The sequence below is a fragment of the Acanthaster planci genome, linkage group LG03 (assembly GCF_054643075.1).
Source record: "Acanthaster planci isolate LZ-2023a linkage group LG03, COTS_SCS, whole genome shotgun sequence".
In the NCBI taxonomy this organism is placed as follows: Eukaryota; Metazoa; Echinodermata; class Asteroidea; order Valvatida; family Acanthasteridae; genus Acanthaster; species Acanthaster planci.
The window spans coordinates 16018018-16460742 of NC_141779.1; the positions used below are offsets into that span (position 1 = coordinate 16018018).

At 41.1% G+C, this 442725-nt stretch overlaps 18 protein-coding genes, 1 long non-coding RNA gene and 1 pseudogene across 80 annotated transcripts; 12 read left to right on the forward strand and 8 right to left on the reverse strand.

Moving 5' to 3' along the window:
• Nucleotides 1-3376: 3376 nt before the first annotated feature.
• LOC110991245 (synaptotagmin-6-like) lies at nt 3377-43580 on the forward strand. Of its 6 annotated transcripts, none has more exons than XM_022256547.2 (8): nt 3377-3934; nt 31521-31710; nt 34579-34948; nt 35513-35616; nt 37540-37746; nt 38082-38202; nt 39188-39336; nt 39681-43580. In XM_022256547.2, the coding sequence occupies exons 2-8, from the start codon at nt 31546-31548 to the stop codon at nt 39834-39836; spliced, it is 1272 nt and encodes a 423-aa protein (XP_022112239.1). In that variant the 5' UTR covers nt 3377-3934; nt 31521-31545; the 3' UTR covers nt 39837-43580. The 6 variants fall into 6 exon arrangements, with proteins under 6 accessions (XP_022112239.1, XP_086990855.1, XP_086990857.1 ...); XM_087134729.1 differs by lacking the exon at nt 3377-3934 and adding an exon at nt 19357-19493; XM_087134731.1 differs by lacking the exon at nt 3377-3934 and adding an exon at nt 23775-23875.
• A 2622-nt stretch (nt 43581-46202) lies between these two features.
• LOC110991172 (uncharacterized) lies at nt 46203-54668 on the forward strand. The gene is made up of 13 exons (XM_022256390.2): nt 46203-46282; nt 46471-46551; nt 46748-46978; nt 47945-48141; nt 48870-49039; nt 49647-49816; nt 50696-50797; nt 51453-51545; nt 51732-51947; nt 52757-52879; nt 53277-53369; nt 53808-54029; nt 54155-54668. The coding sequence occupies exons 2-13, from the start codon at nt 46506-46508 to the stop codon at nt 54208-54210; spliced, it is 1719 nt and encodes a 572-aa protein (XP_022112082.2). The 5' UTR covers nt 46203-46282; nt 46471-46505; the 3' UTR covers nt 54211-54668.
• LOC147799693 (galanin receptor 2a-like) lies at nt 54536-57086 on the forward strand (annotated as a pseudogene).
• A 632-nt stretch (nt 57087-57718) lies between these two features.
• LOC110973090 (large ribosomal subunit protein eL42-like) lies at nt 57719-63959 on the forward strand. Of its 2 annotated transcripts, none has more exons than XM_022223573.2 (5): nt 57719-57819; nt 60868-60973; nt 61512-61579; nt 62322-62438; nt 63713-63959. In XM_022223573.2, the coding sequence occupies exons 1-5, from the start codon at nt 57757-57759 to the stop codon at nt 63731-63733; spliced, it is 375 nt and encodes a 124-aa protein (XP_022079265.1). In that variant the 5' UTR covers nt 57719-57756; the 3' UTR covers nt 63734-63959. The 2 variants fall into 2 exon arrangements, with proteins under 2 accessions (XP_022079265.1, XP_022079266.1); XM_022223574.2 differs by lacking the exon at nt 57719-57819 and adding an exon at nt 57877-57903.
• A 2953-nt stretch (nt 63960-66912) lies between these two features.
• Nucleotides 66913-163442, forward strand: LOC110973023 (CUGBP Elav-like family member 2). 25 transcript variants are annotated; one of them, XM_087135079.1, is made up of 21 exons: nt 66913-67062; nt 71573-71671; nt 95954-96186; nt 107536-107618; nt 115455-115503; nt 115900-116028; nt 117632-117714; nt 120026-120154; nt 133344-133419; nt 134992-135096; nt 136678-136761; nt 139581-139805; nt 142695-142760; nt 143308-143370; nt 146214-146279; nt 148135-148206; nt 149295-149444; nt 151123-151188; nt 151679-151825; nt 152583-152744; nt 160189-163442. In XM_087135079.1, the coding sequence occupies exons 3-20, from the start codon at nt 95991-95993 to the stop codon at nt 152702-152704; spliced, it is 1911 nt and encodes a 636-aa protein (XP_086991205.1). In that variant the 5' UTR covers nt 66913-67062; nt 71573-71671; nt 95954-95990; the 3' UTR covers nt 152705-152744; nt 160189-163442. The 25 variants fall into 25 exon arrangements, with proteins under 25 accessions (XP_086991205.1, XP_086991203.1, XP_086991208.1 ...); XM_087135077.1 differs by lacking the exon at nt 160189-163442 and adding an exon at nt 153577-159506; XM_087135082.1 differs by lacking the exon at nt 160189-163442 and adding an exon at nt 153577-159506 and having other exon boundaries at nt 151682-151825.
• Nucleotides 163443-183831: 20389 nt separating this feature from the next.
• Nucleotides 183832-209206, forward strand: stk33 (serine/threonine kinase 33). 4 transcript variants are annotated; one of them, XM_022256402.2, is made up of 12 exons: nt 183843-184104; nt 195988-196059; nt 196363-196631; nt 199109-199213; nt 201071-201209; nt 202519-202601; nt 203122-203209; nt 204038-204113; nt 204646-204758; nt 205401-205660; nt 206049-206159; nt 206976-209206. In XM_022256402.2, exons 3-12 carry the CDS (start codon nt 196443-196445, stop codon nt 207210-207212), a joined length of 1401 nt encoding a protein of 466 aa, XP_022112094.2. In that variant the 5' UTR covers nt 183843-184104; nt 195988-196059; nt 196363-196442; the 3' UTR covers nt 207213-209206. The 4 variants fall into 4 exon arrangements, with proteins under 4 accessions (XP_022112099.2, XP_022112097.2, XP_022112094.2 ...); XM_022256407.2 differs by lacking the exon at nt 195988-196059 and having other exon boundaries at nt 183832-183977; XM_022256405.2 differs by lacking the exon at nt 195988-196059 and having other exon boundaries at nt 183842-184104; nt 196425-196631.
• Nucleotides 209207-210846: 1640 nt separating this feature from the next.
• LOC110973097 (anoctamin-4-like) lies at nt 210847-275415 on the forward strand. Of its 15 annotated transcripts, none has more exons than XM_022223596.2 (28): nt 210847-211382; nt 222332-222403; nt 237335-237441; nt 239489-239677; nt 243565-243582; nt 246751-246849; nt 247090-247226; nt 247812-247866; nt 248375-248429; nt 248654-248766; nt 249534-249598; nt 250649-250783; nt 251442-251608; nt 252495-252577; nt 253122-253184; nt 256809-256883; nt 258518-258682; nt 259136-259172; nt 260173-260284; nt 260765-260819; nt 261530-261627; nt 261905-262044; nt 262520-262672; nt 263568-263620; nt 264018-264208; nt 264564-264663; nt 265454-265638; nt 266718-275415. In XM_022223596.2, the coding sequence occupies exons 1-28, from the start codon at nt 211298-211300 to the stop codon at nt 266728-266730; spliced, it is 2820 nt and encodes a 939-aa protein (XP_022079288.1). In that variant the 5' UTR covers nt 210847-211297; the 3' UTR covers nt 266731-275415. The 15 variants fall into 15 exon arrangements, with proteins under 15 accessions (XP_022079288.1, XP_086990511.1, XP_022079284.1 ...); XM_087134385.1 differs by lacking the exon at nt 210847-211382 and adding an exon at nt 211732-211768; XM_022223592.2 differs by lacking the exons at nt 210847-211382; nt 256809-256883 and adding exons at nt 217500-217789; nt 254631-254705.
• A 938-nt stretch (nt 275416-276353) lies between these two features.
• LOC110991201 (protein kinase C-binding protein NELL2-like) lies at nt 276354-303049 on the reverse strand. 2 transcript variants are annotated; one of them, XM_022256461.2, is made up of 18 exons: nt 302644-303049; nt 293845-293976; nt 292821-292971; nt 292247-292297; nt 290855-291128; nt 288760-288915; nt 288340-288468; nt 287919-288012; nt 286906-287006; nt 286498-286612; nt 284438-284698; nt 283646-283768; nt 283207-283302; nt 282456-282581; nt 281590-281774; nt 280870-281049; nt 280012-280245; nt 276354-279395 (listed from the first exon to the last, which is right to left on the reverse strand). In XM_022256461.2, the coding sequence occupies exons 1-18, from the start codon at nt 302711-302713 to the stop codon at nt 279351-279353; spliced, it is 2523 nt and encodes an 840-aa protein (XP_022112153.2). In that variant the 5' UTR covers nt 302714-303049; the 3' UTR covers nt 276354-279350. The 2 variants fall into 2 exon arrangements, with proteins under 2 accessions (XP_022112153.2, XP_022112154.2); XM_022256462.2 differs by lacking the exon at nt 292247-292297.
• A 608-nt stretch (nt 303050-303657) lies between these two features.
• On the forward strand, nt 303658-317642 carry sycp1 (synaptonemal complex protein 1). The gene is made up of 24 exons (XM_022256477.2): nt 303658-303801; nt 304462-304622; nt 305284-305607; nt 305781-305848; nt 306042-306174; nt 307182-307251; nt 307547-307620; nt 307952-308060; nt 308461-308585; nt 308865-309023; nt 309410-309513; nt 309708-309825; nt 309939-310091; nt 310469-310657; nt 310813-310875; nt 311099-311161; nt 311460-311633; nt 312110-312202; nt 312671-312817; nt 313557-313722; nt 314243-314412; nt 314880-315086; nt 315320-315427; nt 316347-317642. The coding sequence occupies exons 2-24, from the start codon at nt 304482-304484 to the stop codon at nt 316521-316523; spliced, it is 3135 nt and encodes a 1044-aa protein (XP_022112169.2). The 5' UTR covers nt 303658-303801; nt 304462-304481; the 3' UTR covers nt 316524-317642.
• Nucleotides 317643-317861: 219 nt separating this feature from the next.
• Nucleotides 317862-324403, reverse strand: LOC110991211 (ciliary microtubule associated protein 1A-like). Its single transcript, XM_022256478.2, has 5 exons — nt 324256-324403; nt 320783-321214; nt 320080-320342; nt 319527-319642; nt 317862-319078 (listed from the first exon to the last, which is right to left on the reverse strand). Exons 2-4 carry the CDS (start codon nt 321183-321185, stop codon nt 319550-319552), a joined length of 759 nt encoding a protein of 252 aa, XP_022112170.1. The 5' UTR covers nt 321186-321214; nt 324256-324403; the 3' UTR covers nt 317862-319078; nt 319527-319549.
• Nucleotides 324404-325567: 1164 nt separating this feature from the next.
• Nucleotides 325568-334798, reverse strand: LOC110973115 (wee1-like protein kinase 1-A). The gene is made up of 10 exons (XM_022223652.2): nt 333866-334798; nt 332895-332973; nt 332070-332239; nt 331294-331415; nt 330659-330805; nt 329973-330110; nt 329616-329701; nt 328928-329095; nt 328281-328420; nt 325568-327850 (listed from the first exon to the last, which is right to left on the reverse strand). Exons 1-10 carry the CDS (start codon nt 334579-334581, stop codon nt 327733-327735), a joined length of 1884 nt encoding a protein of 627 aa, XP_022079344.2. The 5' UTR covers nt 334582-334798; the 3' UTR covers nt 325568-327732.
• Nucleotides 334799-335693: 895 nt separating this feature from the next.
• LOC110991196 (T-complex protein 11-like protein 1) lies at nt 335694-345455 on the reverse strand. 4 transcript variants are annotated; one of them, XM_022256453.2, is made up of 10 exons: nt 345327-345455; nt 343326-343561; nt 342369-342501; nt 342130-342250; nt 341575-341795; nt 340847-340983; nt 340141-340319; nt 339221-339396; nt 338509-338675; nt 335694-338050 (listed from the first exon to the last, which is right to left on the reverse strand). In XM_022256453.2, the coding sequence occupies exons 2-10, from the start codon at nt 343498-343500 to the stop codon at nt 337845-337847; spliced, it is 1515 nt and encodes a 504-aa protein (XP_022112145.2). In that variant the 5' UTR covers nt 343501-343561; nt 345327-345455; the 3' UTR covers nt 335694-337844. The 4 variants fall into 4 exon arrangements, with proteins under 4 accessions (XP_022112145.2, XP_022112147.2, XP_022112146.2 ...); XM_022256455.2 differs by having other exon boundaries at nt 343326-343558; nt 345327-345453; XM_022256454.2 differs by having other exon boundaries at nt 343326-343519; nt 345327-345442.
• A 15-nt stretch (nt 345456-345470) lies between these two features.
• Nucleotides 345471-353065, forward strand: LOC110991198 (uncharacterized). 2 transcript variants are annotated; one of them, XM_022256456.2, is made up of 8 exons: nt 345471-345628; nt 347256-347382; nt 347578-347743; nt 348365-348585; nt 349490-349600; nt 349796-349925; nt 350279-350387; nt 351300-353065. In XM_022256456.2, the coding sequence occupies exons 2-8, from the start codon at nt 347267-347269 to the stop codon at nt 351437-351439; spliced, it is 993 nt and encodes a 330-aa protein (XP_022112148.1). In that variant the 5' UTR covers nt 345471-345628; nt 347256-347266; the 3' UTR covers nt 351440-353065. The 2 variants fall into 2 exon arrangements, with proteins under 2 accessions (XP_022112148.1, XP_086990691.1); XM_087134565.1 differs by lacking the exon at nt 345471-345628 and adding an exon at nt 345996-346184.
• LOC110973073 (periodic tryptophan protein 1 homolog) lies at nt 353066-360990 on the reverse strand. Its single transcript, XM_022223542.2, has 13 exons — nt 360843-360990; nt 360277-360358; nt 359694-359889; nt 359037-359113; nt 358478-358577; nt 357866-357973; nt 356944-357059; nt 356401-356565; nt 356028-356089; nt 355757-355868; nt 355103-355273; nt 354365-354512; nt 353066-354016 (listed from the first exon to the last, which is right to left on the reverse strand). Exons 2-13 carry the CDS (start codon nt 360343-360345, stop codon nt 353811-353813), a joined length of 1530 nt encoding a protein of 509 aa, XP_022079234.2. The 5' UTR covers nt 360346-360358; nt 360843-360990; the 3' UTR covers nt 353066-353810.
• A 9338-nt stretch (nt 360991-370328) lies between these two features.
• On the forward strand, nt 370329-373626 carry LOC110991205 (uncharacterized). Of its 4 annotated transcripts, none has more exons than XR_015424760.1 (4): nt 370329-370429; nt 370799-370881; nt 371310-371463; nt 371619-373625. It is a non-coding gene; the product is annotated as an uncharacterized LOC110991205 (long non-coding RNA). The 4 variants fall into 4 exon arrangements; XR_015424761.1 differs by having other exon boundaries at nt 370329-370405; XR_015424758.1 differs by lacking the exon at nt 370799-370881 and having other exon boundaries at nt 371619-373626.
• LOC110990310 (uncharacterized) lies at nt 373626-380313 on the reverse strand. Of its 2 annotated transcripts, none has more exons than XM_022255234.2 (4): nt 379528-380313; nt 376209-376308; nt 375531-375796; nt 373626-374459 (listed from the first exon to the last, which is right to left on the reverse strand). In XM_022255234.2, exons 1-4 carry the CDS (start codon nt 379853-379855, stop codon nt 374305-374307), a joined length of 849 nt encoding a protein of 282 aa, XP_022110926.2. In that variant the 5' UTR covers nt 379856-380313; the 3' UTR covers nt 373626-374304. The 2 variants fall into 2 exon arrangements, with proteins under 2 accessions (XP_022110926.2, XP_022110935.2); XM_022255243.2 differs by having other exon boundaries at nt 376209-376305; nt 379528-380310.
• Nucleotides 380314-380587: 274 nt separating this feature from the next.
• On the forward strand, nt 380588-392752 carry LOC110990300 (cytosolic 5'-nucleotidase 3-like). 2 transcript variants are annotated; one of them, XM_022255213.2, is made up of 7 exons: nt 380588-380907; nt 382256-382427; nt 383860-383992; nt 384851-384940; nt 386134-386299; nt 387596-387796; nt 388555-392752. In XM_022255213.2, the coding sequence occupies exons 1-7, from the start codon at nt 380788-380790 to the stop codon at nt 388654-388656; spliced, it is 984 nt and encodes a 327-aa protein (XP_022110905.2). In that variant the 5' UTR covers nt 380588-380787; the 3' UTR covers nt 388657-392752. The 2 variants fall into 2 exon arrangements, with proteins under 2 accessions (XP_022110905.2, XP_022110913.2); XM_022255221.2 differs by lacking the exon at nt 380588-380907 and adding an exon at nt 381877-381981.
• A 2359-nt stretch (nt 392753-395111) lies between these two features.
• On the reverse strand, nt 395112-400594 carry c7orf57 (chromosome 7 open reading frame 57). Its single transcript, XM_022255199.2, has 6 exons — nt 400391-400594; nt 399836-400030; nt 399093-399198; nt 398525-398803; nt 397561-397878; nt 395112-396746 (listed from the first exon to the last, which is right to left on the reverse strand). Exons 1-6 carry the CDS (start codon nt 400413-400415, stop codon nt 396632-396634), a joined length of 1038 nt encoding a protein of 345 aa, XP_022110891.1. The 5' UTR covers nt 400416-400594; the 3' UTR covers nt 395112-396631.
• A 1746-nt stretch (nt 400595-402340) lies between these two features.
• Nucleotides 402341-421086, forward strand: yeats2 (YEATS domain containing 2). 3 transcript variants are annotated; one of them, XM_022256139.2, is made up of 16 exons: nt 402341-402446; nt 405339-405460; nt 406015-406112; nt 406790-406891; nt 407120-407428; nt 408079-408197; nt 408391-408552; nt 408957-409068; nt 409544-409588; nt 409727-412652; nt 412788-413006; nt 413484-413603; nt 415903-416141; nt 417250-417324; nt 417555-417628; nt 418285-421086. In XM_022256139.2, the coding sequence occupies exons 2-16, from the start codon at nt 405355-405357 to the stop codon at nt 418415-418417; spliced, it is 4839 nt and encodes a 1612-aa protein (XP_022111831.2). In that variant the 5' UTR covers nt 402341-402446; nt 405339-405354; the 3' UTR covers nt 418418-421086. The 3 variants fall into 3 exon arrangements, with proteins under 3 accessions (XP_022111831.2, XP_086990651.1, XP_086990652.1); XM_087134525.1 differs by lacking the exon at nt 402341-402446 and adding an exon at nt 403734-403824; XM_087134526.1 differs by lacking the exon at nt 402341-402446 and having other exon boundaries at nt 405357-405460; nt 406019-406112.
• On the reverse strand, nt 420963-432461 carry LOC110991044 (uncharacterized). Of its 3 annotated transcripts, XM_022256142.2 has the most exons (5): nt 429155-429309; nt 427020-427059; nt 425019-425576; nt 424091-424271; nt 420963-422262 (listed from the first exon to the last, which is right to left on the reverse strand). In XM_022256142.2, exons 3-5 carry the CDS (start codon nt 425538-425540, stop codon nt 421961-421963), a joined length of 1005 nt encoding a protein of 334 aa, XP_022111834.2. In that variant the 5' UTR covers nt 425541-425576; nt 427020-427059; nt 429155-429309; the 3' UTR covers nt 420963-421960. The 3 variants fall into 3 exon arrangements, with proteins under 3 accessions (XP_022111834.2, XP_022111833.2, XP_022111832.2); XM_022256141.2 differs by lacking the exons at nt 427020-427059; nt 429155-429309 and adding an exon at nt 432012-432461; XM_022256140.2 differs by lacking the exon at nt 427020-427059 and having other exon boundaries at nt 429155-429312.
• Nucleotides 432462-442725: the final 10264 nt, after the last annotated feature.

A 442725-nucleotide genomic window follows, 5' to 3' on the forward strand; every position in this document is an offset into this window, starting at 1 on the left:
AGCCAATGTCGATCAGTGGATCATATTCGGCCTTAGGCTGTCTGAAACAGACGTTTTCAAGTTTGTCTACGGCAATTTACCGTAAAATACCAACTTCAAAGCCATGGCCGCAAAACAGCCGATCCGGCGTTCCTCTACCCCTAGTATGGGTCCCTGCCCAAAGATTTCTTGACGACTCTTGATGGAAAATCTTAGGGCAGGCATCGCCCAGGGATATAAATAGATATGACGCACGGGTCGGGGTCACAAGTTGCGAGCCCAGTTGTTTTCGGTTTCACTAAAGTGGTGCACCCTGTATGCGTGGGCATTTACAAGTTGTCGTCAGGTACTGATTTCAGCCAAGGCAACCTTCGACTTCAGTGTAGAGTCAAACACATGTGTTGTAGGATCAACAGCTGCCATTAGGATGCGGGAATCATATTGGCTATTTCCGGAAATGGAGGAATTCCTCCAGTCTTTTTCACACGGACGTATAGGTGATACCAGCCCCTTGATTCGTAGAGTTGTCAGCATCATCAGGTCTGGTATCCAAATTAGATGATTATTTCAATGGGTCCCGAGTTGGGCCAAAAGAGGGCGCAATTACCGTAGCAATGGAGGCCCCTTCGCTGGTTCACGCCGAACGACAGTGAAATTGAAGTGTTGCAGTGGCGTTAGTAAGAGGGGTTTGCGATAACACCATGCAAGGTTATCTCCTTTGAGTATGTGTGGTTCTGAAAAGAACCGGAGGGTATTCATCTCAACGATGCAGTCGCATCGCTACAACAAAATGAACGCTTCCCACTAGCATGCTCTTTTCAACCGATGAGGGGGTGCTTCAAATCGAGGCAGATAACTTAACCTCGCGCGTATTGAGCTTGGTCATGCGCTGGAGGAAAGATATATTGTTTTTCATGTCGCTGTATAAACGTTAAATCACCAACCCTATCCGGTCCAAAGACATGCAAAATTATATGCCTGGTCCTCCCTGAGTTGAAGTGCACCGTCACGCGACAAAAGAGAGACATACGGTGTACTATCGACCCGACGGCACGACAACTCCCTTGGATCGTGCCGTCCCGCCGTTCCATCGCTGCGTTGTCATCACACACACACACTTCGAGTCGTGTTGTCTTTTTTAGTGTTATTTCCATCTTGCATATTTTCTGCCTAAAACAACGCTCCTTCCGTTGCCCGTCTTTCCGCAAAGGATCATTGTTTCATCGTAGACACGCACTTTCCTGTTCGCTCGGGTGAGACAGCCTTACCATTATAACTATCAGCCGGGAGAGAGACTTTTATCAGAGCTGTTTATAGACAGAATTGCGACATGAGTGTCTCAGTTGTTGCAACCAAATGCGTCAGTGCACATGGACAATAGCACACATTATTAGCTAAAAGCTGTTCTGCACATAATAAACAGCCATTGTTTCTTCAGTTCAAAGTTGGCAATAATCCCTCTACAATAACGCCATAGCGCCCTCTGTAGATGGACATACTTCTTCATAGCTTGATTCTACATCACAGAAGCAATTTGAGTGGGGTACTTTTGTGTTTGTCCCCATCGGCAAATTCCTTACCATGCTGGATCTTTGGAACCCTTCAGCGCCTGACGACAGCCAGCATACTGCCAGAAACGTTGAGCTCTCTGATGTTTTTGGCCTTTTGAAACCGTTGCTGTGATGGAGACCCCTTAAGACCATCACAAAAACCCACAAAACCCCTACAAGACCTCCATTCTGAGTTTAAATCACAAACTATTCATCAGATGAACTGCAATCAAACATTCGTTTGTCAAGTTTCATCGTTTTATTGTTTTTACACCTTGTGACTTGCATCTGGTCTAGCATCTGATCTTGTGTCTGGTCTCATGATGGTCTCGCCTATAACACTGCGCAGAACTGGCTCTTTCAGAGCCTTATTTGCTCACAAAAGAAATTTTCCTCAGGGTGTTACCGCAAAATTAATTATTGTGTGGTTTTCAAACTGGGAAGTCGTCTATTCTGATTGAGGCATTCAAACGCTGAAAGCTGCTTCATATGCAAGTGGAGGACGCAAAATTCCAGTGCCACAAAACCTCTACAGCGAGTTTTCTTTTTACGAGGAAAATATTTATTTTACACTTTTCTTTGGGTGTTTTCGAAACGCGTGGATTCGACTGAGACTTCGATTTCGCTGGTTCCAGCCATTTTGAAGCAACGTTGTTGGAAACCCGATTTTCACGCTCTGACTGGAACCAGCGAAACTGAAGTCTAAGCCAAAAACCAAAACAGTTTTTCAAAGATACATTCGACTTTAGTATAAACTCCACTCTGAGCATACATTTTTCGGTGTGCTAATTGATGGGCTAGACAGTTCTTTAGGTTGTCATAAAATCACAGATTTCTCAAAAGCCTGTATGACTACTAAAAGCAAGCGATGGTCCTGACGAATTTATCTTTTAACATTCTATTAAGTTTTGTCCTGTTTTGCTGGAAGAGTTTTCTTGTGCATTTTCCTATTGCATGGCGCTCCCTAAATAAGATTGTAATACATACAATTATGTTGAAATCGTCTATGCTTCCCTCTTCCAGAATCCACAATTAGCCTGTTCGGTATTCCAACAACGCAGGCCCCAAATAAAGTCCGTCTGGGGTCATTTGGAAACAGCTGGATGCGTGCGCGAGGTCTGGCCTTAAGCGCAGCCCCGCGCGAAAACTTGCACATTAATATTGGCTCAAACCAAAATTTGTTACATAACCTTAAAGATCTTGTTGTGTATAACAATCCACGTAGAAAACGAAGCGGGCGTCTGATTTCAATATTTGCTCCTCGCCCAACTTGCTTGCCATAAGTCGGCAGTGTGGTTTGTTTAGTTCACTTCTGAGCGAATTTGATTGTGATGCCACTTGTTCAGTTCTCTTCATTTGCATGTTCACTTTGATTTTCAAGAGTTCACAATGTTTGTGAACTTATTCGAACGGCGGTGTTCAAATAAAACGCATCCATTCGTCATTCAGTTTGGTACATTTTCGATTGCATTAATCTTGCCGAAAAGGTGGCTTTAGAGCTGTATTTGTTTACTTCGTATTTTGAGTTCTGCCTTTTTATGTGTCTAGGTCCATATTTACGAACGTAATTGCGTCCGCAGTTCCCCTACCGTCGTATTTCTGTGGGATAGTTCATCTGTAGTAAATATCAACTGTACTGAAAGCATTATTCTGTGTCATTTGCATATATGAAGTATTTAATTCACAGCTTGACTTAAACAGGCCCAGTCATCTTTGCCGTGACGTGCATCAAAAGCCAGGAATTTAGCTGGCTGTTATATAGGCTGGCTCACGCTCCTCCAATACTCCGACCTCCGTTGATGTGTGAATGCAATATAAAAATCGAGAAAAGGAGAGAGACAGCGGCCAGACGTTTCCGTACGTAACTATGACTAAAACACCACGGACCTTGGTCGATCTGAACGAAAGGAAAATATGCATATACATGCACAGGTTGATGCTACACTGGTGATGCGGGTATCTATCCGGGCGATTACACACGAGCGATAGTGCGGGCGGTACGACGCAATGATCTATAGTGACATCGAAAATGAGATGATTTTTGTGTAGGGTTAGGGCCGGTGTAATATTTAACATCGTGGTTCTGTTTATTGCTTCTCTGACCCACATTGAGTACCCCAGCATACGCCGTCTGGCTACGGTAGGCAGCACATGAGTCAGAATTTTTGTCTGCGCTTCCATTTGACGATAGCAGTGATACAAAGTCGAGTTTGCCCCGGCTGGCATAGCCGGGACCAGGTGTCGTATCCGAGGACAGCGAATTACTTGGACCATGTAACGAACGTGTGAAATTACACAGAGAGACAAGTATCAAGTGGGGTCCACAACCAACGCCGCGTGGTGGTTGGCACTTGTCCTGCCTAGGAGCTGCGTCAAAGAGAGAGGGATCGATTTGGCAGTTGAAGGTAAGGGAAGTATTTACGAATATTACTTTGTGGGGAAGAAAGTGACATTTTGAAAGAGACACCGAACAGTTTGTCGACTTCTTTTGATTGTAGTCAAACTATAAGGCGCTGTTACGTGCTTCGCGAGCCCGACATGCCTGGGGGGGGGGAGGTTTCTCCCCCTGTAAGTTTCTACGAGTCCAGTCTTTCAATATCGTGAACATCAACCAAAGTTCGATTTTCCCCCGTAGATTGCTGCAGATTAATCCCAGGCCATAACAACACCTTCTTTCACGAAATGACATTATATAAGGTCGTGATATTGAAGGATTCCCCTATTCTGGAAAACTCTGGCAACTATAGCCTGTAGGGAATGTAAGCAGCTGTACATTAAGCTTGCATATCAGTGCCCAAGGGAATTCGCTATACAGTCCTGAAAGCTTGTAGTGTCGACTACATGAATCACACAAACTTACGATAGCATGCCAGACGGCTCCAAATGGATATTTTTTGGTGATACGATTGTCCGGTTTTTATTTCATCCGTGTTACAATCCCCAAGGGATTTGCGAGTACCGTTTCTTAAATGCTGGCGCTTTCAATTCCCAAAAGCGCCACTTGTACCGGGGGGGGGTTCTCCCCCTGCCTCGCTGAATCCTCCCCAGCCTGCAATCCAATGCCTGCGCCTGCCCTCTGATTCTACATCTTTCCATTCGTCTGTCTGGAATTGGGAGTAATTTCGAGAAGAAAAAAAAAAAAACAGTAGTTGGACCCGCTCCGGTCACAGGTTATAAAAGAACACAGGTGCCAGGCAAGCTTCGCGCCAGCACTTTTCCGTTCATCTGTTTTCAACATGTACCTGCATTTATACGGGTTTTTAAAATGGAAAAGGATCACCGAGTCGGCGCATTTTCTGCTGGTTTGTTTTTAAAGGGACTGATGGGTGTATGATGTGGCTTTTTCTCGCCAAAATCATTTTATCTTTAAGCGGACCGGATGTTAGGTAAATAATCATGAAAACAGTTCATATGTAGCGCATAATACAATGAAGTCTCCACACGCTAGAGAAGAGTGACCAGACTGGGACAATTGTCGAGGCATTGTGGAAGATTGTACAGTAGTTCAGGTGCAGGGAATTGGACGGCACGTTATAACCTCGTGATTTGGCCAGAAGTAGAAATGAAGTGGAAGTATCTTTGTTGCTGGAGCGAAGACTCCTTGATGGATGATCTTGGCTCATTAATTCTTAGAGATAATCTGGGACTGTTTCATGCGTGCGTTGAATTACCCGAGGTTTTAACTGGTAACCAATGTAGCTCATGTAATGTTGAGGCAGTGGGTTTATATAAGTGATCTGGTAATTATCCTATAGCCGCGGATTTTGTGTTCGTCAAGTTTATTGAGTTGTGAGTCTGGTAATCCGTTGAGAAAGGATGTCGTACGTGTAAGTTCAAACTATAAGACGATATTTTCGTTTCACTGGATGTTGGGACTCTTTTCCAGTAGCGTAGCTAGGGGATGCAGAGTGACAGGGTTCAGCGGAATATAGAAATTAAATGCAAAATCAGAGCATTAATGAAAGCAAAATACTGACTAGATGAAACGGAACGGCAAAATGAAATCATGAAAACGAATGGGAATGGGAAGAAAGGATGATAAAAGGTTCACTAAATGCCGTGTATGAAAATAATATTCATACAAATCAGTTCTTATTTTAGCCTGTAACGTAACCTAAATGGGACAGTTAAGATATTTCGCAACAAAACCCTGGCTACGTGCTTGTTCTTCCACCTTTTCTATCAATTAAAACCATTGTATTTACCCAGTTGCAATCAGAAATGAAACTTTGGAAACGAGCGTTTGTTTGCTGTAGGTGTTGTGGGTTACACAAACAAGAGAAGAGTTGACCACTACCACATTTATGTATAGGCTCGTCTAGTCTTGCTGCACCCCTATTTAAAAACGAATGCCGTGCCCTTGTGAGATGTATATTGTTTCATTATTGAACCCATTTTCTATATGGGCCTATATCTGAACTGAAATGAAATAAAGTGTCAGTTGTACAGATCTTCATCCTCAGAGTACGAAAAATGATAACAAAAATACACTTACGAAATGGATACCAGACAGATATTATTAAAATCTGTGGATAGCATAACTACACCTACATGGAAGATATTGGGCAAAAAGTTACACATGATTCGAAAATCGTATATAGGAGTTTTAACGCCCGCCTCGCTACGTTGCTGGTCTGATCAATATTGGAGCAGAATCATCATAAATGTAGTCATGCATAAACGATGAGTCTATTGCAAACGTGTACAGTGTGTCGGTTAGTGGAGTTTCTCCTCATAACGAAAACAATTTATTATGAAGAGAATAATTGATGATGTACATGTAATCGCGAAATTTGATCAGTTACCGCGACAGCATCAAGCCATTAGCGGATTATGTCAGTCTGGTCATGAATCCTCGGAGACAAATACATTGTCAGTAAGTACCATGATCGCGTACACTGCCTGGTGCCAAGAAACCGTTATGTATTGCGTTTTGTTTGAAATCGCACCCAGACGATATAATCAATATCTAGCTTCTTCGATCAGTTGATTGATGGACGTGGTCATTCTTTAGGCCTATTATTTAGAAGTTCGGTCGTGACTTCAAATGAAGAAGTTCAGCCTCAGTGTGTCATTATTTTGAGAGAATATTCTGCTAGATCTGTGGTCAAATTTACCCATTATAATAATAATACCAATTCAACATGGAGGTCTTTGCTGTGTATCGCGTTTTAATTATCTTCCATTTACTTAGTGCATTTGTTCTACACAGTTTTCGTGACTGAACCTGGATACGTAAACAGAAACATATGCTGTTTATCGGAGGTGAACAATATGGCTGCACCGTGCAACCTGAAGTCGCCTCAATGGGAGCGTGCAGCTCATGTTTCATTTTGGCGTTGTTTTGTTTTGTTTTTTATTAAGTTTTAATAATGTCCTTTCGGAATAGAAATTCAAGGCACCAATGCAGCTTCATCGATCGAAAATCACGAGCTCATGTGAATGATTGACCAGTGGTTCTGTGTAAATTCTCGATCGTATAGATTCTCCGTAGATTGCCATTGAGTCATTTGTAAAAGGCTTCAAAGAGAGGTTAACACTTTGTTTTATCCACTGACAATAATGGTAAAAGAAGGAAACGGACGGGCGGAAGCCATGTCAGTGACAAAAATGGTTGTAGCGAGAGTGTGATCTTTTTCCTTGCAAGTACTAAATCGTCAAAAGTCGTCGGGTGAGGACCAGTGACCGGTTGATGATACACGTCATTCACTATCCTTGTCATTTCTGATCTTGGGTAGTTATAAGATCATTGGGGCTTTGCATTGAAACCGGATCTCCTACCCGAACGATGTTAGGACATGGTTCCAAACTATTGGACGGGGCAACCATCAGACCATTTGCAGTTTATTTAGTAATATTAAAACAAAGGAAATAGGAATGATTTCCCGGATTCAAATTAAACATATAAACCAAACAAGGCCACGGGCTTACAAAATTTTCCCCTTGGAAGCATGTCCAAGAATTAATAGTGGTAAGTATTTGGGGACAGACGAAATTGGAATTTGAAGTGTTTTGCGCGTTTGCGTTTCTTTTTTGTCTTTTGAAATTTGGGATTAAGTTTCTTTTGCAGATACCAGGATATCGGTATTTTACTTCAGTAGGGTCCAGTATACTACCCGCATATGAGGCATGCGTTCTTCTGAATAGGCGTTTGAAACAAAGTTTCTTATTTTTGATTGCTTGTCTGTTTTCCAGGGCGCGTTAATACATTTTATTTTATGGCGGGAATCTATTTAATTTCCGGATAATCCATTTTTGTGGGCCGGACATTCATGTATACTCATGAGGCATGTTATCATATTGATCAGCGTTCACATAAAAAAAATTATAATTCATAGTTGCTTTGGTAACAATACACATGAGTGCGCCCGGCGTGGATATCTCCTATTTGATGTACGTGGGCTCTGCATTTGTTCAACTTTATTTCAATATTGGTTAACCATGTCAGTCAATTTTTTTCATTAAAACAAACAAAATTTAGCACATGTGGAAAGTTCTATGGATTTTCTTCAGTTCATTTTTAATTTCTGTTATCTTTCCATTTAATTTGTATCCGCCGTACAGTGTAACAGAATGTCATTGGTCACCGCGCCTAACATACATTTTTTCCAAATTTTCAAATCCATCCGGCAACAGAGTGAAAAAAAGGAGTTATCTCAAGTTAGAAAGTGTTGAAAGCCAGACAAATGGCCTGGTGTGTGAAATGGAATTTGTGACCCATAAAAGTGAAATTGCAAATAATTGGGCACAGCAGTATAATAAGTCAATTTGGGAATCTTTTTCTATTTCTCCAATTTTGAATTTACATGTACAATATATTTTAACCGTCCTGATTTTTTCATTTATTATCTGGAAGCCCCAGAGTGTATGCAAAATAATATTAAAGCGCCACCTAGTCTGACTTCACAGTGCTCTCGATAAACGAGGCTTCATAGCAAAATATTATTTGCGAAGCGTGCCAGTAACACATTCTAAATAGAATTACGTAAAAGCGTCAGCATCATTATGGTACAAAAGAAGGAAAAAGGGAAGACCAGTTGCGCTGGCTTCATTGCAGTGGATAAGGGAAAAGTTATGTATTGACTATTGACGAGGTTTGTAATTCGAATACTACATGATACATTTTGTGGATTTTCTTCTGGTCCGTTTCCTGTGCAAAAAGATCAGTTTTGGAAAGGATGTTTACTGCCCAAATTTGCAGCCTCGAATTTTGTTTTCTTCGAGGGAAAAATGCTCCTATCAGCGCGTTATCGACTAGAGCCTCATTTATTAATTTGACCCTCGCATCACATTATACGATATTATATCACCGGCACACTTAGAAAATGGCATTTTGCTTTAAAAGCCTCTGATTATTAACATTAATGGATAGTTGGATCGGATATTAATTAGGAACTTTATGGGTTTATTTCTGCAAAGAACTCTCATCTACAACGGGTAGTTGTAGTAGGCCTACATAATTATACAGTGTGCCGAGAACGTCAAAAGGGTAACATTCCCCTTTTCCATGCTTTTCATACCCCACATTTAAATGTTCCGATATGCGTTGTGTGCGGCATAATTTAATTTCCGCATCATTCTGGCCTTAAAGGTAATGGACTATACCATTCTGTCAAATAGTTGCAATTACACGCTGTTTATTGCTTTGATTGTTCCGTCCGCAGGCCTGACATTTTGGGCGAAAGGGGAGGCAAACGTGCCTACCATTCAAAGTATGTTGTAGCATTCTATTTTGTCGACGAGCACTGGTCATAGTGAAAGAGGTGTGTCGTGCCGGAATCTCAGCACGGCTGCTCATTAACAAGTGGTCTACCGCGATTTCTAATCACAGTTTGGTCCGTCTCTTTGGAGAAACAGATAAAATCGCACGTCGCTTTGAACTCTTAATACCCAGAAGATACTGGAAAGCCCAAAACGTCTAAATCCGCATGTGGGAATAGTAATCTCTAAAAACGTCGCTCAAGTCATCACACACGAGGAAGAAAAAGCAATGCAGGCCTTCAACATTAAGAAGCAGATCTTTTTTCCACAATCAGCGTGGTGGTAAACTCAAAGAGCTTGCGAAAAATGTTGTCACAAAAACTTGTGGCGTGAATCTAGGCAGTTGCAAGGGAATTATGTCAGGCCGACGATTCACCTCTTTTTTTTTTCAAAAGATTTACAAATTTGGAAATAGGCTTCCCTTTGATTTAAGTAAAATGAGTCCCCCCCCTTGGTAACCTTTCATGCTCTGATGGAAGCTCCAGGTGCGACAGAGTCAATAACAAAGGCCGGCTTCAGGAAAAAAAATTAAATTGAACGTATAGTTCCAATTCAATAATGCATGAGCCTCCACCGCTTAGGGCGCTGTGGCAATATGGGCTCTGGCACTCGGAAAAGTCGAATTTCTTTCGCCTCTCGCGATCTGGTTTAGATGCAAGCAGGTCACTTTGACAAACGTACGTGTTTTTATTAAAGAATGACTTCGCGCCACATTTTATTTAGTTATTTTAAATCTGAACTGCCAAATTGATGGTGAAAAACGGCAATGATGCGACCGACCAGAAAATTAAAGTTCATCCAGCCGTCTCCTTTGCTCAGTTCCTTCACCCCATAAATGCCCAAGCCAAGGTCACTGGGTCATACCTACAAATACTAGATAGTATGAAGAGAAGGCCTAAGTAAGTTTTCCGTAATTTATATGCGGATAATTTTTTTCCCCTTTGGGAAAGATTTTGCTAGTGTGGAAATACCGGACCCTTTTTATAGTTATGGTTATTGTAGTGTTTTGTATTTCATTTTTCTGAAATAATCAGATTTATATCCAAACTTGTTCACAACTCCGATCCCATATATATCCTTACTTATCGGTACTCCCAAAAACTTGCGGTGTAACATTAATAGACCCGTGGTATATCGCTCGTGGTAATATTGCATTTACAGCTAAACACTTTTTGCTGTGTGTGTAAATCCAAATTAGTTGCGTCTAAGTTGGTATTAAGTGACTGGATAGCCAATTTAAAAAAATAAATGAACAGATAAACACACGAACACACAAACCAAACCGACCAAAGACAAACAAGCATGCATATAAAAATGTGGTCCATTTCGTGTGTCGAATTCAGGGACTGATTTTATAAGTCATTTTTTATTTAGGGCTGCATAGTGCTGTTGTTTTCTGGCTGTCCCCGCGAGCTGTCATCTTTTGCGAGTGAATAGCGTCTTTTGATCCTTTGCCGCGCGGTGTAATAAAACGGCCCACGGCGCCTGGACGATCTCTTCACCGAGAGATTCGATGATGCAGGCCTCTGTTGTTGTTCATACATGTTGGGTATGCTTATATCAGTGAAATAGGATAAGGTTCCTTTACCTGATATGTCTGAAATGTGACTTTCATTACAGATTGCAACATGCTGGAACAAATCAAAATAAGCTTGACATGGGCCTGCTCTGGACTTTCGTGCGTTATGGTGCTCCTCTATAGTAACTGTTATTTTTATCGCGGCTGTTGGCACCCCCGCCTCTGCCCATGAACAGGCATACTCAAGCAGTGATGTTTTTATTTATTTATTTGTTTGTTTGTTTATGTAGTTATTTATTCCATTTCTTTACCCAGGGTATGCCCAAACAATTACAAACTGGTTTCCATTGGGGCCCTGCGATCAAAATAGTTAGAAACTCACAACGAAAAGTAAAATAGACAAATCCGACAAACATTAATATTTACAAATACAGACCACTAAAATATCATACACATGTGAACATTTAAATAGTCAAGGTATTAATTAAATACTGATCACGGGATGGGCGAAAACCTTACAATAACCCTATGGGAAAAAAGAACACGGGGAAATTCTCGATCGGGCTCCAATGAACATTGGCAACCAAGTTAACAACTCCATAGATCAGTGCTTTGGACTACACGGCACTCCGTTTGCTTTCTGTTTTGACAGAGATCAAATTGTTCATTTAATTATTATTCATAATACACGGATTTCCAGTCAATCGACCAATCAAGTACTCATCAATCAATCTGTCATAAAATCGAGCTTTCCGGAAGCAACCGACTCAACAAAACGTTTAAAGTTGCCATTTGGCACCAGCAATTGGCTTTTTTTTGGCGGGAAATCTTTCCTTCTTTGCAGGTCACAAAGGTCACAATGTAAAAACATTCAACTCTTAAGGCAAAATCAAAATTAGGCAACGTGTGCCACGGATTTACACTGACAGACGAGTTCCTTTAATAACATTTTAAATTGCACATCTAGTCGCAAGTGTGAATGTCCTTTTTTGAAAGAACAGATTTCAGAGGGCCTTGCCAAACAATTTGTACACGGGTGACGGTCGACGCGGTGCTCGCCTTCCATGACTCAAAGCAATTCCACTGTGTATTTCATCTGGTGTCTTCTCTCATGCATCACGCATCCTTATCGTTATTACTACGTTGATTAATAGAGTTCGTTCAAACAGGCGCACGGAAATCATTCCGAGTTAGGCACCATTGCAGGGGAAAGTGACAGAATGTTGCAGCCATTGTTCCGTTCGTTATGCGAAGCGTGTGTAGCCGGGAGGGAATGGTGAACCGGTCTGACGTGGAAGTGTATATCAAGCCGTACAGCGCTGAATATTGAATTTAGGAAGAACTTCCCCACCAGGCCCATATATACCCCCACTCACCACCATAGGCACAATCTATGTTTATGAGGAAAAATAGACCGCCTTCGTCGTTCGTTCGCCAGAATTGCAAGTGAACTGGCCTTGTTCACTTCAAGTGCAGTGACAGACGACAGCGCGTCTCCGTCACCGAACCATCTTGATATGATTTTTCTCGCTCGGATATCGCTGGTGCGCGGCTAGCCGGAGCAGTCTGTCGGCAGTCATAATCTTTTAACGGTTGGTTACCTCCCCCGCGCAGTCGTCCGTATACTCTACCCATCAACTCACTGTTCCATTTCTTACTTATGATTTGAATAAGCGCCGCTGGTTGAAATCTTTCAAATTGGGCCACCCGGGACGGTTATTATGTTCCAGGGGTGGAGGCTATTGCAACGGAGTAGGATGATGTGTACGTTTTTACCAAGGAGCACTGAAGCGTCAGACTGTAATGTTTAGCCTACACACGGTATTGCCTTGATGTTTTTTCTCAAGCCGTTCTTCTTTTGCTTGTCAAGCTGGACAGTTTGGATGTCAACAGATCAAAGCAGTATTGTATGGTATTGTCTTTTGTGTGAGATGCGTACAGTGCATAATGGCGGTAGTTTTTACCACTAGAGTCCAAACTTCGCCAAGTAGTCGTGGTCGCGAGAACGAGGCCAGTTTTTGTGTATTAAGCAACCAGGAACTATCAGATACATCGTTTTGCTTTAAACTTTAAACAGTGGACCGTAAAAATACGGTACGTTTCACGAAGGGTTACCTCCATTTATTGTGCCGTCTACATCAAAATAGTTAAACTAGAACAAACCTCTTCTAAAGAACGACCACAATATCAAAGGGCCCTCTTGACGTGACGTTAGCAGAGCTGATCGTGTTTTGGACCGTCTGCGGGAATTGTCCACCTAAATCCCCTCGCTCGTCAAACGCGAAGTTTACACATTCATCTTGAAAATGAAGAGCAGAGAAAGAAGAAGCAGTCAGGGAAACGAAAGTATATGGGTTGTGCGCTGGTCAACTAGACATACCTTATGCAGACTGATCACGTGGAAACTATGAACTTAATCACTGGAGTACCGTATCAAACACCGCTCCGACGTGGTCCAGTTCTTTTCACCACACGTGACTGGTCACAAGGTGGAAAAGCGCCTGTAATATGGAATGGTGGTGGCATTGCATAAAGAGCACAAAACCGGGTGTGGACCTTCCTTTTGTTCAAACATTTACCGCCGGTTTACAGAGGGGGGGAAGATTCACTCTTTATTGGGCTGCAGGGAATTTTGCCAGGAAACTGTGCATTGTAATGCTAGAAAGGAAGGTATTTTCATCAGCATATTCAAACAAAACGTAAAGGCTCCAACGAAACAGCGTCGATTGTAAGACATGAGGGTAGTGCTGAGGAGGTATACCCGAGGGCTGGCTTTGTGGGTGCGGTGAACGAGACATTCGTGCGAAACTGTATGAATCCAATGGCCAGCATCGGTTTTACAGCGCCTGTGGCACATCTTTTGCCGAGTTTCACCAAGATAAATGCCGGTTCGTAACCCCTGCTTTGTAACCTTCTATCGGTATTTAGAAATGCCTATCGAAATCTTCCTCCATAATTGAACGTCCGGCGCAGGTGCGTATTACTGCTTACCGTGCGAATCTGTCGACTGACCTTTAACATATACTTGAGAAACAAAAAAAGCGAGCGAAAGACATAGACAACTAACATCCCACTTTGTCGAACATTCTGTCCAATTGTTCTTCCGGCCCGTTGACCCAATTAGCTTGGTAGACGCTGGAGCGCAGCCTGAGTAAAGACATGATCAGAATTTAAGTCTTGTTTTTTTCTCTCTTTTGAGAGGTTTTTAGCCGGGAAACCCCTTGCCTCTTTCACTTGACTGAGGGTTTTCCGGAGTTTCTTCATTGCAAGATAGGAATTCTTGTCACATTTGATTCAGGGAGGGCATACTTAACCTGGTTCGGAGGAAGTGAAATCGCCCGTCAGGCGGGCAACAGGTCGCCTTGTTTCTCTTGGCCCAAACAGCCAAAGGTGACGCCCAACTCACACTTTGAGAAAATGCTTTGTCGGAATGGACGGGCGGTTCGTGGTGAAGCAATTGGAGAATTTTCTGCTTAAATGTCTATCAGGAGGAACTGTTTCAGGGATACAGTTCCTCCAAGAGGGTATTGTGGCAATTATTTCTTGATGGAGTTCCTTCGGACAAGCAACAAAACGGTGACTCTGGAAAGGATCCATTTGGGGACCTAATTGAGGGATTCACAAGTTCGCTAGAACGGATCTGCAAAGCAGCCATCTAGGTTTCGCCTTATTTTGTAAAGCTAAAGGATCTGCTAACAGTATTGACTTTCAGTCGAATTGGTTCATTTTATATCTCTTTCCCCTTTGAAGTAATTTCCATAGGCCTACATTAAATATAAATCTTCCGGTATAATTAAAATGATAATTGAAAAATTCATATTGAAAATGAAATTTTAGGTAGATGTTATGAAATTTAATACATTTACTAAAAATTATTATAAAATCAATATTAAAATGTCAATATTCCAAATGCAGTATTAAAAAAAACACTTCAATTTTGTATAAATTTTTGGTGAGCATGGAAAAGCTGATTTTTATTTTGAGTATAGACCAACTTTTTTGACTCGTTTTTATTATATTGTCTTCTTGTGACTTCCTGTTATATCTCTTTTCAGGATATGTAGCTTTAGAAGAGATCACACGTGTCGCTGTATTTATTCAAAACTGTACCACCAGACATCGGTACAAACTGGCGACTAATAGTGGATTGCCTGTCAGACATTGAGGTCAACATAAAATCATGTCTGATACTACTGAAGGGTTGCTCCGCAATGCAGTGCATTCAATCCAATTGATGCTTCTCGCTTGAAGCGTTCCGGAAGTGTGACAGTAAACTGTCCCGCCAAGTTGCTGACCGTATAGCTCGACGACCACATCATTTCCTGATCCTATAGTCTTTGCTTGTTTTTCCCTCACTGTTTCCCTCGTTGTCAAAGCTGCCACTCTTCCGATTCGGGTTGTTCTTTAACCATCTTCTCGCACTTGACAACTTGATGTATGCGATACAGTAGGGGGAGATTTAACGCTCGCGTCCGGCTTGGCTGTAAAAAGAGATGTAACCAGGGGCAAAAGTGGGTCTCACGTGTCGCCATCTTAGGGTGACAAAAAGTGCGGATTATCTCTCAGAAGAGATGTTGGCGTCTAAAAAACCTCCTCACTGACTCACAGACCGCATCATCTTTAGCAAATTATTTTGCATGTGGGCTTGGAACCACCTATTCTGTGCATGAATCGCTATTGCAACGGTTTCTCCATTGACTAAATTGCCCGATGGCCCATGCTTGTTTTTCCTCTCTCTCAACGCACGAGTGGACGTGTTTACTCTAAAGTGTTGCTGGCACATGGACTTGTCATGTACAGTTATCTTGCCCTATCTGCAATGTTTATCTTATCTCACCAGCAACGTGAACTTCAATATGTCGAGACACATTAATAATGCACAATTAATTATGGTTCGGAACAGCTGTTGCGGGATTACACATTGTGGCTTTTTAATTTTTCAACAATAGCTACTAGTCATTTCGTGTTAATATTTGCAGATTTTGGAGGGCAGTCTGCTGTAAGTTATACCTTATACAGTTTTCACTTTCGTTTTTCCATTCCGAAGTCTGACTTCTGAAGATAAATTTTGATCCACTTGTCAGCGGGAAATCTAAATTTAATGCGATAATGTAAGGCAGCCGTGTTCTTCGGTAATTTGTTTTGTTTGGGGTTCTTTGTGTAAAAGTAAGAGAAAAGAAATTATAATTTCGTGTGTTGTGTGTTTTTTAAGCGTGTTGTCCGGACGAGTATGTCACGCGTAATTCTTCGATGTTAAAATGCTGCATGGACAAGATTCGTGTTTACATGCCAAAAGATGCACAAACAACTCTAATTGTAACGAATTCTATTAAAGTTATGACGACATAATCTTCACAGGTCAAAGGGCTCATATTGTTACAACTGATTTATTACCACTGATGAGCTTTTCAAGATACATAAACATCTGCTCGCGAAAACTACTGTCAAGTCGTTTTTCTGTTGGCTAGTTCATAAATTGCTCGATTGTGATTTTATTAACGGTTGCCGGTGCTGCTTTGACGGTATTTGCATCCTTCGGAATGGGTCCATGCATGAACCGCAGAGGACGCTCTATTACTATGCGATGGCTTCCCTTTGGGCTGCCACAGTTGGTCGACATCTCGCAGTTGACGAACGGCTCCACTGTTATCTGGATTATTATGCAGAAAGGAGAAAGGCAGTCAACCTGGCCTATTTTTGTTCACTGGTAAGGAAGGCGAGGCCATAGGATATTTGGCGAGGCATCATCACGAGTTGAATGTGATGCATTCATATGTTTCTTATGGCAGAACAGTGCATACCTCACATAAATACAAGACGGCGGTTGACCTCGACTACGGATACATAAGGGTTATTGCCCTTCGGGGCGATTGGTGGCAGCAGACATACTTATCTCAACGTGTCGCCCTTATCTGTTAATTATGTAATCGCAGCTGAACAACCGGTGGAATTTTCTATTGTAGACAATAGACATCGAGAGGAACCAGCCACTTAAATAACTGCGAGAGCCTGAGAGAGTTATATGTTTCCCCGGTAAGTGAACAAAGACATGAAATAGCCGCGCAGTATATGTTTTGTAAAAGAAGGGATTTTTTGTCATACCATTGTGTTGAATGTTGTTGTTTTTTGTTTTGTTTTGTTTTGTTTTGTTGTTTTTTGGGGTTTTTTTCTTTTTTTCTTTGGCCCAGAATGATTACGTGATAAGCGATAAAACGCAAGTCACACCATTACAGACATTACTTCAGCCGGCCTGTCACGCACGCATGCGCGCCCCTGTAGTTTATAATAGATTGTGCACGGATTATGCTGTATTCAAATGACTGTTCAAAGATTCCTTTGTTTTGTCCTAAAGTTTCCTTAGAAAAACAAGTGAAAAACACATAGTCAAGGCAGAGATAAGCTGTGGCTGCTGTGGTGGCATGGGATATGACGTTTAATCATACCGAGCGATGCAAAGTGCCCGAGGTGATGTCCTTGGAAATCCATTCTCAAACTCGTCGCCTGCCCCTTTAACATGTGATTAGCATGAGATTTGGCGAGGGAGAGTTCTTATGACAGGAAAACCGAGGCGATGTCCTTGGAAATCCATTCTCAAACCAGTCGCCTGCCCCTTTAACGTGTGATTAGCATGAGATTTGGCGAGGGAGAGTTCTTATGACAGGCCGCTCGTTAAACACGGCCCCTTCCAAGACCATTCATCAATATGTAGGTCAGTGCAAACCCTGTCAAATTACACCTCGATCTGGAAAAGGAGTTGAGGAGTCTGGGGCTACGCATCTGTAACGGGCTGTTATTGGTTGTATTTCTCGCGCACAAACACTGACCAGTAGCGGCAAGCAATTCAGCGTTAAACCATGGGGGAATACTTTTATTTTCCATTGTTAGCCCCATCCTTTGATCGAAGCTGTTATCACCTAGTATTGTCTGCTGCAGATGTTTCTAACTGTAAATTAAACAAACTGAGTCTAAAACTCAGACGAAATTTCGTACTATTCATTATTTGAAGCCTTCAAGGCAACTAGAATCCTCGTGGCAAACACGGGCTAAAGAATTTCGCAAGACGTGTTATCTCATGATGTTATTTTTTTTCATCGCTCGGGTGTATCTGCCTTAATTTTCTCTGGAACTGATGCCCACCTTAATTTCGACCCAGCTGTGTTAATGGGTCTTAGCTCTGTGAGTGCGTTATGGAATATTATGATTGGATTGAGTGTGCATCAGCAGCCGTGGTATTTCGAGGGCCATTGCATATCTCTCGTCCTATCCTGCACATCATTCTCCTCAACTTCATTCACCGTAAGTTGTCAAGAATTCGCTGGAGATGGTGAAGACATTCGCTACCCATGGTTACAGGTTACCCTGTGTATGTTTTGCCTCATTATGCTTTTATTCTGCAGGTCACGTGCAGCAGCTGGTGTATTGATTCAGGTGCTGTGATATTGTACGCGGCCCGATTTACCGAGACAAAATAATACATTAATGGACGTGTTTGATATCCGTAGAGACCCATTGCGGAAAGACTTGGATTCTAACAATGTCATTCTTTCACGCTACAGCGCTTTTATTTTAGGCCGAATTCTTGTAGAAGAGCCTTGTACTACCTAGTGGGTTGTACAGCACGCTGTACAGTAAGATATGTTATCCGTGCCTTTGTTCAAGTTGGAGTTGGTTATTGAGTAGATCGGCCAAGCCAAATCAGATGGAGACTAGATGAACACCTCTTTACAGATTAGCGCGCATATTAATTTGAAATATTTATGCGCATGCAGGTGGTTCATTGATCAGACTGAAAGTCGATTTCATAATATTGTTCAACTTCCGTTGTGAAGTCACTCTCCCCCATTTCTCGTCGATCTTTGAGAGAAAAGCTGATACGTCTTATGCAGCGCTGGAGTGACCTTTTGGACCTCAGCAATAGGCCCGGGGAAGATAGATTTTTATCAACTCAGATGTCAGTGGTTGAAGTTGGAGAAAGTCGTTTTAAAGCACTGGCTTATATGAAAGATGTCTCAGTGAAGAAAACAGACTCCAGACGTGGTTATATTTAGGCAGTTCAAGTTTTAACTTAATATTTGACCTTTACAATTTAACAGGCACACCCGAATATCGCTAATTCAACTCAAAAGTGATTGTCTACGTTCGTGCCAAGTTCTGAGATAAAATTATCGATGAATTTTTGGATGCAGTGCTTGAGCATAATTTCAAAGCTTTGATTTTGATGAAAAAAATACATTCTTTTCGTTTCAATTAGTCTGTTGTTACCAACGCTTATAGTCGTCCATAAGGTAGTTGTGATAGATGTTCCACAAATTGGAAGAATAAGTGTTTATTTTTCTGCAACGCATTGTTTTATTACAATGTCGCACACATTGCCAGGCTACTATATTGCTTATTTGCTTGGGAGCGCTGGAGGATCTCTCAACGGAACTTGAGTTGAACCGTTGCTTCATTCTGCGCCATAGCAACAATGAGATAGACAGTTCGGACCGTCGTACCTCAGTCATCAAAATCCCAGCATTTATTGTCCTTGCTGCTTGGCTGAGTAATTTTCTCTGGGGATTCGGGAGATACGCACGCGAGCGTTGACAGCTTCCGTTGATGTTTTTCCCCTCTCTCCGTCAGAACCGTCAGCACACAGTAAAACAGGCCAACTCGCGTCGACAGGGGAATGGACGCAGTTGAAGGTAGGTAGACTGCATTAGCCACGTTGTCGCTCCATCCAGAGCTGATAGTACTCGTCCACTGACGTTGCTATCGTTTCGCCCAGATTTCTTTGGTGATAAAGCTATTCCTACGAAGCTGACGTAGGGCTGGCTGGAATTATGCTTTGTGTTGCAGCGATGATATTGCTGTTTCCCGATTCATGTATGGAATTTTTACATGTAAATAGTCACTCGCTGATAAACCACTGAAAAGGCTTGATGAAATTTCACTGAGGTCTTTTTCTTTTTACTGAAAAGAATCAATGATATTGACAATGTTATTGATACAATAGCCGATGAAACATAGTATATCGTTTTGCCATAACAGATTGGACTTATTTTTTTTTCTGATGCAAGATGTACCAGTCACTGCGATCACGAAACTTGGGTTGGCACCATGGATTTGTGATTGGATTAGTGAAATTAACAAGACAAATTATTTGTCAGCGGGTTGAAAGTATAACATGAACTTTTCGATGTTTTATTTTTCTAACACAAATATACAACAGTTAATTTGGTGGTAAATTACTTTGTATTTTGTTAGCACGTGCATTTCTCTGTCACTAATTGTTACAGACAAAATCACAACCCGAGTTGAAAATCTTATTTTAGCGCATTTTTACTTTAAACCGATTGCTTATTTCTGTGACTTTCATGTTTGGCCTTTAAAGTGAAACATGATGTGACTGATATTGATAATTGCCTTGACAGTTTTGAAACTTGCCAGTTTTGTTTTGCAAAAGAATTTGCTACAACAATGTGCAAGTTCATTTAGGATGAAGCTATGCGACACTGAGCAAGGGGGTTCCAACGACTTAATTGGACTGTCGGGATACGATCATGCAGCCTTTCCTACTTAATTTTCGAGCACACTTTGTAAAGGTCAGAGTTTGTCTAAACTTATTTCTTGTAAATAACTTTGGCTGCCACACACACCAAATTTCATGCAGCGCACAGTGAACCTTCACGTGCCCATTGGGCAAATGCTGTCTACCAGAAGTCGATATGCAAATCACAAACAACAGCTGCAGTTTAATTGACAATGGATGCCAAGAAAATCATCACAAACGTGTGGTGCCGGCATGAGAAGTAATGAATGAACAGAGCAGCCGCTTCATCAGCATAGTAATTTAGTATCCATGTAACGTGACAGGTTCATTTCGAGGTTACCATTACACTGACGTGAACTACTTTGATATGGAGAGTAGCATCTAAGCTTGCTGTATTAAAATGGTAAAGCCTTCTGTGAGGAATCCGCATTCTGGATTTTGTCTGGATTTTTTAAATTCGTCCCTACACTTCGAAATGCTACCCCATTTAAGATTTATCAGTGCCTTCATATCGATGGAAGTCAGTCTGTTGAGGACGATCGTATACTTTTGTTCTTGCGTACTACAGTTTCTGGTGGTTTTGAACTCACTGCACAATAACGCACAATAAGTCAGGCCTTACCACAACAACCTGCCACAGACAACCATTACATGAATCTGTCCTGTGGATGAAGGTATTTATGTCTGGAACTTTCAAATGCATTCCCTTTGAGAGTGATAGAAATTAGGTGACAACTTTCAGGTATATTGATATCTGTTTGAATCAGGGGCTTTTCTCAGGGGGTGTCGGTGTGTGTTCCAACTTGAAATATTACACCAAGTCATGTCCCAGTGGATTCTTCCCACTCTGCCTTCGAAATAACACCAATAATCTTAAGCAAGCAGAGAGGCCTCAGAAATGTCAATTCGCAAAACGTGACTGAAGCGGTCTGTGGGTCCTCTGCCTGTCCGATCTTCGGGGACCTCGCTCCTGTCTCTTGAAGAAAAAAAGCAGGGAGGAGGAATCGATTTTCTCCGTCTTCGATAGACGTCCCCGAAATGACAACATGACCTTTCACATTTATCAAAATAATCAAAAAAGTCGAATGACCATCGGTTTTCCCGGGGATAGAAAGTGACATTACTTTGCAACAGCATGTCCACTAGCGTCCATCCTATCCGAAACAAAATTTCAAATCTGTGATGAGTTCCAGTGGCATTGTTTACATGTGGGAGGTCGTGCGCTGATAGCTGAAATTGTTTCATTACTCACTGTTATTTTCCGATCACCGAACGCTCATCATAAAACTGGGCATGTAAACTTTTAAGTGGATTTAGTCCTGAATAATCAGGCGAATAGATCTATATCAAGGAGGGTGGTTCATCGGTATAAATGACATTGATATGTGATGAAATTTTATTTATTGCTTTCTTTTGTCAGCCCCCCCAAAAAACATTAACCTCGCTTTCAATTCAGAATGCCGACTATGGAAGGTGGGTTACTTGCCCTCCTAATCGATGCATGTACATTCAGTGCACAAGGATCATGCGCACGCAGAAATTAAAAGACGTATAGCCTTATTGTTAAAATGGGTTCTATCCAATGAGTGCTCAACAAAACAAACAATAGCCCATCCCAGTGAACTGCATGTAAGGACGACGGGTTGGGTTGCGAGCAAGGCTCGTCTAGTCAGTCATGTGGTTCTTCTAGACGCTTGGTGGCAGCAAACACTGACGCGCATGCGCACAGCGTTGTGTTGCCTGTGACGCGTAGTAAAAAAGTTGGTCGCGTCCGCTTCTGAGGAACATCTGATTGATGCTACGAAGAGGTTCGCTGTCTTAATTAAAAGAAGAGAAAAGAAGTAAATACCCGTCCGTTGCGGGGGGTATACCGGTGAAGAATTAAAACCAGGAAGACGGTCACAGCTTTAATATCCGAGATTGGTGTTTACCAAGCCAGCAATCGATGGCACTCGTGTTTTGATAGGGGGAGTTTTCCAGTGGCATTTCCCATAAGGCCCGTTCACAGAGGGGGAATTGTATTGACCCATTACGTCCATCCAGTAAGGCATTGTGCGCCACGTTTTATGAATTCACTGAAAGCCCCACGATGGGCTGGGGCCGCTGTTCTCAATCTCCCCGTACTTTCTCACCCAGGAAAGTCTTTTACCCTGTGGCCAAATCCCGATCGGTCAGAACTGTTTAGATTATTGGATTAAGGGCCGACGGCCTGGTTGTAATCGCGAGATCTAGGATCCCGAGGCAATAAAAACATATGTAGTATTAAAGTGCAGTGGTACAGGTTCCGTGTACATACCCCCCCCCCCCATTCCTTGCACAGTCTGTAATCCTTGTACCGCTGAGTCCATTCGAATAATTGCATACTCGAATGTTCGACTTTCCAGTCATGGAATAGTTGAATCTTCGGTCAGGCCTATATAAAATTCCAGCGAAAGCAGAAGTAAAATATGCACGTTTGTGTGATGATCTACCTCATAGATTTTCAGTAGGAAGGGAGTCCTACTGATGTACTGCCTATGATATCCGCATATGTTAACGATGTGTAAAACAAAGAATGTGCTTTTTATTTCTGTGTTTATCCTGTAGTTTTCTTTGTGGTAATAATTACTTGATAACACCTTGCACATTCTTAATATTTTGCGTTATGCCACTCAAGGTAATAGTGTTGACATTCCGACTTGTACATTCCAAGAATCAACTCATGCAAACTGTTAGTAACCTGCACTAAAATCAATCGCCATTCACAATGTTTTCCCAGCTATGGTTGTTCTTGTTTTACACTTTCAATAAGCGGTCAGCAATACTATTTAAATTGTGTATCTTTCAAATCGATTTGCTCAAATAAACGTCCGGTTTGGGTTGGACAGTCATTTCAGATGTTCGACAGCACTTGAGTTCATGGGCTTATTTCCATGAAGCATCCATAGAACTCAACAAAAGACGCTGTATTATTCGAACGCACAGTGGGAAACACTACCGAGCGTAATTATTCCAAGCGGTTGACTGCCCGATGGACTGTGGGGAGGTTTTCTTCGGATTGAAAAGACCCTCAAGGCTCTTGCCATGGGATCCGTCCTTCATCCCCTGTATCTTTTACCCGCTTTCCTGCCAGATCGAAGTAAATCTAATGAAAATCATCCCCATGCGTACGGATCCGCGCGGCGAGAATCTGACATGCTTTGTTTGGGACCAGTTTTGCTCTATAGCCAGATCATGTTACACGAACTCTACTTGAGTGGTGCACGTCACTGAGGGTTGCGGGGTCAACCCAATGACGTCAGCGCACTCCAGCCAATTACGGGCGATGTTACGTATCCCGGGTTGCCGAGCATCTCACCCGGGAGCCTCTGCGGCACCAACTCAGAGTGTTAGATTAACAGCTCATTTGGCCAGAAAATTAGCGCGTCACTTTTTGAAACATCCAAGTCAAATCGAAACGCGAAAACAGCCACCGGTGTATGCATTATGCAGGAGTGATCTGGTCAACTCGACAGCAGGCATGAGCTTTTCAGTATCAGCTATAACACAGAAAAGGTGTGTTTATGTCGATACTTACTTGAACGATAAAGATTAATGGGGTTTATTTTACCCAGGTGTTACAGCGAGAACAGTTCAAATGATCCCATCATCAGAACGCCATCAATTATTGAAGTGTGTTTGCTCATTACGCGTGGAAAGAGTACAGAAGACCTTTGTCAACAAGTTCACTTGTAATGAGATTGCACTACGCTGTTTAATTGCTTTCTTTATTTGCTCGGATAAACTGAAAATTGTTCCTTCAGTTTCAGCCCGAAATTATGGTCTGTGATCCTAATAAATTCATCCTAACGTCTGGATTAATGACTTCAGAATATGCATTTTATTCTAACTAGTTGGATATCACTGTAAAATTCACGTGAAATGGGGAGGGGGAGGGAATAACGATCCAGTCCATTTAAAATTCAGCCGCCAAAACACTCATGGGTTCAACTGTACATTGTGTCCGAAGAGCGCACTCCAGGGCACTTTTATTGAGTCCTTGGAGGAATCCGCCGCCGGTTTGAGCTGCCGGGCTGAACTCCATTAGTGACCCGGTCATGCCAGCTTTGCGACGGATGGTCCTCTCCGGAGCTGGCAATCGCATCATCATCACTGCCGAAGTCAGACATGCCTCCTCCATTACTTCACGGGATGCCGTTTCCAGGAAAGGTTTGGCTCATAGTCTCCTGTCTAGGAAGTGTCGTAAACGCAGTTTGATGTATTGGTCGCATTAAAAGCCCGTCATATTATATTTGGCATTGGGGTTAGGTTGGGGGTTTCTTGCGAGAGGACCCTTCACTACGCTCTCGCATCACCTATCGTCGACCTCTCAAGGCAGAAGCAGCAGCCAGATGAATGCCGTCCAGTCATCTCACCCAGAGAGGTTCGGTTTCCCTTGTCTTGTCAAATAAATGTATCGCACCATAGATTATCATTCGTGTAGGTTATATATCATGGTATTATTGTGGATTAAAAAAAAACCACTCTATAAAACAGCTGCAATATATGTACATAAGACTCTGAGTTAACGCAGAGAAAAGCAATGGACTGCCGTCTAGAAACGACTGGTTGAGTAAGGGACAACACTTTCACTGACATACGGTGGAAGCGGACTCCTCCTCGCTGCACGAGCAAAAGTAGAGTACCGACTGCCATTTAACAGATTAAGTGAGATCACCTCAATAGTTGCTTGATTAAATCTTCAAGCAAGGCTTGAAGGAAATTATGCCAAGGCAGTTGGTATTTGGACCACCGTATAATGTAAACTTGCCTATTCTTTTTGAGTGTCTTTGTGTGGCAATTTATGAGGATAAAGTGCAGAAAGCGACTGTAGTTCTTGTCCAACCCGTCAGAAAGATTTTTGTGACAGAAATGAAACCCTCGATCAATACTGTTCAAAGAGTTTGAGCGGTTTCATTGCATGTACAAATGTGTGCTGCGTTCTTTGTCGCTCCGTATGTCGTTGTCTTGGTATTGGTATTAGGATAAGCGAGTACACCACCGACTGCATGGTGAGCCTGTGCTAATAGACACTGCGTGAACAGGTCGTGCCCAACCGGGTGCAGACCAGCGGAAACTGCAGGTAGAAAAATCGATAGATCGGGTCCTGCCATCGTCGTGAACGTGTTTGCTTGAGCTAATATTCGGGGCTTGCCGAAAAGGGCAGACAACCAAGAAACTTAAACAGGCTTGTTAGTTTTATTACCTTAAACGAATTACTCCATTCAGAAGTGGTGTGGATATAACATTCGTGCAATGCCATGGACTGTGTGTTTTGTGCATTTGGTGGCCTTATTGTGTTTCACTGATGCACGTCTAACCAACACAAACTAATTCATTATTATTTGACACCGACCTCGATCCTTTTTATAATAAGTCTTTTGCGAATTAAATTTGAATAAAATGTGGTACGCTGAGTTCTTTAAATTCACGTGAACATAACAATTGGAATTTTCTATACTAAAGCCACTGTTGCTATACCTCGTGATTCGGGTATAATTGGGTATTTTTTACATTGCTACACAATTTCATGATGGTGGACCAGTGACACATTGCACACTGAATTTGAAATATAGCGAAAAAGATGTCATATACAAATGGATTTTTTAAATCCATTCTGTGTTATTGCTGCGTTCCACACAGCCAGTTACCATGCCAACCACTGGGTTGGGGCTGGCCTGGGGTATCTAGCAATAAGGAGGGTATTTCAACAGGGCACTGAACAATCATTACGTCACTTTCACCCTCATACAGGTACAGGATAATTTTTGTAAACCGCCAGATTCTTAAAATCTGCTTTTGTTGTGCAAAAATTGGGAAGCTTTCTCTACTTTTTAAATAAAGGAAACGTGCAGTTAAAATTCACCTCAAGTTGTTTCATACACATTAGGCCTACCATTTATTTCAACAGAACAAGATGCAAATACTTCTTTTCTTTGGAAGAGACAAGAAGGTGGTAGTTTTCCCATTCTAAGAAAATTCTTTCGTCAATACCCTTTAGAGGGCGTTATTTTGCTTTCGTAACACAAGGCACTCGTTGTCAACAGAGTAAAAGAAAAAAAAATTCTAAAAGAGTCCTTAGAACTACATGCCAGCGAAGTTTTGAAGCAAAATTGGATATTTCTATTGTCCGAGCAAGCTGCTTAACGTAATGAATAAGCAGAACAGCAGAACTTACTGCCGGAAAATGTAGAAAAGTGTGTTACACACAAAGCTGTAGAGACACTTCCGATCTGCCTTGAATGACATCGCGCTTTGGCCCGTGAGTATGGAAATTTCCATTAGCACAAAAGCCAAGATGCTGAGGCTGAGTTTCTCCCCTGGTACTGCTTATGAGGAGGTGGCAATTCATGTTAACTTTGCAAGAAAGATTACCGACATGTATTCAAGTCACAAAATCCTATTTCATGCCTCCTTTCAGTCGCCTAGGGATGGAGTTCGAGCGTTTTTCAAACCCCTTTGAATACATGACCACGGCGGCCTACAATCGCCATTTTTAGTCTTTGCAGATTTACTATTGCCCTCTTTCACTATGTACAAAAAATTAAATTAAACTCTGCGTTTTGCGGATGTATTTTGAATTTATAGGCCATTCCTAATTTGCCTGTCATCACTTCATGTTGGGGATTGAGACCTCGCTGGGCTTGTGTGTCGTGATTTCTCTATCCACGACATCTCTTGTTGAAGATGTTCCCCGTGGGTACACCCATCTCTGGGGTCCAATAATTCGGCAGGTAGCAATTTGCGCACACGGCGCGGGGATTTAATGGAATTATTGGCGCCTTGTGCGGCCCATTCCCGCTAGTTAAAAGGCTCACGAATGGCTAATCGCGGGTCGGAGATTTGCATACTACGTTTTACTTGCGGTTCTCGGGCAGCGAGCAGCGCCCGTAAAACGTCTGTGGGTCACTTTTGGCATTTTAAGCAATCTTCGGCCAGCGTCACAGTGGCTCGACAAGGGTCACCAGCTGAAGATTGATCCCATATCGTGTCAAGTTTCAAGTGTTTACCCCAGCTGTCGATTGGAATATGAGCAATTCAAATAAGTAAGAAGTCAGAATCGTCTACATTAGATGTTCACGACAAAAACCAGTGCGATGTGATCTTTGTATCCATTCCCAGACTCTCTTCAATGTCAGCCCCAGTCAGTGGCGAATCCATCGGGGGGCGGTGTTTTTTTTGGGGGGGTTGTTGGGGTGTTTGTTTGTTTGTTTGTTTGTTGGGGGGGTTGTTTGTTTGTTTGTTTGTTTGTTTGTTTGTTTGTTTGTTTGTTTGTTTGTTTGTTTGTTTGTTTGTTTGTTTGTTTGTTGGGGTGTTTGTTTGTTTGTTTGTTTGTTTGTTTGTTTGTTTTTTGGGGTTTTTTTATGCAAAAAAATACTTAGGAGAGTAAGAAAGAATGTAATCTAACGATTACATTCTATTTATCTATAGACAAATACTAACATCAAAAACCCTAAGAAAACAACGCCAGCAAACAAAAGTAAGGATGTCGGGACCATGAGCAAGGTTTTTGAGTATTTGGTCTCCTCCAGCATCATGTTGAATGAGCTCGAAGCCGCGTTCGCTTTTCAATTCCCCCGACACCAAAAGCTGAATACGCCACTGGCCTCTGTACATTAAATTTACATCGCAAAAAAACGTCATCCATCGTCACACTTTGACTCTGATATTTCCAAAATGGGATTTGAAATGCCTCAACTTTTTTTTAGTTGAATTTACATTTTAAATGAGGTTTTGCAAGCCACCAGCTGTTGTATGCCATTATTTTGACTCTGTTTCTGATTATATTAAAGTGACATGATCGGAGAAAAATTCTTCCCTCTCCTGTACAGATTGCTTCTTTGCATGAATCAAGTGTTATAATGAATACTTTAAGCCTTCGTCAAAAAGGCTCAAATCCTGAGACTAAGTAGTGATTTTTGTCATCAGTTACAGCAAACTGTACATGTGATTTAAAGAGCACCACTACTGTCGTTACCCTCGAAACTAAAAGCTAGTTTGGCGATTACCGTTTCAGGATAAACAGTTTGTCGTGTATGTGCAACATTATAGCAAGCAGTAACGAAATAAAAGACCTCTTTCTTTGAAGTAAATATAAGATTTCAACACCTTTAGGCAGCTCCATGATTTACGGTATTTTGTTTTCTTCAACGTTTACGCTTGCAGACGTTTTTAATGGAAGGAAAACAGCAGCCGTGAAGATTCGATTTTTAAGTCTCCCACGAACTTATGCACATTTACTGCAACGTCGTAAAATCGATACAATGCATAATTTTGTGCTGTTGGAATACCAAACTGGCGTATTAAAGTGGACGAGTCACCAAACCTGGCTATCTGCATGGCATAATCTAACACCTGCACTTTTAGAGTAGAAATGTTCACGCTTTTTACCGCTGTTCAAAAACTACCTTCTGGCACAGCCCCAAATAGTAAGATTAACAGCTGTCCAAAACTCGGCGATATTAATGGTTGAGGTCGGTCTTTCATGAGAACACAGCAGTTGATGTACCGAGAGGGTGCATTATGTAGAGTTGAACGTATATGTAGATGAGACCTCTTCCCCTGAATTATGAATTTATTTCTAAATTTTTCTTTTCATTTAGTGTTCGACACAGAGTGATTCTACGGTCTCGAAATGTGATGCAACTCCAATACGCGGGAAATGTTGGAACGCAGTCTCCCCGACTTGCACATCAATTGTCATGGTGTACAATACGATACTTGATTTGATAGCATGGACGTACAGCATAGGCCTAGGCCTAAATGTCATGTGCGTATACAACAAGCACCGAAGGTGAAACGTGTAGAGTATCGATAAGCGAAGCAACGTGTACTTCCGAGATACTGATCGTGCACACCATATCTATTAATTAGCTGTGCGTACAACGTTGTGACGATATATGATACATATCAGTCATGTTGTATCTCCCGATCTACACGGGACGTTGTAAGCAAAGATCGTATAGCGCCGCCGTTAACGATCTTTGGTTGTAAGTTATAGTGCATGACCCTCATCCAGTTGGTTGTCTACTGGAGAGAAGTTACCTCAGCATCCACTTAACCGATATTGTGGTGTATAACTGTCAGTGAAAGAGCGTGGAGCAGCCATTTGGGAGACAATCCTAAATGGAACTCCACATTCATTTTATGGCACGACTTATTCAAATGGCAGTGTTATGGTACTGTTGTTATTCGCGCCCATGAAAAGGTACTGGTACAAGGGGAGATGTTGTTTTTCTGTGGTGTTTGTACACCCACATAGTTATCATCATGCATGTTTATGACGTGGCTCGTCACACGTTCCTGTTGGAACTACCGAACGATCACAGATTCACACCGAGTGTGATGCATGTTGGTGATCAAAAACTAACGGGCAGGCTTTCACTCGCGAGGTTTCCTTCTTATATTCAAATGGTTGCACTATACTGCCGACACGAATGACTGCGAAAGGCTGTACCGAGGAAAAGAATTCATGAAACTGAAGATGCTCGTGAGTTGCGCAAAACCACGGTTTGGGCTTTAATATTATCTGGCTTCTACTCAAAGCCTCAATAGTCAATACCACGGTGCGTGCAACATTATATGCTGGTTTTAACCTCCTTCTAATTCTTAGCAAAAGTAGGTTTCCCATCCTTGGATATCAGTTCAAATTGAAGCCATTGGCATCAATCATTCACTGCAGAACATAAAGGCAACTATATGAATCTCGTTCATAGAAATTACAATGTAGATCGTAACAGAAACGGCCCAGATAGTGACTCAAAATGCGAAACCGAAGACCACCCATTAACTTTTGTGACATCGTAAGTCGATATCAGAGATTATAATTCGGCGCATCAAGATAATAACGTAGCCCTTTTTTCATATTCTAGGGATCAGAAACGGAACAGCAACGACCGTATCAAATTACACTGTGAGCCATTTGTTACAGTAATTATCGTTGGTGGCCATCATTCCAAAAGAAAATCTTGTTTGACGTCCACAGAGACAGAGAGGACTTTTTTCCATTCTCAGTTTGACAGTTTTTAACCTGTAACTATTAGATAAAATTCGTATTTCACATGTCTTAGAGGTCATGATGTGAGGCTTGTAAAAATGGTTTGCACCATGACGTTTGAGCTTCTTTCTTTTTCTTCTTTTTGGTTTCATGCTTTTCATGTCGCATTCGATTGCTGGTTTCAATAAGGTATTCATCGTTTATGCCGGAACTGGTTAAAATAACATTATTTTCAAATCGGCGAGGCTTCTTCGGCTGCTTCTTTGCAATCGTTCGCCCATCTCTTTCCTGCTGCACGTCAGTGCCAGCAACGTACCGCTCTCGCCCATGCTTGCTATCAAAACAGTCTCACCCCGAGCTTTATTTGTTGGAGAAACCGAGACGTTTATCCTTAGGTTCAGATCATATCCTCCGACTTGGTTGGTTTGTTTTCTCCCTTCGGGCAAAAAATATAAAGCCGTCTGTAAAGACAAGGGGAAAGGAAAGAAGAGAAAGAGGAGAAAATGGAAATTATTTGGCGAGTGAGAATACTGTTGGCCCGTCTCGTATGAACGTTTGCAGCGTCATCGTCGACCAATTAACGACTGTTTCCTGTGAGGACTGCTTCAAGAATTGCAAACGTGTGTTTTTCATAGCCTACGTGGCCCTATCGTGGTTTGGCGGCTCCCGTTGAAGTCAACAGCCGTCTGCAGTTTCTTCTCTAGTCAGGCTGAAATAATAGTCAGCTTTTTTCTTGCATATCTGAATGTCACTGCAATAGACTTATATTGATATTCTTTTTTACTGAAATTTTTCTGCGGGTCAGGATCCTAAGCAGATTCGTTTATATTGTTTGTACACATCATAAAAAATACTCGTCATAATTTTTACGTATATCATGTCTTTCTGCTGCAGCTGCTGTAGTTATATTTCTGCTGAGTGTGTTTGTGTGTGCATCTCCAAAATGAATACCCGGCAGAACAAGTTAATTCAGCTGACGTTGTTCTTTGATCTCTTCTCTCACGGTTCATCAGCTGCCGTTCGTACATTTTTTTTCTTTTTGTTATTGACGACGCAACGTGTCGCACAGCAAGGATGCGAACAACTCGTCAAGCAGGATTTCGTATCTCTCTCTAAGATCCACTGACGACATTTTATTCTCCCCAATCTCTTTGTCCGTTGCAGCTGAGACAGGCCTTACAGAGTGACCATGGTAGCGGCCGTTGTGATTGGTGTGGTGTGTGGAGCTGGGGTAGCGCTCATGGTCGTGGTGCCTATGATTCTGTACAAGTACACCAATTGCTGTGCCAGCTGCAAGAAGAAGCATAAAGATCATGAGGCCCAGAAGAAGGTAGCCATGGCAAAACCAACTCAGGTATGGTATATGATCTTTAAAATTAAGCAAAAAATAAAAAATAAGAGAGAGAGAGAGAGAGAGAATTAACACACAAAGGGGTTATTACATGTCTATGCATTGCTGGTGCGTTGGAGGATGTTTATGATTTTAATTTAGTGGCAAAGACCGTACAGAAGGTTTACTTGAGCCTATCCTGGTGATACAAAGTCCTTGTCCTCTAATTCCGCCGTATGCATAATAACCTTTATTAAGATGTCTGCTATGCGTACGTTATCCACGATAGGTTATAGTTTATGACTTTGTGAAGACTAATGCGAGGAGACATCATGTGGCCCTGTACTCATTCGCGCTTGCTTACACCGAAAGTGCAATGGGCTGAGTCACAGCAGACCATAGTTCCTTGAGTAGAAGCACCCCCTCATCGGTTGAAAAGAACCACGTTGGTGGGTTTGCTCGTCGCTGGGAAGGGCTGATGGCTTTGCACTGTGATTGGCTACATTGTGCACGACCTCTGACCGCGAGGTTATCACTTCCTCTCAGCGAAGCGTTATTTAAATGTTTTCGTTTGCCAATGGCAACGCCTTGGTACGATCACGGTGTGGTAATTTATCTTCTCACTAAGTTCGAGTTCGGGCGGCCTGTTCTTAACATGGGTTTCTTGTTCTCGCCCTCGAACGGCGGGAACACCCCAAGAAAGCTGTTCCCGGAACAGGATCACACAGCACCTCCTCGTTAGGGTTTTACAGAAACACACGGAAAAACTCGCGAGATTTTTATTTTTGAACAGTCGCAAAAGATACCGAGATGGCTCACAAAGCCGGAGACAATGGGAAGTTTTACAAAATTAGCAATAATCATTTTCCATAGCAAAAAAATGAATGTTCCTTTTTAAACAGAAAAGAATTCAGCCCAGCTTTCCAAGTTTACTGTGAAAGAACGTACATGGATGCATGGATGCCGCCATGTTCCATGCAACAACCGGTTGTACGTACTAATACATATATAAATCTTTCACAGTTTATCTTAGCTGGATAGTAGGTTTCCACTTGGAGTGACGCCTTAAGTTACATCAATAAAATCATCACAACGAATTTCAAAATCTTGGAGAGAGCAAAAGCTCCATTCTAGGAAATCCTGGGAGAGAATTCCAAAGCAATTCAAATCGTTTCGAATTCTATACCTCCCCCGGGGATTTTCCATCGAGGAGCAGTTATGTTTGTTTTTACACTTGCACTTCCCTGTCTCGTCTGTTCGGGTTTTACGTTGCCACGTCCCTGTACCGTCTTCGTAAATCTTCAATTAATTTGGCGCCAAGCGAAACGCGCAGCGCACCATCCGGTAGGAATTATGTGGCAATGATATGGAGAAATGTAGAGGTTTAATTGAAACACGCTCCGAGGTAAATCTTCCTCTCCCTCATACAGGAAGATGATCATATGTCCTCCAGCGACATTTTATTTTTCTTTAAAGAGGCCTTGATTTATCAGTAGTATAAATCTTTAAACCTTTCGCTTCTTCCCTGCTACATTTTTTTAATTCCTGTTGATTATTGAGGTGAAGAATTTTTATTGCTCTTACTAGTGATTTATTTGATATTCTTTTTATTTTACTTACAAAAAAACGGCCTTATTACTCAAGAAAGGGAAACTCGGCTCAGGTTTGCTTTGCAGCAAAATGTTTAAGTTTCACTGAAATGGTTTCTTGTTTCATTGCCGCCTCTCTTTGTAACCAATCAATGCTTTTACTGCAAATCACGATGCTTTACGCATACAGCGGCAAACAATTGGTATGGGTAACGTGGAAAATCAAATCATTGGACTAAATCGATGTAGCTTCGATCTTTTTTTTTATTTATACATATATTTTTTTGAGGGGGTATTTGTCGTCGAAAATTAAATTAAATTTTCTGTCCACACTGTGAGGGAGACGCATTTCATTCGCTTTCTTCGAAGTACTTGTTTAAAAGTATATTTTATATATAATGTTTGGGGAAATTAGGCACACAGCACAGCCAGCTTTTTGAAATTTTCTTCTTCTCTCTCTCTCTCTCTCTCTTTCTCTCTCTCTCTCTCCTCTCCCTCTCTCTCCTCTCTCTCTCTCCTCTCTCTCCTCTCTCTCTCTCTCTCCTCTCTCTCTCTCTCTCTCTCTCTCTCTCTCTCTCTCTCTCTCTCTCATCTCTTTCTCTCTCTCTCTCTCTCCTCCTTTTCTTCTTTCATTATAATACTGGGGCGCTCTTGCATCGTTCTACTGAGCTGTTTATAGAGAGAGTTGCGACAAGAGTGTCTCACTCGCTGGAACCAAAATGGTGGATTATACGCCAGTGCACATGGACAGTTAGCACCCAATAGTCGGAGGCTGTACTGCACACATTAACAACAGCCAAAGTCTCTCTGGATGCAGCTGTGGTTCTACCCAGAGCTGTGTATAGAGAGTAGCGCAAACTTCAGACTCCAGAAACGACGTCTCACTTAAGATGCATTTTTCCGAAGTGTAGGCTGCTTTGCGTGGGAATGCACCAGTCGATCGAAAAACAGCAAAAGGGCAATCAAAGATAACTGAATACGGGCGATTCACAATAGTGCGCCTCCAAGAGTTTGCAACACGTTGGCCAATCACAACGCGCGAACTCTGTCAACCCTTTCCAAACGCACCTTGGGTCGACAAAATTCGCGCATCGTGATTGGCCTAGGCGTTGCAAACTATTGGGGGCGCACTATTACGACTCGCTCGTATTGTTGCCCGCGCAAATATGCATCTAATTTCCCTAATGGGCGCCTTTGGGGAGAACTTTGGAACTTAAATGGCGTTCTCAAGAGGTCACTACTTTATAAAGGGCCTTGATTCTACCAAGCCTTGCTTAATTTCGTGTGCTTATCAAACCTACAGGAGTTTTACATCCCATCGGAGAGAGTGCCCGTCCAGCCGGGCGTGGTCGCCATGCAGACTCAGACCCCCCTGGGGTCCTCGCGGCCCGACCTCCGCCAGCTCTCGCACTCCCGGCACTCGCTGGGACCGCCCAGCGAGGCGGACCGGCGCAGCCTGACGAGCGAATCCAGCATCGGCGGGTCGTTCGAGTCGGACATCGGCGCAGTCCAGCCGGAGCTCTACGCGCGGACCAACGAGGTGGTGGTGCTGAAGGGCGCTGAGGCCGAGGGTGGCGCCGACACGGCCAAGAAGAAATGCAACCGCGGACGCTTGCACGTCAAGCTCAAGTACGACTTCAACACGTCGGATTTTGTGGTGCGACTCATCGAAGGTACGTAGGCCTATGGTAGTGATCCAGTCAACACCAAGTCGCTTCTCAAATAACGGGCCGAAGAGAACTGAGGATTAAAACTTTGCCTTCTTTAATTTTGAACAACCTGTGGCACGATTTGAGACTACATAACGTATGTTGAATGTGATCACAATCTGATAAACGTTGTCTGGATGCCTTTAATAGCAACTTATTACCGGGTTCCCTTATTGTTAAGGGCGGATCCGGAATCATCTTTTCTGAAATTTTTTTACAGCCAGCGCAGGGTGTTAGCATAAAGTATGCACTCTAAAAACTCCAGGTCAGATTGACCCAGAATTGGATACCATTGGGTGTGACCCTTTTGTGGGTAAAAATATGACCCCCTTTCGGGTCATATTTGACCCTTTCTGGGTCAAACTTTGACCTGGAAAAGGGTCATGCCGAATGGGACCCAATCCTGGGTCAATCTGACCCAGGAATTTTTAGAGTGTGGAATTAAAATTGCTGTTATTTCTACGCCACCTAAAAAGATAAACGTTTGATATGTTTATACGTGTGACGTGTTTTGCTGCTTTGGTACAGCTGAGGATCTTCCTGCAATGGATTTCGGCGGGACAAGCGATCCGTATGTCAAACTGTCCTTAGAACCAGACCGTGACAAGAGGATTAAACAGTCAAACGTTCAGGTACGTGCAGCATCTGCCCTACGACACGCCCCTAAGTTGCCTTTCTGTAAAGCTTTCTAGGGCTAGGGCTAGGCTGTGTATCGGCATAGATTGCCCAGAGTATGTGTGCGTTTGTGTCAGGAACCGGTGCCAAATTAGCTTTGCTTGAACATCAGACGAAGAAAAAGAGGTTTTGAAGGCTTTTGTTGCGAAATCTTTTAAAGACGACCGTGAATATCGACAAATGTCAGGTCCATATCCACAGGTTATTGATGAGCCTTTTTTTTGGGGGGGGGGTTGGACACAACCGGCAATTTGAGTGAAATTATCATGTATGCTTTCCCCCTTTTCTTTAAAGTTGGGAATTGAAGTCGAGAGTTTTTTTAAAGGATTCCCGTATATTATTTCGTTGGGATACAACACTTCTGTGTCCAAGTCACATGCCGCTTATTTTGTCCTGTTCAAGCATGAACCGAGATAAAGGGATTGCCTCCAGGCCTGGTGTCTTCCCTAACTGTCGCCGTATGTTTCTTCTGTAAGGTATTGGAAAATTTGAGAAGAAAAAAAATTTAAAATTGCTGAAAGCCCTGTATTGCTCAAAAGAGTATGGATTCTAAATTTTGGGCCCTGAGATTTGCCGGGTGTCCCTATTTAAGCGATCTCCGGACCTCACTCTGTTAAAGCTTCATGTTGCTCACCTCGTTCTTGCCAGTTGGTGTACGCTCGTATTGTTTGCGTCCGATCGAGCTACTCGTGTTACTCCTGGGCACTCGAACGGCTGGAGTACGACCCGCGGGTCAGCGAGAGTATGCTCTCGCTAGAGGTGGAGTATACTCCTGCACCCGAGTGTAATGCACACGCATCCTACTCATGTTGACAGGAGTAACCGCGCGAACGCACCCATTATGTCTGTCACAGAGGTCGTGAATATGAAACTCTCCGGTAGACTCTATTTATGAGTCGGCCATCTTGAAAGTGAGGTTAACTTTTCACTATGGGAACCTGAGAGTAAAAATAAAAGCAATTAAACATTTAAGCCTGAGACGGAGCCCAAGTCGAGTATTGGGAAACGGCCCTTGAACCCAAAATAGTCTGGTACCACCCCCAGTTAACAGATTATATTGAATGTGAAAGATTCGGGGAACAGGATCGAAAATGGCTTTGCCACGAATAAGGTCTGTTGCCCATTTCTTAATCTTTATCCATTGTTAATCTTCATTCAAAGTTCGGTTTCTGTCTAATGCATGCATCTTAAGTCAACGAACTCATAAATAATGAGTTATATATAACTCCATATAGGCGGAGAGTTGCAAAATCATGCTGAGAGTGAATGAAATTTCCATACAAGTAAATATACAACGTCGTCCTCCATAAAAGATTCATGAGCCGACCTGTTAGATGCATTTCGCACAAGGGCTGACCAAATTTATCTCCGGAGATGAGTTCTTTGGCTGATGCTGCCGGTTATGCACAACCGAAGGGGCGTGATTTCACATGAGTTTCCCAGATTTGAGACTCTTAAACCCAACATATCTGGATTTCTGGAGGCTCCATAATTGAGGTTTGGAAAATCGTGTGCATGGAACGTTCACATCGAAATGTCCGTTTTGGAGAGACTTCATGCCACTCAAGGCGTGTTAGTTATTAAAAGCCCTAAAAAGGCCAAATTGTTGTCACTGTAGCAACCTTTTTGCTATTTTTTTCACGGATTTCTTTTGATCCACTAATCTCGATCCTGAATACCAACAGGAAAAATCTTCAAAGTGTAGGCATATGCCATTTCCTCTGGCAAAGAACTGAGTTTCGAACGTTTCTAACAATCCAAGGTGTCAATTCCATTTCCTGCCTTGACAGCCTGTAGAACATCCCCGGGTCAGGGAAATCGCTCATAACTCTGCGTTAGCAGCTCAGTGTCAATTTACTTGTCCGTCTTGTTTTCCTCAGAGGAAAACTCTGAATCCCACATTCAACGAGAGGTTTAAGTTCCCCATGACATTTGAAGAGACCCAGGCCAAGACGTTGCGGATGAACGTCTACGACTTTGACAAGTTCTCCAGACACGATGCCATCGGGGAAGTGTCCATTACCCTGGCCGACTTGGACGTGTCTCGGGAAGTCGATGTCTGGAGCGACCTAGAGGATCCCCAGGCGGTGAGTATATTTGCCTTGTGTCTCTGCATGCATGAATATAGTCATAAAGTCATTTCGTGGTGCACGATTTGAATACACAGACCTGCTCAAACTGACCGAGACGAAAATACATCACAGGCGTGAACCCTTGCCCTAAATTTACATACATATGTAGATCCACGAAAGGATGTTATTTATAACTTGGACGTCCTAAATTATTCACCGTTCCCTGCAAGTGATCAAGCGTATTTAGATTGCCATATGTGCATGGGTGCACAATTATACCCGTACACTTCTCGGTACATGTAGCAACAGACGCTTTATCAATTCATAAGGATGTATTCCTTCCTTTCCAGAGGCACGGCAGTTTAGGTGATCTGCTGTTCTCTCTCAGTTATCTTCCGACGGCAGAGCGCCTGACGATTGTCATCATGAAGGCGCGGAATTTGAAAACCATGGACATCAGTGGTAGCGCTGGTAAATAGAAAATACATATTATACTTCCTATATCCTGCTGACCATGAACGAAACTGGCCCTTACTCACCGGCCATGTGTGGTTCTGGGATAGGCATAGGCTAATTCTTAAGGTGCATGACGTAGGCCTAATTTTCTCAAACTGTCATTGGGTAGAATTTGTTTGAACAGTGGTCGACTTTTGCATGTGTGCATGCCACGAACGCCTTGAGTGTAGGTGTTTAAGGAAGCAAGCCACATATTCCTCAACATAATTTTGCGAAAGAGGCGGGCTGAGGGTGCGAGATTCTTTTGACTAAACATGCTGGGGGAACCCAACGGTTAAGTACATAGTGTACCCCCAGACACTTGGGTAATTAAAAAGAAAACACGAAACCGGGGACGAGCGAACGTCATCACATTGCCCGTCCATTCCCACTGCCATTGAGGGCGCTCACTAATGCCCTTCACAAAATTCTCTGAAGGAAGTAGTTACAGTCGCGCACAGCTAGCGTTAACCGTGGGTTAACTGCATCCTATCAATGCATTTCATCCAGTGTCATGCCCACGTGAAAGTGTCGGTGGGTGCTGGACAAAATGACGGCATGCTTCCTAAAACAGCTGTCCTTTCCAGCGCTCTGTAAGAGCAGTCGGAGCAAGTGCTATGTCTTCGCTGTCAGTTGCTGCTGTAGATCAGGCTTTTGAGGGCGCTGTTAGCAGCAAATATTTGTTCCTTCACGAACATGCGTTCGCTGGTATGCACAGCCGTTAAGCACAAGAAGGCTTCAAAGCGCCCTCCTGGGATAAATACCGATGAACAAGTGTTGTTTCCAGTCGTGGTCAAATCATTCGCTTCCTGATATGATCACCATTTTGGATCTTGCTTTCACCGAACGAAATAGCTTTCTTGCGGCAGCAATGTCTCTATTTATAAAAAGGCATCATTGAGCCGTTAAAATTGCACCAAAGGATGAACTCGTGTGATTTGTTATTGTCATTGGCGTTCAGATCCATTCGTCAAGGTAACTCTCATACAAGGAGGCAAAAGATTCAAGAAGAAGAAGACGACAGTTAAAAAGAACTCGTGCGATCCGGTGTGGAACGAAGCCATCATCTTCAACGTGCCGGCGTCTGCTCTTAAAACCTGTTGCTTGGAGGTAATTTAACAAATTCTGTTATTTACAGCCTTGAAGAAGACACGATACCTTGGATAGTTGAATTGCATTCTCGTTACCATCCTTCATATTGGTTCTCCTTGACCTATTTTGTATTTCTCGCTGTAATGTGCTGACATAAAACGAGGATGAAATTGGTAGCTATGGTTGAATGGATTTTAAGGCCAGCAAAAGTTACTGGAATAGTTGAAGAACTAAGGTTTCTCCGAATACTGTCATTCAGGTCTGGTAGTTTAAGAAGGTAATTGTGTACCTCGGAGTCGAATAAGCGCAGACAGTAGGAGTTGATTTTTCGTGTGAATGGTTCACAATCGTTTCCCCCACAGATAATGGTGGTGGACTATGATCTTCTTGGCCAGAGCGGCAAGATGGGCATGGTCTTGGTGGGCGAGGAGTGCTCGGGACTCGGCAAGACACACTGGAACGACATGACCCAGTCCCCTAGGAAACCGGTGGCCATGTGGCACACGCTGCAGGATTGACGCAGGTGACCTGCCTGGGGTAATTAGGAACTCTGCAAAACGAGACATCCATTGGATAGCGTTCCAGTTACAGGCTAGATATCACCACCAACCCATTCGTGTCAATGCAGACGAGAGAAACAAGAACGGTCTGTTCAGAAAGAGTGAGCAGTTTCAAGGCCGGATTAAGTGTTCCACATAGACCTTATAGGCATCAGTATTTCATAGAGCAGGAGCCCCGTTTTCCATGTGGATGCTATATAAGCAGTACCAAGCTAAGGTACGTAGTAGAGAGTCCCAAAGCGAGTGACGCTCGTTTTCTCTCAGGCTTCCGACTTTTTGTAGGTCCAAGGCTTTCAGGACCTGCTGTGCCTATTGGATAATCCATCCCTGGGCAGTTCCATTTTTCCAAGTATATAAAGGCCATCCATTGTAACCCATTTAATATCTTCTAAGGTTTCCTGTGGTATAAGAAAAGCACGGGAAATCAACAAATACTTGCCAGTGTCCCATAATTCTTTTCGGTCGGCCATCCTCGATGCCAATCTGTGTCTCGAACAGGTAGTTTGTGGCCGTGGGGTGGTCGAAATCTCGGTTTCGTGCCCGTGTCTCGGGCTTTGTCTCTGTCAACAAAGCCGTTTCTACGCCTGTATACTATTGTGAATTGATGAAAATTCATTCAGGCGTTTAAAATCGGACCATGCCGGAAACGGAAAGGAAGTTGAGTAAATGGACTGGAAATCCTCACGGCCTCGAACGTTGTTCATCTGTATGCCACAAATAAAATCGTCCACTCCACGTGAACACTGATATAAATAGATACCATATCCCAAGCATTATATCCCAATAGACGATCCTGACTGAAGATTGATAACAAAACCCCTTGCTGATTATGAAAAGCCGCGTCTTATAAACTAATCTACCGACTGTGACCTGTGACCACGCCTAGCCTGTGTACAGTGGCTGCAGATGCCGCAGCCGTTTCACGTCTCCCAGAATGAATTATTCGATTATCCACTAAATGTGTGTTTGTTAAAAAGTGGCAGGGGTCTATACATTTCGGCAGAAACAATGAGCCAGGTCGGTATTTCAAAAGGCCAGGGTCTTTCGGGAACACAGCGCACGCGAGTCAGCGTATGGCTGCGCTGATAGGACAGACTATCGCGCGCGTAGCTGTTACCGAATACCCGTGATGGGTATGCGCTGTTAGAATACCGAACTGGGTCATTGTAATACACCAGAAAAGAACAATTGTTAAAACTCTTTGTGGAAGACGTTTTCCCAGAAGAGGGCGCTGCAGATGATATCTATTAACAATCAGAAAGCTAAAAGACCGTATCCGAAACCGGCTTCCAGAGCTACGGCTACGTCTGTTGTCAGCGTGTCCCTGCTTATCTACGACTGAACGCGCTAAGACCTAGACCAAGCTCTAGACAACAGACTCGGCGGTTGCAGGCTAAGGCTCCGACCGATGAGAACAAAATGCTGCCATTCCCTCTTCCGAATTTTTCCCTTGCGGTGCCCACGTGAAACTCCATTTTTGCAACAGTGTTTACATTTGTGCCTCTTCCGGCACATGGAAGGTTGAAAAATCGTTCAATTTTCGAGAATTGGTCCTGGAATTTTTATAATCAAGAAATATAATCAAATCATCTTTTATCGATGCTGTTTCCTTTTGAAAAAATCTCACAGATTTGTGGTGCGTATTGTACAGGAAAAACATCAAAAAGTTTCAGCTTAGTTCAATTTGTATTTTAAGTAGGTCTAATGTGACAGTTTACGAAATTTTACATTTGAAGATAGTGCAGTCTCGTCAAGAAACGTGTCCAGTGGGCTCGAGTGTTTTTTCCCTTTACAGCTTCGGCAAAAACAGAAATAATCACCCTTTTCTAACTTGTGATTTGAAATAATATTATTTCAGCAACAATTAAGAAGTTGCTCCTGAAAGCCTTTCGTGCAGGTTTAGGTTTGTTTACAAGGAATCCATTCGGAAAACAGCTAGACCTTTGAGTCTGTTGGCTTCGATTAATCTCACAGAAAACTCGTTTGGATTTTCATCTTTGCTGGAAAATTTCTTCTTGCAATTTCGCTTTTAAGGTTTATTGTCCAAGTAAGATTTGCAGTCGCTGTGCATGAACAAGAAAAAAAATAAGTGTCATGCTCGCTTAAATGTAATTTTTCAAAGAGAATATTTTTGTAACAAACTTCGTATGTGACAATGGTTCCCTTGGTAAGGCATGACAGAATAAAAGGGGGTCCGTTTGGAATGCAATAATTGTTATTTTCAAAGTCTATTTGTGGAAAATTCCACAGAAAAAAATTAGCAAGGTGGCAGACTTAACGAAGCCCGTTTTTGTCATCTCGTTTGTGTGAACACATTTGTGAGGAATTTTATCTCAGTCTCCCATTTTTGAAGCCGATGGGCAATACTGCGCAAATGGGATTGTTGAAGGCAGGTTCATACTTCAGGCGAATGTGAAAGCGCAGCCAATTTGACGTCACGAACGATTTGCGGCAAAATTTCGCTCTCGTTGACAGGTATTTTAACTGCATGAGTGATAATTCTAAAGCGTAATGTATAACTGTTTGCTAAATTTGGTTATATCTTTACAGAAAATGTTTTTGTTTTATCGAATTCCATTCACTCTTTATTAAAGTAACAATTTTCGGTTAATGCAGTTGAAATTGTTTGGTTCTAATGGGGTTCGGTAGACCCTTTCTTTGCCCGTTGGACTATATTTCGCATACTGTCATCTCCTTGTCCATCTAAAATTTATTCCTTTTTGTCTCATTTCAATCTCGCTTTCTCCAGCTTTGAAAACAATGTAAACAAATCACTTCGTCAGTAAAGAAACTACTGGTAAAGAAAACAAGGGGATGAAGGTTTTTCTAAATATAAAGAGATATCCGTTTAGAAAATTATTTGGTCTCGCATCCTAGTCCATTGTTTCTCTTGTAATTTTGCCATTTGCTTTCTGTAGTCTTCTAACACTCCCGATACGGTTCAGCAGGATGTTTTACAGTAGGTTTTGGAAGTGCATTGAATGGTTTTGGCTGGTAGATATCAGACTACACACCTGCTGTGCAGTGTTCAGACATTTGACATAATGTCAAACATTGATGGAAGTTGAATCTCTCGTCAGCAATGAATAATGTAAGATGGACTGGACTGCGTGCGTTTGATGTTTAAATTTGCCAGGGGACCATATACGACAACAATCTTGCCTTTGCCAAGCAAAATGGGAAGGGTTATCAACAGACAGAAAATTGGCGGGTAGAACCTATAAAGTTCTAAAAAAATGTGTGAGTAATTTCTACGAAAATGTTATTTGTTGTTTGCATGCATGGCATTAAGCTATCAGAGCTCTGCTTTCCTATTGAAGTTGATGATAATTAAATTTGATAGTAGTTTTGATGTATGGTATGGCTATGCTACACTGAAAATATATAATGTACTGCACCTTGTGATGTTAAAATTCAGCATAAATTTAAATGATAATTAACTTCTGTAACAATAATTTCTGTAAATTTTCAGAGCTCTATTTAATTATGAGATATATAACAGGATTGTAAATATTGAACAGTTCTAACTTTGGACAGAGTATTTGATTCACTTTTGGATATATTTACTGATCAAACGTAATAAACTACCAAATGTAATTACACTGTAAACTATTCGCGTTCTGAAACGGTGTGTTACCGTCGGTTGTGTATTGAATACATGGTGCGAGCGTAATAACACGGTTATTTAAACTTCCTAGCTCATAGGTTGACTCCAGTCCTTCTGTTACGTCTTGGTACGAGCTGCGCAAGCATGTGGTCCCAAGACAACCGCACGAAGTTTCTGCTGCCCTGCATGCCTGGCCCCATTCCCAAATGATTTCTTTTTCGGTAGTAAAATAATGATCATGAGTGCATTGGTCAGAATAATTTCATGAGAAGACACACACTGAATGCACTGTGCCACGAGGGGTGGTACAGTGGCGTAAATTGGTGTCGGAGATCGGACCGGGGAATGGATGAATATAAATTTAAAAAAAGCCCCGGCTATGGAAATTCAAAAAGCGGAGAGGGAGGGCGACTCCATATAACACTAGGTGGCGCTGTTTATGATTCAGACCTTTATGCTTAAAAGCCCGAATCTTACCTAAGAATAGCGCAATTTTCGTTTTCCTCCCAATTCAGTGTAAATGAATACATTTTGGTCGTTGAGAAGTTTGAAAAATTCCTCAAAATTCGCCTTTTCTTTTCTTATACCCCGAAAATGGGGGATGAGTCCATAGCCCACTGCCCTCCCCCCATCAGAGTGTTGGAGGATACATATCTCCACCAGTGGGATTTACGCCCCTGATGTTGTATAAAACAAAATGCCGCATGTCTTTGTGTAATGGCTCAGCGAAATCCACATAAGAATTAGGGCTCAAAATTGCAATGTGCACGAAAACTTACTTATCAAGGATATGGTCACGAAAAATGGCTGTTTATCAAATACTTTGGAGTTTGCATAAACCTTCATTTTTCTACCAGAAATAACCTCTATAAATCAACCAAGCAATTTAAGCACTAGTTGAGTTGAAGGTTTGCTTCGGCCTCGTGGATCTAACCTTTAAAACTGACTCAATAAAAATTTCACGGCCTATCTAATGCTACAAAGGCCAACTAACGACTTTCCTCACAAGGCTTCCTCGCTCTACATAGTCGATGAATGGTAGACCGATACTCTCTATTTCTTGAGGAGTTACATCGTCGTCTGCGACAATGATCTTCCTGGATCCAAACTCAGGTTATGCCTCATGGAATATGGACGAGCAAAACGTTAGGCCCAAGTAAAATGACCCTTTTCATTGCCCCCAGCGTCATTGTTCGTCTATATCAGGCCAATTTAATCACAAATACGAGACTATATTGTCGTGACCAAAGATTGTATTGCTGATTTATTCTATTCTATTTGACAAGATATTACCCCTGGGGACGTTTTTATTTCCAGGGACCCTTTTGTAAATATCCTACAGGTCCCCTGTTTCATTGTATTGTCTATCTCTTGAACAGCTCAGCGAGGATTTTCATGCAGGAAAATTTGGAAATTCGGCAAAGACTGCATGCTTGGCAGAAATCTGTCAGCTCTTAAAATGTAGTTGTGTCCAGCGTTTTTCCCTCTATTTTACCCTCATCTGTTCAAACGCCTTTTAGTTTTTGTCACAAACAGTACCTCGAGATTTCTTTGGAAGAGCAATGTTGCCACCCCCCTTCCCCCAAAAAGTGACGTACTTTTACTCGTAAAGAGAGAAGGACGACTTTGGGAGTATTTCATCTCTCTTCCTCCCCGTCCAAATTAGAGCATGCCTAAGTCCCCATAATTTAGCTTCACGCTTCAGATAAGCCATAAAGGTTATACGAAAAGTGAAATTTTTTCCGAAAATGTACACTTAGATCCGCCCTCGTAGGCCTAATGCCTAACAAAACAAAATTGGAAAATCATTAAGACAACACCTAATATTTAAAATTTTTCAGCGCCGTGCCCCACGGATTATCAAACTTATTTAAAATGGCATTGTATTACAACCGTACGATGCAGATACGTCTGAATTTATCGGCGTTGAGCAGAAGCACCCCCTCATCGGTTGAAAAGAGCCATGTTGGTCGGGAGTGTTCATTGTTTGGGTAGCTAGCTATGCGACCGTAAGGCTTGCTTTTTCCAGTCGTTTCTGAACGAACAAAGTTCAGTTTTGACCAAAGGAGGGTCTCGTTGCTTAGAAAATTTTTTCCTTTTCTGGTCCAGCTCGGGGCTCATTGGAATAATGATTAACCTTATTTACCTTTTCAATGCAGTTATACTGAATTACACTTTATTTTATTGTACAGTGTGTTAAAGCTTAAAATAAATTGTTAAATGAATTTTAAATTCCAGCACCAATTTTTACTTGAAATGTCTATTATTTTGAAAACAGAAACGCTTCACTTTGACATAACGGACGTTGGATTCTCATACAATTTGCTGCAGGTAGGCGACTCAAACGAGTTTCGCCATAAGCTGAGTTCTTTGTTGAATCACATTTTTAAATTGTGTCTAACTAGTATTGAAATCTTACATTCTTTCTCACTGATAAAAGATGCCATTAACAAAAACTGGTTGAATTCGTTGCCATGCCGAGTGAGCCCAAGGCTTAACCCTCTTAAATGCATCACCTTCGAAGCAACAATTAGCAGAGAAGAAATCAATTCTCCGCTGGGCTCGAGGTTTCATTCTAAGGCTGGAACTGATTTGCTCTTGCCTAAAGACCCCCAAGGATGAAACAAAAAGTTATCGATTCCTCACATTGTACTGCCGTACAAAGGTCGTGGTAATGGTAGAATGTTAGTGGCACAATTTCAAGGCCTGCTTTACACAAAATAAGGTATACCAAGACAGTGGAAGTCAACACACATGAGACGAGCTCCAACACTGACACATTTTGTATAGCAGGCAGGTGAGTTGAAGCAATTTACTGAATGCTTTGCGATCGTGATAAGAGTTTCTTTCAAGATTACTGGCTTTATGTAAAGTGTCTCTTTTAGTTTTTGCTACAGAAAGTGCAAAGTGGAGCAGACGCTGTTTACTGAAAGCTCTTGTAACTAATCCATTAATCTCTTCTCCAATGTTTGTTTTTATATTTAGATTTCTTGGAAGGGAAATCCAGTCCACTGCATACAATGTATGATGTAATGGCGTTAACGTCGATAGCGTGCGGCCTGGTAGGTGAGTTTTCCAACTAGGTCTGTGCTTGCGTGGACACGATATTTATTGACTTGATTTGTATCTTTACCTGGCTTCAGAAAGTTGTCCTATTTGTTGGTCCTTTGCAGCTGCAAATGCTGGTAAATTACACGTTTTGTGCATACTTGCTATCAAATTTGACTGTTATTTTCATTTGTCATTTTGTTCTCTCCGACAGTTGCGGCATTCATTATTGAGGCCCGAGTCTGTAGCCTTGGTAACGAGCCTGACACAAATATGCGTACGCGCTGGATCACAGTTCGAGTAAAGGACCCCTGTGAGTGTACCGTCACTCTGCCGGGTGGGTTAAACGCAGCACCGGTGCTGCATCGCACCCAGCCCGTCATGCAAACACAATACCCTATTGTCTCTGATGACCCGGAAGAGATCAGGAGCCATTTTAAATGTGGTTTGTACAAGTCAATTTTTTCTTCGTCAGCTTTTTGCTTGAGTTGTCAATGAATTGCATGGACTGAGCGAAACCAATGATTGTCTGAAAACGTTTACATTGACGAGGTTCGGTAATATCATCCGCCCATGAAGATTCAAATTAGTCGTAATTATAAGTTAAAAACCAGACATGACATTCTCCTACCTCGGCGTATTCCATCTGTTCTCTTCTTGAACCTTTGTGTCTGCCACTCTACGTTCTCTTTGTGATAGTTCTCATGGCAGCCTTTGAGAATTATTTCGCATAGACCAAAACATGGGGCCCTTGCAGATATCGGACCTTTACAAAGTTCTACTTTTTATTTCGTCGGCACTCTTTTTCAGTCCCGAGAAAAATGTGCTCCGCGTCAGGAGCAACCCGTATGTTCCGACGACAACTCGACAACTCAGAACTCAGTTATAACTCTGTACACGCTACTTCATAGAATTCCAATGCATTAAAGTTGTCATGCGTCAGTCATTTGCGCATTCACACATACCAAATTTGCCGGTGACTGTCTTCCAGACACAACTCTGGTGTGAGTAGCATTACGGGGACTGCAACTTGACTTTCACATCGTTGATGGCTTTGCGATCTCTATCATATCAAACTGTCAGACAAAATAGTGTCACATAAATAGTATTTCCTATCTAATCTAATTTCACATCCAGCAGATTTTCTTTTGCAAATGCATATTTTTATTCAGAAGTGAGTCTTTAAATAAAATCAAGAATGATACGATTTTTTGTGGATCATTTTCAGCCGACCCCCCCTCCTTCAGCCTGATATTTCAGTTTACAAAAAAAATAGAACAAATTCTTCGATTGCGTGAAAACCAATTTGACTCTGTTTTGCTTGGTGTTTGGTATAAGTGTTCAGGATTCGGGAGGTACTTAGAATAAGTTTTGCGAAATTCTGGTTTTTAAATGAATATCTCTCCTGCAGTCAACCCAAGGGAACTTGTTCTAGGAACAACTCGCCCAGATCCCACACTCCACAGGGTGCCGGGCACCTCCTCTGCGTCGCCGACGTCGCCTGGCAGTACTTGGATTCAGCTGCTCCACTACGACCGCAGCAAACCAAACACCATTGAGAGAGACCGTGACGTGTTGGGTCAGTGGATATCCTCCAACATAACAGAGGTAAGGTTTCGATTATATGATTTTCAACCATGTCAGAGATTAGATACACGCGTGATCACTATTCGTAGGATTGCTAGGGTGAAATTTCTTTTTTCCTAAGGGCAGTTACACCACTGCTGTCAAAAGCCCGCAAATGGAGCCTCACCCTGCAGAAAGGCGGTAACATTATGCAATAATTTCCAAATTTTTGGCCCTCCCCCAAAAAACTACCCTCTTCCCCCCAAAATCGGCTCTGGATCCGCCCTTGCGATTGCCAAGTGAAGTATCGTAAGATGAGCAGGCAATCAATTTTGTGTTAATCAACAAGACAGTCCTCAAAGAGTGTCACATTAAGTCCGAAGGCCATTTTCAAAGGTTTGCCCCCGAGACAAGAGGTATCATGAAAGGCTACCGCACACGTCTTTTAACACTTACCGCAAATATTCGCCTAATATGGTGCAATACTAGCATTGCCTGTAAACATGCACGAAATTTATTAATACAACGACGTTACTGAAAATCATTGGTACGTATTAAAGATAAGTCAGTTAAGTTGTTTTCATTTTGTATGACAAATACATATCTACGAACTCGCGAAAACATCATGAGCCTTTGTAAAAAAATTAGTTGCTTCATTAATGCATTGGAACATTCTGTATTGTACATCATATCTTACTAAAAGGATTGGATCATGATATCATACAAACTGGGTCTGTGGCAACTTTTTAAAGCAAGTACTTGAATTCCAGGTTAGAATCTCGTTGGGAAGCAACTCCAGTAAAGGGCAACATCTTAGTTTGCTCTTTGACGCGAGGGACTGTAATTCGACCTCCTGGTTCACACCCGCACGACTGCTGAGCTCCCCTTGGACAGACATGCATGACGACGCTATCTTCAGCTTGAACTGGCTGGCAAACGGGTCGGTCCTTTTTCATACAGTTATCCATGAACTAAGATATTAAAGATGAGGCAATGGGTGTGGTCACTGCGGCCTTAAAATGATATTCCTTCAATTAATAGACGGGTCAATCGCAAGAAGGATTAGGGACGTAATTTGCTTCTCAAGGGTATAGCGTTAGTTCAATCCTGAAGACAGGATCCACGATACATAGGTTCCTGTAATACCAGCATGTAATCACGTGGCTTTATAGAGCGGTTCTTATTTCCGACCCTGTGTGAGTGCAGTATGACTGACTCATTGTAAGGACTCGGTTGTGAGCTACCTCGTCTTGACTCTCAACTCCGGGTGATTCACAACGATGACCCGAGCCCCCGCGCTTTTCCCAAGTCTGAAGGGCGAACTGATTTCACATTTTAAATTCTGTGACTTCATAATCAGGCCAGTGGTCGATATACGCTCGATAACCCAATTGTTTTTCACTGAGACAAACAAACAAGTCTTCGGCAAAACCCAGACGCAATGTAGTATTCCCCCTGGCATCCTTAATGGATGTGATATAAAAACGAAATCCAGATTCTGAAATCCGTTCTTCTTTTTTTTCTTTTTCTTGTGACTTCTTTTGAAGGGGCGAGATACTTGGTATCCAGGCCGAGTTTCGAGGAATGCATCCCTTCGAGGGTTGGCTGAGATGGGCCCTCCCTGGTGACGGCTCGGAGGAGTCAGAAACGTCGCTGACAGGAAACCTCCCGGTGATAGCATTTGGGAGAAAAGGGAAAGTGCACTGGACGGACAGGGGTGAGTTAATCCAGATGAAGAATCACATCTTGGAAAAGCCTTACATGTGAACTCGTTACAATTTCATTTTTTTGAGGTGTGTCAAATCAGAAATGGAGAGCTTCTCCAATGGTAGGCCTACGGGATGTCTGAGATAGGAGGTACACATAAGCATATTGATAACTCTTTTGATAAGAGATGATTTCGGCATGTATGGCAAAATCTTATAGTGGTGCATTCCACCAAATCGTTGTATTTCTGCGCGCGAGCTCATTACTATTTTCTGATCACACGGGATTTTTACAATAAGACAGACCATAGAAATATTTCTATAAATTACGAATTTGGGACTGATATAGTTTGCAGTTCGGGGTATTTCTTTCACAAAAAGCCCCAAATTAATTGCAGGCCTATTTTGGATAGAGGCGGGCGGCTACATTCAGAAATGAGCGCTTAGTTTAACTGCTATTTTGTTGGTATCTTCCTTGAAAGGCGAATAAAATTTTTTTTCGTGGCTAACCCCCATGAAATTGAAACGAAAGTGATCTTCTGGCCATAATCTTGAATTTTAATTGAAAAAACGGAGGCCAACCTCTTTACGAGAGTCAACAGTCGGCACTATTTCGGTCCGATTTTGCACTGTTCTCTATGGGCGCCTATTTGGTGTAGTGCAACCATAGCCTAGTCCGATTAGACGCCATAACTGCGGTGGCACCACACTAACGCACATTTTTCAGCTTGACTCGCGCTTGCATTTGGGAAATCGCGACACCCTATTGGTCGATGAGGCATGTAACGCGCGCATACCACATGTCCACGAACGTTGTGCCACCACAGTAATGGCTTCTAATTTCTTGTTGTCGAATTACACTATAAACAGGTTTACTCGTGTATTAATAGGTCTTTTGTCCCGCGATCGACCGGTCAGTCAGAGCTCAACCGCAGGCCCTGCCCTTGGCGAGTATGGTGTGGATTTAGACTCCTCGTCGAGAACGAGCACAGGTACTATTCATTCGTGTGTTGGCCTTCTTCACCAGTCGGCCATCTTGATTCGAAATCCAAGCCATTCCTATGACAGTTTTTCAACTTAATACCTTTGGGAACGAGGATGATGTAATACTCCACTAGGAACAAATTGTATCTATAGTTTACCATGTCCTTCTGCTCTAACAAGTCATTCATGAACAAAAAAAGTTATGCATCCTTTTAAGCTTCTAAAATTTACAGGCTACGGCTGTAATTACAGCAAAATGGTCAGGCTCCTTCCAATTTGGACAGGGTGTCCTACGAAAAATATCTAGGGCGGAAACGATCCAAAATGGCATATATCGTCGATAAAGTCCATGGGTGAGCGTCCTGATAGATACCGAAGAACACTGATTCGAAGACATACAATGTCGACCTTCACTCCAAATCACCAAAACAGGCTTACAGATTATCAGCAGTCAAATTTCAATCAAGCTTCCACGCCGGGATCTGACAGCTTTGGGAAATGTTTCAAATGCGCAAGTAAGCTAGCAGGAACGTTCGTGAACGCGAGCGGGAAATTGACTGAAATGTAAGCAAATGTGATATGGAAATCATGTGATCACAGAATACACAATACTGTTTCCTGTGGTAATCGTTTTCGTCCCTTGTATCATTCCCAACTATATAGGTTATGAATTTGAACCGTGGTGGATGGTTGATTTAGGAGAAGAGTTTTCCATCGAGGAGATTACCATCATGGGTTGCGCACCAGGAAAAGGAAGTAAGTATTCGTCAACCGGGGTAACTTTGGCAGATTAAAACCCTCATCGTTTCTGCTTTTCCAAAAACAGACAAATTTGTCATTGATGATTGGATATTTTTGTTATAAGCCTGAAGTCTAATCTAGTAGTACCAAACATCCATCCACTTTTTAAACGGCTAATTAATGTTTATATCACCGGTGCAGAGACCGAGCTATTTGGTGCACAATTTCGTGTTAGTGTCACTCAATCAATTGATGAAGGAACACCGTGTGGGTTACCAGTGCAAAACCCACCTGAGGAGGGTACCAGTCTCACCCTCTTCTGCGCCAATTTGCCATCAGCCCAGTACCTGAGCATGCGCATAGACGGAGCGTACGGTACCCTAGGATTCTGTGGCATTAATGCTGTTGCAGACGGAGGTAGGTCAGGTTTCGTTGAAACTGAGGCTGCATCCGAATCTGTTGTCTAGAGCTAGAACTAGGTCTTCACTCCATTGGAGATGCGTGGAGAAGCGTAGACAACAGACCTAGCCGTAGCCCTGGAAGCCCATTTCGGACACGGCCTAAGTCATTAACTGATTATCGGTATAGAGTCTTAAGGTTCACCCCTGGTGGCACGCTTCGGGAACCCTTGGAGATGAAAAATAATGTGCAGAAATGTTAGAATTTGCAACATTTTTCCGTTCAGTCTCTTTAAAATATCCACCTCGGAAACAGGCCTTTGGAAAACAATTTTTTGCTAGCATATCAATTTATTTATCCTGCCAAAATTGACTAGTCACTTCCGAAAATCTAAAGTACATGAAAAAAATGTAATTCGACGGTCTCATACGCAGATGAATATTTATGGGATGAAACTTTATCGTGTAGTCTGTCAGTGAAAGCCAAAATAAAAAACAACTCCAAATATTTTTGTTAATTTATAACGACAGAAACTTAAAGCCCTAATCTACTTTTACGAAAGATGCTAATATTTTATCTAACCTTTGCTGACAAGATTTTTTTAGAAGCCATAAATATTCCTCGGTTCTAATGTAAGATTCTGCTTGAATGTAATCACAGATGTACATCTGTATCATAAACATCACCCCTACATATAATGTCATATGGTGTCACCCCCTCGTTTATTATTTCCATAGCCGGGTATGTCATCCCCTACAAATTCCCATCCTCCATCCGCCCAAATTCCAGCACAAATTTACGCCACTGCACCGATAATTTCCATATAGGGAGAAATCCAACGCTCAGGGGACAGCCTACCTGGCAAAGCAGTGTGTTGACCCGAAACGCCTCGCATTGCGTGGACGGTCAAATAGGCGTTCATAGGGCGGATCTTACGTGCTGCCAAACTGGTAAAGTACTTACTTGGCCCCTAATATTCTCTTGTGCTTAGCACCTGGAGAGAGATTAGAATTTGGATAAAGAAGTGCTGACTAACTGAGTAAATTTCAAATTCAAAACATAGCATTCGTAGAGCAAATCATGAAAATTAAGCCTATAACTTTCAAAAACGTGACTCTTTCTTTTTTTTATGAAAGAGTCACCTTTTCGATTACACAACCTGCTCCTAAATACATATTCACATTCAAAACTCTTGTAAACTCTTTTCATTTTTCCAATCCCCAAAACGAGGCTAGGAAAATTATAGTTAAAACTAAAAGAAAAATCCAATATTGTGATAGCGTTCCTTTACAGGAGGAGTAGCTTGCGAGTGTAATCTAACAAGTGGACATATCTTCCGTGTCTTAGGCGATGACAGCTATTCTTGGTGGGGAGTAGATCTGGGAGACCTTCACACTGTGACTATGGTAATCATCAGCCCATTCCCAGACCCTCAGCAGTGTGAGTTTTTAGAGTTCTTTGTTTAATTCACGCACGCCTTCTTACATGCTCGTCATTGCCTTTTTGATTACTTTTATTTATTTAATCAATGGTAAAACTGCATTGTTAGTTGTATGTTTCTACGGGGCAGGTGAAGGTTTTAAGAGTCAACTTATTTTAAAATATAGGGCCATATGGGATTATTTGTACTTCCTCTTTCCTTTCTTTTTAAATCCGAATCTAGAATCAAGAATTTGCATGTTAGAAGCAAACTACTGTTTGTAACTGCTTGAGAGTGTGGCCACGGCCAAAGATTTCTTTCCTTTTTACATATCACACGCTTCATCAATGACCGCCTTGAGTCAGTTAGTTGTCCAAAATGTGTTATTACTTTCGTCAGTCGTGGGTGTGGATGTTATCAGCTTAGCATTAACGTTATGAAGACATTACTTTATGCAGGGACTGATATGACTGGGGCAACTGTTGTCGTCAGTGATGTAGACAACGCTTTCTTGCTTTCGGCTGAGCCATGTGGCGGCGCCCTCGCGCTTGGGGATCTGCTGGAACATCGCCCTCTATTGGTTGACTGCGTGCCTGACGTGACTGGTCGCTACGTATTCATTAGGAGCAGCAGCATGCCACTGAGCATGTGTGAAGTCGAGGTCTTCGGCAAGGAACTAGGTAACAAACGACTGTATGTGCCTCAGTCAAACTCTCTTGCTAATTCTAATTCTGGTATATTTTCACATCTTCCAAATCAATTTCTCTCGAGGAATGCGCTTTTACTTTGATTCTTTTGTGCATAGGTGATGTTCTACTTGCTGACACCCTGAACATACAAGCTTTGGTGGCAGGAAATTGAGGTTGTTTGTTTGTCTAGCTAAAACACAAAAGTCACCGGGAGCCATTTCACTCTATCTCCGTGTGGTTGATGTGTGCAACTTGGACAATCGTCATCCCAGTTCGATTTCGAGGCGAAACAGCTTTGTATTTTGTTTTGTTTCTCTGTTAATTTTCCTATTTGATTGCCTTTGGCTAGTTTTTTCCTATGGTTCCTTCGAATACAAAATTCTTTTCTTCTTCGCTTGTGGTTTTTTCAATTAAGGAAACGCTCTAGGCAAGTGTCTTGCAACTCCCGTAGCAAAGTTCTTTATAGAAATTCACAGTGGTTGTGTTGATTGGAAAGCATGAATCCCAGGTCAAGTCTGTCGTAGAAAACAGACGCATCATGGCTTTTTCAAAGACAGCCTCCGTTATTCAATTAATTAACCTTTAAAAAGGAACGGAGAGGGAAAATATTTTGATAGTCAAAAGTCCTAACATTCTGTTTCATGGAGCAATTGAAAACACACCTAGAGGCAAATAAAAGTCTGGTTCTCTTCCGGCCCAAGTTAACCACCGTTTCCTCTTGCTTTCGTTGTTTCCTGTCCCTTTAGATGTCATTATGTAATCAGTAAATGGAGATGACTATACTCTTCATACCCTTAAGGATCAATTCTCAATCTTCTGATGTTAAAAAAAAATTAAGATGTTCTTGACTTATTTTTTCGATGTACGTGTATTGAGTTGGAAAACGATGAGTATTCGCTCTCACAAACGCCATATCGAGTTTCTGAATCATTTGTAATGAGCGATTGTGACATGGTGAAAGAAGGTGTATAAACTATGCTGTCATGGACAATCATCGGGCCTTCTGTTTGATAGTTTAAGACATCTCTGCATTGTTCTCCATTTTAGTTGTTCAAAATTCATTTCGGTTTATACTTCGGCGGGCATTCCTTTCAACACTACTTGGCGCAATTCGATTGCAGGAGTTTAACAGACTTAAAAGTTTCACAATATTTCGTGCACGGGAAAAATCGTTTCATTACTGATCCATTAAGCCCCGCCCTGTTTTGTTCTGACCAATCACAGCCGTGATTTTTACATATACCGTGCGCGCGCGTATGATGCCTACATGTCACATGAAACTCGTAGAGGTGTAGCATGCCCACAGTTCACTAATAAATTTTAATTTTCTAATCTTAAGTTAACCACAATTTTTTATGTTACGATAATATTAAATTACCAAACACTGAAAGAAAATGAAAGATGAGATGACTAGATTTTTCCTGCTTTTTTAAAGTGGGGGTACTTGTTATTGTCTGAGGTAGCTTGGTTACAGGTCCCGTCTGGACTGGCCAGCGAGCTGTACTGCCGGGTCTGGTACTCCAAGTTCTTCATCTGGGCGTTCTTCGCTGCTTCTACCTACAGCCTTGTCGCTCTGACGTTGGAGCGATATGTAGCCATAGTGTTCCCCTTTAGACACCATGCCCTGTTTACCAGGCAGAAGGCGGTGCTAATCATCGTGCTTGTCTGGATGTTAGGCCTGGTCGACTCCATTTACAACTTGGTATATTTACGATCCGACGGCATGGGTTCGTGTGTTTCCCTCATAGTTGCTGGGTCACAAATCGTTGGCTTGTTACTCTTTCTGTCCGAGTACGCAGTGCCAGTTGCTGTGATGCTGTATGCTTACATTCACATCACGCTGGTACTGAAGCGAAGCATTAATCAGGTCGGGCCATCAGCTGAACTGGCTGGCAATCTAGGCTTACACAAGCACGGCCGGGCCGGGTCACTCGTGCGCGCCCGCAAGAACGTCTTCAAGGCGCTCCTCATCGTTTTCTGCTCCTTCGTGGTGTGCTGGACGCCCAACAAGATCATCTTCTTCATGTTTAACTTTGGTGGTCACTGGACTTCAACGGGTCCCTGTACGTTTTCTCCGTGGCACTGGTGGCAGCCAACGTGTTCATCAACCCGGTGATCTACGCACTGAAATACCGACAGTTCCGACGCGGGATCTTGGTTCTGCTTGGCCGTGCTGAATCCACCAAGGTTTTTAGCACCTCTGTAGAAACAAGGATCCGTCCATGACAATCCTCAACATAACAGTATTCACGTTCACTTTATTGCACCCTCCTGAAAGAGCGCTACCTGAACCTTACGGAAGCCCTGTAAACATTTAGTCGTTCGTGTCGAACTGCACACCATTCGAAAACCTGTCACGTGCCACGGCAGTTTAAGAACCCCGCACAAAGTACAGTGGGCTCGTGACGCACATTGAGGACTTGTCACCGTACCGTAAACTTCCCATTCAAACCTGAACGTGTCTAAGCTGCAAGAAAGTAATACTGGAGAGAAGGGAACGCTGCAAAAGTCCGATATTATCAAGGGACTATTCCAACACTTTCCACCGGTGTTAAATTTTGGGTATTATTTCAAAACTGTTGGTGTTACTATTAGCATCATCCAGTGCATTCTAACAATTGTAAGTGTATAAAGTTACACCAGTGGTGTTAAAATAACACATTTGGGTGTCACTGTCATCTGATAACACCAAAAGTTGTTGTTTTTATTAACAGCAGAGGTTACGAAGTGAAGCATTTTGAAGGATTCGATATCATTACAAGTGGCCTATAATGAGCCCACGTGCAGCATATCAGTTCCTTCGGAGGTATTCATCTTATACTCATCCCCTTACAGGATTCAGGCCTCCTTTTTAATACCATGATCACCCCTTTACGACAGTCTGAACTTTCTGTGCAAATACCCGGTAGTCAGAAAAGGCGCCTGTATGTCTGACACTGTAGGTAAGGGCATGCTTTTATTATTCTACGGTTCTCGTATCTTTTTTCAACTGAGGGAGGGTCGGTCGGTCGAAAAATAATTAAAATTCCTAAACGACAAAACCCATGATGTTGCCATATAGATGAATGAATAAACCAGGCAAAGTGCATTATGCATACTTCTCACTTGTTTTTAAATTGAGTATCCTATAAGTGTCTTTGTTTCTGGCTGAGTGCAAAAAACATTGAGCAATGATAATTTTTTAAGAAGTAGAGGGCGCTTAGTTGTTTCACTGAGGAAAGTTCTCAGCCCAAACAGTGCATCGTTCTAATGATAGCGAGTGATGTCCTCAACATTTTATTTACCTTTCTTTGGTGGATTTCTTTAACAAAAAGGTTTATCTACTTGGTAATTTACTACATATTTCAGAAGACAAAACGGCTTATCCAGGCGTGGATGCAGGGGTCCGGGGATCCACCCCCCCTCCCCGCTCTCAAACCAAAGAAGGGGGAAAAAAGCTAAACTAAAAATCTAAACGAAAAAATAACCAAACTAAGTGAACCGATACCGTTGTATTTACTTAAACATGCAACGGGAAAAGGTGCCACGTTGCGATACATCCTGTCGATAGATCAAATAATTTCACCATGAGAGATGAAATTACGAGTCTGGTAGCTACACCTTTTTTCCAGGGGGGGGGCACACAGCTAAGTGCACAGTGCAGGTACTGTACACCAACACGCGAGGTTTACCTTTTGGTTGAGTGTTTCAATCGGTAGCAGTAGAGGGCGCACAATCAATGTTTTGTGATCTCAAGAGGGCGCCTTCATACGTCCTTTTCCCATCTAAACCCGTCAAAATGGTGAGAGTGGAAGAAATTACTCGAAAATAATCACTACCATCTGGACGAATACAAAATAGCTGTCGGTTTAATATGCACCCTATTGTAATGAATACATATTTAAGTATTTAAAAAATGTGCTATTTTCCTTGATTTTAATCAAATTGATGGCTAGTTAGCTTCCAAAAATTGATACCTTTATGTACATGTACGGGTGATACGTAGCCCTAACACTTCTCCCAAGCCTCCGATTTGATTTTACATACATCCTAGGGATTAGAGTTAATGTTTTCTCCAAAGTGTAAATGTTCGGAAAGAATTCCATATTGTACCATCAGTCATAGTTTCGAGTGTCTCGAACGCCACTGAGTTTGCTGTACTTTTCAAACCTGTCTTTCCAGCTATTTAAACCGTCTTTCAACCTAGCCCCACTACTACTACTAGTTTAGCACGGACTCTCACTCCCGCTCCATCCTTAGCCACACATCCGTATACGCAATTTCGTGTCAGCGTACTGAACATTTTTGGCGCACCCACTTATCATAGTAGGCACAATTTCTTTTGACACGGAACAGCCGTCGAAACAATGAGGGGTCAAGTGATGTAATGTTCAATGACCTTATTTTAAAGATGATGAGCGGAGAGGCTAAGGATCATTTCTGTGTGCAAAAGAAATTGCGCCCACAATGATAAGTGGGTGCACCGAAATTTTTCACTACGCCGACACGCAAATAGCGGGTACGGATGTGTGGCTAAGGATAGAGCAGTAGCGAGAGTCCGTGCCACACTAGTGGGGCTACAATACCCCTGTTGACGCTTTTAACCCAAACCACCAAGCATATTTGGCTTACAGTACTCAGTACTACAAAATACTAAGTAATAGTCTGAGCCTGAAGGACCTAGCGCTACAGATTACTACTTCTGGTTAGGTTACTTCCATTGTTACTCGTACAGAGAACAATAAAGCCATGCATTCATAGTGCCACAGCACAGTATGGTACATTGTCTTATCGTATTTTATGGCTTCAGAGAACAATAAGGTCATGTCCTCTTACAAGCGACAGTGCTGATTACTACATTTTACTACAGGTAGTAATTTGTAGTATTATGTAGGGTTAAAGTTGTTTTCCCGGGTTCATCACCATTAGCACCCTGTTCCTATAATAAGGAAACAAAGTCCACTTTCTCAAACTAACTAACATTTTGACCTTAATGAATTATTACTCAATCCTGACAGGCCTAGTTTAGGGCCTAAGCAAAAAACTTCAAATTTCTTACCTGAGTTTTGTAAAAGACAACCACTCAGTCGAATCACGCCATTTTGTGCTTCGTCTGGTTACCCGACTCGGGCATTTTGGATTCATCAAAACAAATTCCATCCAGGTCAAGGAACCAAACTACGTTCGCTAATTTGTCATTCACAGCTCTTCAGGGTGGTCATGTACACTGCCGTTTTACCCCAAAATTTCCCTCAAAACCAAAAGCCCTGTTCTCTGTTCTTTCTGATATGAAAGAGGACATCACCAACAACTTGTTTAGATAAGTTGTTTCGAAAAAGTAGAATTTGTTCCCTTATAATAGGAACAGGGTGCTAACGATAATGTGCCCCGTTTTCCCTCACAAAATGAAGTTCCCCAATTTCCTAAACACTTATAGTAATACTAGCATTAGAAGTACTGAATTTTAAAACAATTTAAAGGCTTTGTTGGTCAGTTGGTCTTTGTGATGAATAACCTTGTGCCAAAAAATAGGGAATTCTTCCTTAACCCTCCTTTGGTTTTACAGCACAAATATGCCCGAGTGTCCGCAGTCACTCACTTGCATGTGTTTTCTTTATGGAACACAAACATGCACAGGTTCAGTGTGTACATAGTTGGTCGCCAGCACAAAATGACCCAGGGTCTTTTGTGCAGTCCTCTTCACTGCATTTGGTTTACTGCAGAATTATGCACATGAAACAGTGAAGCACAGTTGTTGGGCAGCACAAAAGTGCAATCTGATATTCCTGTGAGGGACAGTTGGTGCAGTGCACAACACAACACAGCTGTGCTTCCTTGAGGTGTTTACCAAGTGACCCCAAGAGCGACTTCAGCATAGGATGGTTAATGTTCTTTTGAATCCAGGAAGATTATTCTTTGAACCCCCCCAAGATATCTTAATCCAAACCCATCCTGATCATGCTGACAGACTTACACCTGTTTCAGACAGGCATTTCAGAGTCACACAGAACCAAATTAAAAGCAAATTTTGAATTGAGAGCTGCAAATGTTCGAAGTCTGAAATAATCAGGAGTGACCAGGCCTGCATTCTGTCAAAAGATCAACACTTGAAGGCACTCGGAACGACACCAGAGCCACCGGGTTTCAGACGTCGCTCTTTTCAGGCGCCGAACCGAATGCAAATGTATGAATTAAGTTTGTCTGTCTGAAACCAAAATTTAATTGTGTCAACCTTAGTCGCTCTTAATTGTATCTGGTTTGGCACAACCCTAAAACGGCAGTCTGTAAGTTAAACTGTCACATGTTGAAAAACTAAACAAACATTGGAAAATGTGTTTCTTTTCACTTAACAGTTTGATACGAAACGTTTATCTGAGTCAATTTGAAAAGTTGCTGCCATTTTGGCACCAGTCTGTGCCCTGAACCTGTCAGCACTGCCCCAGGCCTTATGTCAGGGTTTCACATGCGCATTTCAAGTCCCAGGGTCGGGGGTTTACACTAAAATATAGTTTTTGGCACAGTTGCAGAGCGTACCCCCACTGCTTACGTTTCCTAGCTTGTAGATGGCCATGGAGTCATGCTTGCTCGATAGCCCACCAAAAACAGTTAACATGCCGTCCGACGTTCACAGGAGTTTGACATACGTGCACATGCAGACTCGTATGACATCCACATCTTGGACTTTCCAGTTGGTATTATCAAGAAAGGTGTGATCGGTCCACATGTATAGTGGATGAGGCTTACCTGAACGGTCTGCTCTGAAAATTCACTCTCACATAAGGTGCTGACATTTGATCCCAAATAAAGTGTTAATTGTCCTGAGAATGCTGTCTGGCTCTTTGTTCCTCAGGTTAACGTTCCCAAGGCAAGGCGTACCTACTGCAAGAAGTGTAAACATCACAAGATGCATAAGGTGACGCAGTACAAGGCCGGCAAAGCCTCTGTGCACGTCCAAGGTAAACAGTCTCTTTCCCACTGTGATGTCTGTGTCTCTAGTCTGAATTCCACTTGGTGGACATTTAACTCCAAGTATTGGCACGTTGACTGCCAGTTATGAATAGAGTCGTAGTCACAGGTGCACCGGATTCTGCCACTACAAGTATACTCCTAGGAAATGAAAAGCGATTGTAATATAACTCGAATACATTGCCATCACCAAAAAAGACCACAAATATGCTGTTTCAGTGTGGAAGGTGGACATCCGTAAAATGCTCAAGTTCCAACAGACACCTGAAAGGTACCTATAAAATATGTGCGCATGCGTACAGTGTTTGGCAAATGGGAATGCCCCTTTGAAATTATGCATCGCAGTCAACGTGTTAAGAACGTATAAGCATGTTTGGTGGGGGGGTCATTAAGTTTGTGGAGGGGTTGGAATTATAATTCTTACATCTTGTTGACAAGACAAAGATCTATGAACATGACAGGGAACTGGCCGTGCTGACTTGGTATGAAGGCTGTCCCCTTATTGCCATGTCTGTTTTATTTTTAAAGGAAAAAGACGTTACGATCGTAAGCAGACAGGCTACGGAGGACAGACCAAACCTGTCTTTCACAAAAAGGTAAACAGTGTTGTATCTTTTTACCTGTTTTGTATGAATAAGTGATGTCGATTGTCTAACCCTTGCTTTCTCATGAGACTATGGACTAACGTACAAGTGTTGAAGTGCTCTTTCGAGTGCAGCGGAGCAAGGGTTCAGGGAGTTTTTCGTTTACAGTCTTCAATTTTATTCCAAAATTCAAACAGCTTTAGAGTTATTTTGAAAAAAAAAAGTGATCACAAAAAAAGGTATCAAAATGTGTTGAAGCTTTCGGGTAGTACCTGTTTTCCTATTTATTAAGCTGTCAAAAGTGAACTGCCGGCAGCACACCGTAAAAGTAAAAAATGCCCTTCATTTCTCAGGACTGTCCATAATTTTTCTCTTTTAACAAATCAATGTAGGAGATAAAAAGGTAATTATTTTTAAAGGGAAAATCGTGTTTAAGACACAATCGTGGCCTTTGCTGTCTGAATAGATGCAAGCTTTAATAGCGGCCAGGGTTGTCGTCAATGACATCTGAAGATGTAAGAATGAATAGCCAGTGGTTTAGAGTATAATGGCGCGCTGGTCTTCATGTTGATCTTGATAAACGGTTCTTGTTGACCACTCAGTCCGTCTGTATATGGGTTTTTTTACGCCATATCATGCCAAATACAGCAAGATTCTGTGTAATTTGTCTGGCACAGCGAGGGTCAGGGTTTTACGAGGTCATGAAGGGGATGAGTATTAACTGTCGCCCTGGGTATGCATTCATTGCGTTTAGGCCAAGACCACAAAGAAGATCGTCCTAAGGATGGAGTGCACCGAGTGCAAGTTCCGCAAACAGCTCCCCATCAAGAGATGCAAGCACTTTGAGCTGGGAGGAGACAAGAAGAGAAAGGTGAGCTGTGGCTGTCGGGCATCTCAGGAGCAGCCTCAGAATCCTGGGATATTCAGAGACATTGGGTTAAACCAGTGACCTTGTTGAACAAGTCAGTCGTCATAGGCCATACCTGTAGAAATTGTCGAAATGCTTGAGGTGGTGGGGCTTGAAAGCCGAGGGGCAATGTAATGATTGTCAGCTTTGTGTGCCAATGGGTCAGTCCAAATTATGGATATGGGGACATGTCATCTTTGTTTGCCAAAATGAAAAAAAAGTTTTAAAAAATAACAAGATGGTAAGGCACCTCATTCCAGATCATTCAGTGATAGGAATAGATTCCAGGAGGACAATCTAAATGGCCACTTCGTAAATGAGCAAAGGTCACACTCCAGACGCATTCAGAGATGCAAGCCTTTCCAAAATACTCCAAAAGTCCCAGTAGCAGAGGAAACTTGCTCAGTATTTCGCCCCAAAAGGGCTGACTGGGGGAAATGAAAGAAGTGGGCTGCACTGGCCTCTAAATGTAGGGATCCTCAAGAAAGACTCGTGGAGTTTGAAAGGTGGAGAAGAGTTAATCCCTAACAGCTAGCCACATTTAGCCTTGCTGAGGAGATGTCCACATGTCGATTCCTCTTGATTGGGAGAGCCTTCATCCGTGGCAACAATTTCCAGTGACAAATTCCTTTCCATCCCAATGTGAATTGACACATTCTTTAAATACACCCCAGCTCTCCCTATGGTTGGCACTCACTTATGTCCGGTTTCCTTGGCATGAACAATAATCTGACTGTAAATCTCACTGTAATCAGAATGAAAGCAACATTATTTTTTTGATAACATTTTTTTGACAAGTATGCTGCTCATTGGAACTTGTAGGTTTACGTGGCACATTTTGAGCTCCAGTATTTGACATTGGAGCATCTGTCATAACTCTCTGTCAGCACAAGAAGGAGACTACTGTTTCCATGACTCCAACGTTAAAACACAAATACGAAAAAAAATGACAGAATCAGATTAACCAATTTTTTTTTGCGAGTAAATGGCAGTAGTACCTTGCCAGAAATATCTCTCTGAGTTTGTGAGATTCTGAAAAAAAAAGACTGGTGGGGTAAACATGTCATCTTGTTAGTCTCTTGAGTGGGTTGGGTCCCCTGTTCTTTTCTCAACCTCATCTACTCGCATGGAGATATCTCCCTACATGGTGTTACAAACCTGGTACTCCATAATGTTTCCTCCTTGCAAATTTTCAAATCTCAACCAATTTTCTTCGCTCTCTTTTCTTTGAACCGCAGGGCCAGATGATCCAGTTTTAGACCTGCTGAAGATCTTGGCACATCTAGGAACATGTCTCTCTCTTGGGTGCACCAAATATTGCAGAATCCAGAGCTTTTTTTGTCTCGATGCATGAAGGCAGTGTGTATGAATTCCCTGACACTGGGGCCTACAGTGGGCAGGGCTAGATCCCAGCAACGTGATTAGATTACACAATGTGGTAAAAACTGTGTTAATATTAAACCAGCCATCAGAAACGTAAACTCATTTTTGAGTTGTGTGTGATTTCTTGTGTAAAGTGTATTACTCCAAACAAATTAAACCTATCTGGCTCATGTGGTTTTTCAAGTGTCATATTCATGCTTCAAGCTAGGTTATGGTGGTTTTCAAATTTTTTGCATTGCCACACCTAAAAAAGTGCCAGTTAGTGTTAGTATGAGAAAATGCCTACATTTTGGGTTGATTTGAAGTGCATTAATTTAAGCTGCGGTTGGTTTGGGGTAGAGAATGGGGAAAATTCTTTGGGATGCCAGAATGTTCCTTGAATTGTGATGATGAAGAGGTGACATTACAAAAATGGTTTAACAAGACTCACAGACGAAAAGGGGTGCTTGGGGAAAAATTGTGGGCCATGCAAGGAATGAGAATTGAAATGCTATTTACCTGGCTACGAAGACATGTTGGACACTAGAGTTGTGCAGTCGTGTATTCGTAGAATTCTATGGAGGTAGGGTGTAATGGTTGTGACTGTTAATGGGGCAATCAATCTTGGTCGTACAAATTCCCAGGTCACTACCAAGCCAACCTCGGGCATTGTCACAGTGTCGGGGGGGGGGGACAAGCCGTGTTGATAACGGCAACATTTCAGCGTACAGGTGTTTGCTGTGGCACACCATTACGATGGGCAAAAAGCACAACTTTATGTACATGTGTAGACGAACTGCCAGTTGGCTTCGGCAGGAATAGCACAAGCATGTATGAAAAGTGCTATCCAGAGGCGGCAGCCATTTCACATACATGTATTGCCAGGCGTAGCCAATTAATTCGGACACGGCTTTGGGTGCACTGAAAATTCTCCGCTAGGCTGAGGCGCTTAAAAGTAACCCTACATATTCTTTTGAAACGAGTCTGTGTTGACCAAGAAATTGTGGGATTGTGCAAGTATGGCCCAGGAGTATCTCTATGGATTCAGGGGCATCTATCCGGGGGCAAAGCAGACAGAAATGTTATTGAAATATTGCCAGAAGAACCTGAGAAGGTGGACGGATGTCATTTGAAAAATGGCTGCTGAGAGGACTTGGGAATGTTCACTTTTGGGGGCAAGTTTGTTTTTGGTGGATAATTAAAACATTATTCTGTTAACCTACTAAAAATCGAATGAAATCTGAAGGACCAAACAACACCTTTTTTGTTCGAGAGGCCTCAGGGATTTCGGTTGCCCGCAACGGGGCTCCGAACTTAGTTGATTTTACACTGTTCAACAGAGTTTGAATTAGTTCAGTGCACCCTTTATTTTACTCTTTGCAGCGCCCTCCTTTGCCCGGCCCATGAACCTACCGTTGACTCCATCATATCCACGTAACACACTGTTCATCTTCAACAGCGCCCTCTATTCAGTTGAAGTTGGAGACTGAGCAGGCATACCGCGCCACCGGGTGGTATAGCATTTTTTGCCGTTGTGTGTCTCCTGAGGGTGCACCCTAACAAAAATTAATTCCCATGGACACCAATGATAAATCCTTACATTTCAAAATAAATTTTAAAATACAAATTCCACAGGTGTCCAGGCTGGAAAGAAAAATGATATTCGACATATCCTCTTCCATTTCATTGTCAATTTTTAGTTTGTTTGACAGATGGATTTTTGAGAAATTGTCACCCAAAGCAGACTACCACTACAATGAAGGAATTTCACTGCCCGGAAAATTAGCCGTTTTGAACATGCATCCCTCTGCAAAATGGCTAAATAGTGACACGTGTGGACCCGATTGCATCAAAATTGCTCAGAATTGGAAGTCCAGGCTACAGTTTCGGAGCCATATTTCTTCAATTCCTCAATTCCATGGCACCCTGGACTCTCTCATATAGAATATTTTGAGGGTATAACTTTTATTCATGAGGTCGGCGGACATATTCATGGACTACTTGCGGGGGTGCGCCCCTTACTGTTTCTAAATTGCAATAAAAATAATAACAACTATTGTACATGTACTTTGTATAACAACTGTAAGCTGTGGTATATGGATATGAAAACAGTCGCCGGATCAGCATTGCTGATTGTGTAATGGGCTTCACCTGGTATACATATTTCATAGGGAGCTTCTGTAATAACCATGACAACACAGGGAGTGGAAAAAATCTTATACTTCAAGACTTTGCAAGTTTGGCTTGGTTAAAGTTTCCCTTTAATACAGATCACAAGCATGCGGATTCAAGTCAACCCCCCCCCAAAAAAAATTGAAAATAAAACTACAACTAAAAAGAAAACCTACAGAAGATCGTTTTATATTCCACTGATCTAGCAGCGGTATCTTTCTGTCTTTTTTCAAGTTTATCTTATTGTCATTATTTTATTTACGTCTTAAAATCTTGGATTGTCAAATTCGGTGACAAACAACCCTTTTGTGGACACCGGCGCGATGCGCGCTCAGTACGTACGTGATACAGTACGTACCGTACAGTTAGGGGTGCAGTGTCCCAATTCAAGGAAAATTCTCCGCCAGGCCGAGGCGATTGTTTCGAAAAGAGGGGTCTGTCTGGGCCAAGAAATGGTGGAATTGTGTCAGTATGGCCCAGGATCATCTCTGTAGATTCAGGGGCACCCATCTGGGGGCAAAGCAGACAAAAATGGGATTGAAAATTAGTCAGAAGAGCCCCAGGAAGGTGAGGGATGTCATTTGAAAAATGGCCGCTGGGAGGGCTTGGCAACATTCACTTTTTGGGGGGTGAGTTTGTTTTGGGCGGATAATTAAAAAATTCATTGGTTAACCTACTAAAAATTGAAAATCAAATGAAATCTGAAGGACCAAACAACACATTGATTTTTGTTTGAGAGGCCTCAGGGACTTCAGTTGCCTGCCATGGGGCTTCAAACTTGGTTGATTTTACACTATTTTCAATGAGGCTTGAATTAGTTCAGTGCACCCTTAGTTTACATTGGACAGCGGGTACCCGGCAACATCTTGTTTGGGGTAAGCAGTTTGTGCTGGTAACCATAGTGCATGTATAAATCACTACCTTTTTGCACGTGGGGCCAATGGCGACAACGTAATAACAATCTTGAGGACGAAAGGCTGCCATCTTGTTTCGTGCGTCGGATTTTGACAGGACGTTGATTGGAATTTTTCCTTTGCATCTCTGCATTTGGAAGGTAAACTGGGTTTCAGATGTTGAAGTTTAGCATAAATTCACAGCAGGTACTACCAGTTCGAAATAAACCGTGTACTATGTAGGCCTAGGCCCTATACATAGCCTAAAAAGTAGAGGGCTCAGCCTGTCACGTTAGTGTCACAGACATTGTCAGCCATGTCAGCGCTCAGCATAGCAGTCAGTCTGAAAATTGCGTCGGTCATCATCTGATCCTGTCATTGTCAACATTATCAGTCATGTCACGTCAGCATGGTCAGTAGGTCATGTTGGTGTTGTTTTAACCCTACCTCCATGACCCCTTCATGTACATGCTGACCATAGAAATAATGTCTGTGACCATAATCGTTACCCCCAGAAGTGTGGAGTCTGACGTCTGCTCTGCGCACTCCCACGATATCTGGGGGTTCGTAGTCGCAAGGTCTCAAGATAGTGTAGACTAACTTAGTCATGTTGTAAGTAGCGAAATAAGGGACCTGGCGACTAGACTAACGTTATATACACCATTTGACATGTCTGGTCATGGTCGGTAGTAAATTTGTATGGAGCTTGTAGGTGTTGTAATTAATGTTAGGGCTATGGCTTTGACATGTCCGTAGCTCTGTATTCCTAGCTTGAGCATGTTGATAGGGCCTAACTCTTGTTCATGCTGTTGCATAAATAGCTATTTCAAAATTGCAGTGGGAAGTTCAGATTATGGTTAATACATAGTTAAGAATAGGAGCTGAATAGGCCTAGGCCACTATCATTTTACGTGCTCATGAGTGGTCAAGGTGCTCTTTACTCAAACGTCTCTGGCCCTAAGTTCCAAGTGTTACTGAGGGGTTCCACTAAATTACAAAAGCACAGGGCATGCAGGGTTAGGTGATGTTATCACCCTGTATGTACAACAATTTATTGGAGTGACAATACAACAATAAGGGTGTAAAAATGTTTTCTTTTAAAAAACAGTCAAAGGGGATGCTGATTTTCTTGACTAAACATCTGAAAGATACAGAAACTAAATAACCAAAGAATTCATTGGTTAATTTAGGACAGTAATTTCCTTAAATTATAAATCCAGGATGGTTCTAAAAAATGTACATCAGAATGAGGGTTCAAGACTTTACCATTGCTAAATAATTATTGGCAATGGCAACATGCGAAGAAGAGAATGTTCTTTTTGATTTGTTCCAGATATACCAGTTAATTACCTTCAAAATGAAATTTTACATTGCAGTTTACAAAATAATACAATTTGGATATTCACCATGTTCTAGAACAAAATGCCTAGGTGTTTTCATGAAGAAAAACCATTTATATTTGAGGATCATCCGAAGTCTTTCTATGCTGATTCTAGCAAAGTGAAAATTTGATTCACTTAATGTTTCGCAAGAATGAAAATGACAGCAAAATTATTTTCTAGGATTTTCCGTATAATGGATGCATATGAATGTTTTAGAGGGAAATGTCTTTCATCACCCAGTTAAATAAAACTATACAACATACATTTACTTCAGTAATTTCCAATTGCCACTAAATAATTTAAGCAAAGAAATCAAATCGATAATTCACACAGTTGAATGGTTAACACGACGATCAGACTTGCTTTATAATTTCGTGAAATACTGACATTGTGAATGCAATTATGAATTAAATGGCCTTAAATTGGATGTATTTTTATTTAAGGGTCACACGCACGACTTGGACTGCCTGTTCATGCCTCTCCCTTTCTGGAAGACAAGATGTAATTGTCAAAAAGCTACAGACAAAATGCAATGGCAAAGACGCCTGTATTTTAATATAGGAGTGGAGGAGTGTAGTGGCAGCTAAGCCTCTTTGATATTCATTGCTTTTCATATCTCGATATCATGAAAAAATATCGCGATATCCGATATCAGTGTGATGTCATTTTCCATCCATAAAATAAACTCGACCAAAATCACCACGTCTCGAGAGCGTCGTTAAGAAGAAGAAGAAAAAAAAACGATGTGCAGGCCTTTGTATTATCTGTACATTTAGAACTCTTATATGCTGGGGGAAAGCAAATTTCAACATGGAAATTGTGGACATTAAACTATCATATATCATATCATGGCACTGTACGGAAAAATCCATTTCCCCGCACACATTGGCGGTAAAGTTCGCTCAATAAGGCAACCCCCAAAATGGACAGAGCACACGCGTGTTACTAGAGGGGCTACTGGTAATTGACACCCTCACCTCATTTCTAAGTCGTCATTTATTTCTCATAAGTCAGCATGTTTCGCTCGGTCCCTTTTCTACAAGACCAGAAAAAATCTTTCGTGTAAGTCGGCAATAAAAATATCATGCTTCGGTATCGGTTTCCTTTGCCGTGGTTGCCTAAAAGCGTCAAGTGACTGCACACTGCCCCGACTGATGCATGCACGTGGTTGAGTACATCAATACCAGGGACCCCTCTCGGGCTACACACATGCACTCTGACCATTTTGGGGGTCACCTTATTGAACTCCGGTCAAGTCGGCATCGTGTAACTCTTAAGTCGGCTGTTGATAAAAGTACCAATCGTGTGTTGATGCATGTCGGCATGTTCTCTCGGTTCCTTTTCCAAAAAACATAAAAAAAATTATCGGTAATGGGGCTGTAACATACTATAGATTTCTGGAGCTTCGTTGCCGATGTGTGCATAAACACACACGAAAATAGGTCAAATATTTGTTAAAGAATTTCTCAGTTCTTTTATCAGTGATACTGCTCTACTTTTACCCTGGTCATTTTCAACCAGAGTGTCCCAAATGATATGATGTGAGCATTAAAACAAATATCCTTAGACTGTTTTTTGTAAGCAAAATACTGAAAAACAAATATCCCAAAAAAATGTACCATAACTAAACTACTAAAACAACACGTACCACATACAAGATGGAATGAAAGCACTTTCACAGGTGCACACAATTCATGGCATGCGCACACACACAGACTGGTTCCTGTCCCGGCCCTACGTTCAGCAGGAGACTACGTAGGGAACAGGAACCGCAACTCACAATCTCATATCCATGGTGTCAAGCAGCATGGCTACTCTGGATTGGGAATAAAGTAAGAACTTGGGACAAGGTTGCATCATGCTGCATTGACTAGTCTTCATTCCAGCATCGATTTTATTGTTCATTGCAAAAAATCTTAACATTACTGTGTTGTATTTATATCAGTGGTTCAAGATTTGACTCGAGCGGAGGTAATTTTGCCTTTTGCAACCACATGCATGCGTGGTAGCTAGATGCGCATTTTGTTATGGTCTCGATTGGTCTCGAGGGAGAGACCCGAGACTACTGCATCCGAGACCAAGACCGAGACCAGCGCTTTTGAGACCGAAACTGGCCATCCCAACACCGAGACCGCAAAAAAATGTCTCAAGACCGAGACCTACAGCACTGGTTTGATTCCTGCCAATTGCAGCCTCATTTTTTCCCAACCGAAACATGTCCCTGAAACAGCTCAATTTGTCTCGTTAAAACTTGTGGGTGTTTATAAAAGGCAAGAGTTGTGGTTGCCAAAATCTGATCTACGTGTATTTCCTTTGTAATAGTGAATGACAATGTTAAGATGACAATCTAGAGACCCAAAGTTCATCGACCCTCCTATGCAAAGATGCTTTTCTCAACAGAGTTGTCCTGTCAGTTGAAGTCAGTCAAGTGACATATGATATATCTTTATACTGCACAGGGGAGGTGGAAGGAATTCTTGACTGTTTTTGATGGTTACAGCAAATGGAGGGTTAAATTAAAAGGAAAGACGGGGACTGCCTCATTGGCGAACAATGACGCACTGGTACATGTACATACATGTTCAAACAATTTGCCTTTAACCCTGACAGTCCTCCAACAGGTGAAGGTTTGAGGACTGTTAGAGATAAGGCCAATGAAAATTTCTGCTCCCTCTTATCTGAACACAGGGTTTGGTAAGATCTTCCCCCCCCCACTTTTTTCTGATTCAGAGTGCAGCTGAGTGTTAAGAGAAATTGAAAGTTGCAAAAAAGGACCATCTGACAAAAAGTTATTATCTCTAACAGTCCTGAATCCTCCAATTTCAATATAATTTTGCACATACCCTAAGGAGTAAGGGTTAAAATGGACCCTTTATTAGTGGATATTCCATAGGGTTCCTGTAGGATTTGGGAAGATTTGGAAAGGTACATGTATCTGTAAAATTACAAGGGAGCTAAGACAAAGTGAAGGATCCTTATCCCTGTTCAAAATTATGCAGCATAGCTGCATATGCCTTCAAGCAACGTCAAATTTTGAGACGTCTGTGATTTTTAATCTCTGTCCTATGCAATCTGACACTTAATTTCAACTGTGCTTGAAAAGCCTATTATGCCGTGCATGTAGTTTCAAGTACATTGTATTTGGAAGTAATGATAGTTACGTGAATTACAAGATCTTACTAATTTTTCTTGGAGTGGAATATACAGGTATTTATAAATTACAAAGGTTTTAAGTGATTTATGTTTTAGATTCAAAAACAATTTGTGTTTTATTCTTTTTCAAACTCAGGCCAGAAAGCAACTACTTTGACTGAGGTCCATCCTGCGTGTTCTTTGTCTGAAGTGGTTGGATTATCTGAGAAGACACTGCACTTTTTTATTTAAGAACGTAAGTATTGATTAGGGCCGTGCAGAGTACCTGGGTACCTGCAACCCGACCTCTGATTACTGGTACCTGGTTTCATTTTGTCAATTTTATTACCTGAAAGTGCCGTGTAACTCTAACCGCCAACACATTTGCTTTCTTGCCGATAAATTGTGAGAAAAAATCTGAGTAAACTATGTTTTGAGTCCATTCGCTGACAATTTCGCGATGTCTAGATCACAGACGAATCGACATAAAGAACCAGTCACAACATGCTGTACTTGCAACTTACCGTAGGCTGGCTGGCTGGCTTGCTGGCCGGCTTGCTGGCTGGCCAGCTTGCTGGCTGGCAGGCTTGCTGGCTGGCTGGCTTGCTGGCCAGCTTGCTGGCTGGCAGACTTGCTGGCTGGCGGGCTGGCTGGCAGGCTTGCTTGCTGGCTGGCTGGCTTGCTGGTTGGCTTGCTGGCCGGCTGGCTGGCTGGCTTGCTGACCGGCTTGCTGGCTGGCAGACTTACTGGCTGGCTGACTGACTTGCTGGCTGGCTGGCTGTGCCCAGTGCATTTTGGTCTTTACACACAGGGACCACCTGTATGCGCTCACACTGCATAAACCAAACCAATCTGCTACAAATACTGGCTTTCAAGCTAGCCTGATTGCCACTATAGACCCAATTGCAGCCCATGCATAGGCAATCCAATTGCAGACTCTGTGGCGGCCATGTGACTGCAAAAAGGGAAGTGAAAGCAAGCCCCAGCTATGCGCTGCTTGTCACACCATAAACACGATAGACCGAACGGCAAAAAGGTTTTGCCACATGAAGGTACGTTTAGAATCATTGCTGGGAAAAACTACACGGCAAATTTCCCATCATACATACATGTACACATGTGGTAGTTTTTGCAAGTTTCAAGAACATTTGTGTACTGATTCAGCTGCTGTAGCTTTGCACATCTGTCTTCTAGACTTTGCATCTCGGATTTCATGACAGTCCTGGGTGTCTTCTGGACGTTAATCGGACTCGCGAGCAGACAAATAATTTTCACTGCCTTATTGCCAGTGCTCGGTGTGGCTCGTTTTAACATGCTCCACATAGGATAGGCGTCCAGTTTATAAACAGAAGATACATGTATTAAGCTCGATCACTGGAAATAGTATGAAGGAAGTGCTTTTTCTCTTTCTCTTTCTCATGGCTGTAAACAGATTTTTTTTAAAGGAAAGGAAGGTCCAGGTTGTTTTGGGCATTGGTGAGGATATTCTTTATGGGAAAGTCAGGCCCAAACTTCATAGATCTGGTTCCTGCCCCTGGAATTTTAAAGTACTTAATCCGTGAGTGGAATTAGCCAGATGGCACCAAGACTGTCACTAACAGGGAGTATATTTTTGTGAACCGCCATTTTAATCGCCAGCAACGTGTCCGTGCATAATGGACTTCAGTGCACGGTACCCTCTCGAAAACCACACACTTTACATTTACACAACTGATCCCGGTGATAATCACAAGGATTTTGCATCCAGGCAAAATTTTGGAGGAGGTGTGAATCCTTGCAATGATCACACAGAGACCCCTGTGATTTGGTGACAGGGATACCCTTTTACACAACACAGTATCTGTGCGATTGTGGCATCAGTGCTATTATGTACATCAAAAGGGATCCATTTCCAGCGCTCATGTCACAGGGCCTTTGGCAGTTGAGTGGGTAGGAGACAAGGTGGAAAATATGTGTGCTTGTGTTATAATTGTAATAATGTTCATGGGTTCCCAGGTACCTGGTACGGGGTACCCGCCCGTTACAGGAATCATGTACCCAGTTTGAATACCAGATGCACCATAAATGTATGTGTACACTACCATCGTCTTTGCATCAACTTCAGACTCAGTGTAACATTGGCTTTAAGTTAAAGTATAAACAAGTGTTACATTTGAAGGTTAGCATTACAAACCTTTTGCCAAAATTTCAGTTACTTTCATATCTGCGCGTTATGTTGGAAGATACTGAATATCTCCCAACAAAAAATACAGATTGAGAGTCATGAAAATCATAAGAATAACTATGCTCGCTTTACCAGGCTTTAAAAAAAGTTGATATGACGATCGGGATTGATTTATGATCAATTGTGTTGTTTGCCTCACTGTGTTACAACTAATTCACGTGCGTAATCCAGAACATAATGAGAGAGGTACATGTACATTTGGAAGCTGTGGAAGCACATTATTAGAGGCACTTCCACGTGTAATCTGAGTGGTCAAGAAATCAATGTGAGCCATCTCCAATAAGTTGTCACAGCGCTCACGGGGATGACGCTCATATTTCTCTTTGGCCCAAGGCTTGTAAATTATGTTTCTGCTCCAGTGGATGTGACACGGGTTCCTGCTGTGGCATTTGTGCCCCAGTGACAGTTAAGCTGTTTTCACTGGACTTGTTTTCGAGGCGATGTCAAAAATGGTGAAATGTGACCACTGTCCGCAGTTAGGCTTTGGACACGGGGGAAAATTTTACTGAGACCACATGAGAAGTAAATCGAGCTGGATATGCAAAGACATACATGTTTGAGGGTGCTTTGTGTGACCTTTCTGCATTTGTTCTCATCCAGACACAACATTACTGTTCTCATCATCTGGAAACACCAGTTTAAATCATCATCCATCAGTGTCGGTAATCATTTCTGCCATGATTGCAATCAAAAGAGGAAAACTTTACTAGAAATATTCGCCACATGCCACACCGCAGCGAAACGTGCAGTGCGCATATGTACATGAGGTTTCCCTGTTTGAAGCATGCCGTTGTGTTTGGGCTGGATGTACTCTCCACTGGCCCCAACCTTCTCATGCTCTTATCGACTCTCGCTGTGCGCATTGAAAACTTCCTGAAATGTCTGCAGTGGACGTAAAAAATGGGTAAAGTAACCGTCGTCTTGGTAAGTTTGACCAAAATAGTCCAGTGCGAACACGGCTTATGACCAGTTCAGTTCTGGTGTTTTTCTCCACTGATTAAGCAAAATGACAGTTTTAAAATTGAAGCCTGTTGGAGACATATTCCATGTCAGCTACATTGTAGTGTGCCAATGTTACTGCACCTTTTGTGCTTCAGGATGCTATGCAAATTAGCATGTAAGCATTACAGTGTATTTCTCGGGATGGATTACAGTATACAGTACACGTTTGGTTTGGTTGTCCTAGTTTTTAAAACAGTTTGTTTTTAAACTCCAGTTCAAGACACCTTCTTCCTGAGCACGTATTTTCAGTTTGAGTGAAGAGACACATTACAGTGGGATTAGCAATTAAATGGGTCAACTTTAGAAATACAGTGTAGTCCCTGCTGCTAGTTAGAAAAGAGAAAAATTGAACAATTCTTTTTTTCCATACACCCTGGTGCGTTATACATGTATATGAGCAGAGATAAACCCAAGAGGTTTAAAAGATAAAGCAATTGGCACTTGATAGGTACATGTTGTAACATATGTACATGTTATGGTCGGTCACAAGGTCACATACATGTACATGTACAGTACATTGTATATGTGCAGTACAGCTCTGCAACCCACGCTGTTTCCATGTACGGTACAATTGGGGCCGGGGGGCACCCACATTACTTTGCGCAGGATTGGTAACATTAATGATTCCGAAGTTACATGTACGTCTAATGTGTAGTTGTAATGTGCAGACAGATTTTATGTCTGGGTTTTGCTCTTTTTTCTGTCCATGTGGTGATTCTCCCCTACCCTTCCCCAAAATACATGTAAGTCTACCAGGACAGGTGTGAAGTATGCCATTAAAATTCAATTTCCTAGTCGTGCACAATGCAGCAAGAGTTTAGCGAATGTTGATGAATGCAGCAAGTAGACCACTTCATTCACGACATTTGGAATGATGCCTCAACATTTTTATTGAAGGTGTAAATGATTTACAGCATCGGCAAGAATGACATTCAAAGTAATTGTGTACATGTACTGCGAGCATGCACCAGTATGGCGAGTCATCAATCTTCTGCCGTGCATGAATTTACTGGAACCGGTACCTCAGTGGGAAGTTTTTCAAGGGTTCCCCTGTCTGAAATTTGTCGCGAAGAAAGCGCCTGCCAGAAAAGGGGTCAGCTGATCGGTTTTCATGCTGGTAGTTGTATCTGTCTGATTCTCTTCTGCAAAAAGTATTTCTGTGGCACAGTCGCATGATTCGATAAACACTGGCAGTTGCTCGTCCTGGTCTGTATCGGGCTGGTGAATTTGAGGGCCCCCCCTTCCCTCATCACCGTCTTTCCAGTGAAAGTGGAGACACTTCCTAAGGCCTCACTGCGACGTGATCAATGTTGCCCGGATATACAGTATGGAAATGCAGTTATGCTGGTGTCATGTTCGAGAGGTTTCTCTGACACGTATGAATATTTTTCGTGAATTAAGAGACTGCTTCAGTTCACCAGCGACGCTGTCGTGGAGGTTTCAAGTGAACGGTTATGAAAGGTCTTCAACGTTATGGTCTCTTGACCGGTGAGAAAGTTTTGGTTCCCAGCAGCTGTGCAAACGAGAGAAACCCAGGGAAAGAGAGCGCACGAAGTGTGGGCGAGTCTTCAGAGACCAACTCCCCACCCCATGTGTACCAATGTGCAGATATAAAATGCAAAGTTTTCTGCTTAATGGGGCAATTTACATGTAATGTGTGGACAAGACGGCGCCGAATATGTAATAGATTGCCCGTTGCTATTCACAAGATGAATTTTTCAAAAAAACATTGCATGGCCCACTGCAGATTGTAAGAGGTTCTGTCTGGCTTCAGCCTGAATTGGAAAGTAAGGGACATCTACAAATTCTAAGTTTACAATCAAAAGCTAAGGTTCATGTGGGTATGCTACAAATGAAGTTTACCGTAACCTTCATGGAAAATTCAAAGTTTGTGTGGAAGTTAAGGAGGATTTCACAGGACTGAGGGAGGCATCCTGTTTCCTTCACTCTTTTGGGGGGTTTGCTGGCCTTTGAAAGGTCTAGGTACATGTACACGTCCCACACGAAAATGTCGCATCAGTTTTTTTAACAGTGGAGGATTTTAAATTACCGGTATCTGAAACGGTTTATCAAAGATACGTGTAAGTTGTACACGTCCATGCATGAAGCTAAAGCAATATGTATCTGTCTAGTACTTTGACACCTACAATCACAAAGCTTTCAAAAGCCTTTGTTAACACGTACATGTACTGTTACCACACCTTTAATACAGGGTGGTGTTCAGTGATGCACATGATATTGTAGGTGTGCAGTTTTTAATAGTATGGGTTGACAATGGATACCACTCTGGAAAGTGCTGTGCTACAGTCCCAGACTTCACAAGGCCAAGGACATCAAATGAGCGCTTCAGAGTACGCCCAGGCGGCATGGTCTGGTCTGTCATGCAAGTGAGGATTCATCATTCAGAGACCTGTATCAAGCCTGTGCATGTATTGCACACACCTGTCCATCAATTACACCCTTGCTCTGTACAGGTCCATGAACTTCCACAAAGGATCAGTCGGATGTTCCACACTTCCATTAAGATGTTAGCCCTGAACAAAACCCAATTGAGGAAGACGTGATTCCGTCAATTTCACAACTGCAGGTAGAAATGGCATTGTTCTTAAGATAGGTGTTGGAATTTCAACAGATTCAAGAAGGTTTCTGTGATAAAATAAATAGAGCTTACATCTACCTGTACAAGGCAAGGATTTAGGGTTCATTGTCATGTAGGAAGAACACTTGTTTGTGTAGAGTGCATCCAAATTGACAAATGGTACTGTTTGGACCTGTCATGAATGCACACTGTGTTAATATGAATTGTGACAGACTTTTGTGCTCTGCAACAAAGTGGATTTTTGCGTGATCAAATTGTTACCTAAAAAGTGAAGAAAAAGTCTAGGTCCCAGAATTTAACGAACAGCCTTATTTCCGATTGCACGTTCTGGTAATACAAACAATGTGCAGCGGTCGTATTGTAAGCCTAGACGGTGTTATGGAAGGTGAAAGAATTTGACATTCCGCACAGCTAATATGACTGGTCGCACAGATGACTGGGATGCACTACGGTAGATTAAAAGTTCATCTAATACTGAAATAGTCAGTGGCAAATTGTTCTTGAAAAGTGAATTGATTTATTTTTTAATCCCATGCATTCTTCAAATTCAAATCAAGAAAGAAAAAAAAAGTCGTTGAAATGACCAAAAAAATTAAATCACGGAAAAAAAATCGAAGAGAGAAGCTTGGCATTCCTACGCTCTATCGATTGTGCACTCCGCGTCCGTCAGCGGATGTGAAGGAGTAACTTTGCCTGCGCTGAGGGCCCCCGCGCGCAGTGGGGCCCTATTAGGTTTCAGCGGGGATAAGTCTCGACGGAGGATTTATGTCTTCTTATTTGATGGACAATCTGACATTTGAGTTAGGAAAAACAATCCTGCCGAGGGGCTCATCTTGACCCGTCTATTTAGTGGCCGAGTGTTTCCCCCACAGTGAGCTGGCGAGATTACGCATATTGATCATGAGTGGGGGGGGGTTTCCTCATATTTTCATTGTAAATCGAGGGATTGAAAGCCTAAACGTGTTAACCATTTAAAATGTGTGCTACCTGTTATTATTGTACATGTATGCTTGATACTAGACCATTTTCTGAGGTCCCATACATACCAGGACATGTACTGTACATTTTCAGTCCTAGGTACGCAGTTTTGTTGATGACAATCAATGTGCAATTTTGTATTGAAGTTATACAATGATAGAAGTGATAGCTTGTACATGTGCATTTTATTTTCTACATTTTGTGTTTGGTCCTACTAAAATGATTTAAGTTAATATAATTTAGGTTGAAGTCTATTTTTGTTATTTTCAACTTGTTTTGACACATCTGTTTCGTATCAGTGTGTATATGCAATATCATTTTGAGAGTATTCCATGTGAGTATCCAAATTTTACGGTAGTTTACCGGTGAAAAAAAGTAACCATTGGTTAAATTCTTTATAATTGCATGAACAGATGGTTTAGTCTTACTGTTTTTTTTGGGGGGGACTGTACCCTCATAACGTTTTGAATTGTCCCTTTACATTTAACCTGTCACATTTTTTGCTATTCATGCTTAAGGTTATACAGTTCAGTTGACCAGCACTTATGATACATTAGCATATCATTACATCATATTTCCTTGTTGGAATATGATTAGCGCTAAAGGGTAGGGCTGATCGGCAGTTAATTAAATAGCCATGCACTGTGTTGTGACTGTGGTATGAGATCCATGCTTGGTTCTGTGGTATTGAAAAATCAACCCATTAAAAGCTGTTAGTAAAATGGAATCAGATTAAAAAAAAAAACCTGCTGTGTGCTTATCCTTGAATGTCAGACAAATTAAAGGCCTGGTCAAACAAATCTTCCGACAGGTAGAAGTACATGTACTAATATCATGTACAAGTACATTGAGTTTACACTGCACTGGTGGGGTACCATGTGGAGTATGCTGAATTATGTTGAACACTGGAGATTTTGTGGGTTGGATTCACAAAGGAGGTGGGTTGCTTTTGCAAGATAGAGTTTGGAGTAAAGTGCAGTCTGTCTTGTCCATGACAGTAGCAGAGTGTATCTACTCTCCATCCAATGGGCCTACCTTCTCCTGTTAAGGGACAGTTCTTCAGTCATGAAAGTTGAAATCCAGTTGTAGAAACAAAAACCTCTCCCGATGTTTTTGGTCCCAATAACGTCTAAATTTCAACACACCTACCGGTACATTGTCCTCACACATGTGATACATGTACATACTTGGAGGTAGGAAAAGATGTGTGCCCCGTCACATGTAGATTTGAATTTTTCAACACTTACTACATGTACGTATTGGTGTACATGTTTTACATGTACATATATTTCCAACAAATGATGAATCTCGTTGATTTGTAATACCTAAAAATGAGGTGATTCCCCGCACACTGCATGCATGAGCATGTTCTTGTATCAGTACCTGGATACTTGCTGCACCAAATCTGGCCATGGAGGAATTTTGTATTCCTACAGTACACGTATGTGGTCCGTCTCAGCACAGTTTGCATTAGGGTTTCTCTGTGAATGAAATTCCCCTACGGGAGGAATTCATGATACTCTTGGTCCATTTTTGGTGACTCAAACTGGCCGATGGACCCCGGCAAGCTTGGTGTTGGAATGGCGAGATGCCTCCGCTCTACATGTAATGAGCAGGAAGTCATGGAGTCCCACCCGAGCAAGCTTGATATGTGTTTTCGTAGCGTCCCTTAGATGACACTGAGCATGCTGTACCAGTGTCTGCAAATAGACATTAGTGAATGGCAAAGCACCCCATGTAAAAAATAACATGTCCCTAATGCGGAATTGCATGTTATAACATGTTTAGTGAAACTGTTACAATGTGAAATGTACGTGCACATGCATGCATGTATCCGAGAGTTCTTCATGTGCTTTACTGCACGATATAAAACTATTTACTCTGTGAAAAACTGACAGATCAGTCTGCAAACCCCTCACCACAGGACGCCAAATGTATCCCAGTCAGTCTGCAAATAGCCCCTTAGAATTTAATTTGCTGAAGACGCTTGTGCCACAGCATGGCAGGTAACAGACAATAATGCCATGGATTATTGAGGAGGGATTACAAGGGTGATCAGGCCGGTGAATCAATAACGCCATATGACTTTTTCCCAGACTTGTGTTGTAATGAGGGTTTGGGTGGGCTGAGCGTTTAAGTTCCCACTTTTATTTGGCCCCTCCTCATGAAACACGCTCTAGATGACCTCGCTCTCCAGCCTCCCACCGGGACACAGCGATCATAGTCTACAACAAATCTCCTGATGCAGAAGGATAAAGGAACCGTTTTGTTTTTTGACGCATTTACTTGTAACATGGGTGCACATGGTTGGATCTTATTGGGACAATTGAAGGATTAGGCTGTGGGGTCAGATAGGTTGAGACTACTGGAGGGGTTGTTGCAGAGTAGGCAGGTATATACGTATTCATTCAAAAAAATGTTTATGCCTATGACACCAGTTAATTTACAGCACCTAATCTTTAGCTAAAATTTGAAGTCGTTATTACCAAGGAAGATCATTTTATAAGTAGTGCGGTTTGGTTGCACTGCTGCAGTGTTCCGATGAAATGCTCTTGCACTCTGTCATTGGAACCTCCATGTAAAACCTTCACTGGAAAGTTAATAGAAACAGTTTTCCTAATAAGGAATCGTGTTCAATCTCACTGCAGAAGCAGTTGTAGCAGTGTGGCCTGGGGTGCATTGAACTGGACATGCATGGGAAACTAGTGCCCTGACTCCCATAGTATCTTTGTTGAAATAACCTGACCTTTCATTTGCCTAGAATTATCTGTAACTTGCAAGCCAGTTTATAATCTACACAACCTTTCTGGGGAAAAAAAATCTCACACTCCAGCATTTTGCAGATAGAGCCGAAACCCAAACATCGCAGCCATTATTAATTTAGGGTAGGGTAAGGAGACCACAATATCACAGACATCCAGTAGCGACCATACTGTCCTGGGGTGATCGCAGTAACACCTTGGCAGCTTTGTGCTTGGTGCACCCCTACTGGAGAGAATGGAACCTACCACATAGCTGAACAGTTAAGCTGGGGCTCTTGTCCAGCGCAGCACACCATACATGTACATGAAACGCTCGCCGGCAGTTCCCCATTATTGACAGTGACAGCGTGCTGGCTGGATACACACTGGCCTGAGCTCCAGAGCACATGCACAAAGAGCGTGTATACCTTCAACACCAGCTCATGTGTGTACATACACTTTGTTTAGGCTCAAAGTGTTCCCGTCCTTTGTGGGATTATTTAACAGAACTGGGATTTAGTTTGACCCAAAAATACTGTCCAATATCGTTGTATGCTGTACCTTGCTTGTATCAAGTCGGTATGTATTGTTTTGCATTTCTTCGTGTTTTTTCTAATTTGCTGTGCTAATGAAAGTTGGTGACATGTAGAATAGATGAGCTGTACCAGTGTGCTCAGTGTTTGCTGATGAATGTGTCCGAAATACGGGTGTTTGTTTTGTTTTTTTTTCCTTTTTTGTTTATGCATGTTTGTAGGCGTGCTTAATAGGAAACACCTATGGGGTACCACATTGCATTCATTGTCCACAAAATTCTCAAGTCGTTTTAAACAGTCTGGTGCCTTGCATCAAAGTCTGATGGGTGTCTGTTGTATGTTGTGAGCCACTTGGAGTCCGTACGCTTCCTTGATATTTTGATTACTGAGACTTTGAGAATTGGCCTGAGTTGGATAATCTGTCTGACTTTGAGTGACACTGAGTCAACTGACCAGCTATCCGGTATCTCTGCCAGAAGCAGAAAAAGAATTCCACCACCATCGGTACAGTCTTTCAAGTGCCTTGACTCATGAAATACAGGCCTGGGCAAATCCCTACCCTAGTGCTGCATTATTTTTTTTTCAGTTTGCCCAGGTAAGGTCACTTGGATTTAATTTCCTGTCCGGCACACTTGGGCAGCATTTGGCCGCTCTGTCTTCTAATTGTAGCTACTTTGAGCGCTGTACTGTACAGTACATGTATGTCACATGGCCTAGACCTTGTCAATGCTGGGCCAGCCTGTACATTGTACATGTACTTACCTGTACACGTATATGTACATTGTGTGCACGTAGAGTGCATGTTCAGAAAGTTCATTGCTTCAGACACTAATTATAATAACGGTGATAAGCAGATAAGGTCATTTTTCTTTCACTGCATTTTGTAGTTTGCATTTGCGGGTTTTATGGATAGGAGAAGAATGTGCGTCAGCAGCCCTGTCCAAATGTGAAGCTGGCTTTGTACTGTGACCTTTTAATTCTAACAAGCTTCATTACTCAACTCATAACCCATTGTACTGTTATTTGTACTTTACCGTTTGTCATGCATGTACCAACGGTACATGTATGTACAGTTAAAAGCCTACAGCTTTCCTCGATATCAACTCATACAATCAGTGAAGCTTGATCAGTAGAAACCAGGTCTTATCTCAAATCTAGTTCATGATGTCCCCAGTACACGATGTCCTTAGTACACGATGTCCTTAGTACACTTTGAAGTTTTGAAAGCTGTATGTTATTTCTAGTATAAGTTTACTAATTTTTACTGATCAGTAGAAAGAGACACAATATATGTAGGAATGCTTTTGTGTGTATGCATTGAACGTGCATGGATGTAAGAGAAACTGGATTCAAGTTTCAATTCCATCAGAAAGTATTTTTAACGGGGAGGACTTCAACAGTGATAAGTTTAAATGTTTACCAAAGGCTGGTTTCACTGAACTGAATGGCAAAGAGTAAAGGGGAAATATGCCTAAATTTCCATTTTCCTTCCAGTACATGTACAGAAAATTCTCCCTCTATCTTCTGTTAACATCTGTCGGCAACAAGTAACGCTTAATGTGACTAATTTGTGCAGATTTGCTTCGGACATTTTGAATGGTAGTGAACTGTCTGATGGATGATTATTTTACAAGAAATGATATGAAAAATGATACAATTTTTCAAACTGGCTAAGAATTTGATTTTGTTGAGCTAGGCTTGGACAGTATTTTGGTATTACCGAATAGTGACAGTATTTTTTCTCAATACCGGAAAATACAGACTGGTGATCCGTAAATACCGGCAAATACCGTGCGGGAAATTTTTATACCATGGTATTCTTTCTGTTATGCTTTGAAAATAAAGGAAAATCACCATATTGTTGTATTTCACGCCATCTTTTGTGGTACAAGTCATCCAGTGTCATGTCTGCGTTGTCACTTGGACTGGGTAACGTGAAACTTAAACAACTGTCAACCCACCAGCCAAAAGCCTTTGAAGTTTTATTGCCCCCCCCCTTTGTGTTTGTGGTTTGGGTGCAGTTTCTAGAGTCCGACTGGAAGTCAGAGGCAGTTGTTGGCATTCCTTATGAAAGTCCCCGCTTATTGCCGTTGCCTTTTGATGACGCACACTTAACACCCCACTTCAAAGAATATCACGATATTAGTGAATATCGCAATATTTTTATCATGAATATTGCGGTATTAAAAAATGTGATATGTATCGGTAGTATTGCAGACAGCAGACAGTCCTTACTTGTACATGATCCCGTGGGCACTCTTAAAATTTTTTTAAAAGGTTATTTTCAATGAGCTGGTTGGAAACTGAGTGTGCCCGTTACTTGGAGTTTGATTGAATGACGTTTTATTCAGATTCAACACTTGACATAATGAATTGTGTGTGTGGTTCCAGGTACATGCACTTGAAACCTGACCAACTGCCCAGGTCAGACCACTTTCCACTTCTCAAGGGCCCTGTGGGGAGTTAAGACAAGTTCCGAGCTGAGCTGAATACAAGACACGCTTGGGCCTTCCAGATTCTATTGTGACCGGTCCTGAGCTGATCCATTGAAAGCCGTATGCTTTTGGCTCAGTGTTTGTACATTTTTCCCTCTCTGTCTCTCTTACTAGTTTGTTCACGGTGCTCTTTCCTTGTGTTTGGGGCTCTACAGAGGCCGAGAAACCTTCAAGGTGACTTTTTTTTTCCTCCCAGCCGAGATATTTGCAGCTGTTAAAGTAGTGACAAAATGCAAACTCCCTGCTGAAAAAAAATAGCAGGATGTTTTGCCTCTCACAAGACATTGCCGCTTGTTCGTGTACAATCGGGCAGCTGTCCGCTGGCAGAAGTTACTGTAAAAGTAAATTGCCTGGGGTGATGTTCCTCAAAGTAATACATGAGAGGGAATGCGGTTTTTCTCTTAACGTGGCTGTTGCGTGGACTCTCATCAGCAGACTGTTTACTGTTTCTTCTGTGGCATAGAAAAATGTTTTGCTAAAGTTTCCTGTGAGTTGTCTGATTGAGTTTAAGATCTTTTGGGTCTTCTGGTTCCAGCTTCTCTTGAGTGTGATTTTCTGGGGGTTTGAGTTTGATCAGAGAAAATTTTGTTATCAGGTTTAGATTTTTATGTCTGTAATTTTGAAGGTTCCCTTAGGAGGAAATGAGATTGCATATAAAAAGATTACTCCTCTGGGCTTTGATTTTATTTCTCTCAGCTTGCTTGTTGCCATGGAGTCGTGTTCAGATCCTCAAAGCATAAATTCCGCTCATAAAATGCATGCAGACCGCGGTGTTGTCAAACTGTGTGTATACACGTACCCACATGTACATGTACCGGGTACAGTGCAGGGCTGCGCTTGCTGTTAGTGTAGGATTCATGTATTAGTTCTTTCTGTGTTAGTTCTTTCCTGTTTACATTAATGAGACAAGCATTGGTAGACAAGTAATGTGGTGTAGATTGGGAATATTTGAGTGAACACTCAAACCTCATAGTGTGCCATGTACTGGTAGATAGTGGATGATATTTTGGTGAAGTTAAACTGGAGATGTTGAGAGGAACTTATCATACATGTAACTGGTGTTGAAATTTCCAATTTCCTTGAACGAGAAATCAAACATTGAGCATTTTTATTTGTAGGTACCCGTAAGATGACGCTTCTATTTTTCAAATTGGGTTCCTGTAGTCATAGGTCAGTGCAACCAAATCATGTCCTTGGCCAAAGTCCTGAGAAAGGTTTGGAAATTCAACAAAGGAAAAAAAAACCTGGCGGCACTTTGCCACAGCACCGTCAAGCACTTAACGCCGCTTCCCTTCGCAAATTAAATAACACTGTATCAGAGTCAGTGATTGCCTTAAGGTAAAGCAGCTTTTCCAACCCGGTGGCCGCGCTGTCTCCGTACCGACTTGCCAGTGCTGAGTGACGCAGAGAGCAAGATGTCCCCGCTTTTTTTAAACCAAAAAAAAGAAATGACGATGATCAAAAGATGCTCACATCGATTGGCTGTTTATTGATAAGACATACATGTACATGTAAGTGACACATGTGACTGGTACATTTACCCAGAGATATCTGTCTTTTTCAATAGGCTCAGAAATACATGTATGCTCCTAATAGAAGAACTTCTGTTCTGTTCCAATACGGAACCTACAGTGAAATACTGTACATGTAGGCCTAACTCAGTGAGCTCATGTCGTGTGTTTTTGTCCAAATGACACAAATTTGAAAAAGGAGAAAGGTTGCCCCTCAAAATAGACGCTGCTTTCAAATTTTATGTACATGTTCCTGTCTCTGTTGATACATGTATTTCTTATTCTTCTTTTCAATTAGATAAGCCTACCGAGTTTTTCTCTCCAACTTACCTGTACAGTTCCTAATAACATTTTAAGTGAGCTTGGGTACAGTGTTATCAATCTGTTCCATGCTTTTGGTCACAGCGCACAGCCATGCAGGGCACCAGTGTGTCGCTCGTGTGCCATATTCATGAAGACTAGTCGTGTATTACCTGGGGCCAATTAAGGCATTAATAAAAAGCCTGAGTCTGGCTATTCAGGGCATTGAAATTAAAATCACAATATTAAGCAAACACAGCTGAAAGTGCAACATTGCGGAAAATCCAGCTTGACTCAGCTCTGTAAAAGGATTTTGGGCATGCAGAGGAGATTTTTTTTCCCCAGTCGTTGATCATCTTCTGTTTCTTTGTGTAGAGTCCCTGTGTGCTTGAAATTGATAGTGGTGTCCACTTAAAGTGATCAAAACTTGCAGCTTGCATTACCGAATGATGGTTTTCTTACTAGGAACTTAATTGCACCTGTGGATACTTTCTGCATGTAGATTTGCTTTTGGGCTGGGGGGAGGCTCTGTCTTTTTTAGTAATTGTGGCTGTTTTACTACAAATGCCGACCTGAATGCAGACCATTTACTACAGGTACCGGTGCAGTAAATTTGAGTCCATTTGGTGTTGATATTCAGCACTGACCGTCTTGGCTCGTGTAGTGCCAAGGTTTGTACAGCTTTGAGGAAGAGAATACACTAATCTTTCACCGCAGCGTGTCTGTGTCAAGTCGGAAATAAAATTTGTTTTCAAATCACATCGGTCAAGCGGTGTCCCTTGAATTTTAAAAAGTGTGATGTTCACCGGGCGAACAGTTGAGGGGGCAAACCTAATAAGTCCTGAGTCTAGTGGGCTGATAACCATGTCAGCATTGTTCCAGCAACACACGTAACCAAGAAACGTGGCCAGACGGAAGTTAACCGTAATCAAGTTAATGTGACGGTGCTGAACAGTTACGGTAGATTGGTCGATGAGATCTGAGATGGTTGAAAGGTTTCTCTCCCCTAGTGAAGCAATTGTATGAAACCACTCAAGCTTTTAGAGGTTACGGTCGGCTTGATATGTGTCTACAGGCAAAAGGCGTGCTGGTTATTTGTTTCCAATGGAAACCTGTGCTTGCTGTGCTTCATATCCAAAATATCAACCTTAGTTTCAAACTTGCTTTGATACAGCACAACTTCATAGTTTTAATGCTGTATGCATTGTACTGGTGAATTGATGCAGATTAAAGTTCATGTATATAAAAGTATGTACATGCCCATTTATTTTTTTTATGTACAACTGTATGTCTCTATCATGCACAGCCGAAAAACCCTGCATCGTTTCTGGTTATTAAGGCAAGGCCTCTTGCATCAGTAGCTTTTGCATACATTTATATTTGCAGTCCATCCATTGTACATCTTACAGGCGCTAGACTGAATCTGTTTTCTTCTTCCCCAAAAGAATCATCTTTCCAACGAGAAACATGGCTAACCTGGGGCACCTATCAAATCACCGTGCGCATCGAGAGAGTCAAATCAGATTGGCTGCTGGTTTTATAGCTCCTTTCCCCCCCCCCTTAGATTTGCGATTCATCATTTTTGCTGTCAGCTATTCCTGTATCATAGACATCGCTCTTTTTTTTAAAATTTATTATGTTGTTTTGATTCTCAGTCTCGTTGTCTTTTTTTATTTTCCAATTCAGTTCACAGTGTACCATGGGCTATCTTGACTTAATTTTGTTGCCAGCTCTTGCCGAGCGGTTTCATGTGTTACGGCACGGAGATGGCTGCGATAACGATCGGACGGGTTGGTGATAAGGCGCCGTTGAGAGTGGAAAGAGCAGGCAGCGAATTGCGCGAGCGCATGCAAACAGCGGAACTGGGACCTGGTTGACCGAGAGTGCATCAGTTGCAGTGGACATAATCTTTCCTCATGGAGCCCCCCCTCCCCACCTGTCATCTTTATTGGGTTTGCTTCCCAACAGGGCAATACCGACGGAACAATACCTGCTCTAGAGCTGTGCAAACCGGAATTGGGCCCCAAGGATATTATTTTGGGAGATTTCTCCCCCCCCCTCCCTCATTCTGTAAAAGGGGACTTTGGGAAATCATACCAGTGGGTTGTCGTTACCTGGGCACACTCTTCCTCAGTGATGCGTCACTGTAAAAAGTGCAGGATTGACCTGCCTATAGCAATAACCGTTTCACATTTTTGAAGAAATTTGCTGTTCCTGATTTTTGTGGGTATTACATATGTGTGCAAATTTCCATGGGAAAAATCCTCTTGACTGGGATAGAAAATGGACAGATATAAAATTCAAGTAGGAATCAATTTATAAACAGCACACATGTGTTTGTAGAACCTTGGCCAAGTTGTAATATTTATAAAATGGGCAATATGTGTTGCAGTGATAGCCTTACATGTATGATTGTTAGCCTTGAGATACAATCTACAGGCTTATTGGGTTTTTACGTGTTCATGTACCTACACGTATACGCAAATGGTACATGCTGCATATGTACCGGGGAAAGTGTATACTACATGTACATATTCTGTACATTGTTGCAGACTGCCAACCAATTTTGTCCTTGTCCCGTGTCAACAGTTTCATTCACAGTAGCACTGTCATTATTTATTCATGCTCCGACATGTATTTGCAGACTGTGCTCCTCTCAAACCGGCCCTGTTTGAATCAATTAATCAATAAAGCTGCCTTGTTACAGGTATTGCACTGACCACCGGCCGGCCTCCCTCAGCGCTGGACATTATTCAAGCAATCAGCCTGGGTTCTCTGGTTGGACCACGGGCCAACTGCCCCCCCCCCCAGTTTGGGCCACAGTCATGACCTGATCTTTTTCAGTGCGGCTTGTGTTATCGGTTTACTGGTTCTGGTACGTGTACATGTATGGGGTACCTGCCCAGTACATGTACATATTTCGTAACAGTAGCAGTGTCTGGAGCTGTTGGTACATGTAGAGAGGGTTTCGACATGAGTGTCTCAATTGTTGGAACCAAAATGGCAGATTGTGCTGTACTGCACACATCTTTAATGGCCATTTTGGTTCCTAAGTCTGAAGTTGCATTTCTCTCTCTCTATGTACAGCCCTGGAAGTGTTTGTATTAAACAGTCATGAGCTTGCCTACGGTACATGTACATATCTTTGTAGATAGACTGCATAGTTATGCATATAGATAGACTGCAAGCTCAAGACTTGAGCTTGCTTGCATATATACATGTACATGTATGCATTTTTCATGTTAACCTCTGTGTACATATTGAGCCAATGTATTTGTCCTATGGGCCCTTCAGACATTTTCCCTCCAAGTCCTGTTTATTCTGACATTGGCTCCGACATATATCCATGCAGTGGCTCATTGAATGGGTTCAATACCCTTAAAGATCGTGTACACCATTGGTAAAATCCCCAAATCAGACTACCGTTTAATCCTGGAATATCTTACTTGAAAGAAAGTAAAGCCTCAATCAGTCTGTAAACCATTTCTGCCCAGAGTGCTGTACCGGTAGTTTTCGAGAACTGCTTCCCACCCAGACCCCGCGGATGTTGTTTGCTTACTTTGCTTACTATGAACGTCCTGTAATTCATACATTTTATGCAAGATGAATTGCAAGATCTGTTTTTCTTGATTTTTCACAAAGTGGTTCACTCAAACATGAGCAAGTCAGTGGTATGTAAGTTATGCTGAATATTATACACCGTAATCAGCCAATCTTGTGCAACTACATGTACAACAAAAAACCAATGGTGTACCCTGCCTTCAAAAATCTAAACAACTTTTGTGTGGTCATGACCAGTGAAGAAATGGAATTTTTTTTCAGGAACAAGAGAGAAAGCTCCTAGATGAATATTCTCAGGAAACCCACAGAGTTGGACGGGAACAGAAAGACTGGTCGTCGTGTCAGGCTGGGTGGGATTCAAACCCGAGGCCCTTTGTAGGAAGGCCAGGAAAGGGCACCCTCCCCCCTTCATGCACTCCACTGATAATCCACATTCTGTGCATCTCCTCTTCATCATATCCACTTCCTGACAGTTTCATCGCATACATGTCTAGCACTGTGCTGTACTTATGGCTGATCAGTAATTTATTCATACCCGAACAATCCAATTTGTCTGGTTTTTTTTTACGGGGGAAATAAAAAGCCGTGGAAGGTTGACCGCACTTTTGTGACGAAGAACCTCTCAAATGTGATATTTCTCTCCCCATCCTACCTACCTAGAGAATACCTCAGGTCGTCAAAATATCTCAGGGATTTTCAAACAAATCTTGGCAAGACAGTTTCATGCTGGTAATCAGAAAAGCAGCCTTAAATCAGCAATCACTACAATCGTCGGCAAGGTGCATATATTTACTTATTCATGAATTTTTCATGAGACAGTTTCCTTTTCAATGACGAAACCTACTCGGCTGTTGTTGGATTGATTGTGCAAAATCAGTTATTTATTTTCAGACGTTGATTTCGCATCTGCAATGAACCTTCTTTTGTTGCAATTCAATTAATTTCCGCTGATGGTGGGAGGATACACATGTATTATTTGATCACTTCAATAATTCTCTTGTAGTATTGGTCATTTATTATGCAGATGTTTGCAGCTTCTGTTGCCTGTTGGGATAGACTCTGCTCTGTCAAACAAAAAAATGAACTTCCCAAACGTTACAATAAATTGAAACTGTTGACATGGTATTTTTTGCATTCCTAAAGTATACTCAAGGGCAGCAAATTTCCAAAAGACGGCAAATTCGTCATAAGTCCGCCCACAGGTTTGTTAGGGAGTTTCCAGCTGCCTTGCCGCGCACAATGGCCAAGCCCACTTATTTACCAGTCTGGGAGCAGCCTAGCGGAGATCCTTTGCCCAGACGGCGGGGAGCCAATGAATAGGTAAAAACCCACCAGGTGGAAAGGTGTCCGGGTGTGGAGCAGGTGGCGATAAGTTGGGGGCCCTATGGTGCTCTGGTTACTGCTACATAAAGCCAGAGCTCAGAAAGGAAAATCCAACAAGGATTGTTTTGTCGTCTGCACTCATTGAGATAAACAGTGCTGTACACTGTACTGTGCAAATTATGCAGTGTGAAAACTACAGAAGTGCTGAAACCAAATTCAAAAGATTTTTTTTTGTCAATGTGCACCTGTTTGCTGGTATCCCTGAGCAGGTACATGTACATGTGTGCACATGTACATGCTGATGTTAAAAAATGCATGCTTGTACATGTTCGTGTAGATGTTCATGTGCAGTGGTACATGTGCATTTTATCCATGCCCCCGCTTAGATTGATCCTTAAATTTCACGTTTAACATGAGATAGAAAGGTCAGAAAGGCAAGTCTTGAGGAATTTACTGATCAGGAAGATTTGCCATCAGGACTCTGGCAGGATTTCCAGATAAATTCTTCAGCGAATGGCCTACATGTACATTTATGTTTCTTGGGATGACTTGTTGGTTCATATGAAGATATTGTCAGTTTTGTTTGTGTCGTGCTTGCAGCACGTTCCACTTGAAAGAATCAAGCAGTGTCCTGCACATGTGCTGGTATGGTGGTAGGTGTCCGTCCAATCTCATACAATTGGTAAACAATTCAGCCATCAAAACAAGCTCAGCAGGCAGCGTGGGTGTATCCAAAATTAAATTCGGTCCTGTGCCAAGTTGCATGGCCTTTTTTTTTTCTTTTCTTTTTTGCCAAAACAAGTCACAAAATGCCCTTTTTGATCCGTGACAGACAGTGGTTCTGTGCTAATGGGTAATTCTCTTGATGCAAATTGAGGTAGAGAATTTTCCAACACGTAAGCCTGTTAATAACTCCTGAAAGATACATGTACGTATAACAAGTCAGACACTGGTAGTCTGGTGTACATGTTTGTGTATTGTACAGATGCAGCAGAAGTGAGCTGTGAATAATACGCTCAGCCAAATTGTCCTTCCAATATGGTCAAGGATAAGTGCTCATAATCCTATCCAATAGAAGCCAATCATTTGGGGGTTTTTTTCTTAATTGAGCAATATCATCAGGTTTCTCTTTTCCTTCTGTCGGCCTATTTTTTTCATTCTGGTGTTTTTTGCAGTTTTCTCAAAACTGCAGCCAGCCTCCATACTCTAAGAAAATTCCCATCGGTTGTCCTTACATGTAGTGTTAATATCTATTATCTGAAAGTACATGTACATGTAATCTTAAGGGAGGCTTCTTGTTGTGTGTACTTATTCATACAAAATATTCAACATTGCAATGGTTTAGTCGTTTCCCGTACAGCCATTTCTTGAAAATACAACTATCCTTCATATTTGCCCCTGTACTTCTGGTGTTTACAGCAAGTTTGTATTGAAGGAGGTATCCACAAAACTCCATTTGTATACAGTGTGTAACTTTATGCTGACCCCAACCACTACCATATTGATTCAGCATTGATATCAGTGTACATATGTAGGCTGGCCTGTGTCCATCTGGTAATAAAATAAGGAGAACTTAATTTGGTCACTGGAAATGTAAATATTGTGCCAAGTCAAATAGATGCGAGTGTATAGGGTACACCCAATCTCATTTGCACTCCCATCAGTTTGGTCTCCATGTATGCATGGCAAACAAGGCCATCCAGCCATTTAATTGGTTCGTCCATTGTCCCAGCTGAGTACAATCCAATATTATCGTTCCATCACGGGCAATATCAGTAACAGCCTTTGTTTTTACTCCAATTTTTTTTTTTTTTTTTTTTTAAATGAATGCTTAGCACACATACATGTACAGGTACATGTAGTACCGCACTGTTAGATAAAACCGTGCCACTCAATATCGCATGGAATTGGAAAGAAATATCCAAGGAAGAATGGTTTTCATAAGGTGGAGGGGGGGGGAATCATCTTGCGATGGACTTCAAGTTCTGATTTGCTGTTGTTTTGGTGATCCGTCTCCAAAACGTACATTGTACAAGCGTTCCTCACTGGAGAATGGTCCATTTACGGTGTCCTCCAGTGATCCGTGTTAAACTCTTTCTGTTTCTTGCAAAGTGTTGTGCAGGGTGCTTTCATACATCGCCACTACTGTAAGTCAACACCCAGAAAAGACTGGCCAGTCTAGGTGTATTTTGGAGTTCAAATTCCAGCTGTCGGTACTGTCAGACTTGAGTATTTGTTAGCTGTGGTGACTGATAAATTTGTCTTCATGTTTGTCGCAGTGGTTAAGTTACAAAAGCTGTTATTTACAATATCTTGAGAAATGGGACGGTTTAATATGGCCCATACTAGTGGGGAGCACATTAAACAGCGTGTAATCTACGTCCATGTATTTACATACCGGTATGTACCGGTTCATACGTGTACATGTATGTGCGTACAACACATTTTCATGAGACACTACATGTATATTAAACCGCAAATTAAACATTTTGTTATCTTTGCAAATTGTACAGTGTGTAAATAATGTGCACTGTATGTTGATGTAGTACCAACAGAATGAAACATTGAACCAGATGAACACCTATTGCACCAGGGCCGCTTGCCTCCACATCTCCTCTAATGAATACAGCAAGAGAGTCTCCCCCCTGCGCGACAACACACACGCGCTGCATTTTGGGAGAGATGAAAATAAAAGATGCGGTGTTTGCCGTTGCTAGGCGACGGTTGCGTGAGTCCCATTGTCGTTAGCAGCGCGGCTCTATCCTGGCCGTCATCAATCAGGATGATAATTGCCGTTATCCAGCCCGGGGATTGCCACCATCTGCCCCTGCTCACAGGAACGATCATTTCATTGGGGCCAAAATTCAGCAGATGGATTTTAAAGAAGAAAGGAAAAAAAAAAAAACCACATGCAGCAGAGGAGGCCCTCGAGTGTTGGGAAATAATAGATTGACACTCGGTGGTGGGGGACGCGGGGCAACTTAATTTCTCCCCTTGCACCGTGATTCTTCAGCTGTGCATATGCGCCACAGCTCTGCTGTTTTTTTTGGGGGGGGGCCTAGAACCAACTTGCGCTCTCTGTACAGGTTTATTGTTATCTTAAATTCAAACTGGATTGTACACTGGAAAAGAAAAGAGGATGTCTTCGTAAACAGAAATTATTCTGGTATGAACCAATTAGGAGATCAGTGAAGTGTGTGAAGCAAGTCAGGGCAGACAAGTGCCCTCTAAATATTAAACGTTCTCGTGACACGCACAAGTGCGTGTGATCGGGCCGCGTCTGCAAGTGGGGAAATTCTTGCTGCATACATGTATGGGCGCATATATTTCTGAGAGTGCCTGTAATTTCCTGCAAGAGAAAGGTCTTGGAACTTCCTCTTGAAGCTTAATTTCTCTGTGGGGAGAGACAACTGCTGTTTTCATCGTTGCCTTGGAAGTCAGCCGTCTTTTTTTTGGGGGGGGCGCTTGTTTTTTTTACACCGTGTGCCGCCTGTAATCCCACCTGTTCGGAAGGAAAAGCTGGCATTGTGCCATTGTGGGGAATGGATAAAGGGATGCAGCTGATCGGCGAGGTGTGATTGAGAGCAAAGAGCTGTCAAGGTCATATATTTCATGTTGGCAAGGCAACTAGATGTTGCCGTGGTGACACATTGTCTTCAAGATGAAGATACCTGGAGAATGCCATGCATTGCACACTTCAGTGCACATGTGCATCTTTTGAATCAACATCTACTTAACATCTTTATGATTAAGTATTGATCACATTTAAGTTAAGCGAGTTTGCTCAGCATTTTGGAAATGACCAGGACCCAAGCCATTAAAATCACGTTTTCACCTCTCAATCTCGAACTTTCAGAAATGAATTTATTTCGCAGATTTTGTTAAAAAAGAACCATTTGTATTTAATGTGAAGTGAGAATTTGATATTCATGTGCTGGCAAATACACACGTTGTACATGTACGCACATCAATATGCAGGTACCTGTTTGCATACCTGTACATGTACATGTACCTACATGTGCACGTGCATTAAGTTTAGTTGTATACTAAATGGTATACTAGTCGTAGATCTGGTTTTTTTTTTATTTATCGATGTGGCTTTATTTTGTTAGAGCATCATATTATTAAATGTCAAGTGACTAGAAATATTCGGTTTAAAGTGCATACCAGTGGAACTTTTGAAATAATGTACTGGTACTGTACTAAGGAAATGCAGCTACTAGTGCATTGTACATGTTTATTAATATGTACACCAGTTATATTACATTGAAGTGGTAGTATTTAATGTACTGGCACTATTTCTTAAAAATTTAAAAAAATGTGGGAACAGAATAGCAAGAATAATTACTTGAACATGTAATATTTTTAAAAACAAGCCTTAAATTATTTCCAAGGGATGTACCTGAACACGTGTGATACAAATGCAGTGGCAAGCCCTGTTGAAAGAAGAATCCCTGGAAATGGACACATGTTTATCTCTAAGAATCATTTTCTGGGAAAAACTACTGCAGCAAAGAAGTGCTCTTAACTACCAGGCTCTTTCACCAATGCAATTTATCTCGTCCGGGTATCACTTGATGACTGATCGGATGTTTTCCTCGGGGAATGCGCTGCCTTGATGTCACTGTGTGTTTTTGCTTTATGAACAGCGTGTCAGAACTGTACATGTAAATAGATCACTCATCTCATCCACAGGACATTTTCAGCAGAATGTGCACAAATGTGTGAGTGTACCGTAGCATGAGGTGTGGGCTTTAAATGGAAGAGACACTATTTGGCTTTTAATCAGCAAAGGCAAGTGCACAATGGATCTAAGCACAAACGTACAGTACATGTAGATGTACATGTAGCTACAAACGTACATCTGTGCTTGGTTGTTGACGTCAGCAATGCTATATGCATTGTGCTGGCCTAACATATCAGAGCAGTAGACGCTGCGAGGTGTTCTCTTGTGTGTCCAGTAAACTCGTGAAGTGCCGTACATGAGCTCGTTACGTTTTGTTGTTTACTCCAAACAGGAATATCCTTTGTAAGTGCCAGTAAGTCAATGAAAGGATGATGCTCCACATCCTTTGTAGAAAAATTTCACATTCTAGTGTAAAAACTGCTTTTGTCAGACTTGAATCCAATTCTGTCTTCATAATACTCGTCAATTGGTTGTGCAGACCTAATTTTCTACTTCCGAGCCTCAAGAATTTTCAGCGTCAAAAACCATTCCTATTTTGAAATGCTCAACTCATGTTGTGCTCCGTCTTTTTGTCCTCCCTGCAGAACTTGTCAACGAATTCTTGGTTGAGCCCACCACGCCATGATGGAGACACAGGTACCGCATGTACCTCTTGCACCCCACAGAGACACACCCGATCCGGACGCCATCAAAATGTTCGTTGGCCAGATCCCGCGAACGATGAAGGAGGAGGAGCTCAAGGAATTCTTTGAGAAGTTTGGCGAGGTCTACGAACTGAACGTCTTACGAGACAGGAACAAAGAGAACGAAAGCAAAGGTAGGCTCCTATTTTTTTGTATTTTGTTGCTGGTATTCTTGTTTTGATAGCAAAGTTGGACTGTAGTGTTTGCTGTAGACATGTGCTTGCAAGAGGCGAACGTGTTATTTAAAGGTCTTGAAGTTTTTGGTCGAGTCAGTCACAATCTAACATAAGTCACAATGGCGACGATAGCCTTGAATGGTTTATTTGAATAAAGAGGGTGACTTGTCATTGACTTGTGATGGACATACATTAGAGCTGTATATGTGCAGTGTACATGCACACATGTACATGTATGGAACTATTCAACGTGGCCATCGGGAAGGATGCTACATTTCCACGTGAGAATTTGGGTTTTCTCTGGCTAAAATCTTGCACGGTACAACTTCAGAAAGTCTTTTGTACCAGCCTTGTCTCTACTCCCGTGAAAATATATTGAGTGTAAACATCCTCATTGATCCCTAGTATCTGAGTCATTTTCTTAGATATTACTCTTTCCCTACTTTGTAATTGTCAGACGTGCAAGTTCTTATTTGCAAATTAAAATACAAAATTGCAAGAAATATGTGAGCCAGCAATTCCCTCTCCCCCCAGCATTGCCAGTAGTCAGGTGCCTCAGAGAGATGCTGCAGTCTGCCAGTCGTAGACACATGTACGTACACAACCTCTGGACAGGGTGGAGGGGTTGGTTTGCCTGAGCCAACATTGCACAATGAAGTATCAATTTGTGCCCCACGATTTGAAGGCGAGAGGGCAAAATAAAGTGTCCATTCCAGCGAGGCGCAATGCAGTTAGATCAATTTGCCGCAGGGAGCTAACTGCCCTAATGCCCCCACGTCACGACTGGCACGACAATGCCGCTGGATCGAGGCAAGTCAGAGGGGCTGTCCAGCCGGGTAACTGGAGATTGCCGTGATCTGCTTGTTATGCAGCGTCATCCAGCAAAGAATAAAAGGGGGAGGGGGGGAATTTGGGGCAGTTGATCCTTGTCTTGATGTAATAGGTACAGTGTATAGATCCAATTAAAACCTGATTGCCGGGCTGATGTACAAGGTCGTGCACTTTTCATGGTACTCTGCATATTCTGAATGCTTGCTGTTTAGTGGAGAATTTGCTTCAAAGTACACACGGAGAGTCCTGCTGCTTTCTGTTTCGATGCCAAACTCGGGTGGAATTAATTTGGGGGCAGACGCCTTATATGGATTTGGTGAATTTTTTGCTGTGATGAAATCGCAGTAAAATTTTCAACTCGCAGTTTGATGTTCCTGCTGAGAGAAGCCAGGTGTGCCACAGAATGAAATGTGAAATATTGCTTGGGGGTTTCTGAAAAAAGGAAACAAACATTTCTTAGCTTTGAAGGATGAATAGGATTCCTGCCATTTCTGTTTTAAGGACTGAGTGTATGCAATGGAGTGTTCATAATATTCATATGTGTATAGAATGATAAAAACTTACATGTACCGGGTACATGTACATGTACCCGGATGGTCATTTACACATCCATGTACATGTACATGTACCCGGATGGTCATTTACACATCCATGTACATGTACATGTACCCGGATGGTCATTTACACATCCATGTACATGTACCCGGATGGTCATTTAATGTACCCGGATGGTCATTTACACATCCATGTACATGTACCCGGATGGTCATTTAATGTACCCGGATGGTCATTTACACATCCATGTACATGTACCCGGATGGTCATTTACACATCCATGTACATCGCAGTTTGATTGTACTTGTCCATGTACATCATCAATTTGGGTGTTGGTACACTGTTGAAAATGTCTGTTACGCATTCACATTCATGCAGATCAGACCTCCTGTGAGCCTCCATTGAAATTCTAATTTATTGCCCTGCCTTAATTGCATTACATGTATGTGTGTGTTGTCAATTTTGGAGAAGCCACCAACAACAGCTGCATCACTAGCTTGGGGACAGAAAGGTGTAAGTAAGGCACCGGAGCAAGCCGCTGTGTTTTTTTTCTGGATCTTCAAACGACACTGACGTGAAACACAAAACAAATGACCTACATGTACATTATTTGGGAGTTGAACCAATATCAATGAACCGAGTGGAATGAGGAGATCATCTGCGATGAGATCAGGCAGAATGATGTTAAACCAACTGTGACAGAATTTCAGGGTTTGTGAGACATTTTGAAAGAACACACTTCTGCTTCATTACTGTGAAAACAAGAAGTACATGCGCGAGAGTCCAAATGCAGAAACATGTCAGGATTTTCTTTGTGAGATGTACATGTATGCTGTCTTTTCAAAGTAAAAATTCCCCAGAAGTGACTTTGCTGATCTCGTTACACTTTTCAGATTTATCAACCGGACCATAACGGTACATGTACCGGTAATTTGGAGTTATAAAAGAGGAAGATTGTTAAAGTTTTCTTCAAGATGAATATTGGCAGGGCTTAAGCACCAGTACATAGAAATGTACTTGAACTATATGGTATAGCTCATACATATTTACATGTACATTGCACTGGTATATGTTCATTGAGATAGAACCTTTCAAAGATGACTGAATACCCAAACAGAATCCCCATCAACCTGACCCCAATTTGACCCTAATCCCTCAGTGCAAGGAGGCTCTTCCCTCTTGCATAACCCATAGATCTCCCCCTGACCCACAGCTGTGCCCGGTGAAAAGTGCAGCTGTACTGAAGCCGGCCCTCATTAACTGCTGTCCATATTTGGCCTGGGTTAGGTGTGGGAACGGCCTGGCATTTTGACTGGTTGTCTGGATACATGTATGCACATGCATGGGAGGGGGGGAGGATGTGTTAGACGTATTTCACTGCTGCCCCTGTAGTGTGCGGTATGCAGGCTATCTGGCTCAGTACCAGCGCCAGGCCAGGGAGCCACAGCTGGTGACCAGGAGTTGGCTTTTTTCCCCCACTGGTTTTACTTAAAACACGCGCCGCTAGTCACATGTGTCGTTGAAGTTAAGATACCAACTAATATGGCAGCAATACCCAGACATTGTAAATCGGCAGATGCACACTTATTGGTGTTTTCGTGTACCTATCGCACAGCACACTGTACAGCGTATGGACATGTACATGAAAACATGTACATGTACATTGTACCCTATGCAAAAGTCTTCCACATATTGTGGAATATTGTGTGAAACTTTTCTTCACAGCTTGAAGAGGAAATTTAAATTTGGTTGATCACTGCATTACATGTACATATACCGATTCTTGTATTTGTCCATTTCAAGTAAGAAAGGCCCTGTCCCTCTGAGAAATTCAGCCTTTTAAGGGGTTCGAAAATAAAACATCCATCTCAGTTGTCAGAGCTGTGAACCTTTCATTACTTGGACACACTGTTTGGGCATGCCAATACCACACCGGTGCCCACTCCCGAGATAGTATCTCACACCATGAGTTTTTCCCATACAGCCAGCGGGGCACCGGGTGGCGATGCACATCTTTTGATTAGAAATGCTTTCAACGCATCTGCGCCTCCGAGTCCCTTACACCTTCACTTGACTTAATACACAGCAAGTTAAAGGGATGAAAGCGCTTGATTGCTGGAACTTTTAAGAAAAATCACTCACCAAGTTCAATTGTGCCTTGAAGGAAAGTGTTGTGCATCTTCCCTCACAGGTCTTCAAGCGAAGCGCATTTACGACATGTACATCAGTTTATTATTTTTATGCAGAATATTTTGGGTAGAAAAATTGAATGATGGTATATTGAGTTACAGCCTACAATGTGGAATGGCGACATCCTATACTTAACAAGTCACCCATATACACTCCAGAACTTCCACATTTATGAGTTGCAATCAGAAAGTAGTTTACTGTGCTCACTCCTGGTGTCTGGAGAGGCTTTGCTGCTTACCATTTGAAATTAATTTCTGGAACAAGCTCGTGCCATGTGCAAAACGTCTCGTCTCTGAAAACCCCCGGCTTGTGTTGGATGAAATTTAGTGGATGTCTTGGGACTCTTACATGTAAACGAGGAAGCAAATTGTGCGGAATCAGTCTCGTCTGTCCTGGTCAATTCATTTTAATTTGTCTGTCTTTAATGAGTGTGATGTGTGTTTGTCGCTGCCTCAAAGACAATTGCCTTCAGCCAGCTGGTTGTTTAATTAAAAACGTGGACACCATTATCCCGTTCCGCCATCGTTTCTGCCGAGTGCCAATCCATATTAATGACAGCCTCTGTGTTTTGGTTTAATGAACAAGCGTGACTGCATATAGTGTGTACATGTACATGAACCACTTGACAATTGACATGCCCTCCGTGAACCTTGCTCATACATGTAATAATGACGTTCTGTAACTTTTATTTTTTTGGCACGGCCTAATGTACTGTATCAGCACCTTTGCATTACAGATACTGTGAGATATGGTCAGTCTTGTAATTGATATTATTTTTGTTATATTTTTCTCTTTTGATTTATATGTACCAGTGTGTATTTAAGACGGGGAAGCTGGTTTAACTTTTAACGTATAATAGAAGAAAGCAAAATTGGCCTGTTTTGCGACAGCCTAGGCTCATTTGACGAGAGATTCTTGTCACTTGAAGAACTCACATTGCTATCAAACAGTCATCTGTGGAGCAGCGCGTCATAACAAATGACTTGCCATTACCTGTCATTCCCCATCATCTTCTCTCTTTGTCTTATCTTCATCAGATCAGCTGGAAAAGGCCATCTTGTTTTTGAAACTCTGTGGCATCCGTTTCACTCGCAACTGTTTGGATAAAAGCTTCAGTACAAAGTAACTTGCAGTGGTTGTTTTCAGAGACACTCATATTTTGGGCTTGATTCCCCCCCCCCCCATCTATCCTGTCTCTATCAGTGCCTGAGTTGATTGATGGCGCTAAGTGCCCAGAGCTGAGAGAAGAGAGATTGTTATTGGATTTATTGGGGAGAATTTTTTTGAATCACACCGGGTGTTTTAATGATTAAGCAGTGCGTCCATCATACCGTGCTGTCCGTTCAAAGCACAGAAAAACAAGCATTGGATTTAGATGCACCAGCATGTAGTATTAAGTGAGAAAATTGAGCACATTGGCAAAGGATGTATATGTAATGTTTTGCAAGCACTCAATCAGCATTTATATGATTGTCAGATTGATGAGTATAATGAACAGCAGGAATTGAAGCACTCACAGTGAGGGATAAAAGTAATAATTCAGGATTTCATTCTCAGTGGTTAATATTTTGTAGTCCTGTAAATGTATACATGCACCTTACCAGATGCAGCTTGGCTGCCAGTACTGACCCATTTGTCTACCAGGGTAGTTGGTTTTAAAAAGTTTCTAACAGTTGGCTAATACGTCTGTACTCTTGCACCCGCTTTTCCTGATAGAGACACAACCAAGCTTTGTGCTAGGAGACAGCAGCATGCCAAGTCCTCAGGGAGACACAAGCAATCTCCACTGTCTTGTCCCGTCCTTTTGCAGTCCTCTGCCTCCTAACCCCACCCGTCCCCTCTCCATCTCATCTCAATTGGATACCTTCCTTACAGTCCAGGAGATAGAGACTTCCTCCCCGTCGAAGGGGCTCGTCTGTGTGTGTGTGTATGTGTTTGCTCCAGAGGATATCATTGTGCGTGCAGAGGGTTTGATTGGCATGGACATCACCCTGGTTAATTTACTCGCTGTATCCAGCGGGGACGTGGAATTTCACTTTAGAGGTGAATGCTTGGCAAGCTCAGCAATTTTGTTGGTCTCATCTGTAATTGCCTATCAGGGAAATCGCTAGGCCTGGGTTCCTTAAAATGAAACATCTACATGTTGTAGCAAATGTGCATGTACTGTACAGATAACATGCTCGCTTTAATACATGTAGGTACAGTGTATTCCGTGTAAGATATTTTTTAACTGAGGGCTTTCTGTCTTTAAATACCTGTTTTTTCATTGACATACAAAAAAAAGGTTCATTGGTCTAGAACTTTCACGAGGTACGTATCTGAAGCAGCATAGAACATTGGGGACATTAATTTAAGCCATTAACATTCATTCAGGTTTGGACGGAATTTAATAATGTTATCTTACATTTCCCTGTCCATTTCTTTTCCAAAGATTTGCCTGCCCTTGATTTTATGAAACGTTTTTCATGTTTATTGATTTTCTCTATTTCTCTCCCTCCCTTCCCCCTCCCACCGGAAAACAAGGGGAAAAACATGGAAAAGGCAATTTATATACATTCAAGCTGTTACCTCTGAAAACATGTCTTAATATGATCCCAGTTCTCCTGCCCACACAACGGTGCATTTCGACTCCCAAACTGTTATGAGATAGTTTTCCATGGGGCCAGTTTCTTCTTGTTCTTTGAATGAACAGCGAGACAGCTCTGGCTTGGAGAAGAGGTCGCTACGAAGGATTTTGCTCAAGGAAAATGTGTACATTGTCTCTTCTCTCTCGTTCTCTCTCCGTCTGCTCGGAACTGTCTAAATGTGAGAGGGTTCAGATTACTGGCACTCCTGTGCCCAGCGAGCGGAGTGGGAGGGTCAGAGATGGAATGGGGGGGGTCAGGGCTGGTCGTGTTTCGTGAGAGTGCATCTCTGTGTCGACGGCGTCAAGCCCCAAAAGGTGCTTGATCATGACGGTCATTGCACCCAGCTGCACAGACCCCCCCCTTCACCTCCCTCTTGCGACCTCCACAGGACTGTGCATGTTGACATGAAGGCACCCAGCGAGATGACTCAGATCAGCAAGATGATGCTCAGATTCCTGCTGAAATGACTTACCTACATCAGGCATGCAACTTTTCCTCGGATCGGCTGATTTCCATTCCAAACATTGAACAAAGTCTGGTGAAGATTGGGATTTTCTCTTTTTTTTCCCGAAGTCCAAGGTGCATGCCTACTACACGTACATGCACATGTATTCATGAGGGGTCACAGTAGGAGGAGTGTCTCCACACTCCTCTCCCCTCCCTACAAAAAATTCAAAATCGAAAGGGTTTAAAAGAGAATGAAAAATAAACCAAAACAGAAAGGGGATGACAATCACCAGTGGCTTAAAGAGCACCTCTAAGGAAAACATGTTTTCTCTGATTTTATCTGTTCAAATAAAAATGGAAGCACCCAAATCGAATTGTCTTCAGAGCTCAACTATAACAGACTAAAAAGGGCTTTTTTTCCTATTTGTGCCAAGATGCGAATTCTGAATGTAGATCGTGTCGTTCAGAGAAAACACAGAAAACAAGAGGAACCCTCACGTGAGCTCACCTTGTGATCGTAGTGGATAAACTCTTGTGCATGCCAAACAATGCATGTAGCCCTTGTTGATGGTTGAGCTCTGAAGACAAATGACACTGCGTTCAATTAGGATGCTTCCATGTTTTTTTGAACAGATAAATCAGAGAAAACATGTTTTCCTTTGAGGTGCTCTTTAAAAAGACCTCAGAAAAGACCTCTTTCCACTGCTGATGGTTTGTCAGTTTGCTGCTGATGAGTTTCAACTCTCCCCAACCCCAGCAATACCTGTGACTGGTACATGTACATTTGTGGTACACGTCCATATTGACTGTCAATGGTTTTTGGCAAGTGCCACCGCTTTCTCTTCATCACATGTACATGTACACAGCCATGTTGCCTTGTACATGTACACAGCTATATTGCCATGCACATGTACTGTACATGTACACAGCCATGTTGCCTTGTACATGTACCCTTACGCACCATATACATGTATGTTCACAGATGGACATGTACTGACACGTAAGTATATTAAGTGTTGCTTACTTGTATCATAGCTCAAGTGAGAAAAATAAATACTCCTGCTTATCTAATCTACGGTGCCCATGTGTGATTTTTTATCTACGGTGTATATGGCAGTGATTTCATTATTGGAGATTGATTTTTTTTCCCCTCCAACTGGTAATTCTGTATGACATGTACCTGTACATCTGAGAATGTTAGGGATAACTGTGGTCACTGAGAAGCTTTGACATGACAAGAATAAATAACAGGAAATGTGCATAAACCGAGGTTTTTAACACCAGAAGCAGGAATTGTTTTCATAATGGGCAAGCTATACAAGTGCTTTGCATGTAACTGGCCAAAGGACTTGTGGGCAGAGTGGCTTTTATGACATGGTTGTTGCCGCGGCCCGGATGCGGATGTCAACATTCGACCGTGTCAATCCGGCGCGATAAGTTCCATTATTAACACTGATTGATTTGTTGTGCACCTAGCTCATGTTAATTCAGACTTGCTGGGCAAAGCACTGGGTTAGAGTCGGTGTACTCTCGCTGGCAGCCATTTACTATACACAGGACTCTTGCGCAGGGACGTCTAAACTGTCTGTTCCACGCTTTATAATTGTGTAGTCTGGCTTTAAAGCAGTTGCAGCCATCTTTGATTCATGCAGTTGGATATTCGTATCCAGCCATTAACATTCCATTAGTAGGGGTGAACGTATTTTAATACACAAGGACTGCAAACCTCTTCCTTTGTCTATCGGCCATAAAGTACCGTTACATGTACATGTACATGTTAGGAGAGTTTCAATTTCATTAGTAATGTCACCAGACCACCAGTCCTGTGGATCATAAAATTTACTGGACTGAACCAGTTTTACGAGACCACTACAGAGCTGTTAGGTCAGGTGGATTTTTTGCTGGTTGGGGATGGCTTGAGAGCCTTGGCAGTTACATGACCACAATACTTGACAGGGCTTGATGCCCTGGCAAGTCAGGCAGCTTCCATACTGTGTCTGCATGTGCATGTCGTGTCTACGGCTGGGTCCCAAGTCTTTGTCATTTACAGATGGGGTCTGCTCCTTTGATGTGACAGTCGTGTGTTTCCCACAAGTGGCTGCTAAAACTGTGGTTGGCCATTGGTACAAAAGTAACAGAGTAATTCACAAATGATATATGTACCACGAAATACTAAATGAAAATACAACCCTATCTAAAATCAATGAGACAAATGTCCATTGTGAACAAATTGGTCGTAAAACCGAAAACCAACCACAAGGTGATATTTCTGCCAATTTCGTCCACCCCTACAAGTTGTAGGCACAATGAGAGTGGTCTATATGGGGGACGTCATAGCCGTAATTCTGGAAACCCAGCCCGTGCCAGGCCTTCGAGAACAGTGAACATGCGGTTGGTATCCAGCACAGCCGAGAGGGCACTGGAGGCTGCAGGGAGAGACCAGCTAGCCTCAGCATGTGGGGAGTTAGGATCCGAGACAGCAATTTGAATGAAATTCCTGGCTCTGCATTGACCAAAGTATCATGAGTAACAATTACCGATATCTTCAAACAGATGTACATGCATTTCTTTCCTGGAGTGATCGTCAGTGTGAATTAATGGGTGGTTTTTCCTCCTAGCCTGATGGACTTACAGGATAGACAGATTCTCCATTTTCCTTTTGGTTTTCATCAGAGTACTACAGACATTGCTTATTACTGGGCTGTACAAATAAACAACCTCTTTATTTCCCCTGTGGTTTTGTGTAATTACCCCCCGGGGTACCGGTACCTGTCTTAGAGCCAAAGAAATGCCCTCTGTAACAGGATGTTGCTTTTCTTTTTCTGTGGCCACATTCCATTCAAATGAGTGGATGCAAGGTTTTCCATGCATTTTCAGACTGGAAGTCACTACCAAACCAACCCACACGACTAATTTCAGTGACCACATTGGCCTGTTTTAGTCAATGTTGCCACTTTCACTGAAAACAAAACGGAAAAAGCAAAGAAAACTGAAAGCTGAGCATTAATAGCCAAATGCAAAAATAGCCAGACTTTCTGATGACCAGAGGCAGCCACACATGTACAGTACGTTTAACCTGAGGAAAACTTGCAAGTTCCGTACGTACTGTGAATGGTATTTTTGGCTTGGTCGGCATGACCAAAAATATTTTGTGTGCACTTGACACACCCAGATTTTTTTTTTTTTTGTGGGGGGTGTTTTAGCCACTCATCCTCATAAAAAAATTTAGGGAGAAGCCCTCTGTACCTACCAGTAGTACACAAGTTTAACTCTGTACATGTCTGGGGTACTCTTCATGCACAGAACAATACATGTACATGTATGTATGGGGGGTACCTTTACAATGTCGGACGCCGGCGACATCTGCATGCAATTCCATGCTCTTCTCCCCCCCCCCGTCCCATTTTCCCGACCTGCCACCCCACGTGAAGTGTCTCGAGTAGCACCGGTACCTTGCGCGTGCGCTTGTTGACTGCTAAGCCGGCTCCCCGACCGACTCAATTAGCCGAAGTGGCCGGCCATTATCTTGCAGCACACCGTGGCCAGCTCCTTCAGATGAAGTGTTTCATCTTTCTCTGTGTTGATAGCTCTGGAGTGTCAGCGTAAATGGGAGATAATGCCTTCCTCGGAAATTAACCCTGGTCTGTTTTTTCCCTTTTTTTCAGTTTTTTTTTTTCTTTTTTTCTTTTTTTTTCTTCTTAAGATGCATGTCATCTCCCTCTGTAAACACCATCACGGACTGTTTAAAATTAAGAGGGTCAGTGTTACATGTACGTGTAGTACTTTGACTCTTTTTTTTAAAGGTCAGTTTCTCCAGAGGCCGTAAGGACTGTTTACAAAGTGTGTCTTTTATGTTTTCATTAGTTGGATGGTGCCCTGACTCTTGATGTGTAGTTCTGACCCATTTTTTTTTTTCCTGATGGAAATCATCCTGAATCCTCACAGATCTCCCATTGTGCAGTGAACTTGTGGTCATATTCTTCTGCTTCAGTAAAACTGTGAGAGATCATGTGGACAGCACAGCCCCATATCCATCAACATACTGCCAAACCCAGGTGTTGGATTTTCAGGGGATTTAGAGCAGCAGGGTTGTCCGTGCGTGCGCGCACTCTGTGCCTTAAAAGTGAATTGCCATCACACTGTTTCCAGTAAGATGCCCAGGTTTGGAGTCCAGGGAAGCAACATATCGGCTTGTCCTGAAATTATTGCCCAGTTTTTTTCATCCTTGAAAGAATCATTCCCCTTCCCCTCGGAAGGTATTTTCATCATTCCATGCTTGCTAATGGTTTCATTTAATGTCACGAATCTCATCAATTCCCAATGCCAATTACATCTATGAAAATCAGCGGTGCAGACACTAACCTTATACCTGTAATCCCAACTGAGGATATACTTATATACCTAAGCCCATAAGTACATGAATACATGTGTACGTGGCAATCAATTGTTATACGTACATGCAGGTAAGATAAATTGGTACCTTGCAGGGCTGCTTTTTTTCTCAGTCTGCAATGTGCAAATGGGGCTGTCTGGTTACCATCTTGAAATGTCATTGTCTTCACGGGTGTCACTCTGTTGATGTGCGCATGTTGACCTGTTTATTGCCGTGTCATTAAATATCCTTTTTTTTCCGTTGTCGTTTCTGTCTATGTTTCAGGCTGTTGTTTTGTGACTTACTACACACGTCAGGCGGCCATAGAAGCTCAGAAAAAGCTCCATAATACCCACAGGATGCCCCTTGTAAGTAACTCTGACTCCACAAATCAGGCCAAGTAAAACAAGAATTGGTTTTTCACCAAACTTTTTTTTTTCTGATTTGTCGGCAAAGAATGTACTTTTACTTCTTTTTATGTGTTTCTTAATAAAATTTGCAGCTGTTACGGATGGTCAAAATTTGTTAGATACGTGTCCATGTACTGGCAGGATGATAGTTCCCAGAGACACAAAAAAATCAGCAAAGCGGTTCTTAGAAAAACTCTTGGAAAACAACCCTTCCTCTCTCTCTTCATAAAACCCAGACAGTACACTTTTTTTTAGCTTGGCATCGCAGTGATAAATGAGATGAGCAACAGGAAAAGACAAAAAATATGACCCTGTTATTAACAGACATAGAGCGATGACTGGCAGTGACACAGTGTGTTTGCATTGCAGTAGTGTGTCACAGTACAGTGTGTGTGTGTGAGTTTGTTTCTGCATTCAACTGGGGACCCTTAACAATAGAGGACAATAAGGTCCTCGCTTGACAGAAGGTCCTCGCTTGACAGAGGGTCCCCGATTGACAACTGTGTACAAAACATATGGGTGGTCTTCTAAAAAAGTTGAACAATAGGGGGCCCCCAGTTGCAGGCAAATACACACTTGTGTGTGTGTGTACCCGATCGTTGGACTGGGACCTTTCATTGCCGAGGATACTCAGATTGGTCGGCTGCAATGGACGAAGCAAAATCCATTGCTTTTTTGGTACTGCCCCCTCCCTTCCTTGCCCTACCTACCGCCAAGTTGTCATTCAGTCCTCCCACACTATTTCATGGCAGCGCTGACTTTTTCAGTTTGTCTTATCTCACTGGACTGGTTGTGCGAAATTTCTGTGAACAAGTTTGTGAGTGTTGGGTTTCTTTATCTGTGTGGCATATTCGTTTATACATGTACGTACGCGTACTATCTTTACATGTACAACTGTACATTACTGTCATGTTCATGGTGCCAAACCTTTTTTTGTGATGTTTTAAAACAGCATATTCATGTAATTCCTTGTATTCATCCTGTGTGTTTATACCATGCTCAGAGTGGTACTTCATTTATGTTACCCTTGAAAATGTTCATGATACCCTCCTTCAAATGTGAAGGACAGCAAATTTTAGGATATCAGTATTTTGTTTCTGAAGGTTTATACAGGAACATGATATGCTCACCAACGACATGTACATGTACGTACAGATGTTGGCAGTATCGTGCATACGTTTATATGCACGTATTCCATTCCACCTGACTTGCCTGCATGGGGGTAACAGTTTAAAGTATTGGTACTATGGTAGCTCCAACATGAATATATACGGACACAATCAACTGTACCTCTCCAACTATTTGTAAGCTTGCACTGTTTCGCCGTGTAGTTTTAAAAAAGTGCTGTCGCTAACAGTCTGTGAAGTGCCATTATGAAATTAAGGTACAGTCGATTCCTAATTGACATTTTCACTGGCATAATTAACCAGCAGATGACACTCTCGAGTTCCCGAGGTGGCATTTCTTTAGTACTTGCCTCGGAAATAATGTTTTATTCATTACCCTGGAGGCGGTCCCTTCTGGCATTGCGTGATTCTGTGTGTGTGTGTGTCTCTTGTCCTCCCCTCCCCCCGCGACGAGAACATCTTCAAATTCCATTAAGACTGTGATGTGTTTATCTTAGACAAATCAAACTCTGTTCCTTGGGGTCTCCTGAAATATCTGCCTACTGAATTCACAGAGATGGTAATGCCATTTGGAGTGTTCTTCATCATTACAGGTACATTTTCCACATTTTGCCGAGGTGGTGCGGTATTTTTCTTCGGGGAGTGGAGGGAAGCAATAAATGTGTCCATGCAGAATGAAAATTCTTTAATTTGATTGGCATGCAGGGCAGGCAGAATAATGAATATTTGATTGGGGGCCTTGCACTTTGCAGAGAAGGTACATGGAACACCCCTGGCCCGTTCACACCAATTTCCCCCGCCGATTTCTCAAACGATCACCCACGCAGAAGCAGAGTAATCCTGTTTTTGAACGCTTACCTTGGGCATGCCTGTGCAAGTGAATTCGAAGACCCTGCGTTTGATGAGTTAATGCACAAACCTGTTAAGGTGTACCTGCTGGTATTGTAGCTTCTATAAATAGTTGCAAGGGTGCTGCCGAAGGGTCTCAGGTGTATTGGTGTGGCGGAGACACCCCTAAGCAGTATGCTAGGAAGTCGGACAACAGTCTTAAACATCTAGGAAGAAAAGGTTTTAAGTCCTCAAACTGCTGCAAAATGCACAGTATGCAGATTACTTGTAAAACAATTGTTGGTTGGTTACTTGTAAAGTGCATCTGTGCCATTCAAACAAACATGTAGGAACATAATTTCATACCCCAGGGGCATCTTGCCTAGCCTACCAAAATATTCAGGAATTCACCTACGTGTACAGACACAAGGACATTCAGTAATACGTGAAATTATTGTTACTCTGTCACATTTTGTTGTGACAAGTGTTTAATTGGAAAATTGAATATAATAAAGTTAATTAAATTTAGCAAACTGTAGTGTGTACACTTTACGGTGCCATTGAAACTTGAATCTACATTACGTGTTCTGTTTATGTACAAGTGCTATACGTTGGACATTGTTGCTGGTATAGTGCCAATCCCACGCTTTCATCCTAGTTGGGAGGCACAGTATGCATCACAGATAGAGTTGACCATGTGCCAGGTGTTTGCAAAACCGCGTGCTTTGATTGCGTGGCACCAATTTCTAAGTGCAAAACAACCCACATTTGTAAGTTTGGGATTAATTTGTTGGTCCTAGTGTGGCAGACCGGTTCAGTCCGGCTATTTTGCCCGTTGAGATGCATGATACACAAATTGCTGGGCAGAACATGAATCACAGGGAACATTGTCTACAGATGGTGAGCCAGTTCCGTTGTCACACAGCCCACAGCCAAAATGCCTTGCATCCGAGGTCAGTCAGGAACAGTAATACGTGCGCGTGATGTCTGCCCATTCCGTGCGGCCATGCGCTGACTTGCACGTGCACCGTTACTTTGTTCTTGGAATGACCTTGTCTTTGAAATATCGAAGTGGCTCGCTGCTAGCCCATTTTACAGTTTTTCAAAATGTAACCAGTTGCTCTTTCTACAGTTACCTGAGCTTCCATTTGTGCCCTAAATTCCAGCTATTGTACACATGTCTACTGCACAAAGTCTATTTACCTGTGTTCGTGACATGGATGATTGCATTTTCAAAAGCATTTTGTAAATTGCAACCTTGAAAATCTAAGGCTCGATGCTGAAGAGTAAAGCCATGATCATAACCAAATCCTCCCGTATGTGTGGCAAGTACACATGCCGACAAATTTTCGCAACACACACACAATGCACAGTTTATGGGTCGGAACTTGTGATACAGTGGGTTGAATTTTGAATGCCCAAGGGAGAAAATTGGCACACAAGTTGTTGGAAACTGAATCACTATGCCCATCTGGTTATACAGTCTCAATCAATCACAGACTTGAACTTTAACGACTGATGTACATGTGTGTGTATGTACCACACTCGCGCACAGTTTACATGTACGTCATGTTTAATTTACACTTGTACCAAATTATGAGTCGGCGAATTACAGTGTTAATTCATGTTCCAAGAGCTGCAAGTAGGTTATGAATTTCCAGTACGTTGTCTGTGGAAAGGCTGTTAAATTCATAATTGTCAATTCATTTTGGACGTGTTTTGAAACGGCATGCCCCAGGGTAAGAAATATTCGGCCATGATGCCAGCGGTTCGTGTACATGTACGCCTCATTTTCTACCCATGCTGAGAGGAGTGGAGATGGAAACCTTGGGCAATTCCATGCAGCAATCGATTTTAAATTTGGCATTTGAATCACGATTCCTTTTGCCAGAGATTCAGTTCTGGAAAGGGTCCGACAGATACCGAAGAGGCTGCGTCTGATTCCTCTGACTCAGTTGGCACCGATAAAGCTGTAAAATGTCAAACCAATTTTAAGGCAGATCCTCAATCATAATCATAGATTACGTCTTGATGAATTTTGGCGAGGTAGTTAACCAGTCTTGAATGCAGCCTCCCTATCAATGACATTTTCTTTGTGTTTTTGCTGGTGCAAATGGAGTTCGTCACAGTGTACCAGTACTTGCACATTGGTATGCCTTTGTCGCATTAACCCTAGCCATGCTAAACCCAACAAGGTTATGCAGGATTTCAAATTAAGGAGACAACTTCTATTGGGTCTATTTTTCAACCCGTGTCTCCCCTCAATCTGGTTGTTTTTACATGTACAGTACCCTACGGGGACATCATCTTATGTACACTGTACATGTGTTACTGTTACACATTGTATCGTACATTGTACTGCTATGTGTAATGTACTGTACGTATGTGTACCATGCACGTACCGGTACACCCATACCTGTTTTACATACAAAGTGTGGACATTCCTTTGTTCTCACTGTGGTTAAGGAAAATGCTCCTCTTTCTCCAACTAGGATAACTCCTTCGAGCTGGATTTTTGATGATGATTTCTTGGACATGCTTGACTGAACAGTCATTGACTGAACTCTTTATTTTGCCACGGATAACCTTGACCCCAAAATGCCTCTGAAACTGTTTTTCAGAGAGGGGAAAACATTGTGTGGACGTGTGCAAGTGGACACAATGCCATCGCACCCTTCATTTTGTGGACTTCTTTCTGCAGAGGTCCACACTACGTACGAGTGGCGGTAGATGTGAAGAACAAACTGGTGTATTTCACAAACCTCAATGAAGATGGACGGCTGACAGCTTTATTTGAGCAGGTTCATCAACTTTCGATAGACACACTGTCCTCGTTCATTTACATTTGCCTGCATCAAATGTTTGCATCAAATGAACCGGTACAGACATCTCTACATGTACTGTACTTAACTTGGTAGGTGAGCATGTACATACATGTGACTTCTCATACATGTACATGTACAATCATGTATACGTCTAATCATTATCGACATGTGTAACATGTTTCAAATGTATAAATTGGCAGGATGCCAGGATACAGGTGCATGAAGATTGTTCCCAAATTCATTCACCTAGTCAATTTCCATTATGTTTGTGCACACTATGATACATGCACAGTGTTTGCACTTGTACATGTATGTTTTCACTCCCTTCCTCCCGATACTTCAAACCCACAGGAAACTCATAACTGTCCAACCTCGGTCGTCACATATGAATTGAACTTGCTGGTCAATGCAAATCTTCTGATTTGAACAAATACACAGTTCAGCGATTGTGGAAGTCCAAACGTGGCCGGTTTCCTGTGCAGTTTGTTTTTTTCCTTCCATTGCCTGAGGTCGTTTTGGCCTTCCCCCCCTTCTATGGAGGGTATTTTTCCTGCTGGTTATTTACTCTTCGTTGTCAGATTGTTGACAAGGCGCAATCATTGCCTGGTTTATCGTCAATAAGTCGGTGTCTCATTTCATTCCCGAGGTGTCCCCTGGGCAGCCGTGAAAGAGTCGTCTTTTTTTTTTTTTTTTTCTAGAGACCACGACAGCGAAAAGAACAGTGGGCGGGGGGAAGCATCTGTTTAGTTGGACTGTCCGTCCGTCTTTCTCATCCAACTGCATGCATGTACACATGTACATACAGTGTATGTTTATGCATTTGTGTCAGTCTGATCTGCGTCGTCTTCCTCATTCATTTATACACAGAGCCCAAGTCCACATTATCCATGACCCAAGATTCCTTACATCCTGTTTTTTAAAAAAAAAACTTCTATGTGTTTTCCTTCTCTCTTTCCTACTTTTTGGCCATCATTTCTGAAGTTACACTGCGCTTCATATGTACACACGATCTCACAGAATAAACACCATAAATCCTCCAGTATCTGGACTGGCCTTTATGCACAGGAAATGTGGCTTGTGCCTTCGTTCAGGGAAGACTGTAAGCAAAGCCCCTGTCAATAATTGGACCCGACAAAGGCGCGCACCTCGTTACTTTGAAATAGTATTTGCAGCTGAGGAATGCTCAAGAGCTGACCTGGATCACTGGCCTTGTGCAGTTATGAACATGGAGAAGGAATCGCCACAATATGATACAACACTTGTATTGGTCCCCCCCCATCTGTAACCAGTTAGATTTAAATCACGATTTCATCCTGATTTTCGGTCATATTTTTTCTCTTTTTTTTTCTCACTTTCACAAACATGTACCAAAACACCCTCTTTTCCTCTAATTCTATTCTCCCCTCCCCCCCCCCCCGAAGGAGGGGAGAGGGAGAGAAGAGAATGGCAAAGGCCAATTTTCATTTTTCAAGGGCTGGGTCAAATTGAATAATTCACTATAGGAGTATTTGACCTTCAATTCAATTGAATATTCAAATATTCGGTCGTACCAACCAGCAGATTGTTGATGAACAAACCATATACAAAATCAACTGCAATAATGCACGCACTTGTGCACTGTAATTAATATTATAGCCTCTCACATCTAGGAGTACATGTATCTCTAGCCACAATTTTATAGCATTATTTAAGAGATGAACAATACTTCTTGCCCTGTTGAAAATTTGTATTCCTTTTAAATTGTTAAATGAATAATTTACTTTTTGAATCATTGTTAATATGTAAGATGCCTGTCGTTTTTCATTTGAATCTGCTTGAAACAAGCCTCCATAGTGCAGTTTTCCTCATTTAAGACAAGAAAATTTTCAAAATATTCAAATTTGGAAAATAATATTCAAATATTCGATAAGCGATGGAATATTAGGTTATTTGGATATTCGGCACAGCCCTACATTTTTCACTGTTTCTGTAGAGCTCACATATCTGGGCTGTTAATTCATGTTAAATGATTGAGGGAAAAAAATGGCCGGACCCCACACTACCAGGTATACAGGTAACCCATGTTGGACTAACACATACATGTTGGATGGTTTGGCCACACCCAAGACACAGCCAACCACGTCTGTGCCTAACTTATCTTCCATTTAATGGAACTTTACAAATGCAGTCACACATGCACTTTGAAGATTCAAGTAGGATGGATCATCCCAGTCCTGATGTGGGAAATGTCATACCTACCGGTACAAGTATATTGTACATGTGTCAGAAATGTTACTGCTTCATCTTTAACGGAGGATCTTCAACACAAGGCATTTGAATTAAAATCCATCCGATTTGAATTACACCAAGCTGTTTCAATATTCCTCTATATTTTGCGGAGGACATCGAGCCGCGGCAACAAATTTTTTCCAAATGATGTGCTCTTGACCAAGAGGGAAATCGCCCCTTAACCCTCCAACACCTGCTGAGAGCCAAGCTGCAGGTTTTGCTGTTCTTTAAGCAAACTTGTAAACTAAATTAGTTACAGCAGCCCAAAGACTGGAGTGCGTGGTGCATGTGCCTCCGAACACATTTATACACCCGCAGTCAGACATTTGTGTAAATTTCAACACACGTGCATGACTCAGTCTTTGGCTCAAGTCACGGGAGACAATTTTCGTGGGCAAATATGTGAATTGGAGCTGAAAAAAATCCCTGGAAAGCTCAAGGCCTGCTTTTACACATGGAGATTCTGCATAAAATTAGATGCAGTTAAAGTTCCCCAGTGTGCGTCTTCCTGGAGTCTATCGTGCATTGGCTTATGTTGTTATTGCCCGAAGAAAACAATAAATTGCCAGACTTTGTAGGGGTGTAAAGTTAAAACAAGATTGAAAATAAACCGAAGGCACTGCTGAGTGGTCCCTCTTTGAACCATACCGTAATTATGTAATGTTCCGAATGCGGTGAGGAAACTTCCAGAAAATGTACGACGGTTTAACAGCTACTTTTGGTCATGTTCTCCTGTATATTTCCAGATGAAGAATCCTATTCAGATGAGGCCAGCTGATAGTGAATCTCGAAATGGTAAGCCTTTGCCTGAGCTGGTTTTGTAGTTTGTTTTGTCTTGTTAACCCCCCGTATCCCTCCCCCCGTATCCCTTCTTATTCCATATCTGCATAATTTTCTCTCAGGTGGGTTCTCGGTCTTGCTGATTGTGAATTCCTCTCTGTCCACCCGGTAATCTTTCAATCCTCACATCTGAAAGTCAAAGATGGATCTTTGTTTCAGATGTTGCCAACGAATAGACTACAGTACATTAAGAAGAAAGTGCCGTCATGAAAGACGCTTCCCACTGACAGATGAATTTTCCATCATCGACATTAGACTTCATCTCAATGAAGAATTTCTTTTGCCTCGTATCCTCGTCTAATCATTGCCAAAAAATATAAGCCAAAAAATCACCTTTTCTCTGGCCCACAGTTGAAGACAGAAAGCTGTTTGTCGGCATGGTATCCAAGAACGCCACAGAGAATGACATCCGGGTGATGTTTTCGCCGTATGGCACAATCGAGGAATGCCACATATTACGGGAGAGCGAAAAGAGCAAAGGTGAGCGTTGGGAGTCGAGTGTCTGGTCGCTCGTACACTTGAACCCGTATATACAACACAAGGGGAAGTCTTGGTGATTGCCAAGTACAGATCTGTGGTATCTCTCATCAAACTGGCAGATCCTCACAGCTCAGGGAAAAAGCTAGTGAAGCTGTAGAAATTTGTTCTCTACTTCAAGGCCTCAAAAGAAGTCATTTGGTAAAAATGTCACAAGCCACGGATGATACAGGGAATGTTTACGAGAACCAATCTATTTTAAATTTGAAATGTTGTTTACTCAAGCTTAAACAGAAAAAAATCTGTTCTCCCCCCACAACATACAACAATCTCTGCTGATACTAGCATACAAGTTTTTTGCTGAGTTTTTGTTTGGTTGGTGTTGAAAAAGACATGAAAAGATCAGCTGTTCATATACCAGTAAAATTTGTCGAAGTGGTTTTTCAAGACAGCTTTCTCTCTTTTCTTCTTTTCATAAAAAAAAATTGTATCTTCACAAAATATATGCTCACTGTTCAGGGCAGTGTCGTTAAGACCAACATATTTGGTCACGGAAATTTACATTTGGTAATATGGGCGATTCACAATAGTGCCCCTCCAAGAGTTTGCAATGCATTGACCAATCACCGCGCGCGATATCTGTCGACCCTTTCCAAACGTGCATTGGGTCAACAGATTTCGTGCACTGTGATTGTACAACATGTTACAAACTCATGGAGGCAAACTATTGTGAAAAACCTGTATTGATAGCAAAAACCAGTGATTTTGAAAGTATTTGCCACCAAAGATTTGCTTTAATCATGTTGACATGCAGACCTGGTGGTATTTCCAGGGGATGAAATGTAGCCCTCTGGGGCTGTTTTCCTCATGTTCCATGCCATACTGGCTCAGGTCCTCTTCAATTTTAAGTCGCTGGCAGGTGAAATTTTTCCCCAAGTTGCCAGTGGCAGTTCAACCAGCAAAACATCTCAACCAGCCAGGGTGTCAGAAAATGCAGATGTTGACACATACATGAACATGTATGTTGAGATTAATATTGCAAGACATTTATTACAATATATTGACCCTGACCTGACCTGACCTAAGCTACAAAATACTACATGTAGCACATGTACATGTAAATGGTAATATGTAATTCCTAAACCTGTTTTCAGTGATTGTGGCCCTATTTTACTTACTTCAGCCCCAAATATACCCCAAATGCTTCAATAAAAATGTTGACATCGAAGTCAAAGAGGTTCAGTGCACTAGATTACTAAATACTGTGGTATTTTGTCGCAAGTGATTCTTCACTATGAATTTCTTCAGTAACAGTAATGTTTAAGGAAAAGATTGTTGCCAAGTTTTTAGGATTATCAAGTTACGACATGAAAAGTTTCAGAGTGTTTCCTCAAAGGGGAAGGCATGTTGCCTTTGAGGAAAATTTGGCTACGATCCAAGCTTTAGGCCCTCTGACTGCTTTGATATACATGTATTTTGGGTTGCTGTAGTCATTAAATAGTTCATGACATCTTCTGTAGTTAGAAAGTGCAAGTGTGTAGTTAGTATTGTAGTGGACAGTACAGTTTTTGATGATGAAGCCGTATTGATATTTGGTATCCAACAGCAAGCTGTGCCTTTGTAACATTTTCAACAAGACAGAGCGCCCTCAACGCCATCGCCGCACTACACCAGTCCACAACAATGGAGGTAGGTAACAAAGCATATATTTGTATTTTGTGTGTCTTTTTTTTTTTTTATTCACTGATACTCGGGAATTATTTGCTGGTTTGTTGATTTTGTGTTTATTTTTCCCTTGGGGAAAAGAACTTTGTGGATTAGGGTGGGAAAATGAGACAATCCCCTGAATAACGCAATCAGGCATTGGAGATGCTTGCCAAAACCGTCTACACTTTAAGACCTCTCTCATTGATGCCTGCCACAGATTTTTGTGCCGAGGGTCAGAGATTGCAGAAGTATAGTATCACCTTCAGTTGGTATCAAGTGTTGAGTCAAAATGACCATTTGTGTCATTCCTTTTAAAGAGGCCTTTCTTTTGGTTAGTGTGTAATAGTGGTATTTTTTTACATCGGGATATCTGCATGCAGTTGTTTAACTCTTTATAATTTTTTTTTTTGCTCTTGGGCCATTCATGTACATGTAGTTAATCAGCTGCTGGTCGGGACAAATTACAACTTTGGCCAAGTGAGAGAGAGGTCTGTTCATTTTCTAGAGGTCAAGAAGCTGACCTGAAAAAGCACAGTGCCTATGTTTATGTCCAACCGGACACTGTCCATGTAAATAGACTTTCTTGGTACTTTGTGTTAAATGTTTTTATTGATGTGAGCAGCGATTGTGCTCATCTTGTACAACAAAAAGGAATAAGAATTTTCAGATTATGGGGCGCCTATAGTTTTTGAAGGGCAAATTTCTTTTAAGGAAGTTTTTTTGTAGAAAAGTGCATTTAAGCATGTAGACCAGGATGGTTTGGCGACACTAAATTATTTGACTAGACTGAAATACGCTCCAGCGGCAGTACTTGTTGATCTGCCTTGGAGAGAAGATGGTATGCATTTCTTTGAAGGTGCGTTATGTCAGCGCAGTCCCATGACACTTCGGCCGCATTTTTTAAATAAAAATGCAAGGACAATCATGGCTGGCCCGATGGCATGCAATCTTGGGGCGGGCAATCCTCATGTCTGGAATTTTTTGTACTCGGAAAGGCAGCACCCGCAGAGTAGCCATCTCTGTTGGGATGGCCTGAAGTCTGCCGAGCAGTGGTTCACTGATTGGATTAAATGGGAGGTTTGAGAGTCCACTGAATGGTCAGGGTACCAGTCCATCGCCCAATACGAGTAGCATACTGGTGAATATATGTACACGTACGCCAGACTCTGTATAAAATCATTCATCTGGTGTGCAGGACATTGGCCAGAAGAATTTGTAAGCGTATGCTGTTGATATCATATGTCAGCGCAATCAAATAAGCTTTTTGAAACCACAGCCAGCCAATTGGGATTGCCGCTTTTAAGAGAAATGTACTGAGACTTAAATCCAGCCGAGTAATGGAATGGACGAATTAGATACAAGGTTCCTGAGTTCATTGCGGAGCACATGTAGTAACCCTCCCCCCTCTATAAAATGCCAATTTAGAAGAGCCCGTGTTTAGCACTTTAAAAAAAAAAAAGCTGAAATGAATCGTGCCAATCAGGTAAGGGCCATAGAAAATCTGAGTGATTCCAGATAGTTGTGCCTCAGCAGATCAGTGTCAATCTGGTGGGGTGTCATTTCATGCTGGTCTCCTGGGGGGGTACGCTTCAAGAAGCGGAGTTGGTGTCCGATGTTTAACTTCCACACTCTTTTATGCCCTGGATAAGAACTGGTCATTATCAGCCAACACTGTCATGGTATAGGCTGTATTCATGTTGGCTTGTGTCGGGATGTGTGCTTTTTGAGTGATTTAGTTTTTTTTTTTTTTTTTAAGGAGTGTGTCGGGATTTGTATCGACGTACATAGATTATCCGAATACCTAATTACATTTGCAGTTACATGTATCCTTGTGTGTAGCATGTTTAGTGGCTTTGTATCTAGCTGCATGACCAGATGCTTGCCTACATGCAGAGTCATGTAAAAGACTGCACAAGGCGTTTTCTGCTGCAGACTTTAGGATAACAAGTGCATGTACATGTATGCCTGCTGGTAATGTCATGCGATACTAACTGGGATGAATTCTTGGATGAGAAATGGGGAAATGACAGGGCATAAAAGATGGCACCTTTGCCCAAAGCACAAAAGATACCATTATCTTAGTAGGTCATATCCTTTGGATGGGCCAGTACAGCATGGGCCACCAGTTGTATGCATTTTTAAGGACCTACGTGAACATGTGGAAAACGTGTTGTGGACGAACGAGGGCTTTTCTTTGAAACGAATGTACCTGAACGTACAATGTACCCGCACAGACTTGCCACATTTGGAGTGGATATTTACACGGTGCCTATGTTTCTGTTGTTACTGTCAGGGTTGCTCCTCGAAGCTCGTGGTCAAGTTCGCTGACACAATAAGAGAGAAGGAGCAGAAGAGGATTCAGGCCATGAACCAGGCACTCACAAGCGGGCTCGCCAACAACTTCAGCAACCAGTACTTTGCGGTAAGACGAAGCCCCCTTGTTATGTCTTTCCATCTGTCCTCTCTTCACAGGCGCATCCTCTCACGTCTCTGACGCCCATTGCCAGATCTCCATCCATCCCAGCCCTCCTCCAACCTGCCTTTCCTGAAGCAGCTTCGGGGGAATAAATTCCAAGCGCCTGCCTGTCTTAACTTGGTACTCTGATTTCGCCACTCGCCGCATCAACTCAGAATTTTATCTCTTTTACCTCCGTTTAAGCCTCTAGCTAATCTCAACATGGGTACCGTCACTCCTCCATTGCCTTTTCATCCAATTTCTGATCGAGCTTAAAATCAAATGAGTTTGCATCTTCATGTCATATTATGATTTAATGACTTATACTCTGCTCTCAATCTTCTGTATCCGTGTGTGGATCATTCAGGACCTAACCTGCCCAGCCTTCGCTCCTCAAGTAGTACACTTTAAAGCCTACCGAATGAACGCTGATAATACTAGACAGGTTCATAATGAGTCGAGTTCATTCACAAAACAGTAACCCACTGAGGGGAAAGACACCACCGAGAGACCACTTCTAATGCGCATCATTGAAAAATGGACAACATCTGCACATTTAACCACTTGACGCCGGATGACGTGTAAAAGCACATACTGTAGCTGTCCTTATTTGTTCCATGGAGGACGTGTACACTCATTTGAGAATTCTTTTTTCATTTCCGCTGTTAATGTATGAACGGGTCGTGCTTGGTTGGGTCAAAGCACAATTGCAAGGTTGAAGAATTTGCTGGTACCCCCTCCTCCCCGCAGCCTTTTCTGGCACTGGGCAAATGTTTCAGGGCTGAGATTGGTCTGGGTTTTTCCTGATTTCAAGATTATTTTCATCAGGATTTTCCTGATTTGGGATTTTTCAGACAGTCTCTCTTGCAATCTGAAAAAAAACCTGAGTTTACCACCATAATGCTTTTGTGTATAATGGTTGATGAAGAAGGGAAGAAATAAGTATCTTAAGGTGTACCTTGAGGCAAACACAAATGTATACAGCATAGACCATGCGCTGCTGGGGCCCTCAAAACCTCTGATGAATAGTTTGCGGATTTTTCAATTACCCGCGATCTCACCCCTGATGTTTACTACGGGATCTGGGCGCGCAAAGCCCAACATTAAATTTGTGCGTGTGTGTGTGATAATGAGGGCATTTACAAGGCTCTCAAATGCCTCTTTTTTTGTTGAGTGATATTACTTGAACAATGAAGAATGATGATTAACTGTAGAGTTTGTTTATTCAAGATGTCAGCCGTGAAGTTAAAAAGTTTGGCCCGTTCAGGTCAAATCGCGGAAAGCTGAATATAGTGCGAATCGCTGCAGTTGGTTATCATGGCCATTTGCTGGAGTTTCCCTCAAAACACGCACAGATCTTTACGCATTCCAAGTGTACACATGGTAGTGAGTTCTTTCCTAGCAACCAGCAAATGTCTGTTTCAGAGATTGCACCTTCTGTACCTGTGATTCTTCAACGCTTGTCGGCTGTGCCGAATGCCAAAACTGAAGTCCCCGTGGTAATGATGCGTAATCAAGTGATTCTCCAGGCATTTTACCACGGTCATTAAATTCCAGTGCCTGCTGTTTGCAACCCTTTTTTTGTACTCTTCCCCTCTTTCCCCCAATCTCTCCCCCCCCCACCATAATTTAGAATCAGTAGTTAGTCAGTGAGTAGCACAGAGCATCTAGGGTTAATCAATGCTTCAGCAGGATTGTGGTCCAGGACTGAGGGGAAGGGGGAAAAAAAGCCATCATCCATCCTCATGCAAAACCCTAGGGTGTTTGGAATGTAGGCTCTCTCAGCGAATTTAACAGCTGTCTGCCGCTTGGTTCCCGGGGGGCCAGCGGGGATTAAACGCTTGTTCCCCCTCCGCTCTGTCGGGCCGCTTTCTGATGAGATGTCTTGGATTCGTTCAGTGAAATTAAAAGACAATTTGAGAGGAGAACTGGAGCAAAGGGTTTTTTTTTTTGAGAAGCGAGTTGCCAGTTTGTGCTCGCAGTGCGTGCGCCTGTCTGCGTGGAGAGTTGGTCTAGTTCTTTGAGGCCCAAAGCGTACGAAGACTACTTTGAATATCTGTGCCCAGAAATGCGGCTTTGACTGGTGCGGTGGTTATGTTGAAAATCAGGTTATTGCGTGCTACAGATTCGGTGGTTTGCTTTGGGGAGGCATCCTCACACCCAGGGCAACTTTGCAAGAAGGTCCCCTGTCCTGGTCCGATCATTTCAATGAATTCCTTAAATATTCATAGTGAAAGACTCTTCCTCTGCGCTCAACTACGTGTGTTTAATGTTGAGTGTTGAAAGTTTTATTCTGAAAGTAGCAGTTTTCAATTTACTAGCAGTCAGTATTGGAGTACCGTTACTTAGTAACCACTTCGTGCTGAGGTTCCCTGTACCGGAGACCTCCAGTTTATACTCAAAGCCAGGGTACCCGAAATCGGACAAAGGAGCTGGGCTTTGTAACAAAAGACCGTACTTGGAACAAAAAACCAAGCTGCTGGGAATTGCCAACATTTTTTCCATTGTCAATAGCGAAGGTAAACTGTCATTGTTTTGAAACTGTATTCCCCTTTTTGTGGCATTCAGTGTGAGCGGATTATGGCCAGGGACAAAAGCGCTCCGGCGCCTGAGCAATACAGTACCGCTGCACGCTAATCTGGCCGCATTTGAAAAGACCCCAGCAGTGCATTGGGCCAGTTTCAGGAACAAGGGAAAATTACGTAACACTGCACAATCTAGGCTCTCTTTACAAGGTGGCAGGCCTGACTAAAATACTCGGGTGTTTATAAATGTTGCCTGTCAGATTAGAGTAGCCACCAGGCAGTCATTTGTGTGGGTGTAAATGTCCAGTATTACTGGTTATGAATTTTTGAAGGATTTTTGAAAATGGAAAATCTTGAAAATCCCCGGAGAGCTCATCATTCAACTTCAATTTAGACCCGGCAGCATACGGTTAACCAGCATTTGAATTCAAGTCTTATCAGATTTACTCATATTTTATTCCTCTGCATTGTTAAAGCAAACGCACTGATACATGTTCTTGTTATTAAAACCAAGAAAAGTCATCTTGCACAAAACAACAAAATCATTCGAATATCGTCCGGGTTTATTCATCCAAGAGGAAGATGACAGCCAATGGAGGAAAACATCCTAAGTACATCAGCTTCTGCTTGGGCATTCAGAAAGTTCATTCACATTGCGCAAAGGCTTCCTAACAGCATTAGAATCATCGATAACTTCTTTCTTTCCCAGAGGCGTACTGGCAGATGCCGGAACGAGAGTGCATCGCAGTGGAAGTTCTCTGGTCTTCGCCGTGTGCTTTATAGATCAGAGTGGAAATTTTTTCCCCCCTCCAAACTGTCTCAGCATTATGAAAAAAGTGTGAAACACCAGTGTGAAAAAAAGTGCAGGAAGACAGTGACTCTGAGTGTCATTGACTGCCAGTTCTTTGATTCCTTCTGCATGCTTACAGAAATGCTGAAGTTCAAGACGTGGCTGAGAAAAGCAAAAAGAGATTTGCAGCCAAAAAGTTGATCATGAAAATGCAACAGGTGCGGTAAAGCTGCATGGAAATACAATTCTTGTTATCCAACATGCTAATAGTCTACCTGACTATTATGAGTGCACCTGTATAGAGGTTTTGCACGGCAGCCATCTTTCTGGTCAGTGTTTTGATCCATAGGGATACACATGAGTAGTGAGTGCATATCCCCCCAAACAATGCTCTGACTGGGAAGACAGCTGCCGTACATTTATGTAACCTCTATACATGTGCATAATCTGTGACCTCTCTTTTGTGGAATTATGAAACAAATTAATCACGAGTGAAGACAACTTGTCAACTTGGATCTCTAGTTTGCTGCACGTTGAGCCAATACGAATTAATGTATTTATCTTCACTAAATGCATATTGGTGATAAACATGCTAATTGGTATCCTTAAGGCATGCCATACATGTTACAACCGTCATTAAATTTCATTTAGGATTTTTTGCCCTGTCTGACATTTATTGTATCACTGTATACTCAGTGTTTCCCCCGAAAGCTTGCGAAAAGAAACCACAAGCGTACTCGGGTGGGATTCGAGCCCACGACTTCCTGCTTACTATGGTAGTACAGACGTCTTGACCACTCGACCACTGAGCTTGCCGGTGTGGGCTAGCTGGTTCGTGTCAGATGTAGCAGCGGGTACCGCAAACAGTTATTCGAAGGATGGACGGCATTAAATTTCTTTTGAATCAGTTTCGTTCCCGACTTGTTTCCCCTAAGTCTTGGCGTACATGTACCAGGACTTTAGAATATCATATTTATATGCATGCCTCAAAAGCGGAGTTTGAAGCGGGCAGTTTTAGAGCAGTTTAAAAATAACTCATTCTGTGGAAGACTTGAAAGGATTTGCTAACCCTTGCAACCTTGAAGCAGTTGGAATGAGTGTAAAGACTGGGATCTTTGTTCAGAGTCAACGGAGGGCTTTCAGACAATGTTGAGAAAGTGACGTCTGGGCACAGCATGCTGTGTAAAGGAGCAAAAAGGTTTGCAGTTTTGGGATTTCAGTCTGTGTTTTCTGGAGTTCGCAGAGCAAGCTGCCGGATGAAGGCATTGTGCTGTGCTTTAAAATGCCAAGATGAAACAAGTGCTGCTATAAAGCCATTCAGGTCCTGACTCGCGTACAGTGTGTGTAATTCTTAGAGAATGACATTTTCAGTGCATTGTGAGTGACGTTAGTCTGTTTTCAGAAATAAATCAGCCAACAGTGCCATGGTTTTGACCCTGTTGAGCTGACAAAAGATCTTCAGAAAGAAAGCCGTAAGTGGGAATTCCGTTTTTCTTGTGTCGTTCTTTGCGGTTGATGCTCCAAGCAGGATCCCTTCAATCTCCCCTTAAAATCACCAGTACAACCTCGGGCGTGGGCACCATGTAGTATATGGACACTCTGACCCCGGTTGATTAGTATCCCACTGCTAACATGGTAGAAATTCAGGCCCCCTTTGCGACCTGCCTGCCTGCGGGGAACCAGATGAGAAAACCCAGGGGCAATGGGGACCTTCATTCTGTGAAGGTCCTTCACACCACAGCAGCTCAGCATGCACTTTGTTTATACGGCCATTCAGGTCATCGCACACACCATCATTGTGTGTACATGTACAGTGTACATACATGAACATGTATATGTACATATTTATACACCACTACATGGAAGACAGGAAGGGGAGATTTCAGAGGAGATTTTCTTTTTTAATATTGGATGAATGAATCATCTTTGAAAAGGACAGGGTGCAAGGTACATATCTGGGAAAGATTTGTCGAAAAAGGTTTGCAGCAAAAAACCTTGTGAATGTGGACGTTCATGCATATCGGCGCTCTTAAGCAGTCAGTCAAAGTGCATTAAGTGCTCACTTAGTACAAGTACTGTACAGTTCATAATTAATAAGCCCTTCCATCTGTGTGTTTTGTGGATGGCTTTTGTTGCATGTACCATGCCCAATTTTTCCTGTGAACAAAATCTTGATTGTACTTAAAAAGAAGGGATGGTACATGTACATCTATCATGCGTGATTATTGTTTGTCTCCACTCAGAAACAAACAAGCATTTATCGATTCCATCTTGTTCAATAACCAATCCCCCAGACAGCTTTGCACCACAACCCCCGGGGGCCCACCGCCACTCTAGTAAAATCCATTTACTTCGAAATATGGCTGCATGTCGCTCTGTGTAAAAGAAGCGAAGGAAAGCAACGGGCCCTGGGGTTAGGCAAAGGCAAGCAGGGGGACACGGCAGCGAAGAAGACCCGAACATACGTTTTAATCTCCTGTATTGAATCAGCGGCCCTGATTACGTCATTATCAAGTCTTAGCAAGGGTGCTACTCGGTTTGGAGCACTGCGGCCGACAGACGGTCTGTCGTTTGCACTGCTGGAGGGCAGCTCAATTTCTTATTTGGTCTCACCTGGCGCGGGTTTGTCAAGAAAGTAAGCCGGCTTACCCACTGTCTGATCCGGTGGCCTTTAAGAAGTTGGAACTGAGTCTGGGAAAGCCAAGAACAGATTGGAAAATGCACATCACAGCTTTCTGATAAAGACTGACATTCAAAGCCTCTGTCACCTGTATTTTGCAGTCTGAGCAATCCACCCATAGCTGTCAACATCTGCAAAGAATCTGGTGCTGCATGCATGTATGCACACGTTGGGTTACGTATGCACCATGACACGTGTACCTGCACAGTTACCATTGGAATTTGACTGGAAACACAGTCTCCCTGTATGTATAGCTTTTCACTTGTGTTTGTGTACCTGCAGTACATCATGCCTCCTAAGATGCTGAGCACGGGTACAGTGTCCCTATTGACTGTCATAAAATCCAGGAGAAATCCACTAGATCATCATGTTGCACAAGGACATAGTGTCAGTGCCGATGCACATCGGACTGGCTCGAATCAGTCAATACTGCAACCTTGAGTTGGAGACAATGCTGTCGAGTTTTGCCTTCCGCACACGCGCTCACGTCCAGTATCATTTCTGTCAGCCACATCATTTTGTTAAGAGGTCTTTCCTCGAATGTCAACAGCATAGCAGGCGATACATTATACCTTCCCAGGTAGTGTACATGTACCGGTACACGCACGGCATGAGTACCGGTACTCATTTTTATGGTGTTTGAATGTATCTCACTATCAGGAACCAACCTGTCTGGCTTACCTTCAGATTTTCACATGTTTATAAATGCATCCTTGTCTTAACCTCATCACAGCAATTAACGATCATGCAAAACATCAACGTGGAAGATATTTGAGTGAAAGTCACAGGTGACTCGGTGTGATGTTAAGGGGGGATGCACTGTCACATCCAAACGTAGTGAGGAATGCTTTGGCATGGGAGGTAGTGTCTGAAATAAAAAAAATGATTACCCACCGGAATCTCGTTCAATTTATACAGTGCTTTCAAATTCTGTGCTGCAGTGCACGCTTTATAGTAAGTGCCTCAAGTGCTTCTGGTCAGGTTGATATTTGTTTACTTGCTGGCCAGATTGTGCATGCACCAGTCGTTGGCTCTCATATAATGATTTTAGTCTACTCTGAGTAAGTATCAAAACATTGAACATTCTGAAGAATAGTAAACCAACAAAAGTTCTACAGACTCCAGTTGGGGGTGGGTCACTGTCCTGTTGTTTCCTTTCACCCTAATGCCCTTTGTGTCTCATGTTGTAAAAGGGAACTTTTTTTTTGTATTTGAGGGTTTTTTGTACGTGTACATGTAGGTATCATGCAGATGACAGAATTTTTTGAAAGGATTTCAGGCCCTACTCATGCTGCATAAGTCTCCAGCCCAAGAAACAGCACTGATTTTTCCTCCCGTTTCCCTCCCCGTCCTGAGGATTTGAAATTCTCTTAAAAAGATTACGGCCTGGGCGAGCGCACGGGGAAGCCAGATCCCTCATCCCCAGGGCTCACTAAATGCACTCGCCGTTAACACCGGGTGTGTTTAGCTTCGGAAATGGGCCATGGAGGCTGACCCAATTTGGGGAGGGGGATTTTTTCTTTCTCTCTTCCCTCCCTTCCATATCCTCTCGGAGGGAATTTTCTAATCTGCAGATGTTGTCCAGGAAGGGTCTTCTTTTTCTAAACCTCTGTATCGCCAAGAGGATACAAGAGCAAGGCTTTTTTTTTTTCCTCGCTACAGACTTTTCTTTAAAAACAGAAACTGTGTCTTGAGTAATAGCGCTCCATCGATACGTTGGGTTTTTTTTTCACCTTGTCCATCCTGAGGTAGTTGGGTGCTTTGATTAGCCCAAGATTTTAGTACCTAAACGGATGCGCGCAGGAAATCCTAGCCGCTCTGTGTAGACAGATTGAAAGCATGCCAGGCAAGAACATTATACCAGTGCTTGTTTGAAGTCTTTGAGGTATCAGGATTACACGGGAGAGGGAGATGAGATTGCCTTTATCCTGTGCCTCCTGTAGTTGATGTCAGTGTCAACTACTTGTAATAAAAGAATGAACTTAGCTTAATGCTTTTTCCCCAGAATAGAGCCAAGTCATTGAATAGAGGCAGTTGTGTTTGGTAATGCTCACCTTTGTAAAGAAACCTTGATCACAAAATCAAGGGTATGCTTCCAAAGTTGAATCCGATTTGATGGAGCAAATCAAGGTGCTGCACTACCAGATATTGACTTGGCATTCTATTTTGGGACAGAATGTTGCACTCTGATGTTACTGTGTTGTCTAAGGAATCTACTGAGAGCTGTTAAAAATGTTCTACTTGAATATGCGATGCGAATTTTGTTTTCTCAGTCCAAAGGTTTACTTAATACATTCATTGTGACTGACGATGATTGGGGATGAATTTGTCCATACATGCATCACTTGCACGCTTAATTGGACTGTACAGTTATTTTACTACAGCCCTTGAAACTGCACATTTGTGTTTCAATTATTCCTGTTTTCAATTTTTGTTTTGCTGTTTTTATCAGTATTTTTGAGCCTTTGTAGTTTTCATGCCAATGGAAATTTGCATACCAAAATACAATTTCAGCCAAGGTTTTGAACCAAAATGATATATCGATGTGCAAAACCCTGGAATGTGTACATTTTGATGTAGTAAATTTCCATTTCTTTGGCAATTTGTAAGTATATATGGCATGAAGCCAGCATGCAACCTTTCCTTCCTTAGAAATGTTTTCATAGAGCAAATTTGGGATTCCAAATTTGAACGGGAAATCATATCAACTGAGCAGTGTCTTCCCTGATTTAAATCTCTTCAACATCATCCTCATTTGTCCGGAAAAGTTTGACAATTTTTGGTGTTTTAAAAAAAAAAATGCACTTTTCAGTACGCTTACATGTAACACCGCAAGAATGTTAAAAACATTGTCATACTTTGAAGGAGAGTATAAAGACGCACAAAAACACACCCCACTGCACTTACATGATCACTGTACCTACATGTACATGTATCCCCTAGAGTGGACATTCCTTTGTTTCTATGCATTCAAACTCAGCAAACTTGGTGAAAATGCTCCTTTTTCTTGCACTGGAAACACTATTGTGTACTGGATTTTTGTTTTCCAGAAAGGGAGTTACCTTGTGTGGACCTGGTTTTTGCCATTCAAGGTTCACACAACCTGCCTTTATGAGGACCTCGTTGCTAATGGGTCCACACTACATGTACGTTGTACGTTTGCATTACATGTGGTACTAGTGGGTTTGTCAGGTTGGCACACACACATGCCAGTACGGCCACTGTGCAATCAGTTACATCTTGGTTACACAGAGTTCATGCATCCGGAGGGCATTTCATATTTGGCTGCCTCTTCTGAGTGAGTGTCAGCCACTCCTGTTGCCTTGACCTTGCCCCCGTCACCATCAGGGAGTGCTAATTATTCCTCAGTTGGGATTTAGAGGCATAATTGGTGGCATGTTGGTAGCAACTTGCCCTGGTACGGGGTATATGGTGCACAATGGAGGAACGGAAGGCAACACTGAAGGATGCATGTGCTCTCAGCACATGTGACCTTGACCAGGGCTTTTTATGGTATCTGAGCACTAATAAGTATGGTGCCCTATATCCTCTTGAACCTTTTAGCCAACACATCGGTCATTTTGTGCAATTATGCCTCCAAAAGGCTTCCATGTGTATTAGTCAATTGTCCTCATGAAATTTAAAAAATGGCGAAGTAATTTAAAATTCAAACCTGTCTGGGTCACAGGTACACCTGTAATTCTAACAGTTTTTCGTTCATTTTTTGAAATTGCTTTCCGTTAATTTTGTTACACTTCTCCAATTTCGACTTAATTTCTTTGATTATTGTTGTGACCGAGCTGAATTTAAATTTGTGTTGATCCCTTGTGTATCGTGTGTTGAAATTGTGGCAGTTTTCACAGAGAATTTGTCGGTCTCCAGAAGATGTGTGCTTGCCCGCTGAATGGAATAAGTACCAGTGAGCTCGAATGTGTATCCCTGTGAGACACGCTACATTGTCTGCCCAGAAATGCCCTGCAGAAATCATTAGACATTCACCCGCACTCTAGGTGCAAGTGAAGTGTGCATTGTGAGTCAATATCGCGGTCAGGGATCTTACTTCATGGATCATAGACTCAACATCAATGTTGACAGGACTCATGCCTGGGCCGTCTCCCCGTGAAACAGTACCCACCTGCCGTCTGCTGCGGTTCCCCTTTTGATTTGTTTGCTTGTGATCCTTGCCTCTACTCTTTTGCCCTCCCCCGCCCCCAAGTTTCCTCGTGATTTCACTTTTGCCTGTTTTGCTTTCTGCACTCAGCCATGCCTGCCTGTGTGTTCTCTATCTTTTGCCCTTTCCTTGAGTTGCCAAGATTAGACATAGCCTCTTTCCTGTATGTTGTCCCGAATGTTAGAGCAGATATCCTGGTTTCATCAACAGTCCTCTGAATGTCCTTTTCAACTCCTCATAAAGTTGGCACATCTAACAGTACTTCCTACACATCCCTTCTGCTGTCTCCCACGTCCTCATCAGTTCCCCCTCCGGTACTCCTTGTTGGCCCATCATCATCCCCGCTTCCCTCTCACTAAAGACAAGCAACTCTCTCCTGTCATCATCTCAACCGGAGTGATCAGAATGCAAATGAACGATCATCTTCCTCCGCCATTTCTGTCTCCTCAAGGCTACTGTTGTGATAGCTGAAATCCATATTTCTGTCGGTAATGGTATTGACTGAAACGTCCACCGCGCCAATTCACCGTGGGAACGTTGCGGCAGTCGGGCCCCAGTAGGCTGGCCCCCCTCCTTCCCCGGCACATGCGCGCACCACACCTCGGATACTGCCGAGGGAATGGCGTGCGCTGACGGGCAGGGCGTGCAGCAAGACTTGCGGAATAATTAATTGCCATCTTCCCCCCTGCCAAAGTGAATAACGATGTGATGCGTGCAGAAGCGTGTGTGTTTGAAGAGAGCTTAATTGAGTGTGTCGGCATGAGATCATTGTAAATAAAGTGCATATGATGCGATATGCATGGACATCTCTATCATGCAATCCATCACTGCATGTAATTTACATTATTTTGTACATGTACGTACATGCACAGGGTAACTATGTCCTACAGAATTGGATACAAATGTGGCAGACATATTTGTAATACATATGTTGACGGATGTGCATTCTTGAAGTCACAAGCCAATGGTGTATGAATTATTCGGTAGATTCAGTCCAAAAGTGTGACATATTTGTATTCCTGTTGCACTCGCCGTGTGTAATTGGAGATGGGAATATCGTTAAAATTGACTTCAAACCAGTTTTATTTGTTAAGCAAGTAATTTACATAAATACTTAATCACTCTTGGAAATTAAAGAATGTGCTGTACACTTATGAAATCATCGATGTGATGACATGGGGACACAAAGAAAAATGGAACCTATATTTTTAATGAATAATACATACGCACATGGAAAAATAGTCCTTGTGCTTGTTTATTAATGAGTTACTGTTGCTGGGTGTGAATATATGACTCTTTGTGTTCCCAGCCTGCTTCTCCAAACACACAAGCACATATTTATGGCCTGTAGCCTCTGAATGGAGTTGGAACCGACCTGGTGAAAGCCAAAGACCAAGATGAAAGCTGAGGAGCTCATCTTGGTTTACTCAGGAAATGTCTTTGGGGGGAGGGGGATTCGTGACTAGTCACTCCTCCCCCCCCCACCAACTTTCTCCTCTCCATTCCATTTCGTAAAATAGCTGTCATTGAATTCGTGCCCGAACCATGGAGGTAGGAGAAGAGTTGAAAGAGTCAAGAACTGCTGTCATTTTATTGAAGCCTACACACATAAAAGCAGAGGTAGTTTCCTCCACTCGGCAGGTTGAAGAGGGGACAGGGTATTGAGTTGCTCAGCTCATGTTCAGCCACTGAACCCAATGAACCATGGTCTCCCTCCCCTCCTTCCCAAGGTCAACAGTGCTTAAATAGGCAACACTTGACACCAACAGAAGTGGTAACTCCAGCCCATATTTCCCCTTTGGGCCGCTGCTGGTCATCATACCTTAGGACTTATTCTCTCTTGCCCCTTCTTCCGCTCTCTCCAGAGAGCAGGGTCTGGCGCTGGTCATATTAATTTGCCCGTGGTCAATATGGTGGGATAGAGTAACCTATCACACCAGGGGGTCGTTAGCTGGACTGTTACCCTCGTGAATATTAAAGAGACTTCAGGCCAGTGGGGGGATGCTGGACGATTCTATTTCATACATGTGTAAAAAGGGGTAGAATTGATTTATGAACAGAGAATTGTTGCAGGCATAAATTTGTTTTTAAAAAAATTGCCGGGGTAGTTCATATTTAATGAGGAATGAATGAGCATAGGAAAAAGTGCTGTGACATCAGCTTTTGTTATATGTCGCATCAAGGTAACATAAGTTGCCATATATGTTCAAGCTGTACATCATGTGCACAGCAATTGACTGGATATATTTTGCACAGACAGAGAGAATACTGTATACAATATAAATTTTACCCTCCGGGTACGGTAGTTGTGTGGATTACCAGTACCTCCGTTGGAAAAAAAAATCGAGCTTTCTTACGACATGTATCTATGTACATGTGCATGTAATGCGGAGTTTCTGGTTTATGAGCTGTAATAAATTTTGTAGTGATTTTGTGGCTGTGAATGATGTGACATTACCACTGACGTTCCTGGAATGACACCATGTCCCTTCATGAGTTTCATCTACTGTGCACAGGGATTCATAATTGTAGAGTAACACCTCTTCTACGTAAGTGTGTGTGTACATAAATTTTCCTGTTCATGTGACATGAGATTCAAGCAAAACTCTCAGCGTCTAATACAAAACAAATATCAGCTGTACAGAGGATTTGATATTATTTTACACAAACACTTTATTCTTACTCCGAAAAGATGATATACTCATCACAGGGAATGACTCGCATCTTTACTTCACAGGGCTGTGTTGGGTGTGTGACTACAAGCCTCCGAAAAGATGATATACTCATCGCAGCGAGTAACTTGCATCTTAACTTCACAGGGCTGTGTTTGGTGTGTGACTGCAAGCCTTTTGAGAAATTTCTGAGTTTCTTTAAAAGGATTATCAGTGGCAGTTTGAGTTGTACATCAGCTCTGCTCTCAAAATGAATCGGCTCTCTCTCTCTTTTTTTTAATGGCTGTTTTCTTTCTGATAATTTCTTCACTCGTGCAGATGTTGGTGAACCTTATGCAACACGCATCTCAAACTGGTAACTTCGGAGCACTTAGCGGTATGCAGCAGTTAGCAAGTGAGTTAAAAAAACATACCAATTGGAGTATTTATATGCTGAAGTCGCTGTGTGTTTTCAGTGGTCTGCTAGGGAAAAAAATACACATGTACAACACCTGACAAGCTGAATCATAATGTGGAAATTCACACAAGACATTTATTTGGCAAAGTGAGGGTTCATTCCATTGGAGTTTTGTCCCTTGTGGGAAACCATTGACCAGTCTCAGATGAACAGAGCATTGCCTCATTTGGTTTTAAAGTGCTTTTTTTTTCATTTTGGAAATTTAATGGAACTTGCATGAAGTGTTTTTGACTGATATCTGCAATTTGCAAGATGAGAGTACTGAGTGAAGGGTGTATTGACACAAAGTATTACTTCATTCAGTTATATTGCAGTACACTAAGGCCAAAAAAAAACTCCGTCTCTGGTCAGACCAAAGTTCCAGAATTGATGCGGCGATGTGTTTTTTTTGGGGGGGGTGGCTGTTTAAGACTGGCAATGGACACAAATAATCATATTTGATCAAAGAGCAAAGGCTAGTCATGCCCTCATGCCGCCATTGTTGCTGATCAGCTGGCTGCAACTTTGTACCCTGCCCAAGATCTACTGTTTGTGTTCGACATCAACATTACGCAGTTGTAACGGATCTATCACCAGCTTCGAGCTACCCACGAATTATTCTGGTTCCTTGAACAAATTGCCCTTTGGACTTGTGGCCAAGAATCAGTCTACTCATGAACATTCAGGCGGTGCGGAAATAGAGGGCACTGTTTTGAAAATTTTGACCCAAAAAAATGGAAAAAAAAATTTGACACGTTCAAAATGGACACACGCTCTAACCAGAGACCAACTTTTTCGGGGGGGGGCCTAATCAAAACTAACGTGTTCCTTGTGTAAGTGTACATGTATAGAGGGATATTTCACATTAGCGCCGTCTGCGCATATCCGCATCGAAACCGAGGCTCTCTGTGTTGAACTTCGTCACGCGCGCCTGCGGAGGCGACACAGTATATGTAGTACCCACTTCGTAAGTGTGACACCACTTCAGTTTAAACCACGCCCTCTGCACATGCAGATACACGACCATGGCAGGCATGTTAGTTCGCGGTAAACTGCCATTACTTTTTCTTTTGATTTTACGTGTCGACTCTTCCACAAAAATTTGCGGCCTGAAAAGTCTGAATTTAACACACCTTTATGTATTTTGTGTCTTGACTCCTTACTTTCAATCATCTGATCGTATTAAGAATTGGAGCTGACACATACAGCCTCGTTTTCAAACGCGGCAGTGCGCAGATCGATGCTAAAAGCGTCGTATTGGGACCCCTCTAGTGGCAATTCACAAGATCAGTGAACTGAATGAAGGTAATACTTGTATATTGAGACAATTTGCGCATGTACACGTACTTATTCATTGCAGTAGATATTGCAGCACACTGCTAGACGCTGCGAGGTATTTAAATACTGGTTCATTTTTCTGAGTTTCATTGGCAGGAGATACGATGACAGTTTCAAAGTGAACCCGGAAAAGAATGGAAGATTTCATCATTGGTCTGTTTTGGTTTTTTTTTTTTCCCCCCCTCGCTGCAGCACTGGCCAGCCAGAACACAGCTGGAGCAAATGTCGCTGCAGCGGCGGCAGCGGCCGCTGCGGCCGCCGCTGCCAACCAGTCATTACAGGGAATGGGTAACACAGGTGAGTAGGAGGGGAAAAATATTGCCCCACACTCTACCAGATGCCGCCCACGAGAGCAACATGTTGAGGCATGATGTGACGAAGTACTATCAAACTTGATCCCGAGGGGAAATTTAGAGTGAAAGCAGTATTGAAAGAGGAAGTTTGAAAGGTCATGGATTCTGTCTCCGTCTCTCTCTGTTGGAATATTACATTATGTCCTTTCCCTAGCACAAAAGACCCCCCCCCAGTTTTTGGATGCATTTTATTGGACATCTTTCCACATCAGCAGAAAACAGAACGGAACATTCAGTTCCGCAAAACTGTGAAGAGTGGAGCAATTTTTGGACAGGCCTCACCAGCTTCTTTTTTCTTCCATGAAAGTTTTTTGACAACCTCTCAGAGATCATCTTTAAACAGTGACGTGAGATCTTAGATCAAACTATTTCCGACCTTGGCATTTACAAAAAGCAATTTAAACCGCAGACGTGGACGTCATCACAGTTGACCCAAGGGTGGTTTGTCTATACATTGGAAGTGTTTCTGTTCCTGTCAACAAGCTTGCTTCATGAGATGTAGCTCTTTTTATTGGGTTCATTTTTAGTTTTTTCTAAGTACTTGATAGACTCTTCAGAAGTGAATAGTACTAAATTCTCTCAAGCTTTTGGCTTTTAGGGGTAGAATGGTTGGTCTGAAATGTTTTTGTTGTCGTTCTTACATGTTTACTGGTCTGCAAAAGTGTGACTTTTTGTGTAATTTTTTTTGTTTGTGTCGTGTTGTTTTTTGTGAATGCACGATTACAAACAAATGTAACATATTTTCTCTCCACCCTTGCTTGTGCTTTGACAAAATTTATGTTGAAAAGTTTTCCCTTCTTTCCCGAGGCACGAATGGGATTGCATTGTAACTGTCGGTAATCTTGTCAAGTCTGTTCTTTTTCGTTGTCTTTTTTTTCTCTTCTCTAAACCTATTCAGAAGGTTCCCAGTAAAGATGTGCGACTCAACTTGAAGCGTTTTCTGAACGCAGGCAAACCTCTGATTGTTTGTCCGAATGGTTTTTAGTCCTGCAGACTAGTCTTCTCTGTGTTGTTGACTTTCCATGTTGATTGCTGTTGGAAAGAGAAAGGGGAAAAGGCTGTTTGTTGTCTTGTGAAGTTGTGATATTAGTTTTGTTGTTTTGACGTATGTTTGTTGACCAATTCGAAAACCTCTGAAAAGTATGCAAGCCATAAGAATAAGAACCCATTTCTTTTTCTCTGTCAGATTTACTGATCCAACTGATACGTTTAATTTTTTTTTTCAAACAACTGTCAAGGTTCATTAAGAGCTACTTCCAATAAGCTTTGGAAAATGTTTCACAAGAAGTGAGTTATTCTGTAAGAATTTATACATTAACTAGAAATGTATCACTTTTTAGAAGATTGAAGGTAACATTCTGGTAGTATGGAAAATCCTGCAGAAAGAAACTTGTGAAGGTTTCACGCAACATTGCCACATTGTATTATGCAGAAGGGACCCCAGCCATTAACTGTACAGACGGAGTGTGTTTTTTACTTGTCTCCTTTTATGCATTGCCTCATTTGAATGATTTGTATTCTCCAGTCAATCAGGCCCTTTTGGAAGAACCATTGTATTCATTCAAGGACCAATCAGAGCATTCTTTGGCAGGCGGTACCCTGTACAAGAGTGAGTTTTTTTTGTTTTTTTTTACAGTTGCTTCGGTGACTTCTCTTGTTACCACCTGTTTTAACCTCCCAATGAGTATTAATATTTCTGTACACAGTGGTGGAGTGTGGGTTACTTGGAAGGGCAAGGTTTACACGCCTATATTGGGATCATCATTGCAGTGGTTTTTTTTGTGTCTCATTAACTGTTTTCCATTTTGTGTTCCAGCCTTTTCCCCTCTCTCACTTTCTCAGTTTCCCAGGGGCATTTCCCACCATTTTGTGTGCACTCTCCTGGTCGTCTTTCATTTAAATGAACACAGTAAAGCCCTGTATGTGCAGTTTTTTGTTTAAGTTTGTACCTGTCTGCTAAAAAAAAATGGGATGACTGTTTTATTCGTTATTCGGATTATGTGTTTACATGTTCTTTGTTTCCTTGTGTTCGTGTATGAGTTTATCATAAAACAAGTCATGGTTTACATCATTACAGAAACAAATTTCAGAAATGAAATTCATGTCCACTTTTGGGTTTAAGAGTTTACATAGCCAGCATGCAATGTAAAGCTTATCGGAAAAATACCTAATACATTAACATTAACGTGATTTGTAAATTAATGCAAACAATCATTTCTGATACTTGCAGATCACTATCAGCCCATTAAGAAAAATACCATTAGTTTCAATGAAAGTTGTCACTTAAAAGCTTCCAATCTAAATTACAAAGCTTGAACCAAAAAAAACCCTGCTGCGTGAGAAATTTATTATGGATGTATTTGCCCGGTCCGGCTCTTCCGGACATGAAATGTAACACATGCACACAAGAGGGGGGACATTGACAAGCCAAATGTCGTCATTTGGCAAGTTCCAGCACTGACTATAGTCAGCTATGGTTTGACTAACATTGCCCGAATGATGGATCGTTTGGCGCATCTAGCCGACCATTTGGAATTGAGCCCGAGAGCATGGTCCCTGCCGCTAGTTGTCGGTAGACAATACAGTTCGACAGTATGGAGGGAACCATTTCACATGAAAATAACTTCAGGAGGTGTCATTTGACCACGTACACCACAAGATTTGTAGCCTGTTCCAAAATGTGACGATTAGATTTTTAAAATAGTTCAATAGAGCCTTTTGAATGAGGCTGAATGGGACTTCCGCAAGGTTAAAAAGCAGTTGACCAGTGGTCAACCTATACATGCAATTTACTCCTCTCAAACTTGCCCTATTGGTGTTTCAAGTGTCAACACACCACCACAGATGCACCTGCAGATGCGTGCTTAAATCTCAAGAAATGCAGTGCAGCTGCAGATCTGAGAATCATTAGAAGGCAGTCTGGGCAACCTTCACCAGGCACTGCCCACTGGGTGTGTCTGCGTATTTGCTCAAAATTCTTGCATTTCTCTCTTTCTTTGCCTGTGATAAGTCGCACAGTGCTTCTGTCAGGTCAGGTCAGTCAAACAAATCGTACACAACATGCAGAGTGTGTGCAGGCGTGGCACACATTGTGCGGACCTCTGCACAAGAGAAGTCCGCATGCGATGGCGTTGTGTGGACTCGCACACGTCCACACAACGTTTTGCCCTCTCTGAAAAACAGTTTCAGAGGCATTTTGGGGTCAGTGTTATCTGTGGCAAAATGAAGAGGAACAGTCCAGGAAATCGTCATCCAGCTCAAAAATCCAGCTCGAAGGAGTTATCCTAATTGGAGAAAACGGAGCATTTTCCTCAAGTTTCCTTAACCACGGGAAAACAAAGGAATGTCCACACTTTGTATGTAAAAACAGATAGTACTGGGTGGGCGGGTGTGTGTTATCTTGTTTTCGTGATGCATCAGTGGATAACAAAAGTTGTCTGTAACAAATTAGCATTTTGTGTTTGCATATACGAGTACACCCAAACAAGTCACAGATGCACACACATGCACGTGCATCTGAAGCACGAATCCACAACTCCGGTCACCTATTTTGCATTTGGACATGCACTGCAACAGGCACGGAACTTAACATTGCATATAATTATGTAACTGTCAGGAATCAGTTGACGTACAATGTGCAGTTTGTGTTGATGTGGTCATGTGTCATCTCGTTCGGTCTTATTGTCTGGTGCCTTTGTTATTCTAAAAGGGGTCTTGAGATTTTTCTGGGTTTTGAGGTTAACACGATTCATGTACATGTCGGTAAACATTGTGTGGTGCTGAAAGCCTCTTCATTGCAAGATGTGGGTGCTCTATTTCTGAAAACATTCCACGGTGGGCTTTTTAGTATGTTTCAATGTACCTGTGTGGATAGCAAAGCCATACAGTGTCACAATTTTTTATACTTGTATGTAGTTTGTTGTCGGTTGTTTTGAATGTATAGGGCAGGCTTCATGACTGAAACTAATGTTCTTGTTTGCAGATGAATAAAAAGCAGCGGTCGACAGGGGGGGACATGTTATTTATTATGAAATTCTACATGAGCAAAAATGTCCTGACATTTTTTCCATGCCGTCACACACTAGCCAAAGCATAGCGGCAAATGTTTGCAGCCGTTTTTTAATCAACCGCCGCCAAAGTGGCGTGCACTGTCATTGAACCCCAGTTCTTTTGTATTCGCAGCAGCTTGCCCCTTTGAGGCGGCATTTGCTATAATTGCAGGCCCATTGATCAAAGCTGCCTAAGGTGATTAGAATCCAGGGGACCTTCAATTCCGTCATTCCCTCTATGTTTTTTCTTTTTCATTTTTAAGCGGACTTGAAGAAAGAAAATTGTGATTTGATCAGGGACGTCGACCGCTGCTTTTTTGCCCCCTCTTCTTTGTGTTTGTTGTGCATGTCTCTCTGTTTTTGTTTTTGTTTGTTTCAGGTGCTGGTACCTCTGGCGCCAGCCGCTCAGGTAACAGTTCCTTTGGCAACCAAGGAGGAGCTGGTTCCTATGGCAACCAGAGCGGTAATGGTTCCTTTGGCAACCAGGGAGGCAATGATTCCTATGGCAACAACCAGCCCAGTGATAATGGCACCTTTAGCAACCAAGGGGCCAGCAGCAGTGGCCCCAGCTTTATGGGTGGTGGGCTGCAATCCGGAGCTCAAGGTTAACATCTTAAAGAACAAAACGAGAAAATCCATGAATTATGCATATACAGTGTCTCGTTTAAGTGCATCCAAAGACAACTGGTACCCTAATGTGTTTGCACTGATACCCAACTGGCTGCATCAATCAAACGTGCATTTTATTTACTTGATACAAACTGCGTGAGCTATGCTTCAGTGACATTTTTCTTTTGGTGATGGTAAATGAAGTGAAAGACAGGGAAAGAAAGCAAACATTGGACTACAGGAAACTGATAGTGCATGCTGCACATGCTCCCACTAAATATGGTTTTAAGTGGCAGTCGTTCATTAATAAGCAGAAGTTCTGTTGCAGCAAAAGGGATAGATGCCGTGGGCTGACATGTTAGGAAATTATCACAGTCTTTGGTCTTAACGCTCAACCGTTCCTGACATTCTCCCAAATGGAGCATCCTGTAAAATGGTGGCAGTGCTGAGAAGCAGTGAGTGTGGGTGATTTCATGGCTTCATATCCCATATCCCTACACTTCAACAGAGTGTGCTAGTTGACCCTAAAAAGCAAGAATTTTAAGAACAGAAGGAGGTGATAATGATGTCAGGGATTTGACCTTTAAAGCAGTCGTGCCCTTATAGATGTTATAGTGGCTAGAGGATCGGCACTTGTTACACAGACTTCCACTTGAAATTTGTTGATGAAGTCTTGAGACCAGCACGCTGTAGTATACGTGTAAATTTGAAGTGCCAAAATCATTTCTGGACTTGAGCCACGGCTTTTGCTTTTCATGAGTGTACGGAAAGTGAGATTTCCGTCCTTAAGCTGCCCCCACACGGATGCTCTTTTGGGAATTAAAAAAAATCAGTGTCGTGGTACCGGCCCCTGTGCAGTTGTCCTTGTGATGGTCTCATTTTCGCTCAACATGGGTCTTGTAGGTTTGTTCGATTTTCTGTCTTTCTGTCTGGACCCTTTGTCAGTCTGACTGTGTCTATTTGGGTGTCTCACTTGTGCCACAAGCATTAATAACAAGTGGTGTCCGCTATCATTCAAGGGTCAGAAAATCGAAAAGTTTCCTGACTCCTTTCTGCAGAAAAGGAGCGATTGTTATTACAGGGCTTTGTTCGATGTGAAGAGAACACTTCAAGAGACCTTGCACAATTTCTGAAAAATCTGATTGACATGCACTTACTGTCATGTTAAGACATCAGTTAAAAACTGATGCGTCAAATCTGCAAATCTTCCAAACAGTAGTTCTCCCGCCGACATCTCATTTTTGCATCTGTAGCACTGTTGTGATAGATTGATGCAAGTCAGGGTTAAAATTAACTTGTCACTGTCCAGTCCAGTGGTATTGTCCTCCAATTGTTTTTGGTACTGTGTTAAAACTTCGTCCAGTTCCTGTTTGCTCGTCTGTTCAATGCGTTTACTGGTTTGCCTTTTGGTCATACGTGTTAAAGTTCTGACCAGTAAATGTGGCCGAGTTTTACATTACTCTTCCGCTGAGCAATGCTTTAATGCCGTTCTGTGGTGTTCAGATCTGCGCTGGGTCATACATGCACTTCGTACTGTGAAGCTGCCCTTTTTTTTGTGTCTGTCCTGTCTGCCCGTGTCTCTTCCCCCGTCTGTGTACATGCATGTTGGTAGATGTGCAGTCCACTTTGCCATCATGTTGTCCCGTCTGTCTGTCTGCCCCCCTTTACCCCCGCTATCTTTGTTTTCAAGCTCTGTTCATCTCATTGGATTTTTTGGGGGGTGATGTCTGGCCTGACTCTCTCTTCAGCCTAGATATCCCTCTCTCGGGTTTTTCTTTTTTTGCCTGTCCATTAGTTATAGTCTGTTTGTATGTTACATCGTGTATTTTTTTTAGTGATAAAGTTCACCAGTGGCGGTCTTTTTCTTAATGTCATCTGCCCAAACCAGGAAAATTAATTTGTAACTGTCCTGTCCCTTGTCCAGTGAATGTGTCATTTTCTATTAATGGGTCAGACTACATGTACTGGCAAACCCCCCATCTTACTTTTCATGTTGGTGTTACTTCTCTTTGTCCCTCCAACCTGTAATCTGTGCGATACATCGTCTTTAGTCCTTGTCCTAGCAAAAACTTCCCGAGCCAGAAAAGAGGCAACCCCCTGCCAGCTCTTGGTTCCTCAGATCTTAAGTGTCACATGGGAGGGGCTAGGGGCAAAATCACTGCCCTTTTTTGGGGGGCATCACCTGTACTTAATTGAAACCACACCTATTAATTTTGTCATACAGCAGATAACTTGATTAGTACGCCACTGTTTGGAGACTGCCTTTTTCCTTACACTTTTCTTCATAATACCATCTCCTTTCTCTCCATTAGTTTACTCGTACTCTACCGTTCATTTTGTTTCTCTAATCTTGCATTGCATTCTAAACCTCACTTTGACTCGTTCTTGTACTTATCCATATTATTGATTTTTATTTCTGGCTGTCCTAAATTGTAAAAAGTGCTGTTTGTGCATAATAAAGAAGCAGCAGATTTTTTGAGAGCGAATTTTGGTGAGATGAATCAAGTTGCACATTTTTTTTATTTTTGGTACTAAATTATGTTAGAGATTTTGTTGGTGTTTGCTTTCAGACACGAATTGTCCAATCTTGCGTTGTTTTGTCATGGCAGTAGAATTTCATGAGATATCATTTCCAGTGCAAATTAATTGCACCATATCCGAACAAATTTTTAAATTTCCATCTGGTGCCCAGTCATACAAATCTCCATACTAAGAAATGGGTTCAAAAAAGTGTCTTACACTCAGCTGGCATCCTTGGGAAAAAAGTGCCTTTGTTCCATCACAGTAATGTATAATTTTCTCTAAAATATCCAAATGAAACTCCAAAGAAATTCCACCCATGCCGATAAAAGATTTCTTTCCACACCCAATCCCATTTTTACAGGCACTGGATCGAGCACGGCAAACTCTAGCAATCTGTCAGGACTTTTGGGCCTCCAAGCATTAAAAGGTTGCCATCCTAATCATGTCATTTGTTGTTGCTGTCGTGTTTCTTAATGCCTGAACTTGTGAATGATTTGCATGCATAATGGGTGTTTGTGTGATGAGTGGTGCTCGTAATGTTCCAGTTTGCCCTTTTTGGGTTCACATCCACTTCCAAGTGATTGTGTTGGCTTTTCACTCATAAATTTGTCATTTTATTCATTCATTTTTTTTTATTACAATTCAGTGGGTATATTTCTAAATGGCTTTTTTAAGAACCAAAGTTCTGTAAACACAAGCATATATACATGTACATGTATAGCAGTCTAATTTTTAATCACATTTTTAAGTACATGTATGCTTCTTGATCATTCATTACTGTTCATACTATTTTTTGTGATGAAGAATATTAGACTTGACAGCATTTGATTTTTAACGTTGACTTTTTGCCTTCGACTTTATGCTTCATTTTGCACTGGTACCCATACCAAACCCAGTTGCATGTCATTTGCACTCAATTGCATGTCATTTGCATTCATTTGCATGTCATTTGCATTCATTTGCATCTCTTTTAGGGGTGTACCCCTCCCCTACCGCTGTCACTGCTCGTACCGCTCTTCTCCACGATCCTCAGAAACGTAGGTTTGGTCGTGACCTTTTTTTTTCTCCGTCATTGCTGTGTGGCCATGTCTCATTGTCCATCTGTCAGCTTCCATATCATTTTAACATTTTGCCATTGTCATGTGTCCTGTGGAAAAAAAAAAAAAGGAACCTTGGTTGCTGTGATCTATCATCGGCAGAACATGGGTATCGACGTGTACCAGTTGTGAGACTGGTAAACGTCACTCTCACGCATTGCTTTCATCTGTGCCAAGTTGTGAGTGAGTTCGCCAGTTGTGTGATGTGGCTGCAGTGCCTGTATATTAATCCCAAGCATGGTATGGCCTGACTTTGCAAAGGTGATTAAGTGCACTCTGCGATAGTGGTTTGTCAGCTGTTCTTGATTTGTTTCATTTGATCGCAGGGTGGGAAAGTCGGCAAGTTATTGTTGCATATCACAATAAAATAACAGCAATATGTGTCAGCTAATCAAGAAATGGATTTTAAAACTTTTGGGAATTTAAGAACGTGTTCTTCATCAAATGGTAGGGCTTCAACATCTGGGTTTTTTCCATGATAAATATATCGTGTGTTTGTTGTTAATGAAGACTTTCCAGTAAAGTGGGTTTTTCCAGGGGGGGGACACTACGAAATTGAACGTAAATTTCATCCATGTCTTCAAACATTAGGCTTGCCACTGCTGTGTAGTGTCTTGTGCCTTTGTGACTTGTATGCATCTGTGGCTTTTCATGAGTTTGCTGAGGGGTTTTTGAAAGATCCTCCATGCAGAAGCTTCAGCTATAAAATTGAGAAAAAGGGGGGGCTGGGTCCTGCTTCAGCTAGGATAATGGCAGACACTGGACACGTGGGGGGGGGCTCTCAGCCCATCTTCGCTGAAACCTAGTCATTGAAATGTGACCGGCTCTAGAAAAATGGGTACTAAGTTGCCAGATGCAGGTTTTTGAGTTTTTGATATGGCTGGATTCTGTACATTCATCAAAAGCTACAAAAAGCTCTGCGTTCCAGAGATATGTAGACATATGTATATCCACATTTTTGGATACAATAAAAGCACTTTTTGAGAAAAAGCTCAGAAAGTGTAGCACTCGGAAGCACAATGCTATACAGGATGTCTTACTGAATGATCAATTTTTCATCGTATGCATCAGTATCCATGTTTGTAGTTACAAATCTAAAAATTTAAATATTATAGAAGCTATTAAAGGAAAAAAACCAAAAAATGACATTTTTGAAGAAATTTTGCCCTCTCCAAATGAAAGAGGCCATTACACGTGTTTTGGAATTGCGCGACTTAATACCCTTTTTTACAGAGCGGGTCACAAATGCAAGTCTCACTGCAGGCTTGGTATTAAAACCTTTACCCAGCCTTTCAGGTAGACTTTGCCAAGAACCATGAATCAAAAAGTGCAGTCCATTGACTTATTTCATTTGGGCTTATTAGTCGTAATGGATGGGCTGTTACAGAGGTCAGCCATTGCTTTGATTGCTGAAAGAAATGCGCCACAGTGTTATAGTGAATGCCAAATTACGGATGCAGTTTCACCTGTATTGCGCTTGCTGAGATTTGTGCTGGCAAATATAAACGGATTCTTTTCCTTGATTTCCTCATCAGCTATTCAGTTGGCACGTTGTGCAAAGTCTGTTGATCATGTGCAAGTCGCGTTGTTGATTGTGTTCGGTCATTGTGTGCATTGTGTTCCTGTGAATATCGTTGTGACACCAGGCCAACCAAATTCTTTTACCCCTGATTATGTATTTTTCCTGAAGAAACAGTGTCAAGTCATTTATTTGATTTATATCAGTATCTGTACATCCTTATAAAGTACTCTGTCCGGGAAGCATACAAATGATGTTCAACGTTAACGTGAACACAGAATACATAAGAGCAATTCCTCCTGGTGATTTTCATTGTAAAATAACTAGCTTTGGAAAGGGAAGGAAGGACGTGTAGTTTGGCAGAGTGTGTGTTTTCACACCAGTTTCTCAGTTGGAATCTACCTCAGCCCCTCACGTTATTCCTGTGATTGATAAGATTGTGCATTCCTCCACTGCCTCGTTAAATTTATCCTTGAATTTTTGGCACCTTCCACAGCGAGATACCGGTATGTGGCTTTGATCAGCGCCATATGTTCGCCGCTGTGAATATCCCTATCCTTTAATTGCATCGTCTCTTCAAAGTGTGGTAACTGTGGATGGTCTGGAGTTGTCCTGTACTAGAGGCAGTAGGAAACATGCACCGGACTTTGGCGCACACCTAAACCCCATCGCAGAACTGAAAATTCAATCTTTTTTTGGTTAGCCTTGACTTCCAAGCCTGACGTTTTGAACGTTGTGATATTGTTTTTAATTTTGAAGCAAATGCAAATGACTACATTGTCTCTACACTTACAGGACAACACTGTTTGCTTACTGTGCCCCTTTGCTGGGCAGTTGGTGAAATAACTGTACATGGAACTTTGGCAATTTCTGGCACAAAGTGACAGGAAGAATTCCTACCACTTTCATATGGCACAGTGGTCTCCTTCTTTCCCTCAGCAGTTTGTCGTGAACGAGAGTGCAGTGTAACCTGCTGAATTTACCAGATTCGTTATTTCAAGAGGCAACTTTGCAATTACCCAGGGTGTGAGTTTGCGCACCAGACATTCGAAATCAAGCCTGACCAGCATAAGTTTGACACCCAGCAAAACTAACCCGTCCCTAACTCGTGCGGAAGACTCGGCGGTCATTGAAAGGAGAAATGTAACACTCTGCATCCGCAGAGGTGGCATAAAAATCTCATTTTGTGTACTTGCAAAGTTGCTTGCGCACCGCTGTTTCTAATGAGACTTGTAGGACTCACACTCGGTCACTCTCCTCACAGGAGCTATGATGGGGAACACAGGGTCCTGTCTATCTGGGTCTGGCTTTGGACTCAGCGGAATGCCAGGTATATATGTGAATTGACTGTGGCCCTGCCACATGAGAGCAATACACAGGCAACTGGGCTTGAGCATCCATGTAACCTCCAGTGTTGTAGTCGAGTCCTTTTCCATGTCCCACAAAAATAACAAAATACAAGATGAAACAGGAGTCAAGTTTAAAAAACTGTGCAATATGTTTGCAGTAGTAACACTTTTGGTTGTGAAATTCAGTTCAAGAGTAAGAACTCGGACTAGATCTTAATATGTCCTTGCGTACATGTGCTTTTGTCATTTGTGAGTCCAAATACTTCTGTTCCTTCATATTAAACTAACTCGGCCAACAATGCATTGTTGCATTATACTTTGACCTGGATTTCAACTATGTCTCATTTATGTTTTCAGTTTACATCCAGAGATTCAGACTTGGAAAAGGACCAGACTGCGGCATTTAATTTAGTTTAGATATCGGAGGGGTTGGCACAAAATGTTAGAAAAAAAAATACCTTGCACTGCAGAAGTGTTCCTAGTATTTGCAGTCCCCTCCAGTTGCCGCCAAGTTGCCTGTGAAAATTGCCTCAAGTGACTTGGCCCAGTATGTGTGGGTGTAAATTGTGTCTTCTGCTCTGCATACGTGTACGTGAGCTGTGAGGAAACTGGAATTGTCTTGTCACATGTCGTTTCTGGCCCAACCTGGGAAGAATCAGGAACAGTCAGTCAGATTAAGCAGTTATTTCACTGCTATTGGCTGCAACAGTTTTTTTTTTGTTGTCTGAATGTGGCTTGAAAAGCTAGATGTCAAATTTGTAGTGACGGGTAGCAGTCACTGTAGCAAAAAAACAAGGCAATGGTTTTCTTTCCAAAGTCAAAAAGTTATTCCTTCAACCTGTTGCATCCCTGCTTTCATGATTTCCTCACTTTTCCTGCCTTGGGCCCTGTTTGTCACTTCAACCGTCTGCTTGCATCTTTATCATTCTTGGTGGTTTGAGGGTTTCGATTTTCGAATATTTACATGTACCTTCAAGCAAACTTGAATCCTTGATGCTGATTGGTCGAGTCTACATGTATATGGGACTCTCAATGTTCCACTAGTCCGGTGGGTAAGCATGTTGCATCTCTTGCTTGAAACGATGCAGAGGTCAACGGTCCACTGTGCCTTTAAGTGGCTTTTGTGTGTCAAGTTTGCTTGAAGATTGGCTTTCTCACTTGCATGCCGTGGAACAGGGAATAGTGTAGCACATCTGCAGCCCACGTTGCTCTGGAATGCAGGGAATGTGAAATGGAGATGGGTGTCACTATTCCGTTTCCTCTCGCTCTCTCAATAATATCATATTCACCACGTTAAACTGCATGTAGTCTGGTCTGTTTCATCAGCGCCTGCTGGCATTTTTGGTATAATAAAGATGAGGGCCTACACCAGCTAGTGTCTCTATGTAGATGAGTTTGTTTCTGCAATTCAATTGGGGACCCTGAACAATAGAGGACAATAAGGTCCCCGATTGACAGAGGGTCCCTGATTGACAGAGGGTCCCCGATTGACAACTGTGTACGAAACATATGGGTGGTCTTCTAAAAAAGTTGAAGTACAAACAAAAGAGGAACACTAGGGGGTCCCCAGTTGCAGGCAAATACACACTTGTATGAGTGGCCCCCCTCTGTCATGCACTCTATTTCCTATGCTTCTCTGTCATTCTGTCTGTTCAGTTGCTGTGAAGCATGCCATAAAAACGCATTTTTTTCGTTGGTGATGTCAGTGACAGCTTTGTCGTGAATACTTTTTTTCTGTGTTCGTTATTTAAAACCACCATTGGGAAACCAGTTTTTAAGTTTTTAAAGAAAAAAAAAAAGCAATTGTCCCTTAAATTTGATATCCAAAACGAACAGGCAGTAAGCCGCTACGGGCATATCCTGGCCAGGCTGCAGAACGTAACGTGCATGGCACGTGGGACACACAGGGTAGGTGGGATTGAAGTGGTGTTTGAAATGGTTTGCTGTTTCCTTGGTCCAAAACAAAACAATCCTGTGTGCCGAGTTCCACAGGGAGAGAGGCCCGTCACGTAAAATTGTCCCATTTTTGAGTAGTGCCACATGCCGAGTGAATGCGTGTTTCAAAGTCTTCCAGACAGCTAGCTGGCGTTTGACTCATCCTTTGGGTTACTTCGGAAAGGGAACAAATTTTCTGTGAGAGTCAACAGCCAACTGAGAGCTGTTCCGTTGTTTCCTCGTGCTTTTGCCTGAATGTGAAATGGGGCATGAGGCCAACAGCACAAGGAGACCATGCGGTGTATTTGCATCTGTACACCCTGCTGTGCCATGTGATTTGTGCGACCTGCATTGTGTGCCTGTGTCATTTTGTGTGTGTCGGCCCATTCTGGTGTGTGTCTGTATATTTACTAAAACCATGCTCTGTAGAAGGCTGCTTCATTTCACCTGTTTTCCTGCACATCATAGCAAGGCTGTCACCAGAAATTCAGCATGCCATGCCTCTACCACTTTTTGTGGCAGAAACACTGTGCTCACCTACACGGACAAATTCGAGAATTGGGGGGAAAAGTTGTCAAACCCGGTCCAGACATTTTTCCTGTGACGTATTTTCTATTAGGAGGCTCATTCGTTTAACAATTTCACTCATGAGAGCTAGCCAAAATGGACGTGGAAAGGACCATTTTTTTTTTGTTGAGTACTACCCCTGAGTCAGCTCAAAGGATGCCATCTGACGTGTTGATATTTCTTCCTTTGACAGGGAACATTCAAGTTTAACATGTAGATTTCCAGCATTCCATTATTTCATTGTCAACTTCCTTTTTGTCCATGTTTCCCTTTTTCTATACTCCTAGTGTTCCCTGGCATTTCAGTAGCAGCGCACAGTGCAGGGGGGGGGCCGAGGAACAATTTTTGTTACAGCAGTGCTAAATAATGTAACAGGTTCCAGTGAAGGGAAATTGATCCGGATGCTACTGTTATCGGCCTATTCCCCAAAAGTCGCAAAGAATCGGATCCATTGCGGCATAATTGCATCAGTACTTTACGCTTTGACCCTGAAGGTTCGGGCATGGGCAGTGGAATGAGTGGGATGAACGGGCTTGGCTCTGGGTCTGGTTTCGGAGGTGGCCTCGGAGCTGGCAATTCTAGCACAACTGGACTGGACTTAAATGCCCTGACACAGGCCTACTCAGGAATCCAGCAGTATGCAGGTAAAGGCCTATGACCAAGTACTGGACTCACTTTAAAAAAAAAAAATGTGGAAACCATGGCCCAAAATGTGAATGTGTCAAAATCAAATATTTGGTGACAGTGGTGGGATTCAGTGGGAGAAATGGGATACCCCAAGTGATGCCACTTATGGAGCTGAAACCATCCCCTCCCATTAAGGACAAGCTTAGCACATTGCTGTTTGGTGCTCATCTTAACAGTTTTGAGGCTGTCTTACGCAAGCCTTGCTACCTCAGCTATTTTGTGACCCATTTTGGAGAACAGCCTGCTCTGTCCTTGTCTTTTAGAATCAACCCAACAGTGTGGCACTCGCCCCATATTTTGTCATTTTTCTCACCTCCACTACCTTTTTGTCCACTTACCACTACTCAATGCCGTGTCTTTGCAGTGTTTGTAAAAGTCACACCCTTCTGCTATTTGGTGAGGTTGTGTGAGAATTTCTTCACCACTGAAGTGCAGTCGTTTGTTTATTTCTTACCCCACTGGAAATCGAACATGAAATGTAATTTGTCAACCTTGCATGCTATTTTATTAACCACTTGCTGCCGGGTGGAATTTGAAGTTGCATGACACAAGACGGGAGATATTCAAGATTTTCCATTTTCAAAATTCTTCAAAAAATCATAGCTTCATTTACTGGATGGTTACACCCACATGGATAACTGTCTTGTGACCACTCTAATCTGACGGACAAAATCTATTGACGCCTGAGTATTTCAGCCAGGCTTGCCGCCAGATAAAAAGAGCTCTGATTGTGCAGCGTTACATATGTTTCTTTTGTTCCCGAAACTGGCACAGTGCACGGCTGGCGTCTTTCAAAATGGGCCAGATTAGCATGCAGCGGTGTTGTATCGCTCATCACTGGAGCGCTTTTGTCCTCGGTGGAAATCTGCTCACGCTGAATGCCACAAACAGTGGTATAATCTTTAATCTTTCAAAACAATGACGGATTTCCTTCTCTATTGACAACCAAAAAAATGGTAGCAATTCCCAGCAGCTCTGTCTTTTGTTCAGAGTACGGTCTTTTGTTATAAGGCCCAGCTCTTTTGTCCGGTTTCGGGGTCCCCGGTTTCGTGTATAAAGCCTACATGTATGCGCCCGAAACCGGGCTCCCTAGCAGCATATGGTTAAAGCTGGTTTGGTGCTTGTCATTAACTTTCCAGAGCATTCCCATTTGAAGCATCTATGCAGGCACACAATGAAGTAACTGTCACTTGGAAATTAGTATCATCATCTCTTGCTGCTCCGTGCTGCAATACATTTATCGGATCGTTTCAACAGCAAAGTAGTGCCCAAAGTTTGTCGAGTTTTGTTTGTACTAATCCCCATGAGAATATCAAATCCAATTCTGCAAAAAACTTGTTGGGCATTTGCAAAATAGAATTGTGAAATCAGTCACTTGATTGGAAAAGTGTTGAAAAGAAAATGAGACTGGGTCAAGCTTAACAGATCACATCACAAGTGGTTCATGTAGGGAATTGATTTTCCTGAACACCGTTTACAACCTTTGGTTAATAGTCATAGCAGATTCGGCTTCAAGAATCAAGGATATTTTGAGTTCAGTTTCAGGTGGTTAGGATGGGGTGAACATTTCATAATCAGTTGTTCATTTGTCATGGTATGTCACCTAATTTTGTCCATATTTCCTTCTCTCTCCAGCACAATTTTCAAATGGACTGGGAGCCAATTACCAACAGCAGACACTTAATACAAAGCAAAAAGAAGGTAATGACAAAAATGAAGTTATTAATATCTGGCATGTGCCTCCATCTGCGATACTTTTGTTTCTATCGGAGGATTCAATTTATTCCTCATACATGCCCACCGCAAAACTACTTACTTGCCCCCATTACCTACTGTGGTTCTCACTTGTTGTAGAAGTGGAAGTTCAAAACAGTTGCCCTTTGAGAGTAGCCATCATTAAATTTGACAACTAAAAGGTTTCAGCACACATTTCAAAGCAAACAGTGGGCTGAAATCAGTTGCCCACAGATAATCCTGTTGAGGCTTTACGGGGTTGCCATCTTGGAGGGCAGTTCTCATTTTTCAAATGGGACCCTCTTTGTGCATACCTTGTGGAAGAAAAGCACTGGCCTGCTAGATGGCAGCCAGGCAAACCCCCACTATCAGATGTGGTGTGTTCAGTTTTTTACACAGTAGATGTAGTGCAGCTCAATTGAGACTTTCTGTTCATTTGCCTGCTACGCTTGGCAAGTAGGTCCAGAAGGCGCGAACCTGTTCATCTACCACCTCCCGCAAGACTTCACAGACGCCAACCTGCTGCAGATGTTTTTACCCTACGGCAACGTGATCAGTGCCAAGGTGTTCATCGACAAGAACACCAACCTCAGCAAGTGTTTTGGTGAGTACATAATCCTTTCCAGAGCTGTTTATAGAGGAAGTTGGGACATTAGTGTCTCAATTGTTGGAATCAAAATGGTGGATTATTTGCCAGTGCACATTGAATTGCCATTTTGGTGCCAAAATGGCGTGACTCTTTCTATACACAGCTCTGGTCCTTTCAGTTCTGTGACTGAAGCAGTTCTGCATGGCCGGGGTCTCCGAACTCGGACAAAGGAAACAGGGCCCTGTAACAAAAGACCGTAATCCGAACAAAAGACCAGGCTGCTGGGCATTACCGACATTTTTCACTCTCAAAAGTGGTGATAATCCAGTCTTGTTTTGAAACCGTATACCAGGGTTTGGGCATTGAGAGCGAGGGGATTACCACCGGGGACAAAAGCGGTCCACCACCGCAGCGATGAGCCACACAGCACCACTGCACGCTAATCTGGCCCCTATTGAAAAGAGGTCAGTGGTGCACTGAGCCAGGTTCGTGAACAAAAGACAGTTATACAACACCGCATAATCTGGGCTCTGTTTACAAGGCTGCAGGCCTGGCTGAAATACTCGGGCGTCAATGAAGGTCACCTGTCAACTTACAGTAGTGCCTAAAGATTACTTGTGCGGCTATAAACGACCGTTAAATGAAATGATGAATTTTTGAATGAGATTTTGAAAACGGAAAAAATGATAGTCATGCCGGCCCATCATCATCTTTTACAAATGCTTTTCTAGTTACGGTTTTGGGGCCTCCTTTTTTGTTTTTTAAATCCCAGGCTTTGTAAGCTACGACAACCCTGTCTCGGCGCAGGCCTCTATCCAAGCCATGAACGGCTTCCAAGTTGGGGCCAAACGCCTGAAAGTCCAGCTTAAACGGCCCAAGGACAAACCCTACTAAATTAGCAAACCAGGCTGCCACTCGTATTGCAATATAATAGGTAAGTGGGCAAGACTTACTGTAGTAGACATGATTTAGGGGTGGGACCACAGCCGGCCGATTTGCTCCAAAAGTGTGAGCCTGAAACATGGTTTGGAGGATCTTTTTTGGGGTCAGCAAGCCTGATATAATGAAGCAAACTGGAGCATAATCAGTTTCGGGTTCGTGTAAATTGAGATGTGGCCTTTTCAAGATGCTTCCCATCAACTGAGATGGTTCCCCCCAAATCCTTTGAGCAAAGGCGTTGGTTTTGAGGTAAGTGGAGGTGAGTATTACGCATTGGCACAAATAACTTCACGGCTCTGAAAAGACTGTTGCAGATGATTCAGAGAGCTGTAGAAACAGTTAGCTCCTTTAGTATGTAACCTGTCTGATGACACGGCATTGGAATTTAGGTCATGTGCAGATTTTTTTTGGGGGGGGCTAATCAGTTTCCAAACTTTGGGCGGGGGGATCCTGAAAGGCCACTCTGCAGTTGACCAATCCAATAGGTAACTAACAACATACCACAGACTCCATCAGTCACCAACAAAAATGACTTGGGCGAGTGAGAGAACACTTTGCATCAGTTAACGGTCACCCTTTGTCATTCAGTCAGATTGAGTTTCATTTCTACTGAAATTGCAACGTTGTAGATTAGGTTTTTCAGTGTATTTAGCCAGATGAATGAACATTGGGATAAAAATTAGCGCTCACCGTATTCATCTGCCTCTCATATTTGTTGTGTGTTTGCATTGTGTTAATATTTATTTACACGTTCATGTGTTTGTTTTTTTCCCCCCTCTAAATACCCTCTCTTCCTTGTTCTTACTCTCTTTCCCCCACCCAATCAGATCACTTCTTCTGATTCTGTCCGTTGCTGTCCCAACTGTGACCGTGTTCACGTCTTGACCGTGTCATGCTCGTAGCCCCGGATGTACCGTACCATCTGCGTGTTGTGTGGCGTCACGTACCGTGTAAAAAAAAAAAAAAACCTTCCGCATTGCGTCCAAATCACACACAGCTTTGATTTCAATGTTGTCAACGTTATGTCCTGCTATCAGTGTGTATAACAGTATAAAGAAGTGTATGAAACCCGGTCAAGCTTTTTGGGTTTTTTTCGACAGTTTCGAAGAGTGGCCATTTTGGTCAGATGTGTTTCAGACTTGAGAGCCAAGACAAAAGCACCCGTCTGCCCTGGGCAAGAGTGCTACTTCTGTCTCGTCCGAATTTGACGTCTGCAGTTTGATTCATGTCTTTCGTTTGCAGTTAGTAAGCATACATTGCAATAGGCGTGTCTGTGGCTACGGAGACCCATTCAGACACCAAAATGGCCTCTCTGTAAGATGTACGAAACAGGACTGGGCTTCACATCTACCACTGTAGGATGTAGACAGATTTTAGAAAAGACAAAACCAGATTTTTGTGGTCTTGATCAGTTGACATTTAAATACCGCTGCAAACGGCTTGTCACCGCCATTTCTTACAAATAGTTGATGTCCTTATCACCACATGAAGGTGGAAGTCGCCATTAGTGACAGTAAACTTTGAACATTGTAATGCGTAGTCAAAATTATCCTGTACTTTCAGCATCCAAAGGGAGGAACAGTGTGTTTTTCCACTTCGTTTCCTTCAGACTGGGCCCAAAATTTAGGCCTTTCCCAAAGTTTTCTCCCCGTGTGTTAACATTTTGTACGGAATTACAGTCATTCTGCATTTAAAAAGAAAACTGTATTTCCTCACGCTCTGTAGCAAAAGCAAGCTTTTCTCTTCCTCCAGTAGAATTCCTCCGGTTACCCTGGGAATATTGTAGATGGTGAGGAATGTCAAGTGGACAAGTCATGTCATTGTGCGATAATGTCTCATCAGCTGGAACAAAGATCTTTTAATATTTTCAAGCAAATACATGTAATAAGACTCGAGCGTTGGACTTGCAAATGATTGTTTGTATATATATATTCATAGTTACATTCATGGTTGAACAAAAAAGTGACAAATACACAAATACTTAAACAGTTTCTCAGTAACATTGTTTTCAAAACTTAAGAGTCAACTGGCTTGACAGACGCTCACTTCAAGTTTCTTTAGCAACATGTAGGTACTACTTGTAAACTGTAGTTTCTAAATCTGTTGCTTCACAACATATCTATGATTTAAAACTTCACGCTTGTCATTCTGTTTTTGATCAGAAAGTTGTATATAAATGAAGTGATCACCAGTTGTAAAAAAGGTAGACTAAGGCATTGACTGCTCATGTGTGTTGGCGTGGTAACGTTGTACATAGCCCCGTAGATTGATCATTGTGTTGCTGAGATTATATTGCTGCTTAGTGGTAACTTTGCAAAGAAAACAAGGACGAGAGTAGCTTCAAATTAAGTTTGGAAAACAAACTTGAAAATACTGCACATGAGCAAGCAGAATTATAAACTATGGTCATGGTTTGTCCTTTTTCAATGCAACAGTTTCCTGTGTGGAACTCCCAGGCCTCTAACTGCTGAGTTTGCCTGCAACTGTTGTCAAAGCCCACTTTTAGTTTATATTTCAGTATTTTTGCAGGACAGTCTCTGAGCTAAGGAGAAATGAAATTCATGAGCTTGCAGAACTACCTTACTGGGATTTATTTTGGGGGGGGGCTGTTGAAACAGGCAATTTTTTCACAAATTGTACTGGACAGAAGTTCGAAATAATGCTTCTTGGGAGAGCTGTTGAAAACCACACCAGCCATAATGGATTTATCAGAAAAAAAGTGGAAAACGTATTCTTTGTGGCCAATAGCTGTCAACTAATTAACAAATTATGCGAAGTATATTATGAATATTTTCAGGGATAAGCTTTTGAAATTTTTCAGGGACTGGAGATTAAGAATCGATGAGATTGTTGACAGTGATGATTTTCTGTTACGTTTACGAGAATTCAGAAAAAATTGTTCAAGACTTGTGTCTTTTTTGTTATGTTGTGTTGTGTTTTTTGATTGGATGGTTGTTACAATTGTTATACTGTTTCTTTGTTTGTGATGCACAGTTATGTAAAAAATCAATCTTAGCACTGTCCAGTGCAGTGAAGGTACACGAGAATCAAGTGCTCCTTTGAGATGCATCCTTGTCTTTTAACCTGCCCGTGTTCTTTTTTGGCCTTTCCAGGGGTAGTTTTAACAACACGTGGCACTCTTACTGGGGGTAGGCACCAGTTTGGCTGAAATTGAAACCATGTATACACTCTCCGTCGCAATTAATTTCATATCACTTCTTGTCATCAGGAATGTTCCTGAATTGTTTTTGTGTGGTGATTTACTTAAAAGCAGTTGTAAAGCAATATCATGTATGGCATATGAGCCTTTTACCAAGGTATATGTCTAACTGCCATGTGCTCCTTGTTGATCAAGACTTTGCAAAAGTCTCACAAGCATACTGCTTTAATTGGTAGATGGGCTAACTGTCTCCCAGGTTTAATTTGAATCGTACTTCTTGCATCTTAGGTATTTGACAGGTGGACAGCTGGCAAACTAAAAAGAGCCAGGCTGCCTACAAGTCTACAAACCCTGAGGATTAGGGGTCAGGCTGTGTATGGTTGTGCTTGCAGCATGTCTTTTGGAGGTCATTCAAAAGCAGACTTTGGTCCATTTTAAGTGTAAGGGGGAAAAAAGTACAAAGGGGCTGAGCAAGGAGTGAAGTAGTCCCAGTGTTGGAGTATGTTATCAACATCACCCAAAAGTGTGTACATAAAATCAGAATGGTGCACCCTTGAAACTGTTATTTCAATAAGGATTGTAAAACAGCTGCGTCAAAAGCATCTTTTCTTGCGACCTTTGTCTCGTGAGGTCAAAAAATGCAGAATTGAGCAGATTGTAATAGTAGTCTGTGACAGTGATGTCTAATTTCATGGCATGTTTTTTGCACGGTAGCCACATTCTCCAAAAGCCCTCATCCCGTGTTTGCAGCCCTGTCGGATCTTTGCTGGCGATATTTCTCAGTGAAGTTATCCCGTGTGATCAATGGTATGAAAGATAACGATACGTTTTGAGAGAGTTCAATTGTGTAATGAATAATCCTGTGTACATTGATCTCCATGTATTCATTGATGGTTGTCATTCAGCCGTAGAAGCATGTTAATTATTTCAGCTGTTTTATAAACGATCAAAGGTGGTGTTCCTTTTTCTCTCTCAACTCTCTCGCATATTTAGTGTTAGTTTTTTTGTCGAAAGTTAGTCTTGTTTACCAAAATACATATGTGTATTAATTGCTAACTTAAAAGTTCCGAGTTGTTACGTTTGGTGTTAAGGTACGTGTTCATGTAGTTGTGTGTATGTAGAACTCACATTAAATAGCTTGTTGCTCACTAGATGTGATGCTGGTTTTTCATGTCTGTTTAAAGATATACCAGCAGTCACCTTTAATCTTCGAGATTTAATAAGTTGCTCGCTCGTAACTGCCAAGGTTAACTATTGTAGTTGTTTCATGTAGAGGAGTTGTCACTTATCGTTGTGTACATCTTTATATGTTCAATTCGTTAGCTAAGTTATTAATTTTTTAAAATAAAGAAAAAGATCACTTAATTTGTATTATTATCGAGTAAGCTTAAGCATGTGTTGTGGCAAAGAAAGTGCGCCACTGTTTCTTCCCCCAGAGAAAAAATATGGTCATTTTAAGATATTTACTGAAATGATTATGTGAAAAGGTTAGGTCATACAGGGTTTTTAATGAACTTTTTTTTTTCTTTTTCTCTTTTTTTTTTTCGTGTGACAGGGAGTTATTGAAGATGGAGAATATTGGCATTTTAAGTTCTGTAATTCAGACTTACAAGAATTTGTGATGGTTTATTTTAAAAGACACTTGGTTTTTAGTTTTAGTCGTGCGTCAGTGGGCCACATTCTAATTGCACTTGAAAAGCTACCGGAAAGTACCGTCGATGTAGTATATCAGCATTGCTTTATATTGTCAGTTTGAAAATGTCACTTTAGACTTAATATTACCAAATTGATTCAAGTAATCTTTTATTTCATTGCAAAGCTAATGCTAGGTAATACATCAACTGCAGAAAATTTCTTTTTCGTTAAAGAAAAAGAGAAATGGAAAAAGTAGCGGTCGTTTGCTGACCGACTAGAATCCCTTGTCCTTTGTAGAAGTACTCCAGTGTTCTGAAGGAAAGACCTCACCTCACCCATGGCTTTTACCATCAGCATTCGTGTACTGTTCATTGTTTGATAACGTTTTACAACAAACCGTGCAATCACAAGGTGCACTAAAGATGTATATAAACCGAGGGGAAACCAAGAAAAGCTGTATTCCTGTGCGTGTTTCACTTTGGTAGAATGCGTTCTTTTACATTCATGTGTGTGGATACCACTTCTTGTCAGTCTATTAGTCCGTTTGAGAAGCATTTCGTGTTTGTGGTTTGGTTTTGTTTTTTTTCCCCCACTTTCTTCCAAAACAGGCCTTGCAGAATCGATCTGTATTTCATTTATTTTGGTTACGGTAGGAACAGTATGTGTACTTTGCCCTTGAAGATGTGGCACAAAAATGGGATTGGAGAACTCGAGCTGAGAAGTTGGAATTTTAGTCTTTAACAACACAAATTGTGATTAAATTCCATCGTTAAAAACAGAGTATTTGTACACTAACCAAAAAATGGCAAGAATGTAGCTTATTGTGGTTTTTTTTTCCCACTGTTTCTTTGAATTTCCATTTTTTGTTCTGTGGTTTTCCTTTTTTTTTTTTACTGTATTGGTTGGAAATGAGATGAGCCTGTGAATTACGGGGGCCAATCCAGTGTATTTGGAAAGTGTCACTTTGTCATGTTTCAATCATTGTCAATCAAGTTGTATTTGTTAATGTTGATGTTTCATGGGTAGTTTCTCTGTGAATGTTTTTGTGTACTCTAATGCTTACTTGTTGCTATGTCAGTGTAGTCTGTAATGTTAACGACGTAGTTGTACTTGTAACAATGTAACCTGGAGTGTCTGTCTAGAAGTACTGGGCATTCATGCACCCTCAACCCACATGATTTGTGTTACCTGTAGTAGAATACAACCGGAATCACTCTGTCAAACAAGCAGACACAGAGGCCAAATACGGCCACCAGTTCGAGCATTGTTGTCCACATATTATCATGGCCATCATAAGTATGGCTGCAGGTCCCTTTTTTTAAAAAAGATTTTGGGGGCCATCTGTCTCAGTAGCTACCAGTTCATTGTGGTGGCCCGTCTTTGGTAGCCACCAGCCAACGTTGGTGGCCAACAGTTCTGTGTGGCTGGCAGTCTGTGGTGGCCAGCTGTTGTTGGAGGCCAACCAGTTAAATGTGGCTGCCTGTCCATGGTAGCACATGCCCACTTGTCATACTGGTTGCTTCTGCATTGTGGCCAGTGGCCACAGTGGCCACCTGCAAATGTTAATTAAGAGGTCTTTTGTATTATACTGAGTAGCTGAGCATTTGCCCACCTACCTAATTTCCCCCCCCCCAGCAGCCAAATGAAAATTACACAACTTGAATGGGTAAGTGCATTGAACTCGTTTTGGTGAAGCTCGCCCAGCCAATGGGTATGCCCGACTCTCTCTAACCCCGTAAGAAATTCTTCCGAAAAGATCTGCAGTGTTGATGCCTGTAGCTGTTAACACTGCCACTTCATGTATGAGTCTGACACTAGACCAAAAACGGATCCTGCAAGATGAGTGTCACCCAGGTCTTTTAGACAGCACACCTGTATGTTGCTGTTTTTTTCTCCTTGTCTTTATTTTGTATGTATCCATTCTCATGGCAATTCATTAAACTTAGTTTAGCCATTAGTCCATATTGTTGTCTCTGATATCAGTCCTATTGTTCTGAGTGTCTGTTTTGTATTCCTTTTTCTGTTTTTACTGTAGTCAAGATTAATTGAAAGACCAGTACAGTAAGTTTGTTTTCAATTAGGGATTTGCTTTCCTTTTTTTGTGAAACGGAGAGTTTGTTGATTTTTGGTTCATAGGTAAGTCAAGTCTTGTATTCTCATTACTAGTTATTGGTGCACACAATGACTTGCTTCTGTTACACTTCTAGATTTTTCATGGAAATACAGGATGATAGTTTTGTGAAAGTTCACTGAAGGTTTTTGTTCTCTGTTTGGTTGGCACCATTTCTTCTTTTCTTTGAGCAAGAAAGACTGCATGAAGGAATCAGCATTTTGTATTGAGATTTCTGTGTAATCCTAGTCCCTTTTTTATATGATAGCATTTTGCTTGTTGTTCAACCCAAACTGTAAATTTCACTTGTTGCGTTTTTATCCAACAACCAGTCATAGATCTTAATTTATTCCATGTTTGGTTATTATTGTTTCCTACCGATGACATACCCCAAGCAAAGCATTTATGTTCATGTGTATTTCATAGAAAACTGTGTTATTGGTCTCAACAAAAAGTTCCAGTCATTATAATCCGGAGATGTATGATTTTTTATCTTTATTCTCGTCTCTGTTCCCATCTTCTCTCACCCGTTAGATTTCTACTATGCAAGAATGGTGTTCATTGTCTTAGTGATGACAACACAATGCAGCTGCCGTTTACGAGGGGTCAAAAGGACAAGCATGGGGAGGAACATAGTGAGCTACATTCGAGAAACACAGTCGCATCAATAGTCCAAGACTTTACTGTGTGTGATTGGGAAGCAAAAGATAGGAGATTTCCAGCATGGTATAGCATTTCTTTTAAACCAAAAATAGTTGGTTCCCACTTTCCCTCAGCGCCTTCTGTCTTGCATCAGTTGTTTGATTTGACTGGTACCCTGTAAGTCTCATCTTATTTGTATGGGAAATCGTGGGCTAGATTCTTGAAAAGAAAACCACCCTTCAGTTTTTAAGCCTTGCGGCCTCTCACTTAGTTCTACCACTCCATCCCATTGCTTGATAAATATCGTCCTCGGATATATAGCCGTCGTCAACTTTGTAGGTTTTTGTCACTTTTTCCCTGCTCCCAGTGACGGACCTTTTTTTTTCTGGTTTTTTCCACCCAAGACAAAGTCTTTGCCAAGTGTTCAGTGTGTGTGTGGAGACACTAGGGACAAGTCGGGTGTATATCTTTGTGACAGGGTCGTGTATATAGCAATGATGCAGGGAAAAGACAGTGCAATAGGAAATGATCCGGTGTTTAAAATTTATAAAAAAGAAACAATTTAGAAAAGTTGTTTTTCTATTGGAGATAAAGGTATTTTATAACCTTATTGCAACCCTATACAGCCAATGGATTCTGGAGTCGGGCAATCTAGAGCAGGTGTTATTGGGTATTATTTACAGAGCTTCAGGGAATCAGACTTGAAATGGCCGTCGCTGGACAATGGTCCCACACATTTTATAAGCTAGAAATCAGGCTGTTTGTGACTGCAATATTGTCATGGCAACTGACTGGGAAGTTGACATGCTCCTAGCGGTACTGCTGTGCGGCAAGGCAAGGGGGAAAATACAGAAATGGATGCGTTCACTGTGACTCGGAGTTCCATCGTCATTCTTGCTGGGATAAAAAAAATGAAATGAATCATTTCTAGTGAAAAAATCCATTACAAATTCATAAAAATGATGGTTTGCATTGTGGCTGGATTGTGTCGTCAGGTTTCAGAAGCAGTGTAACGTGTGTTATAAAGATGTGCATTTTGTCTTTTTTCTTTGGGAAAGAAGGTTGTAAAAAAGTGTACAGTATCGTTTAAAATGTACCGTGTAAATTCTGTCTATGTACACAGCTTGTATTTGTCTAATTCTCAACTTTAAACAATGCAGATATTTGACTTGTAAAAGTGGGTGGGTTTTTTCTTTTCCTTAGAAAAAAAAAGATTTATTGAAGAAAAAGATAAATTATGTTGTGTAAATAGTTACTTGGCATTCCATTTACAAATATTTCAACAGTCCCCAAACACGTTGGACAAATATCTGTCTTAAACATTGGGTATTGAGGACTTCAGTCTCCAATTATAGTCCAGATGGGTAAAAGTCACTCAGAAAACCGTATTTGAATTCTTCAAATGGTTTACTGTTTGCCTTCTTGCCTCATGGGGCAAATACCAAAACCCACTCCCAATTCTACTTCGTGTAACACAGAGTGAATTTGAAACCCCCCCCTCACCTAATGCACTTAAACATGGCTTGCGCGGCGAAGTCGTCCGGGAATCTCCCCATGCGACATCTTGATGTTGTTAAAATGAACCCACGTTCCTAATGAGCAATTTAATCAAAAGTTTTGTGACGTACGTGGGTGAACATGGAAGTTGATCAGATTACTATGTGAACCTTAATTAGCACCGTTGTTTTATTTATCTTCTCAATGTGGAAATGAGCTTTGTTGTGAAGGTCATCATTTGCTGTATTTTTGTGTTTGTGTAATTATCCGTAGTGAAGGAATACATTGTTTGAAGTGGCAATTATTTAACTGTTTCCTCGTAATTCAGCCTACATTGTGAAAGTTGAAGCATGCAAGCATTATTGTAAGTTTTTTACCGCGTTTCTGTTCTGTAGTAATAGATTTTGGTCGGCTGTTATACGAAAACCGCGTATTAAGACTTGGACCAAACTACAGCGCCAGTATTTGCCTTCGAAAGCAGCATTTAGTGGTCAAGTTGTGTCAAGTCATCGCAAGGATCATTCACAACTCCCAACGTGTGGCATTGATGTTGCGCGGAGAACACCGCCAGTCAACATTGCAAGACTGGTCGGCGCTGGATTCTCTCGCAATAATGGCGGGCTGTACTGTGCCTAAATTTCGTGAACATGCTTGTTGCAGATGAAGCCTGACTCCACTGTTTACTCCTGCCCCACTTCCTTCCCCTTTCGGAAACGTCTTGAGTGTATCAACGGTATCGAAACTCCTCCGTGCATTTTGCGTTTCCCTTCCCCTTTGCCCGATTACCCCCATCCCTCCTTGGCAAGCTTTATCGACAATTTTTAACTTGTTACTTTTGGCCGGTCAGTAATCGGCTCAGAGGGGTCGTTAAGTTTCTATGAGCATCACAAAGCACGAGACAGTCGGTAGTATAATTTGCCACTACTAGTCAATACTTGTGTACACGTGTGTTGTGTTTTCTCCGTGACAACCGTTATCCTTGCCTTTTAATTAATACATGAATTTTCCTGACTAGTCACATTTCTATGTAGAATTTGGGTCTGTTCTAGTTTTGAATTGAGCTTAACTGCCAAAAACGTGTGTTAATTGTAAAGATTGTTTGGTTATGAGAAATACAGTTACTGTTATACATTGATTGTTATTCAGTAGTATTCGATACTTTGACTCTGCCGTGTTGTTTTACCCATTTTATCCACAGTGGCGTGTGTAGTGTGTTCAAAGTGTGTTCCTACTAGACTGTTACTTACACGCTTGGTGTGTTATTACAGTTGTGCACGGAAACTACGTGCATGTTTTTTTTATATATCAGAAGCGTGTTGACATTTTCCGGGGTGTGTATTGTATGTTTTTGCCAACAATGTGCACAAAGTTTTCATCAAATGAAATACTGAATTTGTACGTATTCTGTATTATTGATCAGTACAACATCAATTCAGACGGACAATCAGAACTTTTGGAATCCCCGTTGCCCTTTCCAAACCCATCAATTATTATTTATTGTAACATAAATAAATTCAGAGTAATATATCAGATGCATTTTCAGTTTTGGATACCCTTCAAAAAGGACGAGTACCGGTGCGGTTACAGTACTGAAAACATTTTTAAAGATTATGATGAAATAAAAATGAGCAATACATAATCCCAAAATACGAAGGCGTCAGTGTTTCTTTTACTTTTATCATGTGACATTTGACCCAGGACCCATCTGGAACATGCAGAACAACAAGCCTTCAAATGAGAAACGGCAAAACTAGGAAATGTTGCCGCTATCGTAACCTTGCATTTCCCAGCGGAAACCATTACCGTATGACAGAATGGGAAATATACCCGTTAATCTCCCCTAACCCCCCTAAGGTGCATTTTGTTGAAATCGGAGTATTTGGGACTCGACTGTGAGGGTTGAATACATGTATAACGAACACGCCACGGAAATTCAGGAGCGTTTTAGACTTGAATCAGGTCGAGCTTGCCTTGCTCTTCCCCATCCCTGTCAACCATCCCCTACGCGCCGTTCGCGGATTTTGTTTTTCCTAGGAAGGTTAGAGGTAATTATCATATACGGGCGTAGTTAACTGTAAGCTCAATCAGTTTAGTGGACACTTAGAAACTCAAGTGCTAAGGTAAATGTCGGGCTTTACTTCCCTATTATAAAACATCCTCCAACCAACTAATTCCCCACCAAGAAGAGGCTACTACTTGTAGACTTGAACCCTAGGCTTGGTGGTTCTAAGAATAACGCTCCCCTACCAGAGCTACTATGCATGTCAGTCAGGAACGCAGTTTTTTGTCTCTTACACTTAAAAGTTCGTGAACCCATTTGTGATAAGTTTCCCCAACCTTCCTAGATGAAAACGCATGCGCAACGGTTAAGATACGCCCATTTTATGATAATTCCCCTTAACCTTCCTAGGAAAACCTAACTTCTTATAGGGCGCCCTGATTTGATAGCTTTTCCGTGATATCCGGCGTTATAGTCAAAGAAACGTGTGTCCCTGGTCAGTAAGTCTGACTTGACGGATAAGCCAATCAGCCCCCCATTGGTGATACGTAGTTATTCATAGTTGCATGTGAAATGACATTTCTACCAATCAAATTAGTCAGACTTGTAGACTCGTCGTGACGTCACTGTGAACCAGAAAGTGCAGTAGTAGGGGATGGACAGTTCTGGACCACACCCCCTTTTTCACCTTTTTCACCAAAACCCCTGGGTAGTACATCGACAAAAAAAAATCGGGGAATCCCCTAAAAATCTTGAATTCCAGATTCCCTCCGGTACCTACCCGACCAAAAAAAAAATCTCCAAAAAACAACGTGTAAATACGTACATCCCAATTTCGCGATTCTTATAAGTTTCTACATTCGTAAAAAAGAGGGATAAATCTTACTCGTGACTGGCAATCACTCACAAACAAAAAAGGGACTTTCCGTCGATACAAGTCGAGACTTGCCCGTCATAAAATGATAAAAAATAAACAAACAATAATAAAAATACATAAAAATAAATGGTAGATAAAACTACAAACGTGAATTGTTATTTTTGCAAAGACACGAGAAATTCGATCAACTTGATAGATTCGTACGATTGCTTTCGTTGTTTAAATTTCAAAATTTTACGCAAATGCATCGATTGTAAAGAATGCCACAATTGTCACGAATGCCAAGACTGCGTCAGATGCAAAGGATGCTCCACCAGCGACGATTGTGGTAGATGTATAAATTGCGCGGCTTGTTTTAATTCATACGACTGCAGAAATTCAAATGCCTTGGACAGTTGCGAGGACTGTTACGAGTGTGTCCATTGCATCGAATGTTTTGGTTGTACATACTGCACCTGCTGCGTAAATTGTGTCGAGTTGGAAGGAATGGATCACGTGGTGCTCGTAGACGGCAAGCATAAAAAGCTGAGGCACGCGCGAGAGAACGAGCCACTGCCCGGTTCATCGTCTAAACTCGACGCGGATTAAAAAAAATTGGATTAATTATTAAATACGACGCTGACGTCGAACATTTAATTAAAGTAGAAATCCCGCCTGAATAAAAAATGAAAAAATTTTAAAAACCTATATATAAATAGAACCATGCCAACTCAAATATTTATCGTCTCAAATGACCACGAACGTCTAAATGCCGGCAACAAAAACCCAAAAATTACCTATGGCCCTTTTAATCCTAAATATTTAGTCATTTTAAGACCAACAAAGTGTTTTTCTAAGATCGCTTATCACCACAAGGGCCAAAACAAACAACTGTTGATTAGACTCGAAGACCCTTGTTACGGAGTCAACCCAGTTTACAAATATGGTACTAAGGAACCTACTGGTCAAGATCAAATTTGTTATCAGATATCTCCCGAGACTGAATCGTTGCTATTACGTGTAAATGACGAAGTTTATAAATATTTTGAAAACTTACCAGATAAGATGCTAGAAGATCTCCCCGCGAGTTCGCGTAACTCTTTTAAAGTGTCTCAAAAACTAGGCGACCTACCCGATAGGATCGATTGCTTAGTTAAACCGGCTTTTACCGATAAAAGTAGGATGTATGTTAAGATCGACTATGATGCCTCTTTGGTGGACAAGTCATTTAAAGAAATCGATCGCGCTCTTTTTGTAAATAAAAAATGTCACGCGGTCTCTTTGATCTCTCTTAGAGACATTTATCTTGGTGCCCACGGTTCACTTTCTTGCGGAGCGAGCGTTAGGTATCGAGTTACGACGGCTATGCTCACGGTTAAAGAAAAACCATGCTTTTGGGAAGCGTTAGGGGAAATGAAAGAAAGTGAGTGATTCTGATTAAAGAAAAGAAACAAGTATTACTAAAATTTAACCTCGGTTATATCAACCGGGGTTAAATTTTTTTTATTTCAAAAAATTTAACCCTTTTATAAAGATGCCTGACGCGGAACTTTGTCACTTGCTGAATCTAAAGGAAGTACACATAGCGGGATCACAAAAACAAAGTCAACCGATACCCGCTTGTAATCACCAAATACTCGAAATAGATGAAAGAAACGTTTGTAAACATTGTGGCCAAATTTTTGGGTTTGCTTCGCTCACTTCTTACATCCCCGCCGACATGGGAGATCGATACTTCAAGCATCACGTTTGGAGAAAACCGCCACCACCAAAATCGAAAAAAACGTTGCAGAAGTATAACATTTGTTTTAAAAACGGCGAAGCAGGTGAAATAGAATACAAGTTAAACCAAGTTCTAAACGGTAAGACCTCCAGAGGTAAACCGTTGAAGGCTTTAATCGCGGTATGTTATCAAGACGTCACTGGGGAAACCGAATCTAAAGTGAAAGACCTTTTTCAAGTCTCAGATAAGCACTGGAAAAACGCCCTCGAAAAGTTTTTAAAAGCGGGTATATAAAAAATGGAGACTCACACGTTTTACTTATGCCAAAATCCTCAAACGTTTAAATTGAAAAACACCATCAATAATTTAAATGGTGATAAGGTAATCTTAGTAAAAAACATTTTATTTGAAAGTGGTCATACATTGGAATAGAATCAACTCGCGTTTATTTATTGTCCTCAATTGGACGCTGACTATAATTTTTACAACGGGCAATCGTTTGACTTGCTACAAGTTATTTCAACATATCAATATTTTCGTAGCGATTTTGATATGCCCAAGAAATTGCAACGGAGAAATATAGACGAGTTAACTTTTTACATCAAATTGGAAAGTGGGGAATTGGTACAAAACGAAAACAGTGGAGTAATTATCGAATTAAATATAATATAAAACGCGTAATTATAAAAGTAATAAGATGACGACTAACAAACAACGATCAATTTACCCGGATTTGACTTTAAACTCGGCTGAAACGAGCGGAGCGAGTGAAACCAAAATTTACAGACTCAGAAAGATTGAAGAAATTAAATCTCAAATCCAAAGAGAACGCGACGCGAGGGAAGCTTGCTACAAAAAGATCAAACGACTTTTAACCGCGCTCGGATACGTGGAGTACGGCGTAGAAGCAATTGGAGCCACATCGGCAGCCGTCGGCATTCCCGCCATTTTGGGCGTCGTTACCGGGCCCGTCGGACTTGTGATGGAAGGCATCGCTATCGGTGCGTTTGGTGCTTACGCGGTTCTAAAGTACGCCTCCCGTAGACTCACCCACAAAACTAAAAAAAACACGACCAAATTCGAATTTTGGCAGACGCTAAATTAAACACTATCGAGGAATACGTATCTCACGCGATTGAAGACGGTGACATATCCCAGGAGGAATTTGTCCTTATTTTATCCGAGCTGAAAAAGTTTAACGAGATGAAAGAAAAGATCAGATCGCGGACGTCTACAAAATTGGAAGAAACTAAAGAAACGTCTAAAGAAGAATTCGAACGTCAAGTCAACGAAAGAGCAGAAGCGCTAGCCAACGAACGGGCGGCGTCTTTAAAAAAAGATCTTATGAAAAAACTTGGCGAATAAGCCTTACAAAGTCGGTTAAATATCATGAATTTCCACCCGCTTAAAATAAATGGGAGGCAATTTTAGTAGTCTAAACATTGTAGTCAACGAAGACAATTCCTTTACAGCCGAGTTTCCAAATTTAACGCACGCGTATAAATTACCGAAAGTAACCACGGGCGAAGCGGTAAATAGGTGGTCTACCGAGTCGATATCGTTTTACCAAAATCAATTTAATTTTGCGGTCTATTGCGCGACGACGGCCTGCGGTGTGGGTTTTGATCTGCTGTCTGACCCCAATCCGTACGTCTCGGCTTTATTTAACTTTCACGTGTATTACACCGTACGAAAAATATTTTACGACTGCGTGATGCCCATTCCGAGCGACGACGTATTTGACGCGTTACACAATAATTACGACCATCGGAAGTTTACCGACACGTGCCTTTTATACGGAGTAGACTCGAATAAATCGTATAAACAAACAAGAGGCACTTTGTCGAACGGATTAGGCACCGCTTATTATTACGACAATGGATATATACCTGTTCCGGGTAAAAACTACGACGCGCACGACTTACACGTGACCAACGGTAAATACGCGGGATCTACTTACATGGGATTTGGATGGGAAAGCTCCGGTCACGCGAGTACCTACACGGTCACCTGGATTTCACAGTCGGACGCGGTTACTTTGGCCTGGTGGGATTTTGTTCCTAAAAAGTCTCGGTTGACGGACGTGGGAATCACCAAGGTAAACGAATCAATTCGAGCTTACGTCTACGCATTACTCGGGGCACAGGCACAGACCAAGACCAGCGTTTTGGCCACCGGCACCGGATTAGACGCGCGACGACAATTTATTACGATCGTGGAATCTTTAATTAATTCGGACCCCGATCTCGAACAGTCGATCGACCAATTTCAAGATTCGCTACAATACGCAAAAACGCCTTTAAACTTCGTAGTCGCCCCGGGTTTGTACCTGGTGCCCTCGGACATGGACTTACGCATCGGTACGTTTGAGGGTTACAACAATAATTTACAAATCGCGACTGAGGATATGAAGACTGGATACGTACCGAGTTTGAATGAAGAACCAGAACTGTTACCAGAGAGCAAACCAAGTCAACCAACAATTTTACTAAAGCCAATTGTAAAGCCAGTTTTAAGCAAACCCTTAGACGCGCACGACGAAGAGAAACTGTCCTTAACCATCGGAGCCGTTGCCGTGGGTGTCATCGGTTTTATGTTATACAAGGTTTTCACATAAACGGTTTGATTTAGGGCAAAAAAAATTAAACACCTGTTTTTCCATGCAGAAAACAGGTGTTTATTTTTTTTGCCTATTTAAAATCCCTTTTTACCCATTCTTTTGCACGTACGTTAAAAGCAAAACACCCAAGCCTACAAACAAGGTCCACACGTGCTCCGCCACCCATCCGACCGCTTTACTCGCCACGTTAAAAATCCAACTCAAAATGCTACCTATGACCCCGGGCAAAGCGCCTAAAGCTTTCAACCCGAGTTTCTTCAACACGTTTGCCAGGTTCCACAGTTGACGTTTGATCCAATTGGTAATTCCACTTTTGGAAGGAGGAGCCAGCGTTGGTGTCGGTTCAGGCGTTACACTAGGAGTTCCAACAGCTCTAACGCTAGCTACGATACTACTAACGATGCTTACGATCGTGACGCCTTGCTCTCTAAATATCGTTCGAATCTTCTCGCGTAGTGTCAAATCTGAATTCATGATCTTTTCGATCGTTTCCTTGATGCGATTAATTTGGCTCCTCAATTGATCGGTGTTTCTATTGATGACTTCTAATCTACCCCGTCTTTCGACTCGTAAGTCGTCCACTTGCCGTTGAAGTTCTGTACGTTCTACTTCAGATGCCGCTTCTTCCAACTCGGCTTCAAACTGTTGAATTTTTGCGTCTAAATCATCTAATTTACCTTGATTTAAAATTAATTCTCCTTTTACCGTTTGTAACGATTTATCTAAAGCGACGAGTTCTCTGTAATTTAACCCTTCGGTTTGAACGTCTACGTCACGAGTGAGGTCTTCCACGATGTCGCTCGCTAGATCTGCTTCTTGGGGTTGTTCTACCAATTCTATGCTCTCGGGATGAAGTTCCGCGAGTTTACGATGCACCTGAGCAGCTTCTTCTTTTGTTTTGCCGGAAACGTAATGACGCAAGCCTAAAACGCGTCTTATAAAATCTGTGTTTGTTCTTTGTCTGATAGTACTTAGGCTAAGAAATTTACTATTATCGTTTTCTTGAGTTAAAAGAACTTTTTTGCCTTCAAACTTTACGTACAGGCGATCTTTACTATCTAAATTAAAAATATTTGGGTCTTTTATTTTTGTTTCGTATCCGGTTTCTTTTTTGATAGCTGAGTAAAAATCGTTCACTTTAGATTCGCTAACAATTGCGTAAGATCCATTAAGTTGACTTGTCTTGTTAGTTCTGTTTCGTGTAAAGGATCGACGTCTTTAATTAACTCGTTGTATCGCTTTTCGATCTCTAAGCCGCCGTATATTTCATCTTATTCGTCTGGCCCAACGTCAATAGGATGTGTAAAATTAGTGTCTTCTAACGACGTTTCTGTTTGCGTTGGATTAAGTATTAAGTCCTCCCACTCCAATTGCAAGTCTTGATCGGTCTCCTCTTTGTTTTCTAGTGGTATTTCTTCAAAATCAACTCCTCCTTCAGCCATTTCACTTTAACTTTAAAATAAAGAAACTTAAGCGGTGGGCAGGCTTGCGGGCAGGATACCCTGTGCTACCAACCAACCCTGGGTAGCCAATGCACCGCTAGACAACGCGGTCAATTTCAACGCGTCTTCGGCGGATAATTTATTTAGATCTGGCGGTTTGACCTTGATCAGCTTGCTCAACAGCATGGCATATCCAATAGAAATTCCCGAGACGACGGCACCGTGGTAAACCGTATTTGCGATTCCGTTTACGTCGATTAATTTAGCGTTACTCATATTTAATAATAAAGAACTTTTAAATTCATTCCATATCCAAAATTGGTTCTTCAATTTTATTTTCTTGGCTCGAGTTTGCTTTGTTTCGCTCGTTTTTTGGTTGAACTAATCGGTTCTTGTTCGTTTCGGCTTTCAACTTGTTTTTCCAAATTAAATAGAGAAGAACCCCAGAGATAGCCAATCCACCAAATATCAAGTTTCTGTTCTCTGTAACCGTTTGATAAATTTTATTTTGGTTCATCTCTTCGCTGCTCTCTTCGCTAGCTAATTTCATCTTGGCGAGCTGCTGCTTCATCTTTTTGTTATGCTCGGCCAATTTTTTACCTTGTTCTACACGCTTTGGATTTTTAGCTTTAGTAACCGTCTGAATTTGGTTGTTCGCTGGTGTTGGGTTCGCTTCGTTGTTGCTCGTTTCCGTTGACATCTTTTATAATAAGAGAACTTTTGTTGAACTCCAGGTGTTTAGTGGTAATCAACGCTGCTGTAAGTGGGGACAGGTAAACCCCGTACTTGTAACAAACTTCAGTGAGTAGGTGCCCCATGGTCTGACTGATAATCGGGTCGTTGTTTAAATCCTTAGTCAGCGCTTCTTTGGACGTTTAGGTTCACCTTGAATCCGAGTAGATCGATCGGGGTAGCTATTCCTAGCAAGCGAGAATAAAGGCTCAAAATAGCAGGGCCGAGAGTTTTTACGATCTCTTTGCCAAACTTAACTTCGTACAAATTGAATAATTTTTCTTGATCTTTGGATGACATGGTTTCAATCTCCTTGATCGAGTATTCTTTGCCGAGATATTTCTTACTCTCGCCTGACGCGGCTATCGCGCAAAGTCTGTCTTTGACGTTTGGTTGTTGCTCGGTTGATTTGCTTTTTGATTCGGCCAGTATAGATTTAATATCGTCCATTTAATTATATGATTTTTAAATTTCTTGTAGGCGTGCTTTAGGCGTAGGTACTCGACTGTGTAGTAAGTTAAGTTAGCTGCGATAACTAGTTGAGTAAGTAGTTGAACTAGCTCAAACATTGTTGCTTATTTATTATAACTAAAAATAAAATTAGTTATAACCAGGCTGAGTTAGCCCGATTATAACAAAAGGGAATTAATTTAAAGCAAATAAAATTAGCTCATAGCGAGTTAACATTAGTTTAATGAACTAAATAATTCACCGGCGGTTCTGTATTTAATACCAGCTTACTAAATCTCACGTCGCGTAGGTATCTTTTAATTTCCTCTCGTTTTTCGTCCGGTACTACATCGTTCTCATCCAAACATTGGTCAAACGAATTACGATCTTTACAGTGGAATATCGCGGTCCAGGCAGTATTCTCTCGGAAATCTTTTAAAACCGAGTTGTACTTTTGGGTAAGTAGCCAACAGCTGTGAAGGTAATGTCGACCGCTAAAAGCCATTTTACTAAGGGCGCAAGCAGAACCACTTTTAGACTTCTTTCGATATTTAATAAACTGATCTGCAGCACAATCGTCGATGATAAACAAAGTGTAAACCCCGTCAAAAATTTTTTGATAAAGTTCAATCGCCTCATTTAACTCTAGTCTTTCCCGATCTAAATCACAAAGATAAACGTTTTCGTCGGTGTATATCCACAGTCGGTCCAAGTACGTTTTGTTTTTAAAAAGCGTCGGGCAGATAATGACGATGGCTTCAAACGTAAACCTATACTCAGTTTCCAATAAATTTTAAATCCACTGAGTTTTACCCGACCCAGTTTTGCCCACGATCAAAGCGTAGTGAGGATTTTTAAAATTTCCGTTCATTTAATTTTAATAAACCAAACTCTTGAAGTTTCCTTCTTCCACCGTCAGTTGCGCGTCCATCACCAAAAACACGTACATCGTCAGCGGCCCTGCGGTTTCGGCTTCAAGTTCCATTTGAATTGCGATATCTCCACCACCGCCTAGGGGTCTACCCGATCCGTGGGCCGAATTGTCGTCGGAACTTCTGAAATCGAGCCAGAGACCGTACTTGTCTTTTAGATAGCCGGCTAGGTCTACTCCTGTTAAGTTTAAATCTTTGACGGTCCCTCTAGCCAATTCTTTATCCGAGTCTCCGAAATACTTAGTTACTTCATTCCAATGTTGATATTCAAACAGACCCTGCGAGTACAGTTGATTCGGTTTCCCTTCGACCGTAACAATCGTTTTTGTGATGTGCGGATTATAAAATTTTTGCGGGTTCTTGATCGTCGGGTCTCTAAACAAAATTAACACCCCTTTCAAGCTTTTAATACTCTGGTCGATGCTGATGTTCCATAGCGTGTCACTCTTGTTTACGGCCTGTTTTTTCCTTGAGTGAATCCGGTCAAATAGGTAATACATCGTTTTTTTATTCTTTAGTGTTTGCGCCAGATCTCGATTGGTAACTACCTCGTATTCCAAGGTCAGGTCTGAAATGGAGTATTCTGCGGCGGTATCTGACGAGTTGACCACTTTGTCGTGCCCGTTAAAAGTTAGTTGATACGTCAGAGGCTCTTTAAACCACGAAGGATAAAACGGAGAATGATCCGTCAACATAGGCGTGTCTAGTGGAATCGCGTATCTGTTTTTAAAAGCGTCGGCAATCGCTTTATCCTTACCGTCGTTCGCAGCGGCATTAGCATCGCCAGCCCCTAGACGTATCTTGGCGACGTTTTCCCTTTCCAAACCAAAGTATGCCATGTTTTTAGTCTGCGACAGGGGTAGCCAGTTGTCCTTAAAATTGTGAAAGACGTCGGCGTCGTGGTAACTTACGATGTCCGTGCCTTGAAGACGCACTTTAATTTCTGAAATCAAGTTTCGAGCCACGTTGTTATACACGGTCCGGTTGCTGTCCGATGCTCCGTCTAGATCGAGTTTAAAAGCGAGTTTGGCGGTGCCGGGTACCATGACGTCGTCCGTGCCTAGAGCTGGAAGTTTTACGTTTAACGTGTGACCCGCGGCTATGGTGCTCGGGTTGTGCGTAATGGTGACTTCGCGCCTTTCGCCTTTGATCGCGCGAGGAACTTTAAGCCTGCGACTCGGGTTTAGCTTTTTGGTGTACATTACTTTTATATAATACGATTCTTATTTTATCATTTTAAAAAGAAAAGAAAACGCAATTAACGTTAAACCCGCTACAAAAAACAGGTCTTCGTATTTTTCACTTTGAGACTCTGAAACCATATCACCGATGTGATCTATATCGGTGCGCATGTCGCCAAGCATCTGCTCGATGTTGCTTAGGTCTGCTTGAATCTCCGACAATTGATCTTTATTTTCGGTAACACTCGCTTCGCTCGTTGCTCGCTTCGCTCGTTCATTTAATCTAATTTAACTTTTAAAAATGGCTAGTGCTTTAATGATGGTTGGAGGAGCGATAGTAAACGCCTTGGCATTCACGGGATCAAATTTTTTATTCAGCAGTTTAGCTAAAAGTAAAGTCGACGAAGAACGAAAGCGTCACGACCTCGCGTTGGAGCAATTGGCGCGAGCGAAAGAAGAATGGGAACAAAACCGCGTACACATGCTAGACTTTTTAAACGAACGAATGCGACGAGAACGCGCGAGTCAAAAGGTGTTTACAGACGTAGACGAGGCCCTACGGGCGTATTTGAGAGTAACTGGTAAAAACATTACCCCATTACCGCCAGAGCCTAAGTTGTCCGATTTTTACGAGCCTTCCGAAGACCAAAAGATTCGCGAGTTTGTTTGGATTATATCCGGGACAGCCTTGGTGGGGTTGTTAGCTTATCGATTTGCGTAACTTATTTTAAAATGGAGAAAACTTTTAAAAAACTATTTTACAGCCCGCAGGGTTACTGGCGAGGAGAAAGCGCGGTCGATCATCTACACAAAAAGACCGGTGCTGACAAATCAGTTATCAGGAACTGGTTAAAAAGCAGGCCGTTTGGCAAATATATTTACCCGCACCACATTACGTACCCAGACCTACAATGTTCCAATCAGAATCGGTCGAACCTAATTACGCGCATCAAATGGACGTTTTGTATTTACCCTGGGACCGCGTTAAAAGAAAAACGGTTTAGTACGCTTTGACCGTGGTAGACGTGGGTTCCCGGTATAAAGAAGCCGAGCCGTTGACCAGTAAAACCGCCGAGCAAGTGAGTGAAGCGAGCAAGAAAATTTTCGAGCGATCACCTCTGACCTGGCCCAAATTCGTAATGGTAGACTCGGGATCTGAATTTAAAGGCGAGTTTAAAAAGTTAATGGCAAAACAAGGGGTAGAAATTTAAGTGGGTGAACCTGGGGTACACAGATCTCAAGGAATCGTGGAAAGGTTTAACCGTACTTTAGCCGAAAGGTTATTCGGCCACCAATACGCTCAAGAAATGATAAACGTAGGTGAGAGAAACGTGGAATAGGTGGAGCGTTTACCTCAAGTTATAAAATCGTTAAAGGAGGAAAAAACGCGGTTAATCGATGCCGTGCCTGCAGAAGCCGTCAAATCAGACCGAGTGAAACAAGAACCGAGTGCACCTGTAAGAACTACCCAAAGAGAACTTCCTCCAGACGCGGTCGTTAGGTATTTATATTACCCGGGCGAGCAAGAGGGCGGCACCGTCAGAAGGTCGACAGATCCGATCTGGTCCGTGGACGTCTATCAAATTGAAAAGCGCACCAGTCAATTTAAACGAGTGAAAGGCAAGAGGGTAAAAACGGGTCCCACTTTGTACTATTTGTTAAACGGACCAAATAGGAGTTTTGTCAAAGAGGAACTTCAGGTAGTACCCGAGGACACCGAATTACCAGAGTAGGTAATGTCCTTATGCCCGTAAGCCAACGTATCGATTCCGTTCGGTAATATGTAGCGCTTTGTGTCCAACGGTGACAGACTAAGTTTATTTTGTGAAATGGTGAACATCCGATGTTTATCCGATCTAAATAATTGTTGTTTATTGAAATAATGCGTTTGGTCAAATAGACAGCTTTTATACATCTCGTGGGTTAACCGTTTCTCGGTTACTACTTTTGAAACCCCTTTCGCCTTCTTTAAATTGTGATCGGTAGTTAAGATCGAATACATTTTTGGCCTGATGCACACGGCTTCTAAAATTGTTTTGCCACCAAATTCGTCTTTCATTTACCGATGACTTTTTTTATTTTTGACGCTGTAAAGCGGATGACCGGTTGGGTAATTACTAAAGTCAAATAAATTGCGCTTTTCGTTTAGGTAGCCAGTTAAATCGTCAGAGCTTTGCTCGATCTGAACTAATAGAGAATCAGTGTCCGTGTAAAGTAAATTTACTTTTTCACCAAAAGTTGATTTTAGTTCGTTGTAGTAGAAATCGTATATCAACGTTTTTGAGATATCAAGAATACTTACACCGCAATAGTTTGCCTTATTTAATTTTGTTTTGGGTCGACTTGTAATTCGGTTTATAAGTTAATTTTTTGTATTCGTCAGAATCTTGGACATCCCTCAATAAATGGCCGTCAATTCGATATCTAACATTTTCCATCGTCTTGCCAAAGACCGAGTTGTTCATCAATTTGAAAAAGTCTTTCTCAAAATCAGACTTGGCCAATTTGCACAATTTTGTGTTTTTGACGATGTAGCTTTTCATCCACGGCTTTTGACGAAATTTTAATACTCGGTGAACTTCTTTGATCCACAACCCGAGTTTGAGATATTTTTGCAATGTACGATAGTGAACCACGTATTTTTCTTTGGTGTTGAGAGTAGAAACGAGTTTGTCTACCGAGGTCGGTAATGCTCGCTCCGCTCGTTGCTCGCTTTCGCTCGCTGCACTTAGTTCACCTTGGCTAATTAAATCCTGTTGGTAACTCGAAAACCATTCGTTTGGTACCGAGATATTTTCGGGTGCAAGTGGAAAGTCATTATGTTTGTCGTGGTGACGTTCCGGGTAATCCATAGTGATCTCAAACATGTAACCGTAGTCGTCAGTTAGTCGCAACTCTTGGATGTAATAGTACATAAATTTTTCCAAGTCTGTTTCCCAGGTAAATTCACCTACGGGTAAATATTTGCTCATCGCCCAGCCGTATAAATTATTTGCGTCTAAGTACAAAATGTGCGACCCTGGCTTATTCGGGTCGTAGTCGGGTAGTTTTGGATTATTGGCCTTTGCATATCGTTTGGCTCCCACAGAAGAAATCCCGCCTCTTTTGGCCCTTTCAAAAAATATGTGTTGATCGATGTCTGTCAGTAGTTCCAATTGGACCCCCGAATGTTTTAACAATGCATCCCACGACAGACCCGGTGACGTGTAATAGTTGGCTGGGTCAAGACCGTAGTGTTGTTTACAGACTTTACGGAAGTTCTCAAAAACAGCCGCTAGCAATAACACGTCCGTTTCCACGTATAGGTCGTGATAATCTCCCAAGTTTTTACAACCAAAGGCTTCCCATACTGTCTCTGCACGAGCGTATTCTTGCTCGGTAACGGCAGTTTGCTTCAGAGAGCTATAAAAAGCGTCTATTGGCGGGAGGGTTGTTTCTTGAAATCGATCAAAAGAATCGATATACTCATAGGGGTAAATTCCCTTTTCTAAGAGTAAATGACTATTATTTGTAAACCTTTTACAAAGTAAGTGAAAATCACCGGGTGAACAGTTTTTAACCAACCGATCTAGCGAAGCCGCCATGAAATGAAAAGAGTCTAAGAACCTGAGTTGGCCAAAAGAAAACGAAATGTAATTTTCGGTATTTTTAGCGATCAAGTTAATTTACTTCCCGTAAAATTCGTGAGCACCCTGCATAATCAAGTGCGCATCGTATTTCTCGAGGTTATGTAAGATCGTCGGAATGGGTGTTTGATAAGGAATAATCTTGGGTTGAAAATTACAACTAGCGTGCGCCGGGCCTCGGTACTTACCCGTCACGTGACAGTGATCTCTGACCTTTCTAAATTTGTTGATCGGCTTTTTGCAGGTCATACATTTAGAGCTTTTGAATGTAACAGCTTTTTTCTTTTTTGTTTTTGGAAATTCACACTGGCAATGGGTACTTGGGGTTTTTTCAATAAGCTTTTCGCAGATCCAACAGCGATTACAATTTTCGTATATTTTTTGTAACTCGGGCGACCAAATCAACGGCTCTTTGTTTTCAAACGTTTCGTTTATTTTTTCTGCTTCCCGAGAAAGTGACTCTACAAAATTAACAGCCGCGTCTTGACCTCTGAATGTTTTTCGGCTAGTGCAAACTCCGTCGCATCTGACGACTGCGTACGAGTATCCGCAAGGTATATGTTTTTGAGTTTTCACCGTGTTTGTATCGGTTGGGGGTAACCTTTCCAAAACCGACTCAAAATCGGCATAAATAACAAAAGGAGCATCTTGTTTGTTTTTATAATTTTTAAACTTGAGTATATTTTCACCTTCGGCCGGCAACTCGACTTTGGATGTGGGAACTTTCAATCCTTGGCAATCTTCTTTGTGTCTGGTTAACTTTTCTTCCGTTTGGAAATGCGACATACATTTAAAGCACCAGAGTTTATCTGACCATCGTGATGATCGATACCACCCGTCAACCTAGAAAAGTTTTTAATCCAACAGTAGTGGCTCTTTTCACCTTTGTTAAAGTAAAGTAAATTGATCGGTTCGTCTAGTCGCTTGCTTTTGTAAAGAATGTAAAGACCGTCTTTTTTTGTATAACCAAATACGTTAATTGCCAAATTATTTTGCGATTCGATTCGTGGGATTTGTGAAATTGGTGTTGGAAAGCTTACGTTTGTAAAATTTAAACCATCTGATTCTGACCGGTAAGTCGAAGGCCGCTCGTCATGTATTTTATATTTTGGATTTGTTTCCAACTGTCTTTTGACGTCGTCTGAATATAACTTTAAAGCTGCCCGCAACGCCCATCGGATACATTCTTGATCTTTATTTTGAACGTTTATGATTGCTTTTTTGTCTGACAGTTCCTTAGGCAACGAAATGTAAGAAGAACCCACTGGATTATATTTAACCACGTTGATGTAAAAAGCGACGACCTTGTCAAAGATCCAACCCGAGCCTTTATGTGTATGAGCCTCCACCTCTTTTATTTGTTTTTCCCTCTGTTCAGTGAGTGCGTTTTTAACGTCGGCTTTATTTGCGACGGCATCGTTGTCGCTCGGAAAGGGAAATACGCCAAATTCAGTTTTCCCAGGTTTTTCCAATCTAAGCTGAACTTTTAGAGCCGTTTGCAATTTGTGCAAACCAATTTCTTTTAGTTCTTCCAAAGCTTTTTTCTCGATGAAAGTTTTGTAAAAATCAAAAAAGTGGATGAGGTCGTATTCAAAGAAACGGGGTATCAACTCCCAATTGCGAAAGTTACCTTGGAAACGATTGATGCTTCTGATATCTACTTCTGCTAGTTCCTCGGGATGAATGTAAGCTTTAATCGCATCGATAAAGTCCTGTTTGACGTATTTGTCTTTGTTTGCAAAAGGAATGTTGTATTTTTTCACCGTTTCCGAGAGCCGCTGATATGACTGACGCGAGAGATATCTAAATTGTTTTTGATCCTCTTTGATAGCGTTTATTAGTTCAAATCGTGTATGTTGTTTATTTTTAGGCGCCGGTAGCAGAACGTTATACCGCTTGACAAAATCTTCTAAAAACGCCTTCTTAAATCGAACAAAATATTTTAGTATTGGTCTGTGTAGAAGGTTGCTCATGGTTCTATTTATATATAGGTTTTTAAAATTTTTTCATTTTTTATTCGGGCGGGATTTCTACTTTAATTAAATGTTCGACGTCAGCGTCGTATTTAATAATTAATCCAATTTTGTATAAGTCCGCGTCGAGTTTAGACGATGAACCGGGCAGTGGCTCGTTCTCTCGCGCGTGCCTCAGCTTTTTATGCTTGCCGTCTACGAGCACCACGTGATCCATTCCTTCCAACTCGACACAATTTACGCAGCAGGTGCAGTATGTACAACCAAAACATTCGATGCAATGGACACACTCGTAACAGTCCTCGCAACTGTCCAAGGCATTTGAATTTCTGCAGTCGTATGAATTGAAACAAGCCGCGCAATTTATACATCTACCACAATCGTCGCTGGTGGAGCATCCTTTGCATCTGACGCAGTCTTGGCATTCGTGACAATTGTGGCATTCTTTACAATCGATGCATTTGCGTAAACTTTTGGAATTTAAACAACGAAAGCAATCGTACGAATCTATCAAGTTGATCGAATTTCTCGTGTCTTTGCAAAAATAACAATTCACGTTTGTAGTTTTATCTACCATTTATTTTTATGTATTTTTATTATTGTTTGTTTATTTTTTATCATTTTATGACGGGCAAGTCTCGACTTGTATCGACGGAAAGTCCCTTTTTTGTTTGTGAGTGATTGCCAGTCACGAGTAAGATTTATCCCTCTTTTTTACGAATGTAGAAACTTATAAGAATTGCGAAATTGGGATGTACGTATTTACACGTTGTTTTTTGGAGATTTTTTTTGGTCGGGTAGGTACCGGAGGGAATCTGGAATTCAAGATTTTTAGGGGATTCCCCGATTTTTTTTTGTCGATGTACTACCCAGGGGTTTTGGTGAAAAAGGTGAAAAGGGGGGTGTGGTCCAGAACTGTCCATCCCCTACTACTAGTGCAGTGCCCACGAAAGAAGTACGCGCGCGTGTTGGTTCACGCCCTGGATCTCTCGCTAATGCCTTTTACACACGTAACTGGGCGTATGACGTATTCACTTCTGTAGGCCTACTCTACAATCCGAATATCGACAAGAATATAATATCAAATCAGTGCTCAGAAATATGTGATTGCTGATCCTTCTGTAACTGAGTACCTATCACTATTTTGATGAGGGACCTTAATTCTGTGTTCTACAGAAATCCAAGTTTCATACTGTACCTTGAGCTAATACAGCGGCCATTTTGGGGCGTGAAAACAAATCTCATCACTTATTACTCATCGATTCATTTAAAACAGTACATCGTTTTGCAACAACAGTAATCATTACAAATTCCTGAGGGGGCTTGGGGCTTTTACCCCCCCAGTCTAGCCCCCCCCCAGCAAAAAATGCAAAAGCAGTAGCGACACTTAAAAGGTGCCGTCACGTACGAAGGGTCTATAGTCTCCCCCGAAATCAAAATGGCTCTAGACCCGCCCCTGATGAGAGAAGTCATAAAATGGTGATTCAGTACAGCCTTTGGTCTATGCCGTAAAAGTAAAAAAAAAATAAAATAGCACGTCTACTCACAATTCTGGATGAGATTTTGATAGGAAAGCGACATAATCTGCTAATCAACGTGTCAAGCCCATTGCTTGTGGAGAAGCTGCAATCAACCTTTTTTTAATTAACTTTTTTCAATACTTCAAAGGGTATTTTCTACTTTTGGGGTTTTAGGCTAATGATATTTCCATAATTATTCATGACCAAATCTGGGATGTCATCCCAGGGAGAAAACCTAAATGTACTTTGGTTTGTACACAAAATGTCCCGCATTTTTGTAGATGTTGGAGGACTAAATTTTCTCTTCTTTGCAGATTCATTGTAGTTTATGAAGAACATTATCCAGTAAATAAATTTGGGGTTCACAATTCAACAGAAAACCCTGTGCACTGAAGTATGTGTTCCCTAATGTGTCTACGAAAAAGTCACTACGGCTACACGTTAGAACTCAACATGCGGCTAGATAAAGCACTTTTCTAGCCTTTTTCCTTACTTCAACGTACACAAGACGTGTTTTGCTGTAGGTCCGCCACCTTTCAGTTCGCTATGGAATTCCATATCTGCCGTCGCCCGTCGTCCGTCGCATTTTGCTTTTTGTTGTGTCCCAATTCTGCCATTTACCAGTTCCAAACATACCATTTTCCGTCGTGCGTCGCGCGTCGTGCGTCGCCCGTCGTGCGTCGTCCGTCGCCCGTCTTGCGTCGTGCGTCGCCCATCAAATGGGTTGCATAGGACCTGCAAAAGCCGGGGTTTAACAAATGACAATGTGATGATTCCATTCACTTCTAAAGATCTTTTCCGAATAAGGCAAGTACAAATCCCACCTGCAAAGCATATACTAGTCACATAATTAATTCCAATAATGCTAGACTACCCCTGCCCCTTGACAAGAAAATATCGCCTCTCTGAGAATTCAACCAAGTGTTTTGGGGGGAAAGACATTTTTAGCAAAAATTATCCACAGTGTTATTCTAATTTGCAAACTGTAAAAATGTGCCGACTTGTTTTCATCAAATTCCAGGAAGAAATCTGCCAACCGATACAAATATTCCATCTTGTTCTCTCAATTTCACCTTGAAATCCAGAAATACTAGACGTGCTGTGGATAACAAACTGTTTATTAAATGTATTGTTAGGGGGAAATTACCACTTGGTTTAAGTTTCAGAAAATATGACGTGTTGGTTTTTATGAGTGTGTATGCCATGGTGGATAGACCAATGAGAACAGGTTGTCCAGCACATCAGCATTATTTATGGGGCTAACAAGTAACGTTACTGTTTAAAAGACTTCTGTGAGCCAACCTGCAACTAAAGTTATGTCTAATTTTGAGTATACAGCAGATTTCATCATAGGTATACCCGCCCTCAAAATAATGTTGAATCAGTTCGTCTCTTATGAAAACTATTGGGAATCAAACATTGTAAATAATCTATTATTTACATTCCGTTCTGTGGGATATCGTGCAGGGACAGACAGAAATATTACGTAGGCTATAGACCTAAAGTCTGGCTGTTAACGAGTAAAGTTACGTCTAGAGTAACTAAGTAAGTAACTAATGTTGAATCAGTTCGTCTCTTATGAAAACTATTGGGAATCAAACATTGTAAATAATCTATTATTTACATTCCATTCTGTGGGATATCGTGCAGGGACAGACAGAAATATTACGTAGGCTATAGACCTAAAGTCTGGCTGTTAACGAGTAAAGTTACGTCTAGAGTAACTAAGTTATCGAGAAAAACAATCTACCCTAACAAAAGTCTATTTTGTTAATTTATGTAACCAAAATGGTATTATTTCATATACACGTTACTTAGCCGATGTCAGGATATTATTTCTTCTTTCAATTGGAGTTTGGCGCAACTGCAAAAACGAATACATGTACATCTTCTAGTTCTATTGCTAAAATGAGAGTCAGGCGTGGTGGATCGATCGAACAAGGACATGTACATGTGACACGATCAAGGGTCAAAGTTAAAAATACCGCTGCGCAATCGTGACCAAAAAAAACACGGGCGACGCGCGACGGGTGACGCACGACGGGCGACGCACGACGAGCGACGCACGACGGCAGATATGGAATTCCATAGTTCGCACTAGAGTGCCAGGGGGGACATACACAAATAACGCCCCCAAAATTGCCTCAAGAAACACAAAACATGCACGACTCATTGCTCATCATTTACGCCTATTTGAACTGGAAACTGAAATTGAAAAGACAATTCTCATGGCAGTCATAATCTTGAATTTTTCAGTGAAACAGGTAAGGTCTATCTGTTCCCGAGCGTCACCTGGCGATGCGTTTGTCTCTCTGCTGAGTTTGCTCATTATAACCAGTCCGTGATTTTCACATTTCGTGGTTCAGGGTGCATTCCACCAAATCGTTGGATTTCTGCGCACGAGCTCACTAATATTTTGTGATCCCTAGGGATTTTTCCAATAAGACAGGCCATAATCAGGAGGCATCATAGAAATATTTTTATAACTCCCGAATATGGAGTATTTCTTTCACAAAAAGCCCCAAATCACGGGCCTATTTTGGAAAGAGGCGGGCGGCTACATTCAGAAATGAGCTTTTAGTGTTACTGCTATATTGGGGGTATATTCGTCGAAAGGCTAATAAAAACTTTTTTCGTGGCTAACCCCCATGAAATTGAAACGAAAAGTGATTTTCTGGCCATAATCTTGAATTTCTAGTGAAAAACGGAGGCCAAACTCTTCACGAGAGTCAACAGGCGGCGCTATTTCGGTCCGATTTTGCACTGTTTTCTATGGGCGCGTACTGATCAGTGAGTGCATGCAACCACAGAGTGCAACCTTCATAGGTTTGGTTGAGCGCCCTCAAGGATTGCAACATTATGACGTCAGTGTTACTTTTCTGGTTCCGACTACTTGTTAACATTGGATGGACTTCTGCTTCAACGAGTCTGGAACGAGACTTTAGTCAGATTATTTTAACTCTGCTATTCAGAAAACACTAAAATTGTTTCCAAGACGTCTGGGTGCGCTCAGGTTGCTACAAACGATGGTTAAAACTGAAGAGCTTGGTGCTAGCGCTAGTGCTGGCTGGCTGGTTAGCTACAGTTTGTAAGTGAACAGAATTCACTGACTGATGGAGACCGATTGATGGTAAATTATCAAATTTCTTGTAACAATGGAAGTAGTTTTAACTTGTTCAATGACGTCTACTCCATTCGACTCATTTGCTGCCACAGTGACAGTGGATTCACAGTGAACGCAATCTTTCATTTGTCAGGTGAGCTAGATTTTCTCCTACTTTTACGGAAATCTTGAGAGCGTGTCGAGGGGCAGCCGGCAGTCCGTTTTCGCCGAGCTAAGCCTACTGTAGGCCTACTAGATTTTCTGTCTCCTAACTCAGTATCAGGGGTGTAAGAATTCAGCTTTTTAGCTGATTTCAGCTTTTTGTTGAGATGTTGACCCTGGGGAGACAGGTCTGTGACCACAGTGATTCCGTATTACTTTTGTCTCCCCTATGCCCATCTTGCTTGTGATGTATATTGAATTTTTGGCATGAATAAATAATAATAATAATAATAATAATAATTTCAGCTTTTTTTGTACATTGGTCTGTACAAAAGTATGGGAACTTTTTACATTTTAGCATTTTGTTGGCACTCGGTTTTCGGCTGTGACTTTGAGTTTACTGGCCACTCACCCCTGCTCAGTGCTCCAGTCCATGCCAGTGGGGCCTACTGGGGATTGTGAATGTGGGGACCTCTGAGGCTTGTGTCATTTTAATCTGTGCAAAACTGGTTATACCCCTCACCCCCCCCAAAAAAAAAAACAAAGGCAATGCTGTCTGAACTGACCTGACCCTGTCTGTTGGAAATTTCAAATTGTAAATTGTGAGAAAATATGACTTTCCTACTGTACTGATCAACCACCCGTGCAAATTTGACTCTGCCATGGTCCATGTGTCCTAAGTTAAAACGCCAATGTTTTCCCCTCATCATTTGCCTCAAAACCCTGCCCTGTTCTCACAACATCAGTTATCTACCTAGGGGAATCCTAGCCCAGGTTGGACGACGTCTACATTACATTGCAACTAACGTCCAGGGTATGAAAGTCCTCCTACTATGCAGAATTGTTGTCAACATTTTTTTCTCACATTTTTACCTCACGAAGACAGCTCAAAATGTCGTTCACAAGTGCCTTGTATCCTGAATTCCATGCTGTGTTGAAATTACTAAATACGCCCGCGAACAACGTATTTTGAGCAACGTAGTATCCATTTGCGCCTCCAAGCTCGGCCCACATTCTGTCAGTTATGCATGTTGTCTAGAGCTAGGTCCAGGTCTTCGCTCCATTACAAAATACATGTAATATGTGGAGATGCGCAGACAATAGACCTAGCTGTATCTTTGGAAGCCTGTTCGGACACGGCCTTATCTGCAACTTCATCACGCCCACGGCTCTTCCGCACATGCATAAGGGGCACTCGGTTACTATGCACTTCGCGCACGTGCGATATGCGTGCTAGACGAACGTGTATGTAGATCGTTAACCAATCGCGACGAAAAGTGTGAAGTTTCGCAGAATTTCCTGCAAAATATGTTGTTCGCAGGCGTATTTAGTAATTTCAACATAGCATTTATAGAATTCAGGATACAAGGCACTTGTGAACGACATTTTGAGCTTTCTTCATCAGGTAAGAATGTGGAAAAAAAAAACTGTTGGAAAAAAAAATTTCACGTAGTAGGAGGACATTCATACCCTGGACTTTGGTCGCAAAGTAATGTAGATGTCGTCCAACCTGGGCTAGGGGAATCCAAAATTTAATTTTACATGTAGGTCTCCCTTCTGTTAAAGGAACACGGTCCCTAAATTCACAGTCCCTGGCCTACCAGTACTCTGTGTGACCTGGAGCCCTACGGCTTTTTATGGCTTTGTAACGCAATAGGTTTTTGAATGCAGCCCAGTCAGCTAATTATGTCAAATCGAGGTAGGGCCTACATTTAGGTTTTAAAAAAATTCCTCTTTCTCAATCAAATCTTTCAATGCTTCACCCAGAAAGCCATTGAAAATTATATGATGCATAGAGTTGAACAACTCGACTGTTTGCCTACTCAACTCCCGGCAACTCGACCGTAGAGACAACTCGACCATTGAGACAACTTGACCGTATGCTAAGTTGTCCGTTAGGACAACTCGACTTAGACAGAGAGACAGCTCGACCAGTGAGATGTCTAACGTGCATGACAGTCACCAGGTCCCCTATTTCGCCACTTACTGTGAAAACCAATGAGACTTGACAGTAGGTGGCAAAATTAGGTTCAGTTTTCAGCCATTTTTTAAAAACCAGAAACTTTGCAAGTCATTTTAATCAAACAGGCATTGAATACAACATTTTTTTAATTGTTGACTATGAAAAAGTACATGTACATGTATTTGGGATCACATGTAGGTACATGTAGTGACATATCACCTTTAAATCTTTATGATCTTCTGACCTAGCCTACCGTACCATGGCTATGGCGACTATTTCTGGAAAAGAAATTGGAACTTGAAGTTTTTCTCACCACCCTCTCCTTGTCCTGACAAAAATGACCCAAACACGTCGCACAGAAACCATTTAAAATTTTTCAGACCAGTCTGAGGTCAATGAGTGTCAACAAAGCGTCAAGTCATGCAAAGATTCATTCTTGACACAGTTGTCAGATCAGTCAAAATCAGTCAAATTTCCCATATGTGTCTGTGAACTGAGGCAAATCAAGTGGAAGGAATTTTGACTGTTTTTGATGGTTACAGCAGAAGGAGGTTTAAAGCAATGCAAAATTTTATATTTACAGTATTAATTAGGCTCTTACATATCATGTTCAATGTATCACATTTGTCTGAGATGATGTTTGAGTATGGAAATCTGAGTGAAAAAGTTGGGCCTTCTCGAGCAGCCCGACCAACTGCCATCTTGTTTCTCATGGACAGCAGAGAAAAGAAAGGTAGTGGCCCCCATTATTGGGCCCCATACATCACGAAAAATTTCTGTTTTCCTGTTTGAAGCAAATTGCCAGTTTCTCTTCCACAGTGGCAGGTGTTAGAGTTTCTAACATACCCGGTATAAAACCACTTTTTAATCTTTAAAGGGTATTTCCAAGTTGTTGATGCTTTGTTGACGCTGCTTGTGTGTGTTGATGTTTGTTGACCTAAATAGTGTGACCAGTCTCATCAGCTCATAGGGTTGGTGCACAGTGTGGCATTGTCAGGCCACATCCGTAATAGTCCTAGGCTATGGCATTCTTTCCCCTAGAGCCTTGAAATGTATAGAAAGAATTCCATATAGATGCCACTTGCCACTTTGCACACAAACCCAATGAGACCGGTCCCAAAAATTCTAAGCAGTTTCTTAGTGAATACCATATCTTCACGACTAAATTTGACTTTTTAGGTCATTTTATTGCTTTTGAATGGCTAATAAGCCTCATCGCTAATACAACATGGGTTATTTTACACAAAGATAGAAAGGCATTGTGGGAAGGAAAAATGAGAAAACCTTGCATACAGGCCTGGTCTACATACCGGTATGACATATGGAGAATCGAGCTTTCACATGGTTGGTAACCGCCCAGAAAGAGTTTCTCACAAATAACAATTCTGAATTCACCAAAAAACAGGCTGAGCCTACACGTAATAAAGTGAACATCATCTTTGGTTGAACTCATTTGGGGACTGACCTGTTTTATAAGAATAATAGAAATGGAGGGGTCTTGACGTACACAATCCCAATGCAAGTAAACATTAGTCACGTCCATAGGCCTGCCAGACTCACATGTACTTGCAGAACTCCAAGTCACTACTCTGCGTGACTTCGAGCCTAGGACTTTTTATTGTTTCTGGGTTTGTAATGCTATGGTTTTTGAATGCAGCCCAGTTAAGCCTATAAAAATTGGGGTACAGTTACGCCTGAAAAAAGGAAGTCAAAGGTAATAAAAGTTAAATTGAAGGTCTCATAGTTCACAAGACAAACATATCACAGACATTGAACACTTATGAAATAAATAATATTACTTTCAAGAAGAAAAAAACAAAGAATTAAATTAAACAACAAAACACATTTCAAGAAAGAAAAATTATAAAGCTGTGAAAAAAAAATTAGACACACTGTAATATTAATCTAAGAATGATTTAAATTTGACAAACAATGGACTTCCCTACTGATGCTTATTGAATGTGTTTTGCCCAAGGGCCCCTGCGTAGTGGAAGATATGTTTCCATGGTTACTCACTGGGAACTTAGAGATACAGAGTTTACAATTGGCCCGGGTCATGATAGAATCGCAAGGCATTGTAACGCCATGACAAAGATAATGCAGAGCTATATTGTTGAAGCATTTGTAAACTTCACGTCCTTTGATCATGCTATCGTGTTTGAAGATCTTTCCATGAAAGAGCCTGATGCAAATCTTCAGTGTGTTTCCAGGGTGAACGTTCAACATTATTCATGCAAGATGGCTATGCATTTGTTTCATAAGCCTGTCTTGTAAAACACAAGAAAAGTTGGACCAAGCAACATTACGGTAGGCAAACAATGGCATTCCCATAACGTTAGACTTTAACCATAACTTTAATAGTTTCTCTCGGTGAAGCAGGTATTGCAGATCTTTTGAGAAAACCTACTATCGGACTGTTTTGGACACTTTCTGTCTTTATTTGTCGCTGACTAGTGCACAGCAGCAATGGGAATACGCTGCGCCATGTGAAAAGTACAGGGTTAATGGGAGATATCACCCGGTACATCAGCCGTGAATTTTCTCAAGTTGTTCCAAGTCCGTCTTTGTTTTGTTTCCTCCAAGGATAATGTGCACAAGTAACACTCATTGCTGAGCATGAAAGCATTAGATATAGACTTTTTTCTTTACTTTTTTAGGTTTACAGACAATGACTGCCATTGTTTAAAGGCAGACAAAATTTGCCAAAACATCACCCTTAGTTAGTGGATGATTTTGAGTCCTGTTGCTCATTTGCTTTGAGAGGATTCAAGGAGGAGGTGTATTCACTGAGAGATACATTGTACAGTAGTCTCCAGCACCAGCATTTGTCAAGTGCCACATGCGCATGACAAATTTTGAACATTGTGTGAATACATAGTTGTTCAGTGTTTTGTATATATGGCCAGCCAACAATTGCCAAGCACTGTTAAGCAAAAACTGCAACTGTGGCAGGTACATCTACAGGTGGAGAAAGCAAGGTCAGACAAGACTGTAATTGTGGACATTTTGTGATCTTTAGAAAGTTCTGTGCCTAACCACGGAAGAAGGAGTCTATTCCTTCCTCCATGGCCTAATAGGTGGGATAGTGCCATAGAAACATTCCTCAAGGGAAGGGAAATCAAATTAATTGACAGGGGTGCTGTATTGGTCATAGCAATTAAGCAATGAGTTTGTTGGCAGATTCGCCTGCCTTCCCTAAGTAGTGTCAACAGTTCTGTGCCCATGCTAGCGGGGGTAAAAGCGATATTAATTTTGGAATGATTGATGTTAATGGATAGGCCAGGAAGTTGCTGGAAAATTTTTACTAAATGGTAGGTAGATGCAAGGGTGTACATGTACATGTGCAGTGTAATTGAAAAAGTTGCACTGAAAATTCCCAGAAAAACCAGTAAATATTTTTTAAAATCCTGTCTTGGTCATCCATCAAAATGCAGCACATTGTCATTCACATGCAGCAGAAAGATAATATACCGGTATTGGCTCACTACTGCAAGATCCCAGGGATTTTGAATTCTCTCACATACATGTACTTTTCCCCGGTTTCAGGCACTCCCTCATTGCATTTCACACATGGGACTGCAGTGGGCAAACACTCGAAAGCTGAGCCCAGGCTTTCTCATAGCCTGGTTCATCGCCATGGCAACAGGTGTCACGCTAGTTGGCTCTTATGGGACTTTTCAGTTCTGGCCTTGCACACCACATACTCCCAGTTTTTCCACCAGGCTAATTGTAGTTTAACACCCACCGTAAATTTTGTGGCCTTTGTTGTCATTTTGTGTACAATCCATGGTGTGCATAGTTTTCCTTGCTCTTTGTTACGGTCATGTCCAGTGACTGTCTTCATGCACGTTACACCTGCCACAGCGATTGAAAGGGACTGAAACCAACCACACATGTACCTTGCCATGCATTGTCAGGAAACAAAGTTGCATTTATGTACCGGCACATGTACATGTACACAGTACATGTAGTCTCAACATAATCGTATTTCAATATGCCGGTTTTAATTTGGTACATAGACAGATTTAGTTTTGCCGCCTCCTGCAAGGAATAGAATCAGGTACCGGGTAGGTGCTGCGGCTTCTACCTTTCCTTACCTTCCACCCCTGTGACTCTGGTTCCAATCCCACCTGTGGCAGGTCAGCATGTGGATTGGGTTTTCCATCCTTTCCTGATTCCTCAGCTTTTCCCCTAGTATACATGTAATTATCCAAGGTTTTCTTCCTACTTACCGGTACATGTATAAACTGAATGTCTCTTCATTGTCATCTTAATTGTTACTTCATCTTGTAATTAGCGCTAAATACACTAAATAAACAAGCAAAAACATACTTTTGAAACCCAAACATGTGCTTAGTACTTGGGCGTACCCATTCACCTTTAGTGCCTGTTCATTTGTCAGGATTTAAGGACAACATGGATTTTGAACAATACAACAGGATAACGGTAGAGATTCTAGTAAAATGAAATTCATGAGTATTGATAAACAGAGAGTCACTAATGACATTGCGTATTCTTTTGGAAATTAGATATCAGTTAGTTTACAGATAAGGCCTGATTTCACACAGATTTAGGATCTTGATCACCAGTTCCGATACTGGTTTGCTCCATCCATCAGGCGGGTTCTGTTGTCAGTGAACCAATAGTGGATTACTTATTGAGATTCGGATTCATGCGATACAAACAGGCCCGCAGAATCATGCTACACCTGTAATACTAGCATCATACGTGGTGGGGCATACATGTACATGTACATTGAACTACATGTATGGTATTTCCTTGGGCTGTTTTTGCCAATTTCGCCCTCAGGTAAAAACGTAGCAATGGGGGATTTCCATTCTCTGGGGCTTTTACCATAGTAAGATCAACAGGTATTTGTAGGATGTGACTGAGCAAAGATTGTGACTTCCCCAACAATCTTACAGAAGGGAGAAGAATGACAGGGATAAGTGAGCCTCCTGCTGTATCACACCGGTACGTATTCTGAATATTTTATCGTTGAAGTGGAATTGCGGCATTTAGATGACTGACAACAATTTGCGAGAACTGAAAAATAAATAAATAAAACTAAAAATGAATAAAATACATAAACTGATTTAAATTTAAAGACAATAAACAGGCCGCAAAATGGATGATAGATTTTGTTTGATTGTGAGGTATCGTATGTACATGTACATACCACCGTATTACAGTGTACATGTACATGTATTACAACTGTACATGTACACGTATGTTGCCAGTGAGCATGTGTGTGTACTTACTTTCTCTTATTCACACAGTCTTCATTTGTTAAGCAGCCCATGTTCCACACAGCACAATGGTTAAGCACGTGGTTCATGATCCCCAGTTGTGTAGTTCACATCCGGGTTCAAACTCCCAGGCCAGCAAGAAGTCAATAGCCGTTACCGTGACAACCAGACAACAATCCGAATGTGCAAACATGTGGCTTGTTTTCTGACTCAGGCACCTCCCCCAAGATAGGACAGCTTTGCAGGCAGTCAGACCTCTACAGGAGACACTGATTTTGAAATGTTCCATACAGCTGCCACTTTTGTTCTGCCATTGTCAAAATAATTATGTCAGATTATTGGAAAATTGGGTTTATACCGGAACAATCCCTTGAACCATGGGAAAGGGAAAGACCTTTTTTTTTAATCAAGGCGGAGTTGTCGCATACTTTCTTTCATAAAATCAGTCAAATTTTTTAACCCCTTTTCCTCAGACCCTTAAGAGGGAATGTAGGTCACTCACTCGAGTACATCTCCTATGTCGACCAAATCCACAAAGTACAAGTACTAACATACTTCTTTCTAAAATCCCTTCCGTTGGAGAAAATAATGTCATGGGCTCCTGCATAAGCTTTTCCTTTGCAAAATTAAATATTAGAATATGACATGAGAATGAGAATATGAGATACAAGTGGATGGAGTGTAAAAGAGTACAGGCCACACTCCCTTGGATCCGTCTCGTTGGTGTGTCGTGCCAGTCAGCGTGGCGACATGCCTGAGAAGATGCTTCTGATGAGCCTGCCAGCCCTACTCCAGATAAATGCCAACTATCCAAAGGCCATTTCTGTCTATGCTGAAGCCAGTCCTACTTAAAACGTGGACTTGGGTTGGCTCAAGCATCAAGTGATCCCACAGTCTGACAGTCATGCTTGATAAATTCGCATGACACGGTATTTTCAACCAGTAAATGTACATGTAGAACCAATTTTCAGGCTGTTTCAAGATTTCTCACCCCTGGTCCTGGATATGTTTTGCTTTACCTGGATGGCCAGTGTCACGTCTCTGGCAAGTAAAGAAACTTGCCAAGTACAGGAAATTCTTTATTCAGAAAAGGCAGGTTACCAGCCAACTGCCATACCATTTATGCACACATGTCTATACAGGTAAAGGAGATCATCTCTCTTTTGTTTTCTTTCCATTTTCACAGTGGTACCAAATGTAATCTTCCCTGATCCTCTTCCTCTCCAGAAAGCATACACGTATGCAAACAACGTCAATAAGCCAGTTGTCATTTGTAACAATTTACGAAAAGTGTACACATGCTGTAAAACCCCATCCTTTCCTAGCAAATGTTTTGTACGGTCTTGAAAATGACGGGAAAAAAATGGATGAAGCCTGAAAGGTTCAAACCCAATCCTGTTCCAGTCTGTTAGCCCTGTTTGAACAAAATTTGAGTTGTTTAAAGGTTTCATTTTGCGTACTGGTAGTTTCCTTATTAGGGTACAACCACCATCTGTTAAAGGTGGCGCATGTAATTTTGTAGACCTTGTCATTGCGGTGACAACTTTGCAGAGTCACAGGATGGTGTTAAATATATCTGTCACAGGTCACAGTTGAGCAAATGTTTGGCATCCCCAGAATGGATGCACATGTATGCGTACATGTACACGTCATCGTACAAACATTGTACATGATTAATGCTACACAAGCATACTTCAGCACGCATGCCAACTTTTCATTGTGTAACTTCTAAGCTCTTGCAAACAGCACAAGCAAGGACGGTCATACTCGCAGCGAGCGCCGCTCGCCCTAAAGATAGAGAAGGGACAAAAAAGCAGAGAATATTCACACCACTTAGAGGGGGATGAATGTATCAATTGATGAATCCGCCAGCCTCCCCGGGCATCCGTTTTTGTTTGATATTGATCTGTATAAACCTTGCTCTCTGTGCCTCAAAAAGCCAAGTATTGATTTGCGTTTCATACTATGACGCTTACCTGTGTACGTTCTCTTTGAGTTGGATTCTGGTGCAGTAGGTCTTGGTTTTGTGGGCAAACACCTCTTAAAATGTTTAAAAGACTCGGAGGTATAATAAGAAGTTTAAGCTACTGAGGTTTCAAGTTTCATCTGGTTTGACAATCATCTCAGTAAACTATTGACTTCAATTGCGACAATATTGTAACTTTCACAAGAAGGACTAGTGAACGGTTACAGTAAGGTAACACATCTGAAAATGAGACATGCACGTTACGTTGCCCCCATCCTTATTTGAGCAGCATCTAACTGTAGTTATCACATTTGAAATGATTCAAATTAGTTAAAACTACATGTAGTCTAATTCAATTCAAACAGGTGAATAGTTTTGAATAGTTATAAGCAAGTACATGTACATGTACTTTCTTGAGAAAAAATGCTAGTAAAGTGGGGCTTTTTTACCCAGTGCAAAACGAAAATTGGCCTTGGTTCACTTGTGTGCAAATTGGTCATTTTTTGTACCAATACTAAGAACAAAATTGCACAAATACAGTGTTCATGTACACGTAGACTGTTGGGAAATTCCACACACGTAATTCCATAGAGTGAAGAGTATACCTTTATAATTCAGATGGAAATTCACTCTGGTGTGTTGACCTATTCTTGCTGGAGTTAATTTACTCATTCAAGGCATTCAGACCTGACAGAAACTTTTAAAAGAATAGGCGTCCTAAACTTTAAAAGGTTTAGCCTTGAACCATCAAATGCACTTTCACAAGTACAGGTACTAGTGGGGGGAATAGTATGGTACTTCAGATACTGAATGTATCCTAACACTGTACATGCATAGTCTGTTGCGTTGGATTATTTTTGTTAGGTATGTATGTATAGTTTCCCCGATCTAAATATGTTTACCAGGGTATACTGCCTTACATGTAAGGCAGTGGAGCGCAAATGAGAGACCTAGTCTCCTGTGTTTCACTGTCTGTCTCGGACGTCCCCATGGCACCAGCTCAAATCAAACCCATTATTGTATTCCATGCAAGTCTAAGGGTGCAAACTTGTTTTGTCTACTAGGTGAGGGCTGTTACTCATGTACCTGTGTTTATTGCCATAAATTTCTTTTACGCCTTTAAAAATGTCTTTTTAGTGCTTATATATTTATGCATGAAGAGTATACATGTACATCTGATTTACTTTTACGATACCAGGAATGTTTTCTATGACCTTATGAGAACTATTCCGGATGTCAGAAAATCATGCCACTAAGTCATAAAAGTGATAAAAAAACCTTATACTTGTTCCCAAAGTAATTTGCTGAAAAAGTTCACAATATAAGATAGTCAGAGACGTTGTGGTGAGAAAAATCATGTTTGCGTTCCCCTCAGAGATGCATTTAAAGTGGTAAAAACCATTAATCCACTTTTACTCCTCTACTTGAAAGTTATAAAAGGGGATCAAATCTTGTTTGGCAGTTTCACTGTAGTGTTTGCATGCTGTCTGTCATCAAAGAACAGGTTGCAGGAAGATGCAACTTCTTGAAGGTGTTGTTGAATTGCAAACCATGTCAGGTTGAACCAAGAGCATAACATACAATGTACTCTTGAGTGGGAATTCTTCCTTTATTTCCAAGAAAACCATCTCTACAGCCACTGACCTGTTTTAATGGCTTATGAAATGGTATTTTTTTTAATACCATGTGTTGGGAAGGGGGAGGTTTCACGATCTCCCTGGATGTACATGTAACATCGTGGTGTTTACAGGTTGCCACACACAGGTGTATCAGGTATTTTACCTGCCCCTGGGGTTGAAAATCCACTTACATGTACATGTATACATGCACCTGTGTATCTCTAGAGACTGTTTGCTTAGCAAGTGGGTATTTGACTCATTTTCAGCTAATAATTCTGAAGATTATGCATACATAATCAGACACATCTGGGGATGGGCTGCGCATGGACTTGAGTGTTCATGCAGCAAGGAATGGAGTATATTATGACACATCGTCAGAGTGATAAGGTGTGATTCTTTGTTTTGTTGTAAATGTCCTTGGGAAAAAATCATTCAGAAGCTTTGCAAGTTTCATGGAAAAACAGTCCCTTTCCTCCGTCTCAATTCATTTAAGCACTTCGAAATTCTTTTTTTCTTTTAATACGAACGCTGGACATACTTTGACCTAAAAATGTAAACACCTCATAACGGTAGCCTGCTGGCATGACAACCTTATTGCAGGCTGTCTGTCTGCCCTCAATTCCCCTCCTTTCTGGATGTCAAAACACTTGAACCATCCTGGACACTTTTGTTCTGACCAACCTTGTAGCCTTCGTTTGCACTTTCCATCAAACATAATAGCGAAGACACACATGCACACACCACAGGCTGAAGCTGAGCCATCCACTCCATTTGACCTGAATTGCATTGGCATCAAGTAGCCATTGATGCGGTGCCGGCAACGGACCACTTGATCCACTTTTTAATTCCTCGTAAGAAGCTTGAGAGCCTCTAAAGTAGGGCAGCGTTAAATACAGTGAAGGCCTATAGGATTTGCACATTTTTTTAAGCCGGGGCAAATTGTAAAGGCCATGAATCAAATGGAGAAAAAAAAAATCGGCATAGCTTTACTGGGTACCGCCTCACTGTCTGCTAGTGGAGAAATTTCACCCATTTGTAAGGTATTTACTCGTTACTTTAAGCATCCTGTTCCCATTAGGTAGCAGCTTTGGTGTCATGACCCAAGAAATTGACGAAACGGATATGCCGTGAGATGTTTGTGTAATGTCAGGTATGCTGCAGTAAAGGGCTTTTGTTCCCAAACAACATTGCTTTGTACATGTACATGTAACTAGAGCTTGGACAATGTGAACTTGTACATGTAGGTGCATGCTACATCATGTACATGTAGGTTATCACTAGCAATAAGCCTTTTGCGAGTTAAATTTGAATAAAATCTGCACTGAGTTCTTTAAATTCACGTGAACATAACAATTGGCATTCTCCATACTAAAGTCACTTTTGCTATACCTGTGTTACCTAACGGCCTGTGTTGCACTGGAAGGTCCATGGCTTTTGTATTCAAACTTTGCAGCTTCCCAAGATTTGGGATGGTCGGAGGGACATACTGAGAGTCACTGCTGACTACTCACGCAGGTAACAGTCACTGTCGTCATGTCACGCAACAGCCAGGAGAAGCCGTCCCGTACTGTGCGACACACCCGCATCGATGATGAGTCCGTCATCGAGAAGGTCTACACGTTTGGCGAGAAACTTGGGGCCGGGAGCTTTGGGGTGGTGCTGGAAGCCACGCACAATGAGTCCAAGGAGAGATGGGCCATCAAAATTGTCAACAAGGAGAAGGTACCGGTATTTCTGAAACTCCATGTTGCATTGGTTTTTGTAATGTCACTGAACCCTGATTTGCTAAATTTATCCCAATCTGAACCTTCTTGTACATGTACATGTATGCTGACAGTATGTCCGAGTCTAGAAAAGTAGCAGATGACGAACGTGTTTCTGAAATCATTTTAAGGCGGACCAAATACATGTAAATATTACGTGTAGATGAATTTTATGTTTACGTGGGAGGCATGCTGGCAAAATGAGACAGAGCTGGACATACGAGCCGAAGAAGAGAGACAGGATCAAAAGAAATGGAGGTGATTTTTTTTCTGATTTTCAGATTTATTGATGTTTGTTTTCCCTTGATATTCCACTGACTGTGTTTTAAAGAAATAGTTGGAATTTGTTATTTTTTGTTTACAGTCAGACAAATCGAATCGGCATCTTTCACAGTCACAAACACAAGACTTGAAGCATGCAACTGATTTTTCTCAGTATTTTTTACTTGTCACGTGCAAAATTTAAAAGTCGTAGGGCCCCACAGGTAACTTGTCAATGAAATGCCCACCTGAAGTGCCACAGATGGTTTTGCAACCAGGAATTTTCCCTAACGGTCCCAAATCCTCCAATGTCAATAGGATTTTACATGCACCCTCGGGGGTTGGGGTTAATGCAGCAAACCCTCAGTGCGACCTCTGCTTAGTTCTGTCTCATTTTACCTCACATAAACGTATTTCAACCACTTCATGTGATGAAAAAGGAATAAATAAGAAATAAATAACCTGGCCTCTTATTGGTGATCAATTGAGCATTAAGTACAGTACTCAATCATCAAGAGAGGGCTATTTTCTTGTGGCATGAATTAAAGCCATCAACATTTGTTTTATGACACTTCACCTACAGGTCCTGCATTTATGAAAGAACCTTTTAGGTTTTTGCATGCAAATGCACCTCTTTTCAGTTCATAATTTCTTGAAAAGTCACGGGTATATTTTCAAACTTTCGCTGATGAAAAGAACGTTTCCAACCAACTCATTTGTGCATCAGAAAAATGCATGCAAGGCACAATTGGGCATGTGCAGTATCTACATGGGCACAGGACTCTGGTTGCTAGTGGTCCAGTGTGGTTTGGTTGCTATGCACACATGCATTTACAGTTGTACAATGTGTACATGTTAGTCCTTTTAGGCTTCATATTGGGTCTGCCCTTTCTATGTCACAGTCGTATTTTTGAACACAAGTGGCCAATAAAACTGGCTGCATCAGCAATACAGAAACAAGAACACATGTAAACCACTGAGTGTTAATACATGTTTATCTCACTCAAGTATCAAAACGGTTAGAAATACTATGTAAAACACAGCCTGCTTTAAAAGTTATGGGGCAATTGTCCATTTGGAGGTTATATCTGACACCAAGGTACTGGTAGATGATACATGTAAGGGGACATATCTGTGCAAACTTTGGCTGCTCGTAACAATAGCCAATGAGAGACTGATTTGTACATGTAGGGGCCCAGTGTTTCTTGGAGTTCACAAATTACATATATGGGCGTACATGTACATGTAAGTATCCCACAAGGCATCCCACCAAGAAACTCTTTGGATAAAATGTTACAGTTTAAAGGCGTGTTTCTGTTGGTTTTTTTTCTTCCGCGGGTACACAGAAAGTTACCGCAACATTCCTTCGTGTCAATCTACCATGCATTCCCTCGTGGACCTTTTTTTTTTCCCTAACAGAATGTTTATTCGCTGTGTGAGGCCTAATAAGACCAGCTGATTACATTGCCTGCACTGTACAAATCATGACGAAATTGGCAAAATCGGACAAAAACAAAGACAAAATCAGACGAATTCGGCCAAATCTGCCACAGATAAGATGAACCCGTACAGGAAAAGCCCTGTATGCAATGTATACATGTGTATAGCTTTATCTGGGCACGCTTCACTGTGTGTGAGCGTGATATGCTGCTTTACAGTACGCACGGAGCTGGAGACTGGGAACGATACAACCATTTTTGCGTGTCCGCTCTGGATCTCTGTGTAGCAGTAGTCTGGTTCGTAGGTTTAGTGTGGTCGTGGTCAATCTGCATTGTACAGGAACTGTTCCCATTGGACTTTTTTTGCACCCCTGCTAACTTTTCGGCCTGTTAGTTTTACATTGCGATTGCGGTAAGTTGACAGGGATGTTAGTTTACCGTGTGTTCCCCTTGGATTTAATCTTGTCATTCTACAGTAAAGTTGTGGAATTAAAAAAGTCCAATGGAAACACGGCTTTAGTCATAGTCTAATGAGTGAATGGACATGGTGCCCCAGTATTGAGCTATCTGTTACAGTCTGTTTGTCCCTTCAAACTGGATGGCATTGCAATTCATCTTTTGACTGCCTAATGACTGTTTTTTCCTTTCCAATAAATCTGTTGGTGGCCTAATGGCTATCATTTCCTCGGGATACATCACTGGGCGGCTGTAACAGCTGTTCTTTTCCCTGGTTTAGGCGGGCAGTTCAGCTGTCAAGCTCTTGGAAAGGGAAGTGGCCATTCTGAAGAAAGTCCGGCACAAACACATTATTCACCTAGAAGCGGTCTACGAAACCTCACAGGTTAGTGTAGGACAGAAAATCTCGTAAAATTCAAGAACATTGGAGCAAATCTTGTCATTCATGTGAAAATGCAAGATAATGGCATCAGATGACTAAAGTACCGGCAGGTTTCATTAATTTTGTGACTGATAACATACACATAGCTTCTCAACCTGGGTTTCAAATGTAGCTATGCAATGTTTGGAAGTGTGTAGTCTGGAAAGTTGTGCCTCAGGGTTTGTAAAATGAGAAAATTTGGGGAAGGGGGCAAGAGAATACAATTTGGTTAAAAAGTCATTATTGGAAAATGATTCTAATGTTAACAGAACAGTGGCATTAGGAAATATTTACCTTATTGTGAAAAAGGAAAAGAGCTAAAATAAAACTGGCAAATTTGAGGATTTGAAGGGAGTTCTCAACATGTGTTGAAAGGCACAGAAAAATATGTTGGCCAATTGGACCGGAAGGCTTGTTCTGGCAATTATGTCCATTTTTATACATGTAAGAGGGCAATCGAACGAATCCATCGAACACAAGTGGACCATTTTGCTGTTTACCTGCGACAAGATACCGGTAGTAAAGTGCATTCAGAGAATTGTGTCAACTGAACAAAGTGCACCTGTTTGCTCAGTACCGAAAGGTCAGCTCTCGAGTGCTTTGTAGTCTACCCAAGATAGGAAATACAGCCTATTAGCCCTAAAAATGCTTTAGAAAATTATGATAAATCATGCAGGGGAAAAAAAACCTGAAAAGGCACAGATTTTAGTGAGGGGACCCATGACCTGCCTGTTAAACATCAGTTCCATTATGGTCATTTTAAATGGAATGGCACCTTCTCATTCACATGAAGGTTATCGCACACACTTCACCCAAATCAAAAGAGCCCTCCTACCGTGGTTTTTATCTCGCAAAAAGGCTAAGGAAAATGCCATTGTAACATCTATGTACATGTATTACATGTATTTCAGGTTGTACAAGTTGCAGCAATTGGCTTTTTATACTCTTGCCAACCTCTTTATGCTTTCAGCTACTCCCTTCTTGTCTTGGTCACGAGCAATCTTCCAGCTATTCCCTCAAGGGACATATATGATGAAAGCAAACTCGTAACACAAATCATTGAGCGCCTCATTTCATGCACTTGAGATCATCTCATTCTCACAAACTCATTTTGTGAACTTTAAATAATTTATTTCAGGCACTCAAAGTTATTTCCAGTACTGGAAATGTAATATTTTATGCACTTGAAATCATTTCATGCACTCGAAATAAATCATGTCATGGGTGCAAAATCATTTTGTGCGCTAGAATTAATATTATAATAATCACCCATTTGCAGCAAGTTAGAAGTGGGTATTGTTAATTGATAAAGGACGCATGTGCAAGGTAAGCCCAACTGCAGAGGAAAAAGGAAAAACAAGAATCTTACCTTTGCACAAGATATCATTTCTTTTGAGCGCACAGAATGATTTATTTTGAGAGCACAAAATGATTTATTTCAAGTGCACTTAATGGTTTATTTTGCATGGGACGATTTCAAGCACACAAAGTGACATATATCAAGTGCTCAAAATAATTTTGCACACATAAAATACCTTACCAAAAGGCATGAATTGACTTTGAGTGTACAAAATATTATATTTCGAGTGCATGAAATGATTTCTAACACATCAAACGAAGAACAGATTCTTTCTGCGGTATATGTTTTCTGTGTTCGTCACTTCAGGTGCTCCGTACAATCCAGTATGAGTCATATCCATAAAAGTTTTCTGCACTTGGTCAAGAAGGAAACAATCTGAAACACTATGATTAAAAAGGACACCTGCTTCTCATGACCCCCATGACAGGTTTGGTTGTTTTCTGTTATGTTTTCCCCCTCAGAAAATGTACCTTGTACTAGAGCTGTGCAACGGGGGAGAGCTGAGCGATTTATTTAAGGAGAAAGGAGCATTCACAGAGGAAGACACAAGGACAGCTATTCACAGATTGACCAGTACTGTCTCATATTTACACAAAAATGGTGAGAAGGGGTCGGACATACGTGCGTAATGTCATCTGTACTTTAATCCAAGATATCAAGAGTAGGCCCATGTAGTACTGCATGGAGCAAGGATGGCTACCGTAGACCTCTATCGTGGGGCAGCCATCTTGCTTTTCTGCCATTTGAAGCAATGTACTAACCAAACTGAGGCTGGAAGGAGAAATAATTTGTTCCCTTTTATCAACACGCAAAGTTTTATTACTATTGCCAGTGGGTCTACAGGGAACAAGACAAACATGGTAACATCTTGAAAAAGTGCTATAACATGCTCTATGCAACACGACATGGTGGGGCCAACACCGCACTCTTTTGGCCACTGTTACAGTTTGTTGGCCTTGAGTTACATTCACTGTTTCTTGCTCTGTGTGTCGCCAAACTTCTGTTTTCTTGGTCTGGTTCAGCTGGACTCTGCCTTGTTAGATTATGGCGGACCGTCCACTGCACATGGGTGGTAATTATTTTCAATGCTGTGATGTACATGTTTGTAATACTTGCCTTGACACATATCTAGCATTAGACTCCCCAAAGCACTGTTTTAAAATTGTCAAACTGACAACAGTGGGTTCATCTTCACTAAATATGATGCCCTATATATGACCTAAATCATCCAATGGGATATATTGTTTTATGGTGTTCTTCTGTAAAAGGAGGTACAGGCAAGATATAAGACATGGTGGATGGTGGCCCCTAAGACCCACTAATGCCTCCACCAGAAATGGCATCATTAGTCCTCGGACATGTCAGATCTTTTTTATTCATAAGACCGCCTTGGATCCTCCCACCTGGCTTGTTATCATATCATTAAAAATTTTTCCTCTTCACTTTTTTCCACACCCTATATAAAATGTAGGGGGGAAATAGGCCGACATTTGATCCATATTGTAGATTGAAAAAAATCTGACCAGTATTTGGATATCTTGCAACAAAACTGTTTGAAAATTAAAGTGGTCAGAAATTGCCTCAGATTGTACCACAAAACATCTAGAATGAAACGTGTCCCGGGGCATTGGGGCTCGCCTTCAAGGTGATGCCCCTTCCCTGCCTCCCCCCACACTTTTGGAAAGCGATCAGTGCCCATGTCTGACTGTGTAAGGCAAAGAATGGATGTCTGTTGACAGTGAAGGTGTGATTTCAAGAATTGAAATCGGACATTGTGCAAAAATACACAGAGCTGTGAGCGCCGGAGCGTTCTCTACTATTTGATGTATGCAAGAATCTTGCCAAATTTGATAGCATCTCACTTTGTACAAGCTGGTCACATACAGCCCTCTTCTCCCTTTCTGCCCAGATATTGTACACCGAGATATAAAACTTGATAATATTTTACTAAGCCAAGACCCTGAGCATCCAGAAGACCACCTGAATATCAAGGTAGGCAGTGCATTTGCTTCGTTCTTTGTGGCCCTGGGAAAATCTCAGGGCAAATGGAAGGGTTGAAATCTGGGAGGATGAAGCAGGGATGAAATCATGGGGCATTTCACACTGAAAGCCCCACCTGAAGAAATCCATGCATCACCTACAAGTTAGGAAACGTACAAGTTAGGAAATGCCCCATGAAATCATGGGGCATTTCACACTAAAAGCCCCACCTGAAGAAATCCATGCATCACCTACAAGTTAGGAAACTACCACCAACGGAACTTGAAATCTGAGGCAGAATGAATCCATTGTTCTTGCAGGGTGGCCGTGCCATGTGATGGGATGAATAATTCAGTGACGTGATCAGCAATCCACCAACCAAATAGCAGGGATTTATTCACTCACTGTTTTGAGATGCAGGGGCTTACCCTTGGAATCTATGGGTGCCTTTGTGTTTTTAAGTATCAAAAGTGATTTGAAAAGAGCAACTTGTTCATAAATTCCTACCTGTATCTTTTGTTGTTGCTTGCAGCTGTCAGATTTTGGCTTGTCAATACTCAAAGGAAGGGCCGGCAGTGATTCCATGATGCAGACCATGTGTGGCACACCAATGTACATGGGTAAGATGGAGGATCTGGAGTCACATTCTGAATTTCCATTGTAACGCTGTCTCGTCTACTCCCTCCATTACATGCTAATTGGTACCGTAGTTGTGTGGACTAGCACGTATTGAAGGATAATTATTGACAGGGACAGTTTCGTTTTGGCTGTACCTAATTTTGATAGGGACACATATAACCCTAGGTTTTCTGTCTGCCACAGCTGCACTCGAAATATACCTCTCAGCCCAGCCAGTTAAGACACTCAAAAGGGAAAAAAATAGTCATGCCGTACCCACCAATGAAATTTGAGCAACTGTGAGGCCTTTGCCAGCCCTCACTGAGGGCCTCTTTGTCACACACGGATCAGAATCTCTCGATCGGTAATCCTGCGTTGGTTCACTGACAATAGAACCAGCCTAAAGGATGTAGCGAACCAGCGTTGGGATCACTGATTGAGATCCAGATTCTTGTGAAACAAACTGGCCCTCGATCAGGTCATTAAGTCTGTACCCCAGGTATAAATATCTCATAGTGGTCAGAAATTCAATCATGCTTTACTTTCAGCAATTGATTTTTTGTGGGCTGTGTTGTCTGGTAAACCTTTGCTAAAGATTGCAGCCTGAAGGTGTAAAATGTGGTCTTTATTCTTGTTTCCTGTGTCCATGCTGTGGGTGAGCTTCGTGACACCTCACATGTTCTGGTGGGCTCATGTCAAATTGCAGTAGTGGGAAGTACCTTCATTAATATTCTCTTTCAAAAACTGTATATTTGTCACAAGGACAAGGAATCTCCTTCTGACTGATAACATGAATTTACCCAAAATCTGGTTCTCTTTTCCGTGTACAGCTCCAGAAGTTATAGACAATCAAGGGTACAGCCAACAGTGTGATGTGTGGAGTATAGGTGTCATTGCTTATATGCTGTAAGTACAGGCCCTCGCAATCAAGTACTGTTCTCGCCATCATCCTCTTGGTTACTTCACTGTTAGCGTTAATAATCCTACAATAGGGTTGCTGATTTGTACTTTCTTAGAACGATATCATGAGTCATAGTTTGATACAAAGCTTTTTTACTAGCCTGCCAGGCAATGCAAGAACTGGATGGATTGCACCCAATCTTACATCACTACCATAGGAATGCGCACATGTAAACAAAGCCAGATGTCACTATATTATAGGTCTATTCAATAACATTCACTACGTGATCTTGTTTCCTTTGTGCATTGACAAAGTGGTACTCATTACACAGTTAAAAAACTAGTCATTTAGCTTATCGACCTTCCCCTGTGGTCGTATTGTGTGCGGCAACTTTGCTACAAAACCATCTTCATCGGCTGTAGAATGTGTTCCCAATTTTGTATGTGCTGTCTGTCCCTACATTGCATTGTAACAAATTTACAGATAACAAAGTCTTGGCATTCATGGTATTCTTACTTTGTTTTGTAACTCCTGCAGATTATCTGGGTACCCGCCTTTCACTGGGCGAGATGAAGACGGCTTATACGAGGAGATCAGAAGAGGGGAACTAGACTTCTCAGGTGCTGTCTGGAGAAAAGTCAGCGATGAAGGTTAGTTTTGTTCAAAGCAGTGGTGTCACCATATTGGAGAAAGACATGAGATCACATGCAGTATGGAGATCCTTTCTACAAAACGTAACTGATCAGTACACTGGTTGTCATCTTTCGATTCCTCTGGACTTGTATTTCTCACTCACTTGATTCCCTTTGGCTTCCTGATTCCATGGTAAAGAATGAGTCTCAACCTTACCTGTTCTCCATTCTTGTTCATCCGTCCTAAATGTTCAATGCTCAGCACAGTTCCTGAAAACTTCCTTGTTTGTTAAGTAACTGTTGACCACACATTGAAAGTAATGGTTCTTTCAACCCATGCTTCCCAGCTTTCCAAGAGATCCATAGGTACTGGGTAGACATGAGCAGTTGCAAAGACAGGGGTAGCTCTTTGTCTTGTGTGGGCTTTGTGCGTTTCAAGTCCTTCAAAAGTCATTTTGTTTGAGCCAAGTTTCAAGCTATTCAGATGAAATGCACTACAAAAGCACCGCGACTGTTACTTGTGACCGGACTTGGGATTTGACTGAAGATGGGCTACACTACAATTCCATACCCGCTGTTGTTAACTTTGAGCATTGTACAAGCCTTCCATTCACCATTCAAGCCTCATCTAAACTGTGCTCGCTTGGTGATCGCCCACAGCCAAGAACGCCATCCAGGGCTTGCTGACGGTTGACCCCGCCCACCGGCTAACTGCCAGCGAGCTGCTCCACCATCCCTGGATCACCGGGGAGAAGGGCTCGGACAACGACGGCCCCAAGAACGTGCTGGAGATGATGAAGCAGTGGAAGGACGAGCTGATGCTGGAGGAGAATGGCCAGGTGGACTCCAATGCCAACCTCACGGGGGAGGGGGAGACGGAGGAGGGCAGAATGGGAGGAGAAGCACACCCCAAAGAGGAGGTGGGTCGATCTGACATACCTAGTGCCGACTTCGAAACCAAAGGAGCGTAGAAATTGCAAGTGGATTTAATACAGTGTGTGTTTGCCACATGCACAGAATGTATTTCCACTTTCCGAAAAGTGGCTTCTAAGGAATTTTGGAGTAGGGTTATCAGTGTTTGAATGAAGAGGAACATTCAAGGGAGTCACGGTCAGAAATCTAACTTGAAAGAGTGTTCACAGTTCAAGAATGATGCCTCTTGCCTTTACCTCTCGAAAACAGTAGAATCATAAGAAAGGCTGTCCAACTTCAAATGCAGTTTTACTGCTTGAAGCTGTTTTATCGTTTTAAATCAAGAGCTGTGTTTTATAGCATTACAGAGATAGATTCACGTTGTCATTTGTACAGAGTGAAAAGCCATCGGACGACACTTCATGTTCAAAGTCAGCCGGTGATAAAAGCACCCTGTCTTCAAGGAAAGCACCGACTGCGTCCAAGTCAAACACTTCAAGAAACTCTGTGAGTAAAGTCGATGCTCCATATTGCTTGGAAGTGCATAGAATTTTTGAGTGGTTTAATTATACCTTTAAAATTAGCCCTTGTAAATTGAAACACGGAGGGAAACAAAACTTACTTGGATTAAAAATAGTACTTGTATGAAACTCCACTTGAAATGGGCGTCTTTCATTGCTTAAGGAACTTGAAGAGTTCCTCTATTTCAGGAGATCTTGGGGAAGTAGCTTATTGTCTCCTGTCATTTTAGGGCACACATAAAGCCTTATTTTTATACCAGTCGTGAGCATGTTGTCGCTTATCAGGGACAGCTTTTTAATTTTCTTTTGAGAATCCCCTTGTTAATATTTTATCATGTCATTTATTTTGATACTTGACGTTAGACTTTGAATGCCGGTGTAATTGGAAGTAGGATTGAAATATTGTGAAATACAGCAGGACCTGAAGGAAAGTTGTCCATGTAATTTGAAAGTTTGAATGTTGGACATAGCAATATGTGACGAAGTTCGCAGTAGCACCATGTGAAGTCTCTTACTGGAGTGAGTGTGATTGGTTGAGTACCCTTTTTTTTTGGGGGGGGGCAGTTTTTTCCTTTAGAGCCCCACTCATGTCTAAAAAAGATTTCACATGGTTCTATTGCAGACTTCATCACACTGTATCAAAAGGGCTGTGGGGTGACAATTTTACCCAGACTTCGAAGGGCATTATTGTTTAAGATTTTCAGTAGGGGGAAAAACTCAGGAGTTTCTTCTGATTTGTGCAGTGGACTGGGTATTTTTTGAAATGTCATTTTCATCAATTGAATTTCGCCTTCCCCTTCAGTCGAACAACGGGGCCCACAGGACCAGAGGCACCGCCTCCACCACGCCTTCAGGCCCAGCCTCCAAAGCCACACCCCCGCGGTCTCGAACGGCCGGACAGCCCCCATCTCAGTCCAGAGCATCTCCGCACAGACCCAGTGAGGTCACCGCCAACCGAGCGGCCGCTGCAAAGCCCCGATCGCCAAAAGCAGCCGCCATCACAGCAAAATCGAAGCGTAAGCCTCCTGTGGGCAGCTGAGATAATCTTGGAAAAAAAAAAATCATCAAACTGAAGTCGGTCCCTTTCAGTTCAGGGATCAGTGTTCTTTTATATTTAAGACAAACCACCCCAAATCAAGCTTGTGGATTGTAAGGCATTGTGGGACTTATTTATACTGTAATCAACGTTTGCTTGTAAGTGTCATAGCAAAACAAAAACTTATACTGCGTATTTATATCTCAAGGTCTGTACTGATCAGCGCTTGGATTTCATGGTAGAAGTATTTTATGCCAGCTCATTTACTGCATGTGTGAAGGCTTTATAATTCAGTCCACATCCCTCTTAAATCATTTCCCTTACATTACTGCTATGGTCTTGAATCCAGTGCCGACAGAGCCAAGATTTACACATGTGGTGCTTCCTGTGTCCCTTGACAGCATATCAAGCCAAGTCTTCAAATCAGCATCAAAAATTAATACACACACTTGTTTAAACTGTAGAAGGTGCCATCCGCTCAAGTAACCATTCATTTATGACAAAATGTTCCTGAGTCAGTGTTGTACTGCAAGCAGTAGTGTCATATGATCTGTAGAAATTGATGGAAACTTTTAGAAGTTACTAAAAAAGGATTCTTCAGAGGGTGATTAGTACAGTTTACCAGAAAAATTGGTAAGAAAACATAGGCAAGGTGTGATTTGACAGATTTAACCTTTGGGTCTCTTGCCCATGTAGTAGATGGGATTTGGTGTGGCACCCATGGCATAATTTCCAAACCGACATTGATTACTGTTTACGCAGTCTTGGTGTGTGACAAAGATGGCCGAACAGGGAGGGCTGTGAGTACACATCAAAAGTCATTTGCATGAACATTCCCATTTCTAATCTTTCCTTATCAATGAAACCAAACAAAACAAAAAATAAAGCCTGTATATATTCATTCAGATTGAAGAAAATCTATGATATATTATTCTGGAAATCCGTCCTGAATGTTCTAGGTTATTAATGGAGTGTGTCTTAATTAATAGCAGTGTATCTATTTTTGTAATTATTATGCAAAACGGCTTTACAAGTATTAACATTTCTCTATTGTTTTCTCTGTGGGGGAAATGGTGAATCGCCGGATGCCATAAATCAAATGTGAAATCAAATGCCAGTCAGAAGTATTTGTCAAGGTAATTTTTTGTTGGCTGTCGGGGCGGTAGCTTTTTTAAACCAACAGTTTGTTAGGCAGATGAGCCATCGGTGATGTAACCATCAGAATTGCGAACATCCTGAAATGTTCTACATGAGTTTGCAGTCACATGAGTGTGAGTAGTCAGGGTCAAGCTGGCACAAAAGGACGGCAGTACCTTTAAAAAAATCTTGTTGCATTTGCATGAAAAGCACGAGGTCGGTTGCAAAGGCAGTAACCAGCGATTGTGTAAACTGTGATAAACTGCCCAATGTCAGGAAACTTTTAATCTCTGTGTAGAACAGGTTGAGGGTGTGTTTAAACATAAAGATATGTCAAACACTGGTTGACTAATACATTGTAATTATTTGTGGAATTTGTTCAAGAATTTGATTTAGAAGACAGACTGTAATGAAACTGGGAAACACATGCCTCTTTTAAGTTAATGTAAATTGTTTTGAAGTGCAACTATCTTGGAGCATTACCATTTTAAGGGAGAGCTATTTTTTTTCCTTTATTCCCTCAAAGATCTCCTGGTTTTTTGTTTTTTTTTGTTTTTTTTTTAGAATAATGGAAAATTATGTATTTTTAAAATTGCCTCGCTTTCAAGTACTTTGAATTCAGTTGAGAATAGATGGAAATTGAGCATGCATTATGCCAATGCGGCACATGATAGGTTTGACTTTGGTTCGAGCATGACTGAGTAGAATTGGAATATGCACGGTGTATAGAGAGATCAGATACCAAGCTTGTCTATTTAACTTGAGAAAAGTGTCTTCAATATTTATATTTCCAAGCGCCATTTGTGCCTTGTGTGTGTTAAATGCTAGGATGTATTATAGAATACAAATATGAATCAAAACTCATCGTCATTGTAGTTTCATAATTTTGCTTTTGTTTTGTTTTTGTTTTTGGCATTTGTTTTGGTTTTTGTCTTCCTATACAGTCATTGGTGTGCAACAAAAACAGCAGGCAAATCAATCTGCAAAGGATTACATAGCCTTGCATTTCTTTTAGGATCCAATTTCGTTTTCTTCAGTATCTCAGTTTACCCAACGTTTCGAGTGCTGGAACCTCAACCGGGTGTCCGCCCTAAGTTGAAGTGCACCCTCATCGGCGAAAGAACGACAGTGGTATGAAGTTTTTCCAACTGGGTTCTTGCACTCTTTCGGAGTGCACAGGGAGACCATACATTTCAGAATAAATTCGTTGCTCCAACAGATATCGTTCTTCTGATATGCACCAGCGCACCCGGCGTCAAACGTACACGAACTTGCGCGCAATGTAGTGAATGCGCACCAGAGTATGGTCAATTTGATTCCCAAACACGCCCTCTTTTGGTTTTGCTTGGGTAGGATAAGACTCCCGCCCACCTTTTACTTATCAAGTTGCTATGAAATCGGCGCCACCTATCTTAACTGCTGAATACTGTGAAATTAATTTGTGGTCAACTGAATTGAAGAATTACAGTTCTTTACCAAAAACGTCGCTGAAATTTTGTGGGGGAAATACTTTTTCAGACCTGTGAGGAAATCCTGTTAAATATCCCTCTTTAGGTTAAGGTGGAGAAAACGGACTCGAGATTCTGGATGTGTAGTAACAATAGAATTCTTCGTTCTGTTTAGCTTAAATCTCAGAATTGGGCTATGAAGACAATAGTAATATAGTTGTTAGGGGAACATTTTGTGAATTTTTTGTTGTAACGCAGCAGGCAATGCGTTTAACATGTTTTCAATATCATATTGCATTATAATCTATTTGTTTTTCACCCTTCGATTTTGTGTTTGTATTCCAACTGCCATCCCAGTTTTGCTTAGTTTCATCATCGTCTCTAGCCTGTTGCATTTGACCACTCCCCTACCCGTATGCCATATGTCAAAATAGTCCATCTGACCACGTGCTCAATATTCTAGCCCCTCCCCTGAAGCGTCACCACAGTGACATATTTATAATTCCCTGGCCTATCAGGTCCAACTTCAGTATTATGCAAATGATCGCTTCAAGTGGCGTTTATAAAACTAGCCTCATCGCGAGGTGATCCATAGAGCATTCTATTTTCCCGAAGCGAGGCTGAGGGGAAATAGAATGCTCCATGGAATTACCGACATGGATGCATTTTGAAAGATAGCTAACTCGACAATTCATCTTTAAGGAAAGTGAAACCGTTCTGTCTAATGAGATGATCACTCCCGCGTTTCTTTTACCCTTTTGTCGATACTATAATGCACACTGCAATCTTTCATTCCAGACCGACTGATTTTTTTTCTCGGGTCACACCCTATACGTACGAATCACGCCAAGATATGCCAATTGGCATGTGCGTTACCAGTGTAGTCTTGTACCACGTGTTATGCCTAATATGCTTCAGCTTAATTCAGTTGCAGGCCACGCCCATGGATGATTTTAGGTGAATGAACCAATCATTAATTGTTGAACATTGGTAGCCGGTAGGCCTGCGCCATAACAGTACCATGTATTCAAGTGGCGGGTATTCTGCTATAATTGCAGTTTGATGTACCATGTACATTCTTGTAAGCTACGTGCGTTCCCGCCTCCATGCAAAAAAAAAGCTGATGGTGTTTGACAAGTTAAATGAAGTCACTTGGTTCATTCATTTTATAGGCTTGTCCAACTCGTTGAGACAGTTACAACCCCAGTGTTACACTCCAGTGCACACATCCGACTAGCAACCACATGAATGCGATTCGCAAGCAGGACACTGGACCTGTTTCAAGGGCTTTCTGATTATTATCGGATTATTATTGTGTGCGAGAATTGAAGGCTATTTCTACAGCTACAGCCTCCACTCTGCACTGACTGCGAGAGGCTAAAGTTAAAAAGCTTGTTTACTGAGTACACGGTGTCTGCACATCAACACATCAACACACCGTATACAAACAGGGCTCAACTCGGAGCTTTTGTCGCTGGCAGATGAGTGTTGTGAACGGGCGACATGCCTAAACCGGACCGGCAGAATTACAGGAAAGTTGAGGGTGGTGGAGACGGGGATTCAGCAGCGGGAGACAGGCCTAACCCAGGTAAGAGGATCAAGATTAAACACCCACACAAAATAACACCACTCTGCCATGCATACTTACATGTACATTCATGAAGCTCTATGTTATATTTCATATCTGGTTTATCTATCCCGTGTAGATGCCATATTCGAATCACGATCACGCAGGGTCAGATTATTAGATAAAACTCAGACGGGTAGGCCTATGCACATGGCATAATCAAAACCATGCCCGTCCGTTATTGTCAGTGTATCAGAAAGCAAATATTTGCTAATCCTAGACAAGTGTCATAAGATTTCCTTGGAAGTCGGCTGCAGAAGAGTTTAGTTCCAACATGGCTGTCAACATATAGCCATGCCATCAAATGCATGACCGATGTATCTTGATGTACTCCAGTTCTTCTTGTAGTAAGGACATTGTTATTGATTTTTTTTTCAGTTATTGCTTTTTTACATGCACATGTCTATACGTCAAGGGTCAAACTACTGTTTCTTCAGTTTGCGTTGTTCATCTGAAACAGTAGGCTCGGATTATCATTGTAGACGAAGTGATTGTCCATGATACAATTATTATTTTCCTTGCTCTGTCAATGATCGTGTACGTATCTGTGCAGAGAACAGCCATTCTGTGTGGTAATAATTAATACGGTAACTTAATTCCGCACTTCATGGTCACGGTATGCACATGCGCTGTGAGCACAACTGTTCTGTTTCTGACTTGACCCCCCAGTTTGTGGAATACGTTGAGCCCACTGGCATAGTTTAATAATTTCAGACCAAAATAACGTATCAATGCCCAGCCTTCTCTTGCCATGGCAATTTTGGAATATTTCTTTGATTTGGGGCTTATAAGTATACCTTCTTTCGTTGCGAACCCCGTTTAAGCTCGCCAACACCCACATGACCCATAACCCCGCGTGAATGAAACCAACTCCATGTTGAAACAAATACCAAGTTAGCACGCATTGCATGCTTCAACTACCGAATAAAATTGTTGGTAAAGACTGAACTGTGTAACAATTTAAGACAATTTCAATGCCAGACGGAGGTCTACTCCCGTTTCGCATCCCGATATGGACGGTTGATGACCTTATGCTAATACTGTAACACTGTTGCAGTACTGGTAGTATCGTTCTTCCGACGGCCACGGTTTTAGCCATTAAAAATTGAAAGAATTTATCGGCAGTTACAATGGAGACGCATTCGGGTACAATACCGGTTCTGACCCGGCTTTAGATCGTACATGTATTGTCAGAAAACGACCTTGTGAAGTTACAGGGCAGACCGTACAGAACTGATGACTATATCAGGAGTGGATCCAAGACTGGGGAGTCACGACTACATTGCTTCTCATGTCCCCATGCATGGAAATACATTGGATTAGATGCTTCCACATGTTTTTTTTTTACCACAAGAGGGCTCTGTCTTGATTACCCTTTATGGGTCCAGTCCACTAATTCAAGCCCCATTGAAAACAGTGTAAAATCAGCACCGTTCAGGGCCCAATAGCATGCACGCCAACATCCCTGAGATTTCTGAAACACAAATGAAATTCTTGTCTGGTCACTTATCTTTCAATTTCTTTTCAATTTTTTGTGGGTTAACCAATTACATTTTTAATTATTCCCACAAAACAAAATCACCCCCCAAAAAGTGATTTTTCCGAAGTCTGATTGCAGCCATTTTTCAAGTGGCAACCCTCAACTTTCTCGGGCACTTAGGACCATTTTTCAACCGTAGTTTTCAGCCCTTCTGCCCTCATATGAAAGCTCAAAGACCCAGGGAGTTGATCCTGGCGACGATTTACACAATCTCACCATTTTGGGGGCCAAACAATCTCCTTTTTCAAAAGATACTGTGGGTGGGGGCACTTTTAATGCTAATGAGCTGGTCAGAAATTCTCACTTGAATTAGTGGTCTGCACCCTTATATTGAGGTGTATATACGGGAAGCTGCCATTTGTTTCAAGTCGCTGCTTTAAAAAGATGGTGGATGAGGACGCTCACTTCCCCCCTCAACCCCCCCCTATTTTGGTAAGATGCGTCATATCAGTACATGCTTCACGGGAGAACCTTCAACTGCCCCCTCTTAAGCACACTAAGGGGGGTATGGGAAGCTATCCGTTGAAACAAATTGAAACTGTAAACAAAATCGCATGAAGAAAATCCAGTAATCAAATATGAGAGATAATATCGGGACCAAGCCATAGTTGGGGTTTGAGATAATCGTCCTGTCCCTATAATGGGCTTTGCAGTGGACACCTATGCTATACACTTGTAACGCAGAGTGTGCGTGTAATGGCAATATCGTGCATGTAATGGCACAGGATTTCGAAATTTAATTGACGATTCCGGGGAGTAAGTTGATGTCCTACTTCTTTTGATCACGAAAACAGTCAAGCGCCAGTTATTCTGCACAATGGCTGTCGTATAGTAATAGTTTTCATGTATAAACTTGCTTGCTTATGTTGTGTTCCGTGTGGCAGGAATCGCCCACTTGAAGAAAAACGATTTCCGCTCCACATGTATTCTTTCCTTTCTTCATTTTTGTACCAGTATACAGAAATAGACGTTCTGCAACAGTATATGACCCACTTTAAATGCCATTGCGTAGTTTTACGCTTCAGCTCAGACGTCGAGAGAGATATTATTTCTAAGGCACTGACTGTGTGAAAAGAATAAGTCTAAAATAAAGCAGTTGTTTGGCCCATTGAAAAAAAATACACCACCCTATTGTCTGGAGAAGGTTTGAATTTGTATTTTCTATATTTATTTCAACGGCGATAACTTTTCGATTCAGGATGACTGAAAACGTTTAACTCTTCGAATAATCCACAAAAATGTTGTGTTTTAATCTAATATGCATACTATTTTATAATTGGCATTTTCACTCTGACAAAACAAAGATTTTTTTAAAGAAAATTTTATGGATCTTTTGGGGGACTTAAAAAAAAATGAACGATGCGGCTTTAACAAGGATGGCGGCGGTGCAATCAACTGGTACTCTCTTTATTTTGCCGTTATGTACTCACGAGTGTGTTAGCTTGCAACATACTAGTGCGGGATTTCACATGCTGTGGAGTCCTGCGGTGCGGGAACCAAACTGAAGTGGATACCAACCATTACCAAGTGTCATGTGAGCAATAAACTCGTGGGAACTCTCGTCACCCTTGGAGTTATCGCTTTCCCTCGTTCCGGAGCACGTCAGCGGCACGTCAACGAACTTATTTTCACAGCAGTTGAATTTCATACAACAGTTCAGTGAATGTGTTTTTTGACGGATGTGAAAGTATTCATCGTTCGAAAGACTTTAAGAAAAGGTGGTGCTAGCTTATATGTTCTTCTCGAGTCACGGCGACGGTGGTTCTCGAACATCGAACTCATTTTTTGCTGATCCTAGGGTTCGCAGGCTGGTTGTACCGGCCACATGTGATGGTCAAAGTAGTTTAGACCCTAAGTTTAAATACCTACACTCATGTAAACGCTATGAAATTGACATGCCCTACCTTACTGCTAATAAATCAAAGTTTGGACCTTGAATGTTACTCGACAGCACAGCTAGGATTCGGTCGCTGTTCGTTATGTGCTGATACTCTTGATGCCTACTGTGGACTAAGTTATACATTTTGAAGGCTTTTTAAAAGCATGTATATATCAGGCAAACAAAAAATCTCTGAACCTCCGAGAACAGTCGAGCAACTATACGTCCTGTGCATTGCAAGAGAATTAGAACCATACGTGACCTTATTACCGTGAAATTTTTATTTGCTTTTTTTCATTGTTTCATGCATCCTTTTTGTTTGTTAGAAATCGCCAAAGGGTTACAAAAAGCACCATTTTTTTGAAAATTAGCTCTATGTAGACACTAGATTCGGATGCAGCCTTACTTATTTGTGAGATGTCTTATGTTAATTTTTGACCACCCGGAAAGAAAGTAACCCAAATCAAGTGCCTTTATATCGGTCTGTCAACCGAGTACCCGTGTAATCATGTAGCTACCCGAAGCCTATGTGCATGACATGTACATGTACAGTATATGACAATGTCCGGCCGTGTGCAGCAGGGATGGACCTGTTGTATATACATGTACAGTACCAGCACTTTGCATTTTACAAATACACAGTGTTGTATGTAAACGACATGTTGATTTTTCAGGGATCATTGTGCTTCAAAGGATAGAATAATAAAATACACCGATGGTGTTCTTGAAGAATATTCGAATTTAATCGATGCCGTATTTTCTCTTTGTGTATTTTTAAGCATCCGTTCCTGCAAAACCCCTCATTGTTACGAACGGTACTGTAGCAAACTGCAAATGGTTTCAAGACGGCTTAAAAAAATGCAACTGGTACTGCGTACTGCCAATTAAGAAAAAGATTTCTTGCAGGAATTGTGTTGTTGCTGTTAACTATGACCAATCACAAGAGCTGCAGTACGTGTGGCAAATCGCACACACAGTGTGGTTAGCAAGCCTATGGTGCAGAGTACGCATTGCGCAAATTTCATCTGAATGTGTACAAGCCGGAAGCGGCTTTGCGTGGTGGGTGACTTTCTGTCATCCCGCTGTCAATGTTGAGGCGATACTTATATACGAACGTAGTCGTCCTGCTAGAGTCGGTGGTGCTACTCCCTAGGACAGCCCTGAATTATGCACACGTACTAAAACTTAACATGTATTGCCAGTCGATTCTATTCGTATGTCCCTGCAGAATCCATCATTGTTGTCTGGAACGAGCGAAGTATCATTAAAATTGACAATTGTAGGGGGGGCGTTGGTACATCTCAGTGATTGACATCCAGTTCCTGTCGCGTTTTTGTTTGCCTTGCGTTTGCAAGAGCGCCCTCTTGTGACGGTGGCCTGTGCCTCAAAAAAAAATAATAATAATAATAAATAACTTCTTCAACCAAGGCTAGATTTTTGACGACGTGCAACGAACACCCCGCGTCCGTTCCCGCTCCCCTGTCTTCAATCGCACCCATTATTATTATCTCGATAACTGAGTCAGAAACGATGTGCCTAGCGGCTTGGAGGACCAGTTGAGTTGCAATAAAACTGGTATCGCTAGACTTGTTTGAAACTGTTTCTTCGAAGAGTTTGTGTTATGGTCTAACTAATCACACGTCAATAAAGTGTACTTCCAACCCATCCATTGTAATGGAGTGAATCCTTGTTTTCACAAAGTGGTCGAATATTTATTTTTTGAAAGTACCCATACCCCTTCAAATAAACGCAGCTGCAGCCCCATGGTCCATTTCAATCGTCTGTCACCCGCTTTGTTCCCTGTATCACTTGGCACCACTGCCTCGCAGTAAGCTCTTTCATCTTGGAAAGGGTAACTGCATTACGTTTGATGAATTTCTAAACCACGAAAGGGTCATTTTAAATTAATTTAAGGTAAAGCAGTGTGTCGTCCCAAATTTGAAAGATCGACATTAAACACTCTATATAGAGTTTGTCTGACAAATTTTAAAATTCTTATTGTGGAAATGTGAACAATGTAATTGGCCTGTGGAGTATTTCATCTTTCTCCCCTTCAGTAAAATATTTTGACCAACTTAAGTGCTGGAGAGCCCCCTCCCCTGAAAAGGAAAATTGCCAAGAGAAATACCTTGATATTTTCAAGTGGTCTTCTGTAATAAAATCAAAATTCTGGAAGAAGTCAAATTATTGTCTTAAATCCAATTTTAAGTAAGAGATATATGCGAAATTTTCTTTTCAGCAAAAACCTGTGTCCACAAGTCTCATGAACATTTTTGCGCATTCTCGGGAAACATCTGGTCTGCATCTCTAGTTGCCGTTCCATGTTATTGCACCATTCTAATTTCCTGAAAGGTTATCACTGGTAATGATAAATGCTACTATTTTGGATCCTATGGCATGTGGTTAATGAATAACAATCGCAACCGCCGTCAATGGAAACTAAGGATACATTTTCCCTCTGTAACAAATATATAAATGTCATTAGGCCTTATGTGTCATTTCAAACAATAGCACTGGGCACAGACATTATTCGATTGTTTACACTTCATTAAGAACTGAAAAATTAACGAAACGTATGGAACAAAGGTGATCGATTTTAATTTATGCCACGCAGTACGCTTTAATCGAGACTCGGGTCAAAGTCTATACCCAAGCACGCCCTGTCGTTATGACAGTTGATGGCGTACAGCATCGATAAAAAAACAACAAATTTACGAACTATAAAGTTTCATCCAGAGGAACATTTGTTTATTACTATGTTGGGCGGTTGGCCAAAAAGTGTCTAATTTCGCCGAGCCCACCGGATTTGTTCTATGGAACACACTTCAAAGCGCCGTCCTCAGTCGGTAGACTCGCACAAGTCGTTGAAGTCCATCAGAACGGGGAAGGTCGGGCCAGAACCGACAGACATCGATACTGGTATCACCGGAACATACAATAAAACCAACGGTAGGTGCCGTCTTCTTTATGAGAAGGTGAAGGACACTGAATCATCAATATTGGCACCAATTACAAGTGCCCTTTGGAGTTTTTGTTACAGAGGATTGGTTCGTTAGTAATAATTTATTATTCATGTTTCTGTTCACATATCAACCGCTTTACCACTGAATGCGTTCAGCGCCATTTCTGATATTAGCCATAAGTGAATTAGCGCCATGTTTTCATAATGTGTGCCCTCCCACGGTTAAGTGAAGTCCGTCAACTAACGTGAAGAAACGCGATAAAATAGGTATGAATTAGTTTCTGCTTTGACTTCACGGAAACGGAGTCCTAGACAACCACAGAATAGACTAAAATGCCAACATCCAAAGCTTTATTACCAAAATCAACCACGAATTATTGCAACAGGCTAGATTAAATGATTATGAGTGTGCGTTTGATGGTTTAAATTTTTGCAGGACCTTTACCAAAGGCCGTTTTTTTTCAAAAATGAATTCAATTATGACCATTATTAATGCTGCTACGAATAAAATTCAGGCTATTAAAGATCGACGCACAGTTGATAAAGCCAAATGTAACGCGTCCCCTAACGTGGTGCTTTTTAAGTTTTTGCCTCTAGTACCAAGGTACTAGAACACTGTTATATTTCGTGATAATCGAAATTTCATCAGGCTTTTGATATTCTGGTTCAAAAATCTTGAGTTGATGTACCCGCAAAAGAAAGTCCCAGTAAACTCTATTTTGGCCTGATTTACTGATATTTTTTTCAAAGTGCATGATGAAGTCTTTTGCAATACGCCTTTTCTTTAATTCAAACGTTGTCGTTGGATATGCGAGTGGAGGTAATCATGACTTTCAAAAGAACCTATCAACTCTAAAGGAATTCTTAGATGTCGATGTGGGATTTTCTGAGATTTGTTCAAGTGCACAAGGTGAAGGAACGCTCAGCTAAATTTGTGCCCAGTTTCCGGATGCCACCATTTTCTAATTTCGGACCGTTCACAATGACCCTGAAGTTGTTCACATTGGTTCAACAGCAAGAATTAAGAAGCTTTTTAGTTCTAGTATTTTACCTAATTGATTTGAAGTTTTGCAGCAAAGAGGTTTGGCAACACTGCGCGAGGAAAGTCAAAACTGCATTGGGAAACGTCGAAGTGCGCTCTCAGGGAGATACAAGTAACTACTTATATAACTGAACCTATTGGCCCCGCCACTTTGTATTAAACTGAGCTTCTGATTCTCATAGTTTTTCAGTAGGCCTAGTCTGCCCAAAAAAGTTCAATTTGTTAATAGAGGTATTTGCAAGTATCCTTCAACATGGACGAAAAAATGTTGGAGGTGGAATGAATAAGATTTTATATTGCCATGGTAACGAGTGGAAAGCAGGTCTTCACATTTAACCTTAATCCTGCTATAAACTGACTTTGGTAGAGCTTTCAATTAAGAATGTTTATATTCATAATCATAATCATCATATCCAATCATTCTGATTGGAATTTTAAAAATGCATAGGCCTATAGCATTGTCATAGAAACCAAATCCCCATAATTGGGCGCGGCCGCTGACGCAGGACGATTTACCATTGTCTGTTCAAGCCTCCATTTCACGTTTTCAGTACCACGGAACGTAGCCTAAGTCGAAGATGTCGTGACGGCGTTGAGCACCAGTGCGCGCACGTTAAGGAAAGCAGATTCAGAGCTAGCTCCCCACGGTTATGACGGCCGCTCATTTTCATCCTGGGACCCGCGTCCGCTGAATAATGAGCGGGATACGAGAAATCGCGTCCAACACTAATCGCGTAGAGCCATTTCCCGCGGTACAGACTGTGATTAGACAACACGGTGATTTGACAATCACAGGTACGCATACAGGATTTTTCTGATGGATTTTGAATTTGTGACTTAAAACCGTAGCGTGTGGGCCCCTCGATCTTTTTTAGATGTTGAAATGCAGAAATCAGTTCAGAGTGTGTGATCAGTCGTCAATAATGAACTTATGATTTTACCGGCGCTGGAGGTTTGTTCAGGTAAGGGATGTCGTTGAAATACATGCAGCAGTTTGCGATCTCTTCACTTACATGGCTCTTTTATCCAAAAATATGTCACCATCCATGTCCAAATCTATCTATTCTGGAAAAAAATCAAAACGTGGTTTGGCATATTTAGGGTTTAAGCTCAGGCAAGTATATTATTTTTAAAGAAATCCTGACATATTCATCATCTTAAAAACCGGGGATGAGGCAGGACCATTTTTAAAATGGTACCGCTCTTTAGGCCTACATGTTGTTTGAAAGTAGGAGCTTGGATGACAACTCCAACCCTAGGAATAAAAAGTAACATCTGCTTGCTGGAAAAAGAAAAATGTAACAGCTTATTAATAGTGCGAACCGTAAAGATGACATAAAATATCGCGAAAGGTAGGCATTCTTTATTTTACAAAGGCATTAAATTTATTCGATGGTATCTGAAATGTTCTATTTTTCGGAGTCCATACTGTTTATTTTTACCCAGATAGATTTTAATATTACGATCGCAAGAGCAAAAGTCAACATACAACATAGTCTCTGTCACGAGCCGTAATGAACCATGCGATCTCACTCAGGTCGCAGTTCGCGGCAATGCGATGCACTAGACGGCTGCTAAGGAGACTAGCACTGTGAAATATCGATCCCAAAAGTTCATGCTCACTTGCACGTATCCCTAGCGATGCATAGAAAATACTGGGGTAGAGGTTATGTGCTGCAATGTGTATTTTTTTTAGGCGTGTCTAGTCTAAGACTTCGATTGTATCGCGATGTTGACCTAACTAAGTACGCGTGTGCGTGCACATGGCGGATGTTCACGTTCAAAGGCCGTAGTTCACGCGTAATACTCTGTTAATGTTTCAAAATAGTTTGCTCTTTGAGAGATAGCGTGCCTGAATTGATCGGGGTACACTGTGGCTGGTACTTGTCTACAGAAATATTCCGCGGAGGGTTATCGAGCAGGACAGCACACTGCTGGGAATTACGGCGTGGGTACCTGGGTACGTGTACGTAACTGGGTAGGTACGCTAAATCGTCACCCGTCATGCCTGTAATGTGCAGACACAGTAGGGCCTAATGCAGATGGCTTTTGACTCTCGTCTTTTTTTTTAATTAGGTCGGGGTTAGAGTCTCTCTTTGCTGATACTCAAATACATGTAGTTTGACTAAAATTCTACAAGGACTAATATATAGCCTATAGTCGTTGTAGTAATTATTATGAAGAACATCAGATGTTGCCGAAGCAGCAGGAACGTCATCTGCAAATGAGTCAGATTGACTGTAGTAAAACATATGTCACCCAAAATTTGCACACGTATGTTTACAAATGTCTACTTCTGAAAAATCTGCCAGTTAATGTCTTGAAATTAATGAGGAATCATTTTTTGCATTAATTGCTTTGGTGTAGAAATGCAGTCTGAGTAAAAAAACACTTTTATTCGACATTTTCCACCATTTTCGATTTCCTATCACTGTCTCTTTTTTGTTCACTTTGTTTTTAATATTTGTCAGTTTCATTTCAAATTACAGTTAGGCATGAGTTTTGATTCTTTCATATCAGTCATATTAGTATTGATATATGAGTTATTCAGGATATTATGACAAAACTTCTCTTTCTATGTGTGTTTCTGAAAAAAGTCACAAAATACAGTGCTCCTGAATCCGCGCCGTCGTCTGCAACGGAAATCTTAAAATATAAGGTGCGCAGTACTTTTTCAGGCTCCATATTTTTGATGACGCCCTCAGTAGTTGGTGAAAGTTGACCGAAGTTGGCAGAGTGCCTGTCGCATACATGTACCCGTGTCAACACCAATCGTGAGCGAACAGCGATCATTTGTTTATTTTCTAGACAATTTCTACCAGTTATATTAGTTTTTTTATTCAGTCTGTAAAGTAAAATGCTGTGCTCGGCAGACATTTTTCCTGATTTCTCACTGGAAAAGCTTTTAACTCGCTCATAGCTGCAGAAAGAAAAACGAAGTGACGATCGATCATTGGTGCATAATTTAATTCAACAGTTTCACGACGAGAAAGTTGGTTGCACGAATGTAGGGTACTCCACAATAAACTTCTTTCTGGTTTTGTACCCGACACCGGTAGCTCACATGTCAAAATGTAGTTGGTGTATTCCATTACCTGTAGCATAATGAATGAACATCATTTAAAAATGTCCTGTTAAAACAGGCCAGATTTTTGGGGAGTCTTCAGAAATATTTCCAATTCCATTTTGTGAAGTACTGTTTAGGTTTGTTTACTGCTAGATTTCTCCTCTTTGTGTAGTTTCTCCAATAAGGCTGACCTATTTGTGTCATGCTTCAGTGATTCCTGATACAAAGACAGTGAGACTGTTCACCTTTGGCTTGACTGACTCTGAACTTAAAAAAAAATCCCAAAGAAATCGGTGATGTGTGGTAGAGTTGTGTGGGTTTATTGTGGTTTGCCTTTCCAATGCACTGGGTGGATGTATTTTGGTCTGTGCCTCATCTCATGCTACATGTAGTGATTATTGTTCTTGGCTCTCCTTGTAGACATGGCAGCACCGCCCGCCATTGGCTTTGAGGGCCTACAGGAAGATTTGCCTCCAAAGGGTGAACATATCGGTAAGTACACAAAGACCATCGCAGCAAGATAACAGAGGAGTTAGTTAATTCCATTCATGCAGTTGATGCCAAGTTTCACTGTACATTTCTGCGTGTCCAGTGAGAGATCATTGGCAAGTGTTTGCCGCATTTGCATGAATGAAAAAAAAAATCAAGACCTTGGTCCTTTCTAGTTACAATGTAGCTGTCAACGGCTAAAACATGATGACGGCGTACAATGCAGATGACCGGTTTCTCTGATCAACTAAGCTTTGTTCCCGTGCAGTGAATGGAACATTATGTTTGAACATGTTGTTGGCAGTTACCACTAAAACATGCACTCACTGCAGCAGAATGTATCCATGCATTACACTGTACATGTCCTTGTACTTGTACACCAGCTTACTACATGTACAGTGTAATTACCTTTTCAGCTGTGAGGTAAAGACCGCAGTTGTTCTGCAATCTCTTTATGGCCATCACCTGTGTGACCTTGAGGAGAAGTGCACTCTATACCTAACTGACAAACTTGAAACTTACTGGAAGAGTTTCACTTGACTGTGGAATGATCCAGACCTCGGTTTCGAGGCCTGTTTTTCGGCATTGATTGTGGACAAACGTGAGGATGCAGTCGACTCGCGGTAATACGAGCTCGGGTAAGAGGAGACTTTGGTTTAGACGAGCATATTTGTGCACATTCCTATGAGGGAAAAAAATGTAATACGAGCTCAGATGTTACGAGATTTCGGTTAAGACAAGCATTTTTTTTTTGCACTGGCCGAGTGCAAATCTATTGTTATCTGTCTATTCAGCACAAGCTTTTTTTAAGGCAACTTGTCAGTCAGCTAGTCCATTCAATTTTGAAAGGTGCTTCCGTAATTTATGCGTGTATAGTAGAACAGCGCTGTGGTTTTCCCTTACCGAATCGAGCCGTTTGTGTCTGGTGCTGCAAGAGAGACGAACAATGTGCGTTTGCGGTCCCCGTACCCAACACAGAAATTCTGTGTGGTGGCTCTCGTACCACCTGAACACAAGCGAGTGCCGCCAAAAGTGCTACGGTATTTAAGACAGTGGTGAACAAAAGAAATCTTTTGTTTGATTTCCGTGCCCCCCAAAATTCCCCAAAACCGAAGTCCACCCAGGAAACTAATAAAAATTGTGTTCCGTAACCAAACACCCAGCCCCTAGAACTGTCCCCCCTCTGTCTACAAATCATTACCCGCTCCCACTGTAACATGAAAATGTCACCCCGTCTGATTTTGACATTTCTATAAATTCCCAATTTAAGAAAATCATGACTAAACCGTGGTTTTCTGTCCAAAAATGTTTAAGAAAATTGCAACCACAAGTTTGGAAGAAAAAGTGTATCCCTCGCTAATAATTTTGCACCAAACCCACACAACCCACACCTTTCCCAAGTAAAATCCGATATTCGCCCGCTGCTGTCCACACCACCAATAGCTGGTTTCCTCCTATTTTTATGTGCAACAATCGCACGGTCGATTGGTGATACATGTACATACGTCGAGCAGGACGGCAGCTTTCGCATAAGACAAGTTCCGGATAAGTCCCAAGGCCCTCGTATTAACGAGAGTCGACTGTACATGTAATTCTCACATCAAACAAATTAAAGGATCATATACATGTACAGTATTTTGACATGTAATATAATCTGTCTCAAATGAAAAAATGTTTTTTCTTTTAACATAGTACTCATTTAGAATATTAATGAACCGTTGCTGGATGGACCCACCTCTTTTAAATTAAAAGGGAAAAAATTCAAAATTGCTGCCTGTATTTGTAAGTAAAGGTTGTAGCTGTTAAAGCCGCCATATGGCATTTACGCACACTATGCATATAGTGTACACGTACATGTATGTACACCCACCCTTACATTTGTATACTTGTGGGGTATTTCCTTTGTTCTCGTGTACAAAACTCCCACACAACACGGAAAAAAATTCAAATCACTGCCATTTCAACCAAAAACAGTTTCCTGGGTTGAAATTTCAACCGTATGTCCCTTATATAAAATGTTTCAATTCGCGACAGATGAATGGCACTTGAAAATTCCTCCTTTTTGAGTAAATTTGAAATATCTGTTTCGTGAAATTCTTGTGGGGTACCATTTTAGTATCCCACAAGGATCAAAACTGGCCTTGTTGGGGTACCTTCCATTGTTCTGGTACCCCACAAGGCACCATGTACAAGCGTACAGTGACTAGTAGCAGATTTCAGTGTTACACTCCCTGGCTGAAATGCTTTCTGATATAGACAAAGACTAATGACCCTTCTGTCTGCACTATGGTGTCAGTGTAGGCGTTCAGGTACAGCGCATGTCCATGTGCGTCCTGAAGCAACTGCTTCTATAAACAGAAAAACATTAGGAAGGATTGATGAGATACCAGTAATGACAAAATGTAGTGTTCGGCACAACTAGGGTTTATACATGTACATGTAAAGCCTTCCACACATCAAGTCCTTACATGTGCATATAGGTCTGATATTCATAATGGTATACCCTGTTATGAGATTCATGATACCAGTTATAAGAATAGCATTACATACAATGTATTTCATTTGTTAACTGTTTGGCAGCAAGTGTCAAATGATTTTTTTCCCCTGAAATCAGACGAGAGTAAGTTTGGAACTTATTAAATTCTTGGATGCAGCAAGCTAAAGCATGCTTTGCTTTTAACCCTAACCCTACCCCCCCAAGGGTTGCTGGCCCTAACCTTCCCCATTCACACAAAGTTAAACACCCACATGGGACTTTGTGCACAGAGGCTGTTGGACTTTTTGCTTTTCTGAGGTTTGCCAAACCAAATGCAAAAGCCAGCTAGTTGGGCCAACTTGACCTATCCCCACAGAATTAAACACTCTACTCCTGTTTAATTCTGTGTGGTTGGGGAAGGTTAGGGTTACCAGACTTGGTTTCCCTTATTCCCATTGCCATGGGGAGAGAGAAGGTGTACAGGCACCGGTAATGGAGAGTTCCACCAAACTTTCCACTTGCTCTGCCTGTGTTTAGAACATTAAAACCACAGAGCTACTGGTATACATGTATGTAAAAACTAGAGTGCTAACTTCTCATTCTCCATGCGGAGAAAATCTGGTGCTGTCCTGGGCGCCGACATTTTGAATCCATACGTGTATGCTTGTAAAACATTCAAAATCAGATAGAATGGATACCGAATTAATTAACTATTAATTAATAGATGATTATTTACAAAACAAATGTTTCTGTTACATTTGAGCAATGCATGTCTTTATGTCTTTCTGATTAAGTTATGCTAAATTGAAAAGTCACTTCTTTAATTCAGTCAGTGTTAAGTGAGTTGCCTGCATCGGGTACTGATAAAATCCAATTAAAAATGTCACGGCAAAATTCATTAGTGCATACGTGCACACGTTTGTGTTTTTGGCACAGAACAAAATGAAATGCTCATATACTGATTGTGCGTTCAGGTTTCTTGCGTATTGGCTTTGTTGATGTATTGTTTTAGAATACAGATGCAGATATGCAAATGGTCGTGCAAAAGCCGTACAAAATTTCGAATTTTTCATAGGTTTGTGCACAAACAGCAGGTATCACTTTGTATCAATACGTGAGTCAGCGCTCTAGTTTTTGTACACGCTCTATGACAAACACACTTTATTTAGAACGCTGAATTCCATTTGTGATGCCACCATTTTTTTGTCCTTTCAAGTTGAATCAGTTAAGGTTAATCATTACTAATTGACTGATTATTCTGAACCAGACCTTTGGAATCGGAGCAGTTTGATAAGAGAATGCTTGCATAGGGTGGGCCCTTTGTGAAGCACTTGTTTTACATGTAAAGTTGACCAGCTGAAACATTAAGTTTGTTTCCCCACCTGATGATGCCGGATACATGATCAGGTAGCCACCTATATGTACTAGTATATGTACCGGTACACACCACAACCCAAATAGGAAGAATTCTTCCCATTTCAGGAAATGTACAAGTACATGTATGTTTTTAATTTTCGTTTTAATAAATCTATAGCAAGTTTTCTCAGTGGTTGGATCGTGGCATGCATCTTGTTTTAAACTGATTGTGTTGAAAGTAAACAGAATTCTTTCACAGGAACTAACAATATGTGAAATGGGGCCCAAAAAAGTCTCCAGTTTCTGGTCAGGGGCTGGCTGCACAAGTGGTGTGACAACACTTCTTTTTTGACCCTCACTTTTTTTGTCTTCGAAATGATGCACTTGTACATGCACATGTGCTTTAGAACATGGCCTTGCTATTATAAGAAATGTGTGAGTAGACAACTTTGCATTAATAAAAAGACCACAAGATATGGCTTGGTCAAAGACATTTCCAGAGTTTTAAAACAGTCAAACACATTTTGTAACAAAGATGTGATGTGACAGCACCTCAACAAGGCCACACAGGCGGTACATGTACATGTACATTGCCTCCAAACTTCAGTCACTGTGGATTTCTATGGATATGGACATTTTGTTGACGATGTCACCCACATGATACTGTACTTTACAGGAACCATCCTTGCATGATGTGAGTTGTCATACTCATACATGTATGTTATGTACGTATAATGAGCGATGTCCATTGTGACTGCATACATGTATGTACCGCCGCTACCAACCACTTTTTTATTTTCCCGGCGCACAGGTCTACAGCAACACGTTCGCTAACCAGAAACGGGAGACTGTTTTTTTGTTTTGGTTTGAACCAGTTGACCCATCTTGCACTTTTTTCCAGAAGTCTCTCAACGTGATTCCATAGTGGTACTGTACCACATGGTGTACACACTCAGACTGTCATTGAATCAATTATTCAAGTACTTCAGTCATTGTCAGGTGATTGTTGGGTGATATAGGACAGAGACATGTCTCTCAACCCCCCTCCCACTTCTGCAGCCACCTCAGTTTTTTCCACAGTGCACATGTCATAAAAACCTTTTACAAACCTTGAATCCAAAGGGTTGCTTCCATCCAGATGTCCATTTTCAGAGTAAGCACCACCGTCGATATACAGTATCGATATATCGATATGGGTTTGATATCAATATCATCAATGTTAGTTGTTTGATAATATTGATTAAAAAAAAAAAGATATATTGGTATCGGCCAAAATACGATATCGACGGTGCCTATTTCAGAGGCAAAATGGCCTGGGAACAGTAACATTTCTGGGCATCAGCATTCAATTCCCCCCCCCCACAAATTACATTTACATCCAGGGGGTGTTGTGAAGAAGAGGTCAGTTGAGGTTAATAATAATAGCCAGGTAGGAAGGGGTCTTGAATTTATACCTCTCAATTCAAACATTTACCAAAAACATTACAACAACTAAAACCAAGTTTCCGAATGCACGTAACAATCCCTGAAAGTATCTTTATGGCATACACGTAGGAATAGCTGAAGACAAAATGGTATTCAAAACTTTTGGGATATAATGCCACTTGTTTAAGCCAAACTGGTTCTCCAATTTGATACATGCGTACATGTACATGTATGTCATTTATGGCAAGCTGTTTGGTTGGTGGTTGGGGTTCTTAGTCATCTGAGGAATATGGGCCAAAAGTGTGGTGCTCAATAGAGGGGGACATCATTCACCCGTCATTTCAGCGTGAGTGGTTTGCATTGGCCTATTCTGACAATTTGACGCAGACAGTCACCCAACTTTGCCGCTTTTCGGTGTCCTTGTTGGCATCATTGCAATGAAACATTTCCCTAGGAATGTGCATCATCAGGGACAGTTTGATGATGCCATCCTGTGTCTCTTTATGTCGACTTGGAAACCACATAGGCTTTTGTGCATGCAGCCCTATAGGGTATGAATTTTAAATACAGTTCATGTGAGGACATATCCATGATGAGGACGTATTGGTACCGTACATACATGTACATGTATGTTGCGCAACAGTGTATGGACTGACTGATGACTTCCTTCATGGCATCCTGTGCTTGTGCAGTATGGGACATGATCAGTGATGCATCCTCTGGTTATTAAAGGTGGATGCCCTCATGCCAATGTAAAATATCGTGGGCATGGAGTTTGAAATGAAGAGAATGAACCGCACAGTATAACTGTTTAATGTTTGTAAAAAATGTGCATTTTACATGTATGTGCATGATTGAGTGCGCACAGTGCACCCTCTCTTTAAAGCAGATGTTTTCACCTGTTTTTTTTTTTTTTACACATGTATGTTCAGTAGCTTGTTGGAGCAATTATAATGGCCAGTGCTTCTTCAAAACTTTGTTTAGGAGGTACATGTAATTTTGAAGGACAAATGTTTGTGCTTTTTCTTACACTTTTGCATTTTTGTAGTCCTTTGTGTGGGAATGTGTGACAAAAGAAAAATACCAGTAGCACCCTCAAAAGTCTACTGATAAAGGCTTTTCCAAGAATGGAAAGATACCAACTTGACGTTGCTTTCAGTTAAAAGAAGTATTTAAATTGTGTTTGTATTGTTGTTAGCACACAGCAATGCTTATGGAAGCAATGTTGAATGTTTACTGCACATGATCATATCTTCCTATGAAACTAATGCATCCTAAGGCATAGTACCGGTACTTACACTTGAAGGTCTGCAGTTTGCAGAGAACTTTCCCAAGGGACTTGTCCAGGCAGAGGCTGGCCTATGTACTATGTACATGTGTTCACAAGAATTTCCAATCAATTTGGGCGAAGAAACCAGCAAGTATTACAGTGAAATTTTGCAGGAAAAAAGTTATTAAAGTCACATTGCTTCAGCCCAACTTTAACAGAGCTATCAATCATCTTGTCATAAGAGGCTGGAAAAAAGGGAAGTTAAAACACATCACAAATGCCAGTTACCAGCCTAGTTGATATTGGGACACATACCCTTGCATAGTACATGGAGCTTGAAAGCAGAAATTCTAAATGGTACTCAAAACCTTGACCAGAGAGGAAAGAAACATTCCCCCGAATATCCACTGGTCCATTTTGAATTTAAAAGCAAAACTTGAAACCTGAACGTATGAAACTAAAAAAGATACCCTTGAAGCCTGCAAGGAGGTGTACAGTACCTACGGGTACTGGTGGTACATGTACATGTGGAGTGGTAAGCCTCCCACGGTTGATTCATGATACAGTTTCCCGGAAAGGCATTTCTTACTTTAGTTCGTCTTCATCTTAATCCCGCTAATGGGAGCTTTTGTTTTCTCCTGCAAATTGCAATCTACATGTACTTGTACATGTTGTACATGTATCCACCTGAATTAATTTACCTCCCTAATCCAAGAGACATTTCTCATCCTTTCTGGACACTTTCTCAACGTATAGTAGTGCTGCATGTTCGCAAGACTGATTCCTTTTAATTGAAAATGCTGGAAAATCGTGTGTTGTACCGTACCGGTACATGTATTTTGACGGGCAGTCACACCCAAGCCGCAGAATGGCAGCATGCATGTATGCATCAAGTAGATCTGCATACAGGGATCTGGATGCATATTTTTTCCCTCTTCACCAATTTGACCTGCTGGGTTGTCAGGTGTCTCGTCCTGTCCGGCTGGCAGTTTACCCCTGCATGTTGGGCTCTGAGGTCAATTTTACACTCATTGGCCAGTCTGTCATCTCTCTGCAGAGTGCTTCCTATTCCTTGGCCTGGGGAGGTCATGGGCTGGCTAGCTCAGTTGACCTCATGGGGCCGGGCCAGTGCCACATCCAAAAATCCTTTGTTCAGAGTTCTCCAGGTTGTAAACTTAAAAATTGGGTGGGGACTGATTTCATTATGATTTCAGCAAACATCCCTGGCTTTTATTGAGATATTGTCCACGCAGTACGGGAACTTCCTTCATTTCCTCAGTTACCAAATCAAACGCTAGTTGGTTCACCTCAAAAGGACAGTATCATGGGAGCAAACCATCAAGGCCCTCGGCTTGTCGCTCTGCACATGACAGTCTGCTGGTGAACTTTGGAAATAAAAAGCACAGGAAACATGTACACAAGGGTCTTACCCACGTTAAGGGGACTCAGTAATAAGTATGTGTGCATGTGTGTTGCATGAACATGTACATGTAGGCCTACATGTTCAATCACAACTGAACTTTTCTTGTCTGTGTGTGGCATTGCATTTTGGCATTGCATGTTGAACCCTGCAAAGTGCTGATTTTGTACACCTGTAATATCAATCAATTACAGCAATCTTTTGTTTTACTCATCATATACAGTATCCACATGTAACTGCCAATGTAATTAGTGTTCATGTACGGTAGGTACATGTACCTGTACACTACGGTATGTGCAATTGTTCATATACCACTGTATTTCAGCAAGGGACGCCATTGGTACAAATTGCCTGCTGACTGCATGGCTTCAGTTATCATCCTGAGTCATTTACATGTAGGTGGAGTGGCATGCAAGATTGTGAAAGACTCCTTGTGTCAGTTGATGACTTCCCCCAAAGTACACATGGTATGGTGTAATGTATGTGCAGCGTGCATGTTTATTGAGTGACTCAATTTAAAGGTCAGTCCAGCATTTGTGATTTCTGCATTATATTCCTTTAATTAAGGCAACAAAATTGCTCAAACTCTATAGAAGGGTGCCTTAGAACAAACCTGACAAAGTTTTTGCTCGGTTAATACTGTACATGTACATTTCAAGAAAAACAGTTTTTCCAGGATTTTGATGAATTTGGATCATCAAATAGGCCTATGGCTGAGTCATGTTTTTAACACCTGAATTTTTTTTAAAACCTGAATTTAGCATCTGGGACATGTTTACATGAGTCAAATGCAGCTACATGAACGTGATGTCATGCACTGAACTGATGAATCATAGTAAGTGTACGTGCGCCTGTGTGGCTTGTCGATGCTGGGGCACCTCTAATGCCAAATTTACCAAAGCTGCGTCTTTAGACGCAGTGTTGGAACCAGCCTTTCTTCAAGATGTATTTTTGCGTTGGGGAGATGTTAATTTATATAACGGGTTTTCCCCTTACCCAACGTATATATTAATAAACACTGTATGTTCAGTGCTTGTCCGAGAGCTTGCGAAAAAAGTCACAAGCTTACTCAGGTTGGACTCAACTATTTTCAAGATGTATAAAACCCATTTTATAAATCAACATCTCCCAACGCAAAAAATACATCTTGAAAATAGTTCGCGGTACCCGCTGCTTTACCTGACTCGGACCAGCAAGCTGACCCCGGCAAGCTCGGTGGTCGAGTGGTTAAGACGTCTGCACTAGTAAGCAGGAGGTCATGGGTTCGAGTCCCACCAGAGTAAGCTTGTGACTTTTTTCACAAGCTCTCGAACAAGCACTGAGCATACAGTGTTTATTAATATATATGTTGGGTAAGGGCAAAACCCGTTATATAAATCAGCCTTCTGTCATTGTTTTCTTCGAAATAAGAGCTTTCCAGGAAGACTTATTTCACAGGGAGCTCAGTCCCCCAATCGACACCTATGTGCAACTGCATAACTTGGGTATTTTCAGAATGTTCCCAGTTCCATTGCAGAATTTGATCTAAATGAAATCAGACATTTTACAACATGGCTACTTTCTGCTGGTTTTCCCAACTCTAAACCAAGTATGCTTTTTAGCAATGATTTTGTCAGTTTCTTGTTTATTTTACCTTTTGTTTTTGTGCTCTTGTTATTGTTGTAGTTTCTGTGTTTTTAGCTGCAGTCAAGTAAATACTACATACCGGTATAATAATAGTAATTGCAAATGATTGGCTGAAATGTAGCGCATAGTTAAACAATACAGAGGTAGACTTTCTTTATGGTTTTGATAAATAAAGCCTTGCCAGGCTGCTTATTTTACGTGTACATGCAACGGCCCTAGACTTAGAACAGATGTTTTGGGGAATTCCAGAAGAGTGTATGGAATTCAAAATTGATGAAATTTACCTTGATAATGAAATGCTTTACTTTTTTAGGCCAACATTGTGAGCAAATACATGTACAACATCTGGGATTGTTTTTTTTTCTCCTTCAGACACACGTATCAGGTACATATTTACATATGCCTGTTTACACAGAAGGGATGTACCACAGCAAAGTTCATAGAATTATGGCTATAGTCTACATTCAAATACATGTCAGAAGATGTACATGTACCAGTACATGTACTAAGGTTTACATGTATACGTGTACATTTGTACATGTACTTCAAATTTGAGCAGTTTGAGGGCAAAACTACATACATCATGTGCACATTTGTTCATATAGGTGGTCTTACATCAGGTTTTCCAGAAATCGTCAGTATGGTGTAGTTTGCCTGTGCTTATCACTTTAAGTTGTCAGATGCTGCATACTGAAAATGATAAGAGGTTACTCTGCAATAGCTTACTCATTAATCCTGCCAGCTAGCCCAGTTGGGCTCTATCCTGAAGAGATCTCTGGATAACAAGTCAAGCATGGCTGGGTGCTTTTGTTGGCTGTGATCACTAAGGCAGACACAATGTAAGATAAAGGTGGGGCTCAATCAGAGCAAACAAGAAGCCAAGATAAATGGAAGCCAAGGTACCAGCACATGTACATGGACATTGTGGTGTTAGCACAGTGCTCAAGTCATGCAGTCAGTCTAAAAAATAAAAATTAAAGACCCTGCAGTGAAGTGACTGCATGCCAAGCGAGAACCTTTGTTCATTACAGTCAAAAGTCCAGGATTTCCCCCTGGAAACACGTTGTGGAGTATGACATGACGTACGTGTATCTGACGGGGCTGCGGCAGGAGTTGACAGACCACGTGGTGGGGAACTTCTTGCGAATGACGTCACTGAGAAAAAAAGTGCCTGAACCGGGTGACAGTGACAAAGAGTGCATTCTCATGAGTTATTCCATGGCACCCATTGGTAAGTTCATCGAGGATACCATGCAGATGCACATCCGACGTCCACTCGAAATATGTCCAGGTCTTTATTCCTCTGTACAAGTCTGGCAACATTGTATGCACGTCCAACACTTTGAAAAACACATTAACTTAGATTAGAACTATCGTGCTGAACTTCCTTTAAAAAGCAAAAGAACTGAGACTAATTATATAAGTAGAGAGATCTCTGTTCAGACCATTTTTTTTTTATCACAACATTTTGACACCTTACATGTATCATCAATCTTTTGATATTCCTCTTCTGTTGCGTAAAGTTTTCAGACATTGCAAATACTGCAAACGACAGCCTAAAATAAAGGTGGGGTCTTTGAGGAAATGGTACTAGACTGCTTTTGCAACATGCAGGGCTTAACTGTGCCTTTATGTACATGTACAGTACGGTGTGCATGTACATGTACTTGTACATAACTTGGTGTAGTACCTACATGTAATTTATATAATGGGTTTTGCCCTTACCCAAGGTATATATTCATAATCACTGTATGCTCAGTGCTTGTCCGAGAGCTTGCGAAAAAATTCACAAGCTTACTCGGGTGGGACTCGAACTCACAACCGCCTGCTTACTAGTGCAGACATCTTAACCACTCGGCCACCAAGCTTACCGTTATATAAATCTCCCCAATGCAAACATCTTGAAAATTGCACAGTACCTTCTGAAAAGTAGTACATGTACATACCCTGGGTACTACCGGTACCTTTCCCCTTGCACGATTACATCACAACACACAACGCTGTCAAAATTCCCTGTGCCTCACAAACAAGTTTTTATCACCTTGTGGATTTACACACTGCCAAAAGTTTGTGACCTCAAGGATGACATGCATGGACAGTCCCAGGCTAGCACAGGAACTTGCTTCCCAAAGGGAAATAAAGAACACGACTCCATGTACATGTAGTTGAGTTCCTGTGTGGGGGTGTGACAATATCTGTGCAGTTGCTGTACGGTAGTGTTGTCAACTGGCATGTCAATATGGGCAGTGTCCGTGTACATGTACATGTACTTTCTACCATTGGCTTCAGCTGTTGTGTGTTGTTCTGCTTAAGTTGAATACTTTGGATGATGTGTTAATTACATGTTCAACATATATAATGTATCATCTGCATTTCTGTGCATTTCTACCGGTACTTGCAGTTTGAATGTACATGTATATACCGTGTGGTACAGACAGCAGGTCCACGTCTTGTCTACAAGTACACTGTACATGTATGTGACCTTGGAACTGCACAGTGCTATACTGTGTACATTACTGAGTGTTTAGTTGTAAAGCACCACATGTTCATGCTGAGTTGTAACTCCTAAAGAAAACATGTTAAAGGGCAAGAACACTGAGGAGGATAAGAAACCATTAGCAGATGAAGCGCTTGGTAAGTATACTCGGTTCCTACATGTACATGTATCATCGTGGTATCTCTATTATCGCGGTATCAGAAATTTGAATATTAAGTTACTAATAAGCTCACAATCAGCAATATTCACCCAGGTACATGCAATTATGTAACCTAGGGCCTGAAGATTAGTTTTATAAACAACAAAAGCAAAAATGTTGTAACTTTACTTATGTTTGGATAATTTTTAAAAACGGTACATAGTAAATTTTTCTCCACCATCTCTGTCATTACCTACTGTTTGTCAAGACTTTTAAGTTATTTCTAACACCGCCCTGCCCATGGGTATCCATTGCTGGGTTGCCATATGTCACTGCTGCAATGGCCAAAGGTGTCTAAAGACACTTTTTAACTGCGAAAGTGCCCAGTGTTTTTGGAGTCAAAATGAGGACTTCTACCGGTACCCTGAAAACTGCTTGCTCGCATAAAGTGCGCCCTCAGTCTCCATTATGATAGATTTGTACCAATCATACTTTTACCCTTCGGGGCAGTTAGATGTTAATAGATATGTTGGCATTATTGTCTCAAGTTTGTCGTATTTCTGATGCAACTTTAAAAGACTTTCAAGTGATATTTAGAATTTCTAAGATGAAACATAAATAAAATAGTTCAGGCCCAATGAGATGGTCATAACACTTGTGGAATTTGAGCTCAGAAAGTAGACATTTAAGGATTGTTTCAGACATTGATAAAAGAATGGGGCCCCAAGAGATAAAAACCTGCGATACACACATATTATTCCATCTGCAAACACCAAGTTAAGTAATAAAATGAATGTCAAAGTTGTTGCTGCATTTAGGATTGAGGTACTAGGTAAAAAAAATTCAGGAAGTTAGTCTTTGTCTGATTATTTAGTGTAAGGTGACACAGTGGAATTACATGTATCCGCACTGTCGCTCTCTCGGCGAAGGACATACAAGCATTCAAGCAAAAGACTGAAAAATGAAATCAACTACAAATAAAATGGAACATTTATCACCAAGTGAGGCTACCTTATTTCCTTTGAAAACAATCCATTCTTTTCTCTTTATTCATTAGCAAAGTGCTTTAAAGGCCTTGTCAGATTAATAAGTGTAAGATGACACAGTGCAATGATTTCTACTCTCGGCAAAGGACATCTTTTAAGCAGAATACCGGAAAATGGAGTCAGTTACATGGAAAGTGGAACATTTATCACAAGGGGAGGCTGTTTCATTTGTTTCTGTCTATACACCTGTAGATCTTTATTTTTTCATTGAAATTAAGCAAAGTGCATGAGAGGCCTTCTTAGCAACCGTTTCTCGATATCCTGATAATAGAGACTCGACCTTCATTTGCATACGTTGTGCCTAGAAAGGTGCTGAGCCATTGTAGAGGAAAACAAATTCAACCACAAACAAAATCTTCAAAATGAAGGTGAAAAGTACCTTTAAGAATTAAACGACAGCAAGGACAGGATAATTCATAAAGGTGAACAAGCAATATTTATTTGGATCAGGAAATGCATACAATCCTACGGTATATAAACAGGTCAGCAGTTGAGCAATGGAAGTTACATGTACATGTCATTATCCTATACACGCACATGTACAATGTATGTCTATACGATGAAGGAAGTAAGTGGAAGGTTTTCATGCGTGTAACTGACTGTTGGTTTTGTTCTTCTCATAGTCTGAGCAATAAGCCTTTTGTGAGTTAAATTTGAATAAAATCTGGCACACTGTGTAATCTTTTTGCACATTAATATATGCAGTACATGTACATGTAACAATTTGAATTCCTCAGACTAAAGACACTGTCGTACCTCGTGATTCGGGGCAGGCCTTTGCATAGCAACCACCATCTCTGGAATGGACTGGTTCCTTTGTGCCCTTTTTATCCATGGAAAACAGTGTATTGTTGCAAGGGGTGTGTCTTGTGTACCGTAACTGTGCAAAAGCTTGTCATGAGGTATAGCAACAGTGTCTTTAGTATGGAGAATTCAAATTATGTTATTTAAAGAACTCAGTGGACCAGATTCTACTCAAATGTAACTCTCAAAAGGCTTATTGTGTCCTTGTACCCGGTAGATACAATATGTGTTTTTTATATACACATTATATCAGGTTGTTATTATTAAAGGGTTGCATAGGGGGTGTGGCTGCACATCATTGAGCACAATAATAAATTACAGCACGTGACCTATGGTGTAACAAACTCTGAAGGGTTAGGCTCTACTGATCAGTGACAAACAGTCAAATTTGCTGACCAGTCAGCCGGGGCGAGAGGCCAGCCAGCATTCTCTGTCTTCACGTTTATATTGTACACCAACACGATGTATGCTGCTCCCAGTCCTCTACATCAAAGCATGCACTGAGTACCGGTACATGCACCTGTCATCTGCCCTTGTACAATTAGCTTTTGCATCGAGAGGACACATTTCAATAATTACAATGTCATCTTCTAAATACCTGGACATGTACCAGGGTCGAACAATACATGAAAGTTGTTAATCTCATTATGTCTTCATAAAAATTAAGTTCCATCAATGTACAGTCGTCAGTTTGTCTGATACATATTTACAGTGTACCCACACATGTATTGCTGACTGATTGCTTGAGGGGTGCCTAGTCTCCTCCCTCCCCCCTAGAAGATGGGTACCCCGTCCTGTCCAGATGCAGAATACACATGCTGTATACAGGTATCTAAATCCACAATGGTCAATATCTGGTCTGTCCTATTTTGCAGGGCTGGAGGCCTATGGTGATGGTCGATCCCCAACTAATGGCACAGCACCAGAGAACATAGAACTATCTGAGAGCAATAAAGAGGACGAGCCGCTCACTGACGAAAGAGTAAGTTGCAGTAATATAGGCTACCATTTACATGGACCCTGAGAACGACGTTGTCAATAGCGGCAAAGTGCCCTTGAACTTGTACATTGTAAGCTCACTGTGAGGAAAGGATGTGAATGGTATGTACAGTATACATTTGATTGAAAAAAGTAGAGCATTGTATTCTTCATGTGTCCGTGTCTTTGTGTTTCTTTGTGTCAAGTTGCTAGTTTACAGACAATTGTAAATTTCAGAGACTGATAGTTCACTTGAGAGGGAAAAACTTTATTGCTGGACAAACATATTAAGACCTCTTTGATCATGTAATCTGAATCAAATGACAAAACAAACAGCCCTGCCAACATTTTGTTGAATTGCTTAGCTGAGTTTTTTTTTCTTGGGTGCAGAAAAGATACATGTACATATGGCATGTTCTTCATAAAATGGACCAAAATGCAACTCCAGATGTAATTTTTCAAACCTTCTGAAAGAGAGACTTTGATCACGTAAAAAACAAATTAGCACCTTCAGATTTATAAAAATGATTATTTTTTTATAATTAGGCATGATGTATACATTTGGTGGACATCACCGGGTAGGTTGGCTACCAGTGCAAATCAAATGGAGTTGAATTTGTTTGAATTTTTATATCAAAGTGTTTACTCCAGAGGATTTCAAAACTTCTTTCAATAACAAGGAGAATTCAGTATATTTTTCAACTGATGTATTTTAAAGCACCTAAGAAATACATGTAACTTTAATTAAGAAAATATAAGCCATGAAAAAATCACAAAATTGACGGAAAATGATGAGAAAAGTTTGGTTCTCTTCATTCTCTTACCGTTTATAATCACTCTCACTATACCAGCATATCTGCCAGGTCTTATACCTTTCAACCACCGAAAATAATCTTTAAGTTTGGCTGCATCAAAAATTTATAATGAGTACAATATGTTCATTGTGAGCGTCATATTTGACAGAATTTTGATGATGTTCAAGAATTTTGGCAAAAAATGCAAGACATTCGAGAATGCCGAAAAGTGCTTGAAAATTCCATTCGTGGTGTTCATTTTGTTGTTTATTTTGGAGATATACCCGCTGAAAATTAAATTAAAATTGTTAACTCAGCACTTTAGATTTTCATCATGAATCGTATTTTGTGTCTCGGGCGTCATTTTTTTCGAACGTCATGTAGTGCGACCGATTTTCTTTCAAGAAATCCTGGTCCGAAGAGAAAAAACCCGCAGCATCGCCATTCCGTGGAGGGGCTCATGAATATCAAATGAAAAAGAGGGCGCACTATCTGGGTTGATGTGAAAGGTCAAACAGTCCAAAATGCAGCGAAATGTTTCTCTAACAGCACCGCGAGATAATGACAGAAGCTGCAAAATCGCCAAGATCAGTATTTTGGACTGTGGTTTTTGAAGAAAATGTGATCGGTCCAGTCGTAAAAGGATGATGGTTTGGGGGTGCTTTTTTGCACTTTTTTTAAAGCTTGTGTTGTACGTCGATTTTGATTTTATTCACTGTTTTTGCAGTTGATTTTTTGGACACTAATGACAGAATCGAATAACGTTTGCGACTGCCAACTTTGGGACCCGATTAATTGTGATAGGTATTTTTTAAATTCATGAGTATGGCTTCAATATGTGTAAATATTATCACCTTTCATCACATATACATGTAAATCTGTGTAAAATAACCACGGGGATTATCACTCCTCGGTAAATTTTATTGGCTAGGATTTCAACAGGTTGTTCACATCCGTCACAAATGCTGACGTTTGAGACTTTGATTAATTAACTCCAATTAAGTTGAAAGATGGACACAGTCATCATTGTTCCACATATCAGCCATGACTTCCCTTATTACATCAGACATTGGGAATTAATTCACTGCCGTTCTCTTCAGGAAAAATGAACCCCCAAAGTTGAACATTATCTAATAGTCCATATTTTGAGGAACCTGCCCTATAGTTCTTGCTTTTTTCTGGTAAATCTGGCTCATCTTCTGTTTTGGTCGTACCTCTCAAAACTAATGTTCTCATTCTCCCCAAACCCTTCTAAAGCAACCTAAGAAGGAAGAGAAGAAAGATGGGGCGGACCTGTACTTCCATGATGGCCACCGTCGCATCGACTACATCCTGGCCTACAGGAGGGGCGACTCGGACAAGGATGCCAGGAGGGCAAACAAGCGCAAGGAGTTTGAGAAGAACCTTCTGGAAGAGGGCCTCCAGATTGAAATCGAGGAACCTCAGGTAACAAAAGAAAAAAAGTAATAAACCCAGAGACAAAAAGAGTTGACCGTGAATAGTTAGAGCAATAGAGATGTCCCATGTAAAGTTGGGGTTGGAATTCTGGGCAAATTGGAAATGCCTCTCTGTGATTTCTTTTGCATACCAACATCGGAGCTGAGTTTCCATCCTTAGGTGTGCAGTCTAGTACCCACAGGACTGAGATGTACTAATTCTGTGGGAAAAAACATAAACACTCTGGGGGGAAAAAAATCGAAAAACTCTGAGGGAAAAAAAGACTAAACCCCAGAGGCAAATATAAAACATTTGTTGTGGTGCGATTCCTCTGCAAACTGCCCAAAGGTCTGTTGAATGAAAACCAACTTGTTAAGTTATTCTGGAAACTCTTTTAATGTCATGCATGTATATATGAAAGAAAGATCCCAATCACTTTCGGCTCTTGAATCTTGTTATAGATCAAATTTCTTCTGTTTCGCCTTCCGAGACTAAATCACAGGTTGGAGATGAAAATTGTCATCACCACAGTCGAAAAGAGAGGAAAAAAAGCAAAGATAGTGAATGGAAATAACGCATGTAAATTCACTGTTGGTACATTTGAACCTCCGTGAAATAACACTGCATGGTCATGCAACACTGAAGCTGTTGAAAATATTCTTGGTTTGCTGTGTTGCTACTTTTGTGGATGACCCAGGCAAGTCCCAGTCTGACCGTAGTTTCCTGTCTGGCCTTTTTAATCTGTTTTGAGCATTGTTCTACCCTATAACCACAAATATTTCAATTTGTTATTAGTACATAACAGTAGATGGAATACAGTAAACTTGATTACTATACCCCATAAATATTCATGAGCAAATGGAAGTGGGTCAGTGGCCAATTTCGCCACTCAGGTGACATCGTCCCAGTGATTGCCCATCTTGCTGCCGTGCCGTGGTTTGTTTTTTTCTGGTAGCACCAAATATTCCCTCTGGAACCGGTCTCCTAGAAATGTACTCTGTGACATGCAATCTTTAACGAAACCCATCTGTTGCGGAGCTTGGCAGTCATGTGGAACTCTTGGCTCAGAGAGAACTTGCATGTTTTTTCTTGAATTTGGTTTTTGTCAGTTTGCTCATAAATAATTTTGTGAGGTGTAGTAAAAGAAATATAGCCTGGTTTATTTGTGGATCGTAGTGGGAATTAGTGATCCCTTGGTGGACATGTAAGTCAGCTAGACTACGTCCCTTCGCTTTGCTTTGGGAGGTATTCAAGCTGTCCTTCACTTTGGGACCAGTAATTCCCACTACATGCACATTGTACACTTCCCCTCAAACCATGCTGTGTTTGTATAATACATGTACGTGTTTATGGAAGTACTTCAAAATTCACTTCATTTAGGTTTCAAAATTTCACAAAAGAACTACATGTAATGGATCTTTATGAAAGCATTTCATAAAATTGCTTGGTCACTGAATGAAAAAAGACCACGATGCATTGTAGTTACCGGTGGTGAACACTATGGATTCAGAAAGTGTTCACTGTGTCTTACCTACAGGGTTTCTATGTACAGTTTTGCTCGTAAAACTCCCGTCTGATAAGACACTATTACTGTGTCAGCACCAAAGATCGTATAGCGCCAAAGGCGCAAGATGGATAACTCTGTCCAAAAGATGTAATTACCATGGGCGCGATTTGAGCAAGCGATACGCCTGCGCAGTTTACTTGCTTTGGCGCAGGCTCACCAGGTGCACTTGGCTGCCGCGTTGCCTGCACCTGTGCATTAATGTGCATTGCGCAGGCGTATCGCTTGCTCAAATGGCGCCCACGCGATCAGAACGTTTTACGTGTATTCACGGTGAAGTTCGCCATCTTGCGCCGTTTTGCGGTGCTATACGATCTTTGGTCAGCACCACATTTGTTCACATATATTCAAACCTACATGTATGCGCATGCCGTGTAGTAAGTTACCGGTACATCACCAAATTGGTTGAATTTATCATGTAATTTAAGCGCGCACACATGACCACTTTTCTACAAGCATAGTGCCATCACTGTAATTGCTTTTACCAGTGATGCTGGTAGCTGAATGAGTCTACCAGTATAAATGTAATTCTCTGAACAAGTCCGAATGTAATCGTGCATATTTATCCCCAACACGTACATGTAGTTAAAACCCTAACCCCCTAGGGACCATTGAAATCCTGCATAACCTTGTTGGGTTCAGCATGGTTAGAGTCACGCCTTGAAATTAAATCCACGCACATATTGCGCACAGCACTCCAGCACTGGGTCATGATTTACCTGTACATGTTACACAATGGAAAGTTCGGCTTACCGGTATTTTCAACTTGTGTTGTCATATTTGTGCTGGTAATATTTGTGGTGAGATTTCAAGGCCACTGGTACAGTAATTAAAATCAGAGTAGGGATAATTGCAATGTACTGTATGTCAACCTAAAAACATAATTAAAACCTTAGAATTTACATGTTAGATATAAATGTGCCATTGAAACTTACCAGTGGAGGATCCTACATGTTCAGTGTGTACATTCATTCCTGTTATCTGGTGCACTCGCATCATAATTTTTTTCTCAAGGGCAGTGTTGTCTTGCGTGAATGTATACACATGGGCTTGTCGCATAAGAGGATATTCCTTTTTGTTTTCATTGTCGTTGAGGGAAGCTCAAAATAAATCAGAATTTTTGTTGTTAATTCACCGCTGTTAATTAATTTTTCATTATATGGTTAGGGGAATATACATTTACAGGTTAAAGGAAAACAAGGCCACTGATTTCAAAACAAAGAAGTGACATATTCGGAAAACAAATTTTGCCCCTGGAGCGTGACCATTGCACAGTGTGGGCATTAGTACTTGCACTTGTTTGTGCTATGCACATACATGTATGTACAGTAGCCATACAACATGTACATGTACATGTCTGTGCACAGTTTACAGTTTATGTGCACACATGATGTTGTCCAACAACCCTCCCTTTTAGCATACAAGTAATTTGCAGTTATGTAATAACACGCAAGTGGTAGGGTTTTTACAGTTGTTGAGGACACTACATGTACAGTGTACCTGTATATAACATAATGCTTTCCCTTGTACACGTATATTTCATCCATTCCATGGCATCTTCATTGTGTAATCCCATTGTTTACAAAATGTACAGAATGTATGTAGCCTGTAAACATCAGGGTGATTTTATTTGCAAGTCATTAATTGTGCATGGCCTGTGCATGAAATAACCATGCTTAACAAACACTGAAGCTAAGCACATATGCCCCCTGACCGGGAATTTTAATTTGAGACTGGCTGGGTGGTGGGTTGTACCCGCCTAATTTTTTTGTGCCAAGCACGGCTTGTTCACTGGGCCTCTCATGTCTTTTAGTCTAACTGTGAAATTTTTGTATGAAAGTTGGAAGTGCCTGGTGATACAGTAGTGACCGGTCACTGAGAAAGATTGTCAGAAATCACAGTTCAGAGTTGCTCCCTGTGTTCAACATTTATGAATATTAGTTTTTCCAAGACGGTATGCCTTTTTTTTTTCCTTTTTCCTTCCGAGCTGGCTGTATTCATCTCAGTAGTGAACTTCACTCTCTCCAACTGATGCATTTTTTCTTACACAAGTCTGTCTTTTTGCCCATAAAGTTTTGATTCTACTTTTGAGTGTTTTGCCATTCATTTTGCATTCTTTTCCCACCCCCTGCTCAAGAGTTTGCATGCTGCTTTTTCATGTCTTGAGTTTTCTTCATTTTCAGCCGGTTTTCCCCACCTTTGCATTAATCCTTCCTCCTTGCATGCTATCTGTTGTTGGCTTCCTCCTCCTTCTCTCTCTCTCTTGCTCTCTTCTCTTCTCAACAACTGATCATCTCTCTGCTTCGCCCACTTCCATCCCATGAACCATCAGCCCCGTCATGATCTGGACGTAAGTATTTCGGAGGTAATGGGAGAGTGTCCAGTTCTGAACTGTTTGCAAGCAATTTCTCAAGACGAGTGATTCCTGAGTTGTTTAAAGTAAGCTTAAAAAAATCAGTGGCCGTGAAACTTGTGGGCAAACTTATTACAATAAAACCTCAAACTGTTGGAAATTTGCTCCTAAAAGTGAAACTTGGCACTTTTTCTTTGAAAGTAAATTATTCTTTTTGAAATTGGTACTTGTACCGTTTGTCACAGATGTACATGTACCAGACCGGTACACATTGTAATACAACCTCTCTGAAATTTGATTTAATCAAAGAAACTTTAATAAACATTCAAGAGGCTGAGGATGGTTCAGAATTGGATGCTGTCGCATTGATGTACCAATAAATGTTCGTTGTGTAATGTACCAGTTTTTGTTACATACTCTTTACATAACCTTTGTGGTTTTTACTGTGAATCGTTACCAAATCATTAATTTGTTACTAATTCTAAAACACGTTTACTTGGCTGCTCAGCTAAGATAAACATTTGTGTACAGTGTATTGCTCTTGATTTGATTCAAACAAGTACAGTGTAGTATTCATGAAAAGAAGGAACTGGTATTTAGATGTTCTTGTGTTTACTGCTTGCAACCGTCTTACTTGTCTGAGTCATGAGATATTCAGTTGTACTTTCTTTTTGGGATAATTCGTACTGTCAGTCGTGAGTGACATTAATGCACAGTCATTACCCACTGCACATTGTCATATTCATGTGTGTGTGTCCTCCTGGCAGTGAGGCAAATAATGGAAAAAAGGGATGTTGTTGTGGGTTTGAAGCAGGGACTGGTGTCTTATATTTCAGACAGCCAGGCACCTACCGGATCCTAGTTCGGGGGGAGGGGGGATGTTTACCGGTAACTGCATGGATCTTCTTTTGAAATTCAGACTTTTTGAGGGATCTTGCGTGAATCAATAAATCCATGACTGAGACTGCATAGGTACTTTTGGGACATCTAGATCTCACTTCAACTTCAATTTGTCAGAAAAGTGTCCTCTATGTTGGTCCGAAATCGGGAACTTTGAAAGTAGCAGATACAAGCGGCGGAAGCTTCAATCATGCATTGGCTATGGCATACACCTGGTAAAAGATCCCAGCCTGGACAGTGCTCATGTTTGGGGACTTCAGTCCTCTAAACGGTGACCCATAGGTATGGGATCAGCCCATGGTTGACAGATCTTCTTTGGCAGGTTTTTGCTGAGTTATATACATGTCCTTGACAGGTTGCCAAGTTGGCTTACTGGCATAGGAGAGTGCTATAGTGATCACAGTTAGATGGTCTAAACTTTACCCTGTGACCTATTCTGAAATGTACATCTACCAATATTTAGTTTCAGCTTGGTGACGATGCACATCCATTTCCTGTACTGTACTTACTCCTGCATACAGGAGTTGTAACAAAATGAAAACAAACTCTGTTTCAATGTTTACTTGTGCATGTACATACATGTACATGCACAAGTACCCATTGCACTTTAGTTTTAAGTGCAGCACTGGTGCCGTCATGTTTTAGCTTTCTTTTCTTTTTTTTTCTGTTGGTATCTTGCATGTACAGAACTCACGGAGTTCTACTTTGTACCAACCGTTACAAATGCAGTCATGCATAGTACCACAAAGGCATTTTTTCCTTGATTCTGTAGATATGGATTGAAAGGTGATATGCCTATGGTGATATGCATACATGTACTAGTACATGAATTGAGCAATACTTTCCTATTGATGAAGCACGCAGGAGAACGTGGGCGTTGTGAAACTTCAGCCCGTAAAAACGCCCACTCCCAAGCAAAGAGATGAGCATCGAAATTGCTGTACGTGTGAATATGCCAAATGCAGTGATGTAAGCAGAATCGTTTAGGCGCAAGGCACATGATCGCACAAGTACTCCCACACCCAGTGCCCGACATCGAGAGCTGTCAGTGGGTGTTTGGGGACAGGAAGCTTTGAGTCATTCACTGATTCAGAATTGCTGACCTTGTCCAAGTCCAACAATGGTTTACGTGTACTTGTGGGTGTCCTCAGTTTGTCAGTGGCTGTTTGTGCCAGCCATGTCTTCCCCTGCACCTGTTAACACAATAAACTGGGCTTTCCTGTTCACTGGGCACCAGGCATTTTAACCCCGACTGTTAACCTTTTTTTTAAAGCCGAAGCACGTGTACAGTATACTGCATCCATCTTATAGAAACACGTGTCCACTGAGCTAGCCAGTAGCCTATGCTGAACCAGAGGAAATAAAAATAAAGAATATGTCTGATACTGTCCCGGTACCTAAAAGTTTATTATTTATTTAAAGTACGCACATGTAGCTTTAATGGAGAGGATAAAGATTAAAGCTGCACAAAGGGGATACTAAATGTACCAGTACAAAGCTCCTTTATGTGTTACATGTACAGTACATGTTTAGTGAGTTAGTGTGTTGTATAAACCTAACTGGTGCAGGTTGAACTTGACTTTCTTGTGGTCCGTGAATTTATTTTCACTAGCCTCTGACATGTACATGTATTCTTTTCTTTATTTTCAAGCTTTTTCAGGATGTCTTGATCTGAGTGATCTTACGTGTATATTTCCTGCTTTTACAATGTTCGGGTAACTTTGAAAAAACACACACCCTTGACGATTTGAATGAATCCACAGTTGTAATACATGTCCATTGTATTTACACTATTTCAGTGGAGTTTTCACAATATAGAGGCTCTTTGAGATCGCTTTTAAAAGGGTAAAAGTATTTTATGTGCAAGAAGTTGATCGACAAATTTATGAAAGTAACACACTTGTATGAGTTGCCCAGACTTCATCCATGAGGCGTGAATGTTGTCTTTTTGCACACGATTCATGTATGTGGAAATGACACCATTATGTCAGGAATCTTCCACATACACTGTAACTGAGAAACTAACTTTTACTAACTATACTTGAAACGGAACTAAAACCCAATACTCGTACTTTACGGTATGTGTGGCTATTGTAAGTTGGAAGTTGGTGTTTTGCTCTTTTCAGGGGGAGAAGGGGATGCTCTGGAGAGTGTTGTTTGTCTAGTTTAACCATTTCTTTTAACTGTTTGCATCCATTGAATCGTCTTACTAAAGAAGATCTTACTAAGGTCTGACTTTACTGTGGACATTTGTTTGACTGGCAGGCATCCTCCGATGGCAACACCGTCTTTGTCAAGATCCATGCTCCATGGAAATTCCTCTCTCGACAGGCAGAAATGCTCAAAGTCAAGATGCCTATCAAGGTAAGATAATGTGTTCGTAAAACCAATTCAATTTTTTTTTCTGACAGTATTTTGAGTAAACTAAGATTTCAAAATAAAGAATGTTGCAAAAGTTCACAAACACACTAGTTGCAGCTGGTAGTCACTGGTCTTGTGTTAAAAGTATGCCGTTTTTTCATCCTTTGAACCTGGACAGTTTAGATGTATGTCAGAAAGGAACCACATAGTTTTTTTAACCAGGTTTTGCTTGTTTTACCATAGATCAATGACATGGAGGAGCCCCTGTCTATTATGAGCTGTCTGAAGAAGATCCCTACACCCTTTGACCTTTCAGAGGAGTTCATCAAACCGGAGCCCAATTACTTCACGGCCCCCTTTGTGCGGGACCGTGTGGAAGAGTGAGTAGCTTCATATTGTCATCCTCAATGTGGGTTTTTCCCAGACATCAGTCATTTGCACCTTCTGAAATGGGAGTACACCGTCCTGTGCTTACCCGTATGTTAGTGAATATTTCCATGCAGGGACGTTTTTATGCCAATATTGCAGATTCGCTTTGCATATATGTCGTTCCAGAAATCAGTACGCACACATGAGGTCTGCCCTATCTAGGCAGCCGTTTACCAACTTACATGCACAGAACATGTTTTAATTGGTGCAATATCACAATCACATGCTTTGTTTTAGAATAACTTTGCTTTTTCTTACAACTGAAGTGACTCATTGCAGAGTTAACAGCATTTCTGTTCAGAATCTTCCTGAATCTGCTCAATCCAATCCTCTGCAGTATTAACAACAGAAATCCTCTTTAACAAATTTGACATTCAAGCCCCATATAAAGTATTCAGTTCTTTCTATCGAATTTTTCTTAAGGATAGTGAGCTAAGTTTAGGAGTTTGGGTTTTGTCCTGTTTAACAGTTTCAAAAATGCCTGAATGAACAATTTACTCGGGTTATTTTTGTGTTCTTTTTACATTCATGTGTAGTTTCATCATTGAAGACAAAGACACATTCTTCAGCATGTCACAGAGAAACAGGATGGTGAGTCTCTGCCCCGATAAATTATATCTCAGACAATTTGCAGCATGGCACTTGCCCCCCACAGAGTCAAGAAGCAGTAAATTATCAATCCAACTTGATCTGGGTCAACCACTCAATGCTGAAAACTGTCTGACCACAGACACATTGTCTTTTCAAGAGATTCTGGGGCGTCAACTTGTTTTTTTGGCTAATACATGTCTGACTTTTCATGTGTTGCACTTGCATTCATTTACAAAACTTATCAGTGATTTTTTTTTTTGCGGAAACCAATACCATTCTTTTGATATGAAATATTTGTGTGGAAAAAGGTGCAGTGAATGGTGTAAAAGACGATAGTGTAATTTGAACCATGTTAGGGGCGAAAGGAAAGGGCCTGTTAAAAATGTTGGGGATTGAGGACATTTATTTCGTTGTTGCACTTTGTGTGGAATCGACAAATGTTTGCTGATATAATTAATTCATAGACAACAAAATAGATTGGTGACCCTCCGTTTGTTTCTGTTGATAGGTTTTTGAAGTCCTAGAAAAATGCCGGTATGACCCAGACAACAAGACAAAGTTTGGTGAGTCCTGGATTTCATAAGGAGAAATTGACCCCATACAGAATAGGTGCCCCCCCCCAAAAAAAATGGAATTCCAACTACAACAAGAACAACTTGGTCATTAAAATCTGTTTACTCACATCTTTCACCATAAAAATGTAAGTCCTGGTAGTTCCTGGTTGTGTTTTGTAGTCGGCAGGGCTGTAAATACATGCAGTTCTTGTGTGTCTGGTATCAATCAACAGGCATTGAACACATGATCGCCAATGGCTCTTACCTGGCTGCATACCCACTGCATGAAGGACACTACAAGAGCAACCACTCGATGTTGACGCATGGCCCCTCGAACGACCGCCATGTAAGGCATCCTATAAGACGCTCAAATTTGTTAAACACATGTAGGGGCCATGGTGTGTGACTGGCACCTGCATGTAGGTGCAGTGCAACTGGCACCTGCATGCTGATGCAGTGTGACTGGCACCTGCATGTAGGGGCAGTGTGACTGGCACCTGCATGTAGGGACAGTGACTGGCACCTACATGTAGGGGCAGTGTGACTGGCACCTGCATGTAGATACAGTGTGATTGGCGCCTGCATGTAGGGGCAGTGTGACTGGCACCACCATGTAGGGGCAGTGTGACAGGCACCTGCATGTAGGGCAATGTGACTGGCACTTGCATGTAGATGCAATGTGACTGGCACCTGCATGTAGGTGCAGTGTGACTGGCACCTACATGTAGGTGCAGTGTGACTGGCACCACCATATACATGTAGGTGATATGCTCCTGGCACCTATGTGTTGATTTTATGTGACTGACACTTGTGTATATGCAGTGTGACAGGCACCTGCATTGGTACCTGTGTGTCAATGTTTTGAGTTTGTGCACATTCGGATGAAAAATAGTCACATAAATCATCATTCATGAATACTACTTAAGTGGTAACTTGGGCACAATCTACCACTCTTGCTTGAAATCCACAAGCATAGTTGTTGAAAAATTTATAATTTTTGAAGCCTTGAAGAACATCATTTAGACGACACGGGTGTGCATTGTCCTTTTCGATAAACATTCTTCGTCCCCCGAGTCATTGATCAAAGTGTTATTTTTTTACTACAAATTTCAGTTGTTGTATGAGGAGTGGGCTCGCCCAGGCCGTTGGTACAAGAAACAGCCGCTCAATCTCATCAGGTATCGTTACGTTCACCTGCTCTTATTAAACGTGTTGTTAGAGAACTTAACAAACTGTCACAGAGCATCACAGTATGATGAGGTAGACTGCATCCGCATTGATTCTCCCATGGTTGGCAATCGTAATCACAGTATTGGAGCCGCCATCTTAGAGGCTATTTCCCAACAACATGTATTTATTCAAGTTGTTGTTACCATTTGGATTCATGCCATCTGCCTTTGCCAGTTTTTTGTGTTTTTTTTTAGCTATTCCTTCCCTCGTAATGTCACACTTGTTGTTTGTCTTGTTTCTCATCAAGCCCAGATCTTCTCAGTAATTCCCTCACCTTCCCCCCAGCTCAAACCCTCATCCTATCCCCTCACCCCAACCAGCCTCCAAACCCAACCCAACTTCCTACCCCCATACCACATAATTCTCATTTAGTATATAATAGTTTGTTTTAAAAAGGTATATTTATACCGTGTTTTATTCCAATTATAGTGTGTTATGTTTTTGTTAGTGCCTGTTTGATCTGGTATTTTATGTGTCTTTTTTAAAATTCCAATACCTGTCGTTGGCAGTTCTTCCATCGTTGAAAGTGGTTAAAAAATTAATAAATCAACACATTTCTGACCCTAGCCTTATTCTTTGGGCACAGTGTGGGTTAAGTTTGACGAGGGTGTACAAAACGCACATCCATCGATGTTCTGAGAGTCATGTAAGCCACCTAGGATCATTTGCACTGAACTAAACAGAAGCAAGAACCTACCAAAATGTTCAAGAAATGAGTTGGCTGCAATCTAAGTGAAGACTCCAGTCACCGTGTGCAGCAATCCGCACAAATGAATGGGATTTTGTAATTGGATGTGACGGTTGATTTGGCCGAGACTTGCAGTGCTGTACAAATGATTACCTTGCCTCTAAAAGGGAGCTTGAAAGTGACCGAATGTACCAGTATGTAATTGTTCAATGGACATTCTTCTTATTAACGGTTGAATGAATGACCACATCAGCTCAAAAGAAACAAATCAGGGAACATCATTCATGGGTTTTGTGCTTTGGCTTTGCAGCGACTACTTTGGAGAGAAGATTGGTTTGTACTTTGCCTGGTTGGGCTTCTACACTGAGATGCTGACATACGCAGCCATTGTGGGCCTGATTGTATTCATATACGGCTGCATCTCCCTCCCTTCCGACACAGTGGTGTAAGTGTTAGCCAATCCCAGTAGGATACCTTCAGTGTGAGAGCGTTCCACTCAAGCGCATTCCTGGCATTTTGGCAAATCACAGTATCTTATTGGTCAAAGAGGCATTTTAACAAGTGCGTTCCACCTGTATCCAGTTACACTGTATGTTGCCACTCCAGTCATGGCGTCTAATGCTGGTTGCTGAGTGAGTCAATACAAAGAGGTAACTCCCTGTTACAGGACCAGAGGGACCACTGTGCCTTGCCACTGTATCACTTAATGACCAATATCTGTAGGTAAATTTGCATTGTGGGCCATACCTGTGTTTTTGTCCCTTTGAAATATTTTATTTCTATTCGCCGTACATGTAGACCCTGTTTGACCTAGTGCATAGCACTGTTGCGTTGGTCTGAATTCATACAGGTCAGAACACTACAGTATGGCATGTGGCCCATTTTCATTCTAAAATGTGGTCCCGTTTTGATACCAAATTTCCCACTTCAGAGGATGAACCCCACCTGGTGTACATTACCCACGCATTTTAAACACTCCATGTACACCCCAAAGATTTCAAGCTAAAAGAACGCCAAAGTCACTGCATGTATATGTCTTACGGTTCTGGCAAAGACTCGTGAAAACTTGTTAACGAGGGCATCTTGACTGTTGACCGGGGCAGGAATGAGATCTGCGCAGCCAGCGACTGGAGTGTTTACCTCATGTGTCCCCAGTGCAACAGGCGGTGCACCTACTGGCTCCTGGACTCCAGCTGTTTCTACTCCCAGCTTACGTATCTCTTCGACAACGCCTCCACCATCTTCTTTGCGGCGTTCATGTCACTGTGGGGTCAGTATAGCAAGCAGTTGTTTTCCCTTGTACACGTGCAGTCGCACTTAACTCGACTCATGAAGTGGCCCTTTGTCCTGCAAAGTGGATTTGCCAGTTACACTAACTCATGCCAGGCAAACTGAAATGACTCTGTTTAAAACTATGTGCATGTCACTTGAAATGTAATTGTTATCTTTATCACAAGGCTAATGAACATGTCAGCGGTTTGTACATGTAGCTGAGATATGTGTGTGTATTGCTTGAGGTTTAAAAACAGAGCAGTTTTTATAATTGTTCCTTTTAATTTTTATTGTTTAATTTTTATAGTTGCCTCCTTGAGCATATTGTCTGTGCTGTTTATTTCCCGTTCTTCATTGAATTTTGTGCCTGCAGTACCGTGCACACAATGCGGTCGATTCACAGTAGCGCGCTTCCAAGAGTTTGCAAGGCGATTGATCAGTCACAGTGCGTGAAATCGGTCCACCATATCCAAACGCGCATTGGGTCGACTGATTGTGTGCCCTGTGATGGGTCAACGCATCGCAAACTCTTGGAGGTGCACTTTTGTGAATGGCCCGAATTGCATTTACAAGCCCCGTGAATGAATGTCCCTAATTATTCACGTACAAGAATTCAAGAAGGCACTAAAAAAAACCTGTAAAATGTGCAACGTTGTTTCTGCCTCCGTAAATGAATTCTGTTCAAAAGTGTCTTTACAAATAATCGCCAATTTTTTTTTCTTGTCAAAGTGCACTTTGAAAAGATTACCTTTCGTGGCGGCACTTCTGGTACTGCTCTCCTTCATGAATTTTTCTGGTTTTATATCTGTTTCTCCGTAAATTTCATTGTTTCAAGTCTTGAAGGGTGTGTGCTGATAAGTTCTTGTGTTTCTGTTTGTTTGCAGCCACTATGTTCTGTGAGTTCTGGAAGCGTCGTCAAAATGAGCTGGACTACGACTGGGACCTCTTCGGTTTTGAAGAGCATGAGGTGACCAACTCTTGATACACTCACACTCCCTTGTATATGCCATTGAGCATATATAATTGAGCATTTTATGGGTGTGGATGCAGTGTTCACCACTGACATAATATGGTGGTTTGTGGCAGTATTCCAAGCCAGTGTTCATTTCAGACTTGGCTGAAATGAAGCCATGTGGTACAGATACCTTCCTTTATGAGTGGCATCCTAACTGGAGGCCTGTCTCGCACGGTGATCTTGCAAGCCTCTAAGCTTCTGAGATTTCACTGGCTGCATTTTGCCGTGGAGCTGGTCTTGTCAACTAACAAAACCCTTAAAATTAAGAGTAATAGTTGAACCCCGTTAAATTACGAAGTCTGGCAGGTTTGTCTCAAACCTGAGAAACTAGAAAGTGCAGGCTGATTTCCTATTCTTGTTAGGAGGGGGTTGTTCTTCATTTACATCTCTGTGTGTAATTTTCCCCAAACGACCCAATGAAGTGTGTCTTTTTATTTTTTAATTTTTTTCTCTTTATGATACGTCCGACTTACTTTTTCTTTTCTTTTTTTTTTAGGAAAACTGTCGTCCTGAGTTTGAAGCTCTTGCCCCAGATAAGAGAGTCAATCCAATCACCAAGGTATGTTGAATGTTGCGATTTGCCCAAAACAAGCATCTGTTCATTTTGACAAGAAAATAGAGGGAGTGTGGCTCAGTAGCTACTGAAAACCTCCACAAGGAGAAAAAATGTTCACATTTTTGGAAAGGGATGTGCAGTCCTGCTCCCTAAACCTTCAAGTTGGTACCCTCCCAAAGAAAGAAGCATTTCAAGGAGATATCATATTACCCTCACTGTTTTAGCAAACCTGGCCGAAAATTGGCCCGCCCTTGAGTCTGTCTTGCTTCTCACGGAGCACAATCCTGCCACACTGGTACATCCCTAGGTAGCTTGCCAGTGAAATGTCTTGAGTACAAAGAGGGAGGGCAGAGAAGCTGAAAACTGGTCGTAGTGATTGTCAAAGTGTCGTAGATTGATCTCATTGCGGGCACATGAAGCAAAATAATGACTGAAGAAATTCTGAAAATTGTTCAGTGCTGAATTGCTGAAAGAAGATGCTTGGTAGCTTCTTTGCCATTCTTCACGATGTGAAAGTTCAGTGGCAAAATGTCATAATAATTTGGGTTCTATTTGAAAATCAATTCGTTGAGGAGGATGCTTGGATTAGTTGTAGAAGTACAGTCAAACTGAGATGAGAAAAGTACATTTTATTGAGAATTGATATGCAAGAAGTGTTGACAAAAGTGAAGTGTATTTTGATTTGTAAACAGTGCGAAAATAAACTGTTTTGAATTGAAAACCTCTCTACAGATGGGTATTGCTGGACAACTTCGAAATATTACCAAGATATCTACAGTGCCATTTTGACATGTAAAGAAGTTACCTGACTCAGTGATGCAAAATGAATTTGTTTGTTCTTGGTTTGTCATTTCACATGACTGAATTGTATGTGTTTTAGGAGGTCAACAAGAGTACATGTACATCCATATCAGTGGAGGTCCGTGGCTGAGCTGCTCTGTGTTATGATTTATCAAGTCATTTCTCCGGTTTTCCCTTGCATTCTTTAGACCCATTTTTTTTAAAACATTGATCTGATTGTCAAATTGCGTGATGCCACATTCTAGAGTTACAGTGCGAGATGGAAGGCTTCCTGGTGTCATCCTACCTTTGCAGTGACGGCCAGATGGCAATAGGTTATTGTCGGCATTCAACTCGTGCAGTGCATGTCCAGAGTTGCACTCTGAATTTTAATGCAGGGGTTGTCTAAAATCGTATTGGACCAGGTTGCAGAAGTGCACCCCCAGGAGTGCAGAAGCAAGACATTGGGCCAACTATTGCATGCCATTGATGGTAATTGCCTGGTCCGGTGATTCTGGTGATGACACTGAGAGATAGGCAACTTTGCCTGTTTGTTACATTCAGTCTATGTCAACTGGTTCATGAACAGATTTTCTGGCATTTAATGGTTTTATTTATTGCTTTTCTGTTTTTTCCTGTTGTGGGATGATTTTTCTCTCTTTTTTCTAGCTCACTGAACCTTATGCAAAGTTTTACCGCCGATTTCCAAGATTCACAATGTCTGCCCTTTCGATAGCCTTCATGGTGAGACAAACCAACCCAATCTGGATGGATACGTAGGCGTTTGTGTGTTAACACTTCACTAACCACTCCTCCCTCCCTTTATTACTAAGTAGGAAACAAACTGTGTTTCTTGACTTTTTAACCTCTCGTCCAAGCCCACTTGAAAATGTAACCTCTTCGATTTCAGTTGCCCGAGCCGTATGTGAATTTGGTCCACCGTTTCCCACGTTTCATGACCTCGGTCTGGACAATCGCGTTCATGGTGAGACACGCCGAACGAGAAGTATAGGTGGTGAAATTAACTAACAGCGTATCTTTTTTCTGTACACCGCAAATCATTTTTCGACCTCATGTTGTTAAATCCACCTGCTGGGCGCCAGACTTCGGAGCCTTACGTCAAGCTACGCCGTCGCTTTCCACGTATCTCTGCATCTATACTGTCTATAGTGTTCATGGTGAGAGTAGCTTCGTGCATTAACTGAAAAACAAAATGAGCAGAGGCCGGATGGTAGATTGCGGATAGTGGCAGGAAAGGATTTCTCTGGCAGACAGTAGTAGAGGGAGAAATGGGCAGAAAGTTATACTGTAAGATTTGATGCACCGGGCAATTGGGTTCAGATATCACCAGCTTCAAAAGAGATAGATTCAATCAAGCAGTGGCCATGATGAACGAGTAAATCATCTGCTTGATTTGGCACACCCAATCAAATTAACTTTTGAAGTTGAAAAATAGCTATATGCTAATCGAAAGAAAAATTATCACTTTCAGTGGTTGGCATTTAACCAGCCTCCATATAATATGAAACACAGTTGAACCAAACTACTTGAACATTAAAAACTGGATCTAAAACTTCCATTTTTTTGTTCAAGTAGTTTTGCTCACTGACTGAATGTTTTGAGGAAGTCTTGATGTAAAAGACGCATTTACAATTCCTTGCTCTGTGCTTTTTGCAAATGCACACTCGAAACATTTCTTGATCATGCGCTCGTAATGCCAGACAGTTTATGCTGTTTCAGAGATCTCCTTTTTCATGTCACAATACCCTGCCTTTTTGTTTTGGTTTTAAATTCCTGAATGACACTACTCCCAGAATGCTTGCATAATCGTTTGAGATTTTCTTCCGCCTCACATGGCTGATACTTTGCGATGCTGCTGGCTTTGCTTCTTAAAGTACAAGTTTCTTTTGTGATTACCGATAATTTTGCTGATCGCAAGGGCCCTTCGCTTGCTCTCTCTTGAAGCAGTGTTAACCTTTAACCTTTTACTTAGGATTCTGGCACTCTGCCCCTATGCCTGGGCACATGTTGGGTGTATTGTAAAATGTTTGATTGCACATTTTGTGGTTGTCATGTAGGCTGAGAAGCATTTTGAGAAATGTGTTTTTCTTGCTAGATTTATTACACTGTAAAAACCACAACAAGGGAGGCAGGAATTGTTTTAAAAAAAGTTAATTAATGCATCAGTGTCTGTGTTGCATTATCTTCCTTATGGTCAAATTCCTCCTGCTAAAATGCTCTGTCTCTCCGAGATACTTTCAATATTGATAGGTGGCTCCAAAACCAAGGAGGCTTCCTTGCCAAACGATCCAGCGGCTTTTACATGACAATCACAGATACAGCATGTTTGTTGCTCAACAGCCCTACTAACACGATTAACCCGTGGAACCGTCTTGCACTTGTCTCTCTTTCAGTGTTGCCTGTGACAACTCCTGGATGCCGGTTTTATGTTTGGTTTTATTTTTACTGTCAAACCTGTGCATTGTGGCCTCTTCGACCATCGACGGACATTCCCATTAATTGGCACATGTATTCCTTAGGAGATGCAAAAGAAACACATTGTGGTGGAGAAACTGGATGGTTATTGTCACTGTTCTTCAGTACGTTTGGTATCGTCACATTTTTATAATGTTTTGCCACAACCGTCACAGTCTACAACGATAAAGACAGGAGGCCGAGGTTTGACAGTGACTGTTTTTTATTTGTTTCCTGCTTTAGAATGTGACTTCTATCCTTCTAACCTTTTCTTATTTAACCCTGGCACCTCCCCCCACTTCCTCTACCTGCAACTCCTCCCCCTACTCCTCTGCATGCTCCGTGAACTGTGTTAACTGTGGACTTTGTTAGGAGGAAGAACCTTATGTCACATTCAAAACTCGCTTCCCAAGATTCATGGCTGGTGCTGGTTTTGTTCTCTTCTTTGTAAGTTGGAATTTTCTTTTGACCTCTTGGCCTCTTTGTAACTCTGTGATTATTTTTTGGGAAGAGGACTGAAAAATATCTTTGAAAATTTAATTAAGGTCGCAGAGCAGGGAAAGCACATTTCAGAGGGCCTTACATGTTACGTGTGCTTTTCATCAAACTTCAAAAAAAAACTCAGAAAGCTCAGACAGTTCAAAGGTGTAAGGAAAAAAAAGGAAATTTGGGGTTTTTGACAAAGAAAAATGAAATTCAATCGATAATTTTTTGTGTGTCTCCATATTTGTGTAAAGAAATTTGTATGTGCACATTACACTTGATTACGGCGCATGATGTCAGGTGCACTTGTAAATGTTTATGTTGAAATGAAATTTGATCAATTTTCCAGAATCACATTGGCTATAATCAAAAGGGCTCTTGTGAAAATCAGAGAAAAAGATTGTTATGAGCCTGTGTCTGCCTTTATCACAGCCTATGCCATGAATAAGTTCTAAAAGCAAGATTTCTGACCTGTGCTGACAAAAAGAGCTGAAAGTTGGAATTTTCAAAACCTGAAATACTGGTATTTTTTTATTCAGAAAGAGAGCTTTCCAATGTTATGTACATACATGGGACACGAAGGATAAAAGTATAAGGTGACATTGTGACATTATTCTGCCTACTTTGCGTCTTTGTTCCCGACATTGTTTCAACAATTCAGACCAGGCATGAATACTATACTATTGTTGTCTTTGCTGAGAAAATGTCACTTTTAAATATGTGATTCTGTGATATATTTGGAATTAAATAGGAGATGGGTCACTCTTTCCAAATATGAAAAAAGCCAAAAATTGACCTCCACTTCAATGTGACTTTGAGCCCTCAAAATAGGAAAAAGTGGGATGCAACCTTACTCTCATTTTGTCGTGACAGGTCACATTTGTTTATAGATTTGATGGAAAACTGTCAATTATCACTGAACAATCATCTCAGAGTTTAATTTTCCTATTTGTGTGCTTTGCTTTCTGGACCCTCATTGATACTAACTGCAAGCTGACTGCTCATTACTGGAAGACTAACTCTCTAATGTTATGGCCAAGCGTGGCCATTTAATAAAAGATTCCTGTTTTTAATCTCTGTAAATTTGGGAGAAGCCATTGATGTTAAACTCATTTTTTTTAAATGGTCAGCTATGGATGAAATAAATCTAAATCAAGGAAAAAGTGAGAAAAACCATGTAAAAGATATTCTTAAGTTTGAGGAAGCTGTATGAAAGTGCCTGAAAACGGGGACTTTTCAGTGAAGCATATGAACCCTATTGAAAGAAATGTGGCTGTTTGTAATGAGTTGGTTATACTTTATTGAATAGTATTTATAAAATTATCAGATTTTCAAATTATTTTTGAGGTTTTTTTTCAATGAATTAACCTGCATGTTAGCCCCATCTTTTTTAGGGGGGGGGTCTTCCAAGGAACACCTATTCCGACAGAAAGGCACAGTTTAAAGCCAGTTTTTTCATCGGGGGGATATGAAAGTAAAGCAGATTTGACATGAAATGTTTCCAGTGAAATTCACTTTACCATGCTGCAGCAAGGCTCTTCATTCTCCCGATGCCAATGGGTTATACCTGCTTTCTTTCCCCCTGGGGGTAACCTCAGATATTCCTGGTACTGGCTGCAGTGGTGGGCATCATTGTCTACCGTATCGCAATCAAGGCGGCCGTGGCAGCATCTGGTGCCGCCTTCATCAGCTCCCAGGCATCCCTCATCACCTCCATCACCGCCTCCTGTATCAGCTTGTTAGTCATCATGGTCCTGCAGAATGTAAGGAACACTGACAAACACACCCAAAAAAAACCAAAAAACCCACAGCAAAGGGGGCTTGTCGTGTCAGCATTGTTTTCCCAGTGATTACAAGTTCACTTTTAACGTTAACACCAAAAAACGTTTCTTTACACACTTGAATCAGAATGCAAGCTGTAGTTTTCATGAAACAATCAAGCACTCCGCACTCTTACGAAGTTGGCATTCTTTTGTGCAGACAAAAATTGATGGAACAAAGTTAACTTGTCAGTTTTGACATAAAATACACATTGTTTGTTGCTTGCTAAAATCCTCCTAAATTTGTCAATGGCTTTTGTAGGATTGGAAGAGGTTGGGGCCTTGGCTGCATGAGTTCATCCAGGGAATATTTTAAGGCGTATGCTTTGTGTGTCTTCTAGAAATGAAAGCTGCGTCATGAATTAAGTTGTGTCTTTTGTTTTTGGTTTCATCCAGCTCTATGACAAGATCGCAACTTGGCTGACTGATCTGGGTAATTATCGTTAGACATGCACGTTGTGCTAGGGCTGCTGCAGTTTGTCTTAGATACCGTTGCAAGTACCTTGGCCTAGTTTGGTTGGAGCCTGTGTCCATGTGTTTTTTTTCTTTTCAAACCGCATGTTGAACATAGTCTTCTTTAAGACCCATTACACATAAGGCATTCCATCTTCATATAGACCCTGGTATCTTTTATGTATACCTGTATAGAGCCCAGTATCTGTTGCGAAGAACCTGTGTAGAGCCCGGTATATTTTGTATAGAACCTGTATAGAGCCTGGTATATTTTGTATAGAACCTGTATAGAGCCCGGTATATTTTGTATTGAACCTGTATAGCTTGGTATCTTTTATTCAGAACCTATATAGAGCCTGGCATCTTTCATATTGAACATTTAATGAGCCAGGCATTTCTGGCCTGCTTGGTTCATATTACAAGGTTATCTGTTCCGTAGTATAAAAATGTTGGCAAATGTTAACAGCAGGAAGCCTCCTCACTGTCTGTTCAAAGTACCTACACAGTGTTACCAAAGTAGATTCGCGGCTACAGCCCTCTCAGGCAAGTTTACAGCTCTACTCAGTGCGAAAGAAAATGTCTGCGCTTACAGCAGCAGAAAATTGTGCACTGATATTGCACTTCACAGGTTAGCGAGGTACTTGTACTTTGTGTATTAATTGCAAACCCCACAACTTTTATTTGGTGTGTGCATGGTTAGGGCAGAATTTTTGTGTTATTGCTGTAAGCACGGAATGTTGAGGGTAAGGATGGAATTCCCACAGTTGACTGTCATGATGTTTGGCCCTGCTTACCAGAGTAGAGCCAGACCTTGCCAGATTGAACAGTCCACATGGAAAGTACTCCAGCAAGGAGTTTTGTAGCCAGTTACGACATTTTTACCGAGTTTTTGGTATTTATATTAAATAAGTGCGTGGCAAAGTGTCAGACTTGTTAATAATTTCAAGACGGGCTTTTCGGGGTCTGTATGTATATTTCAGAGCTGCACCGCACCGAGACGGAATATGAGGACAGCTACACCTTCAAAATGTACTTCTTTGCCTTTGTCAACTACTACTCATCCTCGTTCTATGTGGCCTTCTTCAAGGGAAGGTAAGCGGAGGCTCGGCACTGTAAAAGGAAGGGTTTTAGTGGATGCAAGAATTATCCAGGAGGGTGTAAAAAAAATTCCTCCTCCCCCCAAAAAAAGTGTCCCAAAATAGGGAAATCGGTGCCGTGTTAGAGTCCATCACAAGTCCCTGCAAGTCCTTCTCAAGTCATTCAGTCTTGAGCCAATTCTCAAGCTACTCAAATGAGTTGTGACAAAAGCATGCTTTCGTCGTTCACCCAGTTACTTACGACTGGCCCTGTGAAGGGCCTTGTGAAAGGACTTGTGATGGAGTCACACTACGGAGGGGAATATTAGAAACATAAATAGATATGTACACCTGTTGTACTACTTGCGCAAATGTATCTAGATTTCTCTAGCCAAATAATTCTCTTTGATGCATATTCAGTTTTTTGTCCCTGCATTCTTCTTTTGTTGTTACATGCGTTGTAAATCGATGCACATTGTGTATCTGCACTTCTCAGCTTTCCAGGCAATCCCAGTGATTATGGCAAGATCTTTGGCATGCGTCAAGAGGAGGTGAGCACTTCGAGGGCTCTTTATGAATGACTAAATGAGAAGGTAGAGACCATCTCAAGACCAGATGTAAGACCAGTCACAAGAGCAGTCACCGGGTGAACAGTGACAAAGGAAGGTTTTGGTGTACTTTATTTGAAAAGCTTGCAACTTGAATTCCGACTGGAGGCCTTAAGGTGGACTTGTGACGATCTTAAGGGGTCTTGTGGTGGTCCTAAGGGGTTTGATTACGACAGTGTGCGTGAGGGTGCTACACATGGAAACTTGGGCAGGTTTCAGACTTGTTTGAATTGTGTGGAGTTTTTGTTGTGTAGTAATTTTACAGTAACCCCGATACATCAGCATTCTGTGGCTTTTTAACGCAAGGTCCGGTTTGATTGATATTGCCTTCAACGCATCCACTTTTATTTCGTTTCATTAATTTCTGCAGGTAAGAGTTACAAACATGCATGTACAGAAATTGACAAGAAAAACAATTAAGCAACACTGCTGTAGAATTGCAAAAAAAGCCAACTAACTTACTGTCAAGTTGCTCTCCTTGGTGCCACTTAAACCACTCAGAAACAAGTACATCAGGAATGGGAGCAAATAGATGAAATGATAAAAGGAATGGTAAACAAAATGGTTACTTAAATCAGTTAAGAATTGCAGTGTCTGAATACTGAACTGATTGAATTGATTTGATTGATAATTGAATTGATTTCAATCAATAGTGTGACCCAGCCGGTTGTCTCCAGGAACTGTTTGTCAACTTGGCCATTGTCATGTGCGGCAAACAGTTTTTCAACAACTTCATGGAAATTGTCCTCCCGTAAGTAACATCCCCCCACTCCAAAAAAATTTTCCATTTGAGAATTCAGAACACCTTGAAGTTTTCATGCTTGCGTGCATCTTTGGACAGTGGGTGTAACTGGCAGTTCATATCGAAAATCCAGACTTGAGATTCTTGAGAGTGCAATGAATGGCAAATCCACGAAAAGTCAGATGATTTCTCCGTAGTGAATATTATTTCTGTCCCAAGGGGTCATCATAACAGAGTAATGTAAATCAGATAACTTATGCTTGCGCTCAACATTTCTCTCTTGTAGTCTGCTCAAGAATTTCTGGCGTTCCCGCTCCGGCCGCAAGGAGCAGAAAGAAGGCAAGGGTTCTTATGACCAGTGGGAGAAGGACTTTGACCTGACGGAGCTGGGGCCTCGCGGCTTGTTCAAGGAGTACCTGGAGATGGGTGAGTACCGGGTAGCCCGATGGACCTTGGAGAGGTTGCCAGTTGCTATAATCTGTTTGTTTATTCTACTGTGCAGGAGTGCAGTGGAACATTTTCGTACCTAAACTTTAATGAGGCTGCCAGGTGCATTGAACCTAACAAATGTGCTTGTCTTTCCTCTGTCCTGCCAAATCATTCAAACCTGTGGCTAGATTATGAATAATTTTGTAGGGTTAGGGTTGGAGACAAATAAGGAAATTTTCCAGTCGTTTCGTTTTCATTCCAGTGACTCCAAAAAGCTCCAAAGACACAAACTACACATTGTTAGAGTCCTTATGTTATCAGAAAGGTGCAGTAAATATGTTTGCATTTTGATCTTGCACCTCTCTCTTGAAGCACCTTTAAAAAACCTCCGTGTACAAGATTTTGACGTGAAATTAGCAGTCTTGATGAGGATTTATTCAGTGTTTGTTGTCTCACATCTCCCCTTCCCCAGCTGTCCAATTTGGTTTCGTCACCATCTTTGTCGCTGCATTCCCGCTGGCTCCGTTCTTTGCCCTGATCAACAACCTCATGGAGATCCGCCTGGACGCCTACAAGTTTGTCACTCAGCTGCGCCGCCCCTACGCCGCCCGGGCTCAGGACATCGGTGAGTCATTCCTATCCCATACCCAGGGAGGCCCCACTCCCTCACTATGAGTCAAGGGCATGCCGGTGCCATCTCTGGCAAGCCAACATCAGTGCTGTGTCGGGCTCGGTTATGCAGTGGATGCCATCTAGGTTGAAGAGTGACTTTAGGGATGCTTTTTTGTACCTGTCCATATGAACCTGTGGTGGCTTGACCTGCAACTGGATGGTTTGGGACGGATGTGATCACCTTGCAGTGACTTGTACATGTGTAATTGACGCGACTACAGCACTGTTTGAATTAATTGCACACCACCCAAGCTGGCAATTTCCTGTACCCTCTGTGCACACTGTGGCACATTTCGTCATAAAAGCATGTGTACCAGTTACGGTGAGCAATCCACACGTTGGTGTCTCACGAGCACTTGCCTGAAGTCCCTGCTATATCCCCCCCTTTGTTCAGATCAGGAACCAATCAAGGACAGATGCACAGGGAAGTTTGATGATCTTCATCTCTATCAAAACACAAAATAAAGACAAACCTTGGCAAAAGAGGGCTGTGTGTTTTTAACCTTCTATAACGTGCCGCAAATTACGGCCCATTGAGTAGTCTTGGGAGCGAACATTCATAGCTCCTAAGTGAAATGCATGGACATCAGAAATACTTAGGTAAAGCTGCCAAATCATGGTCATAATGTTTCACTTTCAAGGTATTTTTACGAAAGTACCAAAAGTGCATGGCTTTCAGCTTAAATCAGTTTCTACACGTCTCCCCTTTACCCGATAAAACAATGTGTAGAAAAAGTGTCATTTTTTGTCTTGGTTGTTCTTTGCACGTTCACGCATGTTAAAAAAAACAGCACTATCAGGAACTCTACGAATGATTTCATTTGATCCAAATTGGTCTCATTTTTCAGGTGCGTGGTACGCTATTCTTCTTGCTGTCGGCAACTTTGCTGTCCTGACCAACGTGAGTGACTAGTTTCTGTATTATGCTGTGAAAGAAGGAAAAAAAACAGAGAAAAATTTGGTATGAGATTGGCCAATCACCGGTCTCCATGGCTCGTGCTCAAATTTTGCCACCATTAGTGTTACAGATACTGTGCACCTGTAGGTCTCAGTGGGTACGTCATGTCACCCATTGTCTCGATACCGTCCACATTCAAAGAAATCCCAACACTCCATCCAATGACCTCCATTTGATCCTTGGGGGTTGGACCCGTTCTTCCCAAAATAATTTCCCCGTTTACCTTTACAGCAACCCTTGAGTTGCAGAATGAAAATCTGCCGGGAGTTCCATGTGCAGATTTGTGTCGGGCCGCTCGCACGTCTAACTAAATCCACGCTACCCATCTCTGTTTCCACAGGCCTGCATCGTAGCGTTCACCTCGTCGTTCATCCCCCGTGAGGTCTATAAGTACGAGTATGGCACCCTGGTGGGCTACGTAAACTGGACACTCTCCAACTTCAACACTAGCCACTTCGAAATTGAAGCTCATCCCCGCAATAATTCTTACCCTGAAGGCTCGGGTCTCACTGGTAACGTCACATTTTGCAAGTGCGTATAAAGCACTTTTTTTTTTCTTTATCTTTCAGGCCTGATTCAGTGCAGTCTGATTCCAAGTCTCCGGCCATATTCATAGAGGCCTTCTGAAAGCAGAAATGATTGATTGGCACATTTGTGTGCTGAGCTGAGAAGAAACAAGCACATTTTGTACAAAGCTTCTTCGGCTAGGGGTGTGGGCAGGGTTTCTTGTCATTTTTGAAGGTGGAACCAGGACTCTCTGCGCATTGTGCTGTGTTCATAACTGTGCATCTTGCCATTCATCTGAGTGCAGGTACCAGACCCCCCCTTCAGAAATTCTACGATATATATGTGCATTTATTGTGTGTTTTGCGGCAATCGTTGGCAGGTATCGTGGCTTTGTGGAAGGGCCTAACCCTCCTTTCGACCTGAAACTGGAGTACTGGAAGGTCTTTGCCATGCGGCTGGTCCTTGTCCTGATCTATGAGGTAACAAATCATTTGGAAACAGTTTCCTGTGCACTTCATCTTCTTCACTCATGAGAACCTCCTCAAATATGATAATTAGAGAGCTTGGAAGAGGGGACACGCTCAGCGCATGTTCCCCCACCAGGGGCCATGCAAAGACATCAAGTTGCACAAATACCGTGCGCCTCAGTAGACGTCTGCAAACAAGCCTACAGTCCAGTTTTACTATGCTACTAAGGATAGGGCAGTGAGATTGTTTGCACCTTCGTTTGCTTTTTTCAATTTTGTTGTTGCATAGTATTTTCATGATTTTAATAGTGAATTGACTTTTAAAGTGCTTTTGAGTATTGCCGTAGAACTGGCACCTTAGAAATAAAATGGATGTTAAATGCTAATTTGTACCTGACAAATGATTGAGAAGAAGAACCGGCATCTTTCATTCGTCAGCTGTTGGACTGATGGCTTTCATCGTGCATGACCTCATGATAATGTGCATTTGGTCAGGACCCTAGGAATGACTAGGATTGATCCTGGAGTGTAGTCTAATTTCATTTGGCTGGTACTAAATGGTGCAGACAGTCCCCTTTTTGATGGCAAACTGTTCTTTGTCACTGACGTTTTTCAGATCAGTTTTTTGAAAGACTGGAACATGTAAACTTGTTTTGCTTTTCTCTTATAACTTCTACAGGTCTTACTATAAGTGAGGAAAATACGAGCAAATGTGACATATCCACAAAGTTTTGTTTCCGTGGTTTGTACACAGTTCAAGAAATACTTCTTTTCTTTGTCCCTTTCTCCTTCTGACTTCCAGCACGTCATCTTCGTCATCAAGTTTGCGTTGGCCTACATAGTGCCGGACATGCCTTCCTTCATCAAGAACCAGATCAAGCGGGAGAACTACCTGGCCCAGCAGGCCCTGGAGGAGGCCACCCGAAAGGAGATCGTGGAGAAGCGACAGAGCCGGATGCCGGACAGCGAGAAGGGTGCCGCGGCAAGGTAAGCCAGCCCTATGGGCTTCATTCACCAGACGGCCATTGTGGACCTGTCTCCCTGAATCCGCTTCACTTAATGAACTCTCTGAAATGGGTAGGATACCGACCATGTTGTTTTAACCACAGGAATATCATTTGAACAGTAAAATGTAATACCGGGTATAACTTTTTATTCGTAATTTGGGTCTACCCTTTAGAGCACAAGGTTGATACTCTATATATTGCCTGTATTGCATCATCCTTGTTCCCACAAATTGTAAGTTTGTAGACAATTTCTACAGTGATTGCCAAATTACGGATTCATGATGGCCAACTCGGTATCAGTACTGTCCAATGAATAGGAGTACCGGTAGTTCTCATTTTCAATATAGTTCGCCCTCGCCCCACTTTCAGCATAGTTTGGGCTCATTGGTCAACATCGCTGTCCACTCAATGAACAGTTGCGTCACTTTGCAGTTGGCTAGTATCGAGTAAGAGTGAGATCAGTGAGAGTCAGTGAATAAGGAGAAATTTTGGACTGGTTGTTGCATCCCATGGGTTGTGATGAGAAACGGGGGAAGGATACAAGATTTGCTTTTTGCAAGTGTGTCCAGTGTAAGATAAATCAGTACTGTGCATCATTGCTGTACACCTGTTGCCGTGAAGAATTTAGTGCGGATGAAGAAAGTGGTGTTTTTTTAAGTGACACATTCATAAAAACTCCCTCTCTGTCTGACATTCTAGGATACACAGTTCCAAGCAAAGCCTGTACAGCCATTTACATGTGGCATTTAAAGTAAAGCGCAGTTACATTCAAGTCTCGGCAAACATACACTGCTACCCTTGCAAATACACTGACTCCCTTCCCTCCAGCAAATGAAAATGTGCCAAATGTCACCAGATCCCAAGTGAATTTAGAATTGGGAACTCAATTTCTACCTTCAACTTTGAAGTAAGGATGGTACTCTTCGAGGACTAAATTTTCTCCAATTTCTTTTCTTTTCTTTTCTTTTTGTTTTATTTTAGAAAGTTGTAATCTTTTGAAATGTTTATGCTCCCTTCACTTACATTTACCACCCTTTTTTTATTTTTCCTTCTTCCCAGTGGTTACCAGTAAAGTTCGAAAATCTACCCTGCTTGCACCAAGACCAATCTTTGTTAATCATCCACATTTTGTAGCTACACGTAGCTTGATTAGAATGCTCTTCATTTGAGACCAGCTTATTCCAGAGTTGTATCTACATGTAATCCTAGAGTTATCCTAGTCTTAAGGCAACAGATTCTTGTAGGATATTTTTGATATATGCGGTAATATTTATATTGCATGACTTGGTTTATATTCTGATTGTAGGAGAATATCAAAAGGTAAACATTCTCTTTTAATACTTGAAGTTGAGATTACAGGATTGGTTTAAAAAATGTTCATTCCGTAATCCAAAACAAATACATTGCATGAGTAGTGTACGTGTATGAAGTTGGTTTTGTTCTTACTGCACTACATTGAGATGGGGACTTCAAAAACTGGTCACTGGTGCCCTGCACTTGTTGGTAAACATCCATTTTTTGGAGGTATTTCACTACAGGAATGTCCTCCATGAATTATGGTAGAAATTGTGCCAAGCCTAGGATTTCCTCTTCAGATATTCACTTGTTGAATCAAGTTTCCATGCAGATTTGTCAATTAAAAATTAACCTTAACTATGAAGCATAAATCAGTCTTGATTTGATATTTTAGAAAATGGGTCTTGCTTCCTCAGTTTTCAAAGAAATAAAATACCATTGCATGTGCACTTTGGCATTACAGTTTGTGATTACTCAACAAATCTGATTGGCCTTCACATGTCATATTACTTGGATGAATGTTTGTGAGATACGCCGTCATGAGTAAATTGATCAGTGGTTTCAAAATGAATTTTTAAAGATTTTCTTAATTTTTTTTTTGAAGATCAAAATAAAGTCCTCTTGTGCAGTAGGAAAAAAATCTGCTCTGTAAGGAAGGGAATGGTGTACGTTTTAAAAAGAAAATGGATTATGAAAACATTTACTTCAGGTGCCTCGTTACGTACATGTAGTTGGGATGTAGCATATATTCTAAGGTTTTAATAAATATTGCAGTTTGCATGATTTCGGGCAAACTTTAAAGCAAACAATGCAAATAAAAGGGTGAATAATGTTGGGGTTGTACAGATCATTTGCCTGTTAAATGTTAATGGAATGAATTCCTATCAAAATGAACAAATTTCCATTCAGGTAAATGCGAGAAAAAATGATTGATCTCTAACCTTCCATAATTCTAATGCTTTTTTTGTTTATGGTTTTGCTATCTAATTACATTAAATTATACGTGCAGTAATACCGTTTATTTTTAAATACGTAGATATCATGAAACATAATCTAGGGGTATGGTGTTAAATGTACATTGGTATAAATAGTGGATAGCTGAAGTGGGTACGTGTTCAGCAAGGACACCAGACAAGTCCAGTTTGCCATCTGGAGGAAAGGGAATCATGTTTTTTTTCATTTGTAGAGATAACTGTAGATCGCCAGGATCTTACTTGGAAAAGGCTATACCTAGCAACTTGATGAAGAATGGAGAGAGAGGGTGTTTTTGACTGGCGTTTTGGAAAGAACATGAAAACGAAAACAATGCTGTAGTTAATGCATGCTTGTGCCCATAGAGACAGATCAAAGGATGTCAGAGTACCACATGACCACATGTTTTCCTGAGATCAGCCATCATTGCAATAGATAAGCATTTGCCTTGTACCGAAAGTTGTAAACAACACAATAGAGCTTATATTCATGCAAAATAAAATGGGAATTCTTTATCAATTTGTCGTTGTCATGCCGATCCTGCATTCTGCATGTTTCTTTGTCCTTTGTAAATCTTTGAAGACTTGCTTAGTACCCAAACACCTTGTGTGGTGCGGGGTGCCGTAGTTTTAAACTGCAATCATGGTTGCTAAACATTTGGTCATGTGGGTCAGTGGGAATGCCCCATTGGCTCTGAAATTCACTGATAATGTGAGAAGTGCATGTTCTCTCTCTTTCCATTCGACATAAAGGAGCAGGCAACACTAAATTCAATTCTTGATCAGTGTAGGTGGCAGTGCAGTCTGGTAGCCTTGCTGTCTGCAAAGGTTTCATCAGAAACTTCAAAGTCACTGTTGCTAAGATTTGAGCACCAATTTCTTGATTCTTACACAAACTGATTTGTTTCTGCACAGGCATATACGCCGTAGGAAAACTTTAGGAAGTACATTATGGTTGTTATCTTTCACATGAAGAGAGCGCAGAATGATGTTAGTATTACTTAATGAACTTCAGAGGGACTAAAAGCTCTTACTTTATAATATGGCTTAACTTGGTCTGGTTCCACATATTCTCAGTTGAGATTTCAACGGGGCTATGTCAGAGGTGGTAATTTTTGGCACCACACCGAGGCGTGTGGTTGTCAAATTACAAATCTTTTGCTTTTTATTTTAACTTTCATATCGTGGGCTTTCGGTCACAAAGGCTATATTTACCAAAAAGGACTTGCCTTTCTCTCTTACACGGACTTTGGATACGAAGTGCCTGCTAATTTACCAAAATTATAACATTTTGTTGATTTTCAATTTCGCGCTCCATCTCAAAATTTCCTTTGAATCTGAAGTTTATTTAATGCTGACAAATGAATTTTACTTCTTTGTGTGTAATAACTTTAATTTCCAACCCGTTTTCCAACACGTCTAGCCACATGTCCTCAAAATATGGACTTCTCAGATTTTATCATCATGTGAAGCACTGTTTATATTTGAATGATTGTATTGAAGATACATGGACTCTTCCACTTTCTCCCCCTTTTGCTATTTTGTATTCACAGCTCATGGGTGCATTGGTAGGTCCTTATTAATTTGAGATGTGTTGTCCTAGTCAGTGAATCTGTGGGATCTCAAGAGGAGATTTCTGTTTTTTTGTTTTTTTTGAACACAGATTCGTTTTGTGTTGTGTGCTTGTGGGCTACGTGCATCTCTTCTAAAAAAATCTTCAGGGATTTCTGTTCTTTTGGAAAAAATATATCATTTCCCACGATATTTTGTAGCATAGTAGAATTTGGTCGAGACTCTATTTTATGATAATTATAAAATATTAATAAATGAATAACAAGTATGTCTCCATTTTTAATCTGTATAGTTTAAATTGTGCTTTTGTTTCTATGAGATCTCTTCATCTTGTTAGTAATGGTGATTATTGTGAGCTGTAAAGTCCATGTAGTAGCTGTAATAGTGGAATTGTATGCATTTTTTTCACTTGTATCCTGTATTTGTATTTAGTTTCTTTTTGAATAATATGAGCGGATGAAATGGAAAAAATGAAAAAAAAACATGTTCTTGTGTTATTGTAGTTTGTACTATGGATCCATATTGTGTGGTTTTTTGGGGGGGTGGTAGGTATGTTTTGCCCTTTCAGCATGAAAAGAACTTTTATTCATTCATACCTCTTGTTAAAAACAAATTTGTTCGCTCTTGTGTTTGTGTTTTTTGCTTTTGAGATTTCTCCATGAAGAATAGGAATGTTTTAGTGTTCATCGTGTTTAGCTGTTCTGTATTTGCTAAGCATAAGCAAGGCTGCACACCTGTTACAGTGGGATTGCAGAGTTGTCAGAAAAGAGCCACAGTGCACTTTCAGCATATGGGTGATTGGCAGGCTTTACTTTGAGGCAACTTTAATCTTTCAAAATTAACTTGAAATATTTTATGTGATTCACAGGGATGGCACAGCATCAGACAAGCTATCTACAACAGTGGAGCGGCCAGCAGACTCCATGTAGACTATACCTCTCGTCACAATGCTCAGAAATGTGATCAAATTATTGATAATGGTCACACCAGAGCTGTACAGAGTTGGGACATGAGTGTCACCATAGTTGAAAACAAAGTGGCAGGTGTTTGTGCCAATGCACACGGAGAGTTGGTATACAGTAGTCACACGCTCTACTGTAAACAGCCATTTTGTTTCCAAAATCCGAATCTGGTGCTACTCTTTGGCCGTGTTTGCTTTACATGGATCTGGATCACAATCAGTGATCAGTCATTGGTATACAGACACCAAAACTCACCTTATGGATAATGTGAACCAGTACACGGATCACTGATCGTGATCCAGATCCGTGTGAAACAAACAGGCCCTTTCGGTATACAGTTTTGGGTCAGACTAGTCTGGAATCTGACAATGCTCAAAACCCCTCCCCAATAAAACATCAGAAATTACCAAAACTGTGATTTTAACCCGACAGCATTACATCAAGGCACCAATGAAAATCTTCTTCCTCCCTACCATTTGAAAAGTGATAAATATACTTCAAAGTCTCTCATTATTGCCCGCCTCAAACCTATTCTGGAGACACCCCACCCTGAAAATCCCAACGTTTTTGACAATACATTGGCCAACCACACTGATTTTTAGCTACAGGTTACCAATATCAGAGGGTCATGTACCTCTTCACTCATCCTTGCCAGAGTGGCCTTGATCACAGATGTTGTCTCGAGACATTTCATGTGTGTACATTTGTGAAACCCTTTCCGATCTGATGCAGTGTTGAGACAAATATACCACATGCATGTACTGATCTTTGACGCATTACAGCTTTGCCTGTATCTTAACTAGCTCTAAGTAGAATTTCCCTTTATATAAAAGTATGTTGATTACAGTGGCAACATTCAAGAATTGACTAGCTGAGTGATGTCAGGGAATCGTCAGGAAATCACTTGAGCCAGAACTTGGGCTCCTGAGCTGTTAATTGTACACAGCATGTGCTGTTCATGTGAAAGATTTCCCCCAAAACAAAGCCATAAATACCTGAAATTCGCCTCACATCCCTAACCTCATGCAACTCTATGTTTCTGTGTGAACAATCTGTCACCCCAAACCTAACTCTTTCAAATGTTGGCACGCAATTTTGCAATCATTTTATTGGAGACCCACCGCTTAGGAAATCCCCGTTGTCCCAGACCCATTATGACAATTTAAGTTGGCCTGAATACAGGTGAATAGGCAGTGAACAGCTACGCCTGTAGTCAGTGTGTCAAACAATTGCCTTTCCCCCGCCCAGCTGTTGTATCTTTGCATATCGAATAAACTAATCCTACCTCAGATCAAGCCTCTTTAAAAAAAGGTGTGTGGATTTTTATCTTTGGCCAACTACCAGTATACGTGTCAGGGAACTCCACTCATTTTGACGATCGATAACTTTATATGCTTGGAAATAGTACATATTTGTTCAAAAATTACAGGTTGAAAATTTCATGACATATTCAGACTGTTCAACAGATGTACACAATTGTTACAAAGTAATTGTAGTGTACGAACCTTGCTCGCATTTTGAGAAAACCTCAATAATGGCAGAATTTATTAGCAGCAGGAAACCACTGAACTTTGTCGGCTCATCACAGACCCATGAATTTTTGTTGTGAGGGTTCAGATGGTGAAGATTCATTTTATTTCAGTATGGATGTTGGAATGTTAGGATTTTTGGCTTTGTTGAAGTTAAAAATGCAGTAGGTAGTGTGCACATACAGTACCTGTTAAAGACCAATTACATCCATCCTTATTTTCACATGCCAGTGATCCAATGTGCTCTGTGTGTTTTGTCTCGTAGAAGTTATTATAGTTTTTACTTCGTGCCAGCAAGTACAAGTAGTCTAAAAAGAGTGCACTTTATACAATAGGTTTGAAACTGATTTTCCAGTTATATCATTTCAGACTTATGTTCACAGTAGTTTGAGGAATTAAAATATAACTTAATTCTGAACAAAATTGTTCAAGTTGTGACTCAGCTGAGATTTTAACTGTAAGTAGATCTAAATGTTGCCAACCAATAGTTAAGTATGTCTAACATCTGCATGAGATATGCAGAATAGTACGGTAGTCTTATCTCCAAGCACATAGTGTGGTAAGCTTGGTTAATTTTTTTAATTGTATGTAAAAACTTCTGCACTTTTTACACTTAATTTTTTTGTTTTTTTACTAATAGTGTATATTGGGTGTCCTTCTCTTATTGGTCCACATCATGACATTGTGTTAATATCTGTCACTGAAGGAAAGAATAAATACCAAAGACATTTCACTAAAACTGGGAAATCCAGTCGGTAAAGGTGCTAGATATATTTGGCCCTATTTAATCTTTATTCCAATTTCTGTTGAATCTTGATATTATTGTATATATATATTGTTCATTATATCTTTCATACAGAAATGCTTTGGAGGTAACTGCTTTATTCAACCTGAACAGTAGTCAGTCAGTGACATCTTGAATGTTCCAAGCTCTTTCCCGCAAAAGAATATAATTTTGAAAATGTTTTCAAATCCTATCTTGAATATATCAGAATCAAGATTGTTCAATTCCTTCTTGTCAACTTCTTAATAATTCACTGCACTATTTTTACAGTGGCTGCTATCCATTTTATTAGCTGTTTCGGGTACCGGCCGAAACAGATATTGTTTTTGTTAATTAGTTTTTTTTTCTTTTTTTCTCCTCCACATCAAATCCCATTCCATAACATGGGTTTTCGTTCTGAGCAGGACTTCTACCCTTTTGCAATGTTCGATTTACTTTAAACTTGGCAGGTCTTTGGACAATTATCCAAGGATGGTCCTGGAAGAAATTTGTGATGATGACATCATCATGCGATTTCTTTTTGAATTTTGAATATTTAACTTTTCCCATTGACTTTGTACACATTTTCAAGCCATTATTTTCAAACCTTCGCAATGTGTGATCGCTTTCAAAGTTATAGCCAACAAAGACCCTCATGCAAGAATGATTCTAAAGAAATGACGTCATGATGACGTCTTCATGTGATTTAGTGTCGAATTTTCAATATTTATTTCAGTTCATTGACTTTGTACACGTTTTCAAGGCACAATTTTGAAAGCTTTGCGATATTTGATCGTTATAAAAGTGACAGCCAACAAAGACCCTGATACAAGAATTATTGTAAGTAAATGACGTCATGATGACATCATCATGTGATTTGGTATTGATTTTTCAATATTTAATTTAGCCCATTGACTTTGTACACGTTTTTTAGAATTTTCCTAAAGTTATGACGTCATGATGACATCATCACCTAACAGAAAATTCCAAAACAGCTCAGTGGTTGTTCACAACCACGTTCATCTCGTTTTATTTACTTTCCCCACCACGTTTTCTCGTTTAGATTTCTATGACTTTAACCACATTCATTGCTTTAATTGCATATGCTTGTGTTCTTGATCCTGTTGCCAGAAAAATTGAAGCAACATTGTTCACTATCATTCCAACTGCCATTAGGCCTTATATCTTCATGTTATTTTATGTTAGTGCATATCGCATTTGCTATAAACAGTTTCTCCCAAGGGGACAAAATTCCACATGAACATGTCTGTGTCCTTGTGATAAGTACACAGTTTATTCGACGTAGAGAGTAGCATTTTACTAGATGCTTAGAATCCATTTCCTCATGTTTTTTTATGCTTTTGTACAATGTGTAGGTCTGCAATAGATTGGATGTATTGTAGTTGAGAATGGTATGCGTCAATAACCTAAGAGAGTTTTCGATTCACACAAAGCTGAGAAATGCCAATCTTTTCTGGCTTCAAGGTGGTGCACAAAGTTAAAAATCAGGAAATAGTGCCGTGTGTAACCATGAAGTAAATGGTGAGAAAAGTAGAACATTTGCAGGACGAAGCCATTATAACACTAAAATTGGCAATATTACATTATTTGACTGTGATTTAGAACTTCCAAGCAAATGTGTATTTCTGATTTTCTCTGCTTTTATTAAAAAAATGTGCAAGGGTTTAACCTTGCTAATGCTCTCCCAGAATGCCAAGCCTATCCAATTTAAGGGAAAATCTGGCATGTCACTAAACAAAATCACTAAACCAGGTAGTTGATGCTCATAAGTTGGAATGTTGTACACAACTTTTAAGCAAATGATTTTGTGTTTCAGACATTCTCATCCAGTATTCAACACTGGCAAGGGGTTAACCTTGCATTGGAACTGAGGATTTAGAGATTCAAAAGTAATGCATTAAAATTTGTAACAGTTGTTTAGGAGGCAATATTGAATATGGCGAAGGGTTTGACTTTACATTTAGCAAATTTGTCTCTTTTTCAGACATTTTTCAACATTTGCAAGATGTTAACCTTACACTGTGACTCAAATTTAGTTGTTGTGATCAACTGTCCAGCAAATGTGGATTTTAGAATTTTTAAGCCAGTATTCAAACATGCAAAGGGTTAACCTTACATTTGAGTTGAAACTTTAGGACATCAAAAATATTGAAACATTTTGTCAATTGTTAAGGCCAAAGATGACGAGGATAGCTGTTAATTAACAATGCATTGCGACTCATACTTGGCATTCTATGGCCAATATTTGGTGTTCCAAGTGAGGATTTAGGAAGTCAAAACTTATGTATTAAAATTGTTACCAAGTTTTTAGGAAAAATTTTACAAACAGCAGATTTGGAATTTGTGTCGCTTCTCCAAGCAAATTTGTCCAATGGAAATTCGTATTTGGTATTTGCAAGGGGTTGACCTTGCATTCTTAGAATTAGAATTAAGGGATCAAATATAACGTATTAAAAACATACCATTTTTGGACGTTTAAAACATGGCAAGGGATTAGCCTTATTGGTGAATCACAGGTGGAAATTTGTTCACAACATTAAGACAAAAGGTTTATTTCAGAATTTTGCAGACACTATTCAATTGTGCAAAGGGTTAGACTTGCTTTTGATTTGGAAGATAAAACTTATGTATGAAACTCTGTAACAGGTTTGTCAGACCAGTTTTTATAAAAAAAGGTTGTTAACTTTACTCTGACTTGCATTTCAAATTTTGTACGTTTCAAGCCAGTACTAGAACATTTGCAAGAGGCTAACCTTGCATTTTGATCAAAATTTAGAACTGTCTGTTACCGGTTTGGAACATGCGTTTAGGACTAAATCAATATTTCTCTGCCAACCAGTCCTGGAAGTTCTCAGTAAACTTGGCAAAGGGAAATTGGCTAACCATGTATTTAAAAGGACCATGAAATAGAAATATTTTATTAAAGCCCTTAAAACTGCACCTGTGGGTTTCAATTAACCTAATTTTTAATTCTGGTTATGCAATTTTAACCCATATTTTGGAGCTTTTTGGGTTTTATGCAAATTATGCACATTTAAATATTCATGAGAAAATCTATGATGTCATCTAAGGCACTAAATCTCAATGCTCACTTGCCCATAAGGGCTTGATTAATTTTGAATGCTAAGAAAGAGCACTTATCAGTTCATGTAAATCAAATAGGATGTCGAACAGTCTGTATACATTGAAGCAGAGTACAAGATACACAAATACTGCTAAGAAAAATTCGTTGCATGGATCCTTTAACTTTGAAGTTGGCCCTAACTTGACATTTCTGCAGAATAGCAATGTGTTCCACACTGCACAGAAATATATAACATCTTTCGGTCAATATGCATTGTACATGTATGGTGCAATACATGTAGTTTTAGGGAAAGAGTGATTGAGACAAGTCGTGAAAACTGGGCAGATGGAAAATGGCACTGCAAATGAATGAAAGAAAATGAAGGGATTACTGTTGAGCAGTTCCAATGAAATTGATTTGACTACAGATTATTTCATAAGCATCTCCTGGAAGATTTTTGATGCAATAAAACAAAAAGGTATAGTGGAGAGAAAAGAAGCAGATTGGCAAACAAGACTTGCTGTGGTTTGGGTATCATTTATCCAGTAGCCCAAAATATGCACCACAAGTGTTCCAATATATTTATTTCATGGTCGCTTCGGGTGCAACTGTCAAAGTCAAACATATCTAATAAATAGTTCTACTCGATTTATTACTGTTTTTAGCCTTTACGCACTGATCGTGTAAACATGCATAAATGTTTATCATACAACGAATACAGGGTATAAATATTGAGCTAAAAAAATGTACAAACCGTTAATTCTGAAACTTTACCGATACTTCTGTGCATGCTTAAAACTTAAATACATGTAATAAAGGCGTAAAAATATATCAAAATGCGTACAAAACCCAAGAAATTACGTTAGTGGGACGTCTTGGCATTTCTTGTAACTCAAAGTTGTGGCAGCAATGGACTATCTAGTGCGATCTGCTTAGACAGTTGGGAACACTTCAGGAAAACTAATCACACATTCTACTTAACTTTCAAGGGAGGGGGGAAATCTCCCTAAACCACCACAGTGGCGGGGGCAGACCTGCCTGGAGTTTCCTTCCTGCCATTTTTGTTTTTTATTTAAACTGCTGCATGAAGATTTGAGGGTTAAAAACATTATACCTGTGTGCGCTGGCCAGTATTGTTAACTGTTCAATAAAGCATGTTTAAAGGGTAACAGAAATTGAAAATATTTAATTCATGTGAAGTGTTTCAAAATAACAATAAATAAGTAACCATTTCAAAAATTTTTATGTTTGCCCCATTAATTGTGACCTCAAAATGAACAAAATCCCCTCTTGGCTGTCCACACTGACCTGGCTGATTGGATGATGTCATTGCCAGAATGATACACGTACAATGTATATAGCGCACAGTACATGCAGTATCTCATGCAACAGACACGTTGTGCTTGATGTAGCTTGGCCCACAAGCAAACACTGTCTCAGTTCAAGAAATACATGGTAGGACTGTCTCTTTTAATTTTTTTCCTTGAACTGAGGCAGTCTGGGGCCAAGCTACATCAAACACAACATGGTCTTTTGATACTGCATGTACTGTGCGCAATGTACACTGTACATGTCAGTGTTCTGGCGATGACGTCATCCAATCAGCCTGGGAGCGCGAATGGCCAAAAGGTGATTTTTTTGTGGGTAGGGAAAAGCAGGATTTTTCATTCATTTTGGGGTCACAAGTAATGATATAAACATTAAATTTACAATGTTTTTTAAATGGTTACGTATCTATTGCCATTTTGAAATACTTCACGTGAAGTAAATGTTTTCAATTTCTGTTGCCCTTTAAAACCTAACAATTCAAACTGGAATAGCCCATACCCCTTAAAACTTGTTTGAGTAGCTATCTTTTTATATACAATGTACACAGGTTTAAGTACGTCATAAATACACCATTAAATACTCTTTAAAATAGATGTTCTTGATACTTCATGCAGGTAAGTTCATTCAGAGAATGTTTCTAATGTAAATGTTACATGTCCTGAAATGTTACCATTACCAGTGATCATACTAACGCAGCATTTTACACATCATGACACAACTTAAAATGAATCGTGAGTCGCAAGTTGCTCGAGCCACTTGAATGACAGGCCTGTTAAAGACTCTTGTACCCAGTAAAGCAATAGGTACCCTCAACCTTTTTACCAGCATAATGTACATCTTCCTCAGGATGCCAAACTTGAGGGATACACCAAACAAAGAATTCTGTTTCCTTTTTTTACAACCTCAAGGGATTTGGTCGCATGATAAATCTCATTACTTCATCCCATCAGCCAGTGCTGGTGACCAGTATCTTTGTCACATGATTGTTTTCACAGGTGAACCAATGAACAGAAAGCGCGTGATCACTTTAAAGTTGGACAGGATGTGCACAATCAAATTCAGTGTAGGTTCTTGACAGAGATGGCACTCAAGTGTGTGTCAGTAGGAAATAAACACTACCGCCAGCTGGAGTGACGTATAATATACAAATCATGAAAAGTGAGAGGGCCTCACAGAGAGGCATGATTTGTGCGAGTGTGAACCATAACTGAATGTAGCTGAACATTTGCCAATGCGACGTTTACAATTATGCAAAGAATACTGGCTGAACGGTAATTGGTCAAGTTCTCAGTGCTTTGGACCAATCACGATGTAGAAAATACAAGAGTTCAGAGTAAAACCACAAGCTGGAGTGATCTTAAATATGCAAATCATAAAAGTGAGAGGGTCTCACGGAGAGACTGAGATTTACTTGGAGGTGGAACTGTATATGACTGAGTATTTCAGTCTAGTAATTACAAATAGAAAGAGAATACTGGGCCAAGCTCTCAATGCCTTGGACCAATCGCAGGGAGTAAAACATTGACAAGAGTTTATAGTGAGACCATAACGAGGGCACTGCCTGTACTCTACCCATCACTTTGGGCTATAAACTACAGATGTTAAAAGAACACCGAGACGGAGAAAGTCTACAGAATGATGTTGAGAAATCTAATGCACCAATCTGTGCCGCAAATCAACACCAGAGTTCAAGCTCACATCTAATCACTGTTTGGGGTAACTACATCAGTATGCAAAGTTGCAAACAACACATAATCCATAAACTAGCTGCAGTTTGCTAAGTGTGTCTCTCAATGTTAGCCCTCTATCTCCTCCAAGGTTATTTGTGGTTGGATACACATACATACATGTACAGAATAAAACAACTGTAAACCTCTGAATGCTCACGAACATTTATACCACAATTATTTACAAACCACCTGCCTGATCTCACCAATCAAGACTACGTTCTCGGATCTCTCTCCCTAGCAAGAGTGAGGGGCAGTGATCACTCAAACATTGTATCAGATAAATATTTTTGTTTCGGGAAACTTTCTACACATTACTGGTCCCCGCAAAGAAGACACTGTGCTTGTTACCAGGACCCTGACTGTTCATTACATGTCAATGGCCCCAAGTCTTAGCTTGGCCCCAAGCCCAAATACCTGTGCTTCATCTGGTGTGATTCCAGATTGAGGACAGCAGCCTAGCGAGAGCAAGCAATGTTGTACCAGCAGCATATGTTGCCATTCTGCAGAAAATTCCAAAAAATTATGTTGTTTAATGCGTCAGAGAAGAAATTTTTCTGAACATGCCGATTTCATAGGATCAACAACATAAGTCATAAAAAATTAAATTCATCACAATAATTATTCATCTATAAAGTACAAATTCTGTTTGAAAATTTCAAATATGCTGTATAGAGTATAAGTTAAATTTAAAATATTACAGAATGAAAAAAGTAAAAAGTTGCTGTAAAATGTTTAACACCGTACTAATACATGACATCACAGAGGTAGAAACTGGCTCAAAGCCAATCACCGAGTCCAAAGCAAAAGCAAGATTCCTGATTAGGGGGATAGGCGCACATAATGTTGACTTGAACTTGTACAATGTGGGACCCTCCCACCATCAAACAAAGCTGTTATATGTAATTTGGTTAAACTAATCTAGGGTAAAAGATTGCACACATGTTTAAATTTCACTGCTAACAGGTCAAAGCAGACCTTTTCTGATGACTTCAACCCGGTCTTGGGAAGGTAACTGACATAATTTGTCTCGCAAATAATCTGATCCTTTTGACTATTAAACTTGTGCAACAAGAGTTCTGTCAATGACCAGTCCAATCAAAACAAGTAAAAACTCACCCTGCAGATGCACTCGGTGCACTGGTCGTCCTCCAGGAACCACCACTGGTTGTGAGAGTAGGACGCCCCCTGGTGTTCACAGTCAGCCATGTCCGACGACCCCTGCACAGCTATGCTGACAGCGTCGCATGCATCGTGGACCTGACAACGAGGGCAGCATTCGCCAACTGGTGTGTATGTCTGTAGGCAGTTGGGGGCTGGGCAGTTTGGTGCCTCGCAAAGTATAGTACCAGCCTACATGGAAAGGATGGTATGGTATGTAAAACCTGCATGTACTACTGTAGCATGGACTTTCACTGCCATCACCTGACAACTTCCTGTGAAACATACCGTCTTTGAAAATAATACTGACAAATGCAACCCTACAAATACAAATGAATTTACTACGTAAGCATTTATTTTCCCTGATTTCAACAAATTCAAAGATGTAAATATGCATGATGAGTAGTGCATGTTTGATTCAAACATACCCCGTCCCACAGTTAAAAAAAAAGCAGTCTGCCATTTTTGATGACGGCATATAATTCTGCGTTGTATTCTCTCCATGAAAAAGTTGTCATTTCTTGACAATTACAGAGGAGGAAGCATTACATGCTGCAAACTCACAAAAACTGAGGACATTTCCCAATGCAAATGATTCTGTACAGTGCTTTATAATTTGTAATGCCATCCATGAGAAGTAAAAAACGGGGGATATCAGCTGATCCAAAATGAAAAGATGAATGCCTACTGGCTAATCGCATCAGGCTCCTCCCCTGAATAGGCCGCTACCCTGAACAGCGATGACCTACACAAGCACAATCTCACTCAAGTATGGTTGCTAGACCACAGCGGCAACAATCAACAACATCCACCTACCTCACACCTGCACTTCTGGCATCCGTAGTTCCACCTGTCACCGTCGTTGTAAACCACGGTGGCCGACTCTTGGTGCAGACACTGGGTTGAGACCCGACACTCGGGGCAACAGTAGTCTTCAGCGTCCGACATCTTCCTGCTACAATCGCATTCCTTAGGCCTGCACGTGACCACTCCGTGCTTTAAGACCCAAACAAGTAAGAGTGAAAATGCTTAAGTCAAACAAGTCCGATTTTTTTTTCATGAGGGAGAGGAGAGGAAGACAATCTAAAGGACGCTAAGATCACTTTCAGGCTGATGAAAGCACAGCCCAATACTCCACTAATACAACTTTTTAAAAAAGTTGGAACATTTCTGTTCCCACTGGAATGCTCCTTTAACCCTAACCCCCTAGGGTGTATGTAAAATCATATTGAAATCGGAGGATTTGGGACTGTTCGGGTTAAAGAATGTTGTGTGTTCTAAGTGGGAATTTGCCACATTCTCACATCAGATTACATATGAGAAGACCAGTATTCCTACTCTGGAAAATGCCTCATTCTAAGAAGCAATGTGCTTGTGGAACTCTTTAGTGTTCAGACTTTTTAGATGCTCCCTAAAACTTCTTTAAAATATGACCAAAAATAACTATTGTCGTGCAAAACAGATTCCCAAAAAACCAATAAATTACACTACTAAATTAAATCACAATAAGCGAAATTCCAATTCCCATCTTTTTACCGAGCACGTGCACGTCTGGCACTGGTCGTTATCCCAGGATTGATCATGGCTGTACCGTTTCTTCTTAACGACACACTCTGACAAGCACTGGCCCGAGGGCGAGCACAGACACTCGTAGGAGCCCGGCAGGTTGTTGCAGAGCCGTGAGGAGTCACAGGTGTTGGCATCCTTGCATTCGTTGATGTCTGGGGAAGAGTCAGGATATCATAATAAATAAATAAATAATAAACTCTCTTGTGATGGCACCATCAATGTGACAGAGGAAATCTTAAGTTTGTTGATTTTGACAACTAAGGTCTACGGGGAAGGCAAGTAAACCAAAAGTTACCATTTTGTTCTGCAGCATTTAAGTCAATATTTGATTCAACACCCAGTTCATGAAAGACAGATGGACAGGTTTTAATCAAGTTAGAAAGGTTAAACACACCCAATATAATTTGTGATAATGCCAAGAGAAATCAAAGTCCCTAGAATTGTTTTGATGACTAGAGACGAAGTCACACTTTGGATGCCTTATTACCCTACCAGTCCTCAATTCTCCAAATTCAAGATAATTTTGCATACACGCCAGGACGTTAGGGTTAAACCAATAAAACCAATACACTTCTTAAGACTTGAAGTTAACGTGAGCTCTGAAGATAACAGATCTGAATCCGAACACTTGCAAATCTATTTGAATGGTAATAAATGCAGCACAGGCACACAAGTGGACAGCAAAATTGAAAGTGCCTCCTATTTAAGGTCAGGCAGTCCAGTTTTACACCCAATGGGTACAATTACTATCTAGGTACCGGGAATCAGTAACAGGAAGCAGCCCTAAAGACAAACAATGACCCCCCCACAGAGTGACCATCAGACACACCCACCTGTGCAGCCAGCTGCTTCCTCGTACTGATAGCCTACATCACACTGGCAGTGATAGCTCCCTGGCAGGTTAATGCAGACCGAATTGGCCTGGCAATTGTGACTTCCGACTTCACACTCGTTGATGTCTGCGCAAGAAAAAAAAAGAGATAAAGAGGCTTGAAAAATTATTCGTAAGTTCAATGGCCTCTCCAGATCTTGTAAGAGATGAAAAGGTCGCCTGGGAGGATAAAATATTTGGCAATATCCACAAAGACAAAATACAGGAAATAACAAGGGTGTTATGACTACTAACTTTCTGTTATCAGTAACTTATTACATTTGTGGTCTTTACTGATAACCCGGTACAGTTCAAAGCATGTGGGAAGTAGAAAAATATACAAGAAATCAGTAAGTTCCACAAGGCAATTTTGTACGTCAGATTCTTCTATAAATGCATTCAACGAGCAGAATTCTTACTCATGTTCATAATATAACAAATATCGAATGCTGTATCAAACTATGCACAACAGGAGAATTTGTGAAAGAGCACAAACGTACTTGTTCCACTGCTTTGGGGACAACACGCGTGTTGAGATACAGACATTGTGGGGACCAAATACACAAACTTGGACTCCAACAACTCAGTCTCGCCTTTCTCTACAAAAGAAATTGTCCCCTCAACGTGGTAAAGGTCTAGGCAATGGCAACAACCCACTCAGTGTGCACATTATCTCCATCAAAAATCACGCACTAAATTCCAAGCATAAGTACCTGTTTCACACTGTTCCCCTGTGAAGCCAGGTGGGCATTCACACTGTCCAGGCTGGTTACAAATCCCACCGTTCAGGCATTGTTTACGGCACACAGCTACAAAAAGGAAAATCAAAACAACAAAAGCACTGTGTTATTTCCCACCAAATCTGACATATAAAAACACTCATTATTTCTAAAGTGAATTGAATAATACCAACCAACCAAAACCACAAATTAAAAAGAAAGCATTTAGTCTGAACAGTCTTCAGGAAATGGTTTTCGCTTGTTATATTACACAAATGTACAAAATAGTTTTTTCTTTACTTGCCGCAGAAATAAATCTTTTTTTACAAATTATTTCACAAGTTTATTTCCCAGATAGGGTACAGTTTTATATGGCACCCCTTCACCTCACAACTTGGGCATCTTGAGGGCTCAACCGTAATAAATCTCTTACCTGAGCAGGACTTGCCATCACCTGCGTGATTTGCCCTGCACACACACTGATAGCTGCCGTCGGTGTCTATGCATGTCGCCCTCTTGTGGCAAGTATGCTGACCTGTTTCGCATTCGTTAATTTCTGCAAACACAGGCGAAAAGGAGGAAGCAGCATAAGTTATGCTTTGCTTATAGAGCAAAATATGCAAATATACCACCAATCAATTTGTTCTTTGATAACAGTCCTAACAAATTCCAGCACTGACTTTTAAACTGCTAAGCAAAACAAAAGTGACATCATACACAGTTAAAATGCTCTCCATTTTGACTTGTGTCCATATTCTTTAACCCTCCTATGGTTTAACAGCACAGATGTGCATGAATGCCAACAGTCACTCTTATGCATGTGTTTTCTACATGGAACGCAAATATGCACGGGTTCAATGTGCATACGGTTGGTTGACGGCACAAAAAGACACAGGGTCTTTTGTGCAGTCCTCTTCGCTGCATTTGATTTACCGCACAATTATGCAAATGAAACAGTGAGGCACAGTTGTTGTGCAGCGCAAAAGTGCCATCTGATATTCCTGTGAGGGCCAGTTGGTGCAGTGCACAATAATTATGACACAGCTGTGCTTCTTTGTGTAGCTGACTAATCGACCCAAAGAGTGACTTTAGCATAGGAGGGTTAATTCAGGAAAATATTCAACTGGATTGTACATTTGTCATCACATTCTGATATCAATTGCTGACACACATTATCATTTGACTGAAACTTTTCTGATGACTAACATGAAAGGAATTTACTTACGTTGACATGTGGTGTCTGTCAGCCGGGAGTAGCCTGGTAGGCAGTCACATCGGTAACCACCCGGCGTGTTCATGCATACAGTCCCCTCGTGGCAGTGGTGGTTGAGCCCACCGTCTGCTTCGCCAGCACACTCATCGATGTCTGTGCAGTTGCCGTTCACCTCGGTGTATCCCGGGGGACAATGGCAGGCGTACTTGGTCTGGAGGTTGGTGCAGACTTTGGGCGGCTGGCAGGTGTGGCCCAGGCTGCAGTGGTCCATACCTGAAATGGTCACCGGAAGAGCTTGATCAGTTTCCACCAAGTCCACTGAAAGTTGCTGAAAGGACTCGGTTTCATTCAAACTACAATTTTATTACAACAAAAACGGCTAGTTTTAGCCTCCTCACTTCAAAAGGTAATAAGATTTGTGTGTCAAGTAGCAAATAATGTATGTCAGTCATTTCTGACTTTGCTCACAAAGGTTTACTGGATGGGGATGTCAAGTGATCAAAAAAACTTTGATGCACAAAAAATGATGCATTGAAGAACTCTCCCTGCCACGTCATACTTAAGATGTTGGCTCATCTCAAAAACGCCTGAGCTTGCAACAGTTGCATGTCGCTACACATTACACACATACAAAAAAATTTGAACAACCAATAAGCCCAGTCTGGCATACCTCGATAAGTAAACAACTGGCTAATAAAATTGAAAATGTACAAAAACGTGCATGTCGTATTACATTACGCCCTCGTCAGTATCACAGCTACTCCATTGCCCTGAATGTGTTAGGCATTTCTACCCTTGAAACTAGAAGGGATACCTTACTGCATAACTTTGGTACGAAACTTTTGGAATCCCCCAGATTTAGAAATATGCTTCCACCCCTTAAATTGAACAACGCAACTGCCAGAATACTCAGAGACAGTTCCACGACCACACTAGTTGTACCAAAGTGTAAAGCGGAGAGATACATGAAATCTACAATTCCAGTTTTAGCTAAACTTTTGTAATTCGTTCTATTTTTACTCGTATGTGGGAGTGAGAATTTGTCATTTCACCAGCTGTCCTGAATGAACTGTCTTCAATGTTTTTTTATTTTTTTATTCCCGTTTGGTGAACAGAGATTTATAACTTACTTTTTCACAATTTGTATTTTTCCTTTTTTTAATTATGAATCATTTTCCATACTCTGATGATTTTCCATTCCCTTCTACTGATGTGTGATGCCTTTAGATTATTGTAAATGGGGTTTCATCAGCGACCCTGATGTGGCTGCCTACCCTGTATATCTTAATTGAATAAACCAGAATAAATAAATTCTCCAAGCAATTCTCCAATGGAAAAGAGAAGTAAAAACATCATTCAACATCCATGCAAATACTGAACACTCTACAACAGGGTTATCCTTAACCACTTCATGCCGGGGCATTTTTCAATGTTGATGATGCTGGGCCGGCATGACTATCATTTTTTCGTTTTCAAAATCCTTCAAAAATTCATCATTTCATTTAACGGCCGTTTATAGCCGCACGAAGTAATCTTTAGGCACTACTCTAAGTTGAAAGGTGACCTTTATTGACGCCCGAGTATTTCAGCCAGGCCTGCAGCCTTGTAAACAGAGCCCAGATTGTGCGGTGTTGTATAACTGTCCTTTGTTCACGAACCTGGCTCAGTGCACTGCTGGCCTCTTTTCAATAGGGGCCAGATTAGCATGCAGAGGTGCTGTGTGGCTCATCGCTGCAGTGGTGGAGCACTTTTGTCCCCGGTGGTAATCCGCTCGCTCTCAATGCCCCAAACCCTGGTATACGGTTTCAAAACAAGGCTGGATTATCACCACTTTTGAAAATGAAAAATGTCGGTAATGCCCAGCAGCCTGGTCCTTTGTTCAGAGTACGGTCTTTTGTTACAGGGCCCTGTTTCCTTTGTCCGAGTTCAGAGACCCCGGCCACACATATAAACCATACGTCTCCGATTCCGGAGTCCCTGCCAGGAAGTGGTTAAGGTTTGTCGAGTGTTAGGAGCTGATGAATTTAACTGAAGGTGATCCGTCAAGTCCAACAATCCAATAAGATGATTACCTTCACAGAACTGACAGCAGTGACCTGGCACGCTGACCCTTTCAGATGCTGGGCAGTTTGGAGTGGCACAAACCTGGTGGATTAACTTGCTGCTTCTGGTTGTGGCCACACCATCCTAATGCGAGGGAAACAGAAATGCAAATCAGCATCTTCATGTAAGACAGTAATCCATCTCTCAATGATTTACATTGTTGAAATTAAGAACGTTTACCTACAAACTTTCAGACAGTGTACCAATACTGAAAAAATGCATGTGTGGATGTTTGAAAGATTTTAACCCTTAACTTCCTAAAAAAAAAACACAGCAGTTTGGGGTTTCTCTGACTGGTCTTCAGACATGCTTTGTCAACGAGATAAATTTTCTGGTTATCTAACTAGATCAAATCCAAAAAGGTTTATTTAACTCACCATGCATTTGTATGTGGTGCATATTTGAGTAGGTCCCCTGCTACGTAATTCCTGGTATTCTTCCATGTGACCGTACATCAGACCCGATGACGTGCAGTTTCCTTGGAGAAATGCAAACACAGAAACTCGACGATGATGGACAGTTGAAAATTTGACAGATGGTTAACTGAGTTTCTTCAACACAGAAGTCAAGTCCTGCAAGTGTAGAGCTCATAATGACCATCTTCAATTGATAGGCCCCCAAAATGACAGTCAGTTTTTCAGCACTATTGGCATGAGAGGAATTTACCCCATGACAGATTAAGACACCCAAGAACCCAAACCACAATGGCTATTACTGATGCTCAGCTAAATTGTTCTTGGAAATATTATCTCTTCAGCAGCTTTGTGGTGTAATAAGTAAGAGCTCTAAATTGACTTACAATGTTCTCACAATACAACTACACTTAGTTTGTCCCTTCACGCCTGTTATTAATATTTTGTATTTATTATGGTTTATTAAATTTGAATGGCGGTGGCCAAAGGCCAAAAACAATTCAAATTTACATTACGATTAATTATATCAATTAAACTTTATATTACAACATTACTAAAAAAATTAAAAAAAATAATAATCCAGATACAAAAATAAGAATATAAAAGCAAGAGGAAGAGAAAGAGATCCATACGGGGAGATCACCCTACACGCCAAACTCCAATAAAGGAGGTGATTCGAAATAGCACCACCAAAACAACATTATAAACTCCATGAGCCAACAGGGAACCAAGTGAGATTCAGAGCGGTCCTCATGGAAATCTTTCCTGATAAACTATTAGCCATAAAAACTACTGCATTACATTAAAATTCTGGCCAATGTAGGGATAGTAGATTTTTTATAGCGATTTGGGAATCTGAAGAGCTGAGATGGAACTAGATCTAAGAGACGTCATCAAGATGAGTTTGTAATTTAGGATATGAGATCAACAGCCTTAAAAACTCAGTCTACAGGAAAAATTGTGGAAAGCAAACTTACTCTTGCAAGAGGCACAGCACTGGCCATCTTCATGGACTGGATTCTTGCAGTACAGCTTGGGGCATTTGATGGGCAAACATTTGACCTTTCCACTCTGCAATGAAAACAAGGAACGCAACACCACAATCATTAATAAGGGGATGGCAGCTCTGTCAAACTGTTTCAGAAACCAGTGTCTATTCAATACCGTTGACAACTAGTGGCTTTCCCTTCTAATCCTTGGGGAAATAATGGCCACTTGTCACTTTCCAACATAAAAAAACACCGACTATTTTATCATGTTGACGGCAACTGACAAGTGTTCGGTAGGTTCTGGGCACAAATTATTGGGAGTCAAGCACGATATTCGGTATAGCGGCAGTCCACTGTACTTCATAACACATTATGCCCAAAATCTGTTTTTCTTCTATTTAACACTTACGCTGCATGTGCACTGTGTGCAACCATCTTGCCAGGTCTCACCATCTTCACGCACAGCTCCACTGACCTCGCATGACCTAGCACACGGACACTGCTGGAGCTCTTCAATACGGGTCTCTGCAGTAAAAAGCTGTCAGAAGTTGGATGAAATAAGTCCATAAATCACTGATATGCTTAAAACTTTGAACAGTTTATAAATCTAAAACAAGTCGGCAAACTTATTTTGAACAAAATTTCAAGTCAAACAGCAGAAGTCTAGTTTGGCCATCAACTTTAACACTGCCAGAAACTATAAAACAGCTGACAACTTGAATGCTTTAGAAGAAAGGCAAACTGCTCATTCACAAAGTAAATTCGTGGCTGGCATGATTCTTCCTGGTGCTTGAACAAGAAAATGTCAGCTGTCTTCCGTCTAACACACCTTGTGTTCCAGAGTCCTGATGCGGGCCTCAAGTTCTTGAATTCCATCAGCCATTGCCTGGAACTGGCCGCAGGTTGGACAGTCACGGCTTAAGCTGGGGCACTGTGCTAGGAAGCCCTGGGGCATGGCTACTATCCTGACGTCTTGCAATGAGCCCTGTCCCCCCAAGAAAAGACAAAGTATGGTGATACACCCACAAAATTCAATGTATGTATATGCATTATAAACACTAATTCGGCAACTTGTACAGTTTTGGAAGCTTACTTTGGTACATGTCTTCGGTCGTACCACGATCAGACCTATCTCAGTTTTTTACATTTCGAGAAAAACGCCTTTGGAGTTGGGTCCGTTTTGGATCTTTCATTTTCCCCACTATACCAACTTTTATTGACACAGATTTCGTATTTTAATAAAGTTAGATAGTTAAATTAATATATGAGATATTTTGTTGGGCAAAAATTTTAAGTACTTGATCGAAATGAGGCACCAAAACCATATATGTCACTTTGTCAAAATTTTATTGTCATATTTCATGAGCGCAAACCGTGACCTATCCAGATGGGTCACTTCATGGAACGAAACATTGTTATTTCTCTGTGAATGACAGTGACTTATGTCGTTTGCGCATGCGCACGAGAATTTTTCACGTTGATCTATATGAAGGTTCGTTTAAAATTCCCTCACTGTGTTTTGTTTATATTTTTCGATTAAAAAGCTTCTAAACAGTAAAACTTTGCAAAATCTAAAGGAAAGTAGAAGGGACTTGTGCAAAATCTAACAGTGTCAAAGCTGTCTCTAAAGGACATCAATGACTTTCAAATGACATTAGACAAGGATATAGACCAAATATTATGAATACAGCAACAGCTGGTGAACATTCTATGATATGGAGTGCCAGCACTGCTATATATCAAATATCTGAGGGAAAGTGCACACAAACGAACAGTGGTACTTGGGGGGGAGGGTGAATGGAAAGAAAAATGAAATAAATAGGATCTTAGCTCACGTAAAGAGAGTTCTACAATTACACTGACGACAGAGATTCGATCCGAGTTTCTTCACGTCGTGTGTACTTATTTGTGTAGTATGTAGCAAACAATGCTTTAAGTTTTCGCATGCTTTGCAATATTAACCAGAAACATGGCAACTGAATATATCTTGTTACAGTTCATTGTGTTTAGGTTCTTTTTAACTGTGTAGACAGCTCCAAAAGACGAGACGCCACAGTATTGTTGCAGTGACTGAATACACAAGTACGCCTCGCTCAGGATTTCGTGTCATCGTACGAATGTCCATCACGATTTTATTCGAATATTACCCCCCCCAAAAAAAGAATACACTTGTGCTCGGCCGTTTACAGAAACAGAAACTGGGTTGAGATTAAGGTTCAACGTTCAGCCACCGAATGACACCAAACAGTGCTAAAGACTGGTTCTGAATCACTGAACTTCAAATGACAACGACAGGTATTGCTTACGGTCCAGATACCAGACTGTATAGGTCACTTTGTGGAAATAAAATGGAATTGTCTACACGTTTCACGCAGTGACCTATCTCAATGCGTCAGTCCGTGAAATAATAATTTAAAAATTTGGAGAGGTAGGTCAACATTTTTAATTACCCAAATGAAATTACTTAGCTTTTTAAAGCACCTACAAGTTTGAAAGTTTAAGAAAATAGAGATTCAGTCATGCAGAACAAGAATATGCTAAAAACCGAAATTCGTCAAAAATTGAGATAGGTCAGATCGTGGTGTGATCGACGATGTATCTGAGAAATAACTTCGGCATAAAGTCTAATCAGGGATTGCTTGTTACTTGACAATCTAAAATCTGTGTTTTAAAATCAAATTACTTTCAATGAATAAATTGAATAAAAAAAATTACACAACTTTGTTGGATGTACTATTTATTTGGCACGTAACTTGCATTGATTCATCACTCTTGGAAATTAGAAAATGCGCTCTGAACTTACAAAATCATATGTCACATGTGACAGGGACACGAAAAACAAGAGACCCCTACATGTAATTTCTGGAATTACCCTTATACTGCTATGATTACCAACTCCTAAGCTGCTAATTTTTTCTCCTTACCCTGAAGTAAGTCTTGTCTGGTCCCCTCTGCCCGATCCACATAGCTAGCTCTGCATCTGCCATCCGCAGGTCAGGCTGGGGGATGTAACGCGAGTCCACCTCCTTGCAGTCGTAGAATAGCCGGACGTGCGTCCCGCTGACGCTGAGTGCGATGCGGGCCCAGCGGTCAGACATAGTCTCCTCAATGTCAAAGGACTCCTGCATGACCTTGCCGTCGTGCTGGTAGTAGAAACGGATCTCGTTGTTCCTCGTGCTCATGAAGAGCTCCATGAATCTGTAAACGGCACAGCCGCAGGGTAAGATGAAATTACATGATTAATACAGATATTAAAGGTAGTAACCCACAATGTCTGTCAATGCTGTCAATTTTAAAGAGGCTGACTCTGTGTCTGAGTAGTAATATGACAATACAACTTCAGAAATGCAACTTTAAGTTTATTGGGTGCTTCATGGGACTTTGCAAACTCGGAACTAACCACATGTACATATACTATACACATACAGCTTGGTTTAAAGTAATTAACCTGACACTTTTACACAACTCTTAAATCTCCATTCAATGCAACTTTTCCTTATTTACATGTCTGGTGTATTGCCTTGAAATTTGAATAGTTACTTTTATACGTGATTTGAGTAGATTTTTACATTTACTTAGATGGAGAGTGCAATTTTTAAATCAGCATCCAAAGTAATGAAGGGAATGACAAAGATGATCCAGTGCAGCATCATGCGTGAAAAGCAACTCTTAGACAAAACTGCAACAGAGAGAGTTCCCAGTGTTGACAAATATATCACAGCCTATCAAACCCAATAAACAAGCAGTATATACATGTAAGTGCAGTAGATGGAAATGTATGTATCAAAGCTGGCTTTGCCTTTCAATGAAAGAAAAGTTCAGCTTGAAAGGAAGAATCCAAGGTTGACACCGATTGACTTGATTTTCTAGCCGGAAACATCAGCGAGCAGCTGGTCAACTTAAGAGGAATGCACTTATCAGAACCTTGAAACTTTATCAGCCCACAAAATGGTAACTCTTGCACGCAGGAGAATTGTGAATTGGTGGAATGAGGATATAACAGCAGAAGGTTACAGACAATAGGCCAAGTGTTTCCAACAAGTCGAACAGTTGGACAGCTCTGGCAGAATGATTTTCTGGCACCACAACCTGGTATTATTGGTGAATCTTGGATACACAAGGAACATGCATCTTAATAGAAAAAACATGTGACAAATTGATTATTTTTGCAGGTTGACTGAATCAGCAATAGAATGCAAACTGAAGGCGTAAATGTGAAACATGATTTTTGACGGGAGAGGAGGAAAAGTGTATAAAATGATGTCTGTAAGTTTTTCCACAGAAAGTTCTTCTGTCTTAGCACACTTTTTTATTACCTGGAATCATTGCGGAAGGATGTCGTGTCGAACACAGTGTTCGCCAAGGTACTAATGTTACAAAAAACAGAAACAGTCATGACTCATATCCAGTGACTGCATCATTTGGTATTCATGTTTCAGAATGCATCACTACACAAAGAATGTTATTGATGTTGGATCTACAGTCAAACTGATTTATGTCAGCACAATAAGGAAAGAACTAGTTTCTAAAACCACACATTACACATACACAACTGCATGTTTTCAGTATATGCCAACTAGCAGATACTATCAAGGGGATCCATTGCTACCCCAGAGCAAGCTCCTGGCTATGTCACTACACAGTGGCACCTCAATATGATTAAGAATCCTCAGTAGTGGCTTCCACTTAATGAACTGGATGAAAATACATAGATCACGCATGCACCGATCACAGTTCAGCTGCACTTTCAGTAATTCAGGGCAATCAAAAAGTACACAACACGCACATGACATGAAAACCAAAGTAGAGAAAGTACATATGCACCAGCGGTGGCTGATCATCTGTCCGTGCAAGGACAGACTCTTTCTTCAAGAGATAGGAAGTATTCACCTTGCCCTGCCAGCTGTTATCGATACCAGGCTGGCCGTGTTTCTCTTCAGCTGCTTCACTGTTGCTAAAATGGTGAAGTCCGTAGTGGCAGCCAGGAGTTTTTTGGTTTTGTCAAAGAATTCTTCTGGAACTTGTAGAGTTCTGTCCCCTCCTTGAACAAAAATGAATAAAATATACCAAGCAAGTAATTAAACCGAGTTGACAAAATTTAAAGTTAACTCCAAACAGAGTCTTTAAGGGTTATTTTTATTTGAGGAAATTGCCCATACATGTATCTGACACTTTGGATAAACATGTACACGTTCATATACTATAAGGTTATATCACAGTTTAAAGGTAAAGAAAATTTTTTAAATATAAATAACGAGAATGCAAGGTAATGGGACTAGAAAGGGGAATCAGACAGCTTTTCTGAGAAAAGATAAATTAGCAGTATGACTCATCTTATCAAAGCAAGTACACATGTTACAAGACTGCAGAAACAGAAGGTCTACATGAATCTTAGTCCGGTTGTGATGATGAAGAACTGGTAAACATTAATAAGCATCGACCTGAATCAATCAATCATTTAAGAGCCTTGCACTGATATCAATTTTTGACAGCCTTGTCTACTTGGGATACCTTTCTGCCTGACAACCCTGTGGGATCCCCTACAAGTTACCATCATCCCCATGAAATTTTTTAACGGTCCTCATGGGGCGGTGCCATTGTAAAGTTCCTATTAATTTGAGATGCACCTGTCAGCACCCATCCAAATGTGAAACTGGCTGTCCATCAATTATTCAGGAATGTTGCGCCGTGACTGCCACACTCTCTACTCTAGTCAATGGCCAGCGCTGAGATAAAGATTGCCATTCATTTGCCAATGTTTCAGTCATGGTTTTGACTTTCCGGGTTTTCCCTATCAAATTTCAAGAGGCCATTAAATAAAAACATTTTATGGGGCTCTCAAGAAGGGTGGGTGAGTCAGCATGACAAAGGGGTTTCAGAATACCAGGCTCTCCCTGCATGTTGGCACTTGTACCTTCAAAACTGTAGGCTGGGCCTTCGTTGTGATAGCCTGGCACTTGCCTAATACCCGTAGCTGCGCTTGACGTCATTGCAATTGCCTCGAGTAGATTCACCTCCAAGGCTGGGTCCACTCCATAGCTAAGAACTGAGAATGGTGAGAAGAGAGGACAAAAAATGTTAAGTGGGTATCTTCATGGGGCTTGACTCAGAGCACAAGGTCCTTCTCCAGGGTCAGATTTGGCCTGATGTGGTTGACATAGAGCATGCTTTGTTTAACAGCCGGCATGTCAAGAGGAATGACAGTTCCAAAATATATTTTAAATGAATGTATAAACTGAAATGAGGACTGACAGTAGGAATAACCCATCAACCATGCCAAGAAACAATTATGGTATGCCCCATTACCTGTAGGTCTTAAAACACAAGCACAATAAATGCCACTGCAAAGTGGCCAATGGATTTTATCATTTTTATTCAAGTGCAAAGTTTTAAGGGCCAACATAACTAACAAAAGCCTAGCTCATTTGTCTGGTTTTCATTCAAAAAATTCTAATTGTAGATCTCAAGGGTCATCACTTTCTCTGGAAAAAGCCAGCTCTAGCTCCAAAGCTCAACTCTGTCTAGATTACCATGCAGTCACCACTACTCTACAGTGAAAAGCACAAACTCAGGCTGAATCTGATCCTACACTGACACACCCTGACATCCAGACTGATTCAAAGCTGTTGCCTAGTTGGAATATATGTTAGACAGTTAAATCCCAGATTTGCTTTGTGTATACTGCTTTGGAAGTTAGAGTGCTCTTGTTCCTGGAAAACAACACTGAAGTGAAATGAAACTGATCCTATGGGCCTTTATCCGAATAACCTGGGCATTCTTGGCAGAGAAATACAAAAGCTTCCTGCATCGTCTCAAATCCATCGTAATGCTGTGCAGTAAATCACTATTTTATGTACATGTAACTTGTACCCGGTAACATCAGGGCCATAACAGTGTATGCGATATACAGTCCTGCGTGTAACAGAATGAAAATAATGGAAAGCCATTGCCCACTGCCTCATTACTTTCATTTTGGGGAAGTTAACGTCCGTTCTTAAATCTGTACAAGTTGATAAATGACTAAGTTTGTTGACTGACTGGAAGCATGGGTGACTGGCAATTGCACATGTTTCTTTTCATCTGAACACCCACTCCATCTGCCCACACAAGTTCTTCTTGTACCAGTAACCCATTTTACAGTACAAACTCATCTGAAAAACGCTTCCAAGGCACACATACTGGTACCATGTATTGGTACCAGAACGACAGTATACTTAGGGCAGGTTCCTCAAAATATGGACCATTAGATAATGTTCGACTTTGGGGTTTCATTTTTCCTGAAGTGAACAGCAGTGAATTAATTCCCAATGTTTGATGTAATGAGGGAAGTCATGGCTGATATCTGGAACAATGATGACTGTGTCAACCTTTCAACTTAATGGGAGTTATTTAAAGTCTCGAACATTAGCAATTTTGAGGGACATGAACTCCTTCTTTAAATCCGAGCCAATAGAATTTATTGAGGAGTGATAATCCCCGAGGTTATTTTACACAGATTTATATTTGGTGAAAGGTGATAATATTTACACATATTAAAACCATAATCACGAAATTAAAAAGTACCTCTTACAATTAATCGGGTCCTGAAGTCGGCAGTCGCGAATGTCATTCGATTCTGTCATTAGTGTAAAAAAAACTGACTGCAAAAAAAGTGAGTAAAATCCATATATCGATGTACAACACAAGCTTTAAAAAAGAGTGCAAAAAAGCACCCCCAAACCATCATCCTTTTACGACTGGACCGCTCACATTTTCTTCAAGTATGTTATATATAACGGTTTGCCCGTACCCAACGTATATTAATAAGCACTGTATGCTCAGTGCTTGTCGGAGAGCTTGCAAAAAAACCTCACAAGCTTCTTCGGGTGGGACTCGAACCCACGACCTCCTGCTTACTAGTGCAGATGTCTTAACCACTCGACCACCGAGCTTGCCGGGGTCGGCTGGCCGGTCCGAGTCAAATGAAGCAGCGGGTATCGCGAACTATTTTCAAGATGTATTTTTGCGTTGGGAAGATGTTGATTATATCAAGTATGTTCTCGAAAACAGCAGTCCAAAATACCGATCGTGGCGATTTTACGGCTTCCATCAATCTCTCGCGGTGACGTTAGAGAAACATTTCGCTGCATCATGGCCTGTTTGACAATTGACATCAACCCAGATAGTGCGCCCTCTTTTTTATTAGATATTCATGAGCCCTTCCACGGAATGGCGACACTCCCCAATTTTTCTCTTCGGAACAATTTTTCTCAAAAGAAAATCCGTCATTCTGAATAACGTTTGCAAAAAAATGACATTCAAGACATAAAATACAATTCATGATGAAAATCTAATGCTCAAAGTTATTAATTTCAATTTTATTTTCAGTGGAATTATCTCCAAAACAACCGGCAAAATGAAAATCGTACATGGAATTTTCGAGCACTAAATGTGAGAGAATTTTGGCATTCTCGAACGTCATGCAGTTTCTGTCAAAATTCTCGAACGTGATCAAAATTCTGTCAAACATGACGTTTGCAACGAACATATCGTACTCATTATAAATTTTTGATGCAGCCAAACTTAAAGATAATTTTGGTGGTCAAAAGATACAAGACCTGGCAAATATGTTGGTATAGTGAGAGTGATTATAAACGGTAAGAGAATGAAGCGAGCCAAACTTTTCTCATCTCAACGTGGGACTATCGAATGACCAGGTCTAGTTGTACAACATCGTCAGAGATGGTGCAGGTTGAAAATATGTCACTATCCTTGTTATAAAACAGGTTTAAACAGATTTAATTCAAGGCTTCCTACCTTACTGGTAAATGTACATGTACATTGTACATGGAGTGTGTATGTCCCTAATATTAATAACTTTGCAAGGTAAAAATTGTTTTCTCCCGAAATTTATGGAATGTTTATTTAACCTGACACAGTGAAGAATAGAATGGAATGGAATGAAATGGAAGGGGTGACCCTAAATCTACACCCATGAAACTGACAACACAACCTCTTGTTATGGTAATCCTTTGACTCCAAGATAACAAGCAGATAAAAAATACTGATCTATTGAACTCCAAAGGTAAACTTTCACTTATGAAAGCAAATCTTTCTGCTGGTATTGATTCTGTCCAATTACGTGTACATTGTATAACACTTGGCAGCACAAGGTGCAGAGGTGGACTGCAGTCATACATGTATCATGGGAACATACATGTATGCATACATGTATATTAACTTGCTGTAAATCAATTAATACCAATGACTGGTTTTCCCATGGAGCTTCAAATGCACCCTACATGTACATGGTTGATTCCCTGAAGTCTCAGGGCTTGGCAGCCAAAGTAATTTGAGTTCAAACTGCACCTGTCTAAATTGGCCGTGCTATCGCATTCAAAGGAACACCATGTGCAGTAATCTAAGATTCTTACTTCAACACAATCCAATTTTACTTTTGATTTGAATCTACAGGTGATACCATCAACAAGCAAAAACTTCATCACAATAGATGCTAATTGGTTAATAAAAACAGCTCCTCATTTATGGTATTTGGTTCTTTGCCAGTCACCATCAGCGTGATTCATCAAGTGACACCAGCAGCATGCAAAACCAGTCAATACAAATTGTCCACAAATTGCCTTACAATCGGTTGCAGAGCCTACAATCATGAATCGATGCACAGAATTGTTATTAAGGTCAACAGTAAGCCCTCCTCAAGGCTGAGACACTCACTGAAATGCATTTGACTGAATGGAAGTGAACCGCAATTGGGGTTTATTGCCACCAGAGAATGCTCTTTCAAGTTTCAGGCAATGCAAACAAGAGGGAAAAATCAATCATTGACAAAGGGTATCGTAATACGTCATAAAAAAAGGGCATACATTGTAAGCACCGCAAAACCTCATCCTTGTTCCATGGTCATATAGTATTCTTCCAGTCTGAATTGAAGAGACTGAAGGACCCTGTCCTTGTCAATTATGGGCAAAAGAGTAAACAAAACTTGTACATACATGTACGTGTACATTCACTCTATAAAAAAAAATTCATCTGTTGAAAAAAAAATTAAAATACGACTACCCATTATATCACTCCTTATGTTTACAGGCAATTTCAAAGAAAACAATTGCACCAAGATAGATTTTGTTGGTCAATTCAAAAATGTTATGTTGCATTGTGATGGTCATTTTATTTCAACTGTGAAACCAGAAGAAAAATTTCAGCAGTCTTAGAAAGCTCCTGAATCAGTCTGCTCCATAATTTTGGCACAAATGCTTTAGATTGGTTACTTTTACAGTAAATAGGATTTTAGATAATTTACACCATACTTATGCTGGTGGTGATAAATCATTTGACTTTTTATTCACCAATTTCTGGCATTCATTATAGCTGAACATCTGAAATTTGATTCAAATTTGGAATCAAAATGGACTCATGCCGGTTTGCACACGAATATTGTGTACAAGTAAAAAACAGTTATGAACATACAAGTAGTTTCTTGTGTCTGTTGTATTTCACTGAAAAAAAAAATATGCTGCTTGCCAACAAACGAGTAAAAGTTACTGAGAATTGATGTGCTACTACTAGTACATGCATAAAGTATACAACCATTTTCTAAAAAAAAAAACCTGTTGACTTTCTACACCAGTTTTTTGGTACAGGGCCAGGTCCTTAGCAGATGCTTTTAAATATTGGACCATGCGAAGTTAACCACTACCGGATCTCTGTGGCTAATCGTTTGTGGTGTGTGGGCTGTGGTCTTCTACTCAGCATGGGGTAGCATGTGGGTATTTCAGTGAGTCTTCCTGCACACTACACCTACATCAGGGGAGTTTTGGGTGGGTCACAGGACAAAGCTACCAAACATGAATGCTTATTGTGGGGCTTGGGACAAGCAAGCACTACAAGAATCTGGAAACATGTAAGCGTTCCTTGAATTTATATCTCCAATTCAAACACAAGGATTATTTACACTTAGTGTCAATACAGGTGCCTACAGTTTGATCTCTAAATAAATCATGTTAAGTGTTTTAATCCATATGAAAGAGCATCATTTGCTGTGTATACCATGTATAGTGTATGTTGGGCACGATCAGTCAATCAGCATGATTACTTTGCACTATTGATCAACCCAGTACGAAATTTACAACTTTCCTTTTTTTTTTAAATGATCTGCCATATCCGTGAATTAGAAAGAAAGGCAACTGGTTGGCAGAATTATTAACAAAAACTGCACAATTGCACAGATCTGACTGATAGCTTCCAACGTATTGTACTGGGTTTGAGAAGCAATTCCTTGGGAAGGAAACTTCTCAATCCTGTCCTTTCATCCTTGGAGTTGTTGCCTAACAGTATTATCCAGTGTGTGTACCATAGAAAACTGACAAAATGTAACCCGAGGGTTTATGACTGGCCTTGGTTTTCGCCCACATTTTCCAGGTAAACTTCCAGGATCCTGTCTGCATTTTTCTACACTGCCATAGGGCCCAGTATCACTCAGTCCTTGCCTGTAGTGTCGAATAAAGCTTTCCAAGTGTGTCTATAATTACGGTTTTGTTTACTTGTTCAGAGGGTAATCTGGCTCCAACATAGGGAATGCAGTGCCAAATGTCCTTAGGACAATTCATGCACACTTGGCACTTGTTTCTAATCCAACAAATGCTGCAGTATCAGTACAGGCATAGACAGCCTCATTTCAAATCTGTGTCAGCTTTCAAGTCTGAGGCAAAACTCTACACTAATTTACATCTTGCACAGACAGTCAAGTATCCTATACTTGTTAAAAAGCACAGTGTTTGGTGTTGCGTTAGTTTTGCTTTTCGCAAGTACATGTAAATGGTCACGAATGAAAACAATCCCCTTTCCCCAAAATCCAAGAACAATTTATCCTTAAAATAATGGGAAGACTTGCAGGTATATGTAAATTTCTTATCTCTAATTTTCCACCTTTAGTCTTTACAAACAGGAAACCAAAGACTGTGCAGGTTAAAGTAGATACCTGTACATGTACAGTAGTATGTACATGTACATACCATACAGACGTGTACAGTATCTATACAGTATGCACACTGAACAACATATTACAGGTACATGTACATGTATGTATGTCGGCCAGGACAAACGAGAATATGCAATCTACCCCCTACTTAGACAGATATGATTTGATTACCGAAAGGTCAATCCACAGCTCCCTGAGTTCACCGCTATCTGTTTTCCTGGGTTATCAAGAATGCTATTAAGGCCCTTTGAATTTACTACAGTACCTGGAGAGCTGTTACTGACAGTACACTTTCCTCGTTGTAATTTAGACATTTTGATCATTCCAACTGGTATGTTTTGACTGAAATTTGCACTAACTGATAGAGTTTCCAGTAAAGGCAAGCACTTGCTGTGACTGTAAGGCACATTGACAAATAGTACCCAAGTGAACTTTCTTCGTAAAAGAATGTTTGTGCAAGTTTACCACCCCTGGCATAAATAACAATACATGTACATGCAGATCTTACTCATTTCATGCCACTCTCAGATATCTAAGGACTGCAACATTAAACTCATGATACCAGTTCTTCTCCTACAAATGTGGGTGTATGTGAAACATCAATTGACCAACAATACCTGACTACTTACGTGTACACGTACAACAGAACACAATATTTCCATCATAATAAATGTTTTAAAAGCCCATCTGTCAAACTACCCTACACATGTGCAGAATCAATATTTCTACTTTTAATTTTTGGACATTACAGGAAAAAAGATAAGCATACCAAATTAAAAGATCAATTTCTCTCACACAAAAGCCACTTTACAAAGCGATATTAGTCATAGAAACCAAGCATCTTTGGAAATCAAGGACCGTGGAGAAGACTATTTAAGGCAAACTAAGCAATGCAAACTGAGAAACTATGCACACATCAACCTTCATAAAATGTCACATACATAGTCTAACTCAAAGTAAACAAACTGTCAGTGTAAACAATGTTTTAAAAATACATGCATGTTAGTATGCAATGCGGTTTACTGCATATACATGTGCTGTAAGTACTGTACGCTGTGGGAAAAAATTTCTGGCTCTCTTTGACAAACCCATTCTCTTTGAGAGTTTCAAGTAACTCAAGAGTTTTAATAAGGTTTCATTTGAAAAGGTACATGTACATGTACAGTGTACACCACAGTTTAGTTTATATACTGGTAGGGACACATGTAAGCTTGTTAAACCTGAAACACCACAGTACTCGTATTTGGTCCTGTCAGGACTCTGAATGCAAGCAGTAGTGGTATTCTTACACTGAACTACAGCATCCTTCCCAACTATCCACTGCGAGTCTGTGACTGTAACCCTCATCAATGATCCCTAGGCTAGAGCTGCGAAGTTTCTCATTCTGCCTCTCTTATAGGGGTCATGCTGCTCAGCATCAACGAGTGTCAACAAAGCATCAACAAGTTTTCCCAAGCATATTAGTATTGTCACAAAATTGTATTTACAATATTGATAAGTCTCCCCAATATCATATTCATTGTATCACATTTATCTAAAGTGTTATTTGAGTGTGGAAATACCGGTATGAGTGACAAAGTCGGACCTCAGTCAGGCCTGTCCATACAACCTGACCGGCCACCATCTTGTTTTTACGTGGACAGCAGAGAAAAGAAAGATGGAGGCCCTATGCATCACGAAAACTGTTTGTTTTCCTGCAAGAATCTGGAAGCAAATTTGTAATTTTTCTTACACAGTCTCTTGAATATGATAAAACCTCTTTTAAATCTTAGGAACGTATTTACAAGTTGTTGACACTTTTTTTACCCTAACTGTGTATGTTAACGCTTGTCGAGGCCAACAAGCACAACCGCTCTATGGGCCTTATTAGGGGGTTGTTTTTTGGGGACCCCAGTTTTCTGTCATTTTGGCTTTAAAAAAATGGTCAGCCCCCAAAAAAACCAAAGGCAATGCTCTCTTTATGGCGTTGACCCTATTTTGGGGGGAAAATTTTGAATTGAAAATTATGAGAAAATGTTATGTTATTATTAAATCTTATTAATGCAAATTTGAATCCACTATATGTTAAAACACAGTTTCCTCTCAAAATTTCCCTCCAAACTCAATAATTTTTACAACATTAACACTGCAGTTATCGAGTATGATGTCACAGTCATCTACAAAGGTGCATCCAAAAGTTAAAATTTAGATCTCCCTTCTCCCCAAGCCAGGAACCCCCATAGCAAAGAAGAGACAGAGTGATGGAAGTTTTTCAATTCAGCTTATGCAGGTGCCCGGCACACGAGCAAAGACCATTGGGAGTGCGTATGACGGTGCTCAGCGTGTCCTGTGTGCATTTTTTTCCCACCAAAGGATAAATCTAGATATGATTTATCCAGGTAGGCCTAGCTAAAAAAGTGCTGAAACGTTAACATTGTACATCACAGCCAAACTGCCTAACAGAAAACCAATGCTAGATTTAGCTTGAGAAGCTTATTCATCACAGAGTTTAACTGTATAAAACAACTTTTACTTTATGAGCCATAGTACTTTCATTTACAATAGAGCTAGAACTTAACCCTCAGCAAGGCTACATGTACATGCATGTACATTATAAAATTGCACTCAGTGTACATGTACAACTACATCATACATGTACATGTACTTTGGTCACTTTGTGACTTTGTACTTTGTGTCAAAGCAATTTACGAGTTAGTACTTAAATTGCATATTCCTTTACTAAACTGAGTTGCTTACCTTGACATACAACTGTGAAAAAGATTAACAACAAACACTGGTGGTGAGTGACTTTCTTTGGACTAGCCATGGCCGTCGTATGGGCAGAGAGGTTGGGTCCGGGTGTGCAGCAGGACAAGATTCGTTGCACAGCGATCCCAAATCCGGTGTTGGTTTTGTAGACGTAAGACTGGACAAAAAGAGGGAGCTCAGACACAGCTGTTATGTATCTCGAAAAAGTTGTTCAGAAGCTGTTCCTAAAACGAATTCAGATTTGCTCTGTCAATTCCACCTCGTCACTTGTGCCTTGCCTGCAAACAAGGTTTTTTGAGATATTAACACAGGAGCAGTACGCGTCCGCCGTGCTTAATCAAACGTGCCTAGGCCTAAATCCACACTGCACTGAACACATGTGTTTAGTGTGCCGTCGTCGATCGAACATTTTATACTGTTAGCATTGGGTAAGTACCATTTTCAAAATGGGTTGGAAGCAATACACGCTTCTGACTTCATAACAAAATAATTTCAAATTTCCTGTTCGGCTTTTAAAGGATGCTCTGGAAAGGTATATACCAACTTTATGGTGCATTTTTTATGTCTTTTCTTAGCCCAATTGCTATTCTTAAAAAAATCTTGTATAAATATAAATATTTGCACACCTATTTCAAAATCCCGTATGCCATCAGGAGAGCGGAAGTAGAATATCCGCGCGCTGCACACAATCGATCTCGCGCCAGTGGGCAGATAAACCAAAAAGTTCCGTTGGTCCGTTGGACATTGCAGTGGTGATCCACTTTGCTCCGTACTTTCTTGCCCACGCTGTCCAATGCCACAAACGTATTTTAAGCTTATTATGTGATAGATAATTATATTTGTTTTTAGGTTTCAAAAAAGTAATCATTTTTTAAAAATCATAAAACAGCCGTCACTACCAAAATTAATTATTTTTGACCAATAACTGTCGAGAAAAAGCGCAATTATGTTACAAGATTTGCAATTGGCTGAAACTTTTGGGACAACAAGCATATCGTCTGCGCAGCATGCATTTTATTAAACAGACGTCATAACAAAATCGTAGGGTTCAATTGACTTTGTAGGCCAATCCCTCGAGAAATATGACAAATAAAAGCCATGAAAGCATAACCAGAAAATAATCTTCACAACACAACAACTGTAAAGGTAAGTCTTCATCAGCCTCCAAATCTGGAAAATTCCTCTTATTGGTAACGTTAACACTAGTTAAACAAAACCAGGCTAACGGTAGGCTTTTGACTTTGAGCCATCACTTGACATGGTGATTGGTGTCATATCTGACCTCATTACTAGTCTTAGTGCTTGTCTTTGTTGGCCTTCTCAATGCGGCTTGTGCGTTGTTTGAACTTGTCAACATTTGTCAGTCATTTTCAACAATTTTAAAATCCAGTTTGGCCTTGGTCTTGAACAGTTGCAAAACACAGTGGAGAAGTAAACATATCATGGTAAAGATATGATATGTACATGTATGAGGCCCAACAAATTAACTGAAATAAGTGTTCGGCAGAGAAGAGACCTGTCATGCTTGTTGAAAAAATGAAGCCTAGGCCTAGAGCCTAACATTATTTAGTTTATTTTCATTGCTGAAATTCTGCTGTTTAATGTAGACCGTTAACAAAACCTCTGACAATGCAATCTGTCACTTTGTTGTTACTGTTAGGGCCTCGTTTAATTTGGTTGTTTACAAGTTCAGTTAACAGCAGTGGGCTCTGTCACTGGCAGGTTTAGTCACTAGCATGACTAGACTGCCTTCAAACTAACTAAGACACACAGTTCAAGAAAGCTCTTTTGTGTTCTTTTTGACAGTATTTCAATATCTGGGCAGAATGTTGTCATCCCAAAGGCAAGATGAGGTGGAGAGTCAGCCATTCTTCAAACCCACAACCCAGAACCAAAATGCATCAAACAGTTTTTTTATATTTGGTGATAAAGAAACATCAAGAAGTACTGCTACCTCAATATTTCAGGTGATCATTCAGTGTTAGTATTGTTGGGCAAAATTAAAACTTACTTGTGCCTTTGTTCTAGTTTCAATTTTTACAGAGTTCAACAGGTACGGTAACTTGTGATCAAATATGTCACCTCAGGAGTGCCTTTTTTAATTGACAAAATGGCTTGCATTTTCACATGGTTTCCAGATGAGGAACAAGTTAAGCAAGGTTGTCTTAGCCCTGAGCACATAATGCTGTATATTTTGATGTCATTTGAATTACAATAGCCATTAAAAAATCTGGAAGGCCCAGGCCTTATTTCTTGGCACTGCTAACATACGACTTTATGCTTACACAGGCTCAATGTATTTCAAGGAGACCATATAGTCACTAAGCATGGCAAAAGGCACAATTTCCTTCAAGGAAAAATTTGCTCAACTTTGTGACGTAATAATGGAAATCTCCATGTGTGGGAATACAACTTTTGTGCTAAGCATAGCAACCATGAAAAGTTTAACATGAAATATACTGAACACTAAATAACTTTTCCATGGTTAGCACAAAATTTGCACAGTGGTAAGCAGCACCATGAACTTTGACCCGGGATGCTACGAGATTAAAAGTTACTCCAATCAAATGAAATCTATGAAACTCTGCTAATTCACAAATATGTCATCATTCTCCTGCCACCTTACAGGACTCCAGCCCTCAACCACAACAAATAAGTACAGCTAGGCCATCTTTATTGATTACACCAAGTTTATGCCCTTCAGCCGCAACTGTATCAAATATGCAGGAGCGCCAGTACCAGCAGCAACAAATGCAGAAGCAGCAGGAGCCATCAGGCTTGTTGGATAGCTCTGACCGCCTCAGCAAGCTGCATACACGCCTTCACAAAGAGGCTGACAAGATCAGGAGTTGGAAAGTCCAAACTGAGATGGATCTAAAACAAAGGGAGAGAAAGCTTCAGGATGCACAGATTACAATAGAGTCACAGAAAAAGTCAATCCTTGAATTACAGGTACATGGTGCATGTATAACCCCTAAACAAACAAATAGCTGTCAAAATTTAAGTTTTGTTAAATAGTTTGTTTAAGTCTAATAATGGGACAAAGTTTTGACTGTGGGCAAAAAATGGGATATTGGAACCAGCATTTCTGACCTAATTGAAGCCATTTCTTTTTCTTTCGGAAGCTCCAAAATGAAAATCTCAGCAGAAAATTGAAAGAAGAAATGGACAACCGAACAGATATTTCTGAAAGGTAAGTCGTTATTTATAGTACAGAATTTTACTGAAAAAGAAAAGCCAGAGTGGAATATCATGAAAAATCATTTTTGAAACATGTTTGTAAAATAGGACTATTTTGTACTCAGCTTGAAAAATTAGCCTACAAAAAGTACATTATATTTGTTGAGATTTAATATACTGTATAATTGCTTTGCCTCATTTCATAGGATTGAGTCAACTAGAGATATGTGCAACTTGCTAAAAGACTATACTACCAAACTGCAAGACAGAATGGCAATGTGTGAAAGTGACCGAGATGAGCTCAAAACAATGGAAAAACAGAATATAGAGGATTTGGAGGTGTGTTGCAGTGAGGTTGAAATGTTATCACATAAACCACAAAAAGGCCACATCTTCATATTCTACTTTTGCTTTTGTGCTTGGTTTAGTTGTACTAAAATAAGTTGAAAATAATGTCAGCAGGGTTTTTTTATAGTCGTGCAATGAGATTTTGCACGTCTCCCCATTCCATTAAAATTCCCCTTTTCCAACCCCATCTGATTCAGTTTCCTTCTGCATCCCCCATTAACCGCTTCAGACTCATAGTGGGCAATATTAGCTTACATTTGTTCCTCTTAGATAGATCTGTACTGTCATTGCGTTTAAAAACATAACCTTGACCATTATGAGTGGGAAGTGTGGTCAAATTGATCACTTCCTTTAGTAGCTACCCTCAGCTGCTTTAATGCAGAGTGCAGCTGTACTTTTCCTTTTTGTCAGTTTGGTTTTATTTAATGCAGTATGCAAGCCTTTACATTATTTTTGACAAAATGCAGAGCATATGCTAGTTTTAGCAATAAATTAATTTACATTTATTCATTGCAGTTCAAAATTCAGAACTTTTTTCTTTCTGTGTATTAGCTGATAAACATTATTCCAACCTTGAAAAGAGTTAGTCTTCATTAATGGCTAGGTAGTTTCGTGACTTGGTCAGTTTGGTTTCGGAAATGCACTGAGACAGAAAGTTTTCCTGTTAGCAAACTGCAAAAACATATGTTCAGTGCGAGTGAAATTAAGGGTACCCTTTGGAGTGCATAAATTGTACTTTTAAAGCTGTACATATGATGATTAGTATTTTGTTTTCTATTTCAATATATTTCAGTACAACTATTTGATAAGATATCAGAGCAATCAGTTTTATCTTTTGGCCATGGCCAACTGCCAAACAGACATGCTATGTTTTCTAGATCAAGTTGTGGTTTACATCCCAGGGGATAACAATTGTGTGCTTTATTCAAATCATATCAAATATCACAGGCAGTGTGAGGCATGGATGTAATTATAACTCGTGGTTTATTTTCCCACAGGAATTAGGAGTTATGTTCAAGGATCTAAGTCTGCTTCATACGAACAAGGTGAATGACCTGATGTTGGCATGTAAGTATGATATCACGCGGCATTGGAATAAGGACAACAAAAACCACACAAACAACAACAAATAAACAAACAACAAACTACCTACAGGGAATTAGACCGAGAAGCAAAACCAATCAATGAAGAATCAGCTTCCAAAGTTTAAATGTAATTATGACATTCAGACTTTCCAAAATTAAGACCAGACCCAGCATACTTTGGGAAAAGCATGAAAACATAGTTAAAGCATACAAAAGGACCTAATATAATTGTGTCACCAATTTAACAGCTGTGTTTGTGGTGTCACTCTTTGATGCAGTGAACAATGAAAAAGACTCCAGTCTGAAGAACAGTGAGCAACTAATAAGCCAAACGAGGGAAATTCAGCTGAAGGTCAGGACAAATCAATGCAAATCTCCAGTTCAAGTGTACTTTTTGGGCTGCTTAATAAATGATGACAAGCAAGCAAATGTATTTGTAATTCAACATAAGGAAAAGGACAGCATCATGTGTTTTTCATCCATCATTTGTTGTTCATCTTATGTAATTGTTGTTAATCTAATGATTAATGGATTGGACATGAATGGATCAGTGTCCATTCTCCTGATCTAGTCTTGAATGATTGTTTAAGACAGGCCAAGTAGTATTTATTCCCTTCTTTATTTGTGATAATTTGCTCATAGTGCATTTCTTCGTCTTTCCGAACTGCATTTACAAATATTAGCTTAAAGATCTTGAAAGACAACTGGATGAGAAAGAAGTCAGCATACAGCAAATGCTTGTCAAGAAACAGGAAATAGAACAACATTTGGCTGAACTCGAAAAGGAAAACTGTAAGCTTGAGTTTCCATTACAAAACAAAGGAAATATTTGAAAATCATTCCAGGAAACGTTTCATTCAAATTTTGTTTGTACCTGTTTTGTTCTCTTTTGAGGGAGAAATGACAGACCTGGAAAGTTGACCATTTCTATGTTACTGGGTGTTTTTAATTCAGGGTGGTTTTTATGATTTTTTTGGCTTTGAACTTTGAGCTGCTGTGCAAATGCAGTAGGTGTCCTGTATGTGATACGCCATTTACCCCTCTCCCAAGGTTCCTACAGAAACCCAATTTTCAAATTTCAATTTTAAATTCTTCCCATTAGATCTACATCCAAAATATTAGTCATAAATTGTACGGAATAAATTAAGAACATGAATTGAGTACCAAATATAATTCTTGCCTTCGATATTAGCATCCCTTCAGAAGACTTTGGCAGAGGCAGTTGATAAAGTCCAAACTCAAGCTGAAGTTTTGGAGCAGTCAGACAAACAGATAACAGATCTGAATCATAGGCAAGAAGAATTGATCAGTGAAAAGGTCAGTGTAGATCACAAACCCTTCTGCTGTTCAGAAACATGACTATATTAAAAAACAATTGGCACACATTTAATAATTTGACCACTATTTGGCAGAACCCTATTTTAAACTATTTTTGACATATTGACGTTAAATGTCATATGTCAGTGTATATGCTGGGTAATATAAATACTTATCAAATGACCAGTGTTGACTTGCCATATTATAAAGAGTGTTTCTAATCTGTCAGCCACAATTCATTGTCCGTTGAAGTGCTGCTGTTCATTAACCTCGCTCCAGGTCCAGCTCCAGGAGGACCTCCAAAGCCACAGCAATCATATTGAGGAACTCGAGCAGAATGTCCAGAGCTTGACAGAATGCATTGAGAAACTTACCAGTGAAAAGGACACGTTGTTCTTAGAGACACAAACACTCAGGGAAAATCTGGCGATCAAATTGGTAATCCAGTAGCTATTAATGCATTTTTCAGGTGAAACTCTGAACTGATGTTGCCTTCTTTAAGCTTAGTTTGCTTACTGGACTATGAGCATGTACCAATAACGTTTTATCATATACGTGATATTTTTTGCCCGGTCACCATAAAAACTATTGGTCATGTTACATTTTGAACATAGAAACCATTTAAAACATAGTATACATGACGCTGAGCTACCACATTGATTTGATGTTTTACTAGGAAACATGAAATGGAGTGAAACTCCTGTGTTTCCCTCTTTCTTTTTTCAAATAACTTTTGTTGTGAATTATATTCACAGGCCCAAGAGCATGCACAATGCTGGGGTTTATTAACATTCAGGGTTATTTTTAATCAAAATTTGAATTAGGGAGAAATTGATGGCTTGAAAGATGAACTCAAAGTTGTACTAGAAAGAGAGCAAGCATCCTATGAAAAGGTGGACTCCATCAAGCAACAGAATCAGGCTGAACGGTAACCTCAGTATTTTTAAAGTCCACATATATATGTAGTCATTTGTGGGAAAGGACTTCCGGTTCTTAACTTCTTCTTGTAGTTAAATTGCAGACAGGTGTGCATGCAGGTTGGTTTATTTAGAAATGCCCTCTGTAATCAATTATGTTTGAACCCAAGAATGAAATCTCTTGTCTTCATTTTTCATTTCAAAGAGAAGAAAATGTGAAACTTTCTGAGTCCCTCAAGACCGCAGAAGCTGAGAGCAAATCTTTGGAGGGTAAGCTGTTGATCAAGGAGGAGCAGATGCAGGAGCTTAGGAAAAATCTTGAGGTAGGGAGCAGTTCTTCCACTACAGCTGCAATTTAGAGATCCTTGTTACCGGTACTATGAATATGTCACATGTCATTACATGAAATAAGTTTCTATTTCTTTCTTGTTGCCAGACTCTGCAAGAAACAGCTAAAGAGGGAAAGACAATGCTGGAGGCTTCTGGTCAGAAAACCAAAGATCTTGAAGAAGAGATTAACATTCTTAGAGAAACACACACAGAGCGAGAACTGAACACAGCCCAAGAACTACATGAAGTAAAAATCAAAGTATGTTGAAAAAAGATAGATGCTGAATAATCTAAATAAATTAAGCAGGATCTCTCCAAGCTTATTATGTATAACTCTCATTTAATTACTTCAATATATTTGTTTGAAGAACCTTTGATTTGGGAAATATATTTAAAACAAGTCATGCAAGTACTTTTAAGGAGTCTTGTTGTAAGGGCCAGTGGCACTTTCTTTACCTGTTATGCTAAATCATGGATGTAATCTCACCTTTGCTGACAGGTGGATTTGGTTTTTATCCTAACATCTCACCATTTATTTTTAAAGCTTGAAAGTTCAATGCCGTAGGTGTGGGTGTGTATAACACAAAGCATATGCCTAAATTTCTAAAACAATGTCAATTTTCATATTTTGTTCAGAATGAGAATTTGAACAGGGAATTAGAAGCCATCAGCAACCAATCAATTTCCCTCGAGAGCAAGAACAAGTCTCTTCATGGCCAAGTGACTTCCAAAACAAAACAAGTGAAAGACCTTCAGCAAGAGTTGAAGACACTGAAGGGAAAGTTGACAGCACAGACCAAGCTTGCCACTGCTGCAGAAGAAAAGGTTTCTTAATTTGTGATTAGTTTTATCATTACTAAATTCTTGAATGTTAATTATTTTAAATCAATTTTAGACACACAATCTGTGGACCATGCCGATAATTTTGAAATCACTAAGAAATGCACTTACACTGTGTGACACACTCATTTTCTCTTCAGTTCAGCTCAGTGTCCAAAGAACTTGAAGACACCAAAAGTGCACTTGAAGAGATGAAAGCCAAGGTTTGCAATTGTCCTCTTATTAATCATGATTTTATTTTGCTGCAAGCAATTGGACTGTCCAGTTATTTAAAATTTTATGAAACTGAAAAAGAACTGTACCAGAAACAGCTTCAGATGCAACAAATTTGGATTTTTTAGAGAAGATCCCGTCCCCCCACACCCAAACCCTGGATACAGCACTGTTCAGATGGACTTAACTGTTTTGTATTGTAAATAATTCTAGTTACATTCAGCGACAGAAGACATGGAGCATGAGAAGGATGTACTTAAAGATCTTAGAACTAAGGTAAAAAAAACACACAAAGTAGCCTCCTTTCACAGCAGAACATCTAAACTTAAGTTAGATATTTGTCACTTTAAGTATACCACGAATGCTTTCATTCAAGCTTGGAGCTTATATAAGCTTAGTACTGTTTTGATTGATTCTGCGAATTCTATAAATGGTAAATTATTTTTTTTGTTTAATTAGGATTTCCAAATCCTTGTTAGCAATATCTACTGTATCAACTGACAACTTCTGAGGTATTTCATTTTTGTTTTCCAAAATCGTTCATTACAAATAAGTTTCATAATGCATTCATTAGCTTCTCAAGAAAGAGCAAGAAGTGGAAGAGAAAATTGACATCGTAGAGAATCTTGAGGACCAAGCTGTCAGTTTGCGCCAGAAGACAGAAGCAGCTGTTAAGGAACACACAGATGCTAAGCAGGCCTGTGAACTTCAGATGGCCGAAGTCAGTGCAACACTGGACAAGTATAAGGTAGGCCTATTGATAAACAGTAAGTCTGTGAAAATAGTTTAACAGAAGCAAAATTTGACATGACAGCTTTTTTGTGGACCCCCCCTCATAAACTGATTTAGAAACAGCTGGAAGGAAGGGGGTGCCCACTCCTTCCTTTGGGCCTGTCACAGAACTCTTAAGTCTCCTGTGATTGATGGCACATGGTGCACTAGTAACACTGAAAACACTGTTATTAGAAATTATGAATCGTCACAATCACAAATCATTTCACATTTCAAATATCTAGTCTTACTACTACATTCTGATAATACTGTGGCACAACTTTCTTCTGAATTATAATTAGCCATACTCTAATTTTTAGCTAAATTTGAAAACCCCAGCTCTGGTATCTCTGCCGTCTCTCCTTCTTACATGCTTCCTTTTTCAATTGTTATGGAGCACTCAACCGAATGCTATTAGTTTCAGGCAATTTTCTTTTTTTATTTGATTCATAGGCAGAGAATGAGAGGATGGTTGCCCAAAAGGAGAAGGAGATTGATCAGTTGAAGAAGGAAATGGAACAACAAAAATACAAGAAGAAGTTGGAGGTAAGCATTCTTGTTTCTTTAAACTGAATTACTTCTGTGCTTTGCAGCCTCATCCCTGGCCAGGCGATTTACCACTTGTAATTTTACAATAGTCTGTGACAATTTTCATGGGTGTTATCAGTGACCCTAAAAATCAGTGCTTTAAATTTGCCATAAAGAAGTTGGTTATTTTGATTGGTTGTTATGGCTAATGAGAAACAATAAGCACACATTCCAACAGCTTCATTCATCAATTCCATCAACTGAGATTCTGGGAATTTCTAATGAGTGTGCTTTATTAAGGACCAAAGTTTTGCTTATTACGGATAATGAGCCATAAATCAACCAGCAAATGGACTTGACCCACGACAAAAACCCAAGCCTCAATATATATCACTCAAATATGCAATTGACATGTTTCCCTTGCATTCACTGTGGCAGCGTCAAAAGCCCGTAACAATGCTATTTCCTGCTGTTCTCTGATGAAAGGAAGATCAAATCAGTCAGATGAAGAAAGATTTACAAGGACTGAAACACCAGTTGGCTGAGGTTCAGGCTGAAAGAGATGAAGCAAAGAAGCAAGTCAGCAATCAGGAGGAAAACATACACAGCTTGAAGGAGAAACTCAAAGGAAAGGTGTGTGTTGATCACTTTGATTACCCTGCCCAGCCTCTCATGCATCTAATTGGACTTTGGTCCTCCTTTTATATGCAATGTTTTTGCACTCAAATCAAATTCAGCAAGTTCTAATTTGTCAAAAATGTAATTTAATCAAACCTTTTTCATTCACAAACAATAAAATGGAGGTAAGTAATCAACATTAAACTAAGTTTTATTTTTTTGATGGAAAGAGGAAAGTGTTGTTTAAAAAAGCAAAAATTTAAACTGTACCTTCCATTCTGTGGTGCCTTTTTTCTGAGAAATTAATTCAAATGTACTTTGCATTCTTGCACATATGGACAGATAACTTTTAATGAAAAAATAGAATGATGTATTCTGACTCACCATCCTATTTGAAAAATTCTGTTACCGTGTTGCTTCATTGCAGTAAACTTGGCCACATTTCCCATGTGTTGACCTGTAAGAAAGACAATATAAACTACCATAAAATGTGGTTTAACATTCCATGTTTAAACCCATAATCATTTTAATGTATCTTTTTGCATTGAGGGATGAGGAATCAAAGGCCTGAATGTTTAAAACTCTAAGAGGTTGAAATGATCATTAATCTTAAAAAAAAAAACACAGGGAGAGAGACGGAACCATTATATAAGGATTTGAAACTTTTTGTTGGTTCTTTTCATGCTGGATCACTTGCTTATATATAAAACGTTGTGAATATATCCCTCACAATAATCCTCCTACTTTGTTTCAGGAGGACGAGCTGAACCAGCTTCTGACTACTGCTGAGTCCTTGGGAGAGCCTATGGCTGGCATCAGTCCCATTGCTCCAAAACAGATCACCTCACTTCCAAAGCATTCCACTCCCAAACCTACACCCAAGCAGGTTGCACCACAAACTCCTACGTCTCTAATGGCAGGTAAGCTCATTTCAGTTAATGAAACTTTTAAAAAGTGACAGTGGTGAAACTGACATCATAAAATATTGACATCTAGGCCTGACATATGGGTATTGTGTGAAACTTACTCTTTATGGCCAAAAAAATTATCATCACAATTGCTCCTTGGTGAATAACTGCAGGCGTTCCTTGCGCATGTGAGAATGAAGAGCTATTCTACATTAATCGTACCTCTATATTTATTAAAGAAATTGTGTGAACCTGTTGTATTTTACATACATTGTAAAATTTCTTGATTTTGAATTAAACAGTAATAACTCTGTTGTAAAGGTGTAAAGTTATCTGAATAGGCTTAAATAAAGAACAGAAGTCCTAAATCTGTAAATTGATTTCTTCTCCCAGATTTCTTGAGTTTAAGTTCATGAAGAAACTACACTAAAATGGTAATTTCTAAATGAATTTCCAGTTGGTGGTGTTAAATGATGATGAGTAGAAGTACATCATGCCAAATAAAAGTCAAACAAATTCCTTGGTTTGGCAGAGAAACCTTTACCCCTCACCCCATGTAAAAGCAAGAATCCCAGGCACAGTATCTTGAAGCATGCAGTCAGTGCGACCAGGAAGAGGCACGTTGCATTTGCCTCTGATGACGAGGACAGCTTTGATGGGTCTGTCTCTGATTCCTCCAGCTCCCAGCTTATGGAGATTGAGGTAATTGAAAATGGGCATTTTGTGTGGGCTCTTGTTGGATTAATTCTGAAGAAATATTTTGAAAGAGAGAGGCTTTTTTAAAGAGACTGAAAAGAAATTGGTAGTAGAATTACATTGGAATCCTAATTTGTCTCAGTGATGCAAGCTGAGGGCAGCAAACATCCAATATGGCGAGAAACATTATTATTGACATTCGTGGATTGCTATGAGTGGCATTATTTCTGTAATGGAGTGATGCTAAGTTTTGCAGTGATCCCAATTATAAAGGGTGCTTAGAAAACTGACCACTGAAAGTGTAGCATGCTTTAATAACAGCTACCACAAATTCTTGCTTTCTTTTACTTAACTGATGAAAACTCCTTTCAATTGGCAGCGCTTCATGTGAAAATGTATACCCTTTTTTGCCATGATTTTCAACTTATCCCACCGTGACAAACAAGTTGACATTTTCCTGTATCTTTTGTCAGCAAAGTGAGGTAGACCGACGCTTGAACACCACTCCTTGTGCAAGACCCAGCCAGAAAGTCCAGCCTCTTCATGTTACACCCTCCAAAAGAAACCCATCCAGTGGCCAGTCGACACCAAATATGTCAGCTAAGATGACCCCACTCAAGCCTGGCTCAGGAGGAAGACAAACTCCATCCAAAAGCAGGCCTTACCTCAAACCGAAGAAGGTTATTTAAAGATAAAGATGAAATCAGTGTTAATAGCCACTGTTAACAGCTTTACCTCTGAACTCATGTACCAAACTTGTAGAAACAGGCTCAATAATTTTCACAAATCTGCGACTACTGATCGGAGAAATAATGCAAGTTGAGAACTTCCTGGCCATGATCAGTGCAAGAAGTTATAATCCCAAATCATTCATTTATGTCAATATCTTGAAAATAAATTTCTTTCTCTTCAGATGAAACCTCAAGAGGAAGTCCCATCTGAGATGACACAGGCAGAGCTTATTCGCTTCAAAGAGTTGTACCCTGACGAAACTGCCATGCATCCTACAAACAAAGTTAAGGTAAGGACAAGGTAAAGCAGGGTGCATGCTGTACAACACCTAAATAAATCCCCATTGTCTGAAATGTGGACCTTTGATCATGTGCCATTGAATTATTCCTTTGATCATATGCTGACCAAGTAATAGCCACCATGTGGTCGAACCTTGTACTACCGTGTGTGCTGCTGGTAAGCATGGTTATGGTGCTTCACACCAAGAGACAACTTGGCAGGCTATGCCAAACAACATTTTTTTCTGATGATGACATTCTTTCTTAACTCGTGAGTGATGCTTCTAATAAAGAAAGCAAAAATTAAATTGGTGGTCAAATTATAAGAGAAATAAATAAGACACGCTGGAATGTCTACTGAAACTTTTGTGTTGTAATTTAACACCAATCTCAGAAAGTAAAATGGCAACTTTTTACAGGATTTATTAAGATGTTGTATGAGCCAAACAATGGATATTTCACATGTAAGCAGTTAATGGAAACAGATTTTACTTTCAGTGACATACTTGATCTCCCATTCCACTTGGTTTCATCTTACTGTGACACTTGCAACCTCATTCTTTATTATCTAAAATTACTCAACATACATATCGGCATGGAGACAGTCGAGTCTCCATACAAAACTATACCTTTCCTTCAATTTAACTTTGTGAGTGCCATGGCGCCACATTGTACAAATCCCATACTGTCAATAAGCATACATGTATACAAGGGTGAACCGGGGATAGGGGACAATAGAGGCCATGGCCCACAGCTAAACAATTTTTTTAATTTTTCAAAAAGTGTGTGAAAAGGCCCAAGACCTAGCCTCATCAGGCCATAAAAGGTTACATGAAAAAATATGTTTAGCCCCCCAACAAGTTTGCCCCCCTTGTACGAATACAATCAAAGTTCTAGGTACATGTAATGAGAAAATTATTGATTGAACAGGCAAAGAAGACTCTTCTGACAACAGGTAACACCCGCAAGACTTCCAATCGCATTTTCAAGGTGAAAGGACTTCAAGACTCATTTAAAGGTCACAAGACCAAGTCGAAAGCTGGCAAACCAAAGGAAAATGACTTGTCTTGGCTTGACATGGATGCAGTGTATGGCTTCTTTGAATAAATTCATTATTGTTGTCCACATTTTGGGACAGTGTTACAGTGTAGAAATTCAAATTAATATAAAAAACAAATGCCAAAATGGAAGGCTCATCTCTAAGTTTATTTATTACACCAAACTAAATTTTGTACGTTATTTTTAAGAGTTGTATTTATTTAAGTGATATTTTAATGCATAAAAAGCCAGAAGTTGTAGTTTACATGAATTTATGGATTTATAACGTCTGTGAATTAGAGACTGAAGTATGTTTCTTCGATGGTTACGTGAAGTTTATGTTGTATTTTCTGATTTTTCATGGGCTGTATCCACAGTGGCCTTCTCATACTGAAAACGAGATTTTCACAACCAAGTAAGGCTACTTTACCATATTCTGTTTGGGTGCTTTACACTATTTTAAACTCGATTCAAACATACACACGATCACTTTATAATAAGGCTCTGCGCATTAGTTGCATGTAAATTGAAGTTTGTCTCTAGCATACCAAACTGCATGCCACATCACGTGTCTTCCTCAATTGTTTCATATATAGGCGGCCACAGACAGCTCTTGCAAGGGCCCCCAAAACAGATTTTAAATATAATTCTTCACCAGCGAAAATTGCTGTGGCCCATTACAATTTTTAACTGTAAGACTGGTTGGTTTGTGCTTATGCAGGTACACGTACTGTTTCTGAAAGGTGATTTTATCAGTTAAAAACTGTTGCCCCATGATTTCATTATCGTTACATGTATTTGTATTATTCATAACGGAGGGCAGTTTTCCTTTTTTTAGTGCTTTGTTAAATTTTTTCTCTTTATTCTGTCCTTAGGTCGAATAAATAATAATCTCCATACAAATGGGTAGCAGAGCAAACCATCAAGGTTTGTAAGGTTCATGTACATGGACATTTACTGCAATGGATTCATATCAATGTTTAGCAGAAACTTGTTTAAAATTATACTGGCTATTTGATTTCTGTTCTTAAAAGTGAATAGGGTTTTATGTAAATATGTGCCATCCAAAGAGAATTTTTTCACTTGAAAGTTAGCATTTACATTTTTCTTTTTGTAACCGGACATGTTCCCTGTGTTTGATTCCAAGGTTAAAATAATACACTATCATTAAAATGTATGCACTTTGAAGTGTTTGGCATTAATTTTCCAGACTGAACTTGTACCAGAGTTTTACTTGTCACTAATTATACAAATACTTCTGATTTACAACTGTACATACAAATGTACATCAATATCAATGTCCACTCCATGCGTGTACAGGTGTATACAGTAGTGAATCAATAGGTTAAATACTTACTCAAATATCATCTCAAACACCAAAAATGAAATACTAGCATCAAACAGAAATACATGTACTATGTACACCAAAATGTTTATTGATCTTCTATGCTGATGAGGAACATTTTTAAAATTTGCAGTAGAAAAGATAAAGGATACACATATTCCATGATTCACTATCTACTTGGCCAAAAATAAAAAAATTTCCAACATGACCCAAAACTTGCTCCTGCAAAGAAATACCAACTTTAAAACACCACTTTGCAAACCGTTATGGACGGAATGTGACTCCACAGTGCTTTTTATTTACAAAGATAAAAAGGAAAACCAGTACTTCAAGCTTGTGCTTACTGGTTAAATGGCTGTTCCTAAATGTGCTTTCAGGTAAAAAGATTAACTATAAAAATGGATGACAAATCAATGCACAATGCATATTTCATTCTGCAAACATGCACCTTCTACTAAGGGGTTGGATTAACTTTCTTGTATAAATGTATTTTTTTAAAGGCGTACATGTAAATGAAAAGTTGTGCAATGAATTTATCACTTATCAAACTTTGCACCATTCTAAATTTCCCAATTCGAAATATGTCTGCTAATTTCTACTATATTTTGGACGGAGTCGGCTTTGAGAATCACAAGAAAATTAAAAAAGGACAAGACAACATATCTATTTACAATATTCACATCCAGCGAAGATATCATCAGTCCGGAAACATTCAAATTTTCATTCAATGATTTATAGTACGTCCAATCATTTCTGTACAAACACCTCAAATGGCACCAAACGGAAGCATAAATGTGTCACTTCATTAAATCACATACATTTTAAATTAATGCTCTCAGTGTTTATCAGGTAACCTTATCAGACATGATTGTTTTTCTGTTCCATGGCAAAAAACTGCTTAAAGGTTATTAAAACCATAATTTAAAAAATGGCATGATCTGAATCAAGTTGATTGAAGGATTTCTTTTTTTACTGATGAGAAGTCGGCAGCATCCCACATTATACGGGGTTGGGTGATTGAATGCCACCCTCAAGCTGCACCCAAAGTGCAAAAAACAAATATTTCTATACTCACTTCAGCCTACCAGAAAACTATGTTAACTTCCTGACTACAGAGTTAACATTTTCAGCACAGCTGAAATGAGTTTGTTTCCCACAGCTTTTTCATGCATTTCCATCCGCCCTCTTGCAGAAAACTATGGAGGATACTACAGACTACAGACCAGTGAATAAATAAGTCAGTTTGTTGCACTGTGTTGAGCCAAACCCATAGGACAACCTGCACATGGTACAAGAAAAAGTAAAAAAAAGACTATGAGAAAGCTAAATTTAAAATGGCATTAATTTTACATGAAAAAATAGCATTAGCTATTAAAACTCTGACAAATGTTTAAACTCAATGTTGGAATGTAATAAGAGATTGTCAAGTAAGTGCAGATGCACACAGCAGAGTTAGGTTCCCTTGGAATTTTTCCACAAATTGAGAGCTCGGCATGTTCATCCATGGTTCATCATGCACAGTTGATCATCTTGGGTGTGGACACAAAATGCCTATCAAATACTGCCAGAGCTTCTTGTTTGCTTGTTAAACTTACCTTTACAAGTCTTGTCAAGATCATTTTTACATTATGTACAAAGGGTTTGCTAACCATGTCCAACTTACATGTTACTCTTAGGTAACTTCACTGCATTAACAATAAAGTGACATAACACATTTCAGTACTCACCCATTACTTTGAAGATCACATAATTAATCAGATGCATCTATTATTAAAGGCGTTGTGTACTCTGAGTGCTTGATGCCAAAGGAAAATTTAGGTGCTTGGTCCTTGTTGATGAACACCTGAAATGAAGATTTGTTAAATCAAAATGTTCATATAACTGATTTACTTAATATCTAAAAACATCCCTATACAATTCTTAGGCAAGAACCAGTGTTGCTGCTTCATAAGTAATTAATGTACGACAGCAAAAGATGACTTAACAAAAAACCACAGACTGCACTACAGCTATGAGAACATTCTACAAACGATAAGGCTGTCAATTCCAAAGTGGTTATCAGATCTGATATGAGAGCATAAGGCTAGTATACTCCCCAGGGAGCTGAGATTGTGTCACGAATATGTTCAGATGTGAGCCCAATGAGCAGGGATGAAAATATATCAGTGCCTTTGAATGACAGATACTGTTAAATCCTGTGTGCCTCAAAAATGCTCCAATGTCATTACTATTAGGAAAATTATGCTTTGAATGTCACTGATGACCCCGCTGAATACCCACCTTCTCTGGACTGTGAGCTCCCGGTCCTGGCTTGAGCGTCGAGTCACTAGGTAGCTGATTCCTCCCTGTCATGGAGTATAGGGGATCTTTCTGCTTGTACACAGAAGGCTCGACGACCTTGTACGTGCCCGGCCCTGGCGTCTTTGACAGATCCTCGTCACAGGAGCCGATCTTGCTGCGACCCGTCATGGAGTAGTTGGGGGCCGAGGTCACAGCGATGGATTTACCTCCCAGAATACTTGGCAGCGTGTAATTGTTTGGGGCTGGCAGGGCAAGTGAGAAACAACAAACAAGAGGTTGATCAGTCAATTTCAGTTGATGGCCATGTTCAGGATAAATTTGTCTTGAATATATTTTACCAACTATGAGGACGAAAAAATGATTTGTACAATCTGCTTGCTTGAGCATGTTCAAATTAACTTATGAAATAAGCCATCTTTGTCAAAATGGAAAACAACAAAGTCAAACCCCCATGAATTTAACAACTTTTTGTACCTGGAATACCTAGAAGAAATCAAGGAAAAGCATGTGTACCTGTGTCAAGGAAAGTGCCAGCAAAATTCACTGCCTTCAGGCCAAACACAGGTTTAAAGAGAGAAGAAGTTATGATTAACCACTTTGATGTATTTGCATATTAAGTTGAAAAATTGTTTGCCCCCTTGGTGCAAGTTTATACTGTCCCCCTGAATGAAAATCATATTACCTGGTGACTTATCATGTTTGCTGCCTTTTGTCCTGGCACCAAATGAGTAGGATGCAGCCTTTTTGTAGGCAGTCTGTCCAGCCCTCTCGGGAGAGTAGCGCCCAGGGCCTGGGGTGCTGAACATCTTGGGGTCCTTAGGCCGGCCATAGAGCGAGTAGTGGGGCTCCCCAGCATGGCCGTGCCTGTTGATGCGTGGGTTGGTCAGGTAGCGTGGACCCGGACTGCAGTCGTCGGTCAGTCCCACATGGCGGGAGCCAAAACTGTAAGCGGGGAACATTCTCTTGCGAGGGTCACACCGGTGGGTACCCGTGCCACCAGGTAGGAGATACTGACCCGGGCCGGGACCATTGTACATAGCCGCAATGGGCTGTTTTGGTTTGGTTGGTTCCCATCCAGCTGCCATAATGTATTCTTGTCCTGTTTCAGATGTAGCTGTAATGAAAAAGAAAATCGTATTACATCTAAGTACATAATACGTGTAAATGTACATAAATTTTGTAGTGAATCCCCTTCTTGCCAGCTAGTGCAATCCACCCCAAGGTATACTACCAGGCCCACTGTAAACAATGAAACTTGTAAGTCATAACTCTTCTCTCAAAATTGTTTTTCTGTAGCTGTTTATTTAGGGGTAATAGTACAATTTGCAATAAACATACAGATTGCTGCAGGAACCTTAAACCTTAAACTATCGTCTGCAACAATACAGATGCAATGACTAAATGTTCTCAATACTCAATGTTCAAAGTTCACATATTAAAATCTCGTGTCAACAAATCTGAAACTGAAGGTATCCCCGGAACTCTCATAAGTTAAAATATCTATTGCAAATACAATACAGCTAGGCTTAAATTTGTTCAAAAGCACTGAACATTATCCATCTGAGGTCAGTGGCTTGGTAAATTTGGCAAGTTTCTAAGACTGTGCTTTCTGGCAGTAAGCTTTCGTTTTGACATGGCTCAACAGTTTCTTAGCTCTGTTAACAAAATTCTGTGCTTACAACCACCTGTAACTGTTTGGTGTCAGTGAAAGTATTGGTTTCAGGTTTCACATTCTTAGTAGGACCATGAAACTGGAAACAGATCACAGGTAAGAAACCTCAAGGCTGGTTACATTCACCCTTAGTACATATAAAAGTCTGTAATAAATTTAAACCTAACAATCTCTACTTCTTTGGGCTCGTTTCTTAATCTTCTTTATGTATTTTGAGTATTTAGAAGCAGCCTGTCTAAACACAAGATAAACTGAAACACACTGACACAAAACATTTTCCAGCCTTCAAACTCTTTGTTTAAGGCAAAGCGGGCAAGAACAATACTGTTCCTAGTATCAAACTTACATGTACTTTAAAAATGGACTCTCCATGTTAACATGATATTTTAAAACAGATGGCGTAGGGCCATGAAGGGTGTCAATTTTTGGAACCAGAATGGTGCTGCTTTGAGAGTGAGACCATGTTGACTCAGACAAAACTGGTTTGAGAAAAGAGTTACCTGTACCCTTTAAAAGCCCAAACTTGCTGAACTAAAGGCCAGAATTTTTATTTATTGGATTATGAACATACATGTAAATTTGCCAGGGTCAATAGGTAGAATAAATACCAAAATACACAAAGAAAATTAAGTTTCTACAAACAACTTGCATGTAATTTAACCAGGACCACAAGATGAAAACTACTGTGCATACCTTAAAAACAACAGACCAGCGACCATCAGCCATATAATGTTGTGCTCAGTGCTGGCTGTTTTTTTTGTTCTAGCTCATTCAAAACACATGATATTTTATTAGGCTGAATGCTTTCTGCTGGACTGCTAGCCCCTCTGAAGTTATAATGGAACAAACCCAACTTTACCTCCACTTAAAAGAAAGAGGCTCCTTGTGTAGCTGCCTATTCTAACAATGCTACATGTATTAAGCATTAACAAGCATCAACAAAAGTCAACACATACCATTGTATGTGAAAATTAGCATCAACAAAGTGTCAACAACTTGAAAATACCCTCTGAAGATTGAAAAAGCGGCATTATAATAAAAACACTCTAACATCTGCCACTGTGTAAGAAAAAGGTTTAATTTTGTTCTAGATTCTCACAGGAAAGGAACATTTTCAAGATGTCTGGGGGCTGCTGTCTTTCTTATCTCTACCATGGATGATGGACAACTCAACCGTTTACCAACTCAACTCAGGACATATCAACCATTAAGACAACGCAACCATTGGGACAAGTCGACTGTTAATCAAGTCATCCGTTCAGACAACTCAACTGTGCAAGGCATGAACATGATGGAGTGCGTGGCAGTTAACACAGACTGCAGATCGACGTCTTTGGGCAGATTTGCGTGTGTTGCATTGCACTGACTCAATTCCCCAAGCACGGTGTGCACATGGACCCAGTAATGCACAAACTGACTGGTGGGCAGCGCGTCACCAGCCCCAACCAGTGTGGTGTGAGGCCGCCATACCAATGCGGCATGCATGATGATGCAGCACACCGTCCGCGGTACACAAGCACTGGTGTGAGAGATAGTAAATCTGTCCCCCAGTCGGGGAGCCGTTTCTTTTTTCTCCCTTCCTGCTTTTAAATGGGAGTGAGAGAGAAGGTGGGTTAAGTGACAGTAAAGCGTAAACAGATTCATTACAAGTCAACTTCTCTCAACTGACTTGTCCAAACAAATGGTCAAGTTTTTCCACCGGTCAAGTCATCTCAACCATTGAGTTGTCCCTAGTCGAGGTGGCAAAGAATCCAAGCAAAATAAGATAGTGACCAGTCCGGCTGCATGAGCAGGGCTGACTTGTCACTCAAGTTTTCACACTTAAATTTCATTTTAGATAAATGCATTGAATATGATATTTAGGAGCCTCATTAATATCAAAGTTACAATATTTTTGCACAAAAATGCTTGAATACATTGTTGACACTTTGTTTACGCTAGTTTACGCTAATATTGCATGACCCTAACACAGGTCAATTCATGTTTTATTTATTAATTAATTATATACAAATAGGGACGATGAAATAAACTGAAAGTAAGAGTTCCATATAGGCCTATGGATACAATTCTAATTTTTTTCTGAAAGTGGTAGGCCTACATCTGACAGAAAAAGTTAACATGTCCTAAAAACTTAGCAGGGAAAATATTGAGGTGTTAAATTTAGGCTACTGGCTGAGAAAATGTGTAATTTTTCAGACCAGTCTCATTGGGTTTATGCATAGGGTGTCAAGTAATATCCATGGATGGAACTCTTTCCCCAACTGCACAGTACTGAATTTTAACTCGAAGTTCTGCTTGTGGTCACTCCTCAAACTTTATCAAATCAGACATCATGGCGACAGTGACAACGTAGGCCCTACCATTACTGCCTATTTCTGTCCTTTTTGTCAGACAGTCCTTCCAAATATTTAATTTTGTACAATCTATAAAACCTTAGCATATATTTACAACCACATGATTTGCAATATTTCAAATTATTTTACCTTTCCACGGAAGAGGTTTTATACAGAAGAAAATGATGTGTGACTTCACACAGTAGCACAATCCACAGTCTGATCGAGCAGCCGTAAATGTGTGAACTTTTTACACTACAGGCTACACGTACATGCGTGATATGCACAGCAGTAACCAATGTCACCTAGCAACCAAACAGAGATGACCTTTCCACCCGCGACGCGCCTCGACGTACGTACAGTGTACCAACATGAATATGCAAAAGGTAATCCGAAGGGCCGATAAACGGAGCTGTGTTTGCTGACAGGAGACAGTTCGTTGTCAAGGGGGGAACAACGGGTGCCGGTGTGGACGAATGTTATAAACACATCGCTTAAACAACTTCAAGCGAGAAATTCATTCAAACAAGGCAGTAGGGAAAATGATTTGGGTCAAGGTTACTCCAACCCTAACGTTCATGACGGGTAAAAAATGAACACCCAGGCCATGATCATAATTCAAGCATGGAGAAATAAAACACACAAGCAAAACATCAATTATTTTATCCGTACGCGTTCAATATTAAGCAATTACTATCACGTCCTTGTAGGACTGGATTAAAATGCATCGAAAAAAATTGATATGAAATAATTTTTAAAATACTCCAAATAGAATAATACAGAAAGCAATACTTAAATTTTGATTGAAAATGGTTAAAAATTTAAGAGAGGGACGTAACCAAAATTGACAAATCAAACGCAAGAACAAATTTAATAGCAACGTTGAAGGGGCCTTGAAAACAGGTAGGGGATGTGAAGCATATTAGGAGAAAAGATTGTCAGAGGAATGTAGGGCAGAGGGGGGGCTTGAGGATGCCCAAGGCGTGTTGCCTATTTTTTTTTCAAGAATTGAAAAGCACAAACATTTCAAAGTTGGCCCTACCAACTTTCTGTTGGGGGGGGTCATTATATGACAGTCCTGAATAGAACTGGACCGTCATTTATAGAAAAAACTGGCCCCCTGCTGGACCCAAGACCTGGAAGAACAATTAAACAAGTGGCAAGCATCAGAAGTGTTACCTTAAATCTTAAAGTAATGAGTCTTATAGAAATCATGAAAATGTGTGCATGTGTTTAAATGAATGATGTAGCTGGGAATGAGAAAAATAGATTAATCAATTCGACGGTGGAATGGATGCGAATGAGATTGTTCCAACAGCTAAAGCTACGTGTTGGCAGGGCCAACCTTACTCTACATGTAATTATGCCTGCATGTACATTCTGATTTTGGGCAGAAACTGTCAGAAAGAAATTACAACAGAAAATACATGTCCACTTCATAATGAGAGCAGACTTCACTTCATTTAAATCGTATATGAATTTTTATTTAAATTTCTCTGTAATTTTGACAAGTATATTCAAAATAGGATGGTTAAAAAAAACTTAAAACTGCCAAAAATTAGCTGAACCAAATGTAAAAGTAAAATTTACATCACAATTCACAGTCTGATGGGGGGGTTGGTTTTGTACATGACCTGGATTGCAAAGGGTTGTTGCAACTCCCAGCATGTTTGTCGCTTACACAGCAAAAGGCAAAAGTATGTTTTTCCCTAGTTTAAGGACAGTACAGCGTTTAATTCAAATCTCCAAATCAGTTTTCAATAACCTGTTTTGGCATGACTTTTTCACTTGTGCGTACCGTGAAGTCGAAAGTGTGACAGATAACAGGCAGAGTGATATTGACATAATACATGTATACAAATTATATTTCACCACAATGATACATATTACGTCATCAGTTATCCACATGGAATTAACCCTAACACTCCTCAGTCCTCCAACAGGTGAAAGATTGAGGAGGGTTAGGGTTAATGTTATCTATAGCCAAATGCATGTACTACTGAATCAGGAATTAGTTTTTAAAACAACCTTTTTTGCAACTTTGATAATATACTCTAAAAACTATTAAAATCTCTGATACTATGTGATACATCCTCACTAAATCTAACAAACTACATGTACTTTTAAAACTTACTGGCCTTCAAAGCATAAAAAATGATTTACAACTCAACTTTGCAATCAAAGAGACTGCTTTTGTCTTTTTACTGGTACAGCCTGTCAGTACAAGGAACTGCTAAAAATGTTTGTTTCGGTTTGAACACAATTAACACATATTGATTGCATAAACCCTGTTTTTGAAGTAGGAACACAACAGCATTATGCATAGAAATGCATTGTTGATGAAACGACAGGCTAAAATGTTGGCAATCATTTTTTTAATGAGTTAAAATGGATGATAAAATGTGTCATATTCTAAACAGTCTTGAGGTCGAGTACGTTTTGAGTACCAAGGTTCTCTGCCGAAAATATCGAACTGGGTGAGAGGGAATAAGCTGGAAGGCGTAAGATGGTAGATGCACAAAGGTAAGATTAATGTAACACTTCAGACACTCCCAGTTTTGTAATATTTAAGTTTTAAGGAGAAAGTACTCGCAAAGTACTCAGCTGACTAATACTTTCCGAGCACTTTTGTCACAAAAAAAACCCTGAATTTTTATTAAACGGACATAGTACGAAGTCATCATGCTACTTTGTAATCTTACCTCTATGCATGTACCATCAAATGCCCATGTACTTCAGCTTTTTTCCCTCCTAACTAGTTAAATATTTGGCAGGGAACTTGGTACTTGAAAACAACTCGTCTACAACACTGATTCTAAATCAACACCAGCGACTTGCGGCAAAAAAGTTTGAACCATTATTTCACCATCTAACAGGTAATATCTACTTGCTCAATTGTTGCCTATGCAAAAGATGCATACAGAAATCAGTCACCCGCAACCACTTCTGGCTAATGCTACGTGCGCTCATTTTGAATAAGCAATGCAACAAATTCTAGTCTCTAATCTTTTCTAACAGCAATGTACATGTAACTGTTTTCAAGCACCATTTCTTTATCTAAAAGCACACTCTCCTGCATACCCCATACAGCTGGCACTGAGAAAAAAGAAAACACATGTAATTTTCTTGTGCACCCCTCTTTTAATCCGAGCAAATGAAAGAATGAACCTCCGATCAAGCCAGGCCCCTCCTCCATGGACACCAATAACGAGGGTGGTACCGCACTCATACAAGCATTATTATCCTTGATACATGCATGTTTCTTGCAAATCAGGACATCCCATTGGTCGAAACACATGTAATGTAAGTGTGCCACCTGTCCACGAGTAATATGTCACTACAGTGACGCCACACTCGAGTGTATACACCTCAAGTTCTGAAACTTGAGGTGTGTGCATTTCTGCAAGTCACAACTACTGGTCAAAAAGGCCTTTATAATGGAAATGACTTTGAAAGGTATCCCAAGACATTTGGCATTCAGGTGCTTTATGTCACAGACCCACGCAAAAGAATACAGGTATTATGATGCAATCCATTACCGGCCAACACCATAACCCCGTGCATGTACATGTAAGTGGATGGTGCCCTAACCATGGCTGGGTTGCGTGTCGTGATTTGAGAGTAATTTCAGTAGATCGTGAGACTCATACTCCTGTTGATCTTCTTGCCAATGATTCTAGAGCTGGCCTTGGATACTGGTTTCAGGATGTCCTGCTCTGTTGCATCTCTGGCTTGTTGGAGTTCCCTATGTTGAGCAAGCAAAAGGAAGAGTCATTTTTAAATCCTTCATCGGCAATTTCTTGTACCAACCAGTGCGCTACAATCGGGTAGCTAGTGCATGTATGCATGTAACTCATGCTCCTGTGACAATCTGATCAGAGTGAGAGTTGATCAGTCTTTTACAGCTATTGTCCCCAAGCCTAATACCAAAATTATGGTTACAACCTCAGAAAAAAGGTTTTACCCACTCCCCAGAAACCACAGCAGAGGTTTTCAACTTATTGATTCAGTAACACTCATCTTCAGTGGCTTTGATGATTAGCACTTTTTCTACGACCTTTGATACGCCTTGATCAGCTAACAAAGTAACCCTTAAATGTAACCATATTTCCAATTATACATTGATGTCTTAACTTTGCTTATCGAGTACTAGCTATTTTTGTCAGTTATGTCACCTGGATAAGACAGCATTCTGGAACTTGGCAGCATTGAGTTCCTTCTTGAGCTGAGTGTAGGACTTGTTGGGACAGAGAACGGAGTGGTGGACCAATGCCGATGCTGAGGGTCTCTTGCTGGGATCGGGACCTATCATTGTCTGGAAAACACAAATGTCATCATCGTTGAAAGTATTTGCAACAAACTACTGAGCAAACTGTGCCTGACTGAAAGCTATAACTGCCCAAGCAAAATGATTACACTTTTGTTAATTTACCCTTTTCAAAATTGCTTTACTGAAGAGGAAAAACACTTATAGAATCTACCAGACTGAATATGAACGAATGAAAATGAAGTTGTTTATACAAAACTGAAAACTAGCTTTCAATGGGAGACTTTGAGACACTTGGTGGCAGCAGACACAAATTTCCTTTTTGGTTGATGTGGGCATGCACGTGCAGTTCTAGGCATGCGCATTAGTTCTGAGCACGTGCACAATCGCAGAAAAGGACCGGTTTGTCTGCCGCCACCATGCATGTCAAAGTCTCCCATTGTAGCTGGTAAGCACTATTACATCAATTAGGCTTCCAAAAAATGTTAACTTTCGGCTAAAAAACTGAATTCACCCCAAACCCAAAATATAGCTTGCAGAAGCAATGACACTTACTAAGAGAAGTTGATTAAATGCCTCGGAGCAATGTGTAAGGCGGGGTAGCCCCCCTGCCCGGATCTTGTGCCACAGGTCGCCATTCTTTGGCAGGGGTTCCCCACCCCCTGCGACGTAGACGGTGAGAGCCAAGGCAAATATGTCTGCTTTGGTCAGATTCGAGTATTCCTAGATGCGAGAATTGTAAATCACCGCTGTTAGCTCTTTCCGAAACGGTAATGCAATCATCAAGACAGAGAGTTAAGCCGAGAATGAATATAACAGTGTTTATAACGCAGGAGAAACGGCACCCCATTAACATTCATGTACTTGCAATAAAACATGAGAGTAACACATCGGCGACGGCATAACAATAGACAAACCCAACACTGTTACCTTGGCAATGTCAGAAAAGAGATATGAAACTGACGCAGTTAAGTATTTTGATCAACATTGAGATAAGTTTTACAAATAGGAATAGAAGAATGCATTGTAATAAGAAGTATACTTTACTATGCTGCAAGAAATCCCAATCACACTGAATATTGTGAACAAAAAAAAGCTCATTAAAAGAAACAATAATGGTGCAAAGTGAAGGAAATGACCTGTAAAGAAGTTTAGGTATTAAACAGAAGCACATGTTTTTTAGAATGAGCAGGGACTTGATCCATTTCAAGGAAAATTGGGATGCAACATGAAATAGACTCACTTCTTGCAGTATTTCATTAGGTAGGTACCTGACATCACCTTCCTCTACCTTTGGATTGGCCAGTGAAGTCACATGACCGAGGTCACCTGAAAGAACAACACACAGGTCATTGGATATTTTAAAGATATACTTCCAAAATGCTGATACGGACCTCTACTGAGATTCACAGTGAACACACGCATTACAATTTCTCCTGCAGGAAGTAATTTTTTTTAATTTATTTATTTTATTATGGCCTTAAGCTTTTTTACGGGTATACAAAACACGAAGGTTTTGTTGTCGTAGATGGATTTTTGAACTCACAAAATAAGACAAAACTTGAACTAACAAAATGAAACACAAACAATTCTTTGTTACCAATTTTGTAGACAGTTGGGTTTTGTCCTGTCACTAGTGGATTTTCTATGTCTTCATCTGGGCTGTTATCATTGTAACCCTCTCGTGGTGATGATGGATCCTCACTGACTACCTCTCTCTTGGAAATGAAAATATTTCCTGGAATGAAAGGAAAGAATAAAAGTTAGAAGCAACACAAATAAGCCTGATTTCTGCAAAAAGATTTTCTCCAACAGGAGGGATATGAATATATGAATATCTTATGTTTGCTCAGCAACTTCAAGACTTCCAAAGAAAACACAGAAGACAATTTTCAAGTCTCAGTTCAACAAGTTTTCCTTTTTAACAGCAACGATGCCATTAAGTTCCTATCCATTTGGAAGATTAAAGATGGTGCGTGGTAGAAATGTCACCCTATCTGCCTTGTGAAAGAGGTTCCCTTCCAAACAGCGAAAGAAGAAGAGCTAGGCTGGTGGGGACCATTTCAACAGTTTCCCTAGTGCAAATGCGAGGACTGTGAATTCCACATGCTCAGAGAAGTTAAGTCAGTACATGAAGAACCTGTGCAGGCATGCAATGTGTCCCAGCTAAGGTAAGTTGTGTTCATGTCAAAGCACGTCATCTCTTGTTTATCTCCTATAAACGAATGGTATCAAACCAGCCTACAATGTCTCGCTTCGCATTACAACCCAACCACGATTACACACCTGGTTTGACGTCTAGATGCACCAGTCCTTGTGAGTGGATGTACCGCAACCCCTGTGCCACCTGATAGAGCAGCTGCTTCAACTCTGGCTCAGACAGATGCTGTCCTCTCTGTTGGTTCTGGAAAAGGACGTCAGCTAAGCTGCCTCCTGAAATTGCCAAATGAATCAAACCAGCAAAAGTTCCAAGGTCACATAGGATTTATCATTTGTACACACCGATTAAGTACAGAAACATGATCCCATCCCAATGATCCAGTTCAGTATTCCAACAGCACATACCCAGTATGAGGTTATTCGCATGCAATTGTCTGGCCTGTCAGAGCATCTGTATGCTAACTCATGCACGCCATTTGTTCCAGAAAGACCTTGGCTTTTTGAAACACAGAACCGATTCACTGATTTGATGTTTTTTATAAGGCAAAAAGGATGAATGGATGGTAAAACTGTGTATCAAAGATTCAGCTACAAAGTTGATTGAAAATACTTCTAGGACAATTTTTTTTCCCAGTTGACGCCTCTTCAGTGGAAATCTGAAACAACATCAATGGAGTTAAACCTTGGGGTCTGCTAGCAACAATAACCCCCCGTTTCCCAAATGCCATTTGCGTTGTGCTTCAATTTGAATGAGTCCTTACCATTGCAATACTCATTCTGGATGATCATATGGTTGTTTTCTGCCCACGCAGAGTAGTACCTTACAACGTGCACGTGCGTCCCTAACACAGCGTGAGCATACACTTCATTCAGTGCCATTTGCCTGATGGTAAAAAAGACCAATAATATCTCAAAATGAAGACACTTAATCACAGAAGGAATCCATACATTTCAATCAAATTAACTTTTTCATGTTTCATATGTGCGAGCTCAGAGGACTTAACAGAGGGGAACAAATTCATGACAACGTTGCATAACGTTTGGCGAATGGATGCTTGCGATTGTTCTTGTTGTAGACAATTTGTTCTCCTTGAGCTTTGTTCAATTACTTACGGGGGGGGGGTTGCTAAAATCAACATAGCGACAGAACAGGAAATTGGCTTATAGAACTGCATCATGTGTATTTTGTGAGTATCTAATGGTCGGCATTCACCATCTTCAAACTACCAATGCTCATATCATACAAGTAATTTTACCAAACTCTTGTTCATCATCTGGCCAAGGAATGCTTAGAGTCACAATCATAACTTTTGGAACCCAAGATTGACAGCAGAAATTCTACAGGGCTACTGTTCTTCTTGGGGGTGGTAGTTATTAGACAATCTGGCGGCTTCCAACTTGAAAAATAGACATGAGGAATCCCAACATGACAGATATAGGACGACTGGAAAACAAATGAATGAAATGTGACCAAATATTGATCATGCAATATGAAATGTTTCAACAATAAACATCCTAGTGCATGTGAGCCACTTACTCAAATGCTGAACCAGCGATGGGATTCTTTGATTTCTTGACTGCATAGAAACAGCCATCTAGCCTGTTGATGCACTTGTAGACAGCTCCAAACTCACCGGATCCTATCTTGCAAACTTCAACAAATTCCTCATTGTAGCGGGAGATGTTGGTCTCGCGCAACGCAATCCTCTGAACAGACATATGGAACACATAAGAAATTTCATTTAATAACAGAATGCAAGCAATCAATGAAAGCCTCGTACTGCAGTTCTGTTGAGACATTCCATTTACCACTTCAAAATTGTCCATTTCAAAATTGTCCTTCTCTGAGATGATTCTTGAGTTCATTCCACAAGAGCACTGCATAAAACCCATGGGCATCAATCAGTGGGGGACGGGGAGGGACATGTCTCCCCCCCTGCTTTTCCAGAAGGGGGGGGGGAACTGTATCAACTTTCCCCCACACACTTTTTTCCCAAACGTAAATGAAAATGTATACTTGTAGCTTGCAGAAGCATTTGTTAAAAAGCATGCTAAAGTAGCCAAAAATTGTCTCAGATCACACCACAGGGCATCTGTACTCTAACATTTTTCGGGGGCCCAGGCCCCGGACCGCACGTCACTCAGACCTTCGCGCTCACATTTGTTCTGACCAGGGCTATGCTCCCCTCCCACTTTTCAAAACAGATTGATGCCCTGGAGAATACCTGTAGCTCTGATGGGCAAAGCATTTTTGTTTAAAATACAATTGATATCTAAAGAATCAAATCTTCAAACACAAATATACAACAAGCACTTTCAAGAATCAAAAATAATATACAATACTAATAACAGCTAAATTTACCTTGCATGGGTTTGGGAGAGCATCAACATCACTGTTTTCAATGTCATCCACGTCCAAATCCCACAAATCACCCATTCCTCTGTAAATTAATATTTTATAGTTTATGCAAATTGACATAGCTGTGTTGTCTTGCCTGGCACAATTTCACCAAGTATCATTGCTCAGTGCAATCTTGACTCTTGTACAAATTGATCGTAACATTTCCTCCCGAGATGATTATCCTATGACTGGATTTCATTCAAAGGCAAATCCACACGGGACAGAATACAATATATTTACACAAAAGTCAAGGCTGCACTGAACATCAAGTCATGAAAGCTTTAAAACTTCTGCATGTCATGAGCAAAACAATTGTTGGAGAGAGTTCCATGTATGGACAACATTTGGCAATTGATGCCCCTGTGCACAAACCTATAAAAGCTGTCTAAAAACCCACATGCTAAGGAATTTTCCTTGCTAAATTACACCTTTTGGGACGTTTTTGTTTTTGACGACTTTTTGACAGTTGTTGTAACATTTAACTAACCTAATTTAAGGGAAAATTAGTGTTGTCTGTAAATGGAACTTTATCCCAATTTGCTTTGTGCACATTCTGTTAAAAATTGGTCTTTCAAAACCTGCAGTGCAAGACTTTATGGAAAGTTATGGAAGACTGTTTAAAAAAAAAGAAAAGTGTAGGCCTACTTGGAAACTTCATACAGGATCGTCTGATGGTGCAATGCATCACACAATTGTACCGATCAACTGACCTGCTAAAATGATACATTCCCTGCCACAGTTGAGCCTGAGCATGCTGAGGGTTGCACAAGTTTAAATTCGTGTGCACAATTTTCTAGCATGAAAATTGAGCGAGTGAATGTTTTCAACTTCTTGTGCGAGCCCCAGCTTGTGTATTGAAATTGCACTCTCAACAGAGATGTCATCATCATGGCCAAGATGATCAGACTTTTTTTGCCAATTCCAACACTCACTCTCTCCTCTGTCGTTTCTTCCTGGATGCGTTGAGAACCATAGCAGAAGGTGTGAAAGGATTAACATTGGCCAGCTGGGCCTCTTGCTTATTTCTGAGTCCTCCAATCCGCGGTGCTGATTTGGTCTGTCTGTTGTCCAACTCATTCCTTGATTTGTTACCGAGAAACAAGCGGCTACCAAGTCCGCCTCTCCTCCGCTGCGACCCCGTGGCTGCTGCCGGCGTGATCAGCGGTCTTGATCGTTCGATCAGAGATTTAGGCGTGTGTGGCGTGTCAAAGAGACGCAAGTTCCGGAGTCTTTTGTGGGGCGGCGTGGGAGATGGGCTGTCGACCTCCAGTTGGTCACGATATGAGTGCCGCGGTAGCTCCTGGTGGTTTTTATACATCAGCGGCGATGTCTCCGGACTTGAAAATCGGCTAAGAGGCGACCGGTCCAGAGATCTCCTCTTAGACTTGCTAGATGGACTATGCTGGGGCGTGCCGAGGCTAGGATCCCAGCCTTCAATTGACGAGTCCATGGAGTCCATCAGGTCGTCCTTAGAGTTGGACATGGAGATCGAATCGGACTCCATGGTGCTAGCAGACGTGTCGATAGAAGAATCGGCCTCGTCGTCCGGGCTGTCGCTGCCATCACAGTCACGAAATTTCAGCCGTTGTATTGGCGACGCAACAAACTGATGTCCGAAAAGTGATTTGGCTGGGGTGACCACAGACATGGCCAAGCATTTACTGCAAACCAAGTGTAGAATTAATCGGTGGGGTACGGCTTTTACAACAACTCAAAAACAATCGTCATGACTAAGGTGTAGAAAAACAAACACATTTGCTCATTCTGAAAAATGGCGCGCCTACGTAGCGGTTACGCATTGAGATCGAATCTGACCAATCAGATAGTGCACGACATATTCCTTGTTCCCAGAGGTTAGTCAGATCCTCTTACACTTACTAGACAGATTGAGATCGAGGCCATGTGGCTCATCGCGTCCCCCCCCCGCGGCTTTTAACTTGTTACCCCCGACTCACGCGTTCAGTGATTCACCTGAATAAACCGATAACAATAGTGACAAAGCTCTATCGCAAACCATAAAAGGTAATCTTTTGAGGGGACGCCAACGTGGACGCTGATGCTATTCAGTTAAACTTAGTATCATTGGCTAGATAATGAGTTGACACATACAGTCACTGATGCAGGATTTCAAACTGGCTCGAGCAGTGTCAAGAATTTTCAACTGACAAATACCATATTTTGGAAATTGAAAATTTGAAATTAAAAAAATAAACTCATAGGGGGTTGGTTAAGAAGACATCCGGGATTTTCCAAAAGGGGGGCATGAACTAACCTAGCTGCGACCACATAGCGCAAAGCCCTTACGGCATGGGGTCCGGAGCCTGCTTAAGTGCCCTGGGATAATTTGGATTCACGGTGCTCTGTGGTGCAATTCCAGGCCTTCCACGGTCACATTTATGGGGCTGGGTCTCTCCCCCTTTTGCTGCCCCCCTCCTTCATTTTTCTTCTGTTTTTATTTATTCATTTTGGGGGGTGAAAAACAGGGGGTGTGTGCCCCCCCCACACTGGATCCGCCTCTAATTTCCATAGCTCAGGCTTGCTGAAAACAAATGTCAACTATAACAGCTGCTGTGGTTGTCACTAATTCAATTTCCGGCTTCATCGCATTCACAACCATACAAAACATGTTATATTCCCGACTCTTACAACCTCTCAGATTACACTGCCCCACACCCATTTTAATGGAATTTTCAAACTAGTAAGTTTAAGATATGAACGTTTTCACCAAGCACTTTGACAAATGAATCACGCTCAAACAAATCAGATATTTATCTTTAATTTCCACAAATCGGCAGATTCCTATTTACAAATAAAAGTGTCACTACCACAATTGAGGTAAATTCTAGAGTGTCCTACATGTAAATTATATTATATAGCACAATGGAATTGTTTACATCTACTATATAACCATTTCAATGAAATAAACCTTGTTACCAAAACAGTCCTCAATCCTCCAATTTGATTTTACATACACCCTGGGGTTAGGGATAAGGACACACATTATCCCACTTTGGCACAGCAAGAAGTGAACCTCCTGTTCCCCCCCCCCACCAAAAAAGAGGGTAGTACTCCCTTCAATTATCAAAAAAAGATTTCATCCAATCCCCCTCGATCAGTTCCTGCTTGTGCCACTCACCAGTGCGATTATTCTGCAGAAACCCCCGAAAGGCATTTATTTCTTGAGCTATTATTTTTTCATGAATGGACAAAAGCATACCCTTGTCTTTGTGACCCCTAAAACGGTACATGAGAAAACAATGATTGTCGGTCATCAAACAGGCCGTTTACTCCATTAACCTAGAGTATATTTTTCACATTGTGAAAATGATGTTCGAAGAAATGGATGACCCCATGAAGTCACAGAAATACACCAATCACTGTTTTACACCTTCAATCCAATCAACTTTACAGTAGAACCAGGACAAGTGCATTCAGGCTGGCATTTTGAGCCCCGATAAGGGCCTGGTAGTAGGGCCGTTTGTTTGGTTCCTTCATTTAAAGTTGGCACTGGTCTACTTCACCTTTTTACAAACTACTTATTTTATATTTTATATAAAGCTTAGAATAAAACCAAGAATCCTATCTTCAGAGAAATTATTGCCAAATCAACTTAAACATACTTGACTCAAGGTGATAAAATATATCCATATAGCTATATAAAAAGATATACAGCGATGAAGCCTCAAACCATACCCAAAAATTCACTTTTAAATTCTCACTATTTTACAATACTGTAGTACCAAACAAGTTATTGAGTAAAAGAGTTGCTAACTGAGCTTCAAAGTTGTGTCGTAATTTCAGTTGCTTTATGAAAAACACAATCAAATACATAGACACTGTGCATGAAATCGTGTAAACACAAAATAGACCTTGGAAATGTCTCAATATGTGGAAAATAATGAAATGATAATCAACCACAAGAATTAAAACCTCACCCTCAGAAAAGGAAATACATGTGCATGTTACACCTAGCTTGATAACAATTATTCTCATCTGCAGTTTGACTTGAAATCCAAATGAAACTGGACAATGCCTTCTGCATTTAAACACATTTCAGAAAACAAACTGTAGGCACACAGCACCGCATGGGTTGAGCTGGCAAAATCGACATGTCTGTTCTATGCAGTGAACAACATGTTTACAGGTATATATGTCTGGGTAAATTGACAGTTATGTAACACAAAGTCTTTCCACTGCAGAACGTTGTCATACACAGCACAAACAAAAGTGTGAAATTTCAAATGTCACTCAACATAATCCAAGTTCACACACACATATATACATGTATATATTACTTAATAGGAATCCTCAAAGTATATAGAGTACTGAAGTGTGATGTCATTTTGAACCAGGAAGTGTAGTGCCAATGAATGCAGTACGCGCGCGTGTTGGTTCAGGCGCTGGTTCTCGCACTTATGCCTTTTACACACAAAACTGTGCACGTGACGTATTCACTTCCCTACTCTATATGGAACTGAATTCAGAGAAATTAATTTTCGTTTTTGTGACACCTTGTTGATAACTCCTCGCACGGAACAAGCAATTTTACCCTGTCACATACGAATTGGCAAGCATCCATATTAAAGTTACTCTACGTGAAATTTCCATGGCAGATCCAATATCACTGGAAGATATCAAATTTGATCTATTGCTGCAATCTTTCAACAGCAGAGCTCTCAAAATTTTCCATTCATACACATTTTTAAGGATTTAATTACCGCGTATGAGGTGCAGCTCCAACAACTTTTTTTCCAAATATAAAACTCATTTCACATTATTTCAAAGTAATTCTACGACTGAAAATTAAATTCAAAAGTGCATCTGTGGTTGGTGTAGGCAAGTCTTTGTGTAACAATAAATATTTCTCAAAGGAAAAAAAATAGTAGACAAAGTCCCCTCAACCTACTCCGGTTATGTGATATTTAAGATCTTCCTGAGGATTTCAGAGTAGAAAGGTCCGTACACAGTCCGATTGTGACCTATGACCCTCACAAACTGACCCGCGACCTCAAGCAGCTGTGGCTGGACAGTGGCAAGTCCCGGAGGTATGCGAGTCGCAGGGTCAAAGTTAATGGGACCACTGATGAGCATTTTGATGAAAGACCTGGCTCTGGAATCTGATCAAAGGGAACCAACAAATGAGAACGCTTTTCCTAACCCTTCCAAGAAATGTCAATTTCATGAAATCTTGTTGGATTTAGCACAAATAAATTTTCACTTAAGTACTTGAGAGTGTCAGCAAAGAATAAGACATCCCCATACCTTTTCTGTCGCGTGTTATTAGTTGTAATGAATTTCCAAAAAATTCGAACTTTAAGTTCCAGAAGGGGCTGAAATGATGTTAAGGAAATATCTAAGACCAACCATAACGAAAAGTGCTCGGACCTAACCTAACAATGGATGGAAATTTCTCTCCAAGAGTGCTGAGTCATGCTGATTCAGCATTTTGGGGGATTATTAAGGTCTTTAGGTGCAGTACCATTTCCAGTTTCCACCATTTTTAGTTTCTAGCCAAAATACTGTAGGTGGGGAATGCAGGGTTTTAGCAAAGATTGTGTCAAGAAACAGGCCTCACCTAACAATTTGTGGACACTGTGCTGCCTGTCTCCTGCTGCTGTGACCTGACTTTTCAAGGCGTCCATCTTCATGGCATCCATCTCTGCCACACCTCGTTCTTTCAGGCACCCATTGACATCAGTGCAGACCTGGTCTGCTACGTTGGGCATTATGGAACTGTGATCTCTGAAAGAATCAGTAAGATACAAAATGGGGGGAAAGAGCTGTTTCCAAAACAATGTCATCATACCCATGCAGTTTCCGATGTTAGCTCCCAGTTGGTAAACTTAGCCCCGGAATCATGCAATATGACTATAGGTCAAGTACATGTACGAGTCAGCTCACACAGAATTTACAACATGAATCTCTCCCCTAAACCAGATCCACAATTTATTCCTTTGTGAGCTTGACTAAAAGATTAATTGTGATACTGGCCCTTGCTCAAGGACACAAGTGCCATTATTTTCTTTTGCTAATCAGTGCTGTACCCACTTTTCAATTAATTCTTTATATAATGACTCCGAGGATGAAAAGGATAGTTTCAGTCAAATAGAAGGTAACTATGTTTCCCTAGTGACAGAGACAACGAAGTTGAAATACACTGAAGACTCCTTGAATTGAAGTCCAAAGGATATTAAAGCCCTATTTTTTTTGTTCGCGTCCATAGGGCATAAGTTCCTGTCATCACATCACATTGAATCAGTTTACGATCCAGAAATCAGCATCCTTACTTGACTCCCTCCAGGATGGTAGCAATGTGGTGTTTGAGGTTGCTTGGGAAGCCCTGTATGCTTGTGATGATGGGCCCCACATTGGTGTAGGTCACCAGCAGGACGGTGGCAATCAGGACTGCCTTCTGCAGCTTGTCTGCCATCTCCTGAAGCCTGCCTTGGTCCATGACAATTGTCTGGTTCACAGGAGGCAAAAACCAGGGATGAGATTTGGGATATGAAGAGAAATCCGCGCAACACCCAGGAGAGAGGGGTTGGAACAATGGCAACAATAAACTACTGTGACTTTTCAGGGCTTTTAATAGATAACAAATGATGAGTTCTCTCACAATGTTTTAGTACAGTGTTGAAAAACCTGAATGACAAACCCTCTCGAATTCAACAATTTGGGGTCCATCATTCTGAAATTGGAGTAAATCCAGAGGAAACAAACCTGAAGTTGCTGAGATTGTTCAGACAGTTGATAAAAAGCTTACAAAATTTTCAGCTCAGGTAGAAGAAAATGACAAATTAGTTAGTAAGCTGGTCTTCAGAGTTAATGACTTTTGTTCCTGGGCAATTTCACATCTCTAGCACCTTTAACAGTTAATCTATGTCTTTCATTGATCCACGACCAGATGTGGGGTAGCAGGTCTACGGATCACAGTAACTTGATTGCTTTTGGTGCCCCTGGCCAATCTGGGAGTAATGATCTGTTTTGTACTTTACTAGTTCTTCTGTGTTATCTTGTCATGTCTATTGTTTTGGCCAAATAAATAATAATAATAGAAAGAAGACAATGTCTCCCACTGTTTTCCTTGTCTTTTAATAAATTACTCAAATATAAATCCCTCTTCCATGTGTAGGTGTGCCGCGGCTAGATATTTCAGACCTACTAATAAAAACACAACTTTTCTGGACAATGACTGTGATAGAGTTACCTCTGGGTATAACTGCACATCTGGCCAGTCGAGCAGCTTCATGTAGCCATGGTTCAGGATGGCCACTGGTGTGAGTGTGGGTGGTGAGGATGCGGCACCCTCTGCGGGCTGCTGGGATTCATGCGACCGTAGGTCGTCCGCAGCCTCTTCCAACCACTTCCTGGTCAGCTCTAGTCCATCTGGCATTGAGTTATCGTACAAAGGTGAAATTAAATCAAATAAAAAGTACTTTCACTTTTTAAAGATAATGCAAAAGGTATCAATCTGTTGTGAAAACTTTCATATAGAAGTCTTTGCCAAATTCCGATGTTAGAATTTCAGTTTTAACACCGAAAACTGCTCAATAGCTCTGTGTACTGAAAATGGACCACAGTGGTTACCGCATGGTGCTTGGTGAGCTGGAACGGACGTCATCGGTGCGGACTACATGCATATCATATACTACATGTAGGGAAGACGACATGTAGGAATTCCATTCAATCATGAGAAAGCAAAAGGCATAATTTGACCACTTCCGACTATGGAAGAAAATTCCTCAGAAGAATTAAAATGATGGTAACACTGCTTTGTACTCGTATGCTTGTAATAGATGCATTAACGACCCACGTTCCATTCTACCATTCACCGTAGTGAACACTGCGATATGCCATCAGTAAATAGGGTTATAGTGTGATGTTTTTTAAAGCAATCTCCATCCTGCACCCACCTTGCTGTGTCTTGAGGAACTCCTGGAACTTGCCCCTCTCGTAATCTACGGACTGCTGCTTGATGTGGGGTCGCAGGCTCTGCAGGGTGTAGTTGGCCATGTCTAGTTTCATCAGATCCAGGACGCGAAAGATTTCTCTGGAAATCAACGAAGAAAAATGAGATGCCGAAACGGTACAGTGCATCTGTGCAAAGCATGGGTTTTGTCTCCAACTGGTCTGCTTTTTCAGAAAAAAAAAACAAGAAAAATGAGTGAATGGAAATCTCTACCATTCTCCTGTATCCTGATCTGGCCAAATGATTAGTGCTGTTTGGTTGTTGAGCAGGGCTTCTGGCCAAAATACTGTTAAGGACAATTTTTTCCATTCCGTTTCAGTGTCTTGTGTTAAATTCAAAATAAACAGTGCCCGTTTATATAAGCTATGTGCTCTATGACATAGACAATTACTCACTCATGAAATTCTGTGTTACAGTAAGAAGAGAGTTAAGTTGTACAAATGTGGTTGAAAGCAATTCAAAGTGTTATTTAAATGTCTCAAATGGGTTGTGTATTCTCTTCTAAAATTGAAAGGAATCAGAAGTTACTATAAGCCCAGTGAGCAAAGGTAACAATGTCAGAACCACTCTAAACTCTGGCCCTTAATAATGACAGTGTTTAATTCTGACACTTGCTTTGTTGAGCAAGGGCTTTTCAAAGTGACTCTACTTGACGATAGGAAAGTACTTTACCTGAAGAGCTCCACAACATCGACCATATCCTTCAGTTTGGCAATCTCCTCATCTCGGGCAGGAGCACACAGCATCCCCATGGTACTGATGATGAAGTCACCATAGTGATAGACATCTAAGGCGCCATGCTCTGCCTGCTGGTGGATGAGGGGCAGGTCAATGACCTCATCTATCTGGGTACGGAGGCGGTCGTGTTGGGGCAGAAGTATGGAGATCAGGATCTGGGAATAAGAAAAGTGACACCATAGTCTCAATCAGACTCATTCAGAATAAGGACCCAAAAAACTGACCTAAATCACATGATTTGTATTTCCCTGAACATGTGGTCATGTTCATTTTTTACTATATCTGTAAAGACAGCATTGTTGCTTGAAACTGCTTATCTGCACTGGACAAAAAGAGACATCAAGATAGAGCACATGAATTTAACAAATAATTTTTATGATATTATAGTAATATGTTGTATCAATATTGTCCACTATTCTTCGACTTCCTTTGCAAACAATGGTATCATTAATCACAGACGCAAACACGCGCATTTGGAACAGTCCATACCTCCTTGATTTCCCCTAGCAACGTAACTGCGTGGTGGTAGCTCGGAGGGTCACCCTCTAGTTGATCTTTCAGGCTGTCCCAAAATGCCTTGTGCATGATGTCACGGACCTGTTTTTCAATGCTGTGAAACAACAACATGTCTCAGTACAAACAAGGAATTGGTGAATCAGCTTCATCAGTAACGAGTTTGGAAATGAGTTCATCTTGATAAATGTTAAAGACGGCAAAACGGTGCTTACGAGTTGTCTGGCAATTCCCTGGCCTTCAGCTTGAAGTTCCCATCCACCACAATTTCATGAGCCAGTGACATGTTAGAAACCAGCCCCGCTGTTTTAAGCAACTCTTCAAAGGTAGCGTGTTTGTGTGGAGAGGCTGCAAATGAGAAGCAAAGAAAATTTACATTACAAAGGCAAAGAAAATAAAACAACTTAAGACTCATTCGATACATAACATGGCAATGTGAAATTGACAAGTGCTGGATTCAAACCAGCCACTTCCTCAGTACTACACTGGCACTCTGCCAATGGAGACATCCTGTCCCGGCAATCTGCCAAAAGATGCCAAGATATCCTTGATGAAGAATGTCCCATTTTTATGTCTAAACACCTAGGGAATTAAACTAAATTATGCACTATGCAAAAGGTTCTACTTTAGCAGAGAACTCTGTGCTGAAAGGAAGTATTTCTTTCCATGCAACCCAACTTTAACAAATGAGTCACAGGTCACTAGTGCCACTGTTTGAGTTGAAGGCCTTCAGAATCTTGCACAATGTAAAAATCAACAGGAACCCTAAACACTTTTCACAACATAATGTCCATTTTCACCATGATGCTAAACTGATGATACATCAAAACAAAGACCTCGGTTTACCAGTCCTAATAACAAACTTGAACAAAAGTGAAAATGGCCATAAGACTCATTTTGTGGGATCCAGTCACATATGCAAGGGTGCATTGTTTTGTTTTGTATACTACGAAATCAGCAACCATCAGTCAATCACTGGTCAATTTTTCCTGGTACCCAGTATATATTTAGTGCACAGCTTACCATGGATAATCAACAAATGGTTGACAGTCACTGATCAAACTTGGTCTGAGTTGCACTACATGACACTGTCAGCGAGGAAATATCTGGAAGGGCTGAGAAAGTTGTGCTCCTTCTTAATTATTTCTTTTTTCAAATGATCAATTGCTCACCCATTGGCTCATTCTTCCGCGGACTGTTGACTCGCTGTCTCTTTCTAAAGGCTTCCCCTTCCCCCGAGGAGTCTAGAGCGGGTTCCTGATCCGAGGCATTGCTGACCCCAGGGGAATCCCCACTCTCATCTTCCGTTGGCTTACTTGTCTCTCTGTCCTTATGTTCCAGGGGCATCGTGCTCAGACAGTTCTCTCTGAATATAGTTGAAGATTTCCTTTTGACACCAGATTTTCTGCTATATGGAAATGGTGACAGGAGATGACAGTAATTTTACTACAGATCCATCTATGACTTTGAAATTGAGCATGAATTTTCCTCAAATGAAGTGGCATCTCACATAACAAGGATGTTTTGCCCCAATTAAATAATCAACAAAACTAAACATAAGGACAACAAATAGTCTTTATATGTCCATGTTTGGATTTTACATTTACTTATTTACAAATAAAAAAGTAAAAAGTCCTGCACACGGTGGGTTAGTCTGAAATTGTGTGTGTATTCATGGTTGAGCCAATGTTATTATTTAATCATGAATCTGAAAACTTTTACTTCACTAGATCTTTTAAGCGACCGTTATGCTAAATTGAATTCTGAAGGTCAACAAATGTACAAACGTTAAAGTTCACTGACTTTCTTTGCAACAGAAAGGACAATGGTCACAATAACTCAGTTGCAGTCTTTCAAGGACCTTGAACACAGCAAAGTTAGACTACGGTGCCAGCTATATGGCACGAATACCAGCATTTAAACTGTGTTGAATAAATACTGGCCCCAGGACAAGTTCAATAGTACCATGCAAAATATACAGCCCTGTACAACATATAGTTATCTTAGATTACAAGTACTGTATCAAGTTAAATGCTGTGTATTCTGTACTCAGAATGAGATAATGAGGGTCCCAAGGCTAAGAGTGAGTTAACAATGAAAGTGTGCAACGGAATGAAATATCCTGGCATAATCCAGTGCAGCCTTTTGTTCAACACTGAGCATCCTTAGGACACATCTATATGCAGATTTTGGCAATGCGTACTAAGTTCTAGGACCCTCTCCATTTTCATTTCACTCAACTTTGTAACTTCTTGTGAAGTGTGCATACATGTAAGTCATCACCTTTGGTCCTTTGCATCCCCAAGGAGTGCGTCTTCTAAATTTCTGGAAATTTCACACAATTGATAGATTGAGGATCTTTTTGGGAGAGAACTTTGCTATAAAATGTGAAATTCTTATTACCTGAGGCAGCTAAGACATCCAGGGTGCTATTTACGTGCTAAACGCATGCTCCCATAAAACTATGGGCAGGCCAACGATCACTCCATTTAAGGTACTTAAACTAGAATTGCATAGAGTTTGTACTTGTTTTGCAGAACTTATTTTCTTATAGTGCATCAGGCCAAAAATATCTTAGCAACCTAGTATTTTTTGTAGGGGGGGTCATGCAATACAATAACTGTACCAGTTTGGGCCAATGATGGCTGAAACAGTGAAAATGGTGTGAGTCAAGTTCCCTGACATAATACGTATGTTTCCTGGTAAAGAGTTTGATAAAGAATCTTTACGACCAGTCTCACTGGGTTTGTACACAAGGTTAGGGAGTCGTGGGATGAACTCTTTTATCATGTTCGTTGTCTTTTTGGTTTCCAGAAACTAGGTGACAAAATAAAAATTTAAATAGGCCTATCATGTAACACTCCCCAAATCATGCCAATAAAAAGTTCATGAATGAGTGCGAAATAAGTCCACAATAAACCTCTTGGATAAATTTTTCGAAAGAAAGAAATGATCAACCACTGCCAAGTGATACGAACCATGGCTTTGAAGTTACGCCAGGGCACGGGAGGCGCGAAGATCTGGAGATACACTGTGCATTTGTGTTGTACACGAAATATGTAAACAAAGGGAAACAAATGAAGTTTTTGAAGTCTAGCTTCCTGCCCATGCTTTAGCTAAAAAAAAAGACCCCTGCAACACTTAATGTGACAGAAACCGATAGAAGAACTCACCAGTTCCTATAGATTAGTTTGTAATTTAGCAACTATAGTTTCAGCAACTGTGGAGCAGTCGGTAGGTAACCTTTCTGAGGAAATATCTGCTGTTTTGTCCAATATCAGCTGGAAACTGGTAGTCACAAGAGGGCGCCGTTGAATTAAGATGTTGCACCCAAGCGTTTTGACGTGGAACTGAGCATAACTGAAAAACTACGTCAGGGTACCTAGCTTTTGCACAACAACATGCACAAACCAAACCGATCATGAATGTAATGACATCGGATTGACGGAGTAATATTTTGTCGGTGCATTAATTTGTAAGTAATCATTGTCATTTTAGCATGTTCAGGCGTAATATTATTTAGTGTTTTTGCATCGGGAATAGCAACAGAGGCAGCAGCGTCACTCAGATGTGGTCTGGGATGGGAATCGCGCTGGAAGCAAGAAGAGTGAGGGACACCCAGCCAGGGATAGATTAGTCCCTATGGCTATGTCGTAAGATTGTTGCAAGATTCAGAAGGGGATGGCTTTGGGGGAATAAAATTATGCAGATGATTATTAGGCTACATACTTACCGGAAAGGAGAGCAAGGAGGAGTAACAATATGCAAATTGAAATCCCTTTTGTTTGGTTGTTAACTTTGAAAGTTTAGTAGGACTGAGACTTATACTTATAGAAACTCCTTCTTTGTAAGATCTTTGAGGGAATGGAATAAACTTGATAATCATGATGACATCGTCAAATCAACATCATTAGAGTCTCTCAAGGGGGCACTTAACGTTACAACACGATAGTGTGCACAACTCGCCCAAGTCAGCGATATGCAGAGTACTACCCTGCTGACTACATGTACAACTTAAGAAGGTTCAAAAGGTATAAATACTTTTCATAACCCTCACACTAAGATTTTGCCTTGTCAGGCATGATTGACAGCTGTGTGCTGGATGTCAGATGTGCAACTAACTCAACAGTTTTATCAGTTCCACTTGGGACAACTCGTCAATTGAGACAACTTAACCATGGAAGGCATGCCATGTTCACCCTTCTCCCTTTTCAAATTTGTCAAATTTCCATGACCAGGCAAGTCATCCCCCACAAATCCCCATCCCCTTATATTCCGGCACAAATTTATACCACTGTCTGCCAGCGTGGGAAGCATCTATCTCCCAATCCTGTTACTCTTTTTTAATTTGGTGGACAGGTGTGAGCGATGTGACTGTAAAGTGGACCAATACGAATCAACTTGTTGCAATCAATGATTGATCCCAACGGTTGAGATGTCTGTTCATTTCATGTTGAGTTATCCCACCGATTGAGTTGTCTCCACAGTCGAGTTGTTCCGAATTGAATTGGCAAACAGTTGAGTTGTCTGAGCCCTCTATGCACTGGCTTTAAAACGCACTGTATGATCAGCTGATCCTGTAATGTACATGAAGATGAAATCTCTGATCTTCTCTGTTTGAAACAATCTTCAGCAATTGTGAATCAGGAAAAAATGGCAATCTCCTAAAGGTGAAATTATTATCAATGGATTGCACAGCTAGATCGAAAATTGACTCATCATGCCCAAACATCAGTTACACTGCAGATTTTTTCTGTTGACGTCTTGTTTTTATAAAGTTTTAACACTGATGACGTGATGATGTGATAAATGAATATTTAACACTGAGTCAGTCCCACAATTTTTCCATGTTTACAATTACTGTATTAGAGCCAACAGTGTAAGCCGGCCAAACCTCAATGCTGCAAATGATAGATCAGAATGATGTTATATGATGTAAATGAATCATGATGTAAGGTATGGTCAACTTCCTTTGGCCATGCACAAAACTGTATTATCCTCAGATCATGCAAATGCACTGAATGGAATGATTGACACCCAAGGAATGTTAGTGTCTTAATCGTGCCCGCTTCACTGCAGATTTTTGTATTCCCTGTGAACAGATTGAGATATCATGGCATCATCATTCATTGAAGAAGAGCTTGCAGAGGTAAAGAGGAGGTGTCTGGAAGAGATCAGAGGGTCTGAACTCATCGCCTGCCATGCAGTGTCTGTCAGAGTCAAGATGACGTAAGACATTAGTTAGATGGTCTAAAATGCTGAAGCAGATTGCTTGAATATCTCTCATTGGCAAAATATGAGCCTGTTCAGTGGAAGGGTTCACTTTTTCTCTCTGAGTATTTCCCTTTGGGGGGGTAGATAGTGTCAGATAAGATCTTGAGACATTCTTAACCTGACAACTTAGTCTCTTTTTTTTTCTTGTAGGAGGACTAAGTTTAAACAGTTGGATGCCTGCCTGCAGTTCTCCGACGGCTACCCAGACACTGCCATCGTGGTGGAGATCAAAAGCAAGACGATTCCTGAGAAGCTTCGAGAGGGTTTAGTCAGGATATGCGACAATGAAGCTAAGAAACTACTCGGCAAACAACAGGTTGGTGCATTAGGCATGGTGAGGAAGTCACTGATTTAAAATCCTTGGCGAGGTTTCTAATGCGAGTGACTCTTCCTTGGTTCAGCTGTTTTTTTCTTTTCTTCCCCACTTTTTTGCATCTCTCACGGGCACCATTACCAACTAAGAAAGAATATACAAGGTCTCATTTGGTTTGGAATCTCCTTGTTTTCCTAATTTCACAGTTGCATGCCTGGTTTGGGAAATATTACGTTATGCTTCGGTTACAAAGCTTCTTTGCCATAATTTTATACATAAATTCCATCCAAACCTGAGTTTCCTAAATGTCCTTAATGAAGCCACTTCACAGTAACTGTAAGGAAACTTAATTTTAGATTTGGCTGATCTGGTTTTGATGAGGATGATCCTTCTGTAGTGCAGCCAAGTTCATGATAAATTTATGACAGTGGAAAGGAATACAGGAATGCTTATTTCTCAGTGATGGAGTGGCACTGAAAACCATTGACCCAAGTTGCACAAATGGATGATTCATGTTTGCCATTTATTGACCTTTACAGTCCTCAGTCCTCCGACGTGTTAGATTCAGGACTCTTAGGTTGAGGACTCTCGAGGTTCATCCAAACACTTTGTGTTATTTCTTAGGTGATGCCAATGTTGAAATTCATTCGCCAGTTCATCGATGATAACCCCTTCACACCTTGTAGCGAGGAGCTCGCATTCATCAAGAAGGAACTGGTGGAGGCACAAGACACGTTCAAAACGAAACAGAAAGCTGGAGTCATCGTCTACACGATACGGAAATTAGAGTACTTCTTGAAGGTCAAGTTGACTGTGCCTGACAATTATCCTGAAGAACAAGTCCAGTAAGTGTGCCACCCGAGAGCAGTCGCCATCATCAAGGCACTTTCCAATGTCAATAAGTAGATAAAAATCATAAGGTGGTGTATAAGAAATAAATCCCCGACAGAGTGTATTATATGAATACCTTGGCTGTTGACTATGTTGAGGTATTCAAGCATATCAACTCGAAGAAGTACCCTGAGAATATCCAAGTTGTTGTACTCAGGTTTGGCCCTAACTGCCTGTCCAAATATCAGTACATTTCTGGCTCACTTGTGTCAGTTGTGGGTCCAAACACCACGTTTGTATGTAGCATTGGTTCATTGAATAGCCCTCCATCATCTACTGATGATGTGTCGCTGTGTTTACTGCCATGCACGGGGGGGTCATCCTAACTTTTCCTAAGGCACAAGGACATGTAGGAGATATAAGGCACGTAGTGGATACATTTGATCAAAGGAAAGTGAAAGGTGCAGTCGTACTATTTCCAATTGTGAAGGATAATTTCCCAGGAAGATTCAAAACAATGGTTACATAAAACAACTGCCTTTTTAAAATGGAGATAATCGTATTCATGTGCTTATGATAGCAGTGTGTACACCGATGACTTCCTGTTCTGTTCCTCCAATGCATTGCAGTAAACAAGTTGATCCATCTAACAACTTGCACCTCATTAACCACAAAGGGACACAAGAAAGACTCGGCTGAATTCTGCAAGGTGCTTGATTTTTCTGAGGACACATGAAGATCCAATGTCATTTGCAGCTTTCCAGATTTTGGCCATGAAGATCTTGTTGTTAATTCTACACGCTATAGTTCGTAATCCACACGGCAAGGTTCTGGGTTTTCATTGCCCTGTGACCGCTTGCCTGTGATGGGGAAACCAGATTGGTGCCTTAAGGTTCACCCTTTTTGGTTTTCTGGCAGAATTGGAGACATCGAGCATAATTTCCCTGAGATGTTCTCCAAGATGTTCTCCTCACAAGCTGTGGAGATCGCCAGGCAGAGTGTGACGCCACCACTCAAAAAGAACCCTAAGTAAGCTGTCTGTCTTTAATCTCCTACATGAGACCCAGTTGTTCAGCTGCATGTTATACAAATACATCATGCATATTCATTCTTGATGAGAAGAGCCTCACCCTTCAAGGTCAAGCTATCCATTCATACCAAAGACAAAACTGGTACTGAGCTCTGTTTTGCAAATTCACCATGCATATTCATTCTTGATGACAGAGACCCGCCCTTTGAGGTTAAGCCATCCCTTCGACCTGTTTGTGAGTTTCTTGTCCGAGAGTGTGTACGCAAATATCCAGCAGAGCTCTGTCACTTATGCCAGGACACAGCCTTCCCAAAGAGACCAGAGGTGATTATTTGGTTGGGGGGGGTAGGAAAATCATTTTTAAAGAATTTGAAATTGTGTTGCTGTGTATTAAACATAAAAATTATTGGAAAGCTTCAGTAAACAGTGATTGGGTCATAGTACATAGTTCAAGATTTCATGTATCAGAACTTAAGGAGGGAGTGTTGTACTTACTTGAATGGAGCCAGACTGTAGAATCTTTTGCCACCTTTTGGAAGGGAACATCTGAGTCATGCATTACTCACAGCAACTCAGTTGCAGATAATGTGTCAAAAATTCATACACAGTTTCTCTAGGCACAGTTTGTTTACAAATACAGTATTCTGCAAGATGTGCCATATTCTTCTCTTTTCTAGCATGTAGTTAACGATCCGACACACGGCAGACATGTAGAATGGATGTACTGTGGTCACATATTCCACCATGGTTGTGTAGATGAGTACATGAAGACACCACCTTTCACAGGTAATATCCTTTTCTCCCCTAAATACAACTGTTTACAGCGTAAAACTAGTTTGGGAATTATTGTTTCAATTTATTGCAAGAAGTATCTTGGAATTGATTGTATGCCCATTACAGCATGAGCAGTATTCAAATCAAATCAGTAAAAGAAGTTTGAGAGGCTTCCGATGCAGATACATTTTGGAAGGTCAACCATTCCTTTAAATGCAGAAGTGATGGTTGAGTGCCACTGTGAAAGATACTGAGAGTATGAGGTTGGATGGATTTGTGTCAATAGTTTTCATCACATAGAGCTCCGAGAACAGTTGTTTTTATATATAAACGGCCCCTAATAGTGGCTTTGCATGGTAGCCATCTTGCAGGGCATTCCCTTAGTTCTACAGGGAAACTTCCTTTGTGCATACCTTACAAGTTGTTACAAGTGTATTTCTCCAGTATTCGTATTCAGATTACATGGAAATAGTTAGCAATGTCATTTGAAGATACTGCAGGGGAACTCATTAGGAAGCAAAGCTTTTTAGCATGAGCCCGTTACGTTAAACATTACCATAAATGGGAAATGCGAATACACGTAAAGCATCCAATACATACACATTACATATAAATACAAACATCAACAAAAGTACTACAGTTCAGCAGGTATATCAAAACCACAAGGAATAAAGTAACTTAAACACAGGCATGATAAATGGTATGTTTGAGTTGTGGTAAATTTAAATAATCGTTTAAAAACAGGTAGTTTGGTAGGAGCTTTGTGGAAACAAAAGCATGAGCCTGCAAAATAGCAGCCATGCAAGCCCTCTTTGAGCCTTGAAAACAAATTTCACGAGATTTACTTACCTTTGGTACACACTGAGGGTAAGACCTAGTCAGCGGTGTGCTTATATCTTTGTTTTTCTCATCTCTGATTCTCAGGGGGCAAGAAATGTCCCAAGTGCGCCAAGAGACTGTACCACAACAAATGGAACGTGACCCCTAAGCTTGCCGAGGAGAGGTGGGCTCACCACCAAGCCCGACAACGAGAGCTGGAGGAAGTGACAGACTTTCTACAGTAGGACACATCCGTAGTAACCGAAATCTATTTAAAATGGCCATCCCCTCTGGTCATGAGCGGCAAGATCACGGATGCAGTTCTCTTTCTAGATAAAAGCAGCTGTCGACCCACCTGTCAGACAGGACCCCCTTCTCTCGGTAAAATGTCTCCTGCTTTGAAATCAGATGCCAGGCAACATGTTAAAAGGGAATCCGAATGTAGCGAGCTGGAAGACGTGAGATGGCAGAACAAGTAAAACCAGAAAAGCTCCACTATTTGGACATCCTCCAGTTGCCAGCAAGCAGTAGAACGCCAGCCACAGTGTGTGCACTAGACCCAGCTGCAAGCTACATGTGAGCAACTTGCCCCTTGGTCAAAGATTCTGCAAGATGGACTTCCACACACTGTGCAACGCTCAGGCTGGGAAGGCATGTTAGTGCATAAGACAAGATCAGCACATGCAGCGTGCCGAAGCTGATCTCGGTGAGATGCAGTGCACTCGTGGTATCAAATTCTTTACTGACTGCAAATCATGCAGCATGGTATCTTGTGAAGACGGACAAGACAGTTGTAGGATTCCATCCGATATGGGTACTATGATCGAGTGGAAGCTGGTTTCCATTATTAGCAATATTCCCCTTTCTGGCCGGTAATGGCTGGCTCAAACCCCAGCCATTTTGGTCAAACCGTACAAAGCTATAATCTTAATCATGTTCAATGCAGCAAGATTGTATGTAATTTTATTTGCATCAGATTGATCTTAGATTTATCAGATACCTTCCAGTTCCTCAAAACAGTTGTTCCACACCCCAGCTTTTATTACAAAAAAGTACTTGACAAGTATGTGCAGATCAGGCATTTAGTGATCTGTATGCTTTGCACTTAGTTGAACCTCATTAACCACTTCCTGCTGGGGACTCTGGAATCAGAGATGTATGGTTTATATGCGTGGCCGGGGTCTCCGAACTCGGACAAAGGAAACAGGGCCCTGTAACAAAAGACCGTACTCCGAACAAAAGACCAGGCTGCTGGGCATTACCGACATTTTTCATTCTCAAAAGTGGTGATAATCCAGCCCTGTTTTGAAACTATATACCAGGGTTTGGGGCATTAGCAAAAGCGCTACACCACTGCAGCGATGAGCCACACAGCACCGCTGCTCGCTAATCTGGCCCCTATTGAAAAGAGGTCAGCAGTGCACTGAGCAGGTTCGTGAACAAAAGACATTGATACAACACCGCACAATCTGGGCTCTGCTTACAAGGCTGCAGGCCTGGCTGAAATACTCGGGCGTCAATGAAGGTCACCTGTCAACTCAGAGTAGTGCCTAAAGATTACTTCGTGCGGCTATAAACGACCGTTAAATGAAATGATGAATTTTTGAAGGATTTTGAAAACGCAAAAATGATAGTCATGCCGGCCCAGCATCATCAACATTGGAAAATGCCCCGGAATGAAGTGGTTAATAAGAGCCCTGTCAATACAAGATTCTGCTTACAAGGAAATCTTTAGGTTCCAATCCTTTTGTTTTTCACTGTTTTTACTCCTGATAATACAAGGTTCCCATAATAACAACTTAATTTGCCAAAGGACCTCTTACTAACGAGGTTCGACTGTACCTTCTAATAAAGAGTCATAGATATTTCAATTCTTTTATTGGAGGTATATTTATTTGCTTTTCCACAGTGTTATGGTAAAATTATACCCGGTAAGATATGGGACAGAGGGGTACCCCGCCCCACATGTCCAAACCCTATATATGTAGACACTCTAGGCAATGACCAATGCAAAAGGGGGGGGTCTCTTCGTCCCATATCTTGCTTTAAGTGGGTAAAATAATAGTGTAAATTTATTACTAGGGGGAAAAGCAATATGCCTGTCAATATTGGAACTAATGGAGGGGCTGTAGCATCTCCTGCTTGTAGGTGCGAGTGGCTGTTCCTACATCTAGTGAACACTACTTCATGTTGCCATTTCGGAGCAAATGGCAATTTCCCAGACCCAAACGCCTTAGATTCTTGGACTGTAGCATGAGCCGCGAGAACCGTTTCACAGTAAAGATCAGCCACTCAGACATTCATGATGAGATTGCACAAAATGATTTGTTCAGTTGACCCATCTGAAATTTCCTCATACAAGATCTTAAATGTTACATTTGCACGTAATTGGAAACTGGACGTTTGGTCGGAAAATTTACCAAAGCAAGTCCGCTGAAATGAAGATAGAACATACTTGCTTGCTGCATTTTCAAGTTGGTTTTTACCATAGGCGATTCACACTGAGGGCAGAAGCTTAATATCAATCGCTGATCATAATTACAGATGTTGTTTAGACAAGTACATGTATACATTTCTTTAAAAAAATCAGCATTCAACTTGAACAAGTGAACTGGTTCATGTTGTTGGCGGTTGTTTCTTGGATTTCTTTGTTGACTTCACTTCTCTGGCGCCCGGTTTCTGGAAACCTGCTGTGTCAGTTTCCACGGACATTTCTGAAGTGTGTGAAGAGCCAGGCTGATGCATGCTCGTTGACTGGTTGGTTTCCAAAGCCGGCGTCTCTTGCGCCGCACGGCGTCGCCGTTTGCTGAACTGCCTGTGAACTGTGATGGGAAGGGGGAAGGGGGAAAAGTCATTTGGAGGCTGAAAGCGGCAGGCATATGCAGCTCTAAGACACTAGGATGTGGATGAAAACGGTGCCATACCATGCTCTGTACTTTCCTTGCCAAACGAAAGTATGAAGAAATAACTATTAAAATGTGCAAGGGAACACCATTCTTCAAACAAAACAGGAGGAAGACGAGCAGTAATTCACAGAAATTTGGGTGCCACAAAAAATCAGGCATGTAAAGAGTTACAGAAACTGCTGTAAGGTGCTTTGATTTTGAACAGGACCCTCGTTCGTAGAAGTCACTCTAGAACCAGCTTGATGTGCCGTCTTGTCATCATACCTGGTGCATGTGACGTCACATCAACGAGTCTCATCCCGTCCCTCTCTCCGCCGACAGCAAAGATGAAGGGGGAGTTGGGACTGCAGTGCACACAGTTGACGGTACCCATCTTGGGGTCCTTGGACACAATCAGGGAAGGCTTGTTGTCCTGAACAACAGAAAAACAATACATGTATAAACATGTGATTCATCAGGATGATGCTGCTCAAAAGTCATCTAAACTTGATTCGAATAAAGATAAACAAAACATGAAGATACTAGAGGGTTCTGACAATCAATAATCGTTGTTACAAAATGGCAAATATTAACAAACTTAATAGGAGCCACTGGAGAGAAAGAAGTGGCAAAGGTGGTCATTTCACTAAAATACTGGCTACTTTGCCAGCTGGAACCAAGACTAGATACATATAAAATACTGGCTACTTTGCCAGCTGGAACCAAGACTAGATACATATATTTTCTAGATAAATATATTTTAACATTTTCATGGATGTACAATGATACACTTGAACCATTAATTTCCAGCTCGAAAGATGTTCAACTTCAGAAAAAAAAAGCAAAATTACCATATTTTGTGTATATGTTTGTAATAAGTGCCCACCCGTTTTCAAAGAATTTAGTCACCTTTTGAACATGCTTTGCTCTTACTGCAACATGCACACTATCATAAACGTAAAATATTGAACAATTTAATAAGCAGGCCCCCACACGCTTATGTCATTTGAAGCCCTGCTTTACCTTAATGTCCCACACTTTGTACAGATGATCGGCTGAGGCAGTGACCAGACAGGACGGCACTTCGGTACTCAGACTCAGTGCTGTCACTGCATCGTCGTGAGCTTTCAATGTGAAGACAGGTTTGTCTGTCCGCACGTCCATGCAATAAACGTTGCCTTTGTCCGTGCTGGCCTACAGGTATAAAAAAGAAAAAAGCTTGACAAAACTTCTTTTCAACTTTGTGGCAAAGATTTTTTTCAGCACGTTGATGCCAAAAATAAACCTAGAAATTACATGTACATCACTACCCGGGAAAACTGACTTTTTTTTAACTCTGACTCCATACGCAGGTAGTCCCCAATAGTCAGGCTTTTCTAAAAAACATACCACTGCTGCCCTTTGCCTTCATGAGATCCCCTGTAATAAAGATGCTACAAATTTGTGCGTATTCAGACGAAATATGGTCAGGTGCATGGTGGCTGATGCAAGCATGGAGAATGCCATTCACTGGTTCTCATGTAGGCCGCACAGTGTGAACTATTGTTAAAGCACGACGTCAATAGCTACACGCTGGTTCGGGCATAATCTTGTCAAGTGCATTCACATACCATCACATGAAAACTACATATATTTTCAGGTGAAACAGGCAAATAAGAGATCCCTCACTTTACTGACCAGGAAATGGAAAGGTTGGAAGTGGTCCCATATGACTCGCTCAATCTCACCATCCAGTGACCACGTTTTGAAGCTGTCGTGTGCACTTCGACAATCGAACACCTTTACAGACCTGTGACAAATACACTCACTTGTTAAACACGCACACAAAAAAGGTGATATAACCCAACAAAAGTCTGTCCTCCTTGGAGGAATTCAACATCGTCAGCCCTTGTCTATCCACGGATGATTTGTTCACCGGCTGCTCAGCTAGACATACAAGCATACTTACATATCAAAGCTGCCGCTAGCCAGGGACTGTGCCTCAAATGGATGCCATGCGACCGTCTGTACCTACAGAGGAGAAAATCAAATCACATTAGGTTCCGGAAAAATGCTTCAATATTATACGCCTAACACAGATTCAGAGTGTAGAGGCAGTCCTTCAAATGTTGCTAAGGTTATTCTCTCTTCCTCCCACAAAGGTGGGGTGTGAATCTTTTCACAGCATCTCTTTCCATTTTAATTGAGCGCGTATTACACATTACCTCCTTCAACCGAAGGTGCTACCTACGACTTGTTGAAATCGGTCCATTTATTTTGGGTACAAAATTCTTTTAGGCTTGACTAAAGTTAGACCTAATACAGACTCCCATCTCTCTTACTTTGTCAGAATGGTGAGTGAGTAGGGACAAGACTTTCTGCTGCGCCATATCCCACAATGCAATAGTGTTGTCTGCTGAAGCGCTCGCCAGACCATGACGGACGTGCCTGTTCCATGCAATGTCCAACACGGCATCTGTATGGCCTTCGGTGGGTTTGGGAGCTTTCTGCAAACAAGGTTCAACAGTAAATTTAGTGCCTATGCTAAAAAGTGCCAGAGAGAATTAAATCTTTGATAAATTCTAAATTCCATACACCAAACTGCCAGATTTAGGGGCGACATATTATAAAAGAATGCATTCCTGAATCACTGGGCAAAATCAAGAAAGCATTTTTAACTTGTTTAAAAATGGGTTCATTTTTAAACTTGATGAACATGAATGCCAACTGTCAAGTACAGAAACAACCTTCACTCTGTCATTTTTTGATACTTGCAACTCTGTCCTAATAATCAGACGGTTTTTTTCTGCTGCTGGAATGTTTGCAAACTCCCCAAAACAAGCTTAGTTTTGTCCACTGACTTTTCATTTCCAATTTCAAGTTACCTTTTTGGACTTTTTTTTCCTCTTTCCCAGGGTAAAAGCTGGCTCCAGGCAATCAACCACATCCAGGTTCCACACGTCAATGACTGGGGTCATATAACCCATGGCCACATAGTTGCCTGCATCAAACAAAAAAGTGCCTGATAAACAGCTGTACTGCATAGAGTTTGCCTACAAATAAGAGTCAGATGTTCATGTCACAAAGGAGGATAGACACAAGGCAATCAAGAGAGGATCAAACAACTGACTTAAATTGTTAAGATTTTTTTTATGGGGGGCACTTAGGTATTGAAAAACGAGTAAGAAAATGCATAGAAGAGACCACTTATCACAACACTCAGGCATCAGAAGCTCTCTAGGGCTGAGTAAATTCGAATATTCAAATTCGAAAAAAATACTACTCAAATATTCGACAATCAATTGACCATTCAGTTATTTGGATATTCGGCACAGCCCTAAAGCTCTAAAGTGGGAATCTCCCCACAACTTTTCCTTCAGAGTTTTACAAAGTCAGGACATAGATTTACTACCTCTCAGACAAATCCAACCTACCTATGCATACAATCCAACCTACCTATGCATACAGCCCCACTGCTAGCCTCAGGCATTAAGGACAGCCATAATACTAGTCTGGGGACACCACAAGAACAATAGATAATATCGATGCTTTGAACTGTTTTTTGGGAGATGGATGAGGCCAGGTTCTCTCCAGGGGGCCCTCTCCCAAGACTACAGGTATTTATGCATGGAAAAGCAACTTCCCAGCTTTACAATGCAGCTCTTTCCGACTACACTAGTGTCAGAAGCCTAAGTGTACAGAGAACCCAAACAGTACTTGCGAAGATTGGTACGGCTGATCCAAACATTGAGAAATGTTCGAATTAATGTGCTGCATTATAAGTGGTTATGTGAAGATAACGTTCACCTGGTGTGGAGTCTTTGGGGTTAAAGTTCATCCACTCGGCAGCCAGAGGGAATGATGGGAGGAGAATGTCGTGGTGAACATAGAGGGTGCCTTCATCTTCATTGTAAACTGTACAAAGAGTGAAACACGATAAAGAACTGGAAATGTCCAAGCTGATATTTCAAATTCTCTAAAATTCAAGATAATTTCAAAAGGGATGAGGGTAAACACTGAAGAAGGCAGATAAGGCTTATTTGATAAATCAACACTGCAACATCCAGGCTTACGTACATGAATGTACGCATGGAATGCATATTCTACAAGCTACTAAAAGACCACTGTGCAAACATGAACAGCCAAAACAAAAACAAAAACAAAACAGAATGTAACTAGGAACTCCAAAGTTGCAAAAAGACCTTTGAAGACTTTTTCAAAAGGAGACATGGAGCTACGTTCGAGTGTAACTTACATGTACACATCGGACTGACTCAGCCTGAACAAAGCTAAAAACAATGTGGTTGGCACATTTCTTTAATATTTGCATCTAATCAACAGGCAGTCCAAATTAGACACGGACTATTACAATCTGCCCAACCCTAAGAAATGGACACATCCCTCAACTGGAGTACCCACCATACACCTCCAGACAGCTTGCATCTTCCTGTGCCCTGCCGGCAACAATCAGATTGTCCCTGGGCTGGATGACAAGGTCTTCCAAGTCATCTCGGTCTTCCTGGGGGGGGGGTGCACAATTAAAAGGCTTTTCATGAAGTGATACATATTTGCTCTGTCTATCTTAAACGTTCATTTAAGACTGGTCGGGAGAGTGGACGTTGATAATGGCTCAGCCATAGAAATGGCTCAACTTTCAGAGGTACTTACAAGTTGAAAATGAAGTTGAACATTTTTCTTAAAAATATAAGATATCTGTACAGTTTAGATACTACGAAGAAAACTGTATACTTCACAACCATACCAACACTTCAGTACAAAGCACGTGTTCATAGTGAGTGATTTGAAAAGACAACTCCAAATGTACAAAAAGGGCAGAAACAGAATTCCTGTTGATTACAAATGCAGCAATTCAATAGTGATGGAAGTATACAGAATGCAGGGCAGACGCTGCCAGGCATGCTGCAGCATTACCAAGCACTTGTTTTAAAAGTCCTATGTGCACCTGTACGCACATTACCTCATCTTCCTGAAGGGTCATATAAGGGTCATCTCGATTGCTGGCAAACATGGCCAGACCACTGAAGGAATCCTGTCCTGAGGAAATACATGTATGAGCAAGAGGTAATGTATAGAAAACGGCCTTGGACTTAAACGTGAGGTTTACATAACAAAGGTTTCAACTGTCTGAATTTTTAAGTTACATGTGGGAAACTTCCTTAGCTTCCTTAGCCTTCTGAAAATCACTTTCCAAGAGTCCAGAGAAACATTCAAGCACCCATAACATGGCTGTGACTTCACCCAAACAATGCAGGATCCACCAAAGTGCAAAAGGCGTAAAAGTCTGGTGCACTTTGTTGCAATGGGGAACCAACAGCAGCCAAATAAACTGTCCAGGCTGAGCCAATTGGAAATGGTCCCACTGAATGGGTGCCAGTGTTAGGTCCTGTGGTGGCTGGCAGGCTGCCTCTCAAGCCTCCAAGAGCTTGGCATTTTGGGTTGGTGACCTACTGTATCTTGCAGCACTCTGCAGGCAAGTCACTTCGACAAATAATGAACAAAGATGTGTCCAGCAAAGTTTCTAACCAATTTGTCCAGTGTGGTTAGGGTTAATCCTTATAAGGAAATCCTCTAAACCCACTCACAATTTTTGGAATTGCCATTAATTGTTGCTTACCGCCAGTGTCGCTGTCAGGACTGTCATAATTATCCAAATCATATTCAGCTAAATCATCTTCTGTTTCCATGGTGACACCTGACTGAGTGACCTCATTGCTGCCTGAGGCTCCCTCATCACTTAGCTCAGCTGCACGCTTATGTGTCGGTTTGGATTTCTCCACTAAAGCCTGGATGTCGTCCGAGTTCATCTGAACCTGCATAAGATTTTAAAGTTCACAGACATGACTTTAGACAGTCAATTGAATGCTGTTGCTGTCGTGTGCTCAATGCCCACACAAAGGTATTAAGTGCTGTGTGGATTTGTGCACATTGTAATGAAAACCTGTTGTGCATAGTGCATCAAACATTCATGTCAACACAAGCATGCAGTAATGTCACATCTACTGGAATTCTCTTAGATGTTGCACATAGCCATCACTGTTTCTGCATTGAGTCCACATAACACAAAAAACAGCGGCGAAGGGATTTTGAAATTAGAGGGGTGAACTGCCCCCAGGACAAAATGGTAGGGTAGATCAGTGGTCCCCTGAAAAACCTCCCCTAGCTCATCCCAGCAAGCTCAATAAAAGTCATGTACGTACCTTTTCTGGGTTCTCTTTGGCTGCACCTTGAGGCACCCATGCCAGACACGTTATGATGCTACTGGTCATGATTTCCAGAAATCTGCAATAGTTTGAAAGCACGGGCAAAAATTTTCTTTAAAAAGGAAGACGACTGACATATACTTTGTAGATGATATGAAAAATGGCTCATAGGTACGAACGCCACTTGACACCCTGTGCACAAACCCTATGTAGGCCTCGTGTCTGGTCTGAAAAATTCTAGGACCTAAGTGATTTCCCAGTAAAGGACATGGTATTTTCCCCCGTAAATTGAACTTTCCTGGACATGTTTTTGCTTTCTGATGGCAAATAGGTCACTGTAGGGAATAATTACTGGTGTCCGTCATGTCCGTAAATGGAAATCGACGAGTAGGCCTCGGCCTACTACTACTACTAGTACTAGTGCTATGCTGTCCGTAAACTGGGCAACCTGCTAAGTGCTAGTATTAACTTTCGACGTTTGGACATGTCGGCCGCGAAAGCATTTTGGTGGCTCAAAGTCATTCAGGTGATGGAGAGAATCTTTACTTCTGAATGAAACTTACTTAAACCTCGGCACTGCTGCGGAGTGAGTGCTGGTCTTCGAATAGGCTATTTATTTCTTAATTTTAAACACCACATGCAGTACCACCTCACATGCAGCTTAGCCACAGACATACACGTGTAGCGCCCTCTTATGGTATTGTGACGCCGCGGGGCCCCTTCAACGAAGGCGAGGGCGCCCTCCTCCTCGAGGCGCGGCGCGTCGGACGGCACGCCGGAGAGTCCCTGAGCGGCTAGGGACGAGTCCGTTGGGACCGAAGTATACCGTCCCCCAAGAAAGTTGGTCTTCGTCGAGATGATGGCCAATCTGATTGGTCGAAACTTAATGACGTAACCTGGACAGACCTGACTTGAAATAAACTTCGCCTGGACTCCTGACTTATATACAACAATTAACAAGCGGCTGGTTTATTCATCAACTCACTCAACCAATACACCAGTAGAGGGCGCTATTGACGGGGAGACTGTGTGATTATACGTGACCGGACTTCGCCGCGCCCAAAGCAGCGAACACCACAATTAGTTGTGGGCATCCAGTGCCGAATCTGGGGCTTTAGCAAGCCTGCGGGGCTTATTGTCAGGGCTGCGCTACACGCAACTCACGTCACGAGATAGCAATCCGCCCTTGCATCGACCGCAAGCTCCTGTCAGGAACTATACCGCACCACCAATTAGCCCCTCAACCTAACGAGGCTCCTCAACGACACACGCACCACTCGGGACTTAGGCACAGTCACTAGGCTAGGTACCGGTACTAGGTGACTATAACCCTTGCACACGATTCTCGACCTTCACCAGCCCTTAATCAGAACGCGAAAGACTAGACTAAGCTAGCTTAGCCTAGCCTGCGCGCGCCTTTTATAGCTTTCGCGCTGCTCTGACCACGCCCGCGCACGCGCTCACGTGACCATGCAGTGACTTCTGCTGCCCTATCGCACAACGCACAAGGCGGAGCCTATGCGCCGCGCTTGCTTAACACACAGCTATTAGCTATGCGCGCCTAGCATCTGCCTCCGTTACTGGGCAGAGCGCCATCTATAACTTTGCACCGTGCCTAGTGACTAGCGCCCTCTGTCACATCACAGTATTGCACTACGTTTCTTCGGATGGGGGCGATAAGGGTGCAGGCAAGTGAGAATTTCTGGCCAGCTCGAGTTAGCTGTCCCTCACAGTTTCTTGTGAAAAAGGAAATTGTTCGGCCATCAAAACTATGAGGTTGTGTCAATCTTTGTCAGGATCAACTCACTGGGTCTTTTGGGCTTCCGTGTGAGAGTAGAAAGGCTACGAAATACGGTTGAAAAATCCTAAGGGTGCATTTTGGCACTAAATGGGTAGATTTCTACGCGGGAATGATCATAGAGATTTTTTCATAAATCACGAATTTGGGACTTCTGACGTCCAACTCGGCATATTTCGTTCAGAAAAGCCTCCAACCAGTGGGTCTATTTTGCATAGAGGCGGGCGGCTACTTTGAGAGTTGAGCGCATAGTTTGACTCCTATTTGGGGGGTGGTGTTGTCGGTAAAGGGCAAATAAACGAATTCGCTTGGCTAACCCCTATCAAATTCAACAGAAAAGTGAACTTCTGGCCATAATCTTGAATTTCCTAAGGGAAGCGCCGGGGAGGCCAACCTCTCCTTGGAAGTGGGCGCGTACTTAGTGTACGTAGTGCAACCCTAAGCTGCCCGAGATAAACTTGTGGGTTGCCACTTTAAAATCGGAAGTCCGACTTTTCATAGGGTGATTTTGTTTTGTGGAAATAGTTAAAATGTATTGGTTAACCCACAAAAACTTGGAAAGAAACTGAAAGATTATGGACCACTGAGACAATAATTTTTTTTTTAATTTCAGAAACCCTGGGGATGTTGGCGTTATGCATGTTATTGGGCCAAGAACAATGCTGATTTTACACTGTTTTCAATAGGGGTTGAATTAGTGCACTGGACCCATAATGTTGATATTAACTTCTTAAACTGAACGCCAAAAGTCGATAAGCGACCGACCTGCGGCGTTTATGAAATATAGGCCTAGTCAACCCTATCACACAACCTTTTGTGCGCGTCACAGCCGAACACAGTATCGCCGTACATTCTTAAAACGCAATGTCTTTTGATTTCTAATATTTTAACAAAACTAAGTTTTGCCTAGCATTAACTTTGCCAAGGACAGCTTCGAAGTAATTGGAAACTCATTTCCAGATTGATAATGTCCATCGTGCGAAAGCTAAACTTTGTCAAGTATATTATGTTGCCACGGTGACTCGCGGTGGGAATCGTTACATGCTAAATTTCTCATTAACATAAGACCGACAGGATTCCTACGCCCTGTGGACGTCTGTAATTAGACGTCTGGAGACTATGTTGCGCAGTTGCGGACGGGAACTTGTGGTTGAACCACGCCCTTAGTGGCGCTGTTCGTCATGCATATGTAAATCTTACATGTTTTAAAATAAGAATTTTCTACTAGTTCTTCCTTGTAAAAATATTATTATTCAGAGCTGTGGGTTTATAATTCAACAAATTAAAAAAGTACTGTCCTAATGGAACCTTTCTAAAAATTTACTCGACAAATAGGGCATCCGATCAATCGAATTTGAACTACGCAATGGTTGGTTTCCGTCGCAATGAATTCAAAGTTAGAGTGAAAGCAGGAACGGGAACCAGTGTAACTGCATAACAATGAAATTAACACGTGGGGTGGCGTGCATTCATAAATTCGCGGGCCTCGTGGACGGAGCATCATTTTCTCTACGCCATCTTGACAGCCAGAGTATAATTTTGTCGTTTTGGAGTCAAACGGAGCTGTAAGTGGTAAGTGACCCTCATAAGTAGCAGTGGCAGAGTTTCTTGTTTAAAGAGTAAACTGAAAGTCATTAAAATTTGAAACACCGACTTTTTTAGCACGAAATTAAATTTCGACTGCACGCAACTCGTTCATTTCGTCACGGTAGGCTAAATAAGTGAGACTGAAAGTATGCGGACAGTTTAGCATAAGCATATGCGGACAGTTTATTAACCCTTTAGAAGGTGATATCATAGATAAGATGTAATCAGTCAAAGTTAGCAGTGAAAATATTGAAGCATTTACTTCGTAAATATTTAGAATCTTTTAGACCACTATTACGCTAAGGTGTCAAGTGAAGTCTAGATATGGAATTCTTGAAATTCGAAGTTTTCTTCCAAAAGACCTCCTCAAAATGGCTCTTCAGCCCTTTGTGCAATAGGAAAACTTGCCGCAAAGGCAGCTTGGGAAGTGTGTGGCTTATATTTGAAATGGAATGCGTTTCTGATGTCTTTTTGCTTCAGACTGTAAAAAGTCACATACAGTGGTCCAAAATATTGGACAAAAATTTATTATTCTTATAGAACTAGTTCTGGACTTCTGATGGGGTTTGTGAGGCCATGGGGTTTTATGCAGCCCAGGGGTAGCGTTCCATGTATGGACGCCAGTAATTATTCCCTACAGTGACCTTTTTGCCTTCAGAAAGCAAAGGAGTAATTTGCACAATGCCCCCCCCCACTCTAAAAAAGGACCCCTGGAATGACTGGTTACGTGGGAACAAGGTGAAAATCACTTGAAAAGAGTGTGACACTTTGAATTGTAACTGGCTATGAGATTGATCATGCAAGGTGGCAGGGTATTCTGCAATTGAGCCAAGGCAAAAAACCAAATTGTTTTCTTAGAAAACACAAATTTTCAGACCAGTCTCATAGGCTTTGTGCACAGGATTTCAAGTGGCATCCATCTACGGAACTCTTTCCCACAAAACCTATGAGACTGGTCTGAAAAGATCTTGTTTTTCAGTAAATGACTTGGTATTGCCCCTCCTAAATTGAACCTCTCTGGACATTTTTGCTTTATGATTGCGAAAAAGTCACTGAGGGAATAATTTCTGGTGTATGTATTTGGAACTCTACCCGCTTTTACTTGCCACCGTGCCTCTCCTCATCAAAATGATCCACCAATCTGCATACCATGGCCATTCACACAATGTGTCGTGCATTGCACGTACACAGTGTCACAAACATCTGGTATTGGCATGACCATTTACAAGTGTGTGAACAGCTTCACAATGCAGCATGTAGCACTTGCGCATCTTGCCATATATGTACTCCCTCGCTTCCAATCAGAAAACCAATCAGACTTTTCAATAGGTAGCGAAATTAGGCGACCACATCAAGAAACCAGATAAAAATTTCCAATAGCGAGATTTGTAGGTCGGGCTCATTGTCAGTTTTGTACCAGTACAAATGGTCCAAGGCCATATACTTCCCAAATTACCTTTGCTTCCATAGGAAGTCTTTTATTTCAAGGATGGATTTGCGCTGGGGAGACCTCTATTTTAACACTGTGTACTCGGTGTATGCCCCCAAAGGCTTGTGAAAAACCACAAGCGGACTTGGGTGGGACTCGAACCCACGACCTCCTCCTGCTGAAGTCTTTTTTTACACAAAAGTTTGAGGAGCAATTTTGTAGAGGACTTTGGAAGAAAATTTGAAATTTTAAGCATTTGGCAGTTGAATACTTGCAGAATCCAAAAAGTAAGGATTGCCCCAAAGTAGACATAGCCTCTCAAGTCCTGGAAATTTACAAATCTGTTGACTTTTAAGATAAAAAGATTAAAATTTTATTTTGTTATTTTACAGATGATTCCTGCACACTTTGATTTGAATCAGCCACAAGGAAGGTTGGAACCAACACCCATTGCACCTACGGGGCAGAGGAAGAATGTAGCAGTGAAGATGCCTGCCAGCATGGTGTCAAACCCAATGCGACACAATTCTACAATTTGAACTGGAAGTGAAACAATAGACCTACAGTCATACAAGATCATGTATAAATGAACTTGCTATTATCCAGGGTTAGCCTGCCACATGGACCAACTTGAACATGATAATAGTCTATTTCTAAAATACAAGCCAATTGTGCTTTCTGACTGACTGGATATCCATCAATTGAGAGTCAATTACAGTATTTTCAGATCGTTTCCTCTTAGCCATGAAACAATCCCATTAACCTCTATCCATTAACCAAACAAACCTCAATCAGCCCCGAACCATCAACAGTAAATGTAACACCCCCATTAAACCATGACCCCCAACCATTAACAATAAATAACAATCCCATTAACCATATGAAACTCACCTAACCCCCAGCCATTAACAGATATGTAACCAAATGCCATTAACCCATGTCCTAATTAACATGAGGAATGTGATCTGTCTAAATGCTGTAAAAAAAATGAAAAAGCCAAAACATGCTGTTTATGTACTTCACTGGGCATGATGTACTCTTGGATGTTTAAAAATTAACAGCGCATTTCTAAAACTTGCTGCAAATCAAAATTTAAAAAAAAATTTGAAAATCACTGTGAATACCCCAACTGGGCAGTTTTTTTGGTAAAGTTTCTCTGAAGTTCGACCTTTGCCCCAGTGAGAATCAGCTTAATTGTGCAGGTTCCCTGGATAGGGGCATAGTCTTCAACAAATTGGGGAAATCAACATCATCTGCCGCAGTGGACTCTGAATCTTGACTTTAACTGAAATTAAAAGGGAGGAATGCAGGGAAATGACGTAAGCCAGTGTCTAAAAGGAAGAAAGTTGTCTTGGAGAAAAATGAAAGGACAAAAATAGTGAGGAAAACATCCCGAGGATTCTGAATGATGTACTGGAAAGAAATTGGCTTAAGTCTGGAACTGGTCCTGCTACAGCTAGTGCTGTTCAACTCCAAGGAATATCCATAGAGGTGAGTAATACATGTACTCATTTACAAAAATTTGGTCTTTTTATAGCACTTCACCCACAGATTCTGGATTGGCCAAGAACTGTACTCATAGCTGCGAAACTGCTAAACCTGAGCGACCAAAGAACTGTATACATGACCACAGATATTATGTACAAATACATACTGGTGTGTTTTACTGAGGTAGTTTGGATAAGTGCTGGTAAATTTTCAAGTAATTTCTCACTCAAATAGCATACTTTTTAATATGTAAAAAATCAGTCGCCACTTATATCAGAATCTGTGGTAGAGGTGTTGTCAGACAAATTTTGGCTGCTTCATCTTGTAGTGCAGTAAAACTAGTCTCCTGAGGTGATCTATTGTTTTAGCATCAATTCCTGAGGTGAAGTGGTCAACATTTATTTCATATTTGATGAATGCAATAAAATATTTTAAAAAATACATTGTTAGATTTTTTGACCTACATTCTATTCACGCACTGGGTGTACCAAAGAAAGAATCACCTTTATGAAGTTCAATTTGAAGTGCAAAATAATTTATCCCAAAAATGTCACAAGAAAAACCAAAATTGAGCTGTCAAGATTTCTGAAATTCTCAGCCTAAATATCTAGCGTTTTTTTCTTGTCAACTTCGAATGTACCTTGAGCACTCAAAATGTACCCTATGCTTGTGTGGATCAAGATTGGGTTTTTACTTGATTTCCCAAGTGGGTAAATTTTTTACTTATTAATGTCTTTTAAAGTGACCAGAATTCTTTTTATTTCTACAGGGACCATGCTCACTCTACTTTGATGAGCAAGCTGAACCAGTGGAGGCAAAGAAAGTGGAAGTTTGGTACTAGGTAAGTTGTCACCCAAAGTTTTCCAAGCCAATTCCTTCATCATGCCATTAAGTGTCCTTTTTACCTTTCAAATTCCTCAGTGCTTGATTCATTTTGCTTGATTTTGTTTCAGTATCTGCTCGGAAGGTGTGAAAATCCATGTAGAGGCCGGGGGACAAGATTGCATGTTCACTAAGGTGAGGTAACGATTTTTTTTGCAGCTGTGAACATGCACAAGACCCCCAGATCGCAGGATTCATCAGATTTAACAGGGGATTGTTGATGAAAACGGTACAACAGGAGATGGGTCATCACAAGTAGAGGCCGGGGAATTCAAGACTTGCATGTTCATAAGGTGAGGTAACCATTTCTTACAGGCGTGAACATGCACAAGAACCCCGGATCATGGCAACCAGGCCTGGTAAAGTAACCCTTCATTTTTGTATCCAAGCAAAGTTGAAATACTTTTGTTCAAGTTTGCTTCTGAACCATTTTGGGGATTCAAAGCATTTTTATTTAGTGTTTTGCCAAGTTTGGTAGCTAGATGACACCTTTGTCAGAGGAAAAAATTGACAACAAATTAATTCATGTTGTGTTAATTGATTTCGAATACTTGGTGCAGAATTAAACTTAATTTTTGTAATGTCTGCCAAAGTTTATTATTGGCAGTATTTTCCCAGAATGGTTCAGCTACATGTTGTGATTGTGCGGGGTGGTGGTCTTTTACAGGTCATCGGCTCAAATTGAGCAAGACCAACTCTATTAAAGGACTATGGGATCATCTATATCCCGATGTCCTCAAGATGGGTGATGGGATCTTCTATATCCCTACATCCCCAATGCAAGACCAGCTGGACTATGGGATCTGTTATATCCCTATGTCCATCCAGGGGGCAGATCTTGGGTGGCTGTGATGGGGGGGGGGACTATAACTCGGCTCCTTGGGGAGCTTGCATGTTCAAATTATCTGAAGCATCATATGCCATATATCTCTCTTGGAGAGAGAACTTAGGACAACTATAACTCGGCTCCTTGGGGAGCTTGCATGTTCAAATTATCTGAAGCATCATATGCCATATATCTCTCTATGAGAGAGAACTTAGGACAACTATAACTCGGCTCCTTGGGGAGCTTGCATGTTCAAATTATCTGAAGCATCATATGCCATATATCTCTCTTGGAGAGAGAACTTAGGACAACTATAACTCGGCTCCTCGGGGAGCTTGCATGTTCAAATTATCTGAAGCATCATATGCCATATATCTCTCTTGGAGAGAGAACTTAGGACAACTATAACTCGGCTCCTTGGGAAGCTTGCATGTTCAAATTATCTGAAGCATCATATGCCATATATCTCTCTTGGAGAGAGAACTATAACTTGGCTCCTTGGGGAGCTTGCATGTTCAAATTATCTGAAGCATCATATGCCATATATCTCTCTTGGAGAGAGAACTATAACTCGGCTCCTTGGGGAGCTTGCATGTTCAAATTATCTGAAGCATCATATGCCATATATCTCTCTTGGAGAGAGAACTATAACTTGGCTCCTTGGGGAGCTTGCATGTTCAAATTATCTGAAGCATCATATGCCATATATCTCTCTTGGAGAGAGAACTTAGGACAACTATAACTCGGCTCCTTAGGGAGCTTGCATGTTCAAATTATCTGAAGCATGATATGCCATATATCTCTCTTGGAGAGAGAACTATAACTCAGCTCCTTGGGGAGCTTGCATGTTCAAATTATCTGAAGCATCATATGCCATATATCTCTCTTGGAGAGAGAACTTAGGACAACTATAACTCGGCTCCTTGGGGAGCTTGCATGTTCAAATTATCTGAAGCATCATATGCCATATATCTCTCTTGGAGAGAGAACTATAACTTGGCTCCTTGGGGAGCTTGCATGTTCAAATTATCTTAAGCATCATATGCCATATATCTCTCTTGGAGAGAGAACTAGGACAACTATAACTCGGCTCCTTGGGGAGCTTGCATGTTCAAATTATCTGAAGCATGATATGCCATATATCTCTCTTGCAGAGAGAACTATAACTCAGCTCCTTGGGGAGCTTGCATGTTCAAATTATCTGAAGCATGATATGCCATATATCTCTCTTGGAGAGAGAACTATAACTCGGCTCCTTGGGGAGCTTGCATGTTCAAATTATCTGAAGCATCATATGCCATATGTCTCTCTTGGAGAGAGAAAAGAAATACAATGATTGCCAAGGCAACATCAAATATCTCAATGGGGTATGAAAATGAATTTACAAATTGATGGTCCACTGGGAAAAATTAGTGTAGAGTAAGGTTATGTAGGGAACTTGCCCCTGGATCTGTCCCTGCAGCAAGGCTCCACCAGCAAAGATCATCTTTAGGGCATACGTAACTCCCTCAGGGACTTTTTTGTTAGTTGTGAAACTTAATGTTTCACTGTAGGATTTTTTTCTTCTAGCTCAGTGGGATCTGTTATATCCCTCTGAGAAGTGCAAAGACTATGGGATCTCTTATATCCCTATGTCATTTAGGGCTTAGGTGTGGTGCGGAGATCGATCTAAAATTGGAACTCGCTCCAGTTGGAGTCCTGGGGGGTTCCAAATGCGAGATGTGCGGAAGGGGCTAGGCAGTTCGCGAGTCTAGCCCTACCAACGTTTCTGTTAGCCAAAAAAGATGCAGGTAGTTGTGTCCCTCGCGTTGAGGGCCGCGGACCTCTTCCATAGGGGCGTGGCCCTGTTATCACTGGGGTTAGCAAAACGCTGGTACGTCCTCTCACCTACCCGGGGGTGGGAGGGCGCGCGTGAGTAGGCAAGGGCACTCTCCTTCGGGAGGGCGGACCGGACAGTGGCAGATGGTGCCCCTGCGGCCACAGGGTAGTACCAGTCTGTCCAGCGATGGGCCCGCTAATTGCCGAAAGCGTGCGGGGCTGGTATCCTGGGACCTTCACGTGGTGGCCCTGTTTTCACTAACCTTACCAGGATATTCACTTTACTGCAGCTTCAAATGTAAGCATGTATCTACTCAACAAGGTAATTTATCGAGACAACTTTGTTGATTCCTAGACTTCTCAAGAATTCCCGTTATTTTAAAAGAGAGACTCCATTCCAGAGTTGAATAAATTCACCATGTGGAAGTGGCATTCATTGTCCATCATCACACTTCAACACCATGTACTGTTTGCCTCGTTGCATGAGACTGTTGACTGAAAAGCTCTAAACTGATTCAAAAATTTCAGGTTATTTGGGAAAAAATGACCTGGAGATTAATTCTCAATATGTAGTTTCTACATATTCAATATCTTCTGTTAAACCAGAGTCAAGTCTGTACAAGAAATTGTGCTAAATTGAAATGCTTTTCCCTTTTGATAATAGTTTCTTTTTTCTTTTGCATTATGACAGGTAATGAACTCTGAAGTGATACGCTTAGGGAGTATGGACGTGATGATCAAATCCTGCCAACTGCATACTGGCATATTGCCACGGTGAGCAGCAACAGATGCATTGGTGGCCTCCTGCTCCACCATCTTCCCAAAAAACCTCAATAGTTATGCCTCCAATTGCCCTCGTTTTGTTGATTGTGGATTTAATTTTGCCTTGAATTTAGCACAAACTTTCCCCTGTATGCCTGAAACTTAAACTGAAATCATCTTCATCAGTGTTGTTTTGCATTGGTAGTGTTTACCAAATATTTGTGGATCCTGAAATCTCGGCAATTTTTGGGGGCAAGCAATTCACATTTGTCCAAAATTGTCTGAAGTATTAAAATTTTAAGAACTTGCTAAAAAGGCAAACAGATGCAGATCCAAATGTACGTCCTTTAAAACTAAGCTGTTGATCGGAATCCAGTCCAATCAGACAAGTACATTTGTTCCACAGATGTGTAAGATTTTTGCTTTGTTGTTTTTGGAAGGTTGCTGTTTTTAAGGAAGATGGCAGAAGACCGCTCACTTTGAGACTAACTCCCTTGTTGGCTAAAGTGCCCAGTGGCCAGATACAAGGCACTGACCGAGTCTTTGATCACCATGGGCACACCAAGGCAACGGCTTCCAGATTTGGATTCAAAGGTATGTTCCTTTTTTTTTTTGGTAAAAGGTTTTAGGCAGTGAAAAAAAAAACCCAACCCCCTTGATTCCAGCATTGTGCCTCCTCAGTACATTGAAAAGAAACTTTAAATAGTTCCAAATTGTTGTAGTGAAATCTTTATATTTTGTCATTACAGGGGCACCAACCAAGGATAGGTCGTAGATGCTGTGGAATGGGTGGAGCACACGTTAGTTGATGAGCACATCCACTGACATCTCCATGGCAACACACCTCAAGTAATGACACCTACTTTGAAGTTGCACAAGGCAGCTTGATTGCAGTTATTCAAAAGACTGTCAGAAAATGTTGCACAAAAACCTATCAATTTTGGTGCTTGAAAACTCTGCCCTAAACCTGAATGGTCTCCAATAGATCGCCATAATCACATACAACTTTCTTCTGACTGTTTAAAATACCAGGTTCAATGCAATATTATGATCTATTTTATTCCCCAAATTGAATTTGTAACCGTGTTCTTTTGTAAACGCATTGGCTTTAACCTCAAAACTCAAAATGTGGAGCAGGTTTCTTTAAAGAATGTTATGCCAAACAGGACAGAAAATGGACACTCTAATAAAAAAGCAAGTTGACACTGTGGAAGTCCATGCAGCAGTTGTTGACCATTAGCACTCATTCTGATAGAACAAATTACATTCTGAATTTTGGCAGTTTCAGAATGATGTACTCTAGAAGTAGTAGTTGCAAGAATGTCGGGATTAATTTTTTCACATTATGGTTAGGTGCATAATTACCAACTTTATCTTATGTCATCCTACCAGATGTGTTACTATTCAGGATGTTTTGGCATTAAACTTCCCTGAAAACAGAAAACATTTTTAATTGAAACAATAGTCTTGTCACAAACTGTTTTTACTTTCTTACTGGTACTTTTTTAGTATATGAAATATCAGTTTCGGTGAAGAAGACCAAAATTAGTCGAGTTGCTTCACATGGGCTTGTAGTTGTGGAAATTAAAACAAATTCATTCTCGCCATTTATGCCTTTTCCCATTCAGTTCCAAGCACTGAATATTTGTAACCTGTTGGCCAAAGTTAAGTGGTATTGCATTGCAGGATTACAGCTGCCGTGATCATTTTCAGTATTAGAGTTTACTGTAGGTCTTCAGTGGCTTGATTGAAGAGCTTATGAAAGACATGTTACCAGTCATCTTCTGGTCGCTCTTGTAATGATCATTCAATTTAACGCTTTCATCATGCAAATTTTGTAAGATCGCACGAAAGTCGAGGAATGCTAGTCAATCTTAATGATGCGTTCAGCAAAAAATGTAATGAGGAAATTGAAGGGTTGAACCGATGCAATGGATGACAAAAAAGAATTTGCACTTCCTATCCAATGCCATTGCCAGAGTGAGATGAAAATTACGATATATAAGACGAATAAGAATTTTTTTTCTTGAATGCTTTGAAAGTGAGTGGTGCTCAATTTTGAAGTTGGAACCAACATTTAGGGCGAGTGGACCCCTCTTTGATGAAGTTAAACTCTTTTAAATTGAGCAATTTTAAATGGAAAGTGCAAAATTAACCAGGAAAACCAATACTAAGTTTGAAAAGGCCAGCGTTGAGTACTTCTATGTGTTATTTTGCTGCTTTATCTTGTTTGCAAGGAACGAACCATACTATGCACAGTAAATCTCTTGTGAGCATGTGTTAAGAATTCGTCTTGGCAGTTTTACGGATGCAATTTGTAGATTGGAAGTGGAGCCTCTTTGACAGGATGATGAATGAGCTTATTAAAATAGTGTTACAAAATTTAGTTTGTCATGTTTTGTCTGATTTTTAAATTGAAGTGCCCAATTTAGTGCTGTCAAGTGCAGCAAATAAATTATGAGTCATCTCTTGCTCAAACCATCGATTTGTTACAAACCATGAGACATGGTAAGAAAAGAAACCATGTAATAGTCCCACCGCAAACTGTTTTATCCCTAGGGAATGAATCTACTGCGACATTACCCTAACTTGCCTTCAATTTCTGTGTAACCTTGAGAGAAGCAACATAGTAACTAATTTGATAAGCAGTGGCAGGTTGGGCAGGTACAAATTTGCATGGGAAACTGAATATAAATTATATGGTACACAATATTTTCTTAACACCTGTAAAAAAGGAAACTTGCCATAAATGCACATTTGCATCTCATGTATGGTATTTATTTTCAAAGTATTGTTTACTCTCAAAATACTTGGTCCTGCACACAAGTTCAACATCTTGACAATGGTTCCTAAAAAAAATTGCCCAAGATAGATTTAAGCCATGCAATAAAGTCCGACTACTGGAAAGAGGCATTTGCTGATACTTCGAGGATAAAGTGATAGGTGCCTAGAATGTAGCAAGAACCAATGACAACACTTTTAAAAAGTCAAGAAAAAAAACCTGAAATAAAATGATCAAATAGTTCTGGTAATGCCGATATCAAATGACTGAAAAAGACATCAACACACTATGGCAAAGATGTCAAAAATAAACGGATTGAATACAGTTACCTCTGAATAATACCATTCTCGAGGAAAAAAACTTCAGCACATGAAAATCTACCACATGTGCAACAAATGTGCTGTTGCTCAAATAATGAAGACCCATAGATGTTTGCATATCACCTTGTTCTATCACAACACTCTCAGAAAAGATCTTGAACTTTGCAGCTTGAAATTATGATTATACTTTCAAAAAATGTAACATCAAAGATGTGTCTTAATCGTCAAAAGTGCTAAGTAGAGATCGATATTAAAAACAGCATTCTGCCAGGTCTTCAGTTCCAACCAAACTGGTAAAAGTACATGGACAAGCAGTTGAGCCTCAGACCCTTCTTACATCACAGAGAGGGGCTCCGGGGAACCACTGCCTCCAAAGAAGTTGTCATCCTGTTCCAGTTCTGGTTCGGCACTGCGGGGGCTCTTGGTTTTCTTCTTTTTCTTCTTCTTGATTGGCTTGAGCTGGGGTAAGGCGGACGGAGGCTCCACACCTACAGAGCAAATTATTAGAAATGACGATATAAATGTACATGAAAAGTTCATCGTACAGAAAAAGTTGGTTGTAACAAAATCAAGGATTCGACAATTCTACTTGAAATTATGTAGATATTCTTGTGGTATTGTGATTTCCATCCGCACAAGAATTTCTGTACTTATGTCCTTTCAGCAAATACTGGAGTGCATATGAAGAAAAATATATTCCTTTTCTCTCTGAGCAAACAGACTGCAAATAGTTTGTATATTTATGATGCAGGGAACTTGAAATGTTTCAGGAATTTTCTAGGAGCTTTTCAGATCTTATCTACAATGTAGATATTAATTGCTATTTATTTTAAGAGTACTGAAATTGAAGTTTACAAATGACACACCCAAGATCAAAACCAGACACTCCACAACTGAAGTACACTTTAGTTTGGCCTCCAACCATAGTCCTTAAGAATAAAGCCAGCATGATCAGGAAATCATACGGTTAAGAATAAAGAAGCAAAACACGCTACTAAAAAGTTAAGGACCACCTCTTCTTTTGTGTATAAAGTTTTATGAGATATTTTACTGCTGAAAATGTGCACTTGATGTTTCGAAACATTTTTAAAATTTCTTTATTCAAATGAGAACACCATCAAGACAAACAAAAAACGAAAGAACTAAACCCCACTCATTGCATGGAAAAAATTACAAGTTAAGAAAAAAGTGTTTTGAGTAGTGTATCACACATCCCTAGTATTGTAATCAAGACCTTTTCAGTTCAGTGTCAATTAGAAGCCATTTTTAGCCGGTGTTTTTTTAGGGGTATCACAGATTGTTTGGCTTTTAAATAAAATGAACATGAATGTTACAAAATGAGACTTAAAACTAACTTTTCAGTAAGTCTGTTTTAGTTTTCATTTGAAAGAGTGCTTTGCATTGATTGGTTAGCCAGTATGACATCCCGATGAAAATGATAATTACTTTGGTAAAAAATTAGAGGATTTCCTTTAATTTACATAGTACGATTCTTTTAAAGGCCTTTAGCTCAATAGTTGGTCTGGCAACTTGTGTCTCTCATTTTTCTACGGGCTTACCAAGTCCCCCCAATGGGGATAATGATGTCCCTCTCACCCCGGGCCCACCCAGCGAAGGTAGGTCACCCAACAGGGACCCACTGCCAGGCGAGGGCACCTCCTCCTTGCCTTGGGTACCGTTGGTCTCTAGTCCCGGGCTGGGGAGGTCATCCACCCCTGGGGGAAGGCTGACGGGCGGCGGCTGGGTGTCAGCATGAGGGGCCGGGCTGGGGTTGGGCTGAGGGTTAACTGTGCCTGACGACTGGCTGGTCTTGCGGAAATCCATTCTAAAGTGTGAAAAAAATCAGATTTGTGCTTGATCATGAAACTGTCACACATGCTAAAACCATGACAATTAAGGTCAAGGCTTCTCAACTCTGAGAAATACAGGGAAGATGTTTGAAAGAATAATTGCTATGTTGCAAACTAGTGAAACTGCTTTTTTTACTTTAAATGAATTTTGCAGTCTCAACTACTTTCGGGAATTAAAACATCTGTCAGTAAATCCCAAGCATTCTTATAAAGGTCATTAAGATATTGATATAGATTTGTCATAAGAATTGTAACATTCAATGCCTCAATTTCCAGGCATAATAAAAGACTGCAAATATCAAAAGGTTAAACCACTGTGGTATAAAAGCCTTTTCTTTTAACTGTTTGTGAATGTGATAGAAACCTGAAACCGGTTGGAATGTTTACCTCTTGGATTGGTCAGGTGTTTTTGAGTCAACATTAAAGTCTCGTGAGGTTGATGATGATGGACGAACAACTCCTTCATTCTTCTCAACTCTTTTCTCTGCTTTGGATAAATTAAAAACACAACTGTGTAAATCAAACATCAAATGGAGTTGGTTGGAGTTGGTAAAAGGGATCTTGCAGAAAAGAAGCTTGGTCTCCCTTGTACACTGTACGTGTAGCATGTTAGTAGAAGGATTACAGAGGATTAAAACATCACACAACTACCATTGTTCAAAATCCTATGGACTTTTAGTGGGTGTGCAAATTGTGAACTATTGTTTTCCACAGGCCTAAACCTTGAAAACCCATGGAGTAAGAAAACAATCACAATATATGTATGTATTGTGCTATAAACATGCCCCAGGCTGTAAATTCAAGTTTGTTATCAACACTGCTAAGAAATACAGGGGTCACAAAACTAGACTTGTGAATTGAAATGGGATCAACTGCTGCATGTAAAATTCAACCAAAGTTAACTTTACTATTTTTTGGCTCAGCCCTGCCACACTTTCATGGGCATACTTTTTACGTGAGTGACTCTTCTACTTAATGGTGTAACCGTAAGTTGAATGAAGGAGCTAGGGCGACCACCCCCCCACACACACACGAATTTTAACCAATTATGCACGCAAGTAGCTCATGCCCTCTTAAGAAATATGCACCCAGGTGTAGGTTTTCTAGTTACACCATGGTTCTTTGGTTTCCTTGTTGTTTAAACCCATATATCCTTTTTTTCTTGTTGCAAATCAATTTAATGTTGCTATTACTTGTATAGTAGAAATGCTTTTAATATGTTTGTTTTTTTCATTCAATTTCAGTTGAAAGTGAGGAATCTGCAATTCAACCGCAGAAAATGGAAAAAAATACTCGGCACGGTAAAACTATTATTTGGGGCGGATTAAGTAATGTAAATGCTTGTCACACATCAGTAATTTAAATATTCAGAATGAAATCATAACATAGGTTTGAAAAGTTTTGAGACCGTACACGTGGAACATACCATGTATCACTGAGTAATGAAGGTTTTAGGACTTTGTGAACTCCCTTCTTGTCTTAGCCAGGGGACAAAGTGTTTTCCAGTGACCTGAAACTGTTTTCAGCTTTTTTGTGGACCCTGTTATAAATATTCGTAAGAATTTTTAACTTGCGGTCTTCTGTTTAACATTTCAACAGCAGCATTTTGATGTAAATTTCAGAATGAATGAGACAAGTCTCTGGCAAAATTTTCATCCGTAACTGATGTACACGGACGGAAGCTTGGAAGTAATTTCACTCATGGTTGGATCAATGTAGTTTCAAATTATTTTGTACTTTGACAAGGAAAGTCACTGTTATAGCAGCTACAGAATTGTCTTTCACTGCGGGGCCATTTTTTGGGGGGGTTTAATTTTGGATGGTTTGTGGTTTTCTGTTGCTATTAATCTGTCCTCAGTTCAAATGACTTTGTGTTAATTCTAAACTATTGACCAACTGCTTGTAGTTATGTTATTAAACCTCTCTCTAGATCTCATTCTCAGTAATAATTGTATGCATATGTGTTTTCTTGCCATTGGTTTAAACTGAAAACTGCTGCACTTCAAGACGTATGAAGCCTTCTGTATGGTTGTCCATTGCTCAGCATAAGCTGTGTGTGGTTGCTGCACTTCAAGACGTATGAAGCCTCCTGTATGGTTGTCCATTGCTCAGCATAAGCTGTGTGTGGTTGCTGCACTTCAAGACGTATGAAGCCTCCTGTATGGTTGTCCATTGCTCAGCATAAGCTGTGTGTGGTTGCTGCACTTCAAGACGTATGAAGCCTCCTGTATGGTTGTCCATTGCTCAGCATAAGCTGTGTGTGGTTGCTGCACTTCAAGACGTATGAAGCCTCCTGTATGGTTGTCAATCTTGTGGGACAGTTTTCTGATAATTTCATTGTTTTGGTCACTAACCTGTCAATCTCATTATCTTGAGCAGGGGTGAGATAAGATCTTACCCTAAGACAGTTCCAGGACTACATTAGTTGTATCAAAGTGCAGAACTGATAGATACATGAAATCTACAATTCCAGTTTTAGCTAAACTTTTGTAATTCGTAATAGTTTTACTCGTATGTGGGAGGGAGGATTCCTTATTTAACCAACCGTCCTGGATGAACTGTCTTCTAATGTTCCTTTTTTTCCCTGTTCGGTGAACATAGATTTATAAATTAATTATTCAGGATTTTTATTTTTTAAATTATGCTTCATTTTCCCAACTCTTATTTCATAGTCCTTATAACTGATATGCAATGCCTTTAGATCAGTGTAAATTGTTATCAGCCACTTTGACTTGGCAGCTAACCCTGTATATTTTAATTGAATAAACCAGAAAAAAAAAGGTAAGCATTGTTCAGTCTTAATTTCCATATAAAATGGGCTGATGAACGCATTGCAATCCTGTGAGAAGAGGCGAGACTAATCAAATGAACAACTAACATAATACCAATATTTACAACTTTCACACATTATCCTTGGGGAAAATAGAAATATTTACATACAAAACAAAAGGGCGTGGATCTTATAAAAAGTGCAAATTTGGACACTTGTCCCCCAACATGGATAGACTGATGCCATACTAGCTAAAAAGGTCACCTGTGTGTGTGTGTTTATGCATTGTCTTAGTCAACACACTGAATGTAATTGTTTTGCTACAAACATATAAAACAACCATAAGTGACTGAGGAAAGGCCCAAAGATATGTGTAAGGAAAAACACAGTGTCATGCGTGTTGGTGTTACTAGTCATGGTAGTTCAGAATGTTTTCAGTTCAATACCCCCTCAAAAGTTGTCACCAACACCGAAATGTTTGAAAATAATTTTGCAGTTGTGTTAAGTAGTCTAGATTTATTTATTTAATCTAAGATTTATTTAATTTCAGTGAAACGGGGGAATATTGGGCAGAAAGTACGCCTACAGGCTTTGAATCACCATACCACTGGTATGTCAACATCTACACAGAAAACTGTGATTTTCTTCCCGATAAAACTGTACAGACTACAGTGAAGATGAAAGAAAATGGATGAGCTATAACAGTATAAATATTTGTAGAATTTGGAACACAAATGGATGGTTGTTTTAGAAAGATTTACTGTTTAACCCCCCCCCCGCCCATCAACATTCAAAAGCATTAATGAGCATAAAATAATCCATGTGGCCCCCTTGGTACAGTGGTAGTGCTACTGGCGACGGTGCTGCCTACGAATCCCCTTTTTATAAAACATTTTAAGATGGTCAGGAGATGAGCGATGCAGTTAGACTACTTACGATACATGTATTGTTCTTCGGAGCCGTCATCCTTATCATTTGAGGCTGGTTGGGTTGTCGTTCGCAATTGTCGCGCCGGCCTACCAGGGACGGTCTCTTTGTGAGGTGTTCCCCTTGCACTGCTACATGAACTTTCACCGTCACCTTTGCTTGCAGTGTGAATGTACCTCCGCGGCCTCTTCAGTCTAGGTAATTTGCTAATGTCACCAGGTGTGGAACATTCGTCAAAATAACGTGAACGTAGATTGTATTCGTACCACTTTTCATGATATTTTTTGCGGTTCGAGGCATTGATTTGTGCTCTCCGGTCATCATTATCTCCATCCATCCTGCAGAACTGCGATGCACAGCGCCTAGTATATATAGTAGACGCGGCATTGTGGCACGCACACCATTGGCCGAAGCACCGCCTCCTCCTGGAATGGCACCGCCTACATCATGGAGCGACCGCCCTAATTAGTGATTGGTCAGCTTGTTATTGGGATTTGACGGCACGAATAGGAGACTAAGCTAATTCCCCGGTTGCAGAACATACACTCGTAGAGAAATCGAGCAGTATACAGGGAACCAGTAACGGATACCGTGTCGTGTGTATGGTTGCGTCGGTGGTTGGGCTTCATACGTCCGTCTGCTTATATATCTCGGAGGAATTTCGCGCCAATTTACTTTTAGCCTGGTGATCGGCGGTTGGTGAGTTGGCAAAGAGAGACGAGAGAACCAATGATTTGGAGAGAACCATAATTTACTACAGGCGCCCTCAATCGACCAGGGCCAAAAATCGTCAGTCTTAACGTGACAAGGACACTGGAGAGACTGGAAACTAGTCTATGGAGATCCTCAAACAAGATAGTCTTCAACAAAATGCATTGAATTTTTTCCTTTATTTGCTTTTTAAACAATATAATATTAAAAAAACTATTTCAAATTAATTATCTGCACAAATATTACAAATTTACTTTGTGATTTTCGCGAATCGCGGTCGGTCTGCATCTGAACCTGTTGTCTAGATCTAGGGCTAGGTCTGCGCGCCTATGATAGAACTACGCGCGGATACGCTGACATATAGACATAGCCGTAGCTCTGGAAGCCCAATCTAGGGCCGGAAGACGTGAAGTTACCTCTCGCTCGGCCGTGGGTCATCGATCAGCTGAGCTAGCTACATCATCTTTACGTACGATCCGATCCGAGTACAGTGATCGTAGTAGACCTACTTGACCTTGCCACAAGTTTGACTTTACCTTGCCTGAAAATATTTGCAAAATGTTGCATTCTTCGTCGCTGAAGTTTGTGGTCGGAGCAGGTGTTGCAGCTTTAGGTGTCATTACACTGACATATGTTCTCAATGGAAGGAAGAGGAAGAGAACAAAGATTATTGAAATGGTAAGACTAGCCATAAGCCCAGCATGCCCAGGCCAACTTCGAGAACCAAACTGTTAGTCTTTAGGGCCAACATGGAGTCGTAACGCTAAGAGTTTTTTAAGCCAACTTGATAAGCAAATGGTCCACAGCTTGCACAAAACTACTCAATCAAATTTTCTCATGAGCATGAAAATTTGGATCTGGACCTGCCCTTGACTCCATTCTTTGGTCCACTTTTTTTTTCAGAACAACTTGACAGCATACATAATACATGCATACTGAACCAAAGCTACAAAAACTGTGGCAAAAGCTTATCTTTGTTTGTGACTGTGCTAGTACACCCTTTTGGATTCAGACTGATCATATTTTAAGAAAAAAAATCTCTTTTCTGAGAGTCATTATTTTTGTTGTAACTCTGTTCTGTATGAAAGTAAAAGATTTTGTTGAATGCTTCAGCACAACCGTAATATCAGGATTGTGAAAATTCCATACACCAGCAAAACTTATGCAAGGTTCTGAATTTCCATTGTATTGCAATTAGTGCTTGCAGACAGAGATTGGCTAGTGAAAGTTATGTGCTCTGAAAATCAAAATGGACTACCTTGCAGCCAGCTGCACAGCCACATGGCTACACGGCTACAGAGTTGGAGTGCTATGTGTTCACTGTGGGTGAGCAGTCAACTGCAACTCTGTACTGGCAGCTGGCTACAAGGTGGGATATTATACAGATTGTTGGACAGATTTCTACAATGTACATTTACATGTACATTGTAGGCCTATAACATGTACGTATACGCTGTACAAGCTCATTTGACTACTTTTGCAGTCATCCGCAAAGTTATTTTGGTTCATCTGTAGGTCAGCCAGTCAGAAGGTGCTCTCCATGATTTAATCATGCTAACTCTCAGTTCTCACATTTGGTATGTAGGAAACATTGGGTTGGCCAAATATAAACATACATGTACACGTACATGTACATTGCCTGGCATGCAGTGCGTTATTTAGAGTTCTCTAGCACTATCACATGCAACCTGTATCCCTTATTTTGACTTACCCTTATAAAGTGGGCAGGACAGTTTGCCTGAAGCCCTGCAGGTACTATGCATTATACTACCCGTATGTGTGTGCACACTCTGTATACCTGTGATAGTAAGCACATCTACACATTTGTACACTGGGAGATAGGAATGAGTGAAAATGTTCCAATGTTTGGAAGTCACTATCCAGCCAGATTGAGGCACATTCTAAGTTGAAATTTCCTGTTCAAAACACTTAACTCGTACATGCACTGATACACGGAAAATTAGACATTCTGTCATCCTGTGTGTGATCATAATTTACTGGCATGAGTTTTCACCTTCGCGTACAGATGGATGAGTTCCAAAAAACGTATGTCCACATGAAAGATCCAGACCGAGTGGAGGAACTCGTGACCCAGCTGATCAAAGACGGCCGGAGCAAGTTACTGGTTGTCACAGACTTTGACCGAACCTTGTCCAGATTCCAGGACAATGAAGGACGGAAGGTGCCCACTTGTCATGGTAAGAAGGCTACTAGTGGTAAGCTGCACTGACATCACAGAGAAAGGTGGAAACATCTTGTTTTCAATTTTGATTTTGTTTATTCCATTCCATTTACTTTTTTATTGATATAGTGCTGCAAGTAGGTGCCAAGGTTCGGTTCGGGTTCGGTTCAGACACGGTTCGAAAGTTTTTGCAGAACGCTAGTTCGATTCGGGTTCGGACATGTACGCACATGTACAATTCACAGTGCACATTGAGACATCGAAGAGCTTGCTATGAATGTGCAGTATATAGTACTTCCGTGTATAAAATATGTTAATACAAGCAATGAATCTCCTCTCCATCCCCAAGCAACTTTGATGTGAACATAATTTTTGTCCAAAACTGTTTCCCCAAAGTTTGCATAGGAGTTAAAATTCCATAGAAAGTCACCGTCGGAGGTTTGACAGTTTCTGACTGTGGTTTGTTGACCAAAAGCGGTTGTGTTTGGACCACGCTTGACTCACAATAACAAAATGATCGTAGGATATATGAAAACAGAAAAAACAGCGTGCTGAAAATGGGAGTTTCCTCCTTTACAGGATACAAGATCAAAGTGGATTTCGAGTGAAGTGTGTTTTGGTTATATTTCACAAAGCAGATTCATCTACCAAACTATGGCTATAATGTATGAACAAAAGAACCTTGGTATCAAGTCAGCATTCATTCCCAGGACGGCGCCCAAGTGGCCAAAGGGATGATTTTCCATCAGTCTTTTTGGAGCGGATAATGGCATTTTGAGATTTGCGAACAACTTAAAGATCTGGCAAAATTCCATTACAACGTATTAACACTACGACTTCGACCAAACATGATCAAAGGAAAGGCGAGTTAGACCACCGTCACCAAATAAATCTTGTTGCGGAGCACTGCACCGGCGCGCCTGACAAAATAAGTGTTCCCTCTGGGGTAGCCTTCGTTCGCGCACGAGTCTGACTGTGATCAGCATCCATCAAAGTTCATTTTGTATGGCCGTTTATGACATCATAAGGGTGTGGCTATCGGATATTGGCAAACAATGCTAAATCTTAATATACATTGAATTGTTGTAAGATTTCTGTCGCTTTTCATTTGAATCTGCTTGAAACAAGCCTCCGTAGTACAATTTTTCTCAATTAAAACAAATAAAAATTCTCCCTTTTCATGAATTTCGTATTTGAATATTCAAATTTGGGAAATAATATTCGATAGTTGCTCAAATCCAAAATGACAGAGTAGTTTTTAAGAAGTATAAAGATAATATAAATTTGTTTCATGGTTAGAGATCATCCCTTTGAATTGTAAGCCATAAGAGGAGGGGTCATTCCATGTCAAGTTTGATGATCAAAATTCATTTTTACACTGAGAAATCCAGAGTTGTAAGTTTTAGTATTTCCATTATTTTGTGGTAATCTTGTCATCCACGATGTAGGTGTTTTGGATATCAGCAGGACACTGCCGGAGGACTACAGAAAGAAAGCAATAGATACACGGAACCACTACTACCCCTTAGAAATGTCCAACACACTGAGCCGAGAAGAAAAGTACCAACTGATGACCGAGTGGTGAGTACAGATCACTGGTTGACTGAAACCACCCTAAAAGTGCCACCAAAACAGATCCTAAGTACTTGTGGTTGGCCAACTGTGACATGTACATTGTACCTATATCAGAGTGATGAGTTCAGAATTCTTCTGTGGATACATTTATTTGGCTGCCATGAACAAATTTATAATTCTGTTCAGCAATAGCTGTAAGTTTTTGTCGTAAGATTACAAAGGATGAAGCTTGCAAGTCCCTCTAGGATCAGCTGACCTCCTTATGTACCTGCGCGGTTACTGTGAATGCAGTTTACGAGTCGAAAATGTTTTCCAAACTCTATAGTTTGGTCTTGCGTGGTTTTATGTAGCCTTGGAATTTCCTGTTGCATCTGACTGAATTTTTAAAGATAGTTCGAGAATTTAAGTCATTGTGCATAGTCATCTCGTAACTTCCTCAATCCCACCATGACAAAACTCTCTCTTGATAGTTATTGCCAAATCATAAAATACTGAATTTGGAAGCGCCAGTGCTGGGACACCTAACAATGTTTGCTAACCATCGGCTTTAGTTGAAACCAATAGACCTTTCTCCCCTTTGTGAAATGGATAGCTTCTGGTTAATAAATTTTTGGTTCTCCCTGTGATGTGGCATGAATCCAATGAATCTACATGCACCTTGCTTATTTTGGCAGTCAACAGCATGACCGTCCTTCATTTCAGCAGATTGTTTGTTGCTTTTCTCTTTTTTTCCCCAGGTGGTCCAAAGTGTGATTTACACTTCGGCTAATGGCCATTGGAAAGGGTCTATATATTCTGGTACTAACCGTGGAGCCTGTATATTGGAGTGATTCAATTTTTTTTTTTCGTCTTACTTTATCAAAGGTGGACTACAGCACACGACCTCCTTGTTGAGTGCAATTTGAAAAAGAGTGACATTGAAGAAATGGTGCGGGATGCACGGGTTCTTCTCAGGTGAGACTGTCCTTGCAAATTCATTTCTATTCTATGGGAGATTATGTTTATGTAATTTCTTTCTTCCTTCGTGTGAAGCGTCACCATGTTTGTCACACTAATTGTCCATTGTTTGCGACCACTATTATTATGTAATCACTGAATGTTATCATTCCAGTGTTATTTTGCCCGTTCTGGGTGTGTATACTGTGCATTTGTGGCAGTCAGGATCCAGGTGGTCGAGGTGGACTCAGGATTGGCGTTGTACATGTACATGTAGGTTGTGTAGCTGTTCCAATGAATGTACATGTATGCAGCCAAGTGTTGTTAGATTACCAAGCTTCACTGTATCTGTCCTCCGTGTTTGGGGGAGCATGCACATGTACTGATATTTGGTAGTGTTTATCAACTTGTTTAACATTGTAGGCCATTTATTTATGTATTTTCTGTGTTCATGAGTTTAATTTGAAGTTGTTTTGCTCTTGAATTGAAGCGAGCGTGTTTCAACAAATTTCCTGCCGCGGCACAAGGTTTATCACCTGCTGGTCTGGATGCATCACACACGCATACCACGCGATACACGGACATTGTTGGCCAGTTTGCCATCGTGATTGCCTGAGTAGCACTGTGTGAATTGCCCATAATTCTTGTGAATTGTGGACTTTAGAAATGTTTACATAGATTAAGACAGGTGTTCATCACTTTTTGAGATAATTTGAGATGCTGTCATCCCCATTCATGCCATTCAATCAGCACAAACAATTGACCCCAGAATAAAAAAAAATTCTTACCTACCGACCCTATTTTTGAGAGGCATGTAATCGGAAGCACAGCTATGTTTTTTGGCGTAATAAAAGACTGCGTGCATGCAGTAGGCCAAAGTTAAATAACCATAATAATAGTGGATTCTGAGAACTCTTGGGCAAGTGTAGAGCCAATTCAGGCAAGTAAATTTATGGCATGGCCTGCCCTATCGGGCAAGCTAAAAAGTGGCAAAAGTGCCAAGGGAGTTAGGGTCACCGGCTAATTTTTAGAAATCACAATACATTGTAGCTGTGCCTGGAAGATCTTTTTAAGACTGAAAAAATAAAATATGTTACTCCAATCTTCACTCCACTTGATGAATTTTAAATCAATTTGTTCTTCAGATAACATTAATACCATCCTGTGCATGACTTAAGATATATACACCTTGATTTCATTCTGCCTTTTAGGGAGCATAGTAACGTCATGTTTGAAATGTTGGAGCGTTGTGGTGTACCTCTACTGATATTCTCAGCTGGCATTGGAGATATTCTGCTGGAAGCTATCAAACAAGAAAATCTTCACAGTTACAAGAATGTGCAGGTTATCTCCAACTTCATGGAATTTGATGACAAGGTAAGGAGTACGAAGTACATTTACCTGTACTTTACACATACATGTACGTGTATGCTTTACCAAGGGCATGCAGTGACATTATATACATAAATTGTCTGATGATTTACTTGTACTTTGGTCTGAATGTGTGCCGATTTAGAACATAAGGCTGATTGACCCTTGGGAATTAAATAAATCAGAAAAACTTGCCATTTAAACAAATGTTGGCAATAAACTGAACAGCAGCTTTGTCATGGATGCCTCGTAGCTGTCCATCTGGACTCACATGACCACACTTGCACAAAAGTCATACAGTGCGGCGTCAAGCTTAGTGTACCAAGTGAATAGGGGACATCAACCCCCCAAAAAGTGATCTCTTGGAAGATTGATTTTTGGTCATTGATTGAGTTGTGATTTTTTAATTTAAAGTTTCAAAAGTTTTATTTTCCAAAGTCCACGTCTCATATTTAATTGAAGCTTACATGATCATTTGGACCAATTGTTCATAAAAGATTTTATGCTGTTACCAGCTCTTCTCTACCAACTCAACTCGGCCTTGAAATATTTCAGGCAGACACTTGCCAACTCACACACTATGACGTGATACATTGCATGCATTGAACTGTGTGGGTGACCATTCAATGTACAGTGCGCCAGGTCTCGACGACCACACCTCATCCATAATACGTTCACAGTAAAGTTAACCTTTTTTTAAAAAATAAATAATAGCTGACTGTAGATTTCTAGATTTTTTAGTCAGTAGGATGAGCGCAACAATGATATTTTTCTACTAAGCAAACTATACCTACATTGAAACAGAAAATAATGGACAGATTTAATTCTGTGGGAGGCTGCGAGGACAATTTATCTATTGAGTTATCTCCCCTGCAATTTACATACCCTTAGTTTATTCTCTAGTGCATTCACACGTATTCAACCATTTGCCATCCAGGATTTACATTTTGTCTTGTTCAATTTTTGCAAGCAAAGCAGTACGTGTAATTACACCAAAGATTAACTGCTTTCATTTGTCTAGATGTTATGCTGCTTGTGGGATTTGCAAGGGGATGCATGATCAAGTGGAGTCTTGTACAAAATCTGAATTGTTACGAACCTGTATGTACCACTTTTGACCCAAATGTGTAGACAAACACTGCATTCCTGATGACACCGTTGTTGATGATTTCCTATTTCTTCATTTGGGTGGAAAGCTTCTGCATTGACCCCGTTCATCCATGCACAACTGTGCAGTGCATGACCCTGGTAACTTGTCATGAAAAAGACATCAAAATCATGATTTATAAACGTTTCTTCCAGGACAAACTCGTAGGATTCAAGGGTGAGTTGATCCATACTTACAACAAGCATGAAGCAGCAGTGCACCACCCAGAATACTTTGAGAGACACAGGAAACGAGACAACATCATCCTCCTGGGAGACACCCTGGGCGACCTGAGTATGGTGGATGGGATGCCTTACACAAAGCATACCCTGACGATAGGCTTCCTCAATGACCATGTGAGTCAGTCGCAGTTTATGGAATATCACATGCAAACCTTCCAGGTGACCAGCCAACCTTGGCTTTTTTTTATAACCCGAACTGTCTTCAGTCCTCTGATTTCAATATCATTTTACATACATCCTAGGTTAGGGTTAGAGTTGATTCGATGTCTTTTGCCTGGCATTACATCAAGAATATTTGTTGACACTGTTGAACATTGTGTGTGTGTGTCACCTGCCTTAATCATGCCATGTTATTCGATACAGTTATTATTATTATTATTATTATTGGTTTATTAAAAACCTGCTCATTGCAGCCAGATGGCTGAATTTACTGTAATATGTAAAAAACAAAGGATTAAATTTTTCTCATTGGATCTCAACTACTGAGCATTGCAGTGGTCATTATATTTGCATCAAAAGAGGTTTGAAACAAGCAGATACAATTAAATTAACTGTTATACATGTATGTCAGTAGGATTTAACCATCTAGTGAGCACAGCATGTGTCCTTTACTTGGTATACTCTAGGCATGCTTATTTACATGTTGGACTCAAAAATCACAACCTCCCGCTTTATCAGTCCCGTAGCCAATTTCAGAAAAGCTGGTGCAACGTCACGTCAAGTGTAAGTCTTTGCCAAAAATTGATGGCTGCGGACACTGTAATCATATTGACCACAGTTGTTCAGCCATTTCAAAGTGGACATACGTGCACATATTGTAGCACCTCTTGACTTTATTTGCAGACTGAGCTCTATGACTTATTTCTTGACAGATTGAACAGAATCTGGAAATGTACAAAGACCATTTTGACATAGTGCTGGTTAGCGATGAGACCATGGACCTGCCCATTGCTGTACTGAAGAAGATCCTGTAAGCTGAGGACACGACGCAGGATGCTTCACCAAGGGAGGATTTTTCTATCGAATCCATCAATAGCCCTCAGAAGCAACATTTTTAAAGTAGGAGTCCGATTACTGGGACAGAGTCAAGGTTAATGGCAAAGAACAGTGCTGAGACCGCGGAAAGGTGAGAATCATCTCCCTCCTCTGAAAGGCAGTAAAACATGTTACGCATGTGTATGAATTATTACGTGGGAAGACAGGTTGTCCTGAAAAGTAAATGATACAGTAAGTAAGTCTCTGAGTGCGGTGTTTTTGAAGGTAATGCATCATCCTCAGGCCAATAATAAGGAAATAAACCATCACAGAACAATAGCTCATACAGACAAGAAAAGGTCCGAAATAAAGAGGTACACGTAAATGAAATATTTGGCAGTTTGTACTCAAGTTGCCAGACTGGTGTACAGTATGTATTACTTCAGGTGTGTTAGGATGGTGTGGTCGTATGGTAGGTATAGGGCCTGCTGATTTAAAATGAGGTTAAATAATTGTTAAATAAGATTGAATAATTGGTGGAATAAGTTGGCAGCATGTATGTTCACTCCCATGCCTTTGTGCACCACTTAGTTGAGAGTTTAGCGAACACGCACTCAATCACTTTACTGCGGATTTCGAGAAAGACAATGTGGGATCTGTTCCGACACTTCTTTCTGTGGATGGAGACCACAATTTATTTTGAACAAAACACAAACAGATAAAGTTCACGGAGATAACCTGATAACTAAACATTGATCAGACAAGATTATACCACAGTATTATATGAACCCAGTTGCACAAAATTGGAAACAAATTGTGAAAAAGTGATTTTTAAAAAAGTAAAGAGGATCAGATTTGGAAGAACATATGTCCGTGTTCTTTCCCATTTTTAAACCACTTCTCCAGTTTATCCAAACAAACAAAATAAAGTACCTCGTGTATTAAGACTTGATAAAAACATCGGTCGTTTTTCAAGTTATTGCAAATTGAATACTTTGCACGAGAATCATTTACAAGTCCGTAGTAATACATGTATAACTGCATTGATGGAGTACATACATGTACATGTACATGATGTACATGAACATGCACATATGCATACATAAATCATAGCCGACCATCAATCGACAGAGAGGCAAAGTTGATATTGATAAAACTAACAAAGGACCATTTGCAGTAGCTTAAGCATAACATGGTATCCTTTTTCAACCATTTTTTCAGTTACCAAGATATGCAGGATGTGTGGAAAAACTGGAGAACACTTCAAAATTTCGATTTTCAAATACCCTTTTTTACGTTCGGAAATGTAACATACACGGACATCTTTTATCCCATTTTCTCTGAAATGTCACTTACCGGTATGATTAGCAAGAAACACATCACAAAATGAAATCTGAAGCCTGATCATATGTCTGTGGTATGAATTCAGCAAACTTTTGTATAATGTGGAAGATCTCTGCTGATGGATATTGGTATAGTCGTTTGCAGGCTGGCGTCGCCATTTTAACAAGCAACAGAAAGTGATCACAACTTTGCAGAATTTTAGATGCGCACAATTTAAGTGGAAGGGGTGAACATATATGGCAGAAGGGGTATTCAGGAGTTAGGGGTACTGTTGATATCATGTTATTGATAAAGGCATCGCAACCAGAAAGGTCAGGCCATTGGGGTAAATTTAACATTCCTCAGTGTTGACTTGAATGCCATGTGCTAAAAAAATGCAAAAACAAAGAATAGTTTCAATCTTCAACAAACAAAAAACATACTTTTTAAGCTGTTAAATTTAGTGTTTAGTTTCGTTCATGATAAAAGGTTCTGTTCGTTATAAAAGGTTCACTTTTTTAAAACAAATAACATTGTGTAGGTTCAATAACATTGGTGGAATGGCTCAAAAATTGTTTAGAAATACATACTGTATCTGTTACTTTATTGCCCCAAATTAGTCCTTGATTAACAATTTTTTCCCCTTCAAATACACGACTGTGTTATCATAATGTTGAGCTTAACAAGTACAAATGCTAGGGTTCTGTTTTGCAATTTAGACGGGTGTGTCACTAGGCCACATGTTTTCAACTCAAACAACAAAAGGGGAACTTGTGTGTGAATGGCTAAAGATGGAATCCCAGAGAAAAAAAAAAGGTTTGGCATCTACAGCTGAGATAAAACTGAAGGTTTGATAAGTGGAGCACAGTTTTTCCCACGCTTCACGGAGGAAGATTCAGAATCCTTGCATATTTTGACTTCGGCAAAGCTTTTTGAAATCTGAAATGCAGTGACTAGAATTTGAGTTTAGAAAGCAAAAAATTTCTCACTTTTGGACAACCTGCAACCAGGAGTGAAAATGTGTTAGCAGTCATCCTTCCTTGTCCGGAGTCCAAACCTCACAACAGCAATGATTCAAAATTGAATGGGCACACATGTATATTACAGCCAAAATCTTGATCAAGGGTCTCAAAAACCAGTAGTTACTAAAGAGCAGAGCAGCTGAAATAATGCAGGGAAATACAGGAAGTAGATTATGCATGTTCTAATAAATAGTGATGATGGCACCATTCTGCCTCACAGAATTACCTTTTGAAACAATGAAATCTTGCTTTTTAATGAGAGCAACAGATTTCAATAGAAGGAAAGCAATGTTTGGACTAATTTAGTAATTTTTTTCCCACATCTTATAATTTGGTTTTGGTTACATTAAATTTCGTCTTGCCTTTGTTTAAAGGTTTCTTTTTTTGTAGTTATTAGTATCTTCAGCCCTAAGTTCTTTGGGAGCTAGCCTCAAAGAATGGTTAGGCCAGGTTACAATGCCATTATTACTGGTACATTGGACCATGTCATCACTGTGTACTTCTGGGTAGGCCTTCACCAGGTTATTGGACAATTGGGACCGGGTTGTGGGGACATTTCTCTGTCCGCACAATGATTTGGATCCCCACAAAAACAGGTGAAATATCCTGTTTGTCCCCACAACTATGGAACAAGTATGTGTGTGTTCATGTGTTTGTACATGTATGTGTAGTGTAGAATGTGTAAATTGGATAACTGCATCTACAAACCAATGTTGGTCTTCCATTTAAAAGAAATTATTTTCAATTGTCAATGAACGTGTATTTTATGAACCTACATGTATTTACTGCGCACAATTTTTAGTGAATCACACTGTATAATATGTACTTGTATTTGTACATGCATATTTAAGAGAAACATTCACATACATGTATTATGATTTAATAACAATAACATGGATTTTAGTACACAGTTTTGTTTTAGATTGTGTCCACAAGAAGTTATAAGGATCTGTTGGTCACTTTTTAATGAACATAGTTTGTGGAAACTTTGGGGGAAAAAAGTAATTTTGAAAAAATAGTCATTGGCCTCATATGGTACTAGTTCTCCAATAGACCTACATGTCCATGGAATAAGTCACTTTACACGTGGTTATGGCGACAAGATTCTGGACAGATGCATTCATTTCCTTTTCTGAATCCTGAAATCAGCCTGCAGTTTTAGGATGTATTGTTACAATCAGTCTTTGAATGAGTTTCAATACTTCATAAACGCAGGTTTGTAATACCAGTATTTGCAAATGCTATGGCATTTTCAGGATGCTTTTTATTCCAATATATACATGTTGTATTCTATCTGGCATAATCAAAAGCCTGAATACTCATGGTGTACATTCTTCCTTGTCAAGTCTATATCAACATCTCAACTACACTACCTTATTTTGCAGTAAAATGTGGTAGAGGAAACGGAATTGATAACAGCTCTGATTCTTTATAATTGGAAAATAGAATTTGAAGAATCACATGAATTGTACATGTACATTAATTGTTTTTTGAGTGATAAATGATATGAAGATCTTGTAGTGTTGCTGGTCTCTTCCAAGCAGAAACATAAAAAGCGATAAAACTATATTACTTGAAGAAAGCTTTCATAATTGTACATATATCGGAACCAATATTTTAGAGCTACATGTACATGCTGTCGGGAATGAGGCTTTGTTAAAGACTCAAGGTGTTTTGTTGCCGCTGCATTCTTTCTTCTTTTTTTTTTTAAACTATCTTTTCCCTGTAATAAATACTAAACTTCAAAGTACTCTCATCAGAGTGGTGCGTACTTTTCACAGGTTAGTGTGGTACTTTCTTGTATTCTCCAATGTGCGCTGTGGCATGTATGACGTACATGTAAGTGGGCTCATCTTTGCAGGGTTAGCCTGATCAAGGCGTCAGGCTCGTCTTACAGTCGACCCGCCATAAAATTTAAAAAAAATCCCTAAACAGTGCCTGTGTTATACCAGGGTTTGTAGCTACATGGTTATACCATCATAACCTGCAGACTCGCGATGTGTACATGTTCATACATGCTTTGGGTTATGTGCCTGAATATTTTACACACAGTGAGTAAATATGCATGCAAGACTGATATGTCATGTCCATTGTGACTGGACGAGCCACTCGTAACATTCACATGTACATACATGTATGTAACATGCACACAGCAGTATATACATGTACACATGTACCTGTACATGGGTTCTGTGTGCATAGCTTGCTCTGTGGTTTGCAGTTGGCATATTCCCTGACAGTCCTGTACGAGGTGGCTCGTTTGCTGTGGTTCGCCCTTCAACTAAAACGCAGTGACCACCTTGGACGAGGCTATGGTAGGGTGGACTGATTTAATTTACGCCCACCTTGGTTCAGCCATTACACTGTGCTAAACTCATCTCCATAATTTTGGGAGAGGACAGTGCATATTTTGAGCTGAGGAGACCATCACCTGTTGGGCCCCCCCATTACCATGCACTGCTAAACATGCGAAATGTGGGCAGCTAACTGTATAAAATCGGACAAACTGATTTAGTATTTTCCTTGTATTTTATTTTGTTTGCTGTGTAGTTTTTTAACTCATGGAAAGCATTTTAACATAAGGAACCGTGAGGCATGGTTCGCATACGGGATACGTATGCAGCTCAGAGAAACTGGGTGGTGAAATCACGACTTTGCATGGTTATTTTATCTCACACCCTGTCATCAATGAGTATTTCACATCAGTGTGCTCATGTAAACACATTCAGGTTGTTGCTTGATACTGTAAACAAGCGTAGTAATAATGGATTATGATATCCATCACGGGGAATCAGGAAATTCGGCTGCACCACTCGCCAGCAGAGTCATGTTTTCCATCTTCAAAATTTACCCCTTTAATGTGACAAATACATGTACAGTTGAACCTCGTTAATAAGAGCACTGTTAATACAAGAGTCTGCTTATAACAAGGATAATCATAGGTCCCAATCCTTTGTTTACATTCCTGATAATACAAGGTTCCTGTTATAACATGGTAATTTGCCAAGTCCGAATGGCCTCTTATTAACGAGGTTCGACTATATACTGCTGTGTTTGCCTTACATGTACATATAACATGGCTTGTCAAAAAACAAAAATCTACTCTCGTGACCATTGATTTTTTCCAGCACAAGTACTTGAAACACTACAGTTGAACCTCGTTAATAAGAGGTCGTTCAGACTTGGCAGATTACCTCTGTTATAACTGGAACCTTGTATCATCAGGAATGAAAACAATGAAAAACAAGATGGAACCTAAAAATTTCCTTATTATAAGCTAAATCTTATATTAACAGCGCTTTTATTAACAAGGTTTCGACTGTATATGTTTTATGTTGAGATAAATGCCATTTTTTTATGGGGAGGAATATGAAGAGGTAAACATTTTTCTGTGATATACATGTGTAAATGTACATGCAGACTGATCCGAGGGGGACAATCCATGCACATGTCCCGAACTTGAGCATGCACACACCTTGGCAAGTCACAACACCCATCCGCCCTGAGCAGAAGTGCACCATCAATCGGCGAAAGAAAGACAGGTGGTTACAAGCGGGTTCTTGCCCACGTTCTGTGCCGGAATAAATTAGTTACGTGTACTCAGCATGTTCTGCATCAAACGTGCATATACTTGCGCGCCTCATGGTGCGCCTATGCGGTGAGTACCAAAAAAAAACGTCCTCTTCTGTTCCGCTGGGAGCGGATTAGTCCAAAAGGAATCTTCTGTTAGTGCACAATCTGCATGCGAGTGTGATGCTGCAGCAGGAAGAGTTTCTGAACACAAGTCTGGTCAACAAATTTACATCCAAATATTTGATGGTATGGGTTGATAGGCGGGACTCCATAAACTCACTGTTTATACACATGAAAGATTCTTCAAATTTTTGTGCCAAATTTCTGTCGACCAGAAATGGGTTATTTTGAATGTACATGTATGTTTGCTGTATCGGGTGTCTAGAGTATTTCTTGTTGATTGACCACTTGAAAAACAGTTTTAAGAAGCCTTGATTCTCACGCGATAACTGTCAAAGGTGTTTTTTTCTTTTTTCTCTTGTGAAGCCATGCAAGTTTCGGGCATGTGGTTAATTAATGGAGTAGAAAAAAGGAAATTTTTGTGTAGTCATTTATCACAAGAAAAATCTTTATTAATTCAAAACGTTTTCAATTAAAAAATTTAAATACTATTTACATGTACATGTACTTATCAATATTAAGACAAGACAGTTTTTGCGAGTTTTAAACTAACCCCCGTCAAAAAACTCATCAAAGAACCTAATTTACAAAATACAATTCAAGTTACAGGTATATTAAGCAGGAAGGCAATGAACCTCATTTGCCGCATCATTAACTGTAGACGACTGTTGCAATATGTTACATTTGAGCTGGACGGTTCCCCTTACAAATAGAACATGCACAGTATAATGGTATGGAAGCGTTCGGAGGAAACCAACTAAAGACTTGTTTAATATTAACTGATGTCAGTTTATGATGCACAAAAAGCCTTGCCTTAACACCCTTGCTACCGTTCTATATTTGCAACATTTAGAAAAATTAACTCGGAAACTAACTAATGCCACAAACTATGTACAGGAACTGTGTATTTAAATGAGTCGCCACTTGAAAACAGCCAGAGAAAACAGCTGGTTCCCATAACTTCATGCCACCGAGTGCATACATCCAGTTAAAAGTAGCCCAAACTACCCCTGACATTTTCATATGACACATTTGCCAGATACATGAGATATGGCAAAGCCACTGAAGTGGCCGGTCAGCAGTAAATCTTTGCACGATTTTTCTGTTATTTAAAGCATAAATGTAATTCCACAGATGGGATTAAATATTCTCAAAATTCCAGAGACAGGTTAGATAAATTTGTCAATCAATATAAACTGGCAATCATAAAACCCAGATGGAAATACAGGTTAGAAAAATATCATCAACCTATATCTACACTGACATTCATAAAACACAGACCTACACTGAGGATTATGTTTGGAATCAGTACTAAACCTCAGCAATTGATCCACAACATAAGTGTCAATTACCTTATTTCACGTGTACTCTGTGTCCCATATGAAGTACAGTACAAACACTAAGGCCAAGTTACTGAATTTATTACCAAACTTTAGATTAAGCACCGCACAGTTTAGGTACTTTGGAATTTATCGCAAGAATGTCAATGGTGGAAAGGTTACACGGACTCTATTATCCATTCTTAAGCAAACCTAGATATAAGAACTTTGTACCAACATTTCTCATTGCCGTTTTCATTTTTCCAATGCAAATTGCGTCTTGACATTTTCTTGTACCATGTCTGGTGGCAGCAACACAGTATAAGCATATGAATTATCCTATATTCCAAAATTGCTGACAAAGGGAACAAATAGAAAAGGAAAGAAGGATAAAATCGAGCATTAGGGCATGGCAGTACTGGACGTAAACTGTATTTTGGTATGAAGGCCTTGATACAAAGTAATGATTTCCTGACTCCCAGTCTGAGCTTGCAATCCAGGTACGTGTACGTTAGGTCCTACGTTATTGTCCAGTGATTAAATTCTCCAAATCTTTGGCAAGAATGCTCAGCACACAACTGGGTGAGTTGTGCCCCATCAGATGCACAACCCCCGACCTATGCATGGGTCATCTCTTCCAGCTGTCGGGTGTAGGTGTCCATTTTCTCCTGGTCAGTTAACCTCGGGCCATCCGACCAGTGGCTATTTATCCTTGGGCCAACTTTGTCGAACCTGGAAACATGAACAAAGGAGTAACAAATGCCGATGCATTCACTCGTGACATGAAGACAGTTTGGATAGAGTGAAATAAAAAGCGTGATTTTTTTCCCATGCACTAGCTTTCACAGCTGCTCAACACTGAGATTTTTTTAGCTGCAAACATTAACAAGTCATCTGGTATGTGTCCTGTGAAGTCATGCATGGCTTTGGTAAGTGAAGGTGAAACTGTAGCCAGAATGCGGCACAACGTACCAGACAATTTTACATTGAATGTGCACAAATGCAAATAGATGTACAGGGTGTATTTGTACAAAAGTGAGACACAAAGGTCGGTGCACAATGGAAGTGACGACCAATGTACCTTCATCTCAGAAATCTTGGTGTGATTTTTGCGATTGAGATTACTATAACTCTAACAAGAAACACATGTATCCATAGTTTTTATTTGGAGGCACACGCAATTCCACTTCACTTTCTGGGTTCAAAGATTACAGGGAGTCATTTTTTGTGCTTGAGTTTGAACGCTCCTAATATACTGTATGTGATCAAAGGGAAAAGCAGGTTTGAGATAAGGTGAGCTGAACAAATACCTCAAAATCCCACACATTTAAAAGTATGAATTTTTCTGAACTCTCATATCAGAATCTACAGACACATTCATTCTCAAAGCGGAATATACATGTAGACTGTTAAAAAACTGAATTTTGGCAGATTGAATCCACATTTGGAAAGAAAACAGTGACCTGCATTCAGGCAGTTTTAGGGCTACAGATTCAGTACAACACGAGTTAAAATAAGACCAGAAATGTAAGCCCCTAGCTCTTACTTGCTTAATTTGAAGAGCTCCTTCTCTGTTGCCTCCTGCTTGTCTTTTCGCATTGCCTCTGCCTTCTTGGTCATGGCCACCCTCTTGGACCGGGGTGACCCAGGGCCCTTGCTCTCTTTATTCCCAGTGTTTATCTCGTCCCGGTACTCTGTGGTCAGCCGACTGCCCTGACTCGCTGAGTGGTCCCAGGAGGGCTGGTTGCTCTGTACCTTCTTCTGGTGCTCATAGTACTTTTCACGCTGGTCGTACCACTCATGCTGGTAGCCAAAATTGAGAAGCTTTTCCATGATTGGCTTTTCCTGGGTTTCATGGGTTGGGCTAAGAGAAGTATCAAAAGTCAAAACAGTTCAGCTTGTATTTATGGCATAAGACCAAACCCCCAGATGTTTCCTCAATAACAGGAGGGAAGAAAAAACATTTTTTTTCAAGGATTATAGCGATGAAATTAGTCCAATGTAGATTTCAACTCAATTTTATCTTTTCACAAAGCTTTGCATTATACATGTATATGTACACGTGTTTCCATTATTTTCCTGACATCATAAAGTTATAAAGCGACAGAGAAGTGCCAACACATGTTGATATAATTCAAAGGGTAGTATAAATCATTCACAATACAGGAAACTGAATACTTGCAGCTGTCATTACACATTAGATGTGTTTCATGCCTTGAGTTCATTACTTCGAGCAAAACCAATCTGTTAAGTTACAATGGTCAAAGCATTGTTCATATCTGTCTTACAAAAACCTCCATGCACAATGCACGTACATGTGTTCACAAGTTGAAATTCTGCAGAACCATGGCAGGACAAAGAGTTTTTCTGAGCCCAGTGTAGTGTCTAGCAAATTCACCTTCGACTTTCAATTCTTGTCAAATGCTAAATTGTTGAGGCACTATGTTTTCAACACCAACTTTGTGCGTTCCCCCCTAGAAGACAGAAAAATTTAGACAAAAACTACTCACACTTTTGCATATCTGTTCTGTAATTTGGTTTTTCCCTCATCTTTCCTTCCCTTGTCCTTTTTTGTCACTTTCTTGCCAGTAGCCTTTATCTCAGGCAGCTTGACATGCATCTTGTCTGTAACACAGCCTCCTTCCCTTTCGAAGACAGACAGTTTGTCTTGGAGGGAGTACGGCGGCCTCCGGGGAGGAGGGCGCTTGCCTTCCTGCTCATCCACGTGGGTCTCTGGGTTGTATTCTTCATGGACCATGTAATCTGGAAGGTAGACTTTCCTCACAGACCTGGTCAGTGAAAGGGCAGATTGGGGACAAGGGATTGAAGCCACCCACTAATGGACAATGCCTGCTTCACAGAGAATATGCATAGATTTGGTGCATTATTTTAGTCACAGGGCTGCCAATACACATACAATGAATTTGAGACCTGTGCATTTTATGGTTTTTGTCACACTGTCTAACTATTCTCACACAAAGAAATATGGGGATATAAAACAAAACTTTAAAAAAGCTACTTAAGTTTTCAACATGCAAAATGAATCCTCTGCTGTATCTCATGGCCAAAATCTCTTACTTTTCGTCTTGTGCCTCGGGTTCAGGATTATGATCAAACCAGTCCACCCGTGGGTAGGGCTTAGCTTCTTTGGAGGGTGGAGGCCTCTCACGGATCTGAAGCAAATCTACAAGTAAATGAACATGTATCAACAACAGAATTCTACAAACATTCTAAGATAAAACAATAAAGCACTTGTATTCCTACATTTCCCTCATATTATTTAGTTGCAGCAAAACTAAAGCTTTTAAAACTACAATTAAGCAATTTGAAATAAAAATTAATTTTTTTTCAATCAAAAATTTATTTCCAAGTTTAGTACTTATAAAATTGTCAGGTGGTGATGGTAAACATTTTCAACTGTCACAACAATAAATTAAACTTTGAGACTGTGAAAATCTCTGGAAACCTCAAAATGATTTTTAGAGTCCAGAGAAATTGACAAAAATGCAAATCATTAACTTGAAATAATATTACTGGCATGTTGAGTGGGCTCTGATTTTTGTCTGAAATCCCACATGTAGGCGCACTGGAAAAATTACTAATGTATGGTGCCAATGTTATCCACAATATGAAATTCCTATACTGCTTTTCTTGATACCAGGGTTATATCAAATCACATGGATCAAAGAGCTTTGTAAATACATAAATGAAATTAAACAAATGATCTCTGTTACTGTGTAGTGAACTGTGGAGGGGTGTGTATTGTGTTAATAAATCTTCAATGTCTTTGCGTCGTCTAATGGTCAGGTTCATTTTCTCACCTCTTCTTCCTCTCTGCTTGGCCAGCCTGACGTATTTGGAATCACTTTCTCGAATCCATCCCCGCATCATCCCTGTTTCATCCCGTGCATCTTCCTCAATAACAGCATTACTGAGCATGGGTATCTGGGATGGGGCTGGGTAGTCTTTGGGCCCTGCATCTGGTGACCTCTTCTTCGGTGCATGATAAAACCAGTCTGAGTGAATTGAAATGACTATTCCAGGTGAATGGACGCAAAGTGCAGCAAACTGCTACGTGTACATGTACCTCCTTCTACAACTTTCAGTTTGAGTATGCAGCCATTAACTCAATTCTATCTACATGTACATGTATATTCACACATTTCTTTCACTGGCTTTGATTTTTAGGCAATTTCTGCTACTATAACATCTTCCCTTTGCCCAGATGTGAGTGCATACGGAACAACCTCCAACCGGGAGAATATGGAATACTTTCTGGGTTTCTCACGTAAGCCTAGGCCCAGGCTAGGCCAAATGGCCTACTAACCACGGCAGCTGACGTTACCTCACGTTCCTTCATCACTTAACATGCCTACCTTGTGTTCCAGATTTTCCTGCCATAATGATCTGATGTAATCAGTGACGTAATTGTTTTAACTTGGGCTACGGAGGCCTACTGTACGTGTACAACTACAAATGGACTCTCCAAAACCAAAGTTGCCGATAATGCGAGCGATATGTGAATCATACGTGAATCATGAGTTGGTTGATAAATCATGTTTACCACGTTGCTATGCCGTTTTGTGTACTCTAATCGACCTCTTGAGGGCGGCAAACAAAAAGCTACAAGGGTGCATTCCAGGGTCCAGTCCACTAATTCAAGCCCCATTGAAAACAGTGTAAAATCAGCACCGTTCAGGGCCCAATAGCATGCACGCCAACATCCCTGAGATTTCTGAAACACAAATGAAATTCTTGTCTGGTCACTTATCTTTCAATTTCTTTTCAATTTTTTGTGGGTTAACCAATTACATTTTTAATTATTCCCACAAAACAAAATCACCCCCCAAAAAGTGATTTTTCCGAAGTCTGATTGCAGCCATTTTTCAAGTGGCAACCCTCAACTTTCTCGGGCACTTAAGACCATTTTTCAACCGTAGTTTTCAGCCCTTCTGCCCTCATATGAAAGCTTAAAGACCCAGGGAGTTGATCCTGGCGACGATTTACACAATCTCACCATTTTGGGGGCCAAACAATCTCCTTTTTCAAAAGATACTGTGTGGGGGGCACTTTTAATGCTAATGAGCTGGTCAGAAATTCTCACTTGAATTAGTGGTCTGCACCCTTTACACCAAATTTTTGGTGGAACCAGTCGCACTACACCAAACACCAAATACACCGGGCCTCCTGCGGTTAGCGCTCCTGACCCAGAAGCGAGAGGGCGTGAGTTCAATTCCCGACTTTGAAAAGTTTGAATTTCTTTCCCAGAAATTTTCAAAATTGTCCAATTCAACTGCAGACATTGGGAAAGATTGTTTTTGAAAAGAAGTTCGTGGCGCGGCACCCCTGTGGTTAGCGCTCCTGACCCGGAAGAAAGAGGTCGTGAGTTCGAATCCCGACTTTGAAAAGTTTGATTTTTTTTCCAGAAATCCTAAAGATTGTACAAATCAAGTGCAGACAATGAGCAAGACTGTGTTTTGGCCAATAGTGTCAATAAAAGAAGTTCGTGGCACTCCAGTGGTTAGCGCTCCTGACCCGGAAGCAAGAGGTTGTGAGTTCAAATCCCAACATTGAAAAGTTTACATTTTTTCCCCCAGGAATCTTAAAATTTGTCCAGTGCAACTTGTGTAGACAATGGGAGAGATTGGTTTTGGCCAATTTTCGATAAAAGAAGTTGTAATTTTCATTAAAAAAATCATGATTTCTCCGAAAAATAATTCTTTCAAATCTTCAAAATAAACTTTTTGATCCCCCGGAAAATAAGAAGTTCTTGGTGATCTTCTGAGTACTGACCGCTCCTGAGATGTTGTTTTTTACCATCGATTCTCGTGAAAAAGGTCAATTTTTATTTATTTATTTATTATTTTATTTTATTTTGGGGGGGGGGAGAAATCTGTAAAACCCACAAAAATCAATTCGAAACCTCTAGGGTTTTCAATTTGATAAGGAATAGAAAGCTTAATTTTGATAATCACTGATTATTAATTAAAAAAAGAAATTTTCATAATATTCAAACAAACTTTTTATACCCCGAGAAAAAAGTTTGCTGTGGTCTTGTGGCTAGCACTCCACTGGCAGACCTCGATCCAGGCGAGAGATTGTGAGATTAAAAGCTAGACCGTGATTTTTTTGGTCAAGAAATCTCTTAAAATCTTCCAAATTTATTGATTAAGATATCTAATCCACCGTTTTTTCCGGCCCCCAGGTTGACATTTGAACCCCCGATAAAATCAAAGCGCCACCGCGAACCTGTACAGCTGTTTGGGCATTTTGGAATGAAATTTTTATTTTTAGACGGGTGCTCTACCACTTGTCAACATTGCCTAGCAGTGTCACGTCCAGAAAGGAAACTAGGCACGCGGGATAGAACCTAACCTACCTATCCACGCAGTAAGCAGGTTAGGGCGAAATTAGAATCAATTCAAGATATTGGTAAGTAGAAAATGTAGATTTTTCATGCTGCTGAAGTAGTACCAGATTCCAGAAGGCTGCCAGCTCAGCCTCTTCACTTTGTGTTTTAGTTACCCAGGCCTAGCCTGTCTACAATAATTTGTAACTCATCACATGTACAGTGTACGTGTGTACGGACGTTATGTTTGCTGCGCTGCGGCGCGGCCTAAGTCCCGGCCTAAGAAAGGTAAAGCATTTTCATGATTGAGACGTGCACGTAAATCGTTGAACCTCCTGCCATGCCTCCCGACGCTTAATAAAACCAACATAGTGGTACTGAAAAGGCTTCAATATTTCGACTTCTAGGGTTTTGGAGGTAGATTAGCCACCTAAAAACCAGTAATACAATGGATTTATCTCCTGATCTCCTGTTGAAATCAACGCGAGAGAAATAAGAGGCGATTTCTTTCCACAAACGACTGGGCAGATTTGGAAACTTGCAAGGTCAAATTTTATGTTTATGTTGGGTTGATGACATCACGGGGAGAAAGGCACAACAGACATGCATGAAGCATGCATAAAGATACTTGTAAGCTGACTTCGTGTGGCCCAGGAATGCATCAAAATGAGTTTTGATGATATGCAGATAATGCAAAGTGTTAATCTCTAAGTTGTATAAACCTAAAATCTTACTCATAATAGTGAGATTTGTTCCGAAATGATGGAGTACGAGACATTGAAGGTGGAGAGTGCGCTCGTGTTCGTGTGCAGTATGGGAACAGACTATTCCTATAAGGCAGTCAGCGTAGGAGTCAGTACCCAGACCGGAATCTTGGAATATTTGGAATCTTGGGCTGAATCATGGGCTACATGTACCTTGTAATGTAGCTTAAGCCTTAGAACTTAGACCAGCACGCAAGCTTGTTTATTGCCAAGCCTATGATGTTCAATGTGTCAAAGGAAAAGAGATAAACACATACAGGATTCTTCTTGTGAAAATGAGTTAATTCAGTTCCTATGAAAGTAACCATTTACTCAACGATGAATGAGGACGACGGCAAGCAGCCCGGCAGTGTTACGGGGCATATTGCTGTGGCAGTCCCAAACACCAGGCAGTGGTCCAGCAGCACGGCATGGTACATACACCATACCGGCAGATGCAATACAACACAAGCAGTCGGCGAGGCTTATGCTTTGCTTTTCTCAGTTCGGAGTGCTTTTGCAGACACTGGATATCGAAGCAGTTCTTAAAAATCCTTGGCACAGTATATTCCATTTGCGACAACCGGGAAGGTTTATAATTTACCCTTTATGCGCTGTCCAGGAATGATCGATTCAACACGGTTTTGCACGGAAACGTAAACACCAAGTCTCAGTGTTCCAGATTCCTGCCCAAAACTACAAACTGCACAAGACCAGGGTATGTTTTATTTTATGACAAAAACACAACAAATCATGCACTTAAACTTGATGGATGGAACAATCAACACAGTATACAAGAACCGCGCAAAAACATTACATTTGGAGCTAGCCTCTACAACGAGACTTGTGCGAAATATACACACTGTTTACACCGTACGTGTATCTCCCCTGTGACGTTTAGGGGTCATCAGCATATCATGAATATATAATGAGCATTTCTAAAATTGGCAAAAAAGAGCCCATGTTTGGAACATTTTTTTAGCCATAAATGGGAAAAGTGTTCCATTTTTTCATGTTAATTTTGAAAGATGGCCTTGTCACCGATTGTTTAAAGGTTATAATTGGGGAAAAAAGGTTTTCTTTTTCCTACCTCTTTCAGTGTCTATCCATGCATGTATCCGGGTACATGTTCACCTAGGTAATTTGAGGCCTGGAAATTTTGCTTAAAAGAGTTGAGGTCATTCGTGTCCTTCATACCTGTATAATTATCACTTATCCTCGCGGTCGGCGCAACCTCACTATGGACTTTTGGAACACGGCAAAGGAGCAAATTTATCCTTCGTGCTATTCAACAATGTACTGAAGTTCCCGGATGTCCGACTGTGAGACTCAGTCTGACGAATCGGTCATGAGCTTGATGTGATGAGAATGAGAGTTGTGCATCTAGTACCATTGTACATTGCGTCCTTACCGGTAAATTTTTCAAACAGCATGCTGCTTGTATTCATTCTTCATTATGCGTCATATAAGTGTATACACACACTCGCATATCAACCCCTCAACATACATACATTTAAGATCAGTGTGTTACATGTACATGTATACACACATGATCACTGCTCTGCCCTACTCATTGCTATCAGCAGAGCTGTAAATGTCTTGTAAAGGGATTTCAAGTAGTCATCCATATTTTTACAGTACAGTCTACGCTCGTTACGAATTCTGCTGGACCCAGTGAAAATAGTTGTATTCAAATACCACTGCATACAGAGCAGTGCACTGGCTTCTGGTCTCAGGTTCACCACCTGCACAGGTCTTACTATGCATGTACAGTATGTGTCTGTGTTACTGGGACAAATCAAGTATGTGTAACTGCAGCAAAAGGAGGGTTAAAATTATTCCAAAAAGTGAAATGTACTTTTAAGACAAATGAAATAAAATCACCAAGACAGTTGATTGTAATGTATAACTAAGGATGAAATCAGTGAAATACCGTCGAGAATGTCATGACTGATGATCAGCTGTCTTTCCCAATCAAATTGTGTCGTGGAGAGATTTATTGTCCCTGCATGTTGTAATATTCAGTATGTTTTCTTTTGAGCATTTGGATTTGTTGGGAACAAAGAACTTTTGTCCCCACAACTCGATCTTACTTGCTTGATAAAAACTCTCCCCTTAACTCTGTGAAGGCCTATCCACACCCACAATTTTCAGCCTGTGAACAGTTTACGTTGTAAATCAAAATTGTATGTTTTTGCTTACTTAAATCTTACAAATTCCTGTGTTTGTCAGGCTGCTCAGATTCATCATGGGTACCAAACGTAAAGGGGAGATGATCCTAGACCAAGATCCAGACTATGAGATGGTATCTGCTATGACTACCAGCAAAAGGCAACGACTCTTTGAGAAAGATGGTATCAAGGTTTTTTTTTTTCATTCTAACGTAACTAAATTGGGCCTAGGGTTAGGACGCATCATGTGGAGGACTAAATATTGCTCAAGTTTGCTGGGAATGTTGAAAAAGCTAGATGAAATTACCCCGCTGACTGCTGGTTAACCTTTTACCCAAACTGCGTGCACCTCCATTGCAGAACTTGTGTCCATTGTCCTTACTTTGCCAAGTCTGGCAAACAGTGGCAAAGATTAGGAATTAGTAACATATCAAGGGGTAATAATTCACAGATGAAATACTCACAGGAAAGCTACAGAATCATACTAGCTGACTTAAATATTGACACCTACCTGTACATGTACCGCTATGTATGTCAGCATTGAAGTATACATTTTACAGAAGATGGGTAGGTATTGTATGTGCATGTGAATTATAGTGAAAAATCCATCCATAAGAGCATGAGTAACATCACATTGTCAATGTGCATTCGAAAAAATGTGCCCATTTGCCATATCACTTTGTTGTTCCATATTGCCAGTTTCATGACTGCAACTGTAATTCTGTCTTTTCTACCAGCCAGGGACATCACAGTTAAGAAGATGGAAGGTATCATCAAGCGTCAGTTTGCTATTGAGATGAAGCATAAAGAGAAGGAAGTCGAACTGATTGACGAGGTACACAATGTATATGCAGTGGTCAGATAAGGCATCAGAAAGACGGACCAAAAGTTCATTCTATTGCCCTTTTCAAATTCTTTGACATTTCCTTGAAATGTACATGTAAATTTTTCATATTAAATGTTCCTGGTTGATAATTGAAATTATATACATGTACTGTAATTTTCAAGATTATCAAGATTTTATCGTACGTCCCGGACACCACAACTTTTTCTGACTGCTTGGGATAAAGGGCAAGAGCTGCTGCACGGCCCACGCAGGACAATCATCCAGCCCCCCAAAAATGATTAAATATGAGGACTTACAATTCACTTTTTTATGGTGACACTCGTTAGCACTTTTCTTACATCCATGTACTGGTGCTTCAACCCGCAGCACTTTCATGGTTGGATTGTCAGCACTGCCCTGCAGTTCATACGCCGGTGTGGCTTATACGCTGACTTTAAATTTTCAGTTGCCGAATTCTGTGTGCTACGGCTTATACACCAGGCAGCTTAAATTCCGAAAATTACGACATACTAGTACACAATGTACCTAGACGTTCACATGATGCCTGGTTAGAAACATCAATACCACCTTACCCCAAACTTATAGTGCCGTCACAAAAAGCAATTTCTTTTGTACTCTGTTTTTCTGTCAATTATGCGTAAATTTCCGTCTCCTCCCCCCTCCAGAGAATTCATCAGGCAAGAGCCATGCTAGATAAGTTGCGAGCGTGTATCGTGGCAAACTACTATGGAAATATTGGACTTGGCCATTCGTCTGCAAAAGGGGAGGTAGGCATCTTGGAGATAATCTTCACTTCATGAAATTTTATAGCGTTGCAGTAGACCTTTTGTGGACAGACCATCTCAGCTGAAAAATTTGTTATTCAATACTGTAGTCTAATAATAAATTGGGATCATGTGACATGGATGAAATTTTACGATAGTCTGATGAGTTATCCACTGACTGTCCATTGTGTTTTGCATTTGCCTTCTTGGAAACAACTCTTTCTTATGCAGAAAACTAGATCCACCAAAGCTAATCTGGCCCACCCGGCCATCCAACGCGCCCTCAAGAACAAACCCAAAATGCCGTCCCCCTCTGAAACCCCAGACCTGGCTTCTGCAGACAACATTGCCTCTACTGGCACCCCGAACCTGTCAGCCATGGCTGACATTCCCAGCACTCCAAGCAGTGGGCACTGGTCCAGCCAGCAGAGCGAGCGGTCGTCGCCAGAGTCAGAGCAGCTGAGCAGGGTGGAGCTTGCCGAAGTGGAGGAGGAGCCTAATGGAGGGGGCGGGGCCAAAGGACCACGCAACTCTGGGCCTGTATGTTAACTCCATTACACATGGCTGTAGCTCTCTGTTTGTTTGACACACTCTTTAAATTTAATGAAGTAAGTCTGTATGAAATGTTCGGCAAGCATGGGTTGAAATATACAGTGTGTTTGTAAAAAACAGGAAACCAGAACTAATTTCTTCATTTCTTGGAGGTGGCTAATATTTGGAAATTGGCAACCACCGTTTATAAACTAATGATGTCCTCTTTCTTATGACACCAAGAAATCCAATTTACTGTCACAGATGACTGAGCATGAAGCAGTTCAATCAACCATATCAGAACTGGTCTTACACCAGATTCACCGCAGCAATTTTCATACCTATAAAAAAGAAGAAAGACCAGCGTGTCCGTAACAAAATTTTACATAGTTGATATCTTGGGGTGGCGACTTGTAAACTTGGTTCTTAAGAAGTCCCCACAAAAAGAAATCTCCAGGAGGTGAGGTCAGGAGACCTTGGTGGCCGCTCAATTTCATGGTTGATCGCAATTGCTCTCGTGTTGAACAACCTTGCGTAGTCTTTCCCTCACGACGATCCGACGATAAGCTGGAGCTCCATCCTTGGTAAAAAGTGCAACAGACCTTGTTTGTTTGGTTCATCCATTCAAAGAGAATAATGGAGTCTTATTCTTTTTTCAGGATACCTTTGGAGTAGGTCCCCCTCTTCTGACACCCAAGCCTCTGGTTCCACAAGTGGACTTTGATGATGGCTCCAGATTCCATGTCAAGAAGAGGATCATTGTTGGAAATGTCTCAAAGTAAGTGAAGTGGTCTCCTTGTCAGTCTGTTGTCACAAACAATTCTTGTGTTCACCTTTTAATGATTGTCTCCTCGTTCAAGATCACACTGCTGTTCTGTATACAAGGGATGAATTAAGTGAGGGATGGGAACTTTGTCCCTTCCTTGAAAGCAGCTGTTATACTCAAAGAAGTGCATTGCTTTACTTGTCAGGTACATCCCTCCAGAAAATCGTGAGGACAGTGACCCATCCACCCATAAATGGATGGTGTATGTGAGGGGGCCACCGGAAGAGCCCAAAATTGATCATTTCGTCAAACGCATCTGGTTCTTCCTCCACCCTAGCTACAGACCCAATGACCTGGTTGAGGTTAGGTAAGTACTTGTACTATTTGTTTGGCTGACTGTGATGTAGTCACAGGTCAAGCCTCATCTTGTACTGGTATTGACTTCCCTTCAGACTAGACTGGGACTGATTTCGTTGTACTACCTATTAAGCACAGAATCTTAGCCAACTGTCACAGAAAATCTGCACTAAGGATTGCTGTTCGTGCATTTGTCAGTTACGCAAGAAATATTGGTTTGTGTGCATGTGCACCTCTTTGAATTAAGATTCTCCCTTCAAAAGGGTGAAGATACAATTTCAATGTTAGTGTTGTAAGCACAGGAGGATAATCACAAGCACACAATCCTATATTTTTCCAGCACTATGTTTCAGTGTTTCAAATCCTTAAAGATGTGCTACGAATAAGAAGTTTCACCTGCCGTCTTTTTTTCAGGGAGCCCCCTTTTCATCTGACCAGGCGAGGGTGGGGGGAGTTTCCCATCCGCGTCCAGCTCCACTTCCTGGACCCCAGGAACAAGAAAGTGGATATTATTCACCCTCTCAAGGTATTGGAAATAGCCAGAGATACCACTGTCTGTCAGAACTAATGCATTGACAATCTGATAATTCCCTGCTTCCAAAAAAGAACTCAACAGACATCTTGATTATGATCTTTGAGCTGTAGAAAAAGCAGTTCTTGTGACGACAGTGTCACATAAAAGTGAGACTTTCTCTTGACTTTTAAACCATATTGGTATTACACACAAGAATTATGTAGTTCCTGGTCAATCCCGAGTGACTTTCTGACATATTTATGCAGAAAACAATGTCTTGGGAGCTTTCTTTGTTTGCTTTTTTACTGTATACAATTCAGTGCATTGAAGCTAAAACAGGCTATAATTTCACCCTGAGGGGCAGCCGTATTTCCTTTTTTGTTAGTAAATTTCTATTACTATTCCGGTAATAGAAGGGAGCTGTAGCTTTTTTGACATTTTTCGTATGTTTCTTCTGCAAACTTTTTGTCTCTTGTTTGATTCACAGCTGGACAGAACTTACACTGGACTGCAGACACTTGGAGCTGAGACGGTACGTATTGGCCAAATTTGCTGCGTTGGTTTGGTATCTGAAGTTTGGAAACCATACTTTTTTCGTGTGTTTTTGTTTAGTTTGCAAATGCTTAAAAGGGATGAATAAGTAAGCTCACTTTCTTCTTTGTATGTTTAGATTGTTGATGTTGAACTGGATCGTTACCTGTTTGATGACCACGGTCAGCCCTTATCCAGACCAATGACCCCAACCATCACAAAGGTCAACTACCAAGAGGGCATCAAGCCAGGCAGCAGTCCAGGGACATCATGGGATGAGGCAAGATGGAAGATGGCTTCTCCAAGAATCAAAGAATCTACCAGTCAAATACCAGGGGAACAAGGAATGGGTCCTGTGACTGCCACAAAAAGATCAGAGCCCCTTGAGGCAAGTCCAGCTCGAGTCAATGGTCAAAAGAGTGAGGTCATTCAGAAGGTGGAACCACAAGTGGATCAACTCTCCGGTGAGGTCACAGTGTCTGCTGACCAGGGTCAGTCATTCAGCGGCATCATCGGTCCGTCAGGTATCCAGCCTTCTTCCCAAGCCCCTACCATGGGCACTGCCTCCACAGGCCAGATCGCCATTCAGCAACGCCAGGGCGGACAGTTCGTGCGTGTCATGCCACCCCTCGGTCCCATAACAAAGAGCGCCGTAATAGCCCCAACCTCTCTGGGTGTCTTACCCCAGAAGGCACCAGTACCCATGCCATCCCCAGCCAAAGTTGTATCCCCAACAGATGACAGGAGTGGTTCAATTGTCGGTTCTCCCTCTTCCAGCCTCCCATCATCAGCCAACGTCTCTCCAACCCATTCAGGTGTTATAAATGTTGCCGATGCTGCTTTTACAGGGAAAGGTACCTTGGATGTCCGTATACAAGAAGGAAAGGTCATCCAAGAGGTCACCTCTCACACACAAGACATTATTGAGGGCAAGACAGAGGCAACAACAAATGTATCAGTGATTGCCCCAGCAATCATATCCCAAGCACAACAAGCAGGTGCTAGAGGCCCTACAGTTCTTCAGACCACAGCACCCACTAGACTTCAGAATGTGCAGGGCATCTTAGCAAGCACCGAGTCCCAGAAACCTTCTGAGCCGGTAGACGGCAGTGCACTTGGTACAAGCTCTCAGGCAGGAGGGATTGTGGTCCAGCCGACAAGTTCACAGCTGAACAAGCCAGTGATGAGTACCTCTCTGTCAACCACCAGTGCTGGCATCCCTGTGGTCAAGAGGATCCCCTCCTCTGGAAGTATCACAGTCATCCCGACCAAGACATCGGCAGAATCCCCTAAACATTCACCCCCAGCCACTGCCTCAGGGATACCAACTCCACCGCCGGGGACTCAGTACTACATCACAGCCAACTCCACAGACCCCAATCTGCAAGGGAAGGTCATTCTCATCCCACAGCAGGTGTTCCAGCAAGCCTCTAGTCAGCAGGCACTGACCAGCGGGAAACTAGGTGCAGGGAAGGCATCCAGCCCCGCAGGGAAAGTAGGTGCTTCCAAGGTAGCCACTGCTTCATCCAAATCGCCATTCTTATCCCCGAGCAATGTTCTGATTCTACCTGCAGGGTCCATTGTGCCTCCTCTGCCCCCCGGTAGTATTGTACAGATTCAGCAGGTACCATCCCCAGTTCGGTCAACGTCGGCTTCAGGTCAGCCAAAGTCCCAGACAACATTGGCCATGACGAGAGCAGTTACTGCTCCTGGAAAGGGCACTGGCCCCAAAATAACAGGCATCCCATCTGGAGGAGTTATACAAATCCAAAGGACCACTGGGACTACAGTGGCCAAGGTTTCGGGGATTCAGAGTCCCCCTCAGACAGCTGGAATATCTATTCTTCCAGAACAGAAGGGCCAGCTGGCAAAAACTCCATCTGGTGGTGTTGTTTTTGTGCAACGCACACCTGCAGGTGGTAAGATCAGTTCAGGACAGACCCTTACAAGACTTCCCATTGTTCAGGGAGGTTTAGCTCTAAAGCAGAACATAACTCTGGCAGCACAGCTCCCACCTGGGGCAGTCCCTATTCCACAGCAGGGACAGTTGTCTCTGAAACCTGGCAGCTCTGTCAACATCATTCAGAGTCCAGCACCAAAATCTCTTCACCAGGGGCAAACACTGGTCTTACACGCTCAGCCCTCTGTTCCCAAGGTCACAGGAAAACCCCTGCAGACAGTGACAGCTATTCGACAGCCACTAGTTGCAGGGGGTCAGACCTCAAAATTTATCATTCAGGGTCAGGGTTCAAAGATTGTCGCTCCAGGTCAACTCCAGGTCAGACTGTCTGCACCTGCAACAAGTGTAATTCCAGCACGCACAATAGCTGCAAGCTCTGCTAGTTCAATAGCTGCAGGGCCCAAAGCTGTTGTGACAGCACAAGTTTCAGGGGATGGCAAGGGACAGGATGCAGAAGTCCCAGCAGTACAACATACATCGGCAGCTGCGACATCTGATGCTGGGGTAACAAAGACAGAAGGATCACGAGCTGTCACTGGTCACGGAGCTGAAGGAGAAAATGACTCAAGCAGCAGCTCAGGAGCTAAAGAGCAGAATGAAACTCAAAGTGTATCAACTGAGACTAGCCAGAAGGAAATTGCACTTGTTAAAGACAAGACCAAGGAAGCTTTACCCCAGCATGCAATTACCTCTGAAATTGTCGAGGCCGCAAGAGCAAGTATATCTGCAGGTGTAGGTGAAGCCCATGTGGCCCACTCTGCAAAATGTGTACCAACAAAGGCAGCTCAACCTGCTCTGGCCCAGTCTCTCTCAAGAATTATCATCAAGCAGGAGCCAGTCACCAGCCCTCAGAAGGACTACCCACCAACATCTACCATGCAGCACATTGTGAATCCCACTTCTGCCAACGCTACCGCAACCACAGGTGACTTTCAAGTGAAAATGGAAGTCGAGGAGAAAGAGGATGAGTCAGAGGTGTCGGTCATGATCAATGAGCTGACAATGAGCTGTGCAGAGGGCCCAGTGGGTGTCTACGGCCTGCGGACAATGGAGGAGTTGATTACAGCTGCAGTGAAAAAAACGCCTTTGATCAACAAAGATAGGAGTAAGGAATATATCTGTAATGTACATGTAAACTCTATTTGTCTTCCAGTCACTGTTTATTTTTTGTCTCAATTTGCTTCAATTTCAACAAAACTTGATGAATTCTTTATGTGTAATATTGTTTAATGATCCGCAGTTCCAAGCGAGCACCCATTTGCAGCAAAATTTGTGGAGCAGTACCATTCGTGGTCTGGGGCCAAACGGCGGGCCGCAGAATGGCACCGTGCCGTCATGGTCAGGCGGATTGCAAGCGAAGCACGGGAGAAATCTGAGAGGCTGCGATTTGAGAGAATGTGGACAACAAAGGAAGTGATGGTGTGGTGCAGACAGCGGGGATATACTCCACCAGAGCCTGGTAAGGGGAGAGATAGGGTATAAGATTTATGGCTCCAAGATGGAAAGAGTCTAAATTGTGAATAGGTTTCAGAGTGGTCTCAGTAGTTCATTCACAGACTGCTAAAGGGCTAGTTTCTCCAGAAGCTTTATGACCCAAGGAAAAAGTTTCGTGGGAGTTACATTCAGTCTGAATGGAGGTCATATTAGGCTTCCAAAATGGATTAAAGTCAGTGTCGGAGTAGAGTCAATCCCAAGTCCTTTCGCAAGTCTGTTCACAAGACCAGTCTGAAGTAACAGGGATAATAGTGACAAAAGGATGTTTTTGTCACAGTTCGTTTGAATAGCCTGTGAATTGGTTAAGACAGAATGACTTGTGATGGACTTGTGATGGGCAGGGACTTGAAGGGATTTCTGATCGAGTTGAACACAACACTGGTTTTTCCTTTTTTTTTCAATTTACAAGTTAACCAATCTATCCATCCTGTTTACTTCATAGGTGCCCACAACGTTGAAGACTCCTGGTGCAACATATGTGGGGACTTGAGCAAGAAGGGGAAGACAGTTCAAGTGGTGGTTGATGGGCATGACTGCAGGAATGATTGGCTATCATCTGCCGGTAAGAAAAAAAGAGATTGCCTCGGAGAAGGAATTGGTGCACATTCGGTCAATTTTTTATTTAGTTTCTGCTGAATTTGTGCCAAGGAAATGTTGAAACAACTTCACAAAAATTACCATTTACATTATCACCACATGTCAGTTTGATATTTTTCCAGCCATAAACTGTAGCAGCAGTGAATTACTCGGACACGATTTTTGCTCCATTTTTATACAGTCAAACCTCATTAACAAGAGGTCTTGCAGATTACATTGTTATAACAGGTACCTTGTATCAGGGAATTAGCTAGAGTCCTATTCAGGCCGTGATAGCATGGCCAGTTTTGAAAAAATACAGGCAGAATTTTCAAGCATGGCTTGTATTTTCAAATCAAAGCCATGCTAAAAAGTACCAAAATGTGCTTTAGTTAAATGATATTCCATATGCATAATTTGATTTAAATGTATTATTCTCTGAAAAGAAAAAGTTGATCCATGGTTGGTCAAACTTCATTGTTTTTGAGTTCTCTTTTAAGGACGTGCAGACATCCAAGCGGTAGCGTGCTTGCACGTGCAAGTGCTTCAATTATACATGTATCGTATCTGCACATGCACAACCAAAAGGGAAACCAGTCCGTGTTTGTCTCTCACATCACTGATAATACTGGTTCCTATTGCCAAAAATGGTGCAAAGGACATGGGTGCGCTGGGAACCAGTGATTCTTCCGATGACGGAACTTTTTGACAATATGCAGTTGCTGTTAAGTTTGAGATGATAAAACTTTGGGAGAGATTTCTCATTTTCTTCCCTGTATGTGTTCTTCCACTTTTGTACCTTTGTTCCTATGTCACTACTCATATTTTTTTTCACGATCACGTGAAGTGCTTTTTCCGCCCGACCATTGCCGGGCTAATGCTGCATGCTCGTGGTCCACGTAGGCACCTTGAGCGATAAAGCCAACAATCATGTATCACTGCACTAATGTATTAAGCATGCCATGCAATAAAAAATATGAATGCTGTTATCAAAATAAAATGTTCAAAATGGTGGGAGACCAGAGCGAGGCACTAGCGATGTTGTAAATGTCCATGTTGTAACATGGTGCGGCATACATATATACCGGGTACATACACAGGTGTACACTTTTTAACCTACCCTATTTGCTGGTCCACACAACTCGAGCTCATGTTTTAAGAATTTTCACAGCAACAAACTGCATTCCTGAACAGCTTCGGCCACCGATCATGGAGCATGGAGACAACCTGATATGGAAGCATGCAAATCGAACGCAGTGTCATTTATCTTCAGAACTCAACTATAACAAGCTAAAAAAGGGCCAAGATGCAAATTCTGAATGTAGATTGTGTCATTCGGAGAAAACAGAGCCTAACGAGGGAAACCCTTGCCCTGTGTTCGTTGTGGCTACAAACAATGGCTACATGCATTGTTTGGCATGCACAAGGTTCAACTGTACTTATCTTCAGTATATGAAAATTATTTGACATCCCATTTAAGTTAGATGCACTTGAAAGTGACGTTTTTAGAACATTAAAAACCGCCCATCCTTTCCTGGACAACTGAAGGCACTGTTACTGTGATGTCATCACGAGAGAAGACATGATTCAGTGCCTAGGTTTTCTCTGTTCAGATTGTGAACCCAGAATTTACTCACTGAAAACATATCTGAGAAAGGGTTGCATGTTTGCTCATTGTTTTATACTTACACAACAATGAATCAACAAGGAAAAGTTCCTTTTTTTTTTTTTTGCGTTGGGGAGATGTTAATTTATATAACGGGTTTTGCCCTTACCCAACGTATATATTAATAAACACTGTATAATCAGTGCTTGACTTTTTTCGCAAGCTCTCGGACAAGCACTGAGCGGACAAGCACCGTTATATAAAGGAAAAGCTCCTTTTTTTTCTATGTTTAAACCAATGCAATATATTCAGGTTCTCATAGGATGCCATCACAGTTTTTGCTCATGAACATGGAAATGCTCAATGAAAACAAACAAAAAAGCAGCAAACTACCCTTTAAAATAGACACAAAATGAAAATGAGGATAACTGGGACACACAGGTGGATTTTGGAGGGTTGGAAACAAAATCTTTTTAATTGCATTTCAGCTACACTTTAAAGAGCATAAATTTATGGACCATATGTATGTCAGCAGCATTGCAACTTGTGTGGAAGATTTTGCCAAACGTTTAATGAATAAAAACTTTTAATAAATAAACAGAGGTATCTCTTCCTTGCAGATAACTGCCATTCTGAAGAAATTGAGCCTGGATGTGGCTTTTTAACCATTTTTTTTCAGGGCTTTTAAAACCAGTATCCTACACAAGTCCAGACGAGATGACCAACAGCCTAGGGATACAACAGGCAGCTGTGGACCAGAGTTTCTCAGACAGCGAAACAGAGGTGGATATCATCAGGATGTGGAACCCTGGACATCGCAAGCAGATCAAGAAAGAAATAGCTGACGGCGCTGATAGGATACGGTGTTATCTGCCGCTCAGTGATGGAGCCAAGATGACTCAAGGAATTGCCCAAGAGGTACATGTATTAAACCCTTCACGGCGGGATTATTTTGCCCCGCAACTGCTGGGCTGTGGTATGCCCTGAATGGAGGGCTTTGTCCAGCAGCAGGCCCCATTGAACCAGCAGCTGCATGGTGAATAGACTGTATGTGTGGTATGCACTAATCCTCACCAACGGTGCGGTAGTAGCAGTCCTCCGTAGCAAAGGGGTTAAGGAGGTTTTTTTTTTACATCGAGTGTTTTTTATTTGTTTGTGTATGTATGTTTGTGACCAGCTTTGAAAAAATGGGTATTATGGGACTTATTTTTCAAAATATACACATTTGAATTGGTTACACTATAAGCTTTAATTTGGTGTAGGTTTGAACCCTGTGGCATTTTGCAATCCGGAAATATATTGATTTTTGCATAATCATATACACATTGAGAGAATTGCTTTCAGAGATAAAGCCCTTTAAACATAGGTAGTGGAAAAAGAAATCAGCCAAGAAGAAAGCCTCTTGATACCCATAGCATTAGTTTGGTTAGTAAAAAATCAGCCTGTCCACATAAAAAAAGCCCTTAGTGTGAAAAAGCACAGTGTCCCTTAAAACCCTTTTTCGCACAGCGGGTCACATTTATCATGTATATTTTCTAACATTCTTTGGGAAAATTAGCAAACTTACTGCAAACATGGACAGTTTGTATGGCATTACATTATTTATGTTAGTTACACAAAATGGATTGGTGGTCAGCTTTGAGTATTGCTGTAATTTGACTAATGCATGCATATAGGTCCTTTGCAGATGCTTTCTTTTCTCCCACAATCCTTTGCAGTCTGCCATTTTTGTCTGGTCATGACTGAATTGGGATATTTTGTGGCAATGCATTATTATGTCTGTCATGATCAGTGAAATTCAAATTGTTTTTTGCACTTTTCTGGGTTATGTGAGAAAGAAAGAAAAAAAGAAATTCTGGAAGTTTATTCCACATTATTCAGAATGTTCCTGCTGACTGAATCCCCTGAACATTCCACATTGCTTTCTGCCAAACATTCTGTCGTTTTCTTAGAAATCACAAGTTTCATTGGCAGACACAATAATGTGAAAACATATATCTTTGCTTCCTGTGTCTTAATTCCTTAGATTGGAATCTCCTTTAAGCCAACTCAACTTGCTCCAGACACCTTCTCACCTGTTGTGGAGGAGGTCGTGTTCTGTGTAAGTTGAGTCTTCCCTCAGATTACTTGTAAATTTTTGTTAGAAGGAATAATTTTCAGTGAAACCACATTTTTCCCATGCAGCTTACATTCACCTAGACCAGTCCAGTCGATGGAGTCTTATGACATCAAAGAAGACCTTTTTTATGATACAGTCTGATGATAGATTTTACTTGTTTAATGCATGTATTTGCCTTTTTTTTTTCACTCCTTATCTTGTCTGTGTTCCAGGCTGTTTCACAGTTCTTGGGCACTCTTGTCCGAGAATCCTTAGCCAAGGCCTATAACAAACGTACAGATAACAGGTATGTCCAAAGAGCAAACTCCACTTAGATTTGTAATTCACAATGTTGTGTCTGGAGTGGCTTTTGATGTCTTCGAACCTAACATAGGCTGTGTCAGAAACGGACTTCCAGAGCTACGGCTGGGTCTATTGTCTACGCGTCTCCACACATTTCCAATGGAGCGAAGACCTAGACTGAGCTCTAGACAAGAGATTCGGATGCAGCTATAGAGTGTATAATTACCTCCTTGTTCATATGGCTTCATGCTCTTACTTTGCCATCCAACAAGGATCGCACAGTAAACCTCACTTCACATTCAAATCATACTTCAACAACCATTTACTGTTTCTTGTGGGATGGGAGAAGTCATTTGATTCCCAGCTGAATATCAGATTATATATTCAGAGAACAAGTGCATGACAGCGTAATCACAGTGTGCCCAAAAAATGCTCGTAGTGTATCACGCTCAGTGTCCCATCCTGAGTTTAAAGGCTTCAAGGGCATTATAACAACTGATATTTTGCTATGCAGTGACAATTATATAAAGGTGTTTATTTCGGATGCACTGTGAGACATTGGGGGCAGGGCAAATTTTCCCTTGAGATGTATTGTTGGCCAGAAATATTCAGCAATTTTTTCTTGTCCATTTGTCAACTCTGTGCACCTTTTGCATCCAGACTTCCGAAGGAGATCCTTCCCACTCACGTCCTCCAGGCTATTGACAGCATTGAATCGTTTGACTTCCTTAGCAACAAGCACCTGGGGGTCCTTGCCATGGCAACCGAGGACAACCAAGAAAGCCCATCTTAGACCACAGATGGCAACACAGTAAAACTTATCTCCCAAGGTGATCATCAGTTGAGGCGAAGGCAAGGAAAAAACAGCATAGTCCATGAAGCAGAAAGTTCGGCCAATATTTGTTGTACAACACCCCAACCAAAGATTATGCATTCATGAGAGACCTGATTGTTCAACTGCCAAACACACTGTAACCCTAACTGCTATAATGTCCTTATTGGAATTTATTGCTTAAAAAAAAGAAATTGGTTGAGAAGATTGAATGAAATTTGAATATACATATATTGGGGAAAAAATATTTTGAAAATAAAATCGTCTGGAATGCAGTCTGTTTCACCAATAAAGTTCTTTTCTTTTCTTCAGAAGGCCCTAAGCCTATTTTTGACAAATATCATGACTGCAATGAGGACCTTGTAGCATTGAGTCGACGGTTTGACAAGTGGCTTGCCTGACCATTGTGGCAAGATCCATTGGGTCAATTCCCCGCAAGGTCAAACAGCCTGGGAGTCTGTGGTTGCCGGTCACCACAAGATCCAACAGTGGCCTTGGTCAGTGGGACTAGCTCCCGTCCTCTCAACATGGCCAGTTTGTGCGGCTGCTGTCGATAGCCAAATGCATCAATGTGCATCAGACCTTTTCACCTGAGCACTGTGCTGTCTTAGGCAGGGTTAGGGTTAAAGATGACTGGACTTATGTATCATGTGTATTAATTTGAGATAAGTTGAAGAGCACTTCCTCTTCAGCAAACTTCCCTGACAAAAGAACACATCCAAGTACATTGTATGGAGCATTTTGTGGCACTCATTAAACATGGTGAGTGTGTTGCAATGACCTAGGATGTCCGGTGACTGTGGATATAGGACATTGGTTGTGATGGATGTGTGAGGAATACTTTTTGAAAGTGGAGTAATGGTTGTGGGCTAGTGTTAGAGAAGCCATCACACCAGCAACACCTGTATAAAATGGTGTGCAGGTACTTGTATTGTCAGCCAAACTGCAGTATCTGGCCACGTATGTAAGGACCTTCATTGAGGCATGATGTTTAACCCTGAAGAAACATTGCCGATATCGTATTTATATTGGTAATTTTTTTCTCAACCTACTTTTCGGGGAAAAAAATATCAATGATCCTTTTTGTTTTCCCTGAAAACTGCACTGATTTCCATGAACTGAGCAAAACCAACCTGCAACAATTATGCAAATTGTGAAAAGTGTGGTGCTCTAATTACACAAAGATTCAAAAAACATTAACCCTAACACTCCCAAATCCTCCAATTTTAGTACGATTTTACATACACCCTTGGGGGTTAGGGTTAATGCCAAGCAGTTAACTGAGCCCGACAAGGATCATATGCAAAGTAAAATAAAATGTCACTGGTACCATTATCTTTGTCCATAGTCCAGCTTTTGACAGAAACAACATGGGAGCCGGTGATTTTCCTGAGTGGTGTAACATGCCCAGACTCCAGCTTTGCTGTGTACATGGACATGTCTACATATGCTTTCATTCATGCGTACCTACCTTGCTATCTACAGAGTGTGTACAGTAATGTGCGCACAATATTGCTGGTTTTGCATCTTTTCCAAGCCATATTGTAAATGCATTTAGGTATTTTCACAGTCTCGGGAATTTTTTAATGTGGCACAGTGTTTTTTATTTTATTGCCATATTAGTGATGTTGGGAAAATTATCAACCATGAAAAAAAAAATCAGTATCGCCACATCGTTACTCGTACTCAACATGTATGATTGTAGGCGTCTGCGGCTTAAAGCTCTGGAGAAAAAAATGATGTCCGACAAGTTATGTATGTAGGATTTTGACACATTTTGCTAGGAAAGAGAAATGTTTCCCATGTGCTTGCATTCAAAACAGACAAAAAGCGTTGTCAAGGTTAGTCTTGGTTCCAAGACTTCTTTAGCAGTGCATCATGCTTGGCAGTCTTGACTTGGATGTACAGGGTACCTTGTTCAGTGACTTCGTGTGCTGAAACATCAAACCACTAAGGTCTTCCAACCAAGATTAAGTGAACGTTTCCGGGCATAAGGTAACACCTTGGGTGCAAGTAGCGTGTACTGTGTTGTTACAGCTACTACATTTTAGCATTTAAATACTTAAGGGGGGTTATCTCTTTATATCGACACTGAATTTAAATATTGCAAGACATATTTAATTACTGTGTGGTAAAGGCAGATTTATGTCAATTTTGTCAATTTATGGTTACTGAAGTATTGGCATGCCAAAATGCATATAAATTTAAAGTGCTCAGACTGACGCTTTCTTTATTAATCTAATGGTAATTGGAGGTTGAAGATGATGGAAAAAAGGGGGATATGGGACTTGTTTGTTCCTCTGAAATCCCGAAGTATTGTTGGCACAATGCAACTCAGGGGTGTTTTTAGAGAAATCTTACCTAGGCTTAACTTGAAACTATGATTTGCTAGGTTGGATTGTAATTGGTGAAGCGACTTCCTCAATGGATTTAAATGGGTTTAACAGATTTCAATAATCATTTGGCAGTGTTTGATGAAATGAATACATGTACATGTATTTGGCAATTTTGTTTTTCTGAATTGCTGCTTTGAATTTAACAGCAGTTTCAAATGTACAGAGTTACTCTACATCTCAATTGTATCATTGTTAATGCAGTACAATAAATTGCATACATCATTATCAATGGAACCTCTCTTTGTAAACAATTGCCAGTTTAGGACCAGCCAATCAAACTTGGTCAAATGATGAACTCTAGACTGTTATCCCAACCCAAACCACTTCTGATCTTCCCAATTTCACTGGGGCTAATTTCATGAAACGCTAAGGCACTTTGCAACAACTCCTATGACAAGCACATCAAATTTGGAGTCATACTCAATGCATGTAACTTAACATGTCATAAATCTTTGAGATCAAAGTTTATGCTAAAATGAAATTAATGTAAAACTTTCAGACAAATAGAGGGGTACATTATGTTAGTGCCCTTAAAGCTTCCTGTACTGCTGTCATAAAGCACATTAACTTACTGGAGTCCTAACTCTTCTGGGTGCAGGCATTTTGAATTCATGCATGTGTTTGTAGAACACAATGAAGTAAGATGGCATGAATGCTTTTTGCTGAATAATGTAAAATAATGCATTTTTACATTAGGATGACACATTATACGGCCTCAGAAACTTCATCTGCAGCGCGTATTCACAGGCATGTACATTGTTTAAAACAAATCCCTCACTGATTGCGCATTTAGTCCTTTGGTGTTCCCGCTTCGTTTTCACATTTTAAAACCCAAATGTAGATATGCAAGTAGCCATACAAAAGCTGTTCCAAATTTCAAGTTTTCCATGGTTGGGTACAAACATGAATGCACCCAGCAAGTGTCTGTCGCTTTGTACCGCGAGTTTGTGCGCTAGTAATTTATATATCGCTCTATGACTGCTGATTACTTTTGCTCAAATATTTACTGATGCATTCTGTCTCCTTACTGTTCATGTTTGATATCCTTGACCTCAAGGTATCACAGCCGATGCAGGTACCCTCCAAATATTCAGGGGCTTTTTCCTTGTCAGCCAATGTCTTTACTGAGCATGCCAAATACTTTCCTGACATTGACATATGGATTGCCCCTGGTGTACATGCGGGCTCTCTCCTGCACCTGCTCCATCTTCAGGTCAGTCTCCAGGAGCCTGGTGAAGGAGGGATTGTCCAAGGGCGAGTCCAGATACAGGGTCTGCTGAGGCACGCTGCTCAGCAAGGAGAGGAGAAGGACCTGAGCCAGGGCAGTGTTTTCTGCCAGCAACGGGCCGATGCGGTGACTGGAAGCCCTCTGAAGAGGACGAATGACACCATAGCCAACTACACGATTGTCTGGAATGGTGTGTAGGGAAAAACAAAAGATAAAGGAAATACGTACAAAAAGTGTTGAGAGTAAAGCAAGTCTAAATAAAAGTATGTCCAACAGGCAGTGATATAAGCATGATCATGCACTTCAAAATCAGATCCCATGCCCTCTAAGGAGCGTTGCCCGAGGAGTAAAAAAAGTTGTCAGATGCAGAAGGGGCAGTGGTCTCCCAACTGGAGGCATGCCTCTCCACTCCTCACCCCCCCCAATTTGAGCAGATCCTCCAATGTGGCAGGGCTTAATGAATTCATCTGTTCACCCTAATCCCATTTTGGCTTTCTCTAGGCCCCCCCCGGCTGAATCCAACAGAATACAATAACAATGTGTGAAGCCTGCTGAAACAGAAGGGTCCACTGCTTAGCGCTCACATCAGCGAAATCCCACAGAAAGAACCCACTGCTGGATATTGTTGGATTCACTGTAGTTAAGGTCAATGGCTGATGCCTGATGGTCTTACCATAGAGGAAGGACACAGAAGGAGTTAGAACTGCCTGGGCTATAACATCTGGCCAATTACCGCTTTCTGGCATGCCTGGTGTGTCCACAGCCAGAGCGCAGCGAACACTTGCTACGTACCATCCGTTTCATAATCACTAAACCCCTTTGTACCCTATGATTGCCGCCGCAATTTGTCGATGGTAATCTGCATCCTTAAAACTTCATGTACTGAGATATGAGAAATTGAATATTCATGCCTTTGTTGGTGCTTGGTATGTTCTCATGACAACATCATATTTAATGCTTGTGCAGTTGCTTGCATTACGCTGTGTGCCCTAAATCTATATGAGCAGTTATTGCCCTTAATGAACTCTTCTTTCTGGAGTTAGTTTGGGAATAAATAGCCCAGATGTTTACAAGATGTTGTGCATTGTTTGAATAATTTGTATTATGGCGTGTGCACAAAAGAGTATTTTTTACGAGATTTCATGATCACTCTCTGTGATGAAATAGCACATTTTGTTCATTATGAACGTAACTTTCCAGTATTAGTCAACATTTTGTTCGCCAGTCTTAGCCAAATCGTACCAAGTCTTTGAACACTGGTGTATTGGACAGTGGAGAATAAAATTACAAACTCTGCATAGATAATGGAACAGTGTATCAAAATTTAAAAAGTTAATTTACGATGGCAAAAGTAGGTCTAATGTCAGGAATTTTTGTCTCTCTATTCCCAGGTCACATCGATAATTTGTATTTAATTGCCAGCAAAAAACTACAAGTATTGCTAGGATATTACTGGCCCTGCTTGTTCTGCTATGATGCAGGCAGTAATCAGGCATTTTTGGAATGTTTTCTATTATTCGTCTGACTGGGCGGTGACCATCATTGAACAGCTTGAAGTGCTTGAGTTGCAACTCCTCCTGCGTCCTTCCTCTATGGTCTTACAACATGTGCAACTGGTCCTCAACTCGGCAAAATCATTCTGCTGCCATTGCAAAATAAATGGTCAGGGCCTTCCAGGTGTAGCAGGTGTGACAGATCTACAGATCTGTGAGATCTCATTGCATTTGGCACTCAGAAGCAGCATTATCCACCAATGGCAAACGTCATTGGTGGATTCTTTAGTGGTTGGAAATTTCACACTCTGAGACTGTCATTTGACTTTGGGATACGTTCAGTTGACTTGCTCATCTGGTTACACTGAGCAGGCTTCTCATTGTGGTAAAAGTTTGGTCTGTGTTCAGCAAGGTTTTTATCAAAAATACCCCAGAGAGTTGGGGTTCATATGAAGAATGAAGAAAGTTTTTCTTGTTTTTTCTTTCGTGGGGTATTTGTTCATTAGTTTAAACCCACCCTCTAGGACAGCCTGGGCAGCTCTTGGGTTGTCAGTCCTCAGCCACTTGAGCAGAAATTTGACCCGTGGCTCACCACAGACATCCGTGTCAAAATCCACCACCCGGCCAAACCCCATCTCAGCAACTGATCTCAGGAGTCTATTGCTTTGAACTTCAGGTAGAAGAGGAATTCCAGAGCCCTGTAGATAAATCAAGGGATCGGAGTTTAAAAGAACCTAAGGGAAAGATTTGGAAAATGATCTAAAAATGAAGCAAAGCTTTCAGATCACATGCAGGATTGCCAAGTTTAAAATTTTAAAGGGTGCAGGCCTTTTCACAGATGCACTTTTTGTGCAGCTTTATACTTCTATATGGGAAAAAACTGACATCCTTTCAGGGTGAACTGTATTAAAAAGAACACTTTTTAAATTTTAAAAGTTTCCATGCTTATTCCTGGACAACAGAGGGCGCTGTTGCTGTGATTTCACTAAGGGAAGACACTGCTTACTTCACAGGTTTTTCGATGCCAATTATAACCCAGATTTGTTCACTAAATCTCTGAATAAGAGTTGCTCCTTGGAACAGCCAATATAAATGCAGTTTTTGTGCATAAATCAATGCATCAATGAGGTTGTCTCCCATGAATGACATCAGAGATCCACTCATGAATAAGGAAATTCAAATTAGCAAAAACCTCAAAAGGTACCCAAATGCCTTTCAAAATAGTAAAACCAAAATTTTAGAAATGAGGTTGATTAAACACAAAGAAACAGTTTCAAGGATTGTTGTAAAAAATGCATTGCACGGGCTCTTTAAATAGTTGAAATATTCTGTATGTGCTATTAAAAGAACCGTAAAAAAGCACAAATTGGTTCGTTGAAAGTGACTATGTACACAGGCGTCCATGGAAGAAAAGAAAAATGTGCGTTTAAATTAATGTTACCAACTTTAAAGCAGCCATTTCTCCATTCCTCTTTGAAGCCCAGTTCCATGTACTTCTCAACATCCTGCATGGCAACCTCTATACCAATGTTCCTGTCTCCAAGGTAACCCACGGCCACATCCCAAAGTCTCGCTCCTTCCTCCAGGAAACTGTCTCTGACATGATGGAATCCAATAAACCCCAACTTGTCACTCAGGCGCAAGGCTGCAACGGTACCAACCACGTCCCCATCATCCGCGGTGGCAAGGAAGAATCCGTTGGGATCCGTGTCATACATCAACCGCAGCTCTTCATTTCTCAATCTGCTGCCCTCTACTGGCTGACTGTTGGAGAGAACAGACACTTCCCGCGGATGTAGCTGGCGGATCTTGCAACGTCCTGGAGGTCTTGGGTTGTGGAGGATGGTTTCTCCTTCTACGGATGGCAACTTTGAACCAGGGTTATTGGAACATGGTCTCCTGATGCTTACTCTGCTTGTCGTTATGCACTTTTGCAGCATGCGAAGCTTCCGAAGGGAAGTAGCCATTTTCTTTCTTGGTGTTTAGCTGTTCCACATTGACTTCTAATCATAAAATGTGAGAAAGCCAAATATTCAGAAAATCCATCCCCAGTACTTTGTAGCTAAGAAGTGTGCATGACAGTTCTGCAAAAATTTTAGGTTTTTGCAACTTCAACATCCTCTCAAAAATAACTCCTTAATTCCTCAGTCAGTAAAGATGACTTTTCTAGAGGGCTCCAAACTTAAAACTATAACATGTATAAGTATTTCCACATTAGGCAAACATATCCCCCAAGTCGTGCCACCTGACTAGTATTTTATAAAGGCCATCTTTTCATAAAGTTGTGCAAGTAAGCCAGCTGCAATTTTAACTTTCAGCTTCAAATTGAAATCACTGAGCTCGACCCTCTAGTAATAAAGGTTAAATAAGGCCTCATTTAACCTAAAACCCCTAAACCTGACTGATTTTTTTTCAGTTAAATGAGAGTATAAGTTGGTTTAGTAAAGCTTGTTTGCATGTTTTCTATTTTTGAGATTGGCTTCCTTGAGTGCAGCTGGTCTGAGTAATTTACCCCCAGAACTGTGGGGTTCATCTTCCGCCTAAGGCAACACACCCCCCACAGTTCTGGGGGTACGAGAACCCCACAGATCACTTCTTTTAATGGAAAGAGTTGCCTGTCCAGACATCGTTTAACAGCTTATGCACAAACCCTTCGAGACTGGTCTGAAAAATTCAAACGTTAATTGTCTTCTAAGTAAATTCTTCAGTATTTTCCCTGCTAAATTTGACCTTTTGGGACATTTTTTTACACTTTCTGTGAGCTAATGAACTACCGAAAGGGAAAAGAGTGATGCCCATACATGAAACTGGTAACTTGTTACATTTAAATCTCACCTGACCAGGTCCTAATGTTAACTGGGGCAATTTGTCGGGTCCTACTGGTAATTACTCGGACTACATGTAGGCCTATCTTCCAGCAGCAAGCTGTCGAGCGAAAGAACAAAGTTCCTAGTATGCATGTACCTAGTAGCTAGGTACATGCTGTATGCGCCCCTGTTAAACCCTCCTTTTGCTGTCACAGCCAGTCAAAAATTCCTTCTACTTCACCCTCTATAGTACATGTACATAGACATATCATATGTCATTTGACTCATGTGACCATAGGACAACTTGGTGCAGATTGCATCTTTGCATAGGAGGGTTAATAATCAAAGAAGTCAATTCCTCCCTGAGAACATGGTGTGTGCACACCCAGCCCTAGCCCCAGACTGGGGACCCGTCTACTGGACTACCTCCATATCCTTGGCCCCACAACGGACCACCCAAAAAGTGGAGACTCTGCGAAAACACCTCCTATGAATCCCATTTCCCACGTATGGCTCATTCACCCCATCTGACCATTGATGTATTAATATGGGCGATTTCCAGTTTGTGGACGCCAGTGAAATTTTGGTTTCAATTTGGTCATCTTCACATTGGCCAATACTACAGCAATTAACTCCAACCTCGACTCCATGGGCTGCGTGTGCGTTCCTTCACTAGCCCCTGATCATGTAGAATAAAATAGAAATAGAACAGAATAGAAAATGAAGCTGACTGGCTATTCTATGGAATTCCATATATGCCATCGCCCGTCATCCATCGCCTGTCATGCGTCACCCGTAGTCCGTCGTGCATCGTTCGTCGCCCATCGCTTGGTTTTTTTTTGGTCATGCTTGCGCAGCGCTATTTTTCACTTTGACCCTTGATCTTTTCACATACTTATTTGACTGATCCACCATGCCTGTCTGACCTTACACGATATTCCAACAGACTGCACCCCCGGAAATACAAGAGTAACTTTGAACTGAATGTATATAATAAATGACTTACAATGTTTGATTCCTTAATATCTTTTATAAGAGACGAACTGATTCAACATTATTTTGAGGGCGGGTATACCTTTGATGAAATCTGCTGTATACCCCAAATTAGACATGACTTCAGTTGCACGTAGGCACAGAGAAGTCTTTCAAACAGTAATGTTACTTTGTTAGCCTTATAAATACATGTAGTGCTGATATGCTGGACTATCTGTGCTCATTGGCCTATCCACCATGGCATACACACAAACAAAAACCAACATGCCATATTTTCTGAAAATTAAACCAAGAGATAATTCCCCCCCAACATTCAATAAACAGTTACTTATCCATAGCATAATTCACAAAAAGGATTTCAAGGTGAAATTGAGAGGAAAAAATAGAATGTCCGTCTGTGCTGGCAGATTTCTCTCTAGAATTTCATGAAAACAAGTTAGCACATTTTTACAGTAGGCAAGAGTGAATTGCACTGCGAATAAGTTGGCCTAAACATTTTTGCAGAAAAAATTTTTCCCTAAAAAACACTTGGTCAAATTCTCAGAAAGGCGACGGACGACAGACGACAGGCAATGCATGACGCACGATGCATGATGGGCGACACATGAAGGATGAGAATGGCATATATGGAACTGGAGAATAGCATAATTGGGACACAACAAAAAGCAAGAGGCGACGGGCGACGCACGAAGGACGGTGGGTGACAGGCGACGGCAGATATAGAATTCCATACTATTCAGGACGAATATATACATAATAAAAGTAAAGTAAATCGTGCATGTACCGGTATTTCAAAAGCTGCACGCTCACGCCCATGTATCCTCTTTCACATCACGCACATGTAAATCTAAGTCGCACGTAAACACACTGATTCAAGTACTAATTAAAATATATCCCAAATAGTAGGATATTCAAATTATACAATACAAGGTCTTAGATTGCACAAGGCATGGTGGGATCCAACATGGCACGGCAAGATTGTGCCCATGGGAACAAGGTTGCGGTTAACTCTCAATCATTTGACCGATGCTAAACACAGTCAGGATCTGTTTGGTCTGGGAACCAGACACTCTTATTACATAGGCACAAAATTCGCTTGTCCAATCACCATCCCGCACACTGATCACACATCACCCATGAAAATACCCAAAGGCTGTTGTTTTCGACACATTCATTGCATTTCATGCGTACAAACACAAGGCTTCATTACGAATGATATAAAGTTACTGATAAAACAGCGGTAGGATCACCGTCATTAATGCTGTCTGATTCCCAGACAAAACAGATCCCGAGTGTGTTTGGCATCGGTTAATCGCTGTAGCCCCTAGTAAACAAATGGCCAATGCATGTGAAGATGACCAAGTTGAAGACTTCTACGTACGAAATCACACATATTAACCCTAACAGTTCCAAATCCTCAGTATGCTTTTGCATACACCCTAGAGGGTTCAAGGGTTAGGGTTAATAGTACATCAATGGTCTGATGGCGTGATGAATGAGCCATACACGCATATGGAATTCACAGAAGGCGTTTTTGTGGAGTCTCCACTCTTTGGGTGGACTGTTACGACAGGGGCCAAGGATACAGAGATGGTCCAGCCATGGAGGTAACTCCATGGTCCATGGCATTGCCAGGGTCCCCCCCCCCAATCGCACTGTGGTAGTCAACATTGCCACTGGTTAGGCCTATCCCTTCTTAAATTTCCATAAAGTCAACCATCAACGGACACCGAGAAAACCTTTGGGCCCTTTTATATGTATCCCTATATAGGCCTATTTACCATAAAAGCCGGTGCAGCGTTGGCGATGTTGAAGGTCTAGTTTGGTCCGTAAAATCATGCTCCAGCCCCCCTGCCCAGCTACTGCGGACCATATTCACATAGATGTGCACGACACGTGAGGTTAAATCACGTTGCCCATTATGCACTTGGCCCATTTACGACTTATCCCATTCACCTTTTCGCCTGTTTACCACTTTACCTATTTGCCACATCACGTCCGTGTTAAGTCCAGCTAGGCCTAGGCCCCAAATCCGTTAGTCGCCCCGCCCGGATCTTTTTTTAAGTTTTTTTTTCAAAAAAAAAATATTGCATGCATTTTAACCGGGCGCCTTAGTCAATTACAGAGAACAATGTTAATATGAATATTGGACTTAACTTTCTAGTAGTAGTCAAACATTTTAAACTGAAAAGCTGGCGGCCATCATTCTGAATTTAGATACTTAGCCGTCATCTTGAAAAACAATAAAAGAAATGAAAAGGCCCTCATCCTCCTCACGTGCGATGTAAGAGTCGTTAAATTACTGTGCGCGTTCATTAATATTTTTGCCACTCAAGGGTTATTTACAGAAAGAGGTGCCGGTGCCCTATCAGGAGACATTGTAGAAAGTTTTCCAAAACATTCAAACATGTCGGGCTTGTCTATTCTAACTTACATGTAGGCCCTACCTGTAGGATTTCGGTCATTAAAAACACCCAACTTGGCGCCGCGGACTTGTTTTGCATGGAGGTGGGAGATCGTGCCGCATTCAAAAACGATCATTTTTCTCTGTCCTTCATTCAGTGGCGTATCTAGGGTGCCACAGCTGAGGGGGCACCTGGGGTTGTACAATTTTTTTTCAGGGGGCACTGAAAACAAATGAACTAGGTGCCTGTCTAAACGCCTACCTTCAAAAATGGACGTAAATGCCCATTTCAAAATTTCAAATGGGGGGGGGCCACCGGCCTCCGTGGGGGAGGGGGGCACTAGCCTTACAAATAGGGCTGTAGTGGCTCTCTTTTACAATCTGTCTCTTATCTGGTGGCGACAGATAAAAGACAGATTGTAAAAGAGAGCCACTACAGCCCTGTTTGTGGGGCTAGGGGGGCACGTGCCCCCCGTAGTTACGCCACTGCCTTCATTACTGTGTATATATAAATACATATACTTGTTCTTTTTTAATTAATTAGGACGTCAATTTATTTTCACACTCTTCTTTAAGTTATAAGTTTTGTTTGGTTGTTTTTTGTCAGGTTTACAAAATTTTATTCGAATCTTAAAAACATGTTAGGTCTGTAAAATTTCATTTAAAAAAATCGATTTTCAAAAAAGCATTACATTTCTCAGAAAACATGTTCCGATCTTTCAACTCTAATTCTGCTTCGTAGTATCTAACTTTAATGTTAATAGTGTTTGGGGGGAGGATTTTTCACAAGGCGGCTAAACACTTGTGAACTTGAAAAGGAAATTGTCCAAGAGATCATAATCTTGAATTCCAAGTAAAACGCACAAGACCAGCTGTTCGTAAGTATCGCAGGCGGCGCCACTTCTCTCCGATTTTAAGTTGTTCTCTTGGGTGAAGTGAAAATGGGCGAAGTGGCAATTGGGCGAAGTGGTAAATGGGCAAAGTGGCAGCTTGCCGCATGACGCAGAGATTGAAAGGTGCGCCTGGAAGAGGCGCTTAAAAATTGAAGGGGTCTGTATGGACCAAGAAATCGTTGGACTGTATAGATATAGCCCAGGATCATCTCTGTAGATTCAGGGGCACCCATCTGGGGGCAAAGCAGACAGCAATGCGATTGAAAATTTGTCAGAGGAGCCTTAGAAAGGTGAGGGGTGTCATTTGGAAAATGGCTGCTGAGAAGACTTGGGAACATTTACTTTTGGGGATGACTTTGTTTGGTGGATAATTTAAAAATGCATTGGTTAACCTACTAAAATTTCAAAATCAAAATCTGAAGGACCAAAAGACACATTTTTTGGGAGGGGGTTGGGGGTTGTTTTTTGTTTGTTTGTATGTTTGTTTGTTTGTTTGCTTATTTGTTGGATTGTTTGTTTGTTGATTTTTCACTGTTTTCAATGGACCATGAATTAGTTCAGAGCACCAGTAATATACAGTTACTAAGTCCTGTGGGTCACGCTGACAGACCGCTGTGCTGCTCAAACGGACGGCGCTGTTAAAATCATCTGGCGCCCTCAATTGTTGGGACACTTTCCAAACTGAGGGTTCGTTCTGTTCATCGGTGTCTTTGGTAGCTAATTTCCAGATTCAGTGAAGTCCCTTAGATGCCGTTTTTATGTGGGCCTATATTTTAAATTTTTTTTTAGGTTTTAATTAGCAAAGAATGAAGTCCGACAACTAGGACCGTAGGCACTGGCCACCACACTGCTGAAGCAGGTATTTAACTCAGCTAGGTTCCAGTCGCACCACCCGCACCGATCACGTGCGCAACGTGCTAGCCTTTCTTCACGTTAACACCCCCACTTTGTCTTTTCGTCGTGAAAAAAAACACAGGGTATTTTGCATGTCAAACTTGTATTTAATTATTAGACATAAGAAACCTTTCAAATGGAGAAACATCGTAGTGAGGTATTGTTTGAGTTCATGAAGCTTACAGTTTCGTCATAAATCGGCTGAGCTGGCAGTGACTGGGGTTTATATGGAAATGAGAGGTCCCAGACGGCCCCATACACTCCTTGAAACCAAACTTTGCACCGCTGTGCACACATGAGTTGAACCATGGTGGAAGGCCTTGACTCATAAGCTAGTCCCAACGACATGGGCATACCTTTGGTTTGTACAATGTATGTACGTCTTCTGTCTCATAAGCTTTTTCTCTAGGCCTAGTATAAGCCACGTGACCGAATCCGAGTACTTACAGCAGTTGTTTCCTTCTTCCGTGCTAACAGCTTTAGGTTTTTGTCGTTTATGTGCTGCAGTAGCCCTGTCAGTAGCCGTAGCCATAGCCGTGCCTGTTTTAAACTCTGCCCAAGCACCTACATGACAGAAATCAGTGAGCCTGACTGAGCTCGACCACTGCAGACCTTCATTCACGCTTTTTTTTTCTGTGACGGTAGACTCCAACACTCACAAAAAGCCTGCCTTCCACAAAGAGGGTTCAGTTTGCAGCTGCAGCAACCATAGAGCCTGAGTTTCTTAAGGGTGCACTGAAAGGGTTGGGTTTTTCAAATTTTTTAGCATCAAACTAAAAAAAGTGGGTAGACTTGGAGAAAAAGCCCGTTGTCCTGCTTTGTTTCGCCATTGGTACAGAGATTCAACAAGGAGATACAGAATAAAGGTCTTTAACTTCAAGGGGCATCGAATACCATCGATACGACCCCCAGATGAAATTTCCTTTTTCTCCGGGCATATTCTGATGGCAGACCTAATAGGCTTATAGCCCCGTGTGTCATCGCTGCGCAGCGCCGGCCTTATCCGGCTTTTGTTCGGCCCTGCGCCGTCTGGTTTATAGCCAGTGGACCTGTGTGACTCACTAACAATCACCCTGGTTTAGCATTTCACGAGGATGGAAAAAAAACGGCGTGACTGGCTAGCTGTCCGTCATGTCACTTGCCTGACATTTTTTGGATAGGTTTCTGTGGAGTCATGACAGCAATTTGTCTCTGTTATCTTTCCAGGTAGTGATTGCACTAACTGATCGAATGCGGTGAACTTGCAGAGGTCAACCAATGAAGCACGCAGTTCTTTGTTCTGGTTCCACCATTGCTAGTCATGATATTAGTCATGCTCCCGTCTGCCGTTTAATTTTGTGAAGAATGGTCTTACTGGTAAGAACATTTATCCGGGATACGTCAATATAAATACAGTAGTTTTGTGTAACTATCACGTGTGATAAAACGTTCACAAAACTGTTTTGGAAATAGGTACAAAATAAAAACGATAATAAAGTTAATAAAGATCAACAGGGTTCGGGGAGAAAACAAAGCCAATGCGTTTAGTCCAAAACTCAAAATGTCCCACTCTAAAGTTTTCCAGTCGGCAACAATCACCCAATTTTTCCCCCTTCTTCTTCTTCTTTTTTTACGATAGCAACACAAGAAACGCTCTCCAGGCTGTCACTCCAAACCTTGTTTTCTGGTCAAAAGCAGAAAAGCAGCAAAGCCCAAAACGAACTGACACTTCTGCAACTTTCGAGAGATAAAAAATGAGCAAGGCTCGCTTTGAAGAGAAATTCGATCTGCAGTTTCCCCGTGCACGATGCTCCTGATTCTCGTCCTAGTACACAATGGCAACTTCTTTCTCCAAATTTTTAGCATCAGCCTCTCCAAAGAGTAAAATTAGCGACACAACTTTTGACAAGATTGCTGGGAGACTGTACTGCTTGGCCTTTTCACCCCTGAGCACGCTACATTCTGGCTCCCAAGGGGAAGACACATCCACGAACAAAGCCCCAAGAACCCATAAAATCCCTGGCGGTGATTCACTGAGCTTACACGTAATTATTTGTGAAAAGGTGGAGGGCTACGGGGGAAAGAAAGAGCTGGATGATTCATGCAATATGCTGGTCATATTTCTTCTTTTTTTTGTCCGAGAGGTTTTGTATACATGATTGATTCAGCCTTTCCATTGTTAGACCCGCATCATGTTTTCTCCGCTTGATGAGCATGAAGTGCTCTGGTATAGCGAGAGAGCAAGTAAGTCTTGCCGGGGATTCGGCCGAGCTGCGCCCTAAATGACGAGGTCTTTGTTCGGCAAGTCTTAATTTGATCTCACGGTCGAATGGGCCATTCTCTCGGCGAATGCCAGTTTTACTTATAGCATCTAGGTTTCGAAATTGCCTCAAAATGCAGCGGACCTGATCCGAAACCACTTTCGGTCTGCTTATTCCCACAAAAGAGACTTAACTCTGCTCAAACATTTCCTGCTCTTAACATCTCCAGTCATTCGCAAACTGTGTCTCTGAAAGTAGTTCCACTTGAAGACATCTTAAGAGATAGGACGTGAGCCCATGGTATGGACAATGTAGACCACGAATTTAATGTAAGGAGTTATCCACTCTTCAGACAAAACGACCGGTAGCCCATAACCAATTGGCTATCCTCGTGCAGCTTGTTTATCGCGAATTGGGTGTGGTTCTTGAAGCTTTCGAGATAATACACTTTATTAAGGAAAGTTCCCTAGTTTCGGTTGTTATAAGCTGAAGTTTATATCAGTTTTTATTAACCAGAGGGGCTGGTGTTTTAACCTCCGCCCCACATAAACACCAGACCATCAACACTTTCTCTTCTCATGAGACTTAACTTATAGCCTTATGGGGTGTAGGAAAATCGATGTTGTCGCCAATCAACATATTCTCATTAGCTGCTTCGTCTTATCCCATTTCAACCCCTCCCCCCGTGACCCTCATATTTGAATCCTTGGTGTCTTTTCTTCTTCATGTTTCAGAAAGCAGCAAAGTGCTAAATAATCCATTTTAACAGACTGAGGAATGCAGGCAAGGAAGGAATCTTGTCATCATATTGCTACCTTAGCCTATCCCGGAGTTAATAAACAGAACGCCCCGTCCTTCTCAGCCTTTCTCACCGCTGTTCATCTCCTCTTCATCAGTGCGTGCTCTGCAGTTGTCAGATCGTTAATCTCAGAGCCGATACCGCTTGCGGTCAGTGACATTCTTTGGTTTGAAAGATTTTTTTTAAAAGCAAAAGATGAATTTGGTCACCTGTCTTGTAGCCCTCTCAACAAAGTAAGAAAACCCTCATCTTTACCGGGTATGCTGCACCAGAGTTTTGACCATTAAAGCGCAAGCATGTGTAATACGTTATTTCGACCGTGAACCCTTGATGACCGGTACGAGGGATTATTCACTCCGAGTCGACACGGCCTCTCGCGCGCCGAGCCACGGCAGCATCTCCCCCTTCGGATGACTCTCGTCGTTTGTCTCAGTCGTCTCTTTCGTGCGATTGGCTGAGGAAAAATTGCCTAGGTATAATTACGCTGTTAAAATAATTAATATTGATTACTACTCTAAATTAAAAAAAAAATGGAAAACCTGGGGGAGGGTTTTTGAATTGCATGGGTTCGCCGTCAAACCGCAGAGTGGGTGACTCATGCAGGTGAACCGGACCTGAACGCGACGCGCGCGCCAGGGTTCGGGGTTTCATGGAGACGAGCCAGAGGACAGTTGACAATCTTCCCATTTTGAGGGTGATATGGAAAACCACGTTACAATGTTGGGGGTATAAAATCGCCAGGAATATCAGATTAACACAGATGAATGTGCCCTGAGGTTATGACGAACCACATGTCACAGATTGCCGAGAGCGGAATTTGAATTTTTCTTGAAGACCGCGGTCTTTTTTAAGCCGTGGGTTTTTTGGGATGCAACATGATCCAAAATCGTTTTGTTATTCCGTAGTTTAAATACACTGCGTTTTATTTTGAACACGCTAAAAGAATACTTGAAAGTATTTAGGCAAGATGCACAGAAAGTAACCAAAAAAATGTCAGAACATTTCTGTACAATTCGGGGTTAAGGGATCTGCGTAAAAAGTATTTGCTACAAATTAAATTTATATCTTGGCCTATCGTGCAGGCTGCTCTTTTTGTATTTCGTTTATTTCGTATTTCATCATTTTCAGATGAAATCATCTTTGACTTGGAAGAAATGAGAACAGATCATTTTATTTTTTAATATTTGCACCCTCAAATCTGAGAACATCGCAGCAGACTATGTCCGTTAATTTGTGGTTCTCCGTAGCAAAGGTGGTCAATGGTTTCAAAGCCTGTGATTGCCCCACTTGGTTGCAGCCTAGCCGTCTGTGTTGACAGAGGGCGCACTTTGTTACTTACACAGCCGGAGATCATGCAAAAGGCGATCTATGAAACCATATTGAAGACTGACAAACTGGGATTGCTTTTTGCTTCAATTTATCCGGGTTGGAGATCAAAGACAGATTTCTGATCTTCAATTGTATGTGCAATTTTCAACGAATAGCCGCCACATTAACCCGAACTTTCGCTCAAGACTTTACCCCCCCTCCCGAAATACGCTCATGACCGGTTATTAAACAGCAGTGCCCAAATGGAGGTGGAAAACAAACACAAGGTTTATTTTTCTTTTCTTTCTTTTTTTTTCTTCTTCTTTTTCTTTGGGGAATTTCTATCCTTAAAAGTACCGAAGAGCAGAATTAGAAACCCGCAGTCAACAAGAAGAGGTCCCCCTTTACACATTGTGTAATATGCAGGCGCGCCTGGTGCACACCCAAGTTAGAGTACAGCGTAGAGTATTAACACCCCCCTCGTAGAAAAATGCCCCAAACAGGACAACGCACGTTCAGAGGAACTCTGCGTATGCAGAAATCCGTCCTGATGAAGTCGCCCAAATCATTGTCAACATTTTGCTACCTGTTTTATTTTATCATTTTTCACTTTTCCAGCCTTCAAGTCGCACTCTTATTCAGAAAATTGTATGGCTATCCATCTTGCAGTACTTTTAGCCAGCTCATCCATATTGCTTGGCTTTTCTGCCTAATAAAGACAACCCATGTACAACCAGCACGATGATGCAATGAAGTCATGAATCATTTATAGTGACCCAAAGTAACTCATTCTTGGAATTTCGACATACTTGCGTCAAAAGAGTGCACAATGATTAACTACTTTGTTACATTATAGGCCTGCACTCATCCAATTTTGGTACAAACCACACACTTACGACAATGGTTCATAACTTATAAACTCGTCACAGTTCAGGGTTTTTTATGATGGCTATCATGATGATTGCCGTGACTTCACGCACATTAATTTTGCAGTAAATTGGCTTCACACGCATTGCAATATTGTCACGGTCAGGAGATGGACATGATTATGGTTGTGTGACACATGGCGGTGGCATGCTTGGGGAGAATACAGGTACCTGATACCGCGGGAATCGGGTTCACAGTTGCCGTTCAGTCGCGTCCCATCACCATCGATTTGACTTATTCACCGTGGAGTTATTTTAGGCGTTCCCCAGATGGACACATTTGGACCATTTGGAAAACAGAGGAGAGTAGGCCGATGACGACAACATGCAATTAAAAATTATGTGTAATTTTGCCGCGCGGTGGCGACACACGAGCACACACAAGGCCGGATCTAGGGGGCGCAGGGCGCATGCCGCCCCCCCCCACTTTCAACCAAAAATAATTAATTAATAAAAAGAGAAATAAAGAGGGATGGGAAGAAAAAAGGGGGAAGGGACCCAGCCCCATAAATGTGTCAAAGGCGTAAAAAACAGTTCTGCTTCCTTTTACCCAACCCCCCTAATTTTACGGCCGCGACCATACAATACATACAATATTTAGTTCACGCCCCCCCCCTTTGGAAAATTCTGGATCCACCCCGGACACAGAATGCAGTTAGTACAAATAGTTCATCTCTTTGGAATCGGTTCCACATCAGCATGCACAGAACTGGTTTTCAGTATGGATTTTAACTGCAGTACGTCGCAAACTTTAAGAAAGACAAAGACTCCACAAACATGACTCGCATGGAATGGCTTTCCACAAACCTTATCTCGTCTTTGGTGTCGGCTTTGAGCTTCAAATTTTTATTTAACCACTGAGTCCCCTGATGGAACCCTTTGACAACGCAGCTCCAATTTTATGCTGTGTGGGAACATCAAATCGTCTGATGCGAGGCCATTTCAATGTTATCACTACGGTAAACATTTAAAGGCAGTTGTTAAGCCTTACCAGCAAAGGTGAGCGGTACTTAAGTCACAATTTTGGAAATAATCTTGCTCTGCCTGCCGAAAAATCTAGATTGACTTCTTTATCTCTGTCTTCTTGTAATCCCTGTTAAAATAATAATATTGACGACGCCCAGTGATTCACCGTACCACTCAGAATTTAAAACCCGCAGACCTCCTGAACATTTCGCTCAGACCCTCTTCAGTTACAACTTTCCATCTCCGAGTTGGGCGCGTTGCCAAGCAACCAGAACAAATTTCCTATTGGGTTTCAACTTGTGAAACATAACGGATTACAATATTCAACCCTTGCCCGTCAAAATTGTGAAACCAGGCTCACTATGTATCGTTTCCAGAGTCTGGAGGGTTTTAGTCAATCACGCTGTCTCTAGACTGCAATTTTCCCGTTCGGTCAGTGACTCGCAGTTTCAAATTTCTCTTTAATTTTATAAACTTCTTTCTTCCTATTTGATGCTCTCCACTCTGTAATTGGAATCTACGGCAATCAAACATGTCTCACATTAGAAAATTAATGTATCTTTATACAATGTGACCGTATTCAACAGCTTGATATACCATAAATCAAAGTCTTTTCCTAGTACATGTACAGTGTCTTCAATGATTTTTTTCTTCGTTGACTATGTGGAAGTGCACAATACACGCATACTTCGTTTCGACGGTTTAGTTTATTTCACTCCCTGCCTCCCGGGGTGAATTGCTCGTTAATTGAACCAAATTGCACGGTGAACTTCCTGCCTCGTCTCTAACCTTACATTCTGTGGTACCCTCCTAAATTGTACGTCATAAGACTCCAATCGTCTTTTTTTCACTCGTCTTTTACTAGCCGTTTCACTTGTTCACCCTTCATGCGTTGCTCTGTTCATACCATGGAGGGTGTCATTCCTCCATGTTCATACGTTGCGTTGACTAGACAGTGATTTTAAGCTGTAGGCCACTTTCTGGAAAATAAGTTTCTTCGATATTATATTGTTCTCTCCTGTACGCTGCAGCGCTATCGTGTACTGCCTCGAGATACTACAATTCTTTTCTCTTTCTTGTCTGTCTGTCGATCGCAGCTGTCTTTCTATGTCATACGTCACTCCTGTCTTTAATGTCTTCATGACCCGTTCTCTTTGGTCCTCTCCTACCTATCTTTCGTCGAAGATCTTTTACGTCATGGTCATTTACCATTGAAGGTTTCTTAATTTGGTTTCTTTCAAATATCTTTTTAGTATCTCGTATCACGAGTGCCCTCTTTTTTACATTTTCGAAGCTGACATCATCCTGTTTCCTTCTTTCTCGGTAAACCATCCAGTTTCCTTCTTCATCACCACGACAACAAAGTACTATGTGAATCATCATGGCCAAACCGACACGTTGTCTGCCATAAATACCCAATGAGGACCATAAACCAACACCAGCACCCTCATTTATAATAGAGACGAAACAAGGAGTCTCATCTCATTGCTCATCAAGATTTCTTGCCGGATGTTAACCCCCCCCCCCTCGCTTCATCAACCAAGATGAGATGCCTGAAGAACTAGACACTCGCGAATCAGTATTGATATTATTATCCGCGGTCAGAGAGAGGGGGTTACCCGTGTACGTGGCCAGTGTGGTAATATCGCTTGTTTATTAGCGCCAACACCGCTGTGATGACTCATCTGCCGTGTACACACGGCGTTGTCATTAACGGGGCAAAAGGCATCAGCGGGTCCGTGGGAAGAAGACCGGGAACCACCGCGTGTCTCCAGGGAGGCAAATTTGTTCCATAATCGCTGATGTTACGGCTGAGGGAACACCATAGGGCTGGGGACGAATGAAAGTGCGAGGAGTGTGCGTGCTTTTGTCATCATGAGATGGGCTTTCTGACGTGAATCAGTTGCGGTTGAGTCTGCGTCGAGGGACATCCCTCCTCCAAGCTTGCGCTTTTTGCTGACAGTAACTAGCTACTCTGTGTCTACCCCATTTACTGTTAATTTTATCTTTTGGCTCAACTCCAGCACATCTTCCTCGTTACGGAAATCATCAAGCATTTTCGAAATTCTGACAAATAACGGAAGTTCAATATGTTCTGAGTTTTGTTTCACTTTTACTGTTAAAAGCATATGCGGGACAAATAAGGATTGAAAATCTAAAGCTTAATGAGGACTCCGCAAAAGATTCCAAAATAACAATCTCTCTGTGCTGTACCGAGAACAAACCTGTACAGCGTGCAAAACTGGACTTCAAACAATCGTAAAACTGAAGGAAACTTAGTGTTACATGTTCTTTCTTCCCAAAAACTGCAAAAACGCTGGACACAAAATGGATGTGTTTCCCTAAAGTTCTTGGCCTTTTGTAACTGTGCAAAAGGAAGAGGCATGAGGTTCCATTTGTCTGTGCGGTTTGCATTGAGCACAAATAGTCTTTTACGTATGCAGATGATTCTTCTATCAATCTCTCTGGGAGATGGCTATTGCCTTATGTGGATGTCTACAAGTGTGTTCCCAGCCCGCATTCCTACCTCTGCCGATAACTTTCCCATTTAAACGCTCTACAAGTTATTTTTTCTTTTCCTTTGTTTGTAATTAAATTTGATGAAGTTAAAAAGAGAAAATCTGGTCACATCAGTACAGTGACAAAACGAACTATTGTAAGGCAACACAAAAACGTTTACACAATTTTAAAACCAACTTCTGCATTTTACTTTTTGCCAAAGAAAACAACAAAATAATAAACTTGTTCGGCCTCATGGAAGTACTCTCAGCATAGTCTTTGAGTTATTAATGACACGTTCAGAGCATGATATATTTGAACTATTAAAATAGCGGGAAGGCTGTACGCTTCCACAACAATATCAGTGTCGCTAGTGGCTACACGTCATCGTCTATGATGATATTAAAATAGTATCCACGTAGACACTGTACAGAGTGACTCATGATTTTGCAAATGGATTGTCTCGTTCACATCTTGAAAAGGGCTGGCGATGGTGGGTCTCCCGACTCGGATGTTTTTTCTCGAAAAGAAATTGCCAGTTTTTGCCTTTGTCTTTTTCTTTCTTTGTTTCTTTTCTTTTTTTTTTCCAGGCGTCGGGGGACCATTTTCGTGGTTGTGACACCTCGGTGGTGACGTCAGGGCTTGGAAGGGTTGGTTTATCGTCAGAATGGAAGTTGGTGATCGATGTAGCAGCATGCATAATGCCTTGCGTGGTACATGGTGTGAGTGAGGAAGTGTGAACGACTAGGATGAAGTGTGGGATGTGGAAGAAAAAAATTGACGAGCCCAATTAGAGGCACAAGTTAGAAGCACGTGACATAACGGGTTGGCAGAGTGAAACTTTCCTCGATTGCTAAGCGAACCTTATTCACACTCCATCATTTTGGTTGGGCCAAGTGAATTGAATCGTCAGGCTTGCTGGTCAGGCTGGTGTCAGGTGAAATTTTGGTTTGAGAAAAATCCCGACTTTTATATATGTAACCACAGTGTATTAGCTTCCACTCTTTGTTTCATTTTCTTTATTATTTATTTGACGGGCCCAATACAATACATTGGTCCGAATTTGAGAATGATTCAGACTTCTTGATTTCAAGCTCGGTACGGTTCTTCTCGACATTTAACAAGTTCCTTTTTGTCTTCCCGAACTGGGATTCAGACATTGGAGAAGACAGTGGTGAAATTCAGTGGTCTTGCACGAAGAAAATAAAATGAAACGTGAAGATTTCTCCTTCCAAAAAGGCTTATCAATTTGAAAGTATCCGTGGAAGGCTGGAAGGAACGAAAGTGGTAAACTGTGATAAACTTTCGAAGGAACAGTTGTCATTTGGGAATGAGACGTGGAGTCTTCTTTGATTGTTGACCTCGACTTGTTAATAGTGCACGAGATGTTTCAACTAGATCACGCCGCATGCAGTCATCGACTGCCGCTCGGTAATTGACGAGCACAGCCCGTCCAGTTCGTAACTACTGCTGACAGATTCGCCTGGGATGTCAGCGTCTTTGACCTTGCAACAAATTATACTTTGAACCTTTTTTCGTTAATGTCTAATCCGATAACCTGATTTACTGTAAGTTGCACTTCGCTATGTCATCATAAAAATTCATGGGTGTGACGCTTACGTTTACTTTTTTGACATCTTGGGACTATTGCTTGAAATTTTTCGAAGATCGTAGCACTAATAGGACCGGGTTTCGATTCCGTCCCCGCTGTCCGGCTCCTTTTGTTTTTGACTACCCTCATCTTTCATCGAGTCAAGGTCCTTTGGTTTAAGATTTTATCTAACATTTATAATAAGCTTTCATTGGCCGCCCTCCTGCGCACGTGTATATTCACACCATTGCAAGGGATGATCCAGAACCAAATTTTCGGGATTTTTAAGATTTTTTAAGCCTTTCTTAGGGGTGAAGATACATTTCGGGACTTTTAATGTGCTTTTTGGAGGAAGGGATATGAAACAGACCGCTAAAATCGCCTTTCCCTGATAATCTAAAAATGGCTAGGGGGTCCGCCGATCCGCCCGCGCATGCACCAATGTCACGTTTAATGCGGGTACTGTATGTTCAGTTCGTTGACTGGGTTCACTATAACAGACGGATGTGTGAATTTTCAAAGACTATAACGAAATAAAATTTTTATGATTTGACTGAAACTCTTGAGGAATGGGATCGTAGCGCACCTCTAGTTTCGGCCATTAAATTAATATCCTTGTATACGTGCAGCCGAGATCTGCTGGGGATGAAATTCATCTCCACAGGCAACATAGGTAGCCTATGTAAAAGCGGCTATATTTGGGTTTCAGGTATCTTTTGTTTTAAATATTCAGCATCCTCAAGTGGGCCTATTACAATGCGTACACAGACGTACAGCGATACAGAAAGGTACTACAACGCGCACCAAACCACCGATGCTGCCCTCTGTTGGC

What these genes read in the sequence shown, in the direction of transcription:
- LOC110973090 (XM_022223573.2), top strand. Translation starts at nt 57,757, where the DNA reads ATGTTTTGTGATCTCAAGAGGGCGCCTTCATACGTCCTTTTCCCATCT. An exon ending in CATCTAAACCCGTCAAAATG is followed by an intron (nt 57,820 to 60,867) that starts GTGAGAGTGGAA and finishes TTTGTTCCTCAG; the next exon opens with GTTAACGTTCCCAAGGCAAG. An exon ending in GAGGAGACAAGAAGAGAAAG is followed by an intron (nt 62,439 to 63,712) that starts GTGAGCTGTGGC and finishes TTTGAACCGCAG; the next exon opens with GGCCAGATGATCCAGTTTTA.
- LOC110991196 (XM_022256453.2), bottom strand. Translation starts at nt 343,500, where the DNA reads ATGCCCCTGGAACATAAGGACAGAGAGACAAGTAAGCCAACGGAAGAT. An exon ending in GCGGAAGAATGAGCCAATGG is followed by an intron (nt 342,502 to 343,325) that starts GTGAGCAATTGA and finishes TCTCATTTGCAG; the next exon opens with CCTCTCCACACAAACACGCT. An exon ending in AGGGAATTGCCAGACAACTC is followed by an intron (nt 342,251 to 342,368) that starts GTAAGCACCGTT and finishes GTTGTTTCACAG; the next exon opens with CATTGAAAAACAGGTCCGTG.
- yeats2 (XM_022256139.2), top strand. Translation starts at nt 405,355, where the DNA reads ATGGGTACCAAACGTAAAGGGGAGATGATCCTAGACCAAGATCCAGAC. An exon ending in AATGACCTGGTTGAGGTTAG is followed by an intron (nt 408,553 to 408,956) that starts GTAAGTACTTGT and finishes TCTTTTTTTCAG; the next exon opens with GGAGCCCCCTTTTCATCTGA. An exon ending in CTCAAGGAATTGCCCAAGAG is followed by an intron (nt 416,142 to 417,249) that starts GTACATGTATTA and finishes TTAATTCCTTAG; the next exon opens with ATTGGAATCTCCTTTAAGCC.
- c7orf57 (XM_022255199.2), bottom strand. Translation starts at nt 400,415, where the DNA reads ATGGCAGGAAAATCTGGAACACAAG. An exon ending in AGGAAAATCTGGAACACAAG is followed by an intron (nt 400,031 to 400,390) that starts GTAGGCATGTTA and finishes CAATTCACTCAG; the next exon opens with ACTGGTTTTATCATGCACCG. An exon ending in CAGAACAGATATGCAAAAGT is followed by an intron (nt 397,879 to 398,524) that starts GTGAGTAGTTTT and finishes TACTTCTCTTAG; the next exon opens with CCCAACCCATGAAACCCAGG.
- LOC110991245 (XM_022256547.2), top strand. Translation starts at nt 31,546, where the DNA reads ATGGTAGCGGCCGTTGTGATTGGTGTGGTGTGTGGAGCTGGGGTAGCG. An exon ending in TTAAACAGTCAAACGTTCAG is followed by an intron (nt 35,617 to 37,539) that starts GTACGTGCAGCA and finishes TGTTTTCCTCAG; the next exon opens with AGGAAAACTCTGAATCCCAC. An exon ending in TTAAAACCTGTTGCTTGGAG is followed by an intron (nt 39,337 to 39,680) that starts GTAATTTAACAA and finishes TTTCCCCCACAG; the next exon opens with ATAATGGTGGTGGACTATGA.
- LOC110973023 (XM_087135079.1), top strand. Translation starts at nt 95,991, where the DNA reads ATGATGGAGACACAGGTACCGCATGTACCTCTTGCACCCCACAGAGAC. An exon ending in GGAGAGCGAAAAGAGCAAAG is followed by an intron (nt 116,029 to 117,631) that starts GTGAGCGTTGGG and finishes GGTATCCAACAG; the next exon opens with CAAGCTGTGCCTTTGTAACA. An exon ending in GCTGCAATCCGGAGCTCAAG is followed by an intron (nt 139,806 to 142,694) that starts GTTAACATCTTA and finishes CCATTTTTACAG; the next exon opens with GCACTGGATCGAGCACGGCA.
- LOC110991044 (XM_022256141.2), bottom strand. Translation starts at nt 425,540, where the DNA reads ATGGCTACTTCCCTTCGGAAGCTTCGCATGCTGCAAAAGTGCATAACG. An exon ending in GGAGAAATGGCTGCTTTAAA is followed by an intron (nt 424,272 to 425,018) that starts GTTGGTAACATT and finishes ATTTATCTACAG; the next exon opens with GGCTCTGGAATTCCTCTTCT. An exon ending in TGCCCAGGCTGTCCTAGAGG is followed by an intron (nt 422,263 to 424,090) that starts GTGGGTTTAAAC and finishes ACACCATTCCAG; the next exon opens with ACAATCGTGTAGTTGGCTAT.
- LOC110991198 (XM_022256456.2), top strand. Translation starts at nt 347,267, where the DNA reads ATGGCATCATCATTCATTGAAGAAGAGCTTGCAGAGGTAAAGAGGAGG. An exon ending in CCTTCCCAAAGAGACCAGAG is followed by an intron (nt 349,926 to 350,278) that starts GTGATTATTTGG and finishes TCTCTTTTCTAG; the next exon opens with CATGTAGTTAACGATCCGAC. An exon ending in GAAGACACCACCTTTCACAG is followed by an intron (nt 350,388 to 351,299) that starts GTAATATCCTTT and finishes TCTGATTCTCAG; the next exon opens with GGGGCAAGAAATGTCCCAAG.
- LOC110973097 (XM_022223592.2), top strand. Translation starts at nt 217,654, where the DNA reads ATGGAACACACTTCAAAGCGCCGTCCTCAGTCGGTAGACTCGCACAAG. An exon ending in CTCCCTTCCGACACAGTGGT is followed by an intron (nt 250,784 to 251,441) that starts GTAAGTGTTAGC and finishes TGACCGGGGCAG; the next exon opens with GAATGAGATCTGCGCAGCCA. An exon ending in TCCTTGTCCTGATCTATGAG is followed by an intron (nt 264,664 to 265,453) that starts GTAACAAATCAT and finishes TCTGACTTCCAG; the next exon opens with CACGTCATCTTCGTCATCAA.
- LOC110990300 (XM_022255213.2), top strand. Translation starts at nt 380,788, where the DNA reads ATGTTGCATTCTTCGTCGCTGAAGTTTGTGGTCGGAGCAGGTGTTGCA. An exon ending in GAAGGTGCCCACTTGTCATG is followed by an intron (nt 382,428 to 383,859) that starts GTAAGAAGGCTA and finishes TCCACGATGTAG; the next exon opens with GTGTTTTGGATATCAGCAGG. An exon ending in GATGCACGGGTTCTTCTCAG is followed by an intron (nt 384,941 to 386,133) that starts GTGAGACTGTCC and finishes TCTGCCTTTTAG; the next exon opens with GGAGCATAGTAACGTCATGT.
- LOC110991211 (XM_022256478.2), bottom strand. Translation starts at nt 321,185, where the DNA reads ATGGCAGCTGGATGGGAACCAACCAAACCAAAACAGCCCATTGCGGCT. An exon ending in CAAACATGATAAGTCACCAG is followed by an intron (nt 320,343 to 320,782) that starts GTAATATGATTT and finishes TTGCCCTGCCAG; the next exon opens with CCCCAAACAATTACACGCTG. An exon ending in GAGCTCACAGTCCAGAGAAG is followed by an intron (nt 319,643 to 320,079) that starts GTGGGTATTCAG and finishes TCTTCATTTCAG; the next exon opens with GTGTTCATCAACAAGGACCA.
- stk33 (XM_022256407.2), top strand. Translation starts at nt 196,443, where the DNA reads ATGTCACGCAACAGCCAGGAGAAGCCGTCCCGTACTGTGCGACACACC. An exon ending in AAATTGTCAACAAGGAGAAG is followed by an intron (nt 196,632 to 199,108) that starts GTACCGGTATTT and finishes TCCCTGGTTTAG; the next exon opens with GCGGGCAGTTCAGCTGTCAA. An exon ending in CTCATATTTACACAAAAATG is followed by an intron (nt 201,210 to 202,518) that starts GTGAGAAGGGGT and finishes CTTTCTGCCCAG; the next exon opens with ATATTGTACACCGAGATATA.
- sycp1 (XM_022256477.2), top strand. Translation starts at nt 304,482, where the DNA reads ATGTTGTCATCCCAAAGGCAAGATGAGGTGGAGAGTCAGCCATTCTTC. An exon ending in AAAATCTGGCGATCAAATTG is followed by an intron (nt 309,024 to 309,409) that starts GTAATCCAGTAG and finishes AATTTGAATTAG; the next exon opens with GGAGAAATTGATGGCTTGAA. An exon ending in CCCAGCTTATGGAGATTGAG is followed by an intron (nt 314,413 to 314,879) that starts GTAATTGAAAAT and finishes ATCTTTTGTCAG; the next exon opens with CAAAGTGAGGTAGACCGACG.
- LOC110973115 (XM_022223652.2), bottom strand. Translation starts at nt 334,581, where the DNA reads ATGTCTGTGGTCACCCCAGCCAAATCACTTTTCGGACATCAGTTTGTT. An exon ending in CTCTCCCAAACCCATGCAAG is followed by an intron (nt 332,240 to 332,894) that starts GTAAATTTAGCT and finishes ATGTCTGTTCAG; the next exon opens with AGGATTGCGTTGCGCGAGAC. An exon ending in CATTTAATCAACTTCTCTTA is followed by an intron (nt 328,421 to 328,927) that starts GTAAGTGTCATT and finishes TGTGTTTTCCAG; the next exon opens with ACAATGATAGGTCCCGATCC.
- LOC110973073 (XM_022223542.2), bottom strand. Translation starts at nt 360,345, where the DNA reads ATGACCAGTAGCATCATAACGTGTCTGGCATGGGTGCCTCAAGGTGCA. An exon ending in TCACTCACCATTCTGACAAA is followed by an intron (nt 356,090 to 356,400) that starts GTAAGAGAGATG and finishes TCTCCTCTGTAG; the next exon opens with GTACAGACGGTCGCATGGCA. An exon ending in ACAAAGTGTGGGACATTAAG is followed by an intron (nt 354,513 to 355,102) that starts GTAAAGCAGGGC and finishes TCTGTTGTTCAG; the next exon opens with GACAACAAGCCTTCCCTGAT.
- LOC110991172 (XM_022256390.2), top strand. Translation starts at nt 46,506, where the DNA reads ATGTATGATGTAATGGCGTTAACGTCGATAGCGTGCGGCCTGGTAG. An exon ending in TATCCTCCAACATAACAGAG is followed by an intron (nt 48,142 to 48,869) that starts GTAAGGTTTCGA and finishes CTTGAATTCCAG; the next exon opens with GTTAGAATCTCGTTGGGAAG. An exon ending in CTCGTCGAGAACGAGCACAG is followed by an intron (nt 50,798 to 51,452) that starts GTACTATTCATT and finishes CCAACTATATAG; the next exon opens with GTTATGAATTTGAACCGTGG.
- LOC110991201 (XM_022256461.2), bottom strand. Translation starts at nt 302,713, where the DNA reads ATGGCTAGTCCAAAGAAAGTCACTCACCACCAGTGTTTGTTGTTAATC. An exon ending in TGATGGCAAGTCCTGCTCAG is followed by an intron (nt 283,303 to 283,645) that starts GTAAGAGATTTA and finishes TCCTTTTTGTAG; the next exon opens with CTGTGTGCCGTAAACAATGC. An exon ending in GCCAGACGTGCACGTGCTCG is followed by an intron (nt 281,050 to 281,589) that starts GTAAAAAGATGG and finishes TGGGTCTTAAAG; the next exon opens with CACGGAGTGGTCACGTGCAG.
- LOC110990310 (XM_022255234.2), bottom strand. Translation starts at nt 379,855, where the DNA reads ATGGATGGAGATAATGATGACCGGAGAGCACAAATCAATGCCTCGAAC. An exon ending in ACACCTGACCAATCCAAGAG is followed by an intron (nt 375,797 to 376,208) that starts GTAAACATTCCA and finishes TTCACACTTTAG; the next exon opens with AATGGATTTCCGCAAGACCA. An exon ending in ATCCCCATTGGGGGGACTTG is followed by an intron (nt 374,460 to 375,530) that starts GTAAGCCCGTAG and finishes TTTGCTCTGTAG; the next exon opens with GTGTGGAGCCTCCGTCCGCC.